The 549,539-nt window shown below is 44.8% G+C and overlaps 4 protein-coding genes across 6 annotated transcripts; 2 read left to right on the forward strand and 2 right to left on the reverse strand.

Annotated features, from left to right (window-relative positions):
* Window positions 1–177,951: 177,951 nt before the first annotated feature.
* On the reverse strand, window positions 177,952–190,898 carry CRNKL1 (crooked neck pre-mRNA splicing factor 1). Of its 2 annotated transcripts, none has more exons than XM_086482260.1 (14): window positions 190,842–190,898; window positions 190,182–190,334; window positions 188,458–188,549; window positions 188,198–188,356; window positions 187,661–187,827; window positions 186,514–186,692; window positions 185,667–185,837; window positions 184,797–184,988; window positions 183,987–184,046; window positions 182,766–182,846; window positions 180,105–180,344; window positions 179,582–179,683; window positions 178,751–178,999; window positions 177,952–178,204 (listed from the first exon to the last, which is right to left on the reverse strand). In XM_086482260.1, exons 1-14 carry the CDS (start codon window positions 190,887–190,889, stop codon window positions 178,037–178,039), a joined length of 2,061 nt encoding a protein of 686 aa, XP_086338386.1. In that variant the 5' UTR covers window positions 190,890–190,898; the 3' UTR covers window positions 177,952–178,036. The 2 variants fall into 2 exon arrangements, with proteins under 2 accessions (XP_086338386.1, XP_086338387.1); XM_086482261.1 differs by lacking the exon at window positions 190,842–190,898 and adding an exon at window positions 190,440–190,466.
* Window positions 190,899–193,527: 2,629 nt separating this feature from the next.
* CFAP61 (cilia and flagella associated protein 61) lies at window positions 193,528–301,355 on the forward strand. The gene is made up of 25 exons (XM_086460376.1): window positions 193,528–193,670; window positions 194,817–194,967; window positions 197,655–197,731; window positions 198,671–198,738; window positions 199,875–200,001; window positions 206,076–206,208; window positions 208,195–208,348; window positions 214,190–214,281; window positions 215,438–215,619; window positions 218,801–218,840; window positions 220,783–220,922; window positions 224,397–224,523; window positions 225,371–225,448; window positions 226,643–226,849; window positions 229,529–229,663; window positions 245,536–245,663; window positions 260,530–260,628; window positions 264,082–264,250; window positions 266,247–266,421; window positions 273,560–273,852; window positions 277,957–278,284; window positions 278,784–278,875; window positions 282,000–282,205; window positions 298,439–298,529; window positions 301,134–301,355. Exons 1-25 carry the CDS (start codon window positions 193,528–193,530, stop codon window positions 301,353–301,355), a joined length of 3,657 nt encoding a protein of 1,218 aa, XP_086316502.1.
* Window positions 301,356–302,945: 1,590 nt separating this feature from the next.
* On the forward strand, window positions 302,946–304,298 carry INSM1 (INSM transcriptional repressor 1). Its single transcript, XM_086461069.1, has one exon. The coding sequence runs from the start codon at window positions 302,946–302,948 to the stop codon at window positions 304,296–304,298; it is 1,353 nt and encodes a 450-aa protein (XP_086317195.1).
* A 9,624-nt stretch (window positions 304,299–313,922) lies between these two features.
* RALGAPA2 (Ral GTPase activating protein catalytic subunit alpha 2) lies at window positions 313,923–443,075 on the reverse strand. Of its 2 annotated transcripts, XM_086460755.1 has the most exons (40): window positions 442,970–443,075; window positions 434,166–434,276; window positions 433,456–433,505; window positions 423,582–423,639; window positions 420,439–420,482; window positions 419,371–419,545; window positions 418,692–418,807; window positions 416,278–416,416; window positions 414,777–414,976; window positions 412,927–413,157; window positions 410,569–410,772; window positions 409,547–409,684; window positions 408,831–408,979; window positions 408,300–408,411; window positions 407,303–407,540; window positions 406,618–406,782; window positions 403,675–403,815; window positions 400,631–400,768; window positions 400,013–400,110; window positions 397,940–398,030; window positions 397,601–397,777; window positions 396,351–396,544; window positions 395,746–395,844; window positions 395,343–395,498; window positions 385,314–385,442; window positions 383,757–383,885; window positions 382,471–382,529; window positions 382,078–382,186; window positions 381,393–381,503; window positions 380,963–381,031; window positions 380,656–380,793; window positions 379,957–380,140; window positions 377,215–377,986; window positions 376,854–376,925; window positions 375,740–375,863; window positions 374,538–374,693; window positions 366,936–367,094; window positions 361,639–361,766; window positions 327,924–328,045; window positions 313,923–314,077 (listed from the first exon to the last, which is right to left on the reverse strand). In XM_086460755.1, the coding sequence occupies exons 1-40, from the start codon at window positions 443,073–443,075 to the stop codon at window positions 313,923–313,925; spliced, it is 5,946 nt and encodes a 1,981-aa protein (XP_086316881.1). The 2 variants fall into 2 exon arrangements, with proteins under 2 accessions (XP_086316881.1, XP_086316882.1); XM_086460756.1 differs by lacking the exon at window positions 403,675–403,815 and having other exon boundaries at window positions 410,599–410,772.
* Window positions 443,076–549,539: the final 106,464 nt, after the last annotated feature.

The raw sequence follows: 549,539 nt of genomic DNA on the forward strand, positions 1-549,539 counted from the left end.
AACTGTGCCAAGCAGCTGGGTGTGAGCTCTTGTCTAAGCCCAGATGACAGATCGTTTGGCTCCTGTGTCCAGCTCGAGGTGCTCAGAGCGTGCCAGCTCGCAACAGGAAAGCAAATACATCATTAGCAACAACCACAACAGGAACAGAGAACTCGAGGGAACATCAGAATGCCATCGCATAGATGCATGCGGAGCTGTATCTTAGGCAGTGCCTGTCATGCTGGTCTTCCCATCTCAGGAGGGATGCGGTGCAGCTGCAAACTGCTCAGAGAGCAGAACAGGATCAGCCAGGAGGATGGACAAGCCTCCAAGCGTGAAACGCTGGAAGAGAGACCACGTCTTCAACCTGAAAAAGGCAGAGTGGAGCAGGGGTTTCTGAAACTGAGTGGCAAGGAGAGGGAGAAAAGGGACCAGCTGCTCTCCAACTCTCCTGGTGCATACACAAGCGGGGCCAGCAGGAAGCGGGTCCACAGCCACAGCAGCCCTTCCCACCATGCATGCGCAGCTCAGCTTGGTGCTGCAAACCTCAATTCTCCATGGCTTCACCGAGCAAACTGACAAGCCAAAGGAAGAAAAGAAGTCCATCAAAGCCTAGCAACACAGAGATTGTTCCTGTGGCTCAGGAAGTCCCCACACAGCAAAGAGCTGCAGCCGGGCAAAGTGCATCAGGTAGTGTCCCTGCTGGTTTGCTCAACAGGTTTCTTTGCCTTCTACTATTGCCACTTATGAGGGAAAGACATTACTGGAGTAGACCTTGTGATATGACCCAAGATAACATTTTTTGAATCAATGCCAACAGCTTTTTACATAGTGAAATAAAAACATACTTTAAAACAATTAGTTACCTTTTTTTTTCCCCATCCTCAAATTCATGATTTTAAACTCAAGCTCAAGATTTTTGACTGCTTCAGGGTTAGCAATATTACATTCCCCACCTGCCTGCACACTGTTGAGCCCAATCCCCTGACCTCCAAGATCATCCCCTGAACGGTATCAACCCTGACAGCGCTGCAGGCTCTACCAAATATACAGGCGAGTAGTGGCTACATCCCTGAAGTCTGCTCCTCTCACGGACCAGTGACCCGCTAGTGTGAGCCTGTTGGCGCAGGGAGGTGAGGGGCTCGGGGACTGCTGGGCTTGTTCAGCTTCACAGCCCCCACAGCCTGGAGATTGGCTGGGATGTGGACGGCCCCACGCTCTGCAGCACGCCACTCCTTGGAACAGCTTTAAAGCACATGGTACGGGAGAGCAAGGGTCTGCTAAAGTCTTCAGTTGTCTTAAAAAGCCATAAGGATTGGTCAAATTCTCTCTGAGGGGAGGGCGAAGTACCTTTTTTCGTACCTATAAATGTTTTACTTTCTGCTAAGCAAAAATGGTGTTTGCATTACAGTGGCATGATCTAAAACTCAAGAGAGCCACACTATGCTGATATATCAATAATAAATAATTTTGCTAATGTTTTACTCATGTCACCACTTAACTGCTGAAAACAAGCAGCTGAAACAGCGTGGGGGTACAGCACACCATCATAAATCATGCAGCGTCCTCTCCACAGCCGATGGCACCGTCCCATACCTTGTAACAGCTTTACAAGGGTCAGCTCTCACCAAGCAATGATGTTCAGACAGCATTCTCTGTACCTTTGCAGTAACGAATTTCTAATTACCAAAAATTAAACATTTACGGTGGACGTTCAGGCAGCGATGAGCTTATGCACACTTCCACTTCCTTGGGTTACTGCACGCTGATTTGCTCATGCAGAGCAGTAGCAGGCTTACACCCAGCACAAAGGACACTGATGGCAAACACACTGAACAAAAGTGGTTTTACATTTTTCCAGGCTGGCTCTTCAGCTGCCATCAACCACACCCCCAGAGCATCACTGTCATGACAGGGAGCCTTGCTACAGGTTAACGTCAGCGAGTCCATCGCAGACCAGCTCTAACTGACAGCCAAAATCCTCCCTGCAACACATCTGGGTGGGTGCTGGGTCACCTGCTAAAGGTTCAGGGAGAGGCCTGGAGCCACCCAAGGTTTCCTGGAGGAGGAGAAGAAGAGTGAAGCAACGCTGCCTCACGTGGGCTGATGAGGGGCTTCCTGCAGTGAAGACCGTGGGAGGGAGCTCCCCCAACTCTGGCCACAGCACACCACCCCAGGGGTCTTAGCAGTGGTCCTCAGAGGCCAGTTCTAGGCACTGGTGCTGTGTGCCCACCCCATGCCTCATTTGTTACCAGCAGCCTTTGGAAACTAGGCTTTATGGAACAAAAGAAGAGCTGCTGGAGCAGACATACCATGAAGCAGAGCAGCCTTAGATAGAGACATGAATACATGAGCAGAGGGCTTTGGTCTGCGTACAATCAGCAAACATTTTCACCTTAACTTTCTGGGAGCTCTCCGTGAAGGTACAGCCCCTGTACTCGAGGGGGCATGTTACACTGGCAGCAGCACTCAGGAGCTGCAGAAAGACCCTGAGTCTCACCTGAGGCATTCAAACCAGATGTCAATCACACAGAAACATCCCATCACAAAGTGCTCATCCCATAAACTTCTCTGAAACCATTTTGGTTGATTTGCTATGTTCTCTTATCAGAAAGCAGCCCTTTAGCTACACAGAGCTAAAGGGGAGCACTGTGGGATCCTGCCAGGATATAAATCCCATTGAAACTTTACCGTCTTAGTCACACAGGGCCATTTATTCAGTCTGGGGGCTTTTTTTAGATATTAAGACTAGATACAGCTATGTCAAAAGCTCTGACTGGAAAATGTCCATCCTGGCTGCAGTGTGCCGCTGAGGACAGATGGCAGCACTGCCAAAGGATGCTGAACTGCCCGGCTGGGAGACTGGGCAGAGGGGGGCATATCAGCGTCAGCATGGGGGGTGAAGCAGCAGAGGACACTGCCAAATCTTGCTGGTAGGCCAGAAACACCCCCAGGCCACGAGATGCTGTGTGTCCCCCTTTGGAGGAGGTTCATAGCAGAGGGGTGCACAGCCCCAGGGAGAGGAGCTCATGCCCACGTGGGAGCAGTGATACAGAGGTGAGACAGCCGTGCGCATCTGAGAGACCCTGAAACCGCATGTGGCTGCTCTGGGGCGCCCCGTGGCTCACTGCTCTTCCTCTCCGAGTTAGCAAGTATGACACGCACAGAACGGGCAGCGTGCCAGGCTGTTTCCTCAAACAAAAATACATCGGCTGAGTGCCTTCCACTGAGCTGATGACTTTTTCTCTCCGCACTCCTGTGGCGCCTGGTTGGCCCTGCGCCTCGTGCAGCACCAGAGCGGGGAAGGAGCTGAGCAAGAGCTGAGCATGACCAGAGGTTTCCATCCGCCCCGCCAGCCCACTGCAGCACTACAAGGAAGTAATGCTTCTCTGCCTGCTCCTACTTGCCGAAGGTCACCTCTGCTCTACATCCAAACCAGCCTTGAACAGGATCCAGCACAGAGTACTCCCCAGCTTGTGCCTATTGTCACAAAAAGTTTCATACCACAGATCCAAAAACCAGAAAAAAGGGAATGACCCCAGCATTTTCCATGACACCACTGCAAGCCTTTGGTCACTTCACCAGCTTAAAACACACAGCTTCCTAACGGAAAACAGACCTGCCTCTGGGCCAGACACACGCCACAGATCGTGAGTCTTGCCATCAAAGTCCAGTATCTTTTTTTGGGCTCCCCTTCCCTGGAGAGACCCCCCAGCCCCTCTGCAAGCTGAGCGAGCCTGCAGGACCCTGGTATCCTCAGGTCTGTTCGTCATTGCTTTTTTCTGCTCTCTGTAACAACCTGTGCCACTCCAGTGATCGAATCAGTCTAAAACTGCTCTCCCTAATAATACCTGCATAATTAAGCATTCATTTAAGTGTACTTTAATCAAAAGGGACACAAGACAACCCCACCCAACCAGTCAAACCTCCTCCCTTCTCACCCCCTGCCCGCAGGGGTCTGTGCCTGCCTCACCACGAGCAGATCCTCTGCTGGCCGCAGCCCACTGGCTGGACAAGAGGTAAAGCCTGGCCGTGGGGAAATGGCCATGCAAAGCCACACGGAGTCCTGTGGGCTCAGGGCCTTTGAGTGACAGCACCGGCAGGTTAAATGAAGTTAGGGTTATCATCTTACACCACACCAGATGTTTAGATGTGTGTCCGTCCCGTCCCCCCCACCCCCCACCTGATCTTTAGCTTCCCTCACCAACGGGACAGTCTAACAGCCCAGTCAAAATGCACATTTCATTTACAGATAGCTGTTATCATAGCAGCTCCTCTGTCAGAGATCGTGGCAAGAGGCAAAGTGACGAGAGCATCACAACTGAAGCTGCTGAGCCTTGCGAAGTACCTGTTTACAGGTGCCTCTGGGTGGGACGAGCCAGACAAAACAGACATGGTATGAATAAAAAGGGAGAGATCTGCATTTTTTTTTTTGAGTATGGTAAGTTATGTATGGGCTGGAGGAAAGAAAGGAGGGAGAAGATGGAGGAATGGGAATATGAGATGACGAACTGCGTGCACCACGGGGAATTCGGAACTGGCAGCTGATTTGCATGGGAAGTGAGAACAAACACCACTCCTTCCTACTCTGGAGGAAGCACTCATGAGAAATCAGTGATTGAAAACAGCAGGCATAGCAAGCTTCCCCATCTACCCACCTACGCAAACACCCTTCACTACATCGCCTGGGAAGCCCCATTTCTGCCTTGTAGCACCAATTCTAGAAAGGGAAGCTCTGGTCACGCTTGTGATTTTAGACTGTAATAATTTTTTACCTATGTGTAAACCACACACATGAATAAAACACGCATAGCTTTGTTAGTGTACCTAACTGCTTAGCTGCTTGTAATTCCATGCACACCTGATTTTCAGATGTTCAACATTTACAATGTTCAGAGTTGTACAAAAATTGCAAAGTGCATTTCCTTTGAAACGAGGCACATGTGAAGTGTTCAACCCTGGGCACCCCATATTCTGTCATCCCCCCTTTCTTTAGACTCTCTTGGTTGCATGTTGTACTGCAGCATGCCTCCAGGCTCAAATCCTGCTCCATCATGTGGCTGTTCCATTATGCCAAGCGTACACACACAAAACAAGTGTCAGATCCAGAAGAGGTTTCCCTGAAACAGATGGTTTCCCCAGATGTAGAAAGTAAAGCCTTGAAGCAACAAACCTCTACACATAAGCAGAGCCGTTACGAAGCCAAAAAGGTTCTGCCTTGGCCGCAATGCAAATTAATAGCTTGCAAGGTCAGAGGCACATCTGAGATCTGAGGACAACAAGCAAATATATCTAAACAGAAATGGGGAAGAAATGAGAAATAATAAATAATATGCAACAGCATATGGTTCAGAGAGAGTTTAAGTCAAATAACAACAGCAAGTGACCTTTAAAGAGAAGGTCGTATTTTCTTTCGTTCAGTAGAAGACTTATTTCTGTCACAGCAAGATTCTGGCAACTGTCTTCCAGGATCTCTTAGCTTTTATATTTCAGTGTTCATTTGACCATGCCATAGTTTTTGTTTTACTTTGTTTGTGTCCTCTCCCATCACTAGCAGCAATTATTACTTCTAGAAGGAAACACATGGAGGCATTAGCAGAATTGCCCACGGTTAGAACTTTTACAGACCTATTAGGCACAGCTGGCCTTGGATCAAGATGTTTCCCTTGACAAATGCAATACTTGTGCAAAGTTATCCATTATCAGCCACACACTCTGGTCAGAAATAATTGGCACAAGGAAGGTTCTTAGCAAAACCACAGCAAGAAAAGAACAAATCTCTGGCTAGCTCCTGTCCTCACATGAACTGCCAGAAATTCCTAATAACTTACTGGCTTAATTACAGCTAGTCTGGATTTCTTTTGATAGGAACAGAATACAGTCCCTCTTTCATTAACTTTATTTTGGGGAACAAATATTTACATTATGTTCATATTGATGGGTAGGCTAACCAAAAAAGGCAAGTTTTTGCAAGAAGCACTTTTACAAAGCCCCCTGGAAAGGAACAGATGCTGCTGTCACATTTCTTCTTATTTTGGGGAGAAAAGGGAGGGACTTTTTCATCTCTCAAGATCCCAAGCACTGGATGCAGGGATACCATGCGTTTAAAGGAAGGGAGCAAATTCCTCCAGTATACTTCAGCCATATCCCCATTACAGGGTTGGCTGGGAACCAGGATTAGTGCAAACCAAAAAAACTCCTGCAAACAAGCAAACTTTCGGGACTTTGCCCAAAACACGTCAAAGTCGTAGCTTAAACATGTGGTCTGCGAGTGTTTTCTGCTGCAGATGCTCCTTCCAGTCCAGACATCACCTTTACCAGGTGCAGGATACTGGTCATGCAGTGACCCTATCAAGCTCAGCCTACCTGCAGATGCATCTGTTCATGTCACTAGACACCAGGCCTTCCACCTCCCTTTATTTACTTGTTTTGAAAAATCAATCTGCCTGCTAAGTATCAGCCACATGATGGTGCTTGCACGGCAGATGGGATCCACGGTAGCCAGCACCAGCATACCCACTGCTGTGCTCAGTGCCACAAAGCCTGTTCTGCCCAAGCACAGATCTGCACACAAGTTGTGGATACACCACAAGCAGAAGCTTGGGCACACAGCTGAAATAAGAGACAGATGGAGCCAACTTTTTGCCAAACAAGCAGAGAACGTACTGCCACTGTTGCAGGCAGCTGTGGCTTTCCCCTCCTGCGGGATGAGCACACACCTACCTGATTTGCTAGGCTTGAAACCAGCTCCTGGTGACTTTCAAATGCTCAGCGCTAGCCAACTCCTGGGACTCAGATGCATAGAAAACAGGCAGTACATCAAGTACAAGAGATCACCTCCGAAATCTGCCAGGGCACCCATGGGCCCTTTTAGGGGACTTCCCCACAGCCTAGCAGCAAAAGCCAAGACACGCACCTCTGTTCAACTCTTCTTAGCCCAAAACCAGCCACTCGCTGCCTACAGCCTTCTGGCTCCCCCACAGCTGTGGCAACTTGTGAAGCACAATCCTGACAGAAAGAGTCAGACCATTGTTATCACTTACCAGAGGTCTGCTCTGCACCCTGACACCAGGTCGAGAGAAAGACGGGAGCGTGCAATTATGACTGATGGACATTCCCCAACCCCAGGCAGGATGCTTCATCTGTCCCAGTCCCTTCCAAACCTCCCCTTCTCCTTCACCTAAGAGAAACAGCTTCAGTTTTACATTTTGAGATGCATGGAAGACAATGTGTCCTTCCTAATAACAACCACCCTGATTTTGCTTGATACAAAGTAATTCTGTAATCTCTCTCTGGTTTAGCTGAAGAAGTACAAATCCCAGCGCAATCCCAAATTGATTTTTAAAATGCTAGCAGTTTAGTTACTTTCACAAAGTATCAACTCTTGATAGCATTTTAAAAGAAGTTTCGAAGGGTGCACACAGGGGCTTGCAGTGCTTCAAATAAAACAATTCCAGTTTGTGCCCAATTCGTCTGCATAGGCACGAGCAATTACGAAACACTCAGTGCTTCCACTTTGTTGCGCTCATGGGCACAATGAAGTTTAATAACAGGTTGCATGATGGAAAAATGTCCAGTTTAAGCCAATTTATTTCACAGTGTGACGCAGCCGAAACCTCACTGGCTAGCTCTGTTTGGCTCCTGACAGAATTGCCTGTGTTTCCTGCACAAAGCACCACATCATATCAGTGGTGAACCTCGTCCCTGCATGGCTCCTCATCTGGGCTTTGTTTCTAGCCTCTCTTTCAAGAAGTCATTAGCTTCAAGTCAACAGCAGAAGCAACTAACTGAAGAGCTGTCTCGCTCACCTGCTGAGTACAAGACCATTGATACAGTCTTGTAGCCCCAACCTCATAGATGAGAGATGGCGTTTTTAGAGAGGCTTTTCTGCCTCCCACTTTCTCACTCCCTGAGAATTCATCCTAAGATGGGCACCAGTGATCTGCACCACTTCACGTCTGAACGTTACAGTGCTGCTCTGTTCAGACTTTAGTTTCTAAGTTCTTCAGTGAACAAGCAGCCCTGGTATTTGACATTTAATGTCCCAGGAATGAAGGCTTCAGCTCTGCCTATTGATTCTTGCGCCCTTCACCAAAAGCTGACAGTCTCCTGTTCAAGCAGGAAAGGCAGAAAGCAAGTATGAAATGAAAATGCTCTCAACTTTTTCCTTGCTATTTGTTCAGATGTCTTCAAAAGAAACCCCAAGTGCTCAAGTCTCAGCAGTATCCATCTTTGGCACCTGATTAGTGGATGGGGCCAGCAACAGTTGGCAGCCAAAAACATCTCTGGACAACTTTGAAATGTTTATTTCTATCTTATCACTTGTTTACTCTCTTTTCTTCCAAGGAGGCAGCTTCAACTTGGGTCAAAGCCAGTACTACCAGGTAAAAAGTACAGCAAAGCTACTGCAAGCAAGAGGACGGAGAGCACCTGTACCTGGAAGTTTAGGTGCAGGCCAGCACCTGAGGTCAGAGGAACATGTAAGGGGATGGCAAGATCCTGAGAGTGGAGGATGCCGAGTGAAGCCTGGCCAAAACACTTCTCCAGGCCAAGAGGGACAGTTTTATTTCAGCTGGGACAAAGCTAGGAGTCACTGCAACTACAGGGAGCTCCAGAGGGGCCAGCCCCACCGGCCTGGGAGCGAGCTCTGCTCCAGGCTCGCCCTGCCGTTGCAGCCCAGGAGAGCAGAGCTCAGCCAGACAGCTGCCGCAGGCTCTGCCACTCACATGCCGTCATTGCAGGGATTTGTGGCCTGCAAATGAATTTCAACGTTTAAACTGTCCAGGCTCATCTGGAGCGTCGCAACATTAATACTCTTTAAGCTCCCTCAAATTTCTAAATGCTTAAAGCTATTACAATCTCTTTGTTATTTTACATTAGGGACCCCATTAACTATTTTCTTACTTCGATGTAATCAGTGTTTCACATTATTTGGAGATTAATTCTGGACAATGAGGCCACATGGCCTGTCTTTTCTACCAGCAGACTGGCCTAGAAAAGAGGAGCCTGGCCTGCGAGGCAGGACAGCCCCGTCTTTGTCAGAGAGCCACCGTCCCCGCCGACCTTGGAGCACAACCACCCCCTCCACCATCAGGCAGGCGCAGGCAGCCCTTGGTGCCACAGAACCACACTGGAGATGGGCAAGGCAGCTTTCAGCATGGCCCACGGCACCATCCTGTGGCACCATTCTGCCGGGACGTGCTGGTGCCTGTGCCTGGGGTCTACTCTGCCAGTGTTTGAGCCCATTTGCCAAGTCGAGGTATTAGACCATCTTATGCAACAACCTTTCGAAGCTCCTTCTTTCTGTTTCAGCTACTTTCTTGTAACACACAAGTGTATATACACAGGATGAATGATTATATATTTTTCCAAGTATAGGACTGCAAAGTCTCTTAAGAGTTTTCCTTTAAGCTTACACTCCTGACCCACAAAGGATCTGCTCCCTTCTCCTCTCAGTCAAAACAGAGGCAAAGTTATCCTTTCACTTTTCCATCCCAACACTATCATCTGCAAAGTGCTTAAAGTGCTCAGGCACTTATATTTTAAGTAAATGTATTTAGCAAACCAGAGTGAGTTACATACTTCAGACATTCATCTTTTTTGCTCTTTGCATATAAAACTGACACAAAAAATTTCCATTCCAAGATTGCAAAGTTAAAATGATAGATGCATTAGTTATGTATAAAAGAAGGAAATTAGAGTAATCCTTTACTTTGATAGACTAATGAATGTACATTAAAAGGGAATTCTTTGGGATGTAAACAAGTAGCATTCACTCAAATGAAAAAGATGATTTCTGCAATCAATCTCGCAACCCATGCCCAGTATGGGCAATACTGCTGAAATAAAACCAGTACTGAAATTAGCCAGTGAAAACCTATCCGAAGGGAACCAGATTCCCACAAACACATTCATGAACATAGGAACAAGCATTCTCTTGTCATCCAGATAGCCATTTCATATGTGCACCTGAGAGAAAATCCTCATTTGCACGTGTTGCATAAAAGTTTATGGCCTTTCCCTTCAGTGAAAAAGCATGTTGGGAGGGATTTTCAGGTGACAAAGCAGTGCAGCTCGCCCATGTTCTTGCTGTGCTTTTACACCTGGGAGTAGTTTTTTTACAGGTACCTGCAGGAATAAGCACAGATCCTTTGCAAACAAACGTAACATAGAAAACAGTGCTACAGCAGACTGATATCACCTCAAGACAGAGTGAACTCTGCCTACGCAAAATATAAACCCTACCTACAGTAAAAAGAGAATTGTTTTCACTGCTCTCCTAAGCTATATCCCTGCTTTCTTAGGATGACAAGTTGCCTTTTCCAAGCCATCACAATGCTGCTGGCTTGAACTTGGCATGTTATCAGCCACAACCCCAGCTCCCTCTGGGAGAGCACTGCAGTCAGCTCTCTGCCTGGCTGGTTATCCCACAGCACAGTTACTTATGTTCTTCGAATGTCATCACGTCTTCTCTCGATCCTTTTTCAGTTTATCAGGATTTCTGAATACCAGTCTACTCCTGCAAATGTACCCCAGGACCCCCAACGCTTCATGTTACCTGCATGTCCGACAGGTCCTCAGTGTTATCTGCTAATGGACTGGGGATTATTTAACCCAATTCTTCAACTACCACACCATGAAGTTCATCATGTCCAGGCTCAATTGGGAGGCTACTCAGCTAGCTAATTACCCTGTCACTAGTTCTTCCCTTATTTCAGGCTGAGATTTTGCCATTTTTCTTAGTGTTATACGCATTAATCACGCACTTGCCAATGACCATTTCAGTGAAGACTGATACACATGCTGTTCTAATAAGCTTGATAAATCACTTACTTTCTAAAAACAGTCAGGGCTCCCATTTATGGAGATGAAGTAAATGCCCAGAGCCTCCAAACCGAGCCTTTACATCTCTTCTACTTTGCTTCTGGTGAGCAGATGAAACCAGGCTCATTCCAGGGCTCAGCACCGACATGATAGTTTTGGCCCCTGACCGCACAACACAAAGCACTGTCTCTGCCCAGCCACATGAGCATCGCATCCACAGTCCTCCTAGCACCTTCTGATCCAAGGGAGGGGCAGGCCATCAAACCAGGGAGCTCATCACGTGAACACTCTTTGTAGCTTGCTTGTTGCCACTGGTTACAGTGTGAAAACATTCGGATGGTCTCCAGCAACTGCAAACCATACTCTGGGCCAGCTGAAAACTGGAGATGACCATAGAAAGAATGGGATGGGATGCAGCACGCTAGATACTCCACTGAGGGAAACCACCATGGCCCTCTCTAAACCAAGCAATTAGCACTAACTGAGGATCTCCAACTGACTTCAGCGGTCTGCTGCAAGCTGAATCCAGGAGAAAGTCTGTCACAACACTGCTTTGGAATTCAATGCCGAGGGCAGAGATCAGTGAAACAGATTTCTGGCTCTCCAGCACGGTCCAGTCAGAGCGCACACTTTCTGTTCCCCTTTTGAATTTCACAGGAAGAAGCTCAAGAGATTTTTGTTTCCTTTTTATTTACCTAGATAGTGCCATTCTTCCGTCACGCTCTCATTTTGTCCAAAAGGGCATCCTTGATGGAGGAGCTCAGTGCTGTTCAGGGGATTCAGCCAGAAAGTGAGAGCCATCAGTGTCCAGGTCCTTGGAAAATCCATGCACAAGCTTTGCTTTGAGCACCTGATAGTCCTATCAGATGGAGAGCCAAGGACTATCCTCTGACATAAAGCAGAGCTGGGTCATGGTGGGCTGCCCTTTCCTCTGGAGTTTTGCTTACGCATTTCAGCTTGCTTTTCCTTTTTTGTCCTAGCTGGTTTCTACACACACACACAAAAAAGATACTTCAGTGGTTTTACCACTGGTTAATGCAAAAAAAGATACTTAAGTGGTTTCACCACTGATTAACTGTATTTATGCCCTGATGAACTACACTGAGATGGAGGAGTACCACAAACTGTGCAATCCTGCAAGCTGGTAGGAGAGAAGACAGTCATGTTGTGGTGAGTGTGTTTACCTCCCACGTGCTTGCTCTGTCTGTGCGTGCGCATATTGCTTTCCTGGCTGGCACCGGAATATAAACTGACACATGAGTTTCGTTTATGAGTCTATGAAAAGGTCTTACAGATGCTACACACACATACATATATGTACAGATATGTCCTTAATCTGTATGTACACATGTGTACATACCGCCCCCCTCCACTACTACATATATTTATTTGTCCGAAGTAGGAGAGCCTCATGACAAAGGGGAATCTGTGCATTTGTTTTATACTATGATTATTGGGGAAAAGTGAACGAGTACCACATGCAGATGAAGCAAAGTACATGGCAGGTTCTTCTGCAGTTACATGTTTTGCTTTATGGTGACAGGCAGGCTTAGAGCCTAATCTCCGGCATAAAAATCACATCAATCAATGTCAGCATAATATTCATATATCAGAAAGACAACACTGGCTTTAAATAGGTACCAGCAGTTGCAGAAGACAAGGCGCTTCCAGAACTCCATCTCCAAAGAGCCTTTTATCTCTCTCAGAAACTGAAAGCCCCTAAATATAGGACTACTATTAAAAATTCATGAGCTTCAGCAGCTATTTATCAAAGTCATGGAAATAGGATATTTCCATGATGGTGAATGGCTTGACATTCATTACTAATAAGCAAATGCACACTTTATTACCATTTTAGAACAGAACATTGCTACCGATACCCAAGGAACATCGCATTATCACTAGGAGTTAGCATTAGGCTTTGCTACAATACACACATTATTTCTGCCATCTGGATGCCTCATGCTTATTAGTTCACAAATGATGATGCTGATGCCAGCTTTGTGGAGCATGTCCGCACAAGGCTGCTAAGAAGGTCTGGGTGCTGCTTCCTGCACACAAGGTGATGATTTGGTGCTCCTCTTGACTAACCATGTCCCAGACCATACTCACAATATGCCCTCCTCTGATTTACTGAATGCTCTCCCCAGAGCAAAGCCACGTTGCCGAACAGCAAAGACTGCTGCAGAGTCCCAGCTTCTCAGTGGCAGAAGCCACTGCAAATATGCAGCATCACCCTGCTAATTGCATGGTGACAAAACAGCAGGTAATGACGGCATCACAGGTGCTGCTACAGTCCCATGGCAGGTGACAACTCTGATTGGGATGCTGCCTTCATTATCAAAGGCAGCTCCTTTAACCCCCTACTTACAGTCTTCTAATGCAATGACTTGACCTTAAAGGTTTAATCAGAATACAACCTTACTTTCATACAGAAAAGGCGAGAGATCTGTTTCTTCCTGGGACGGTTTAAGTTTTTTACATCTTTTATATACACAAACCTTCATACACCCTCTACGTTGACATGGAAGAAGCATTCACTGCTGTCTGCTGGGATGGCAGAAAGGAGAAGCAGAAAGGAAGGAGTAACCCCGTCACGTCTCTCACACATCAAGAGAAAACTGGACACAAAAAGTAGATCCCTGAGAATTTGTTCTTCCCAAAGGGGTTCTTGAGGTAACTTGACCAACAGCTGCCACCCTGCAAGTGTACACGTGCCTACATCTGTCACTAAGCCTGTTGGACAAAAGTCAGGAAGTTTTGACTAAAATGATGTAGTACATCCCCTGGGGCCAGTCTGGGCGTAAAGTTGTGGAAATATGTGGAATTCAGGAAAATTCACGATTGCCCTATTGAAGCAAAAGGAAAAATGGTTTGGGCACCAGGTGCTACTCTGAAGGCACTGCCCTGAGAAGGTATTATGATATCAAGACTGTGAAGGACTTGGGCAACAACTGCATTATAGGATCGCTGTTGATGTCCTGGCAGAAATGGCCGAAACATGTGGGAAACGCAACTGTAGCTCAGAAATTACATTTGGTGCCTGCACACAGCTCAGTAAGACCACAAAATCACACAGTGGTTGAGGTTCATGGGGACCTTGGGAGATGGTCTGGTTCCAAGCCCTGCTCAAGTAAGGGTCACCTAGACCAGGCTCCCCAGGCCTGGATCCAGTCAGGTTTGGATCTCTCCCAAGGATGAAGACTCTACAACCTCCCTGAAAAATACCAACGGAAATATTTTGCAAGGATTGGTATTACGTCAGAAGAACAGTCTTCGGCCTTCTAAAGTCCATCCTAGCAAACTGGGGAAAGCCAAACACGATTTCCTGCTTGTTTCCAAGTTTGAAAAAGAAACAGCAAAAAATTCCTTTCTTGTTCATAAGTAAATCAATCATTCCCTCAACACCATTTTTCCTTTTCTTTAATTTTTACATCCTTTGCAGCTCACACCTTTAATATCATTCCAAAATAACAATGTAACAACATTACTAAGAAGCTTTATGTCCTGGCATCTATGGCTGTCATTTGAGAGGCATTATGTGAAATGTTTTATCATTTTCCCTTCTACGTATTTTTGAAGCATCCAAAGAAAAGCTTTTCAGGACTGGTGACAGCAAAGGCATACTCTTATTCATAGAAATATTTTTTTTTTGGTATTATTCCCTCCAGGTACCCACTTCCTTCCAAATAAGACAGAGCTACAGGGCAGAATCTCAGCTGGTATAAATGAGTCCCTTGGCACAGACTTAAGGACACTAGGCAAAAAAGTCCTGGCCCAATAGATGCGTGCCCTCCTCCCATGTAATTAATCTTTGAATAAAATGTATGACTCCAGCAATGAAACTGTAAGTGAGATTGTGAAATCAGTTAGGTATTTGAAAGGTTGCTCTGTCAACTCACCTGCCCTGCAAGCCCCACATCTGGCCAAAAGGCTGCACATCTTAGCAGTGAAGGACAACGTAAACCATGATTTACAGTCAGCAAGAGAAGGAGGGATAGAAAACTCTGCACAAGTGCCAAGCTGATACCGCAAGAGCAACTCACCTTGCAAAGCCCCTTGTTCTGAGCATTTGCATTGAGATGGCTGGTGAGCATACAGCACAGGCTGGCATCATCCACTGCTGCTTTTTTTGTGTTCAAACACTAGGAAATTCAGGAGGGAAAGGGGAGAAGCTAAAAGAAATAACGGTGCAGTGAACACACGTCACTTATGAGCATCGCTAAATGGGTCAGCTGAGCTGGAAAGGTCTCTGAACCAAAACATATGTAATTACCTGAGCTTATAACACACTATATGCTCATCAACACACATGTAAACCCCATTCAGCAATGCGCTGGGGCACATGTGTAATTACCTTCAAAGACATAAATACCCCAGGCCTACTCATGGGCTTAAGGACTAAGCATATAACGAAAGGTGTTTCTAAACTAAGGCTTTAGAGGACGCACAAGATACGCTGAATTCCTCTCATAGACTTATACAAGGTTTAGCTTAGAAACAAGCACCGACACTACTGGAAATGTGAAGGAAGGGTGATGCTTTGTGCAGACGCTATGCTGAGGAAGGCACCCAGTACAGACCCCTCATTACACTTCACCTAACATTCAACATCAGTCCTCCCCACTGCAAACTAAATTAGTTTTTTCTTGCTTTACCTGTGGAGAGAATAAATGATGGGCATCTGAATCTTTTTATACAGTAAAACTTTTGCTGTGTTCCCTACCCACATGCTCCTTGCTCCACCCACTTCTTTGTCCCTTTCTTTTTCCAGCCTGAACAAACCCAAACCACTACGTATTTATTACTGCTTCCTAACCTTCACCTCATTCTAGCACGCATTTGGGCTGCCTCAGCCTGCCTATCCCCCTGTGCAAGGGGAGGCTCAAATGGCACAACATATCCCAGTGGAGGCCTCACCAGCCATCAACGCAGCCTCCAACACCTTACCTCCTACGAGGAGCACCCACTCACCAGCTGCCCTGGTCACCTGTGGTCTACCACAATCTATGGATCTTACTCTGCTGTTTAACCAGGCGCCATCCACTTTGTTTCCTATACTGCATTTGTGCCTGCAATGCTTCAATACAATCTTACACACACATTCATTTATCGGTAACCTCATTTTTGTTTTTCATTATGTTCAAACAAGTTATCCAGTTTATCAAAGCCACTGGAGTCCAAACCTTGCCGCCAGAGATCTTCCAGCTCATTGAAGTTTGGTGTGATTTGGAAACTTTGTGAGTACTGTCTGCATTCAAAAGCTTGGATGATGAGAAATGCTGAACCCAATCAAAACCAAGGCAGCCTGGGATAGGTATCCTCTTGAAATGCCTTTCAGTTTACAGGACACCACCAAGAACTGCTTTTCCGCTGTTGTTTCTCAGTCAGTCATTCTGCCATTCCAGTATTTCCCTAAACCACTTATGTGAGCATCGGGGCGGCGGGGAGGGGGGGGGAATCCAGACACACAGTCTCTGCTTCTTCCGTCCTCATTCGCGCGAGGCCTGTAATCCTGTCCAAAAGGACTTTAGACTGCTTCAGTGCGATGTGTGCTTAATAAGTCCATGTTGGTTGCTTTTATTATCCTCTAAGGGCTTACAAATTGATTGTTTAATAATTTGTTCAAATATCTCCTCAGTGATCTCAGTTAGCCTGTTTGGCTACTTAACTCCCTTCACCTTAATTTTCCCTTATTTTCCCCATTGTGTTTGCTCTCCTCCAGTCCCAAGAGATAGCCTGTCCTCCACAAATTCTCTGCAATAACTGCAGACACATTTAGAGATAACACTGACTAGTTCATTGAATGTTTCAAAGTGAATTTCATCATGTCTGTTGGACAGAAAACATCCAACTTACCTAAATCATCTTTAACAAAGATGGTACCAGTGAAATGTCAGTACTCCTTTTCTCCTAGAAGTGTCCTCCCAGTACATTCCATTGGAAGCCCTCTGCCCTAAGCTGGCATGCTAAGATGGTCTCTCAGTTCTCCGATCTCCTAGCAGTCTCCTCTTATGTAAAATCATCCCAAACTCAAGGCTGAAGCTCTCCTTGGCCCCCTCAGTGGTGAACCTTCACGGCAGAGTGCTGCTGAAGAGACCTGGCTAAGGGCAGAGACCTTTGAGTGGCTCACTAATTGAGAGGAAGGTAGGAACCTCAGTCAGACATCAGGGCACTTGGGAGTCACAGTCCTGGGGCACTGAGGCATCCAGCTCCCCACAGGGACCTGCAACCCTGGACCCTCCACTAGCCCTCTGGATGGACTGGCTGGAGAGGTGGTGAGAGTCACTGAACACGGGTCATTTCAAAGCAGTCTCTGGGACACAGCTTCAGATTGCCACATAAGTGAGCTCCTGAGGTGGCTGTCCGGCGGTTCCCAGCACAGCCCAGGCCACGGCCTGACCGACAGGGCTTTGCTCAGTCTGGTGACGTTACAGTGACCCGGGCGCCAGGCTCTGAGCCCACAGCGGAGTTCAGCCAGTGCTGCTGCACATACCCAGGCAGGGGTTTTCCTCCGCAGCGCATGTTCCTGGCTGCACGTCAGTCAGAGCACAAGAAATCCTGGGAGAGGAGCGCACGGCGCCAGGGCACTCTACGCCATGAGGCCTTCAGGCCTTTGATGCCCGAGAGGGAACACAGCGCGCACAGGGTTTGCTTCCTCCTTCTTTAGAGAAAATAAAAAAGGAAAGGAAAAAAGAGGAAACTACAAGGGCAGATGTAATTACATGTAAATCCCCGCATGGGCAGGACTCTATTTTACATGTGGCTAGAGAAAGGACCATCTGTTTTACAAAGATACTAGGCTTTTTTTTTTTTTTAAATCCCAATTATATTCTTTTCCTCCCCATCCTCCCTAAATGGAACCATTGCCATAGTAATATCATGATTCTTAAAATAAGATTATCTTTTTAAATGAGAGAGTCTTTAAAGGGGGATTATACCTTACAACAGCCAACTAGGCTTTCAATCAATTTCAGAGGATATGCTTACAACTTCATTACTCTGGAAGAGGCTAAGTTTATGAAGTAACAAATGAGAAGCGCTTACAAGACGGCAGATGAGTTCAAAGAAAGCCTTCTCCTCTGGCTTCTCCTTCCCTGAGCACGCCCAGGTAGGCACTCTGGTGCTCCTCCAGAGCTTTGTCCACCTCCAGCTTTAACAACACTAGTGATGCTGGCCCTTCAACCATTATCCCCAGCATTTTCCCAAAAGAAAGGGAGAAGTTGTGCAGAGTGAGATGGAGATGGAGCTGCTTAGACATGCCAGAAGAGGAAGAAGGGTGGTCTCTGTTTCATAGGTACCACCAGCCAGATGTGGAGCTGAGGAAGGAAAAGCCAGCTGGCAGGAAGGGGACCTTGGCACAGCACAGCAATCTGTAAGGGGGGTTTAACCTATTTTTCCTCTGGCAACTGACCTAGCTCTGTTTTCTACAGCGAAATCCTATGTCATCAGAAGGTCGGCTTGTCAGTGGTGCTTGTACTACTTATGAGTTACAGCGACAGCTGGAGATAGAAGAACAGCATCACAGAGACATTTTCCTATCAAAGCCTTATTTAATACCTTCCACTTTGACGTCAAACATCACACACCTCATCACCTTATCTCCCTTCTGCTGTCCTGCCTTCCAAAATGGAAAAACAAAAAGGCAGCACTCCCATCCTCAAGGAAAGTCTTTGTTTGAAGGTCTGCATCGCTGAAGAAACAAGACATGAAATATACATTTTGTACAGACCCTGCCTGCTGTTCGTCAGGGCTGGAGCTGGTGAAAGCATGCATGAATCTACAAGAACCTCCCATTATGCATTGCTTTTCATTAAGCAAATGCCAGAGACTCTGTAAGAAGCACACTGTGCAGACCAGCACCAAGGTCTATCAGTTCACATCCTGTAGTGGAAGCAGTGAACACCTTCTTGGGATGACAGACCCACCTCCTCCACCTGCACCCTGTTGGGTTCAGGAGAGACTCCCATGCAGGGGTCTCAAGTACCTTGGGCTGCTGTGCCCAAAGAGTTGCCATGTACCAACTGAAAACTCCATGGATGTTATCTGCATCCTATTTTGCAGGAGATCCACCCATTCCATCTGAAGCATCTGCAAACACAATTAAGAGGGCACTTCATTAAAACTGGGGTGTTGACTTGTTGTCTGTTGTACAGGCACCTATGGAGGACAGTGCTGATTCCTATGATCCGCTCTGGAAATTTGCAACAGCACTCTTCCTAAACTATGTCTGGGACCTTCCTGATCCATGGTAAAAATGCAAGCATTTAAACTTCCAGCATTTCATTTTGCAAATTCACTGAATCCCACAAGTGCAACTCCATTTCTTTATAACGTACGTACATGCTGTAATAAGCAGACCAGTGCTCCTGAAAGCATTAATATAGGGAAAATCCACTTGCATAACATGTGGGTTTTAGTTTTAATGGCTATAAGGAGATAAAACAAATTTAAAGCAAAGCCAAGAAGGATGCTAAGCATCTCCCTCCATTTTATTGGGCTAGAGACAAAGCACTGTATCACTAAGGATGCTGAGCCACAGGCCTTGCAATACGCTGGCTTGCAAAGGCACAAGGAGAAGAAATGGCAGAGGCAGTCCAGCAAAGGAGGACATGAACAGGCCTTGGGATGCAAGCAGGTATTTAAAGATAATACACCATAAACAGCTGTGGCAAACAAGCCAGATTTTGAGTTGTTTCTGGTGACTCAGTGTGTGACAAAGAGGCTTTCCCCAGCCCCAAAATGATACAGGCACTGAAGAGGTGACTTCACAGGCTGATTTCCTCTTCTGACCTGTGTCATGCTCAGGGAACAAACGCTAGGCACTTCCAAAAGGGAGGTTTAGCTAGAAGGGCAACGGATTTCAGTGGCAATCACACAGCTAAATACCATGTACCCCACGGTGGCATAACCTTTGCATAACTGTTACACTTTTCTGCAGTGAATGATCTGCAAACAGATTGTAAGGACAAAGGCCCTCTCGCCCTCTCCTGCACAAACATTCCCATTTCATGGGAGCACCCGCTAAGAAACACTGTGCACACCAAAGCACTCTCCGACAGCATGTTTTCAGGTGTCATTCCGGCAATGGAGAAGACCAAGCACAGCATCTATTTCTGCTGGGTCGCCAGTCAAAACCAAGGCAGGGAGCCTGAGGGGATTAGGAGTCTGTCTCCTGCTGCGTGCTCACACTTGTCACCAGTCATCATCCCCCCACATGGAGCAAGGCGTGTAAGGCAGCCTTCCCTGCAGGCTGTCATTTATGTGGGGAGGACCTAGGGAGGCCTGTGTGTGCAGCGACTGGAAGTCCTGCCGGCAGCGGAAACTCCGCGTGTTGGTAAAAGACAGAGGGCATCACGCGATACTAAACGCTGCCAAGCTTTATGACACAAGGGTGCTGAGCACTCAGCTGTCACTGAGATATCTAGGAAACGGGCACATAACAGTGAAGAATACTGTGGCTGAAGTCGTCTTGGAAAACAGGATTGCTTACAGCCAGGCAAGGCACTCCTGTGCATGCTAACAACTCACTTTATGGCAGGATCCTTCAAAATGCCCAGATAGCTTCAAAGGAAAAGCACTACTGAAAGGCAAGAGAGTTTCTTGGGAGCTTGGAGCAGACTCATCTCACTGAACTGCAGGTGGCTGAAAGCCAGCCTCTGCTCATCAGCTCGGCTACCCCAGAAGCAATGCCTGCAGAGGCAGCCAGCCAGGCTGGCCCAGACAGGGCGTGCAACGCAGGGGTACCTACAGGTAGGTGAGATGTTCAGCTCCTGAACCAGCGTTGCTCTCGCTAGAGTCAATGGTGAGACTCGAAACGACTTCAGCAGCATACTTCTGAACACTGCAGCAGGCATACCGATACACACATTAGTCACAAACAGCTCAGATGACTCTTCATAGCAGTAAGCTTTGTCATCATATGGTTAGCTTCAGATCCAAGGTTCTTCCTTGAACCTTAAACCCCTATCGCCCCTGCCAAAGAAAGCGGAGGACAAAATACACCAAGCGCAGCTGTGTTACCAAAGATGAGAACGAGGCAGTACCCAAACAGGTCCTGACTCAGACAGATTTTGTTGGTGAAGGAAGGAAAAAATTATCTACAACTTTTTATATACAGTGTTGCTATCACATCTCTGGGGCTAAAACGGATTTCCTAAAGCACAATGAGGTAGCAAGAGAGTTCACCATTGCATAGGTGAGACGCAGGGAGGTTTAAGAGGAAATGAGATGACACCACGTTGGCAGAGTCTCCTGCCACGTCTCAGAAACACAGACAGAATTTTTAGAGGCTTTTAAGCCAGCGAGCTAACGAATATTATATGTCCAATCAGCCGTTTGGCTCACAGGGGAGCAGTGAATGCAAACAGGAGGAACAGGCAGTGAATCGTGAGTGGCGAGACAGCTCTTCCCTTTTGTAAGCAGACTGAGGTGCCAGTGCACAAATCAGGTCTGGCTGAAATTAGTGTATGCACTAGCATCTTCTAATGCCTCCGCCTGCAAGCTCTGAGCCATTTCTAATTCTGTCAGGTCCCTCCTAGGTCGAAAGTCAGACATCCTTTCCTTTACAGCTGAAGGCACAAAACCTGGATGCACAAGACTTTCAAAATGCAACCGATTTCTTTCCCCTGGTTATCATTTCACATCAATCAAAAGGAAAAAAACTGTGACAGGGTAATAGGGTTGAAAACAGCGTTGCTGAGAGGGGGTCTAGCAAACTAATCCCATTGCTCTGCATGAACTAGCACCACAGTTGACTCCCGTATTTCTGCAGACAGGTCGTTGCATCTGTGAGGGGGGGTCTGCTCAAGTTAGGGCAGTCCGTGTAATCCCAGTGCTGAGACTCCCTGCGGGAGCAGCCAGGTCTCTCTTGTACACCATAACCCTGCTGCCCTCTGTGCATTGCAAGCCTGGCCCTTCCTGCAACCCAGGCAGGAAATATTTTTTTTAAAAATAATCTCTTTTTCCTTCCTGCCTCCTGCCACTTTCTTTCCTCTTTCTCCCAGCTCCAGGATGCTGATTCCCTCAACCAAGTTCCCTCTGCTGGTGGCCTGGGGAAGGCGAGCATCCCCCCCACCTCTCTCCTGCCCACTGGCTGCCCCCACACTGGCTGCACAGCCACCACTGCTCGCATTATGGCCAACTGAGAAGGGGAAACCCCCCCCCAAAAATCAGGCAACCCAAAGAGGCACAGACAGCAGGTGTGCGGTGTGGAAATCAGCCCCTGCTCAGTCCAGATGGGGGTAATGGCCAGACAAGTGGCCCTTCGCACAGCTGAAGCCCTTTCCCCCAAGATTAATTCGCCTCACTGACAGGCTCGAGCAGCTGGTGCCAGCCCCTGTGCCCACCGGCCCCTCGCTGGCCACCCCTGGGGTACACATGGCATGAGGGCAGCTGGAGCAGCCCCGGCTCCCTGACCACTGCCCGCTTTGCTCAGGGCCGCCTTTGGAAAGGTCATGTAGCAAGAAACTCTCGTCATCCCAAATAAACTAAAAATTGCATTTGCAATGAAAGGCTTTGAATAAAATTGGCATCTCTAAGTCTCTTGCTGCCAGCAACTACACTACTTCATGGAGATATGCTTTATGGCAAACACAATACGGAAACCTCAGCAAGGAGGCTGTGAATTGGATCCATGCTGCTATAATCCAAGATGAATGCAGAACTACTTACAGAGGGGACTGTTAAAGAAATAATTATTGAAATGAATTGGTGACAAAATCTGCAGGAAAGCTTTTCTCCAGTGACGCAAGACTACATTTGTCAATGCACATGGAGGCTCTCGTACTTTCCCTCTAGATTCCTTCAGTAACAGATTTTGGAGAAAAAAGCAAATGCTGCAAAATCAGGAATACGAGCAGCAACACCCTTACAGGGCACAAACATCATCAACAACAAAAATGTAACAAGGTTGTGGACACAAACACAGCCTAATGACAAGGAAAAGACATCCAGGCCCTTGAAACAGACCCAGCCCCCTGCAATCACCCCCGCACTGTCACCGGCAACCCCTTGGACTTGTCTGAAGGCACAAACGCTGTAAAAGGAGAGATTCATTATGGGCATGAACTCTGTTCTTCAGGATGACACAACCCTAAATCAGATGCATGCCCAATCAACCTCTAGTAGTCAGCCAAAGCGAAAGTGTTTTTTATGGCCTGGTTGAAAGGTAAAATATTGCACGGATATTGTCAGTCACCTAAACTAGAGATTTACAGTATTTCTGCTACAGACCCTGCCAGAAGAATCAGCAATATTTCTAAGGCAGGTCTCAACGAAGCAAAATATCACTAAAGAGCAGCTGAATAGTAATGAGACCAAAAGCCGCTGCTCTTCACCCAGGAAAATCCTCCCGGCTGTTTTGCGGAACAAGATAAATACGGTCAGATATGGTATCAGATTTATTTATCTGCATTTTTAGTTATCAGCAGCAAACAGGAGAGGAAAGCAGTCCTCGGCAGAGGAGCCTGCCAGCTCTGCAGTCCTGCTCTGCCTCTGTGCGTCCCCAGCCATGCCCCACTGGTCCCCCATCCTTTCCTGAAGGAGGTACAGCAACTCCTGATCAGGAAAACATGAGTGTTCCTTGGTCATGGACCCAAACATCTCCTTTCAACAGACAGTGCAGCCAAAGAAAGCCGTGCATCTCCCTGCCTTCGCTCTGGGTAGCTCATCCCCACTTCCCTTGGCCCTGGCACCCTTCAGGTCACATCATCTAAGCCCCGTTTGCCCTCACCAGTCACCCATCAGCTTGGGCAGCAAGGTCTGCCCCCGTAACGGTATAATCCAGGTCCTGCTGTTACTGGCTGGGACTATACAGAACACCACTTTATTGCACCTGAAGAATGGTCCGTGACTAGGCAGAGACCAAAGGCAGGCCGTTAACAGTGCCCAGAAGGACAATATATGTTGCTATTTAAAGCAAAGAAGAAAGTTCAGAAACATGCTTGGCAGTAAGAAAGCTGCTCCCTGAATCTCCGGCAACTCCATCCTTAGTGTAGGAAACCATACTGTGGTGCCAAAGCAGAAAGACTCGAGCTCTGTCTTCATCCCCGGCTTTCAATATATTTAATATGTCCCTCAATAATGATGTTACCCCACTGTGATGATGGGACAACAGAAAGAGGCCAAAGGACCTTTGCATTGATGGTCTTGGCAACGAGCACTGACTGCTGTACGTGTGACTTGGCACCCACCACAGAGCCAGAGGAAGAATTTAAGCATGGGAAGAAACATCATACAATTAACACAACAAAACAGAAAACCACTATGTAACGGCAGCGATCAGAGCGAACAGCACATCACTACTGGCAATGTACAGCCATGTACAACGGACATAGAGCAAAACAAGGAGACCTGTTGTCACAAAACAAGGTCACACCTGGCGGGTGGCATTTTAGAGAGAATGACCTTGAGAGGGAGCAGCCCCTGGAGCTGCAGTGTTAGCCAGGATTAGTGCACCTCCAAATTCTTTCACAAAACCACTTCCAAAATGACTGCGGTGCCATGCACTGGGGCACACAGTGATGACAGGTAGGACACGAATTTGGAATTGGCCAAGAAGGTACAAAGTATTTGCATCACAAATAGTAATTTTTTCCACTTCTAAGGCTCCTTTCCACTGAGTTCCCAAAAGAAGTACTGCAAAGGATTGGCTAATCCCCGCAGCACCCTCATGAAACAGGCATTATTATTCTTACTTTATCAAGCAGTACAGTGAGATTGAGAGACATTAAGTAACTCGGCAGATATCACAACAGCAGGAAATAGCGGACTTGGAAGTACAATTTGAAGACTTGTTTCCTGTTCCCTTGTTCGCACCACCACATTTAGACCAACACTCCTTTCTTAGACTGCAGTTTCCAGTTAACATTTGCTAATTATTAGTCATCTGAGGGAAGGCTAAACAAATACCCTCTTAAGCTGCAGGGTGGATGCGAGGAGCCCACAAATGCCAACTTGCAGCAGGAGGCAGGGGCAGCCCAGACCCTCCAGCAAATTCACGCTCCCTGGCTTCCCCAGCAATAGCATCTCCTGCCAATGAAGCGCAAAGGCAGGGCTGTGCCTCCCCTCTGGGCCCTCCTCTCCACGCTCTTTGCTTTCCACCTGCCTCACCGGTGGCATGGTTGATTTTGGGGGAATCACCAGATCAGCCTCAGGAGCAGGCTGGCACTGCAGCACCAGGCTGCAGACTGCCTTTCAGCTCCAGTCAACCCAACATGCTCTTATGTAGTGACACCAAAACCAGACAGAACCACGAGGCTGAAAGCTCTAAGGATGGGGTCGGAAGCGTCCCCGCAAACCTGAATGGGATGGGAGGGCTGTGATCGCACAGGTTTGCTTTGGTGGCAACATCGGCTGCCAAGCCTTTACGAGCCCACAGGCAGGCAGGTGACAACAGGCAGCACACCCCAAATAACTTTGTTCTTTCCCCTAAAACAGCCCAATTCCCATCAGTCGCCACATGTCACTAGGATCCTGCCCCCTCACCTCGCAATACCAGCGGGGAAGGCACGGCACGGCCAGCAAACTTGGGGCAGCTGCAGACAGGGCAGGGGCAAGGCTTGCGTTTCAGACTCATAGACTGAAATATCTTCTCATGTTTCCACCAGGCGCAGCATCACACCAGAAACCGCCCCACTCCATCCAAACCCCAATAAAAACCCACAAAATCTGATTTTATGGGACTCAAACCACACTGCTTTTATGGAAAAGTAAATGATTTTGCTAAATGCCTCCCTCCCCTCTCTGAGGGCCCTGAATTTATTTAGCTCTCTGCCTTTGAATTTCCCTCTTGTAAGTCAGCTTGGCCAGAGCTGACCAAAACCAAGGGAAGTTTTTCCACTGGCTGCAGCAGGGTTTGGAGTAGGCCCCACACAAACTCTGGATGTTTGCTCTCCGCTTGCTCAGAGCTGGGAGCAGGGTCATACCAGCCATCCCAGCTGCCCCCCATCACCACTGCTGCTACTGCAGTCACTGGGGCCATCTGGCACAGCCACAGCTGGGATGCGCCAGGCACCCGAGGAGCCCTCATCAGACATAGAGCCCGTGGAAGGGCTAGGGGCAAAGAAGAAGACCTGAAGTCTTACAGGGGCTTGGGCTTCCAGCAGGGAAACTTGAAAAAATAGCTCCCTGTGAACAGGGAGCATTCACTACGCCTGAAGTCCCCCATACACACCTTGCCGCAACTGCACATGACCAGGTTACCTTTCCCAGGTGTTCACTTCCTGCAAGAGGTGACCAACAGCATACTCACATCTGAGAGCGTCTCCTCACCAGATGACCTGTTTTTGAAAAAAACTAGCAAAAAAGTAATTTATGCCAGACAGCTGTCTGTGGAGGGCATGAATAGGGCAATGAGTAGCCGGAACAGTGTTCCCTCCCTTCAGAGCCATTGCAGCTACAGCAATAATGATGATGTCAGACATGGTAAAACAAGGCTGGTCTCTAGGGTGACCATGCAAGCTGGGAACATCACAGCTTCAGAGCTCCATATCCCTTTGAGATGACCTGGGACAAGGAATCCAAGCCACACAGTTAAAGCAGGGAGGATACACTCCCATTCCAGTTCTCAGTTACTTCGATGGAAATCTGGGACCAGTACCTTGGCTTGCTGTCTATACTGTAATTTAGAGTCGAGACTGAGAGCAAGATTTGGCCCTCTCCAACTACTGAAAGTCATCTCAATTTGTATGCTTTGACTGGATACAAAAAAAGTTCCCTGACATGTTTGTAACCAAACCAGAGCAAGAACGTATCCTGGTGCAAGGAATTCATGCTAGCTGGTGCTCCTGCACATGCAGGAGGGAAGGCAAACTGCAGCAGTATCACAGATGCCAAAGAGACAATGTACAGAATTAAAGGCCAGCCCACTTCAGAAGTCAAGAACGCACACGTTCCAAAGTATTACTGACTTCACAGACTGTCTTTAACTCAAGTCTCCTCGTAAGCTTTCCAGGGGAAAGTTCTCCCTCTTTGAGGGTGCTCTACGGTTACACCAAGGTAGCTGTCAATGTTTTGTCGGTCGAGATGGCCATGGCTGCTTTAACCACATCCTAACCCAATTCTTCTTCAGAGATAAAACCCAATACTGTCACGCATGATACAAAGCACAGACCCTTCCTTCAAAATGTCCATCCCTCCACTTTCTATTTCAGTTGCCACCAGGCAATTCCCCCACCGCTAGTGCAAGGTAGCATGTTTTCTCTTTTCCCTTATTGTACCAGATTTTTTTCTCCTGGCCCACTGTGCAGGTTTCCCTAGGTGGCTGCGATGGAACAATGCCAACTTGCACTAGCATGGATCACACACCACAGCGAATGTTCTTTCCAAAATATATTATGTCACTGTGTCACAGGCCATGAAAACACCACTTTCCCATAGCAAGGCTGGATGGATCAGTAAAGCAGAATATTCTTGCAACAGCCATAGGGAAAGCATTAATCTGTAAAGCAGAACGTCCTTGCAAGATGCACAGGGAAAGTATCACTATAACCACATAATGCATTTTCCTATTAGTTTCCTGAAAGGCTTCCTGACTCGTGACTGGGTCAGCCCGGCACAGTGGTGGCTTTTCCTGCGCTGGATGAGACTTTCTGGCACTCCACCGCAGCCTGCTTTCTTTCCATCCAAGAGCTGCAGTGGCCAAGTTTTCCTTTTTGAACTGTTTGATATATGCAGTTGGAGCTCTCTAATATGTGGATAGGATCCCTAGGGAGGGTTTGTGGTTGTTTGGGAACATTTCCTAAGGTGTTTTTGAAATCTCTTTTAACTCAGATTTTTCCCTCTTCCCCATCGTTCCTCTTATTGCTGCCAAGCTGAAACATAATGAGTTCATTTAAATTGGGACTGGAAACACTTTCACAGGATCCATGAAGTTTTAGCGACTCCCATTTCAGGGACTTTGGTGAGCAGATCTGGCTGAAACTTCCTAATAATAGACCTGGTTAAAAAGGGACAAAAAACCCAACCAAACTCCCTGACATCAAAATTTGCATTTAAGCAGTATTTCAATATTTGTCAAGCTAATCAGCAATACATGAGCTTGCCATTCAATGAACTCGCTGACACCAGGCCATGGAGGGAATCCCCAAACTCTTTGCTAAGGTCTCATCACTCAAAGCAAAAAAACCAACAGCTCTCAAAAACCAGAAAGTCACCAGTAATATAAAAGCACTCACAAATCACACCTCTGTACCTGGTCATTTCCTGCCTACTGTGCAATTTACAGTTTTATATCGAAACGTCGTGCCCACCCTCACGTGCCATGGGAGAGCACAAACAGTCATACCAATCTGCCTTCTTTCAACTCCCAGACATTACAGTCATTTGCTAACAACCCTCAATTCCCTTGAAGCTAGCCAATCTGCTCGCTTAAGGCTTTGCATTTTAAAGAGTAGACTTTCCCATGTCCAGGACAGGCCAAGATGCTCCACAAGGACAGAAAAACTGCATGGTCAATGCACTCATTCCTCAGAAAAGAATCAAGAGGCTTCACTCAAGATCTGAACCATACTGCGTTGGGTCCTGCACAGACAGTAAGATCAGCTTGTATTTTCCTAGCGAATGAAACAGTTGTGTAAAAGGGTTCTCCCAGTTTTATCCAGCTTGCTGGTGGCAGAGCTGGGATGATAAGCCACAAAATTCATGCTCTGCTCATTGACTTCAGCTGCTAGTCCTATAGCTAACATGCCCTACGTAACATGCAAAGCCATCTGAGCTCCCTGTTATTTGGCATTTTACAGATTGTTAACACTGATTATGTTGTTGTTTAACTTCAGTGGACTATGGAGACCAAAAAGTTTAAAATTCATTTAAAAAGCAGATTAGACTAATTCATGGAAAACAGGTCCTGTCAGTGCCTATTAAACATCACAATCTGGATGCAGCTGCTGAAGAGCTATTGGTTGTGCTGGAGCTAGGACAGCATGTAAGATAAATCTTTTGCCTGGCCCACTGCAGAAGCTCCCTATACCTCCCAGATATACTAATTATAAATATGGCACAGACTTCATAAACTCTGTTGCTGTGCCTCATGTCTTAATCCTAAGGAAAAGCGAGACATCTGTGTTCAGGAGTCAGTGGGGCAGTATGGGAGAAGACTACGCAGTGGGAAGAGCTGGAGGAGACCTATGCCTTTACAGCCTGCAAAGCTCACCTGCAGCACTCGCTCTGTGAGGTAGGAACCAAAAATAGCTGGATTTTGCACACAACACCTTTTAAGCTGGCATCAAGGGATGGCAAAGGTCAAGCATGCTTTCTTTTGGCACTGCTCAAACACGCCTGCCCCCTTCTAGAGAGGGCAGCCAGACCAAAGATCCTATTTCCAACACCAGTCACAAAGTTTATGTTTCACCTCCATCCTAGGCAGTTGTTCTCAGTTTTTATTGTTTACCCTCATATTTATTTCGAAAACAATACAACGTGCTTAACAGAGATACGTCTGATAATGGAGCACACAAAATAATATCAGCAGGCAGGTCACTGGAAGTTTAATGGCTAGATGCCAATCAGATAATGATTTGCAAGCTGTTACTCAACACGTGGGTGAGCACATGGGACCCTGAACTGCAAGCAAAAGGAATGTTTTTTCTTGGAGGTTAAGCACAAGCAGCATATGAAGTGACCAGCCTACAGTGATGGGAGTTACCTGCAGCTGCACTCATCTTTGTTGCCTTATGGTACTTCAGTAAACAGAAGAGAAATGCACTCCCACCCAAGTACCAAGATCCCAGCAATTTCTCCTGCTGCCCCAGGAAGGCCATACAGCCCAGATATGAAACATGACAGAAAATTCATATGGTTGTCGAGACCCCTCAGCTTTCACAGCAGGGACTCTTTCAGCCATGTGTCCGGGCAGGCTGCTACACTTTGGGGCTCTAGTCTCTGGGTACCTGTACAAACATCAGTATTGTGTGAGGCCAGTCCTGCAGAGCCTTCCTGCACATCACTGGATTTCAGCTGAGAACTCACTGGTCCCAGCCTGGGACTGGTCTGGTTTTCCCTCACAACTCTTTCCAGGAAGCTCTTCCAGAATGCCCATCTTGTGGCTAGACAATTCTGGTTTCCAGCCTGTATTTATTCATTGCCAGTTTATAGCCACTGGTTCACCCTGTCCGCCAGTTTTGTGTTTATCCCTGTGTATTTAAAAATAGCACTTATTTTACTATACTGAACCAAACAAGATCAAGGTGTTGTTTTCTTGTTTTGAGCCTTCACAGTCCCCTGACAATCGCAGTATTTTCCCATTTACCTGCTCCAGTCTGAATTACTCCTTCTTAGTGATGACATCATTGCAGAGTAGCCTTAATGAGGTCTCACTAGACTTGTGGGCTGGAGAGCGAACACTTTCTGATCTCTGCTGGAAATCCTTCATGTGACACGGCTCAAGAACTTGTTTCCCTCCATGCAGAAGCTGTGCTTTGAATCTCATCTCAGAGCTAACGCTGTCGAGCTCGTCATTATGATAGCCCAATCTTCCTCTCTGAGTTCATGACACTTCCCAACTGCATGCCATCTGACTTCTGTACAAAAGCCACTAACAAATGCATGGAAAAAGATCATTCCTAAGACCCAAAACTTGATGAACTCCTCTAGAAAATTGTTTCCAGCCTGCCTGCTTCTGCAAGAGGCTAAAATTTTAGGGCCACACAGGCAGGCAGAACAGATCCTCCCAGTGGAATTCATTTACTCCCTTTCTGCTTTACCACCGAGCTTAGAAGTGGCATAAACTCACCTTATGTCCACAAACCTCTGGATGACCGGCGTGCTAGCAGCATGCAGACAGTCTGGCTGTGGTAAGCTCCCCTCACCTGCTCACTGTGACACAAGCATTGTGGTGGGGACACTCCCAGCTCCAGCTCTGAGAAGAGCATGGAAAAAGCACACAGTGCTTTCTGAGGAGCTGCCTTCCAGACCTCACCCCACTTTCCAGACAACAAAGCAAGACACCCAGCCTCACTGTCCAGCTGGAGCCACTCTGACCACACATGTTGCTTGCACCCACGGATGAACACTAGCTCTAAGACAATGGCACCAAGTCCTAAACCCATGGCTGCTCAACTGTGATGCATTTGCTCTTGCCCTCTCATTCTTTCCCACTCCTGTAAAAATCCACCTATTTCACATGTCCTTAAGACCTCAAGCTGAAGTTATCCTACAACATCCACTTCAAGAAGGCACGGCACCATGACCCTGCTCTCCATTCAGTGGAAAGAGAACAGGTGAGCCGAACTGCCCTCCAGAATCACCCAAAGCTTGGTGAAATGGACCCTGGCCAACACTGTGGACTTGGCATTTATTCTTTTTGGCTATCCAATGTGCTCAGCTTACATGTAAAACCAAGACTAATGTCTGCGTGCCAGAAGAACTAGCTCAGACTGTGTATCAAAGTCAAGCTGTCTTCCCTCTGCTCCACCACTAACACAACTGTGAGGATTGGGAAATCAGCAGAGACCAGACAATATTATTGAGGATGTCCAGGCTGTAATAAAATCCATCTGGCTCTTTACCAAGTTACTCTTTCTTATGTTCTTGTCAGGAGTGAAAAACTGTTGCTGATGTCAGTAAAGGCAAGCAGATAGACTATACGAACAAAGCAGAAGATCAGATAAAAGCTGTAAGGGAACCATACCGAAGCACAGATTTCTGGCATTGCCCACTCACTGAAGTTCAGGGCAGTTTGAGAGAGAAGTACCATACTAGAAGCACTACAGGACCAGCTCACTCTGTCCTGGCAGGATAAGCAAGTATTTGCCATCAGATTTGCAGAGACTGCAGAGAGGTCCCTTGCTTCCAGCTTAGGGTCTGCTAATGTGGCTCCCGTTCATCCTCTATTCCAGCTTCTCTGCAAGAGAATAAACTATTTTCAACTAATGCCTCTGCCCCAAAAGCCCCTAAAATCAAACAACAGAAAAAGAGACCCTGACCATGTCTTGCAGTACAGCTCCATTGGCAGGAAGAGGCCAGACAGGACAAAACCAGACTGATTCAAGTGCTCTGCTTTCACCACGATCTGTAGTGCTGCAAAGCAGCAGACACGCAAGCAGGCGGGATGCAAGGTGGGATACAGAGCCTCCAGCTCTCTGGTCCAGGGGAGGATGCTGGCACAGGATGACAGTGGCTCCTAAACGTGGGGGCCTTGGAAAGTGAAAACTGACACCTGTATTGGTGAACATTCCTGTCCGTATGTTCAAACCAAGGCAGATGCAATTATTCAATTGCAATGTTTTTCACTCTTTAAGAAAGTAGAAGTTTTTCAGCTTCATCTTTTCTTGGAGAAAAGAAAGGTTGCAGCCTTTTTGTTACCTGCACGGACAACTTTAAAAACAGGGGTGTCAGAGGCAGTTACTGGAATTTCTTGTTTAGCAAATCAAAATTTTATATGTGGTCTATAATGATATTAGTTAAGTAAAACCAGGGGTGTTTTTTAAATCATTTTTCCTTAAAATACAGTTGCCTTTCATATGCAATTACAGGTAAAATACAAACTGATTAGGAGATTAACTCTCCAACTCTCCATAGGCAGTAAAATGCCATCTGGTTTATGAATCATTCTAAGTATGACACTGTTCTTCCAGATGATATATCTTTTGACGTACACAAATAAATGTGCTCTCCTAAAAAAAAAAAAAAAAAGAAGCTTAAAAGACACCTTCCCTCAGGTAATACTCCATAAACCTCAAAAGCTGCAATGATACCCTTCATTCCTCTTTGAGAAAGGAAAATGCTTTTATACTTATTACCCCAATCATTTTGGTAAAAATTCTCTTTAAACCAAACTGTTAATGACACATCCTTCAAAAGCTAACACTATAATAAATCATAATTAAAGCATCAACAAACATGACAGTCCAAGAAACAGAGGGACCAGGCTCAAGAACAGCCTCTCTGAATAGATTATCCCTGCAGGCCTGGAAACCAGTACAGTAATGTAAGAGAGATCAGCTACACCCACGATGCCAGAGGTCATGGCTGGAGGCAAAAGGTGGACCCATCCAGAGACGGGCACTGCCAGGAAGAAGAGATCTGCAGCAAAGCACAAGGGTCTGAGGGGCTCTGAGAAAGCGTTTGAAAGACAACAGCAACCTGGGGTAGGGAGCCATGGTGAGTGGGATCTGCAGCTGAAGAGCACTCAGCAAGGTCTCTGAGAAGGTTTTGCAATGGTAAGGAGGAGGAGGAGCATGAAGCACGACACATGCTGAGATAAACAGCCTCGCACCCCAAGGCCCTTCCCTCCCTTGGTGAAGATGGCAGCGGGGGAAGCCAAGGTATGCTGAAAGCCCGTCCATCACGATGAGACAGTGGGAGGACGTGGCACACTAGCGGATGCTAATGGAAGAAACAACCATCAGGGTCCATCCCCCTCAGCTCACTTCTGACTCACACTGCTGGGGAAATGCAAAACAGCTATCCAACCCATTTTCCATGGGTGAAAATGCTCCAGTTAAGCGACTACCAATGTTTTATTTAGTCCCAGGACCCATCTGCAAGGCAAGAAGCTTGGCCAAACTCCCACTACAGGAGAAGGGACATCCCTGACTGGTTTCACACTTTTTGATGGGGTTTTGCTGGACAGCCGCAATCCATCACTCAGGCAACAGCCACATCCCTCTGTGCAGCTGAACAGTTTGCAAACACAAAAAGTGTACCAACAAGGCGGCTTGTTTTTCTAGGGCTTTCTGTGCTGGCTCCTGTTGAAAAAACCCAAAACACACAGGGCAGGAGAAACACCCAACCGTTTCAGCTGCCAGAAGCCCTGGCAGGTACAGGCCCCGCTTCTGCAGCTCAGAGGCAGAGCTGGCCCCCATACACCTGCCCAGCTCAGAAGCAGATAGAAGAGCTTACGGATCGAGCTGGGAGAAACCAAATCAGGAGAGGTCTTTAGTACCCTACTCTCTCCAGCCAAACAAGCAGTTCCTTACGGTCTTGGTGTTGCACACTGATACCAAGAGACTGTACACAGAGATGCAGAGAGGCAGGTGATCTCAGCAAATACTTTCCACTGAAAACGAAGAGTGAAATCAGAACTAGGGTTTGGGCAGAAAGCAACCATACAGGATAGGCACACTTCTCCCTGATTTGTCAGGAAATCACACAACTGGTCTGGTCACTATCTGCATTATTCCAGAATGTGGCTGCAAATGTATGAGCAAACGCATATCCACAGACTGTGAGAAAGACTGACGTACTGTTTTCTTTCTGCTGTGCCTCCTCTTGGGAGCTGGGCAGCCATCGAATGGCAGCAGAGACTGTTAGAAACTGCTTAGGTGCAGCGTAAAGATGCATAAATGAGAGATCCTGAACACCTCCTTCAAGCAGTCTTATGCAGAAGGGTGATGAAAGCCTCCACAATCGGGTGGGGTAGGGTGCCCAGCTCCCAGGGCAAAGTCTGGGACTGGAGACCCCCCGGTGCCTGGGGAAGCCCTGCCCTGCCTGGGGTGCCCCCTGTGACAGCCCCCAAACGCGCCTGGCATGCAGGTGGCTGCAGAGCAAACACACGCAGCCTGGGCAGCTGCGTGCCCCTCTGGAGAGGGCAGGGGAGGTTTCCTTCACGCCACAGGGCTCACAGGGGTCGAGCCTCGTGCAGCCCCGCACACAGACCTCACGCGCTGAAGCGCACCATGCAGAAAGTGGATCACCACATCAGTCTGCCATGGCTGTGGCTGGATTTTGCTGCCTTTCCCCCCAGGAAGCATTTAGCTATGTCAGCTGAGGACTGTCAGCTATGTGTTACTCCCCAAGAAAACCTTCCAGCCACTGCAAAGGATTTGACGTACCAGTTTACACCGGATCTCAGTTTTTCCCCTCATTTTCATGCCATACCTCCTCTCAGTCAGATTGCAAGATAAGTCACTCATTTCAGACCCAGGCAATCTTTTGTTCCAGAAAAACCTAGTACTGACTTGCCATTCATTGCTGTAAACCATTAACACCAAGAATGCCAAATCATGAACCCCAAGTTTGGAGCACTTCTACTGTGTTCAAAAACAAATCCAGCATCTTTCAAGACTTTCTCTGCATTACCTATAGGGTTTATCACCTCACTAGATGTTATGGCATTATTTCAGAATCTCCCATAAGGTGTTAGCAGTCTTGAATGTCTCAGAAAAATTAAGTTGCATTTAACAGAAAACCACAGTGCATTTTCCTTAAGAACATATATAGGAAAAATTATTTGGCACAGCAGTGAATGCAAACAACTACTAAGAAAATACTACAGAAAGCTAGAAGCAAGATGAAAACTTCTCTTTTGCTCTGAGAAAAAAAAAAAACAAAACCACCTTGGCTCAGCAGTCAGCTATTATCCAATTCGGAAACTACAGAACAAGATGAACCAAGTCTTTCATTAGTCCTGTCCCAGCCACTGTCAGGACAGAAGGAATCACATGGAGGCACAGGTGGGCATGAAAACCTGGCAAGAGAAGTAACATTGAAAGGACAAACCCCCTTAATTCTGGAAGAAGTGAGGACTCCACCATCCAGAACCACTCAACAACACGTGAAAAATTACTGCCCGGCCTTTAACCCTCGGAAACATTGAATTCTCACTCTGACTTCAACGACAATTCAAAGCATCTCCAGCCTTGGAAATTACTTAAGGATGTGCTGAAGCCCTGTTAAAATCCTAAATGCTTAAGTGTTTAGGCCAGGTCTTCGGTGAGATGCAAGAACGTGCTCCTGCTTTTCCCCAAACCGCTGCACACATTGGCCACGCCACTACGCACAGAATAGTCTTGGACACCTGGATCCTTGCTCCAGCTACACAACTATTTATAAAGGTGGGTGTTTTCTGTAGACTCATCACTTTGATCAGAAGCACAAACCATGTAAGAATAACTTCTTAACAAGATGAGAAATACTAACACTGCTGCTAATACCTTTTTAACTCACGTTTTTCACTTTACTGACTCCCAAGACAGATTTAGGAGTAAACTGGCAGCTGGGAAACACTGAATGCTGCTGTTTGCCTTGCACAGCATTTTCCAGGATAAATGTAAAAAATTAAGAGTCAATCACACAGGAACATTCTGTTACAGAAATTGTCAGGAGACACAGCTGGGTACCAGCCACCTGGGTACCTGTTTTAGGGATGCTGGCACAGATGCTGACCAAAAGTAAAAGGAACTACACCAAACTTCTTGCTGCTGCTTCTTACCAAAAGGTCTCCTTCTGCCAGAAGTCTTAAATCAAAAGCTGTGCACAAAACCATGCAGAGCACCTACAGGCAGCAGGATGAATTCATGGAGTTGTTTTCAAGCACTCCCGTTACTGCAGTTTGTGTGCCTCACTGCCTGACACAGCTCCCGGAGCACAGCACAGCCCACGCCATGCCAGTAGCTCCTGCTGACCCCAGCATAGCTACCCACAGCCCAGCACGGCTCCGGCTGGCATAAGGCTCGACGACTTGCAGGTTCCGTACAAGTTGACCAGGAAGCCTTGAAGCTTGCACCAATCAAGCAAGACCTGACCGGGTTCACTACAGATCTACACTATGGTCAAAACAGGATGTACCCAGCCCCAGCAGGAATGTTTTTAGAGACTCAGTTTGCCGCTGTTTGTGGCTGCAGTGAGAGCATGCACGCTGCTTGGAAGTGCCAACACATCACTTTGGAGGAGTGGACCACAGCAATGCCTACGTACACACCTACGTGTGTGTATATGTAAATCCAGATTACTCCCTGACCCCACCACGGCTGAGTTAGTGCTAAGCTGGTGTCTCGACCCTAAAAGGATCTCCGTAAGACATCTTCACCACCTGAGGGACAGCGTGAAGCTCGTCCAACCCCTTTTCTCCAAATGAACATACTCCCTTGCCTTGATTCCATCAACTCCAGGGCAACCCCTACTCCTTCCCTGTGTTCCCCAAGACTCAGCAGCAGCCAAAGTCTTGTCTGGCTGCAGGGGGTGACAACTGGCCAGGCATGGGCTTGCCAGGGTGAGGAGGGAGCAAAGCCCCTGTCACCAGCGTTCCTGTGCTGACTGAGGGCCACAGCCTCACGGATCCACACTGGGAGGCCGGCTGCCACAGAGGCCACCCCAGCTATGCCCTCGCAGGGCATGTCTCTCCCAGCGCTCGGCCCTGTCTGGCCAGGAGCTGCCCCTGCACTGCAACTACCGCTTACACCAAACCCGGCTGCTTTTGGGATGGGTTTTTTTTAAATTTAATTCAACTAAGACCCTGAATACTGATTAGATCCAAGCCCCAGCCTAACCCCTCCAAAGTTATGTAATCCCTGAAATCCAAAAAGCCTTGAAAAGCTTAAATGTGACAGTGCTGGTGATGTCATGCTGCTGAAAGGTTACCATGGAAACCTCTCCTACCACTTGCATATGCCTGTGGCTCTCAGCACGGGAGCCCAGCATCCTCTGCTGAGTGCACAGTACTCCCAGCACCCAAATTTGAAAGAACTGAGAGAAAATGGCTAAGGACACCTGGGTGCCCTTCAGCTCCGTGCTCCACATTTTGCCTTACAGATGCTAACGTGGCTCCTTCACCTCTGCAGAATAAAAACCGTCAGCACCTAAGGAACTTCCCCCACCAAACAGGTATCCCATGGCTGGCCCCAAAGACAACTGGGTGCTAACCTCCAACAGCTTTGAAACACCTCAGTATGGCTCTGCTGGAACACATGGTCCTGGCTCCCTTCAACCAAGTCCCGAGGCACATCCTCATCCCCACCTCTCATCCCAGGCAGCAGCAGGAGCCATGTGCCGGCCTGCCCCACAGAACTGCCTGGCAGCCTTTGCTCTGTGCCACCTCACAGAACTGCAGGATCCTGCCCGTTTTCATCACAAGGAACTGAAAAAAAGCAAAACTGCAAAAAGAACCAAGGAAGCAAAAAGCATTCCTGAATCCTCATGGTTGCAGAAAGGAGCTTGAAAATGTTTCCTAAACCTGAAAGCAAATATAAAGAACAAATCTACTGGTGTTATTTTTTTTTCCCCTCCTCTTAACCAACCTTATAATTCCCGTGTAATGGCAGCTGTAAGGCTTTGTGGCTTTTTCTAAGGTGTAAAGCTTAATTTTGTGATGTATCTCCAGCTGAGTTCACCCTCACCTAGCTGATGAACTAAAATGAATGCAACAAATTAAACTCTGGTTTAATTTAAAATTCAAGAAAAAAATAATGCCCTTGCGGTTTTATTTCTCTCAAAGAAATTGAAAAATTCCCCCTATTAAATGGTTCTGCATTTTTAATCATCCTGTCAGTCCAGGGCATTTATGACACACCCTTACGTAAGGGCTATAAACCGATTTTGGGTGCTCAGACCTGAATGATTTTGTCTGGGTTTGGTATCCATATGTAAAAGTAAGAAAGCACTAGGAGTGTTTAGCTCAGCCCTAATTTCAAAGACCACCTCATCTAATTATGACTTTACTGTAGATCATACAAATTATGTCCACTGAAACACAAACAGCCAGGATGCCTACCTTTTTCTGCTCGAACTGCAGGAACTAGCTAAGTAGATGGGGCGAATCCTTTTTTATTGGATTTAACCTGCAGTGCTTCACCCTAGTTTTTGGGGGCAAATCTCCAGCACCCTGGGACAACTCCATGCCGCAGCCCTGGTGAATGGATAGGGACCAGGGCCACCTGAGCTTTACTCTTTGCAGCACCTAAGTGAAGTGAGATCCACTCTCAAGCCAATGTACTAATTACTTTGCAATTAACCACACAGTTTGACCACTAACTGTGAATGTTCCCTCTCTGGGTGTGAAAATGGCACTTACAAAGACCAGCAGAGAAAAAAAATCAGACAGAGGAGGGGGTGACCGGGGATCCCTCCAGCAAGGGAGCAGGACAGGAGCTGAGGACAATGCTGCACACACAGGGTTGTCCCAGCCTGGGGACACTGCCAGCCAGAGTGAGCAGCCCTGACCACTGCGCCGACACCCACATCAGCCTCAGTATCCCAGAGGCATTTCTTCTCCATTGACGACTGTCAAGGGACCCAAACAAAAAGACCTGGGTGGGCTGACCGGGGACAACATGCAAGCACCAACAGACACACCCTGGCAACACCTGCCTGGCTCAGCTGCTGTCCTCTCCTGCCAGAGCCTGGGCTCAGCTGCGAGAGCAACATCCTGACACGATACAACAGTGATGGGGGCAAAGACTGTCCCACAGAAGCTTGAAAAACGGTTAATCACCCATCACGGGGAGATGTGCAGATCTGGTTTGTCCCACATTGCATTTACCCTCCAGAGCAGTTTCCACTGGGAGGCCGGAGAGCCCAAAACAGATTTTTGCAGAATGCATCACATACACTTCAGCAAAACTAACAGAATAGTCTCAAAAAGGCTTGAGGGAACCATCTTACTAAAAGTACTGCTGTTTTCTCATCTCCCATGAAATCCCTGCCAAAAAGCCTATAGCACAATGCAACAAAACCAAATTACAATGGTAACGTTTATTCAAATTAAATGATGAGTCCATATTTTTGGGCTTAGCATGGATTCCCTTTTTTGGCATTCACAATTTAATAAACACATGTTCCAGCTTAGTTACCCCCAAAACATTATCAAAACATTACTATTTCAGGACATGCTGTGGGTCAAATAATGCTTTCTGGAGGCACAATTATGGACCCTTCTGGATTCTGGGCTTGCTGCTTTTGACCACGTGCTTCTTGATGGCCAGACATGATTCACTTTAGTCCTCCTCAAAGAACTGAAAAACAGTCTCTATTTTCCACTGGGGCAAAAAGCCCAAGGTGGTTTTGCTTTGTTTTCTGCCCCATGTTCTCTGCTAGACCAAGTGCAGCTCTGCAGGTATTTTTATGATTATTCAACACAAGAACAGGACAAGTGAAGTCATAGTCAGAGACAAAATGGCCAACAACAGCCACCTTGTACAGCCTGCCTGGAAATGAAGTGAAATGGCCAAACACAACAGGACATCTTTGGCAGGCACCCCGTGTATGCCAGGCAGCCTGTGAAAGCATGTCCCATGCAACCACACTGCTGAAGGGACACTCACTGCTCCCTTGCTTCCACCTCCTCCCCTCTGTAAATACATCACCCTGACCACCCAGAGTGCCCATCCCTTTTTGGTGCTAGTGCTCCAGCAGAGCTACAAAATCTTGAAAAATCTCGATCTTTGTGATCCTTTATTTATTGCTGTTTACTGTGTGTGTTCCTGCAGCATTTCCAGGGAATGGGATATGCTGTGTTATCCTCCAACAGCTAAAGGTCAGCCCTCATTTCCACAGAAATTCTGTTTAGGAAGGTTTGCAACTTATCTATTTAATACACGTCATGTTGAAATATCGCTCACAGGTTTCATAGCTTGGTTTGCTTGCTGGTAGTTGTATTTCATTCAAATTCATGTTATAATTTCCAGCCAAGTCCTGAGATTCTGGTTTTGGGTTTTGTTTGTTTGTTTGTTTGTTTGTTTGTTTGTTTTTTCTGGGCATCTATGGAGAAACACCATTGTTTGTTTTAAACAATGAAACTCTGTAAACTTTAGTCTGTGATGAAAACATGTGGCCTCTGGAGCACAAGGTACCCAAGAACTCTTGAGATGAGCCTGTTGCCTAGTATCACAAGCAACGCTGAATTTAATCAGCTCCATTTTAACAGCAGATAGTGTTTTGGGATTTTCTTCCTACATCACGCTTTCCCAGTCAGCTGCAGCTCAAGAAGGCTATATCCCAACATGCAGCAAGGCTCCAAAGTCAGGGTGCACACTCATCCCTAGCAAGGAGGAGGAATTCCCATGCTTGCTCCTCCCTGCAAGTGCTTTCCCCACACTAATGTGAACTTTGCAAACAACCACCAGTAGTTTCAGGTGAAACATTATCTCCTTTGAAAACTAGGGCAAAACCTCCAGGAACTCTAGAGGGTTTTTACAGTCTTGCTGCAGTGCTATACATCTTATGGTATTTTAAGGGCCAGGAACTAAAACCCAAGTTGCTGAGGCTGTTCAGATGACAGTGTCAGGTGAGCTCCCACATCTGGCCATGCATGACTTACCTCACTGGGAAGCAGCAGGTTCCGTACAGGGGTTGAGCCCCATTCTGTGCAAGCTCAGCGAAACTGCCTGCCCCAGCCCCTCGCCATGGGGCTGGCTGCCGGCTCTGACAGCTGATGCCAGCTGCTTGCCAGAGCAGCAACAGCCTGCTCCCAGGGAGAAGTCGCTTCTTGACGACCATTGTTTCGAAGCTGACGTTCTGAACCATAAGGACTTATTTTCCCCTGCATTGTTTATTTTTTGCAATGCTCCAACCCACTTAACACCATTTGTTCCTAAGATAGCCCAGCTCTCATAACTATCATTTGGTCGTAATTTTTTTGCAATCAGCAAGCAATATAATTAACTTCTCCAAGTCTGGGGCCTCCTTCTATAGCAGTATTATTCCTATGGCATGCCTCATACAAAACAATGACGTGCTGCTTACCAAAAGCTCTAATCAAAATTCTTTCACTGCAAGCAAAAAGAAAAGGGAATGGCATAAAGAACCATGTATTTCTCAGAACAGTGTTTTATAAAAGAAATATCTCAGAAAATATCACTCAGCAAATGTAAGCAAACAAAACTCACTCCTGCTTGGTTTCTTCCAAACAGAGTCAACCCAGTTATGAAATGTTCAACACTTCCCTTCTTTCTTTGGGCTCCATAAAAACAGCTCCACCAGCAACAGAGAAATTACCAAACTGCTGTTAGGCCTGATAACCCAGGAAAGAGATGGGACTTTTGATGTCTTTGTGCACTAGCCTGTGGAGGCCAGTGAGGAAGCACAAGGCTGTGCAGGCAGAGGGGTGACCCAGACATAGGCAGGAGAAGGTGAACTCTGATCTCATCATGGCTTTTCTGCTCTGTCCATATCCCGCCCCCCCCCCCCCCCCCCCCCAAACCACTTCAGAGCAAACTCTGCACACCCCCGCAGCTAAAAACTGCCTACGATGGGGTGCAATGCAGGCAGGGATTGGTGGTCCTGCCCAGTGCATGGGGACTGGGAGGATAGGAGTCACTTTGGCTCCAGCAGCAACACTTCTCCTAACACCACAGAGCTGGCAGCACAGAGGGAATAACCAGAGTAACCCATGCCCCACACAAAACTTGACCTCCCAGATGTGTTTCAGCACATCACTGAAGCAGGTTGTCTTCCTCAGGTGTCAGCTGTTGCATGGGGATTTCTACTTGGTTTAAACATACTCTTCTTAACTGCAACCGAAGAAGTGATTGTAAGGCCATTTTATTGTTTTATTGCTCCCTCACAATTTAGTTTTTGTATGATTTCTAATACTGGTAACATTCTTCTGGATCTCTGGCTAAACTATCCATATACACTCTTCACTGATCTCGCTTATTCTTGCTTTAAATATTCATGCCGGTAAATAAATATTTTGCCTTCCCATGCTAATGCATAATGTATAAATCAGCCCCAAACACAAAGAAGCCTAAAAACAGTTCTCATAAAAAGGATCTAGATTTTTTCTTCCCCATAAACAACAGCTGGCAAAGTATCTCACAAAGAAAAAAAATATCTCACTTCGCTGATACATTTAATTGCTTCAGGATTTAATGCTTCTCCAAAGTTGTTAGCTGCAGCCAATGTTGGAAGCAAAGTATTTCCATCCAAAAATTGTGATGGAGCTGTCCTCATCTCCTCCTCTAAAAATTCACTGCCTGCCCAGCAACTGTGCTTCAGCATCCCCTAAAAAGAGTTTAAACACCACAGCTTTCTCTGCAGCCACCCTCAACCTGCAGATGGGAGTTTGCAGCTGGTGAACCACTCTGAAAGCCCGGGCCTCACTCCCCTGCCTTCCAAGCAGATGCTCCAGCGTCCTGCTGGGAAGAGGCTTCGTCACGCCTGGAACCATCACGCCTGCACACAGACACCTCCACATCGAAATGTGCACGCATAAGAGCTGCAGAGTACGACACAGCACTCTGCAGGCAGGGCGCAAGTTCACAGCCGCTGCGGCACAAGGAGCGCCAGGCCTCATTTTACCGGTGCTGCTATTACGAAGCCCTGACTCGCACACTTACGACGGCCAGAGCCCACGCCGGGCCCTGCGCACGAGATGCATGGTGCCTCACGCTGCAGCACGGCTCAGCCTAGCACGTCTTCTGCTGGAGCAACCCCACTGGCATGCAGGGCAGAGCTGGAGGACCTGGGGATCCTGCCCAAGAGGCACATCGCTGGCCACGTTGTAACACCCCTTGCTGCTTTGCTGAAATTCCCAAATACTGGAAAAGTATACTCAGACTAAAAGCCAAATGACAATTTTCAGTGATCTGAAATTAAAAAAAAAAAATCATCAAATTCTGTAAGGCTAGAGCTTTTAAGGATTTCAAAGTTTTTTATCCAAAAATTAAAACCCAGGCAAATCTACTTCATTTAAAATTCAAGTAAATTTGATAACAAAATGGTATTACACAGAAGAGCAATGAAATGTTTTCAAAAAAAAAAAAAAAAAGAGGAAAAAGTTAAAGGGAACAGAGGGAGATATTTTGACTTTCCTGTAACTACATTCACCCCTACAGAAATAGTTTGCAGACATTTACACAATATCTCGATATGTTTCTGTTTGCCTGTGTCAGCATTCCGGTTTAGCTGACCTGGGCTGTCACGTTGCGCCCACCATTGAGCATATCAAGAAATAAAGATGAATTTGCACTGACAACCACAGCTGAGGTTCTGTAAGTCAATTAGTGGGCACGAAGCAGGCTCTATTTCCAGTTAGCCTCTGTTTACCCTGAATCTCAGTCGACTTAATTTTTACGGACCCAAGCACTTTGCTATCATGCCATAAAGTTTGTCAGATGGGCAACTTAAACCCGAGCTGTTCCCCAGCCTCGCACAGCCCATCCTTTCCAAAAGCAATATATACGCCACAGTACTGTATGCTATATAACCTCCCTCTTCTGCAATTTACAGCACTTACATAGTAATCAACACAGAGTAACAAACCTGATGAGGAATACAGCCTATTACCTTCAAAGCACCATGCACAAACCTCTTATTTCAGTTTTCCACACATCTAATTGCTCACAGCAACATTATTTTAACAGTTCACATATTTCTCAAAGTTTTACAGATAAACTACAAAGGATGTGTTTCTTCCACTAATCTTGTGGGAGTAGAAAATTAAGACAGTAAATTAAGTCTGATCTGCTGGCAAATATCTCACTGAAATTAGGCAACAGACTTTGCTTTAACCCTACCACCTCTTTTCCAATGAGTTTCAGCAGGGATTTGCAGCATCCTATTTGCACCGAGTTCCTAGGCAGGGTGCCCAGCAAGGACCACTGCGCAGCCCCAGCACTCACAAAATGGACGCACAGCTTCACCCAGCAGTCCTGGGCCCATGGTTGGACTGGTGCTTCAGCAATTAGTGGTTCAGCAACCAGAGGTTTGTAATCTGCTGGCTGGGTAGGCCTCTGTGGGACCACAGCCTGCTTTAATAGGGCTGGGAAAAGAAGCAAAAGCAAAACAAGTCTTTTTCTACTTGGATTTGCTGCAGGCAAGTCTGCACCTCCACTGGGAATATGTCAAGGATCTGCAAAATCAAAATAGGACGGGAAACACTGAATGACAGCACACTCCCTTAAAAGGCCATCTGATCCTGATTTATAGACTCTAAACAGCAGGGAATTTCCTACATGGAAAGATCTGCCAGGGAAACGCCAATCTTGCCTTTGCTGGCACTGTCACTTACTGAGCAAAGCAATTCAATTTGCTCTTCAGAGGAAACAAGACTTTGCACTCACACTGTTTGCACGTGTGCTTGGAAACATGGATGCACACATGCTTGCACACCAAGGTCTCCCCCAGCAATCCCTGAACACCAACAAACAGTTTAAAAAAAATGACAGAGGGGATTATTAGTAACGACATATATACACAACTCAGCTATGGATTGCTGGGTCCTCTCACCTTCCTGCATGCTCACCTGTTTATTAATTCCATACTGAAGATAAGTTAAATATCCCTGCAAGTTCCTCCCAGGAGACAGTGGTTCAATCCAAATGCATTCAGCATGGATGCAGTGGAGGTAGAGCAGAAGATGTGCTGCCTTTTAACAAAAGCTTCAGTTGGATTTTTTTTTTTTTTTTTTTTTAAGAAAAAGGGAGTGGGTAAAAACATGTCAAAAGGAGGAACCCAAGTGCAAGCAGAACATAAAATTAATTCAAGCATGGAGGCTGCACGAACAGCTTGATTTCCCCATTGCCAGCTTCCCCCCAGCGCAAGAGCGGTGGTGGCTCAATGGAACTTTCCATGGCCCAGTCCAAGTATTTGTCAGCTCCTGCATCCTGATTAAATCTGTAATCCTGGTTACCAGGGAAGAGGACAGGGAAAGGGGGAGGCTTAGCATTACCCACAGGAGCCTCAGGCTCAGTAGGTATTCGACAATCTCACTTTAAGACATAGTTTATGTGGTGGCATTTATTTGTACCCCATTGTCCACTGCTCTTCTGAGCTTTCCTCGCTCATCCCTTACCTATCCCTCAGCTTGCAGGGTGCTGCTAGAGTGTTTGCAGATCGCGACACTGCTGGGGGCACAGCCTTCTAGACCTTGCTTCAGTGTGCTACCCACTCAAAGAGGAGTGGAGGCAAACCCAGCCCCCATGTTCCTCGGCTCAGATGGGATGATGAGTGCCAAAAGGCTTGCCTGCACAACAGGGATTCCTGAACAACACGTGGGCAGTTTCAAGAAGGAATTTAATAAACCTGTGAAAGAAGCAACAACAGAGGACACCTCCGAGTCAGGGGAGTCTGGTACTGGGTGTACATCAATCTGGGCCTGAGTGCCCAGGGTGGAGGCATGCCAAGGTGTGCCGCAATGACCCTGGTAACACAGCCATCTGGGCACTCCCACCAGGTGCTACAGCATCTTACTTACGTCTGCCCTGTTCACGTGAATTACTGTGGGCTAGTTCATTGTCTGGCCTTGAAACCACGCTTGTTTCCACCTCTCTTCCACACCTATTGGTCCAGGGATGCCAGCAGTTACCACATCTCTAACGGTTGCTACAGCTACAGGAAAGCTGCTGCATCCCTGCATCGAACACCCAGCCTCAGCAAGGGTCCTTGCAGCAATCAACTGCCCTAGAGGATGTCCTCTAGAGACTCCTACTCACTGTGCAAGACCACCTCTGCTAACTGATGCCCCCACACACCAAACCCGTGTTTATGCCTTCCCTCTTCCCTGTCAGAGAGATGTTCTCACAATAGGCACAGTTCTCTGGCTGCACAGCATTGCAGATGCCAAAGGCTTGCATGGGGCTCAGAAAGCACCCAAATTCTCAGAGAAAATAAAGCCTGAAGAGCCATTTCATACTAAGAGAGCACTCACTGACTCCTTATGCTGCAAATACTGACAGATGCAAGAATACACCAGGGAAGCGTCACTCAGTCCCTCAGCCCAAATTCCAGTGGTAAAAACACACTTTTCTCGCATTTTTCCCCGTGAACATGGCGCTGGACACCGATGGAGCCAGAAGATCACGTCAGATGGACCTTTAGCCTGACCAACCCCCCTCATCCTATGACAGGGCCCTTCTTCAGATGTGCTGACCCAGTTGTGTCACATGGATAAGGCCACGTCTTACCAGGAACACAGGCAGGGGTCTCCTAAGGCACTCGGCTTGCAGCCAGGTTTCATGAAGCAATAGGTTTAGCTTCTGCTGGCAGCTGCCCCAACAGACCCCAAAACACCATCCTTCTGAGGGAGCCATCCATGCAGCCAGGCGGCAAAGCACAGGGGTCCCAGCAACCAGAGGCGAAGGCTCGCTTCTCAACCGTCCTTCCAGAATCCAGTCCAAAGGAAGCCATGAACCATGACTCTCCCGATCCGCATTTGACTTGTGCCGACGAATAATTAATTGCTGCTTTGTTTTCTAGTGGAACTCTATAGCAGTAATTATCCCTGTTTTAACACAAAACAATTATCACCTCCTTTCCTTTTCTCCTCCCACCAATTAAGAGATTGGAAGACAGCATCTCTTGCTCATGACTAATAACAGCCCTTCAGGAGATGAAGCTGGGGTGGTGGGTAATCACCAGGATGCTTCAGCAGGTAATGTCACTCATCCAGGGCATGGATACCTTGCCAAGCTGCAGAAGGACACAGTATCACAGTGCTCAGGTCACAGTCATCAGCACAGGAGATAACTCTCCAGTCAGTTTCTTCTGAGACTATTAATGAGTGCTAATTAGAAGTGGTCATTTGGCCTGTCAGCACCTGCCTGTCCATTACCAGAAGCCTGGGTTAACACTGCTTCTGTATTCATCAGCCTGCAGACTCAAAGTTGTCTTTGATTACAAACACACTGGTCATGACTGCTCAATTTTTTTATCCCATTTCTCTGGTTATCTATGCATATGTATATACACATAAAATAAAGAAAAGGGTATTTTCCGAAGCATTTCACCTCTCCAGCAGAGATGCACAACCACTGCTGCGCAAGTAACCTCTAAAGCGCCCAGCAGATTCCTCATTCAGCCTCATGCCTATGGGTAGGGGATGCCTGAGATGCTCCTGAGACTGCTGGCGGGGACAGAAAGCTACAGCACTGCCTGGCCACTAACTTTGGCCACCAGTGCAGTGACAAGATCAGTCTGGAGGATGTGCACAGGGCACAAGGCAGCTCGACCTGGCAGAGAAGCAGCCGGACAGCTCGTGAAACGCTCTGGGGTAATGGCTCCCCCAGAACCGCTACTTTTTCCACAGAAACACCAGTATCCTTTGGCCTTTATAAGATATTTGACAACATCCTAAAATCCTGAAATTTGGGATGGAAATTAAAACAAACCTCAAAACTCCCATTAACTTTGGATAAGCAAACAGGAAGCACAGAGGCTTTCCATGCTGCAAACTGCAACTAGTACCACAACAAAGCAGGTGACTATAGGACGCATGGACATTTACCTGGTTTGAAACGTCAAAGCAGCTGGCATCCTTTTTTATTATTATCATTTGGTTTTGCCCAGAGTATGCCCTGCTTTTTCAGACAGTTCTGTATCTGTAATGTTAACTCATCAAGCATATGAGAGGTGCTAGACTACCCGAGCTTCGTCACTCAGCATGCAAGATTTCGGCAGCAGAGGAGTAAGGCTGCTTAGTAGGGATCACTGCCATCACCTCTGCTGCGGCCGAGGCTTTGGGGCAGAATAGCACTGATTTAGGGAACAGAACATGGCTGCTTTCCTGGGCTTTTCAACCAGCCTGGGGCGTCAGTCACTTTACCTCTGTTACCTACAACCTTAAACCTCAAACACTCAGGCTGTAAGAGTAGCACAGAAGATTTCTCTTTCTGTGTGGTTTTATCACATCTGGCACAAAAGACTTTGATCGCATCATGAGTGCAAATCTTTCTGGTGGGCCTGGACCAAAGCGAGAGTTCTCTCACTCTCTTCCTTACATCCTGTTCACTCACCGCCAGCACCAGGCAGCAAGGGAGCCACCCACCCTTCTGCCTGAGCTTCAATAAAGAAAAATAACTCCTCTTTCCATTTCCTAACAGGGACAGCAAGGAAATAATGAAGAACTTGCACATATGGGTAACCAATATCTAATCTGGAAAATTCTTTATGCAGCCCATGAAAAAATCCATTTTAATTAAATACTTTTATTTTACCCACTGCTGTGCGCTAAATTAAACTGCTTCAGCATTAATATATAAAACCACTATTCTGTGCATGCATAAGTGAGTTTATGCACATGTCTGTGTATAAAAACTATACAATTAAGCACTGCTTAAAATGCAAATGACAGATGATAAAGAAACCATCCTGACTGTATTAAATCTTGACTTGGGATGTTGTATTAGATCCTCGGTCACTTAAAACTAGTGTAAACCCAATGAAGTCAATGGAGCTAGTAATAATTTACATCAGTGGAAAATCTGGACCTTTGATTTTTAAATACTTACTACTGGCAAGAACTGAAAAACAAGCAACAAAAACTCAGTTTATGACATGGGTCCAGATGTTATTTTTCTTCTTTTACAGTAATAGCTCAAAAATAACAAATTTAAAACAGAAACTCTAATAAAGACTTGTCCTGGGACAGATCTTGGAGTTACATCAGCTTTCACCCCTGAAGGCTATGAAATTTAAATTAAGGCTTGAGGCCCTCGTTTACACATTCATGTTCAATCTGCAAAATACCACAGACACACTGAAATTTAAAGCATGCACTTACAACTATTTGCCCTGATTTTCTTCACTATCAAGCTTACTCCCTTTACCCTTCTGGCAGCAGAAAGAGACTTTAAAATAGGATAAAATTTCTCTGTTTATATTGTGGAAGGCTCCTCCTGAAGCTGCAGAAAGGGGGCTTGGCAGAAAAGACACTCCCAACCACTGCGCAGCCCTAGCCTGGCAGCAGGCGGGCAGCTTGCCGGTGGGCTCCCTTTGACAGAAACCCAGCTAAGGTGGTCACGCCTTCCCAGGCAGAGATGGCAAGACCATGATGGTGGCCCTTCTCTCTACCACCAGAGCTGGTCTAGGGGAGGACAATGGCTCCCGAGGCTGGTGGTCCCTGTGCGCTGTGCTCTCCTCCATTTTTCCCTGTTTAAGCAGCTCCGGCCACCGGCTCCAGCCCAGGCCGCTCTGCAGAGGTCTCTGCCTGAGCACGGCCCACTCCTCAGCTCGGATCCAGCTCTCTCCACCGTCTCCTTTCCAACCTACCAGCGTTCCCATCCCTGTGACACGTTGCACATGAGCAACGCCGCCAACTGTACTTCCAGCGCTTCGGCAGCAGTTGTGTGTTAAATAAAAGGCTACTCAGCACTGACAAGCCTTAAGCCTTGGCAGCAATGCTTTCCCAGTGTACCTGGGAACAGCCCGGCAGAGGGGTGCTGGCAGAGAAGGCGCTGGGTCCCAGGGCTGTGCCAGCACTGGCTCTCCAGGCCGGTGGGGGATGGCTCACAGCCCCTCTCCAGGGAAGCGCCTGCTGCGGGAACAACTACACTGGCACAGCTGCACCTTCCCATCCTGAGACACATTTCCTTGTCCATAAAAGCCACACTTGTAAAAGACTGGGGGTCTGATCTGACTGGAGTGCACACAGCCATCCATCCCCACTGAGCGTCTATCCCTTCGGCACGCACCAGAGGCAGTGAGTGCATTCAGTGCTCATGTGGGCCCCACACCTCTTTCCATAAGCACTGCCCTGTCATGCACTGGAAGTTAAACTTCAGTGGGCACTTGGAGCTTGGACCGGCACTGGGCCAGGTCAGAAAGCTACAAGTCTCCATCTCCGCTAGAAGGTTGCTTGGAGTTAAGGTGCAGCCCAGCCTCCGAGACACGGAAAGCTGTCCAGTTGCATGCAGGACTGACACAGGCATGCTGCATGCATGGGGAAGAGCCACAGCACAGGTAAACTCAGAGCCTGGCCCAGGAGATGTGAGCTACACCAACACAAAATTTCAGCCTGCCGTCACAGACCACTGACGTTTTCTATTCCTGATTGTCAAACACGAGTAAAAGGCAATGCCTCCCACCCCCAGCACCCTTCCCAAATCCAATGGAGTAATTCTCCAAGTTATGCAGAACCTCACAGAACCTGAGAATCCTTTTAAACATTTTATATTTCAGTGCATGCCCTCTGAAGTTGCCCTTTAAAATAGCATAAACTCGCACAAAATCACTTGAGCTAGAGAACCTGCTACAGCTAGGACTGAATTTCCATTTCCATCCCGGGCCTCCCTTTTAAATGGCTTATAACCACCAAACACACTTTTCCAGAGCTGACATATCCCACAGCCCTGCTTCCCCTGTTCCTTTCCTCCTCTGGAGTCTGAGCAAAACACCTCTACCCAGTATTTGGGTTAGGAAAGATACTGTCCTCCATGTGCTTTGATCAGAAACTTCATACTCTGTCTGAACAAAAACAAGTCACTGGAATGAGAAACGTCAAAGCAGGCTCTCTTGTAGGTCTTGCTGGAGCTGGGATACTCAACCCTGCGTAACCTGAGCCAGAATTTGAGCGGTTGAAGCCTTTGACATACCAGTATCATGTGCAAAGAAAGCCAAACTTGAATATTATCATTGAAGATACAGAGCCATGTGCAATATTCTTAATGAGAAAACACACAGCCTGCCCCAGGGACAGTGGATTTTACAAAGTTTGGGGTCAACAGTCACCAAGACAAATTACTTCATTCCCAAATTCCTTGGTATTGTGAGTCCAAAATTTCTAACAACCAAAAATTTAAAGTAGCACAGATTTTCCTTTTTTTTAAAAAAAACAAAAAAAAACCCAAAAAACCAAAACCACCAATCTGTTTTGGGGTTCACCAATGGCAATACCACGATGGCCCATACCAATGTGGACTTCAATGAAATCAGTTAATTGTTGGATACGGCGATTTTACTGCTTACGCCTCAAATCTCAAACTGGCAATTTCTGCCTCTGCCTTGATATATGGGCTTGTTTTGTGGTACTGAGCAACTATGAGCATTTGTTTGTTTTGAGAAGTGTGAAAGTGAAAGCCAGTACACAGATTCCCGCAGGTCACACATCGTCCCTTACCGTCACAGGGACCACATACTGGAGGAGCTGCCAGAAGGGGTGAGCAGACCACCAAAAGCCCACCCAGGAGCTCAACATGTCTACGAGATGCCAAAGAGAACTGAACCTCAGTCGCTTGCTGCTCAGTGCTCTGGGTTCATGACAGATGGAGGAAGAGGATGGGCTGGTTATGCACAAAACCCCTGCGCTGGCAAAGCCCAGAGCCATCACCACATGTCAGAGCTGCAGATGCTGCTGCCATGACCCTCCCTTGCTTTAGGAAGGGGGAAACGATGCAGTGGACCAGAATACCTGTTGTGGTCCTACAGAAAACCCCCCTTGCTCCAGTGTTGCACAAGGGACCTGGATCCATCCTACCTGCACAAATGAATGCTCCAAATGTTACATCACCAAGGGCTAAGCCATCTCTTGATGTAAGCCAGCAGTTCAGCATAGCCTGTCAGACTTACATCACCTAACGATCTGCCCAGAGTTTGTCCACAGGTGGACAACTTAATCTCCCTACTGTCAAGAGACAGGAAACATAATTTAAATTATTCAGAAGTCCTCCTCCCAAAATCTGTGTTTGTGCTACAGCACAGCCATGGCTTGCAGACTTCTGCAGCCCTGTGAGAACTTGCATCTGTTCTGAGCTCTGAAATGCTTTAAAAACCAGCTGTCACTCGCTCTGGGAGAAATCAGCAGCATAATAAAATGTTGCAGGAAGTATGTTCACAAAATAGGAGCTTGGTGGAAATAGGATGCTGGGGAGAATTATGGCATTTTACAAAAATGCAGCAATATATTTTTTAATGCTTAAGTGGACAATTTGCATTTACCATGACAGAAGAATAATTCAGATATGTAAAAAAATAAACTGTTCTGGTATCTGGCCAATCTAGAACATCTACATCTGGTACACATTCACTTTTATTACAGCTGCAAGCCATTATTTGTATTTCAGTAATGCCCTGAGGCCACACTGCATTGAGCATCTTGCATCTAAGTAAGTTTCAGTCACTGATTTGATCAGAAAGATGGTCCAAAAAGTACCAATCGCTTGCAATTTACAGATTTTGAATTGGTAATAACTCCTTACAGAGCACTTTTCATCAGCACAGTCCAACCGTGCCCTACACTGCCAGTCAGTATTAGTTGTGCTGTCTTGCCACTGAGGCAGAGAGAGGACCCAACCCATATCCCCCCTCCAGACTCTGAAAGAGAAAACACCTCTCTAGCACCTCAATCTGACACTCCCTTCCACAGACCCCTCTGGCAGCAAGGCCGGGAGAGAGAAAGCTGCCCCATTCCCCAGGGAGCCCACAGCAGATTGGCAGGACAAGAGGCCACTGCTAGCATTCACCAGCATTGCCACACAGGAGGACCGCAATGGTTCTTCCCAGCCGCCAACCCAAAACCCTACAATAGTCCTGTTTTCCATGCTCAGCATCTAAAACTCCAAGTTCGTTTTCTTCCAAGAAAAAGGAGTAAGTCTGACTCGACAATTTTTTTTCACCTCCTCAGAAATTCAGGTCTCAGGCTTCACAGAAAACTTCTCAGATTACCAGAGCAATGCATTACAGCAGCCTGGCATCCTCAGGTGTCAGAGAAGTAAAATTCAGTTCAGAAAGGTACCACGATGTTTATTCGTGTCTGAAGTCCCACTTTTTAAATGCAAAGATTTGGAAGCAATGGTTCCTCTTCAGTATTTTAAACCTCTCTGCTGCCTTTTCCACAACAAACAATAACCAAAGGAGTAATCCAAGCTTGCTAGAAGTTCAAGGAAGCAAGTCTTGTTCCTCCGAAGAACAAAAAAAGCTAATCAAACAAAAAAAGCTCAAAAAAACCCCAAAACTGAGAAAAATTCTGGGTATTTTAAAGTCAGTTCAGAGGGGAAAAAATAATCATAAAAAGGGATACAGAGTTCCCCCTCTCCACTGCTGGTACTCTAAACACAGGTTCTTGCTACAAGAAAGAACTCTTGCTACAAGTAACTGCTTGATGATGTACTTAAGAAAATACTTCCCCCCTCTTTGTGCTGAAAAACATTAATATATGCTACCTGCATTTTTTCCCAAAGATAAAGTAGGCAGCTCCTTGAGAGATGATGTAATTGAAAAAACGCGTTTGTTCCCTGTGAAGTTACATCTACAAACGCAATCCATCAGATCATCCAAGGAATATTTGAGTTCCATTGCAAAACAGTTGTGCTCCATTTTGTATTTTTTTCTTCTTAAAAATACATTTATTTTTACTGTGGCCCACTCCATCAAATAAGACTGGCATATCACAAGCTCATACCTTGAAAACTGTGTTTTATCCAGACTGATCCAGACTGATCACTGTCTTTGAAATGGGAAGAACTTAAGGCAGGGATAAGAGAGACCAACTTTACATCAGACAAGTACTCTTTCACGTCTATTTTTTATTTGTTTGGCAAGTTGCATAAACAGCAAAACAAGGTTCAAACTCTTAGCACACTCCAGAACAGACTGCGACCAGGACACCTGCAGGCAGAGCATTTCAGTGTGCAGGTCTTCAGGTACCAGCAGCTTGAGCCAACGGATGACCATGAGGGCATTTTTGGTCTCACAGAGATGAGAAGAAGCTGCTCCTGCAGGTACAGGCCACCTCCTCCAGGTTTCCATGGGCCTGCCGATCACCTCCCTCTGCAATTGCACAGCCCTCCCCTCCCTGCAGGGATGCATCCCAGTGCCTGCACCGGCCACGCTCGAGTCACGGGCCTGAAAAGATCTTTAGTAAAAGCACGTATGAGACAGCTTTCTCACCATGATTGGTAGCATCAGGGCCAGTGTTTCACATCTAGCCAATATTTAGCATCAGCCAAAGGCTGTCGGATTAGCAATCCCTAGAGAACAAGTTTAATTAAATGGTGCCTAGTAGGTTGCAGGAAAGTCATTTCATTACAGTCTGAATGAAGACTAAAAGAGAAAAAGAGATCAGAAGCTGTAGCCCTATCTATGCCTATCTTACATGGTCCACAGTTTTTAGCAGATTATATCTCTCTCCCAAGCCCTTGCACTGTACTTCAAAAACTAACTAAATAAGCAGCCTATTGTGAGCAAAATGCTGTGACATACAAGAGGTTAAGGGTTGGACTTTGGCAAATCTACTTGGCTGCAAGTGCTTCCATGCACCTGGAGTGACAGGGATGAAAAGCGGAACAAGGGGCTGAAGCAGTAAGGACTGATCTGCACCGAATGATCTTTTCAAGGTATCAGATGCAGACCTTATGGGGGTACTGCAGCTCTGCGCTCCCTACCATTGTTACTGCTAAACTCCCCCAAGCCAGCAATTCCATGTCCAGCATTCCCTATTTCAGGCTTTGTCAGTAAAGCTCACTAGCAGCCTAAAGCAAAATACCAACTTGATAAATGGGATACTAGGAAGAGCTACCATGCAAATTGGGCTGAAATTCTGACTGTCTTTCAAATTATGTCCTCCTGTGCCTTTGATAGCAGCAGGTGTACAGGTTAAGATCTGTTCCTTGTTCCCTACAGGATTATTCCTTTTTTTTTCCCTCCTTGTCATCATTTCTCAAGACTACTAACATGCTTCTTGGGTAGCAACAGTCAATTATCCTTCAGCATTCTTCACTCAACAACCAGTATGACATATGAATCTTCCATAAACACTCTGCAAGGCCCTTATTGCATAGCTAGCATATGACAATACAGTAATTTCCACCAGAAACAAAAATTACAATGGGAACACGCTAATCACAAGCATCAGCAATTAAGCAAATGAATCTCAGTAGGTAAAATTTTGCAGACTACCGGTGCACATCTTGTCCATGTTGCGATGCAGGAGGCTGAGTACTCATAAGCCAGGAGCCAACGGGTCTAATGAGATTCTTTTCTATTAGAACAAGTAATGGTTTAATTACAACGGTTTGATACATATGCAATGATGTATTCTCCAAAAACAAACAGCAGCTTTCTGATGAGCGCAATGTGGGTTCACAGGGGTTCACCTCCTTTCCTCTGCCTACAAACTGTAGAGGTGATGCCGGTTTTGGGATTTGGGTTTTACTTTGTTGTTTAGACACTTAGCTCCTCTTCCTTTTCTACTTCTTTTGTTTCATCAATGCAAGAGAACACACAGAGGATGAACTGGGAAATAGCACTGCCACATCTTCATTTTAATCATAGACCTTGTATTATTTTTCTCCCTAAAGCTTTAGCTCCTGGAGTTGCACACATAATCACACAGGAATACTGGAAAAACTTCAGCAAAAAGAATGCCACTGGCCTCCTTTGTGCACACAGAGGGCCCTGTTTTCCAGGAAACTGCATGATTTTGGAGATCAGTTGAGAGTTTTTAAGTACCCAGCAAAATGCACTTGTGAGCTTTCCCCTTCGGCATGTGGTCCAGGTACAATCCTGTTGTAAGTACATGACAGGTCCTGCCTCAGAGCGGCTGCCAACATAACTCAGCGACACTTGGGCTGTTGCCCCCTTAGATGACTGAAAAGTCCTGAAGAAAGTACTTGTGACCACCTCTTGTTTCAAAGAGATCCTGCAATCCAACAGTCCCACAGATCAATGGTCTGCAAAACACAGCCCAGAAAGCAAACCCCGCAGCAAGTCTACCGCACAGCTTCAGCCGAGGCGGGTTCAAATACATGCTTTGCTCTGCTCCAACTCCAGCGCAGCTGAACACGTTTATAAATAAAGCAGCAAAACCAAGTCAGAAAGCAACTCCAGAGCTAGGAGCTTCGCAGTGCCAAACCCCAGCCAATGCATAATTGTTCTGACACTGGAGCAAATGAGCGCTGTATGGACATGACACAAGTGGCAGCGCCAGGGGTGAGCGTTCCCACTGTCACGCCAGAGCATTCAGCCCCTCGCTGCCTGCTGCAGTGGCAGGAAGGACAGCAGCTCCCAGCCTGTTCACGTGCACTATGCCAACACGACCCACAAGAACACTAGGCCTCCCCCAGCTCCTGCATGCCTCTCACCAACTACCACCTCACAGCTGGTGTCCTCCACATGACAGGAGAGTATTACTGACAAAGACACCCTCCTTCTTCTGATGGGGGAAAGAGACGCTGTATTTTCCACTCCTGCGGCCAGCTCTTGCAATGGTAAGTGGCTCCTCCCGATTAAAAACATTTCTTGGCACAGACTTTCCCTGCTATGTTCAAGGGTCTGCTTGTCCCTAGAAGTTCCCCCCAATACCACCCATTTGGTGGCACACTGACACTGGAACTGCCACCAGGTAGATTAAATGTTTTCCCAGTCAGGAAAATAAATTCTCATTCTAGTTCATTACAAGAAAAAAAAAAAACAAGCTAACTCCAGTGAGAGAAGAGAAAGACATTATTCAAAAGTTTGCAGAAAATTTCTGGAGCCTGAGAAATCATTCCAAGGACCAGGTAAGTGGCAAATACCCTCCAAAAAACCAGCTGCATGAATAACCAAGCAGCAGAATACTTTCCACCATCTGCAAGTCATCTTTTAAGTATCCCTTGCAGCTTTTTAGAACTTTCACAGGTCAACTTCTCTGACATAGGCTAACAAGAACATCTGTGACCAAAATCAAGTCATGCTCTCCCCTGTGTCCAACAAGGCCTATCCTATCTGAAACATGGGATAGGAGGCTTGTAAATAGCAGAGACAGTGTGCGCATGCCTCTGCTGACCCAGTTTCACCTGAATCTGAACTTGGCTCCAGAAACACACTCCAGCTGCCAAAAAAACAACCTCCAAAAAAGACAATTAGAGGTGAGCAAGCTGGGCGTACCCATTTTCAGATCAACACTGTAACAGCCTGCACTTAATGCATTTATGTGTGGCCCATGGCAAACATATGTGAAAAGGAAAATAATTCGTAATATTTATAACAAACTGAGCAGACAGGCTCGGCAAGGAAGAACTCTTCCAAACCAAATGGTTGCCTCACATTTTCCCCTCAGCCAGAGATATTGGCTGTAGGGGCATGCAGCCTAGTCAAAAACGCTGTTTAGTTGAAAAGAAGGTGTCAGACGTGGAGGTTTGCAAGTGTTAGTGTTTGTCTCTTCAAGCCTCAGCTCTTCGGCCAGATGACAGTACCACCACCTCAGCTCTTGTTCCCATCAAGAGAACATCTCTCCTTCCTGACTGTAGGAAAAGATAACCCAGCTCCATGCTTGAAGAAACAAGCATGATTTTTACTTTTATTTCCGAGGTTTTAGCGCTGACATCACAGTTTTCTGATGCATTAGTTTTGGAGCTGGCAAAGCCTTTCTGTGCTGCTCGACACGAGCAACATGACAGCTTTCCAAGATGACGGTGCATCACTTCTGACCCCCTGCTCCCAAAGCACAATACCTGATGGTCTGCGCTGTTACTACAGGAGAAAATGCTGCCGTGAGGAGACTTTTGTTTTAGCACCGCAGAACCCAAGCCCCAGGAACAGGACTCCTGTATCAAGGTGGGACAAAGGACAACCCTTGTTTGCAAATCACCAAGTGGGAAAAATAAAACACAAGTGAACAATACATTGGAGCCCTCAAAACTGGAATTCTTTGGATGACTGCGATACTGGGCACCAAAACCATTTCAACCTAGATGAGAGGTGGGGAGGTGCAGACAGGAAGCGATGCGGCTACATCTCCGCACAGAGTGCACTCAGTGACACCCAGCTGCAAAGGAGCACCAGTGGCACAGAGCAGCTCCACCTCCCAAGCCCCAGCCGCACAGTACCTGCTCCGTCTGCCTCAGCGGACGGATGACCCTTACCAGAGCCATCGGCTCCTATCAGGTATGAGGGGCTGGTGCCCGGTAAGCATTACTCATGCCTCTTGCCTCTCAGCCTCCACTCCAGAGGAATCACACTCCTGACTTCTGTCAAGTCTTCTCTTTTTGTGGAAGAGGGTGGAGGAGAGCAATCAACAGAGAGAAGTGGAGTGTGGGAGCAGAAGTTCAAGCAAATTTCTGTCAAATTCACAAAACTGTTATGGCTGAGGGAGGGAAGAATGTCTTTTTTTATATTCCTCAAGGATAGTTTGTTACTAAACTTATAGCAATTTATTTTTCTAATGTTTGCACAAGTGAAAGCAAGGTTTTGCAACTTGCTAGGCAGAAACAAATTTTTACTTTTCATTTGCTAGGAAAAAGGTAATATTGCTTGAGGGAAAGTAACCTTTTTTTTAAAAAAAATTGCATTTTAGTTCAGATAAGGAAAAAAAAGGAAGAAAAAAAAATTTAAAAAAAAAAAAAAGACTTTTCACATAGCATATTTTATCTGCCAATGAAGAAGGCCTTCCGTAACTTGGCAGCAGAGGAGCAAGAGCAGTCTTGTTCACTCTGCCAGCAGCTACTTCCAGCACCTTTCCGGAGCAATTGTAGACCAATTTTGTTTTCTGTGTCTTCCCATTTCCCATCAACAGGCCCCACCCCACTGAAGCAAAACCTAGGCTTGTAAAGATATCACTCCTTGCATCTTAAAGAGGCAAAAAGCAGAAGGATGCTCAGAAAGTAAAGAGTCCAAGCCTGACACCACAGCTCCAGGTACAGAGGCCAAGAGGTGGGAAGTCCATGTTACCTATGGAGATGAAGTAGTCACCATTACCCTCCAACTCAAATATCAAGGCTCCATGAAAATGAGGAGCACATCTTGCCCACATTTAATTTCTGTCTCTTCTCCTCGATGCAAGTGGGTATCAGTCCCGCAACTCAGACTCTGCTGCCCAGATACGCATATCCCCAAGCACTGACAAACCACGCAGAAGCGGAAACATAAGCTGGAATGTTTGAATATTTCATTTAATACATCTTGTTTCTAGCACGCAAGCCCATCTTAGACTGCGCTACAGTTTTGGGACATGCTAGGCACTTCTGCCACTGTTGTGATCTCCTGGGCAGTTTTATCCATATAATGCTGACAATCCACCAAAAGATGATGACATACAACCCACAGAAAAACAAGGAATGTTAGAAGCCCTGAACTTCATCCTGCTGCAGTGGGTTTTTTGAACTGCATAAATGCACTAGCTTCTCCAGCACTCCCATCCCTATTCTACTGAAAGGATGAAGGTCTTTTGGGCAGGGACTCTTTTGCTATAGTTCCTCTTCTAGCACCAATAACGTTTTTATAGGTAAAGACACAGGTCTTGTGCACTGCGTGTGTTCTCTGGATGTCATTCTGGGCACAACAACCCAGGACAACTCAGACCACCTAAAGCTGAGCACGTCTATAAGCCTTTGCATGCATGAGGGTGAAGAGACAGTTTCCTTTCCAGCACAGAGACGGCTACTACTGTTTTGGCTGGCAACTGTCTGCTGGGGCTGTGCTCCAGCACATCCACGCCCAGGGTGAGCTCAAAGAGGTCTGCACTGCTCTAACACAGAGGAAGCACCACTTTGGAGATGACATACCAACTGGGAGAGCACTTGCTAATGCCCGCCTGCCCGTGCAGGTAGCAAAGCATGAGCGTGGGACTCCTCTCGCATAGCAAAAGAGTACAACAGCAAACCGCATTCTCCCTCCTGCCCTTCGGCCATGCCATGCACCAGGCAGAGCTCGGTTGCCGAACTGGTCGCCAAGAAACCTGTGGTCGTTGCACTAACCTCACTGCCTGGGTACGCAAAACAGAGGGGAGCATACATTTAATGGGAAAGAGATCAGAAAGCACAAATTCACAGGAGGTGGTTTGGGTTTTGTGGGTTAAGGTTTGCGGTTCAACGCAAAATGGGCTCTAAAGAAACAGTAACAAGCATAAGCAAGCCGCCTGGAAGAGTTACCTACTTCATAGCCAAGCACTACAAATTACATTATCATAATCCATGAGTCACTGGAGAAATATCGATAAAAGAGAAAGTTGCTTTTGAAATAATAAGAAGAAATGTGAGAAATAATTGCATAAAAACTTCTTTGGCTGTTTAAACACTTTTGTGCCTGAGGGCCTAAATGAATATACGGAGATCTTTTAGTTTCTGCAGTAATCACGTATTTCCTGCTATTACTGATAATGACTTTAAAACGGCACACTTAGGCAGGACTGTTATCTTATTTGCAGCCCTTCTGAGGTGGGAGTGGAGACCAGGCACATGGGAAGCAGTAACACCGTGGGAGGAACATGATGACAGCTCGTCAGCGGAAACATACGTCAGTCTAGTGAGGAGCTAACGAGGGGTGGCACCACAACCAAACAGCAACATAAATTTCTAGACACATTACGTCCCACCTTGATGCAGCTTATGAGCTCAACACCTTCATGACAGCTGATAAACCACGTCTGAATTTCTCTAGGGCAGCCCTAGCTCTGAATTTGGTAGCACATGGACCTGACCCAAAGCTCAACATTAAATCAGCTTAATCCTTTTTATTGGCTTCCAGTGAGTGAGTCATATTTCTAAACAGGACTAGGTGGTTGAACAATACTTTGCCTGAAGTAACACGAGTCTTTCTCATTCTTTCCTCATCATCTTTTGTATTAGCTAAAACTGTCTGCCAAACCTAGCCCAAAATCACAAGCGTTTCAGTTAAACGGTATCACTTATTTTTTGTGAATAAACTCTGTCCTTTTTTAGTCCACCTCTAGTTCCATACACCTTCACATGGATACCACAAGGACAAAAGGATGGTAGGAGAGACTAGAAGAACATCTGCTGCATGACAGCACAGTCAGATCCTCCCTTGAAGAACCACCAGGGATCCAAGAGGGATCGGCTAAGCAAGTGCGACTACAGGACTGGAAAATGAGGAAACAGGAGACAAGAGACCAGAGGCTCTTTAGAAAAGAAAATGGGCTGCTTTGCTATTCTGCCTCCACAAGCACTCAACACAATGAAACACAGCAACAGGATCAGGGCAGAGCAAATGATGAATACTTCTCAGCTTCTCTCTGTTAACAGGACTTGCAGCAATAAGGCTTAAACTGACGTTTCAAAGCATAGTGGCAGGTACTCGGATCCCACAGCAACAAGTAGCTAAAATAACCCAGTAGACTTGCAAAGCCAGGGGTCTTCTGAGGCTAGCATTTCATCTCATCCATTTGCCGTGTCTTGATACCTTCCCTGCCTTTTTTTTTTTGGAGCACACTTTTTTGCCCAGGTCATCCACAGCTGAGAACCAACTTGCAACTGCTTCTAGAGCCAGTCACTCCCAGAGCTGGACCCTACCCAAGTCATGCACAACAGCTTGCCAACTCTTTCGGCACTCAGAGGGCAAGGGAGCTAGCAGAAAGGTTACCATGCCATCATAGCATCAGCAGAGTTCAATAGATTTTTGAGAGGAAACATAGTCCCCTCTTATTTGCTACCCCAATACAGAAGCAGCCATCCTCCAGACTGAGCCTTGCAAGATTTACTCCCAAGTGCCATACTGCAGGGCTCAAAAATCCGCTGGGGTTCAGCAAATCAGGGCTACATAGTACAGAATGAGTAGCGCATTTTAAAGGTAACTGCTCAAAAACATCCCGCTATCACTCCAATTGCAACAGCTTCAGGGTGAAAAACTACAAAAGGACAAAAAAAAAATACAGAAAAGGTCTTTAGGCTGGATTCTGTCCATTTTACCCCTTTAATATTTCTACAATATATGTTTGAAAGGAAAAGTGAGCAAAATCCCCACTATTTGGAGCAGTTCTGATAAATGCTACTGGATAGCCCACTGGATAAACCATTAGAAAATAAAAATAGCAGTTCGCAAATGTCATGCCAGGCTTTCAAATGAGCCTGAAAATACACGTGCAGTTAAAGAAAAAAGCTCTTTCCTTTAGTATGTAAAAATGAGTTTACTGCCAAAAAGCTACAAAAGCCAAGTGTTGCAAAAAACCACAAAATGCTTCAAAATGAGGCATTTTATTTCCCTTCCCCAACAGATGAGGTGAAACTTCTTTTTTAAACGCTCACTTTTGCCTAGCTGTAGGTGTTTTATACAACTTAATTTTGGAAGTAGGCAGGAAAAAAAAAATTGGCTTTTCAGGCAGCCTTTTCCTACCAATACTCACCAAAGGGAAGGAGAAGCATCTGAAGGCCAAACGCACATAAGTGCATGTCCTGTGGGGAGGCTAAGGAGGTTTAAGCTCTGCTGATTCCCAAGTAACAAGAGACGCCTGAGGGTTAGGTTATGCACCACATGTGAATTATGCTCAGCAACATCACAATTTTAGCCAAATTGCCTCAATTTCCTTAAGCAGCACTGTATAGGCAAGCACTTAAGAGAAAGCAAAGGCAGATGTGTTGGTGAGCTCCTGTGCTTCTTGACTACTGCACTTGTTCAGGTCTCTGTTGTCACTTCAGAGCCAGACACTGTCCAGGGGTCTGATCCAGCACTAAATCAGCCGGTGGAAGGACTGTGCTGCCCTGCAAGGCTGTTGAATCAAGCCTTCCATCAGCTCTGTTTAACAACAACAATTATTGGGGTCAGATCTGTACATTGATTTGAACTGCCCTATTCCTACGTACACTTTTAAACATAAAAGCTCTTGTTGGGAAGCGCGCTGAAGGTCTCCTCATCCTAATCTGCTGGGCTGATGGTTCAGCTTGCATAGGACAAGACTGACCTCAGCAGCCCAGCTCCATCATCAGGTCCCATTTCAGTCTGCTGAATGGCTGTTTTACTCTTGGCATTAGAAAAGAAAGCAGCAGGATGAAGCTGTATGGGCTCATGACTGGTGGCCCATTTTGTGCTGGATTCAGAAACGTGGCATCATTTTGAGTTGCAGGGAAAATGGAAAATTCTGAAATTCTTCCCAAAGCACAACTAACAACACTTTGCTTTCTCCTGTTATCATATACAACACAAAAATCATCCAGAACAAGACGACACATCAATGTTATTCACAGCATCACTTCTATCAGCTCTCTTACTTAATATACTGAAAAGTGGAACTGAAGTATTCTGCATGTGGCCTACAGTCCACTGAGGTCAACGGATAACTTGCACAGGCATTTCAATAGTCCTGCCCCCGTTCAAGCCAAAACAATTCAAACATTTCTTACTGCCATCCAGCCTAGCACTAACAATTTACATTTACACTATGATAATGGTCCAAATGAAGTCCACAAAATACCACACAAAACCTAAACTCTGTTACCGTCTTTTCTACAGTATTTTTAATCAGTTTGCTATTACAGAACATATTCTGTTATAATGTCATGATAATTCAGAGAAAAAAAACAGTAATTCACCTAGGTATTTCTACTTTCTCTCTCCTGAATATTATACAATGTACTTAGTAATTATTGTTTCGTCTTCTGGAAAAGGGGAAGAAAAAAACCCACACACTGCAAAATCCCACATGTTTCCTATAGGCTACCTTATTTGGTGAAGGCAGTACAAACAGCTGAGGATGGGTGAGACAGCAGGTGCTGATGTATCAAGAGCAGTGCGGGAAAGATTACTACAGATGCTGACGTGAGGCTCTAAGATTGGATCTGCAGTATATGGGAGACATGCAAGCAAGTAAAAAATTGCATAAGAAGAATTTCTGTACTAGTTTTTGCTGTCTAAAACGGACTGTAATCATCCATCTATCCAGAAATGTTATTACGGATTACAGTGGAGCAAAAATCATAGGCAGAGAAGTGCAGCAAGAACTGTATTTATTAAAATATCTCTTGGGGCATGTAACCTACATAAGTCCTGAAGAATGGAGAAACACCTTTCCCCTCCCCTCCCTGAGCTTTCAGGAAATGACATCCAAGCTCTGCTGTGAAAAGAAAAACAAATAAAGGACCAAACAGCTTATAAAGCCTTCTCTTTTAATAGTGATATATTATGATGACTTCTATTTAGGTAGAAATAAAAACAATGCAATCAACTGGATGCAAATTGAAGACTCCCCATCTTGTTGCTTTTTCTGTCATCCATGGAAAGGTTTTGTACAGGTTTGCAAGTGATTTCTCCTTTTAAATATGTGACAGGAAACTGTCCCTCTAAATAGAGGGGGGCTCTTTCAGAACAAGTACAAGAGATTGACAAAAAGCCCCAAACAGCTCAGGGAAGGCAAGTTCAAAAAGCACCTCAGCTCATCTCCTACAGTTAAATACCCCCCCCCTATCCAATCTGCCTTAAACCTGGCTGCAGGTGGATCCCTGAGGAAGTGGGACACATGAAGCATATGAACAGAGCTGACGTGTTTGGGCCCACAATCCCCAAAAGCTTCTGAGTACGTCAACCAACTTCAACAAAGGAAGCAGAATTTCAATGACATTAAGTTCCTACGAGTTTCATAAAAACAAGAGTGAAGGAGATGAGGAGGACCCTACTAAGGTCTCTCCCTGAGGAAAAAGCTGCATTATGAACCGATCCCTATTTCTCATCAGCAGATCAACCCGACCTCAAGCTACAGAAGACTAGGTTTCTTTGGGTCCACTGCTGGTGGAAGTACGTGTACTAAATATATGACTACCTACTAATTCCTCAGCCAATAATCCTACTAGCACACATCACTATGTACACATCCCACTGCTAGAACCACATGCAATTTTTATGCAAGAACCACAGAAGACATGTTTCTTATGATTTCTCTCTTGGCTACTAGTACATACCAAACACTGTCTTGTACTTTAGCTGACAGCTGGTCCTCCTCTTAACCCTAGTTGCTGAGGGAGTCTGCAATTCCCATACAAGGAAACCACAAGCATGTTGATTGATTTAAAAATTGGTAAGTACAAGTTGTTGCCAGTAAAGGTAATACCAATACAGATACCTGGAGGTAAGAAAGCCAACTGTAAGACTGAGGAGATGGAAGCAACTTTCATTCCTACCTGGTTCAGTGCAATTTCTGACGTACGGCTGCCCCCCATCCTCTGGGACGTCAGTCGTGTTCTCCTCATTTGCTTGCAGTAGCTGTCTCCCGCTCCGTTTGTCACTACTTTCCACAGAATAGCTCAGGGCATCATAATCTAAAGGAAAGGAGCAGTAGATACATGAGATGGCACAGGAAAGGCAACTCTCGATTCTGTTCCTGAATGTCTGAAGCAGCCAAAACATTTGTATTTCAAACCCCATGTCCCCTGGGTTAGAAACACTGGGTTAGCAGTGTTTCTAATCCCTCTGGAAAAGTACACCGCCATTAGCTCTACATTTCAGTTAGTCCCCAAAACATTGCGAGCCAGGTTCATTCCTCTACAGCTTCAAATGTTCATACTAGAACACCACATATGGTTCCACAAGAAGTTGTAAGCTTCAACCAGTTTAAAACTGGAGTACCATCCACTGTTTTGGATGGTACCAAACCAAACAACAATAAAAAAACCCACAAACCACCACCAAAAAAAAACCCACCTCAACTTATTACTTCTGTAGGCATTTCACTGCTGTTAAGTACCAGCAAAACTCTGCTGAATTTTGCACATGCTTATACAACATTTAAGCCATTTCTGCTTAGGATTATAATCCAATTTGCTGCTGAATGAGGCCTCAGAAATACAGTGTTTGACACCAAAGTCAGGTAGGCTTCTTTGTGAGTCAATAAAACGCTACACAGGTGTTAGAAAAGTTCTGCCGCCACAGAGCATGAGGTTCCTTGGGACTGCAAGGGCACAGCTCAGTAACCCCGTGCTGTGTCAGCAAACAGCAGCAGGAAGGCTGCCTCAGAGGCGGAATCGAGGCGTAGGAGCAATCGCCATTTTCAAATTACGTTTTGTAATAGAAGTCCGAACAGTTATTTTTACCAAAGTGGTCAATAGGGATCCATTTCAATATCTTGCGCCCAAGTCTAATGACATTGGTGGAAAGGCTCCTGAACATGTTCACTGCAGGCCTGGCAGCAGCTCTTCAACGCATTAGGAAGCACTTATTTATAAACATGAAATCTACAGCTTCCTTCAGGTTCTGCTCAGAGCACAAAAGAACTGATGGAAACATCTTCATAACAGTATAGCCATATTAATTCTCAAAATGATTCTTATTAAGCCCAACTGCATTGTTATTCCCACTCAACACAATCTCATTGAAGCCAGAGCAAGCCTTCAAGTCACTTCATTAGTCCTCCCTACTTCCAATCATTAAGAAATGTCTATAAACACCAGGGGCACATACTTCACCTAAAACTCAAAAAAAGGGATAAACCCCAGTCAAGCAGGAGTTAACCCTTTTGGATCCAGGACTCCAGGTGAACTCTTTACCATGCCCTGTTCTCCTAACAGGAAGCATGTGCATATTCACTGACTTTTCATTTTTCCAACACAGTCATATTGCTTCTGCTCACCAGTTTCTTTGCCAGCAAGACCCAGACCTGAGTGCAGAACAGCTGCATACTATCCCAGTTTCAGTGCTACACATGGTTGCTGTCAAGAATACCAAGAAAACCTCCAAAACTCTGTTCCTAGGCCATCAACGCAGTGAAACATGAATCACCATCTGGAAGGCAAGGAAGTAGCAGAGAATAATAAAATAAGGAGACTGAAGTGGCACACCTTCAACTCTAGCAAAGGACGAAATAGCCAGCACCAGCACTTTGTCACGGAGAAGCCACAAGGAACTGAGAAGTGAATATTAAGAAGTGAGTGTAGGCAGTGATAGCAGGGCAAGAAACACACTGAAAAGTTGACTCACTGGGTACCAAAACCAGTTGGCGTGTAACAAACCTGAAGACACATTATACCAACTCCCTGGCTCCCATCAGCAGCACAACACATCAACCTACAATTGTTCTATAGCTGCTCCATGACCCAGGCTCACAGACTGGTTCCAGCTGCACACTTGCAAGGCACAGGGTGGTTTCAGGTACGAGTATGCAGCACCTAACCCTACAAAAGGGCAACACATTACTTTGTCTCATTAATTCTGACTCTCTCCTTGCTTTACTCCTCGCTTCAGCTTTGCCTTGGTGCCGCTAAGTGAAACTATTTTAGCAATGTCGACAAAAATAGCTGGCTGATTTCCATGATACTCTTGGCACAAGGCTGATCAGCCTCGGACATGTCATGTCTGCCTAATTAACTGAAAGCACATGCTCATGTGTCAGCACCATGCATCCTATGCACTTTTAGATTCAAGGGAGGAAGAAAAAAAAAAACCTCTTTTTTTTTTTTTTTTTTTTTTTTTAAGCTGCCAAGGCATCCACACCAACTCAGCTATCTTGCAACAGAGACCTTGGGCCCATGTAATAACAAACAGCATTTGAGAGAGATTACCTTTCCACTGGGCAGAACACAGGCTCTCTCATAAGGACTTTGCTACTCAAGTTACTCCTCAAGCACCTATCACTGATACCATCCAGGGCCCGTCTCCTGCATGCACTCAGGCTGCGGCAGTGCCCTCCTGTCCTGCCCACTGGGAAGAACGTGCCATTGTCTGTGAAACATCTAGGGTGCTTTGAGGCCACCAGGAAATGACAGGCTTTACTTCACACAGGTAATTCACAGCACTGAGGGTCTGTGCAGAGGCTGGAGTCTGCTCCCAACACCTGATGCTTCAAAATCATCTTTAAATCTGAACTATTCTGTTTTGTCCAGCACTTTGGAGACAGATCACAAGCAAGGAGCAGTGGAACAGAGATTCAAACCTTGGGGCAATGACTCAGAGGGTGCTTAAGGATAAAGGAAAAGGTTCTCTAAAGGTCCCAACCCTTTCGTTAGGTGTTCTGACTCATTCCATTGAGAGAGGTGGCCAACCTGAGACTTCTCTGTCTTGCCCAGATCATAGTCTGCTCAGGGCAGCTCCCATGTCATGCTACCAGCAGGAAGGCAATGCTTGGGAAGTGGCTGCCCTGGAAATTTGCATCCCTGGCCAACGGCAGTGACTGGGACCAATGGTCCCAAGACATGCAGGAGTCAGCCTGCGTGCATGTTTGAGGGAAGAACCACGGATGCAGAGGCAGCCTTAAGCACCCCTGTTTTCTAAGCAAAAAGTGTTGAACTTGGTAAACTAAATACCATCATTTGCAGCTCCAAGCACCTTGTACTTGCTATGTTTTACAAACTTTAGAGAATGCTGTTTGTTTAGTCTGTGAGCAGGGTTCGAGCTTAATCTGTGAGTTAAACATGAACAAACTTCCCTGATAGAAGTGGACTGTGTGTCTCAGAAGGAGGACATGCAAAAATGCAGCATCAGGCATCTCCCATAACAATAAACATACTCTGATGATCTGAGCTAAGCAGTTTCACTTCCATATACAAGCTGTTTTCAAAGCAGAGAGACTCTCCTCCAAGCAGTTGATGCTTCATTGTGTGTCACTCCATGGAGGAAAAGCACGAGGGAGAACCCACAACGACTGCAACAGCCCAGAAGTTCCTGCAGAAACCTCTCCTGCTCCCTCCACACCCACAATGCCTTTCTCTCTCAGACTGCAAACCTTTCCAAGCGAGGGATAGGGAAGAAGAAAGTCATCTGAGGTGACTTTGGATGCGGAAAAGCTTAATTTGGCAGTAAAAGTGTTTATAAAGGCTACATTCAGCATTCACACAAATCAGCACAAATAGCAGCAGAACCGGTCCACAGCCGAACTTGATGGGATGGCTGCAACTTACACCAGTAAACGCTCTCCTCTGGTACCTCCAGGTTTTGATGGGGTCAGCTGTCCCACGGCAGGACTCACAACCTGCTGACCCCAAAATCCTGCCTTGGGTACCTCCACTCTAAAACACATTTAGCTCAACAGAGTTAGAGATGAAAGGAGATGCTTTTTCAAAGGCTGGCCTTCCAAAGATTTCCCTGTGAAAACAGGGACACATCAAGATTTTAACCTTGCTAACAAGGACATTTTATGACAATTAAATGGGGTCCATATTTGCACACTTGCTGGCACTGGCCTTGCTGCGGCATGGCCAGAGGCAGCTCAACGCCTGCCCTACAGGCTCAGGCTGTGCTCCCATCAGCCCTTGCAGAAAACAACTCAGAAACTTGGATTTGTGTTTTGGCAGATTCAGTGAAAGAGGAACCAACTCAATTAAAGAGAAATCGACTGCCAGCTGTGGCTTAACCCTTCACATGTGGCTGCCTGTAAAACACGTACCTTGCCCATCCCATTGGATGTAGAGGGCACCACTGTTTTGGTCTGGCAGCATCTCTCGCTGCTTCAGATGCTGGCATGAGGCAGAACCACCACCACAAGTAGTGCTGCAGCACCCAGCATCAGGGACATCACCTCGGCCATAGCAGACCACCATGACATGACTGCATGAACAGCATGCCATCACCACCATGGCCGGGTGGCCAGACCCGCTCTGGCTTTCACAGCCCCTTCCTATCTGCACTGGTGAGGTCCCCCCTTGGGTTGCCACAACACCTGCAGCAGGAGAACCAGCACCTCGGCCTCACTTGTGGGAAAGGCACAAGTATATTCTGACGTAAAAATACTGTACAATCATATTTTCAGGACAGTTTCAAAAAGGCAGATGCAACAATCACAAATTCTCTTTGGGAACAAATCTTTTGCAACATGTGCTTTTGGCTTCTCCACTTCAGGCTGCATCTTGCAATCCTTTATTCCCCTGATCTGAGGCAAAACTCAGGCTGACGTGAAGCTTCACATCAGCTGCCAAAGGCTGTGGGGCCTGAGCCCTTATGTCACTAAACAAGGGCCCCATCCTTTGATTTCAATATACTCTACATTACAGCCAGCAAAATGTAGAAGAAAAATCTGATATTCCACAGAGGGCCTATGAGAACAGCAAAGAACAAGCAAAACTCTTCTTTCCAAGGAAAAGTAGGAAAGATTATAAAAAGAAAGCTAACAGCTTTCTTTCTGAAACTTCAGTTATTCAGAATTGGATGATTTTTAATGGAAACATGTCAAAGACATTTTTTTCCATTTTCTCAGCAGAGGTAAAAATTACTAAACATCTTGCATTAGCTACATTGTCATTTTGTTCAGGCCAGTATATAGATTAGACATTTTCCTTATTAACATTTTAGCTGCTGGCTCTATAATAAAATAATACTGTGACATCTTAAAAAACTTTACTACAATAAAGAGTTTTTTTCCAAAGTTCTGTACCAGAGCATATTTCCAAGTGGGTGAATTATTTTTTTAAGCACTGAATGTCACCACAAGGTATTTTCCACAGCTCCTATTACCCAGCACCAGTTTTACATTACAGACTCAGAACCCACGTTCTGAAGAGCTTCATTATTTGTGCTTCCTCCCAGAGATATTTGCACAGACAGTAAGTATACGAGTCATTCTTCCCTGTCTTTGTGCCTGTACTGCATTTCATAATACAAATATAACAATGCAGATGGGTGCACTTCCACTGGTTGTGCCTCTTCAAATAAGACAGGGAGCACGTTAGCGTGTGTTTGCTGGGAGGCCCTGTCCCTGCCAAGCTGGGGCGGCAGCCTGATGAGAACAGGCTCCCTTGCAAGATTGCTGATCTGTTCTACACATGATGATGAAAATGAAACAGAACAGAAAGAAGAACTAATCAAATTGCTCAGAACTTCTGAAAACGCTCTGTGTGACCCAGAGCTCCACATGGGAACTCAAGAGCTCCTTACGCTATTCCAGATGGCTCTGGCTCGAGTATACAGCTTACAGCACTGCAGAAACACGGCTAAACACATCCTATCTGCACTTTACAGAATGAAGAACACTACTTTATAATGCTATACAACATCCCGATGTTCCCCAATTGCACAATGATTTCAGAGAGGCATATTTATTTTCAGCATCAAGGCACAGGAAGCCCAACAAGCCAGAAATGCGGCAGGATTTTGGAGCAGACATCCAGTTTCTAGCGGGGACAAAGCAACCTGGTGTGGAGCTTGGGGTCCACCCATGCTCCTCCAGGACAGACAGTGTGGGGGTCCTCGCACAGGTAGCCAACAAGCCTTAGACAACTGAATGAGACAAGACCACCCAAACCCACCTCTGGAAGGTGGGATACAGGTTAGGGAGACAATGATTTTATGCTGATGTGAAGTTACCTGTCTTGCACTCAGCCACGTGGCTCCCCAGCAGAGGTTTACTTAACACACCTACACAGATGAAGAAAACTCTTTTTGATCTTTTTATTGTGATAAAAACAAGTGCAATTGCCCCCTCATTAGGACTGTTCATTATTTCTGGTCCAGTAGCACTAAGTCACTCTAGATGGGAGGGGCCACTACCCTGCACCGCACTGTACACAAGCGGCCCCTGCCCTACAGGCTATACTGTCCAAGTGCAGGACTAGCAAATACAGCAAGCCTACACCAACCATGAGGCCAAGTGCTCAATGCATACATACAGCCTCCAAGTGTATGCCACCACATGAAGGAGAGAGACTTACTAGCATCTTTCTCTCCAGGGCATTGATTAAAAACCAAACATCCCCACAGCCCCATCATTGAGATCAGAAGGTCATTTCATGAACCTGGCCATGACGTGACCAGGTCATTTCATTCAAGCCTCCAAAACCAGCCATTACCTCACAATTAGTGGAAAACAGCAAAAAAAGTTAAGAGGAAGATGAGTGGATAAACTGGGGTCTTGAGGTGGTTTGCTAAGGCAAAGTCATGGAAAGCTCTCCTGGATCAGGCTGTGTACAGCGGTCACTCAACACCAGTGTATTGCAGCCCTTCTCATCTCAGATGGGGTTAAGTCAGTGGACAAGACAACTTTAGATTAAGTGGGGGGAGGGGAGGGATATTAAAAACTAGCCAGTCATGACGTTCAGCTGGGGCAAACTGGGATAACTCCTTGAACTTCGGTGCAGAAACAGATTTACAGCAGTGGAGGGTTTGGCCTAACAATGCTGAAGCGCAGAAACACAACGAAGATGAAAGGTGCTCGTGAGCAGCGAGCTGGAGCAGCGAGGAGCTGACAGGCCAGAGGCTGGCCTGGCCACAGGGACAGATCTGTCACCACTGCCTTTCACAAGCATAATGCATTGCTGCTAACGGCTCCGCAGAACTGGCAGGTATCCTCAGCTCTCACTGACAATAAACTACTTTCTATGCAAACTGCTAGATCCTGCTGGCCAAGCCAAAAACAGCACAGCTTTTCTGAAATATGCTTGCCCTCCCTCCTCTCTTCTTTGTCCCTTTTAGCTATTGTTTTGATGGTGGTGGTTTCAGGTTTTGGAGAGTTGGTTTCATACACACCCCTTTCAACTAGCTAAATCATCTCCCTCTCCCTGAAATTTTCCTAGAACAGTGAAATTCCATACAACAGGGAAATATTTCTGGGGAAGAAAAAAGCTGGAACAACCAAGGACAAGCTCCCATGTTAAGCTAGCAGTAGAGATGGGGAGCAGTGACATGGTTACCTCAAGACAGGCCAGGTGAATCCTCTCGACAGAGCAAGACTCAGCTAAATTAACTGTAGCATCACTCCAGAGCTGCCCTGCCACATCTCTGTCCTGAGCCTGGACGCCCCCCAGACCTGCAGGAGAGCGTCCAGTCAGCCCCTGTACACAGACTTCTCCATGCACAATCAGATCTGCCACAGATTGTCACAGCATAATCTGAGCTCAGGATTTCATAAGCATTTCATAAATGGATTATCTTTCTTTGTAGGCTGATTTGGGAGATGCTTTCCTTTCAAAATCGTCATCATCAAAGACCATAAATAGAGCACCCTCCGGGGAGAAAAAAAAAAAACAACCCCAAACAAAAAAAAAACGCAAAAAAAACCCAAACAAAACAGAGGCCCTACACCTGGCTTTGAAGAGCAGTCTGTTTCTTACATTTGATTTCAAAGCTGTATTTCCACACATACCAACCTACACAGAAAGGTGCAGAAGGGTTAGAGAAGTGCACTGTCAATCCACGTTGTTGATACTTGTATAACATGAGCAGTGCACAGAGGCAAGAGCCAAGTTACAGGCACTACAAGTAATAGACAGGAGAAGGACCCTGCACCAGAGGCCTCCAAGCCTAATTTGATGTCAGAGCAGGAGAAGATGCAGGCGCAGAGCAGAGGAGCAGCTCGCTTGAGGAAGATGTCAGGCAGGTCAGTGAACAGCACTGCAGGAGCAGCAGCAGAACCGGGTACCAGCAGCCCACTGCTCCCATAATGCCTGGCTTTTGCCTCTGCACACTGCCCAGCTCCAAGACCCACCATCAAGACAAAGGCAACAGCTAAGGAAGAGACCCCACAGCCCTGCAAACAGCAATGAGAGAAGCGACCTGAAGGTCCTGGAGTAACCAGGCACTACAGAAGTATTCTAATGGTGAGCATGACCCATCAGAGCATCAGGACTCGGGATATCTGCCAGGTGAGGCAGGACATGCAATGGGAGACACTGGACAGAAAGCCCAGATGGATTCCCTGCTGCTGAGCAGCACCTGGCCCCGTGCCCACAGACCTCCTCTCCTCACCACTTTTGCAAATCCCCATGGAAAAAGCCCGGTGGCCTTGGCTGACAAAGAGTAGGATTTCTCCTGCCCCAGCTCCTGTAATCCATTTCTCAAGACTCGCTCCCCAGCCAATAGCCACTGAGCTGAGCCAGACCCCTGTGACTATATTCACCCTAAATCCCCCACACCTTCTCCAGGGAACTGACTCTGCAGCCTACCAGCACTTCTTACCTTACCACCCAGCTGGTACTGGTGCACAGCACAGCTCCCAGACCTTCCCAGCTGAGCTGCCTCCTCCTCCTCCCTTTCACACCCCTCCCGCAGCCTGCTTTCCTCCCAGCCCCTTCATACAAACCCCCATCCACCAGCAACAGCCCTCTGCCATCTTGTACCCATCCCTGAACCTTCTCCCACTTCCAAGGAAATTACGTAAAGGAGGACAGAAAAACAAATTTTGGTCAAATGAAGCACTTTCTGATTTTTCAGTATTATCATTACACAGTGACTCACATGCCAGCAAGAAAAAAAAAAGTAAACTGAAAGTCCCCACAACAACAAGAAGAGAGTAGCACTGGTGCCATGTGGCCCCACCAGCAGACATGTGGCAGCGACATGTTTCACCCCTGCTGAGGTAATGTGGGGCTGGAACACCACTGCAACTCTCCCCGTTGCCCAGGACGGGCTCCACCCACCGGGGAAGATTTTCCCATGGAAGCTGCTCTTCTTCTGGGAGAGGTCATTAAGTTTTAACCAGAGCAGAGATGGGCGCCCAGCCATCCTCCACCCAGGCAAAGCGTCTGTCGCTCCCTGGCTCTCTCTGCCCTCATTATTTGCTGAGGCAGGGCTGAGAAGCTCTGGGGCAGACACCACCACCCCACACGACTTCACCTTTCTGGTAACAGATGAGGCAGCAACACCTGAATCTAGGCTCCTGCACACAGCCAAAAAGGGACAAAAACCAGGTCTACATTCTCACCACCACCCCCAGTATCTTTCTCCCCCATTTATCACTATTTTCTATGTGGCCACCAGCAAGGAAAAAAAAAAAAAAAAAAAAAAGAAGCCCCCCCAGAACCCCCAGACACAATTATATCCCAAATGCCTCTTGCTCTCTGACACAGAATTAAATGCAACCTTGATTAAAGATCCAGCCTGGTCTTAGAGAAGGATCACAGGCCTGGAGGGATGAACTACAAGTTCTCCTGTTCTCACACCAGCAGTGACCACACAGAAACCAATCCTCCTCTCTGACAGTCTGAGGCCCTTTCAGAGACATCAGAGAGGCTGACTCTGAGCCCAGAAACCTGTCCCAACCTCAAACATACCACACAGTATCACAAAATACTGCCTCTGTACCCCCCTTCCCTCATGTGCACCCTCAGAGGAATGAGGCAGAAGACCAGGTACCCATCTGAGAACAACAGAGCCTCTATGTTCCCGTGAACCTACCATCTCAGCTCCTGGTCCTCCCCATCAAGCCAAGACACAGCTCCCTCCCAGCAACTAGCACACAAGCCCACCAAGTGCCCCAAGAAGCTTCTCCCTCTCACAGCCATCATGGGCACTCACGAGCTGCAGCTGACATCAGTGCTCTGAACACAGCCAGTGCTTGTGGCTAGCATCCATAGATGCTTGTGGTACTCCATGCACCTCTGCTGGTGGGTAGGCGTGCTGGGCAGCAACTGCGGCTCTTGTGAGGGCTTTATGCAGCAAAGTTCAGGGGATGAAAAAGTATCTTTGCAAGAGATGGAATCTGCTACTGCTCACTGCAGCATTTTAAAGAGAAATACCAGTAAAACTTCCCCCCACCAGGCTGGGCAAAGCAAAGGTAAGCCACACACACGCTGGAGCCTGCAGCCAGAGCATGAGGCAATGATTTAGAAGACTGAAGTTTAATTCCCACTCTGCCACAAACTTGCTGTGACCTTAACCAAATGCTGTCTCTGTCACCAACTTCATCCTCCACCTGCTTCAGCTCTGCACAAGCTCTGTTTCTCCCTGCACGTTTGTACGATTCTTAGCAGGAGGGAGATGCAATAGCCAAACGCACCACAGCATAAACAGTATGGCTTAGGAAGGTGTTGCCATAATTGGGAGGACAGACTGAAATCCAGATGCTGCGTGATGCAAGCTAAGCCTTGTTCTGTGAAGGGACTCAGGCCTTCTCTCAGCACCCCTCACCCCTGCTGCAGAAGCGGCAAGGACCCGGGCCCACTGCACAAGAAGGACCATCAGAGGTGCAGGAGCGAGGTGCCAGCAGCGCGTCAGGGACTGCATCAGCCCTGGAGCCCCCGCCGTAGCCATCAGCCACTCGGCTAACCACTGAGAGGGTGCTTTAACCTTGAGCATGCTTCTTCCTTTTCACTTGCTTCGAAAATTGAGAAGTCTCCCTAAAAACTGACTCTAAGTAACTATTTATACAGACTGCACGTGTTCCCATTTTACCTGTCTTTTCACCTCCCCAGAAGTTATTGATAAAGCCAAAAGCAATAGTATTTTTTCCTCAAGGAAAGCAGAGGAGAGATTATCTGAAAAAGTCTCTTCCGTTAACATGAAAGTATGGAAGATGATTTTTTTTTTTCTCTAAATTTATGAGCTCTGTGACGTTTTATATTCTTATGAAAGGCATTTTATATATTACAAATAACCAGGACGTTTTTTAAAAAACCTAATCATTAAAACGCTATCACTTTTTAGGTCTACTAGTTCTCGAGGTCGGTAAAACACCTCCACTTCAGACCAACCGTAAGGTGTAACTCATCTTCTAGGTAGTGCTCCTAAAGAGAACCCATGGATTTCTACGTGCACTTCTCCACCATCCTGAACAGTGCTGGTTTTAGCCTTAGTTAACTGAAGATAAAATTTCCTGTTCACTGTCTTGTGCCAAAAATTAGATATGCAATTATTCCAGGCATCCTTGATTGTTCGTTACCAGTTTGTGCAGAAATTTATGTTTTCTTTATTATTCCTATCAGCTTGACCATTAAATTGACTATTCCCCCCTTCTTGCTTTACACAAAAGTGCAAAAGGAACAGTTTAGCGCCTGGTAAAAAAATAAAGAGTTTTTTAAATCTCCCTATCGCACCTCTTGTAATTCAATTCCTCTCTAAATTAAATAGTGTTTTTCTTCTCATGATAATCTTTTCATGCCTCTAATAATTTTCATACTTTTTCCTTGGATGTTCCTCTACGCCCCTACTTAAACCACATGTGATTCTCAAGGTGAGTTTCCCACTGACCTATACAGCAGCACTCAGGATTTTCAGCCTGATTCCCTACTTTCATTTCTCAGGGGTATCTGAGCTCTTCCGCTAGCACTCTCATGTCATTAACATTTCAGCTGTTACAAACGGCAGGTCAGGACGCTGTTGATACTATCTCTGCTGCTTGGCAGCTGCTGACTGCCAGGCATGATTTCCACTGCGCCCTGGCACAGTACATCTTTCCTCACAGAGCTGTTGCCTGCTTCTTCTGCCCTGTGACGTTCCAAAAATGGGATAATCTCCTAATACTGGCCACCGCAAATTCTGCTTTTGCCTCCCACTGCTTCTGTGGCCGTGGATTTCAGGGGTAGAAAAAGCAGCATCCTTTGCATTACCCTGCTGTAGACACCAGCACTTTTTTTCACCCTTAATAAACAAAGCAAAAGTTTTCAGAGACATAAAAGGAAAATGGGCAATAAATCCCCACTCCCTAATACGTCCTCAGGGCAGCTCCTCTCCCTGATCCAAGCTCCTCCCCAAGCATCCCCTCTCAGCCATGCTCCTTGCCCCCCTCCCTGCAAGGGACGCTGGGCCATCCCAAAGTGCATTCTGACTCCCTGCTCTTTCCTCCTGCATTTCACCAAAACTCTCTCTGAGCTTCTTTCTTGTGTCAGCAACCTCCTCAAATTACCAAGCCTCCCTGCTCCTGGCAATCCAAAAGCACTGTTCAAAGTCTACCCAGGCCACTGTCCAAAACACGGGCTTTGGACAGAGCAGTGAAACCCACAGAAAAGGTCCCTATGACTTCAGAGCAGAAGCGAAGAAACAAAGGGCAAGAATCACAGCAATAAGAGTGTGTTATAGGTGGTTGCACAACAAGTCACTCAGGCCATCCCAGGCTACATATCAAACTCACACATCACAATTTGCTTTCTTCACGGTAGACAGCAAGGAAAAAACTAGTAACAATAAATAAAAAATATCCTAAAATTGATTTTCCATCATGCTACTTTTTACATAGTTGCAAGATCCTGTGGCTGCTCGAACCTGGAAATCAAGACCTTAGATGCAGTACCTGGAATCCTCACTGTTACCAAACAGATCCTTGTTTCTTGGAAGGCTGGGGTAATGTGTTAAGAGTGTAATTCTCTGAAGGAGATATTTACCTTTTAAAAAGCAGTGAAAAATGAGTTGTATTCCAAACCTATGTGACAGGGGCAAATACTTAGGGTTTGATTGGGTTTTTTATTTGTTTAGGAGCTGAACATTCACTGCTCCTTCTCTCACATCTATGGATTTCCTCTCCTAATTCTGAACTGACATGGTGGGAGGAAAGACAGTTTTGGGTCAGATGAAATGTTTTAGTCAACCTGGAATATTTTATTTTGGTTTGGTTTGTCCTTTTTTTTACACTTTTAGCTAAATATAACTCTGCAGAATTAAATCTAGTCTGAAAATATCTTAAAGATATGCTGGGAAAAGAAACATAGCAGCCCCCCCACAAAAAAAAAAAAAAAAAAAAAAGAAACCATGACTTTTTCCCAGTTAAATAATTCTAAAATAGATCAGAAGTGTCACCTTGCAGCTTGGCCTGCACAATCAGCACTGAATTCACCCTGCAAGCCAAGGGTCCGTTGTTTGCACCTGCGTCACCCACCCAAAGATCAGACAGGCAGCGGGCCAAGGCTGGGGGGAACTCCAGCAGAAAGGACCCTGCACCCGAAGGCAGCGTCTCCCAAGAAGGTACCGGCAGGCAGCCATCTCTGCAGGGTTCGCGGCCAAACGCAGCCGAGCCCCAGCCAGCACCGCGGTCAGCATGGGTCTCCAGCTCCAGGGACAAGCTCCCTGTGGAGAGGGACAGGTGGCTCAGCCTAGGTGCACACAGCGGCTGGGCAGCCGCGCACCCCGGAAAGACGCTCCCTTTCTCTGCTGCACCGAAGGAACAAGTAGCTCCTCTGGCAGCAAACAGACAACAGACAGCGCAGGGTGCAAGTCCTAAGGGTGCAGATCCACCCATGGCGCAGCAAGATGAATTCCTCAGATGAGGAAGGGCAGAATCTGTGCAGAGTCACGACTCCTTCACCTCTTTCCCACACCTCTGTGCCGGCTGCTGCCGGAGCCTCTGCCACCCGCATCCAGCCAGGCTCAGAGCCCTCCTGCACCTCCACACCGCAGCAGCAAGGCTGAAGAAGCTGGAAGCCTGGAGCTGGCTGCCCTCAAGGACACAGGCCCTCAGGCTGCCTTGGCTCATGGGGGCTGCAGAGAAGGAACGAACGGCCAGAAATGGAACAGATCGGAGAAACGCACACAGAGCAGGAGCAGATCCTGTTCCTTCAGTGAATGTGACCCTCCGTGGATGACTGATGGAACAGGCCTGCTGTGTCCCTCCAGTGAGCTGGGTGTTGCAAGCTCTAAAAATAAGCCACCCTTTCAGGAAAGAAAGAAAAAAGAAAATAAAAGACTGTCATAAGCCCTGGCTCCCAGTCTGGTATCTGAACACCAGAACGCTCTGATGATAGGGGAGCTACCACAAAAGAGCAGAAGAAGGTTTTTTTCATGCTTTTCTCCACAAAAGATAAAAAAATGGATCTTGCAAAAAATAAACAAGCAAGAGGGAAAAGGGAGCTTTTGTGTCCAATTTCAATACAAACATGTTTTTCAAGTTAAAAAGACTATTTCTCCCCTCCCTTTGCCTCACAACTCTCTTCCCCCTTATGTTTCCCTGCAACAACACTAAATAAATCTGTAACTGCTATTCATTTAATCATTACTATTTACTGCTTCCATAGTGCTGGAAACATATTAGGCACTTGCAACACAGAGACGTGGTCTCAGCCCCAGAGAATACACCGGCTCTGATATTTAACTCCACTGTACGATACTGAATCTGGATTTGCTCCCTAAAAGCACTCTTTACATGCTGTGAAATTCAGGAAAACTCACTGACAGCCACATAAGGAAATACAAAGCAGGAAACCCCACCAAGAGACCTGGAGAGATACGCAGGAGGGCAGACTGGACTTTTGCAGCTCTCACAGATCTCCCAGGCCTTGCACTAAGGCGTCTCATTTAATTGCCTGCTACGCTGGCACGGGTAAAATTGCTGTGGAGCCAGCATAAGAACAGGGGATAAAACATAATGAAATGAGAACATGGAAGACATGGGAAATAGGAAATGAGCACAGGTGTGAATTTTTCTGTATCTGTCAGAAAACCCACGAGACTCAACTTTCATCACAGATAAGAACTGTGAAGGGCAGCCGCTGGCCTTGTAATTGATGCTGTGCCTTCTTCCCTACAAAACTGAATTCCCTGCACTAATGCATTGCTGTCATTCCCAGTGGATGGGGCTAAAATTAACACCAGATAGTAAGAGCCACAGAAAGAACCACATCGAGGAGCTCAAGAAAGGCTGTGAAGGCTTGCATCCCACACAGAATGTTTTAGATGTTTCAGGCTGCTTGTGGTCCTTCACTCATCCCTGTTCTCTGCCACTGGTCAGCAAACGGATCTGGTCTGGAGCTGCCACGACAAGGTAGCCACAGGCAAATGGGCTCCAAGAGCAGGGGAGAACATCCATCAGATGTCCTCTTGGAAAGCCTGGTTCTTCTACAAGGTGGGTAGAAGCACAAGGCTTCCGATGGTGCTAGGTCAGCAACTTCATCTTAAGAAAATGAGCAAAGCACTAGTTTCGACAAATCTTCCAGGTGCTACCAGCATCTTCTCTCTATCAACCCTCAACATTTTCCCTTCTCACCAGCTCTCGAGCCAACAAACATTTCCCTATGATTACCTTGAACTGTGCCTACCAAGGGTCCCAGATGCATGCAGGTTCCTGCCCTCAGACTGATCTATGTGTCACTAAGCCAGGTTGAAAATTCCCTTGGTGACATAGAGTGTTTTTCCTATGGTACCCACTTAATTAAATATTGAAAGAGCTATTACCTTTCAGGGATGCCTGTGCACTGGCTGTGTCCATTATTTATAACATAATGTATTCACTATGCATTTTATCCCATGCTCCTATCTGCTGATCTCATAACAGGCCCTTAACAACAATTTTAAGCAATTAATCCTACCTTAATTACAGAGAAATATATATATAGAAGCCCCAGGACATCTCTTCCTTATATTTATTAGAAGTAAGTATACATATCTAGAAACAAATCTGGTAATCAGGAAAGAGAAGGACAAAGCCCCCCAGCCATGAGAGTCACAGAACTGGAGGCAGGCACATTTTAATCAGCCACCGTAAAATTGCCATCTTCGCCTGCGTGGAGAAAGTAAGACATGTCCTGCTGCAACTTCCCTCCTACGACAAGTTCTTCCAATAACGCAACACCACAAGATGCTGCCTCCTCTATTCTCTTTCACACCGATGATACAAGCCAAGGCTTATCACTCCAAAATACCTTGTTTTTTCCTGCCTCCCACGGTCCTCCTAACCTCAGATCACTGGCACAGCCATTTTCCCAGTCAACAGGTGTCACCACTGAGCTATCTCAGGTTGTCCCTTGTCCTTTCCTCCTCCAGCTGAGAGCTAGTCCTTCACTCCTACAGACAAATTTGGCTGTAAAGCCCAAGCTCATCTTAGCATAAGGGTGTCAGGTCCCTGGGGAGGATATGTGCACTGTAACAGCCATGTAACAGGGCAGGGAGAACACAGCTAGTGTCTGCTTGTTTGATTCTGCTTTGGGTCGCTTTCCACAGTCCCACATGAGGAAATCAGCTGTGGGATTCCAAGAACCAAACTGTTGAGCCTTGTGCATCCCTGCTGGCACATGCTGCATTTTAATGCAGTCCTCCTGGTCTCTCTCTCACATCCATACCAACAGGATGGCTACTGAAAAAAAAACTTTTCAAGGGTTGTGAGTCAGGGGCAGGGGGAGAAAAAGAAAAGAATCTCTCACAATGAGGACGCACCTTGTAAATCCCACATTTCAGCTCATGTAGGAAACACACTCCATAATTTTGGAAGCACTAATTTCAGCTCTTTTCTGAAAAGCCCTGGTAATATACAAGAAAAAAATACAATCACCATTAATACTCATATTTTGGGCAACTTCACCACCTTACCAGAACTAACTTGTATGTTTAGCACCTACACTGGGAAATCTCACACTTCAGAGGAGTTTGTCTTCTGGTCAGACACAATGATCACAAGTTCTCTGATGCTGAGCGCTTGCGTCAGCTCTTGAACCAAAGCATAGAGCTCCTTAAAGTACTTTCCTAATTCCCCAGGGGTGCGGTGCCCAAGCTAGGAACAAGCTCCCTCTGCTCTGCCCCGAGGGCACAGCAGGCACCCAGATGCTGTAAGGGATCTGAGAGTGGTACAAGTCCAGCACGGACCTGTAAACATCTGCTTCATAGAGGGAGCTGCTAAGCAAGGGAGGGAAATGGTCTGATGGTGTAGAGGTGTGCTGCAAACACATACCGCATTCTATTGTTATAGGACAAGGGGTAACGGTTTTAAACTAAAAGAGCATAGATATAAGAAAGAAATTTTCTACAGTGAGGGTAGTGAAACCCTGGAACAGGTTGCCCAGAGAGTTGGTAGAAGCCCCATCCCTGGAAACATTCAAGGTCAGGTTGGACAGGGCTCTAAGCAACCTGATCTAGTTGAAGATGTCCGTGCTCATTGCAGGTGGGTTGGACTAGATGGCCTTTATATCCAAACTATTCTATGATTCTAAACCACTGATGCAAGCCTGACCAAACAGACCTCAAGGAATAACTCCAGATGGCCAAAGGTAGAACAGCCCTGTCTTTCCTGATCTTTCCCTTTGCGCCCATGGAGAAAACAGGACAAGTAAGACAGTGGGCTATGATGCCATCTCAAAGCTCAGAAACACAGAAAGCAGAGAAGAAGAAACATGTCATGCCCATCCTTGAAAAGAATTTAATGAAAACCCCACTGCAAAACCAAGCAAGGACTCAAAGAACAGGATCTTTGCCACCCTTGAAATCAATAGAGAAAACTATGACTGGCTTCAATGAATTTTAAACTGGCCCTTAATTGTACTGTCAGGGTGACATTAGCATAAGAACCTTCTGAAACATGTCGAAGGGGGGTTTCTTTACTAAACTTTGACTGAAGTTTGTCAAGACTCCTTTGCAGATCACTGAAATGGCAGCCTGTCCCTACAAGCAGATGATGTGAATGCACTCCCTGTCCAAACTGCTCACTACTTAGTATTTTCATCTGCAGAATGTTTCCCTACCTGCTGAAAAAGACAGACACAAAGGCAGACACAAGCCCAAACAGGTCCCAGTCACAATCAGTGCAGCAGCACTTCAGCCTTTCTCCTCTGAGAAACGAACCTAGCCCAGATCATCTCAGTCCTTCACTCACACAGAGGAAGGGTATCTTTCTAGTAAAATCCCAAACTGGAACTTTCCAAAGCATTTTAAGGAAATAATACTATATATAAAAAAAAAGTTTCTATTTTTAACTAGAGATCCTAGAACAAAAGGGTAGTGCTCCACATCATACCAGAATCAAGTGTTTGAAGACTTCCTTTCTTTATAAGGCTTTAAGAACGGCAGGACCCTCCAAGAAGTGGTATGCATTCTTTATTTACCCTGAAGTGAGACTCTGCAGACCCAGGTTTAATTCACTGCTCTTCTATTAGCTCATGAGGTGACCTTGGACAAGTTGTTCTGTCCAGATTCTCAGCTGGTGTCAGCTGGCACTGTGCCACCAAAGTCAATTTAAACAATTTGAGAATCCAGTCCTACAGTCCTCAGGTCCTCAGCCTCCCTATCCAAACAGCACTGCCAACCGGCATGCAGCCCCGCTCATGAGGTGCTTTGGATATGTGCATGTAAGCGACAGGTAGTGGGATTAACAGAACTCGTGCTTTCCTTGGAAAATACACGTTTTTTGCTAAAATGGAACAAAAAGCCTTTGTTATTAAAAAAAAAAAAAAAGCTTTATGATCAAGGCTTTAAAAACAAAACCACCAATGCTGTCATTCATTTTACAGTCTGTAACACATTAGCTGATGCAAAATCCCTAGGGATTTTCACTTTAGCACACAGTAATGGGTGGTGACTGATACTTCTTTTCATTCTTCTCCTTTTAAGTTTCATTATCTTTCCAAAATCTTCTCAGATTTCTCTCTCAACTTGCTTTCATCACCAGTGGCATGCTGGAGTGCTTCTTCACCACACCAAGAAGCCAAACACCTGATCCCTCCCCGCAGGAAGGCTGGATTTCAGGAGGCACTTGGGAGTGCTTTTCATCACAGGAAGCTCCTAAGAGTGGGAAACTCTAGGCAGGATCTAAATAAAGACAAAAAAAGGACTAATTCCTTCATCAAGATGCATTCTAGCAAGAAACCACCTTGCCTGTGAAAGACTTTCTTCTGTAGCAGAGCCAGGGCACAGTTTCCCACACTGAGGCTGATTTACCTCCATGGGTAACACACCAGTGTGACCTTCAGACCTGCCCGGCCACCACTGGGCTGTCCCTGTCCCGGCTTGCCCTCACCACACCAGCTCCTGATGGGTGCTGGCGGTCCAGCCTGACCTCCAGCTGTCCTCCCTGTGACCTGGGCCCTGCTCGTGCAGCGGGACAGGGCAGGGCCTGGGCTGGCGAGGCCCGTTGTGCTGGCCACGTAGCCACACGCGGCTCCCCGACAGCGCACACCTCGCAGCTCCTCCTTGGTCTCATCTGACACCAGCCGGCCTGGGTGCCGCGACCCACAAGAAACGTATTTTATCTGAGAAAACACCTGATGCCTGCGAAATCTGAGAGAGGGAGGCAAACCGCGAGGTCATGTTGCTTCAGGGGGACCACCAGGCCATGGGCTGCCTATAACTCGGTCCGGTGTGCGGTGCACACACCCTGGAAGGCGGCACTTGGGCACATCACCGGTCAGGCACACAGCCACTCATTCCCAGGATAAATCTTTAGGAAAGTACCTCTCGAGTAAGTCCTCTGACAGGTGTCCCTCACCCCGGACACAGAATCAGCTCTGTCTCTGCACACCTAACCCCAGCGGGCGGTGCAACACCAGCTATAGTCCGCATGACGATGGCTCCTGAGGTCTCCCAGGTCCATAAGCCTTGCCCCTGAAATGTACTGACTGCCTCCCAGCAGCAAGAAACAGCAAGACAGCACTCCTGCAACCTTCTTTGGATCATTTTTTTTGACTCAAGAGGCTTTTACATTACTCAGTTACATTCCTGGAAAACTTCTCCACTTCTGAATAAGCTTGATTTGTTGTCTCCTCTGATTTAGTGCAAGAATAAATCCAAAGAACATGAAACTCGTAACTTATTTTACTTTGTCGGCAGTAAAATTAACTTCAGGGTTTTTTTAAGGATTGCCTTTTCTCCTCCCTCCCCACCAATGATGCTGCTTTCTGAGGAGGAGTCCACAGCAAGCAATACCTTGCTGTGAGCACAATGGATGTAACCTGTTGAACAAGCAAGCCATATTTGACAGTGCACTGGGTTGGAAGGAAGCTCTCTGGGATAAGGCTCTTTTTAGTTCAGTTTTCATAACAGTGCTTGTGAGAACCCCAGCACTAACCAGTGCACTCAATATTGTGGCAGGATGGTCTCTGCTCACCTAGACCCAAGAGGCAAAACCTGTGCTCAGTCAAAAGATCTTAATCATGGTACTGTACATTGGTTATGCCAAAGGACCGGTCCACCCAGCTGTCCAGCAGCCTACATCCTTGAGAGGGCTTTATGCCACTCCATCAGTGAGATCTCTTCTTGCTGTACAGGTTGGTAAGGCTGTTGTCTGCAGGGCTCCACAGCATCCTCTGTCCCAAGTTCCACAGCACCACTGCAGCACCAAGGGAGCAGAATGTATACGTCAAGTAGGATCACCGCCAGAATCCTCACCAGCTCCTGTACCACATGGCAGTCACTGAGCACGAAAGCAAGGCATTCAACTCTTCTACTTGCCAACACTCTGTGGAGTTGTACATCATACACAACCTACTCTCTTTTAATATAAGAAATCAAATGCTATTAGCCTTTTAGTACGTGCCATTGTGCGTAACATCAATTGACATGGCTTTCATTCTTGTTTCCCCTAACATGAACTATTGCACTGTCTCAGTGCTTGCAACATTTGTTTAAAAGAGTTTCTGTCCTGTTCTCCCTGTAAGCTGGCAACAAAATACAAGCCAGCTATCACGAAGAGGTGCACTGAGAATTGGAGGGCAGATCTTCTCAGAACAGAAAGGAATGTCCATGTAAGGCTCGTTTTTCCTCCTGCTTTATGTTACAGGATGTTCTGGCCATCTTAGGGAAAAAAACCAGCTCAGTATCGCTGAATGAGAATTATTTTAATAGCAGACCCTTCAGTTGTTGTAGTTCATCAAGCACGTTTTTGGCTTGCATATCAAAAAGATTCTTCTCCTGGACTTTAGCAGGCTCTTTCCTAATTGAGCTATTAAAATTTGTTTGCAGTTCTCATTTGATAGGTGATGCCAGCTGCAGGACCAAACACTGAGGACAAGGTTTGGCATAACAAAGTTTTCTTTAGAAGAGCACGCTCAGCACTATCCAAATATGTCTTTCTCCTCTTCCACCGCTGCAAAGGATGAGATATGCTGCGCTTATAGAGGACACCCTGGCTGGGTGCTTTTTATCCCTCAGCCACCATGGGGCCACAGCAGACTTCCCAGGGTTTATCTGTACGGACATGTCAGATGCATAAATCCATCTGCAGATCTGCACTCCACCCGGGGCTCTGTCATTCTTGTACTGGGAGAGTTCTGCAAACTCCTCTCATATCTCAGTTTCCCTACTTTATAATTTGAGGACATGCTTCCTTGCCTCATTTCCTCCAAAAAAGCCATGGACTGAGGAACGGCTTGAGTGAGGGAGGATCCGGTTAACCTTGTACACACATGAGCCCACTTGAAGTCAACCGCCGTACTTCATACACTGCAAGTTAAGCACTCTCCCCGTGGATCATGGCCTAACTGCCTATGGACACACAAACATGGCTGTTAGCCAAAGTACCGCACACACTACTGGAAATATAGAAAGGTCAGACCAGACTGTGAATCTTAGCCACTTAGCACAGCTGCTCAGCTCACGGCTCAGCAAAGGAATGTTTCAAAACAAAGAAATCTGTGCCTCCAAACCAGTTCTGACACTCCCTTGTGCATAAGGAGCGTTTTATCTTGATGAAAGGTCTATCCCCTTGCTCTACACACATGCTCACATCCACCGATACAGCATTCGTGACCTGGCCTGCCAAAGGCAGCTTGCAGAGCTGAGTGAGAGGACAGCATGGGGCAGGAGGCATGACAGGAGACACGCTCCCACTCCCCTCTGGGCCTGCAGGCAGTTTCCAAGTCCCAGGCAAGACTTGGGGACCATTTGCTTCCCACAGGCAAGGCTTATAGGCAGATGACATTCAATCCCACCTCTTCAGCAGTCACCGTTAGCCAAAAAAACCCATAAAAGGCAAATAAAGTCCCAGCAAGTACTGTTCCACACAGCCTTCTCCCTGGACACCACATCTGGACTCCTCTTCAACGCCTCCCTTTTTTTCAGAAGAAAAAGACTGAGGACTTCTCCCTGGAGCCCTTGGAGCAGTGCTCCTAGTCTCAGGGAAACCGCCAAAAAATTCAGCTTAAACATCTTCGGTCCATATCAAGCTTCAGTTTCCAGTCCAGCCTGGGGTTGTCTCCAGTTACTGTGGGCTTCTATTCATCAGCCCTTGTTGCTGGATATAACTTCCCATCCTGCTCCATGTCCTTCCTTACCCCCTAATAATCAAACACACTGAGAAATCCCTTCATTTCCAGAGTTTTCTCAGCCTGCTTCTAAAGAAAAGCTTAGCATCTAGAGATTGTACCCATTTTATTCTTAAATCTGAGTGTTAAGCTGAAATCCAGCCATGCTATGGTACGAACACATCGATGGCATGTATTTAATGTCTTACAGAGGTACAGATGCTCCCTTGATGTAGTTGGTTCCATCGCCAAAGTGATGGAGGCCTCAACACCCTCTAAAATCCCCAGGTACAGTGGGCTCATCCCATAGCCATCTCCGTATCAAAGCAACTCCATTGCTATCAACTTCCAAGCTGACAAAATCAGATCTAACTCTCACCTCAACAGGCACCTTTCCAACTGCTGTGGAGACCTGACTTTCTGTGGAAGATGATGCAAGAAAAGATAACGTAAACTTTGCTGGGAGACAAAATAAAGGGAGATGGAACTGCCCCTTAGGGGTTTCAAGTAGCCAACTGCAAACTCCTGAGTCAGGATGTCCTTGACAGTAAATAACGCAAGGACAGGCTATTCAGAGCTAGAGGAGAGTCTGACAGTCCAGCAACGATTCCACAGAGAGGTGGAGGTAAAACACCTTCATCCCTTTAGGGTCAGCCAAAAACCCATTCATGAGCTGCAAATTATACACATTTACCACTTTCATTTTCACAGGATTTCCCTTTGATGCTGTGAGTTACACAGCTTTGCTGCAGACCAGCCACAAAAATTTCCTTACTGTGTAAACTTGCTCTCCTGAGAGCATGTCTACAGGACATAACAATTAAAGTGGCAGGACTACAAACATCCTGCCCAGACCTGGGCATGCCCACTGCTTCTTCCCATAAAGCCACAGCAGCGGAAAAAAATTAGGATGAGGTTACCAATGGCTGTTGGCATTGCATTGACCTGACTCGTGTTGATATTAAAGGTAAAACCTAGAGCAGTCCTTCTAAAATCCCATGCTTAAAGATTGGTCTAGAGAAAGGCGTGGAAGACAAGGCTGGAAAAAGCGAATACTCTTTTTTGTTTGTTTTGGGGTTTTTTTGAAAAAAATGCACCAGTGCGACTCAACCGCCTGGCTGCAAAAAGCGGTGTGCCTCAGAACAAGTGGCAAAGCACAGCCTGTGATAGCAAGGTGCAGCTCCCACCGCAGACCAGCATACAGTCACTGTGCCCGCAGAAGAAACATGCATTTTTGCAGAAATCGCCTGAAGAAGTTGCACTGGCTTCGACGTAATGGCAAGTAACAAGATGCATCCCTCAGGCTCTATGCTTCATAAACCCCATGTGGTTCTCATTTGAAAAAAACAAAACTCCAAAGTTTTCAGTGACAGGTTTCATGAGACCTGGCTCTTTTCTTCAAGCCTTATCTTAGGGAAGGCTCTATGGAAACTGAATTTTCTATGCTTCCTTGTGGACAGGAAAGCTAGAAAGGGTAACTTAAACCACTCCAAATGCACAGAAAAAAAAAAAAAAGTTTCTAGCTACCATAGAATTGCTATCAATTTAAAGAGATAGGAACAGAGACAAAATAGGGGAAAATGCCCTGCAGCAGACTAATACTTTGAAGAAGGGCCAGCTCCAGGGGTGAGGGGAGTTTACCAGTTGTAGGGCTGGGTGCTGATCTCCTGAATGACTGTCTCCCATCCCGGGACAGACTTTTTTTCAGTGTCTTACTCCAGGGAGGCTACAGACATGAGTACCTGCCATATGAATATATGACAGGTCCACCTGAGCCTTCTGAGAATCTTTGACCAAATGTGACAGCATTTGACAGCATGACCAGCCAGCCTTCTCAACATTAAAGACCATTTAAGATTAGCAGCAGGAGGGAGCTAGTAAAAAAGGACTTAGACAAAACCAGCAAACTATGCTCATCTTACCATAGGCTCTGCCATTCTGACCATGGCCACCACCCAAGGGCTCTCTGTTCAGTCACAGCTTGTTAAGACCCCTCACCAAGTCATTTTAGTGTGCTAATTTGGCAGAAAACTCCCTTTACGTAGCCTGGGCTAGTTTTCTGTTGGGTAGCTCACCTAAAAGACTCAGTTGAGGGCCACGAAAGTGCCAGAGCCATGCAAAAGGAGGCAGTGAGGGCAGAAGAAGCCACAAGCAGCAGACAGGGCAGGACCGAGCATTTACAATTAGATCAGCACAGGCAGACATGGAGCCACAAGCCTACCTCCCCTTAACAGGCACTAAAGAAATAACAACTGTTGAGGTTTTCTGCTATTCATCGTCCCACAGCCTCGTGTTCGCTCTTTTTATGAACAGCTGGGGAGGCCAGCAACCTTTTGCCTCCATGTCCTGCCAAAGCTGGAACTCCCAAGCATCCTGCATCCACATGCCGAGGACTGAGATCCCATGATTTTAGGTGGCATTCCGGAGTACCTCAGGCACCCAACTTTGGCAAGTTGACCAGCCTGGCACACATCCTGGCACTTCCATAACATTTTAATTAAGTGGACTCCAAACACTGGCAGGTACAGAGATTTGGACATTTTTAAGGCAGTTCTTCAGGGAGACCCTGCAGCAAGCACAAATTCACCACCAGGTGTACAAGCCCTGCTCTGTCAATACCGTATGCAGATGCTAAAAGTTAAGCACATCTTTAAGTACATTCCTCCATGCTCCTTCCAAGCACAGCCACATGCCTCATCCCTGCCGCTGCCCAAGCTGTAAGCTGCTCCATAGAAGACCTCACTCTGTCGGCTGTTGGTGCAGGACCTTGAACAAGTACTAAATAAATGAACAAGTCATTTCCTGCAAGGCCAAACAAGCTCCCTGCCAAAGGGGTCACATACCACGCTCTGGCCTGATGCCTCTCCCTAGTTTATGAGGGTAAATTCCCATATCCAGGGGTCCAACGATTACAGCATTACATCTGGGCTAGGATTACTCTCACTGAAGCTAGGATTACGCTTCACTGAAGAGGTGAGGAAAACAACTGCTTTTGTGCTTTCATTGCATGACCTCTAAAGTTCGGTTTGGGTTTCTTGGTTTGCAGAAACCAAAACATTCAAATGAAATCAGGGAGTTTTCACTTAATTCCCAGCTAGAGAACCAGGATCTATCACACCAAGGTTCTGCAACGCTATTTTGGCAGTAAGGAGATCTGTAAGGAAAAGCCCAGGCAAGGCCTGTGACAAAGCGGTCAGGAGGAAACAGCCTACGTTGTTCATTCCAGTCTTGTGAGCTCCTCCAACTAGTGCAGGGGTGGAAAGCAGACATGCTGGGATCTCTGCTCCCCACCTCCCATCACATCACCCAGGATTGCTTAGAGGCTTTCTGTAAGTGTGCTATTGTGATATGGATGCTCTCAACCTCTCATAGCCCACAAGGAGGACCAGGCAACTATCAGTCCTGTAAAAACAGCCTGAGCTTTGGATTTGGAGTAGTCTCACAGCTAGTCAAAACACACCTGGCAGGCTCCGCTCGACCATTCTGAATACTTCACTCCCGTCAAGTTAAAACAAGACTTAAAAGCAATCTAAGTCTTCCACACTTGAATCACGCAGGCAACTCCATTTGCTTGGATGTGCCCAACCCCATGAGTAAGGGCTGCAGAATCAGACCCAGCTTTTCCTCACCATCCTGCCAAAAACACAGACACACAGAAAGAAGAAAAGAAAAATCCCACTGACTGATGCCCCTGCTATTTCTGCTGTCCATGACAGCAAACCGGTAAAAAGCCTGACTCAGAAGCCTTCCTTGAAAAACCTGAATCATCACAGTTTGGAAGATGGTCTCATATAATGAAGGACTCTCTCTTCTCCACTCCTCCCTCTCTTTACAACAGAGAATTTGATTCAGACTGCAGAGAGGGGGAGAAAACTTCAGGCTTTGTTTGGCTCTTTCTGCAAGGATGGCAAAGTCAGGTAGAGTTTTGGAAGTGACCCGTACTGTTCAAGTTAATGAAGTGTTTCTGTAAGTTTCCTTCACCTCCAGTCCCCTTCAGCAGACCAAAAAAGCACATGGCAGTCCAGTAGTTGGCAGCTGTATTTTGGGTCTGCAGGGCTGTGTTTGGTCTCTGCTACACCTCTTGCTTACCAGCATGACTTCCTTGATGTCAGAGCATAACCATGGATTTACATTGCCTGGGAGAGAGAAAGAGGCACCCCAGCTGTACGTTCACTGCCCAGATGACTTTGTGGACTTGGATTTCTTCATAATTTTCACTGTATCTATTTTTGAAAGCATAAGCCTTGCAGAATATAAAGATCTTTGTAATGACCTTCATATAAGCATTATAATGTTATAACACTTTGTTATTACACATCATTTAGCATCAGGAGATCTCAAAGCTACTTGAAAAAGAGGCCTCATTTTAGAGACCCTGCCAAGCGAGACATGGAGAGGTTAAGTCACCCAGACAAGCACTGGGAGCCACCAGAAGAGAAACCCAGATCTTGTGCCCTGTTCTCTAGAATTGCCCACTACAGATGGGCAAATGCTGTAGTTACCTGCCTCTTCAGGAAGAGCTCTAGTCTATTTCTTGTGGGTAGATACAAGCACACACACTTCCTGAATATGGCACTAGCACCACGCACCGCTCTGCATATAGAAGTCACCCGTGACTCAAAAAGCTGTGCTCCTCTGGATCCAGGCCATGGCAGAGACGGTGGCCAAGGGAAAGGGGGCTGACGAAGAAAAACAGCAGCATTAAAAGTGAGAACTGATCATCTAAATATCTAAAGGGTGGGTGTCAAGAGGTTGGAGCCAGACTCTTCAGTGGTGCCCAGTGACAGGACAAGGGGCAACGGGCACAAATTGGAGCACAGGAAGTTCCACCTCAACGTGAAGAAAAACTTCTTTAATCTGAGGGCGACAGAGCACTGGAACAGGCTGCCCAGGGAGGCTGAGGAGTCTCCTTCCCTGGAGACATTCAAAACCCACCTGGATACAGTCCTGTGCAACTATCTGTAGGTGAACCTGCTTTAGCAGTGGGGTTGGACTAGATGATCTCCAGAGGTCCCTTCCAACCCCTGTCACGCTGTGATTCTGTGAAAAAAGTGATTCAAGCCTAGGATTTCTGAGCTGGGTCGCACATCAAAGCAAAGGCTCTACACAAACAGAAATCACTCCATCATCTCCACTGCACCCCAATGAAACCTATGCCCAGCTTTATGCCACCATCAGTCTCTCTGGCATCAAGGATGTGACTGAGCCATGCGCCAGCTGCATGCACAGCATATACTCTGAATACCATCCCCCTGGCCAGTGAAAACTACCCCAGGGGCGGAGGGTAAGGCTGCTGCCTCCAGCCAGGGGAGCAGGAAGGGAGATGCCATTCAACAAAAGCACTGCAGTCTAGTCAAAAGTTTGTGTTTGATCTTAAACCACACACTTACATGGGAAAAATATTTAAATCACTAAATCTAAACACATCTTTCCACCTCTCATCAAATCACAACACAAACTCCAGAGAGCATCAGGCTGTTGACCATAAGTGAGGCTCCCAAGAGAGCCTGGCCAGTTAGGTCCCATGAAGAAGCGGCAAATGCAGTGGACGCTGTGGAAAATTCCCACCTGTGAAACGATTCTTCCATTCGTCGCTCCCAGCTCTGTGCAGCAGCAGATGCACAGGTTGCCCTGTCTATTGCACCAAACACTATTTCTCATCTCTCGGATTAATTTTAAGCTAAATCTGATCACAACGTGAGATACTCTCCCAAACTGACGGAAAACGGCGAGCCCTGGTGAAAGTCAGCAGTGCCAGCTGAGGAACACTTTGGGCAATTCGAGCAAAGCACAGATAAATTCACCTGCAGCACAGACCTTTACAGCCTGTGCTGCCCTTACTCGGTGGATGGAGCTCCCTTGCACATCAGCAGGAAAACTGCGTTCAAGGAGAGCAAAACACGGGATGGGAATCCACACTACCCTTCTGAGAGAAGGGTGCACTCTGTGTCCCATTCAAAATAGCTCTGAAATTGGCCTTTACTATGTAATCGACAATTCATTGTGTGGCAAGAGCAAGCAGCAAGCAGCCAGTCTGCTCCGCCGGAGAACAGGCTGGAGGTGGCTCGGTTTCCCATTGACCCAACACCGGTCAGGCCCCGCTGGCACAAGAGGCAGAGCACACCGGAGGAAGCACCTTCTCACCGGCAGTCTTTGGAGTTTATGTAAAAGAAGGAGTGGTATCAGTGTCACACATCCGCATATACTGTGTGGGTAGACTTAAATATACTTAAGTACACGCATACACCCCTGTTTACTTACAACAATGCTTATGTCTGTCTTTCCTGGACTTACTTCTCAGAAGCAATCACCACGCTCATGAAAAACAAGTGTAAATTTTAGAATACTTGTATAAAAAAAGAGAAAATTTCATTAATGTAAGGGCATTAAAGTCCCAAATCTTAAGACCCCATCTGAGCATTGCTATATTCCATAAGAACTGTGTTCAAGTCTTAGCTGATGTTTGTGCTCTTTCCTAAACATCAGAGCATTCCTTACACCATGCTGGACACCGTGAAACCCTTAAGACACGTTTGTTTATTTAAAAAGCAAATTCAAGTCACAGAGGGGTACGCTCTCCTTCACTTAAAGGAAAATAAGCCTTGCGTAAATTCTGCTTACACTCACATATTTGCAATGCAAAATATAAATCACTTGCTATCATCCTCTTCGTACAGCTGGCTGCAAAATGAAGCAGGAGACAGCCACTCAACACCCAAGACCGAGTGTCCCTCTTCCAAAAAATCTTCTCCTCTCAAAATGGCACACGGGAACCCATTCAAACAGCTCCGAAGCCCTCCCCGGCGGGACCGCGGCTGCCCCCGGCCCCACGGGCACCGAGAGCCCGCGGCCGTGGGTAGGTACCGCCGGCAGCTCCACCGGGGGAGAGCCCAGCGTGCCCCGTCCCCGCCAGCCCCCGGCCGCCGCGCTCCGCCGCGGAGACCGGGCCGCCGGAGCCAGGGGGACCCCCTCCGCTCTGCCGAGCCCTGCTCCGCCGGCACGCAGGCGGTGGCCCCGGCCCCCGGCAGCTCGCTCCCGCAAAGTTTCTCTCCTCTCCCGGGGGCCACGGCCGCCCCCCAGCGCACACCACCTCGGCCCAGGGGAGGACCCCGACCCCGGCCCGGACCCCCCGCGGCGAGGCAGCTCCGGCTGTCCCCAGCCCCCGCGGGCTTCGCCGGCCCTTCCCCGGCGTCCGGGGAGGGATCACCTCCGCGCAGGTGACCCCGCCCGCCGCCGCGGCCCCGCGCCCTGCCCTGCCCGCCGCCCCTCAGAGCGGCCCCCGGCGCAGACTCACCGCCGCGGCCGGCCGCGCAGCCGGCCAGGAGCAGGGCCAGGGCGGCCAGGGCGCCCAGCTGCCCCCGCAGCAGCTCCCCGCGCCGCCTCCGCCGTCGCCGCCGCTCCGCCGCCGAGGCGCCCATCGCGGCCGCTCCGCTCCTCCGAGCCCCGCCGCGCCGCGCCGAGCCCAGCCGGGGCTCCGCAGCGCCGCCCCCGCCCGCCCCCCGCCGCCTGCGCGCCGGCCGGCCGGCCCACCGCCCCTGCGCGGCGCGGGCAGCGGGCGCGGCCAGGCGGGCTGGGGAGGGGACGGTGGAGGAGCGATGGGGCCGCCGGGGGCCAAAACTTCCCGGCCGGCCCCCAGCCCCCTCCCCGCCGCCGGCGTGCGGGGCGGCTTCCTGGGCGGAGAGGGGGCGGAGAGCCGGAGCCGCCCGGCCCCGGGCTGCCCCCGCCGCGCCCCGAGACCCCCCGGCGGGGACGGCGGTTCCCGAGCGCACGGCGCTCGCGGCCGCACGGCCCCGTGGGGGGAGAGGCGGCCTCCGGGGAACGCGGGGGCTCCGGCTGCGGGTGCAGCCCGTTCCCGGCGTCCCGCCTCTGCGGGCACCCGTCGTCCCATCAGACCGGCCGGCCACAGGTGCCCGACCTGCCGCAGGCACAGCCCTCGCCTCGGCTTGCCTTTCCTGGGGTAAACTGGGGGTTTTGGCATTGCCTTCTGCGCCAAAACCTTTATCTGCTGTTACAGTGTTTAAAACCAAAGCAACTCCAGGCAACCCAGTGCCCCCTCCCCTCTCACCAGTGATGCCACAGTCTTAACGGGAGGCAGCCCTTGCTGCAATCCCTTTGCGTGTCGTGCACTCGCAGTGTGGAGGGTTCTCACCATGGCCTTTGAGGTTTTTTCCCTTTCTCGCGCTCTGCTCTGAACTTTTTGCTGGATGAGCAACCGCCCACCCCACCTGCCCTTCAAACTGGTCCTGTGCAGGAGCAGGTGAGGGCAGACCTCCCACGGGTGCTGGAACCACCACACCTCTGGGTGCAGGCCTGGCCAGGGACATGGGTGCAAGCCGGTCGGCTAGGCTGCGCTGGCACTTGGGTTCACGCAACACCGGGGAGCTGTGCCACCGGCTATGACACAGGAGAGCCCATGCACAGCCGCTTCATCTGTCCACTGCTTGGGCTCCCGGGTTTAAAAACCTGAGCTGGCCTGAACCTTTCATCCCTCCTCCCCTGTTTAAAATCACAATTATTATTGCAGCATTAATGCAAACAACTGCTGGCTGCACTGAGACCAGGGCATTGTGCACACATGGAGAAACAGCTGTCTCCGGTGCCTGCCATTGTGAAGAAACACCACGATCCCCACTCTTCAGGAAGGGCACTGGAGTTATGTGACATTTCTGCCCAAGGAAGTAGAATAAACCTCTGGCAGGGTCTGGGTTTGAAAGCTGCATCCCTGAAACCAGAGCCAGCGTTTGGGACCTCTCCTGGGCCTCCCAGCCCACCGGTGCTAACATCCTGACAGCAGCATCGGCAAGTGTGCCGGCAGCACGAAGGGGTGCTGGCTGAGATCAACGAGGAGAGAGTGAGAGGGCATGGGCAGCACTGTCTTCAGTGCAAACACACTGAATTAAATCAAAGGAGATTGATGCAATGACAGAACAGAAACTCTCCAAAAATATTCCAGGCGTTTCATCATTTCAAGTTAAAATACTTCTGACAAAAACCCAATCCACAGATAGCAGCATGGTGAGCACTTTCTGGTCCTCGCCCATCCCAGCTCAGCAGCTAGCTCCACAACTGACAGCAGGGCTCACGGCACACATGCAGGAGCTCCACTCCCTCTGCGCCAACCTGGAGCTGGCCCTTGCTGTGGGGAGGCTTTTCCACGCCACATGCGACCGAAGCCCTTCCAAGCTGGCTGAAGAGGGACCAGGCACTTGGCAGGCACACCAGGGCTTTGGGACACAGGCACAGCAACAGTCGTCCATCATCCTCATTTCAATACACACCCACGTATCACCCTGCCCATGACAGCAAAGCACTTTTTCACTGGAGTGCCACCTTTGGATTAGGTGAACAAGAAAACAGAAAAAATACATCTGTTCCTATAGTCTGGATATTGACCAAGAGTTGCTATGGCTAGGTGCACACAGACACAGAAATAAAAGAAAACATTGCTCTCAGTATTTTTGATTAGTTACTAATCATCCTCATTAGAGAGGGTCTCATTCGGGGGTCGGCGTCTCGTTACGCGCTCAGCCTCCAACCTCTCCTCTGAGAGTTTCTTGCAATTCTGAACTTAATCAGGATGTCAGTTTTCAACGCTGCTCTTAAAGATTTATTGATTGTGCTCCTACGTGCAACTTTAGAACTGCTGGTGTCCCTGTTGGCCCCAGGTAGGCAGAGCCAGTTCCCATCCAGACAGTAAACAGAGTAGGTTAACAGCTGTCCTAGGATGTAACTATGGAAGAAGTGTTTTGTTTTGTTTTGGGTTTTTTCCAGGTAGGATACACTCCCTTCCCCCTGGCAGGGCAGGTTTTATCCCATGGTAAACAACCCTGAAACCTGTAGTGCTGTCAAAAGCCACAGTAAGTCACCACAATTTATGAAAGAGAGCATGCCTGTCTCATTGCTTGCTCTTGATCAATACCATGTGAAAGCAATCAACCAGCTTCGAGGTTAGAAGAGCTTGGGGGTGAATGTCCCCACTGCTGACATGACAGAGCAGTATGACAGGACTCCCAAAGTATTCCTTTTAAATCTAAACATCCTTTTGAAGTCTGTACCTGCTCAAAAATGTGACCCTGAAGAGTCATTGCAAAATCATTATTCACCCCTCCATCATAAGCCTCCTGTCCATCCCATTGCAGAGGCGCCTGTAAACACCAAGGGGTAAACTCGCTATGTTGAGAATTAAGACTAGGAATATCTGAGAAGCCTGCGTAGTTTAGGAACAAATTTCCCACCCAGAATCACAAACTAGTTTATCAAATTCCTCACTAGCATAGTAAGTACTAACTTGTGAAACATATCCGTTTCTGGGGAACATAAGATGGGAGAATTCCCTCTTTACCACTGATAAACCAGTGCGTGGGTGGAGCAAGCTTTGAACTGATCTCTCTGCAGGAGGAAACAGAAGGAAGGGAATTGCCGTGGATGTTACTCCTCTGAGAGAAAAGCTCTTATATTTATATTCTATAGGAGCCTTCTACAAGAAAAAAAAAAAAAAAAAAAAAAAGAACTGCTAAAGAAAGAACAGACAAGACTAACATGCTGCTGAAAATATAGTTTGCTTTATATCACCTCTTGGCTTTCTTCCTTTCACTTCTGTTCCTCTTCTGACCGTTTCAGTGCTCTTCAAGGGGCGTCTCCTCATCACCTAATATTTGACCTGTGTGGGAAACTAATGATGTGTCGCTTTTAGGCCATCAGAGCATAGCTATCCACTGCCTGATTCCACCTCTGAAAAAAATGAGTGTGATGATCTCGGTGCTTTTTGAATGCCAGTCAGCAAAGATGCATATTACAGGTGTTGTGCCTGCTGGAGATGGGTTGCAGGTAGCAGAACCACGACATACTCTTTGGAGTGCCTTCCGCAGTCCAGGTGAGGAAATTCTACTTAGCTGGCTTCAGCATCAGCTGGGCTGAGGAAGGGAGACAGCAGATGCACAAATATCTCCTCTTAGATAATTACAGTCTTTGCAGGGGAGGAAACTGCTGCCTCCCTTTGCAGTTGCTCACAGGCTCCAGTCAGTGTCTGGGTACTTGTGCATGGTGGGATCCTTCCCGAAATAACAAATGAAGGACTGCCTGGCTGAAGCTATTGTTGGACCTATCAGGCCAGGAACCAGTTTTAATACAGACCAAACTTAACAAGATTGACTTGCACATCTTCATCAGTGTAATGGTGTTCAAGCATGCATTAAACCTCACCTTGGGGCTGAAAAAGAACAGAGCTGCTAAGGGAAGTCTTCCTTTCCCAGATGCATCCTGTGATGCTTTAATGACGCATGGCTTCCCCACAAGTCACTGCTTGCATCTCTGTTTGCTGCCATGTAGACCATTCTCCTGGGAGGGCCATGGAAATGCTTTACTGAAGACTCCAGAGGAGGTCCAGTTAGCTTTGCTCGCACCCTAGGAAGGTTCCCAAAGAGCTGGCTCTCAGAGGGGCAGAAAGATACGCTTTTGTTCTTTCCAGAGCTTCATCACAGCATAAAGCCACATAAAGCATCGGGAGAAAACTGTAAATCACAGGATACAGATGTGCAGAGATGACAGCCAGATGGGCCTTAGTGGAGCTAAGGAACAGTCGTGACTGTTTCAAGGAGAGCAAACAGCTCCACGTACTTGGCATTTTCCACTGCAAACCACGCCAAGTTCTGTTCTTCAGACCAAATAGAGATTTTCTTCTGTTTGGACTGGCAGATTATGCTCACAAAGAGCTTTTAACTCTGGAGGAAAATATTTAGGATTAATGTGGAGCAGCATCTTTAGGTAGATATTAGCCAGCCAGAACTCAGGCTGCCAGGTGTAGTGATCCCTGATGGGTGGGCAGCATCCTGAGTCAGTTCAGGGGCTCAAACAGGGGCTGGACACTGGCACTCGATAGCTGCCCTGGAGCCTTGCCCAAACACCTGTGAGGTTAAGGACATCATCAGATTGGGGCTCTCCATGCAGAGACCAGCTCGGGGCATCTGTATGGCAGAACCACCAAGTATTACTGGCGCTGCATTTCACACACAGAACTGCTATTGGAGACCCATCTGAGTCAGTCTAGGCAGACCAGAAAGAAACAACAGGCGGTTTCCTTGCTTCGTGTTTCAGTCTAGGGCCCTACTTTTTCAGCACAGTTCCTGTACCATCCCTCCAAGTCTCTGTTTACAGAGAAAGTTTCACCCTTTTGCCCATGTGTTAGCTGGTTATACATATGTTTTAAGCAGCTTATTGTCAGGACAGTGGTGGGTGAGCATGGTTGCTTCTCTCCCATGAGGTAGGAGGGGCTGGCTTGAACCAGCTGTTTAACCCACAAGCCTTAGACACGGATCCTCTTTGTAAACCGCAAAGAGGATGCAATTAAATACACTGCTGATTACCACTGGTGGTTGCTCCCTCCTTCCTGCATGGGATCCCTTGGTGAGCAGAAAACTTGTGAGCAATCCTCCTCTGCTTCCGTGCAAAGTTAGCCATCTTAATGCCGTTGCTGGTGATGCTGGTTTCATTAACTCTGACTGACTTTGCACTGAAGGAGACTGGGGAGTGCACATACACTCCCCCTCCACCGAGCTGCAGGGACATCACTGCTAGCTGATGGCCAGCAACTGAAGGGTGCAATGTCTTCGGTCAGCTAATGGGCAATGCCACACCAAGCAATGATAAACTATTTCCTTTCAGTCATGCACTCGCAGCCTGGGTTCAAAGTGGTTCAAAAAGCTGACCCGTTGATATGATTTCCACGTAAAAACAGTTTACAGTAGCTTAGGCTATGCCTGTTCCCATTTAAGAGCATTTAAATAAGTTTGCATCTGCTTAGATAAAACAGCTGAAGGTCATACCCTTGGATAAAGTTGGATGTCTTCCTTCTGAAGGCTGGCAGTCCTCCGCTGTCTGAGAAGCTTGAGCAAAAGTGTTTGCACTTACATGCTTTGGGGGAATTCAGGGGTTTAGGGAGGCATCAGTATGACCCAAAGTCTTCCTGCAACAAGAGAGAGGCCCATCTCCACCAGAGAGCTAACAAAACTGCTCTCTCTCATACTCCCCAAGCAAACAGAGGTGATACCTCTGACAGACCCATCAGCTCTCTGAGGCCAGAGAGGGACTTCGTTGAATACACCCGAACCCTGCCAGGGCCATGCAGAGGGCAGCTGAGCTGGAGGGAGCTACGGAGGCAGGCAGGGAGGGCAGGAGGGACCCAGAGAGGCAGAAGGTGTAGAGGTGGGGGAGTGCTTGGAGGACCTGGAGTGTACCAACAGAAATACTTGCAGGATGAAACCATTTGCTGTGCACAGGGAGCTCATCACGGGGTCCAGGAGCCCCCGAGCCCTGCCAGAAGCAAAGCAGGAGGGTTGGCATCAGGGTGTCACAGAGCCATCTTTGCACAGCCAAGGATGGAGGCTGCATGCTGAGGACAAGAACATTTGTCTCCTTTGGGTTTGGGGCCACTGAATAGAGGGAAATGGCCATGGGAAAAGCGAAGAGAACGACTCCAAACAGCTGTGTGAAGACGGGGCACCAGGTCCATTTTCAGAACATGCTCACAGAGGCACCCGTAGCCTCTGTGTTGTTTCTCCCTCCCATTGGTGACAGGGGGTGCCTGTTATACCAGAGGGAGCAGAGGGGATGAGCTCTCAGTCTTTCAGCTGTTTAGGAAAATAAACAAGGCTGTGACAGAGCTGATTTCTGGCTCGCCTTCTCCCAGAGGGGATTTTTTTTTTTTTGTTGGTTAAAGGAGGGCAGTATCATCTGGCTTTCTTATTCCATTCTTTTTCTGTACTCTCTCAGACAGATTTTTCTGAAGCTTTCCATGTCCTCTCTTTCTTGACTGAAGATTCACGGTTAAATACACACATGAAGAAACAGATGAAAGAAGTAATATATACTATATTTGTATGTGCATATATATTTGTCCCTTTTTAAGGCTTGGAGATATTAGTTTCTCCAGCCCCCACCCCACTTTGGGTGCTATTTTCCCTTACCGAGGCTAGCCAGGGTGGGAGCTGCACGGAGCAGGGAAATCCTCCGCCGTCAGAGCCCTCTGGCTGCACAGGCCTGTGAGCCCTTCCCAGGCTGGGGCAAACATCACTTCCATACCCTCATTCTGGGACCAGTGCAGGGGTGCTGGCGCTGCCCAGGCTCGCCCACCGCAGGGTGGCAGGGGTGCCGTGCCCTCTCCCAGGGGAACAGAGCTGAGCAGACAGCAGGCTGCCTGGTCTCGCAAGAAAGGCAGCGCTTGCTTGGGACGGCATCCAGAGGGGAAGCCTGCAAGGAGTGCTGCGAGCATTTCCACTTCTGCACAGAACAGCCTCTCCTCTTACCACATCAAGCCATTGCTCTGGCACTACTCTACCAGCAATGGCTGTTGGTGATGCGTCACTGCCTCCAGCTTTTCTCAGCTCCTGCCTAGCCCAGATCTTCCTCTGCCTTCAGACAGACACAGTGCTCTCCCTTCCCAGGGCTGCTGCAGAGGCTTGTCCCTGTGGCTAAGACTCTGCTCTCGGTGTGTCTTTGGGGGTATCTTGTATTTCAGCAGCAAGGAGAAGTAATTACTGAATTGAGTCTGCAAAGCATAAAAGCCAACTAGGGTTCTTTCAGGATGAAAGAGGCAATAAAAACGCTGGTATTAATAGAAAAATATTTGTTACTTCATGGGATATCAGGGCTTCCTGTGGTTTGAGGTTATGTCTTGCATAGCTTGTTGCCGAAAGCCTCGGGATGACTCTGCTTTCCTTTTCTTCTTTCAGCAGCCAGCTTTTGCACTCTCAAATCAATGATCTGGTTTACAAATAGAACAATTCTGCATCGCCTTATCGGATGTCCTCTCGCGCTCTGCTCCACTTCCGCCAGCACACGCAGACGCAGCATGGGCTGGTGGTACGTCTGTTTGCATCATGCCTCGGTGAAAGGCTGTCGAATAACAACCGGTCTATAGAAAACCACACTGAGAGCTGCTATTCTACCTGCCTGACAGCACTAGAAAACAGCAACATTTAACAAAATTAAAGGGCAGAAAATTCTAAACAAATGCAAATGACACACTACTACACACAGTGAAATTACCCTGGAGGACCCTTTGCCATGGGAAGTTGTTTCTGAGGCCAAAAACATTTCTGAAATGCAAAAGAAGGCTGAGTAACTGTGTAAACATTAATAGCAGTGTCAGAATTAAACCGAACATTAGTGTATCCAGAGTTCACAGTTTACAGTTTGTAAAAGTCCTGGAATAAAATTAATAATCATGAAATCTAATATAAAGCTCAGATCACCACTGATCCCCTGTGGTGTCCGCCTGCGAGGGATGCTGTCCTCCAAAACGCATTACAGATCAGAGATACTGGTGGGATGCCAGGCTCTGCCCCCATCTTCCTCATGTGTCCCTGTCCCCTCAAGACCCACTCTTACAGACAACAGCTCTCAGAGGTTTCTCATGTGAATGTTTTCCCTTGGCCTGTATAAAAGCACCTTCTGTTTGCTGACTTTCCTGTTCTCCTGTTGCTTTCTCATTGACCACAAGGACTTGATAAGCTTTTTATGACAGAAACTCTCTCCTCTACCTCTCTGGTTAGGCCTCAAGCTGCTAATGCAATACCAGCCACCATTGCAGGCAAAGCCATGCCAAGCCACTGGCATCCCAACACTCAAGAAATGGGTTGTGAGTTAAGACACATCTGAATCCTGCTGATGCCTCAAGCCTCATGGCATGCTGATGGGTCACGAGGCAGGTGAGGACCTGCCATGGCAACTGTGATTTCCATCTGTGTGCTGCTTGGTAGCAACACAGCTCAGCAAACTTTGTCCTCTTTGAGAGCCATACACACCCAGGACAGCTGGAGAGCTGCAGAGCTGCTCCAGGGAAACACAAAGTGAAGAATCCATGGCTGGCTCACAGGAGAGGCTGCACCAGCCTGCAGGGAGGACCACATACAGCACGCCTTCTCCCTTCCCCAGCACATAGTTCCACCTCATGTGGTCCCTGCCAGCCCACTTCTCCTTGTCCTGGTCCCTCTGAACAGCAGCCCTGCCGCCTTCCAGCATTTCAGTCGCTCCCTCAGATTTGGAACATCCTTGAGCTTGCTGAGGGCACGCTCTGGCCATCACTTGGGTCTTTCATGAAGACACTGAATGGCACCAACCTGTGAGGTGTGCCTCTTCCAGTGGCCACCAGCTGGACTCCACATTGCTGATCTTACCTCTGGGCCCAATTCCCCACCCTCCTTTCAGCCCCCACACTAAGCAGTAGCTGCAGCCAGGCAACCGTGAGGAACAGCAGCTGTCTTCATACAGACACAAATCATGCCCTCCCCACTGACCTGGTAATGCTGGACAGTGGTTTTCTTGTTATTCTACAGAGGTGAGAGCAAGCACTGTTCAGCACGTGCTCTGAGCCTGGGGGTGCAGCAGTATCTGTTGCTCATCTTGGCATCTCCAGCAAGTGCTGTCAGAGGGCCCCTCCCAGGGTCTTCATTGCCTCGGCACTACAGAATCAGCTGCTCTGGGGTTACCTGGTGGCCTCTCCCAGACCTCCCCATGAGGGCTCCCTTCAGAGAGCAGATAAATCTTTCTTTTCTCCTTTCCCTCCACCATCTCAGTAGTGTTCCTGCATTTAGTGAAGGCTAGAAACGGCTACTGCTGACAGCAGAGGAACTCATGGTCTGCAGGAGAGCTGCAAAAGCTTTAAACATTACAGGCCGTTTGTTCCCCTTGCACTGGAAGGTCCTGTATGTGACAGAGATCCCTGGGCTAATCTACAGGTCCATATCCAAAACTGGCTCATCAGCACTTCACACATTAGCTGATGCAATCAGATCGCAGTGCTGCAGCTTCATCAGATAATTCCCAATTATAATAAGAAATGTTGCTGCTTGGCTGAATGAGCTAAACTTACTGGCCCAGCTGAAGCAGCTTAATTAAAGTCACTGGAAGGAAGCTGTGCTCATCTTTCCTGTGATTAGATATATGGTTCATAGCTTATAATTTTTTTTCCCAATTCCAGATAACAGGAAAAGTTGAAGAAGTTTATGTTAGGAAGCTTCACTGGCATCCTAAACTGTAAATGAAACACGCCTGAGTTGGCAGAAGACCAAGAGAGAGATTCTGAAGAGATGTTACCTCCTGCCCTTAAACATGGTGCTTGACAAACTTTGTCACCAGTTCTCAGCAGCCAAGCACAAATACGTTCGAATGATTTTCATCAGTTTGTGACCCAGCTTGCTCTGGAGTACAGAAACACTGACGGGAAGCCTGCCCGTGACTCCCTAGGGGTGCTAGCAGGGTACTGCATCTGTGGTGCTCTGCAGAAGACCACTTGTGCCATAGAGACTGGCACTCTGTTTCCAGGTTAAGCAGTGATAACATGCAAACAGATAAACTCCTGCTCCGATTTAGTTCCAGCTCCATTTCAGTCTCTCTGATTTATCAGGTAATGCATCTCAAAGCATGCATGTTGCTCTCAGAGACATCTAGTGAGTAGGCAGCGTAATGCAAACTAACATAGCTACCTAAAAGCACTTTTACTGAGAAATTTGCCTCTCACATGATATATGAAATAAGACATTGAATTTCCAGGCTCTAACATACACCTCTACCAGCCCTATTAAAATAAAATCTTTCATTCGGTGTGGTGAACATCATATTTATCTTATGCTGAACTCTACAACACAGGCTTAAACGCGCAGGAACCTTGACTCCTCCAGCAATGATATGGTCTGATGCATCAGTTGTAACATCTGCCAAGGCACCCCACCAAGACTCGGTGGTTTTCACTGCACTGAAAATTGGGGTGCATTGGGGATTGCTGTCCAGTCCATAGCAAACATTGCCTCAGAGAGCAAGTACAAGCTATTTTGAATGGAAAAAGAGAGGAATCCCTCCAGTGAAAACAAACAAGAGACCAGAACTTGTGAGCCAGGGAGTCCTTGGGTCACCATTACCCATGTGAGTAAGCAGGGCTGCCCAAGGCCTGTCAGAGCTGCTCCTGTTCATGTCCCAGAAGGCAGGGGCAAGGGAACGAGGAGGAGGAAATCCCTGCAAATTTTCTCCCTCTGGAAGCAGAATGAAAGGGAGCCCTGGCATTCTTGTGCTGTCCTTTTGGACAAAGGGACAACTCAGATCAAAGAGGGCATGGGGACTCTGTAGCAGGAAGCTGAGGAGCAACCCACAATGTAAGCTGTCAAGAGCAAGGGATGCAAGTGCAGGAGCAGAGTGCCCTTGGGCAGAAGAACCTGTCAGTCTGTCCATCAGTACCACAGTGCTGGTGTTCATTTCTAACATGGAAGGGGCTGCCTGGACATCTGCTGATAGAGCAAGTCCCAGCACCATCGTCATTCTCTGTACAAAGTGCTCCCCTGTGCCCAGAGTACACCAATTTCAATTTAAGTGGCTTTGATAATTTAAATCTGCAATTCTTTGTACAAATAATCTATTTTCAATCTTCTTTTGTGGTGGTGGCTTGGGGTTTTTTAAGCTACAGAAAGGGCAAGTATAGTCCATTGATTGGTGTAATTTGACATTTCCTTTTTGTGCAGAACAGAAAACGGTAAGTCTGCGCAGACATATTCAAACCACTCCATTACTTAATGGGCAATTTTACCTGTTAATTGTGCTAAGGTTAAATATGTGCAAAACAGCCTTTCAAACTCTCAAAAATCCTTACATGGATACATAGCAGTGACTTCATCGAAACATGTTTTGCATTCCAAACTAACAGACTGATTAACACTAAAGCTGTAGTATAGTTATTAGATGCTGCTAGTGAGATAGATTTGATTGCTTATGGTCAGCAAGTCCTTCAGCATTGTAGACATAGTAAATATCATCTTCTTGCAGTCAGTTTTTATATGTAATGGAAGAAAAGAAACAAGCTCCTTGATCTCCCAGCTCCTCAATACCACCTCAACCTAATTGAGCTGAAATATTTGACCAAGTTCTTGACAGAAAATATTCTTCAGATGTCAATGGTGAGCATGATGCTGTTAAGTTTTGAGAAACAGTTTGTCACTTCCACAGGCTGTACAGTTTGACTTTTATAAAACACTGATAGCAAACCTGTACTCATATATTATTTAGTATTTCACTTAACTAGACTAAGATACATTTATGCCTGAAAGCTGGTATCTGTAATTTAGCCAAATTTACTTAAAAGTGTTTTATCTAAAAATAAAATTCTATTTAAAAAATCTATCAGAAATTAAAATTCAACTAAGTACAAAAGTTCTACTTTATTTTTCAAAGTCTTTATTATTCATTACACTTTTAAAATGCAGTCTAAACCTCTGGCACTTCTAGCAGCAGGGAACAAGACAGCATGGGCACCCCTTCCGCAGCACTCCAGTAGCATCCCTGCTAGGAGCCGATAATCCCCCATCTGGTGTGCAGCCGGCAAACGCCACCGTCCCAGACATGCTGTTGTGATCGTCAGGAAACAGCCGGCACGTCCAGCCGTGACAGCAAGTTCCCACCGCGCACAAAGACCAAGCCTCTCACAACGGGCGCTTGCTCCGTGTCTCTCCTGTTCTCGGTTTGGAGCCTGGGGCACGAACACAAACGGGTGGGCTGCAATGTGCACGCCCCAAGTCAGCTGCTGTGCTGTGCCAAGCTTCAGGCTGGTGGGCTGCCCAACACCATCAGGGTTTTGGGAAGCCATTGGCCAGACCCTCATTGCTGCACCCCAGCATCGGTCCTGCACGTGTAAAGGAGCTGTGCTGGGAAAGCAACAAAATCAGTCCCTACATCAATTAGGAAGAAATTGGTAATTTGTGGTGAATCGAACTCCTAACCAACCAGAATTCCGTTTGTTTGCACTAATAAATGAAACTCCTTACGTGGAAGACAACACTTCACCATTGAGTGTGTGAGCAATCACTATCAAAAAGGAAGGCAGATGTGTCACAAAATGTGCCTGTGCTCTCATTTGTTTCAGCGGCAAATTAGCCCTAATTATTTTCAGTAATACTTACAAACTGATCATGCAAATGCCACGTACGTTAACACTCACCAGGACACTGTGTTTTGTGAAAACAAATAAAGAAGTGACAGATTTTGAAGTCAGGTGAGACCATGAAATCATCCCGAGAACCTCACCTGGCCCCCTTGTGCGAAGCCCAAGAGCAGGGGCTCTCCAAGGCTCACTCCTGGGGCTCCTGATGCCCCAAGCCAGACCTGTACTCCCAGGCCAGACAGCCAAGCAGTGCAGTCATCCTAACAGCCCCAGCAATGAAATGAAGTCCTCAAGTTATGTGCATTAAGTATAGCTTAAGGGATTACAAAGCAAGTTTCCACTGGGTATGCTTCAAATTCTTGTCCACTATACTGTATTTTTTGCTGAATAGATATGTGCAGTATTTCTACCGGCTATTTCAAAAGGAAAGAAATAAAACCTTATCCAGACCATGACTTCATTCCTCCAAATATACATATTTTTTTTAATTTCACACTTCAGGACCCAGCACTCAGCTGGTGTAAATGGGTTTAATTCTGCTGGCCGCCACACCACTATATCCCTAGTAAAGCAGGGCAGGCTGGAAAGCAGTGCAAGGTCTTACCTAGACAGATATGCTCAGGAAAAATAATCTAAATTAAGTCACTGCTTGACTTTAAGTGGATTAGTTAAACTCCATTCAATCCCTCAGTGCAAGTTCTTGTTCAGAAGGAAAATGACCTAAATTTGATTTACCTCTAGTCATTTCCAAACTTAAATAATATTAAGGCCGCTTCAAATCAGAATAGGACTGACCCCATGGATGCTAAATGCAGCTTAAGCGATCCACTTACATCGACCAAAAAAAAAAAAATCAAAGAAAATATTCAGAAGCTACTGGCATTAAACTGCTAATTGATAGGACTGCTTTTCCATTAGTTCTTTAGTTAACGCGGGCTGTTAACTGCAAACATTTTTTGCTCCTAATTGCCTTAAAACAAAGCTTGAGCCTTGGCAAAGAAAAGCAGGAGAGAAAATTAAATTTCTGGTCATCATCAGATTTTTTTTCTTATTCAAATAAAAATAAATGGTAGGGTCATCGCCGTTTCCCATGCTCAGGAACTTAACTAGGAGAGCAATTCTCCGTCAGCTGATGTGGATATGCCAGGTACCACCAGCTAAGCATCTCCTTCAAAAGAACAGGAACAGAGATGGAGACAGCACCAGACATAAAAGAGGTGAACGATCAATAAAAATGGAATATTCTTGGTTGAGAGCTACCCTAGCGTACAGATCAACGTGAGGTTCCCACTATGCGAGTCCCGTTAGGTCCATACCCACCACAAAATGAGGATTTCTCAGGACAGAGTGAAAACCTGGCCTCCGTCCTGTAGGCAGCCCCGTCTCCACCCCTTTGCTGGAAGCGTGGGAGAATGCGTCCTCTTACTTACAGCAGGTCCAAGATGCTGCACTGTGGCTTTCTGAGCAAGGCTTTGCAGATGGAGCTGCACTTCTGCGGCTGGTGGGCCAAGTTGGGTGGATGTCAGCACACTGGCACCTGGATAAGCTGCTGTCAGGCTGATACCACGGGCACCGCCGAGAGCCTGACAGACCTACGCAGTGTTCACATGAGGGCTGGATCATGTCCAGCCAGCAGAAAGGCAGCTGCAGTGAGCACAGACCTCCTCTTGCAAGAGTTCATGACAGCGCTGCAAGCTGCAATAGAGGCAGGTCACCCCATTTCATAAAGGCCACCAGCAACAGCCGAATCCCCCCACGCGCCAAACCTCCTGTGAGAGAGGAATGCAATCCTTCCTCAGGCAAATAGCATAGCTCCTCCCTACATTTTGGCATATGCAGGAACCATCTTCCCTGTCCATGACAAGCATTACTCTGCCTACTTGGCATTATTGTAGTGATGCCACTAATATTGTGCGTTTCCATAGGACTCCGCGGTGTGACAATGTCACTGTACAGAACTGGGCCACCCAGGCTGTTGTCCCGTAGAAACTGCTTTGGCGTGACAAACCCACCTCTCCTGTTCAAAGCTATCAGATAAGTAGTCAGGTATCCAGTCAGCTGCTTGCAATATGTTTTGTGGCGATCTTCTGTAATATTTTGCATAATTACAGGTTATGTGGTTAATTAGGGAAGCCCTTGGTTTCTGCTCCTAGCAAAGCCATAGAGTTACAAAGGCAACAATATTTTAAGTAAACAGCCAGCCTTTGAAAGAAGACTCTCTGGTGCTCGAGATACCATTTTAGCGAGTTAATTATCCAGCGGGTCAGCCTTTAATTATCTGGCAATTCAGCAGTTTCATTAAACCCTTAGGCAAGGGCTCTCTCCCCCTCTCTTGTCCTCAGCCAGCTCAGCGGGGATCGTTGCTGCTTACAAGCAGAGCCCCAGAGCCACATCAATGGGCAGCCTTTGGCTGGGGCAGGGACAGCTGCTCTTCTCCCTTTGACATCCTGGAGGTTCTTCCCACGGGAGGAAAATATCACTCTCCGTGACCCAACAGCAGGTTGGAGCAATAGGGCCAGCCTTCCCTGGTCGCTCCCCTACAGCCTTCCGCAGCAGAGTACATGTGTTTGTAACGGCTGAGGAAGAAAACATCCATCCTCCGAAACCTGCATGGATGGCAGGCACACAAGGAGCCAGGCTCAGTTTTGGTAAGGAGTAACTTGATTCACCAGAGTGCCTCATTGCGCACTGAACACTCAGACTAGCTGTGTACAAGCCCATCCCTGCTCACTGAAACAGCCTGGGCTTTTCTGGCCAAGGATGTGGGTGCTCACGTTTAGGTCCCTGCTCCCCAGACCTGCTGGCCTGGCAGCGGCAGCCCTTGGAAGGCAGCATTGCACACCCCAGGCACCCTCTTTGCCGGCGTTGCACGCCCCAGACACCCTCTTTGCCATTGCTGGGAAAAGTCAGCCTCTCCATCTGTAGTTGCCAGCGTGGGGGGCACGGCACAGCAGATGTGCGCATGAGGGAGCAGAGGGAAAGCCTGAGACTAAGATCACCCGGTTGAAGATGCAGAGCCACACAGCAAAGCCACCTTGGTCTCAGCCTAACAACTCAGATACAGAGGAATTGACTACTTGTTACCCTAAGAGCACTAAAAAGAGAAAAAGACGTCTCCCCCACTCCACATCATCCACCTTTCCTGAGATACAATTTTAAAAGTAAAGATGAAGCTATACAAAGAATTTCATTTTGCGAATCAGCTAACATACCGTTCCCAGCCTTACAGTCGTGTTATATAAATAGCAATTCCCATTGTTTGCTTTGAATAAAAAGCCCACATATATTCTTCCAGAATCCTTATTTATTTTCTTTGACAAAGTCTTAATAATACAAAATCAACACTACTCTGCCACTCTCTAGAAATAACTGCCCTGTAATTTAGTCTTATGCTCTTTTCTTTTTTCCAGTGAACTTTTCATCAGACATTCAGAAGCTCAGATATTTTTGACTCACTTTTTTTTTTTTTCAGCTAACCAATGGCATATACTGGACTGTGTTACTCATCATCTTACCAGGATATCTAAAGGATCTTGGCTGCAATAATGCCAACTGAATCAGAAAAATAGACAAATCACCACACCTCAGATAAAAACATTCTTCAGCGCTTAAATTGTGCATGCCAAGCAGAGATTCTTGTCTTCAAAAGAGAAGAAAAAAGGGAGAAAAATTGAGTAATTTACTTCGGAGTTGCTCACTTCCTCCCAGCAAACACTTTTCAGAGTTCAGAAATGCCTACACACAGTTTTAGGAAGTGCACAAAATAACGGGCTTCTGCAGACACAGATGTCTCGGGATACAGGCAAATGCCAGCCAGAACTGCTGTGAAAGCCCGGCACTTGGATACCCTCACACACCAGCTGTGGGAAGAGGCGACTGCAGCCCCACAACTGCCAAACCCATCTGATCTGGGTTACGTTTGAGGACATGATTACATTTCAGTCAAATTAGCAGGTACTTAATACAGGGACTGAGCTAGCTTCATTCCGACCATGTGCTGGCTGAAGGGTGACAGGCGATCCAGTTTCAGCCTTGGCCACACAAAGGCCACCACTCACAGCTTCTCAAACGTGTTTGGAAGAGCAGCGTGAATCTGGAGTGAGCGCAGCTCTGCGCAGCCATCCTGCTCCCCCTCTCAGGACATCCAAGGAGCCAGTGCAGCAAGGGATGGCTCCAGAGAGCCCGGAGAGACCCTCAGACCAGCTGGGGATCTGGAAATGCCTTCACTTTGCGTACGCTCTCAAGGCTTGAAGTCTTGCTGCGCACGATTTGCAAACCTCTCCGCTCATTTGCGAGAGTCAACATATGGGATGGCAGTAGGACTGCCTCTAACCGGGAGCTTTTGCCACCACACACCCCTCTGTCAATGGGAAGGGCACTGCCCATCACAGGCAGCAACTCTCACAGATAAACCTTTTCTCTCTAAAAAGCCACATAAACCTTCCAATTCAACCCAAATTCCCACATGAAAGAAGAATGAGCAAGACTTCGGCTGTGGACGTATCTAGTTCCCAGTCTAGCATCGCACTGCGAGATGCTCCCTGTGACCACAGAAAGATGCTGCCCAGTGTGGGAGCAGCCATATGCTCAGCAGTGGGGCAGGCAGGGGCATCTCACCCTCTCCGCAGAAATGCTGACTGAGAGCGGGGCAGGATTAAAACACACCGACTCACTTCCCTGTAACGTGCATCAGGGCAGTGCATCAGAGCGGGTGAGGAGTGGGCTGAATAAGCCTTGGGTGACACACACACGTGTCACAGTATGGTTTTGCATGCAGTTCTGTGTATTCCTGGGTCCAAACGTGCAATAAGCTAGTACAAGAAACCTGGTGGGTTAACCTCTCACAGGTGACTGTCACCCCTCTACACGACCCCTCCGCATTTCTCTGTGTAATATTATCATGCCAGCTCCTTACGTATACGCAGTCATACGAATATCCCTCTTTAAGTATGGCTGTTTAGGAAGAGAATAGAATAACATTTTCTTCTAAACTGCATTAACACCCTTGTGCTTTGACTTTGCTTTTGTAAGCAAGCAAGCAAGACAAAATCATTGCTTAGATGGGAGAGCTTGTGCAAAGATAGGTGTTTCTAGGTGAAGAAAGCATTTTTTGGAAAAAAGGAACTGTCCTAGTTAAATGAAAATTCAGATCATTCTAGGCTCTCAACGTAAATTTCACCTTCTATATACTCATTTGTGTATTCTTCATTTCCATTCTACAACTGTTTTTCCAATATTTCTGATTTTTAGTTCCCAAAAATGATCCTTTGGAATGAGCAGGACATATGAAAGAACTCCATCCAGTGTCGATGCCTTGACTCTCTCAAAAGGCACTAATTTCACAACCACTGAATAGCAGCAGCACCAAGTGGTGATCCTGGCTGTGGTGCCTATAATTGCCTCTCAAAAAAGCCATTGAAATCTGGCTGGACAGCATAAGCATGAAGAAACTTCTCTGCATCTCACCCAGGCAAGACCTTAAAAAACCACCCAAACCCACAAAACTGATTAGCCAACATGGGGGAGGAGGGAAAGAAAAATAATAAAAAGATAAGCTGCAGTGGATCCTGTGCTGCAAACAATTAACACAATCAGTGTCAAAAGACCCATCCAGGATCAGAATGGGTTGAGATTCTGGCCCCATGGTTTTAGGCTGAAATCTTAAATTTCCAGTGAACCAGAGGTTTCTTGAACCTACTGACACCGACTCCCTATGCATTTCACTGCCAGGAGATACAGCCCTGGCGTTGAGGACTACTCAGTTCCCAGAACCCAGATCCCAGAGAACATACATATGGTCAGCTTGGAAATTTTCTGTTTGTTTGACTTAAGTTTGTAGAAACTGATGTGCATCAAATGGATGTTTCAGACTCAATAAACAAACTGTTCTTTCTGCCCCCGCCCCCTGGCCCCCAAGCAGAACTTCTCACTTTCTGAAAGCTTCCAGTTAACTGCTCAGCTCTCACAGCACCCAACAGTTTTAAAAAGAAACGAGTTTCTGGATTTATATCCACATGGGAAGATCTGGTTGCAACTGTGGCTAGTGAACGCTTGACAGCTTCGTTTTGTGTAAGCATACCAATAGCTGGACATTATATGTTCCCAAACCATGTGGAGTGGGTAAGGCTAGACATGCATGTAGCTGTTCTTAAGAAACTGGCAAAGGGAGCAACATCTTAGCCAATTACAGAGATGGAGTTTTTCAATTAAATGTTAAAATGTTTTCCTCTGTCACATTTCCCTTTGTTCCCATTTATTTAATTAGGTTAATTCACTCTGTGTCTGCTGCACATTAGCAGGATGGAGCTGCAGGAGTCAGCCCGGACCAGGATACGACCAGGCTGTCCCAATACAGGGCCGTATTTTGGTGCTGTCACGGACCAACTCTGAACATGAATTCACATGAGACCAGTAATGCTGCCAGCACAGCACAGCAACATTTCACAACCCATTTGGCAGTGGTGCAAACCCATTCCACAATGTGCAAGGCAGGGCAGAAACCTTGCACTACAGTTTCCCACAGAAAGCTTGGGACAGGTCTGTGGCTATCAGAAGACACAGCAGCAGAGGAGTTGCAGCAGCCAGACTGATAGCAGCCCAGAAATTAACTGCTCCTTCCTCTCAACTGTTGTCTGTATTAGCAGCACTTTTCCTGAGAGCACAAGTCAAGAAAAAATACCGTGTATGACAGTGTGAAACTAAACAGCAGAAGGGGAGTGTGTGCTTGCACGGGAGAAAGAGGAAAAAAAAAAAAAGCTTTTTCATTTTATTTTTTTTTTAACCTAAGCAAGTATCTAATCTCCAGAATTTGTCTCAAAGCCTGTTTTTACAGTATCAAAAGCACCTTCTGCATTGCAGCTTTTGTGACTTCTCAGTTGTCTTTACGCCTTACCCCAGAGAAGCTGCACGTCACATTCCTCCAGCCTGACCCCTGCTCCTGAAGCATCTCCTGGCCTTTGCTACACCCTACCCTTCCTCATCTCCCCCTTTTTCTGCACAGGGCTGTTTAACTCTTCCCGTGAACCAGCACTCAGCACTTCATCTTGGTCATCGGAGGGACCGCCAGAGCACAGTTGGGGCAGGTCCCTTGCTGCCAGCACAGGAGGTGATCAGACTCTCTCCTGTTACCACCACAGGGCCTTGGGCTGGTGCAGGAGTTACATTGCTCCTCCGATGCCCTCTCTGTGGCTGGCACACTGCTCCTTGCTCCCCACAGGGATGAGGTCTCCAATCCTGCAGCCCATCCTCTTTGCTTGGTCGCTGTGACACGAGGCAGCAGCAATGGGAAGAGGTGGCTGTGTCCATCCCTGCCTCAGCCAGCGTCCTGCAGATGCCATGCAGCTGCTGGTCCAGCCCCCACAGGGAGTGAACAGCCCAGGAGAAAGCATGGTAGCTGCTGCTCACACCACCATGCCTGGGGAGAGCTGCAGCATCCCCATCCTTTTGGACAAAAGTAGCCTGCTTAAGTGTGATTCGAAAGCAGGAATTGCTGGACATTATCAGGCCCATCTAGAACAATGTCCTGTGATTGATGGGGACAACACCAGGTGTTTCAGGAAAAGATGAAGAGCTGCCACAAGGATGCAGGCGAGGGATAACTTCCCCATCCCCAAGATGTTACGCAGAGTAAGGAGGTTTACATCCCTTCGTCTGTTGTTTCATCTCTCTCTGGTGAGAGGTCTCAGTGGACACTGTTGAACACCACACACATCTGGGTACAATAAAAATGTACCTAGGGACGATTCTTTTGCACAGTAAAAGAGGCAAATTCCATTGAACGAGATCTACCTCCAGGCAGCACATTAACACACAGGCAAATGATAATAACCAAGGCCATTTGGTTTGGATAGCACACTCAGACCTCCTTAAAAGCAGCACTTGGGAGATACCTGGGGTAGTCGTTGCCTTGCACAGGGATGAGCACGAAGCGGTGTGTATTTGCGTGCACATAAAGCAGAGCGTGCGTGCGTACCCGCCTGCATGTGTTTAAACTTCAGGTTTTGAACTGTAATTCCCTATAATTAACTTCTATTTATTGTTAACCTAGGATCATATTTAATTTTCGAGAAGTGTAAATCACTGCAAGAGAGAAAGACTAGATGCTACTTCTAGTTTTAAGGGAAAACGAATTACTAAAAGCAGGCACTCAGGTCTCAGCCGTTACAGTGGAGCTCTAAGGCAACAAAAGATGCTGGGAGATGCGGTGAGAGCAGAAGATACCTACTGTGTCCTCCAGGTCAGCCTTGATTTTTTGGAGGCTAGAGAGAACAGACACTTATAGTTTTATACTTTCCCCAATGGAAAGGTGCAGCACAGCACCATGAACAAAAACTGTAGTTTTGTTTTGGTTTAGTTTGTTTGGGGTTTTTGGTTTTGGGTTTTTTTTTGTTGGTTAGTTTGTTTGTTTTTTCTGGTGGTTGGTTTTTTGTTTGTTTTTTTTTTTTAATTAACCAGAGCCCTGGTCTGGGCCAGCACACCATATGGCAAAAGGAGTAAAAGCCTCTTAAAGACAGATGTCAGATAGCCTCCCCCAGGTTAAACTTTATCCTAGTCTTTCAAAGTTAGAGACTATTTTAAACCCTGCTTCATGAGTTTTAGTGTCTAGCCAAAAGTGTTTCTGTCATTAGTTATAGTCACTCTGTCCTCGCTATTCATAGGATTCCCACTCCCTTTTTCGGATCTTGACAAGACTTTTGTCAGAGGAGCACCTCTGTTCAGTATACCACTGCCATCCAAAGAGGCCAAGAGAATATTTATTGATCCATTGCAATGGCAGCCACGTCCTTTCCCTGGGCCAGTGCAGCTACCTAGGACCATGGGGTGGGATGAGAGTTTAACATATGCATGGCCATGGGTGTTTCCCTCCACCCACCCATGCTGAACACATCTCTCTCATTTCCCAAGGCTCTGACCTCTCTGAAGAGCTTTTCCAGGTAGTGGCTTAGCCCTTCACATCACCCCTCCTCAGCCCCTGCCCTTCTCCTACATCAGCAGCCCCTGTGCGAAGCCTTGTGACAAAGTCAAAGCAAGCACACCACACCAGCCAGATCCTCAGTGGCAGAGCCAGCAGTTCCCAAAGTCTGCGAGGCACCATTCCTTGTGCAGAACCCACCCCTACACACTATCGTACCATGCTCACCTAGAATTTGGGGCTAAAGTACTGTAATTTTGGTAACATTCTGGCTTTCACAGACACACTGTGTTATACTATCAATTCTTTCTGTTAACAACCAAAACTTCCCCCCCCCCCCAATTAATTCCAGATAAAGTGTTTGATACTCAGGTTTAAGTTCACAGCAAGTTTCTAAAGGCTTGTGGTGAACTCAGCTAAAGGCAGTGCATGTAAACTGCAGCTGGTCTCCTTCCGTTCACTTGCTGGAAGGGAGCTGTGCATTCTGTTTCTTGAGTCCTATAGCAGTGCCACTAATGCTTCCCTTTCAGATGAACACAGAGCTTTGGCTTCTCTTCAGCGGACTGCAAGTTATCCCATGCTGTACTGTCTCTGTGGGGGAAGAGAAATTACGTGGCTGCACACCTTTGAAATGAAGACACATACTGCATCTACCCTTCACTGGTTCATCATAGCCTTGATCAAGCGATGTTAACGAACAAACCCCAACCAATCAAAAAAACCCAAACCCACACAGCTTTTCCACAATAATGTTTAACAGCACATCCACAGCAGAGTGCTTAACACTTAGAGCGGCATCACATAAGTCATCTACTCCTCAAATCAAATTGCTAGATCTATATTGGGATACCTGCTCTTAAAAAGACACAAGTCTAAAGATGTCTAAATTTTGAAGTGAAATTGCCAAGTTCATGCAGTATGCTAATCACATCACAGGCTCAGAGCACACATTGCCAACAGCAGCCGCAGCAGGTCACCTCAAGCAAGACAGACCTAGGTTACCCTGAAAACACCTCTGACAGCCAGGAATTACCACACCTGATGGTGACTTAGTGACATGACCCCTTCAGCAAACAGAGGTTTTGCTATGGTTGTTCAAAGGCAGCTCAGCGCCGCATTTGAGGTGGAAACGTTGCACCTCGACTGGGCAGAAATCTCTCTTCCAGACTGACAGTTCAAGTCACTTCCAGAAGCAGGAGAGGTTCTGCTGACCTCAGGTATCGCCGAGGAAACCATCGTCGTGGAAGTTTGTGCTTAGGGCAAGGAAGTGGCTGAATGAAAAAAGCAAAGTTGTGGTACTTTGCCCACCTTGTGTTCAACATGATTGACTAAACAGGCAAGGGCTGCTTGGCATCGTTGAGCCAACAGCATACATAACGGTCCCCCAGGCTTTGCTTTTTAATGAAGGGGACACTTTATTTTTGGCCACGCAAATGTTATTGCTCCGAGCTCTCAAAAGCCAAAGGTTAAGAAAGGAAGACTATGTGGAAGTGGTTTCAAGCCAGTTTGTTATGGGGGTAGGAGAGGCAAGTGGTAATCATTAAGCAATTAAAGTACCTACTATTCCCAGTGAACACTGCCTATGCTAATTATGCAGAACTTCTTCCTCAGTATGTCCACTAATTTAGTGTCCTACTATCTGCTGCAAGGCGATTAAAGGAAAAACAACGACCAACTGCAAAGCAAACGATGAAAATATTAATAAAATGGAGTAAGAATTAATGAAAACCTAAACAAATGCTTGTTCTGCAAAACACTGCTGCAGCACAAGGGCTTCCAAGGAGCCTGACGCCTGCTCCTGAGCTGGGCATGCAGAGCTGCATTTCTGCACCACCCAGCATGCATGCATGCATAGTGCCAGCAGCAGTGACAGCCACCTCCAACGTTTTGTCACCTCCGCCCTGCCAGAAGCTGCTATCTCACCAGACCTGCCAGGAGAACTGCTTGTGTGAGCAGCCCCTAACCCACAGTGCTTACAGTGGGAAGGCTAGAACTTCTCCACTTTTAAACCCCAGAGGTCCACCAGCCTGCTCCAGGGACAACCCCTGCAGGGACAGTGTAGGGTAGGACAGGCAGGCTTTGGGCTAGGCAGCCCAGAGAATGGGGTTCCATTCCTAGCTCTGCTGCATCCTCACTTTGACCTGTGCCACAACACCTTCCACAATCACTGCCCTTTCCTCTTCTGCAACTGCTTGAGGCCAGGGCTGGCCTTTCTCAATGTGTTCGAGCTTGATCGTGGCTCAGCAGCACCACTGTCATGCAACAATTAATGATCCTGATTGCAACATACACGCTGACGGTTGAAACGACACTTGCTTCATTGCTGCCTGAATATCACAGGCAGAGGAGAAACAGCACAGAGTTTTAAAATGAGAAAATAATTTATTAATTGGAGGACAGAGCAGTCAGCCAGCCTAACCCATCGCTCAGTATACTCCCAGTAGCACAAAGAGAAAGTATTTGCTTACCATTGATAAGAAATCAACAGACCGAGTTGCTTAGGGTGACATAGCTGTGTCCCAACAAGTCCAGCACTATGTAGCATGAAAGCACTCTCCTACCCCAGCTCCTTCCCTTTTTGTAGGTGGGGCAGGGTAGAAATCAACCCCAAAGTGGCCTCCCCTCTTTGTCAGAGCTCCCTTGTTTTCTGCTCAGAGTGGTTTGGCTCTTAACTGCTTTGATTAGGACGCAGCAACACCCTGGCAGCTAAAAGCCATCTAAATACTGACAGCACCGGCTTCCACCTGGCGAGCGAGCTGCCTCTGCAGAGCAGCCACTATGTGCGGGCAGGTCCTTTGCAGGGGGCAGGACAGGGCAGAGCAGCCACGGCCCCGCTCTCTCCAGCAAAATATGACTGTGAGCTGAACAGCCTCAAACCCAGGGGAGCATGAAGCAACCACTCAGGCTTTCTGAGCACCATGCACTAGGAGGGATCAAGGCAGCTGGTTTGCCTCATGCTGATCCCCCTTGCCTGGCAGCTGCAGCACAGGAGAGGTTTTAGCAGCTGTGAACTGAGATGCAGGGGACAAATATCGCTGTTTGAAACCCTTCCTGGCCCTGAGCTGCTCCTAGCCTGGTCACGACGACGCCTCCAGCTCGCAGAGCAAAGGGTGGTAGCAGCTGGGTGCATGGGCAGAGCCCACCCAGACGTGCTTTGTGTAGCACCTGGCAGAGGCACCGCAGCCTTTCCAGCCCGGTGTGCTGGGACCAGCTGGAGCAGGGTGCTGCCAGCCCTGCTCTGAGGAGCAGTCGGGTATGGGCAGGACTTCCCTGTGGTGCCATGGTGGTGAGGCTGCCAGGCCTTGAGAAAGAGGCTGCATGGATTGCTTTGGAGAGCTAGACATTGCCAGACCATTTTGCTTTGAACAAAACTGAAAACCAGTTAATGTGTCAGAAGTTGAGGTAATTATAAGGCCTGACATCCACCAGGCTGGGCAGCAGCAGTAGCTGGAGTATTCTGCAGTAATGAATAAAGCTATAGTAAAATCATGACTTTGACTTAGAAAAACTGAGTTGTTGGGTTTTTTTTCTTTTAAGAGAAGTGGATTCTTTTCTTTGCCTCCTGCCACTAGATTGTGTGGTCAGTCACATTTTCAAGTGTTATTCTCTTCAGTCAGAAGCGGTAGAAGTGACTGGAAAACTGCAAAAAAATCTGACGAAAGAAAATTTAAATCTTCTTGACTACAAGAACTTGGACTTTAAAGCTCCCTGTATCTCATGAGATAGAAATGCAAGATTTAGCAAGTCTATGAATATTTTAACAGAAAAAAAAAGCACAAGTTCTAATTTATATGCATATACACATACATATATACACGCAAACTAAAAATGCACATCCACTTCTCTTGCCTCACGCCGACCATCCACGGCCAGTTTCTCCTCCAATTCTCCGTAAGGGTGGAGACCTGCTGGAGTCCTCTCCACAGATGCCATGGTTTTTAGCCTTGACTAAAGACCATGACTTCAGAAGGGCCTGTCATGCAAAGCGAGTCTGCTGTCCCTTCATCTCTCATCCTAAAAATGCACGTGCTGTTGCCAGCAGAGAAGCGTTCCTCAGGCTGGAAGCCGTTTTCGATGGCTATGCGCAGTGCCGAGCCTCATGCTCGCGCTGCTGAGGTTTCATGAGCAGAGGCCCAGAAGACATGACCTACTGGGGAAGGCTGGAGGAGATGGGACTGCTTTGTCCAGTGAAAAGGAGGCTGGGGTGCAGAAGCAGAGGGGGCAGAGAGGGGAGGTTGCAATAGCAAGCTTTAAATACATAAAAGGCTGCCTCAAAGAGAAGTGAATAATTTTTTGTGGCGACGGTGAATGGAGCAATTTGTAATGGACGCTAATCATAGTGAAGGAGGTGCAACTTAGACATCAGGAAAAGCTTTGCAAAAGGAAAGCTAACAGAGTACTGAAATGCAATTGTCTTGGGAGGACATGGAGCCACGGACCAGGAGACCTGTAGGAAGCTATTGGGATGGAGGCAAGTAGAGCTGGTGAGACCTTTCTGGTCCTGCCCAGACCCCTTCCTCTCGGATACGCTGTTTAATGAAGATGCTGCTGGCAGAGCTTTTGCTGGCTGCAGTCAGAGGTCTCTGACAGCACCTTTTTAGGGGAAAGATGCATATGTGTCTCTCATGCCAAACAGCAGAAGCAGCAGCTGAGGGCCATGCCACCTCTTCATCCAAGCGCAGGCGGCTGCTCCCACCTCCCGCAGGATCAAGCATCCTTCTGTCTCAGCCGCTGAGCACAGACTCAAGAGATGGCAGAGCCTTGGGCTGGGGGCCTGAGTAGTGGCCACTTAGGTCAGTGGCATATTAGCAGAGAGGGGGAAAAGAAAAGGAAAAAGAGAGAATGAATTTTCAGATAACCTGTCAAAAGCGGTTAAGAGACCCCCCCCATCTCTCATGGCCATAGCTCAAAAGGTTGGGCAGATGAAGCTGAGGAGACTCTGGCTTGCACTGCTGTGCTGGGGCGCAAGGACAGACTGTGTGGAGGGATGGAGAAGCTCATTGCTGGGCCATGGGATGGTGTCTTTCAGGTGAAGGTCAGGAAAAGCCCCGGCAATGCCCCTGGCCTGCTTTGGCAGAAGATGGGGAGAGCAGGAAGTTGGCAGGGCCCCGAGACATGCCTCTGCCAGGGGATGGAAGGGCTGCTGGGGAGACGGGAACAGCTGATGTGGGGGGGAAATGTCACATCATCTGTGGTGCTGTGACAGTTGTCCATGGCTGTGGGAGGAACTGAAGGGTTTTGCCGCCTCCTCAGACAGCTGAAGGTCCTGGAGGGGCTGATGCGGCGTGGGATCAGGGTCAGGGAGAAGAGCAGAATAAATGTGAAGGGATGAAAGCAAGAGCTTCTGTGAAAGACCCCTGGCTCGGACCCAGAACACGAAACCTGGCAGAAAGCAGCAGATCCCAGGGCAGTGGAGGCATGGATCCCCGTCTCACTGAGGCTGGCACAGCTGGGTGTGCAGAGCTGCCCCATTGCCACCACCCTGTGCCTCAGGGCACACAGCTCACTTCCACCTTCTCCCAGGGCTGCCCACCAGAGCTGGAAGGGCTGCTATAGTACACGGGATATCAGCACTGGGTCATCACACGAGCCAACGCAGCGCTCTTCAGGTTTTCATTTTAGTGGGACAAACAGCTTATTCCAACAAGGACTTCTTATGGGAGAACATCAGCTACCAAAGGGTCAGGCTGCGTGAGGAGAGGCTGTTTGATGTCTTCCCAGATCTCTCTTCCTTCTCTCTATGGTCACATACTTTGATGTGAATGGAATAAAGCTGCATACAAAATGTCCCACGACGAGCCCATCAGCGTGGCCTGGGAAAGGACGGGTAGGTAGCTCCTCCAGCTCCGTCAGCTCTGCGGCGGAGAGTCTCTCCTCACCCAGGGTGCAGCTGCTTCACACACAGAAGTGGCTTCTTATCAGCTCGTGTGCTCTCAGGAGGGACAGCCTGTGCTCCTCGTGAGCCACCTGGGTCATACCTTGTGTCAGCACACTTGAAAGGAAATAAACTTCTTGATTTTTAACTATTTATCTCTCTCATTACCACAAAGGCTAGGTTTTTCTTTTTGTCATTTTTTTTTTTTCCCCAGAAAAAGGTTTTTTATTTTCAAGGTACAGAAGCAGAGCATTCTTCCTAAACCCAGGAGAGTTGAGACTTTCAGAAAGGCATGAAATTATCGTAAGCAGCACAGTAAGAGTTAGAAAGGTTTCAACAGTCTTAGTAGATGTATCCCTGATGTCAGGTGTGGCTTGGGGTAAGAAAAAGGTGTCGGAGTCTGGGTCATTCCTTTGTCTAGAACAGAGAGGGCAGAGAAGAGGCATTGCAATTACCATATTTGGGTCTGCCTAAAAACATACTGCTGTATTTTCTGAAATAAATGATGAATGCCGCAGAAATCTAAACATGTCTTTTTATAGTTAGTCATCTGGGCAGAAAGCCAACGAATGCAGAGCTGCCAGCCCCAGCTACTCAGAAATCATGAGGCAAGCCCCCAAAATCCTGAGGTTGACTTAAGAACTGTGAGACTTCACAAAACAGGTCTCTTTCCTCTTGTTTCACAAGCTTTAGAGGAGGGAGGGGATAAAGATAACTATTACAATTTCAAAATCTCTCTCCGGTCCCAAATAGGAAGTTACTTTGTTTAAAAAGCAGGTGAACGTTGCGCTTGACCTTACAGCACAGGGAGCCAGGGATTTCACAGCAGCACTGGCTGCTCAGGGGATGTAAATGACAGGGTACAGCCATGCACTGGTCCACCCCTCAACATTGCGTGTGGCTGGGCAGATGCAGCGCTGGCCAGGTCTCCAAGCTCTCCTCCTGTCTACAGCGTGAGGGACGGAAAGTCTTCTGTTGTGCTTCAAGCTGGCCGGTGCTCGCAGGCAGCAAAGCAAAGAGGTCAATGAGCTAACACCACAGGTTGCAGGCAGATAACAGTGATTTTCTTGCGCTGCTCTGCAAGGAGAGGTGGTGGACACAGGGCAGCAGAGAAACCAATTAAATTGCTTACAGGCTGCAGGTCACCGTGCTTCGAGCCTGCCCATTCTGCCCTCTCCGGCCAGTGTCACTGCCAGGCAGGCCTGAGCTGTTTGCAGTGAGGGTCAGCGCAGTTTGCTTCACCTGGGAGAGGCTCCAGTGCAGCAGCAGAGTGGGGTCTGACAGGGCTTGAGGGCACCCACTGTGCAGAGAGCAGCCTGGCTGGAGCTTCTCTGATGCTAACACCATCCCAGCCTTGTCTTTTCACTCTTCAAAGCAGATTGCACGAGCGGCTTTTTTTTGCAGCCAAACCAGAAAGGTTCCTCTCTGAGTGAATAAAATTGCAAGGGATGTTGCAGAGAGCAGGCAGTGCAAGGATAGGAAGGCAAACACTGGAAAAGAGCAGAAAAGAGACTGGCTGCAGCAACAGGTGTCATGTTTCCGTCAGAGCTGGGTGTACCTGTGGGCCAGGCACTTGGAAGACCTAGCGCTAATTTTAGGCACCAAGACCAGTCTCTGCCACCACGTCGCACAGACCCCACTCAGGGTATTGCAGCTGGCAGAGGTTCAGCCGCTGGGAAGCTCCGGAGAGGGGCAGTCAGCCAGGAAATCAATGAGCTGCAGCCATGGCACGATCTCTTCTACCTGGCCAGGGCAGGCAGGAGAGCAGGGCTGTCTCCATGCCCGCTCTCCTCTCAGCAACAGTCAGTATTTGGAGATCAGCTGAATTGCAAAATACCAGAGTTCCTTCATTCTGCACATCTGCAAGCTGTTATTTACAGAGAGGCAGCTGAGATGTTTTAATAATACTTTTGGCTCTTTTAATAGTTTTGGTTTTGCTAATTCCTTGGGTTCGGTTTTCCAAGACAATGCTAGCTGCATTAGCAAAGAAGGCAGAGGCTTTTAATAAGGCTTCACAGTCTCTTATTGCACAAAGCTGGGACCTCTCTGCTGCGAGAGAATCGGGTCTGGGAAGAAGGAAGAACACCACCAAGCCATAGAGCTGCAAATACGGTAGGACATCAGCATGCTGTAACCTGCAACTGGCATGGACTAAGTTTTGCTGGCCTGATTTTTATGTGGGCAGCTGGTTCAGGGGATTTTCTATCTTAATAGGACAAACGGATCCCAGTTACAAGTCAAATTGGAGGATGCTGTGACTAGGCACAGTCCTCAACTCGATCTGATATAACAGGGGTGAATTCAGACTATTAGTTGACCTCAGGGAGATCAGGGGCAAAAACATCCTATCGTGAATAAGCCTTTCACTTTTAGATAAAAAGTGTCCATTTGTGATTTATCCTTTCACCCTTGGTACAGCTGCTTCAGCTGAAAGCCTGGCAGTGACAAAGGTGTGATGGCAGGGACAATGACATTTGGAGAAGAAAGTTAATATCTACAATTACCCATAACTAAGAACATGCACTTAACACCCTTAAGTAGTGCTGTGTTTTATAACCACCACAAATGAAGCTGGACAAACAGGAGGAGGAAGAGGTGTCCCAAGACAGAAGCAGAGCTGCCTCCTGGCCAAAGGACACCGTACGATTTCCCACGCTGGAGCCCAGGATAATCCATGCTACATCTGCTGTTGCCTGCGGGACGCTCACAAACCAGCCCAGGTTGTGTTGTGGCCACCTTCTGAGAAAGCACGCACTGCCTGCAACCACTAACGACACTGCTAATGAGTGGAGACTCCACTAACGGGTTAAGCCTGCACTAGTGTGTGGCCAGAGCTGGCAGAGGCTGCTGGAGCCACCGAGTTCAGAGCCTGCAGTCATGGAGCTCCTGGTTCACCCAGCCCGTGAGAAACGCTTCAAGCTGCCACAGTGGCTGTCTTGGAAAACTGCTGGGAAAACAGCGGGTCTTAATCAAAACCAGAGTCCAGGCCTCTGGACCTCCACCAGCATGCTGTCGGTACCCGAAGGCGTGTGCCGCGGCACTGGCAGGGCTGCCAGCTCCTCTGCACCAGCTCCGGGCGTACACCCGGCTGTTCCTCATCCCTGGGCTCTGCAGCGAGGGGCTCCGCTGAGGCAGCCGTTCTCTGCCGCTGGAGCACGGCATGCGGTCCACGTGCATCTTCACCCAAACAAGCGCGACTTCGGTCTGTGTCTTCACCGCCAAGACGGAGCGCGTCACCACAAAATCAGGAGGATCATTTTGGCAAGCCTGCGGCAGCTGGCTGGACGAGAGGGCAGAGTGAGCGACAGGCTTGCAGTTGGGATTTCAGGCTCTGCCCATGCTCTGCGGGACTTCCCTGAGGATGGCACCTTCCCCTTCTACCCTGCTCCATCCTGCTACCACTGCTCACTGCTGCCATGAAGGGCTTCAGCATCTCCGGCTGCAGAGCGCCGCAAGGAAGACAATAGCCTGACTCTGTGGACTCAGTGCTTTTAAATTGGAGGCTTCTGCCTGTATCTTAAATTAATAGACTGCTTTCGCCCCATGAAACACTGAGCATCTACTTCTTGCTTGATCAGGCATCATCTATAGCAGTGATAAAAGCAATCAGCTTTGAACGCCTCTTTAAAAACCCAGTTACAGCTATTTTTAAAGTATGCATTTACCTTAGCAATACATTTGTTTTAACTAATTTTGAACACAATCATTTTATTATTTTTTTTTACTTACATGGTGCAAAGAGTAACAAAGTCTGCAGAAGTGACAATGTCCATAATTAATACTGAAGCCTGCAGCTCCATCCCTTCTCCCAGGAGTTGTAAAGATCTCGGGACAGCAGAGAGGCTTTTGCGTTATACCCAATGCTCGGTTAAAAGTGAAGTTTCAGCCTAAGATCTGTGTGGCTGAGCAAAGCACAACACTACACTGGAATAAAGCAAATAGCCTATCAAATTGGAAAAAAAAAAATCATATTTTTCTACTCATTGCAATTCAGCCCTGAAAAGGCTACATGAGTTCTCAAGTGCAGGGGTGATCCAAAACCCTCCTGTCAGCTACCTCTTGGGCAATCCCACCACAGGGTTTTTTAGTAGCATCAACAGGCTGCAAAGTGCTGGTTGAGCTCAGGAATTTACTGTACTAGATGCTTCATATTCTTTGCCTTAGATTTCATAGTCTGAGGAGCTGCAAAACATAAATACATTATTCCCCTCTAGATATGGGGTATTGAGACAAAGAATTTGGGAAACTCTCCCTAATGTCACTGCGATCTTATGGTTGTTAAAACCAGAAACCAGATTACAGTATTTGAATCCTCCTTTAGTATTTTTACTGCAATGAGAAATGTCCCAAGCAAGCGATTGTGTACTTGCACCCTCAAGTTACTTGAAATAAAAACAAGTCAAGGAACAGAATAGAAAAAATTTGAAATAGAGAAAAAGTGGATTGCCCTTTGGATGCCTGACCAGCAAGAGGGTGGAGAAGCAATAAAAAGAGGTCCTGAAAAGTACAGTTGCTATAGCATTTTCAGTATTAGGATATTCTCATATTTTCACAGCATTTGAGTGTACCTTTTCCAGAGGTGTCCCTGGAGTCTTGTCCTGTACAGACGTGGTCAACTGACGCCTTCAGACCTGGCTAGAGCAACTGTGAACTCCCCTTGGTGCCCAAAGGCTGGATCCCACACGAAACAGGGCACCACAGATTAGCCGCACCTCGTATTCTGGCATTATCCAGGTGAGCAGGGACACCAGTTTCAAATCACATACAGTAGTGGAGTCTTAGTAATTCTGCCTTTTTCTTAATATTACAAAAAAAGAGAAAAAAAAGAGTTATCCCACCAAGAAACAAAAGCAAAGCTGTGATGTACTGCCAACTTGTTTCTAATAATTAAAAATACATAATTAACCAATTTAAGGGCAGCAAGAAGAAAAGAAAAAAGGAAGGTTGCCTGAATGCCATGTCACATGGTACACGTGCAAGAGGAGCCCTGTGAAGCGTTTCAGTGCGATGATAAATTGAGACTTCTTGTTCCGCAAATGATTGCTGCTGCGCGTACAAGGCAGCTGCGTGCAGAAATAGGTCTTTAATTCACATGCCCATGCAGGCATTTCTGAAGTGAAATACAGCGTGCAGTGCAGTGTGTCCAAACCCAGGAGAGCCCAGGGCTCCTCTTCTGATCGCGTCAGCCACAGACACAGCCAGCCTGAGCACAGCCCCAGCCATCAGATGCTGCATGTGATGCTTTTCCTGTGGATTTAAAGCAGCTGAAGATGGAAGGGTATTTTAATTATCTCTGAAGCTAGCTGGAGGAAATGAATGGTTTTTAATGAGTGCAGGAATTGTTCACTCCTGAGCACATAGGCCCACTCCATCTTACCTGCCCAGCTGGCAAACCCACGCTCATTTGTCACAGGGGCGATGAGCGTCCTGTTCCCTGGAGTTTAGACCATGCTGTGTTAAGGAAAGCTGCTGTCTTGCAGCCTGTTAGCAACACAACTAGCTGTGCTGGCACAGGACTGCTACACTTCAAAAAATAAAATCCTCCCTGTATCTTTTTTCCACTCAAAATACATCAGTCACTAAGGAAACAGCAAGTCTGTGGCTCAGTGCATTGCGATGGCCAGGAGTAGAACAGGAGCCAGCCATGCACAAATGCTTGCTGGCTAGGGGAGAGCCCTGTGCTGCCTGGCTACAGCCCGTGGGTCAGAGCCCAGCTGTGGGGACAGCCCTGCTGCTGCCACGCCAGGGTCTCCGTGAGGATCCTGAGCGTTGGCCCCAGTGCAGAGCTCTGGAGCACCTTTTGGGATGGTGATAAGCATGCACAGAGGGTTAAGGAAATGTCAGCACACCTGCTTGCTCACCTTGATGCAGTGTCCAGCACTACACACATAGGAAAGTAAGAAGGAAAAGAAAAAAAAAATTAAAAAATACTGAGACAAATTTTTTACTGTTCACAACTGGTAGATAGAATGAATCCAGAAAAGGAGCAACTGATTTACGCTCACTCACAGCTTGGGCCCATGAGTTATGCTTATAAATTTTCATAAGTTTCTCTTTCCCTCTTAATCTTCTCTACTTAAGTAAAACAGCCCTCGGAAAGGACAGAGCAATTAGACACCTTTTTTGTTTGTTTTGCTGATGGCAAAAAACTGTTTAGCACCAAAGGAGAGAAAGCAAATCTTTTTAAGAAGTATCATGACCCAAAAGCTCCACTACTTCCCATCACAAACATGCCCCGAAAACCTTGTTATGGTGTTACGGATGCACTGATTTGCTCTGCAGCTCCACAATCCCACTTCGCTGTCCCATTTCCCAAGACTTAATGCACTTGTATATAAAGGAAAAACAAATTAGCTCAGGCTAATGCATTTTTCCATTGCCAGTAGGCATTGCTGGAAAAGTATATGGAGGAGATCAAAGTGATAGGGTCAGAAAAGAGAGCATAAATGTTTATACCCTGCTAAAAGGAACAAACTACATTCCTACTGCTTGGGAGCACAGGGAGCAGGCCAAATAAGTAACCAGATCCACATGCTAATGCTGCTCCAAAGCCTTCCTCATAAGGTTATTTCCAATGCATTTTGCAGTTGCCGTATTTGTATATGCTAGCCCCTTATTTCACACCTAATGACCTCTCCAGGCCATGCCCGGGCTGCAGCACTGTCCAAAAGGTCAGATGTATGAGTCCTCCCTGGGCTCACCCCCTCACTCCCAGGCAGAGGGGAGTAGAGGGAAGGGAACAGAGGAGGGACCAAAGCTGCTCGGAGTGCCTCAGCAGCACAGGGCTGCACCTGGGCAGCCATCTTCCTTCCCTGCCCATGTCACCTGGGTACGGTAACTCCAAAGCCTCGGCTAAGTAACAGAGACCAAAGGAAAAGTCATTCTGTTGGAGTGCTTCAGATCCTGAGCAGCAGGCTTAGGAAAACCACTGCGCAAAACTGTGGTGCTTACATAGGCTAAAAAAAAATTAAATATATATGTATATTATTTATAACACATTTTATATGCATTGGCTGAAACATACAGGGACACTCATGAGGCAACTTGCAGAGGTGTCCTGACAAACTAACGTTAGAAAAATGCTTGGCCTCAGGCCCCCATCTGACACTTTCTCCAAGCAGCAGGCTCACAGAGCAGCTTTCCACCGTGCTGATGGAGAGGGGCTGCAGGAAAGGCTATTCTGGGCACCGCTGCACATGCCATCAGCAGCTCAGAAGCTTTTGTACTCCAGCCTCTGTGAAGCCAGAGGGGCACCAGGGACGGGCAGGAAGCTGCATCAAGTGATCCGAAATCCAGTCTCTGCCAGCAAAGCTCTCAAAGATGTTGCTGGCGGAGTTACGGCGCGTGGAACACTGGCCTTCGAGCAGAAGACCATCCTGTTTGCAGGCTCTTGAGGCTGGTTATCCATCACCAGGAGGAGAGGAGCACTTGCTGCCTCTCCTGGGGCAGATCAGGCAGGCAGCACTGGCAGCGTTTGTGGCAGACAACGCAGATGCCGTTTGCAGACATCGAGCCGAGCCCATCCTTCACCCCAGAGTGACAGGCCATTTGGGAGCTGGAGCCTCCCTGTCTGCTCCTCCCTTCCCTTCTCAGCAAGCATTGATGAGTGAGACTGCTGCCACAGTCGTAAACGAGCTGGAGCTCTGCTCTTCCCCCTTTCAGTGGCTCTCTTCTGGGTCTGGATGGTGTCCTGAACACTGCAGATGAGGGTAGCCACCGGGCAGGCTTCCAGGTGTGGGTAGTGCCCACCACCACCAGCACCACAAGGGTAATTGCAGAGCACTTACGATGCCAGCCCTGCATGCCCAGCTCCAGGACCACAGCAGACCCACCGAGCAGGAGCTCCTCCTGCTCACGTCAGTGAGACAGACTCAGCGGAGGAGGAAGGCCGCAGAGACAGCAGTGGAAATGAATGGCTTTTAATGAGTGCAGGAATTGTTCACTCCTGAGCACATAGGACCACTCCATCTTACCTGCCCAGCTGGCAAACCCACGCTCATTTGTCGTTACTTGCTCCTTCACAGGCAGCCACCAAAGGTTTGGGCTTTGCCCATCAGTAGGAAGGAGCTGGTGTACCCTGGCCACCCACTCCTCTTCCTCCTCCTTCTGCAAGGAGAAGATTTCTACACAGACCGGAGATGTATAATGGGCAAGAGTTTTCCCAGTAGAATGATTTGCCACTGGAAAATGGAGATTTAACAGGCTCAGGATATTTGTTTGCCAAAATCAGGTAAGCTCTGCCACCTGTTTCTACCTGCTGGCCGCAGGGAGAGCTTGGTCCTGGCAGGTTGCCTGCCCACAGCCCGGCTCTTGGGAGGCTCATGGTGCTCTGAAAAGAGATTTTTTAACATCCACAGGAGGGAAATTTCCCTCTTCAGGAAAGCACTCGAGCATGCACAAGTCATCCTCAAGGAGACTCCTCACCAGGCTTGATGATCTGCCCAAGGATTTTCCTGAACAAGGACCCAGCAGAACGACTGACCTATTCTCACAGGGACAGATGCAGACTGGCAGTCCCAACAGAAAGAGCCTGGCCTCATCATGGCCGAAGAGCTCCCCAGCACTGACCTCCTTTCTCATTCAGGACAGAAGGCTTTGTTCTTTTTCCACATTTCCCCCAATGTTGTTACAACAGAATTTCATCCAAAAGTCCCTTCGAACCCACAAATGGCTCATCTCCCTGCATCACTTGCCTGTGCTGACATTTTCCCGGAACGAGAGCAGTCAGGGAGATGTGCTTTTCTTCCCCTGCAGTCACGACTTGTCTCCAACCATGCACCCGTTCTGCCTGACAGGCCGCAGCAGCAGGAGGCAGGGGGTGTCATGATGCGCTCCAGAGCCCCAAAGCAGTGGTGAAGCACCCTGACTCCTGCCCCTCCCACTGCCCACACTCACAGGTTTGCTCCCTGGGCATGCAGAGAAGCCCAAATACTTCAAAAGCCCAGGTCTCTGTTCAGCGGACGGCACTTTCAAGGGGATGGAGGAATTCCCTTGTGGGACGCTCAAGGGTACAAAAGGACCTCTCCATACTCTGGACAACACAACAAGTTCTCCTTCCCATTTGCTCAGTAGAAGAGACAGCAGAGACAGATACTAGAAACAGCGGGCATGATCAATGTGCTGGTGTCCACACTGGGACGCCGAGCTCTGTCTAGAATAGCTGACAGAGTCAGCATAGAGAATAAACCCACGTGCAAAAGAAGGGCCTGCTGTTTCCCTGCTCTTTTGATAGATCAACCATGAAAAGATTTATCACCTCTTGTGTTTTCAATTAAGGGCAGGTACCTCTGTGTGCCCTGTACCACCTCATCAACTGATGCACAATTTTCCAGAACTTTGCATGTAAATTAAAAGGTTTGCTGCTATAGCTTCTTGCTAGCATGGTTATGAATGTAACCACTTCCTACACGTAGCTGGAGTTGCAGAAGAGAGGATGACGTGGGATCCACCCACCCTTCTTGCCTGAAGGCACGGGTAACTATACCCTCATGTTCTCAAAGAATTACTTAATTTGCTCTTAAAATCTGCCACAAGCTTTATTCCAGCACCTCACTGTCCTTTCGTTATAAACCTTCTCCTTGTGCCTAACGAACTGCCTCAAGCAAGATCCCAACCCATCCCATTTTTTTTTGCTACCCATGACAAAAATTTGTAGAAAACAGCAGTGTTTAATTTTGGAACTATTTTGAAAAGGAATGTAACCCCTATTAAACTCCAAGAAACTGAAGTAATGTCAGAAAGTGACCTGAATAGCACAACAAATTATACTCTTAATTTCAAAGCTGTCCGGGGTGTTTTGCACCACAGGCACACAGAAAGAATACGCACATAAATTTGAAGAATTACAGCCCTGTTTACTTGTGTTATACAGCTCAACATTCCCGGTTGGAGAACCTGCTGCCAAGAACAGCCCATGCAGCTCAAGTCAACAGAAAGGTGACAGGAGATGACGGCCGAGTCTTGCCAAAGTCCCCAGGACGATGCCCCCAGAGCACAGACAATAACTCAGATACCCCTTTCAGCACCTGCATCCCTTAGACCATATTTCTTTTACTGCCTGCTGATGCTGGACCAAAACTGAACCACAGGAACAGGCCACTTTCTAAGCCAGCACGGCTTCTGCTGGGCAGAGGTTGAGCACAGAATCAAGGTACCAGACTGTTTTTAGACAGATCTTGAGTGAAGCTGGAAGCAATACTGAAAAATTACTGTTCTCAAAGCTATTATTATTAACACTCATACAGCATGCTTTTCAGGCCGTGGGCTCCTGGGTGAGCGGCACATCAACGAAACAGGAGGAAATGGGGCTGCGTGCATTCGGCAGGCATTACCCTGCCTGTCCCCAAAGCTGTTCCTTACGGTCCACGGAAGAGCTTTAGGAAAATGAGCAACTTATTCACAGCCTCTTTGGCACCACTCAGGAGTCTCCCTTGGGATCACTGGACATTCATTATTTGGCACAGGAATGCAGTGTTATTTTTTTTATCAGCATAAACAGGGTTTCAGGCTCCACTTTAAATCCATGTTTGCCCATGGAGGAAGCCCATCCGCCAGGCAGCAAGAGGAGCCTTGCTCCAGATCCAGGACAGGCTGTCCTAGGAGCTTCCCTGCCTGCAGGACAGCTTGATCTCCAGGCTGGTTACGCTCAGGGAGTCATCATCTGGGCTGAAAACCCTCCACCAAGAGAAACTGCAGGAGAGGCTGTGACTGTGGAGAGAATTGTTTCTGCTGGACTGGGCTTGTTTTCTTGTTTCCCTGTTCCTAGAACAAATATTAATAGCTGTATATACTCATCTTTACAAGTGCAATCCCCCAAGCATTGGCAGGACCTCGCGTGAACCCGAGCAGTGACTCACGTCTTGACGTTGGAGGAGACAGTCAGTGTTTAACCTACTGTGGCTCCAGAGTAGAGTTTTAGCAATGGGCTTCACAACGATGTGCCACTTACCGCTTTCCCTCATCCTGCCTACATGCTACTTCTTCCCCCTGAAATTTGGGAACAACATTAGAAGTTACTAGAGCTCCTGTTGCCCAGTGGACCCAAAACCTTGGTACAGCACCTGGTGAGAAAGCCTGGCCATTTACAGCACGGACCATAGTAGGGACAGAGGTCCCCAAGTGTCAGCCAGTCTCAGCAGCGGGACAGATGCAATGGGATGACCAGGTCCCACCTGCTCTCTGCTGCTTTCTGAAAATGTCTGTTCTGGACACATGAAAAAAGTTTGCTCTTTTTTTTTCAGATCAGTGCTGTGCTTGAGATGAGAGTCATTTCCATCAATGCACAAAGTTTTCCTTAAGCCCTTTTGTTGGGAAGGGTGACTCACCGAAATAGCAATCCAAAATGTTTTCTTGAGGTATTTTTAGACAACAGTGGTGGTGGTCCAGTGAGTCACGGCTCCAGTGCTGCCCATTAAACTGTATGCAGAAAGCAATGGGATCCAATTTAATGTATTGCTTTCCAGGGCTGCTTCCACAGAACTCTGCCTCCCCAGCAGCGCCAGCTCTTGCAGCCACGTTTCTTTCCATTGCACCATGTTTAAATGACTGGTTTTGTTCCCTCCTCACACACAAAAGAATTGAAGCAAGCATCCAAAAGCCTTTCACCTCCAAATTACTGTAATCCATACTCAATTTGACTGCATGTACCACCAATTATTCTGAGTGCAGGAAAATACAAGACAAAAGCAACACCATGAAGTGTTAAGAACAAGTATTGAGAAGTGGGCAAGCGCAGCCTCATGCTGGCTCTGTGGGATGCACTCACTCTGGTGTGCCCTGGGGGACCTGTGCCCGCCTCCCCAAGCACCCCCTTTCCCCCAGCTGGCATGTCTCAGGGTCCCTAAGCCAGCTGAGTGCTCAGAGCCTTGCTCAAGCCTGGAGGGAGGGTTACTCATATAGGTAGCCTTGAGTTTGGTGAGGGGACAAACTGGGTCTCTCCTGAGTCCAGCAAGGTTAAATTCTTCAGGCATCAGGAACATCAGTTTCTTCTGCTAACAAGAGAAAAAGGCAGGGTACGCTTTGGAGAGCCTTTGGTGTCTACCTGCAACAAACCTCACACTTCCAAGGGCTGGATAAAATTGTGGGGGGAACAAGCAAGAAGACAGACAGCCTTGCTATCTCTTGGCACAGTATAAATACACTCTCTAATACAGCAAGCAATCCAAACGGAGATTTTTGTTTGTTCACTTCAGAAGTGCCTACTGAGGGATTTGTTCAGGTCTGGAAACCAAAGGAATATCAATGGGAGCACTGTATCTGAAAACTGGAATAGCTGGTCTTTGGAGATCGCCGCTGTAAATACTGCACGATTTCGTCACGGGGCAAACTCTCCTCTCTCCACTCCCTTGCCCTAGAGTCAGGCTAGGGCAAAGCAGCCATGCTGAACTTGATGGCTTTTTTTTTTTTTTTTTTAATTTTATACAATGCGTGATGTACAGCCCATCCAGCAGTGAAATGCAAGAGCCTTGTCAAAGGCACAGCTCCATTTCATAACAAAAATCTGCTAATGAGCCCTGTCTGATGCAAGAACCACCCTGAAAAGCAAGGAGAAAAAGAAGACTTTGCTGCTTTTCCTACCTGAGGATCTGCCTGAAAGGGTGGGCAGGATTGGGTCTCCTCCTCCTCACATGGGAAGCTGCCAGGTCCTAGACTCAGAAGCACTCTACAAACCCAGCAGTTTCTTTTGTCTCTGCGTATGCATTTGCAGCCCAGGGCTGCCAAAGGCCATGCCAGAGCAGAGCAGCAACGGTGGCCAGAGCGCAGGCTGTGGATCATCTCCACGCTGCGATGGAGCTTTGCGCCCCAGACCTGCTTCAGAGACTCACACCCGCCTGAGGCCCCAGCCACACCATTTATTTACAAACAGAGTCAGGACAACAGCGACCAAGAGCGAACAGGACAGGATTATCAAGTTGTTTCCAGCTCAAACTCTTATTCCCTGGGGATCATTCATCATTCCCTGCCTTCAAACCTTAATTTGAGTCAATCACGCAATGCACAAAAGAGACCCAAACAAGTCTGGCCCTGAAGGGAGGGATAAAAATCCAAAGCTCCAGCGAAGATTTATTTCTGTTTGCTCGCGTAAGGCACCCTGTCTGAAGAAAGGCAGAAACACCAAGGCTCAGGAGGGGAGAACAGAGGAAACAGAAACCCTGAGATACCTCCCATCTCCAAAGCCACATGCGGTTTTACTCCAACTCGCTTGAAAGATGAGACTTAAAGTCCCCTGGGCTGGCACCAGCCACAGGGAATTACTGGTCACCTGGGAGGAGAGGAGCTAAAAACAGAGCGCAGGGCAGGAGATCCACCTGCAGCTTCTCTACCCTCTCCCTCCTTGCCACTCCTGGCCCTGCGGCCAGTCCTTAAATTTGGACACCCTTTGGGTGAAGCTGCATGGGGACAGTGAGCAAGAGGTATGTCCTGTCCTTCCCAGGCTCACCCTCGCACGAGAGGAAGGATCCCCAGCAGCCCTGTGCTGCCCGCCATCTCTGTTTGGCAGGGAGGCGTCCAGGAGGAGGGCAGGGGACATTTAATGGAGTCTGCGGTTTAACGAGCACCTCTGCAGCTTGGGTGCCTGCAGGTCAGGGGTGACATCTCCGATTGGGAGCTGGCTGCTTCCCAAAAGCCTCTTGCACAGGTGAGCTGATGGAAGCATCCCTAGAGGGCTGTGAAGAGCTGGGGTAAAAGCCATTTTCTGACGTTAGTTCCTCTGTAAGCAGACAGGCGAGAGATGCTGGAGAGCTGTATGAAATCTCCCCTGTGTCACAGGAACCAGATCATCTTTGAGATCTGACAGACAGCCCTGCTAAAATGAGGCATATCAGCAAGTTGCTTTGAATTGCTCCTTCTCTGCACGTTGAGACCAAGAAGATAACGCGTGCAGGGGTCAGGACTGTCCCTGGCACAGGCCTGTGCAGGCAGGGCAGACTGGTCCTGCATCAGATTTAGCCTGAGAGCAAACTGCCTCAACAATCCACATCAGTACAAGAAAAACTAGAGATGATGAGACTTCACTATCAGCAAAAAGCAAAGAAATGGAAAAAAAAATTCCCTGGTAAATTTCAAATATTTCATGGTAAATCTCCACCCAGCATTAATTCTTTAGGCACAGAAAGCATTTATCACACTATCAGGAGTCTCCTGCTTCCCAGCCACATCTATGCAAGACTGCTTAGAAAGATATTGTTAGCCAAAGCTGCTTTCAAAGCTGATTCAACAAACCAAAAAAGTTTCATTGACGCCATTAATTTCATACAATTGTTCAATAACATAACAAAGCAGGACAGTAAAAAAAGAAAAAGGCCAAAAGCCAAACCACAACCAAAAAAAGCCCTGAGCTGTATTTGAAAAGTTAAGCCCTAATGTCACAGTATCTTCAAACAATTTTAATTACTTTTTTTTACTGAAAGAACACGTGAGTTAGGTATTTTCATTTCATACATTTTTAAATACAGAGGTTCAAAATGCTCTGCCTTGTGGCAGATAGCACTTTTTATTTGGTAAAGAATAAGTCACTTCCCTGCCGCAATGTTTTTCCCCGTTTGTCCTGTACCAGTTTGGGGCTTTTCCACACTCCTGGCTGAACCCCACCACCTATCACATGCACCCCAGGAATAACAGACCCCAGCCTCCCACAAAGCAGCGTTAGAGCCCCTCAGTCCTGGCCTGAAACCATCCTCATGAGCACCACAACTCACCATGGCCAGCATCCACCAGAGCATCCCACAGCTCCTGGTGTCACGAATGCAACAACTCAGGGCAATACTTACCCAAAGCAGAGACAAAAAGCACAGGCTCTGGACAGATAGCCACTGGCTGGGAAGCCGAACGTTATAGAAATAGTCTGTCCTGCTGGCCACCAAAAGAAAAAGCTGGACCTCATTTTCCTACACCAAATGATTTTAAAAAGCCACTGTGCAAGCAGTTTTTAAGAGATGAGGAAGATTATTTGGAAAATAATCCTGGCAGGATGCATAGCCACGTCTGTTAAAATGGTACCTCAGAAAAACATGTGATAAAATGATACCCATTCAAACATACAATTCTACAAGTCAGCAGCAAAACCCTCAGAATAGCAACATTTCGGTCTGGGCTAACACTACATCAGCACTTTTGAAGAGTTCTGCTCTGATTCCTTCCCCTGCTGGATTTTCAAATGGCACCGGCTGGTGTCCTCAGCTTCTCCTGGTGTCTGTTTCAGGAAAATCAAACACCAGGCACTCACACCAAAACAGTTAACTCCCATCCTCCCCCAAAGTTTCACCCAAATCTCTCCCTTAGGAAGACAGTATTCAAGAGCCATGCTGCCCATAGATACGTTACAGACTCTGAGGCACATCTTCTTGCTTGCCAACATGCTGTTATTCAGGCATGCAATCTATCTGCCAGGGTCTGGGGTGTTATAGGGGTCTGGAAGGGGCACAAGCATTTCAAGAAGGGGTTTACTGCCTATCCAGGTTCCCAGCTACCACTGTCCCACAAGGCCATGGTCCCCTCTGTCTTCACATCAGCACTGGGCTCAGGGACAAGCTAAGCAAGGCTGTGCTTCCATCCTGCAAAATGTGGCGCTGGGCCTGGAAACCACTGTCAGGCTTCCCAACAAGAAGTGCAGCAGGAAGATTATATTAATCCATTACTAGTTAAGGACACGCTTATCTTTAGTGGTGAAGTATTTCAGTTAAAGTATAAAAAGCTCCACAACACCCACACAGACAGCAGAGAGAAAAAACCCATTTCACCAGCTCAGAAGAGGGCAAAAATACAAGGACAGAAGCAGAATAGCTCTTTGGAGAGAAAAAGGAAGGAAAAAAAGGATAAAAAAGCACAACAATAAAAACCCCCACATAAAGACATTTTCTTCATACATTTCAAAGAATAAATATTCTGGCCTCTCTGTCCCACCTTGCTGCTGACACGAGAGGCTGGGTCCCCCAGCAGTTCAGGTGAATGCCCCAACATGGGGGGAACGTTCCCAGTCACAGTACAGGAAATGAGGAGAGGACTGAGAACATATCCAGCTCGTCCCCAGTTAAGTAAATTATGACAATGGACTCATTTCATTTGCACGCAAGAGGAAAATATGGCATTTATGGGATATCCCCAGCACTTCCTGCAGACCATGAGGGCAATGCTGAGCAGTCCCCAAGAGGTGGCCAGGGATGGCATGGTAAATACTCCTGCGCAGCCCCCATGCAGGTAAAAAAACTTGTGGCTTGTCATTAAATTGATCTCAGCTGCCCCTGTTTTGAGCAAATGTTGGGCCAGAATCCTCAAAAAGTCCTTTTATGTCTGTTATTCTGCAACTTTGTTAACAAAGCTGCTGCATGCCTGTGGCTGCCTGCTCCTGGCCAGGTCAGCCTCTCTTTGCTGCCACAAGTTTAAACACTGCCTTCAGTTGTGAAGGCTTACCTGGTTCTGTGCTTTGTAACGAGAACTCACTTCGCAGCAGCAGCAGTGCTGCCTCCACCTCCCTCAGCAGCTGGTTTTGTTGAACCCAGCACCCACGAGCCAAAGGGAGCAAACCAGGGAGACACCAGCTGGTACCTGGCTAGAAAGATGTTTGCAGCCAACCCCGTCAAGTCCTGATGGAGTGCCACAACCTCCAAACAGCACCCTGCACCTGCTGCTTGTTTCACGGTGCCACCCCTTTGTGATCTGCCATGCCCTTTCGCAGGTTCTGTGAAAGGGCAAGGGACAACCCTACGCGTTCTGCCTGGCACAGGCTGCCTATGGGCGCCTTGAAGGGAGTCCGAGAGAAGTGATGCACAGAGGCAACCAAATCCTCATCAGCGACGTTTGCCTCTGATAGTGATCCGGGCAAAAATATGTAAAAGCAAGCAAAGTGGCATGGCCACTTACCCCAGCGACAAATCGGGGTGCCTCCCTTGCTCCCAAGGAGCTGAAGGGCTCTCACTAGCCCCTGGCCCTGCCATGCTGCCTCCCATACTGGCTGGCTTCTCACATGAGAGGACAGATTGCTGCTGTGTGAGCGGGCATCTTGCCATGCTTCTCCTTCGGGGGCTGTTCCAGAGCCTCAAAACTTAACAACCTTCTTCTGATTTCCAGCCTAAACGCTTTGTGGTCAGATTGTATTCATTTGCTGTACTGTTGTCCATCACCTGAAATAGCTCCATCCTCCCATGAGGTTTCCCTTGCTGCTGTATTTACCTATTTTTATGCTGGAAGCACCCTGTGTGACTGTGATTCACAGGCAAGGAGGCACAGCAGAGATTCCTGGAGGTGACATCGGAGGATCCACCTTTCTCCATCTTAAATCATTCCACTGAAGTTGTTTCTATTCATTTCCTGAAGCCACATACAAATAACATCCAACTCAATAAACCTGCCAGGAGGGATGGGGCAGGATAGCGAGTTTCTGTGGTGGTGGGTGATGCCAATTGCTCCTCGCCAGAGCCTTGCATCCTCCAGTCCTGCTGCACAGCCCAGTGAGTGCCACACTGCTACCTCTGCAGGGACCAGGCAGCAAGAGTGAGCTGGGCTGGGGTCTTTGCTGGGCACATGTCTCCTCCTGCCAGCACTGGGGGAGCAGCCAGCTATGCTGTCAGCTCTTAAGTGAAAATTAGGCAAAGTGCTTCATCAGCTTGCCTTGAGTGAGCTCAGGTCCAGAGTCTCTCCTCCCTACATAACTCTCCTTGCACAGAAGGTCGCTAGGACTTTCTGTAAATCCCTTATGCCAACATCCCTCTCTATGCCTCTGCCAGAGCTGAGCTGCTTTCACTCTGCAAACTTTCCTTGTCACCGTAGGGAAGGACCTCCCCAGGCTCCTAGGCTGTGTCAGTCAGGAGGAGATGCCTTGCTGCTCCAAGCCATGAGCACACCAGACAGCATGATGTGTGGTTCTGACGCCTCCATGTTTCACCCTCCTTTGGGAAAGCACCACATGCCTGGCAGGTGGAGGGAACGCTGCCAGCACCTGCCCAGGCAGCTGAGCAAGGGCACCGTGTCCTGGGACCGGTTCTGGCAGGCAGGTAAGCACAGCATGGGCACCTACAGAAGGAACTGCGCTGCTGCTTACCTAGGGTTTGTCTTCAGAAGGCAAACTGCAAGAAACCAGAATGCCTGTCTGTTGCAAGGAACTGGACAGTTTCCCCTACAAAATATTTTGGAACAAGGGGTTGTCACAGAACACACGTGTTTGACATTCTTTTTTTACTGAGATACAGCAGTCTGGAAGTGGAAAGTTTTCTGTCATCAGAATGGGAAGTGCATTTTGCAAGTGTGAAAAAGCATTCTTGTTAACTCTCGGCTGAGGCAGGATTTCTGCAAGCCAAATGTTCCCAAGTACAACTCCCATGCGGCTGAGAGTCATTGCCGATGGAAGAAGCTTTGACAGAAATGTTGCCACCAGATCTATATTCCCAGCAGAGAAGATGCAAAACCAACAACCTCTCCAGATAAACAAGTGAACAGGAGGCCAGTTTTAAAGGAAGGATTAGAAGAAAGCAGCTTATTGAGACTAACAGACCAAAGACTGGAGAGGAGGTCGCGCTGGTGAGGAAAGAGGGAACGAGGCTGCTCTGGGGGCTCTGGCTCATCTTTGCTGTCTCAGCTGCACACCCTAAAGTACACCAGAATTTTCCTCTGCACCACTAACCAGCCTGGAAAAGCTTCATTTTAGCATGATATTGCAGTATGCTTTAAAACAGACTACAACCCACAGTGGTTTATGGGAAAACTACATGGCGGTGAATTTTAGCAAAGTGCGGTAAACAATTCTGAGACTGAAACCCGTCATCATGCAGCCACTAATGTGGAATAGAGCACCACAGCTGACATTTCCAACAGGGATCTGCCAAGAACTGCAGTCTCTGCAAATCAGACCATTTTTAATTCATTACTCACACTGCCCTCTAAGATTGGAAACTGCAAGTTCATCCGTTCAGCCTTAATTTTGACGCTCACAAATTTTTCTTTTTGAGCACTGAGAACAATAATTGTAAGTTATTTCTCTTTTAATCCATTATTTACACATCAAATTAAAACCCTCCAATAATTTTTCCAAATACCTTTGGCCTATCATAGCATTGTTTCTTCATGCTATTGCACCTTAAAATTCTGCTTTTTAGACCATGGTAGCCCATCAATTCAGCATCTGAATTAAGATATTAGTAAGATACGCTGATTACAATTTTTTTAGTATTAATATTGTGTTTTCCAGAAGTCGATGAATACTAGCAGTACATTACCACAGGACCCCAACATAATTTCTGGTTACCAAGGAGATTTCCTTGGGGAATTTTCTATTGAGAAAATAAAAATAATTTTAAAAGGAAAATAAGACCTGCAGTAAATTGCTGAAGTACAAGCGTGAATTTCAATACACAATAATTTGCAGCCGCTCCGTTGTTTGCCAGTACTTTAGACAGAAGTTATAGAACATATTTGTATTCAGATTTATATTGTGTTGATACCTGCTGGGCATTTCAAGCAGGAAAACTCAGTATGCCTTTCTGGCATGCCTCTCTGTTACACGTGAGCATGACGGGGTGCACGCAGACACCCTACCAGGAATCACTTGCTGTAATTTTATGAGTGTGTTCACTGCAAACGTGCAACCCCTTGTTAGAGCACAGCTACGCTGGAGGTGTTGAGGGACTGCCAAAAAATACGTTGAACTGTGAATAACCAAAGCCATAACCAAACCCACAGACTAATGAGGTGTGTCTTTGCTTGAGGGCTGCAACGCTTTCCCTTACTTGCCATATTTGTTATTTCCTTCCCATCCACAGGCTTCCTCGGCACTTTGCCAGAGGTGGTGACTTTTGCAGGGTGGGAAGTGAGAAGACCACAGCAGCACCAGGAGTGCTCAGAGACTGGCTTGGGACTGGGCACCAGCTCATGGGGCTGCTGGGAAGCACGAGCAGCACCCCAAGGTGTGACTGCAGGTCAGTCCATGCTGAGGGAGACCCCAAACCATTCACCCCATGGGATCTGCTTGCTGCTAGCCCAAGGGTAGCCAGCACGTGCCTGGAGATGAGACACTGCAGGGTCTCGGACAAAGGGGCTGGTTTATACACAGCTAGTACGAACTGCCTACAGCCCTCTTCACCAGTTGTCTTCTGGCTGTAGCCATGGATCACAAAGTCAGTGCTGGCAAAGCTCCCTGCTCCGTGAATCAGGGCAGGAAAACAGAGCAGCAGGGGCGAGGAAGCCTGAACCCATAGGAAAGCGGCTAAGTGAGCAGCAACTTACTCAACGCTCATGAATTTTACCCCTCAACACTTATAAGTGCACGAGAAAACCCACAACTATGCCTTTTCACTAAATAAGGGCATTTGCAGCATTAGGAAAAGCATAAGAAACATTCCTCTGACTTAAACCTTGGTCTGTTCCACGGAGACGCTACGAGACGTCAGCAGGGCATGGGAAACAAGTCAAGCCTAAGACACATCACATCAGCCCAGGGAAGCCAGGGAACCCCCCACCAGGAAGAGGGGGTTGTTAAAGAGTTCCTGTTCTTGCTTGCAGCAAGAGCCATGGAACAGAAACTGCCTTTCTGAGCCTCCCCTGAAAAGCATCTGTATTTACTCTTCCGTTTTTTACTTTAATTATTCTGGATTTGTTTGACTGCTGCCAGCCTACCTTTCAGGACACAAGGAGGTTGATGGACCTTCTTCAGGCCACTGTAGTCTGAGGAACAGGCCGCAGAGCTGACAGCGAGGTTTCCAACAAGCTGGAGCAAGCAGGAGTGTGCAGTTGAACAGCACCTCTCGTTTCCTCAGCACCAGGCCAGCACCTAGCCTGCGGGCAGGCTGCTGCCTTCCTGCTTGCCTTTGCTGTCTGCAGCTTCTTGAGCACAAATCTGAAAGCAGTCTGCGGGGGCTGTATTCCCAAGTAGGGATGCTCCTACAGGGACCAGGCACCAGACAGGGGCAATCCCCTGTTCCCTTCTTTCACCAAAAAACATCACTTGTACCTGAGGGTGGAAAATCGCTTGCTGCAACAAAGGTGTGACTTCATGCAAGCTAAATCACATGCAGTGGTCAGATTTAATGTAAATTCTAAAAGACAAGATTAAAAAAGACCCTTCACCCTGAGCTGGCTACTCACAACTCACTTTCACGTGCCAGCTGTGGTCTGCCAACCCTTTACTTGCATTTCAGTATTTTAAAAAGCCAAGTCAGTGTGATTGCGAACCCCTCCTGTCTCGGTACAAATGATCTTTTACTAAGGAAGTACTTATAAGCAAAAAGCTGCAAGGGGAAAGCTAAAATAGTGGCCCCCCCCTCCCCACCCCAGTTGCCCCATACTCTGCAGCAATGTAAATACGATGAGCATTTGGATTAATGGCAGTAAACATCAAGGAGTTAGCCCTACTACTAGGTAATGACAGCTGTGCCATTAGCATCTCCCCAAGGGTAGCCAACAACAGATGGCAAGGGAAAGGGACAAGACTTAGGCATGTCTGGCAAACGGCCTGTCCTGCCACAGCCTTGTCCAGCCTAAGTGCCTAGTGATTCCCCGAGCTGGAAGTTGTCTCTGAATCTGGTGCAAAGCGGACACCCATGGTTTTAGGCCACAGATTTGTTTAGTCACTTTTTAAATGCAGTTTTTGTTTCTGGCTCCCCTAAAATGCCAAAACCTGGAATTTAGGATTTGTGTGAGCGAGAGCTGGGATCTCCCTTTGCGCATCATAAAGAGCTAGAGAAAGGTCTGAGCAGCTCCATGGCTTTGGGCCATCCATGCATCTGGTAGGCCTGCATGTGTCCTTCTGGGGTACTTCTGCTCTTAGACCTCATAAGCCAACACACCGCAGACCTGCCCAACCGACCCCAAGACAAACAGGGGCGTGCAGAGATAATTAGGTCTTTTGCAGCAGTTCTGTTTTTGCAGGAGGCATCACGGCAAGCAGACAGCCACTGTGGCAAACATGCTTTTGACAGGCATTACCACCTCCAAAAGAAGGCAAAGACACAACTACCTATTGCAGTCTTTCCTTTCAGGCTGCCTCAGCTTGGCTGGAGTTTCCTTGGCTTGAACTCTTGCAGCATTGCAGTGTACTGTTTCTTAGCTCCCACCATCAGCCTGCACCTTACGAGGGCTCTCCTCTCTCTCTCAGCTATGCTGCTGCATCCCAAGGACTGAGCAATGATGTGCAATGTGCAACAGGCACCAGTTGTTTATTCAACTCTTCTCTGTTTCCTAAGAGTTTACAAAATGGATGTTTTTCACACAATAAATGATTGGCAGCTGACCTTTTCCGTTAATAACTTAATTCATGGAGAAAGAACAGAGCGTGCCATGTGGTGTGACGTAGAGGTCGAACAATAAACCACACTGTGCACAGACGGCCATGGAAACAGGCAGCATACCGTTGAGTGAGACTCTGCACATGAGTGTGCTTGCGCAACTTTCAGAATTGAAGCGTAAGTTTAAGGAAAAACCCTGCTTTATTTTTGAAGTAGACCATATGTACCAACAGCAAATGTTCTGCCTCAGCCTCCCTGCAGGAATTCTTTGCCCAGCAGCTACCTGCAAACTTCTAACTACTGGTACAAGACACGAGCAACTGAGTCCAGCAGCCTTACTTGAGTCATGTCAACATCCAGCCACATGGGTTTCTCATGCCTTGCTTCTCTTTCCCCATTTTCCATCCTTTTCCAAAGTACTAGCAGAGAGGCATTGAGTGGAACAGTTTCCAGGCCTCGGGCTTTTGCATGGGAAATGGAAGAAGGCAGACAGACAGAAATGTTGCCGTAGATAGAGGAAAGTCCAGGATTCTTTCAGCTGACAGAAAGTGTCTTATTGTCACAGCACGAAAATTAGTGCTGAACTATTATCTAATGTTCCTAAAATGTACTTTTTAATGCTGTTGAAAAGATAGGACCGATCAAAATTTTCTTTTTTCAGCACACATCCCAGAAAGAGCAGTGAAACCCCCCCACTTTGTATTTCAGCAGCACAGCAGCAAAGCCAGCAGTTGCTGAGCGGCAACGCATTTTTGCTTTATTTTCTGAGTTTATGTTCTCCTTCCAGGTGTACCTATGTGCATCCAATACTAAACTAGAAAGGTGCACTGATGAGCCTACTTGCTGTGGAGCATGAAGCCTGAGGGAGCAGAAACCCATCTGATCCCAGCTGCTGTATTACACAACAACCTAATTTTGACCACAGTCCAGTTAACAAACGGCACCATTTCACACACGTCTGAGGCTGCTCTCCACGAGCCCAGGGGAAACAGAAACATAGGCTTGAAAGTTTCTGCAATTCCTTTTGAAGATCCATCCTGAACAAGTTATCTTCCCAGAAATCTACTCAACACCTTATGCAAATTCATTCAAGTTTATGTCATATAGATGATATGACTGTCTGTAAAACAGAAATCACGCCCCTACCAGGGAAGTTTGTGGGTTTAAAAAGAAATAAAGAAAAAAAATCCCAGCCGCTTTCCGAGCAGCATTTGATATTGGCTTGTATAAATCACAAACCAGACTGAACTGCACGTATAGGAATACGAAAGAAGGGTTTGATTAACAGCTTAGTGAAGTTCAGATCTAACTGCATAACCAACTGAGGGATTAATTATAACCAGATGAGAGAAATACTACTCTTTAACGCCAGGGCACTCTGGCAGTTCAAAGTCAGGATTATTTTAAAGGGGCAAGGGGGTGGAAAGCACTGGGGAGCATCCGCACGTGGTGCAGCTCAGGCTGAGGTCTGCAGCACAGCCGGGAGGCGCAGGGGCCACTGAAGGAAGCTGTGGTTCTGGTCCCTCTCCAACTTTCACAATGTTTTCCACTTCAATTCCTGGGGATTATGTGTTATTTGGGTATTGCAACGTCCAGGGCTGCTCCAGTGTGACCTGACTGTTCGGGAACGGCAGGAAGAGACACAGCCGTCTGCCCCAGCTCCGGAGAGCATGAGGCAGGGCTCCGACTTAAGTCTCCACTGTATCATAAGACTAAAATTTTACATTTCCTGGGATGAGCTGAAGACAGCAGCAGCAGAGCCAGGCTCAATGACACTTCCAGGCAGGGGGAAGAGGTTTTCATCCCCTCCCAGATTCTGATCACAGTGACGCAGCTGCATGCAAGACTACTGCTCAGTTTTATTTTCTTTCTGCAGAGGAGCTCTTGCTGCCCAATGATAAAGCATCAGATACCAGCACAGACCTCTAATGACAGCAGAACAGGTAAGTGGGCAGGGGGCATGAGAAGCCATCGCTAACAGGGGCTGATTTACACAGGTCAGCACCAGCCAAGCTGCAGACCCTGGGTCACAAGGAACCGGCCAAGTCCAGTCCGTACAGCTGCATTTCACAGAGCCTGATTGAACTTTTAGGAGAGGCACGCTGCAGGTGACAGGGATGTCAGGCAGCTGATAGTTGTCTGTACGTGTAGAGATGTTTAGGAACCTTTCTCTGAGGTGATGGAGAAGAGTAAGAGGAAAACCTTCAGAGAAAACACTTCCCCTGCCACCACTCTTCATATATGACTGACCAAACAGCAGATGCCATGACCCAGCACCAGCACCTAGCCATTTTGCAATCAAGAAAAAGACAGCAGAGGAAGAAAAAGCCAGACATGTTACCTGCCCAAATATAAGTGTTATAAAGTGCTTAAATGACTAAAGCAAGAATAAATTTTTGCCAGCAAGAAAATCACAAGCCCTTCTGCACAGTACACAAATACCATTCTCTTCACTCACAGATGACATGGGGACAAGAAGAAAACTGCTGCTTGAAAGTGCCTTGCTCTGTTTCAAACAGAGTAGCAGTACACCTCCCCATGCTAGCAGAGCCCACAAACACACAGACTTCCATTAAATTAGTCTTGGGTGATGATGGCAGTTGAGTTTTAATGAGACCACTTAGGCTCTGGCCAGCCCGGGGCTTCCCAGCTGTTTTTGATGGTGGTGGCTGTGCCTGAGCATCATTAAGTGCTGCAACTTTCCAATGGTCACCAAGTTGGTGAGGTTGGATGAAGTAAGCTTAAATAAAAACCCCCATCAAACTCATAAGATGCCAAACTCGCCCATTTGCTTTCATACATACCAGCATGAACACCTACATCAACAAATGTGAACAGTTTCGAGTCAGAAGAATAGCAGATACAGGAGGCAAGCTTTTCTTTAAAAATGAAAGGGGTGTCATTGTTAATGTCCAAATATCATATTTAGAGAATGAAAAATATAGAGCACCCAAGGATTTCCAATATTTTTGAAAACAGCAGCACTGGAACATCCCTGGGGCTGGAATATAAACAATCTGAAATTTATTCCCGGGAGAAGTTACTGAATCCCTCTAATGAACAGTAGGCTGTTTACTGCCAGTTTTTATGAGTTTTTGACGTGAATCATCTGGCAGAACTGAAGCAAAATAAGGGAACCAATGAGTAAAAATACTCGAGCATCGTTAGCAAAAATTAAATAAAAAAACCTAGTCTACTTTCATCAGCTTCAGGGCGCTAAGAGATTTTTTTTTAAAAGCTTGAAATACACATCTCTCCTTTTCTGCCTAGGTTCATGCCACCTGCTTTCAGGGAGCATTAGAAGCAAAGTACCCCAGTGCTTGCTCACTAGTCAACAGAGGAGAGTACACCCAGTAATCTCCACTGATTATGAAAAACAGGTAGGAACAAGTTTAATATCTAAAATTAGGTAGGATTATGGATGCTTTTCAAACTTCAAGTTTAAATTACATTTTGAGTGCCTAGATTTAGATGTTCTGCTTTGAGAGAAAGGCTGAGATCTATACAATTTGTTATTTATGAGCCTGAGAAGATACCTTGAAATACATTGTATGTACAGACACATTTCTGCCCCCTTCCCCAAGGAATACATAGTCCTAAGGCTCTCTTCCTGGATCCCTGAAAGTGAAGTTTTGAGCCAGTGTCAGCAAAGCCCTTCCCCTCCCCTCTGCATCGTGTTCTTTAAAACTTCCTACTGCTTGCAAACGTGGAAAGGAAAAGATACCAAAACCCTGCTAAGCAGCTTGAAGAAAGCCCATGGGCTGCCTGAAACTCTAAAATCCAAAGGGTGTAACCTTCTGCAGCAGGATATTTCAGAGCAAACTGCAGACAGCCCTGCTGATAGAGGAGGTGACCTGCCCCCAGCCCTGCCAGCTGCCCAGAATTATGGCATTATCACAATTTCACCTTTTGGCACTTACCAAGCAATTCTCTGCAGGCTCTGGGTGCTGCTTCAGCAAAGAGAGGGAGAGCCACACCTGGGGCCCAAGTTGGACGTGTCCTTCCCAAGTCACACCTGTGTCTGCTCAGCTGAGGTCCTCCTTGTCACAAGGGTATTTCTTCCTCCCTGTGATCCAGAGGGCATCTTCGTTCTGATCTTCTCTTTTCTCTGTTACTGTTTCTCAGGTTTCATCAGCTATTCACAGAATAGAGAGAGGGAGAAAACATCTCATTAAATAAAAATATAATTTCAGAAGATATTTTTAAAAAATTGTAAAGTTGTGTAGAATTAGCAACTTGGACTCGCAATGCATACATCAATAAAACAGAAAAAATACCTGACATTTTCAGATATTTGAAGACAACTGAATTACCCTAAACATGATCATCCCCTGAGTATGAAAAGTGCCTGCATTCAGAGGACTACCCTCCACTTTTCAGACCTGCTTCTCCATCCAACACAAACTGCCAGTACGTAAAGCAGAAATGCAAGGACCAAAAGCAGGGAGCTGACTTCTGCCAAACTCTCATTCTGTTTTGCTTCTTTAGAGGCAGCTTTGTCATTTCAAAGTTTTCAGTCAACCCCCATATCTCAAGATCAGCAATTCAGCACACAAGACCTTTGACAAGAATAAATTAAATTTCTCCAGAGAGAGATGCGTGTTCCATAGCATCACCTAGAGTTTAGAACAACCATTTCAGGTCAGACTGGACAAACCCCTTCTGCTAGTGCTGCCTGGCCACTCTGCAGCAGAGATGCTTCCTATGTTAATGAAAGGCAAGGCACGCTGCACCAAGCTGTCGCTTTTCTCTCTCCCCCCTATTTCTCAGGCTGCAGCAAGCTTTGGGGACACCATGGACCAATAGTTTCTTGAGTGACCACAGACAATTCACTTGAGCAGTTTATCAGCTTCTGTGATCTACTGCATTTCTCAGCTGCTTCCACCACAGCTCCCCCAAATAAAGCACACTAGTCATAAACCATTTCAGGGCCAACAGACATCTTCAGGGGTGAAGCCTTCACAGAATCAAACAAGCTGCCACAGAGTTGAGGAAGGTTGCGGAAGCTGCAGAAGGGACACTGCAGGGGGGGATAAGAGCCTCGGGTGCTGACATAGAGCCCTGGGAGGATGCCCAGCAGCACCCAGCCCTGTCCCACTCCTGTCAGCCTGCCCAAGCACCTGCCACCGGCTGCTGCAGGGACAAGGTCCTGGGCAGATGACTTCTCATCACACGTAGCTTGCTCTTAGCTGGGTATCGTGCAGGCTAAGCCCAGCTCATTTCAGCCACGTGGAAGAAGGAGCGCATACAACGACCGCAGCCCAGCCGGGTACAGGCAGTGGCATAACCCAAGCATCTAACATGCACATTGCTCTCCTGCCAGCAAGCCGACAGACACAGCTTGGGGGTAGTAGGAAGCCAGTGCACTTGCAGGAAAGGAAACAAGAGTTACAGAGCATTAATTCTAACTTAGTTAACAGAACTCTCAGGGTCTCCATGCATTTGGTTCTTGTTTATACAAACGCTGTTGGGATCATGCAGGTGCTGAAATCAGAATTGGGATTGCATTGATCTTCACCGTACAAAAGTGTTTCAGAAAAGAAAAGGCATGTTATCTTAGCTGCATGCTTCAGAGAACAGAAGGCACAGCTCCTGGGTTTCAAAAAGTAATTTGTATGCATTTAAATAGCTGCACTAGCAGGCGCTGCATAATCAAGATGAAAATTTATTACTGACTCTCAACACAGCAGTTAGCGATAACGAAATACCTCCCAACACAAGGGTGCCACCCAGACAAACCTGCTGCAACACACCCTGTGAACAGCTATGTATATTTAGATTTGTTCCCCTTTGCCAGCTGTACCTTTTCCTTTTCCTGCAGCAGCCAGAGTCCTAGCAGGGACCTTTTCCCACTGTTTGGGGTGCAGAAAGTAGTTTCTGCTCTTTGTACCCCTTAGTCCTGTAACTCTTAACATAGTCGTTTCCATAAACTAGGTGACTACAGAGTGTCATGAAACCCACTCTTCTCTAAACAAGATTTTTCGTTGACTAACAAGAAAGAGGAAAGAAAAGCCTGTAACACATGGCAGGAGTAATTCAAACTGAGCTATGTTTTTCTCCAAGAAGGTTGTCAGCTAGCCTAATGTGATGAGCGCTGGATTTCCCAAATTTGGAAGGTAGTTGTGTATTCGGACCATGAAATTTGCACTATGGGATACAGAATCCACCTTTGTAACATGTTTGTTCATATGTAATATGGTGACAGGTGGAAATGGCTCGATATGTGATGACATGCTACATTACCATTTCAAATATGCCTATACTGACCATTTTCCAATAGCTCTATGTCCCACCCCACTCAGTGGGCTAGGGGAAGGTGATCTTTTTAAATACTCCATGCGGTAGTCCGGAATAACGACAGTTATTCCAGAGGCTTGTTTAAATCATAAGTTCACTTGCAATGCAAAAGAATTCCCCCAAACAAAAGCAACCAGTTCAGCGAAAGAGTTCTCCTGAACAGAACAACAACAACTTTGGCAAAAAGAGTTTGCTTAAAATAATTCTTGTATATATAATGTCCAAAAGGAGAGAGAGAGTGGAAAAGAGAGAGAGATCACCACTCCAGGTTCCAGTGTTGATACAGCCAACAGGGGCACTCTTCCATGTTCTTTCTTTCTTCTTGATATTTCTTCTCCCCCAACCTCTATCACTTCTCTTCCCCCTTTTATACTCTACATCACCCACCCTGGGACTACAGTTTTTGTTTTCTGTGGACTTTGCAAGTGTTTGAGACATCCTAAAGGGAAGGCTTGGAGGGCCTTTGCCCCTCCCTCTCCTTATCTTCTTCCCTCGGGTTGCTTTTGTTTTGGGGGAGTTACAAGTCAGCTCCTACAGCACACTCCCACGCCCTGAAAAAAAGCAGCACAAGGAGTTTTGATGAGGGAAGGGGTTAACTGGAAAAGCTGTGTTAATTTCTGGTTCATCAGGAACAGGATTTACGGTTTACTTTATTTTTAAGATTACACCCAATTAAAGGCAAGCTTAATAAAGGAACAGTTTCATCCTTCTAAATCTGGAATACTGAAATAAATGAGGATTTGTGCGTATGTACATACACACTCTCCAGTCTGTGCATATACCAGTCTATGAATGAAAGTTCAGATGTAAACTATGTGATTAAATTTGCATTTCTTTGTACTTAGAGATACTCATCTGTATTACACAGGCAATAAAGGAATTACACTTCTCAGGTTTTTTTCCTTTCTTTGCTTTCAAAATGGTTAAGTAATCTAAAGGGATATTTTTTAAAAAAATACTCAGTTACAGAAGACAGAGTTGCATGTGAGCTGAAAAAAGTTCAGACTGGTTAAGGTTTGGTATGACAATGAATAAAACTTCAGACACAATTCCAGTTCAGTGAAACTAGTCTTGAATGCTGCTAAATGACGACAGTGCTGCACACTCATCGACTCATCTGCAGAAATACAGTGAACCTTTTGCGGCCACTGCTCACGATCGTTGCTGGCACACAGGTACAGGTACCAGCTGAGCTTCTTACCTCTGATCTGAAACTTGTTATTTCTGAGACATTTTTGAGGGACACTGATGTTTCAGAGTGTGGCCTTGGGACCATCACCACCCGCGGCACAGGCACCCCGGCTTCACGGGTATGACGCAGGGCTGGTTGGCAGCACACAGCTGAGCTATGTCTGCACCGGGATTTGGGCACTGGTGTTTGTACAAGACCAGACACCCCAGGCACTGAGCGAGGGCACTGCCTGCAGGCAAATTTACGTATGCACGTGTGTAGAGTCAGCACCCTTTAAGGCTGTCTTAACTGCAGGCATAGCAGGAGCGATTGAGCCTGAAAACTCGCTAGGAAAATAAATTTGGACATAAAGCAGCAAATGCTGACCCTTGTCACCTCAAGCCACGGTAGCCAGGAATAACTCTGCATCATGAACCAAAAGCCTCGAACGAGTCAGCTGTTCAGAGAAGCCGCTCACTCCTTTGCCAGCGGCCAAAACTTGGGCTCTGCTGCCTTTGGGGCCAGCGCCTGGTCTGGTGCAATCGCTGCGTTGCTGGAGAAATATGACAAGAGACAGAGGTGCCCCAGGTGTCACAAGACTGCTCTCATTGCACTGCATGAGAAAGCTGGGCTCAGTCCACAGAAGGCACCTTTCTCCTTCTGCCACCATAATACAAATATTTCACCTTGCTGAGAGGCTGCCAACAAGCAAAACCCTCTGTATGGATGGGGACACACACTGCTCCCTTCCTGGCAGGTCAGCAGAGACACAGAGCAATTTGAAAAAGGTGAGATTTACACTGATCTGACAACTCCTTCACCAAATTTTAGCCTGACACAACCGAAGGGTACACAACAGACACAAAGCCCTAGACGCTGAGTGGTGCTGTTAGGAAGCCTGACAGCACTCAGGGAGGGGGGTTTGCAGAGGCAGACATGTCAAGTCACTTCTATATTCAATTTGTCTTTTGTAAAAATACTCCAACTGGCACACACAGCCCCAACTTAAAAAAAAAGCAGCTAATAATTCTCTGGGGCTTTGATGCAGTTTTGACCCAGTCTGAAACTCTCTTGTGCCAACCCCCCTTCCCAGGGGCTTGGTTTCCCAAATGCAGAAGCATGCCCTACCTTTCCTCTGGGATGGATGTGGACACAGATGTGGATTTCTGCCATGGAGGTGATCTGCGTGCTTGCCGTAAAGACAAGCCCACCAGGACGTGAGCCGAGCCCCTAGCTTTTAAGGCTTCCCTTTTCAAAGGGACTTCACGAAGACTAAACACGTTTGAAACTTCTCTGGCTTGCCTTTTGAGTCACGTTGCCAAACTCACCAGGGCAGCTTTGAGGGCAAGAAGAGGAACAGGCCAATTTCGGCTTTGCTCCTTGTTTCTCTGAAGCAGCACAAGGAAGGCACCCCAGCCGGCAGCACGGCACCCGGGGAAAGCCTCGGCACCCAGGTGGGGACTGCAGTGTCCCACCAGAGGGTGGGGAATGCTGCGGGATGGGGGGCTTTCCCTGCAGCGGCATACTCACAAAGCCTTGAGGTAGAAAACGCATGGCCAGAGACGCACCAGAACCCGAATGTGTTTTAGCAATATATTAACAACTTAAATTGGGTAATAAACGCAGAAAGGTAGTGCCTGACCTTGTCTGTACAGAAACGGTCTCATTTCACACTTAAACAACTGAAAACAGTGTTCTGTAATGCTCCTGTATTGTGCTTGCTCAGATTGCTGGATTAACAAAGGAACAGGGTTTTATTACATGCATGAGAAATTTAATACAAAATTAAATTAATACAACTATTTGTATTACTGAAACAGGACAAAATGCAGAAAGAGCAGCATGTTTTAAGTGGCAAAAGGGTAATTTAATTCTTCTTTGACTATACAAGTTTATATTAGTAACGAAGGTAAAAAGAAACAGCTTTAGTTTCCCTTTAAATGGAATTCACAATAGTTATGAGAAGGAACAAACAAATCTATTTCCTGCCCGCAGCCTATGGCAACTTAAACCTCCAAGCTTGCAAAGATTATATTTGGACTCCAAAACCAAGAAAACAAGCTAGTTTGTTTCTGCACAGCTATAAACTACACTCACCCACCCCCCAGCTTTATACAAAGGCATTTAGATAAGGCACATTCCTAATGAAGAGAGGAAAAAAAAGAATAATTGGATGATGTGGTATTATGGTATTATTCTGAACAGTGATGCAAAGCTGTGCAAAGATAAAACAGCTGTCAGATAATCTTCATGATTAATACCAAAAAGCCTTTGCATTCAACTCTATCACTCTTAGAAGATACGAAATAACAAACCAGAAGTCACAAGCTAAAGAGCCAGAACACTTGCAGAGGACAAGCAATGAGCTTTTGTCTTCCTTTCAGAGAGGAAGACATAAGGGTTTCACTGCAGTTTAACCTTTGACTTGAACAGTTACTTTGAAAGCAGAAATGTGTAAAACTACGGACATTTATTTCTAAAATCCACTTAGGGTGTGTTTGCTTTGACTCAAGAAGGATTAGGCAGACGATGTGTCGGACTTTCGGCTCCAAAAGCTATGTAAATCCAGCTACGGGTATTAAAGCAGATCAGTTCAGTGGCTGAAGCTCAGCCTCTGGTGGAACTGACTCCTCGCTACTTACCTCCCCCAGAACAGTGCCTTGGCACCAGCCTGAGCCCCGCCAGAGAGCCCCAGGCCCCCCCAGCACAAGGAGCTGCTTGGCGGCCATCAGGCTCGCATGCTGTCAGACCCCCAGCAGCCCAGCTCAGGAGGAGCAGGGGCAAAAATAAATGCAACTGTGATGCGTATTGCACTAGAAATCTTTCTTGTTCGGAAGTTCTTTACCGACAAAACACACCAAAGTGCAAAAAGAGTTTCTGGCATGATACAAACCCTTTGTTTCAAAGGCTGACGCTAACATCTGCCACTTCCTAAGCGGGATCTGTCACGTCTCTCAGCTGCCAAGGCTTCGGGTGGCTGAGAGATGCTGCCTCCACCCCATCCACCCCTGGGAGACCCTCAAGTCCCTCTGAAGGGGCCCAGCAGCAGATGAACCATGGCTGCTGGCAGCTCTATCGTCTGCTTCCCCTGAAATAACCCCCCAAAGCACCAGATTGTGGAGGGGATCAGTGACAGCGATCCAACACTGCTCCAGGCTTGCTTCTGTACATCACCAAAGCACTTCTGTTTAAAAAAAAAAAAAACCTTTAAGAAATATTTCGGGGGGAAAAATTAACATAGAAGGAAATTCACTGGGGTTTTTTGTTGTTTTAGAGTTTCCATTATTTTCAACCTTTGATTTCCCACTTCAGCTGAAACTGCACGCAATGAGCTGTGAGCTCTCCAATTGAGCTGTGCTCCTTGTAGCCAAAGGACTCGCTATTACCAAGTCAGTCAGCTGGCAGCCAGGCTGCTGGACTAAGTCGTATGGATTTTTCTAATCCAGCTCCTACAGGCAGGACGGGCAGTGTCTGCACGGCTGTGCTTGGGCTCAGTCTGCTGCACACGAGCAATGGCTCGGGGACACAAGAAGAGAGCATGCTGCTGTGCGTCTGAGGAGCCCATCTGGCACCAGGAGAACTGATTTCACCTGTGGCTTTACTGAGACGGCTGTAACACATGCAGAAAAGCCCACTGAGGGTCACAGGAACTTTACTGGAGAAGCTTCAGCAGTCACAGTGTTTGACTTTGCAGCCTTAGGTTTTCCTTCAGTGCTTGCTTTTTATACATAATACATTGATTAATTGAAAAATTCATTCTGTTTTAATTAAAAATCAATTTTTGTCTGAGGTAGCTTCATGATTTCCAGGAGGTTTCAAGGAGAGAAGCAGCTAGTTCCAAGTCCCAGCGCTGCAGAGCTGCTCCTGCAGAGAGCTCTGCGATTTACCCACCGCGGGAGTGAGGCCGGCACATTCCCATAACTGCTTTCATGATGTGCTGATCATCGCTTTAAAAAGCACCAGCCCAGAGATCTGATGGAACGCGTTTCCAGCAACGCTTTCCATCGCTATCCTGCTAAACAACATCTGCTATAAATAAGAATGTTTCATCAATAATACATAAAGGGTGTATTCAGCACGGGTTGTAACACAGATGTATATATTGAACCATTCAATAATTTCCATAAAGAACAAATGTAGTCAAGTAGTACTGAAGCAGTAATCACGCATTCAGTGAAAGCCACCATAAATAGTTTTGTAACTTGGGAACATTTTAATTTTTTTCGCCCCTTTTAAAATTTGTAGTTGTCCTTGTTTTCTGTCATTTTTATTGTTTTTCACTTTATCATTCTCTGTGCTTTCCACAGAAAGAATGCTTGATCACTTCTCCTAAAAGCCACCGATAAGAAAATTAAATCCCTTTGGCATCACTGCACAGGGTAGTTGCATAACGAGCCGAGTATATATAGAAATTGCATTCCAAGTGTTTACATAAGAGCTCGGAATAACACAGATGTAAAAAATCCAACTCAATTTACAAACCAGCCCTGCAGTGCTTTTGTGTCTGATAACTTGGAGCAAGTGAATCAGCTTACTAGTGGTACATGGTTAATATTATTCTGGCACTATTTACATAACTGGAAAAGAAAGATTAAAAATTGAACAGGCAAACGTGTATAAAAGGGTGATTTTCTTATCTTAAAGAAGATACTCTTTCTAGCCAGGAAGACTGGCACAGAAACTGATGCTTTAAAATACTCGAAGCTATCCAAAACCTCTTCTAGTTCCTTGTACTCATGCAAATCAATGTACATTCTTAGATCAGACTTCCACAGACATTTTCTGCACACTCTTCTCAACAGTCTCAATTTAACGCTTGCCACACAGAACAAGAAAACCCAAGTTTGTTCCACAAGCCTTAAAGTAACTATACTCCCAAAAGCAACTGGAGGGGCACAAAATCCAGGCTTCCAATAATTTAAAGCTTCTTTACCTTGTTATTTTAAAAGTCAGAAGCAGTGCAGAGTATAAAGGCACCCTGGGTGACAGAACAACAGGCTGAGGGGATTATTTGGGATAAATTTATACTGACTCAAATCCATCCTGTATATCTACACTCTGAAGGCAGGTGAATTTGTAAACAGGTACAAACTGGAAAGCCCTGCTGAAAAGGTCAGCAGCATTGAAACCCACATCATCTAATATCACTGAATATGTCTATTCAGTTCCTTGCCCAATTCATCTGCAAAATTGGGTTTTTTTAATGTATAGATAGATACAGCCAGCTTTTCTGCCCCAATAATATTATTTCTTCTACTGAGAGAGAGCCATCCAACCTAAGGCAGCTGCCAGACAGCTTTCTCCTAATAAAAAGTGGCTTTCCATTGCTCCGAGTCAATCATGCTGGTGACCAAGCCTCCCGGGGACAGCAGCCCCGCTGGCCACACAGAGGGATGAGGACAGGGGTGCTCCCCATCAGGCTGAGCAGAGCCACAGCCCCAGTCAGATCAGAGGAGGAGGAGGAGGATGAAGGAGACTACTTCCCAGGAGTCCCCAGTGACATCCAGAGAGGGAGGACAGATGGGCAGCAAATGCCGGCGCTGTCCTTCAGGCACTTTTCAAAGGTGAGTAGCATGGGTGGTCCAGCCCGCAGGCACCAGCATCGCCAGCACAAGCCTGCCTCCCCACCGCTTCTGCCCTCACTGGTGACTTTCAGGAAAGATTCATAGACCCAATAACTGACTTGGGAGCAAGGGAAGGGAAGGGGAGAGAGAAGATGGATGTGAATTAGGGTTGTGACACAATGGGCTTCACTTTGGAGAGAGTCTTTTTCCCCGGTATTTGCTGAGCAGTTCACATAACAGATCCCCAGGGCACGAGAGCAACAGCAAACACAGATCGTTTCGGTAACGGCATGCATTGTTCATCTAAATGTGCAAAGCTATGCCTCTAAGAAAGGGAAGGAACAGCTCAGAGACATGGACCAACCCTCGGTGGGGCAACCAAACATTCAGGAAAAATGCAAACCATCCATCAGTGCTCTACCAAGGAACAACAAAATCTCAAAGCGAGCGAGAGCGCACTGAAATAAGCCCCGCTTTGTTCAGCTTTTATCAGGAACTCCAGACTCACACAGCTTCTCCCATTTTGAAGTCCTGTCTTGCAGCTGTCAGCAAAGCCAATGAGGCAAAGGGGAATGTTTCCTCCCTGCTTCTTCCACAGTGGCAAAGGGTCTTCAAATAGTACGGATATGCAGGACTGTTTTTCTTCTCCAATAAGAAATTAACACAGTGCAAAGTCCCATAGGGTTTTAGATTAAGTGTTTTAAAACAAAATCTTTTTTAGACAGTCACGGCTGCAGATGAACACACCAACTCAGAAACAGCATCTTGCAAGAACCTCCTGAGGTTAACTCAGCTGAGGCAGCTCCGTGAAGACAGGAGGCTGAGTAGAAAAAACCCACAAAGCTTGTGTTTCCTGAGCTAACAATCCAGTTAAGACAAGTTGCCCAGTCCCCAAGCCACATTATGGCCACATCCAGCCTGGCATACACAAGCCCATCTGGTATTTTCCCTAAATCCTCCACTAGCTTTGGCCTTCATCTAGCCAACCACTGTCCCTGCAGATGCAGGCTCTGGCTGACCCGAGACCACTGGGCTGTTACAGCCCGAGGATTGTGCAGCCTCCGAGGAAACTGCAAGTTATTTCCTAAAAAGCTATTTGATGGCTAAAGTTGTAATAGTGTACTTCCATCTGTGCACTGAAATAACTCTGCAGACATGAGTAAAACCAAATCAAAGGCTCACCACATAAGTAGAAATAATCACTTGTTTAAGCACTCAAAATCAAAGTAATATTAGATACTGCACAGACTGTTACAGTATTGACTACAATTTATTTTCCATGGGGTGCTGCTTTTCTCTCAAGACTGTTTGGCAATGTGTACTTCAGCAGAATGTACTCAAGACAGTCAAGTTCACATGATGCTCTTGGAGGAGACGAGCAATTTATCTGTTTCTGCTGAGAATGTTCGTTTTGTCGAAGCAGGTTTCACTTTAAGGGACAGGATATTCTCACAGCAAAAGAACAAAATCACATTTTGCATCTAGAACGCTACTGTAAATAATACACAAACTAAACTTGAAGGGGAGTTTTCCTACTGAAATTCTTTTTGCTTTGGTCCCAACTGAGCAAGTAAAACTCTGAAGACAAAACAAGAAGCATCATCTGTTAAAAGAACAGGGCCATGTAACAAGGGGAGCAGGAAAAGGGGCTGTAGGCATCTGGAGCTGCCTTTGGAAGCAGAAAGTTGCAGCTGCACGCATGCCTGTTGCTGAACATTATCCCTGTGCTAAAGTGAGTGATGACAAGGGCTGACAACACTATGATGTGCTTCTGTGTGAAGTTATATACCAAAGCCCACAGCACATCAGGGAAGTTTTCCAGTTCCAACCTCCCATCTCAAGCTCTGAAGACTGAGTAACAATCCTATTTCTCCAAAGTGTTCCCATAATCCAAGAGAGAATTATTAAATCTACTTAAAATTTCCATGCTCTTCACCTGATTGCTTTTTTTTCTTAAAAAAAAAATAATATATATATTCAAGCAATTGTGCAAGATGTTTATTATTTTGTCCTAAAGAAATATATTATGAAGTAAGGGGGGGGGAAGAAAAACAGCGCAGAAGGTGAGCAAAACATTGCTAACCCCCTGCAGTCATTCCAAAACAGCTTTTCCATCCTCCAATCCAGAGCAATTAAAAGTCAGATCACTGCACAGCTAAACACGTTTGTTTTGCAGTGTATGTTTCCTCACACAACCTCCTTGAGGGTCCTGCAGAGGGTCTGTTGCAAGCACAGTGTCCTGCTCAGCCTCCCAGCAATCCACCCCTTTTCGCGAGAAAAACATCTGTAAGACTTTACAAAATATAAGTATGATTTGTTTTCTAACAGCAAAAGTGTATAAAACAAATATTGAAAGCTTTGTAACGAATCAGGATAACCAAAATCATAGGAGTTTATGCCCAGTAAATAGCCGTAACAAAGCATTAAAGAGGATACTAAAAGCATTGGAGATTTTGGTTGGTTGGGTTTTTTCCTTGAGTCTTTTTTGGTGCTGTGGTTTGTTTGTTTGTTTTTTAAATGAGGGTTTGCCTGCTGGCTAGGATTTTTACACGGAAGCTTTTATTTATAAAATCAGTAGTCGACCAGGCTTAGTTTGGGTGCGGGGTTGGTGCTGAGTGCTCCAGAGAAGGGGGATCTGCGAGTGAACACCCTTTAAGGACAACACGCTCCTGCCTGCTCTTGAAGGACATACAGGGTCTGGGACACTAAATGTGCAGGGGACCCATTGCTTCACTTCAATCAAATGCACAATAATCTTATTAATAAAATGTCCCCTCTCAAGAACCTTTAAAATTTGAGCATTAGTTCAGCCTAAACATCCTCTGCACTCTTGATGGAGAGGAGCGCTCATCTGTATCAACCGGTTTTTGTGGGTTATTTTTAACCAAGCTACATCTTGAGTACTACCCAAACCTGTCCCACTAAGACAAACCAGTTGACAACTCAGCTCAGAAATCAAAAAATCTATCTCTTTCTCCTCTAGGATGGAGAAGGTGGAGGTCAGTAACAGATCATCTCCTGGCATCAGGGATGGGGCTTGCAGGTTTATTTTCTTGAGCAGACTTGGTTTAAACAAGGCAAACTTTTCCTAGCTTAACACAAAAATCTACAGGAGGTCAAACGACTAAACCACACCAGCTTTGAGGGGCAGAGATGAGTAATTGCCAAGATCAGAGAACAAGAAACAGCAGCAAGCACGGCACAGCAGGGGCTGCTAACAGGATCAGGAAAGCTCTACTTCATATTTGCATTAACAAGTCAGCACTGTTTCAGCCACAATCAGGTTTCTTAATTGTAAAACAGTTCCAGTGTAAGGAAAACCTGCAGGAGGTCCAAAGAAAGCTACAGACATACATAAAACATACAGAAATAAAAATGGCACCAGTAAAATTTGTTATTAATAAGCGTAAAATAAGTATATTGTTTTGTGTACAGTAAGTATATGTAAGTATGCTATTTTCATATAATATGCACAAAATAAGTGTAAAGGAAGTGCAAATGAGAGCATATTGAATAGCTGTGCAATAAGGAGGAGACAAACAGCGCCCCTGCAGCTTTGGAGGGGTCTGCCTGTAAGTGACCGAGGTCCAGCTGCTGCCTCAGGTACTCATGCCTGCCTCTGCGCCCCACAGACTGGGGCCTCTCAGCCTCAAGACCAGGAGGAGGGTAAGCTGCCCAGGTATTGCCTCAGCCACATCTGGAGAAGCTGCTTCAAGCCCTTCCAGCAACCCCTGTGCATTGTTAGACAGGTTGCATTTAAGGAGCTCTAGCGAGGACCACTGTGGCACAACGTTGAGCCAGCGCTGGACAAGAGGAAGAGAATAACAGGAGAAGCAAGAAAGAGAGCTGATCCAGAAAATCCCCTCCTTAAATTGTGGTAGGACACAGAGAGCCATAATGTGTGACTCTGTGGATCCAGTCATAAAGGTTTCCAGCACATCAGCAGCAATGCACCATGATCAATATCTTTCACATCTGGACACAGACTGTTCTCTGCCCCACTCTCACCCATTATTACAAAGCTTCAGGTATAGTAAGCATGCTTCTTACTTCCACGATACCATGCATATGAAATGCCAGAAGGCAAAGAATCGAGATAAAACAATTTTAAATATTGAACTAATCTAAAAAGGTAATTACACCAATGGCACCAGCATTGCGCTGCTGATCACACAGCACGGAGGCAATCCCCATGCCGCCCCAACATGAGAGTTCAAGCTGAAATGCCTTCAGCTATATTATATTAAAAGGTTTTAACTGCAAAGTGTTAGAAAAGTTAAAATACTAGATTTGGGGGTTCTTCATATTCTGGAGAGAAGACAGTCTTGGTTGCCGTGTTATAAGAATTTTTCTAAAGCATAAGTGATAAATATCTGGAATTAATTAATTTTCTATAATCAAAATCCTCCTACCACTTAAAATATATCTGTTGAACCTCTGACTTGAGAAGATCCTCTTTCCTACAAAACAGCGATCCTTCCAAGGGCCATCATGTTGTCACTTATGTACCAAGCATGTGCACATCTCTGCCAGCTTCCCAGGACAGATAAGGACAGGCTCAGGGACAGACTTCTCCCTATGCTTTCATTCTTCTGATCTCTCCCTCTGCAGCATCTGGATCCAAAATATGGTCTAAAATAGAATTTAATTTATTTCCTTCTGGACAGTAATGGAACAAACGGGCCCATGGAGATCAGTTCAGCCTTCTATTACCGTATATGCATTAAACATTAAAACAGCTATACTCCTTCTCCTAGTAGAGGTATTAAAAATGCACAGAACATTTCCAATTTGAATTCCATACTTATCCATAACGCTCTCAAAGGCTTTTCTTTTTTTCAGATGTCACCATGTCATTTCCCCAAGCAACTCCTTAAACCTCTCCCCCCTCCTTTTCTGTCTGGCTGCTTCTCAAGAGGTACAAATTCCTTGCAAAACAGACAAATTCCACCACCCCAGGCTTCCCCCAAACAGGAAAAACAGAAAGCATTCTGGGTGTAGCTAACCTTATCTCAGCACTACATCAAGCTTCATGGAGATAGTGGAGAAATTTGCTACAGTCTTAGCACCGGCCTCTAACTCCCAATTCCATCCTACAGCCGCAGCCTCAGTTTCTTCGGGGCATTGGCAGCATCCACCTGCTGACCAAGGCTTAAGCCAAGTCGTAGTTCCATAACAAACAGCAAAAGCCCACGCTCTCAGATGGTGCTTCCAGCAAGAGTTGTGCCTGTTTCCATGGCAGAGGGTTGCCTTACAAAAACAAGGTATCACCGGTGGGATCAGTAGCCTGCTCAAGTCGTAATGCCGTACTTGGCCGCTTCGGGAAATCTGCTTTTCTCCCCCAGCCCCAGAGGGGACCCTTGGAGTCCATCAGCACTCCCTATGTTAGCACCACAGACAAGGAATACCAGAAGCAGCCTGCCTTAGCAACCAATAACCTTGAAAACCAAAATAAGGAAGCAGTAAGAGGACCTTTGCCTCTTACCCAGGGACAAGTGTCCTTATCACATCCATGACCAAGCAGAGCATCTCTACCAGCAGCCAAGGAGCTATCCCCAAGTCCTTCTCTGTACAGCAGCACAAGTGTGGCCTCATGTCCAGCACCATTGCCCTGTGCCAAGGCCTTTGCCTCAAGAGAGGTGAAAGGGGGTGCCTGATTTCACAGAGCTTGTAGGAACTTCAGTCCTTGGAGACCTTGATCTTTTGCAGAATTTGGCTGGGGACAGCCTGCCAGTCCAGCCATTGTCAGGGGAAGGAGAAGGGGGCACACACAGCTGTGTATAACTAGATAAGGCTCATTGCTCAAGAGAACCAGAAAAACTTTCCTCTCTTCCCCAAATTACAAGGTAAGTGTGTGCAGGACGAATAGTGTTTCTTCTCAGTGCAACTCAGATGTTACATCACCAGGGATGTAACTGTTGATGCAGCTTCCACGGGTCCCTTCTTCCTGAAAATTACACTGAATTTGTCCATACAGGTGTTATAAGTTCAGGCAATTTGCTCACATTCCCATGAAACAGGTCCGATTTTTTCCTGTTTTCTGTTAAAGAGAAAATTGTCAGTATGAACTCTGCAGGCTTGCTGCTAAGCCACTATTGTTTCTCTAGAGAAATGTAATCACTGTTATCAACTGTGAGCGGAGTCAGAGCATCTTTATACTGACCCTTTGCTATTTTATGCCTTTATATTTTCCTATTTCTTCTGCAGTTTCTAATCCATGGCTTTATTTTGCCTTTCAAGCAAAACTTTGTGCAATAGACTTACTGGAAAGACAGCTCAGTAAGACGTCAGCTGCTCATTTTCCTGTTATTTCAGATGCATGTGCAAAAAAAAATTTCTAATACGTTTATAAGCCTTTTCTTCAGAAGACGCCCAGCAATCAGCAGGTACTGGTGCTGTAAAAATATTACTTTACTTCATACTTCCAAATCATTTACTATTACATGAGACCAATCCAGTTTACAGTAACAAATTAAACTGGAGAAGCTACTGCTGTTTGCCAAGGTTTTACAAATTGCTGGGATATTCTCTCTTTCTACAATTTTTATTGTACGAGGACATTTATTTTCTGGATTAATTTTGAAAGCAATTTATTCACAACTCTGTAGCAAGATGAATATATAAAATTACATTTGGATTATTTAGGCCTTGCACTAATGACACCATTACTGAGTAATTACAAAGATCAGAATTCCAATTACAACCACACATAACAACTGCAATAAACCACAACACTTCAGTGTCACATTCAATGACATGAAAGAATTACGTGGACAATAGATTTTAGAAGGCAGACAAGAAAGCCTTTACTTTTGCTGTTCTCATACACAGCCAGTCTGAAACACACTCAGCCAGCTTCTCCGTCTGGTCCATAAAGTCCCAGGCATGGACCCCGTCAGAAGATATTTGGTGCAACCTTACCTTAGGAGGTACCTAAGGACGCCTTACCTTAGGACAGTGCTCTGAACCCACCCTGATACCCCATCTCTGCTGATGAAGGATGAAGTTTAGGGAGGGGAGGAAGAGAGACCAAAACACTCACAATATGCAGGAATTTCAAGCAAGGGAAAGGCTGAAAACCTGCATCTTTCCCAGCCTTTGGCCCATGCTGAAGCCATCAGCAAGCTGTCATCAGAAATGAGCCGATGGCCTTGCTGATCTGTGGGATATCCACACTCACACGAGGAGGGCAGGGATGAAAGTTCTCTGTGCTCTGCATTTCAGACTGAATCCTTGCCATCCTCCAGTGATTTACCCACCCTTATGTCAGTGACTCCCACCAGACTACTTCAGACAGAAGTCTCACCAGATTTTCCCCAGACACCACAGGGCTCCCTTCTGAAGTCCCAAGCAGCCAGAGACAGATGCAGCCATCAGCCTCCCACTGATGCCCTCACCACGGGCCACAACAAGTGTTGCTGTTCAAAGGATGTGGCTACCCACTCCTACAGCAGGGCCATGCAAAGAGCACGGAGAACCTGTGCAGAAGATGTAGGGAAGGATGTTCGCTAGCTAGCACAAGGAAGCACATCCCTACCCATCCCACCAGGAGCTGGAGTGGCAAGAGCAGAGGGCCAATCCTGTCACAACCACAGCCTTGGCAACACTTCCCATCAATGCGGCACCTGCAAAGAGCAGCCCATGGCCCCTTTGAAGGCTGATGCAGAGTTCAGAGGGGAGAGCAGGGTGCTCTGTTCCTCTGCCATCCACATTTTCGCAGGCACTGTTTCCTGGGTGAACAGGGCACTAGCTCTGTTCCCCCAAGCAAGTGCTCAAACCTGCAGACCATCCCCATCTTGAGGATGAGGCTACTGCTGAACACACCCAATTTGGGCTGAGGAATCCCTGTGCTAACACTACAAGGGTACAGAGAAGGACAGGAGCCAGACTGATGGTTGCTGTGCTATCGGGGGGGGGGGGTGGGGGGGGGTGGGGGGGGGTGGGAAGACAGCACCAAAGGATAGAGAACAGAATTTGGAGGTAAAGGGAAACAAGCTCCAAAACAAAATACCTTTTCTATTTAAGGCAATAGAAATACCAGCCACTCACTGTTTACAGCTCGTTAGTTTATATAGTTTTAATTCCAATGTGTTCTAACCTCAGATGCTTTAGTCATATGCTCCCTGTTAGCAAGGTTAAGTCTGCATGCTGATAAGCATCCATCGGGGGTTTTTGGTTTGGGGGGGGTGGGGGTGGTGTATGTGTGGTGTTAAGCTATACCTATAACCTTTCAGGATGTTTGAAAGCAAATCTGGTAAGTTCTGTTTTTTCAAACTTCTTTCTTGTTGATATTTCCCCTGGGGAAGGGAGTTCATGACAGTGCTACTCAAGGCTACTGTTACGAATCCCAGTCATCTGCTGGGATGTGGACATAGGGAAACGTGGACGAAAATGGAGTTCGTAGGCACAGCTCTGCCATGCTGCTGAGGGAGCAGCAAGCCTTGCCCAGCTGTGGCAAGCTTTGCCCACAGGCAAGTCTCCAGCTCACGTGCAAGGTCTGAAGTTTCAGCAAAATCACTTTTGCACTGCTGTACTAAAGTCACCTTTCCCTGAACAGAGCAATTACAACAAAACTGCCCCCAAGCAGCTTTCCCAACCATGTAGCAGAGGCAGAGACCAGCAGCCCAAAGTCCAAGCACAGGCCTGCCCAGGCATCAAGTCAAGCCTATCTGCTCCAGGTCACCCAAAGCTGGGTTTAGGGTCCTACCAGAGGAGCCTGCATACCCTGGCAGCAGGGCAGGGGCGTGGGTCATGCCCACCACAGCCAGCATGCTCCAGAGCTTTTGGGGACACTCATGGGGACAACAGCAAGTCTTGGAAAAGCCAGCCTGCCACATCTAGTGAGAAATGCATTAAATTGCCTCCTCTTTCGCCAAAACACTGCTCTACAGCAACGAAACCTGTATGGCCAGCAGCCCCTCATCTTCCTCCTCACACAGTGCTTGTCTAGGACCAAGGGAGAATACTTTAAGTATGTGATCCTTGGGTTTATCTTGCTTTTGAGCTCTTGTAGCAGCAGATAAACTATCCATTAATAAAACACAACTTACAAGGATGGACAAATGTTTAGCTTCTTTCAAGAGCACTGTTGTATTGACTTACTGTATCTACGGAAGTGGAACAAAAGCACAAATATAAATCCCTTGTGAAGAGGGATACTTTTGTAAAAGTAGGTAAAAAGGCAACTTTAAGAAAGATAACATGCAGAATTAAGAGTTGGGAAATAAAAAAACCTATGTTCTCCAAAAACCAAAAGGCAGACTGTAGCCTGTGAACGTCACTAGTTTCAGATCCTGATATAACAGCAACTGTTGCTAAATTGGTGGCCTTTTGAGACAGTGACAGAAAGTTTAAGTTGTGCCACACAACATACTCCAGAACATAATATATATACCCTTGACTTCATGATGTAGTCAGCCCTCTTAAATAAGCAATTCCATGAACAAGATAGTTTTTTTAAAAGCTGTTCCAGAATAAATGCATCATAATTCCCAAAGTCTTTCCATGACCCTCCTTGCAGATCCTCCTCTGCAAGACAAAAGGTAAGGTGATTATCTTTCCACTATATGAACCCACAGCTATATATTCTTTCTGCTACCCAAGAACCTGATTTTTGGAAGATTTAAAGGCATTTTGTGCCTCAAAAGCCCCTAACCTATCATACCAGGTGGAAATTGGCCTGCAAGAGAGGGGACAGACCACTGCAGCAGCCACATTCCCTTGCACAGCATGCAGAAAGGAGCAGGGACTACATCGCCTGTGCAGAGGGTCAAGTGGCAGAGCCCATTCCCTCCTCACCCTGGCAGGGTCACCCCTGCTCCAAGCTCCTCCTCAACCTCATGGGCAGCACTGTGGAGCTCCCACCTGACCCTAGGACAGCAAAGGATTATTTACCCAGTGGGGTGTTCCTCCTCTCCTCTCCACTGCCAGAAACCTTTCCAGCAGGAGTCTTTCTTTTCCATTCAGTCTGGTAATAAATCCAGACAGGCACAAGCTGGGGGTGGGTACTGGCATTTCGTAACTTAAACATTACATCCTGTAGTTCTGCAGAAGTGAAGTAAATAGACATAAAACAAGCTGTTACAAATATTTCAACACCTATTCCAAAACATGAGTCCCAGAGATGAGAGCGGCTACAGAGAGTCAAACAGCAGAGCATGAAGCACTTGGCTCTTGCGCAAGAGATGGCAGAAGAATACCTCGCCCTCGCAGCCAAGGGCTGAAATGCTGCAAGGAACAATGCTTCGGAGACAGCACAGCTTCAGGTCTGCCTGCCAAGCCACAGGCTGGATGGTTGCTGCTGAGTGGCTGCTAAGGAGGTCCAGGGTCTGCTAGACAGACCTCCTCCTCCCTCCCCTAATAAACACAACTACTGGGTTAAATCAAGGGTGGGGTAGCACAAGATACTTTGTTTGCTGCGTTATTTTTCTAGTAGGTATAGCTGATCCTGGTTGACCATTGACACAAGTTGGCCATTGATACAGGTCCTCCTGACAGGAGGGTAGCCCCACCTGAGCAGGCAAGCTGGGAGCTGGACGCTCCTGTGCCACCCAAAACAGGGCATCTCACACGGTCTGAAGTTGCTGTGGAAACGGTGGTCCCGTATAGGTCATCCCATCTCATGCCAGGACTCCTGATGTGGCTTGAGATCTCACAACCTGGCATCAGAACATCAGGATACATTACTGGAGGTGACTCGCATCTCCTACAGTTCCCCATTGTTATACAGGGTAGACACATTGGTCACAAAGTGGTCAGAGTCATAACTACAAGGCATCAGGACTTCTTAACTAACAATTAGCTGCCAGCTGGGCAACCCCCAGCCCCCTTAAACAAAACTCTTGTGCCAGAGACACCAACCACACATAGCAAGTTTTTCATTCCAAGAAAAAGGTGATCCTGGTATTTGAGTCCTCTTTTGAGCAGAGTTTGATTTAAAAAAAAAAAAAAAATTAAAAAAATCAATAACCTCCTTTCCATTCCTACATGCTAACCTGATATTTTTTGAGGCTCAGTCACTCCCTTTGCTGTGATCTGCAGCTTATTATAATTAATCTAGAAATACTTCTCTGAAAAAAGGTGTAGCCAATAACAGCCTATTCAACCAGCCAAAATACTGCAAATATTCTGCATTGCTTCTCTGCCTTCCATCCTTGCCATGCCAGCTTGTGAAATTCAGGTCATGGGCATTATTGTGCTGATACTCCACACCCTCCATCTCCACAACGCTGCCCATCAGCACCAGAAACAAGGTCTCTGTGTGCATCCTTGGTGTCTGGCTGGACCGTGGCAGTGGGGAAGGTGCACCAGATTAAGGGCAGGGGGCGTAGGGCACGGTGCAGGAGAGCCTGCTGCAGGAGATGGGCCCCGCTGCTGAGCTCATCCCCCTCCAAGGAGGGCTGCCATCCAAAGAGCTTCCAGCTCTCAGCACTAACTGCAACACCCCTTCATCTGCCTGAGGTGACCGTAAGCAAATAACTCCCAAACTGAAAAACACAGTGCACCCAGAAAACAAACAAGTGCAACAAAGAAAAAAATCCAGGTAAAAATAACCTAATAATAAAAAAATCCAGATTATTATTATATCTGGAAAAAATCCAGGTTAAAATAACATAATAATAATAAAAATAGTAATAAAATTCTCCTTCCTATAAAGTGAGGAAGAAGGAAGAACATGAAATTTCTTTTTTTTTTTTTTTTTAAATACCCAGGAGGAGCTCACATGCTCCAATGTCCTTTGGATACGGAAATGGCTGGGAGTTGGCATACCAAGGCAACTCTAAATAATGCATCTCCAAATCTGTAGTTAATTTGCCAAAAATATATGTTACTATTAGTCTGGACCTTATGGTAAGTATATTAATGATATATTTAGTATTAATTATGTTTATGCAATACACAATTATAGGTATTTTTATGAGATATACCCGAAGCTTCCATACTTATTCTGAAAATGCACTTTGCAAAGAGACAAATAGTTCTTCATATTCTAAATACGTGTAATTTTTCGTTAGATCAAAGCTGGCTGGTGCTTGTGGCCAATACACCGTCCAAAAGCATCAGGAACCCATCAAGCTTTATGCCCCATGTCCCTAAAACACCTTCCCCCGACCCCTCCCTCCTTTCCCAGGCATAACTTTGATCCCGATTTTCCTCCCTCCTCCCCCCCAGCGGCACAGGGGGGAAAACAGGGAATGGGGGTTGGGGTCAGTTCATCACACTGTTGTTTTCTGCTGCTTCTTCCTCCTCAGGGGGAGGATTCCTCACACGTTTCCCCGGCTCCAATGTGGGGTCCCCCTCACGGGAGAAAGTCCTCCATGACTTCTCCAGCGTGAGTCTTCCCAGGGGTTCAGTCCTTCATGAACTGCTCCAGCATGGGTCTCCTTCATGGTGTGCAGTCCTTCAGGAACCGACTGCTCCAGCGTGAGCCCCCCTCACGGGGTCTCTAGCAGCAAACCTGCTCCAGCGTGGGCTTCTCTCTCCCCACAGGCCACAGGTCCTTCCAGGAGCCTGCTCCGGTGCAGGCTTCCCACAGGGTCACAGCTTCCTTCAGGTATCCACCTACTGCAGTGTGGGGGCCCTCCACGGGGTGCAGGCAGTCATCTGCCCCACTGCCCATGGGCTGCAGGGGGACAGCCTGCCTCACCATGGTCTTCACCACAGGCCGCAGGGGAATCCCTGCTCCGGCGCCTGGAGCATCTCCTCCCCCTCCTTCTGCACTGACCTTGGTGTCTGAAGGATGTTTCTCTCACATATTCTCACTCCTCTCACTCGCTGCCATTACTGCTGCCCAACAACTTTTTCACTCTCTTGAATACGTTATCACAGAGGCGAAAAACGCTGTCGCTGATGGGCTCGGCCTTGGCCAGCGGCGGGTCCATCTTAAAGCCGGCTGGCATTGGCTATATCTGACAGAGGGGAAACTTCTAGCAGCTTCATACAGAAGCCACCTCTGTAACCCATCCCCCCCCCCCCCAACTACCAAAACCTTGCCATGCAGACCCACTACAAGAAAGGTACCAGAGGAGTTTATTCCATATTAGACATCAGAGAATCCAAGCACAGGCTGCAGACTAGGATAAAATCTGCCCACTGTGGCAGCTCAGCAAGTCGGCAGTTGTTCCCCCCTCTCAGATTAACAACAGTACCAAGAGAAAACCTACCCAGAGAGAGGCTCGGTCCAAAATTTTACTTCAGCGGTAGAATAGCTGGCCAGTTTGAGTTCTTGATTGTCTGCAGAGCTGATGAAAAAGTATATTTGCATTAGTTAAAAAAAAAAAAATGCAGTGTTTGAGATGATTTTTAAAAGAACACGGACTGTTATGAACCTGTTCCTACAAAGTCACCTTTTGCAGCATATTTTCTGATGCGGGTTTTAGCTGTGCTTAGTGTGGCACAAGAAAGCATAACAGCCAATTTTACCATAAAATGCCAGAATTTGAATGAAAAGCTTTTATCCGTCAATCTGACTGCTTTCTAGAGATTGGATGTGTTGTATCCCCACAAACATCACTTATGCATCTGTTCTGACAATCCAGTGGTCATTTAATCCTACTTGATACCCAGAACACCACTACGAAGTACTGCTTAATAAAACTATAATCAGGCTTGGGGTAGTTCTTCAGTGCACTCTTTAGCTGTTTTTCAGCAGACAGTCCTCCTCTTCAGGATTCAGCATGACCAAATTGCACCCTAGCACACCTGCAAAAGTTAAAACTAAAGTCAGAGAATAATAATGAAGAACACACTTGTAAATGGTCTTTGATGTGCATGAGAGAGTATTGCCCAACAGCGACATGAAAACCACTTTGAGAATTCATGTAAACAAGCAGGTATTGACCAAAGCTTGCCCCAAATTCAGGTACTTAAAATCAACCTGTTTCCTTGACTTCTGTCCCCTAGGAAGACAAATGAAAAGGAATCAAACCACCCACTTGCACTGCATCACTAATGACCATTTAAGACTTCACTGGCCAAACACAAAAGAAAAGGACATCTGAGACACTACTAAGCTGGACCTGGAGGCATCTGCATAAGCGTGTCCTCTTTCAGTCAGACCTGAGCATCCTCAAGAGCCCTGTGGGACACAGTTGTGGCTGCATCTCAGTGTGCAAAGGGGACAGTTTTACACGTGTGGTGGAAGACTCTCTGTGCTGGGGTCAGCACTTAGGAGCATTGCAGGAGACAGAGATATAAATGAAATAAAGCTGCTGAAAGCATAGTTCTCCATCAGGGAGAAAGCAGGTGACATTATAGCCCCTATCAGAACCAGGTCCTCAGTTTCTTGCTGTGCACTCTAATTTAATTCAACACTACTTTCTGACATGCATGTTAACATTTTGTTTCAGCCTTGTCCTTCAGAGCACAGAAAACACCAAGCAGCCTGCTAGGGTTCAGAGCCATCCCTCTGGTAGGGAAAGTGGGGGGAGGCAGGGGAAGAACTGAAAGAGCCAGTGCCAAGCACAGGTTAAAACCTGGAATAGCATGTTTACTTTTGTTCACTGCACCTCAAAAACTCTATAGAGGTCAGGAAGCGCAGGACAGGCGTGAAAGCACAGCAGGATCCACAGCAGGTAGCCTGAACACTGCTGCAAGCAGCATCTGCTGGCAAAGCAGACTTTCATGCTGCTAAAAAAAAAAAAAAAAAAAAGAAAACTGAAGATTTACAATCCATAAGAAGGAGCAGCAGCCCTAATTGACAAGAAATGCCTCACCTCAACACACCAGCTGAGCATTGGCTGGCCAGCTCTGAGCTCGCTGTGTCCCTCCAGAAGAGATACCCCATGACCAAGGGCACCTGGACCCACAAGGATCTTCCCAGTTACTGTCCTGGCCAAGACCCCAGATTCGCCCCCTTGCCAGTCACCACAGCACAAGTCAGCTGTGCTGCTTTTTTTGTACAAGTTTAACTCAAACATTTGTAGGTTTTAATATTCTGCCCCAAATCAACTACCTGCTTTTATTTGTTGTGGGTTTTTTTTTTTTTTCCCCAACAACAGAACTTCACAAAACAAAGTTTAAGTCACATATGCAAGTCAGCTTTTCCACTTCTGGAGTCAACATGCACTGGAGTTTAGGAAACTGCAAAGGTGGCATCAGTCCTGTCTAAATCATCTTTCATTTGGTGCAGCTGAAATGTTGGCTCTCTATCCTTAAGTTAACTGAACACATGCCTGATTAAACAGGTACAGCCTGCTTCTTGGCTTGCACATAGCTGTTCATACGTAACAAAAAGTAATAATCCTTGCTGACTGCAAATTGTGATTACCAGTGCTATGGCTTATCAAGATGCAAACAGGACTTCAAGGACTTCAGTTTATAAGGATGGATTTAAGAGACATAATAACACATCAGCTGGACAGATTAAAATAAAGGACCCTGAACAAAACCAACTGCTGCATCAGCAAATCTTGGTTGCTCAACAAGTGCATGAATTTTTGCGTTCCTCCTCATAGCTAGCAGACAAATTTTGTTTAAATATATCAGAATGTCTTATACGTGCGTGCAGTGATAAAACAAAGGAGTTGCTATTAAATACGGGAGTGCTGCACTTTTTGCCTTCCCTTTGCTGTAAAGGCATGGTCTCCAAAAACACCATGTTATCTTGGGCTGGAAATGGAGTTTCCACTCAGAATCATCCAGCCTTTGAAAGCCTCATATTCTCTCTGACAACACATCTCAGGACCACTGCAGCTCCTGTAATCTTTTCATTAAGAGCACAGCACCATTAGCTGGTGAACACCATCTTTGCAGCCCTGCAGATAGCCGCCTGCTTCTGCATCACAGCAAAAGCCCTATTGGCTCCTTGGTAGCCAGCGTTGCTGCTCCCAGCCCTGAGGGCAGTGGCAAACACACCCCTCGCCCCCCCCATGCCCCCAAATTTGAATCAGGTGCAGCTTCTAGGCACTGTGAAAAGCTCAGAAAGTTAGCAATGGAAGCCAGGCCATGCAAGCAATCCATGTCATATACAGGGCTGCAGAAGATACAGGGAACCTGCAGTCATGTCCTGGCAGCCTTCCTTGCTGTCCCCCACAAATGGCAAAATTGCTTACGAAGGGAAGGGGTTGATTTGCCGCTGCTGCTAACAAACTCAACCCATAGCCCGCCACCCATCAGGAGAGCACAGGGGCAGGGGCACCTTCCTCTGCTTGCTCACTGTGGCAGCAAGTACAAGGCACACTAACAGTGCCCACAGTTCCATCTGGCTCAGTGTCCAGCCTGCAATATTGAAGGAGTAGTCATAAAAAGGGCTCCTTTTGCCATCTCACTCTCCCCATAGATGAGACATTTCTCAATAGGTTTCTCTTCAGGGGTTCCTGTCAGATGCCATTTCCTGCTCATTAAACTGAGATCTGCTTCAAAGCATGCAAAGATGCTGGCATACCCATTTCAGCAATGAAAAGTTTGAGGGGAGAAAAAACTATCACTGTAGATACCTGGAAAACTGAGCCCTATGGAGCTTGGCATCCCCGCTTTTGAACTACGCAGAAGATTAATACTAAAATTGTTGAAAAAATGCTGAAGTTCTGTGCTCAGTGTAAGAGAAAAGTAAGTCTGGCCAAGCATGCTTGGAGAGCATAGGATCTCTGGCACGAAGCATCTGCTTTACCAGTGCCCCTCATTTTCCAAGGGAGGACGGTACAGAAATCTGTGCCCATTTACCACCCCAGCTGTAAGAGACCCCCTTTCCCATCCTGGGGCCACAGCCCTCCCACCTCTCATTCCCATACCTGACTGCCAGGAGAGCAACCAGGTATGCCAGCTGGGTGGCAGGGGACCTGGACACAGGCACAGCCATGGTGAGGCATCCAGGTACGTCCACCACCTCTGAGAGAACTGCTCTGAGCTCTGCAGGGGTGGTTACCGACCTGTGAGCACAGGGCCACCACTGCAGCTGCACCTCGCAGCACCACGTCAGACCCACGGGGACGAAACCCACAACAATCCCCCCTGAAGCTTCAAGAGACTCAATGAGAAAGAGCCTAAAAAGGCAAACGTCAGCACCACGGGCAGCCTGCCGCAGCAGTACATTCGTGATTCCACAAGCTTGGCATAGCAGCCCACGTGTTTCACATTCTTCCAGCACCTTAGATGTAATCAAACCTCGAGAGATGTCAAAACCTGCTGTAACCAAGCCATTCATACGAACACGGAGTTTACGCATAGAGAACATCTTAACGCAATTTCTAATGAAACTTGGGAGAATTTAAGTATGTACACGGTCATCCCTGTGTTTGTGCACAGTGTCAGGAGAGACAGAAGTGCACACTGACCACAGCAGCATTTGGCTCTACAAAAGTTACATTAGCAGATAAATTTGGCTTAGCTTGTCATGGAATAAAGACCTCCTGTTTGCCTTTTCCAAGATAAGCTTGGAGGAGGGAGACAAATGAGGTGGAAACATGGCTGTGACCTGAGAAATCAATTAAGCTTGTACATCTCATTAGTGCTCTGAAAGGTGGAACAGTTTTACTGCTAGAGATGTAGCATTCAGCACGTCAGACCAGATCGCTCATTGTGGGTGCTTTAAGGTTTAAACAGATAAAAAAAGGTCTCAAAGATCCCAATTCAGAGCAGATAAATGTAGAATAGCCCCAGAAAACCCAAAGTAAGAAGACTGAGGTGTTGAAGGGCTTGCCATTCCAGGGCAAACACAGAGGTGGGTAGTGGGGAGAAGGCCTGGATGGGTCCCACTCTTTGGTAACATCTGCACTAGGGAGATGGAGCCAAGGACCATCAGCAGGGACTTCTGCTGTGCAGCAGGCGCCAGCAGACTCTGGTCCTGTGTTTCATGGAAACACATCTTTAACCTTGGAAAGCCAGGAGAGAGACAGGAATCCTCAGAAAGACAAGTTAAGATTCCTGTGCTAAAAACAGGCCAGTGACACTCACCTCCCAACCCTTCTTCTCTACCACTTTTCCTGATGCCTTCTCCAGAAGGAAATTTCTACTTAACCCATCAGAGTTCTTCCACAATTTTTTCAGACATTGATGAGAAAAGGGAAATTGCATAGAAGCCCAAATGATTAGAAACACCCAATGCTTTATCTGTTACATTAGCATGAGGATCAGCTTGCTCCTATTTTTACCAGATCTTCTTCATTCAACTTCTATCTTCAAGATCAAAGCAAACATTACCCCAACTTTCAGCAAAACCAGCTCAAGATAAGCCTGCTGTCACTATAGCACTGCTGTATTTGATTTTTGTCTGCCACTGCCTCGTGGACCATTTCTCTTCTGGTCTCCCCTTTAACATACACACCTTCATTTCCCTGCTGGCATACAGCAATTCACAATTTTAAGGAAAAGCTGCTGCAGACGAGACACCTCTTCAGCTGTTCCTATTAGGCCACAAATGCACCTCACAGGTTGCTTCTGGGCACACAGAAGCCCCAGGAAGCACCAGACCTCCCTGTTCCCTGGGCAGGGCACCTGGTGGGGGAGCTCTGCACACCCTTGCTGGGACACACTGGGACTAAAACTGTTGCCTCCCCTTACAATAACAACAACAAAAAAAGCTGACACCTCCCCACCAAACTACCAAGACACTAGCAAAAGTAAAGCCCAGAAGGCATGAGAACCACTATAAAATTAAACAAGCTAGAGTTTTTTCCTGTTAATATGCTCCTCTCAGTTGTCATAATGGAACAGCACTGCTTTACCATGCAGGATTTCAGGAGAATTTAGGGAGAAAGAATAATTTGTGCAAGCATACAGCTGTATTACAGCCACCAGTTGCACTACTGTTACGAAAAAAACCCACACAATAATCAAGCTTTAAAGTGGAAGGTGTAAACTTACACAGCTGGCTTGAAAATTCAAGTATCTGCTTTTTTAACTCAGAAGAACAATAGTTAGCAAGTGATCAAGGACAATCCCCACCAGCAAAGTGATCTCCTGCCAGTCAGCCGGCCAAGTGAACAGGATGAAAAATCACAGGAGAGAACAGGGCCCGAAGGACTCACCAGAGTGTTGCACAAATGGGACCAGCCCCAGGCACTGCAGATAGGCAGAGCCCCCCTCCCACAGATTTCCCAAGAAAAGAGCAAGAGCTTCCCTCACCACACTGCTCTCTCAGCACTCCCCTGCTTGCAGGCAGCACAGGCATCCTCCTGCCCTGACTTCCAGGTCCCTTATACACAGCACCCCAGCCATCCAGCCCGCCAGCCTGCCATCCAGCCAGCCATCCAGCCAGCCCAGCCCACCACTCCCTCCCTCACCTTCAGCCATCATCTCCTGCCCTCTCATTCCCAGTTTAAAGCCTTCTCCCTGGATTGGCCAGCCCCCTCTCCCTCACATTGGCCAGGTGGATCCCATCTCTCCCATTTGCTCTCATGGGCACCAGCTGCACAAGTGGGCTCTGACCTGCAAACACCTCCACTCCTTCTCAAACCCTTTCCCTCGCTGGCAGGATCAAGAGGAAAACTGCCTGGACCCCCGTGCCCTTGACCACCCCCCCAGGGCCACAAAGTCCCGCCTGACCTTTCTGGGTCTCCCCTAGCAGTGTTGTGGTGCATCCCCTGCACGGTTGCCTTTCCCCTGAAAAAGGGAGAAGTTCAAAAGTATCAGCCCAGGGAGGATGAGAACGCTGATGGAGACGGCGAGGGACTGAGGATCTGGTTTCCAACCATGGGGTGCGCGGGGAAGGAAGCGTTTCCTTCAGTGCGAGGGCAGCCCCAGGGCTGACCATCTGCTCTGACCACAGCTGGACAGGCCAGATGTGGCCAGAGCAGTGGTAACTGCCTGGTCTTTCTTCAACAGCAGCTTTGTTTAAGGCCCAACTCATAGGTCTGGTGGTTATTGTGATACATGTTGGGGTTTTGTCTGTATTTTTTTAAAACACCATTCTTCATTGTGGGCAAGGTCCCCAGCCACAGGACTGAGGCCTTGGGCAGCGATCCCTGCCCTCCCCACCACAAGGGCAGGCTGCCTGACTGCCCCTGGAGCAGGGAACCAGCCCCCACAAGCAGACAGAAAGGCTCCTTCCCCCCAAGAACCTAAGGGTGAGAAAGCTTAGGCTGTGTTTTTTCCACATGAAATATAAAAAAAACATTGAGAAGCCTACTTATACTGCTTCTGCTTTACTTCCCAATAGATTATGTACTACAAAATGTTGCCAAGACATTCAAATATTAAAACACAGACTAACTGTGTGGGTCTAATTTTAATAATTTGCCTTCTGGGGGCTAGTTTCAGCACATCTGACTTCTATTATTGTCCAGTTTTCTGGGATAAAAGCTTATTTGGATAGGCAGTTGAACAGGTTGCAGTCAATAGAATTTATTGTTTTCAACTATCCTCATGATCAATACATATTTTACAGAATTACTGGGGAAAAAAAAAACAATTTGGAATGGTTAGAGACATCTCTCATTAAAGAAAGTAGATCTGCTGTCTTGTTATGTTAAAGCCCTTAAGGAGCATGTGATAGTTTGTGGGAGCCTTAGAACAGTGGGCCTTGTGCTAAAAACAAACTGCCATCCAGTTCTTCTGGTTCTCGGGTCACTGGTAATAGCTGCAGACTCCTGCACTTGCCCTACAATCTCTTCTTTTAATTGTTAGAAATCAACAGACTATTAAAGGGAATCAACTCCAACATGGTGCTTCTTTTCCAAACAAAAAACGTCTCAAGTCAATAGTAGTAAAACTCCTCAAATACCTTTATTTGTCACCAATGAAAATACTGTACAATAACCAAGAAAAGGGGCAGGGAAAGGCAATGTATTAAGACTGGCTTTCATCAATGTCTTTGTCTGGATCCATCTGTGCAGCTTCGCTCTCCTGTTGCTGTTTCTTCCACAGTTTAGCCATCGCAAGTAGTTTGAGATTAGGCTGATTGGCAGTATCTTCTGGGAAAATATAATCATAGTATTCCTCCCAGCCAGCATCAGACTAGGGAAAAAAAAAACAAACCACAACACAAAGCAACTTTAATTTGCATGTTAATGTTAGCTATTAGAAGGTGCTCCTAATAAGCATAACAGAGATAAAATTAAAATCAGTGCTCGTTAGACCACCCCCAGGAGCTGAAAGCAATGAGCCAAATGGGTGTAAGGCTGCACCAGTTCTGCTGCGCGCAATGAGCAGGCAGATTTAACAAACAGCCTGGCTACCGTTTCCCAAACAAAGTTAAGAAACAAACACTATCTGCATAGCACTACCTAAAGCTGTTTGGATTTGTCTGCGGTAGGAGTTTAAAGAAAGAGTTGCTCAAGCATTTGGCATGAGTACTTCACCCTGAGTCAACGGCTCACCTAGCCTGCTGAAGAGCAAGGAGCTCAGCAGGAATGTTTCAGGCCAATCCTTTCTCTCAACTACTGCAGGAAAACCAGTACGCAGTCATGGCATCCACAGCAACTGACTTGTTTTGTGTACCAGACCCCAGCACAAAGCCACCAAGGACTCAAAGGGACTACTTGTGTAATTTTCCCCTCTTACCCCATCTTCAGCCTGCAGTTTTCTCCTCTTCTTTATTTTTTCAGGCATAAGTTTATCTATCCTCTCTTTAGTGGTATCGGTTCCAAATTCCTCTTCAAAGTTTCTCCAGGATTCCAGAAGCATGACTCTCTCCTCCTTCTCCTCACAGTTTCGCATTGCCTTATTCGCCTCTTCATAAATCTGCCGGCATCTGGACAAACTCTCCTCCCTTCCCGCAGATAGCTCGAACTGTGCAAAGCTGATCCACACCTGTGGTGAAAGCAAATCAACACCAAACTGAAACCTCCACTCTGAAGTCTGACAGCTAAGTGATTGTTTAAAAAAACAAAGCAGCCAAAAGAGCAAACGGCAATGCAAGTCTAAAGTACTTTTTCATTAGCAGATACCTAGAAAATTCATGTTTGCTTCACACGTGTGAGATTTGCCTCATTTTGGCAAGACAGAGTATCAACGTAAGGCACGTTGACAAATTTCTTGCAGTTGTTTCGGGTCATGATAGATCTGCCCGAATTAAGTCAAACAACAGCACTAAACTACATTGGAAAAATCACAACTATTTTTTCCTTGCAATGTTTTGCAACTAAAACTCCAAAACTACTCAGCAAGAAGAGGCCTGCTTGGAACCCTTCTGCAAAGCCTCCTCTCAGATAAGATATGCCTGTTGTTGTATGCAATTCAGAAACTTCTTTCTCTTTTTCATGGCACAGACACGGTGCTGAGCTTAGGTTCACTGCTGGTTTGAAAGAGCTGCACAACCAAAGCAGTCAAGGGTTTCCATCCGCCGTGGACCAGATTCAAGACCAATTCTGTGCTCTGGGTACCCACACGCACCTTAACATGCTGTGTCCGCTGAAGTAATCTGCGGTAAAGATTCCTTGTTTTCTCATACTCTTCTTGCTCAATTTCAAAGTCAATGTAGGATTTCCAAAGAACCTGCAAAAGAGAAGTCTCTCATTATGTTCACAGCACACCGAGATAATGGGGAGAAAAAAAAAAAAAAAGGCAAAATGAGGAGCAGCATGGACAAATGTGAAATTTCTCTGAAAAAAGTTTTAGAGATCAGAGTATTTATTGACCGTACAAACTAGGATTACGACTAAGCAGTATCAAATCTTGTGCACATAATCCATTTAGCTCACTCCTGTAAGCACGTTTCTCCCTCCATGTTTTATCATGGGTTTTATAGCCCTGCGTACCCTGCTAAGAAACAGATGCTAAATTAATGAGACACAGGCTAAGCCGCTACGGTAAGCAGTTCTGTTCAAGCTGGTAGATTACTTACATTTTAATCAGCCACACTGTGTAATAAATACTTCAAAATTGTGCCAACTGTCCAGTTCATCTACCGCCTTACCTCTGGCATGTCTAGCCGGGGCTGGCCAATAGCCAACTCGTATATCGCACGGGCTCTATCAATATCGCCAAGAATGGTCTCTAGTTCAGCAAATTTAATCCATGATGTGCAGTTTTCCGGTGCAAACTCCAGGAATTTTTCATACAGCTTTCGGCAACGATCAAATTCTCGCAATTGTAACTCCAGTTCAATGTAACCTTTAAACAGTTTGTTTTTTGGACATTTACCTATCGATGTCCCCTGTTAAGCAAAAAACACCAAAACCCACTTAAAAGATCTTGCAAGAAAAAAACCCCACTCTATTTTCTAAACATCTGTTTACTCTCCAGTATTAGCACTAAAATCCATTTTTGAGCAGAGTTTGTTTTTAAGACTCTGGTCAGGGCCAGTGTGAAATCCAACCAGTGTTTGCAAAAGAAGTGTGCATCCACAAACCTCAACAAACACTCTGAAAGCAGAAAACCTTCTAACTTGTTACACTTTTACATAACACAGATTCCCCACAAAGTATGAGTTGAAACTCACCCTGGCTCATCAAATGAACACTTCCTCTTGCATCAAAACCTGAAGAAAGCATAGTACCAGTCTGCACCAGTCTTCCAGGTAAGCAGTTTCCAAGTATCTTACAAAACAAATTATATCAAGAGAAACTGTCTCCTGGACACCACGGCTGTTGATCATCACATAGAGAATTGCCCACACGCCCTGTCTGCTGACTTATGGTAATGAACAGATGGAGAATAACATCATAAAAAGATATTTCCTTTTTGATATGCTTCAGCATCTGACGAAAACTGTCTGTCCTAAGCCATGGTGCCAAGCTGTGAGAAAGCAGTTTCTGATTCTTAATTTGGGAACCTTCTAAAGAAAGAGTTAAGAAAGGGCATATCTGAGACAGGTATGTAGTGAGCTTCACTCTTTGAGCCACTTCTGTAGACAACTATTATTTATTAAGCACTGCAGCCTCTGTTCCCTCAAGCTAATGTGAATTCAGTAATTTGTGATCAAATTCCCTTACCACAATTCTCCTGCACAACTGTCCTACACATTGGTTATCTTGGTTCTTATTAAAAATGGAGGAAACCACCACTTGGGAATCTCAGTTTGGTCACCATTATAGCCCTCCAGCTCTACAAATGCCTTTTCTACTTCAAAATGTGCTGAGCTCTTCCCCACACTCCTCCCATTACTAGTTTCTTAGGCAGCACAGGCTGCAGCTGATCTCCTGTCTCCAAGTCCCAGCATCTCTCAGACCTTGGGAAAACAAAGAATCCACACACCATCTGCAGCCAGTGAAAACAAGGCAGAGCAAGGTGCTGTCTGAATGCCAATGAGAGCTTCAGCATCAGGAGCTGGACCTTCTCTTTTGCATGGTGACAGTGCCGCACCCCCACCTCAGGACAGGGTCAAGACTTCTTGCCAAAGAGGTGGTTCAAAGTCAACTCATTGCAAAAGAACAAAAAGAAACTGCTTGCCAAATTTGCGCCCAGTCCAAAAAACTATTATGGCCGCAGCAGCAAAATCTGGTTTCCAAAATAAGAAAAAGGTGACCTACTATTAAAAAAAAAAAAGTTTGTCAAAGAAGTTAAACAGGGAAAAAGACCAACAAAAGAGAAGCCTGAAATTTTCTATTTCTCGACAGGCACCCTTTCCAGAATCGATCATAACATTTACCCCCCCAAAAAAGGCAGCCAGAAGCAGGGTGCTGACTGGTGACTATGGAAATGTTGAGTGATGTTATCTTAAGCCAAGCTAGAACATAGCACAGCAGCATGCTTCAGGATAGATGGTTGCTTTCTCCTGCAGGGAGACAGCCTCACAGCGGACTTAACCCCTCCACTTCATTTTTTTCTGGTCAGGCAGGAGCCCAGCACGAGACAAAGCTTTACTAGCACACCGGGGGCAGACTTGGTTCAGCGTCAGCTACAGAAGGCCTTTCACGTTTATGCTCTTATCACTGCTGTGCCATGGGTTTGGTGGAAACCCCGTCAGTTTCCTCTTCAAAGTCAAACTACCTCAACTGTCACCAACGTCAGCTTGCTCTCAAAATTCCTGATGCTATCACTGAGCTTATTTAGAATATCTGAACCGAAAGGAAAGAAAGTTTTTCATTTCAAAAGGTTTTTCTGCCAAAATGTACTCCACTGTTCTCTGATGTGCTGACATTCACATAGTGAATTCGCACAGCAGCTCTCAAGTCTGCCCAAAGTCCCCATGATTGCTTCTATCAGCAACCTGGTAGCTGGGACTCAAACACTCTATTTGGCAAGTCTTAATGCCCAAGAGTCGAGACCTCCTATTTATTGAAAATGCTTTTTAAAAACACTATTGTTAGTACAAATGCCATTTAAACAAATCAGCTGCAGTTAAAAATTTCAGAGTGCACTAAGCTGATTTGGGTACACTGGCATTCAGATGTGTGTTTTGTCAGCTGAAATGAGAAAGCTGCATTCATTTCTGCCCGTGGCTAATTCATCATATCAAGCTACGCTGCTTTTTAAATCATACATAGCAGCAAATGCTGGTCCCTGCAGACTTCTCGGATGCTTTATTTAAGTGGATTAAAACACCAATTTATAAAGGACAATTTAAAATCTTTTAATGCCATTCCCTTGTTACTATTAGTTAGTAAAGTCAATTATGGAATTAACAAAAGCTTACCAAAGCTCTTCTGGCAAGTGGAAGATTTTTCTGGCGAATTTCAAATTGTGCATACAGCAGCCATATTTTGGCAAATGTAAACTGAAAGAAAAAGAACAACGTGATGTTTAGGCTGGAAGCTTAGTACGTAATACTACAGGCGTTCCTTAAGAAAATAATCACTCTGCCTATACAAGATGTTACTGCTACTGCAGCTAATCACATTTGATCTCAGTGTTTTCCTGCTGAAAAGGTGAGAGTTCGTAACTTTTTTAGAACGGGACAATATACTCCACCCCAGATGAAAGCAAAAATGGCCAGGACAGAAGCCTTGTTAAACAAAGATAATGGTCCGTTAACCAATCAATTGATTGGTAAAATTTCACTGCATCAATTAACAGCTAATCAACTCTAATTAATTACAGATTAGGATTAATCTACACAGTTGATACTCAAATGGCATGACTAATGACAAACTGGAAAAGGAAGTACATGAACTAAGGTTTCTTGACATTCCAAGGCAATGTTGATTAACTGTTTTAAGGGTTCAGCCACATGGATATTTTGCTTGCTGGCAAAAAAACCCACAAAACAACAACAAAAAAAATCAGTCTTGAAGACTGTAACGGGGAATACACACCTGAAACATGGTTTATTACATGCATCTCCCTCAGCTGGGACTGTGCAGACAACTAGAAACAGTTGCTATAAATGGTGGCAACCCCATATAAAATAGTGCAAGGAGTATTCTGCAGAGACCACAGGTGGCTAGGCTGAGAGCAGCTGTACAAGGACCAGCCTGAGGAATAAAACAAGTAAGTAAAGGACATGTAAGAGTTCTTTCCTAGTGCTTAATAGCACTGAACTATCCTCTGACTGTGTTATTTCAGCTGCTAAGAGCATACTCAGTAATTTGAAAATACTGGAGAAACCCTCGCATCCCATCTGCATGAGGAAATCTGCCATCAGTGTGTTGCCTGCTGCTTCCATTTGATAATGCAAATTACAGCCATCCAACACCTCAGCTTGAAAAAAAAGCTGATCAAATTTGGAAGATGGACTTCATGAGAAACTGGAAGGAATATTTGAAGTCCTAAGCAGAGTCTTCACGAATGTGCTAGTAGCCCTTTGGAGCTGCTTACACACCTGAACCTCAGCGGGCTGGTGGGGGGAGAAAAATAAAGGATCTTATCTTTGAAATTTTAATCCAATGCTCAACACAAGCTGCTGGAGGAGCCATACCTTCTTGTGGGGAATGAGCTCGACACATGCCTGATACACCTGCCTGGTTCGCTCTGCATCCTATAAGAACAGGCAAAATTAAATACTTTGATCACTGCTAAAATTACATTATGTTTTGAATTGTGCAATGACTGTGAAACTGCAGAACAGTGTTTTTAAGTCAAGTTTAGAACCATGTATACTTAAAATATAAAATGTACTTACCTACTTAGTGTGCACAATTCAAAGATGGTAACTTCTGAGAATCGGTAAGAGTCATCTTTTCAAAACAACATTCAACATTAAAGATTAAGACAATAAAACCAGAAGTGTCCCCATTTTGGAGGGGAAAGAGTCTGTTTTCTTTTAACAGACACTGAACAGATATACTGTACTACATCTTATGAAATAAAGAGCAGATGATTGATAACAGAAGAGATACACAGCCTCAAAAGGCCACTACAGCAGAAATTTGACCGCTTCACATAACAATTTCACAAATAGTTTAGTTAAATATAAAACTATTTCACAGGTTCAGGTAACAGGCTGGAACAGGCAATTCAGATGCAGTTAGAAAGACGTACTTCTGGTTTTACTATCAGCATGTTTCTGGATGAATTGGGGTGAAACTGAAGTATTTTTTTTCCCTTACACAGGGGAAAAATGAAGTGGAAAACCCCCCCATACTTACATAGCAAATCCTGCAGCCAGTTACACAAAATAAGATATAGTATTTTTAGTTCTCAGTTTTCTTATTAAAATACCTGTAGCTTTTTAATATAAGGAAAATACTTGGGAATAAAAAAAAAAGAGAGAGTTCTTACTACTTGCCTTTGCCTCCAGCTCTTCATACAATGCATAGTTAATCCACAGATAGATGTATCTTTTCCAATGTCTTTTCTCTTGAATCGGGGGAACATTGGCAATGGCTCTTTCATACACTTCTCGGACAGTCTCAGCATCTGCATCACTTTCAACTAACCTCAGGTAGTCAAACCATGCATCATAATTATGTGGATTTGCCTTCCAGAAAGATGGGAGCAGGGAAATGGGAAAGAAACTTCAGTAACCACAAGTAACAGGCCCTGTTCCTTTACTTCAGTTTTTATTCAGAATTTCTCCTTTAAAATAGATCATTGGAATATTAATAAGAACTGTCAGTCTCCAGTATGAATAAGCTAGAGCTTCTGGGTTAAAGTACACTTCTTTATTTTTATTTTACCTACAAATGTTAAGTGAAGGCAAACAAACTGAACCCTGAGAAGGGAAGAGGAAATGATGAAATATGCAGCATTCAGTGAATAGTAGACAGGTGGGGCACACCCATTTTCTCACAAAAAGGTATTTACACACAGGTGAGGTGTCCTGCAACAGTTACTGCATAACAGGAGCTAAGAAGTAAGTTACAAGCTAAACTGCATTATCCCCTAAGATGACTGCGAAGGTTACCAAGTTCCGAGCTCAATCAAAAACTCTGGCTCCACAATCTACATCAGAATGCAGAAACACGAAAGCAGTAAAAGCAAGCATCGCTCTCTTCCCCCACGGATGGCACTCTGCCTCCAAAAAGAACATCTCTTGGTATCGGACTGAGTATCAAGGGTAACATAAAACTCGTCAGCCCTCATATCATGAGACTCTCATGTACCTGAAGCAGCAGCTGGGTGTATGATGAGACCAGAGGATGTTTTTAACACCTACCTTCACTTCCTCTTCATACTGGAATCTCCTCTTGCTGACAATGATGTCTTCAATTCCCCTTCTGTCTCCAAACTTCTTCTCAAAGATGGTGTAATTCTTGAAGAGATTTTGGGCCTCCTGTTTTGGAATTCTATCCAAGGCGTACTTGTAGATCACCCTTACTCTTTCAAACTGAAAATATTAGATCAGGAATATTTACAAAGCAGTTTCTGTCCTCTCCCACAACTTCTCAATGAGTTTTTGGCAATATTTAAAAGAATACAGAATCATAGAATATCTCAATGTAAAAAACTGGTTTAGGACAGGACTAACACAGATCTCCCCAAAAAGTAAAGTTGGGGGCGCGGGGGGAGGTGTGCAGGGGGAAATCTGTAAATACTAAACCCCACCATCTCTTATTCATTTACAGATTGGGAATATTAAAAATGTTTTTAAGATGTCATGATTTTGGGTTTATAGAATGTTTTCAATTTCTTAATGGCCGGGGCACTTAAGGACATCATCTGGGGAAAAAACCATGGCTAATTCAGTTTTGTATCATGCAGGCCTACAACCTCTCAGAAACTTACAAATCTGAGGATATGTATTTGATGCGACGACACTATTCTCAGGCTTGGCAGATTTGGTGCCCACCTTTCTTAGAACATATTTCCTTGATGTTGCCAAAAGGCAAATAGAAGCTAAGCAAAAAATTGTCTCCTTAACTGAGACTACAACAACAGTAATCTTGTAAGGTGCTGAAAAACACAAGTATTGCAGTGAATGTTAACTGGCTTTGAGTTTGATACTCAAGAATAAACCTTGTGGGGGTGGTTGGTATTAGTCTGATGTATCATCAAGTTCTTACTTCTTTCTGGTTCTCCTCAAATTTTGCGAAAGCCACATACAAGTGCTCATCCATATGCTCTTCTCCAAAGAACTCCACTGCCCTCTCATATACTTTCCTTGCATGAGCAAAATAACTGTGTTTCTCTTCAAAGCGGGCGTACTTGATCCAGTTCTTAACATCAGGATGAACAATAACAAGTACAGGTATGTTAAAGAAAGAGCGGTGGTTGAATTGGACACTTCAAATTGCATTCTTCCCAGTGACTACAGGGTAAAACGACTCCAAAGGATGGCATTTGCAAAAAATGCAATGGGGAAGAAGACACAAAGCAGCTTTAAGCATGCAAAGGCTTTGTGCCTTACTGAGAGCTTAAAGAAAATTTAAAAAGGAATAAAAATCAGGCAAGGGTCAGGGAGAAGTCTAAGGATCAGAAATCCAAAACAACTGATGACTGCAAAAAAGCTGGAAGTGTGAGTGCTGTTACATATACATCGTTGTGGCAGGACGTACATTGACTTAACTGAATTGGCAGGCATACACTAAACACATGGGTCCAGAGAAGGGCAATGAAGCTGGTGAGGGATCTGGAGAACAGGTCTTATGAGGAGCGCCTGAGGGAACTGGGGTTGTTTAGTCTGGAGAAGAGGAGGCTGAGGGGAGACCTTATTGCTCTCTACCACTACCTGAAAGGAGTTTGTAACGAGGCCGGTGTTGGTCTCTTCTCCCAAGTGACTAATGACAAGACAAGAGGTAATGGCCTCAAGCTGTGCCAGGGGAGATTTAGATTGGATATTAGGAAAAATTTCTTTACCAAACAAGTGGTTAGGCATTGGAGCAGGCTGCCCACAGAGGTGGTGGAGTCACCATTCCTGGAGGCGTTCAAAAGATGTATAGATGTGGTGCTTAGTGATGTGGTTTAGTGGTGGGCTTGGCAGTGTTAGGATAATGGTTGGACCTGATGATCTTAAAGGTCTTTTCCAACCAAAATGATTCCATGATTCTATGATTTTAACACGTACTGCTGGCTCGCAGCATGGTGGCTTACTCCCAACACACCACAGTAAAAATGAGCACAGGGACACAACTGGAGATAGAATAGACACAAAAAAAATGAAGAATATAGGCCCAAACTTGGGCAGGTGTTGCAATGCACTAAAAAGGATATATCTCTCATAAATGGTACGCGCCCTGTCCACCTCCTTGTATCTCAGCTCGAAGTTAATGTAGGAATGCCAAGCTTGCTCCTCTGGTTGCCACTCCATCCAACGTTCAAACACCTGACGTGATCCAGCAACATTCCCCAACATCTCTTCCATGTAAGTATACTTATACCTTAGAAAACAAGATCAAGTTTTTACAGTTGCATAGCAAACACATAAATTACAAGGATTTTTTGAGTGCTTAATGAGAGCTTCAGTGAGATTTCTTCACCTATTCCCAACCCGCACCCCAGAAATGCCTATAGATACTGTATGATTGGCAGCATGCAGGCACACAAACACTCTCTCCCAATATTCTTACCAACTTGAAAAGTACAAAACCTTTCCAAAACTTAAGCCTTCCTCTTTTTTTTTTTTTTTTTTCAGACTAGCCTGAAGACTTGGAGAAACAGAAAACAATGCACTTTTGCACGATACCAAAATAGAAAAATCATCTGAGGTCTTTGGGCGTAGAAGCAATGCTCCATTCTCTGCAAACGTACCAGAACTGATTCACCCTGGGGAGGGTGGTAATGGCGCGATCCCAAATGTTTCGGGCATGATTAACCTGGCGGTTCTTCATTTCCATTTCTGCATATTTCAGCCAGAGTGTGACATTTCTGTAGTCTACATCTAAAGCGCGCTCGTAAATGGAACGGGCTCTGGAAAGCAAAGAGAAGTAAGTTGCACATATAACCTGCTTCCAGGACTTTGATGGTGTCTTAAAAGGTTTAAGAGATGTCTGCAGGTGCATCATAATTACCTCTGTATTTCTTTTAGGCTTTCCTCCCATTGTGCGTACTTTATCCAGTTACTGATAACCGTCCTGTTTTTTCTTATGTTATCTTCAAAAGTCTGAGGAGAAAATTATTCCTGTAAGAAATCCCTCTGTGCAGACCAATCTTGACATAAATGGCTTATGGAATATTATCATTATTGGAACGAATTCCAAATGTCTAACACCCTCAAAGATGTAGTAACAAATCATGCTCAATATAACACCTTGTAAAAATTGCATAACAGAGAAGCTAGAAGTGTAGATAACCATACAGAGTAGAACTAAACTCTAGTTCCTGCAACCTGATACCCAAAATACTGATGGAATAACAACTGACAGTACTAAAATCTTTTTTTTTATTTTTAAATCTCCTGCTTAATGTTTCAATAGCAACATGACCTGGACAGATGGAATCCAGTCACTGCAGACAACCCTGAATATACTTTGATTGCACCAGCACAAGTTTATTCACTCAAACCTGTATGTATCATTCCTCTAAATTTTATTTTAAAGCAAGGTGCCTTATTCTTATTATCTGGATTTAATATGCTGGCATCAAATGTGCTAGACAGATTTCACTGCTTAGTGCAATGGTGAGGGTACCTTCAGTCTTGTGTTTGGCTGTTGTCGGGATCAATGCTACTGGTATTTAACATGTGGCTAAACATGGTTTAACACAGTCAATGTGGTGGCTCATTACTGCCATTCACATGGGAGATGAAAAAAGACAACATCAAACATTGTTTCTGCAGTGCTGTGGTGCTGATCATCTGACTCCAGTTGCTCTGCACGTGCACAGGCAAGGTACACCAGCTTCCAGCACAGTATGGCCCAAAGTCTTCAGGAAGAGTCCTAGCCAGGATGGTAAGGAGGGAGATGGCACCCACTTGGGGCTGAGCACAGGGATGCTGTGCTTGCTACAGGAGTCACCAGTTCTGAACACACACACACACACACACACGTACATGCTTCAGGGAGTGACAGCCCTAGTTCACCCTGCCTACATCTAAAAAAATTCCTGAGTGCTGAAAACATTTAAAGCTCCCTGTTATGGATACGCCTGCTTTGCTGATCCACGACAGCAATTACCAAAGGAAAAAGCAGAACAAAACCATAGATAAGTTTGCACCAGCAAAGCAATTCTTTTAAAAGAAGAAAAAACTATACCTGAAATCTCACCTGCTAAACGGTCATGTTTCAAGACAATCATCAAACATGACCACGTCTAGCGTAGAAAGTTGTGTTCTAAAGCACGGCAAGTAACACCACAGTTATACAGAACAGAAACATCGCTTTCAAACACACTGTGTTTTTTAAATAGTTGAGGTGGAAAAACCAGCAGCACTACTGACAAGCTTGCTACTGTTCTGTCATGGTGACTGGCCAGATACTAATGGTGATGAAGAAACTGCACATAAACAGTGTATGTAATGATCCTTGCAATGGTCTGAAGGTGCTGGACACGGTCACATGTGAGGTGTTGCATACTACCAAATTTGATGTTAAACAACACATGTTTAACTTACAACTTTTGCACAAGTGTAGCATTTTCTATGAAAGTGTTTGGGGTTTTTTTAGGAATTGCCATTCATCTGGAAAATCCACAAGTAATACAAACATCTTGTTTAAGTTAAAACATAGTAAAAATTTAGTGCTTTATATGAGCACCAAGATTAGTGTTTTGCTTTTTTTTTTTTTTTTTCCTTTACCTTTCTTTTCCGGAGCTTATAGTCATTTAGCTCTTCAACATCTGTGATCTTCTGTTGTGGAGGTGGTGGAAGAAGTTCGAGTTCTCTCTCTTTTGCTTCTCTTAAAAGCTGTTCTGCTGTGATCTGAACTTCTGCAGGTGCTTTATTTTTCACCTGTGAAGTAAGGGGGCTCGATTTGTATTTTCTCCTTCTAATGCAAACCTGAAAAGTCCCCCCATGACTGACTCGCTCCGGTGGTTTACCGCGTCGGGTATTTACCGAAAAAGGATCCGGAGGCCCCCTGAGACGGACAGGGACCTTACCGCCAGCACCAGCCCGAGCCTAGGCAGCTCCTGCCCGAGGCATGAGGGAGGCGAAACCGCCCGAGGCTGCGGGGACGGACGCTCGCACAAGCGGAGGGGCGCCAGGGGCCGCAGCCGGGGCAAGCCGCGGCAGCCGGCCGTGCTTCAGCACCGCTGCGGACCGTGAAGATTACCGGGCTCTTCACCCGCTCTCCGCAGGCCGCGGGGAGCTGCGGGGCCGGCGCGCCCAGCGCTGCTCCGCGGGCCCGGGCCCAGGCCCGAGCCCGAGCCCGAGCCCGGCCAGGGCAGGCGGGCGCTCACCGTCCCGACCACCCTCCCCACCCCCGGCCTGCCGCCGCCTCCTCCTTCTCCCGAGCACCTTCGCCACTTTGGGGATCCGCTGCTTCCCGGCCGCCGTAGACGCCATCTTGCCGCCTCTCCGTGCTAGCCCCGCCCCGTCACCTCTGACCTCACGCAGGGCCGGTGCGCGTCGTTGCCGCAGTAACGGCGGCGCGTCCCAACGCCGGCGGAGAGCGGAGCGGGGGTTAGCCTGTTCGTCCGTCCCTGGCTGCCCCGCCGATCCCTGGCCGCCCCGCCCCGCCCCGCCCCGCCGAGAAAGGGTCTCCCCGCCGCGGGTAGAGGAAGGTGAGTGGGCAGCGCAGCTGGGGGTCCCGCACCCCACAGGGCTCTCCGGGCGGCGCCCCCTGGCGGCTCGGCGGGCGGCAGCCCTGGAGGGCGGGCGTCCCGGCCGGCGGGGTGTGGGTGGGCGCTGGGGCAGCGGCGGCCCTGAGAGCGATCGAGTGCTACTGAAGCCATTCTTTATTACACTGCCTTTAACGGCGTAGCAGGGTCCGAGGTGCCGACGCGTGGCCCGAGGGGTGCGAACAGCGTGGGCGTTACACTCCTGTTCCGCCCGACCAGCCCGCGCCGCTGTTCGGGCCGAGCAGCCTTCCCCCGGCCGTCCCAGCTTCCGAACGGGGGTCTGGCCGCGTTCCCCTGCGCCTTCTGGGGACGGGAAGGGTCGAAGTGCTTCGTCCCCGCCGCTGAGGGAAGCTCTTGGTCGGCGTGGGGCGCGCAGGTGCCCCGGCCGTCGCTGCAGGCCACCGGTGTCCTGCGGAAGCCTCCGGAGAGGCACGGGCGCCCCTGCGCCTGGGGTGTTTTGGGGCAGAAGCAAAAACCATATCACCCGGGAGTGTCGCTTGTGCTTAGAAAGAGAGTATGTGTTTAAGGAGGCAGAGAGGAAGCTATTCCAAGGGCTAGTTCGGGAGGGGAACGTTTCTTTATCTGCTTGACTTGCCAAGCCACTCCTCCTTGGTGTGCTGCTCTCATAGCAGAAGTACAGGAGTTGCTGTAGGAACAAGGTACTTTCTTATGAAAACGGTACACTTTTAATGTGTAAATGCTGCTTTCTGTCAGTCATCGTTACGTGAGTGTTTAGGGCCTTTAAAGGGAGCTAGTGGATAAAGGGGTGGTATTTTTTCAATGTGTTAAGTTAAACAATTGAATACAGAAATGTGTCAAACTCTTCCTCAGTTGAAGTAATCTTAATGCTAGACTTAATTTCGTTAACAACATTTTTAAATTCCTGTTTGTTTTGATACATGGAGTTGGCATTAAAAAATAGCCAACTGTTTCAATAGTCCCACATTTTGCAGTCACTTAGTGAAATGTGTAAGTGAATTATGTAGCAATTTTCTTCGTTCATTTTAAGAATCACCTCTCATTTAGTACTGGGTATGGTTGTCTTCCACTCCATGAGGAAGAATATATATATCTTATCATTTCAGATGTTTGAGAAGTTGCTTATAAAAGCTGTTATGATTTTTTTCCTTGTGGATGTCACTGTTGCACTTGGCAATAAGTACAATCTAGCCTAGCTGGTTCTTTCTGCATAACCACAATTCTGTTTACTAAGCACACCTACAAAGGACATTTTGCCTCAGGCTGGTTCCAGGACCTCTCTGCAAAGGTATGTTGGCATGACTGAAACCTGTGCTGTCACCTAGAGCAATGTCCTGATTGTGTGAGAAAGATGTAGCTGTACACATGACTGACTTTCTATTTAAAAGGTATGAAATGAAGGGTTTCCTTTTTTATCCCATTTTAGTTGGGATCTGTGGGTCCTAATAATTGGGCATCATGTCTGGGTTTGAAGCCAGCGTTAGAAATGGCTATTGTGTTTGGTAAATGGGCACAGGTGTTCTGCTAGTCTAGGTATGTTGGTTATTTAGACTTTTTTTGAGTTAGTAATGCTATATTTTGCACAAGTGTATTTAAGAAATTGCAGAGATTAGTTGATCAATTGTTTGATCAATTCATGTTTTGCATGCCTAATTCTTGATTATATCACAACAGGCTACAATATTGAGTAGCAACACAGGTGAAAGATAAATGAACTGTTAATTGATAGTCACAGATGGTGTGAATGCCCGTTGCCCCTGTATGTTCTGAAATTGCTAGGCAGGTCAATAAATCACTGGCAAATTCTGTGAACGTGGAACCACAAAAACATTTTTCTTCTTGGCAAGAAAGCTGTAGAGCTTTCACTTCCTTCTGAAATCTAAGCATTGCTGTTGACTTAAAAAGAAATTTGAGGAGCTGTTTTGTACAAAATACACTTAACTTACCTGAAACAGGTGACAGGACATGCTTACCCTGATGGTTTGCAGCTGATCCTCCCAACCCTGTAGACTTAAGGCTATTAAGTTTGAAATTATTAACGATGAGCATTGTTCTGATAGATAGCATGCAGATGCCTATAAATGAATAAATGTAAAAGCAATTTGTGGCCTATTAAAAAAACTTATTTCCTGCGTAGCATGTAGAATACATACAGTAGGGATGACTGGCTGTTGTATTTCTCTATGTGCACTGTTTGCATGCTGTATGTATATGCAGGCAGTATGTATTTATGTAGAGGTCTACAGAAACTGGATGGTTAAATCCAACTGAATTCTTTATAGTTTTTACAAAAGTCCATTTCCAGTAACTATGTTGAGCAATGGATTGCAGCGGGATCCGCCAGAACAGCAGTGTTTTCTTTCTATCTTGTTGCAGTCCGTAAGATGACTACAATAACCTCTTCAAGAGGAAATACAGAAGTGGTCAGTGCCAGAAGAACAGAATCGCATGATGTTTCAGATATTGTCAGCCTCTTCAGCCATTTTACAGAAGTAATTTTTGGAAGGATGGATGTCACATACCTTTTGTAAGTAACAGTATTTTAGGACCTTTATATTACCTTTCTTGCAGGAAACTTAAAGAAATTATGTTACGTTTAAAATGGCAGAGAAGATTACGAGCCTTTACATGATGTGGCATAATAACTTTTTACGCTGTTCACAAAAAGGGAAAGAAAACCTGCTTCCATCTCTTCTGTGCGTTACATGTGCATGGCTTTGTGCGAAGGTGGATCACTGCTGCCCTGCCAGGATTGAGGACAAGATTTGACTCTCTACTAGCTTCCTTTTTGTAAAAGTTCAGAAGAAATACTTTTGAATAATACCTGATGAAACCATCAGATTCCAATGTCTGCTGTCCGCTCCATCTAACAGAATCCTTTTGCCTGTTGGACAGTGATAGCAGTAGAGGGGCAGGGACTAGGGTTCTTAATCTCTGTGTGGTCACAACCATTCTGTTTTCTTTTCCTGTGTATGTCTAAACCTTTTTCTTCTCTTCAAGTTTCCCCTTAACAAAATGAATTGGTTATTTTTTGCCTCTCTATTCTACGTGGGAGACAGACTCTATCTGCCATAAAATATGTTTCAATGTGCCTTTTCTTTTCATGCCCCCAAGAGACCTAATAGTGTCTGTCTTTTGACGTCTGTATCCTAGCTGCTTGCATGCAATGTCCTTGGTGGAAACAGGTGGTTGTAAAGTCCTCTGTTACTGTATCTTCATCGCTGGAGATATGAAGGGCAGAAGGTTCATCACTCTTTCTGTGCAGTGATGAACAGCAGACAGACAGACTGTGTGAAATGCTGATGGGTCACTTAATGTTCTTCCACTTGACATAATGGTAAATGTCTCGGATACCAGCTACTTGGGGAAAAAACAGATGTATGAAGAAACATACAAAGAAGAGGGAGCATTTAAGTCCTGCATGTCAAATTCATAGTAATTGAGGGTTTGAAAAAACATGTGAATTGTTTTAATGTCAGGATACACTAAATAAATATTTGGAATTGAAGCAATAATGTCAAGTTAGGATGTGGGTAATAAAGTTTTATTGAGGCCAAATCCTCAGAGGTCTTATGAACACGGTTAATTTTGCTATTCTAACAGGCTGAATTAAATCAGTAACTTTTCTTTGTGTAGTTTCTTCAACTTCTGCAAAATTAAATTGTTTTTACAGAGAAAAAGCAAATCTTGCTTTGACACTCTGCAATGAGAAGAATGAGGTTATAGCTCATGCTCTCTTTCTGGACTATCCAAATTGGAATATCACTGATCAGTCTGACTGGGAGTCATTCTTGCATGAGAACTACATTAACAATAAATGTACAGTAAGTAAACTGTGTGATTTTTTTAGTCGAGTTTTCGCTTAAGGCGCAGGTATGAAAAATATGCATAGTCATCTAAAATCTGTTTTAGGTCTATTTGAGGTATTTGGGCTGAAGAAGGTGATCATCAGATTCCTTACTAAACCCTCAGGTGCTCAGAGGTTCACGACTACCTGTGCTTTTGCCACTACAGTAACTGAAGGTAACTGTAAGGATGGCAGTTAAGGAATGCAAGTCCTTTCTTTGCCAGACCTGTGCAGAACACGTCTGATGTGCTGTGCTAGCGCTGAGAGCGCTGTGAATCATAGCTGCCAGCGATGTTTTTCATTCGAAAACTTGTCCAGCTCTGGTGTTATCTAACAGAACATTTACCTGGAGGCGGAGTCCTTGCTGTAAGGTCCTTCTCGCTGTAAGGACACTGGAATCCTCATTTCTCACCTTTTGGAATAAAGCTTTGCTGTTTTACAGAATTGAATGTAAATTTAATGTCTTAAGAGAAAGAATAAGGGACAGGGAGTGTAGCCCTGCTTGAAGGATGGTGACTTACACCGGGTAGAGTAGTATGCTGAGCATTCTGGAGTGAGCGTGTTTGGTGCTGGTGTGGAGATTGCTGCACTCTGTTCTGTGTGGTGGCAGTTTCCATATGGGCTCCTCAGTCAAGTTTGTGAATTACTCTTAGGAATATGGATTAGAAATCGGCACTTAGAAGCTTAGGATTCAAGCACTGCCCATCATCCAGTCCACCTTGGAACTAGAACCTGTGATTGTTGAGAAAAGGTGGAAAATGTTAACCATAGATACTGAAAAGCTAGGCAGGACACGCCATAATAAGGTATTGGCAGTACTGAAATTATCTCTAGACAGTTTGTTCATCAGTTTTCCAATGTTGTTCCGGGAGACTTTAAGCAATGGCTTGCAGAAAAACTGAAAAATACAGCAATTGTATTTGAAAATGCTGTGTGCCCTTAAAAGAAACAAAATTATTACAGCCAAAGGGAGTACGGGAAAAAACCCCATGTAATTTTCTTGTAATCTGTTTTCTTTGTCGCTTGAACAGTACTTTGTGTACAGGCATATTGCAGACACAACCACTTCATTCACTGTGCAGCTGCAGCTGCTCCTGTTGGGTTATGCTGTGCCGTCAGTTCTGCAAGCTCTTCCTCAGGCAGCCTGCTTGACAATATCTATTGCAGCAGCACTGCAGCTGACTTCGGAGTGCAGGGGCATACAAAGAGAAAAGACAAAAAAAAAAAAGAGCTTGAGCACTTTTGGAATTACTACTCATAAAGAGGAGTGAAAGGTACTTTGGAACATTGACAAGAAGCAAAAAACCTCCTATTTTTCTCGAACGGAGAAACTAAAATACATACAGAAGATTCAGGATGTGTTTTATGCTTCTGCACTGGCAAAACAACTGAACCTATTCAGAGTTATAACTAGATGAGATGTTGTTGGTTAACTGCAGGTTAAATCTATGCAGATGTGCTTTACAAAATTGAGAGATCCTGATATTAACAGGATTTCTTAAAAGTCTAGTTGACAACCCTTTTGCCTAGAGCACAGAAATTATAAGGTAGCTTAAAGGTCTAAATTAGGAATTGACTTGTGCAGAATTCAATTAGTAAGATGCTTTGTAGGATTGCCTCATTACCATCACTATTCAGAAACAGTTACAGGCCAAATCTTGCCTCCCAGGCCTCCTCTTGGACCTCAGGAACAAAACTTCTTTTTTCTTTTTTTTTTTCCTTTTTCTTCCTTTTTCTTTTGCATTTCAAAAAACAAACAAACAAAAAAGAAAAATCTGATTTTTAGAAATGGCTTTGGGTGTTTATTCATTACAATAGCCTGTTGTCTTTGTGCTGGTCCATATACTGCAACATCTACTAAATCATTCTTGATCTAAAGTTGCTGAAATTTATTGGTGATTCTAGCCATGACATTTGAGTTGAATATTAAACTATTTGGAAGACCTCAAGTTTTTCTGTTTAATTTTTTTTTTGGTAGAAATATTTAATCCTCAGGTAGACCTTCATTGACTCAGCGCTTGAAATTAGTATGCAAGAGAAAACAGCTGTATTAATAGCACTTTCCATTCCAGCACAAGGGTTTTCTTTGCTAGTGTTTTCCAGGTTAACTGGAGACACATAGGATAAAGATATCTTTTTAGTCGGCTCAGTTTCTGCTTGGATATTTAAATGTGTCTAGTGATGTAATCTTAAGACTTTGTAATTCTTCTTACTTCTTTTAAAGAAAAAACATTTTAGGAGTATGAGAAGTATGTGAGCTTTTGGGTTTTTTTATACGTAGAAAGAATGTCTTTATAAGCCAAAAGTTAAATTAAATGTTGTTAACAACTAAAGATTTAGTTGTTAACTGTTATGGTTAAATTAGCATGTTGTTAGTCTGGTATTAATACTGTTAAATATGAAATGATGTATATATATTGCAGTCAAACAATAGTAAGCTTGAGTGTAAATCAAAAATAATACAGAAGCACAAATCATGATATAAAACAAAGTCCTTTCATCACATAACTTCAAAGCATGCGTGGATAAAGTTACTTATATATGTGAAGCTACTCATTTTGAGTGCTGATCATGTACATTGGAAATAAATGTGCCTGTTAATGCTTTGGTTGACTTAATAAATATTGGCTGCATGTGTTGAGATTTTCATTCCTCCTTTTCTAGCCTTTGAACACATTGTTCATGCATCTTTTTGTGGCAAAAGAAGAATATGCAGCTGGATGTTCCCAAGAAATTGTTCGGTGAGTTCATATGTAACTTTTGTGTGGTGAAGCATGTGCACTCTCCTGCCGTCATTTGGAGAGGCTACAGAATTTAAACATACTTGAAGGTGATCACTGGATCAGAATTAAGTATCTCTCTCTAAACAATTTCAGAAGGTAATAAAATATAACCTTATATTATCAAATGTGCACTGTTGGCTTTGAAACCAAGCTGTTACAGTTCCAAGTAAGCTTCTCAAACGGTGTTAAGTTTTAGCTGTATCTTCACGGTAATTTTCCACAGGAATAGTACCACAGTTTCAAGGCAGATTGATTTTTCTTTTTCCTAAATTCCACTTGTAAAAATCAAAGCAAATGACTGGGCAGGAAGCTTAGAAAGCCGTAGATGTTTCTGGAATACGCTTGTTCCCGGATAATCTATTGATAGTTTGTTAGCTGCATATTATATGGTAAGGCTGCAAACTATACAGCACACAGACAACAATATATTACTGTGTTAGCTCAGTACTTGAATACAACCATTGCTCAGGTTATTTGGTATAGCTCAGAATGTAGTCACATAGCAGAGAATTGCACTCACTGCTGTTGCTGTTGAATTTACAGTTTCTTTGTCACGTCAGGCCAGCTCCTCCAGATGCCAGGTCAGAGATCTGCCGGCAGAGATCTGGCATCTTTAATTTTTTCACCACTGGGGACCTGATATAGAAAGGACGATGTTTGAAACTTAAGGATTAGGAAATTGAGAGAAATAAGGTAGAAAAAACAGTTTAAAAATGCCCAGATGAATTTCATATGATCTTATTTGTCATAAATGTTTTAATTTTTGAGCCGTGTGGGCTCATGAAGGAAGAGTAGAGACACTGGAGAGAAAAATTGTATATATAAAAAGACTAGCTGCTGTATCTAATTGATGGGTGTGACGATGAAAGACTGAATACAGTTATGTTGTTTGTCCAGGAGAGCTTTTATCACAGTACCAGAACTACAGTTTATACTTCTCTTCATGCCAGCTGATGAGAATTTAGGTAAGAATTTAATACTATTTTACTCTTAAAATAATGAGAACAATCTCAGCTGTCATTACCATTAACGTGCACTGTGGTCATTTTTATTTTGTGTTTTTTGTTTTGCTTGAAAATACTGAGCACAGTTATTTTCTAGACATGCAGAAAACACAATTTTAAAGTATCCTCTAATGGACACACCTTGTAGAAGAGGTTTATGTGGTTACACGTTTGCTCCAGCTGTCCATTCAGCAGTCTGCCCGTTTTCCGAGTCTTCAAATTTGCCAGAAAGAGACAGGATTTCAAACAGGAGGGAAGATCCCAGAAATAAATTCCTACACATTTTGTGAAGATTTCTGGCTGAATAGAGTCAAGAGACTGAAGTCGGGTACTTTCTCTTATTCAGCCAAGTGAGTACAAGAAGGGAAGACGACACTTTGGCGAGGCTCAGAAGAGGTGCTGGAGACTTGGAAGGACACTGGGATTATTTCTTTTAGAGCAGAGGTACAAAGATGGAGAATGCACACCTTGATCGGAGAACAGCACGGGACTTGGAATTTCAGTCCTGAATTCAAACCAATAAAGCAAGCGTCTACCTAATGACTGATTTTTGTTGTGTTGTGTTTTTTTTTGTTTTTTTTTTTTTTTTTGCTTGGAGCTTTCCTGAAGTGAACCTTTTCTGATATGCCGGTTTCCAGACATCTTAGTTCCAAGTCATGCCAAAAAACTCGGTAGTGGTGCATCAACTACAGAAAACCATAGCTGAATAGAGGTTTTTGTCAAACCTACCCTAGCAACAAATGTCAACTTTCCTTCAGCATAATGAGTCCTGACAAAGAGATTCTCCAGTGGCTTACAGTATTGGTTATAAGGCTAGTATTTCTATAGGGATTTGATACTACCAACTTCTGATTGCTCTGAAGCTTATTCAGGTTTGGGATGCTGATTAATTTGTTAATTAATCCAGTACCAATTCTTTCACATGTTTGTACTAATGTCATTTCAGCTTCATCGCTTAACTTAAAAGGCTTAGAGCATTATGTCATCTGTGATTTAAGTTCAAAACTCCCATTTTCCTCAAGCAGTGTTGCTGATAATTTAAAGGCTTACATAATGAAGTTTTTCTATTGCTCCTGACAGATTTTTGTCATTCACAGAGCCAGACATCGGAAACGTCTTTGAAAAGATGATGACTGCTCCAGGTTCAGTAGTGGATGCAAACTTTACCTTGCTTGTGTGCCACAGGCATTGGTATCACCCACAGCTGCGTGTTCGCAAAGCAAGGTAATGCAGTTTCTCCCTTCTATGAGCAGATTTGTCTGGGTTAATTTGAAGAATTTTCTTTTTTTGTTTACAGCATTGTCATCTTGGTTAAACTGCTATGATTTTCCTTGATGACCTAATTAAGTAGTTCTATGATTATGCTGTTTTAATTCTACTTCATCACAAGATCAATTGTATCTTCTGTAAAACTAGTTTGCTGTCTAGAAAGAATACATCTTTTTGTCAGTGATGTTTATTTCGTGAATCTGCGGCTGAAGTTCATTGCTGCCTATTTTAGTGAGTGCATGTAGTTTCCAGGTCTTTTGGAGTATCTTCCAACTTATTTTTAATTTCCTCTTGTTATGTCATATTCTGACCAGTTGAATGAAGTCTGAGTAGGAAGGCCTGGTATCTAAAAGAGTTAAGGAAGAGCAGAGAATCCCTGTTTTCAGTAGTCCTTCAGAAATAGAGTAATCCTCTTTTGTACAGTTTTTTCTGCATAAGCACTTCATACATTCATTCTCACTGTGTCTCAGGGGAGCAAGCCTCCTCGGTGTTGCTGAGACAACTTAAGAAAATAATGAGGTAACACTTTTCTCCTTCCATCATGTCATCTGCTTCAATGGACACAGTTTGGTGCAAAGACTTTGATGTGCTCATGCAATGTGCCTTTAACACAGCCTCGCTCTCATTTTGGGATTCAAGTCATAAATGTCTTAAAGTTAGACTCTGAATTACTTTTTCCTGTCTGCTCAGCTGCCTGCAGTGTGCACCAGACAGAGATGAGAGTTTCTCTAGCAGCCTTGCCTGTTGATGTCTACCTGTATATTGGTTATTACCACTCTTGTTTTTTCCTGCCATTTGAATTCTGCCGCCTGTGCCAAATCACAGCTTTCTGTGCTTGTGCCAGCCTTGTGTACAGCGAATGAGAAATGCAGAGTTTCTGACCGACGAGGCCTTATGTTTCTTTGTGTAGACTGCTAGACCATATATGCTGTCATTGCTGTGTAGATGCTTCCCTGTAGCGTGACTGAAATATAACTAGTATCTATCGCATTTGGGTTCACTTGCTTTCCTCTTTGCAGTGGGAAGAGTGCGTGTAGGGTAATGTTTTATGAAGTAATAATTTTATTTGATTCCGATTCATTCTGGAGTTTCTTTTGTTTGTTCTAAATGTAAGTGTTGCTATGTGGTTGTGTTGTTGGATTATGATTGAATTGGCATTTCTGGTCCTTGAAATTCAGGGACAAGCACATCCCTGGGACACGATATCATCTGATACCGCTCTGTGTGTGTGGCTCCATATTGACCTGTGCTAACAGACGGTAAATGCCACGTTAGGCATATCTCTCTGCCTGGTAAATCCACATCTGTTTGTTTATGGATTAAGTCATGCCAATGTCTCGGACTGGATTCTGACAGAAGCCTGTCTCAGAGAGATGTTTTATATGTATTCGATTTTATCAAATAGGCCTGAAACAAATCTGCAGGTTGCGCTCTTCATCCTATAGTTTTTATAGTCAACGTTTACAATATCCTGTCGCTTGACTTTTGAGCATTTTAAGAAAAAGGACCGTGGCCTGACCTTGACCACACTATCCTGCTGTAGGTCTGGATATTTCAATATGCTATGGAATTACTCGCATACTAACCTGATCTAAATTTTTTTAGGCTTTTTATGAGTATTTCCTTTGAGTAACCTGCCATCTATCAGTAAGTGAATGAACTTTAGTACTGAGAAGTTGTCAGTAGGTGAACTAATTCCTGAGGATTTGAAGTTTTTCCATATGTCTCAATTCCAACTATTGTGTTTGTCTTTAATTTGAATCATATTCTTTCTTTTGATGGCTGTTGTATATTATAAATAGAAATATTTTTGACATGACTGGAAATGTCATGTAGGCCATACCAATATTCCACATAACAGATACCATCTTGCCTTGGATTTCTGTAGTTTATGAGTAACAAAAATTACTTACTTTAGTTTTTTATTATTATTATTAGAAAACTAACAAGGAAACTGTTTTTTTTCTCTTAAATTACACCGTATCTGGTGATGTAAAATTCATACTTTAATATTGTCTATCAATAGATTCTCAGAGTAAGATAAATTCTGTTTGCAGTAGACGTTTTGCCTTTCCTTTTCCTCTGTATTCACCTTTGTACTTTGCTGGCATCCATAGTAACGTTCGGTGGAGCCTTTAGAGACTTATCTGTGAGAGTTGTCCCCAGCCACCTGCCTAGCAACATGTTCTGGGTCAATGATAGGAGATTAGGGTAATCTCTGTTCCCTCTTCCCTTGCATATAGACGGGAAAAAAAGCAGCTGTACACTGATACTTTGCTTAACCATTAATTTTGAAGTTATTCTCTATCTGACCTTTACAATGTGAAATAAATCTGCAGTGTGGCAGAACACAGTCCACCAAGCTTTTATATTTTAAGTTTCGTGCTGATATCTTGTCTAGATCCTGTCATTTTTTGGTTTTTACCACAACTAAGCTCACAAATTTGCAGCTCTGTGGAATGCCCGTATTGTGCTTGTTCTCTCAGTATAGGAATTTTGTAGTATTTTTATATTAAAAGCTGATGTGTGGGTGTGTTTGGTTTGGGTTTTTTGTGGGTTTTTTGTGTTGGTTTTTTTTTTTAAGACTGTGGTGCTGGTGGAAGATACTAAAAATAGGAAAAAAAAATATAAATAGCTCTGTTCCTGCAGTTTCTAGCATGTAGGGAAATGAATAGGCTTATGCGGAGCCTCGTTTACTATTGCAAGGTCAGTCTCTCCATGCCACAAGCCGGCAGAATCACCATCTGCATCTCGATGTGTGGCCTTATGTCACATTGTTTCTTACAGAGCATAGTGCTGTACAAGACTGGGAGCACTCGGCAGCGCATCCCGTTTGGAGGTGATGTGTGTCTGTGATCTGCCCCAGTGAAACAACTGGTTTTGAGCAGAGTCCAGTCTCATTCCTTTACCCCTTAATTAGTTGGGTTGGTTTGAGGTTTCACTACGTGTTATCAGATTTGCTATACTAATTAATCGTGTTGAAGTAGTGAAGTTCTGATAATAGAAAACCTTACTGCAGCTTTTAGCTTGAGATGCTGCTTGCGAAGAAGGGGAAGACTATTGTTTTGGTTTGAGATTCAAAGAATATAAATGGCTATGAATTTTCTCAGGGCTTCATTGTTCTTGGAACTTCATTTTAGTTGCATCTTTCAAATTAATTCTACAGAAAAGTAATTGATGATGTGTTTAATTTTCTGTACTTTTAAATTCTTTTTCACTATTTGAGTGAGGGTCTTCATTGTAATAAATTATTTCCAAAAGGAAAAAGTGCAGGGCTTGAAAATCTGTCACCCCTGGCAGCTGTTTTCAGCTTTGAGTGGGCAGTGATGATATTCATCTCTACTGGTTCCTCAGGTTGGCTTTCGTAACTTAAAAACTATGAAAGAATCTGGTGACTGCCCTTCGGAAGAATAATTTGGTTATTTAAAACTCCTGGCAGATGGAGCAGTGCGGTGGCTTGGGACATCCTGCAGGTCACCAGTTAAGCCTTTATTCGCCTGGCTAGAAAGGCCGTTGGCAAGGCGTGTGTGGCCAGTCCTCGCCCCGGGCCAGAGTGGCTGCTGCTCTGCCCCAGCAGCCGCCGGGTTGACCTCGGCGAGGGGTCAGGGTCTTCGGGGTCTCAGTGCTGGGCTGTGCTCAGCAATGGGAGCAACCAGAGGAAGGAGAGCTTTCAGACAGATGGCCCAAGAATAAAAGAGCAGAAACAACGTCCAAGTAGAAGGGGTCGCCGGCCCCTAGCAGAGAGATAATCTTATTCAGAAGGTCACATTCATTCTGGTGTGTAGGAACAGCAAAAAACATCTAGACTGTCCTTCAGCCTTATCCTGGAGTTGGTCAGCATGGCGAAACTCAGACCGTGTTTGATAAAATCAGACATAGAGTTTTTTGGCCCAGTTGTGTTAACTTTAAGGCTTCTTCCACATCCAGAAACATGTAAATAGTAGAAATGAGAATCAATTTGGTTTTGTGAATTGCTGCATATGCAGAACAAAGATTTACAAGTATTTAGATACAAGCACATACAAACTGGAGCAATGGGAGCCTGAAGCAAAACAGAGGTTTTCGTAAAACTGAGGGAAGCATTAATAATCGTTCCTGATAATTATTGCCAGAAACACATTTCTACAATACGTAACGCTTTTAAAGAAAAGACAACCGTTTAGGAACCTTTTTCTGTTGCCATCTCATTTTAAGGAGATACAGAAAAGGGTCTCCCGGGGGAGACTCGTGTCGGCTAGGTACGGCCGCAGCCAGGGCGTGAAGGCAGGGCCGGGGCCCTGGCTTAGCTGTCCCCAAACTGCTGCCCGCTGCAACGCCGCAGCCTTTCCCGCGGCCGCGGGCTCCCTTCATTCGGCCAGCCGGGAACCGAGCTGCGGAGGGGAGGGCAGCGGGCCGGGCCGGGCCCTCAGCCCGCCGCCGCTAGAGGTCAGGCGAGGCCCGCCGGCGGGGCGGCGGGAGCGGCCGCGCCGCAGAGCCCGCCGTGGGGCGCCGGCGGAGCTTCCCGCCTGTGGCTCTGCCGGCCGTCGCCGCACAGGGGACGGCGAGACTCGGGGGGCTTTGGAAAGGTCGCACTGCTAGCGTTGGCCGGGATGGCCGGTCCCCCGGAGGGGGTGCGGGCTGCCGCGGGCAGGGCGGTGGGCTCAGGCGGGCTCTCCCCCGGCAGCTGTCCCTCACGGGGCGCTCCGTGCCTGACGGGTGCGACCTGCGGTTTCTGAGGAGCCGGCTGCGTGGTCTCGGCTTCCTTCAGTCAGCACTAATCTATAACAGTCTTTGAAGTGCGTTGTTCGCTCTTCTTGATTTAATTCCTCTGTCCTGTGTGCTCGTCTTTCTCCGGTGTGTTACGGGCGGCAGCCAAAGGCAGGTTCAGCAGCAACCTGCACAGGGCCTGAGGAGAAAGGCCTTTCCTGAGAGTCATTCTTTTGGCGCCCGTCAGGGCCCTGCTTCCCTCGCCACATTCCGCTTGCAGCATTGTTGATTGGACCTCTTAATTCCTGTGTTTTTCAGATAGACAAATAAGAAGACGGCCTCATTTTCTTACTGAAAAAAGTTCTGTGTTAGAGCTGGTTTGTCTTTGGCCTTTATGCCATGGTCACAGCACAGGTGGCTAATGAACTTCATTGCATTGGTAGAAGCACTGAAACTTCTTGTGAATAGTTACATTGATCCTCGTTAAGAATTAACGTTTTTTTAAAGTGTTTTAGTGGGAAAGAGTCTCTCTTGCCTATTTCAGTAAAAATGCTTGCAGTGCCTATATGGGTCTACACTGAAGCTTGGCCTGATTGGAAATCGGCTGGGCAGCATGGAGAACAGACTGGAGTAGTAGAGGCAAGTAAAGCCTCGAAGTGACAGGTTCCCACCTATGCAGAAAGCCTTTTGTGAGGCAAAGGGATAGAATAATTGCACTTTGGCCTTCGTATCTTTTTCAATGGTGGAGCATTGACTTGACCTTACAAAGGCATAATGGCTTGATTTCTGCCAGGTGACTCCCACACTGCTGTGGGTGATAACCGTAATCTAGACAGTACTCAGCACCATTTCACCCATACAGGAATGTACTATTTTTTAAAAAAACAAAACAAAACAAAAAACAACCCTGATTGTCTAAATTGCACTGGTGTTGCTTTTTGAGATCTCTGCCAGCTCTAACCAACTGATGATTGTGCTCACAGAATACAATTTTTTTAAATGAGGCCTAAAGCCCAGGCCCACCTGACCTGAGGTGCCTTAGGCAAGAGAGCTTTGAACTGGGCTGCCCTTGTATTTTGGTAGGGAAAGGTAAGCATCTCCACTGGGCAATCCAGGTCTTAGGTGGGTTGTGCTGGTTTTTGGAAGCAGTTCTGTCGCTCCTCTTGTGTTGAGGCTCCCAGCTTCGTGTGCGTTGGGGATGTGTCCTAGGTGAAATGATTCATTTTGGGTGGAGGCTTTGGATCAGGTATTTGTAAATTTGTCCATATGCTAATGGAGTAGAACAGAAGTGTTGGGACCTATTAATGGCAGAGCTTTAGGACATTACCTGATCTCTTTTGTAGGCTGGAAGATTATGATGATCTCATGCCAATCTGGACACGTCAGAGTGAGACTCTGAAAGAAACCTATAGTGAATATTTTCTTGCTGATCTCATAGAACGTCAGGATGAAGAAAATCAGGCTGTTGTTTGTGAGGTCAGTCTGCTGTGAGCTCTGGTTTTGTCTAATCATGACGTTAGTGATGTCACATGTGAGTGACAGCTCACACTGCATGTCAGTGAATAACAAGCAGCAGCTCACTTATGGGCAGTAAAATTCATGATCCACATACATGCATTGCCCTCTGCCACGTGTTTTGTGTCTTTCCTTTCCTTAGGAGTGATATCTCCAGTTAAGTAAATGAAGCAGCAGTTCCCAGTAATTGTGTAGATTCTTTTCAAGTAATTGGAACAGCCCATCTTGAAGAAACCATGTTGCCATTTTAGACATTTGCATTATAGATGACCAGATTTCATTCCCAGTGAAAATTAACATTGCATGTGAAAACTAGTAGCCAGTAATACTTTCACAGTTAAAAATGCTGTAGATTTTTTCCATTTCCTGGCTCAGGCAGCCAGATTTTTGCTGAGTTGAGGACAGAAACCCAGGAATTAATTTAAATAAGAAAGAGGTGGTAATAGTTATCCTGCTGAAAATTCCTGTTAAGATTTTCACGTGTTAGTAATTGTGCATGGTATTGTAAGCTGATAGGCAACATAACCTACTTAATTCCAGAAGTCTGCTTTCTATAGCAAACGATTTTATAAAGCCTTAATATGTAATCACTACCACTGGAAGCCAAATGGGAAACAATAAACCATTAGTGTAATAGCACATTACAAACGGCTATCTTCATAAATAATACATTTCAATTGTACATTTATAGCTCAATATGATACCAGCAAAAGGTGTTTCAGGCCCTCATAGTTTATAGTTGCCGCTGCTGCCGCAGATTGGAAAGACACCTCCACGCGAACCAAGATAGATGCCAATTTTCCCTGCAGAGAATGAAGCTGGCAACCTCTTTTTGCACATATGGTAGATGGATTGGTTAATCAGCCTCTGCTGAGCCTTGGGCCTAAAATTACATAGCAGCCAGACAACTGCAGCGACCCAGCTTTTGTTCGGTTACGCAAACAAGGCAAACAAACAATCACTTGTTGTTTCGGGGGGGGGGGGGGAATTAAACTTCATATTTTTTTTATTTTTATTGAAGTACTGATGGCCTGATAAAACAGCTATACAAATCCAGCCATTGAGTTTTCATTATGTTTGTAAAGGAGGCTTTCATTATGTGCATTAAGGAAAAAAAAATTTTTTATTATGTGTTTCACCAGAAAGTTGCATATAGTACTAAAAATTGAAGAGCTTCCGTCTTCTAGACTTGTCTTAGCTTAAAGCCAAAAAGCCTCCAACATGCCAGTTCTCATTTTTCAGAACATGTTTCTTTCTGAAGACTGCAACATTTTGGGAACTTGCATTGTAGTCAAACATACAGAGCAATGTGCCATTTCAGCATTGCAGGGATCTTGTCTTTTTCATCCTTGCCAGGACGTTGGTTTGTTGTTTTTTTTTTTTAAAGACTAGTTCTTAGATTTTTTTCAGAACTTTAAAATATTTGGCACTTATAATTGCTGCAAATAATACGTACCATATACTGTATTAGATACTGTTTATATACTTCTGAGTTTGAGCACAATTTTATTTGCAAAGCAGTGTCCAGTAATTAGTCAACCATTATGGCTAGCTAAATCCAGATTTTGCTTTAGCTGCACTTTAAGTTAAAGAAAAATTATACCTTTTTGGAGGTATGTAGTTAAAAGGTATATGGTTTTTATTTACTGTAATAAATGTTTTATTGAAACAATAGGTCATTATTTGGTGCATATATATATATATTCCTAATGCTCTCACAAGTCATAGCTAACAAAAAACATCTAATATAGAGGTCCTCATACACACGTTACAAGGGAAAAAAAAAAAGGATCTTTAACTTTTGCTGAAATGGTTCCTTTATACTTTTCTCTTATGCACAGCCAGAGATAGAACACTGTAACTTTCATGTTTCAGACATTTTTTTTGTCCTGACCTAAAATCACATGCTCAGCTTTTACATGTGGTGACATTGCTTTTGTATTTCAGGATGGTGACACTGCAGTAGGATTCATGAGCTTATGTTCTCAAGTAAATGTTGCCTTGTTTCAAGAGTGTTTTGACTTAGGGCCTTTCCATGGACTCTGTAAACCACATCCTGAAGATGTACTCAAAATACCACTGAAGCCAAGCATTCAAGAAGGTATCTATGTTCTAAAATGCTAGCTAGATTCAGGGTGCATTTATTTCTAACTTCTGAGTGGGTTTCTCAAAAGGTTAGAAGAGGATATTGATTTACTAGCAAGAAAACACAAATTAATGTATCTGTTTTGGAGATAACTGCCTGGTGGTTTTTAATTCAGGAGAGAAATTTTGATAGCCCTGGTCTCTGACTCAGAAGTGATTGTTGTTTGTGGGGAGCTGGTCTATATCGGGTATGGGGTAAACCAGGGTTTCAAGTTTTGGAAAGCTAAAGCATCAGGTATATTTTCTATCAGTTAGCTACAGTTGTGCTATTAATTGAAGACTTCATTTTGAAATCTGGTTCTAATGTCTGTCAGTAGCTAAGCAGCAGATTAACTGTGGCAGTTATGTTGTCCCATTGACTTGTCTTATTTCCTTGTGGTTCAGCTTCTGCTCTCTTGGCTTATTGTTTGCGGTCTTCTAGGTTACAAGATTTTGGGAGATCAGAGAGTGTCTCTTTATTCTGTTTTTATGTTGGGTGTGATAAAACAATGCATCTACAAGCCACCTTACTGCAAACGATAAAAGCGGGTAATGTGAATATGTCACCTGTTTGTAGAACAGAAGTGTCATGTAAATGATTTACAGTTGTCATCTTTATTTTTCAGTTTCAAAGGGCTTTGTATGCAGAAGGGCAACATTTTGCTATCAACTAATTATCAGTAATAGAATTTAAAAAAAAACGCCATTAGGTTGTGATGTATCTGCTTGTCTGAACACAGCAGCAGGCAAAAAAGGCAACTAGGGAGCTACAGAGCAGTCACCAGCTGGTAGCTTGGACCTGACAGACGTGGAACAGAAAACGGAAAGAAAAAAAGTCTTAGAGCTGCTCCTACAGACTTCCTCTCCCCTGCAATGAAGCATCTTGCAAATAAGAGATGAAGGAAGCCATTCTCCTTCTGTATCATTCCATGTTCCTGGAGCTTCAGGAGTATTATTTCCAAATAGGTGACAGACATATCTAGAAACGTAAATGCGACTGAGAGAGGAAGATCACTCACAATAGTCTCTTCTGAAAACTGGTTGGAACATGGTCCTGAGCAGTCTGCTCTAGGTGACCCTGCTTGAGCAGAGGGCTTGGCCTCCAGTGGTCCCTTCCAACCCAAACCATTCTGTGACTGTTACCTGATTCTGGTAAAACTTTTTGACACTTCTGTGTGCTTTCCTTATCTGGGGACTGCAAGGTGTAGGCCCATAGTTTGTGGCAAATTCTGTGCTGCTGAGCCTTTTAATGAGTATGTAGTTATAGGTTTTAACAATACAGCTGTGACACATTTTGTTAACATTTAGAAAATCTATGAGACTTGTTCTAAATGTGAAAACTTGGCATAAACAGCTATTCTGTTCAGGTTCTTACGTGACTCTCGTCAATCTAGCATCTGAGTGCTTTTCAGAAACTTGTTAAGCCACATGGTTATGCTTAGTCTCACATGTTTATCTCTTCCTTTTCCTCTCCATTTAAAAACTATGTTAGTTTTGATGGTTGATACTAGTTTGCAATTCTGTGTGTTTCCTTCAGGAAAGATTTTTAAAAGTGGTAGTATCCCTCTGTTTGGTATGAGAAGGGCAGCTCTGGGAAGAGAAAGAATTGTTTGTAGACGTCTTCAGATAGCTTGAGCACAAATCACTGGTGGTCTCAGACCCCTCAGAAGGAACTTGAGTATCATAAGCTATGAGCCTGACTGATACTATTCCTAGACAGAAAGAGCCACTAGAAGTTTAGTAATAAAATTAAAGTTAACTCATGGCTATACACTACTCAGCAACATTAATTCTGTTATCACTGAATAATAACTAAAATTATTGTTGTAGCTTTGCACGTTTTGGAATATAAACAAAAAATTACAACACTTTGAGAAGTATTGGTTGTCCTGAAACTTTTTAAGTTGTTGTTTATGCCTGCCCAGTATAGCTAAAAAGAGAGAGGTGGAACTAAAGGCTGTGGTAGTTGAATTTCGGAGAAAGGAAAAAAGAAAGAGGAAACAATCAACTGTATACTATTATTAGTCCAGTTTCTAATACTAGTTCAATAAGGCATTAGGTTGTCACAAGTTACAGAAGTTCATTAGGGTTTATTGAAAATATATGCTTTATATGATAGATATTAGATAATCAGCTTTTCTTTTTACTGCTTGTTAGACATTTGACTTATGACTATAAGCAAAAAAGTGTGTATTTTTAAGCAGTTTGAATGAAAAGCCCTTTCCTTCTGAATGATTTGGGTTTCAGTATTGCATGAGAAGTGACTCAAAATTCATTTCAGTATTTGTTCATGAAAACTTCCAGGAAAAGCAGTAATGTTTTTGTTTTTAATTAAGAAAGGAAAGAAAAAAGCCCTCTGTTTTAATACAGAAATTTACAGCAAAAAAGCCCCAACCAACTCATAAGCACAGTTCCCCTCCTCGCTGACTTTTTCATTTTATTAAAAATGTAATTTGAAAAGAGGACTATCTTGTTTGGTTTGTTTGGTGTTTTTCTGTGGGTTGTTTGTTTTGGGTTTTTTTTTGGTAAATATAGAGCTCATATAAGAGTTGCATCCTGGTAGTCCATTGTTAAGCCTTTCCAATATAAGGGCCAGTCTATCCTCAGAGTTTGTTATAGTCTCAGTCACATATAGTTTATATTTGTTTGTATTGCATTACACATGCATGATTATATGAATGCTGGTTTAACCACTTCACTGTTTCTGCAGCTACTGTATTGGAAATTTGCTGCCAAATTGTCCCTCAATATGAAGGTTCACTAGACACCTTACATCAATAGAGGATGTGGACTTTCTTTTAATGAATTCGAAGGCTGAGAATTTAAAATGCAAGCTGCGTTCCTTTGTAGATTAATCTTATGTTCCCACAGAAAAAACAAACCAAACCAAAACAATCCCAAACCATAAGCTCTTTAGCTTGTAAGTAGAGACCACAGGTTGATATTATTTTTCCTTTCAAAATGTAATTCTGAATAATAATGAAAGCGTATACAAAAATCTGTCTTTAACACAATATTGATATGCCACTTACGTTTCAGGGTAATTACAGTAATTTGGTTGTTACTCTATATGGTGTCATGAATTAGTAGCTAGAAAACATTACGATGCAGTGGGAATGATTCAAGGGCTTTTCATCAGGCTTCATGGTGAACTGGCTTCTTGATCCTGCTGACTGTTACCTCTGCTAATAACCCAGCAATCACTGAATTATTTTAATTTTCTCTTTGTTCACATTCCTTACTTCATTTAGTGCAACAACATTTATGTTCTTCCCAGTCACTTGTGTACAGCATATATGTAAACAGTGATGCAGCTACATTTGACAGTAGTGGATGGTGGGGCCGTTAAGGGATTTCATTTTAGTATAAAGTCAGAAACAACATATCAATATTTACATGACAACAAGAGACTTGTATTAATTAACTTCTGACACCTGCAAGGCTGTTTATAATGAGAAATGTAGCTGGGTTAATCAAGACGACATTTGATCATTTCTGTGAAGTCTCACATCTGTGATACCCCTGGAGAAACTGTGATTTCTAACCCCTGTGTCTCTTCTTGCCCTGCACATTGCATCTGCATTCTTTTCTAGCAGAGAAACATATTTTCAGATAACAGATTTTTTTAAAAAAACTTTTTTGCTAAATTATTTTAAACCTTTGAGGTATTAAAAAAAAAAAAAAAAAAAAAGCTTGTTACTGTATGAAGCAATGCTTATGTCAGTGAATGTAGCTTAGATGCATTTCCCAAGGCAAAGTTCAGAGAGAGAAGCCAAGAATTCTGTTGTGCTGGGTTTTCTGAAGTGTTTTCTTCCTCCTGGAGTTCAGAAACTTTGAGTTCCTTGTGTTATTGGAGCTTTCAAATGCAAGGGCATCCTGGCCTGATGCATTTTCTGCAGCAGGAATATCTACACCTCAAGAGTTTATTAGTTAAATTTTATTTTCAGGCATTATTTTTAAATGTAAAAACAAACTGTGAACATATCTGTAAAATTAGGGAGGTGACAATTTAAGGAATGGCAGAACTATTGAAGATAGGTTCAGCAGCTAAAAATACAGCAGCTGACACTTTGCTTTAGTAATTTTGGTAGTTATTGGGAGTAATATGTAGAATTCACTAGTATTTAGACGTATCTTTTCCAAGCTGATGATTACTTTTGGTCCATAACATTAACTTTAAATGTGACCTTTATGGTGCGTTATCAGGTGATATCTCACTCTGAACATCCTCACCTTCCATTGACTTTAAAGAAAATATTCCATCACCATACAGATTTAGGAACTGCTTTCCCTGAAGTGTGCAACATCTACTGGAGCAGTGATTGCCTGCTGCTTAGCAAACATCGTGATGTTATAAAAGTGCATCATTGGTTCTGGCATGTTTGTGCCTGGTTTCAGTAGAGTTCTATAGAGCTGTTGTGTGTTGCTGTGTAAAACTGCTAAGATCTGTCTTAAAATAATGATTAGGTAATTGAAATCAAACATAATGCATCATATCTGTTCCAAATTGACTTTGGACATTTTTATTGTGGTTTCTTAATATTTTACATATCCACTCTGGATTTGGCCCTGGCCAGGGGATTGAATAGCAAAAAACTGTGTACAGCAGTACTTAAACTCCCTAACATATAGGTGCTTGCTTTAATTGACTTAAGCACTTGACCAGATATGCTGCGTATATATGTTGTGTGTGTATACATATATAGATAAAAGTATATATAGCATTGTGTATGTATGTATCATGGCAGTGTTTAAATATTGATTCAGCAGATGGCTGCATGTAATTTTGTCCTATCATCTTAGTTATCTGTTTGCCCACAAAAATGTTATTACTCAGGTTGGAGTGAACTGGATAGAATGTTACTGTAATGTTACCGAGGATGGTAGGATGGTCTGTCATGCAGATTTAAACCTGATTTCTCTTGCTTTGATTGTAAAGTGCCTTTCGTTTTCGTGGAGACATTTTATTCTTTTTTACATTGCTGATGTCTGAAAACTTACCAAAGCCTGCGGTCACTACACAGGCTGCTACACTATTGTGGGCATTCCTGGTGTGGTTCAACAAGTGTCTTTTTTATTTAATTTTTTGGCTAAAAGATCTTGTGTGCACACACACACATAAGGTTGCAATGGTTGACAGAGTGCTTTGAAGCAGTTACTTCAGCATCCAAGCAAAGTGGTAGGGCGAGAAATTCTTAGATCAGAGGAAATGGGCACACTGATGAAGACTGATGAAAGAGCAACCACCTTTTATAAAAAGTGAAATGGGGTTTAGAGAGTTAGTTAGGTTTAGCAACTGAGAAGGGAAGTCAAATCCCTGTTTCTTGTCCCTGCTTGTGCCAGTAAGTAATGGTGTCCTGGTTTGAGCTTGACTAGGATTTATTCTGAATTTCAGTTCTGGGAGAACTAATCTGAGAATCAAGAGCCCTTGCTTATCTTTGTGATCACCAGAAAACAAGTTAGCAACAGGCATGGGGTTTAAGATACCAGTCAATATACTAATGAGTCATATTTTTCTCTTCAGGTAGGGTAGAAGCTTACTACATAAGTACATTAGTTAGGAGTTTCTCCCAAACTGTGTCTTGTTCAATTCTTATTTTACAACCAGTTCTCTGTTTTTTTGCCTTGAAATTAAATAGACTAATATGATGTTCTAGCCAAGTAACTATAGGAGGGTCCATTTTAACTGTGGTTGTTAAAAATGAGTAAGATAAACCTTTCAGGAGAGGTAGCCTGGCACAATCTAGTTATTGCTGTGATTCTGAAGGTTAAGCTCGCATTTTTAAGCCTGATGCATTTATTCTTTTTCATTACTCAGATGAAGATAAAAGCAACCAAACAAGTCAAGAAACAGAGTCTGTTTCATCTCAAAACTTTGAACATATTCATGATGAGGATGCAGCTGGGCAGGTAATACTGCTGCACACAGCAACGCTGATAACGTTAAAAGCTAACAGGAAGCAAAGGTGGAGGCTACTAGGACAAGCAATGCTTATTATTTCCACTCCTGCACTGTCCTATGCGTGGGCCCACACTTACATTGGCTGCTATGCATAGATCAGAAGCTGCTCTAGCTAGGATCTGGATGGGGGTGGCGGTAGTTACTAATTGGATGAGTTTTCCTGTCCGGTTCAAATGAACAGCCAGACAGCACAGGAGTGGAAATAAAGTGGGACTGAGAGGAGAAGAAGGATGGGGGCCTGTTTGTGCAGGTCTGCGTCCCAGTACAGGCATGTGGAAGCACAGCTTTGGGCCCCACTGCAGAGGTGGAGAGAGCATTCCTGTAACAGATGGGGAAAGAGTTGACTTACTCTAAAGATCTGCAAGTCCTGAGAACTTGTCTTGACTGTTACTGAGCTAAAAATCTGCTACTGACGGAAAGCTACCGAAGCTGAAAAGCAGCAATGTACCTTCAAATTTCCCCTGTAATTTGTAGAAGTTAAAGGGCACACCTTCTGTCTGTGCCTCTTCTGTTGAGTGAAGCCCAACTTGATAATCAAGACCTTTACTATGAAATGTATTTGTGCAGCATAAGTCAGCAGAGAATTTATCCCGAGAAACTTTAAACAGTGGCATCTGCCTTTTAGTCTGTCTCTCAGTACTGTATCAAAGCTACTCTGGTTTTCTTCCCATCCTTGTTCATTTCCATTTCCACAATATTCTCTGCATTGATCCCATTTTCTTTAACATAATGTGTTTTTAACTTTCTCATATTTTCAATACGCATTTGGAAGCAAAGCTTTTTTTATATAGAAACATTCCTGGAAAATATTTTATTGCCTCACAAAGGAACTCTAATGGTAGCTACTAGTTTGTGAATATATTGCTCTTCAGCAAGAATGTATTTATTTTTTAAGGCCATTTTTATCTAGTGTTTCAGAAACAGATACCACATTAAAAATACCTCTTTGAACTTCAGTGTTTGTCAAAATGTGGCAAGTAAAAAGTACGTCCCTGTGTGTCTGCTTGGAGTGCTGTAAGATAGGAATGATGCAAGACCTTTTAATTAAAAAATGAAAATATTTGCTGAAATGTTTAAGTGATCACTTGTCAATTATTATTGCAGAAGGATGGAGCCACTACCGTTTCCTATACTGAACTGCCGTTAAGTGATGTCAAAGATTTCAAAGCCTCAGCAACACTGCTCCTTGAGACTGAAGAAAAAAGTGCTTTTCATCCAGTGTACAGAGGAGCTTCAAATGCTTTCTGTATCCGTCTGTTTTGTATTGATGAGAAGCATGAAACTAGGTAAGTATGGATGAATAGTTACCACTTTCCCAGTCTTAATAACAATTTTCAGTGTTAGATTTTTAGGACAAATCGGAAAGAGATAGCAACTGCTGCAGTTAGGTTGGATTTTTTCTGACCTCGTTTTTTCCATTTCTTATGCTTTCACCAGTAACGTAGTGAAGTTTTCAGCTTCCAGCTGCAACTTCCCATCTCTGCTAGGACTGTGAGGACAAAATGTTAAGAATTCATTTTTATGGGAAAAATGCTAGTGGAAATTGTGGAAGAAGGCCACTTCTTCCTCTGCAGAAACATTAATTCCAAAGCTGGCTGCGAAGAGAGCTAGATGTTACAGCACTGATCATTTCGTTTCCTGGGGTAATAAAGCTGTTTTTAATTCTGCAGTTAAATATTCTCACTTCTAACCACTCAGTCTCCCATCACTGAGAGAATTGATTCAGTTTTCTGGAATCCACTACAGTAGGGGGAACACAAAGGTTTTTTATCCTAAAATGATTGCTGTTGCTGACCATGGACTCACAGATCCTGGTGGAGTAGAATAGATCTATACATGTGGTTTAGGCATTTTTTCCCAAATTTCTCTGCACCCTTGAAGAGCAAACCTGTACTCAACCACATCAGCAAAAGCCTCTCAGGAACATAGGCCCCTTCTGATTATAAATGAGGTCTGTTCTTGGTTATAGATCCTAGAAAGAAAGATGAAACATGTAGATACTTACAAAAAGTAGACAGAAAGAGGCTAAGTGCACCCAAGCTCTTCCACACTGTTAGATACATGTAATTTCTAGAAACACAAGGTATCAGTAGCAAGGACTTTATAGACGATGAGTTTGACAACTGTAGTACTATGTGAAAAAACATCTTTCTACTTGTAGTAGTAGTCGTCAGTGACTGACAACTTCTGAACTTACCAGCTTAAAGAAAATGTAGGAATACACTTCATTAAGAAGGAAAACCAGAACTTCTTGAAAACTAATTCCGTTTATTAAGCTATTTCTTAATTAAGGAGGGGGCCTACCCAAAGGGATTAAACACTGAATCTGCTACAAATGCAAATATCCTAAATTACCAAAGCAAAGCATGCACATAGCCGCCTTGGTACATACTTGCCAAGTGACGTAGCTTGGATTCGTTAGGGAGAGAGAGAAATGCGGTGCTAGAAGTCTGTGGTGTACTTAGAAACACTGATCAACATGTGTGCGATAGAACAATCACACTGCAGAGTCTGTTCCAGAATAGTTAATTTATGGACAATCTAGTCTAAAATAAAGTTCAAGCAAGGTAGTTATCCCAGAATAAAAGAACTTTATTTTAAAATAGTACTGAGGTGAGGGACTTGCTCTGGAATGACTCCATTATACTGAAATAGCAATTCAAAGCAGTGATCTATACCTATGGCAGGAAATAATCTCTGTAGACTAGCTGAGTTCTCTGCTCATACTATCCTGCTTAGGATAGGAATCCGTCAGGTTTTTTGCACCCTTCTGTCATTCTGTCTTTCACATTCGCCGTTGTTGTTTCTGTTCAAGATATTTTCGCCATGTTTATTGTCCAATGCTGCAGTCCCATTCTTTTTTCCCTGGAGACATCTCTGGAACAGTTTGGATTCCCAGATGGGTATCTGTGGAGAAGATAGCACTCCTTTCTGAAGAATTCTCCTAAGATGAATTCGTGCAAGATCCTTTTCTCAGAGCTGAGGAATCTGTGGATCTTGGTGTTTCCAGATATTTTGCCTGCGTGCTTCCCTAGCTTGCATTTGCTTGATCCACCTGTTTGTAAAAGAAACGTTAGAAAAGCAAGAATATTGAAAGGATGGCAGGAGGTAATCCTGACTGTATCTCAGAATCTTCTCCTGAAGGAGTTAGTGCTGACCCTGCACAGCACGGATCCAGAAATAGTAGTTTGGTTGAAGTGTTGGTGTGATTGCATCTTAGCCCTTAAGGGAAGTTTACTACTGAGGAATTTGTATTGCCCAGTAAAGTTGCTAAATGTTTCCATCTCTTAAATCTAGAGCTTCTATGTGGCTTGTTAGTGCATTGAAAGTGAAATGAGAAGGAACTAAATTGCTAGTTTCTCTGCAGATATTTGATACATTTTTAAGCCCCTGAAAAATCTCGTACCTCCATTCTTGTGTTTCTTGCTGCCAAGAAGGTACTGGAAACCAGAGAATAGAAAACTATGTTGCAATGGCGTTTTCCTTTCCCCCATTTAGCTATTCTATTAACTCGCCATAATTATGTGTTATATAGGTGAATATATAATACCTCAATCCAGATCTGTATTTACTGTCTTCTTTTTTAAGTTTTCATTCAATTGTAGGTATTTTAGTTAGTAATTATTTCTCTTTTCATTCAGTAATATTATTGGTGAAGTAATTAAAAGGAACTTAATTACAGGTCTGGAAGGAGGAGGGGTTTTATCAATATCTTTAGGTAATACGTATCTGTATTGAATTTCTTCAAAAGATGCATTTTGTGCAGTGGAAAAAATGTTTTTTAAAGCTTCAGCATAAGTCTGTTTGATGGGTTTAGAGCTCTTTGATATCCTTACACATAGAAGAAACAGGGAGAATTTGTTAGATTTCTCATGTCTCACATGTCACTGTCACCATGGAAAAGAGAGTGGAATTACTTCTTTCCACTTCTCACCTACTGGTTTAGAGTAAAATGTTCAAAAACAATTTGAAAGTATTGATGTTCCTGTTAGTCCGGTAAAGTACGTCAGGTAGATTTACCGAGTAGATGGTGACAGAACTCTTGGTGCTGGATGAAAATATTGTGGAACATAGCAACAACTGTTTGTAACCTTGATTAATGTTTGCTATATAGTAATGCTGTCCCTGACAGTCCCTGAATGACTTCTGAAAAATGCTGGAGTCAACATGAGTCTTTTTTTTGTTTGTTTTTTGTTTGTTTGTTTGTTTGTTTTTTCTTTCAGTGAAGAGCCTAATGTTTTGATACTATTTCCAGCATTCAGGTTTATTCTTGTGGTGCTTTAAGCACTAAAGTCAACAACTGCTGTGCAGCATGCAACATATGCACTTGATTAATGATGAACTAGCAGGACTGTCTGATTAGCACTGTGAATAAGTGCTCCTTGCACTTATGGGCGTCTAAATATTGGAATGTATAGGATCTGTCTGATACGTGCTTTATTTAACAACGTTTACTCTTGGTTGCAGATCGCTGGATTTTTTGCATTATGTTTTCAAGCTTTTTCCAGTACGTATAATTAAAGTTTTAATGTTTGTGTGCATGGGGAACGGTAGTGCAGTTGTCAACCAGAGTATTTAGATACGATGCCCGAGTCAGTCAGTAGCTTAGAGGAGCATGCTATGGCTAGTTACCCTAGGCTGAGTTATCCTGAGGAGTTTGACTCCTCTCTTTGGCTGCGTTTGGACTTTATGTATTGTGTACATAAGTCCTTTGTTTATGTTTCATAGGGACTTGCCTGAGATGCAGATTTAGAAAGCAAATATTTCAGACTCCTTTAAAATGATGTATAGATCCAGACTGTACCTAAATTAAAAATAAAACCAGGGAAAATACATTAAAGGATATGGAGTTAAAGCCTAGGAAACAGCAGTATTAAGGAAATCTATAGTACTTACCTGTAGCCTAAACAGTGGCACTGAAGGTGTATGTTTAGGGCAAAGCTAATGTGTGGCAAATAAGAGTGTGAATTTACAGTGAAATAGCTGTTTCGCACTAGTGACCTGTGTGATAAATCTTTATCTGAGGTAACAAAGTCCACTTTTGGAGGTACTCTCAATGCACACTGCAGTGTGTTGTAAATCCATGCTACAAATTACTGCGTGGTAGCATCCCTTAGAGGCAGGTCCTGCTGACCACAGATGCAGACTGGGCCTTAAATATCAGCATGTTCAAAAATGCTGCTTATCACCGAAGAAAGCTCCCGGAGAAAGCGAACACAGAAAACATTTCAAATCTCTAAGTAATTATCCATCCGACAATGGACCTGTTAGTCCTTGAAACAAAAGGTCATGATGGAATCACTGGGTGTAGTAAGAAAAATTAATCACATACTGCACTTAAAGAGAAGAAAGGGACTGAGATTCAAATAGTATCTTTCTACTGTAAAAATGCCATAGAATAATCAGCCAGAGTAAACGGATTAAACATCTTCTGGATCTGCGCTGCTTGGAAGTATCTCAGCATGTATCATGCTGCAGAGAGTATCTTTCTGAATTTTCAGAGTTCTCCAGCATCCCTGTGTGCAGTGAGATTATCTTAAAACAGATATTCAATAAAAAGAGATGGGAGAAGCTCTGGTGGAAGGGAGTGCTTGAACAGTTTGAATGGATAAAGTTATCTGTGGCATGCAGTTTTATCTCCAGAGGATGCTCTTTCATCTGAGAGCATTCAATGGAGATTCCTTCATTCCTTTGCACCTCTGCAGCCTTTACAGCACAGGTCTCTGAACAACATTGCTGGCCAATACGGTGTGTCTTCGTACACATGTGCACTGCATGCATGCCAGCAGGGCCAAATTGGGGCAAGCTGGACATCACTCACTGTGCATATACAAACTTGCATCCATCAAGTCTACTGTGCATGCAGTGCAAAGTCAGTCTGTGCGTGCCCACTGGCTGTTTGTTCAGGATTTTAGGACATGCTGCTCTAGTAGATGGTCTCACTTGGCTGCAAATGTGCAAAAGGTCCCAGACAGACATACGTTGTCCTGAAAGTTCACTGCGGAAGAATAGTAAGGTAGAAAAAAAGGACCTTTTAAGGGAATGCTAGCCCTAAAGCTGTGGGCATAGAGATAAATGTTCCCAGTAGGCAGTTGTACTTACTACATGATCATTGTAGGTCCCTCCCAACTGAAATACTCTATTCTGCTGAGGAAGAAAAGGGGGGAGGGGGGTGTGGAAAAAAAGGACTGTTAAGGAATATGAGGATATTAACTAATAAGTCTTTACTGTGGGAGCTAAAAGACCTGTATCTGTGAGCCCACTTAATGTTAAGCTCATCAGTTCCTTCGTGCTGCCCAGCCATCAAGGTAGAGCAATACTTGGAGTGTGCGTACATTGTGAACACTGCCTTCAGCTTGTTTTCTTTCTATCCCCTCTAGTGAGAAGCTTTTGTGTAAAGCTTTCATTGAGATCTCTGAGACCCTTCATTGTCTGCAAATCTTTTTTAGGACAAAGACTTCTGTGTCATCCTTGTGCCACATCGTGTACCAGAGTTCCACCTGATCCAGAGTTTTGTTCGGGTTGTCCCTTCCTGTACTTCCAGACTTGGTCATGAGCTTTATGTGTTCCACCGTGCGGGATTGCTCAAGTGAGTCATGTGCCTCATTCAAGAAATGATGTACTCTCAACTACTTTTGTGGAATACACTTGCATCATTCAGCCTAGCACCGGATGGGTATTCCTTTGCTATCTCAGACAAAGCTGGTGCTCTGCATGCTGTGGCACAACATCTTGCAAAAATGGTAGCTTGAGTCCCCAAAACAGTGTTGCTGCATAGCACAGAACTGTGCCTGGAGCAATTAGGAGCAGAGCTAAATAACTTAGTCTTTAGCAGCATTACTGCAGCTGTCTTGCTTCCTGTGCTGGAGTGAATCCTAAGCCTACTCAGATGTATCTTGACACAGCACTACACTAGACAATGTACAGATAGCCTTATATTTTCAATGAAATAAAGTAGTTAATAACAGGATTTTTAATGAAATGAAAAAACTTAATTAAAAATGTAAAAGCAAGCAGTCTTCTGACTGCCAGCATTTGTATATAGTCTGCTTTAAGTAAAACCAAAGTGCAGTGAGAGGATTCATTTAAAATTTGCATATACAGTATTAACTTAACAAAGATTAACATTGGTACGGACAAGTAGCTGCTTCAAGTTACCTCATTGGGGACCAAGGCCAATAGAGAAACATGATGCAGCATTTGGCGCTTTGACTTGGGCCAGGTTGTGTAACATTGGTGCTTGAAAGCCTGGTGTAGATGTAATTCTTGGAAACATGGTATATGATTCAAGGGAAATGCAGTAATGCATTTCTGGAACATGCAGAATACAGCAGTAATCTCGTTGAGTATCTGGTTTTCTATAATTTATCTCATATTTCATACCTTTCAATTTCTGCGAAACTCTGAACGCTTCTGTAATCTGAAATACTGATGAACTGGGACACAAAACCTCTCTTGCTGTGGCTTCTGTTACGTGGCATGAGTTTTCCAATGCTTTGTTTGTATAACAAGGCTGTACTGGCGCAAACGCCAAGCTTAAATTGTGGCACAGTTAGAGATTTCCTTTTTTTTTTTTTTGTCTTGATGTAGCTAAATACCACGTGGTTTCAGAGAAGTACTTCTGTTTTAATTGCATACTTAATCACCTTTGGTGGTATACAAATAGCTCTTGCAGGAACTGGCCAGCTACTCTGGACCTGTGCGGAAGCTTTTTACCATGGGATGAAATTGGGCCTCTGTGTACTATGTAAGAATCCAGCTGGCTGAAGAGAAAGCCACTGGAGTAATTCCTGTTAATCTCAGTCACAGCTGTTCAGTAATCCACCAGTAGGAGTCCGTCCTCTTGCGATTTTGGTCAAAATTAAACTTGTTATCAAGGTTTTTAAAAAAACTTACAGCTCTGATTAAATTGTGCATATTCCAAATGATACCAGCCCTTCCGTGGAAACAGAATAGGGTCATTAGTAGCATTTTCCAAACCCCCCTGCAGCTGTGCAGGCAAGTAAAGAAAAATCGCCTTTCATTGAGGTTCAAGATCAGAAAAGCTATGGAAGAAACCAGACGAAGCTTTTGGAAAGTTCCTGAAGAACAAAAAACTCAGTGCACAACAGCAGGTACTCTTAGATAAAACCAAAATATGAAAAAGTAAAAGATCAATATATTGTACTTGCACTAAGGGCTTTCGAAAGGCATGTGAGTGAAAAGGAAGTCACAGAAAATGGATTAAAAGAAAAACAGGGGTAAGAAGATGGGGATATGAAGACATGAAAGGGCAAAATCAGAAAAGGCACAGGTACAAAATGAGATACTGATTAGTAAAGGTTGTAAAAGGAATAAGAAAAAGTGTTAAGTACACAAAAAGCGAGAGTGCAGCAAATGGAAGTATAGGTCTGCTACTTAACAGTGAAGGAGAAAAAAATAGCAAATGACAAGGCATAGGCTGAAATGCTTAATGGATACTTTCCCTCAATTTTCACTAAAAAGCGTAATAATAATAATAGCATCCTGATCTCTGAGCAGTCAAAGGAATTGGGCATCTAGAATGAGTTAATTCACTGCTGGAAGAGAAGTGAGGCAGGCCTGCTTACTATTTCATACTCACAGGGGATCTGGCGGTTTTGCTTAGTTTTTTTTAAAGAATGGTTTCAATTTTTGCATGTTCTGTTTTTCATCATATTAAAAATGTAGTTCATTATTGGCACAACAGGCTTCTCTTGCACATGGGTGGGGAGAAAAACTCAGGTGCTGGGCTCAGTGGAGTGACATGAAGACAGCACACTCGTGGGTTGCAGAGTGAACTATATTGCTGGTTTTGCTGACTGACACCCCCATCACTTGTTTGATCTTGTAATTAACTGTCTGTGGAAACGTGTTAACAGATGTGGAAACTAAGCTGATACTCACTTAGTAGTTCAGAATTAGCTTGTAATTTAGTAATTCAGTAATCAAATATATGCTTTTGAGCACTCAGATAACCAAGTTGAAAATGATCATGAGATTGATCTGTGAACTTTCTTGTAACGTATCAGGTATTTGGTAGGTTTCTTTTTTAAGGTGCTAGTGCTATTAATTAAAACCACGTTCCACAAAATCAATCTCAATGTGTCTGTGACTTAGGCTGAAGAATAGCACATACAAGTTTAAATTGAAAACAAGAACAGGAATGGCAATCATACTACACGAATTGCAAGTTTTTTAACTGTGGGTGAAAAAACTTCATTCTTGGAAATGAAGTTGTAATTCAGTTCCTTGAACAGCACTCTGTACGTCTTTCTTTCATGAGCCTTAACTGGGAAGGGTGGATGCCTTTAACAGATGATGTGAGAGAGTTCCTCAGCTGCTATAGACTGTCAGTAAAATTTTTTTCATAATTAGTGGGCAGGAAGATGTTTTTTAAGTGTCTAAACTAGGTAAGTGCCAGGATATTCCTGTCTGTAGTTAACTTGTTGCTGGTTGCATATACTGCGCACATTTTTGTGCCATGACGCCATTGTGTGATTACTAATTGGCACTTATGTTTATCAGAGGCATTTTATTCCTGTAAGTTTATCCTCGTGTATTACTATTTGAAAAAACGAGGCCTAACACAAGTGTTAGTGATTTGTTCTTGTTGGAGAAATTGATGTTACTGCTGTTTTATTTTTTTTTTCTTCTCTTTCTTTTTTTTTCTTTTTTCCGTATGTGTCAGTGTGCAATTAAGGATTCTACTTTGATTGTAAAAGATTCTTTGCCTCCTTTCTCTGCTGGCTCTTATTCACATGAAGATTTGGTGATACCTGTGGCTATAGCTAGTGCTTTGTGTGATTGGGCTATAGGTGCAGAAAGACTGTTTAGTAGCAGTTAAAGCAGCATTCCTGAGTTATCTTAAGTCGATGCGTGATCTTTTTGTGTTACCACTCAAGAAGTTAATATATGCATTTGAAACAGTGGCCGTATAGCAATCAATTTCAACTTCTAAAAGACGTGTGTTTGGTGCTTGTGAAAGGCATGTTGTCTTAAGCGTGGGAATTGTCTTTAATTGTCACAGAGTTAAAAATTAACTCTCAATTCCTTTTTTTAATAGGTCATTTAATGTAAGAAGAGTAACCACCAGTGACCTACTTGGTGTCAAAATGCTCATTAAAACCCTCAGCTTGAATGAAAGTATCCTGAATGACTTAAAGATATTTACCATGGCTCGCAGGGATCCCGTAAGTATTTATTGCAAATATACTTACAAGAAAATAATGGATAAATACTGGTAAAAACATCCAGAATTTATTACATTACTCTAAACTAGTATGCTGTATATACACTATAGAGGTACTCAGTTCAGTACCAACAGTCGGTGTAGGCTGTGTTCAGGCTGACTTGACAGTTAACCTAACCTGTGGCCTATACTAGCTACTGTCATCTTTAGAGACTCCTCAAATGCAGGGACAGAAGCAGGCTGGATGCATTTTTGGCCACCCACAGCCTGATTTGCATTGTTGCTTTTGTTTGCATGCACATCTGGTTGTGTGATGAACATGTACTTGTGTTTTGTCATGTGGTGGAGGCCTCTTTCTCCTTCCTGTAATGTGGCCAGACGTAAGCCCATCAGACAGTAGGGAACATCTGCGTTTTTGTTGTGTGATGGAAAACACTGCATAGACAAAAAAACAAGCCCTGTCATTGCCAATCATGCAGCTGTAGGGAAATCAAATTTATACAACTATTGATGGTGAATATCTGTTTTAATTAATATTCGTTCCTGAAATCAGAACTTAACTCCCAGGACTGAATTAGTGGCTGAGCTTGTAGCACTCCTGTAGCAGCTAGATCCTAACTGAAACTTTGGTTCAGTAAAGTTCTGCATGATCAAAAAGCCAGCCGTATACACTGTTTAAACATTATTCCTTGAGTTAAGGAAGAATAGTTAAATTGGGGTAGTGTGTAGAATGTATACTGGGAGGAAAGTATCTTAACTGTGATCATGTGGTGAAATACACAGTTAGGATTAAAAAGAAAGATGACTAATGAAATAGGAAATGTGCATATCTTGCTTTTGCCTTGCAGGATGGGATCCCAGTACAGGCTTTTATAGCAGAAGTTTTGGATCAAATAGTTGGCATTTCTGTCATTAGAGATGAAACGGTAAGTTCTAAGTTGTACAAAAGCTGTAACACTTAGCCCTCAACACTACAGGCTGTGTTTCGTGTTTGCCCCACCATACATGTACCTCACAGAAAGTACTTGTAAAAGATACTGCTTCTATAAACTCTTTCCCTCTTTCCTGACTATGTAGACGCTATTATTTCCCTTCTCGTGTATGCCGATTGACACACAGATGAAAAAAAACCTATTCAGTTATTTGCCAGAAGCTACTGATGTATTCTGAAAGTATTCCTCCTACACCTCTCTGATTCTTTAGCACAAAGCCCATCTGCCTCTAAATATGTTTATAATCACCTATTTTGCCCCCTAATTTCCAAAGTCTTTGCACTCGGCAAAGAGCAGTAGTTGTCCTTCTAGATTTGCTTTCTTAACTTTTTTTTTCCAACAGCAGATTCTGAGTGATTATGAATCACATGCTTAACTTCAAAATGGATAAAACACATGTGCTCTAATGGAGTACAAAAAAAAAAAAAGACAATGTTACACATTATTCTTGAAAAGTAAACGTTCTTCAGGTCTGATTTTTGTGACATTCTGCTATGACTGAAAAGTCAGATTTTAGATTGTTCAGCAGTGGTTATGGTCAATTTTTAAAATAGAGTAGTCGCACCTATTTTCAAAAATAAGTTCTTAATTATATTAGGAGCATTGAGATAAGAGGATATAGCCATTTCTCTTGTGCATAAATGTGGAAAAATCTCAGCTTATCACTTCAACAGGGAAGACTTGTTGGAGGGCATTTCCTACACAGCTCTTCTCTGTAGAATCCCCTTTTTTCAGTTTAAGTTTTCTGACAGGACAGTCTAGGCTTCTTTGTCTTGAACACAGCAAAACAGAGGGGTTTTTTGTTGTTCTTTTTTTTTTTTTTTTTTCCTTTTACCTCCATGAATGTCTGCTACCCTGTATCAGACATTGTTGTGAAAGGCTCGAATATGCATTCCCTGTAAATAAAGGTGGGCAAGCTGCAAGAATAGATTTTGATACAACAAAAAGGTTTTTCAAGAAAAGTGTGTTCGGTCGATGTGCTTTAATTGAGAACAACTCTCAGAGATACTTAATCACAGTGTTCAAATTTAGTTCTTTAATTGATAGAAAGCAACTCATTGACATTTGCTAAAATATTGTAAATGTGTCTGTTTTATCACTGCTGATTTCCAAATTCTTATTTTCCAGGATATTGAGTATATTCAATCACATTACAGCATCGAAGATTTTATTAATTTTAATCACCACCAGCAAGAGGAACATGGACATCTTTACCACTTTGTCTTGAATCCTGTATTTCATCACTATACAAAACACTTTCTAAAGGAAATTCTTCGCTTGGCCCACAAATCTTTTCTTTACTATCCTATCTATCCCCAGTATGTGGAAGGCAAGGTAAGGAGACAGTTATTTGTATTTCTTATATTAAATATTGTCACCTTTGCTCACTTTATCCTTCTCTTTGCTTCTGTGAATGACTGTAAACAGGAATTTTCTTTGCAACCTGCAGAAATTGTACATTCTTTTCTTCTTGTGTGACATAATTTGCACTGGTGGACATAGCTGTTGCATTGTAGGGTTAGTCTGCAGCGCACTCAGTAGTGCATGGTAGTCCAGACTTGCCCAGTATCTTCAGGAAGTGTGTAGAGGAGCAGAAACTGGAAGTGTGCTTGGCGTTGGTTCTTTATGTAGTCTGTGAAGACAGAGAAGCTCTTCCTAGGGGGTGGCTCCTTCTGAGCTGAGTCACTCTTTGCAAATGTCTGTTTCCCAATTGAATTTGGAGAATCCTAGGCAACTGTTCTCTAAATGTAGTTAGATGTCTTAAGGTACACACGTTAGTATGTTGCCCTGGGGCAGCACAGTAGAGCAATAATTTGTTTGCTACCTCCTCATTTGTTTCTGGGGGAAGTATATCTGCTTCTTGCCCACATTGGTTCATGTATTGCTGTTGCCTTGTGCTTTGTGTCAGCCCCTTCCATAAAAGCACTGTAGTACTGATAGTCAAGTTTCTGCCCTTTCCTGTCCATTCCCAGTAAATCGGTTCTAGAATATAGTCACAAGCATCAAGTATTCCCGCTCTTGCCTAAGTTAGGACCCTGTGTCTGAGTTGTAAGGTGTAGTTTGGGTTTGTCTTCGTTTCTTACCCTTGTGTTGGATGTATAGGTAAAGACACAAGAAACTCGCAACTCAACTGAGATGAACATAATCGGTTTATTTAATTGTTTTTAACATGCTAATAGACCTGCTGTACCTTTGTCACTTGTGAATCAGTTACCAATCAGGTTTTAAATGACAAGGTGTAAAGCACATATCATACCTTTATATTTAACAATTATTTGTATTTCCTGCTTAGTTTAATAACAGAACCTGATCAAATTGTACACTCAGCAGCATAATGAATTTTGAGAGGTGCCAGTATTTGTTTACACTCAGGATGAACTGGAGGGCAGGGAAGAAAAAAGGAATGATGTCACGGGGGATAGCATAGCATGAGTAAATGCAAGGGGATAATATTAAGAACACACCCAGGTGGTTTATAAGAACTCTTCAAAAGTGCCTTAGGTACTCTAGACTGTGTTTCATCAAAAGTCCATGGGACCTAGGCACCTCATTGTCATTGAAAACGTGACTTGTGTTTCTGCAAGTGCTACAGGAGAATGATAAGAACCTAATGCTGTGTGAGAAAATCCATTTCCGAGCAGAACGTAGTTTGTGGAAACAAAACAAAAGATTATTTTAAAAATATTCAGTTATGTGTCTTGTCATCGGTCTCACATCAGAAAAGGGAACACAAGGTAGTATTTTCAAACATGTCAGCTCATTGACGTGTAGCCATCTAAAGCTTACTATCTGGCCCAGCCTTGGCTCCCACCAGTGTGAATGGAGAAAACAGAGTGCATCTGGAGGGCAGTTTGCCCATCGATCATAACTACCTATCTTAGGATGGAAAGAATTGCCCTCCGGAGGTGCTCGTCTCTGACTCTGGGGGGTGTCTGCATGGCAAGCTAAAGTGAGCACCCAGGTTTTAGATGGTGACCGAGATTAATTCTGTCCTCAATGACTTGGGTGTTTTTGAAATCACCACCATTGTTAACGTAGGAGTTTTGACAGGTTAGACATAGGTACATTTTCAGAAGGATGTCTTTTTCCTGTGCACTTTTCTGGAGTTCTATTAAGTGCTCTCTTGAGGAACCAATGTCCTGGTGTAGCATTAGGCTCTCAGATTCTTAAGAGGCACTTACAAAAATGCAGTTTAATGGCAGTAGATGGAAGAGAAAGGTTAAATCTTACTAATGATTCCAGTTTGGTGTATTTCCAGGCTACAGAGTTCCTTTAAGTTACTCTAGTTTATCATTGCTTTCTAATAAGTGGTAAATGTGATATTTTACTCAGTTCTCACCGTAGTATCATCAAGTTTCTTTCAATGTTTGTGGATGGAATGGTACTTCAAAGTAATTTAGTTTGCGTTAGTATTCATGCTCTATTTCCTGTAATTCTCTTATTTTGTGTTGTAAATTATGACAAAGCCAGTCATGCTGGAATAAATGGAACAGAGCTATTTCTAATGATCCATGCTATTCGCATTAGGGTTTTTGTTCACTTCAAGTTTATGCCAGTTTATTAACATTTATCACTTCGATGAAATTGACATTTTAGTAGGTATAGAATTTCTATATAAATTCATAACCATTCTTTGCCAAACAAGCAAAGGTTAGCAGTAAGCAGATAACATAGCTTAATGAGGTCAAATCAAGCTGATTCATGATCACTATGGAGAAAAATATCCTCCTGGGGAAAATACTTGTGCTGAAAAATCCCATAAACCAAACCACTTGTTTATCTGTCATTCCCACAGAGATAGTAATGTAATTACTCTCATAATTATCTTCATTAGTGTCAGGAATTATCTGCAATTCATTCCTCTGCTCTGAGTATGTTTGTTTATTTGCTGATTTTTCTCTCAGATTTAGCCAACAGAGCTAAGAATTTTGTATTTGCAAAGCCGTACAACAGACATCTGTGATGCACTGTTCTGACATTCTCTCTGCTGAAATATAGATCGCTGTCTTTCAGTTTCAGAATCCCTGTGCCCATTCCCTGACATCTGCCCTTCATTACATGGTTCCCGTGCGACCAAGACGACAGATTGTCTATCCTCTGGAAGAGCTTGGCATAAACGCTCCATCAGAGCAGGTCTCCAAGGATCAGGTGGGTAACAGAAGCAGCAGCAGGCAAGAGGCATAGTGCCAGCTAATGCAGGGTTTGGCAGATGGGATGGCATTACCATCTTAGTGTTGATAGGTTGCTTCTTAATTACATTGAACATAGTGTCCATACCCTTACAATCCCAGCTCTGCCTCTGCACGACCGTTGCTTCTTCTAAGCTTGAATTTCAAACGCGTTACAAACAGCAATCACTGAACTGTAACACTTACATACTAAGTGCTTACATTTTAACAGTATCTTTTCATGACGTTACTCTTGAACTCCTAGCATGTTTTAAATGCTCTGACTTACTGTTCAGCCCTTCTTCCTGGTAAGTTTTAGGTATTATGTTCTGCAAGTGGAAAAAAGACAGTGTCATGCTTCTGCCTATTTCTGTAGAAATGGCTTAAGTAAATTTTATTTTTTCAGTCCCCAAGTCAGGTTTCTTCCATGCACAAGATACTCTCTAAGAACACTTTGAAATATCAGGAATGATTTAACAGCACAGGAAAATTTTTCACTACTAAACAATTCTTACTTGTGTAGCACTCATGCAATATGGAGGTTGTAAATGGAAAGTCTCTTAAAATTTCATTTGTTAAATAGCTCATACCCTGCTCTGTCTTACATTTTTAAGTAACTAAAATTTGGTGTGAAGATGGTTCCTCACAAGAGTAACTAGCAAAGCTGAAATATTAGGAAAAACATCATTAGTGATGGATACTCTCAGTAGATAGCTGTAATTTCCTAAAGAAACATAATTAGGGAGCTTTATGTCTGTCTACTAACTTCCAGTTGGCTGAGATGGGCTCCCATATAATATTTTTAGTGCTGTCCTTTTCACAGTTAGTTAGTAATTTTTGGCATCCAAAACTCTTAATTAAGCAGCAGTTGGCAAAGCAAAATCCAGAACATGGCTGAGGCCATTGGTCTGAGTTTGGCTTTGTTGAACAGTCTTCCCTCAACATGCGCATCCTTGCCTTCTCTTCTCTGCAGAATAAGCTATCTGATGCTTTTCTTTAAACTACTTACTCTTTTATCTTTAAGATAAACTGCTGTTCTCTTACTAGAAGAGCTCATCTTAGCATTAAAGGTTGGACTAGATGGTCATTGAGGTCCCTTCCAACTTGCTATTCTAGGATTCATTTTTCTTGGAGCTGGAAAATCACAGACTTCCTGTGTTTGAGAGATTTGCAAATCTGCTGTCTGCTCTGTTCCCAAGTTCTTCCTGGGGATTTCTGAGAGTTGCAGGTAGTGAAGTAGTTGTTTGAAATCTCCAAAGTTTAATGAATTTCTGTATGCAAGATTTCCATTAACAAAGTTTTCCTGAAAATAAATGAAGTCTAGCCATTGTATGAGTATCCATGCATATGCGCTGGCATTAATTATAGATTTTTGACAGACTGTGTTCTATCAAAACTGACATCTGGGGCTGATCCCTAGGTGGTAACTTGAGGATAACGGTAGTCCGCTACTGCTGCCTGCAGTTTTCTGAAATACCAAGAATTTGAAACCATATAAAGCTAAATTGACTCTTCTACTGAGTGAATGAAATGATCTTTGGCCACCATATGTTGGGAAATCTTTATAGCTTAAGAGATAACCTACCATAGGGTACTGAGTGTGCTTATGAAAGTAAGAAGCTGGTGTGGTTTTAGATCTTGGATGTTTCGTTAGCTGTGGTAGTAGCCAGGCATAAGGCATTTGCCCCTTCTCTAATGCTTCAGAAAGGAAGATTAATCCCCATCGATAATCTTGCACTTCTATGCAAAATCCTGCAGCTAAGTTGCAAATAAAATGAGGTGTCTTTTATAAAAAAGTATAATAAAATTTCAGTAGGCACAAAATCATACTTCTGCCTTTTTGTAGTGATCAAAAGGCCTGCTCAGACACTCTGTAAATGGAAAGATACAATCTGTGTTGCAAAGAGCAAAATATCCCACCAAGGGGTTAAATGTGATAACTCTGCAAAAGGGAAAGGCTGAGAATTGCAACCTTAAATGCCATGAGACAAGGTGAGACAGATTTTGGCTGTAGAAGCTGCTAGAAGGCTGGGAAGTGAGGTAAACAGGAAATGGAAAAACTATGTCGTAAGGAAAGCGTGGCGAAGAGAGGGAGAAAAGTGAAAGGCAAAGAAGCCCGAGTAGGAATTAGTGGGAAGTTGTCTGAGGCAAGCCCGTGGTTAGCAGTAAGGAGAAAATGTCTGCTACCATCTTTGTTACAGTGGTTTTAAACAAGATAGGGGCAGAATCTTGCAGGATCTTAAAAGCTTTGGCCAAGCAGAGATTCTAAGTAGTTGAGACTGCTCCTCAGTTCTTTATTGCACTTCTCTATTTTAGCTCACCAAGCTTGCTTTAGCTGAGGGGGCTTTGCCTTCTAGTATTAGAAAGCACTTTGTTCTGACATTAACCCATGCCCGCTTTGTTCCTGAAAGCTGGAGGATGGGTTATCATTTTAATTCTCATTTTAAATAGCTCTGCAGTGATGGCAGGATTTTTTTCACACAAAAATACAAAGATTGTAAATGCAAGTCAATTTCAGAAATGTAAAATTTTCATTTGACTGCCTGTCCTAATTAATTGCTCGAGTGTCTGTTGCTTATGATGGAGATAATTGTAATGAAATTCTTGCTTTGATACCCACAAAATGCCCTTTGATATCTAGCTATCAACTTCTGCCTCTCATCTACTCCTTTTTCAGCTGCCTTCCTCTTGTTTCAGTCTTTTTTTGCGATCTCTCTCTCTCCTTTTCTTGCTGCAAAATTTATTTTTCACTGGTAACAGCTTGGGGCTCAGCAGCTCAGCTACTCAGTGTCTAAGCACAGCTCTTGATTTGTGCATATGTATCTCCGTAGGCCATTAGTGGCACATTGGGAGCCCTGGGGCTCCATCGGTTTGTGTATCTCTTTAATATGTTCCAGCCTGCTTGTGAGCATGAAGAGATTCGCTCGTAAATATTGACCCAGTACAGATAACTCAACCAGGACTCACAAGGACTCTTTCCCGTTTCCTCCCTCCAAAGCCAGAAGTGAAAGCAGCAATCTAAATCAGAAATGCTTTGCCCTCAGCTAATTCCCATGCGTTGCCAGTCCAGATGGATCTTGGCTGTGCTGGAGAGGTGGTTTTCCTGCAGGTCTGGATCGGTTGTTGGAGACAGATGAGCACCAGAAATTAAGTCTGTGGTAACTTGTTCTCATTGTTCCTCTGTCAAATCTCTCTGTTCTACTGCAGTGTCTGGTAAAATGAAAAGGGGGGAAATGCCATGCGCCGCTCTGCCATCGGTTCCTAGCCTGCTTGCTCCTGCTTCTAGCAGGCAGCATGAGCTTGTTTTGTGGTGTCTGAGAAAGCATAGGTCCTGTTTCCTGTAGTCTCTCTGGGAGAGCTAAATGTAAGGTAGAGAGATTTAGCCTCAAAATCTGGACATTTATCATATAATAACATACTTACTGTTACCTGAATGTCTATTTAACTGCAGTTTTCCTGCAACCCTGTTCTCTCTGTGTCCTTGTGATATTTCCCTGGGTTCAATATTGTTTCTAGTTTGAGCCAGACTTTTGGTTTGTGTTGTCTCTCTGCTTATTGTTAAAGTGACTATGACTCCAAAGAAGTGCAGAGTTTAGGAACTCTACCTGTTCCTCCTCTCTGTTGCCTGGCCATTTTATTAAAGCTTTGCATAGGTTTTAAGGCAACCACAAGTTTTTTCACTCTCTCTCTCGTAAACCACAACTCTGTGCTGCTTCATCGGTGTTTTCGAAGACCTCTCCCTTCCCAAGCAGCTCTCCATTTCCTAAAGGGCTGCAAATTCTCATGGATATAGCAATATCTTCCTGTAACAGTCATAATGACAGAATATGTTTTTACTCCACTCCTTGAGATGGCAGTTACATTTTGCTGCTGATTTTGTCTGTTCCTACAAAACTCTGCCTCCCGTTGCTCTGCTGAAGAGATTTGGATAAATTGGGCAAGGATTGACTGAGAAGGCATAGAGGGGGAGGCATTAAACTCCCCTGTCTCCCACTGCAGCCCTCTGGAATGGCACAGATGCTAATGATCTTATTTGCATCTAGTCCTGGAAGTGCCCAGACTTTGGGATGCCTGTTCAGGCTGTGCCTCTGCAGCAAGCATATCAGAGGTTCCACGTATTAGCTCAAAATTGCATCAGGCCATACATCTGCCATGCTCTAGGGTTTCAGGGGACAGACCTGAAAAAGCTCCTGTCTGCTCATTAGATCAAATGCTTTCTACAGCTGTTCCAAATCAAAAGGAAATCTCTGATTTTTGTATTCTAAATCAGTAACCAGCTTTGAAGGGCCAATTGGCAGAAGATCCGAAGATTCAAAAATCTTAATTCCCACAGTGTTAAAACAGATTAGATTATTATTGTGTTTTGCACATCTGTCAGTCATTTCAGTCATGTTATGTTAAAAATCAGTTGGTTACAACAGATACTAAATATCTTATAAACTGCTGCTGGCCTTTACGGTGCATGTAATTATTGGTGGAGTAGAAAACCATAGATAATTAAATAATTTTTAATGATTTCTTCATAAATAAACAATTTATAAACTTGTTTGCTTTCTCACCATCTGGGAGCATTCTGTTATCCATCTGCTTCATGTAATTATCAATAAAAGAGAAGAATAGGTGATATAATTAACAAGAATAACTGATCCACAATGAAGAAAAAAAAGTCACGCATCTGTTGAATTATTTTCTTGTTTCTGCCCTTGCGGAATTATTCATGCTATTGGGTTTTTTATATTTATGTTTCTATTTCATGGCTGCATTCAAGCTGTCAGCTTTTATTGCACAGTTCAGATTTTTTTTTTCTGCTGTAGCTCATAAAAATGAGACAGAACAGTTATTAAAGCAGTGCAGAAGCCCATACACTGTTGTATAAATTGAAAAAAAAAAAAAACCAACAAACAAACCAAACACTTCCTCAGTTAATTTGCACTTACCAAGTGATGCTACAGGTGCATGACAGGAAATGTTTAAATTGGGACAAGTAGTAGTGGGTGAGGGAGGGTCAGGCAAAAAGCTGTAGTCAGGTGCTCAGCCTAGCTTTGTGTTCTCTGAGCTACTTGACTTTAAACTTGTTCAGGAGTTGAGTGTTGCCAGGATGGCTGGATGGATGTCCAGGAGATAACTCGAGGAAGAGTCCCTGTGCAGCAGCGAGTTTTGTGCTCCTTCAGTGGCCACGGTTTCATTTCTGTGTGATTAAACAGTGTGCTTTCTCAGCATTCTTTTATTTAAAAAGACAAAACAAATAATTTTTATGTTACAGCCTTTAACTGCTATTGGAGATTATGATTTTTCTTCAAGAAAGTTAGTTGAAAGTTGGTTTACCTAACTGAGAAGCACATAGAGGACCTTATCAGGATAGATACTGGTTTGAATCTGAAGAAAAGACCTCAAATTCATGGAATTCAGTAATGCAGTGCATGAAAATGTGCCACCTTTTGTTCTGAGCAGTGGCACCACTGTGGGAGGTGGTATCTTCTGCTCTTTCATACCTGCATTGCTTTCCAGGTTGTGTGAATTGAACTGTTGTCGCTAGCATGGTGAAATCTGCTGAACTCGTATGTAACGAGTTAGTCTTATTACCAGCACTAGCCTTTTTTCATCAAAAGAGTCTGGACCATCTAGAAAGGGTTGCAAAACCGGGAAGCTAAGAAAAGCCAGCCTATTGTCTGTATTCTTACATTGTCTGTGTGTAGTTCTGTGCTACCACGTGAAACCATTTGGGGCCAGAACAGGAGAAAAGACTGGAAACTTGCCCTCCTCTTTGTAGATTGGGAAAAATGGAAGCTTAATCACAGAAGAAATGGTAAATGTTAATGTAAGATTCAAGAAGGAATTTAAATACAAGGCACTGCTAGCTTAATAGTTTTTAGGGCCAGTATACATGTATTTTTGTGCGTTTACTTGATTCCATGCTGATCCTTATGGCAAGTGCTATGAATAAATGGCCTGAAAGCAGTTTAAAATAATTAAAAAAAAAAAAGTAAAATGAGAGAAAATACTTAAGATTTCTAAGTTTTTTAAATGAAATGCCATTGTTTTTAAAGTAATCTTATAACTTATTCCATCTAAGTGAACTTTCATATGTATTTTTTGTACTGCAGAAGATACTCAAATGAGGTGCAAGTGTAAGTAGTGTCCTGGACTATTCTCTATTAAGTGAGCTTTTTTTTATGTCCATTGTAAAGTTGCAGAATACAATATGTCCAATGTGTTTGCCATGGTTTCTTTAAAAAAAAAAAAACCAACAAAAAACACCCCCACCAAAAAACACCTAATAATAATAAAAAAACTGTAGCTGTCAGTTAAAACTGAAAAAAAAATCTAAAACATTTTCAAGCTTGACAAAAACTTTCACTTTTTGGGCAGCTTGTTTAAAAAGGAAAATAAACAGGTATACATGAGTGTTTGTGTAGGAGACTCTTCTCTAGAAGATAGCGTCTCCCCCAGCAAACTCTTGAGTCATTTCACTCTCTGTACTTTGTTATGTCTAGGCCAGCCAATGAGAAATTGTCCTCTTTGCTTGCTGTTGAGGTGGAGGAAGGCAGAGGAAAAGGAAGGGATGTTTGCGGCACGTGACTGCAAGTCCCAGCTAGTCTAGAGAGTGCAGCTAGAAAGTTTTAGCTCAGTTGTATTTAAAAATAATAAAAACAAGGACTTAAAATAAGCAGATTTTAAAACATGGGGGGAGAGACTGTGCACAACAGAACAATTTGTACTGAACAAGGAAAGCTTTTTGCTTCTAACTGTACAGTTGAGAGGAATTGAATCGCCTTATGTGTCCAATGTGTCAAGAAGGTGGACAGGTACAGATACAAGTACTATGAAGCAACAAAGCCTTTGCTTTGGAGTGCATGCCCACTTGAAGTGCAGAGATGTGTGAGAGCACACCTCAATACAGCTCACAGAGCTGCCGTTACTGGGAAGTGTCTGTTCCCCATCCTGGTCTGTATGCACCACCACAGAAGTAGTAAGCCATGCTTCTGTAGATGCCTTCTCTCCAGCGGCACTCTGTAATAAAAGTTGAAAGTGCACTGAATTACTGAGAGTGTTTAAGAAAAGCTGTTGGTGGTATTTTACTTTATAGCTGGCTGCCTTATAGCAAAGTGTATTCTTGCTGTGGAAAATCCGTAGTAATAGGAGGTTTCATTTTGCTCAGGGTCAGTTCTGTATAAATTCAGTTGAGGCACTGGAATGTACTGGAAGTGGCTAAAATACAAAAGGTTTTTGATGGATTTTTTTTTTTTTTTTTTTAGTAAGTCTCTACTGAGATAACATGGAATAAATATAGGAAAGAGCGCCTAGGTGGGATGGGCAAGAGAATTCCCTGCTTTTCAAATATCAAGATTCATGTGTCTGAGTTAAAACAGAAGCATTCCTATGTGTTACAATTTGTATATGGACTCGTTGGTATTATAAACAAAGGCTTGGTGTGTATAGTTTTCACTTAACCAGGAAAGTAGTATTAATTTTTAAAGATGTAACTGTTGCTTAAGATGCTATTGTGCTTGAGTAATGAATTTTTAATGCTTTTGTAGTAAGTGCATGGATTAAAATCCATTATTTATTGTACCTCCACTTGGTTGGTAAAGGTGATGATTTTATAGCACCAGTAGTCATGCAAACACAGTCATTCTGAACTGATGGCTGATAATAAATTTCCTTACTGTAAATGTCAGTGGGTTTTGTGTGTTGCTGCCATTACATCTTGTTTGGAAGGCTGAGTATTACACAATTATGGGAGGCACCAGATGGCATCATTAACAGGAATGCTCTGAATGTTTACCACTTATGTGCATGTGTGAAATTAAAAGTAAGATGACCTATCTTTATTTTGAAAGCATGGTGTTGGTACTATACAGGTGTTAATGACATTTGCAGCGAACTAAAATAGTCATTTCTGCTTAAAAACAGGTCAGACTTGTTTTAAAGCTTTTTGAAAGCATTTTGTAGATTGGAAGTAGCATAATTCCAGCTTGTAAGAAGGGCATGGATATTTTTTCCACGGAAAGGTAATATTCGCTACTACAAGATAGAGAACCACAGCTGCTGTCACTAAAATACGACTCTAGTAAGCTGCGAATCAGTCTCCCCATGTATCCTCGTACTGGTAGTTACCTTGTGTTCATTATTTTCAGTGTGAAATGGGATGATGTTTTTTACATTTTATTTTTTAAAGCTTTTAATTTTATATGTTTATTACATTTTTCAATGAATTCAGTACCTTTAGAAAAAAAATGCTACCTCTGTTGCCCCAAGTCTGTGTGCAGAGTGGGTACAGTGGACAGAGGTGCTTCCGTCTTCTCCCTTTCTAGAGTGTACACAATCCTGTTTTGGTATGGGCATTGGGGTAGTTGTGATGCTCTGTGGTGGTGCCCTCTCTCAAGAGAAGTCCTCAGAGGGAAATCTTCCCGAGCCAGTCAGCGTTGAGAGACTTTTCCAGTTAAGTTTCATCAGGGATGTTCAGGTTTTTTCATAGTGCCTTTTGGAGCTGGACCAGAGAGGGGAAGCAGGACTTGCTTAAAATCAAAGCTGAAGGAAATCGTTTGGTTCATTGTGAAAGAAAATGGGCCACAAAAATGATCAGGGGGCTGGAGCACCTCTCCTATGAGGACAGGCTGAGAGAAGAGAAGGCTCAGGGGAGACCTCGTTGTGGCCTTCCAGTACTTAAAGGGGGCCTACAGGGGAGGTGGGGACAATCTTTTTAGCAGGGTTTGCTGCAATAGGACAAGGAGTAATGACTTCAAACTGAAAGAGGGCAGATATAAGGATATATCTGGATATAAGGAAATTTTTCACACTGAGGGTAGTGAAACACCAGCACAGGCTGCTGAGAGAGGTGGTAGAAGCCCCGTCTCTGGAAACTTTCAACGTCAGGTTGGACGGGGCTCTGAGCGGCCTGATCTGGCTAAAGATGTCTCTGCTCACTGCAGGGGGTTGGATTAGATGGTCTTTAAAGATCCCTTCCAGCCCAAACTATTCTATGATAAAATAATTTAATGTCTGGAAATGCTAGCGGTATTTTTAGTTACATATAATTTTGTTGTTTATAGATAATTCTTTGTTTTATTGTGTTACATGAAGGCAGTATAATCAATGTGTGCTCTGGTGGCACAAGAACTCTGTAAAGTAAACCCAAGGAGTTAAGAAGACATTGTTTAAGTTAATAATGGTCTTTGGCTGGCTGCTCAGACCGTGGTCCTAGCGCAGGGAAGTATTTTCCATATCCATTTACATTCAGAGCCAATTAAAATAAATTAATGTTTTTCTATTAATATTTAATGTCTTTGGTTCAGACTGTTAGATCCCAACCTCTCTTGTGAAATTGTCAGTAAATAATGAGCTTCGATTTTACAATTATGTCATCTGGAGTCTACTTATCTAGTTGGAATGACTTAGTGTGCTAATAATTATGTTGCTAAAAGCAGGATTTAGAGAATTCTGTCAGCCCTGATACCTGGGAAGCATTTGCATGCTTTTCTGACCCTTCAGGCTCCAGCCTTCTCTGTGCAGCAGTGCAGAGTGCTGTGACTCTGATGGTGCCACCTGAGCTGTCATTCTCAGCGGCACATTGGTGGTGATGGGGAGCCAGGTGGAGCTGGCAGGGCATGGTGTCCGGCAGAGGAGTACGGCAGGCAGGGCTCCCTGGACATGTGCCTGGTCAGCTCGGAGGAATTCGGTCCAGCATTCGGATGTGTAATGCATCAGTTGCACTTCTGCTGGGGGGGGAAATGCTGTTGTTTAAGAGCACTGTCTGCTGGGCTGTGGTCTGCACAGGGAACCTCCAGGGACGCTGGATTTGCATGCAAGGTGGAGGCATTGGTCATTCTCGTAGTCTGACGACCGAGTGATCATGGGTAACGTTTGTAGTGAGACTTTGGGACCAGCTAACGTTGCTGGTGAGCAGAGTGCACATTGGCTTATCTGCCTTTACAGGTTGGCTCAGTGTCCATTCCAGTGACTATTTCCAGAGACTAATGCAAACCGGTAGCTTTTTTCCTTGGTCGGTTGTTTTTCTGTGCTGACTCCACAGTGAAAGCGTTCTCATAGGACTCCTTTACCCGGTGACTGGCCGTACAGGTTTCTCTGTTGTACAGACTGAGATTGTGGAGGTCAGTCCTTTGCAAGCGCTTCTGAAGAGCAGGGCAGTGAGACAACCTTTTGGCATTGCATCGACAGACACTGTATGATTAGTGCAAGCTCCAGTTTTGCTATTGTGCCTTTGGGCACAGCCAGATCGCCTCTGAGACTCAGTCAGTCTAGCTTCTTTATGTCAAGTGTAAGAGACCTGTGATGGTTTATGTAAATTTGACATACAGAATTGTCAGCCATTCAGCCCAACCTGTCCTGTATTTCCTTCCACATTTATGTAGGGAGTCCAGCTAGATAATATTCAGAAGGTATTTCAGGCTGAAGTTCCTAGATGTTGCTACATTTTTGTATACCTTTTGAATCTTGGCCAAAAAACCCCAACTTCTATTTTCTACCTGCTTTCCCCAACTCCAAGAATAACTTGTAGGAGAGAAATAAACAGACAAAGATGAACTGGGAAGCAATGACTGCTGTCAGAGGATTAGTGACTTTCTTAACAGATGAGAATTGCTCTCCCTAAAGCAGATTTCTTTATCTTCAAATCTGGGGGAGCTAACCCTGAGAGCCAGCCGTGCGCTTTATCTCCTTGCCAGCTTGAGTGGCTTTGATCAAGTTCCTGTGCCTTCCTGTACATCACTTTCTTCCCCTGAAGGATGGGGGAGAACTGAACTCTGTGACAATGGCACCATTTAGTGTTTAGTTGTTTGTCCTTTTAAGCTGAACAGCAAACAATTGACATCTTCATGCAAGTATGAACTGTCCAGCCCTCTTTGGGCTGGGAATCCAAATGTTAATGCTAAAAGGAAAAAAGAGCAGTTTCTTACCATGGTAACAGTGGCTCTGCAAGGAAATTAAGTATATGTGTCGGTGCTCTGCTTGCCTTTGCTGCTTTTTGGAGTTTCATAGGAAACCCCTGGTTTCATAGGGAGTCATAGGGATTGGCACAGGATTGGTCGTGAATATCTAGATGGTTTTCCAGGAGCTAAAGATCAGCATTTACCCAAATGAAGATTGGTGTAATAATTCTGACTTCATTCATAAAAGCCTTTGAGGTCTATGGATGAAAAATACTATGTAAAGGCTAGGTATTATCAGTGCAAACCTGTGTTTTAGAGCCACAGTTACTAAAGGAGGGTTGCTTGACAAAGGTGACAAAATTATTAAGGCCACAGTCTTCATCACATTTATATTTGTTTTTCCTTCTGTTTCTGGTGTTTGTGTAAATCTGTGAATGCTTGGAAATAGCTTTTGAAAAGATGTTTACAGACATTCCTAATGAGACTTTTTGGTTTTGGAATGTAGCTAGTATTAAGGAAAAAATAATACAGAATGAAAAAGCATGCATTTTCTGGTAATTTTTGTTCATATCGCCTTGGTAAGCATTGATTTCTTTTTTTTTTTTTTTTCCTTGTGATTCAAGTGGAGCTTGAAATTAAAATAGCTCTGTTTGTTCACCTTGTTTGCCTGCTGACCTCAGCACTAATCTAGGAACAGGTTTGGTAATCATTTTTACTCTTTCTGATGGTTTTTACTGTAATAGAGTTAAAATCATGTAGATCTTGTACGGCAGTAGCTGTCACGCACGTTTCACAGTAACAAACAGTAAATTAAAACAAAAGCATTGCAAACGGGCACAGAATCCCCCAAGGCTGGGCTGGGAGAGTCCATCCGGGTGGGTCCCTGCTGCTTGCTGTGGTAAGAAGGGGTCTGTGAAGGTGCTGATCAAATGAGTCAGTCCCGTGTTTGTCTTGTCATACCCTGAGCAGTCCTGCATTCAGGGGCACTCTAACATGCTTAGAATTCAGCAAACACTGAAGCGTGTTTAGCTGGGTAAGGCCTAAGTCCTCGGTGTTTAATAAAATGCACAGTCTAAATTCTGCTGTGTTATGGAGTCCTTGCAGGAAGAGTTCCAGCAACAAGCGCAGCAGCTCTTTGACACGCTGCTGATGGTTTGCTAGGATAGAGGTACCCAGTTCAGAACAAAGCAATGCTGCTTTTCTGTCAAAGCTGAAATCTTCTGTCTAGCTTGTTTCTTCATTTTTGGGTGTCCAGTTTCCATTCTTCCTGTTTAAGGGAAGGTAATATTTGCTATAAAGGCAGACCTATTGTAGAACAATTACAGGAAATGTTTTTAGAAATCCTACAAAGAGCTCAGGGCCCAATGTTTAAAATCAGAACTAAAAGGAGCTACAAAATGTTCTCCATCTGAGTTTGTACCACCAATGCATGTGGTTGAGCAAATGAACAATGAATACATTCCCAGGCAATGTGCAAGCTGCATGGCTGCCTGGATGGGAGATCCAGGCACACACAGTGAATGTGTGATGCTTTACATGGGTTGAAAGTGCAAAGGGAAAAACGTGTACAAACATGTTGGCTAAAAACAAACAATTATTTCATGTATCTTTTTTCCATTGCTTACTTAGGGTAGAAGGATGTGTGAAGTTTTAGTGCTATGAATTAATCCAGCTCTGGCACATACTGTGCTATGAGACTGTAAGTGAAAGCCATAATTTACATGCAGGGATTGTGTTTTCAGTGGAGCATTCTGAGAACTGCATAAGCATTTTTAATGGAGGTAAAATTTGAAGGCCTCTAAGTGGATGGTGCTGTCTGTCCACATGCAGAACCATCGCCCCTGGTTAATGAGGAAACGCCACCTCTGCCAGCACTGGGATGAGGGTGAGGATGGCCCTTGGCCCTCCTGGCTGGCAGCAGTGTGGTGGGGGTGCGGTGGCAGAGGCTGTCAGGTGCCAGCAGGGAGAGGGGGGAAAGTAATCTTTCTGATAATCAAAGGAAATACTTTTTTCTGAGCTATGTATGCCTGTTCTTACAGTGGCAATTACTGCTTTTTGCCTTAGCTTAGTTAATGATTGCTGTTTTGTTTAATAAATTGGATACAAAATAAACAAGTTAGAGTTTGCTATTGACCTATCAATTATGATGTCTGATTACTCCTCTGGGGAACATACGTAGTCATTTGTCCTGACATTTTGTTAAAATAAGGTGGTATTGTGGGACCAATCCACCTAATTCCTTACTCCCTGGGGCCATTTAGTGTACTTAGCTGTTAGAAAGGTGATTTCTGAAGCATGACAGCTGTTGGTGTTGGGGCCATTGTGTGGTGAACAAAACCGGTTATATTCGACTCATATGCTGCCTTTATATCATTGATACAGAAGCCATTTCATAAATTAGATACAACTCTTCTCTAGGAAATTGTATTACTGCTTTGTATTTCGTTGTTGGAGTACATTTGAAAAACAAAAAACCAGCACAGCACTGCAGTGTAAGGAGATGTTTGAACTTGGCGTTGCTGTAAGGTCTATTGGGTTTATTCTATTAGCTGCTGACGTTCCTGTCTAGTTATTTTTGTTGATTAGGTACAAGTAGTTTCTCTTCATGTTCTTTTTACCATTTTATTAATTGTGTTAAAAGCCACATTTCAGCAAAAGCATCACTAGTAGTTTTTCATCTACAAGGCACTGCTTTTCTGGAAAGTTGCAAGTCTCTGTGTGCAGCAAAAAAAGCCTGTCAGAGTTCTTGTCTGCAGAGTTCACAAACCCAAGGAATTTGAATACCAAGATTAGGGTCTTAAGCAGTGTCTCAACGCCTATTTGTGCTACCATGAGATCTCCGCAAGTGTCCGTGCTTGCAGAACAATGTCAGGCGTAGTTGCGGTCTACCCATTTAGCTTGTTATAAAGAACATAGTCCAAGTTTTATTTTAAGCAGTGGGGGATGCCTTTAATAATTGGCATTGGTTCTTCTCATTTCTTAAAATCTCTTCCAGTCATGTATGTTTTCAATGAAATGTAGAATGGTTTTTCAGTTTCTGAAGTGTGGAATGTTATAGATATGTAGATATAACTAGATATAGAACCTTTTTTACTGGCAAGTCCTGCTGAAAGAAGTGTTTAACCATGTTAAAAAGCACTAGCTTTAGATTGCATTGTTAGGCTTGTTCGTAGAGACCTGTAGGTGTCTTGTGTAACAACGATTTGGGCAGCATTACAGTTGTTCTGTGGCTTAGCCCTGGCTACAGAAGTCGTTCCTTGGTGGCGGGCTGCCTGTAAGACTGTGGGTATGTGCCAGGTTTCACACTTAGGGCTTCTCTGTTAAGCAGCCACCACTTTTTAAGATATCTTCTGGAATTTTCTTAGAAGTCTGGTCCCTGAGATGAATGTGGCTCACCACTGGATGTCATCATTGCACTGTGATGAACTGCAACCAGAAGAACATTTGTCTGGCAGTAAAAAATAATGTTGCCTGACCAAAGATGACATTTAATTTTCCCACATTTTAAATTAGTAGCGATACAGTGATGACAGTTTGCAAGTAATTGGTCCATAATCCTTCCTTAAGGCACAGAGCAGCTCTCTAGTGTGTTATACAGACAATTCTCCACCTTCTGCAGCGAGGCTATGCTGAAATCTCAGCTGTGGGTCTCCACCATTGCAAAGACATGGTATAAAAGATGTCTTGGGGTAAAAGATGTCTTGGGGATCTCAATGTGCCGTGTGCTTCTTGAGAAGGCCAATGTCATTACCATAGCTTTAAAATAAAATACTTATTCTTCATATATTGAGTTACTCTGTCAACTAATATATAGCAAATATATTTCTACTGTAATTTCATAGGAGGAATTTAGAGGACTTAATTTTATTAACCCTCTGTCTCCTATTCATAATAGAGGAAAACCTGTTAGAAGTCTTAGATTGCTTCCTGCCTAAGTGACACAGCAGAAATGTATAGAAGTGTCTGAGAAATAATAAAAGTACCTCCACTTTCTATTTGTCTCTTCAGTGCATTTATCAATCTGCGATTATGCATTCTGTGAAATGAAAATGTATATAACCCAAAGCAATAAGAAAAGTGCCAAGTGTGTTGTATGCAAGATGGGAACTATTTCCCTGTCTTTCATCAGAAATTTCAAAAGTAAATATAGTTCAGTGCAGAAAAAAAAATTGTCAAATGCAATATTATCTCTTGGCTCTTTCTTGCATATTTGTTTTGAGAATCTCAGTTACTGAGACCTAGAGAAACAAATGTAAAAAAAAAAAACAACCCAAAAACCATGGAGTTTGTCTTTCCCAGTGTTTGCATTAAGAAGAATGGGAACTGAGAAGCTAGTAATTAAAAACTTCATAGTAAGATTTTTGGCCGGAGTATTGATCTCAGTGGCATTGACACTCATTTGACAGCCTGGCTTTCAGTGCAGCTGCTCTGGTTTTAGGGGGGAAAAAAAAAAGGTCAATTCTATCATTTTGGAAGAGAGTTTCCAATTAAATGCGCAAAGACACTCGAGATATTGAGTTCCTAATTAATTTACAAATAGAACCATTTCTGTAAATAAAACAGAGTAAAAACTGCTCTGGAAGGTATAAAAATGGCCTTAACATTGTGTAAATATATGTTCCCTAGGTGTTAGCTAAATGGTAGTAAATTATAGAAGAGGCGGTGTTTTCTCCTCTCTTATGAAGGACTCCATAGCATCTTTTCCAGGAGAAGCCAGACCATTAAGCTCTGCTAATTTTCTGTGACCTATTAAACATGCACATATTTCAACATTTTAGTGCCATTTATCTACTATTTATCTTGTGCTGTGCACAGAAAAATCGTAGTGCTAGTCATGTCAGTGAGCCATAATAAGTTTTGTATGAATGCAAGGTAATGCATTACTGATGGTTTAATGATTCTTACCAGACTTTTGCTGGGGTTTTTAAATGCATTTCTGTGTCATTTTACATATTTTTTACAGTTGAGCTATTCTTTGAACCACATAAATCGAAAGCTGGTACTGAAATCTAGAGCATCTATCAACACTAGAATTGTGGTAGTTGGTGCATCTGATGTTGGCATCTCTTTTCTGGAAAAGCTCATTTTTTGGTAAGTTTTTAATCTGATTTCCTTTCCTGAGAAGAATATGTTACCTTTTTTTTGAAGGGGTTTGCTTCTTCCACTTAGGACCGTGCTTTGAGTCTGTGTCCAAGTACTAGATGTTAAGGGTCTGAGTGTCTGTGGCTGTAAGGAGGTAGGTGCTTGCACCATGGCTGACTCTGGAACTCAAAAGTGCTGACAAAGTTGCTTGTAGATCCTCAAGGTGAAGGCACACTGAAAATGAGAATTCCATGCATTTAAAATCTCTTTTGACTGTTGTTCTTGTATAAAGATACTGTAGGTGGAGGTTAAGTCCATAGCCCTTCTTATGTGTGTTCCAAAGCGGTATTGACCTTCAAAGCTAGTTGTGCCCCGTGGGATCACGAGTGACTGTCTAGATCCCTCCCTTCTCTTATCTTGTTGGGGTGCTGTTTTCAGAGCTGTGCAGAAAGGTGCAACATAAGCTTGTTGAGTGGTAATCTCACCATGATTCTTTTGATTCTGGTAACACCTTTTGATACCTTTGATTCTGATGAGGCTTTTGATGTTTGGGATTGTTCAGGAACCAAAAAAAATGGTCATATCTGGCCCTTGTGCCATTTTTGCTGTAGACCCTAGAGTGGGTGTGGGAAAGGTCTAGCAGAGGACACAGCTGTCCAGCAGTCTCAGCCTGGACCAAGAGCACAGGCGTCAGCTATATATTAGTATATATTCTGTATGTTAAAGAATTTTTCGGCAGTAAAACTGTAAATTGAATTGCTTTGGTTACCTCGAGTTATCCGAACTGGAGTGAATAAACTGTATAACCTGTTCAAGAGGGGAATAAATGTATGCAACTGTTTTTATACATTCCACTGTCTAAGCCAGAGTAACCTTGTGGATGAGTTCTGCTGTTTTACAGACTTTCCAAAGTTAGGACAGAGGTACCATCTCTGATACCCCACTGCTTGCGCCTTCTATGCCAGTACCCCCTCCACACCAGTTTTAGGGGGTTATCGGGAAGTCAGACTGTGTGTGTTGAGAATGGTTCCTTTTATGCAGTTGTTGTTTTCCTCATAGATTAAACATATGTACTAGGAATGTCTTGAATGACTTGCAGAAATGAATATAAAATTCAAATTCTGTATGCGATTGTTGCAGCAAAATGTTAATTACAAAAACTAAGGGAGGCTGGCATTTTTATGGTTGGCAGAGAATTGAAAATTTTGCCTATCTTTTTCAGTTAAGCCAAGAGTTTGTATTTCTACAACAACCATTAATAACATCACAAACTAAAACATCAGTATGGCAAGAGAAGAAAAAGTTGAAGTGCTTTATGGATGCTGTTATATTGCTAGAGCAGTGAAGAAAATCTACCTGCTTCTTGTTCTTTTTTCTTAGTTCCTGACTTCCTGTAGAGCATTCCTTCTTGGGGTAAAATAGTTTTCCTCTCGCCCTCCTGTTCTCAGCACCTTTTAGGCTTTCAGTTGTGCTCAAAATTCAGTTAAAAATATACTTTTGAGCTATTAGCCTTGTTCTTGTTCCTTGTCCTGTGCTGTTTATTACTGCACTTTCAGTCTAAAATACTGTGAGGGAGAAACAGAGCAGATTTACCCTCCATGTCTGTCAGCCAGAAGCTCAGTCTGTAGTGAACAGGACATACATATAGCATTGTGTCTGCAGGGCAATCCTGTGTAGGTGTCCTCCTCTGAGGTACCTCAAGCAAGGCTTCAGCCAGAAGTTTTGTTTGAACCGTGTTCTAGCAGAGAGTTCTTGTAGAACGTGTCCCTGTTGTGCCCAGGAGAGAGTGCTTATCTTCAGCGCTGCGCAGAGAGCTCCCACTCAAGAGAAATCGGGTGTTGCTCTGAAAACACAAAAAGCAAGCAGTCAGCACTTAGTGCAGAATGTCACAGAATTTATATTAATATATGTATAAATTTAAGAAAGATTAATTTTTTAATTTTCACATCAGCAGCAGATAAAGTCTCCTGACCAATGTGAAGGCCTTTTAATACAATTTAGTTTAATTTACTCGTAATTTTCTAATATTCCTTGCAAAGGTTACATGTACTAAAAATAGATAGATTGAATCAATTTGTAAGCCCCTAATCCTTAAAAAGAGGAAGTAGTTTTCTCCTCATTATTCTTCATACTTAATTATTTTACATTATCAGTCACCATGGAAACACACAAATGTAATTCACTTACCTACATAACAATTACTAGAACTAGATTTTACAAGTGCTTTCAACTTCTTTGAGATTGAAGAAATACATTTTTCATGGACCAGAGACATAATCATGAGCGTTACCTCCCCTCACTCAAGAGCCGTCGCAGGCTGCCTCTCGCTCCCGTGGCGCTGGGGCAGCGGCACTGCCGCCCTCAGCGCGGCCGCTGCCGCTGAGTGCTCCTGGGGAAGGTCAGCGTGGTCGCTCTTCGGGCAGCGCTGCCGAGCAGCCGTGGGCACCGCTTCTTACCCACCTGAACTGAAAATGAGCTGTACAGTCCGTGCTGCAGAGAGGGGAGTGTGTGCTGCGAACCGTTATCTTACGAAATGCTGCTTCAGTCTTGCACTGTGGTTCATCACCTTACTGTTGGGGTTTCTGGAAATGGATCGTCACAGAGGTCGGAGCACGGGTGCATCCAAGTCTGTGCCCGTTATTTCGAAGGGCAGTGCAGAAATGCTGCAAATGATACATGGAATGGACCTGCTAGTAAGGGAAGCTTCTTCCTAACGCTCGGGGTGCTCTGAGCCCTGGAGAGTTGCATCCATTGTGCTTAGTGTAACATTGTGCTAGGTCAGTGATGGTGATCTCATTGTTCATGTTTCACCACTCAAATAAATATCTCCTACTGTGTTTTTTTTCCCCCTCAGAGTGTAATCACATGCAGACGTGTTTTCAGCTGTAGTGTTACTTTTGTTTAGGATGCCTATGAATTTTTATTCAAGAAACTGGTGAACGATGGAAGGGGCAGCGCTGGCAGCAATGCAGGCAGAGCCTGGCCTCCCTTCCCGTGCCTGGCCGGCAGCAGGCACAGGCACGAAGGTGGCTTCAGAGGCTGTGCCTCGGCTGCTGCTCTCCCACGCGTGAGGGGCTGGGACGCGCTGGAACGGGGGCAGTGAGTTGCATCATAAATTGCTGCAGTAATTAACTTCCCTGCAGGAGCATGCACGCAGAGACGGAATTGTGATTCCCACAGTTCCTGCATGAGGCTCCTCATGGGCAGTGCAGTTATGCGCTTCCCCTTACACAAAGCCAGGACTTAGGACACTCTCTAGCACTAAGATGGGGCTTATAAATTGCAGCAGCATCATCAGACCGTTTGTTAAAGCTGGGTAAGCTCTGAGTGGTGTCCAGTCCTAAAGGAGAAGCAACAACTGAACAAATACCCGCCTTGTGAAAAGCAGCTCAACCCAGCAACACGGAGTCTCAGCCTCTATTGTTCTCTGCCCTCCAAACTGTCAGTGCTGGCTGGCGCTCCTGCCGCCCCTTTGTTGTAGGATGTGGGGAGAGAGCCCTTTCAGCCTCGGAGTGAAGCGAGTCAAAGAAACTCCAAAGAGAGGTTAAGCTAAAATGCGAGTTTCAATTATTTTTAGTTTCCCTCGAGTGACTTGGTCTTGGGAGAAGGAAAAAAAAAAAAGCGGGGGGGGGGGGGGGGGGAATACAAGGAAAAGAGTTTTGTTAGACATTCTGGTAAGTATCTATGTGCCCTCACTTACACTATGAGCCACTAACATTGACAATTTATCACAAACAAAAACCCTAAAAAGGAGTCTGATTTAAGACTAAAGGAAGTTCTAAAAGTTACCCTTTTTTTGCCAAACCCAGTGAGATCAAGTAAGTGTATACTGAATTTATAAATGAAAAAGCTGTTTTAAATACTCAGCTTGCCAGTATTTGATGAAAATTGTACCTGAAAATGATTTGCAAGTGTAAAATCTGAATACAGATTATCAGTACCTATGAATATGAGAAAAGGAGTACTGAGTTCGATTCAAACTTCTGCAAATACCAGTTCTTGGAGGTGAGGTTCAGCAAGAGAAATATCAACTGCAGTTAAATGATTTATTTAAAAACCTGTGAACAGCTAGATTTGGGGATACTGAGTTGTGTAATCCTCAGTCAAACCAGTGTTCCCTTAAATGTATATCGTGATGAACGTAAGGTATAGCCCAGCATTTTAGTTTTTGCATATTCCCAAGTACTGAGATGCTTTAAAAAACAACCTCATTGCTAAATACTAATTTACCAGGAGGGCAGGGGTTTTTTATGTTTCTTCTTGTTTTCTTTAATTTAAGAATGGTGATCATGGCAGCAGCACTAGGCCAGAAGAACATAGAATTTAAAAAAAAAAATAGCATTTTCTGGTGGATGATTCATGGAACAGCATGCTAACTAGTATGCCCTGACAGCAGGTGATTGAAGTTTGGCTGCAAGCATGCAGAAAGCTTGCTCACAGCAGTATCTTGTCGTTGGTTCCAGTGTAGTGAACCAATTAGCTTTTTATCCACCTCTTTGCATATAGCTGTGGAAAGCATTATTGTCTTCTGATTATAGGGAAAACCCTTTTTAATCCATGATTCCAAAACCTCCTTAATCCAACCTCTGGTGTAAACAATGACTATTCTCTGAGGACGCTGGAAATACACATAATGTGCTACACAAAATAGCAATAAATGAATGGTGGCTAAGATCACAGTATTTTGTGGGAAAATGTTGTGAAATATACTTCCCTTTCCGTGTGGGTGCATTAAAATAATTATTGCATTTAAAAAAGCAAATGGATTAAAGTGTATTTTTTGTCAAAACCCTGAACTTTAAGAAAAAAAGTAGAATTAGAATCTCACACAGTAGCTCTGTGAGTGCTTGTCTGGAGGATGGTCTCTCCCTTTGTGAGTTAAAGGTATCTGAGATTAGCTTAGAAGTGGCAGGGATTTTTAAAACATGGTTTCTGACAGAACAGCTACGACTGCCGTTATCTGGCAGCACAGTATTATACAATATCCTGCACATCTGTCCTGTTTGGCAATAGTTAGCATAATGCTTGCTGTTTAATTAGGCTTTTTATCTTTGCATTTGTCTGAGAACATCTGAAGCCTTCCATGTTGCCTGTCACTAATTAGTTGACTAATTAAATAGTTAGTGCTTACTTGCTGATCACAGAGCTAACATGTAATGAATGGTTTGGTGATCTTCATTGTTTTATACTATCTATCTTTGCCACATGAATTGATATACATGTGCTTCCTTTTGACTGCCTTTTTTTCATACCAAGGCAAATCCAGAACAATGTTGTAGTCGACCATGTGTTCAGTGTCACCGGGCCTGCGTCCTGCAGACATTGTTGCCTTCTATCATTTCTGGTGAATAGAGATCAAGTTGTGACAGAGATAAATAAGATAGGTCATATCTCGCCTTGTTGCGCAGTCAGGATCACAATGAATGCTGTCAGTGACTGATACCAGACATAAACTGGGGGAGAGGATATGGGTCAAGATCGGCCTTCCTAACAGCCATTTGACATGCCTGTTCCAAAAAATGATACTCAATTAGCACTAATATGTGGTTATTTTATAGTTATATTCTTGCTTTAGAGGCAGTTTGCAGTTTTAAATAAGGGGTTTTTTCAATTTTTAAGTACTTGCCCTTTAAACATAGGCAAACATTTGTCTGAGCCCAAACTATTCTTTCACACTTCAAATTTTAAGTGTTTGTAGATTTCCTTTTGTTACTGTTTATATATGAATACTCATAACTTTTTGTTGCATGCTAAAACTGATCTTGGAAATAGTAGTTTTCTCATAAAAGACCCTTTTCAAAATTGAAATGAGTCACAAGAATTTTTATAGAATTATATTTTGTGTTTCTCATACCTCTCCTGGTGACTAAGGATGACATTAGCACGGCTGTTTCAGCAGCCCTGCACAGAGCTTGGTAACCTGACTACCCGAAGCATCTGGTAGCTCTGTGATCAATGCAGTTCAAAGCAAATAAAGAAGCATTCCAAGTGCAAACACTGCGTTTAGATTTTCCAGCTCTCTGCTAAAGTGATGGAGGAGATGTGCTTTCTCTTCTGTTAATATTTATTTTTCTGTGTTTGAAGCTCATTTCCCAGAGCTGTTGTGGAAGTGTAACTACTGCATTCTTCAAGGCAGTCTATAAACTATGGGTTGGTTTTGAAGCACAGAAGACTGTTCAGACTATTACAGTGGAGAAAAAAAATCATTGGTTGGTGAAGTTGTGATCTTTCTCTCTAGTGATTAGTGTAGATTTGGTTGCTGTTCATACGTACTTATGTATGTACTCTAATGGGCAGAGTGAGGGCTGGGACAAATGAAGATCGCTATTTGTAGGAACTTGCTTGTTTTTTCTGAGTGCTTGATGAGCTGAAATGTTAAGGTTCCTCTTCTGGATTGTTGTGATTACCCTCCAGATCCCAGGAAGGAGATGAGTGAATGCAGTTTACGTTGAGATGGGAGTTAGGAGTACATAAGACAGAGTACTGAAATGGTGAATCTCTACTGCATGCTGTGTTGTTTAGATTCCCCAAACTTCTAGGGCGGATTGGTTAATGCTAGCTGGAGCTCCACAGCGCTGTGGCTTGATTGCTCCCAGTACTCATGTTACTGCCCTGCATTGTGGTGTGGCTTTGTAACACATCGTGTTGTGTGGCTTGTTTCCCTAGGAGTGCTCTGGTCAGTAGCATCTCTGCGTCAACCGGACATAATTTCAGTTTCTCGTGAGCTGCAGGGCATGGGCCATTTGGGAAGGAGCTGTTGGAGAAGTATCGCGTTGCCCTGGTGAAGAGATGGGCATTACATGGCTTTGTGTGCTGCACCTCTCAAAGCTGTTTCATGTTAAGGGATGCAATATCAGTGAGGCAGCTGTACTCCTCTGACTGCCAGGGCTGGAGGTGCTGTGAGGCCCAGATCCACAGCTGCTACATGCAGATGTTTGAGATCAGGAATTTTGGCCCAGCTGAATCCTCCACCGACCATGTCCCTGTCCTTCTGGCCTGCCAGCTTTCTGTCAAGGGGACATGGTGCTGGGGTGGTGCCTCAGAACATGCAACTTTTATGAGTATCTTCTCTTTCAGCATGCTCTTGCTGTCAGGAGGAGAATGTGTGGTCCTTGGCCATAAGCTAGGACAAAAATGTTGGTACAAGTCTCGGGCCTTTCAAATTCAAGGGAAGTTTTATCTTTTGATATCCACGGGCTTTTCTAGGTTGCATATTTATTCATCTCTGTGAAGGCAGCATTGCCAAATCTGCATCAAGCAACATCACGGAGTCAAAATATTAATCTCCTCTGCTGTAGTGTGGAGAATTGGGGTCTGGTAAGTAGACAGCCATAAAAAAAGCCCTCTTTGTTTTAACATAGGTGGTTGGCTAATAACACTTAAAAATGTCCTATGGACAAGCTGGAATTTGCACTGTATGTTATCCACTGAAACACTCACACAGGAACAGAAAAAACAGCAAAATTTCAACCACACTCTAGCTTTACCCCTCAAGTTATGGTCTCTCTATTTGTGGAAAATGGCGGTGTTGATGTCTCTCAACTGTGATTTTGAATCTTCCAGGTGATAGATTTAAGCAGCTAGAGACTGTAACTACCAAGGCCATCATCAGATATCCCTCATTTTCTGTCCAGAAAAATAATTGCCCAGTTTTATACTTTGAACAGGATGAAATGCTGAAACATTTATGGAAAGGAAATTGAAATTTTAATAAGGAAATGTTCTCACTAAAACAGTGGTTGGATGGTACTTTTATTTGGTCAAATTCAAAGCCAACTTGCATTTGGGATGGTAGTGCTAGTCTTGTAAGCTTTATAGCTGTGGACATTCCCATGTAAGTATATGGATGTGTCCGATTCAGCTGTGTGTTTTGTATGGGCCAAGGAAAGAGCTCTTTGGAGTTTCCTCTTCGGTCACATAACAGTTCATACTGTAAGGACTTTGCAATGCTGATTTTAATAAGCTAGGTCCTGGAAATGCCACAGATCTTGAGTGAATATGATAGTTTTGGAAAGAGCATCCCAAGAAATCTGTAGCTGGGTTGTCAGATGAGTCATAATTTGGTTTGTACTTTGCTGCAAAAATTCAGTTTATGCTTGCAGTGTTTCTCAGTGCAGAACGTTGAGGCAGGTCATATGTGAGCCTGAAGTGATATTACACTAAAGGAGTAAATAGGCAAATATGTAATAAACAAGTATTTAAGCCTTAGTTTTAAGTTGTGTTAGACATTTGCTCTTAAATGCTGTGCTGCGGTGTTTGTGTATTGACATGTGTGTTCAAAGCCTGGTGTACACCTGGTAAGTACTGGCAAGGTGCAGAGTCAAAGAGGCTTCTGAGAAGAAAGCTTAACGAGAGGGGGTTAAGGGAAGGAGAAGAGCTTAGCAGTAAAATTGCAAAGGTCAGTATGGGTTGAGCAGCAAAGTGTGAAAAAGAATTAGTCTAACAATGGAAAAAAGACTCAACTGAATTACAGTAAAGAGCCACAATCACCAGAGAAGAGTGGGGCAAATGAGAGTAGGGAAAGCTGAGCTGACATAGGTGAGGAAAGCAAAGACAGTTGCTGGAAATGAGAGGTGGTTAGAAGGGGTGAAAGCAGTGACTGCACGGAAGGGTGGCTGAGTTGTTTCAGAAAAATGAGTTATGATGTGGATGGATGGCAGTTTGAAAGAAGAAACTGGAAAGACATGTTTGGTAATGTTCAGGGAGAAATCAAGGTTGTGGGGTGATGTAAAGCTAACTAAAAAAGGATAAATTAATAAAATAATGACATGAAGCAGAGTTGTTAATGGTTTTTTTTTATTACATTCTCTAGGAAAAGGGTCAGCACAGAGAACAAAAGAGACAAGCATTGTAATTACAAGATGGAAGGGAATCTAGGACTAACACTTAAAGGAGAAAAAGTGAGAGGAATGATTGATCTGCCCTAGCAGGAGAATCAAAACGTAACTGGAGAGGAACAGCTTTTGAGATGGGGTGATGAAGAAGGGTTGACTGCCGCAGGGGAGGGACACCACATGAGCTAGGGTCAGAAAGAGGGCACAGGTTTTAGTGAGAGCAAAGAAGGAAGCAGAAAGTGTTCGTAGAACAAAAGGAGGTGAAGTGACAATTCCAGGGGCAAAAGAAACTTCGCAAGAATAAGCCTATCTTAAACATGACAAAAAAAACCCCAACAGCTATTTAAATTCATGATTGATGTCTTTATCCAGTTCAAGTAGGAACAAATTGCACCAACAAATATGGGCCAGATGTTAGAGAGAATTATCACTGTGGCAAAGAGAACATCTTTCTGTAGGTGTAGTGGGGGAAAGAGATGTAGTTATCTTCAAAATCGTGCTTGTGAAGTTTATGAAAAGTTTGTGGGGTGTTGGGGTCTTTTGGTCTTGTGATGCTGGGCAGTAGACTTCAACACCAGGAGGTGCCTTCAAATCCTGTGTAGAGTCAAACCATCTAGTTCAAAGTTTGAAGAGAGACCCAGTGAGGAGGAGCTGCCAGCTGGGGAGAAGTACTTGCAGCATCCTTGAAGGGTGTTAGTCAAAGATCAAAGTAAATACTACTTAGCTTTTAAATGGATTCTTGATAAGGTGTCAAAAGTGGTGACAGCAGTGGCTTTCATGGCCTGGGTTTATGTGCTGCTCTTCTTTGGAATACAGCATCTGATAAAATTTATCGCCAGTAAACCTGCTGGGAAGTTTCTGAAGAAACAGTACTTTCATAAAAAGCACTGTTCCATCAAAACATAGGTTTTTGAAGGGAGAATATTGTTTTGATATCAGGAGGAAGTAATTGGGACATGACAAAATATTTTGCTGAGGAGACACTTTAAAAAAGCAGCTCTTTTGTTTTTAAAGAAATTGCATCTTGAATTTTCTAAAAATCAAAATCAGAACCAAACATTTTCCTTTTAATCTCTGTTCTGAACAATTTAGAAAAGTGTTTTCTGAAATTAAAAAGGATGGTGAATTTCACCAATGTTGTGGCCGATCTTGGAATGGAAGTAGTCCTGTTCTGGGAAGAAAAAGATGGGAATTCTCCCACTGAAGTAAGAAACTGACTTATCTGTCCCCTGGTGTCAAAAGTGTCAGTCTAATGAAATGTAAGCTACTGACAATTAAATTCACTCATCTTTTTATTTCAGTTGGTGGTGTTCTTGATACATCTTATCTCTGGTCTTGGGAGGAGGAGTCATCAGGGGTGCAGTTTTGTAGAACAAACGAATATGTGGAAAACCCCTTTCTTGACCCTCGCATTGAAAAGTGTCCCAGTAAAGACTTTATTGTTATCCCTTCTTTCATTGAGCAAATTCATTCACAATCTTAACACTTTTTCCTAAGGTTGATCCAATGGAGAACTGGCTTATCTTTGTTTACTTGTAATTAAAGAGGGATAACTTCTAGATGGACATCTGTTGGTCAGCAGTTAAGCTGAAATCCTGTTCCAAGGTTTGTAATTGATGCACTTACATAAGGTTCTTGAGAACAGACGCTTTTGGTAATTGTTGATACAAACAATAAACCCATTCTGCTGCTTCTGTTACTGACTCTCTTACTAAAAGCTTAATAACCAAGTGTTGTAGGATCAGTTGCAGAGCCTTCATACTACCAGAATGGCATCATGTAGCATCAGACAGGGAAACAGTTCTGCTATATTTTCCCATATCTTTGTACTTGATTTTGTGTTGACTTTTACTTGTCTGAGTCAAATATAGCTGCCCAGAGAGCGAGAGGAAGTGGAGAGAAGGATGAAGGCTTTTACAGCTCTGCCAGCAAAAGCAATGGGCTTTGTCCAAGCGAACAAAAGCACTTTAGTATAGTGGCAATATGAAAACACACTACTCCTAAAGATTACGCAAAGGAAGTCTATAGTGCTAAGTAACATATTTATTCCTTAGTGAAAATGCGAATGAGTGGAGTTTTCTGTGCTGTCATTAGTATTGGCAACCTTTAAGCTGAGCATTCCTATTTGTAGTTTTGTGTACAACTGGAAAATTTGTTAGAAAATCTTCTCCTTCTGCAGAAGTATGTCCTCCAAGTCATGTCACAATTGCTTTGTTCTTGAAATGTTTGAGGAGCTGATCTTCCATTAAAAAAAAAAAGCAGTCCTACTTAGATAAATTGTTATATTTTGGGGGAAAAGGAGAACTGCTCTCTGTATCTGCCTTTTACAGTGAGGCTTATACCTGGGCACTTTGAGTTTCTGTGCTTTGAGCGCCAGGTTATTGCCTGCTGGGACTTTTTTTTTTTTTTTTAGTCATCTCTCATTCTGGGCTTCTTCCTCCCCACAAAAATCTTAAGGTTCCTTTTTTTGTTGCAGGACAAATATTTATCTGAATTCCAAGTTTCATTAATGCAAGAATTTAAATTTTCATTATCTAGTGCTGAAAACAGACTGTTTGTAACCATTTTTAGAACAATCTAGAGCTACCATTTTTAGAAGTGCTCTGCTGCAGCAAAGTTGAGCTTACAGTATAAGTAGAACTTTACTTTTGGATAGGTTGTAATTCCAGATATTAAAGTTATTGTTTAAAGATTATGCATACAGGAGAGTAGTGCACATAGTTACCAGTTTTGGTAGCCAGATAAAGCATTATCTTCTGCCACCCTTTTATTTTAGTTTTTATAAATGACTGGAAAAATAAAATAAAATTTAAAAAAAGCATGATGCTTCGTTTCAAATAAATTGAAATGCTTAGGTTGATGTAGACTACTTCACTGCATTTTATTTTCACAAAAGTGATTTGACTTATTATTTGTGATAATGAGGGGTTTAATGAAAGCAATTAATTAAATCATTTGTTCAGGCAGTTTCCACTATCTAAGCCTCCATCATTACACCATGTACACAGGAAAAAAAAAAAAGGTAGCAAGACATCAGGCAAAAAAATCCAGAAAAACTAGCAAGGAATATTCTAACAGATTCACAAATGCCAGGAGATATATAAATAATGTACTAAAACTTTTTGTTTTTTCTGTTCCTTTGATTATGCTCACAGGAAATTTGCAATCCTATTTTAGTTAGAGGACAAGTGTGTTTAGACTTTTTTTTTTTGGTAGCTGTCCTCTAGAACTGTGCAATGAAACCCAATACCTTTTACTTATTTCCCTAGATACTCTAATCCCTCCCTGCTTTACCAGTATCTTTGAGCTGTTCTTCCCTTTGTATCCACAGCAACATGAATCCTTGCTGGAATTATTTGCTTCTAAAATGCAGGTGCACTTGTTTAATGTTCCGCTGGTTCAGGCTCTTAACTTGTAGACTTTTTCACCAAATGGGAACCTCTGCTTTTACCTTACTTCATGTTAGGCATTGTTATATACATTAGAAGCATGTAAGACATTCACTCTCCTAACATGTACTACCTGTTTCTCAGAGCCTTTGTGATTTTTCGGTTAAGAGCTTTTAGGCAGCAATAAGGAGTCAAAAGCCATAATAAATAAACCATCCTTTTATGAGCCTGGAAATAATAGTGCTACGTAGAGGAAAGGGGAGAGTGATATCGAATGTGTTAATGTGCATCACGGTCACTAGTCGAAAGTCACTAACTCAACCTGTTATCTCCCTGTAACTCTGTGTGCCGGTGCCTGACAGTGGCCATGGCTAGGCACCCACAGTTTGCCTGTAGTTTTCAGGCTTGTATTTAAGTGCCTGTATATATATCTAAAATCCTAAGGTTAGGCATGCCAGCTACAGTCCTGAAATCAAGCTTTTGTCATACAAGATACTAGGGTTTTTTACTTATTAAAAGATTCTGATAATTTTCACAAATGCCAGCCTGTGATTAAACTTTTAAGAAGTTTTGGTTATTAGCTGAAGAAGACTTTTACCTCTGTGTTCAAAAATGTGACCGTTATTTGCACGCAGTTGTGCCCAGAGCTCTGCAGCTCCCTGGACCCAGGAGGGCAGCGTGCCTGCTCTCTGAGCACGGGACAGCGCCAGGTACCAGCCTCTGGGTCTCTTCAGTTCTGCCTCCAACGTCAGCGTGCCTTTTTGAGAGCTTTAATCCAATTTTCTTTGTGCCTTGATTTTTCTCAGTGTAAAATGGGAATCAGAGATATGACTCATTTCATTACGGCATTCTAAGGAGATGCTAATCAACATTTTGATGCCTACAAGATTAATGAGTGGGAAACATGAATTAATGTTTGGGGCATATGGGAATGCCATGGGAGCGCTGAGGTAGAAGTAAATCATTAGTTAGTAAATCGTACTGAGTGAAAGGTCTGAATTGAAGCCTCACACTCAATGGGGGGGAACTGAACAAATACCATATGACTGTGGAAATACTGGATGACTGCGTATGGACTAGAAGTCCATCTGCAGAAGAAAATAGTATGTGACTGAATCAATAAAGTGCATCATAGTGCAATCATGCACGAGAGGCATATTAATGTTGCCTAGGACCTTCATTCTGCCATTTTTCTGATGCTTGCTTGCACCATTTTCATCCGAAGTATTGTTAATATAATTCAAACTTAATGTTATTGTAGCACCTGGATTCGGAGACCTGTTAGCAAGAGGCCATGTGTCATGTACAGAGATGATTTCAGCACGAAGCTGAAAAGAAACTTCTTTGCTATGAGGGCAGGCAGGATAGGAGAACGTCTAGGATGAGGATAGGAGAATGTCTAGGATGTTTATATACCATTGTAGTAATTTTCCTCGTAATTACATGTAAACTAAATGCCAAGCAGTCGAACTATTTAGGTGTGTAAAGTTATTGTAATTGTTCACATTTGCACCCCACTAGGAGTGCTCCATGAGTGCAGATGGCATTCTGTATGCTTTAAATTCAGCTTAGTGTATCAGGCTAACTCTCATTTACATGAAGACCACTTTGTATCACTCAGCCTGCATAATGTGGCCATAAATGAAGAGCAAATTCTATTTACACCCACCTCTGCAGAGTGACCTTAATTTAAATGAGAATCAGGCCCATAATCTGTATAAATATATGCACTCTGTTACATTAAGGTTATTTATTACATTGCACTCGGCCTGAGTATGCATGGAGATTTACCATAGATAATCCATAATCCAGAATTAAACTATTAATATGCATTTTGAGAGGGGCAGCCATAACCTTGAAATTCCTTGGTTTAAGTATGACCTTTAACTTTGTTTGAATATATTTTTTAAATGTATGAATAACAAATTAACATTGGTTGATAAAAAACATTCTGATTCCTTTGTACCATTTGCATCAATCCATACTTAACTTACAGAAAGCCTTGAAGATTAGAAGGCTTAATCACTCATAATATTTATTTGTTTTTAAATGTCAGATCACATTTAGCTTAATGTACTGTCAGTCTTGTTCCCCCCCCACTTTGGCGTTAATGAAACTACGGTGGAAAGTATTCTTCTTTTTGTGTCCAGACACACGTGCATCTTAGCACTTTGTACTGGCCTGTGTAAACTAATTACTTTCTGTATCCTCCTGACTAGGGAATTAAAATCTATGCTGTTACTTTGGTGTGCCTTCCTAATTTCAGTAGACCTGTTGCAGGAAGCAGACAGATTAACAGTTGTCAGGAATTCTTTCTCCCTTTCCTGCAGTTTACGGAAGCTGAGCTGTGAACAGCAAAGGCTCGATGGTCTTACCTTCTATGACTACAAAAGGTACTGTAAGTCCTGCCATAAGGTCTTGGGAACAGAGCTGGTTAGTCACCTAATAGACTCTAAATATCTCTGTCAGGGTTGAGACAATATTGCGCTGGATTCTGTACAGCTGGAAAGACACTGTGGCAGACTGGGAAGCTAAGCTGTGAACGCTGTCTGTAACCGTATGTGGAAGTGCACTCGCATTGTGCTTGTACCAAATGGAGCCTCTGCAAACTTGCACAGGTTGAACTCTGGTATTTTGTTTTTGTTTCCACAGTCCACATCTGAAGTTCAACAATCTGACCTTGATTTCAATTCATGGCCTTCCAGGAAAAGACCTACTGGGCTCCAAACATAGAAGATTTTTAATTAACAGGTTTGATTTAATATCGAAACACTTCCATAGCTTCAAAGAAAAACATAACATTTCGTAATTCTTTGTGAACTTCTCCTAAATTTTAGATAGATACATAGGCAGATAGCCTCAAAATAATCCAGTCCGTCTGTATGTGCATTCACCTGCAAAATGAGTTGAATATAATGATTCCTAGGGAAATATTGCTAAAGCAGTAACTTAAGGACAGCAATCCATTGCATTATACCAGAACACTGGTCTCTGCTTTCCAAGACTTTTTAGATTTAGATCTCCAGGTTAAAGAAAAATTACAAAAGATTTTTGCTTGCTTTTTAAATATCACTTAGTTTTTAACTGGCATGAGTGTTGTTCCAAATAATGCTGAACGAAAGAACGTATAAGAATTAATATTAGCAATGTGACCAGTGATGTGCTTACAGCAGCTGCGTGGCGAGATGCAGACCCCACTGATAGTGGGAATTTGCTGAGTGTATAGAAGAAAAGCCAAGGATTATTGCTGCTGATAAATTTGGAAGAACTATGCTGCATCAGTTCTGCTGTTTGTCAGCTATTTGGGTGCCAGTCACCGGACTGTGGCAGTCATTCTCTGGTCCCAGCCAGAGTGCTGTTCCTTGCACTTACCTCTCCCGAGCTGGCAGAGCCACGGGTCTGGTGCAGAACAGCTGAAGGGAAGGTTGTGAAGGAGCTATGCTTGTGAAACGTCTGACTGCTCACTAGACACAAGTTTTCTTGTTTGCCAAGAAGTAAAACATCTTCCCTTTAGTAGGATAAAATCTTACCTCACTAAAAATTTACAGTAGGTAATTCTCACTTAAATTTAGTATATTTATTTTGATGGTTTTATGTTTTGTTTTGGAATAGTAACTAGGAATCCTCACTGTGGACAGGAACATGATTTTTCTGCACATTTGGAAGCACAGAATGAAAATCAATCAGTTATTTTGAATAGCTGAGGGATGAACTTAGTATAACTACCTTAGATTTGGCATGTGACTTTGGGAGCTGCACATTGCTTTTTATCAAACCTTCTACTCAGTAAGCAGCAATGCACTAAAAGGACAGCTCTTTAAATGGCAAAACAACTCAGTGTCTGCTTGCTGAACCTTAAAAATGACATCTCTACAAAGACATGAAACTGGTGTGATATGAACCTTGTCTCATTTGGAATTTTGCCCTGTCAAGGAATTTTTTTTTATAAGTAGTTACCTGAATTAATTTTTTTTATTGTAGAAAGGGGTGTATTTAAGTACAGATCTAGTAAATGGAGGGACTATATGCTGGCATAAATGCGTGTACTCTTTTTCCTAAGTACACTGTAAAAAAGAGTTATAATAACAAAACATCCTTCCTGATGGAAAGTTGCAGTTCATAGCAGCCTCACCAGAATTAGCTGTTAAAATTTGAAAGCAGATTAAGAGTGAAAATTGAACTCTGCAGGGTATGATTTTTGAAAGCATCCCTGTGATTTTGGAGTGTCAGTCTCCTGGGAGCTGTGCACCTCAATTATAAAGGTGCTTTTGAAAACCCTCATCTGTCCTTGATGTCCATTTTATTTATAGATTTCTGCATGATTACAGTTTAGAATTGTTGGTGGTTTTCTTCCCTTGCTTATTTGCCTCCGGTATTTGTAAGTACAGGGGATGCAGAGCACCTCAGAAAGCCTGGTCATTCAGTCCTAAAATTCTTCAGGTCATGAAAGCAACTTTATTTGTTTCTGTGACATCCTGCATGATGATTTTGGGAACTCGATAACAACGATAATTGTGTAGCAATCAGCTGTGTTTTAGAATGTGTATTCTGGTACTAATGGCAAAAAACTAGCTGTTAGTGCTGAGTCTCTCTCTGCAGTCACTGGTATAATATAAAGGCATAAAATACTTGAACAAGAGCTGAGTCCCCTTCTATTTCATCACGGTACATTTAGTCCTGTGGAAGAAAGTGGAATGTTTTTCATCGCTCAGTATCAATAGAAAGTAAAGTTCTTGAGCCTCTGAATGGCCATGAGCTTTATTGGATAGATGGAATATTTTTTCTGCGGTGACTTCAGATCACAGACTGGGTGAAGCCCAGGATTTCTTTATTGGCCATTCCCATCTTGTCTCATAGGCCTGAAGTGCTGGTAGGGGTGAGACTTGGCTTCCTGTCATACAAGATGTGCAAGTTCTGTCTTCTTGCCATGTCACTCTGATCCCATAAATCAGGCATCAGTGTAACACCAGCCATTCATCTTTTTTGCATGTTTAAAACCTGTTGCATTCTTTTTCACTAGATCATATGGGTTCATCCCTCTACGAAGGTATAAATGGGTTTGGGATTAGCATTAATCTTCAGTTCTACTAAAAGAACCTAATTTAACAGAATTTTGCCTGGTTTAAGTTTTCAATATCAGGGAGATAATGAGTTGAGTCCACTGGATTTGCAGAATGGCCAGCAACGTACTGTGTATTTTCGTAGTGGGCTATTGCAAGACTCAGTGGTGTTCGAGAGTCATAACAGACCTCGTTGAAAAGATTCTCTCTCTGGTCCTCCATGCATTGTATAATGATGTGTCTACCTAGCACTGGAGGTAATTGCTTTGAAATTGTAGAAGTTGCTTCCCCATTTTCATTAAGAATAAATTGTTATTCAGTTACAAATTAGGCAAGATGAGTATTTTTCACATCTACCCTGTTTGTGTCTCTCTTTCTCTCATTTACCTGCTAATTTTGTTGTCTTCTGCATAGCCTATGGGATAAATTCTCCTTTATTTCTGTTAATATTCAGTTCATCTTGCAGAGGAATTCATTTGCATCTTAGAGACTTTTGAAAGTTTGGAGGTGGGAGGTCAGTTTAGTATGTTTTCAGAATTTTTCGTTATTGCATTTTGGAAAAGTTCATTTGGAAAGGGGTCACCAAGAGAAAATTTGAGATCCCTACCTTTTACTTCTACCTCTGACAGCCATTTCACTAGCTTTCTGTTTATTTTTAAACTTTTCAGACTGATACATGGATGTTGCATGTCAACGATGCCTTCATTGCATTTGTGTCTCACTGTAGCCACTACTGGTGAAGTTGAAAGCCAAATGAAGCAAAAGTGGGGAAAAAACTTAATAAGAGAGTCTTGCATAGGAGAAAGAATTAGACTGTTAAAGTATTTTCTTTGCAGGTGCAAAAGTCTCCTCCTCGGATCAGCCTGCAAAGAAAAAGCAGACTAAAGCATATATTTCTGCCTTCGTTTTTAAATTATGTGGTTGTATGGCCTAGTGCTGGGAGGGATTGTTTGGTTTTAGCAGAAAGTTGTCAATTTGTAACTGAGTATTTCATAATGGCTAATCTTTTACTATAGACTGCCGTAAACTCACAGTGAGAGAACAGGCTTGAACCACTGGGGGACTTGGGCTAACTCACCAGATGTCTAATTAATGCCTGCTGTCAGCTGCCGAAATGTCACTTACAGATATTCTTTCTTCACAGCCACTGTTTTAATGATGAAGATTATGCACAGATGTCACTTTGTTCCTGGGTTAACGTTGTGGTTGGTAAAATGACTGGCATAAATCGCGCTGCCAAATACGTAGTTGTTTCCAAGGAGAAGAAAGTACCATATGACTACCTTGTTCTCTGTACGGGGCAGAAATACCAGGTAAGATTGTGTGCAGAGCGGAAAACATAATATATTCAGTTTTACAGTGAATAGTGTTTCTGCGATTAGCAAAGCAGCAGAGTAGTCCTTAGCAAGTGTATGACTAGAAAGTTTGCAGCCCTTCGGTGTAGCAGGTTGTACTACTTCTGCATGGCTGTAGAATTTGGAGGAGATGAGAGGTTTTACAAAGTTTTCTACCAGCAGTGTCACTGCTCAGTATCAAATATAAGCAAAGCTGCTAGTATTTTTGCCACCGTGACCATTAAACCTGCTGAAGAGCAGGCATGATTGACATGTGGCCCCAGCCACAGGAGACTTAACTCCAGCTGGTCGAACACCATTTGACCTAGTTTTGGCAATGGAGAGAATTCCTTATCAAATTAATTACTCATCTCACATGATGACCATGCCTAGACATGTACGTGGTGCTGTGTGTTACTGCAGCACACAGTTAAGGCTCCAGCGAGACTGAAGCGGACCCTTAGTTACATGTGAAATGTGGAATCAAGCTTGTCTCCAGCTCTACAGGCTCAGCTTCAACTCAGACATCCCGGGCAGGGTTCATTCTTTCTTTGTGTCATTGTGTGGCCTTCAAGCTATGTAAACCAAATGGCCATCTTTTGTATAGCCCCATTGCCTCTGGTGATTTTGCCTTACTGATTGGTTTTGGATAGAAATCACAAGCAAGGTATTTTGCTTTTAAAATCAGGAGATCAAACCGAGCATATGTCTACAGGTTTTTACAGTGCTGTTCACCATCAGGCATGAACACAAATGTGAGGTGTGTTCAGCCCCATAGTGAAATCTGGACTGCACATGTGCTACAGATTTGTGGAGAAAGAAAGCCCCAGTTTTTCTGTAATCACTTTTAGGAGTAGAGCCACACTTTAAACAACAATCCGTATTCACTGTTCAACAGGGATGAAACAAGTTAAAAGTATGGTCTGAAGGACTTTAAGTGCTCCTAGGAAAAGAAGTTTGGAGGTAACTGACTTGCAGAACGTGTTATGGGAAGTAACTACACTGTAGGAGAAAGAAAGATAAAGAAAGCAAGGGAAAAGTCGGGTTTTATCTGCCTTCAAGAAGAAACCTAACATCGTCTATTCTCACCTTTAAGAAGCTCTACAAAAAAATAGGAAGGAATTATTTTTGTCATCTGGTTTCTGTTTTATTACATAGAGCTGTAGTCCGTCCTTTTTATAAGTTGTCCCTTATTTGGTAAGCAGTCAAATTAATGGCTAGCAAAACATTATTCATTATGATTGAGAGGATTTACTTGTTGGATAAGTAAGATCTTTTGACATCATGCCTGTCTTTCTATGACCGAATAGTATCTCAGTTGAACCAATTGGCAGTGAGAACATTGTTAATCACTGGTGCTGTAGAAGTCATAGATGAGATTCCAGTTTTTGCTCTGTATAATTCAGATTGAATTTGTCACTGTAAAGTAGTATTACACAGTTAACACTTTACTGAATCCTGGTGTTTTAGCCATCAAGCCAGTTTTAGTCCCCCTCTGGGAGAAAATCATTCTTATTTTAGGAAGTTGATTTTTGTTGACAGAAGATGGAGGCAGTTGCTGCACAAAGAATTTTCAAGTGTCATTTAAAGGTGTATGTTGTTCAAATAACTGCAAAGATCCTTCGGCTGTGTATTTATGCATTTCTGCTGTTTGCTATGAAGTCACTTTCATTTGCAGTTTGCCTGTCCATTTTTTCTGGCACTTCTGTTTAAAATGGTCACCTGTATCCCGTAGAAAATACAGAATACGTAAGCGTTACGCATGTGTACCGGGGGATGTGTGTACTCGGACTAGCATGTGTCCTTTTTCCTCTGTGGCCACTGATGTGTTTGCTACTGCTGAGTGTCTAGAAGGGGTAGGTTGTACAACCCGTAGGTAGTCAGATGGCTTGTGTCACTGTTTTTTACAATCTTTCTTAATGGTTCTCCAAGATATATGCCATGTATTCGTTCACTCATTGTTCATTTCTTCCAGGTCCTGTCTCCCACTGGAGCAGATATCAGTAAACTCCCAACTAACAAAGAAGTCCGAAGTAGCTGGCCAGAAAGATACACGGGGAAAGTCCCTTCCAATCACTTTACTCTCAATGACGATCAGGACTGCTTAAAGGCAGTGCACTGGCTGAAAGAAAATGTTGTCAACTCGAAAGGTAAGGGTTGTCGTTAACACGCGCACATTTACAGAGATGTTTTCTAGGCTTATTGTTTCCTTAATTCCATGGTATAATTGCTGCCTGATTAATTCTAACAAAGTCTTTCATCTGCTGTGCTTTGTTTTCCAGATTAATTTACAATTTGTTGTCATTTTTGATACCCAGCATATTTAGCTAGGAAAGAAAGGCTTGAGAGAGATTAATTATCTATAATTATTATATAAAACAAAATGAGTCCCAAATGCAAATCTGGCTGGAGTCATTAATTAGCAAATTAAATAATAATTTAATTAGTGAATGTGTTTTTCTGTGGTATAGAAAAATGTCTAGATTTGAGGCGTAACGCAAAGAAAACAGGTCTAAATTAGGAAGTGTTTTTTTTCAGTATCTGTCACCTTTGTATTCGGTTACTTCAGTTACAGATTTTCACATAGAACTGCAGGCTTCTGGTATTTTCTTTTTAACCCTTAAAATCGCACATTTGTGCAGATGTCTGTCATACCTGTATTTCCTCAGCCTGCTCATGTGTGCATTGTTCATGTATTCATTAGTTCATTCACTGAGTGTGTATGCTATTTAAAATATCTGGGATTGTCTGGGCTTCCAGTTAAACTTTCAGCTACAGAAAGAGACTGAACAGTAAGTGAGTTCATGTAATGTCTGTTCTGTGCGCCGGATCTGAGTTAGGACAGAGGTCAGAGCAGGAAAGCTGTCTTTGTGGAAAGTCCTTGTCAACTGAGTGCCACAATAGGAGTTTCCTAAAGATGTAGTTTACCTGGCTCATTCGTGGAGAACATAATGAAAGTTGGTATTTATGTGGTGTGGTCTACAAGGTTCATGTCCTACTTGGCAGGCTTTTAGGGAAGTTCTAAAGACACTGGCAGTTTCTTCCTCATCCTCCAAGTCTTGCTGCGATCAGGACAGGAGACGAACATGATAATGTTTCCGCTTACATTTTCCTCAAATGCTTCCTGGCCTCAGGCGTGTAAATAGAGCCTCTTCAGCAGTCCCACTCCGCCTGTTTTCCAGCTGATACCAGCCCCTGCCCGCACAGTGTTACCTGATGTCTCCAGCTGATCTGCACAGCTGTGTTTGCATAAACAGATGAGGCTGTTAGACTAGCAGTACTGAACAGGGAAAACTTTCATGGAAATCTGTGCGTGCCCAGTCCTGGAATGTGCTCTGGTACACCTGCGCAGAAATGCTGCCCGAGAGCTGGCTGCTGGCCGGGATGCAAGGCGCCTGGAGGATTGCTCTTCAGGAGAACGGCAGTCTGGCAGCACCTCATCTGCTTTGGGACGAATCCACCTGTAGTATTGTTAATACTAAATGAATATAATATTAATCATGATTTCATTATTGCTACCGACTTTTGTTTCAGCGTAAAGCTGGATATCTTAATTAGGCACTATCCTGTCTTCAGTTATAAGCTAAATCCGCAACTCATGATGAGGCCGGTCTGGAGGGACTTTTGGGAGACGTGATGCCTCCCTCTTTCTCCCTACCCTGCCTCTGGCTCCAGTTCCTTTTCGTTGCTCTTCACACTTCACATTCTCTGCCACTGCAGGTGTAAGCTACATAGAACGCCCAGCTGCAGAAGTCTTTCTCCACCTATCTCTGTTTCTGTTCTTCCTCACCCTGCTTCTTTTTCCAGCTATATTGCTTACTAACGTTGTTCTCAGACTTGATCATATCTGCGACCAAGATCCTTACTCTTTCTGAAAATGAGTCCCCTTTTCAGCCCCTAGCCTATTCTGGAGACAGTCTAACAGGCACTGGGCTCGCGGAGGTGCAGAGTTCAGCAGTTGATTTGGATGTCTGTCAGCTCTCTGCAGGTCATGCTACCACTCTGCTGGGATGACCAAAGTTTTACATTTGTGTTTACCTTTCATCCCTGAAATTCTCCAGTTCCGAGTTTTGCCTTCAATAAATAGTAATATTACACCTCATATATTTCATCTCATCAAAACTGTAAAGCATTGTTTGTCAAATTCCTACTAACCTACTTTAAACATGTTGGAATTCAAAACATTAGAAAATAGGATTTGCTTATGTTTAAGGAAAATGAAGTGGCTAGTGAAACTATATATGCTGGCTATTGTAGCTACACAAAAAATTTCATCATCCCACTTCAGATACAACAATAATTCTTCTCAGCTTACACTCTGTCTTTTCTCCACATAACTTTCTTTTATTTGTGCTCCTCTTGTTCAGCCATTTACTGTGTTTATCAAAAGTGGTCTGGAGCCTGCTGTGCTGAGCCCCATTTTCCTGGCTCAGCTGCTGGATGAGCCCCATGGGCATCCCATGTAGCTGGCCTGAGGATTTGGGCAGGGAGCAGCTCCCACTGGAGCCCAGCACGTCTAGTGCACGGAGCTAGCCAGCTACGGGGAGAAAAGCCCTGGACGAGGGAGAGCAAATGCACCTTCAAGACCACCTGTAGTTCTGGAGGTTTTTTTAAAGGAAAGCGTTAATCACTGAGCTTCACAATGTGAGTCTTATTAGCCTAATTGGATGAAATCTTCATTTGGTAGCACTGATTTTGAGAGCAGCTTTTAATTAAGAGTTAATGCAGGGGTTTTAATTGCTTTTCTTCCCTCTGTGAGCACTGGGTACCACTTCACTCTGGATGAGATCAGTGGATGCTTTTTTTGTGGACGGTAAGTAGAGCAGGACCAGGCCGGTAGCGTGTGCTGGCAGGAGGCGTTATGTGCCTGCTGTGGTGGAAGCAGTGGTGCTCCTGGTGATGACTGTGCCACCAAGGATGGACAGCAGAGCGGTCGCTGCAGCCTTCCTCCCTGGGCTCCTCCTTGCCTCAAGAGAGGAGAGGTGACGGGAGAAGCTGGCTGGCACTCAGCAGCGGGTGGGTGGCGGGAGAAGCTGGCCAGCACTCAGCAGCAGGTGTTGCTTGAGGAGCCCATGGGAGAAGCAGTGAGTTGCATCTGCCACTGTGGCTCCTCGACCGGTTGTAGCGGGGTCCCCTAAGCTGGGGCCAGAGGCCTTGGCCCCGGCTGGTCGAGCTGGTGGCTCTGGAAGGGCCTCCTGCTGCTGGGGAGCAGGGCGAGCACCAGCCCCAGTGGCTGCCGCTGTGGCTTCTCTGATGAAACCCAGCTGCCTAATGCATGGAACCTATTATAACTGTAATTGTGACTAATTGAAATTCATCTCCTATTAGCTCTGCGCTTTCCACAAAAATAAAAAGTAGGATGGCAGTGAAGTAAGGAACAAAACTGCTTTAATGGCCCAAAATGGAGCAATTATTTTTTCTCTTTACCTAAACATAGTTTACTGCCTTATTAAAAGTGTGTTTGTAGGAATACTATCGCATTAAAATTCCAGCGCATGAATCACCAACCGGAGCCACCGATGCTTTAACTAATACTGGTTTTCTCCTTTAGCTTTTGCAAACTGGGAAGATTCAGGTCATGCTAAGGTCACTGAAGTCTTGTGCTTCCACTTGTGGGAAATGAATGAGCCTACTCTGCTGCAGAACGCTGACATTCTAGCAATAAATGATAAAACTACTCTAACAGTCTTTATTTATGGCTGCTTTTTTCTGTGGAAGACTATTATGTTTACTCACAGATAGATACATTTTCATGTAGTTAAATAATAAAAGCATTCTGAGGAACTGCTATCTGTCCAGTGGACATAATTTCAGTCCATAATGAATATCTGTAGTTCCTAGACTACTAGCACTGTAATCTAAAAAGCCACTAATATTGTAATAAGCAGAAACCGTAAATTGTTGATTTACAAGAGGTCAGTAAAGGAGCATTGCTTTCCTTGATCTAATGTAGTTGTATTTAATATTACCATATAAACCAGAATTTTAATTTTCCTTGAGAAATGCAGGGCTTGAATCTGATCTCATCTATACAAAAATGCAAACATACAATGCAATAACTGAACTTCCCTCCAAAGAAGCTGGTTCTGCCAAATGGTGAGGACCTCTCGGTTGCCCAGACTTGCTTGCCTTAGAGTCAGAGTAAAACTTTGCTAGTCTGTGCCTTTGGTAAGCACTTCTCATTCCCCTTTCTCAGCCACTGCATCCTCTTCAGCTGCCTATGTTTTTCGCCCCTGCTAATTGCAAATGTGTAAATGTAATGCGAGGCTGTCAGCATCCATGTACCACATTCTCACCTGTACTATTAGCACATTAGATTACTAAAATGAATATATCAAAGTTTATATTTCACCACTAGTGCTGCTCGTTTACTTCTTGCGTTGCAGCCTGCTGCAGCAGTGAAAAAACGGATCAGTCTGTCTTCCTTCTTTTTCAGATCTCTTATGGGGACAGCACTGCCTACAGATAGGTGTCCTGGCAGGCACAAGCAAGGGAGAGGTGGTTTTAGCTTTGAAAGTCAGCTTAGCCATGTACACATTGGACAGAATTCTCATTATCACACATGATACGTATTCTGTATTGTATTTATGAAAGTAGTAAGACCTCTTTCTTCTTATGATTTTCAAGTACATTTGCAGGTAAAATTGTCCTGTCCTTCTGGTCATTGATATGAACAGTAAAAATATGCTTTCCATCATTTCTGAGCATGTATAACATGGGGCAATTCTTTTCTCTGGCAGTTACGAAGACACATGTTTATGTGGCAGTTACAAGTAGCCAAACTGATACGGACAAATAAAATAACCTTGTAGTCAAAGGGGAATAATAGAACATCTGTTAACAGTTTTTTATCATTAATATTCTTGAGACCTAGGGCTTTGTGAATGCTCTGTTTAGTATTGCTCTGTCTCATGCAGTCAAACATGGTCCCAGTGAAATTAGTTTAGCCTATGAAATAATAAAATTTAGGTTGTGGGCGTTGCTGTCACTTGTAGTGAGATGTAAATGCCAGTGCCGAGATAAACGTGTGAGTTAGTTGCGTGAGGCACGCCCTTACCTGCTCATCACTGTTTACTGCAGTGTTGTGTAGGAAAATCATCTGTTTGTCCAAATTCTGATTGCAGTTACTGCTATGTTGTCTGTGGGGAGCCAGTGCCAGATGCTGTTTATGTCAAAGGCCATGCCTGAAACACTTTGAATGTTTCAACACTGATTTTTCTTTAGTACATTCAACCCTACACTTTCCTTCAGTGCCACACTAGAAGTTATTTTCATAGCGCTTGTAAAGAAACTTCTGCCATGTCCTCAGTCTTCTCATACAAGGCCCTATATCCTCTGTTATCCCCCAGCTTCACTCTGGGACGGGACAAGCCTGGGATTTGTGCACTGGCCTTCTTCTGGTTTACATGTTACCCAAAAAAGTGACACCTGGGAGGTGTTATTTTTCTGCAATTTCCCCTTTCCCAGCTCTATGCTGGAGGGTTTGATGTCCTCTATTTCAAGGATGTTTACATGGTAGCTTGTGTAGGTATGGCTCAGTTATTTCCTGTTTCTGCCAGGGATTTCCCAGAAAGCAATAAATGTCCCTGCTGACCAGCAGTGCTGCCCGGGTATGGGACATTAAGTGTACTGGGAACGTGCATTTGATGGATCCTTGTGCTGACAGATCAGATTCTTGGTGCACTGAAACACCCATCAGACTTAACATGCAGGAGCTGATATCTTACTGAAGGTATGTCAAAATCCACAGGCTGGGTGTTCCTCCACCTGCCTTGGCCTTTCAGCTTGAGCTTGCTGCTGGGGTGGTTGAACGCAGCCCAGAGGCAGAGCTGGTGGTCGTGTGCATGCTCGCTGCTGTGTCCATGAAGGAGTCTGCAAGCCTGGGCTCAATCCTCCTTTGCTCGGGCAGGAGCTTGGCTGCAGCCATCATAGCAAAGGGTCCTTAGCCACCAGGAAAGGAGTTCCTGGTCTGTCCTACCAGAGCTGTGCCATTTTGCATGGATTACTTGAAGGCTCAGTGGATCATGAAGCAGAAAAAAGGTTCCTATTCTGAGTGGGGGAACAGGGAGGAGAGGGGCACGTTTCAGTCGCTGCTCAGAGGGATGTTTATGTGTTCAGTATTAAACCATCCTTAAATAAAACACACGAATGCTCTGACACATCCCAGCTCTGTCTCCCTCTCTGCCAAGAGGGCTTTAGCCATTAGGCTGGAGAGGCACAGTTGCTCACACAGAACCTGTTTCGCTCCCGTCCCCACATATTCACTCTCAGCTTTACCTGTGCAGTTGGAAGTGGCACCAGTTCGATAAGAGAATTTGCAAAATCGTGCCATATAGCTTGCAGCTTTGTAGTTAAGGGCACTCCCCTGGAAGGTGGGAGATGTGGGTCTGAATCGGAGCTCCCTTCACCAGGTGGGTGGCAAGATGGAGCTGGTTTAAATAGTGGTTTCTGCCTTAGTGACAATGCACTGCAGAAGGAGCAGCAACATCCAACCACTGTTTTCATACAACTGGTCAGAAATGTCTGTCTCAAGCTGGCTGATTCGCCAGCAGCGCGCAGGGATGGAGGGTGGCTGTTTCGGAGCACGGACCTGAGGCATGTAGGTTTTGTGTGTTTCCCGACGTGCGCTGAAGGGAGGCAGCTGTCTTCAAAGAGCAGCGCGGGGCTGCCAGGCGCTCCATCAGCACGCCGGCTCCGGTGCCCCTCGGCGGGGCAGCTCGGGGAAACAAGGCAGCAGATAGGAGCCAGCAGGCATGGGGGTACGTCTACAGGGGCAGCTGCATTGTCTGGAGATTAGGCTCTTGCGGAAGGAAGCAGCAGCACTGGTGACCTCCCATATTGCACAATGGCTTGTTTTCTACAACTTGGTCTTTCCATAGTTTGTGGGATTTTTTTCTGCATGATGTATTTAATTTGCTTCTGTCCCCACCATTCCCCCACCCCCCATAAGTCCTTTGAATGAGCAAAATTGAGGAGGGAGGGGAGAACAAAATAAAAACGGGTGCGTTTTTTTTCACCTAGAGGATTTTCAATCAAAATAATTTCGAATTATGGGGTCAGAATGAATGTCATACTTCTATGTTAAGTACTTGCCTACTTTGTGGGATGTTTTGTACAGATTCTTCACTAAATTATCTTAGCTACTGTTGCTAGGTAACATTGTTTGCTTCATAGCATCAGAGAAATAAGAGGGTCAAAGAGAGCAATTCCATGTTATTATCGTCTGAGTTATACTAATAAGGTTTTCATTGTATGTCTTAGAAATTTTTCTCCTTTTTTTTCCCTTAGGGAACGTCATTGTCTATGGGAATACAATTGACATTTACACCACGGTAGAAATGCTCTTATCTCTTGGAATTAATGGTTCTCGCATACATCTGGTACAGCCTCCACTCAGCTCAAATGTTACTTGCCTTAACAACAACGAAATCGAAAGTGCTGTTCAGGAGGCACTGTCAAAGGCTGGCGTGTCTGTTTATTATGACAGTATCCTGGCACAGTGGAACGGAGGCGACGACCCAGACCTTATCACATGTGCTGCTTTCACTACTGATACAAAACCATTTAAATTGCAGTGTTCAGTAAGTATATGCTTTCATTGTATTTCTTCAGTCTGTTTTTTAAGACAAAGACCATCAAATTTAGATAGTCCCTCATTGGTTTATCTATTTTCTCATTGTCTCTAGAAGATTGAACATTCACTTGTTAGTCTAAAGGACTGTTTTTTAAAAAAAATCCAAATAAAACCATTGTTAATGCCCTGACTGATTTGGATTAAAATGTATTTGAGTCACCTGACTCATAAATAGTTGTTCACTCCTGAGTGACAAATACTCTTAATTCATTTTCTAAGTAATTCCAGAAATCCTTTTATTATTTAAATGCATACAGTGACTCTTGTCTAGAGTTATGTTCATTTAAGTCATAGTAGAAGCCAAAAACATTAGGATAGAGAGGCCTACTACATAACTCAATTAAAACATATTTTAAGTAGTTTTTTCTCCCTCTGCATTAATGACTGCTTTTTTGTTCATCAACAGTATCAGTATCTTATCTGAGTAAATTATGCACATGCTCACAGGCCCCACTGTGAGCTTAGGGACAGGTTTTAGTTTTCCTAATGGGCAAAATAGTTCTGTGTTTCTTTATTGGGCTAGTCCGTGTGAGTGAGCACTTCGGATAGACTCAGTTCAGCAGTCTGTGGGCATGCTGCCTTGTGCAGCAAGTCTGTTGTAATCTGAAAAGGCAGAGCTGTGTGCCTGCCCTGGGGAGCTCCCCAGGGGTGGTTGGTCCCTGCCAGCTCCCCTGCATCAGAAAGCTCTGAGTTGTTGGGTTTTTCCCAACTCTTTTCTTTTTAACATATGGATAGTTAAGCACTTCCTGATGGAGGTGAAGACCTTGCATAGCGCTTTTATCCACTAGCAGTCTCCTAACTTTGGTCCCCATATGGGACCATATCAGTAGTGATGTTCCTCCCAATCTCTGCTCATGTGCAGCTCTTCAATTTTTATTGTTCTTCCACAGAGATCTTAATATTGTTCCTTGTTCTTGCAACTTAATGTCCATTCATCACCTCCCCATCAGCTCCCCCCTTTTCCCCACCACCTTGCCTGTGTGGTCTATGCCGTTCCTTCAAGACCCCCATTTCCTCTTGGTTGATTTCTCTTGCCCTTTTGTGCCCCCTACCTCAAGCCCGTCCTTCCTCCAGCCATGGGTCTTCCCTCTCAAAGTCTCTCTTACCCAGCCTCTAAGGTAAGAGACATGCAATTATTTGTGATGTCAGGGGCTTTATTTTCTCCAAAACCAGCTCAGCTGCCCTGCAAGGCTCTTGTGTCTACTTTTAGCCGCCTGGGAGGATGGGCTTAGAGGAGGACAGGGCTTTGGAGAGCAGCCCCCACCAAGAAGGCAGCTGCATTCACAAGGGAGCAGGCTGTGCAGGAATCGGCACTGCAGCAGCTCTGGTCCTTTGGGATTTGAGCCAATATCAACTGTTGATTGGCAGTTCTTGGGGGCTTAATTTGTTGAGTCCTGCAGGATAAAAACAACGGGAGAAAATCTCCTCTTTCCCTAAAGCTGCAGCCTCCCTCCCTCCCCTCCCGGGCTGACAGATGGCTCCCAGCCTGGAGGTTGCAGCCATCCCCTCCCCTCCTGTGACGCCGTCCTGCCTGTCAGCCGGCAGAACATGGGGCTGTGTGGTCCCTTTGCCCTCACGGGCAAGCTTCCCTGATTTGGGTTCTACTAGATGGTTAGAATTCCCTTAACTGTGCATAGTTCAGTTCTTGTTTTGTATACAAACAAGCCCAGAGGCTCTGGCTCCTCTGCTGCCGCATCTCTGCCGTACCAGTGTTGCTAAAATTTCCAGCGCCCTTTGCTTCCCTCTCCTGTGCCTTTTCTTCTGGCTGGCTCATCCAGACAGTTGTGAGCATCTGGTGCTTGCCCTTAGTTCACAGGAAAGCCCTTTGGTGGTGTAATTGGGTAATATCTTTACCCAGGTCACAACCGTGTGCTCCCTGAGGCTGATGCTAAGGGAAGGACACATGGCAGATACCGCTTTGCCCTGATACAGTTATGTGTCTCGGGCTGTTCAAGATGAAGACAGCAAGATAACGCATGCTTGCCTGATAACTTTTCATCCTTTCCTCAGCCTGTACAGTAATATTTCTTGATGGTGGGCAGCAACATTTGCCTTGTTTAATCATTTTAAAAGCTGAGGGCACTGATGAAGGGGAAAGCTCTTTCTAAAGGCTCTGGAGCTTCATGAACTATATTGTGGCTCATTGCAATGGTTAGTCTTCATCTGTGCACTTTGCAGACCATGATCTTGTTTAAAACACCTCTCAACCTTGTCATTCTTCATACTTTTAACCCTCAATGTCCGGTGTGCACTCTCGTTTTACACTATTTTTGGGACCTTTGTTCTGCCAGCTTTCAGTTCCTCCTTTGTAAGAGGCGACTACGAAGATGCTGCTCGTAGTTGTGGATTCTTCCACTTCTGTCGGAGGCGAGGGCCTGGGGCAGGGACTGTTCTCTGCATGTGCCCCACTGTTTAAAGCTTGAGGGACCCAGCCTTGCTTACCTGCTTCTCATTTCTGGTGTTTCAGAACAGACACCTCCAGGTGACACAGGTTTTACCTTCCCCAGTGCCGCTCTTAGCTTCATCTGAATAAGTACTTTTGTCCACGTTTTTAGTTCCAGATTTCAGATGGGCTTTTGTCTCTTTAAAGTTACTTTTAGGCAGCATAGAAAACCAGGTAAAACACGTATCAAGAGAAACGTCAGGTGTTGGTGACTCTAAATTGATTTGGAAGCTCCTCTCTGCTAATCAATGCATGGAGCCTGTGTGGAGCGTGGAGACAAAAGGCGAGGGCTGTGGCAGGACCCCGCAGTCCTCGCTCTCGCGCTGTGCTGGATTTCAAAGCGGCTCTTCAGGCCTCCAGCACTTTTTTCATGACGTGCTGCGTGCACATCTGTTCCACACTGATGCCTAATGCGTGGGACAAATCGGTGGCTGCTTCCAGTGGTGCTGCCTCAGCTCCTGTTTTGGGGAGATGAGGTCTGATCTGCTTCCTTCCGTGAGAGGGACTATGCAGGTGCCACAAGAAGACAAAAGAAAGGAATTATCACTAGCTTTTCTCTTTGAGACTTGGAGGAGGAATTTAAGGATTATGGGTGATTTTCTTTCAATGCCCTTGAAATCTTCCAGTGGGGAAGACAAGCTCATGGCTTCAGTTGACAGGGCTAGTTCTGTAAGGAGGAGTAAGACAGCACAGGCAGTGTTTTCAAAGAACGGAACTCACGTCTTTTTTCAGTCCCACAAACGAAGACATAGTGAACAGGTATCTGCTGTGCTCATTACTAGATTGAGTAACTGACTGCCAAAAGTACCAAGTACTTTACTTACAGACATAGCCTCCTCTGGGCTGACCTGGGTGATCTAGAGGGATCTGATGTCCGTCCAGACCTGTGCCCAGCTGCTGCAGGCACAGAAGTCCCAAGCACTAAGGAGGCACAGATTAGTCTGACTCCTAAAACAAGTATTATCCAGATCTGGAATAGAGATGTGTTTCAGCCCTGACAAAGCTTGGATATGCTTTCTAAAATCTGCATCACTGTCAACTATAATTAATCTGAATGTGTTCCTTTCCACGTAAATATTCAGTCCTCTTTTACCTCTCAAACTTCTTGGCCTCCACAGCTTTCACTGGCTTAACCTCTGCTGCTGTAGTTTGAATGAGAATGACATTTCCTCTGAACAATTTTAATTTCCTAGCTTTTCATGTCATTGAATATCCCTATGCTAATAGCTGTAGTAACATATTTTGTTGGTAATCAAGCACAACAGTTGGAAAAATATTTGTAATATACAGTTATCCTGCTGAAATGCTTAGTACATTGTACTTTTATATTACTTCGTTTTTCAGTTTGGCTTGAGCATTTGAAAGAAGAAAACCAACTTCAGAAAGGGTTTGAGTCTATTTCATATGCTCTCTACTATCTTTGTTTTAATTTTAGCAGCTGTAAATACTGGATCAGAAGGACTTATGTGTATATATAAAATCAAACTTTATTTCATGTTCTTGTTTTTAAAAATAAATAACATTCAGAATGAAGCATAGGTTTTGATTTATGACATTAGCCAGTAAGTAATATAGAATAACCCACACTGATTTACGTCTTTCTTTTAGGCATTTTTTAGCTTTGCCTACAGGACAGTGGATTATGAAACCTTTAAGGCAATTAACGATGCTTGCCTTGTTTTTGATGGAAGACTTGTGATTGATACCAAATTCTGTACTAATGATGTCAGTATCAGGGCTGCAGGTCCGTTAACAAAATACTCCAGGAGATACTACGTAGATGAATGGACACATAGCAACTTCAGTTCAAAAGAGATTGGCTTTGAGCTTGCTGCATCTATGCTGAATCTCTTTGATCCAGCCCCTAAGCCCCTTCCTGAGCCACCAGAAGGCACAGATAGACTCATCCCCAAGTACAAAGGGTGCAAAATTAAAGGTATGTCAAAATGGATTTCTGTCATACTTTCACCCCTCTTTGGTGGTTTTGGTGTTGTATAATAAGGGTAGGTCCACCTCACCCAGGATGCCATCTAATGGCAGTAGAGTCCTCAAAGCTCTAGTCAGTGGAGAGAGGTGAGTTGCAATAAAAGGTTACACTGCCAGTTTTTGCTAATAATGGACCAAGTTGTGCTTTCATTTATATTGCAGTAAATGTGGAGTCTTTCCAATGAAACTCCGTGTCTTTCTTCCACGTTCAAGAGCAATAAAACTATAATCAGAACTTCTCAACGTGTGGCTACTGCACCAATATGTATGAGTAGAAAAAAAAGTTTATGTTGTGAAGTCCATCAAAACAAAATAAGTTCCTTGGTTTCTTTTTAGAGCTATTTAGTCAACAGAAAAAAAAAAAAATTATGGGAGAAGGAGGGCAAACAAGTACTTTTTTTTCTTCTTACGTTATGATTCAATAAATGTCATATTTTCATTTATGGCAGGAGGTGTTCTTCCTGGAGGTTATAATTACTTGCATATTTCCAAACCAGAAATACCCATCCGCTTGGACTTAGAACTTGCACTGTGTGATCATGTGAGTTAAATAATGTAACTTTTCTTTGCTTCGTCCTCCATTTGGAATGATGTTCTTATTTAGGATAGCACAGGTACATACATAATTACCACGCATCTTAAAAAAATATCTTGAGTAAGCATGGGTTTAAGTATGTATTTAGAGACCTTCCGGAACTGGGACTCATCAGTAAACTCTGGAATGGAACAAACCACATAAAAACAAATCACTGTGATCATTTGAAAATATTTAATTTATTTGAATGTAAATTCACTGTCATATTGTAAATGTGGAATACATACAGATAAGATTATCTGATAACTTCTTTATTGCAGTTCTTAATTCCTTTGCCATGAAATCAACCAAAACTGAAGGGGTTTTTGGTCCTTGAAGGCAGGAAACACTTGTCAGGCCCTAACGCCCTGAAGTCTTCATTTACTATTTGTAGCACTTTGGGTTCAGATAGCTCCCTGATGGGGCACTACAGCTCAACTCCTTGACCCTTCTTTTCCAGAGTTGGTGGCTCAGCACCATACCTGGTTCCTGAGCCATTTGTCTTGGCACAGGCTGCGAGGTTATCATGTTGGCTTTTCCTCAGGAGACTCTTTTTCAGACTGGCTTTCTCTTTGCTTGATTCTGCAGAGACAGACAAGTCATTTCTCAGTCATAAGGGGTATGTTGCTTTTGAAGTTCCTAGCACATATTTAATCCACAGCACATCAAGGTGGTGGTGGTATTTGCCATTGGATTTGCGAAGAACAAATCCAGTCAGCTAAGCCTCGGTGCATCACATAAATCAGGTACAGCTGGTGAACAAGTACGAATTACATAACTAACTCAACCTCTTAGATGTTCATTTCCGTACTTTCTGATATTTCGTGTCCTCAAAAGATGCATAATTTCTGTGAAGAGGATATAAGATAGTATTAGCTGGATTTCACTAAAATGTGCTTCCAGCCTTAGCGCTTAAGCTCTTTCCTCCCTGCAATAAGGTGCTATGAATGCATAGAGATGCTAAAACTCTGCAGTCTGATGGTGAAATTCAGTTAATTTCTAGACTAGTAGGAACAGAATATATTCTGAAAGGGATACTCCGTACTTCGCTGCTAGAAAATAGCTAGTGCTGCAACCATGGGAATTGTCTTTGAACAGGCAAGAGGGAAGCACTTCACACAGCTGGGCTACATAGGAGACTGTCCCATGACACAAACACAGAGACATTTCTCTTACTGGAGAACCTGACTGGTGAAACAAGAAAAGGACAAGATTCACGTATTTTAAAGCCAGAGGGGACCATCTACCTAGGCGAGCTCCTGTTTCGTACAGATCGTACCTTTCTTAGGGATTTCTGCATCAAGCCTGTTCTTGTAGTTGATGTAAAGAGTGGCTTTTAAAAGACTGCTCCAGTGTTGCTTTTAAAACTCGGACAGCAATGGTCCATAGAAAGAATTTTTTTTTTTTTTTTTTTTTAAAAAGGGGTCCATGCTTTGTGGGGAGGAATCAAAGCGTGGCTCACCTTGTTTTCCAGCTTCAGAGATCCAGGATGAGCTGTCCAAAGCAGCACTTACTGGGAAGCAGAAAGGACTAACAGAGAGAAAAATGGGTTTTGTCACTCCAAATTGCTAGAACATGATTAGAATTCTTTTCCTGCAGCTTTGATTACCTGCTGTCTGAAAAGGGAACATCTTTAAAGCCACTCCAGAAACTTCATGTAAATCCTAAAAGAACTTCCTAAGGAAGAAGTAAGAGAAGCTAGTGAAATGTATTAGCTGAGAGATGTGGAAGTAACAAAGGTTACTGTAGCCTAGCAACAGGTTTTAGAAATACATAAAACTGGAACATGAATACAGCTTTAAAAAATAGCTTCAAGCTATTTGATCATCCCACTGTAATCCAAGGTTCGAAACAAATTTTTACATTTTTGTCTTTTAAGTGATTGATTTAACTAGCTGAAACTAAATGCTACAGTTTGAGCATCAACATCTGACATTATTATTCTTTTATTGATAGTAGATTGGTGTTAGCAACACTTGGCAACCCCTGTTCAAATGAGCAAGAGGGAGTCACTGAGAGCAGTTCTAAATCATATATGTGTATGTGTTTGTGTGTATATGTATACACATGCATATATGTGTGCATATATATGCAATGTAAGTGTAGGTGTCTGTATTTGTAAAGGCAATAGTAATTCACCATTTAAAAGTCTAGAACACCGCCTGATGGAAATGTCCCAGGAGATCAAGCCCAGCCTCTGGCAGTTGCAGGCAACCATCTAGTACATAGTGCCCTCTGTGAGATTTAGAAGTTTGCTTTAGAACTGAACAGGGTCCTTGGTATTTTCTTTCCTTGTGGGAAGGCTGTTCCAACACATCACACTTCCGACTACGGGAAAACTGCTACACAGAGCCAAAAATGCTCAAGTGGTATGTCATAAATCTTGGAGTTGTAACACTGAAGTTTGCTTGTGACTGCTAGTATCAACCCTCCGCCTACAATCACACAGCTTCGACGATTTGCCATGAATTTGGTCTCTGCACATATACTGTTTGTACGTACATATATAAAAATATATACGTATAGTTATCAATCTGGAGAGAGAGTAAAAGTGTGTTCTTCGTTCATCAGGATGGTATCCTGTGGTAAAAGATAATATGTCATGTGTATGCAATCATATGGACTCTGTATAATAAATTAGGATGAACAGAGTTCAATTCAGTTGCCTAAACAGAGGCGTCTAGTGTTGTTTGGGATGCCCCAGGGCATCCCTTCTGACCTCCAGCTGCTGCTCCAGGAGGTCACAGGTCTCCCATGGATCCTGTGTCATAACTGCCAGCGCAGTTTGGATGGCCCAGATACCCTTAGGTGTCTGAAATGGCACTCGGGGTTGGGGAATCGAAGCCCATGCTGCATATGCAATCGTGTGCTGCACGGTTTTGTGTGTGGTTAATTAAGGTCTAAACCACACAGAAAACCTTTGTGTCCAAACCACAGCAAAGTGCCTTGTTGTATATGGGTATTCTTGATTTGGAAAAAAAAAAAAGGGTTGCGGATTTTAAGAAATGGTAAATATCAGCTGGGAAACCCTGCATGTGCCAAGTCAGGTGTTTGTCCATCTCCACAGCTTTCCTTGTATTTTCTGTTTCAGGGGGTGGAGATTATAACCGGAGAGGCAAGACATGGGAATTATTTCAGGGTGCATATCAACAAATATAGTATGGTAGATAGCATCACTTGCTTTTCAAAGGAACCCTTTCCTGTCTCCAACTACATTTGCTTGTATGGACAGCATGAACGTCTTCTTAATGATCTTTATTATCGCTGGAATGCAAGGCAGATTACAGATCTTTACAGGTAAGATAAACTTGACATTGTGCATAAAATCTACATTCTAGCAGAATTTGTGTTTTATTTTATTACAGTTTGTCTTCTGTCTGTTTTTCCTTAGAACAAGATAGATTTTTAAAAATATTTTCCAGTATTTGGCAAAATTGTCAGTGGTAATGCAAGCCCTGAATATTTTCCTGGGAAAAGCTGTGTGTCTGAGATTTATTTAGAGAAAGAGCAGTGGTTTCCGTGGCCATCTTTCTTCTGAAAGAGCTTTTCAGTATCTTTACAACTTTTGCTTAGAATATTCAGTAGGCTTAGCTCATTAAGCTGAACCTGGACAATCCTTTTTTACAGAAGATTCATATTCAGAAGTCACTTTTAAAAGTCAGTGGTTTTGTCACTTTGAATCAATCTGGTGATAAAACAAACCCTAAAATTTATCCTCCTGATGGTGTTCTCCGTGTAAGGGAGTTATTTGAATGTTCTAGCTGGAGGCTGTGTCAGGACTCTGCATATTTAGTGACGGTTCCCCATCCAGGAGATTTACTCCACCACAGCACTTTGCAGCAATGAAACAGGTCTTGCAGATTTTCTGAGGTGCTCCCCTCTGCCCGCTGTGCCCAAGCAAGCGCAGGGCAGTCCTGGGGACTAGGTGTTCCAAGGCAGGGACTGAGGTTCTCTCAAATGGTGGGAGAGGCTAAAGAGCCTGGCAGTTTCTAGCCAAGATTTATGTGCTGTCTCCTCCGAGAGAATTTTTCATTGCTTTTGCAAATACAAACTTAATTAGGGAAGTTGTTATGGAGAGAGGAGTATCTGAAAAAAATGAGATCTACCATATCTTTAATCTCCTGCTACTTCTCCAGAATTTCATATCTTAAGAAATTACCTGGCCTAAAAACTCAAGCTTGTTTTATTCCTTATGCCTCAGTGAAAACAAGTGCTTTCAAGGTCAGGCTTGATTAAAAACAAAACAAAACAAAACAAACCCAGCCTTGAGTTTAATTCATGGGGTAGATTTTTTTAAGCATGTAATTGAAACAGGAGGTTAGGAAGAACTTGCTGCTACATCTTATTTTGATTTTAATTTTAAAAAAATCGCTCACAAGTGGTGGGTTGGGAACCTAAATTGTCACAGGGAGAGAAGTACCGCATTACATAAGCTGGTTTAGAGAGAGAAAGCCAAGCACAGGAACAAATGGTGAATTTTTATCATGGTACAAAACTAATAGTGGTGCCTTAAAAGTCCCCACATCTGATTTTGTTATATTTATAATAGACTTGAAGAAAGGTGTTAATGGTAGGTAAATTTTCGGATTAAACAATGTTATTTAGGTAACAGTTTGTAAAAGTTTGCTGTAAAGGATGTGCTGTGGTCCAGAAGAAACTTTGCATGATGACAGAGATCCACTGGTTCAAAAAAATCTGTAAGAATGAAGCACCTGATATCTTGACAGGGACTTGAGAGCCTCTGAATTCCTGTACCTCTTTCTCTAGCTTTTGCACTTCTGCTGGTTCAGTGTCAAAAAGCTTTGCCAGAACACGGATAAGGCATTGTACCTGCTAAGGCCAGAGAAATGAGGGTATCTGCTGAAATCAGGCAGGAGGGAGGATCCAGCCGTGCCCTTCAGTTAATGACAAAAGATGGGTTGGTGTGCCCTGTTTTGAGTGGTATCGGTGGCCATCTCAAAGGGTGAACTCCCCTGAAAAGGACTCAGGGCTTCACCTGGACTGAATGCGGGGCATTCACAATTCTCCTGATGTCTTTTGCAGTCCTCTTCCTGCACTCTCTCCTCATTGTAAATATTACAGAGTCTAGCTCCTCATTTTTTATTTCTCATCTTGTACTGAAAGACAGGATGAACAGAAACTTCAACTGTGAGGGTTAAAGGTTTCTTGGCCAAAATGCTTCTTACAAATTTCACTTCAGGAGACCTTTGTATGCCTCTGCTGAGAGGAGTGTGAAACTTGTGAATTATTGCTGCTACAGGAATTGATTTTGATTTACAGAAAATGCTGGGTTTGGTTTAGAAGAGAGGAATGGCACACAGCACATGTAAAGTTCACATAAACAGTATATTGTCAATAGGTGTTAAGTAGAAACTGAAGGAGGATGACACAATTGTATGAGATACAGGCTAAGACAGCAGATCATTTTCTTCCCTTGTCACAGCTGATGCTGACCAGCTAATACATTTTGAGCACTGGAAGAAACTCAATATTCAGGTTGTGGCAAGGTATCATCAGTCTTTTTCATGGTGTTACAATACGCAAACACAGCTGTGACCTGTCTTTTCTATGAAGGACAAATGTTGCCAGACACTTAGCCTTTGTTGTTTGCCCCGATGTGGTTAACAGTGTCAGTTGCTTTATGTACTAGCAAGTTTCACACCAGTATCAACATCTGGAAGAATAAATCATGTTGCTTTGGGATTTCTGCCTGCAACAGAGGTAGCAGTATTTTCCTGACCTTGACAAAACCAGCATGTGTTCCCTTTCTCTCTGTTGCTGCATGGTGGGCATGTTGCCCAGCCCAAGGACCTCTGTGCAGCTGCTCTTACCTGCACTCTGGATAGCTATGCACACAGATTTTGAAGAGATGAGACATTCTGAATGGACAGCTTATTTCTTCATGAGAGAAATTAGGAATGTATTAGCCTCCCTTGCTCTCATGATTGTGATAGGATCCCCACACAGTGCACGAGCTGATTGGGGGATTACAAGATCAAGTTCTAAACATTCACAGAGATTTTAAAAATCTCAGGAGAGATGAAGATGAAGATCTGTGACGATCTGTTAATAGGATGAGTCAGGCCAGTCAACATTATAAGAGTAAGAAGTGCAGCTTTATCTGATTGTAGCATATACTCTCACTGGGGGAGTTGTCAGTTCCTGCAAAATGGGGTGTATTTTAACTGGTCTTTGCTTACCAGGGTCTGAAGTTGTGCAGGGTCGGGGTTCTCTTGCCTCCACATACTCACAAGCACCACGACCTGCATGTCCGGGTGGTCTGGCCTGATCATTGGTGTGCCACACAGAGGGACACCACTTATCAGGTCCTCATCACGTCTCTTGAGCTCTTCTCAATTAGTGATGGAGAACTAATTTTGGACTTGCCTTTTACAGCCTTTAGATGTGGATGTTGTTTGGGATCTTTTGCCTCATTATTTTATCTCACTTCTCATTAGCCTGGGGCAAAATTCCTGAATTACAGTTGCCAGGTTTTTCTTATCTGGTTATTTTATTGCCTCCAGTCCTGTTTTTCACCTTCTTTAGATTTCTAGATTATCTTTAGATGGTTTGTTCCTTCTCTTCTTGCTATTTGGTCATTTGAATGAAATCACATATGTTGCTCTGCAGCAATTATCATACGCTGTTCTTTAATCCTTGCTCCCTTGTTTCTTCCGGTGCTTTCACACATGTGTGCACGCACACACACACACGCACGCGTACATTTCCATTCTTACCACTTAGCATGCCTGTCCGGTGAGGAGGATAGATTCTCTAGCTTGTTTAACAGGTGGGAGACAGAAAAGCAACCCACTGCAGTAATAAAGCAAAGCCCTGTGCAGTCAGTCAAGGCAGAGTGAGAAGGACTAGTGAGAAAGGGAAGAGACAGTGAGAGGAGGAAGCAAACTGGCTGTAATCTCCACATAAGGGTCCTAGCACAAAGCAAACTAGCACAGGAAATTGCTTCTTTCAGGAGGAGGCAGAGCAATGGAAAAAGGCTGGCAATGTAGTGTAGTCTCATAATATGTAATATCATATCCTATATATACAATACATATACATCCACATAATACCAATGCCATATGCAATGTACACAATATACAACAATATACAGTGTTAAAACCTAGCCATGAGAAGACTGTCTGTTAGAAAACCATTAAATTGAAAAATGTTTTAGCATCTCTTGTGAGATGGAGATTGACTCAAGGCTTTCACGTAGATAAAAAGTGATGTCTGGTCTTTAGGCAAGGAATATGAAAATGCATTCGTTAATTTCTATGTGTGTGATGAACATCACCTAAAACAGTTTTTCTTCTTTTTAAGTGGTCTATAATGCTCTCACAGGACCATGTGATGTTAGGACTGAATTTCTCTCTTTGACTTTGAAAAAAAGTCCTTTTAAACTAGTACACATTACACTTGCATCCACTTGCAGTATCTTCTAGCAAGATGTGAAGTGCCCTTAGTGAAAACAAAATGTAGACTGATAATGTTGTTGTTTGTTAGTTAAGCTTCTAAACTTGCTGGTTTGAAACATTCATTTCCCTCTTCCCTTCTTTATGCCTCTGTTTTGGGGAGGGCCTTCCTATAAGGCAAGGAAGTAGAATGTTTTAATCTTTTGGTTTGCATTTAGATTTCCCAGCATGGCATCTAGTTCCAGGAATGGACACAGTGGAACGGCTGTCACCTGGGAGCTAATTTATTTCTGTGTAGCATGCAAATTATCTTTTAAATAATTAGAGACTGCACCTAGCAATGAATTTCCTCACCGATTTGCGTTCGGTATAAGGGTTGAAAGTTAACCCCATGATACCGGATTTCCTGACCGTAATGTGCCAATGCCGTTTTCAAATTAGCATTAACAACAGGCCCTCAAGATTCAGCTAACTTGAAGAAGTAACCCCTTCCGGTTGTGCACGAGAAACTGCAGCTAATGGTAATAAGGAGGTAAATAACATTTCCTTTTGTTGAGAGAAAAGTTCCATCCATCTCTGTATGAGTTCAACATGATTAAAAGCTGCAGGACTTGACCCACGACCAAATGAAAGATTGAAATAATTTCTTTCACCTCCTCCCTTCCCCTGACAGTAAACCTGCTTTGTGGGGCTGAGCAGGGCGGTGGGCATGCATTGCCCTGCACCTGCTGCACGTCAGAGGGGTCTACCAGTGGCTGCTGTCCCAGCCCAGTCCCACCCCGGGGAAGGAAGCCCCTCAGCCCCTAGATTTGCAGGACCAACAGTCCGATGCCCCTAATCACACTAGGACTGATTATGTATATTCACGCTGTTGCTCTTTAAGACTTTAAGTTCATAAATTTATCAGCCTAGCAAGCAGGAACTGAAAAATCCAGCATAAAATCATCTGACTGTATTGCCACAGTCACTTGGCTACAAAATGCACTAGTGCACTGGGGAGTGTAAGCTTTTAGTGAGTTAGATGCTCCTCCTCTGTATTACAGTATTTTCACAGCTCGCTGAAAGCCTCAAATGCTTTGGAATTAAATTTTTTTTCGGGGAAACAATGCTTTTAGCTCTCATAGCCAACACTGTATCTGATGGAACTAAAGAGTTTTAAAGTTTCATTTCCTTTCTCCTCCTTTAGTAGACAGGTACTGTGGGCATTTTTAAAGGTCACCGTGCTGCAACTCTGCAACTGTGCAGTTAAAATAAATGCTCCTCAGAATGCCTAGGTGCCTTAGCTGTGATCCCACTGATACAGATAGTCATGTGGTAACAACAGATATTAGTCTTTTTCAAAAATAATTGCCTATAGTTAAGCTTCTGCAGCCATATTTGTGCCCGATTCTTGTAAAGGTTAGGTATTCCAACTTAATGCAGAGTAGCATCCGAGTAGGCTCAGTTCGTTACTTAGCTAAACATGAATTTAGTGGCCAACGTTTTTGCTTCTACCCTGCAAACAACAGCTGAGGAAACAGGCTATTAAACCAGAAGATGGCCACATCCAGTCAGCCAGCTGTCTTTTCTGACTGTGCCACAGTGGGATGCACTTCATCCCTCTTGACTGTTTTAAAGGATGCCAAGGTCTACTGGGCATTTTGTCAGGGCCTTGGGCAGACAATATTTACTGACCAAGAAAAGTCTCATCCTTACAAGAAAAAGGCACCGTTGCCATCAGCAATGGTCATTCTTCCGTCTGCCTCGTGCCACCACAGTAGGTGTACTCACTTCACGTGGGCCTTTGGCCACTACATTCCTGAGCAGAGACATCTTATGATGCAGTTGTCCAATGCCAGGGCAGGCAAAACCATAGGAACCACAGACCCAGTGTCTCAAAGCTGAGGATTTTGTATACAAGCCTTTTATGTTACCTGGAAATTTAATGGCATTACTCCGTAGATTTGGAATCCACTTTAGGAAGGTGTTTCTGCAGGTTTTATTTATTTCCCATAAGGTTGCATCTCAGAAAGGCTCAGCTGGAATTTGAGCACCCAAGAGTGAGGCTCTTTCCAACAGGGAAGACTTCTCTTGAAGGAGAAAGACAGCAAATTCCAGTAGGTTTCATATGAAGTGTCCCTGGTACCACACTCCTTCCCTTCCTGTAGAGGTCTCCAGTGCTTGCTTGAAAGCCTTCAAATTCTTTCTATTGCCATAGCAGCAGATAAAAAGAGAGGGGTGGGGAGCAAGCTCTGAAATATTTTTATTTTTAAGCTTATGGATTTGCTACTGGTCGTCACTGCTTCATACTGCTTCACAAAGGAGGAATGCAACCAGCCAGTTCCACCCTTTTGTATTCTCCTGAGATTAAGGCAACTGTAAAGCAGTTGCCAAGTTATGGAACGTGTCCACAGAGCGGTGGAATCTCTCTCTGCTGCATCTTAAGTGCAAAATGGATAATTAGAGGGGTCTCCTGGTACTTGGCAACCAAATGGATGCTCACTGGCATCATGCCTTTAATATGAGATAGAAGTGCTTCATGTAGGCTTCATTTGGCATTAATGAAAACCAAATCTACAAACGTAACGCATAAACATCTGACCCACTGGTTTCTGAAATACTGAAGTGTCTTATTTATCCAATTAGGTGTGAGTGGGTTTCTACCTGGGATTTTGTAATACTGTATTAATGAACTTGTTTTCACTCACGACCTACAGAAGGTGTTGGTTGTGTCATATTAACGTGGCAGTAATACTGATGACAAGGCAAAGGAGTACTGCTGTTGCATGACAGCAAGCGCAGCAAAGGCAGCATCACTGGAGGAAAGGCACAGTGATGAAGTGTCCTGTCAGAGGCGACGTCATTATGCCAATCGGTTTCTAAAAGGCACCCTCTGAAATGTTGTGTTGCTCAGCCATCCCCCTCTCAAGTTTCTTCTCGTACCTATTCACCACGTTTACTCTCTGTGTAATGCTGAAGTTAGTAAGATGGTGTATGCTGAGCACTTCTGGTATTTAACAGTTTGTAAAACATGCTGACAGCCTAACGTGTGGTGTATCAATCAAAGTGTTCTGACTAACACATAACACAGAGTACTAAGTGCTCTATTTATAGAATCACAGAATCATTTAGGTTGGAAAAGACCTTTAAGATCATCGAGTCCAACCATTAACCCAACACTGCCAAGTCCACCACTAAGCCCTGTCCCTAAGTGCCACATCCACACATCTTTTAAATACCTCCAGGGTGTTTTGTTTATATTTGGTTCTTAACAGAAATGGGCCTTTAGTCATCTGTACTTACTGCGCTTCAGTTTACATCGTGGAGCCGTCTTGGTGCACACAGGCTGGACGTTCAGATTTTGCTATATATATGTGTGGGCTTTGCAGCCAAGAGGACTGTTACAGGGTCAGTCCTGTGAAGGAGTCCAAGGAGGCAGCGTGTATTTTAAGGGACTATTAGTGGAGAAACCTTACAGGCACACTCATCCAAGCTGAACTCAAAAAGACTTGTTACTTTTTTCCTTTTAATAACTTGGGTTCCAGCACTTTAAGGACTTGTCTAACTCATTGACAATTTGTCTGCCCTGCATAGTGGTCTCGTGTAGCACTGTGGCGAGGGTGAACTTGCCACCCTTCATTGCACAGGAGCAAGGCTATTTGCAGTGAGATTCAGGTGCACTCCGAGTGCCTCATCTCCATTTTGCAAGCTTTGGGGTTCTCCGGAGTTGGGGTTTGTATCTCCACCAAGCTGCAAAGGTGGGTTTGGAGACTGGTGATATGAGGGGCCAAGGGCCATAGAGGGAAGCCCCCGTTGGCAGACATTAACTAGAGGCTCTTTGTCAAGTAGGAGGGTGGCTTATGGCTCTGGCAATACCTATGCGTGGGACAAAAAGCACAGGGGATTTTGCTGACATGTAGTGACAAAGGAATTTTTTTCCCAGTGCCAGAACAGCAGATAGGATTCAGTGCTCACGTGTGAAGGGAGCGAGCAACTTACACATGCATAGACCTGTGGTAATCCACCCCAGACGTCTGCTAGAAGATCTGCTTGCAGCCTGGCTGCAGTGGGTGCTGCTGGCCAAGAGGCTGAAAAAAATAAGGGAGACTCCACACAAGGTGGCATGGCTGTGACAGCAACAGGTACTGATACGCAGTAGGGCACGAGGCTGCCAAAAGTGCAACAGAAATGCACGAAGGGAGTCAAACACCCTTTCACCAAGATGCTTTGGAAAATTCCACCCAGAAACTATAACAGTAAATAACATCACTTGGATGTTTCCTCAGCTCTTCTCTTCAAACCTTGTCATTTATGCTCACGTTACGTTTTTCGTATTAGCTGTACAAGTGAAATGCTCAGAAATATTTTGAGTGGTATGAACAACTTTTACTTATTTTAAAGCAACCTTTTAGATATTTTCTGCTGAAGTTCAATTCACACATCATAGTACTGTTTACGTTAGGCTAGAAGTGATTTATTAAGCAGTGTCATTTAATGAGAGTTTAAGCAGAAACACCACACTGGACTGTTAATTGACACAACTCTAATAAATCTCACAATAGAACAAATTAATTAGGAAAAAGAACATTTGATGTTTTCAGTATTATTTTTAAAAGGACTAGGTAAAGATATAAATTTATTACTTATAGCCTGGATAATCAGCAGTTATTTAAACATGAAATGCATGCTACACAGAAAAGATGTTTTTAAGCCAGACTTTCAAAAATGAAGAGTGATTGTTGATTAAGAGAAACACTAGAATGCACTGCTGTCTGGAATTTGCTGGATCCCATACCATTAGCACACCATGATTACATTTAAAGGATTCCACCTTAGGCTTTTGTTCTTCACGCAGACAGTGCGACTGATTTTCTGCAGGGATGAAAAAAACCAGAAAGGAAACGTGGCAGGTAGTGAGCATGGCTGAGGGGGACTAATGCTACTCAGTACACTTTACAGCCTAATTAGAGGAAAATTTGTGGCTTTTTATGGAGAGACAGACAGGATAAGGGAAAAGGAACACATGAAGGTATATCAAAGCACTAACAGCTTTTTTTGCTACCAGAATTAAATGCTAACCCCAAGGTGCACTGGTTACATAGCAAAACAATATAAATGGTAGACCCCTTTAGGTGGCTTTAGATTTCTATATATTAATGTAGTTTTTAAGGAGCAGCTGACGAAGAGCTGCGTTCCTAAGAAACCCCATGTCCAAATTAGTAAGTAAAGGATAGTCAGCTGAACCTGGCCCCATTCATTTGCAGTCGTATCTTGCTGATTCATAATTATGGAAACCGTTATGAATGATTGAACTCCGAATTAATAAACAAGTAATTGCAGAAAAGTAATCATACTACTACACAGAGCATTATTTGTTGATTTTGTGCATCAGATTTAATTTCCTTTTAATTGTTTTTCATAACACATTACACGTGAAGTAGTACTATGTGAAAAATGCAATAAACCTTATTTCAGGGTTAGCCATAATTTCCTCATAAGAAGAGCACACAGCAATGCTTCTATGTCAATTTTAAAGAGCACAGAGTTTAGAAGGTTTAAAGAGCAGTTCAGTGAGAATCAGCTACTATCTAGTTAAGTATCTACACTTTACCAAATTCCAGTGCTGAAGTAACAGAGAATATGTCTCGAGGAGACTTTGACTAGGAAAGGACTGCTGTACATCACCGTGAAGCAAGTATTGCTAAGATCTGCTTTCTGGTGGAGCCTCCAGGTAATGGCGCTTTAATGTGGCATTTCCAGGATATTAAAAATACAGAGAACAGAAATGATTTATCAGTCATGATGGATAACTGGCATTTGCAAGGAGAACACGCTGGCAAGCAGCACACAGTGCAAAACATGGCCCTCACCCCCCCCCCCCCCAAAGTCAGCAGTTCTCTGCAGTAGCCCCAGTAAGGTTTTTGTCTGGGCCCAGTGGGATCAGTGTTGCCCTCCATAAGGTCTGGGTTCACTGGCTGTTTTCCTTGAGCAAGAACTGTGAGATGAACGGCACGGCACTATGTTTTGCAATTGCAGCTACAGCAAAAAGGGGTTGTAAACCACAGGCTTTAAACTAGTTGTCTTCCAAAGAAAAGACATTGCGGGTTTGGTTGTAGTTCTTTTAAAAGTGGTAAAAAGTGCACAGGCTTTCTTTCTATGATTTACTTATCAAAAAGTACAAAAGAAATGTCAGCCCATAAATTAGTGAACGCTATCATTATTTTGTAAATCTGCCCAATGAAGTAAATCACGGATTCACTGTCCTTAAGACTACTGGTTTCACTAATTACTGGGTCAGAGCAGTAACGGAGTCCTAGATTAGTGAATTTCACAGGAGTGACTAAAATGCTTGGACAAACAAGTGTTCAGTGAGGAGAACTACAGAGTGAGGAGTTCAATAGATCTCTTGCTGCAACCATGTTGTTGGTTCAACATTTGCTTGATCGTTCAGCAGTTTTAAGTAAATTTTAAGAAATTGCAAACCAGGGAGCATTTATGTTCTTTGTGATTAAGAACAATGCTTTCAGGTGGTGTTTTATGGGATTTTATACAAATACCTGCATAAGCAAGCTGTCTTTCAAAATTATTGTCAGATGGTATTTATCAGGAAATGCTCAGTGGTTTTATTTACATTGTCTTTAAATTTACATGTTATGATTCCTGGTCCAGATACGCAAGGTGTATCTGGGAATACTCTACATCTTTTACTGGAATCACGATATCTTTCTAATTAAGTCTTAAAAACATCCATGTATTCGCCCCCAAACAACACACTTTCTCTTTTCCTGGCAAGATGGGACATTTCGTCTTACGTGCACATGTGGTGGAGAAAAGACTTTTGCTAATCTGCAGATGGGGTTTGGGAAGTAGTGTCAGCATGACCTGGAAATTAAAATAGCATTGCATCCCAACCCACCGCACTACTGTCCTCTCCCCGCTCCCGGGAAGTGGCATTCCCTGCTCTTTGTAGGCACTCCTGGCGTAATGGTATTATACTGGAGCCTCTGTCACTGACCAGCTGCTTCAGTTTTGTCTGAAGGGTTTGTCCTTCTGGTTTGGTTCATGGCGTTTGTAATAGCAGCAGCTTTCTTCTTGCTGACTAGGCAGTGGCAAACCCAAGGAGGAGTGAGATATACTGCAGCAACACCACACCAGCATTTGGGTAGCTTTATCCATCGTCTGCCAGAAGCACCAATGAGAAACTCAGCTTCCATAAGCTGCCAAAGCCATTCAAGGTTAAAGAATCTAAACGTGCCAAGGAATGACTGAATATTCTGAGTATTTGAGGACTGATAAGAGTGTCTTCCAGGTGTAGCTGACACAGCCTGGAGATTTTGCATTTCAAGCATTACATTTCTTCTTCGAAAAAGAAATTTAAACCCAGAAAAATGGACATCCATCTTGAAAATTCTCTGTGTTCCACCATGTGTGGGAAGCTACAGAGAGGAAAGGATACTCCACGCTATGGCAGGTTAACAGGAGATACGTTTATCAATGACTCTGCCTTATATTGTGTACTAAAAAAATGTGTGCTGCTCTGCAGATGCTTACAGAGCTGGATGATGGAAGATACAACTCTGGCCAGAGACCCCCTGAGTTCAATGGGACCTAAGGCAGGTCACTAGTGAACCGTAGACTGCTCTGTGGAGAAATGAACGTGATTGCAAGAGATCTGTGTTCATGCTTGTTTAGAGACGTTTGACGAAAGTTGCAAACAGATTCAAACCACTTCATAGATCGTCTGAGTTTCTGAACTTAGTTGTTTGGGTTCATGTGTGTTGGTGGAAGAGTGGGGGTAGCAGGGATGCAAGGAGCTGAATTTGGGTTTGTTTCCATAAAAGCTTTTGAGTAGCGAAAGAACACCAACAGACAGCGTGCTCAAAATCTGCAGTGAATAACATGCCAGTAGTCTGCGGAGGGATTTTGCAAAGGCATCGTTACAAGGAATGGGTGCCCACCTGCCCGTCGAGCTTTTGAAAATCCCCCACCTTGTCCCACTCTCACAGCAGAGAAGTCACTGGGAGTGCAGGCGGGGCTGCAGTGCGTGCCGGCTGCTTGGGGCTGTGCTTTAAATTCCCTTAACTGGATTCTGGGCTACCGCGCGGCGGCCTCGGCGCACACACTCGCTGGGTGATCTGATAAGCTCACCTGCGGGGAGGGATTATTCCACGTCTTCTAATGAGCCATCAGGTCTGCGTTCCCTGTGCGTCAGGTGTGCCCACAGGCCTGTCCGCGGTGGCACCGGTCCTCTCTGCTGCCATCAGGCTCATGGAAGCAGCAAGAAAAGGAATGGGAGTAATTAAAAACAGATTACAACCCTCATACTAAAAAGAAAGCCAATATTATTCAGGCTGTAATAACGAGATTTACTTTCACATTAAGATGAATGAGAAAATCAAACCTTTTTTAAAAATTGGTTTCTGTTTTTTCTTGCCATGTCAGATACATTCATATCTCTGCTTTCAGTTTACCCTTCCACCAGTGATTTTTATTGTTTTTTGAGAGGATTTCAGCTGAGATTTTTCCAAGAAAAGCACCAATACAAAATGCATAAAGAGAAAATCAACAATGTTCCTCAGAAGCCCACCTCTAATAGTACAAGTGGAAATGACTTGAGTCTTTGCTTCATTTTCCTGAAGGGAAGCCAAACTTGCAGAAGTTTGGAAAACACTGCAGTGGTGTGATAAAACTGATCTGTGTGAGTATCACAGTTACGCCAAGCTTGCGAATGATAAAAGATTAGATCTACCAGAGTGGATAAACTCACTCTACAGAGCTGGCCTTCACCTTTCTGCCACTACTTTCTTGTCACGGGATTTTAAATTATTTATAAAAACTTCCATTATTGATGATTTTTTTTTAACTTTATATATTTTTGTTTTATTGTACAAACCAAGTGTGTTATTCTGAAGGTCTTTCATTCAATTGTTAAGGTTTTCTGGCTTTAACATCTTGCTGTCTGTTAGTGACACATCTCGTGCCATTAGAGCTGACTTAGACAGAGGACACGCTGCCAGAGGTCAGGGTTGGGTCCTCGCTGCCTCTGCGTTAAGAGTGCCAGGACACACCGCAGACGTACGGCAGCTTCAGAATTAGCTTTTGCAGGGGCAGAAGCCTTGTTTTCCGAAAGTGGCATGTAGTTGCAAATGAAATGGAAAACTAATAGAGAGTGCCCTGGGACGGAAAGCCATGGGCATGCCTACTCCATTTTTGCTCGCCAGCAGCGGCCAACTTTGTCCATTTTACGTGATGTTGTATTGCTTGGAAAGGGAAAGATCCCATGTCCTTTGTACAGGACACCACTAAATATTTTCCTCCTTCTTCCCTTTCATCTAATGTAGGCTACACATCACAAATGAGGCAGAACGGACTTTAAATATTGTTTGTCAATGAAAGGCGAGACCAGCTTCCTAGCAACAAAAAGGATGTCGCTTATTGTCTTCAAAAGGAGACCATTTCATCCCATCTCGTTACAAATGCCTTCCCATGATCGCTTCTGTCGTTATAAAGGTCTGCCAGCGGGGGATCCCCATTAGGAAGTGACCAAGTTTGAAAACCCGTTATGCTCCTGGCAAACATTGTCATCTTGTACATATTTAGCCTGATCACTCTGGCAGGTTATGAAAGACTAAATGGTGCAAACACATGTGGCAGATGCCGTTCTCATGATAGTTGAGGAGCCTTTGAGCCTCTGTTGGTAGCATGCCAGCTTCATCTTGTATACTGAAGAGCATTATACTTGCAAGCCTTCTATAGCTTGCCCTGAGGGACTGCTGCTGAAGTGGTAATAAAATTCAGAATGAGCCTCAGAAAGTCAACTTGTTGGTTTGGCTTCAAATGGGTTTTTTCATTATTAAACTTCCCTTTAGCAGCCAAATGTAGATCTGCTTTCTCAAAAACACCATGTGCCCCTTTAGAAAGGTGATTCTAACTGAAAAGATAAACAGATAAAAACGCAGAGCCAGCAAAGAAAATGAATTGTTTCTGTGAAGCGTATCTTTAAATTGCCTGTGGTGGTTACATTTCCTCAGGTGAAGGGAAGTAAAGGGAATCTGGGTGTAAGTGTTGTTTACTGGTAGTTCCTCTTAGCAGCTGATCTAGAAAATACAGCCGGGACATTCTCCACTCCCCAAAAAAGGGCATTTTATTTGTGTTAAATACTGCACACTGGGTGAGACGTTTAAGGTTTTGAGCTCCAAATCTGTAAGTATTGACAGGAATGGTTAAAAATGCAGTTATGGACCAAGCTGGTAATGGTAGCAGTAATATGGAGCATCCCTGAAACGTTTTATAAACATCATTTAATGCAATATCTCTGTGAGGCAGGCGAGCAACTTAACCAAGGTAAGGCAGTTGGAAGATGTGCCTCAATCAAGAGATGAAATCACCTTATCAGGGTTAGAATTAAAATTAAGACGCCGGCTTGAAAACAAAGTGTTTGGCCAGGGGAACATGGCTTTCAGCAGGGCCTATCAGTAAAAATAGAGAGTCTTTAATTATCTTAATGTATTCCTGTATAACACCCCCCTTTTTCCCTGCTTTGCTACCTAGTATCAACATTGAGCTAAGGGTTTGTGTTGGGTGGGGGTTTTCTCCTGAAATTGCAGGGGGTTTAAATATTTGAGGAATATCCTGTTTTTCTCTAGGCTCTCTACACATGCTATAGGTATATAATTACTTCAATAAAGATACTTCAAGCTGAGCTCCCCTTTTCTAACATTTCATATCTGAATGAATCGTCAGCGTCAGCTGTGCTAACGTGCTACCAGAGGCTCCCAGGCTGGGCAGCACTGGCCATAGCAAGAGCACAGTATTGGTAATAGTGTCAATAAATACTTTATACTGTGAAAACATCCATCGGAGAGAGCCCCGTGGTGCCGGGCACTGTGCAAATCTAGGAGAGGCGGCCCCAGCCAGCCTGTGATATGAAGGGAAGTGCAGGTGAAGGGGGAAGAGAGCTCAGGATGGGATAGGTGTGTAAAAAAACCCAGCCAAGTTCTGCCAGGTGCACAAAGCGTTATTACTTGTGCGGGGCGTTCGTGAGAGCTGAGGTGTCGTTCGAAGAGTGGGAGGGGGGAAACGCTGCCGTTTGACATTGCTGAAAAAAACTCTTCTGCAAAAGGGAAACTGCCCGTTAGTTTTCCGTAGACAGATGTGTCAGAACTATTAAACTCGTGTAGCGCCTTTGAAGTTGCTTTATCCAGACGTTCAGACCACACGACTGACTCAAGCGATAGCGGACGCGTGCTCCCGACAGCAATGCCCCGCGCGCTGCTGCCGGTCCAAAGCCGAGAGCGCTGGTGGCAGCCACGGAAATGCGCCCACCTTAAAACTCCCTGGGCAACCCTGCTGACATCTGTTCCGTCGGTACTGGGATGAACGTGGTGCACCTCCCGGCTCCAGTGAGCATTAACAAGAGTTACGCAGGCAGCGTCTCGCTGAAGCTGTAAAAGTTATTTTTCACTACAGAGGAAAGAAACAAATCACAGCTTTGTAATCCGGCTGCCTCCAGTTGTATTTACAGCCGTGGAGTTCTACAGGGAGTCGTGTCCTCTCCATCCTTTTACTCCTTTTCCACAGAAGAATGCTGTCACGAATGCTGCCACTGGAAGAAAAAGTTACAAGAGCTTCCTCCTAGAATAGGTTCAATTTAGCTTCGGCGTACTGGTGCAGAGAACATATTGCAACACTGTGGTGGCCTGTTTTTCTGGCCTTTATTAATCCAGAAACCTTAATGATGAACAACATTTGTGTCATTGTCTACACAAATTTAATTTGTTTATGCAGCAGTTCAGTTAATCCTGCAATCTGCTTTTCTCAAATGAGGACAGATAATGGAGACACCGTTCTTTACAGGTCTTCAGGCTTTTAAATTCTGATAAAATCAGGATTCTTCACTGGGTCTTGCCACAGCTCTGAATTAAGCCACTTTAAATGTAATTACTGAAGCTGGCTGTACATCAGGAACATCCATTAAAAGAATTGATTGACCATGCTGTTACGGGAGGCATTTTATGAACAAACGATCGTGATGGGTCCAGAACTGTAATTTATAAAGGCAAAAAAGCAGGTAAATACTTTATTAGTGGTTAATGAGAGGTTCACAAGATAACTAAATTTCTTCTTTTTTAACCAGCTACTTCAGGGAACCTTGGTCCATGGCCATCTATCACGATCGGTTTATTGATCTCAAGAAGGAACTGCGCCAAATCCTGATGTTGGAACAGGTAAGAAAAATGACCGGCGAGCGCATTTTATTATTTAGGTAATTTGTTAGTGTTGTTCACTTGGGTTTCTTCTCACTTCTTTCTCCTAAAGCTTTATGCTTCTGTTTAGCTATTTCCTCCGGGAGACCTGAGCAGAGGCTGTACCTCACGGGGGGTGGGGGGTGTCCTCAGGTACAGCGTAGTGTTCAGTTTTGTTATTTTTACATTTGCCAGTAGAACTTTCAAGTTGCTTTGTTTTCCTCTGCAGTATTTTTGCATTATATGTGCAGTTTCGTGTGACTACCCAGCAGGATCTGGAGGCTTATTTGTCCAGCTATCCCCTTTTTTTATTAATGTTTCCTAAAACGAATACCCTACAGGCCACCCTAAACCTGCCTCAGCTCAGCCTGCGAGAGGTAGGTTTTTCACACCTACCCACAGGGAATGGCTTTTCTAGCCGAAAGAGTGAAAGGAGCTGGCTTTTTCAGTGATAAGTGGATTTCCTGAGTAAGGATGAAATTAAAACGTTCGCTAACGCTGTTTACAGCTTCAGCTGTAGTGCCGTAGATGGAGGCATGGCGTCTCAGCAGCCTGTAACTTTGCCTGCTCCACGTCCAAAGCCCACTGCACCCCACGAAAAAGAACCATTAACTGCAGCAGGTTTCTAACAACCCCACGAACCGCCTTCCCCGCCCCTCGCCCCCCCCCCCCCCCCCCGATGAATTCCTGACTATCTCAAACATCATTCACAGTCCAGATCTTGGTACTTCCAGCCCACTGCTGGGTCCCGTTCACCTTCTCTCTCCTCATGCTGCCTTTGCTTTTGTTTTTAGCGCAGCTGCATTCCGTGCGACAGCAGTATTTTTTACGTATTTGCTCACAGAGTTTTTAAACTGTGCAGAAAACAAACAGAATCAGCTGTAAATGGAGGCAGGGTGACAAAAGGAAGGGACGTTGTGTGGACCGTAGCCCGCCCATTTCCCTGGCCCACACTGGCGTGTACCACAGCTGTAGCCACACGCGCTCAGCCCCGGCCTCCTCCCAGAAGGGCTGGATGCAATTTTCCTCCTATTGTCACGACACGGAAAGCGCCTCAGAGCAGTTTTGTTTTAGATTCTCTTGAAGACAACTGCAAAAGAGCACAGAATGAAATTCTGTGCAGAACGGGAGGCCTGAGGAGAAGGGTTTTTCTTGCCATCCTTGAACCGCATTTCACGTGCTCTAAGTGTGAACAACTTCAGAGAAAGGGGAATTGGCGTCCTACTAATGAAAAACGGCTTGCCTTACCGCTTTCTTGTTGCAGCAGTCCTGACACTCAAAAATAGTCTCACTGAACAGACTGAAAAGCACCTTGATGGGTCAGAATTGCTGACATGAACACAGATGATGGTATCTGCATCTGAATGCAAATTTGTCTTTTTATTTTGATTTTCTTCACGGTGATTTTAGTTATATTTACTAAATGTCTTTTCCTTGGGTGTTCTTTCTAGGCATGTTGCCAAATACACAGTAGGTCCCCTGCACTTACGGGATCTCTCTTAAACGCCTGGGCATTTGCTGTATGTCTGTATGGAGCACGAGACCCACGGTCTTTGCTTCCTGTTGCTGCCGTTCCGGCTCACTTCAGCACGCAGACCAGCTAGTAATGAAATGTAAAAACGAGGCAAAAATACAGCTTCCAGAGAGACGTTTAGGAACTGTGAGCGAAAACACGCAGAAGCCAGACATCGCTGGTTACAGTTTCCACAGAAACTGGAACTCGGTCTCCTGCGTTTAGGGGCACTATTTACAGAAAGGGTCGCTAGTGGTAACTCAATACTCGCGTGGAAAAGCCCGTCACAGCTGGGATGGGGACTGCGTTTCTAGCCCGTGTACTGAAGCTGCCGCCCCACACGGCACGGTGACGTACGCCCGACTCTCGCAGGGGATGCTCTCGCCCGTCGCCGGGAGCCGAGCGATGGCGCGGGGGAATGTTTACCCTTTCACGGGATCACAAACATGTGTTTATTGCGACATGCAGGGCTCCAGCTATGCAAACATGCAGATGGCAGGGCTGCGTTTTTGCACCTCCATCAGCTGTTGAAGTATTACAGCAAACTGAGGGCACACATGTGCGGCGCGAGGTTTTCTGGAACGGGCGCTGTCCTCGGTGAGAAATCACGGTCCGAGTCTCAAACGGCAGCCGGGCTCGCGCTGAGGAGCCGGTTAAAAGCAGCTCGTGGACGCGGCATCGGGGGGGGGGGGATTTCCCCCCGGTGAGCGCCGGCACCGGCCCAGGCCCTGTCCGAGAGGGTCGGACGGTTCCTCCGGCTCTCGCTCACGGAGCCGCGGGTTCAGCTCCACGCGGACGCTGCGGCTGCGGCCGTGCACAGCGCGGGGGATAAATAAACCGAGCGATGCCACCCACTAGCCCGCCGGTGGCCGTGCCCGCCGCCACTCCCTGCCTGCCCGGGCCGGGGCTCCGCGCCGCCGGAGTGCCCCTGGCCTGGGGGCGCGCCCAGTGCCGGTTTTGCCCCGGGCCTCTCGCCCCCGACACACGTTCTGACGGCGTTTTCGGCGCCTCCGGTGCGCGTCCCCGTGCGAGCACGGTTCCCGGGACGGCCGTCTGACAGCTCTGCCTTGCAGGTGCCCGGGCTGCCCCCCGCCGCCTCGCCGCCCCCGGAGGACCCCGCGGAGCAGAGCCCCTGCCCGCCGCCGCTGCGGGAGCCCATCCTCCGCTACCTGCGCCGCCACCGCGCCCACCTGCCCATGTACGCTCCGACCGGGATTGCCGCCAACGGGCCGCCGCCGACGGCAGGTGAGACGGCACCGCCGGTTCCGCCGGGCAGCGGCCCCCCGCCTTCGTAAAGGGGTGAGCGGGGCGGGGGTCCCGGTGTGCAGCCCCGACGGGGGCCGGGGTGTCTGGGTGTGCAGCCCCGGTGGGGGAGGGGAGTTCTCCGTGTGCAGCCCCGACGGGGGAGAGGGGGGGTCTCGGTGTGCAGCCCCGACGGGGGGGCGGTGGCGCGTGCCCGGCGGCCCCGCAGCTGTATGCTAATACCCAGCGGGCCGCCCCGCCCCGCCTGTCCCACTGCGGGGGGGTTGCGGGCAGGGCGGCCCCACGACCCCCTCCCCCCCCACCGCGGCCCGGCCCGGCCCGGCCCGCTGACAGGGTGCCCGGGAGAGCGGCGGCCTCCGGTGCCGGGAGCTCGGCCGCCCCGCACCCCCACCACCCCCGCCCCGTCCCTCCGCGCCCCTTTGTGCCGCCCGCCGGGAGGGTCGCGCAGCTTTATGCTAATGAGGCGCACAAAGGCGGTGAGCGGGGGGGCCGCGGCCGCGGGGGGGCCGGCGCTCGCTCGCGTGCCGCCCGCGTGCCCTGCCGCCCCCCACAAAGGGACCCGCGGGCGGGGGGGCGGCGCTGCCTGCACGCGCCCCTGGGGCCGGCCGGCTGCTCGCGGCGGGGGGCGGCACCGCCCCCCTTCCCCCCCCCCCCCCCCCGTGCCGCCACCTGCGACGCGCGGGGCAGCGCGGCCCGTGCGCCCCCCCCCCCCCCCCCCCGCGCACGATCCCGCGTGGGCCGCGGACAAAGGGTTAAGGGGGAGCGGGGCCGCGGCAGGGTTCGCCCCGCTGCACCTGCCCCGGGCCCGCCGGGGGCCGGGCCGGTCCGGGGCTGCCGCCAGCCCGGCCCCCGCGGGAAGCGGGATCTGGGGGGCAGGCGGGGTGCTGCGGCCCCCGCCGCGGCGGCGGGCGCCCCGCGTAACAGGTTCCCGCCGGGCCGGGGCCGCCGGTGGGCTCTGCCGGCCGCGCTGCCACGGGGAGGGAGCTGCGGCGTTGCCCGCCGCCCCGCTCGCCGCTCTTTCCCGCTCGGTTTTAGCACCTGATGCCAGCGGCGGACAAATCCCGCTGCCGCCTGGGCACCCCCCCGACGGCGGGGCCCTCCCGGCGGGCCGCTTGCGCTCCGCCGGCAGCCGTCTCCCGCGCCAAGTTCCCTTCTCCCGCAGCGCCGGTGCCGCCCGCAGCGCCCGGCCGCTCGGTGTTGGCGGGAGGGGGGCTGGCGGCCGAGCCCGCCGTGCCTTCACACAGCGGCGGAGACATCTCCGCCGCGGCCCGTCCCCGCCGGGCAGCCCTGGCCCCCGCCCCGGTCCCGGTACAGGCGGGGCGGGGGAGCGAGGGGGGGGGCGGCACACAAAGGCCCGCGCGTGCCGGGCCGGTCGGCGGCGCGGAGCGTGCGGGGGGCGGGGCCGGGCGTGTGCCGCCGCCGGGGGCCGCGCGGGCGGGCGGGGGCTCAGGTGCACCCGCTCCGCCCGCCGCCGCCGCCCGCCGCGGCGCCGCTGATTGGCCCGTCCCGCCGCCGCCGGCCCGAACAATGGCCCCAGCCCGCTTAAAGGCGGCGACGGCCGCGCCGCGGGCAGAGCGAGCAGCGTGCGCCGCGGCCGCCGGCGGCGCGGAGCCGGCGCGAAGATGCCCCGGGGCTTCCTGGTGAAGCGCAGCCGGCGGCCCACCCCCGTCTCCTACCGGGCGCGCTGCTGCCGCGAGGCCGCCGGCCCGCCGCTCCCCGCCGGCGGCGCCCCGCCGCCCGCCTGCCCCGCCGCCCCGCCGCCGCGGGACTCGCCGCCGCCGGTGCCATTCGGGACGCCCGATGCCGCCGTGCAGGCGCTGTACAGCCCGACGCGGCCCGTCAGCAGGGACAAGTACCTGGAGCGCGGCTTCAGCCTGGGCTCCCCCGTCTCGGCGGAGTCCTTCCCCGCCCCGGCCGTGCCCGGCACTATGGACCCGCTCCTCTTCGCACCGGCCGAGCTCAAGCTCTGGGCCGCCGCCGGCCACGCCGAGCCGCCCGCCGCCCACGCGGCCGGCGGTCCCGGTCCCGGCCCCGGCGGAGCCCCCGCGCCGCCCGCCCCAGCCGCGCCGCCAGCCGCCGCTGCGCGCCCGCCACCCGCCAAGCGCCCGCCGGGCGGCGCGGAGCCCGGCCGGCAGAAGGCCCCGTCGGGCAAGAAGGCGAAGGCGATCCGCAAGCTGACCTTCGAGGACGAGGTGACCACCTCGCCCGTGCTGGGGCTGCGCATCAAGGAGGGCCCGGTGGAGGCGCCAGCCAAGGCGCGGGGCGGCTGCGCCCGGCCGCTAGGCGAGTTCATCTGCCAGCTCTGCAAGGAGGAGTACGGGGACCCCTTCGCCCTGGCGCAGCACCGCTGCTCCCGCATCGTCCGGGTGGAGTACCGCTGCCCCGAGTGCGACAAGGTCTTCTCCTGCCCTGCCAACCTCGCCTCCCACCGCCGCTGGCACAAGCCGCGCCCGCCCGCCGCCAAGGGCGGCCCCGAGGCGGGCCGGGCGCCGGCGGAGGAGCCGCCGAAGGAGGCGGGCGGCAGCGGCAGCGAGCGGGACACGCCGAGCCCCGGCGGCGCCTCGGAAGCGGGCTCCGAGGAGGGGCTCTTTGAGTGCCCCCGCTGCGCCAAGCGGTTCCGCCGGCAGGCCTACCTGCGCAAGCACCTGCTGGGCCACCCGCCGCCAGCACCGGCACCGGGACCCGCCCCGGCACCGGGACCCGCCGCAGCGGAGCCCGCCGCCGAAGAGCCGCCCGCGCCGCCGCCGCCGCCCGCCGAGTGCCGCCCGTGCCCGGTCTGCGGGGAGAGCTTCCCCAGCAAGAGCAGCCAGGAGCGGCACCTCCGCCTGCTGCACGCCGCCCAGGTCTTCCCCTGCAAGTACTGCCCGGCCACCTTCTACAGCTCGCCCGGCCTCACCCGGCACATCAACAAGTGCCACCCCTCCGAGAACAGGCAGGTCATCCTGCTCCAGGTGCCGCTGCGCCCCGCCTGCTAGAGCCGCCCGTGCCTTCCCGGGGCCCCGGCCGCCCCCGCCGCCCGCCGGGGCCGCCCCGCCGCCTCCCGCGGGCTGCGCCTCGGACCCGCCACGCGATTAGCTTTAATACGGCTTGTGAACTGCTGGAACCTGGCTTTACCTTCGCCTTCCCGGGGTCGCTCGGTTTTGGTTTCGTTCGTTCGTTCGTTCGTTTCGGTTTGTCAGAAGTGCGACCGATCCGGCCGCCGGAGGAGGGCCGGAGCGCCCCGTGGGGCGGCCACCGGCGCCTCGGCTCTGCTGTTGGCGGTCTCCGGAACGTGCTGTAGAAACTGCCTTAACTGTGACACGCCAGCTCTCTGTTTCTGTTCGGTTTGCCCTTACTAAGGTAGCTCATGAGTTTGACGATCTGTATATGTTGGTTTGAGTAATTATGTTATTTATTCGTTATTTATTTATATTAATTATGAAGATTGATATTATTTGATCGCAGATACTCTAATGCGCTTTTTTTGTCTCCCCTGCCTGCCATTTCACTGTGCGTTTTAGAAGATCTTTTTTTCTAAAGGGATCAGCTAAAAAGGTTTTAACTTTTATACCTAGAATAACACACAGTCCGAACCATTTTATCCTGTGCAACCGACAGCTCTTACTTTTAGATGCAATCTCTTTTTCTACACACATTATTTTCTTAACTGTTAGCTATTTATAGAGTGCTTCGATAGAACTGTTTCAACTGTATAATTATTTACTATTCAAATAAAATATTTTCAAATTCAAGCGTGCCCCTGCTGCCTCCTGCTTCTCCCTGCCGGGCTGGCCCTGGGGAGGGCTTGGGGGCGGGGAGGGGGCCTGGGGCTGGGCCCTGGGCTTCAGCTGGTGGGGTGCCCCAGCAGGCACCGGCCTGCGCTGCCCCTCTTGATCAGATCGATTAAAAAGGAATTAAAGTGGGGAGAGGAGCCGGGCGAGGTGTGCCCGGTCCTGGGGGAAGGCTGCCCAGCGGTGTGGAGGGCTGCAGCCCCAGCCCCGGTCTCCTGCTCTCACCGGGCACATCTGTCCCCACGCTCTGCTGCTGGGAAGAGCCTCCAGGGACCTTCCCTGGAAGGTGCTGTGGGGAGCACATGAGGAGAAGGAGTGGAGTATTTGGAGCAATCCCTGCCTGTGAGAGGACGTGCCATTTGCACGGGTGGCTCTCCCTTGTGGGGGGCTCGTGTCTGTTAGATGGGAGTCGCAGGGATTTGGTCAAAAAGCAGTTTCTTGGGTTTTTTTTTTTAGTAAAAGTTGTACAGGATTGGTGTAAGTGGGGAACATGTGTGCTGGGCCAGCGAAACCCCTCGCAGGTGCTGCGGCGCAGCTGTATGATCTCTCCCTGTGCCAGCAGGAGAAGCCACAGAGCCAGCTTCACGGCGTGAGGGTCTGCTCCGCAGCCCCGAATGCAAATACCTGCTCACACACTGGCGTGCTGAGGGCCGAGGCTGGGCTGAGAGGTCTCTGCTCGGCTGTTCTGGCACGCTCTGTCTCGAGGACGATGATGCCCTTGAGGCTTTTCCTCGGTGGAAGAGGTTTCTGGCCTGGTCCTGCCATGTTCGCTCCCCTAAAGGCTCTTGTCTGAGACGTGGCTGCTTTGCTGTGGGAAGGGCAGGTGACCTTCTGGAGCTCCCTGCAGGGAAGCTTCCCAGGAAATATCTGAATATTTTTTGATAGAGTAAAGCTTCTAGAAGAAAGAAAATCTTTCTAGAGAAAGATTTTTTTTCTTGTTACGATTCAGTCAGGCTAAAGAGCCTCAGAGCCAGTCTGCTCCTGCTGCCGGGATCCAACCTGGTGGCACCAGAGCTGACTCGGGTCCAGGCGAAGCTGTGGTTTTAGCTGAAAGCTGATATGCTGAAAAGGAGAACGTGGCCTCCGCAGCCTGAGAGGTGCAGGCAGCACAGCGTGCTTGGTGAGAAGGGCGGTTTTGCTTTTCCCGGCTTCCCCGGCCTCGGAAAGCCCCAGGCGCTGGGCTGTCTGTCGCAGCCTGGTGTGTCGCAGCTGCCGGTGGGCCGGTCTCTCAGCTCCTGCAAAGCGGGAGCTCCCCGAGGGGCGCTGGCAGGCACACGTGGCTGTCCTCGGGCCGTTGGGCACCGATGCCCAGCTTCGGAGAGGCCTGGCGGCTCCATCCACGTCTTTGCAGCAGTGCCACTGCTGAGATCTTTGCTCTGAGCCTGTGGCACCGATGGGCCACCAAACAACTGCTCCGTGTTGGTGTCCGTTTCCCAATAGTCAAGTAAATTCGTGCCTGTCCCGATAGGAGCCAGATAAAGTCTGCTGGGGTCAGAAGAATTTCCCGGGTTTGTAGGGAACCGTCCGGGTAGGCATCAGCACCCACGCTTTTGTGTCTTCTGCTGAGGGGAGCGTACTTTGCAGTGGGAAGTGTGACCAGAGCAGGCTCGTGCCTTGGGGAGGAGTAAGGAGAGGTGCAGCTGGAGCACTTTGGAAACTCGACTCCGTTCACAAACACCCTGTAAAACAGGGGCATCGCTTTTGGCGTCACGGGGCTGCAGCAGCCTGGGTGGAGAGAGGTGCTGGGCCGCACGGGCTGCGTCCCTCCGTTCATCGGCTGCACCACTGCCGAGCTCTGGAGAAGGTCCGTGAGGGCGTGAGGCACCACCTGCCCGCGGGATTGTACGGGGAGCAATCGGCATCACCGGTCTCTTGCGACTCGGCAGCGAAGGGTATCGTGCCACCACCATGGGTTGCAAAGCCGCCCACTCACAGCAAGCCCCCTTTGGGCAGCATTTTGGGGACGGACCGATCCCTATCCCCCACCAACTTGCCCCAGCGTGGAGCTGCTCTGCCCCTGCGCTGTTCCGCCGCCCGGGGCCCCAATGTGGAACCTCAACCCAGCTCTCCTCTGCCTCCACCTCTGGGTCCGTGAGACCCCCAAGCCCGCTCCTAGCTCCATGGCTGTGCCGAGGGCTGAGAGCGGAGCTCGACCAGCACCGCTCACAGCAGCTTCTGGGGATGCAGGTGTTGCCTTTTCGGTGCCATAGCCTCGCCATCCGGCAGCACAGGCCGGCCAGCGCTGTGCAAACAAAGCCTCCTGCTGTCGGCTAACAGATCAATTTGCTGATGTCCCTCAATGCATCCAGCAGGAACAGGTTTGGGCACCATGGAAAATGCTGATCCTACCCCAAATGTGACGCGATTTCCAACTCTCGGAGGCTGTTGGCGCATGGGGACGGAGGTTGCTCACTCAGAGGTGTTTGCAAACAGCTGGAGCCGTCCTCCTCTCCGAGCACACAAAGAGCCGAACACATGGTCTGAAATGGATTGTTTGCAAACTGAAGGGAACCAGGGGGATTAATTACAGGCACCTTCAGGGTCCTGAAAAATGCAGCTTGAGCACCGTTGTTGCTGAACCGCGGGCGCAGAGCGAGCGAGGGGCTGGGCAGAGCTGCCGCCAGCAGAGGAACAGCCTCTGTGATGCTGCTTCGCCAGTCCCAAGTTTTAGCAAGTTTTAGTACCAGCTACATGGTTGCTCACATGCAGGGGGTGCGTCCATCAGCTGCCTCACTGCGAGGGGTCGCTGAGGAACACGGCTGGACACAGCCGAAGGCTTTGGCAGGCGGCTGTGGGTCTGCGCGGCAGAAGCAGCCTGGCCTTGCCCGGTATCTTTGGGTTTGTCTCCTGGGCGAATGGAGGGGAGGACACATCCCAGGGGCTGGGGCAGGCCCAGAAGTGGCCGGGGACAGGGCTTTTTGCTTTGGCTTGTGAGCCTCTTCCCCGCGCCCACCTGTGTAAAACCCCTGTCGCTTCGTCGTGCCCCAGCGCGGGCGGGAAGCTGCAGGTGTTTTTCTGCGTGGGGTGTTGCAGGGTGCTGTGGGGTGCCATGGGGTCCTGCGGTGTGCCATGGGGTGCTGTGGGGTAGTGGTGCCAATATGCCTCCAGTCCCATCACCCACCTACGAGGGTGCTGGGTCCCGGCGGGCACTGGGTGCCAGTGGGGCGCCTGCAGCTGCGTGGTGCAGCGAGTTACCTGGGGCTCCCAGCCTCTCCCCTTGGCAAAGGCCCAGGGTGCCGGCCCGTCTGCATTTCGCACAGGGCATTCAAACATCCCAAACCCTTCTGTGCAGGTAAAAAGCCTCATTACAGCTTGAAATGGTTTTATTTAAATCCAGTTTACAGTCCGCATGACAAAGGTCTGCCCTGTGGGCAGGTTTGATTATCGTTTTTATAGTGTTGTTATAGTTTATATATAGTGAAGTGTACATATAGCTGAAGTTATACCAGGTTTGTGTGTGGATGTGTATGTACAGTATATACATAACCTATAATCCATATTTTGATAAAATTAATATGTAAAGAATGTTAACATTATTAAACAAATATTAATGTATGAGTAACGTACAATATATTGTGCATATATAGTATGATATACTGTATGTTCTATAATACATATCATATTATATACATTCTATGATACATAGATTATAGATCATAGCTTACATATATTGTGCTTATTATAATATCATATTATATGCACATTATATCTGTGTATATTTAATACCTATAATATATATTGTATCTGATATACCTATATAGAGATACATAATAGAAAATATTAGATATATTAGGTAAACTATAGCATATGATAAATGTAACGTGAGATACATAATATGTAACTGTTATATAACTATATAGTATAGAACATATTAACAGCTATAGCGATGAGATAATACATATAAAATGTTGTTAGGCATTCTTATGTATAAGTATAAATTAATTTCTGTATTATTTTATTTAAATTATTTTTTTTAATCTTACATTTTTTGTGTATGTCTGGCCGTGGCCATGTTCCGCCTGCTGCTGGGGGCTGGCCACCTCCGTCCCGGCTGGCGGGGCCCTGATGCATCTGCTCAGGTGTGGGGACACCCTTGCATGCCCCCGCCCGGGTTTGGGGCGCGGGAGCAGGAGAGGGTGGGGCCCAGCACCTCCCAATGCCTGATGGTGCTGGCTCCGGGCCGCGCGGCTGCTGAGCGCGTCGCCAAAAGGCAGCTGGTCTGGGGAAGGACGTGCAGGGGGTTATGGCCGGACGTGCGGGGCTATGGTCTGCCCTGCGCCCACCTGCGGACAGGGCCGTGGGGCACATGCCTTCGGGTAACTGCCCATCCTGGGCCGCGCAGGCACCGTACAGCCCAAACAATGATGCTGCTGATGTTGGACGGTACCATTAATGCCCTGTAAATCGCCCAGCTTCCTCCAGCGTGATGCAGCCATCATAGACCAGCGCTGGGCACCCTCTTGGCCTTCTGCACTGTAGGAGGGACGGTGGTTACAGTGCAGCTGAAGCCCTGATGGCGCCCGGACCCGGGGCCAGGTCCCCATGTCAGCCCTGGGGCCGCAGGACCGTCCCTCACCCCACCAGTGCTGACACCACCCGGCTGCCTGCGGGGCTGGCGCAACCCCAGCCCCTCACCAGCTCTCCTGCGCAGCAGCTCCTGCAGCCGCCCTGTCTGGCACCGTTTGCTGACCTTTGTCGGGAGAACGGCCGGTTCCTGCTGCTCATGAAGCCCAGCACGAGTGTGGCCAGTGCCGGGCCAGGGCTGGGGCAGGGAGCCGGGTTCCCCGTGCCTAGGTAGTGTGTAACGGTACTTCTGCAAATGGGACATTCTGGGCTTTATCTGGAGCTGTTTGGGTTAGTTTTCCATTTCTGACGAAAGCACCTGGAAGCAGTTTAAGCGAGAACTTTGGCATCTCTTTTCAGCAAAGGAACAGACGTTCCCAGGCCTCTTCCCGCTGCCAAATAACCCCCTCGCCTTCCCACTGGAGTAAGCGGGCAGTAATGCCTGAGCGCCCCTCACTTAATTATGGCTGAGCGCACCGACCCCCTTCATTTTCTTAAGCGATGTCTCCGTAGAGTAGAAAATCACCATTAGAAACGTACGGGGTTTAATGTTCATGCAAATCGCTCAGCAATAAGGCATGACGCGGCTTAGAGAGGGGCGCCCCATCATCGTGCGTTTCTTGCCGTGGCTGCTGTACAAATGACGTCTTCTGGGCTTTCTAACGGTCTGTAATCGCCATCAGCAAACGGCTGCAAGCCCCCGGCCGCGGTGGGCGCGGCTAACGCCGTTGTGGTGCGGGCTCCGCGGCTCCCGCAGATGCACTGCTGCCGCCCGAGCGCTGCAACAGTGGTGCTGAGGCGTGAGCTGCAGCAGCCCCTCCAACGCAGCGCTGCCGGCGTTCCATAGCCACGGACTCTGTGGCGGGGGACAGGACAAAATACCCCCAAAATAAAGAAGGTCTGCAGCCATGGGCTGGGAAAGGGGAGCTGGGCTTTGCCCAACAGCACGTGTGCGGGGCTGAGCTTCCCATGAAGGATGAGTCTGGTGGCCTGTGACCGGCCCGGCCCACTCGGGAACGCGCCTGTGACACGTGGGCTGAAACACCGGCAAACCTGAAAAATCTTTTGCTGTGTCTCTTTCAGGTGACCGGCCCTTACCAACGGTGACAAAGGTAGCGACGCCTCAATAAGAACATGCGCAATTCTGCAACTGACATTTATTGTTTAGAGGATGAGGTTAAAATCCTCTTATTTTTGCCCCAAAGTGGCTCCTTAGACATACAACAGCAATTTTCAGCAGTAGCTTGGCAGAACTTGGCCCAACAGGACGGTTCATTCTTTCGCCATTAGCCCTCGGTGGGTGGCAGCGTGCCCAGGGCGCAGCAGGGGGGGCTGGGGCAGCGGGAGGCACCCCGGGGCAGCTGGGAGCTGGGGGCTGCAGCAGCATTGCTGAGCTCCAGGGCTCCCCAGGGGAAGAATGCGGGCGCGAGGCGGGAGTCTGTCGGGTGCCCTCGGTTCGGTCACGGTGCGGCGTTGATGCTTACGGTTTTGCCGAAGAGAGCTCGAGCCTGGAAACACTGTCGCTGGTTACGCGCCCGCGGTGCGTGCGGTGGGAAGGCAAAACCCGCGCCGGTGACACCGTGTCACCACCCCGCATGCGCCTGCTGTCACGCAGATGTCCCCACCGCATTTGACCCAGGCCCGCCAAGCCGTGACGCTTGTGACAGCTCAAATCTTGCTCGGTGGCTGCGGCTGCTCAGGCCCAGGCACCAGCCACCGTGTGCGGCCGGGAGCAGCCACCGGCATCACCGGGCAGCCGGCGGGCAGAGGCCTGCCCGGCCACGGCGCCGCCTGCCTCACGGCCGCCGCACACACCACACAGGTACGTACATTTTTATTGCTCTTAAAGAACTTCGTTGTGAGCGAAGATTTATTAGCTTTGTGAGGGGTAACAGAACAGCTTTGTTATCCGGTTCATAGCACAAAACTACAGCTGAACTTTTACAAATTAGTATTTTTAGGGTTTTGATGTCAGGAAAATAGTATTTTCATTGGTGTTTCAGTTCTTCCCTGAATTAGAGATGCATATTGCTCTAATGAGAAAGGTCTCCTTTTATTCAGAAGAATGCCTTTGAAATTATTTCAAAACATTTATTGGATAACTGAGAACAAGGCAGCCTCTCCTGTCCAGTCCTGAAAATAAAATAAATTAAAATACACGTTTTATTTTCTAATCTCCTTTCCCAACACACAATCAGTAGAAAGCAAAACCAGAATGTGAGGCAGAAAATCAGAACCAAACCCCTTAGCAAACGAGGCTCCTTCCCAGCAGGATGGCTGCGTCACCCGTGTCCCCGTGGGCCAGCCAGGGCCACGCTTGGTGCCACCAGCCCTAGCGCCTGCTCTGGGGCGGTGACGTAGGCCGGGCTGGCTGCCCCTCCGACCAAACCACCCGCTACACGGAGCCCACGGCAAAGGGCCAAGCTACCTTGGGTTACAGGCAATGGTGATAAAAGGCGCAGTCTGACGCACAGACAGACGGACAGATGCTCACATCAACACCCAAGGTCAAGTGCAAAAAAAAAAATGGTGGCCCAAAGGTGCGTTTTGCGTCACCGAAAACCACCTCCCCTCCGCTCCACCCGAGTCAGGTGGCGCTCGGAGGCGCGTGTTTGAACGCCAAGCAGCACAACAAATGCCAAGACCAAAAAGCAACCCCGCGCCCCAGACCTGCCCAGGGCTGGGGGGGCGGCGCCGCACGTGAGGACGGACAGACGCTGATATTCCGAACGGCAAAAAACAAAGCTCACAGGGTGGGACTTGCTTTCCAGCTGCCTCCTCACCCCCCCCGGCGCCAGGAGGGGCAGAGGGGCCTGGGCTTAAGGGGGTGCTCAGCCCCAGCGCAGAGCAGCGACCGATTTCTGCCTCTGGTCTGGCCACCCTCGGTCACAGCCAGCGCTGCAGGATGTCTCTCAGATTAGTTTTTAGGATACAGGGGGGTTTTTTTTGAGCTATAAAAGTTACCGTCCCTAGAAACCTATGATACACGTAGACTGAACTACATTTCCTATTGAAAACACAAGATTTGCTTACTACGCAAAGTGCCAGGGGGACACCGCATGTCCTCGAAAGCTTTCGGATTTAGTTTATTCTAACTAGAGATGCTTCAGGTTGCAGGTATTACTGCCCTGGTGGTGTGACACGGTGAGGTGGTTACCCAAGAGGTGCACTAATTACTCAAACCGTGGTGAGAAACAGTCGTGGCAAATGTGCGGTGTTTGCTCTTCAAAAAGGAATTTGGTTATTTTTCTTGTCCTAGCGAGTAGCTCGCAGAGCGCAGCCAGCGCGTGCACTATCGCAACAGACACCGCAGCCCCAAAGCCAAAGCCGGCGCTGAGCAAGGGGCTCCCGTCTAAAATCAACACAAACGCACGGTGGTACCGGGCTGAACCCGGCCTTGGGCCCGCGCCGGACGGTGCCACCTCTGCTGCAGGTGGGCACCTGACGGGCACCGAGGAGAGGAGCCTGGTCCGCTGCGCTGTGGTGCTGGGCCGGGCACACCCGAGCAGCAGCCGGAGCACTTTCGGCTTCAGGATTTTACATGACAGGGAGCGACGCGCAACCCTGCACACGATACCGTGGCTAATGGCTTTTAACGAGGTGCTGCCACTCTGTGAAACAGGCAGCACCCTCTGAAGTTTGGGTGAGTGACCTCTTTGGTGGTGACTAATTCTTAGCTACACGCACAAAAGTGGTGCTGGGTGACCACAGACACAGAAGGGGGGCAGAGGCTGACCACGGCCTGGAAAGCACCTCCACCATCCACCCGCGCTCCAGAGGAGGGGAACGTTTGTTACGTGGCCCGTCCCATGAAAACCTCTACTTAGACAGAGTTCCCTAACACACCGCCAGGTGCTGACCGGAGTGACGAAAGGCGACGCTCTAAGGTTACGTTAAATAACTGGTTTCAGCACTGGCTCGTGTCCTCGTGCTGCGACAGCGGTACTTGTGCACAGGTGCTCGGGGAGGAGATGTGGGCTCTGCCGCCAGCCACACGCCGCACCCGCACCCGCGGTGACAGCTCCCGTCGCCTTCGTTCGCTTTGCGACGGGAACGCCCGAGTGCGATGCGTGATGATGCTGCGGGTGGTATCAGATCGTTGGCCACGTCTGAATACAAGAACTGCAGTTTTACAGAGCAAACGCCTCACCCGCCCCCTTCAACACGTGCTCATCCGAAACGGCGAGTTCTGTAGAGGCGGGAAATGATTTATCTGTTTCCAGGTCTCTCGGGTTCCCTCGGCCGGAGCTCTGCTCCCGCAGCACCTCAGCTGGAAGACTTGCTGAGCGCGCTGGCGGAGCGGCGAAGCTTCCCGGAGACTCTGCTCTTGGAGGCGCGGGGCAGGGTGGGCGAGGTCTGGTCTGCTAACTCTGTTCCGATGGCGACAGTCAGGTCAGCGCTTGCGCTTGTGGTGAGGCAGCCTGGAAAACACAACGGGCAGAGAAAAAACAAGGTAAGGGAAGAAACAGCCTGCCTGTCCTTGCATCAGAGAAACTGCTTGGCAAAAGGCAGCCCCCCTCCACCTCCTCCTCCAAATTAATCTCGGGGAACATCCTGGGAGAACTGGACATTTATAGCAGAAATTTGGCCCAGGCAGCTGAGGAAGGGCCCTACTGTGCTTTCCTGGAGAAATGAGGGATTTCTGTTTGCCAGCCCCCAGAAAAAGCGAGGTGCGGCTGGGCTGTGAGCGGTCGGCAGCACCCAGGCGAGCATGCGAGCCCCCCGCTTCGGCAGCGCCTGCAGCCCGGCACTGCCAGGCACCTCAGCGGCCCCACGCCAGGGGAGCGGATGGACCCATCCCGCTCACCCAAAGCTCCAGCCCAACCTGTGTAACTCAAACATTTCTTTCAAGCGTGTGTTACACAAAATGGTTTGGTGCTGTGTGTCACTAACAGCTCTGCTGGTCTTAATCTACCACGGAGAGCTGGAAACGAGCTTCCAGAGCGTGGATGCTTTCATGAAACTCTACCTGGAAGGCGTCTTAGCCTTCAATAAAAAACCCTAAAGAATCCCAATTTTTTCTGATCAGTTCCACCACTTAAACAGGACACTAAGTACCCATCGTTATCAGTGCACTCACGACCACCGTTCAAGAACTTTATCTGTGGGCTGGGGAACCTGGATGGCTGCAGCGGTGCCTACGTGTGTTCACACTTTGGTGTTCAACAACGTTAAGTTACGCCTCAATTATTCCCCGCAGGCGATCACGACTAGAGGCCAGGATGAAGTAGGCTGCCTGAATGAGACCGGGCGAGGACGCAGCCATGAAACTAAGCAGCTCCCGCCTCTCCCTGCGCGACTAATGGCGCTCTGAGGAATAGTTGCATGCTGCAACCCGGCCCTGCTCTTGCTGCTGGGGCTCCCACCTGTCCCACGGCATTTCCCCGTGTGAGCACTATTTCATCAGCGCCCTTGGGGTACCGTATTTTTAAACCATGTTGCAGTCTCTCTCTAAGCCTTAAGGCACAGGTATTTTAGCAGAGGTGGGATGGAGGCTCGCACCCAGGAGCTTGAGGACCCAGGGGACACCGGAGGTAGGCTCCAAGCCCCCAGCAAAGGCCAGGGCCAGCCTCAGCAGCCACACGACCACCTCTGAGCTCCAGGTTGCGTTTTGCAGCACAAACCTATTTCCAATTCAACAATGAGCTACATTTTCAGGCTGCGCCTTCATTTGCTGTTAGTTTAAGCACCTGACGATTACAGGGCTATCTGTAATATTCCCGTTCACTTCAGGAGCGCAGGTGACTGACACAGACCCAAGTTGACTCAGCTGCATTTTCAACACGCAGCTCAAGGGATTTGGGGTGTTTTCAGTCTCACACCAAACACTCTGACCCATCCGACCCCATCACTGGGAACTGCAGCAGGCCCGCGCTGCGCGTTTGAACAGCTCGCGCTGGTCCCGTTACTTCTCCGGCAAAACCCTCAGAAACTCCAGGCGGTTTGTGGGGCACAGGCAGCACCGTGTTCTGTTTCCTCACTACCAGGGTTAAAACTTTGTCCTCGTGCTTCGGCTATCGTATTTTAATGACTCAAAGTGGTGAATGGAACAGTGGTAAGGTCCAGCTGCAGCTAAACCCAAAGTACCTCTTGCTTGGAAATCCCCCAGCCAGTTTGCAAACCGTCATCTGCCTTTCAAAGACAATCTTTACTTACCAGATTTGTCCTTCAAGACAATTGACTGAAGGGGAAATATCGCGTTAAAAAAAAGGTGAAAAATGTGACTTAGCGTGCAAAGGCATTTTCTGTGAAAAATGTGGAGCTGTCAGTTTTGGATTAAAAACAAAACCTGCGGTGCTGTTCGTGGGGAGAAAAGCGTGGGGGAGGGCAGGGCTGTGAGGGAGGTATCGTACTTTACATTCCTGCAGTTAAGCAGAATGGCAGATGGTCAAAATAATACAGTTTTCACCAAACGGACAAGCTCAAGCAATATTCATGCGAGCGCTGAACAATGCAGGGCCCGCGCATACGAAAAGCAGGGCCCGGCGGGGGCGCGGGCCAGGCACACCTCGCTCCCGGAGCACCCGCAGCATCCGCCCGCCTCGGGTGCCCGCGCATTCCTCCAGTCCGAACTTTCTTCTGGCAAGTCCTTGGCTATGCCATCGACCTTGAGGCTCCCCCGAAACCGCCGTGATTGATAGGGAGACAGCAGCTGCGGAGTGAGCAAGTCATAACCACAAAAGAGAAAGGCTTTCATACAAATATTATAATTCCACTTGCAAGCTGTCTGGCACGAACTCTAATTACTTGGCCGTCTTGCAAGGGGAGCCTGCAACTTTGTTCAGAGACGAGGCTCCGCTCGCTCAGCTGCGCCGGGGAGAGAAGCCGGGCTGCGCCCGCCCGCCGGCACGCGCCTGGGAAAACTGGGGCCATGTTCGCAGCGATGTTAAGGTGCTCGTGAGAGGCTGAGGTGTTTTTCTTTTTTGCAGTGACGTGGAGGAGGGATTTTCTTCTCTCTTGCTGTGTTTCTTCCAGAGGGTGCACAGGCAATGGGAAATTTTAAGTTGTAAACACCGAGCAGCAGCTCCACAACGGTGCAGTAAATGAGAAAAGTCTTAGTTTCTGACTCACAGGTGGACCAGCAGAGTGCTTAAAATTTACAACCTGTCCAAATACGTGAAATTTGCAAAAAGGGGGGAAAACCCAGCAAAAGCTGCGCTCTTCCCTGCAAGTCACACGGGTTTCTGGGCAGGCACCGCCACAGAGGTGGTGTGCTGTGCAGCTCCCCCGGGCACTTGCCACCAGTGGGCCAGGAGTTGCCCGCAGCATGCTGCTGGCGGCTGCCCTGTCCCTGATCCCATCCCGTGGTGCCCTGGCCACAAGCAGAGGCAAACAGGCCCAGCTGTGACCAAAACGCTTCCCACCACGGCAGGGGCCGGCGTTGGCCATGCCCGGCAGCAGCCGGAGGGAGCAGCAGCCGCCTGGGCAGGCAGTGGGCACCCCACGGGGCTCAGTGTGCAGGGAGCGGGAGGAGATGGGGCGGTGGTGACAGGGACAGGCAGAGACAAGACCCCGAGAGCCCCAAAGCCACCGCGGCCACACGCTGAGCACAGAAGGAGGAAGAGGAGGAGGAGAGCTGTTAGTGATGGAGCGCAACGCCAGCAGCAGCAGGGCCTGCGGGAAGCATCGCTCTTACCTGTGGCAATTACCGTAACGAGACCATTACACATTCTAATCTAAAGGGAGAGAACACAAAATCATATAAATACAGGAACAGCACACCCATCGCGCGCGCAGAAAGGTCGGGCTGGCCGCTCACGGGCACCCAGCACAGCTGAAACCGGCCACGGGCGTCACGGCAAACGGCACACGGTGAGCACCCATTGTAAGGGCAGCTCCCGGCAGAAAGTTCCTTTCCCTGCCCTCAGGGACCTGGACAGAAATGGGTCCCCACGGGCTTTTTCCTTGCCCCTACTGGTCTGTTGATTGAAAAAAACAGAGGCAGGAAATGCTGGCAAAAATTGGAAGGAATAATCGTCTCCCTTCAGCTGTTGCCAACCTTGCCGATACGGCGCGGTGGGACTTGAGCAGCCTGACTTCAGCTACGCTGCCAGTACTGTTAATGGCCGTACAGCTTCCAACTGGGCAGGACTGGAGGCTTCACAGAGACCTAAACCACTATTACGCTGTAGGCAGGTTAGAAAACCAGAGTGAACAGCAGACGTGTCGCTGGGCCACATGCACTTCCCACGAAGGGGAACCCACTCGTATGTGCAAAGCCACACCGGGGCGGCCGTACGCCTGCACGCAGGCAAGATGCATGTCAGTGACGGGCCGGAGGCCTCTGCAGTCTCTTACAGGTACAAGTGCTTTATGGTGGTGAAGACTTAAGCTTTTAAAATACGTTCCTTGCAGGAGAGGATGTAAAATTCACTTAGTAATACAGATAAAAATACACTTTAAATGAAGAGTTATCTTTTGGCAAGCTAGAGGTAGAAAGCTTAGTTTATATCTACTGAACAGAATGAATCTGGTTTCTCCTACGCCAGCTGGGTGTGCGGTCTAGGAAATAAAGATCTTTTAGCAATTTCTCTTCTCCTTGTGAAGCAGATGAACACTCCTGAAAGCCAAATACCTCCCTCTCCCCACCCTTCAGCACATACACAAGCACAGCAATATTGGTACTGGTGGTGGTGAAACATCTTCTTGGACTTCCTATGGAGAAAACAGGCAAGAGCCCTGCCCAGACGAGAGCAATACAGCGCTGTCGTCATGCGGGAGGGTCCAGCTCCTCACCAAACCTGCCTGAACCCTCCTTGGGGACACCACACGCAGAAAATCGAAACTAAAAGCATCTTCTCTATCAGCTCCCTCCCAGGTGCTGTAGGGGTAGAGGGATTTTGTTTCCCCCCAAACTAAACCAAACCAACCACCCCACCAGAAGGCCACCATGTTTCTGTGGCTGACAGTCAGCTTCTCAGGTTGACAATGTGTTCAACAGCAGCCCTGGCTGAGTACAGCAGATACCTCACTCAGCCGTCCGAGACACGGGATCCTGACCGATGTGCTGCAAAGCTGCTGGGTTTGCTTTTAAGAACTACAACAACAAAAAGGGTGTAACTGGTGTGCTATAGCGCTGCTGAAAAGCTCATGAAAAAGACAGCGACTCACTGCTACGGAAATTTCCCCCAGAAATTACTAGATAAAACTAGGCGGTAGGCTACCGCTATTTCTCCTGTGCTGCCATTTCCTTCCCTCACCCCCATCCCCACGAGCGAGCAGGAAAACCCTTCGAGCCTTTGAGCACGTTCACACACGCATTTGAGGGGCTGCTACAGGCCCCTGGGATCGGGCTCCCCGTCTCAGATGGGATCTCTGCAGCATCACCCTGTGCCGTCTCCAAAGCCGGGCGCTGCTCCAGACCAGCCGTTCTCGGCAAGGGGCAAGCGAAACCGAGCCAACCCCTCCTCGGGCATGGCTGCACCCCGCAGCGCGGCCAGGGCCTCCTGTTCCCTGACTGTCCTTGGTAACCCGGGAGGCACTGGCATGATGAGCAGCACGCCGGGCTGTTGCTCGTACTTGGTAAACACTTCTATCGTACGAGAAAGAGGCAAGGAAGGTGGGTCTTGATGTGCAACCCAAGTATGTAAAACAGATTACACCGTCATGCGTGATCATGAAGGATTTTGAAGCTTTATTCTTGAGACGACCCATGAAGTCTTCACACGGGCCATGACCTATCTCCCGCCAATTAACCTGTCAGCCATGACAGGTCTGTGGAAATCTTTGTTTTCCTTCCCAGTAAATGTGAAGGTAATAAAATTCCAGAGAGAATCATAGCAGTAAATCCGCTTAGCATTGTGACATGCTCTGCTCTCCCCTCACAAGGACAGGCTGAAAACACAATATAAGGAGCACCCTGAGCCTGCATGGTCAGGGGAGTCTATTTTGAAGAAATGATCATTAAAAAAAGCGGTGGCTGTGTTCATGCAAAACCACACACGTCCAAACACCAATGGTCTGAAATGCAGGTACAGCAACGAACTGCATTTAAGGATGCAGGAGATCAAATCATTGGAGCTGCATTTGCACCACGTGGCCCTTTTGTGACTTGTCGTGTTGGGTATGAGCTGTTAAAATATTTCATATTTTGTTAGGAGCAACAGCTGCGTGAGGTCTTTCATTTAGCTTCTCTCTCTGAGCAAAGCCCAAGGCTATGTGGTTCGAGCCCAGCAGCAACAGCGGGGATCCCCTGGAAGACCAGGTGGGTGTTCTGGCTGGCAGCTGGGCAACGGCACAAAATGTCACTTGTTGATTATATTTGGAGGGTCTATCAGCTGAATTTACCCAGCTCCTTTTTCCCCCAAACCCAGGAAAAGGCTGCAGAGGAGAGGAGGCGGCCAGAACTGACTGTCCTAAGCCTGCAGCAGCAGCACGGGGTCAGGCCGGAGGGATGGCTCAGCCCTGCCTGTGCGGCAGATCCAGCCCCCTGGAGCTCTGGCTGTGCTTCCAGAGGTCAAGGGCAGCTTTTGTACCGGCCTCCCTGACCAGATCGGACCCCAGCACCCGAGGTGCTGCAACAGCCAAACCATCAGTAAACGAGAAGGTTTGCTCCACTGCTGTTTGGCTATGAAAAATAAAACCAGTAGTGCCTGGAAAAGCTGTTACTGACGCAGCAAGAAAGATCTGAAACTACAGGTTAATCACGGGCAGAAACAACCCTAAAAAAAGCACTGGCAGCTCCCAGCACAGGTGATGAGCACTTGGCACCACCGCGTACCCAGCCCTGCCTGGTTTAGAGATTTGGAAATGAGCCCTAAACATACACATCAGAGTTTTAATTAGTCGTGACTTGGAGCAGCCGCTGATTAGTTCTGCACTGGTCGGCCCGGCAAAGGGACCGCAGCAAGTGTCGGTGGCGGTTCCTCCTTTGCACGCAGGCGTGTCACGCGTCCTGCAGCCTTACGCCGGGGCCCACGGCCTCCCGCCCAGGCGCCGGCAGCCTGCGGCAGCAGGATGGCACCACACGGGCTCTCTCCTCCGCCGTGGCTGCGGGGCTGACGTGCGTCCCTGCAGAGGGAAAATGCAAAGGGGCCACATTGCCTGGAGCCTTCTCGCGAGCTGACAGCTCGAGCAGCTGGAGCTGTCACCCAGCAGAAGAGAGAGGCCCGTCAAACTAATGTTTTCTCCCATCCCAGCGCTGATTGCTAGGGAGGAAGCCCTCCCTTGCCATCTCCCCACTCGGAGATGGTAGCTGGGAGAGCTCCCTCTGAGACAACCAATTAAATGGAAAAAAGAAAGGGCCAGGCTGAGAGCCCTGATGCTGCTCTCAGCCTCTCGGCTGTAGATCCTGACACCGGGCTTGAGGGAGAAGCAACGCCAGCACCTCCACAGCCTTGGGGAAGAGGTGTGGGCTGTACGCCCTCGTAGCTGGTGGGCAAAGGGAGAAACTGCCCTGGCACCCGCGTCAGTCTGCAACAGGGAGCTGCAAAGTCCCAACGCAACCTCCTTACTGTTCTGCAGGGATCTGCACCCTCCTGAACTGGGCCTGGTCAGCCTGGCGCACATTTACATTGGACAGTTGAAGCCAGAGAAGCTACAGGGGGTACAGAGCTGATGCCACCTGACGACTCATAGGATGTACTGGGACTTTGCCCTATGTAATAACAGACCATTTCTAACTCTTACAGGGACGCTGAGAATTTTACTAATTCAAGAAAGTATTTCTGTTTACTGAAAAAATGCAAACTATCATACTGTTAACATGCATAACCTTAGACTTCTTAAAAACCTGAAGGGTCAGACGAAGGCACAGGAGCAGTCCCATGGTGTACTGAGCATGCAGGAGCCTCCTTTTTATTCCTTCGTGTGTAACTGCCAGCAAGGTGTTTAAACTCTTCACACTGCTAAATACATGAGTAGACACCACAGCCTGGAAAGGGTTTTCACTCACTGAGTCTGAAAGAGGAAAAATGGTGTTTCTAATTTCTAGTGTTGTCTTTGCGACTGTAACAAGCGCTCCTGTGGGAGGAGGGATGCACTTCTGCTCGGGCATTGCTTTGTCGTTCAACAAAATTATCGTTTTGTTTATAGCATCCATGTGTCATCACAGAAATCGTTGTCATCTCTCAGTTCTGCCATTAAACTATCCAGAGAGTGGATCAGAATCGCTGTGTCTTGTTATTTGAATACGCTCACGCGGGTTTCCCTAAGTGTGAAGGAAGGAAGGAGGAAATGGAAAATATGAAATGGATTTATTCCATGCGTCTCGCTGAAAGGCATCTCTGGGGAGAAAGGGTACATTTTGGGTTTCTGCAGAACATCCTGACTTTCCTCCTTCATTAAATCAGGTAATTATGCTTGATTCAATTGAAAATTTCATTTGGCACCTTTTCATTCTCTGCTATTGAGCAGCTGCCGTGGGCCAAGAGACAATCTCACCGAGTAGGAAAGGACCATCCGCCCCCAGCTCTGCCTCTCTGCGACGCCAAGATGCAGACAGAGCTCTGCGAGTCCTCAGGTGAGCTGGTAGCTACCGTGGAAGGAACACAGTGATGGGAGACCTCCGTATTTCTGAGCCAAGGGTTTTGAGGCTGGCAGCGATGGAGATGGTTATGAACCTGCCATTTCTGCCGAGGAGCACAAGTTGGAGGCACGGGGAGCACGGTGCCGAGAGCTGCCCCAGCGCAGCGTTCCGTTGCCGGGCACTGCACGCTCCTGCGGTGGTGAGAAAGTCTGTGTAGCTCTGTGGGAGAGGGGCAGGAGAGCCACACACAGGGCCACCAATCACCCAGACCAGAGGGGTGAGGAGCACCTCCTGAATCCGCTTGTGCAGCTTCAGGATCCCTCGGAAGGCAGCCCAAGCAGCCAGTGGGGAGGGACCACTAACCCCGCAGAGGAAGAGCTCTCGTTTGCTGAAGACCAGCTGGAAGAACTACCTGGATGAAACAGAGAGGGAAAGCAGGCCAGGTCCCTGCACCTCCTCCTGAATACTCCTCACGGGGAAGGGGAAAAAAAAAAGAAAGAAAAAAAAAAAAAAGAGCAGCACCTCGACTCCTGCCCGCTTTGGTAACTCTTCCCACTCCTCTGCTCCACCTCCCCAAGCTTTTCCTCTTTGTTTACTGCCTGGACAACCTCTACAACTGCAACGTCTGGCACCTGCGACTGCACACTTTCCTTCTCACCTGCTGGGAGCTGAGTTCACACAGACCTCCTAACGAGCTCTGGGCTAATGATGGAGCTTCTTGTGCTTCCTTCCACATTAAGGGCAACGCCTGTACTGGAGAAGGAAGGACTGAGCACAGAGGTCCAAGCCCGTGTCAAAGCGCTACGTGTCGCCCCGCAGCCGCTCCCGGTCCGGACAGTAACAATTGCCAGATGGTTTCAGCACCGCCTCTTCTCGCACTGGGAACAGCCGAGCCCTGCCAGGGTAGCCTGGAATTTTCCCAGTCCCAGTTACTAGAAATTAATTTTTCAGTTTCAGGCAACACTGTCATATTGCTCAAACCCAACACTTGGCACGTGCTGCGTACGCTGTAATACCATGGCACAGCTACTCATTTTCAGATGTGAATTTTTTAAATATTCAGCTCCATCCGGCTTCCCTAAAAATACGCAAAAATGTTATACAGAACCCCGAGAGACTTTTATTCCACCTAGTACACAGAACCGACAAAACATCCTACAGATTTTTCAAGGAAAATCACAGACAAAGAAGGAAAAAAATCCAGAGAAACCAACCCAAACCAACCCAAAAGGAATCATTGCTCAGTTAGCATTAAAAAGAATGTTTAAGACAGCAGTTACTCTGGGTTTTTTTTTGTTTCTGTCAAAAATACATTTTGAAATTACATGGCCATTTGAATTACTCCTTTTGCTTCAAAGTGGGAAAGATAAAGCTCAGCATCCAGCAAAGAGTGCTTTAAAATAAACCAAATCTTGTTTGTGGTACATTCAAGTATTTTCTACAAGAAATTTATGCATGTGAAAGTCTGGAGACAAAAGAAAAGCATGTGTCACCTTTTCAACAAAAAGGCTGCAAAATCTCAGTTTTATGTAAATAAGCAGGCACGGCTTCCAAGGCTTTAAAACCAGGGAATGCTGAAAACATCTATAGTTCCTCAACTCAAGTGTTGCTCCTGGGCAATGCTATAATATTCATTAAAGAATCCATTTATCAACAGATACCACATGTCAGAGTTTTCCAGCACAGTTTTCCTGACACTCCACTGAAAACGATCCTTTAAAAAATTAAAATGGAAAGCAATAATCCCAGATGCTTTTGCCTGCCGGTTCATTCCACAATAGCTATTAGCAACTAAAAAAGCAAAGATTTACACTATATCCTTTCTGATAACGTCGAGCATTATGCTTTATTTTCCAAATCATTAGCATGCACAAGAATGACCTCATGGTGAACAGATGCACTTGGATATGGCAGTGATTAGATCAGTCCTCTCAGCAGTCAAGTGTGCCCATTTCAATTAACCCTTTGAAGCACTAGCTGCAAGTCTACGCTGCTGAAAAGCAGGTTTGTAGGTTCTCTTGGAAGTAGAAATCTTACTTGCCCTTGTAAGTAGAAAACCCTCAAACATAAATCTTTCTCTGTCGGAAAAGTTATCTCTTTTTCTTTCTAGAATACCTGACTACTTCCATTTCCTAAGGGTTAACACGATTCTGGCTTCTGATCTTAAATGAAAAAAACCCCAGCAAAGGCTTTTTAGTCAGCAGAGGTAATTAAAGTTGGAACGCTTTTGCATCTGTTTGTGCCCGTTTCATTTTTATGACTATTTTAGAGAACACACAAGTATTCTGTTGAATAACTGTTTTTCTATTTGGCTGAAGGAGCAAGAACAGAAAAAGATTGCAGATTAAACCCCCGTCCTCTAAAACGAGAGAAATCTGCAGAGGGAAAGGATAAGAATAATTCAATAGTGTTGGATTACTGAGGATTTCCTGGGCTGACTCTCATACCCAGCCTAATTAAAATACAGCATGTAATGTACCAGTTTAACAACAAAGGACCGTATTCTCATCTTTTGTTCCTAATCTGCACATCCCCTAAATGAGTTCAGGGATGTCCGTTCTGCCTACCAGGCTGCATTTTCAATGCTGAAGATATACAGGGCCAGCTATGATACGTACAGGGCATTCAAGGCTCTACTTCTGAAAACAGCGAAAGAGGTCAATTGGACAATTTTCATGCATAAAATGTAGCACCTGCAAGACTACTTGTGATACGGGAGACTAAGCCAGGGCATACTTGCAAGAAACCCATATCCCATCTGAATCTAGGGGAAGCATCCCCAGAGGCAGTATCAGAAAACAGAAAACATTTAGTTCAAATAAGTAGATCACAGTTAATAACACACCAATAATGTGTGTCATTAACAGCTACATATTCGATTCATTTAATGGTCTTGATTTGCTTCTTATACTGTGTTAACTACTAAAAACAATCTCAATTTTAATAGCAAGCACACTCACTCATTAACCCTTTCTACTGTGCACACGTATACACAGCAACGATGGGATTACAACTGCGTGGTATTAAGAAAAAGATCAGAGGAGAAATAATCTTAAGTTTACCTGAAAAATCTAAGCTAGGCAGGGTTAGTAGTATCAGCTGGCTCTTTACTTGAGAAAGGGAAACAGAGCTGTGTTGGCTCCACATATTTATTGCTCAGCGATTCATTTTTTTTCTGTTTCAGAATCAAAATTCCCCTTTCACATGAAGAAAAATGCCACCCGTACTTCTCTAGTGGCAGACAGCCGATGTGGCAGGTGTAGGACAGGTGAATCTGAGCTCAGAGAAGGTCTAGCTGCTGTGGCACGGGGGGATAGGCTGCCCACTGGAAAACGCGGGGCTGCTGCCGCTCACAGCCTGAGACCCTCCTGCCTGCGCCCACGCCGACAGGGGAATCCCGAACAGTGTTTCACCCCTTTCTGACCATTAGCAGGGCTGAATAGATGGCTGCAAACCTGGCCAAACGGCACCCGAGCTGGTGCTGTCTTTACCTCCGGACGCTGCCGGCACGTTGGCAGCACCCCGGCAATCTAAACCACGACAACCCCGTCACGGGCGAGGCGGAGGCAGGTGCTGGTGCTCCCTCCGTGCGCAGCTCCTGCTCGTGGGATGGGGCTCGCCCAAGCGGAGGCTGGCAACAGCGCCTGGGTCGCCAGCTTCACGTTAAGCCTCCTTGCCAATTGCCAGGATGGCGCTGGACGGAAAATCCATCCGAACGGCAACGACCGACACAGCTCTTGCTCTTGCTAATATTTCACTAAATATGCAAGTAAATCAGCAGGCAAATAATAAAAATAAATAAAACGAAAACGAGGAGACTCTCTGAAGCAAAGATTTTGATGCCAGAATTCATGGCCGGCCTGTGGTTTCTGTGTGAGTGTGAAATAAATTCTGACGTTCGGAAACTCGAAAATCAAGACTTGACTGTGGTAGGTTTTAGTCTTAAAAAAAAAAAGAAATAATAAAAATGCATTTGGGTACTAATGATTTAACAGTGTTCTGAAAAACGTAAGTAGATATTGGGAAACGTTTTAAATATTTCTGGCATACAAAATGTATCACAGACTTTAGGAAGTATGACTACCACATTATCAAATGAATCTGTCCTCGCTTGTTGAGCTAAATTTGTATATAAGATGATCACTGTGTGCTGTAAGAAGACTGTGAAAACGAAATACAATTATGCATAGAGCAAAACATTTAAAATATATCAATATATCTACATTTTTATTTGCTGCTAAGTCAACAGATAAATGATTCAAAGTGCTAACAACACTGGGCATGAAATCTACATTTCTATTGAAACATAATTTTTTTTGTCTCAGACTTTTGGCAGAGTGTATAAAAGAATTTAATTCACAGCTGTTCTACTTTTTAATGTAGAAAACATTAATCAAAGCTTTAAGTTATAAGCTTTTCTAATGTTGTTTAGTATTCCAGTTCAACAAAGATCAATAGAGGCCATCCCTGTGTTTCTTGACGCCTCTCCAGGAAGCAGAGGCGCGATTATGTAAATAGCACCGGTTCCCCTTTACTTCTGCCAGCTTGCTTATCTCCAAAGCCTTCTGCCTGCTGCTACTGGCGACCAATGCAAGGACATGCATATACCTCTTATCTCCGAACAAAGCCCTGAAAGCGCGAGGATTGGAGCCAGTAACGTTAAACAATGATGCACGGCTGATTTTATTTGTAAGTGATTTATTTTAGTAAATTTAATTTCTTCCTTCAATTTTTCAGTTTAGATGGAAGATATTTGCTAACAAGCCAGGCTAAAGAGAAATAGAGCAGATGTCCTGCAACATTTATACAGGTTTGAAATAATCTATTAAACAATCCGACAGAGTAGCAGGGAATAATTAGAAAGTGCCAGTTTCACCCTAGGAGTGCAAGAAAGGGATTAAGGAATCTTTGTTAAAGAGTCCAACACACAGTGACCATATACTTCTTGGGGGCTGGAAAAAGAAATCTTGAGGGTACTAGAAATCTGCATTTCAGAGTCAAAGCTTCCTTTCAGGAGACATTTATTTAAACTCAATTGAAACAGCAAAGTAGTGGTCCCTGTCTTACTGACGGCACACTAACCTGAAACCTCGGCAGGGCACATAAGGAATAAACGCAGCATTCAGCATTACATTTTCATCTTTCAGTAGGGCCAATGAATGATGGTCAGCACTGATGCCATATGATACACATATACAAACGCACACACGTACGTATATCCATCCACCCATGTATTAAAAAAAACTCCAGACAGGTTCCAGGCCAGGTGTTGGAAGGAAGCCTGAAATTTGCTCATCTATATTTAAGGGAAACGCTAGCATCCTGCACGCTGCTACGACTTTCTTACAGAACACTGTTCTTACATTTCTTTTGCATTAATCCCTGACCCCGGTATCTCAGTAGCATAATCCCCATTTAGCATTAGTAGCAACGGCTTCTACTGCGAGGAACTATTTTTCGATAAGTAAGCACCGATTCAGGCGTAGCTTTTGAACAACATATTCCCAGCTCAGCAAGAAACCCACACTCCTGAATGAACCAGAGCACATTACTGAGAGAAAGTTCATTAACCTTGCTAGATTCGGGGGTTAACAGGATAGCTGAAGAAAGGAGCAGAGTGAATAGCTCTGATGCAAAACAAATTAAAATGAATGTCATCATTCCTTTTGATATTCATTAGTTGATTCAGGGGAAGAATGGTAGTCTTAAATTTGCAAGCATTTATCTACAAAAAACAGGTGTACATCTGCTGCTCAAGTGCTTCTTAGTGCTAAAGAGAAGAATAACGTGCAGAGACTCACCAGTTCCACCGAGGGAGTAGCTGGGAGAGGGAGAAAAGACCTGAGCGGCAAAATCCTCAAATGTCATTACTTCTTTATGGTTCTGGATTATTGCTTCGAGATACAGAGCTCTTTCCTCATAACTGCAACGACCAGGTTAAGGAAATCTGCGCACAGAATTAAATGCTGTTACACAACGTCCACGAATGGCAGCACTTCAGATCCACAGCCACACTAACCAGGCTGCACATGGGCATGGAAAAGGGGACCAAAATTGCCCAATGCTGTTTGACAGCTCTGAACACACTTAATGGCTTGAAATAAGGGTAATACCTTTTAGCTTCATAAATGAAAAGCAGTGACTCAGTAGATCTGACAGATTGCTGAAGTTACGGAGGGCAGAAACCAACCCCCCAGACCGCAGGCTTTTTAAACCGAAATCCAGCTTTAACAGACAAGCTGTGGCATTACGGAAAGTTCCTGGTACACAGTATTCCTGTCACAAGGACCCTGTCAGACTAGAAAAATTATTAGATCGGAGAAACAAGCTACAGGACAGAAGAGAACACAGCTCCCCCCCGTATTTGTTTGACCACTGTACTTCTTAAAAGAAACTGACCATAATAAACCCAGTTCCTGAAAGCGTGACGTTTATATTTAAGGCAGGTGCTAGAAGGTGTAATCTTATGTATCCGAAATAAATGATGCACTTTGGAAAAATTTGCCCCACAACTTGCACACATTATAGTCTGCATAATGCAGACAACAAAGCGATCTAAAATCAAGACTATTGCCTTTTAATTAAAACTCGGCAACCTGGAACACACAGCATTCAAATGTGTAATCAAAAACCAGTCACCAATAAAACTTACAAGCGTAACAAGCTGAAGCAACTTTCCAGCTGTCTTAATAGGACCCCTGCTTGCGGCAGCTTTTCACAGCGGAGAAAGCAAATCTTTTCCTTTTGTCTGCAGCTTCTGTTTTCTCAGAAGGTGAATCATACACTTCCAATAACAGGATAACGTCTGAAACAAACCTACAATGGGCTGAAGAGCCTCACGTATGACTTTATGAATTAACGCTCGCAGGAGCCAGTGTGACATCTCATTCTCCGTTTCCTCATTTAAAACAAAAAGTTTTCAGAGCCTCATTGTGTTTCTGTTATGGGGAAATGTACTCTAACTCTGCAAGACTGTTATGCGGGAGCAAAGGCCAATTTAAATTTAGGAATTAGGAGCAGCGAGAATAACACCGGTGACAACATAATGCAGGTGAGGGTATTTAAAATTGAAAAGCATTACTAATTAATACTGAAGTGCCATTTGTGACTTTCATTACATTAACAAAACCACTCTGAAACAGTATTTAAAAAGAAAAAAAAAAATCAGAGTAAAGCAGTACTTAAAAATAGGACATGATGGTCTAGTGTTCTACCTCAAGGGGAACAGGCAAAGCGTGTCTTAATTGTATGCAAGTTCCTACAGGCATGGTGGTAAAAAAGAAAAAAGAAAGAAAAAAAGAATTTCGCTTTTAATGCTAGCAGAGGACGATTGATACGTGATAAATCTTCTTATAAACTTCCCGTGGAAGCCTGAAGAAAGAAAATCAATACGTAGCATTTCAGAGCCTGCACCTGCTGACAGCGTTATTTGCTTACTTTCCCCCTCTCTTTTCCCTAAGCCCAGGAGAACGCATTCCTGGTAGCACGAGCATCAGCCCGCCTGCGTCCGGGGCTGCCTCCCTATTATGGGCTGAACTCCTGATGACTCTTGTTAATGAATAGGCTGCCAAACTTCCTAGGAGAGGAGGCACACGCCTGGGCCCTATTCTAAAGGGACTGGCGGATGCCATTCACTTCTCATTACGAAGATGCTTATTCCGCGGGGCGCTCGGCTGTTGCCAGGGTGGTGCGATGCGGCGCGGGCGGCCGGGCGAGCGCGGGCCCCGCCGGCAGCGGGACGCGGGGGCTGTGCGGCCGTCTGGCCAACAGCCCCTCCGACACGGAGCTGGCACGTGCTGGCGCAGCGGGAACAGACCCAGGCGTGACAAATTACTGAAAGGGCTCGGCTAAACTTGCGGCTGACGACCACCTGAGCCTGCGGGCCAGCCATCAGCGCTCGATTCATCGCGCAGCCTTTCAGGCCGACGGTCTGCTTGTGGGCCCGCTTTAAACAGGGCAGGGAGACCATAAAGGCTTTTCATGCTATGCCTAATAATATCCTGCTGTTTAATGAAAGACCTTGCACATCTAACACATAAGCATACAATGCTCAGAACAACTGCTAACACACCAGAAGTTTGTACCGATTTTGCTAAATATTGCATGGAAAAAGAGAACGGGGAGATTTTGACTATGTTAGCTTTGCATCTCATAAAACCCTTATTTATGAGATGGAAGATGCCCCTAATGACACAAAAGACTGGAAAAAACCCACCCAGCCAAACAGCTGGACGGCTACAGGAGAGGCATCTGAAAAACAGCACACTGAGCTGAGTTTAAGCCAAGGTCCAGAGAGCTGAGCAGATCCATCAGCAGCTTTAGAGGCAGACGAGGAAGGTCCCGATTCAGTGCCACTCTTGCAGACTAAAAGGCTGAAAGCAGAAGGTGCAGATACCACAGAGCTGGCAAGGAAGATGGCTGCATAAACTGGCTCCACGGCACCACCACCCTTCTCAGCTCAGCTCAGCACACTCCTTGCGTCGCTCGCAGGCTCCCCAAATCACTACCCCCAGCAGCACCAGACAGCACAGTGGTTCCTGCTGTACAGGCAGTGAGCGAGATGCTCATGCTAATTTTCACTTACAGCCTGATCTAAAAAGGATTAAGTCGCTGCAGGAAAATTAAACACTCTCCTATGTATGTTTTAATAGATACACCTACCAGGGAAACCAGTTTGAACTCATTAAAAAAACTAAAAGTCAACTAAAGCTTTACCGAAGTTTAGGTATTTTAACAGAAGCATTAGGAACACAATAAACAAGCTGTTAAGAACCCTCTGAAAAATATCTCCAGCCTGTAAACATAGGTCAAGAAAGGAGCATGACATCATGAATACCATCTGATGTCTCACACAAAATCTTTGTTCTGTAACTTACTCAAGTTGTGCTTCTTGCATGCAAACAGAAACACCGTTTTGCTGCTTAATCGTGTTTATGTCAGGATCTTCTGTAGGCATCACTATGTTAGTCATCTGTTGGATACCCTGCAGTCCCCAGTAATGTATTTTGAGGTTCTGAGAGAATGTAACACACCCAAAGAATAATGAGACGAGATAGATTGGGGGGGGGGGGGCGCGCAGAGGAGAAGACTCAGCATTTCAAGACCGTTTGTACAGGAGCAGTCTGAAACAGTAATTTTCAATCACAGCCTCAAGAAGCGTCATATTTATCACCATGTAAGAACGCTTTCATCCAGATAATCACTAGTGCAATACTCGATCTGTCAAAACTGCAGCCCTCGTAAACGTGCTGTGCCTTCATCCTTAAGAACCAGCGATGCGATTTCCCTTAAACACGTTAGAATGTTAAGCTGAATCTTTTTAATAAGAAATTTGTGTCATTTCTCTCCTGTGAGCTTTCAGCATAGCGTGTCTGACACAAAGACGCCCACAAATGCTAAGCCTCGTTGCATTATTTAGATCAAGCCAATACGCGCAGAGTGCCATATAAACGATTACTTTTTAAAAAACACAACAACATATCAGCAAACTCCTGTTCCCAGCTCATTGCTATGCTCTGGGTCGAGAGGGGCCAGGAGAAAGCTTGAATTGCCTGGCTGGCTTTTCCACAGAAGCCTCAAGGCTAGATTGCTGAAGTGAAGCATGCAAATCATTTTCTGAAGACGGCCTGGCTGCGGAGGGGATGGGTTATGATCTTGAACCCTACGCGGGTAAAGAAGCTGGACAGCTGGCTTCCCTGATTAACTAAGCCCCCATTTATCTGAAGGTTTTGGACGTCCCCTGAGATCTTCAGATAAATGGAGTTATACTAGACATTCAAAGGAGCTGATCAAAAGCAGCCTCTTTTAATATGTATGGCAATTTGACCCACCTCTTCAACGACTGCATTATTTTACATTTCGTTTCTACCAGAGCAAAATCTTTTCAATGGGCACAAACATTTCCAATATTAAGTGACGTAGAGAGCCACGACAAGGTGTCAATTACTGACCATGAATATATATAACTGTGGGAGAGCTGGAATTTAGCTCCAATTTGAATACAGCAATCAAATCTCAGTATTTTAATATTATGAGCTTTTATAACTGTTTTATCAGTTTATCAATTAATAGTTCAACCATACCATGTGAGCTGTTCGAAAAAAAACCCACATTAAAATGATAAGATTAACTATTTGCAATAAACCATGTCATCTTATTGCAAGCAGTAGGATGATCCGTGAAGTTCTGTGGTGAAACACATGCAGGACCTCCTTCCAGATGGAGAATCCAAAAGATGATGAAAGGTAGAATTTTTTGAAAATTCACCAGAGACGCAGGTACCAGCCAGCGCACAGCTCTGACCTACAAGCACCACTTCCACATTTAACCTCTACAACATAGAGCCAGTTTCAAACACACGATTTAAAATGTAAAGACTTTGAAATTCCTTCAAAGTCCTCATCTCTGGGTTCTGCCGGTGAACTGAGCCATCCTGGGGTCAGGATCTGTTCAATGTTTCCCTCTGCGCACATGCCCAACGTTAAACTGTAAATACCTATGTATTTTAGAAACAGGGTGAATATAGAAGGCAATTATTTAGACAGATCCTCAAAATTTAAACTTTTTCTTATTAACCTTAGCTCTGTGCTGACCTCAAGCAAAAATATCAGCTACCCATTGCTGTTGATGTAACTGCTGGCAATTCCTTCCCCACACTATTTTTAGAAACTAAAAACATTTTGGCAACATTTATATACTCTCACCAATATACAGAAACAATTGTCTATTTAGTCAACACAGCACTCTCTTCACGCAAACAAAAGACAAAATTATTTGTGGGTTTATGAACAGGCAGAGAGAGAACTGACTGGCTACTCTCCACAGCTCGCTGTCTGCAGCCAATGCCAAGGGGTCCTAGTCCCGGCACTGGAACCCAACCGCTCGGGTCCATCGAGAGCACATACTGAAACGACTGCTCCTCCGGCTCCAGAGGGACTGCCAAGGAAGTTAATACGGACTGTTGGCATGAACCTATTGCAATTCCCATCTGTGATGTGAATCCCACCCTAAGAAGGGCTTTCAGGGCATCTGGCCAGTGGAGAAGCTGGAAGCAGAGAGGTAAACAGCTCCTTCCAGCCCATCAGACATCAAGGCTGTCTACATGTCTACATGCCAATTCCTTCTTTCACCCAACTAGGCAGACTTGAAGAAAATCTTTGAACTTATTTTTCAAGGCAAGAAAGCATGTTTCCTGAATCTAAGCTAGAGCTTTCCAGCCTCACTGGTGCTTATACAGATGATCGCAGGGGTCGTGTGTGGACAAGAGAAGGAAAATCTGTTTTGCAAATCGTTGAATCCAGGCTTGGTAGACTCTAAGGCAGAGGAAATACAGGGCTGTGGTGAACTTTTGTTTTACTGATTGCCCCTTGAAGATTTCAGTACCAAAGAACTACTGATAAGTCATTTCTGACCATTGCATGTTATTTCAGTATCCTCCTAATTTGTACAAGAACCAAAGACGGTTACACAAAAAAGGTTTGCTCCTGACACCATGATAGCGGTTTTGACAACAAACAAGAACATAAATGTTTGGGACTTACCAAAGTAGAATAAAGCAGGGACCATAAAATTGAGGTTAACATAAATGTATTGGTAGAAAACCTTTATGCACTTAATTGTCCTCCTTAAGCTCTCAACAGGACAGTTACTGTGCTTTTAAAACGTTGTGATAGGCAATTCCAGTGTGAAACCAAATATGCTTGATTGGGCTTGCCATCATTTATGGTCTAGTGACTGTCACCACTGCGTAAATTGAACTGAAAACTTTTGGGGGAATTTTAGTAACATATATCCTTCATTGAACAGGTGCAGTGAAACTATATCTGTCAGCAACGGTGGCTTTAAATGCTTTTTTTAAAGCAAAGCATCCAAGATTAAAACTTTTCAGAGTGATGCATGCTTAAAACGGTCAATGTAAGACATGTATTAGATGAGGCTGACTCTGTCCAACTCAAACCAATGGTTTTGTGCGAGGGGAGCGGGATTGGCTCCCCTGCCCCGTGGTCAGCCCCCAAGAAGACCATCTGTCTGTGGTGCAGCAGGGGGAGGCAGGGCTCGATGCTCTCCCTCGGCAGAGCGGGGCCGGCTAGTGCCAGGGCTGCTGTTCCTCCTCCTTATCCAGAACAGGCAGATGATCCTCTGCTGCCAAAACCAAGAGCTCATCCTCTCTGCAGCATAATTTTCCTCTGCTCTGCCACCCCTCAGTGCAGAACTGCACAGACAGGCAGCCTTCATTTACTGTGCTGGGGGGACTCGAGGGGGGATTTCCAGTCACGGGGAATGGCTGAAGCCCAGAACACCCTGGGGTACAAAAGACATGACTCTCACTGTAACCGACAGGTACAGAGAGGTTTTCAAACAGATTTTTTGTTTGTGGAGTATTTGCCCAGTGCTTTGGCACCGTGGCTGGAGCTCTGCCACCTCCTTCCCCCCCGAGCGGGGCCTGGGTCTTTGCACAGGATTACAAAAGAATCTCAGTCCTGACTGATGGAGATGGTGCTTCAGATACCACCATAACAAAGAATAAAAAATAACCTGTAATCGCTTCAAGTAACACAGCAGACTGCTACAGCGTTTTCCAACGCGCACTGTGCGATACGTTTGTTTCCTCACAGGCGGTCGCCATTAATCGCTTTAAAGAGCAAAGTGAAACAAAACAACAACAAGAGCATGTCTCACATCGTTTCAAACCATCTCCGTGGAAATCAAGTAACTTAACAGCAAAATCATACTGAAGGCGCCCCAAGGCAAAAAGCTCCAGCTCATGGTCTTCCGTGTGGAGCCGCGCTCTGGCACTCGCTCCTGGCTCCCGTGGTTTGTTAGGTAGCACGCTCCCAAGGTGTGCCGCGAACCACCCGTCTGGCAGAAGCACTCGCCTGCCGCTCTGGGATATCAAGAATATGTGGCACATTAGTCATGCCAAGTGCTTCAGGGAAGAATTTTGCATTTATTATGAGTGAGGCAGAAAACAAGCTTTCATCTTAATTTACTACTATACTCCTTGCGGGAAGCCCCGGGAGCAGATACACTGTACCATTACAGACCAATTGTTTCACAGTGGGAGTGAAGGACAATGGGTTACTTTCCTGATACAGCCCAATTCTGTACTTTAACGGCACCCATGTTTATCCCTATCTGAACCTTTTCTTATTCTAAAGTAGAGTACTTGCAATGATCTATCAGATATTCCTGTTCATACAGATACCTACACTAATGAAATAAAAAAGGTTAGAAATACACCTCATCTCCTTTATTAGCTTTTTTTCTCATTTAGATCATTCCTAACACAGCAGTAATGAAACTCTACAGCAGTGCACAATCCAGCGGCAAAAATACCAAACACACACATACCTAGAAAAATGGCACTGTACAACTTGCATCGTACAGTCAGCCCTCTGCACACCCAAGGTCCATTTAGCAGCTGTACTCCATGATTCACCATACCGATAAGGCTTTGATTAAAATATTTCAATCGATTAAAATGATGACATAATTGCCTATTATCAGCTAGTGCAGCAGAAGCCCTAACTGGTAAATCATTCTACAGGGCACACAAACATTTAACCACTAAGAAGTTATTTCTGAAAGAGTTCTGTATGGCAAGAACTATTGTGACTTCAGTTATATAAGTTTTTGAGTAGCAAATTAGTGGGACATGATTCCCCCAATATATATTTTCTCTAAAAGTATCCCTATAGTTCCCTATTCAGTCCTGAGAGATGCCCTAAACGGACAGAAGCTGCTCAGGTCTAATGGAAAGTCACCTTCCCAGTGCCCCAGAGCAGAGAGATGTAGAGGTCCTCTCTCCTGAGGATGGCGGTGGGGGCGTGTGTGTTATCTTCTGGACATCTTCCCCAGCAAAGTACTTACTCAGGGAAATAACATGGAGCCTGCACACTTAAAGATCGGTGGGAGGGAGAGACTCAGAGAGCAGAGGGTTGAGAAGATCTGCTGATCTCCCTGAGGCAGCGGAGGCTGCAGAAGAGATGGACCTTCGGAAGAACCTCCTTAAGAGCAGAGCCTGGCCACGTCTCACCTTTGCCTCAGCACTGAGCTGGAGCTTATGAGAGGGAGCTGCCACCATGCAGAGCCTTTGCCATGCAGGTCTAGAAGGAAAGCTGCCCGATGACTGCAGAAGACAAATCCCTGGGTTGTATTTTCAGAGAGATCACTGTAACACCGTAGCTGTCCCGTTTTATCAGTGTATGTACAGCTGCCGATGCTCATGTTCTGCAATTATCTGGCTTGTTCCACAAACAGGGTGATCATCAAGTGATAAATAACACGAGGAAAGGTCACATGTTCCTGAGTAATACTTCACCCATGCTTTGCTGCAGTCTTAATTTTATTTGAACACTAAGAAAATGCACCTATTTCAGTAATTCCACTAGTGAGCTGCTACTTTTGGACATCTTAGAAAAAGGGCAAAGGTACAAAGGTTCAATTATTTGTCATTTACTTATGCCTTCCAGTTCCTTCAAATTGGCTGCTTGAACACAAAGGGGTAACATACTATTCTTGGTCGACTATTGTTAGCCACATACCAGCAATACTATCCCCTTTTACTTTTATTATCCTCCTAGTTACAGCATACACGTGTTACAGGGAAGGGGAGGCTTCTTTTGAAAGCTTGAGTATTTTTTTGCTAAAACAGTATTCTAATAATTTTTTGTCTGTGAACAGCAGCAGTGGGATTTTCAGAACTGACAGAAGTCGCCCACACCATCCTTTGGGAGGGACAGTAAAACGCCTGACAGCTCGTATCGAGCAAACCTTGAGAACTTTTGAAAACCTCAACCCTGTAATAACAGCAATAAAGACTGACTAATACAAAGCCAGATGCAAGACTGTGAACCGACATCCTTCCCCAACACGCCATCACTTCAGAGGTATCATTCAGGTGGTTGCAGAAATGAGGGCTGATGAAGACAGACACTGCGCTGCAGTAGAGCCTCCCCAGAAATTTGCGGAGAAAAACGCCCAGGCCTGTGCGCATTGGGCAGCCGGCATTTGTAATTCTCGTTCTTCAGAAAAAAAGTGACCCAGTAACTGGACCTGCAGGAGAAGAGACTGTTTGGGAGATGCAGTGGTGCTTGGGAGCTACAAACCCAACAGCCACAAACCATTACTAGTGGGGTTTATACGTATTGTGCATCTGCCTTCTCCTTAATGGGGTGCTCTCTCGGAGCCTGCAGCTTGCACCGTGCCAGTCAGCGTAGGGAGAAAGTCGTTAACTTGCTAATCTTTGCAGCATGTGTGGACCAAATATTTAATTAGAGTCAGCCCTGGTGTGTGCTATCACACAATATAGCTTATCTGAATGTGCAACATAAAGACATTGTCCACCAGTGTTTGTGATTAATTCACCACTTACAGATGGCCAAGCCACGTGGGTATTATTTGGCGTATTCCAAGTGCGAGACCCTCACTGGTAGGCTGGATGACCTAATGGAAACTAAAGGACGAGAACATGCTAAGTGAGAAACAAATATACTATAGCCACAGAAATAAATTAAATATGCTAAGGAATGCTCCTCTGGCACTTCACCTGTTTTGTATGGAGCACCTTGCATCCATGCTATTAAGTTTTTTAGTTTCCACGGCAGGACAGCCATGTCCAAACACTTAACGCTTGAGAAGAGAGAAAGCCATAGAGATGGGGATCATTATTACATCCATTTTACAGATAACATAGGTATAGAGAGACTGAAAAATGTCTTTAGAAGTTACACAGGATGATTTTGTGGTTAAGGAACTAGAGAATAACTCTGTTCTCAACTTTTTTTTCCTTAACAGATTTCCTGTTTCTCCTATTTTAATAATTTAAAAAAAAAAAAAAAAGAGTGATATATTTTTAAAACACTTCTGCTAAATCATATGTTCTAGAAACATAAAAGTGACTTTCATTAGGATTTTTTTTATGAATAGGAATTTTGTAGTTTTAAAAACATAAGTAGAACTCATTTCATTTTCACAAAGGTAGAAATTCTCTCTCCCATAAGAGAAAGCATCCATTTTTGGTGGCAGTAGCAGACCGCGAAGTATCCAAACCTTTGGTTAGTCTTGGACTTCAGCATCTTTAGCTCTGGGCCACGTACATGTGTTAACTGGGGAATCAAGTTAGGGGGAGAAGCAGAAACAGTTTTTCTGGTAGCTTATTGTTTGCATTTGACAGCTGTTGGAAACTGCTTACATGCTGGAAATATTAATAGTCTTGATGGAGATAAGTGAGGCAGGCGGGCAGGAATTAGAAGAGCTCTTTATCACATGGCTCTCCTATATGGCTGCAACTTCCTCTGGACAAGTCAGATAATACGATTTGGTCCTAAAACACGCGCAGCAGATAGTGGAATGTTTACTCGGAGCCGTCACCAGAAAATACAGACGGCAGCAGGGCTAAGTAAGTGAAAGCCTTGCGCCTCCTCGTTAAATGCCAGGCTGTTCCTGGAAGTCTATACAGCTGCAGCAATTACTTTTCGAGTCTACACAGGAGGGAAGGAGAGAATCTCTTCTCATTCCTACAGACCTCGTTTCAGTTAAGCCTGCGTACCTCATGATTAGGCTGCTGTAACGTTCCATACATGTACCTTTACCCTCAGGGCGCTCAGAAATAAAGCTGATACAGAACGCAGCTGCCTGCTTATTAAGTGAGAACCCGTGTCAGGAGCACAACTAGCCGCTCAGCCAGGATCCCCACTGCCTCCCCTGTGATGAATTTTCAGGTGGAGCTCAGAGGGATCCTGCAAACCTCCAGATTCCAAGGCAGTGGAGCTGTGGGACCTCCTCACAGGGGTGCTCTGCCGTGAGCGCAGCCTGTGCCAAGCACAGTCCAGGCTGCAATCCTCTCACCAAAAACAAAAGGAGCTGCTAGCAGCGGGGATACTCAGCTAGCTAGTCCAGATCTTCCCATCTTTTACTTTCAGGAAAGGCACAGACTAGCCTGCAAGGTCTGTGAGTTTATTTTATTAATGATATCAGTTGATGACAAAATGCTGTTGGTAGTCACTTATATCTAAAATTTTATAATAAAAAAATGATAGCCCATAAAAGCATAAGAAAGGGGCTTATAAAAGTTTTCAAACCCATATTGTTATACGTTGGTCATTGCACATATACACAACATACACATATACACGAACACACAAATACGTGCATATACAGTTCCAGGCACATGTGTCTCTGTTTAAACACATGCGTACGTGTACCATTGTCAGTATGCTTTAACATTATTGCATTTATTGCCATCATTCTCCAAATGCAAGCATATTCACCTAAAGTCAGAAACGTCACCAAACTGGTACACTGCCTCTTAAAAAAAATCCAAATGCCACATCAGCTCTACTCCTCAGCCCACTCCGTTATACAGTGCACCTTCAGAAAGGGTACAGGTCGTTGCATTTCCTCAGAGCCCTTATTTTCAAGCTCCTCCATCACAGCAGTATCAAAGTAAATATCCAGTTAAGAGTCTCCCAGAATGCTGACGTACTCAAAACTATTAAAAAATTGAATGTACCGGCAACAATCTAAGTCATTCTCAGCTTTGAAAATCAAACAACCAGAGACAGGGGAAGCGGGAGATAATGACAGAATCATAATTCAAAATTCTTGAGAACTGTTCATCAGACTTACAAGACAATTAAGTAACTTGCAAGATAACTTTGCTACAGTAAATCAGAAGTCAACTTTTGTCTCAACATTACATTTAAATGATAAGTGAAAGCAAGCAGAAATTATCAAAATACTTCCCTGCACATTCACTTCAGAAACCTGGATGCCTTGCAAGCTGAAAAAGGGATAATTACTGACAGCTTAAAGATGACATGCAGTGTAAAGGCAGGAAAACACTTGCAAAATAGCTGACATAACTGGAGAGAGGAATTCGGTTCACCTAGCTATGCACCAACACACCACTCGAGGCAGAGCACGCCGACCCTTGCGGCAGAGGGGGTCCCCACGGGCAGGGGGGTGCCGAGGATGGCTCCTGCGCCTTGCCACCTCACCCAAACCATCCAAAGCAAGAGGATGTCTTCAAGCAATCTTGATCCAGAGCACCTTTCAAAAGCACAGAACCTTTCCCCGTGAACTGGCTGGCCTTTGTGCTAAAGAACAGTTCTGAGCAAGATGCTGCAAGTGCTAGCTAATGGCGCACAGATGCCAAGGCCAAGTCAGGAGCTGTTGTCTACATGAGTGTGGACAAACGGAAGCGCCTTTCTTGATTTTAAAGAAATCGAAACAAAAACTGTAATTCAGTTTGTTTTGAATCAATCTTTTTGCCCACAACGGCAGTAGCAAGCTGTCTGCTAAACTGACCTGCATCATGCACACATCTTGAGAATCTACGCCTTAAACGAAGCAGTAAAAAACACTAAGGAAGCAATGAAGGAACTACTGCATTGCTTATAAGAATATAATACTCTGTGTATCATTCGCACAAACGTCTTTGATTTCTTGATATTCAACAGTGATGTTTCCAGCCCTTCAAAAGCAAATGTTTTCCAAACGTAAATCCTTGGAAAGCTTCATTTCTCTGAAAATACAAGATTATACAACTGTGAAGCAGTTACATATGTTTACAAATATTTATTACTATTTCTGAAAGAGGATATGCCATAAAGGATCTTAACACATAGTCTAAAAAAACCCTGAAATATCTTTAATCGTGTATGATTCCCGCCCCTGCCGGAGGAGCACAACAACAGTGATTTCTAAGAGCACGTACTGTCCCACAGCCAAAGTGCTTTGTGTGCGCATCAGACTGGCCACGTTGAGCTGCTGATTAGCAGCACACGGACATACGGGATTCCTGGGATTTACTGGTGTGGGATTCCGCCTCCCAGTGCACTCATACAAAGGTCACCTTTGTGCCTTGGATATAACAAACAGGCTAGCAATCTCTCCTTCAAATTCACACTTTTTGGTTAAGGGAAAAATCTTTTCAGATGAATTTACAATCATATTTTTACACCTACTAAAGGTTAATAAACCATCAGTGCCAGTTTAAGAGCATAAGGATCAGGCAGCTACAACCGGAGCAAAATATAATTACACAAAATAATTTTGCCCCTTCTAGTTTATTACAGATCTTTGCGTTATTTCTGGGACTAACACTAAATGGCTCAGTTTCAAGTCTATTACACTTGATAATTTACATTCATTATAATCACGAATAGGTAACTGCGGGGCTTACGATCACATCCATTACGAGTGATGCCATTTGCAAGATGCTCAACACTAAATGTACTTGTTGCTGCAGCGATATAGGCTGGGAAATTGCTCTACATTACAGGACAGGACAGAAGAACAAATTAGAAAAAGACCACCAAGAAATCAGTGGAGATGTCCCAGCTTTAAACTAAAAATAAAACAAAGAGAAGGGGAGGTTTACAATTATAATCTGACATACTTGTAACTGTTGTAGATATTCCAAAGCAGACCCCAGGAACTGAGCAAGGGATCTCCTGGGCAAGGGGCTCTGAGTAATAGACACCACACACACCAAAAAACATCATCTCAGCTCTGATTTTGTGAACCGTGAGGCCACAAGAGCTTCGTGGGGGCTTAATTTGAAGCCCATACTTTCGCACTGCCCCCCTGTCGTTCTGTACGCGCCCCTGTACCTCTGGCTCTACCTGAGCCCTGCGGGGAGCCCCAGGAGCGGGGTCTCTGGCTGGCAGGCGTCCCGCTCCTCGCCCCAGCCGCCCGGCGCAATCATGCTGTTTGTTCCTCGGCAGCAATCAGGCAGCAAAGCACAACACCTGGTCCTCCGGCCGGGCCCTCCTTGGCAGCTGACTGCGAAATCTCCCTGCCAGGTGGTTGCACTTCAATTACATTAGCTAGGCATTGTAGGGTTAACAAGTATCCCGAGGAAATCTTTTATTCATATAACACAGTATGCCTTTTGTTGATCTCTGAATAATGTTGCTTAAAATCCATTAAATTAAAATACTCTTTCAAGCACGCAGCCTGCAACAGGTACAGCAGTACGTACCCACTGCTGTCTGCTCACGCAGCACTGCCACGGGCACACAGCCGTTTCAGGAAAATTTGATCCCCAAAAGCAGATGATTAAGTCAGCATCTAAAATAACATTTTTTTCCCTGGAAGTGACCTCTCAGTAGGGGGAATGGATTCCCCTTTCATTGCACAGCTCAGCCAGTGTGCATGCTGTGATGTCTCTCCATCTCCCCAAAGGAGTAAATTAAAATTCTGGTGCATGTTTATGAAATGTGCCTTTTTTACTTATAAAGTGGGGGTGGGGGGTGAGCGGGGAGGGGAGGAAGCAAAACTGAAGACGTACGGACTCCTTCACAAAAAAGCAAGTTAATGCAATAGTTTCATTGCTGCTAACTTCTAAATGTTCTGCTGTTCCTAAAAAAACCTTCCCCATAGGTTTTAAGTAACTTAAGTTGGCCATAGAGTCTTATCATCATATTTAATTATGGGGCAAGAGGTGAGTTAATGACTGAGCTGTGTGATGTACTGCTTAAACAACCAAGTTCTAAGTTCAAGCATGAAAGTAGTTATGGTGAAAAGGGAGAGAGAGTATTAGGGAAGATGCTCAAGGGCCGTTTGGCTGGCTACACAGCCCTAGTTGACAGTCACTGTTTTAATGCCTAGGACTAATCAGTTTTAAATTAATTATTATAAAATGCAAGAATAAGACACAATCAGAAAACAGACTATTGTATACAGGTAATATAATGCACAGAAGAAAAAGAAGTGCTGAAAATTGCCCCAAGACAGTACAAAAGAAAAACTACTGCTGCGTACAGGAAGAAATTAGATTATAGAAACAATGTGAAGGGCTTTGAAAAACCAGCAAGGTGGTCAGAAGGAACAGATGAAGTGCCACTGAATTCCCTTCCAGATCAGAGCATTTAGTCTGTGTTTTCAAATTAAAAGCTGTTACAGCGTACTGCAGCACTGCAGACAGGCTGGAGCTGGGCGGCGGAAGCTGCGCACCACAGGGGAAGGAGGTGGAACGACCCATTCCTGTGGTGAAGATCCCACGGGTACTCAGAAGGTTGGGGTCAGCAAAGACACTGGGGAAAGTGTTGGTGAGTGAGCAATGGGGCATTGGCAAAGGTTTTACACTCCGACCCATCACCAGGGTGTCTGGGATATGGAGTACGCACTTCCACCACGATGAGATTATGGCCGATTCACAGAATGGCAGCACTTTGTTAAAACGGAAAATTAATCTGATTTGAGAAGGCAAATGGGTGAGCTAGCGCTGCTGTAGAGAAAGCTGTGATGCAGAGTGGAAATCCTACACGGGAGTCAGAAGTAACTTCTGCACATGCTCCCTGGGAGCCAACACCAGGCAGGAGAGGTGGATGACAACCGGCGACAACTGTGCAGCTCTGCTCCCTTTCTCCAAGGCCACCCAAAACCCACGTGAGAGCCCCCAGTGAAAGAGCAGAGCTGTTCTGCTCTGCGCAGCCCTCTCCATCTGCTTCCTGCCAGATCTTTTTGACACATCTCATCCTCCAGACAGCACAGAAATGCTCCTTTGTGTGCTGTGTTGAACATGACCACAAATCACCTAATGGGCTGACCCTTCCCTGGCACATGCCTTGAAGCACCATCTCCAGCTTTGGAGATTGGAAGAGGGATCCTAACAAAACCTATGTGCTGAGGAGCTAAAGACCTGGTGCATGAGCCTCTCCAGGACATCTGGGAGTCTGGCTGTTCAACCGGTTTCAGGACATGAAAGGTGTCCAGGTTGCACAGCCCTCATCACAGAAACAGACTGAGCCAAAGCCTAGGAAGTTTTCTTTTTGGTCTTGGCTTCCACTGAAACACATTATTATTTTCTTTATGTTAATGCTGTTTCTTGAAGACAGCGCCCTTTTAGCTAAATTCCTGAAGTTCTTTGAAGTCCTTAACTGCTGAGTCATTTCAGATAGAAAAGGAGATCATGGGGATCCCAAAGAGAAAGAGGGGAGTGTGGAAGATGAATTTTTACTGAAGCATCACAGTTGGTGCAAGCAAACAGAGAAGGAGGATAGGGACAATGACCTGGGGAAGAAGCTACACAGCAGTAATGCGGCATGCTGCTGCTGTCATACCTCACCAGAAAATATTTCAAATGCAGGCTTATGTAAGATCTGTCTTTACTCAAGTTCTCTTCCAATTTTTAAGTCTTAAGTTTATCAGTGAAACACCTGTCCAGCTATAAACCTTCTGAACCAACATCTTCTAATTCAAATTCAATTTTTAATTAAACTAAGAACCGATATGAGAAATAGTTTTGAACATGTCCTACCTCCCTGTTTTTATAATTACAGCTTTTTGAAAGCTGTAGTTTTCTACTGCTGAAGAAACACAATAGGCACATTTTCTGAATTTTGCGCAGAAAGCTGCTCAGCGTACCAGATGACACTTTCCTACAACATCCACCACCAGAGGCTGGTTTACGGTTATTTAACTCACTCTCTCAAAACTAGACCACCAAATTTCACCCAGTTTTAAAAAGGAAGTTTTTTATCACTCAGTTGTCAACTATTCTGCCTTCTACAGAACATAACACTGAAATAACTCCTGCGCAGTCACGCACTAACACTTTCTCTATTTATCTTCACAAGGAATTCAGTGAACTATTTCTTCACAGTCAGTAACAAAAGGAGAATTGGTGTCTCTGGCAAAAGTAAGAGTAGCTATAAACAGCCCTTCTCCATGCAAATTTGTTACTACGACTGTGTCATGACCTACATCAGTCCCCTGCTACGTGAGCTGGGAGCTGGTCCTGTGAGCAGCCTGCAAAATTTCATCCATTTCCTGGAAAATACCCACTGCAACACGAGACGAGGCCATCCAAATAATTTCACTTGCTAATTAACTTTGGAAATACATTACAGCCTTGTCTTCAAGAGTGATTTTAGACTACAGTGCTTATTGCACCACCAAGCTCGCTTTCTATTTCAAACCCGAATTGTATGACTTGGTATAACAGCAGTAACATTGACACATGTAAGTGGATTATTTGAAATTAAGTATTTGGCTTTTTTGCAACATCTATTTTCAACAAATGCCTTGGCTTTGCCGTGGCATTTATCTGTGCTTGCACACTGTTATCTGATGCCAGTGTACAATGCCATTAATATTATTGCATATTTATATTATGCTACCTTGAGCAAGGTTGGGCTACCAGGGTATTAGAATCTGCCTACATGAAGCAGATACTGTTCTGCAGCTCAAAACAATGACCAGCACTTCTGAATGAAAAGAGAGAAAGTGAACATTAGCACATCAAAGGCCCCTTTCTGAAAGAAGAGAAATTGCATGATGCACACTTTAATCTTTCTGACAATCTATGCATGGATTGATCTGAATTCTATTTTTCACACAAATGTGAATGCTTGATACGAGGACATCTTTACCAACAGCAAAAAGAACAGAGAAAGACGCACTAGCACAGTCTTTGAACTTTTAAAATACGGATTAACATGCAGTAATATTTAACACCTGATAGAATGACATCCTTCTTATCTCTCTTAATAAGCCCAAATAATGTAAAATATGTTTGACAAGCAACAAGGAAAAACTGTTATAAATATTTTAATCTTAAAACAAAAAACCCTAAGATATTATTAGTAAACAAAACACGGGAAATATCAAAATCTTCATGTAAGTGTCTATTACTTAAAATCAGTTACCCATCACAGAACAGCCTTACGTGTAATTCACTTAATTAGCACTTTATTTATCTAACTAAAGGTGGAATGGGACCTGTAGCTTATAGGTTTAAAAGAAAATGTTGCTAAAATAAGTATACAACATACATTACACTAATCATGTTTGTTCTGCTGTAGTGAGCAGAGATTTCTGCACATGGATCTTCTTGCATTGCAGATTTGTGTCAGTCAGCCCAGAGAAGCGAACACTTAGGAGCTACCTTGATCGAGACAGCTCTCTGCTCAGCAACACGGGTAGAGAAGCACTGCCAGAAAACAAGAGCAGAGGCCAACAGCACGATACTACCAAACGCTGCAGGAACGCCTCAGCAATACAGCTCGCTCTACCCTCTCCATCAAATCATTACTTCCCGCAGTGTAACACCACAGACGGGACGACTTTTGATTACCCCTTTTCCACTTCATCAAAATTTACTTTCATTCTGTTCCTTTAAAGAAGCAGCTAAAAGGAGAGTACAGGTAACCAGAACTCTTTAAGTGCATTTCTTCAGCAGATGCATGCCTAGAAGATGGTACAGCAGCTTTGGAGGATTGCTGCAAGATAGTTACGGCCACACAGATGGACCCGCACCTGCCTGCGGAGGAGCAAGAGGGAAAGGAAAAATATGTGAAGGGCAAATGTGAGAGGTTTCTCCTCTCATTCCTTCATTAGGATACTCTGTTTGCTGCTAAAATTTCACTATAAGATTGTCTGTGCTTTTTTTTTTTTTTTCTGCTGACAACGCATTAAACTTGAGCCCAAATGCTTGTGGAGAGCAGGAAACAGACTGCACAGAAATGACACCCCAGAGTTTTCTTCATGTAAACAAAACTGCATCCTCCTAACTATCAGCTTGTAAAGGAATGGCATGATTTTATAAAGAAGCCTTATTAAATGCACATGAATTTGTTCCCAAAACCGAATTGGTTATAACTCAATCACAGCCAGTGGAATGACAACTCATCCCAGGAGAACTTAAATAAGATCACAGTCTTTGACTTGCAGAACATGGCCAATAGAGAAAGCGGAGGCACCAAAGCAAAGACTCACGCACCTGATACTTCCCACCAACTGGTTCATTCCCAAACAAGACACATGTGCTTCCCCAAAAGCTTGTGAAAAAACCCACATTTTTCTTGCAGATATGTCAGTGATCTGAAAGTTAAACTACTTCAGTTACAAAAAGGAGCAGCAGGCCATATTCAGATTTGCCTAAACGGACCGTTAAAGTGTGGGGTCAGCGGTGAGAGGGCGAGTTAGCATACGGAAATATTGGAAAAGGAATTAAAAACAACCGGTTTGGAAATCTCTCTTTCAAGGCAATGAAAAAACCTCAACATTCATGTTATAATTTCTCCAAAAGAGGACAGTGGCATGAGGAAAACCCATGGCAAAAGATTAACACGGCCGAGAACTGTCACGACATAGAAAAGTTTGCTTGGGCCTTACCTTAGACACCCATGATGTTACAGAACAGCACACAAATAACAGCCGAAATTTAGAAAGGAGGCAATACGGTTCAGTTTTCTAAACACGGTGGGTTCAGTCCCATTCCCAAGACTCTTACTTCACACCATATTTTGCTTCTCCAGGATATAGCCTCACTCAAAGCACGGGCTAAAACGCATACTGGGGGAGGAAAGCATGACTGGACCAGACAGATGGTCTGCCTTTGGATGCTGAAAAGGAGTTGAGTAGTATGACTTAATTCTTGTCCTGAATATTTAAGGTAAATACAGATCAATCCAAATTAGGTAAAGCACAACTCCAGTACTACAATGCTGTGCCATATGTAAAAACGAGCAACGGATCATGAATGCAAAAAAGCCTGAGGAAAAAGTGTCTGTTTTCTCCTTTACTAATCTTTCTAGCTCCAACGTCGTTCTTGACAGCAACTTGACATTCGTGTTCAGCACAACTGTTTGACTACACATTCTTAACATACAGAAGTCTTCTAAGACTGTTTTTCCTAAAAATCCTGACACTCTTAAAATATTACCTCTTCTGTCTGATTAGGGAACAGAAATTTATTTTCATTTAAACAAAAAAAAAAAGCATAACTTAGTTATTCTGCACAAATCATTGACTCAGCATGTTACTGTCCAGACAAAACACACAGAGGTGAAGCAGCAGAAACACTCAAAGTGTTTAGGAACTTCTGTCCTACTGTTTTCTTGCAATTCTGGAACATTATTACAATAGTCTCTGTGATAACTCCAGCAGCACTGGTGGATTCCACTCCATCCTAAAATCTCATTATACTGAATACTACAAAAAAATAGCTAAGCTGTCTCAGTCCTGATGCTCTAAATGTAACAAAAGGATGAAATACAAGGGGAGGAAAATGTGTGTCTGCATGCATTGTGTTTCTAATTTTCCTCCAATAAGTGCTAAAATGAAAAATGAAACATTTTGTTTACTGGTCTCTGTACATCTTCAATGGCACAAGGGAAAATTAAAAATTGTTGTTTTGGGCATTAGAAAGAACACTAAAGTCCATGGGAGCCTTTTATTTGTAAACACCAGTTTTACAGATATTGTAATCGACATGAAAAAATGAAACTAAAAGTAAAACCTCCCCACTCTGCTTTCCGAGATCCCAGTACTTTGTGTGTTGACTTTTGGGATTCCAAAACGCACGTTGCTGTGGTATTTAAGACAAACGGAAATGCTGGCATGCAAATCCTATTCAACAACTCAAGAATACTAAAGGCTTTTACAAGGCAAAGAACACGTTAAAAGTTCATTAATTAAACAGTGCTTGTGAACAGATGGAATGGCTATCTGGGCTCTAATTACTGTAAGTTGGTACAGAGGTTCGCAGACCTTAATGAGGTTCAATAAAATGAATGATTACACATCAATCACAATTAGAGAAACCTGTAAGATGAGCTGAATTATCATGGCAACAAGTCATAAAACACGGGAGCACAAAACCCACAGGCTCTGCAAAAGCCTATAAAGAAACCGTTCTTGAATTAAACCAGCTCTTCTGGATTGGAACGATTCCTCTGTACTGCCAACCCCAATGCAAACACTCAGGGGTTTAACTGCAAGGGTTTTAGTGTCCTTCCCTGACATCTCAGAGAACTGAGTAGCCACTGGAGACTGCAGAGCACTACAGCACCTGAAGGGTTAGCAACAGCAGAGCAAACAAGGCAACAATCTGCAAAATAACCAGACATGGAAATGAAGAGAGCAGGAACGCTTCATCGCACGTTAAATACCTTGTTGAAAATAAAGACACTGATGTTTCTTTTTATCTTCCCAGTGAAACGGAGATGTCTGACATCAGGTATAGAGGCTGCTTAAAACAAGTACAATTAGAAAATGTGGTTACGTGGAAAACTGTGTAGCTGAGGTTATTCAGACTGATATGTATGGGCACAACTGCCATTCCTACAACTCCAAACTTTTAAAGAACACGTGGTTTTATTTAAAAATTCAGGATGGAAAAATAATCCCAGCCACTTCCATTTCTTACCACTGGAGTTGCCTGTGGGAAATGGTTTTTTCAGAGCCTTGAATTTCCAAGCTGAAATAGATGCCAGCAGTGGGGACAGGAAGGCGGTAAGATGGAGATAGAAATTCGTAGTAAGGTGAGGAGTTCACTTATGACACACGAAGTCGCTGAACACCACCTTCAGTGCTTGTTCCTCAAAGGAACAGCTCTATACTTTTATCATCGTCTCTGTACAGCTACACTTCTATTGCCTTAATGGTGTGAGTCTGGCAGACACAGCCCTTAACTACTCCAGAAGTCAACTGGCAATACCAGGAAGCTGATTAGAGTCACAGGTATGGCACAAGTTAGGGTAAGATCTTTCAGGAAGAAGGGAAAAGAAAAATGCTTGCTAGCCTGAGGTAGTTTTCTAAATTTTAACGACTTCACTTGCATGATGCTGCATTTTTGCTATCAAGACTTGGCAGTAGTGAAAATGTGAGCTAGCCCCAAGTTTGTCTGTTACAGCGAGAACACTAAGATTTCTAAGTGAAATAACTGCTACTTGAACAACTCGACTGCCTGGCTGAAAGGTAGGCAGAATGCCTGTTTGATTTAAGGAAGCCAACAAAGTGTAGACCAGCAAGGTTTTGTAAGATCATCCACATTGTTACATAGGTGAAAATGAACAAGACGGATAATCCTAAATAGGAACAATAAATCCAGCTGCTCAGAAGTTAGTTACAGCTTCTCAAAAAAAAACCCTGGCCCAGGCCAATTCAGACAAAGTATTAAAACACAGCAAATGAACTGAGAATTTTTTTTTTTTTTTTTAGAAAATGCTGTACATGTACTAGATTGTTACTTAGCATTAGATTTAAGAAATCATTAAAAGCCATCTGCTCCTGTTTATACACTAGAACCCTGACAGTTAATCTTACTGCGAAATACACACAAAAGTATGATACTGAGGAAATATGCCAGCCAATAAACCCACTATGAAAAAGCAGCTTTCTCTTATTCCTCTTCCTTGCTGTCTCCACATTCATGTCCCCAACTGAATAAAAAAGTCCCCAGTAACAGGACAGCTTTAAAAGTTTTTCAAGAATGTAGAGGGAAACGTTTTTAAAGAATGATACAAGATTATGGTGCTACCCATTAAAGTAGCTTTCATATAACATTAGTCACAAAAACTACGCACCTCATCCTCTTAGTACCAGGTGCACAGAATCAGACAGGTTGGAAGGATGTCAGGAGGTGATCTAGTCTCACCTCCCCAAAGCATGGTCAACAACTAATCCAAAAATCTCATTTTTACCAAGAGAGAAAGAAAGTAACTAAGAAAGTTCAAAGCTAAACCTAAAAACATTTTTCCCGTTTAGAACATGTTTTCTTAACTTTTCAGTGAAGTGATTGGAGCATGTGTGGCTCATGAAAAACATACTGAAGTCAGGTTTTCTTTAAAAGAGAAAGAGAGAAAGAGAAGTTTGAAAAACTGTGTAAACCTATAGTGGTGATTGCATGTTTGTATTAACGCAAGTGCCCAGATCGCTGGGCACGTGCACATGGAAATGCCCACGCGCACATCTAGCTGGTCTTCTACACCTTTGTGCTTTCTCACCACCCGTGGAAAGACGAACACGCGGTTTCAGGGACACGGGAACTCCCTTGCTGGATTGAAACCGCAGTTGCCAAGGTTGGCACCCAGGCTTTGGCCACGGTGAGGACATGGTGCACGGCCCCAGACCCACTGGGAATGCCACAGCAGGCCAGTGTGGAGTCACCAGCCCTACAAAAGCTCTCAAACTATCCCCTAGCAAAGACTCTCTGAAGCCAGGAGTTCTCCTTAAAAGCACACCCCGCAGAAGCATTAACCTTGCTGCAGCGCTGCCTGCAGGGGTTCCCTGTGACAAGTTGCTCACAGGGAGCCTGAACCGCCGAGCTCGACCACCTTCGTCCTTCCCCGCAGGTCCCTTTGTTCCTTTGTTGCAACGGAGGGAGCAGGGAGCTTCCTGCCACGCCGCCCGCTCCGTCTCCTACTGCTCATACTTCCCTTATGCTTTTTGTCTCATAACAAGGGTAAGCGAGTCTCAGCTTTTCACTCTCTCTTCTAATGAGTCTTTTCACCACCTATATAATTCCACATTCAAGCAGAGCACACGTGTGCCATGCGACCAGGATGTGCTTTAGTTTTCTCCAAATTTTGCCGTTTAATTTGATGATTACACTGTAAAAATTAAGATGCATCCTTTTAATCTGAATTACTTGGGGTAATTTAACTTGATTTTATTAAAACGTAGAAACGATTGCTGTACGTTCTGCACAAAGGAATTAGACTGGAAGGTTAAGAATCAGCATCGGCGATATCAGTAGCTCCCTCTAGTTGGAAAGTTTATTATTTTTCTCCCCGAAGAGCCAGAATATAGGAAAGATTGCCAGATATTACAAGCTGCTTACAATAAGCAGCTTGGTAACTTGCGCTGCACTACATGATCACTGTAGATCTACTGGCTACATTGCTTTGATTCTCTCTTAAATGAAAATAATTTTTTATCATCTGTGCTGAGTTCTGACTATTTTTGTAATATGTAACTGCCAAAAAATTAAAAATTCTCAACGTTTGACAATGAATCTACTTTGGAACAAAAAAAGTTGCTGTATGTTAGAATGGCAATTTGAAAACTGTGTTTTACTGAAATTTAAAATAAGTGTTAGAACTTGCATATGCTTTAAATAAATGTAGGTTTTCATATATTGATCCAGAAGCCACCTCCTTACATTTCCAAGGCTTTGAAACTAAAGAAGAGGCTTTTTAGCCTGAGGGGTTAAAAGTGTGGGTGTGGAAGTGGGCTTTTGTTAGAAAAATTAGCAATGCTATGAGTCATTGTGCATTAGCGGCAGAATAGTTTTGCATCTTGTATGAATCCAGACACCATATGCCATGCGAGGGCCTGCTACTTTATGCGGTGCCGCTGCTGACGGGCGGCCACGTGGGCATCCCCAGCGGAAAGGCTGTCTGCGGCGGCGGTGAGCGGAGGAACCCGGTGATCCGGACACGCTGGACATTGTCGGGAGCAGCAGGAACAGCTGGTAAGCCAGCAGAGCTGGAGGAGCTCTCGGGGCCAGCGCGGCGGCCAGCCAGCATGCTAATGAGAAGGCCAGCGCGCACAAAGCCCGCGCCGAGGGGACCGACCCCAACGTGGCCCAGGTTTTGGAGATTTTAGCCCGCTCCTCGAAACCACACTGCCGCCGCTCCTCTGCACCCGCTGGTCTCCCCATGCCACAGCCAGGGCTCGGGGATGGGCACCTTGCTCTGCTCCAATACAAATGTCCTCTTTATTCTCGCTAGTGACACGGCAAGCGGGCCAAGGTGACAACCCTCAGAAACATATGCTGAAGCCAGGGCACATTTTGTCCATGTGAGCATTGCACAGCCTGAACAAAATTTAAAGCCCATTCAGATACAACTCTACTTCCCCCGCCCGCCCCCCCCCCCATTTGTGCCAAAAGCCAAACAAAAATAACCCTAGGAAATCCAAAGTGCAAGTGAGCATTCAGAAGCAAGTTTCCAAAAGATACAATGGAGGTTTTAGCTGCACAAATCCTTTCGAAGTTAATAGGGGTGGAACAGCAAAATAACCAAAACATTGTGAAAATACAAAGAACACAAACCCCTTTAATTTGTCTGGTGTATAAGTGAAAAAGCCAAACCACCAAAAAAACCTGTAAGACTGAATGAAGTACTTAGCAGTAACCCAAATATAATAATTTTGCTTCTGTCAAACTTTAAAGAGAGCCTCTCACTGAACACAAGTTAGAGATTCTTTGTTTAATATGACAGAAAACATAAACCACCAAGCAATAGGTGTTTGAAACTCAGTATATCTTACTTGAAGAGAGTGGGAGCTTGAGGTCACACCTTACTATGAAAGGTACGTTTACCTGTCTGTTATAAACACAACACCTACACCACACTGACTTGATGGTCACTACTTAAGTTAACCAGAAGGCAGACTGCTCTCCCAGACCTCCTGGAAGCCCTTTGGCTAGGGCACGATTATGCTAACAAAACTTCTAATGAACTTATTTTATTTTTACAGAGAACACCACAAACACTCTGATCGCTATCAGCTTGACCAAACTGTAGGTATTTCACGAGCAATGTCACCAAAGCCGGTGGACTGCAGGCAAGTGAGAGACAAGTGGCTAGTGATTCTAGAAATGGGGTCAACGTCAGGCTGCTTTAAGCACCCTGTTAGGCACCCCATGAATATCTACTAGCTATCGGCCAGTCGGTACAAACTTCACAATCAGTACATTTCCCTCTTCAGCCCTTGCTCATGGTGCTCTTCGCAGACTGGCAGAGAAATCTACTGCGTTTTACTTGTGACTATGCAAAGAACTATACTGTGCTTTTATAGATTTAAACTGGATAAACATTATTCCCAGCATTCTAAAGAGCAGCAGTGGTACACAAACCCTTCTGCACAACTCAGGTTTGATTCAGAACTTGGACACAAGTTTAAAGAAGGACTTAACATAAAAAACCCAGTTTCCTGCCAAATTATTCATGAAAAATACAATATTACTGATGAAGAAATAGAATAAAGAAACCAAGCGTTTAATTCAAAGCAGCAGCTTTTCCAGGGCAGAGAAGAGTCAGGATTCAAATTACCAACTCCCAATCCTGATCTGCTGCTCATACTTTATGTACTATACTATTTCCAGCAAGATCAGGACTTCCCAGTCTTTGGTAGTGGCTAAAAATGTATGGCTGTGCATTTTAGGAAGCCTGTTTTCATTTAGTGCACATGTACAATATTTAACAAATCCAAAGTTGAGTTTCGGTTTAGGTTTTTTCCCCCCTATTTCTGACATATATCACACAGTGAGTTCATTTTTCATTTAAAAAAACCCATTCCATTAATGATGTCACTCAACCACGGGTTCATTTTTGGAACTACCCATTAAATCTCTTAGTAAATAAAGCCTTTAAAACTGCTGGGGTTTATTTACTCTTACTGAAGAGTACAGTTGTTGCTGTGTTCATCGTCAAGAGGGGCAGCAGTTAGCGCCATTTCAAACCCTGCTACAGAATTAGCTTGGGACTTTCTCAACGACCCTCAGTGATCTTTACAGATTCCAGCCGTGGAGAAGAATAACGATGCCCCATGTTACAGCAGAAAAATAAATTGTGTTGTTAACATGCAAACTTCACTGCTGCCTCCCTTACCCTCTGTGAAATGGTGACGCTCACCAGCAGTGCACGGCAACGTGTATACAAGCCGTGTGTCTAACAAGGGACTACCAACAAGGACAGGTATGTACACAAGCACGTACAAAACCCCAGACATTTAAAACCATTGTGTCCATACATCATTCAGCAGCATGTGAAGTTTAAATCCGTAGAAGCATTATATACTCTTTATATATTCACAAGCAGGATGCAGTAGATTTCTCTGCAAGTCTATGAAGAGCACTATGAATAAGAGCTGAAGAGCCGCCTTCACAATCCCATGTAATGCCACCTAAAAGCTTTGCCTCGCATGACTTATTACAGGCTGGAGCAGATTAGAGGCATCGATCGCTGCCTGGAGAAGTTTCTCACTGCGAGGAGGGAAGGCAGCCGCAGAGACAGACAGCCCGGCCATCGATCTGCTCCAGCGGGGAGCTGCGCTGCAGAATGAAGGTCAGTGCTGCTTCACACCACCCTGTGCAGCCGCTGCCGCGTTCATCAGCATCCCTCCGAGACTGCTGCGACGGGGCCAAATGCTCCTGTCTGAAACTCAAACCCTCGCGCGAGGGTTGGTTACGGCAACCGCCAGAAAAGCGAAGGACAGCAAGCTAAGCCTGCTGCTCTCTGCAGACAAAGCCGTGGAGGACTGACTACAGACAGACACTCCTGTGAGCCAGAACTGATCACTTCGGCAGAAGACTGTCAGATGCCATGTCATGTAAATTGTCACAGCTCCCATGACACATGCTTTAGAATTTCATAGTAATTTCTAACAGCATCTAGATAGCTTCAGGGCATAACTTCTCTGGATGAAATAAAGGGAACAAATCGTGAACCCCTCTCTAAAAAAGAGTAACAGTCTTTCTATTTTATCTTCATGGTACTATCAAACACCCCTTTATAACCAAAGCAGAGTTCTAAACGCAACATCAACAAAGCACAGTTTGAACAGTACGCAAAACGTGTTTTCAGGCCATTACGTGCACCTACAACATATATGACAGCCATTCACACAGTGAAGCCCATCACAGCAAATATCTTTTTCAGTCTCTGATCAAGCAGGTAAGCAGAACGGTTGTTCTACACTAAGTAAATCAGAAATTGGCTTAAACCAACAAAAGGAATTAATTCAGACTTCAAAGTTGATGTTTTTTGCTTAATCTTCTTGACTCCAGACATGATATACTAATATATAGTAGGTGTGTTAAAGTCTGGATGCAATATAATGAATTAAAGTTATGGATATCTTTTTCGGTTATGCATTTAGACAGTCTTTTGTTTTTATCCTAATGAGCTACTTGTTGGGTATAGTTTAGTAGGCACACCGTATTTGTCACAGTGGATAAAACTTTAAGAGTTAATCATGTATCAAATTACTGCTCCAAAGTAAGGGCTGTTTTCTTCTGGCCCACAAACAGGACTGCAAATCGTAAGCAGGGAAATGGTGACATCCAGTGCTCAGATATTATGTAAAGCATATGCATCCTTGTCGTGCCCTTTTTTGTTTGTTCTAATGCACAGACACCTTCAGCGTCTAACGCACTGATGCAAAGTGCTATGAACATACACGATAAACTTAAGAAGGATTTAAAACTCTTTTACCTTCAGGTTTTCTCTTTAAATGAACAATAAATAATGTAAACAACTTTGGAAACAATACCACAACCTGCCACTGTGCTAATTTTTTTCTTCTTATCAGACTAAAAATATTTAGGTCAGCCCTTATATAATTCTATTTATATTAATGAAAAAGGTAGAAGCAGCACAGCTTATATTAGAGATTTGTTACAATTACATCTCCAAGAACACTTGCACAGCTACCTGAAATGGACAGCTTCGAGAGCAAAAATAGTGGCTGACAGGCACAGTCTGCATGCCCACCCCAGTAGTTATTTCTTCTTCCCTGGTAGGGTAACACAGCACTGTACTCTAATCAAGATACTATAGGAGAGTATGAAAAATACAAAGGAACCCACAGGCAGAATAAGAACAAATCCCTTTTCTTTCCATAAAACCAAGCCAATTTATCCTAAAAGCGAGAATGCTTAAAAACATACTTTTATAATAAACATGTTAATTCTCAATAAACCCCAAGAGGAACTAACTCCCTATTTACTCATTCACAGAAAGATACCTGTAGCTCAAATTGGTGAGAAAATAATTCAAAGACAATGAAAAAAATCAATGAAGAACACAGGAAAGAAGGCAGATGGTGCTTGCACGTAGGGACATTTTACACCCTCCAGCAGGTTTCTTACAAAAAGCTGGTCAAAGCTAGGGTAACAATTCCGACATGTCAGAACCTCTCCTACTTTCCTTCAAATTCAGTTAGTGAGACCAGGTAGGACTGGAAGTATGACAGTTATTTGCAAGGGTGGAGACAAAACAAAAGTGGTAAGATACTATAAACAACATCAAAATAATTTACAATTAAAAATAAACTTTTTTTAGTAAGAGTGGAAACAGAGATATAAGCATTTACATCCAGCGACATGGGGCCACTTCACAGGTCATGACAGAAGTTCACCAAAGTTTCCTCTTCATCACTGTGGACATTTTTCAAACCCTGAGAAGCTGCAATTTCCAGTTAACAAATTGGTGAAACGCTGAAAAAGCATTGCCCCACCTTACACTTACAGATTCTTCTAAAACAACCTGGGTCCAGTACGATCTTTCAGCCAATGAAATTTAGAGAATGGCTGTCTCAACTGCAAAGATAACTTTGCGCTACACTTGTTTTTTTTTTTAAAGATGATGATGATAAAATATAGAAGAATGCAGGATGTTTACCTCAATTGTTATTATGAAACATGTGGGATGGGAAGGACTAAGCACCCTGGTTATGAAATTCCATAAGTAAAACCTGAGACCAACTTAGAAATCTCTAAACAAGAACAATTTAATTCAAGGAGCAAGGAAATTACTCCATTTTGAAAGACAATCTGGATTCTGGACAGTCAAAACTGCATTTCCCTATGCATTCTAAGGGAAGCTTTTTGCTCAGACATCCCTATCCCCAAACCCCAAAGGCTTTCTGGAGACTGACAAAAATTATGGATCAACCAAAGTGCCTGTCGCCTGCAGACTTTGTTACATTTTTGTATTTGGAGGTTTACTAGCACCTGAGCTTAAAAACTGCCAGCTTAAACAGCAGCTGTAAATCACACCCATAATAAAGACTTGCATACAAACCCTGTTGCCGTGCTGTCCACCCCCCCCCCCACCTCCCCACCGCCCCCCCCCCCCCCCCCCCCCAGTATGTACAGATACGACCAGCTCCCAGAGATGCACACTACTGCAGCTCAGGGTGACCGGGACTCTGGAACGTACAAGCATTCAAAAATCCTTCCCAGCATAGCACTACTTTAATGTAAGGTGGAAGAGAACACAAAAATGCAGTTTTACACCCTCACCCCTATCATTTTTTAAAACACTCAGTATTACTGGAACCAGAACAGACCCTTGCTTAGGGGGGTCCTGCTCAACCCAATTACAATTACCAAGTCACTGCAAAGCACCAAATTATGAGTGCACTGCTTTTCATCCCTGCTCTCACCTCCTAAGGCATCCTGCTTATAGACTCGCATTACTCTTACATACTGACAATTAGCAACCTCTGTTTTAACTTAATTAAAAGGAACTTTAGTTTTGATACATAATTATTCATCTGTGAGATCAGTTGTTTCTTCCTTTCCCCAGGATGTAAAAAGGTGGCTTTAATGCTCTCAAAAACTTGCATAAATATATACATTTTTATACAAGAATTTCAGTAAGTTTAAATATTACTCTTCCTTGTTCTTATATCATTTAAGCCATTGTCTACAATTTCTGTAAAAGACACAGGCGAATTTAAAATAAAAATTATTGCCTGAAAAAGCAGACGGTGAGGCTCCTGAAACACATTACCTCGCACTCACCAGTTACTTAAGGACGGTGAGAGCACCAATTAGTATGGTCTGCAGCCGCTCACTCTCAATGCTTCACTGCACCAAGAATGAATGCACTCCTGAAAAAAATTGTTATTTTGATCATATACTAATGTATAATCATTCCTGACCATGTAAACATTGCAGCAGCTACAGAGACAACTGAGCTTTAACCATTCAAAAGACAACCAAGCTACGCAGTAACTACCCTGGTTTTGCTCCCATGTACTGGGCACCACATGCCATTTGAAGTGTACAAAGAACTTGCAGCCAGAATGGCTTTAAACTAAAGTTTAAATATAATTAATTAATTTTTAATGAATATTTTTCTCATCCTAATGAATTCCTAAAAAAAGAAACATAAAAAATAGATTTAAAAAAAAATAGTCTAGTGTGGTCTGCCATAGTTACCTTCCTCATTTTCAAAGACATTTCCAAGAGAAAAATGTGTTTGGGTACAACAGTGGAATTTGTGTCATCATGACCAAGCGATTACAGCGCAGAGCGAGATTCTCTGTGGCTCTGCGGTCCCGGTCCCCATGGAAACCGGACTCGGATATTGTCCTCCATTCGCTGGAGCCCCCAGACTTGGGAACCTTTTGTGCCTGATGAGATTTCTTCCACAACCTTCCAGCAACAGACCCTATGCTTCCTCCTGACTCTTTCCTAATTGAGATGCAAATTAATCTCTGTGGCTGATTACACTTCCCTTTAAGCCCCTGACAAGTGCAGCTGTAACCGGAGTTTACAGACTTTCCAACAAGTGACTTCAGCTGTCACCACTGGCAAGACACAGCCCCAGATCCCCGGCACGCGACCCCGCGCAGGCAGCACCACCAGCTCCTTCTCCTCGCTCCTGGCCAGCAGAAGGGCTTTGCTCTGGCTGGAGCAGGGTGCCAGCAGGCATTTCACACCCTGCCACTGCTCCAGCATGAGCAGCACGGACTAAGGGCCTTATTGCCACCAAACGAGGTGAAGCATTCAATCGGTTTCTAACCACACCCCAAACGAGAAAATTTTTAACTATCAACCCTTCTTATGGATGCCGACCTTTAACATGACCTGCGTGAAAAACAGAAGTGGCAGACCACTGCTCAGCTCTGCCTTACACAAGCTCTTCTGCACTCACCCAAACTGCAAGGTTACATCTAACGTGCTGCCAAATATTATCCGTTACTTTTCCAGCATTACCGCTTTTTATTTCTCCCCTCTATCGACATTTTTTGAGCTATTTCTCCTTTGAGTTATTCACATCTCCAGTCTGACAAAGTTACTAAACTCTTTCATTTACTGTTTGACTCGCTGGGTCTGCGTTCCCCCGATCTCCCTGAAGCAGTTAGCAAAGCCAAGACCAGAGCAAAGCCATTCACTGTACGTGCAGCCTTTGGGAGCTACAAAGCAGTGTCACTGCACGGGACAGGTTCAAACACCTCCATACACATCTACACATCCATCTTCCAGCTTCTGCCTTACTAAAAATTTCAGTGCATCTTTGTGCTTATAGGGAGCAACTATGGTGGATCTTTGCTGTAAGAAAAAAGTGTTTCATTGTTGTGGACAGCTTTCCCTCCCACCCCAGTGTCACCCTGATGGGCTCTTCCCATCACAATATCTTTGTCCCGTTTCAGAAGTTTCTCAATCCACTTTCATTTATCAAACAGACAAGCGGCAGTTGATTCACTACAGATACCGTTGGTGCAAAAGCAGACACAAAAAAGGAAGAAAAGAATCTGGGGACAGATGCTGTTTCAGCTAGACCTCAAACATATGCTGAGAAGCAGCATGTGCTATCATATTTGTGCTGCTCATGCTTCCCTGGGGACAAGGGGGAATCCAGAGAGAGACGCTGTCGGAAAGCAGGAGCGCAGCAGGCTGGTGAGCACTGCTCGCTCACAAAACATTGAAAGCCAGAAGATGGGCAGGATTGGGAATCAGAGGATACGACCGAGAGTGAGGAGCTGGGACAGCAGTAAGAAGCAGCAGGACCTCTTCATTCTTGTAACCACTATTTCGTTAATTTTACTACACTGCTATTTTACTACTATACATTGACTATACAAACAGATGGATTAAGCTAAATTCTGCACAGAAGAATTTTAGTAATTAGCTAGATTTTTCCTCATGAAACCAAAGTGGAAAATTTGGCAAGTTTTGAATCATCTGTTAGGTACTGCCACGGTTTTACAGCTGATGTATCACATTCAACTGCTTATGCAACAACCACCAACTGCCTTCCTTTTAAAATGAGTACACAATGAAGTTAATAAAATACAAAATTTATTTAACCACAATGCTACTTTTAATTTCTGTCGACTTCTGCAAAATATGCTAGATAAATTTAGCCTTTAAAAAAAACCCAACAGTATTTTGAAGAGATTTTGTGTTTTAAAAATGTGCGTGTCTAAACAATGTTCTTTCAAAGACCAAATAATTTAATTTAGAAACTCTTTCTCAAAGTCATATGGTTAGAAAAATATTCAAATCAAAAGCTCCCCAAAGAAAGCAAGTGCAGTGAGTGTTGGTCCGGAGATAAGTGGTAAGATTGACAAAACAAGCTATAAAGTATTTCTAGCATAATGATGGCATTGAGAGAAAAACCTAGAATAAGTGAAAACCAGTAATACCGTATATCTGTATATCACACAAGAATAAAACTCTGTGCTACAATTCCTGTAATACAAGAGGACACCATCCAGCTATCTTCCAGCAACTGTCAGAAAATATGTTCTGAAAATGCCCAAATACAGACATGGCCGGAATGAAACTGGAATTCAGGTACTGGAACACCCGTATCAGGCCAAATTCCATCTGTCTTGTTAACATAATGGGTCAAGTAAAGTCAATTGGACTACTTCTTTGAATAAGAGTACAACTGAGCTCTGCATATTAGCCTGGTATACACTGTAGACAACTTCCATTAGCGTGAAAGAAAGAAGAGTATTCTCACTACTTACAGTTCAAAGCATAAGTGTTAAGCCCAAGTCCACCACCATCGAGACTGTCTAAAGCTGCTAGTGAGAACACTCCTGTGATGCTATGGTCTTACTTTTAAAACACTGGATGGCAACTGAGTGTGAGCGACTGAAAACACTGAGCTTGACGTGAAGAAAGCTTTGACCTTTCCCAATAAAATCGAATGGGAAGGATTTTCATTAAAGCTTACCGCTCCGCAGAAGAACATTCAGAAGCAAGAACCCTACCAAGGGGAGCCTTACCCCAGCGGAAGGAAAGGATACAAGCTCTGGTAGAGCGGGATGAGCGACTTGACGGCTCTGCTGGCATTAATACATGTGGCACATATGAGGCTTGGCAGCAGCTTTGCAGTCACTATCGCTCCATCGAAGAGAGGACCGAAAAATGGCACCTGTGGACCCCAAATTAAAAACAACACATGTAAAGCTGAGTCAATGGAAGGCAAAAGGTTGGTGTAGAGAACAGAAGCAACTTCCAAAATCACAAGCAGAAACAACATGCCCAACTCCCAGGGGATTTTCACAGCAAGGCGTCTGCGGCTCAAGAAAGGCACCAGGGAGGCAAGTTTCACACTGCCCTGCCCTAGACAGTGGAGTTACTCAGTTACATTACAAGTGTTAGCTTGCTCTGGGTCTCCTCTCTAGACCACAGCACAGAGACTCCTCCAAGTACAGTAGAACAACACAGAAACAAACCACCCCCACAGGCTGTAGCCACAGGGCCACCGCCAGCCCATTCAGTCAGTCCCCTTGCACAATATACTGTACCTTGCATTTTATTATCAACATTTGGAATAATAAGCATCAGACCCACTACAGAAGATAAGTACATCATTTTGCAATAAAACAGTGTGACCACACTGTTTTCCACACTGGAACTTCCAGTGTGATATTAATCACCCAAGTTTTAAAGTTTTTGATTCTTCCATAATTGACATCAGTATACTTTACACGTATATGCACATTTCACAGAATATTCAACTGGGTAAACATGAGCTTGTTAAGAGTATGAACAAAATTGGTCTATGAATTTGAAACTGATATTCCATTTTGAGTAGATATTAAGAGATGTTTTCTGTCCTGCACCCCAACAGGAGACCCTGATTCACTGGCTGAAGCCGACACTGGCAGGAGTTTTTGCATAGAAGTATTTCTTTCACATAATCCTCTATAACTCCTTCCATGGATCTCACTGAAGGAAAAAAAAAAATAAAAATTGAGCGCTCCAAGATAACGAGGTCTGTGGGAAGCAGAGGAAAGGCAGAAAACTACCACCTCTCTGAGGCAGCCCCCGCAAACACGTCTGGGACAAGCACAAACAGGTCTATCCCAGCACAGCACGTCAGGGTGTTCCAACACTGATCCTTCAGGGTTACCTCCAGAGGACACCACCAGATAATGTCATATGGTGACATATGGCTCTTGGGGTACAGGCTATACCAGGCAAGAGAGACACCTTCTAAACGTGAAAAATGTCCGGAACCGCACACAGATAACAGTGTCATTTGCCATGGCAAACCCAGAAAATTTTAATGCGTAAATATATAATAAATTTTAGTATTTAAAGTAGTCAAACTAAATTTCCCTTTCACAAACTCAAAATGAAAAAACCCAACAAAAAACCAGCCCAAAGAAAACCCTAAACAGAAGCTAGCAACAATCATCAATATTTAAGCTATGGATTTTTTTCCATCTGTACAGAGGCTTATCACATAGATAAATACCCTCTATTATTCTTCTGCAACTGCTTGTGGGTGACTGTGACAGTCATTCAATAAATGGACAAAGGGAATAATATAAATCCCCTGCATCTAGGGAATTCCTCTAATTAGAAGTGGCAATGAATTACAGAAGAAATTCGGGTTTAATATAACATCTGCAAATGACAGCTGTCTTTTCACACAGTTATTTTGTCATTCCTTTACTTAAAATAATTACCCACCCCCCAAAAAATAGGTTAGTGTAAAATGTTTCCATAGCGGTTTTGTCTTTTTTTTTTTTTTTAATGCCAGCATTACTATCTAGGCAGTTGGAAAGAAAGGTGACAGGAAGAAAATCTATGCCACCAAAGCAATAATGTTCTAGAGCATCAAGTTTTTTCTCTTTAAGCAATAACACTTCTAAGTGAAATTTTTAACACGTGCTTTGTTCACAAATATTGACAAAGAGGGGGAAAAAAGGTAAAAGTATATTTTTATGCAAGTACAAATAAGGAGATTAAATACATGCTAGTATTAAAATTACACCAACATACAAATACTACATATTTAAAGTCAGATTAGCACTCGCATGTCCTGCTGTACATTGGACATTCAGTCAGGCTTTTTGACAAGCAATTTTTGCTTACAGGATGTAGCTACACTGTTTCAAAACCACCTGGGGTCCAGGGAGTGTGGTAGATTTTCCTAACACAATATTACAAAATTTGCATACTTAAAAAATAGACTAGGTGGGTATGTGTTATACGCCTTATATACATGTGTATATAAATACATACACACATATATATACACACTCACATTCAAAAACAAAAAACCTTTCAGTGGGCACTCTCCAGCAACTTTATCAGAAGTACCTCCAATCTGCCTGCAATTTAAGACAAAAAGTTCAATAATTGTCTTTTCTGAAAGTTTAATAGTCCTACTCCAATAAGTCATACCTTTCTGTACGATACAATTTCTTTTACCCAGAAAAGTAGGCTAATTCAAGCTGAACCTTAGCATCCTTGAGCTCTGTCCCCACAGCATAGAGGTAAGAGTGCAGTGGGTGCTCTTAGGTGTGACTTTCATGAAATTGGGAAAGATGCTTTTTTCAAGCAAACGGCGTATTCCAAGAACTGTGTCCTAGCTACATGTTTTGTCAAAAAGTACAGTTTTCACAACCCAAAGTTGACATACGCAAGCAGACAGAGAAAGAAAATAACACAAAGGCTGGAAGCAGCTCTGTAGGAGAGTGACTGATTTTACATCACCGAAGCAAAGCAGGCGTAACCCACTCGAAAGCAGACCCAAGGGCAGCTTTTCCCCAGACTGGTTGGTGGCTGGCCGAGGTGCAGGGTAACCCCCTGGAGGGCTGCAGAGGGGGCTGCCCTGCCCAGCAGGCTGGGGGGCCACAGAGCCCGCGGCAGTGCGAGGGGCACGCCACCGGGCCGCACGCCCGCATGGACACAAAGCTCAGAATTATTAATTCCCGAGCAGATCTACCGGCCACGCCAAGGGTCATTAAAGTCAATGGAACTCGCATATCGTCAGCTTCCATCTGTACAGGGGGCTCTGCCTTAACAAGGAGTTCGAGGGGGGAGACCAACTGAATGCACAGGGACACGCTCCCTGCTCAGTACTTTTCTGTGAGTTGGCATTAAATACCCATTCGATGAAAACTGTATTTTGAATGGTTACAAAAAAATGTATTATGCTTTGACAGGAATCAATTAAAATCAAAAAAGTAAAGGGAGACATCCCCTTCCTTGAGTACTCCAAATGTCACTGCAAGTTATCCATGAAACAAAAATTAATATTCAGCCCATTGCAAACACCTGCTTCATTACAATTTCCAAGAAAGAAAAAAATAATTATTTCTGTTGCACGCAGTAAAAGTAGGCAAGGTCAAATAAACCTTTTGAGCACAAAGACTTCCCCTCTATAGCAAGCAGCACTAGTTAAAAGAGTGGGGAATGGGTAAATTATTGTACCAAATGGCTGAGAATTAATCTCTGATGACTAGCTGCAATCTAACGAGGCATCTGTGTCCCAGGGAACCCGCAGTATGTCCCTGGCGGTATGTGCAGTGTGTAGAGTCTGCCTGGCATTCTTTGTCCTCTTTTGCAGGCAGCTTTTCGTCTCATTGTTCAGAATATCCTCATGCATCTGTGACGCGTGGAATGCATTCACACTAACAGACTTACTATTGTCTTCTCTCAGAAGCTTTGTCGAGCAAAGACTGCATCACGGTTCCTGATAATTATATTGCTTAATTAATCAAGACAAAAAAAATTTGCAAATCATTGCCCGGTTGCCAAGCAGGGAGATAAAAAATGAAAACAATACAAGCTGAAGCAATATAACAAAAGTAACAGCTATCTGATCAGAAATTCTTATATAATGAAGCTATTAATGCTAAATCGGTTAATGTTAACATTGCTCCAGGTGTCTCTACTTAGATGCAAACAAAAAGGCTAACATTATGTATATAAAAGGCCAAATGTTGCCATGGATTCTGTAACCTGATAGAGAGGACAGCCTTTTCATTTGATTAGGGAATGCAATTTAAATACCAGGGACTGAAGCCAAACAACAGACATTTCTCTCTGCAAGCCTCTTTCATTCACCCTGGGGTCAGTAGCTGGTGAACAAAAGGTCAGCCACACTTGCCCTGGAAATGTCTGGATTAATTTTATTACATTGTAATGGTTTGTACTTTAAATGTAGGGATAACACTAAATTTCCAGTTAGCTATTATTCTTTCTGCCCGTCGGGTATTTTTGACTAGTATGTAAGATGACATAGCTTTTCTGGATTGGTTCACAGAATTTTCAAGCATGTTCATAACACTAAATTGTGATTTTCCTGATGGAACATTAAAAGCTAAAATTCCCAAGAAGTGAACTGTAGAGTTCAAAATCAAGTGCAGAAAAACAGCCCACTATTACAATTCATAAAAAATTTTCAAACTTGAAATGTCTACTAGCAAACCACTGGTTGTCAATATATAATAGCTCCATCATTCACAACTCAAAAAATATTGTATACAGCTGGTAAATGTGTCATCTGATGTATGTGTTTTTCCACAGCTGGTTATTCTCTTGGACAAATACTGTCCCTCATATAAGGGAAATGGTATTTATCACACTGATTACTTCCATAAAGTGTATTTTATACACACTTTTGCATCCATAATGTACCAGACTAACATTTATTAAAGTAGCTTTTTTATACATATGCACACTCACACATACCTGACATTTTGCAAAGAAAAAAAAAAAATCTATTATTTCCTCAAAATGTCTAAAATGTGGTTGCATAACAATGATTTAAACAGAAAATACTAAACCTCAAATACTTTGTCTGAAGTAAGGATGTCCAACACCTACATGATCCCATTGAGTCAGATTACGATGCTGGTCTCAAAAACACGTGAGGTTATGCACACTACCATATGCGCAACAGTAACCAAGCCGTATGGGGTGGATTAATAGCAAAAGAGGAATTTAAATCTTTATTATTTTGCTTTTATTGCCTCACACTGGAAAAGCACAATGATTTTAAACATTGTACTTTGTACAGTAACTCCTATGGGTTGAGAATTCTGAAATATTTCTTCAAGTGCTAAGCATGAATATAAAATTAATTAGTAGCCATTTCGATTGCTATTAATAATTCTAGTTTTAAAATAAAAGCTCATTGCTCAGCATACTTTTAAACTGAGATGGACAGACTATATTTCATATTCACTGGAAAAAAAAATAAAACAAACTCTAAACCATTGAGCTTTATTTGAGCAACAAAACTGTTGGTCACTTGCACAACACATATGCTAGATCCAAGTAAGCAGTCAAAACATACCTCCGGTTTCTTCATTATCTCTATGAAAAACATGTGATTCTTCATTGGATAAATAACAATTAAAACATCTCCAAAATCTGTCGGTATAATGCCTCTGCGGTAGTTCCTGGAGTGTTCAGACCAGACGATGTGAACCTCATCATTTCCCAAGTGACGAAGCTGCAAGAGCAAATTGGCTCTTTATTAATCAGAGTGATAACAACAGTTTATGAGGGGTCATGGCTTACAAATTGAATTACAATGCTCAATAGTAGAAATATTTCATTACAGAAAAAGTTAAAATATTGTTTTTCTCCAGTTGCTCATGAAAAGATCAGCTAAATAATTTGCTTCATTCAGAATGCATTGTTGTCTGATGGCTTAATTAAGTAATTATCAAACTAGCCATTAGCATGATATGTAAATGTACATTACCTACAACAATTTAAGATGGAAATCTGAATTACTAGAACAAAACATTAACCAACAGAACATCATATTCCAGCTAAAGGAAGGTAGCTGTCATAGAAATACGAAATGCCTCGACTCAGGATGTGAAGAAACTTTCCGCCATGAACCACTATTACCGAATTTATTATATTCCAAATATCCTCTTGCTGACTGTCTGGTGAGGACTTTTGTTTTGAAAACGTAAGCAAAAGTATCCGGGCAATGCGAATTAGAGAAGAACAGGAAATATTGTGGGAGTTACCTTTTTATTTGGAGCAGAGTTACATAAAATAGGGATAAAATTTAAATGTGACATACACAAAATGCCTCTGAAAGCCTGCGTGTTTGCTTTGTTATTAGAGGAACTGGAGGTGATCTAACAGATGGCAAAAAGTATTTGGCAATCATGTACAAGCTAGGCACAATAGTTTCAACTGTAAGCTTTAAAGTTAAAATTTAATCCACATGCAGAATGCAGCCCAAAGCATAAAGAGAACTGAAGTCCTACTTAAAGCCTAAAAGACACCCGCCCCCCTCCAGTTTGGTGCTAGCCCCTGGAACAATGTGCACAATAGACTTAACAAAGAAGCCAAAACATAGCTCTGCCTTCTTCACTGTCTCTGTGCGGAGGGAGAAAGAAAAAAGGTAGTGATTTTCATTGGTAAATAACAACAACGTGATCTCAACATGCCTTTATCAGCCTATGCCGCACCACTGAATCTTCCCTCTTCAGAGCCAGGTAGCACTTTTGGAAGTAAAGGCTTTCACTCCTACATATTGGGTGGCAAACTGTACCCTAGCCGTAAGAGGAACACGACAAAAACATAACACACTATGAATCAAAAAGTTAAAGCTATGAACTTTGCTTACAGTTTATATTCTGGCAGAGTAAAACAAAACTAAGCTCACAGAGTGACTTAGATTCTCAGTTTAAATGAAACAGAAGATAGAACTAAAAATGTCTTTTATTCGTAGGTGTAAATAAAATAGAACTCTGTTTGAAGAAAACACAAACCACCTGTATCTTATAAAAACATGGAAACATCAATAATAGTATTACTAGAGCTTCTTACATGTACAAAAAATCAGTACAAATTATTGCTCTCATGGTCATCCTGAATTCTGAGCATTCTCTTATATTTTCTTAAATGCTCAGTAAAAATAAAGCAACACCCAAGAAAATACTTATGTTGATAACATCACAGTGCAGACTGATACATACAAACTAAGCAGTAATTTACATGTACAACAAAATCCTGATTTCACTTGCTGGGATGCAGCTAGGTCACCTTAGAAGTGACGAAAAACAAGATGCAAAGTTTAGTCTTAAAAAACCAAAAATCTGTCTGGCTACAAGACTTTGTGCAACCACTGAGGATCTAAGTGTTTGGCAAGGCTGCTCTGCACACGGCCGAAGCAGAGCTGTAATTTTCTATGAAAGCTGAGCGGAGGAAGGGCCCAGCTCACACCAGCTGTATTCAGAGCAGCCCAACGCGATGTATTTGTAAGCACTGCCCACGAGTTATCAGGCTGAACCCAACGCATCCCAATACTAGAGTGAAGCTCTGGTACTAGCTTTGCAACACACAGAAAGCCCACAAGGGAGGTATTTAGCAACTTCTGCTTTATAAAGCCCAACAAATAAATATAGAAAGAGAATTTCGCAAGGTGATGCAGTTGTCCAGTCTCTCTACAGAAACACAGCGTGAAGAAGAGGCTCTGTACTGCCTTGCCTCCTATTGCTTTTGGAATGATAAATAGCACCTACCGCTATAAAAACAGCAATCAAAATACATCCAAATGCAACATAAGAGACCTTTTTTAAATCACAAGGAACTATTCTGACAATAATCAAATACTTTTCATACTGAGAAATCCCACAACACTTCGTACTTATATCACATCAAAGAGAACAACGTTCAGTAAAGAGGGAGAAATTAGATCAACAGAGGTTTGCTGCACTTGTTTGAGACAGGAAGTGATGGCTACAAGCTCAAAATCTTGCAAACACGTGTTAATAAGTTACCACCTTCGCTGCAATCCTCGTCACACGCTAGTAACTCATGTCAAACCTTGAGTTACTACCTGTCGTTGTTTCGAAGTCATACATCCTTTATCACTGCATTTATAAGGTATAATGCTACAAATATAAAATTGGCATTAATCAAAAATATGATAATTCAATTGATAAAAAAGCATTATAATAATCTTAAAAGTGACAATAAATCAGCTGCTGTTTTCCTGTATCACTCAGTCAAAATACAAGCTGTGGGGCAGACTCGGTGCCCCGAAGGACATAAGCAAGTTTTGCTTAAAGGTCTGAAGCAACACAGCTGATGCATTTGGAGCTGGAGTCCCATGCTGTGCTCTCCATGCAGTTTGGGGGGGGGGGGGGGGGGGGGGGAAGGAAGGAAAACTACATTAAAAAAACCCCATGGCAGCCAAGTAGTAAGATGTATATTAAAAATCAAACAACAGACCAGCTCAACCACAAGCAATCAGATTTTTTTGAGTTTATTGCTGACTTAAATGATCTCTCTACAAATGTTCAGGGAAGGCAGCCCTTGCAATTGCAATGGCTTCTCCTCCCCAAGTGAGGTGACAGAGCGTGAATTTTTATCCTGCACATGAAAGCAGTTTGGCTAACATGAACAAAATATGTATGTTCCCAGTCGCACATGCTCGGACACAGCCAGGGCTCGCTGTCTCAGCTACCCCGAGCACTCAGTGCCTGGAAGTTGAGTCAATGCATAGCTTCGGACGTGCGTCACGCTGCTGTCCATCATATGGGGTCTGCGTTTCCTCAGCCCAAATCTGGGCGTCAGAGCGCAGCCGGCGGCTCCAGAAGCCCCGCAGCCAGCCTCCGCGCTGGGAGCCTCGCCGAGCCCCACCGCTCCCCTCTGCTTGAGCAAATAGTTTTCCAGGCTGCCCGCTCCGGCGGGGCTGTCCGCTGCCTGCCAGGCAGCACGCCGCCGCTGACACTGGTCACGGTACACACCTCATGGCCTGACCTCCTTTCCCTGCTAATTGCATTACACAGCCAGCTGGCTCCAGAGAGGAGTCGTCTGTTTGACTGAAGAATTTCTGCTTTTGGGGAGGCATGGCTGCTACTTTTGCTAAGTAACAGTCGGGCCTGACATCCCCATTGTCTGGCTGACAGTGTACCCATCCTAAAATCTAAGTTTTATTTGTAAATTAACCAAGAAACTTCCTGCCAGAACAGTGCTGCCTGGAGACTGATAATGTGTGCCTTTCATTCCCTTTCACTCTTACTGTATCACTGCCAATTTGTTTTTCTGCTGCTCGCCAGCCCTAGGCTATAAAAGCCTTGTAAGACATAAGTGCAATTATAGTCCTGGAGTCAAATGAATTGGACAAATCCAATAGCACAGCTCTGTCCCCACTTTGCAAACCCCTACAGCAGTTAGATTAGCTGCTAAAAATCTAATCTAGCTCTAGCTAACAAATTTCTGCAGCGAAGGAGCAAGAGTTCAGTATGGGGTTGCAACCAGATTTCTGAATTGAAAAAGTTCTGCTATGACAATAGAGAAGATGGAATAAATCACTCAAAAAATTTTGCAGCTCATTTTTAAACCACTAAGTACCATTTAGGTAGAACAAGACAGGGGATAGTAGGATGCTGTTACTATGATTGATTTTCATTCCTGTCACAAAACAGACAGATAAAAAGTTTAGAACCAATGATGCTGAACCATAGAGCAGCAGAAGATATCAGCTGAATTTTGATTATTCCACTAGAAAAGATTTCTTTCACAGCTAAGTCTTATTTGGAGAGGTTTGTTGTCCCGCCCGCCCCCCCCGCCTTGAATGAGCAATATAATACGCCAGCATGTACTTCAAATAAAGGAACACAAACTGCAAATTACAACTGTACTGCACAAAAATAAGCGGCCAAGTTCATCCTCAGTGGAAGTGCACTTATTCTTGTGAATTTATACCAGAAATGAATTTATCCTCTAGTGTTCAGTTAAAATAAAGAACCATAATAACATATTTAAGTAAAATTATTGCATCTACTTAATTCCCCAGCCCACAGAATTTATGGCCTGCTGTACTACTTCCTTGGCCAGCAGGTGGTAAGACCTTCTGTTCAGCTTCGGAGATTTCGAGCCAAGCACACTGACGGGTATTGAATTCTTTTTGCCTGTCTGTAGGCAAAATAAGCAGAGAAGAAACCACAGAAATGACACAAAGATTTCAGAGATAAGGGAGACCTTAGATCCCAGATAGTATCCGTGCAACCCTATCTGATGGAAGCAGGGAGAAGGCAAGACAAAAAAGTTGTGGTCCCCACTGCATCCTGACGGGCAACACGATAAAATTTTCTCCTCCCAGTCATACTGTCCTCCAACACCATAGATAGTTCTATTACAGCAAACATTGAAATGGAGCAGGTACTGCATGACAACATCGTAATCTGCCTTCCTCTCACTTACTGCTGTGAAAAAGAAGCATTAACGGAAAGAAGCCATAAATGTAAGATAAACTTTTTAACCTGGACATACTGCCCCAATAATCTGAGGTGAGGACTTAAGCCCAGCATGCACTAACTGTTCAGTGAGCAAGTGGAAGTATTAAAATACTTGTAACGCTCTTGAGAGTTGCCACCATCTCGGAAAAAGTGTTGCATTTGATCACAACTCTGTTAACCAGGTATTGCAGAATTCACAAGCATAGTATCAACAGTTGGGCAAAATAAATACATTTTCCTCTTGTTTAAGAGCATGTTGAAGGCAGGCACGTGTTTCTTTTCAAGCACACATGCCGGTTGTGGTCTGCACATGCAAAGGCTGCCAAAATCAACATGGGACTTCTGTGGACTGATGAATTTTGCTGCTAAAGCATCAATGTACTTGCCTTTATGTGTTTCAGTGTACAGCCTCCACAGCTAAGGTTCCCAAGAGAACCTTCAAGAAATTGGCACTTTTAGAGTTAAAAGAGTTCTTGCAGGAAATTTAATATTGTCTTTAGAAATGGTCTGGATATACACTCATGCTCAAAACACTGGTTACAGATGCAGTCTAGTTCATTCATCAGCATTTTCAAAGAATCAGGGAACTATCAATCTTCCAGAAATCTTACAGTGCTTCTGAAATGCATCTTGCCTCCACTCAGCTGCAGGTTGGTAAAATTTGTTAAGAAGTCTATGCTAATTTGCACAGAAATACATGCTTGCTTACAAATGAGCTGTGATAAATTAAATGAAACTGTTCTGTGCAGAGGCACGAACCATGGAAGATTACACGTTAAAAAAGACCTCTGGAAGTCATCCGGTCCAACCCACCGCTTACAGCGGGGCCAGCTCCCAAGGTCCATTAGGTTGCTCAGAGCTTTGTCCCTCTTTACAGGAACACACAGTCTGATCCCTGCAGGGTTCCATTCCTATAGCAGATTTAAGGGGTTTTTTTAGAGTCTTAAAGCAACTACTTTACGGTATTTTCTGAGGATAATATGTACTGAAGCTGGCCTGGTTTCCTAGCACTTCAAGACTTGGAGGCTGGCAACTACTAAATGCTTTTGCTTTTTCTTTCTCACAAAGAAGAAATTCTCTTAAAGCAAACAGAGGGAAGACAATTAAATAGAATAACCAGACTCTCTCAATGTCTGTGTTAATCCCTAACGTGGGTGGGAATTAGGAGAATTAGTAAAATGGACTGTTTGCAATTAAACCCCATTTTTCCCCTTGTGGTAGCTCTGTCAGACTGTGCTCTCTCCTCTCCCAGGTGACGTATTACTCAACAGCAAGATGATATTTCACTGCCTTTGCTATTGCTTCCATAAAACCCAGGAGCTACAACTTAGAAGGGAAGATTAGACTAAACTGACCACAATTTGTGCAGGAAAAATAAGAATGGGAAAGACACAGTAGCAGTTCTCAAACCTGAGTAAGTCTGCTGCAAAATGATCTGTTCTCCATATCCATGTGGAATAGGGTAAGAATAAATGGCCTTAAATTGAAGCAAAGTAGAAGCTACAAGAAATTTTGTCATAGTACAAAAATGTGGAGCATAGAAATACGTTGCCTAGGGAAACTGTAAAGCATTCATCACTACAGTTTTTAACTAGCAGCTAGATAAATATTGGCCAGGAACAATAAAAATACAGATAGTCCTACCTTGGTAAAGTGATAGAGACTATACAGCCTCTTAATATGCACCACAGCCCTACTTCTCTATCCTAAAGTACTCCGATTGTATTTTTTTCCATGGCCACATAAATCCACCAATATGAAGATAATGAATTGCATACATAAAGAGAAACATGTAATTTTGTTGACTGCTTTTTTTTAAATGACAGATATCACAATAAAAAGAAAGTATCAAGCTTTACTATTAAATGCTGGGCAAGTTTTCAAGACTGGTAATCAGAAATTCCACCTTTTTATTTTGAGGAAAAGCACATGTCATTTTGAAACTAACTGGACAACAAATACAATCACCCAGTGACACATTTATAGATATTTTCAGAGCACAGTAGTATCACATGGTAGTCTGGATGGCTGTAACAGCATTATTAACGCATATTAACAACCTATGCAGGACAAGTTGCCAATCCTAATTAAAAAGGCAAAAATTTGGTATGCACCTAGAATCATATTTGACTCTGAGCAGCAGCTGGCAAGCACCATAATCTCAAATTGCTCCTTGTTAGGAAAGACAAATGATTAAGTACTGATACCAACAAAATTTTGGGCTGGGTTCTGGCCATCTTTGAAGCAGAGTCTGCTTGTCAGAATTGTGAATAACTGGATAATGGCTTTAAATATCAGCTGGCTGCTTTTGGTACTATGCTTGTCACTTTCATTTCTGTTATATGCTGGACAACTCATCTGTAAGGTTTTATTATGCTGCATTTGGTTGTTTTATTCCACCAAACTACAACAGTTTTGGCAGGCAGACAACATACAAATAAAATTATTGCTAATATTACTATCAATGGTGGTATTTGAGGCTACCATGGAAATGTTAACTGTGTTTCAGAATCCAGAATTTAGATGCCATTTAATTCAGATCATCTAGCTGCAGAGCACCATGTGGCACAGCAAAGATGGCCTGCTAGGACCAGTTAGCACAATCTGTTTTCCGTTTAAACTTTATTTTAAGTGCTTCAAAACTACAGACAATGTTTTGAATTACACAGCAAATTATTTACCTTTTTGGTCAGTGAATCATCTGAATCTGATGGCATTCTTGTAGACACATGAAAAATTATTTCCACGGTAGAGGTAGCATAATAGGGTGCCGTTTGTCCTGTGCTGCCATTGCGCTGCAGGCCGCCCATAAACCCACCGTGTGTTGAAAGATCAACCTGATTGATTGAAAGTCATAATTAGAAGAAATTTGGAAAGACAGATGAATAATCAGTATTTAGTTACACATCAGGACCTGGTCAATTTACCACTCTAGAATCTCACAGCCATCCCAAAGAAAGACAAGTCTTCCTCTACGAGTTTGTGATCTTTGCGTTAGATCTGTTTCCCATTCCTGTATTTAACATTTACTACAAGTGAGCACTCTTCACTAGGTACTGAGTTATTAGCTATACGGCTATTTTATCTTCCTTCCAGCAAACAGCAGCAAGGAAGCAAAAGCATTCCGTCATGCGCAGCTGCTCTACGGGCTATGCTTGGCTTCGCATGACCACTCGAAGCATACACCATGAGAAATAACTATGAAGTGCAGAGAAAATACAATCAGAAAAACTTGAAAAGAAATTGAAGATTTGTACATGAAAAAAACCTTAGAAGAAATTATTCTAGAAGATTATTCAGAAGAGATGTCTCTCTGAAGACAAGCCTGTGTCCAAAAGCTTGTTTGCTTTCCCAGCTACATCAGTCTAAGGGAGGATGTTACCCCTCCCTGTAAACCTTGTGTCACTTAAATCCTTAAACATGAAACACAGCTACTATGTATTTCCAAAAAACATAAATGTTCATGTCATTTAGGTCACTGAAACACCATTTCAACAATGCAAACTAAAACCAAATGGTTTTGTCTTTCATAAAGCAGTCCTGTGATTCGGTAAGTGGTCTGAGCACGTGAAGAGCTAAAAGGAGCTAAAAATCAAGGTAAAATTATGCTACAGCTCTTAACGATGCAGAAAGCAGAAATGTCCACTGCAGCACCACCTGTCCACCAGAATCAGGAAGGATGCGTTCATCCAGAAGCGACATGTGGATTTACAGAATTCTGCTAAAAAGGTGACCTTTTAAGTACTGCTAAATATTTTTTAAATTAAAAAATATGCAATGATATAAACAGTTTGTTTTCCATTTACCTATTTTAACTGGCTTACATTGATTTCGTAGGTCTTCAGATCAAGTATGTTAGCTTGCCTAAATTTATGACTATTACCTCCCAGCCCAGTCCAGCAACAAAATCTTCATATGCCTGGCTTCCCCTTGCATTGGACAGTATTGAACATTTGTCCTCCTGTCCTTCTGCAATGTAAAACACTGCAATCTTGTGAGTTTCACGGCTGCAAGTGGATATAAAAAGAAAAAGTTAAGTAAGTTTTAGCTCAAAATCATTTGTTAGATCACCTGCATTCAAAAGCTACGAACAGGTGACCATCTTTAACACTACATGTCCAGTTCTTTTATGCACACAAATACATCACTCAATTTCTGTTGCAGAAATGTATTTTCACCAGTTTTTTTCCCTGTGACCACACCGCAGACTCCACAGTTCAGAGAGCAGAGCCGAGTCTGTTCCTCCTGCGCATCAGCAAAAGAGCTGATGACCAAGTTCCCATTACAGGGCTAATCACTCACATCTGTGCAACCTTGCCAAAGACCGTAAGATTACACAGGTGTTAATGGGAGCATAATTTGACCTATAGAATTGTAATTATAGGGTGAGGATATAGGAGAAAGAAAAAACATTATTGACTTTCAGATCCCAGCTTGAGTTTTACAAGGCTGACAGTGACAGTTGGCTGCTTAGAAGACAAGCTGAGTGGATTTGGTATGAAAATTGTTGGGATATGAGAACATCAGAACTCTGCAACGCTGCAGGCATTTTTCAAATATCTGTATGTCAAGTAATGAAAATAAAACATAATATTCAGAACTCTATTCTGCCACTGCCTGGCTGTAGAGTAGTAGTATGGAGATTACCCCTTAAAATACTGCTCTTGACACAGGGATCATCCTGCAGGAGATAGCCCTTTGTGTGAGTTGAGCAAAGGCCACAAAATAGTTTGGAACTTCTTCCCTCCCCTCTCAGCTAAAGTAAAGTGGAAATAGGTTGCTGTGTCTTATTATTTGTTACTGACTTTGAATTCTGCGTAGGGCCAGTGAAAATAGCTTGTCCATTCAGGCTCCAGACCTCTTTAGAAACGAACAATCCATTTTCTTTGTATTGCTAGCACATGCAATTTCAATAAATTTTTGGTTTTGGTGACACACTTATTCTCTCTTTGGAAACCCTAACCTTATCCATGGCATGTTTAGTAAACATTACCTACCATTGGCGGGAATCCAGATTTTTCAGTTCTCGCAGTAATTTTGAGTTTTTCTTAAGAAGATGAAAGCTTTTTCTATAAATATACAAAAAAAGATGCGAAGGAAAATGCAACACAGTACAGACACAGTATTTTCTCATTCAAATACCTAAAAGAAGGGAATCAAATCAGCATGACTCAAATGATTATTTTAATTATTATTATAAACAATCCACAGATGTCTACTTAAAATAAACACTGAAGCAGGTGTATGTTAAAGTTCAAAAGTATGCTCTGACTACCACCCAGCTATGTAATTCCCACTTTCTGAAGTGTGCACACATTTGGGAGTACCGTAAACATGTTCTGAATCCTCTCTTCCTACCTTCTATCCCAGGAGTTCATTCCCAAGTCATTTAGCAACAGTCGACAGAAATAAAAGGATGCTTGAGGTTCGGCAGGACGTGGTTCTTCTTGATGGGCCACCTTCATACTGAAGTCCGAGCTGCATTTAAATATATGCTCTTTTTCCTGGGCACTCTGCCTTATGAGGGCTTCAGTGATTGCATTCTCTTGGTCGTAGCTCATACCAAAAGGTGGCGGTGATGGCTCATTCAGCTTTCGCTGGGGATGTAAAAGGCATTCAGGACTGGTGTTACCAATCTTTTCCAGCAACTGGTCGAGAGCATCTTCTCCTTCTTCCACGTGAGAAATGTCTTTCTGGGAAATGAAGCGGTGCTCAGGGTTGCCCGAGATCACAAACGCGTTCGTTGTGCTCTGCCACGGCAGGCAGCCCTCCAAAGGTCCATACAACACTCTGCCATCCCAAGAGTACTTCCCTGAGATATCTCTGACAATTACCCTTACGTCCGAGGGGGCTGCTACTGGCTCAGTGTCTGTCGTCTTCTCTGCAGGGATTTGGAGGTAAGATATGAGAGTACTGTCATTGAATACAAAGAGCTGCAAGTTGGGACTCCGGAAGACTTCTGAGGACAGCTCGGAGGACTCCACGTAGGAGTTGTCATGGTTCTCGCTAAGGAGACTGTGGAGAATGGCAGGGCCTCCGCTGAGAGGGTAGTGGCTCAGGTGATTCACCAGGTGAGTCATAACCATCCGCGCCGTTAAAGGTATCAATTCTAAATTCCTCCTCCTTTTTTCTAAAACAATCAATGAAAAGATAATAGATCAATAAGAGCAGCAAAAGGCAATTAAAAAAGCGCATCCGCAAATTTCTGTGATATTTCAGAAGCTTGCCTTAGTCATCCTCCTAATCCTTCCTTTTCAAGAAACTATTTCCAATCACTTTCCAAGAAATTCTACTTGTCACATATTTTTACTTTACCACATGCCCTTTGACATTTAGCATACTGAGACATCCAGGTCTCCACACAACATGCAAGTAGTCTTGCACGTTGATCCCATAATACCCGCTGTCACTAGAGTCTCATCCGGCAGCCTAAGGTGTTTCTCCTGACTACCTCTATTCCCACAATCATCCCCCCAGCAATCGTAGCAAGAGGAGGACAGGGCACAAGCAGCAAAAGGCAAACCAGAGATGCAACTGAAAACCAATGCTTCTCAGTCTTTAGCAGCATGGTGGTAGTTTGTTGTACGAGGCAGAAAGAGACTTTCTGGATCCCAAGATGTTCCCCTCAGCGCAGGCAAATACATCAGTTATTTCATAAACCGATCATGCTCTGAGTTACATCGTGCCTCTGCTTCTCCTACTGGAAAGTTTGTTATTCCAGAATATTACCCCTTTTATAGCCAGAAGACTTCTAATTTCCAGTTTCTTTTCATATTCAGTTTAAAACTTTTTTTTTTTTTTTTTTTTTAAGTTTACAGTGTTTTCCTCTTTCCTTGGTATTTATTATACTTTCTAATGTACTTGTTAAACAACAGGTATATCCCTTTTCAGCCTTTTGCTAGCCCCAAAGAGCTGTAATTCTTCAGCCTCCTCTCATAAAAAAAGGCTATTCTTTTCCTGAATCTCCTGGTAGTAAATCTCTGAATGAATGCCTTTCAAAAACAAGCAAACCAAAGAACTTGTAGAGCACTAACATATCCAAGAGGAGAAACATCTTGTTCTACCTAAAACGACAAATGTACCTGACATGTAACTTTATCTTTCTGCTATTCACAACACGTCCTACTCAGAAAGAAAGCTGTGTGGAATAGTGGGGGTTTTAACCCTTTTGTTAAAACTAAAAGTACATACACAAAACCAAAGACACTAAGCTGTAGGACTGAAAAACAGTACGGTATCAAAATCTGAAAATACTGTTTTAAAGCATCACTGCCAATCCAACATCATTTCGCACAACTTCATATTGCATCTGCACTTTCGATTCCCCTGCAAAAACACGTTAATGCATATTAACATATAAAAGTACTTAAAATGGACATAATTCATAGTTGAACAGCCACTGTTTTAAAGGTTATTTTTAACCAGTGTTGGAAATAAAGATGATCTCTATGATAAACCACTTAAGAGAGAAATTATTTCCTATGTTTGGATGTGTACTTTTCAGTTGACTTTAAAAGGTTAGTAACATAATGTACCTAGATCCAAATAACCTCTTTTCACTTTAGACACAGGTAGATTGTGAATCAGCAGGAATGGCCTATTTATGCAGCTGCAGAATGTGGTCCGAGTCATACATGTTGTTCTCAAATCACTCAGACCAGGCAAATTATCTATGACAATGGAGTCATTTCTACTGAAAAATTCAAGAAGGGCAGCTACATGTTTCTGAAAGAAGTTTGATTGGGGTTTATCTCATTTGTTGAATTTAATTCTATATACTAAATTATAAGTAGTATTAAAGGAAAACCCAGATTCTCCGTCCATCCTATCTCTGTACAAATTTCTCGCTATACAGCACTTCACTGTCATTTTCTTTCTCCTGTGATCTTCATAGAGAGTAATGTCAGCAACTTGAACATCCTATTACAGAAGCAAATTAAATTCATCAAAACAGGGCACTGCCCAGTTTTCAAGGAATCGTTGCTACACACAGGAAGGATAAGCAGGTTTTCAAGGAAGAGATGTAACCTGGAAAGCTTTACTTCTTAGCTGTGGAACATTGATGTGCTGGTCCTCACCATGCTCTGTGAACTCTCTTACCCTCAGCAACAGTGAGCAGGTTGCCCAGATCTGTGGAGGAGTGGCACTGGGCTGGCTCGGAGCTCTTGACATTCCCCAGAGGCAAAAATGGGTCGTAATCACCGGACGAGAGATCCGCCAGACTCAGCACGTAATGGCTTTGCTGAGTATACGTGCTGGAGCCATTCACACAACAGTGCAGAACCTGCAAGTGGACAGGCATGACACTGAAGCAGCAATAAAGTGTACATTACAGTACCCACTTCAACACGTTCAATGAGTGAAAGAGTGAGCCACCATAATTTTTACATTGTGAAGGCCAGGACATGCTACAAAGCCCATCTATGTCTAAATACAGCATTTTTAAAATAACACTCTTCGTCAGCACTTATTTTGTACTTTAACAGCTCACTTCAGGACTTACTTTGTATTTTAACAGCCCACTTCAAATCAAATATTTCCACAAAGATTATTTCCCTGGCTTGCTGTTTTAAGCATTTGAACCTTTTTCTCTTCTCCATGCTCTATCTGTTCTACATTTCTGATCTTATCATCCTAACATTTTGCATTCTTAACTTCTCCTCTGAACGACTTCTGCCCACACTGCAAGTATTCATGACTCTCTACAGCTTCTAAAAATGCTTCTGTGCCTAAGAGGATCTGTGAAAGGCATCTTTAAGTATCTAGACACAACGGAACCCGTTCATTCCTCATACTCACTCTGTAAATATAGTCCAGTAAAGGAGCTTTGGACGTATGTCGATCTTCAAGAACACCAGCAGACACTGGCTCCAGTAGCATTTTCATGGGTAATGCCATACACCAATCCAACAGGCAAAGTAACAGTGAAACTATAAACTAAACAAAAACATGTAACAGTATTTAGGTAAACTCTATTATATTCACCCAAACTTAAAGGTATGAGTTTGAGAGTTTAAAACATGGCTCTGTTTCAAAGCGACTTCATGCAATAACCATCTCGAACAGCACGAAGTGAGAATGGAGACTGCTCTTTTCAGTGATGTACCTTTTTATCTGCTTCCACAGAGGAGTATTCAGCACTCGGCAAAAGAAACGCAATAGTGGCCACAAGGATCTGCATTAAAATAAACAAAATTCCAGAAAGACATTTAACTTTTTTCGCTATAAAGACAGAGCACGAACTTCATTTGAACAGGGTATGAAAAAGGTTAAGCTCTCTTAGGAGCATCTAACTGGCCTTGTAAATCGATGTCCAAGTGAAACAAAAAGTTTTACTGAGCATTTTGGAAATAAGTCACTGCAAACAAGAGAAGTACACTGGTCCTAGGACTACAGCAAGTAAGTCTCCTAACTATGACTGCAGAAGAAAGAAAGAAAAAGTCAGTCACAGTTAAAGTAGCTCAATTAAGGAATTAGAGAATTAAGGCAACTTTGCATATGATTTCTATACAAACATTTTAAAGAAGCTGACGTACTTCAGTGATTTTTCTGGACAGAGAGGATTCATACTTCTGAAGCTTTTGCCAGTAGGAAACCAGCAGCTGAAGAACATCACAGGCTACCTGAGCTACCACTTTATTAGAAAACTGGAAGAGAAAAGGTGATTAAAAGTCAAATAAAATATCCAGATACAATGCATTCAGTTTTTCTACATTTTAAGTTATTTTGCATCTACGCAAACAATCAAAAAGGTTACTGTTGCAAAATCACATTATCAGCATTAGGAAATGACAGGCTTGACATTATCCATGTAATCTTAACTCAGCCTGTTGTGGAGAGAGTCTTTAGGTACACAATCACATGCCGGTTTTGCAAATATTTTGCACTTTTGCGTAGGATACCACGCTGGCCCCAAGGAAGAATTGTGCATATCCCCTGAACCAACCCTAACCTGTGATACTTGCTCACTGAAGATAATGAGCCACTCATTCCATGCAAAGGTTCAGAATTGGGAGGCATCTTGTCAAAGACTGACAAGCCTGTATCACTAATACTATGCACAAAGTCCCAAGCAGTTGTGTGTTAAGCAGCATCCTGTCACCACTTCAAGCAATGAAGACAAAGCAGCAGATTGCGTTCCGTGGAATCAGCAACTACTAAAAAAATGAAAACACCTTTCTCTATACAATGCTTATTGATTAGAGACTGTCAGAGTAATACCTTCAGCGTCACACCGATGACATTGATTGCTTCCTTCACTTGGGGATGGTTTGTGCACTGGGTTAGTTCTTCACATATCCAAACTCCAAGGCCACAAATGGCTATGCATCTTTTTTAAAAGAAAAAGTGGTTTTGTCAGAAGTTTTTGACTATTTAGTGGAAAAAAAAAAAAAAGAAAGAGAAAGACATGCACAAAGATGCGATCTCTCTCCTCTCACAGAAGTCAACACCTTCATGGCACAGAGTGGACCTCATCTTAATAGGGCTAAAGTGAAGAACTCACCTAAATAGGATCAAACCACAAGGCAGTAGTAACAACCCAGCTGTACAAGCACAAAAATAAGCAGTAAGAAAGACTCTCCCATTTTCCCATTTCTTTACTCAATATTTTACCTTGCAGCTTCACTTGGCTCCTCCGTAGCATTCTTCAATAAAATATTTATGAGGTAACACTAAAATAATAAAATAAGTTAGAATAAGCATCTTTAATAAGCATCTACTTTATTTAAAGTTGTTTAATTTTGACATTATTAGATGTGAAGTAACTTTAATTCTTAGTCTATTCTTAAAGCATTTTTACCTCATGCCAATTTTATTTTGTCAAGGGAGCAATACTTACTGATTACAATTCAAATATACAAGCCCCTGTGGATAAATCTAATCCACCTAAAAGTCACACACAGGCACCAAGACAGAAATCAATTCATTTTCAGTGTTGATGGGTATTTACTAACAATGAGTGGTGATCACTTGATAATACAAACTATAGTGCTGAGGTTTGAAGCAAGCCATGTTATGAAAAATGTAGTGTATTTTTTAGTACAGAAAAGACACTTTTAAAATTGAGACTATTTTAACACACCTCCAGTGACTCTCCAAGGCCTGAGGAAGAAAGCAAGAACAGAAGCCATGCTTTGCACCCTCTCCAGTTCTACCTTCTCAGGCCACATGAGGAATTCAAGCAATTCCTCCTCAGCTATACCTAATTTTGTGCAGTGGATCAACCTGGTGCCTCAAGCTTAACAAAGGCAATGGAGGCTTGTGTGAGGGCAACCATTCGGGCAGGTTTCACCTGCACGTGATGTTCCATTTCACCTTTGTCAGGTCTTTGGAGGAGGGTGCATGTGATTTTTCCCCTACAAGATTATTGTTGTGAATTACATTACAAAGTTTTCCATCCCATGAAGCAATTCATGTCTTGAGGTGTCCCCCTGAAACTAATTCCCAGGGAAAAACTATTCACATAAGATGATGGTTCTAATAGTGGGATTTTCTTAGTATTTTACTATCATATCAATAAGGCAAAAAATATCTCCCCTGATGCACACTCCACATCTCTTATAGGACACGCTGATAGATACAATGAACGGACACTTTAAATAATACCACCAACATCATTTAATGAATTGACCTGACAGGCATCTGGCTGGAAAATACCATATTTGATCATTGCCAGTTCACTCTCCTTGAAAATAAAATGTAATTTGCAGTATCTAAGCTTTGTTAATTTCATGGTACACATTAAGCAAAGCAATGCTTATCAAATAAGTACATATAATGTGTGCAGCTGGGGGGTTTTGAGGAGAAGGGGTTTATTTTTCAAACAAAAGTAAGAATGAAGTGACTGAATACTAAAAACGTTAGGTTACCTAAGGATTACTAAAGAAATGTGACTTTACCTTCACGTCTGCAGTTCCCGCGATGATCTCACCGGCTTCTGAAATGGGCCGCAACAGCGGGATTTCTTGGTAGATATTTGGAAAGCAAACAAGAGAACCAAGGATGGTGTGAGCTTCTGAACGGGGAGCCTAAGAAAAAGTAAACAAAAACATTCATTAAAAAAACCTTCATAAAGTTATGAAAATGACATAAGCCGTGAGGCTAGTGTGCATCACCATAGGTCCTAAGTGTGCTGTATTCACAATGCAGCTCTTAGTGTCCTGAGGAACATGTCCCAGCAGCTTCTCCTCTACAGCTACAGCAAAAGCTGCATGAAAGCGGTGGCTAGCACACACTTACCTGCCCATGCTTTTTGCTGCTCTCTTGCTCTGCTCTTTTTCTGAGGCTGAGCTTCTCCTCCAGCTGGGACCTGGCCCCACTCCTAGGCATATTCTACATTTTTAATACCTCTTCTGTCATTACACAATCCACCTATCAGTGATTTGGCGTCAATAAAAAATACAGAACAATCTAAAGAAAAGCTGAGTGAGAGTTTTAAGCACTAATCCAGCACTACTATTAGCCGATCGTGTGACACAGAGGACAGCACAATGCACTCAAACTGACTGTATACATGATAAAAATGCACAGAGAGATTCTTATGTCAATAAAACCATCGAAAGCAACATGGCATGAGCTATAAATGCATTAACTACTGCCATATAGTCTCATGTAATGTTGAAAATGCAATGCATGCTAAGTTTTGTGCCTGGAGGAGAAATCGAAGGTAGCGTTGGTGTTGGGTTTTTTTCCCCCATGGAAAGTTGAGTATTCATTTCTTGTTAGCACTTTGAGCTTTGGATCAGTGATCAGGCTGACCATTTTTTTTAAAGAGATGTCAGAAAATTAATGGCTGTAAACTCTTTGAGGGATGATGGAAAGAGTGTGGCTAGACTCACCATTTCAGTTCTGTTGAAATACAAGGGGGCTGTGTCCCTGTGCAGGGCCACCTGCTCAGCCCCACAAATGTCAAGAGCAGCAGCAAAAGCACTTGGCCAACATGGACAGAAAGGTCTCCCTTGAATGGGCATTTCATGTACAACAAAGGTTTCCTGGTTTTCACAGGATTGCCGGACCTTTACCCTTATTTTGTCATCCCATCACTGATTTGCTACTTTACTTATCCTTCATTTAATCAATTAGAATCACATCCCTATTAGTGTTGTTATTTAGTAAGAAATTCTGTATTATCAAAAAAGTTCCATATTTTTAATATTTGCTCACTGAAAAGGACTAATGAGATCCTGAAATCCAAGTCCTGCTTTTAGCACACAGGCGTGCTGCAGTATTAGTGAGGATATGATTTCTCACACTTTGGCCTTTTGATGAAACACCTTTGCAATACTAGTATGTCACCTTATCCCACAATTTCACACATCAGCTGCCATGGTATCTGCCCCAAGAGCCCCGTTTCACATTGCACTAATGAGACAACACCTGTTAGAGTGGAGACATCCGAACCTCGTTAGTGAGCGCGCACTCCCAGGGGACAGGGCACTGGGCATTGCCATACTCACCTCCAGCATGTCTGTGCTCAGAACCCTGGCCGCTGCAGTAATGAAGTCTCCTATCAGCATTGTAAAGCCAGGTAAGCCCAGGAAGAAAAACCAAGGTGGGCAGTGCTTTATGACGGTATTTAAGACATCCTGAAAGAGAAATTACCTGTTTGAGAAGAAATAAGCAAAGAAAACAAAAAAACCCAAAACCAAACGAGAGAGTTTGAGAAGATTTAACTTTGCGATTCACCAGGTCCATGCTAATCACGGTGATAACTCACATAGCCACACAGCTTCATGTCTAACCAATTGACAAGTAACAACCACTACTTTCTGCTGCAGATATATTCAGTAGGAAAAGTGCATTTTGTACTCTTAAACTCCTGTTATGCTTCGTGTCAAAGCATAACTGTTCTCCCGCTAAATAAGACTTTGAATTAAAAACATTCAAACCATTAATCAATTTCAGATGAAGCATTATACTACTCCAAATGAGCTATTTCGTAAAAATCACATTACTCAGAATTCTGTAGCCATAAACCCATGAGATGGCACAAATGACTGCTGCCTTTGCCCTGAAGGAGCTCAAGGCAGCAGCTGACAGCAGGTGGCTTACTACTGTCAGGCTGCTCCAGCACATAGGGGATTTTTTAGCTCTTCTGGACTAGTTGAGAAATACAGCAATGTCAAATGCAGGAAGCGATCATACATAGCACGGTAAAACAGTTAATCTATGCTAACCAGATTATTCTAAGTCACTATTCTTCTGCATAATTAAGGCAGCAAATATAGATAAGCCGGGGGGGGCGAATTTTGCAGAACTGCCAAAGGAACAAAGGGTTGGGTTTTTTTTGTTTTGAAGAGGTAGCACTATATCTGTAAGAATAGACCACCAGCCACAGCTTTGTTCTCACCATTACCCTGTGATACAGAGCACATTCGAGATAAGCATTTCAACTTTAATCCTTCCACATTCCAATTCTTCACAGTCTCTCTAAATCAGAGCAAAGTTCCTGTATTTAAGTTAAGATTTCCTTCCTACAGGTTTCAGCAGGTTTAAAATTAGGCACAAAAATCTATGTAATCCTTACCTGCAACATTATATTTGCTTAAGAATTAGATAAAGCTATTCCTATATTAGGTAGAAAATTATTTTTCTTCTCACTAAAATTTCAAAGAAAAGCTGCAAACGAAAACCATTTCAATGTCCATCTTTACTGGTTTTATGATGTGTTAAAAAAGGCTTGAACTTAAATTTAGTCCCAGAATGTGTCCGTATGCTCCATTTCTACATCAGAACCTAAAGCAGCCAAACTCCTTTTTTCTCTATATGAAGATATGCTTTAACACCACTAGTATTTTCTCAAAGCACTGCTAAACACCTGGACACAACCTATTTAGCATTCTAAGTATTTAAAGCAGTAACATCATATGAAATAACTATTATATATTTTAAATAAATAATCTTAGTTTTTAACATAGTAGCAGATAATGCTTTCACTTTCCTGAATAAGCTAAAATGCCACTCAAGTTAATGTTTAAACTAGTTTTAATCACTTCCTTTGATACATTTTAAAGTCAATATCAGCGAATGCAAACATTCAAAAAGAGGGAGCAGATGGATGCAGCAGCTCATAAAGTGGGTGGTAAACTCACACTCTGAGCAGAACAAAAGACCCACCTTTTTATAATTAAGGGTCTGATTAATGCACCGGGCCCCTCACAACGCAACACACCTGTAATTACCAATGGAGCTAGGTACTGCGATGTGTTTGGTCTCTGAATAATTGGGCATCAAACTACAGAGCAGCAGATGGGAGTACACTTCTGTTGACATATGCCACAATAAAAGAGCCTGTGCTAACCTGGCCTGAAAGGTAGCAGAACGCCGGAAGTACAAAGACCTGCTACAAACAACAGTGCTAACTCCTGTCCTCGCTCCATCAATCCCATCTGTTAAATACCACTGTAACGACCATCCGGCTTCATCGGCTCTCAAATACGGTCACTGTATAGAACACTTAGAAAACAAGGATAAAAAAGTAATTGCAAACCCATTACTTTAGTATATTAACACCTGTGAGTTTACAGCACAGCATAACTAACACAGGTTTAACAAATGCTGTGACAACACACACATTCCAAAAAGCTACAAGAATGTGGTTGCGTGGATCTACTTGCTGTTTATGAGGTGTACTACTACTAAAACCAAAAACAAACTACTTTTGAAAAACTTACTATGAAAAGTTAATGAAATAATCCTCAATTTCTCTTTTTTTTTTAATGTAGCTTCAAACCGATGAATACACAGCACAGCTGATGTGCTGCGGTGATACAATGCACTGTACGTTGCTAACTTCTAGCAGTTACAAGTGCATAAGAGCCCAAACAAAACAGTGTTCAGCCTAGCTTTCCATTAGTTTCCACTGCCACGTTTCATCTCAGGCATTTCAGTATAAATCTGTGATGGTTTGAATGACTTTATCTAAATTAATACAAAGTAGAATATGTCCTGACTACGATACTGTTGTTCTACTTGAGCTTACCCCAAACAGAATGGCCAGGGAAGGAACCACACCCCAGAAAGGCTCTTCCAGGTACCGTTGGGCAGTTTTGCTCCCATTTCCCAACTAGCCCACTTTCCCGCACAACCCAGCTTAACAATAAAAGCGTGATTTCACGCAGTAATTCAGTAGCATTGCGAGCTTATCGGAAGATTCGGGCTTATGAGAAAGCAACCAAGTGAGAACATATGTCCTATCAGTGATATTGCAAAAATCAGGTAATTCAAACAGAGGCAAGTTATTTCCTTCCCTTCAAAGCACTGTTCTATAAATGTAAACTCTGTTCAGCAGCTTACAGCCTAGTAAATGAATCACTTTAATTGAATGCTATGTACACAGTAACTGGAAAAACACAAGCAATAAGAAAAACATATGGTGATGGCAAGAGAAATTGGTTTATTCATTCTGTACAGTGTTGTTTCTTTACTTCTTTCATAATTGACCTTTAGAACGATAAATGTGTAAAATAATTTTGGTTTATTACTGCTCCAAACCTTTCAGCAATTACACAAAATGAAAATTTAAAAGGAAGTATTCATTCTGGAAGCATTTCCATTGTTTACATAATTGCACAGCTATAATTTAGTGTTCATGTTGTTAAAGAAAAGTGAAAAAAAGGACCATTATGGACTATTTCAGTTCAAAATGATGCTCTGTAGTGTTAAAAATGGGGAGGAGGGGAGAGAAGGGGGCAACCACATGCATGCCTTTCTCAAATTCATTAACCCTATAAATGGCATATTTCAGTATAGGTTAATCTAGTAACCCAAATAATAAGGTCATAAACATCCACTGAGCAAGCAAAAAAAAATTATGCAAGTTCACTGAAAGGTCAATTACAAAAATATTCTTCACCTAATTTTTGTTCAAGCTTTCGCAGATTACAGGTGTAACCAAATAGCCTACCATCTGCCTTCATCACATTCCCAATTGTCCCTCAACATGAACAACATGGATTTTTCACTTAGAGTTCACTCTGTTCTTCAACAAGAGACACCTCATTAGGGGCTGAAATTTACAGCATGGGAAAGATTATTAATTTACACAAGATTTAAGTGGTAAATCCTCCATGTTTTATTTCAAAGGAACAAATGCTTCCATTTACTTATTCCAAGTTCTCCTAGCTATTATTACATTTTAGGTAAGAGCTAACTTATCAAAAATAAGTTCCAATAAAAATGTATGAAGTATTTTGATACCCTCAGAAAGCACAGGATTAATTTGTCAGAAAAATCTATCTCAATCTGGCATTTAAATTGAACCTCTAAAAAAATCTGTATTTGGTAAAGTATCTTGTGACCGGAACGCAATAAGGAGTGACATTAAAAACCAGAATAACACTGCATTTGTAAAAGGTGGATAAGGTTATCCACAAGTGCTAAAGATGACAGATTACTGCATAAGTCACCTGCCTGTAATTGCTCTTTCCCCTCTAAACTACAGTAGAGAGCGCTCTCTTTTACACTGTGTTAATAATGAAAAACCCCACCCCAAAGCCCTTGTGCTGCCAGAGAGGTGCTCAGACGCCCCATTAACAGAGATCAGACAAATATATGAAGTGAATAGGATTTTAAGTTTCTCCCCTTTTAGAATATGTTTGATATTTTCACAACCTAGGAGATCATTTGGATTAAGTAGACACTACAAACAGGAAGAAATATTTTAAGTTCATGCACAAAAAGAGGGAGAAAATCATAGCCATTGGAAGAAAGTCACAAGAAACCAAAATATGGGAATCTAAGTCTTACTAGACTATATATGATTATTTTCTTTTAAATGGCAATCTGAAAAGGAATCTAAAATGCGTTATGGTTTCTGAAATGCTGTATGACTAATGTGCAACATTATCAGACAGAAATCCAGGCAAGAAGTACTTATTCCACAGCATACAAAAGCAAAGCTGCTCATTTATTGTACCTTTAATGCTCTACCCGGCTAATACATGTCTCAGTGAACAGTACTAATGGCTGAGCAGTCCAGAAGCTGTATACCGCTCCTCACTGTTGAATAAGAACTTAACAGAAAGATATAAAAGCTCACAAGTACTTTTTAAATTTGAACTTCAGATCAGTGTTACTACAAATAGGTAATTAATATGGCTTCTCCAGTAGCAACTCTACCAAAAAATGCTTCATATTATAAATTAGCCATCTCTCATACAAAGAGCTATAGCCAGTGTTTCTACATAAGCTTACTACATAACTGGTGTAGCTTCCTTCCCATAATTAGCACCATCTTATTGATAGAGTATTTCATCTAAGTCATCCTTTTACTACTAAAAGGAATCAAGCTGAAAACATAGCTGTTAACTTCTCTGACTACAGCTGGGCTACGTTCTGCAGGCAGTGCAGTCTGCATGTGCTGAAATTTAATCACCAAGGACATCTGTCCGCTCATTTGGATTTGGGCTTTGTTTTTTTTCCTTCCATATTTGAAGGTTGTTCTGCCCTTAACATCGCAAAACTCGAAAAAGCCATCAGCATAGTCTCTTTCCTTGTCTATTAGCTGTCCTTTCCACAGAGGATTTCTTAAGTCTATACTTTCTATTATGTTCCTTAATATCTTCTTTTATAAATATGAGCACTCTATTGCAAAGATACTCTGGCAAGCCACTATGATAGTACATTTAATAAACTTATTTGTTAAAACTCACTCCAAAAGTCAAGTCAGGAATATAACTAACCTGTTAGCTCACTTTTCAGGTAACCTCTGACCACTGGACAAAACCACAATGGCACATGTTGTCACTAGGTTACACCAAGCTCGTTAACTGATGCTAAATCCTTGGTTGTACAGTGAGACTTTCTTAAAAAATGACAGTAAATGGCTGGGGATTTGAAACTTGAAAAATATTGAAAACGTGCCTCTTCTTTTACAGTGTAACTACAAGGTAAGCACCTAACTTGCACTGCATTCTCTTCTCAAAGAGCGCAAATTGAGAAAGAAATAAGACAGTGTCACAAAAATCCAAAAGTTTTAGGAGAAAAACACCAGTAATCTAGAAGGATTATTTAAGTACGAAAAGTACCAGAATTGAGGAATCAGAATTATCTTGATATTTGCTTTTCTGAGAAGGGGGTTGAATAGTGTTAGTAGTATTTTGGAATAATTTTTGGTACTTCTGTTCTTCAGCAAAACCAAGGAAGCTATGAAGCAAGGAGATGCTTATGGACTTTTTCAAGTTCATGAAGCAAAAATTGCTGCTACACTAAGCAACCAGTAGAAATAAGAAGACATTTCCTTTCCCATCTTAGGTATTTGTAAGATCTGTGCATTGCGGTATTAGACGTTGGTTTAATTTAAAAAGTTATATTTATTGTCCATATCAAAAGCCATGTAGTTGCAATCACTGGAATAGGGGTTTTTCAACCATCAGTCCCACCTAGCAGCACAAGGCAGCTATGCCTACCCAAACTGCAACAGACAATCCTGTGGCATCTCCTAAATATCACACCTCAACAACATTTCACAGTTTTTCCATAATCTGAACTACCTCCACTAACCCACGACATAGCAGTGAACATCCAAATTCACTTTCCTTCACACTGGAGGTCAGGAAAGGGGGGTGGTGAGCCTCCGTGAACTTCATTCATAAAAAACCCTGTAGGATAAAAATCCAGGCTCACTACAGCCTCAGAAAAACACCCACTGACCTGACTGGTACAGGGGGGAAATCATCATCCCACAGGTGGTCACTTGCCCCCCCAACCTCAGGCCCCTTCACGAGCTGCAAGTAACTGCACACAACTGAGAGCTACTCCATCTTGCCGTTTATGCAATGACTTCTCTCACCTGAAAAGGTGATGCAATTGTTGAGGAGAATTGTTCACTTCCTCATACAGAGATGTTTGTTGTTAGACACTTCCACATGGACAAATTAGATGCAGCTCATTACCTCGCTATCTCCTTTCTCATCTGCTAAGCTAATTGCTACATCTTGAACTCAGAGTGCCATGGGAGCTTTCTACAAAATACACCCTTACATTGCTCTTTTATATACCCCAGGAGACAAGTCTGCAAAGTTAGGCTGCACTTGCTGGGAATAATAATGTATTAATTTACAACCATATTAAAAAAATGTATTTTGTTTTTCTGTCAACACCAATACAGCAGAAATTTTATACATTCATTTCCTTAAGGGAGGAGCAGAAAGAAAAATATATTTCAAAAAGAAACATTTCTGATGCTAACTGAAATATTGATAAGCACGTTCAGGCTAAAGAGGTTTCTGACTGTAATTTTTTAAAATTATGTAGCCACCTAAACAGCTCTTTTAAAGCAGCCAACATGATTTCCTGGAGTTGGTCGACCTTTCTGTTGCTTTTCCCCATAAATTTCAGAGTTGCACTAGTCATACACACAGAAGGAAAATTCCTTTGTGAGAACCCCCCACTCCTTTCCCCTGTTAATGTTCCTTAAGAGCAAGAAATTTATGCTTGTGCTTAGCAAACAAAAACAAACAATCTGTGCTAAAAAAAACTGCCAAAGTTTATTTTGGTATGCAATAACTGGAGTCCTAGAAACCATGCTTTGGTGGGGGGAGATTCTGCAGTGCTAAGAAAAACTGGGATCCATGTCCCAGTGATCCTTTTGCCCCATGATATTGCACCCTCTATGCTAAGAGGTTTATCAGGTAACAGCAAAAATCCCTGAGAAGCCCAACACACACAAAATCAGTACCGGTACTGTGTCGTGGTCATTATACACTACCCTATTTCTTACAGGAAGCTGTGAGACCCTGTGACAGCAAAGTACTTCGCAACAGACACTTTACACTTTGCTGTTTGCAGGTCTCAAGGGAGGTACTTCTGCCTCGTACAACACATTCCTGCGTTTGTGGTGACCCTCTGCATGCAAATTGTCTGACTACTCTCAACACCCACCAAGCACCTTGACGCTAATCACACTGGAAATGCAGAAACAGGTATAAGGATCGTGCTTCATATCAACACGGTGCACGAGAATCCAGGCTCCAAAGCACCATGAGTTAACACCCCAACCAGTTTCACAGCTAAGGAAAGCAAAACTGGAAAGCCACTAACACAAGAAAAACCTCGTGGTCAAGTGTGCCACCAAGAGGCAAGAAAAGGAAACCCGAGAGAGGCAAGGAAGAACAAAAGAGCAGCATCAGTATACAAAATATCTGGGAAACCCTGGAACGATGGGCAACGTGGGGTCTGCCTTCACTACGCAACGTGGGGTCTGTTTTCACTTTTTCGTCTTTAACTTCTGGATTGTAACTCTGCACAAGGACTGAAATCCTGCGTGCAACAAAGGAAGAGGCTTAAAATCTGGGGAACTGTTATTAACACCAAAACGCAATAAACAGGGTGAGAAACAGTTCAACAACAACCAGCTCTACATTTTAAATGTCTCCCAGCTTCAACATAGGAACTAGCTCTCCAGGAAGCAGTCAGCTTTCAAAAAACTAAAGCACCCTTTAGTTTAGAGTAAAGGAACTGCCGACAGCTGAACACCTCTGAAAATCTGGCCATTTAATGGAAACGTGTAGATGAAAACAATATAAGTCTTAAAATTACTGACATTTTCCATTCTGATGGCCCTGTGTTGGCAGCAGCTGCTATACTGATTTAAGGGTCTTATTTTTTCCAAATGTAAAAGTGACATTTTTATTTATTTATTTATTTTTTAATCTGGTCTACATCACACTTCAAAGATTCTTCAGCAAACTGTGTGTTCTATGTGAGAGAATTTAATGCTGTGTTGTTTTTAACATTCAGGGGGTCTGATCACAGTGGGTGTTACCACAGTCTTTTTTTTTCATACGGGAAATGAAGTTACTCTGTACACCAATGTTAAACTGTCCAAAATCTGAATAGCATATGTGACATAAAAGAGTAACGAGCTCTTCATTACTCTCAGGTAACATACTGAGAGTGGCAAAAAAGGGAGTTTCCACTACACTTTTATTTTCCCCCGTTTGTGCTTTATAAACAGTAGATGCTTACAGTTTTTCCCAAGTTCCAGCAGCAGCTGGGACTCTTAGGGTTTTCCAGAAGAAAACCCTTTCCATTCTACTCCCCCCTGGCTCCCATTATCTATTTAAAAGGAGGACTTTCCAAATGCTCTAACTTTTCAGGAGGGGAACTGAGACCCAGAGGGTAAGAGTCTGGTAACAATTCATTATCTCTCTCTTTCATCTCAGAAATAACCAAACCTGTGCCAGTCTCTTCCTGCTGGCTTACTAAAGGCCTAGAAACAGCTCTCTGAGGAAGCAGAAGTGACCACTCCACTACAGGATCTGCAAAGCAGCCCCTGTGCCCTCTGCCGGCATCTGCAGCACAGCTCTCGCCATTGCTCTCAGATTATTTCTTTTAAGGAACAAAACGCACTCCTACAGCTATAAAAACATGGAGGTGTTTTTAGATATTCTCTATTTTGTCTAAAGAGGATTTCTTAAGAGTTTTTCTGAGTATTTAGCTGTTTCCGTGGCCCAATAATCTTCTTATAACTCGACAGATTAAGTCTTTTCTCCATCTCCTATTGAATACTTAATTCATTAGGCCAACCCAGGACACAAGGACCTAGAAAAAACATTTATCCACAAAACCTGAACATTTTGGCAGCACCTCTTGGTTACAGTGACAAGATAATCTTCTGTCTCAGTTCTCCCTTCACTCCCCTTTGCACTGGTATGACAGTTATAAACATCCCCAGAAGGACTAATCTTGCAGGGGAAAAGTCTGGAGAGGACAACATTAATTCCAATTTTTAAGGATGTCCTTGCAGGCAAGAGCACAGGGCATGCAAAGGGGTGTGCTGAGCACAGACACTGTTCATAAATAACCAAAAGCTCTTCACAGCCCCTTTTGCCCAAGATCCTGTCTCTACCATTTTATCTCGTGATAGAAGGTAAAAACACCTTTAACATGAGCTGGGAATAACCGCTGTCTCCCTGAAGTTGTAAATAATGTGAACAACAGACCAACTCCAGCGACTGCTCTGGAAGTACTGACTTCACAGCATCACAGTTTGTACAGGAACACGGTAGGGCTGTTGGACACACAGGGCTCCTGCTTTGGCAGAATCAAAGTTTAAACACACTGGTCAAACACACAGTGCAGCCCAAGGTTTAATATCAGCTGCATGTTTCAGCATTTTTAACATGATCAGCTTGACCCAGCTGCTCACCATGAAGTGCAGGTGGAGAGAAACTCATGACAGATTATTCCTCAGAAGTGTCAGGAAAGAGAAAAAGAAACATCAACAAGTGTCTGTGATGTGGTTGTCATAATAAGTCCCACAGAAGTAGCTGCTCCTTAAAATTTATAACTGAGAGCGCAATTAGAAAGTTAGGACTGGGTAATCTAACAGGTACAGATCAGGCTACACAGGATAATTTCACGCAATCACTGTTGCAAAACATTTCTTCCTTTCTGCTTCAGATTGTAAAATACGAAAATAGGGACATTTCCACCACCACACAGTAATAAATGTAATTTTTTTTATCAAGTAAAGCTTGTACCTGGTCTTCACTTGTCAAGCCAAGGTGCATCACAAAATAAAAATGAACCAGGAAATCAGAATTTGGCAGAACATCTTGACGCCTAGTCATCATAGCACAGATCAGCCTATATGCCTGAAGTTTGCCTTCCTTGTATTCATTTGGCAGGGTGGTTGCCTGATAAGAGAAAAAACCTTGTATTATGACTTTTGTTCTAGTAGCCAGCTAACACAAAACTATCTTCAGTAGATTTTCCATAAAGCAAATCTATTCCATACATTTATTAAAAAAGATTTGAGTTCAATTAACCTTTGGAGGGTATTCAGTGATTGTGAAAATTAAAAATAACACAACTAAACCTACACAAATTCAGTACCGATACAGAAGAAAAAACTAATGTGTAAAAATTATAGAAACAACTCACCTTGAACAACCATGATGCAAATATTCTGAGAGGAGGAATCAGGACAGGAGGAGAAGGAGTAGACTGATTATCTACACTTATAGCAAGGTTGTCCCGTATCTAACATTTATAAAAGATGACAGTTAATAAAACTGATAGCTTACTTCAATAATGTTCTTTATTTCTTATTACTACTTTTTCATTTCATTTACTTTAAGGCACTACACTCTGTGCTGTACAGAGTTCCTACTTAAGCCAAAACTACCAGGAAAGCTTGTCCCATACTGCTTCCCCTTGGCCTAAGCAAATATTACCACTTTAGTTCACACCATGGGCTTTTACACTGAATACCAATGTTTGTGGTATTCTATTCTAAAACTCTATTTTCTTTGCTACTGGTTCCTCACCCCATTTAAGTTAACTAATCTAAATTGTCTTGTCATTGAGCAGGAACTTTCTCTACTGGGGATACCTACAGGAAATCAAACAAGGTTAGCTTTCTTTATAACAGACTCCTCCAAATCTCATGCTTACAGTCTCATGCTAATACCGAACCAAATTTAATAATAATTTTTACAACAAAAGACAAATCATTATCATTAGATGTAAGCATCAATATACAATACCTTTGCAAGTTTATACCACAACTCATAAAGATACCCAAAAACTTTTGCATGGATCTTGGGTGACTGTATATTGTTCACATCTCCAAGAATTCCCAGGATCCTCCTCCATAACACAGCAGCAGAGTCAGGATGCCAACCGATAAGGCTTCCACCAGCAATTATACTGCAGTCATCAGCAAGGAATTCACTACTGTCTGTGAATTTTAAAAAGTTCCATTTTCTTTAATTAGAATTAGAATTCTAAATTAGAAATGCAGCGTTAAGTATAAATGTGGCCAACAAAATAGGAAGGTTACTCCTAACTATCTTCCATCTCACAAGTATTCTCTCCCACCAAATCATCTCTCTCTTCATTGCTCAAGCTGGCAGAGGATTCATAGGAAAAAATTGCAGCCAAGGCAGGCTGAAGGGCCTTCCACAGAGATGACACAGCTATAGATCAGTTTCGTATCAGACAGACTGCCCACGCTCAAGGTTGTTTGATTTTTCAATACAGTCAAAAAGAACATTTATGTACTCTAAGAGATGTATTCAATCAATAACTGGCTTTCACATGTAATATTTCTATTTCTAAAAGTCCCTTTTTTAAGGTCACAACAGAATAGAATTGAAAAATTTCAATAAATAATCATGAGTGTTGTATATGTTAAAGATACTATAAATAAAATGAAATGGTAAAGGACTTTTACTTCCAAATTAACTCTCCTGAGAATGCCACTTATCACATCCTGCTGGAGCGTAGGCATTGTGTACTTCAAAGTATAAATAAGGAGGGTAACAGGACTAAGATGAGAGAACTTATCGTGAATTAACCAGTTATTTCCTATCAGTCAAAATATACAGCAAGGAATTTCCTTAGACCATTCTGCTATGAAATAAAACCTATTAACTTAAAATATAAATTAAATTAATTTATTTTACTTGAACCTGGGACACGCTAGGAGAGCACAAGTGATCAGCTATCACAACTCGCTGAGTAGTAGTAATTTGACATAGTAAGCAACCCAATTATTTTGACCATGCGACCATTTTCTGGATCACAATTTATTGGCACCTATGTCAGCTTCAATCTGATTACCCAAATTCCTTAAACTTTGGGCATTCAAAACTTATTTCTGAATGAACATTATGAACGGAACTTGGTGATATATGCCAAATAAAACATACTTTTTACAAGCAAACTGAACTGTATAAACTACTTTTTGAGACAAAAATCTAAAGCAGTAAATACACTTCCTGGACTACAGCACCTGTCAAATTTGCAGTATCTGAAGGACTAAGCTGAAGCCAGCGAGGAGCATCAGGGTCCATACAAACATCTGCTGACGAATTAACTTCATGGTCGTCTTCAGAAGCTTGCCAGGGGATGAGGGCGATCTCTACTTCATTATTATAGCCAATAGAGGTGTCACTGCTAACACTTTCACCTAAAGCAAGAGGGGGATTAATAAACATCACAAATACTGTTTTTAAAGGCTACATTAACAAAGTACAATGAGAAAAGCATCTAATATCTGTAGCAAGACAAAATTATGACACTGATTGCAATTGCTACACTTAAGAAAAATACTGTCTTTCTTGGAACTCACTTTTTTCTCTGTCTCTGTAATTTCCATGTGATTGCTGCAAGTCCGCTTTCAAATCTATTTCAGCTGTACTACTGCTTCTTCGTACTGGTACCTTTGGAGAAAAAAAATTCATCTCAGCTTATTACAGTTTTGAGAACTGCATCATATTTTAGCAAATGAGATACACACACAGTTATTAGAAATTAACAACTCGGTCACAATATTTTCATGAATATTTAGATCTACCCAAATATCTTTCAATGTCTTAAAGAAACCATCATGTTTTCAATTTCTGTCTTTATCCTCCCTTTCTTAAACTCAATTTTCATACCAATAAGCAGGGATTTTTACTCATGTTTTTCCACAAATCTGAAATCATTCAATACTTTTAAAAGTACCAAAAAGTATTTCAGGAAGAAATTAGTAGTCATCTTGCGTTAGGGCATTACTCTGTTGCAAAACAACCCATGCAAAGACACCTATCTTTTTCTTTCCTCCTCCTTTACCAAATGGATTCACAACCTGCCTGCTGAAAACCCTTCAAACAATTTTCTGCTTCTAGATGATACTGCCCTGTCCCTAAGCATAATTGTTTTTCTTTACATCCGTCAGATCACCTTCAAATTCACATTTCTTGCAACTCCACGTCATCTATAATAGCAAAACCTCATTTCTGCCATAAAAATAGAGTACCATGTTTTGCATTGCAAACATGCAACAAAAAGCCACAACACCTTAGCAGCATACAAGGCCTAACTGCTGAAGGAATCTCTACTCTAAAACTTCTCAGTTCAGTTACCATTTGTGAAATTCCATTTTTATATTTGCAATTATTAGTATTACTATTTTAAAATAAATTTTTTGAAGCAATTTCTGATCCACTGGCCAGATACTAATCCATTCACTTTTTCAGCATATATCTGAGAAAGCAAATTATTGCCACCAAAGAGACAACTGGCTTGTGGAAATTATTAATAAAATAACTAACATCATCCCTTTTTTTATCATTATTATTTTTAACTGGGGAGAACTGACAATCATTCCCAAGAAACACATTTGCTTGTGCTGCCTGATGGTCTATCTTCCCTGGCGAACCTGGCTCATAGTGATCAGTGATGACTATTTCAGTGGGTTCTGATAGAAAGTCACACAGGTTCATATGGTACATTAGCAAGTTATGCAGTGACTATATGGTCAAACCCCAGCTTCCACTTGCAAAAAGGGTGAAAGTGCAATACTGGTAGCAGCCCAGCAGCATACACTCGTCAATATTTTATAACACATGCCACTAAAATAGAATGGGGAGACAGGTTAATTTTTAATTCCCTCAACTACTGAGCCTACTTCTCTCCCTCTCCCCTCCCCTCCACCACGCAGAGCAGACTAGCTTTTCCTTCCTTTTTGAGACACTTTATTTCTGAAGCAACTAATGAAAGCACTCTGCAGAAAATGTCTCCTCTCTCCTTTCTAGAGCTGAGTGTTAATGGCACTTTAAGTCTAGATGTGCAGGAGAGTCAAGGTCCAAAGATGAGATTCAGCTTGAAGTCCTCATGCCGTATGGCAGTATAACTTCCACAAAGATGATCAGCCTCAGTCATTCATTATTTCTACCGTTTATTCAAAAGTTGCATTAAAAATTTATGAAGCTTGCCTGTGCTAATGGTAACTTATACAAACATCTGCAATACATAGCTGGGATACAAATTGTGCTGAAGGAAAGCATCTTCCCCAGTACTTTACACCATCAAACATTTATTCCAGTGTACTGTAGCTCTCTAATAGCCCTGAATTATTTATATTTTAAAAGTTATGGATTATTGTTTATATTTAATATAAAAAGCACAAAAGTCTCATATAAGACTAGAATATAGCCAATTACATAAAACTGCACAAGCAACTGATGAGGAGAGACAGAACCATCATACCAAAAAGCATAATGAACTGCTATCACTCAACTCCAGACTCCAGACCAGAAACGGGATTAATCATTTTTCACACTTTCCGTTGGTAAAGTTTCTAAATACTAAAAGGCAACTGATTAGAAATAAAACATTGTTAGAATCTTATCAATAATCACTTTCTATTGTGTCTTACTTGCTCAGCTTCATGTTCCTTCTTTGTATATCCCTTATTTTCCTGAGCTGACTTGGAGTCTGAAGAAGTTAAATTATGAGAACTTCCAGCCTTTTTACCTAGAAATTTTGGAAAGTAAACAAGAAATTTAGACATTTGTGGGACCAAAGTACATAGCAAATCATACAAAAATTTCAGTTACGTTTACACGTACACTTCTTATATTTGTAGCTAAGTGAAGTAATACAACATTCAAATGGAATACAAGATGATTTGAAAAATCCTTCCTAAGCATAACGTTCTTACACAACAGGACAGAAGTAGAACTGTTAGCTTGAATACACAAAATTTAAACGCAAGCCAGATAATAAAAATGTTTAAGAGTTACATACAAAATACATACATTCAAAGGTTTAATTTTTAACTGCCCAGTTTTATAAAAGGCCATGTCCTGCATTTGTAGTCTGTAACCTTTTAAAAATAGTTCTTTCAACAAGATATTTACTAAGAAAACTAGATAAAAACCATTTTAGAACCGACCTGGAATTCAAAGTAGGTAAGAGCAGCATTTATGAGGCTGAACAAGCCTGACCACTTTTTGTTCAGAAGTACAGTACTGCTGTATTTTATCAAAATTACCTTGAAAAAAATCAGATGGAAACTGATCTGTAATATCTGAAGCGCTGCTACTTCGAGTTAGTTGCTGCTCTTGGTCTGCAAATAGGCCTGTAGCTTCTGTTCCTGCTGAATTTTCCAGCTGTTGAGATTCTTCAACTTCTGTTGATTTAATTAAAACACAAAATATTTGCACAGGTTCAGAATTATGTACGTGTGTGAAGCCCCTACCCAAGAAAGCTATATGAAAAAGTGACCTGTCCAAATATTTAAAATTCTCAAGTTACAAAGCTAGAAAGTAACTCCTAGTTACAGAAGTTACAAGTTAAGTATTATAAAATAGCCTTAGAAAAACTGTAAAGTTTAGAGAGACACCTATGGAGCAGTGTAAATGGTAAAAAGTCTAAACAAAAAGACAGAAATTACTTTGGGGGTTTGGAGTGCACAAGGAAGGTGGGAGGATGTCTTGTGAACACAGCTAGGTTTTTCAGTGCTAGAGACCCAAACCAGACCCTGTTTGTTCTGGGAACAGAAAGAATAGAGGAGAGGCAGCAAAGCTATTATGAATGCAGAAAAGATGACTGTGCTTACTGACTTTTCCTCCATAAAGGGGGAAGGGGAGAATAAAAAAGGCCACAATTCAGAACAGTAAAAAAAGATCTGAGCTACGTATGATTCGGGCTTAGTCTGTGAGAACAAACCGAGTCATGCAGCTTTTCTGCTGTAACTGCAAATGAGAAATAAAAAGAGAGAGAGGGGCATGGAAAATCAAGTGAGAAAGTAAATGGACATACTGGGGAAGGAGCAACAGAGACTCTTGAGATTAGCCAGCGACATAATGCTTTTCGAAATGCGTTCCTCTTAGCGTTAAGGGAGGGTAAAAGTAACAGTATCGAGTATGTTCCCAATCAGTAGTGGTGCTTTCAGCTATGGCCATGACACTGGTTAATGCCACCCACCACACTGAAGTGAATTGCTAACTCTTTCCCCAGAAAGCAGTCAAAGAGGTGGCCCACACACCCCACCAAAAGCTGACTCGACAGAACCACCAGCAGATTGTTCGAGGTGTTTAATCTGCACAGCCAATGTTATTTTCCTTCTTTAAAAAATTATAAAAAAATGATACTGTAGTAGCTGTTATGAGAGCCCTTGAATTTCTTTTTTTCAATAAAGAACACAGGCTGAATGATTAAGTCTTCTAGAACTCTTCCAGAAATTTGTTATGTAATATTCACGTTAAATAAGTGACCTCTCCACCAGCTTTCTATTCTCCTCCTCTCATCTTCTTTCCTCTGCTCCGCAGGCATTGACATTGAGGCTACACTTACTTAGGAACAGGCAAGAAGAACAGCCCTTCCAGATAGGAGATTACACACCGATATGCAGAGGCTGCAGCAACAGCCTGCAGAAGGAGGACACTATGCCTAGTTCATTGAATCTACACTACCAAGTGAGTTTAAATAATACTTAAATACCTAATAAATATTGCGTGTATTTCAGAAAATTATCTCACAAATACACACAAAACTAAATTTTGTAACTAAAGTTACAAAACTAACTGTTCTGGTATTTACTGACCTCAAAGTATCACTGGTGACTTCAAACATTTTACAGAAAGCAATAAAATATAATAATAAATCAAATTCACTAGCTAGAACAATTTCAGTGTTACAACTGAAGATAACTTGAGATGAAAAAACACTACAGATATTTCACAGAATAGGAATCCCTACAGAGCCATCATGTACCACATCCAAAACTTCTCTTTTCATGCTACAGCAGCTAACGACTCTGGTTCAGGCTCGAGAGTCAGAAATCCCTCCCATGAAGAGAAATGTGGGAGGTGACAGAATGTCCTATTTTCAGAGACTTACTAGCTGGAAACAGAAATAAAGTCTGCTAACAGGACAGAGAAATCCCACTGCTTCCGCCAACACATGGTGGCTAGGTGACAGGATGGATGCCCTACAACAAAGTAGCCTTGTGTTCTCAGGCCATGACATCTGTTTTTCACACCTATGTCTGGGTACCAGGACAGAACTCTGTTCAGAAGTTGTATGCTTAGCATTTGTTCGAACTTTATTTATCACAACATCAAGTTCCATAGGATGAGACTGTATCTGAAGCAGGAACAAAGTTTACTACACTTTTGAGCAAAAATATGCCCACTTCAGCCTAAACAACCACCAAAATGCCCAAATCTGGATTGCTGCCTCTAGTTTTTGCATTCCTAATCCTTAGTATATTTGGTCTGCACTATATTAAAATTTTAACAACTGCTTGGAAACCTTTAATAAATCAAGTAACAGAAAGTGTAAGCATGAATAAAAGGATTTTTTAAATTAAGAAATTAAAATAAATTTTACTTTAATTACTAGGGAGTATCAATCTAATTGTAATTCCTTGTAGTCTTTAATATTAAAATGAACAAAAACTGCATTGCTTGCAGTACTACAAACATTTTGAGAGAAATCAAACACTATCTGAGAACTAAGAGGCCAAGACAAATCTTTTAAATTTGATTCTGGAATCAGTAATTCTAAAGAAGAATTGTTTAGGAAAAAAAAAATCTACATTTGTAAGCAGTGATTTGTAACAGTGTAACACAGATTGAATGATATTGTTCTTTTAAACCTCGACCAGCTGCATTTCTTTGACTGCATATTTCGCTTGCACTAGTTCATACATTCAATCATTCAACTAAGTTATACAGTAGTTCCTTGAAAAGATACTGCTTTCCTCCTTTTCCTGAAAGGGTTACTTATTGTGACAATGAACCCCATGACAGAACAACAAAAAAGCATTAGACATAGCCACTTTTTGCCACCCTTTGTAACTTTGAAAAAGGACAAGATATGCTCCCATTGAACGTGCTAGTCTCTTAATGGTTACTAGCATTACTTAACACCATATTTTGAACAGATCCGAGGCATGGGAAACAGAACTAGTGCAAAATTCCTCATTCCACACTACTAAGGAATAATCACTGGGACAGAAAGGGAATAGACAGGCAGCAGCTTAAAAATATAAAGAACATTTATATAAAAGATGACTTTAAAGTACAGTACCTGACAGTCTGTGAGAGCAAGAAGTGTAAGAGATACCAGGTAAGAGAGAGCTCACAGTGTGAAGCAGAAGAGGTACACTTTTAGTAGCTGGCAAAGCCTCATAAAGATGAACACAGTTGCTGATAGACTGGCTTCGCTTAGCTTCCAGGAAAAAATAAAGCAATAATTATGTCAGAAAAAAATAATTAAATATTTGGGGTTCTGAATGTCATGATACAACAAAACACAACACTTTTGAAAAAAAGAAAGCGTTACAACATTAAGTCCAGAAGTATTTCCTATAAGCTGTAAGTTAATAACATGCAACTGTATCTCACACATTGAAAGTGCAATAATTGGCGATTTCTGAGCCACGGCAGTTCCACAACATGGAGTTTTTGTCCATGTATGATTCCTGCCTCTGGGCTAATTCAACTTACACTTTTTTCTTTTAATTGAAGTATCTGTAGCAGTACATACAGCTCAAAAATAAAGACTTATTCAAATTCCCCTCTGCTAGCGACACTCCCCTCCCCAAACAGCTACCTCTCATATATACTCATCTCTGCTGAAAACAATCCATTTTCACCTGAGAAGTGGGATAGTGTGCTCCTCAAAGATTGATCTAAAGGTACATCTGCCTCTGGTTTTGCTTTAAAACTAGGGATCTCAGCTCCAGAGTGGATAAAGCCCAGAGTATCCTGGTCTGACAGACAGCTGACCCTGCTTTGAGCAGCAGGTTAGACTTGATGAAGTTCCTTACATCCTGAATTACCTGTGGACTCTGGTTTTGGGGTAGTGAGCCCTGCTTTCCATGTTTCTGAACAGGATGATGAAAGGGACACAAGTTACATGAAAGTTTTTGGAGTTCTTAAGTCACCACAGGGGAAGGTAGAAGATAAACACTGTCCAAGGTGGCTTTCTTTTTCTAAAAATCAGTGAACCCATTCAAGTGTTGCTGTTTTGAAGAGAAATTCAACAAGACGTGTTCAGAATGTGCTTTTCTGGTGGCCTAACACTCTAGAGGCTAACATTATTAAAAACTTGGTATTTTATGGATTAAGATCCAATTGTCATAAGCTTAAAGCCTCCTTTAGAGAAAAACAGCAACTTATCGTCGACTGTATTACTAAAAGTCATGCTGCATTACAGAAGTCTACAGAAATTTAATGGGGGGGTGGGGGATCTTATTCACAGTACAGTTCCTTTTCTTGTACACAGCAATGTCAATGCCGACACTTACAAGAGAGAGGGGAGGAAGGAGGAAACAAAAATACTCAAGCAGGGTAGTGGGCAAAAGATTTTCTGCTGCTGCAGAAATACTCTGCTCTTATTCTTGTAACTCCAGATACAAGCAGCAGATCCAGAGAGAGTCTCAGCGGGAAGCAGGAGCAGCTCTGGTACTGGTGTGATGACTTTGGGGGTGGGGCAGTTGTTGTTTTTAAACGGGGGAAGGAGAACATTAGGGATTATTAAAAAGCCCCCAGCAGGAGACCCTTTTCCCAAAATGTCCACTTTGCTAAAGAAAGTCCTCCCATGAACAGCGCTGGCTTCTGTGTTCACCTTAGGGACATTTCATTCTGAAAAATTATACCGCTGGAGGCTTAGTAGCTGTGTTTTGTGTTTCTAAATAGCCTCACATTAGAAAAGGAATATATATTTTATATATTTGACATTATTATTTGTTATAACTGCACATGCAAATACAAAACTTTTTTTGCACCTGCTGATTTGGGAGCCATTAATCTGATGAAAGCCAGAATAATTCTCTTTTTATATGACCATGAGACACAAAAATGAAACTAAGGGCTTTTTACACATGAAGTTCATCTCCCTACCTGACACACTACTTACTCCCCACCAAATAAGCTTTTCTTACTAAAGGTAGGAAGTTCCTTTAATTTGAACGCACACAACCAAGTAAAGCACTTGCTGATCAATATGTCCACATTCTCTCTACTGCTCTGATGAAAAGTCTAGGGGAGAAATTCTGCAGCAGAAGAAAGAATTCTCTGCTGGAGCACAAATAGGAGCTCACTGAATTTAAAAATAAAACAGACACAAAGAATGAATTGACTACATTACGAAAGTGTTTTGTGATCTAAGCTGAAGACTGTGGCTTAGTTATGAAGCCTGTAGCCACAAAAAACCATACCAAATCACCTTCAAATTCTCCTGGTAAGAAACACAATTAATCTGTTATGAATGAGGAAGGGAGCTGTGCAGCAAAGTATCTCCTATTCAAAAGCGGGAGATTTTCTGTGGAGAGTTTTAAGCCGTAGCCCATTCAATTGGAACATAGAAACATGCTACCGTGAAATAAGAGAGAAATCAAATTCAGGCTGTTGAAATGCTTGAAAAATCAGGTATCTGCTCAATGCCTGGTGTCTCAGACATTCCCCTATCATTCCTCACCCCTGTTCTCCCTTCTCCTGTTTTCCTCTTTCCAGAATTAAACTTGAAGAGAAAAATGGAAAAGGAGATGCTATACATACCTCATCACTCTAATAAAAAGAAAGCAAATAAAGCAAATAAGAAAGGATGAAATTGTTTATTAAATATCTGGTGTACCTTGTGCTCACAGTAAATAGCTAGCTGTATGAAAGTTTAGAAGCAATATATATTATCTTACTGATGTTAATAAATGCTTTCTTATGAATTGATAAGAATAGGAATGTACTTTACTTTTTTTTTACAAAAATAAACTATAAAGGTGCACAGGACTAACCTGCAACTAGATGCAATATATTTAAAAGCATATATTTAGCATTTTCCAAAGTACTTTGATTTTTTTATTCATACCGGTAGTGGTCAAGACACTCAGACACAAGTAGACAACAACTCTGTTTAGGCATTTAGTCACTAAGTTGCACGACTTTTGGAAATCACCACAACTCAAAGGCAGATTTAAAACTTGAGTGTTACTGAGTGTTTGGGAACATAAGCATTTAGTTATGGACTAACCTGTTGCTCTTTGACGAACAATATTCCTTGCTTTCTCTACTCCTGGGGCTCCAGAGGTCGTAGCACTTCTGAATCTCATTGGCTCCACAACTTCAGGATGGCTTTTCCAGCTTAATGAAAAAGATCTTCCCACTACAGCTGTCTTCTGAGGCTCTAAAATGCCACCTTAAAGAAAACAAAATTCTCCAGCACTGTATGCTTTGGCACATGTTTTTGCTAAAGTATGGATGGATTTACAAGCACTCAGACACGACAAAACTCAATCTTTTAAACAACATAGTTGAAGTATGTATTAATAGTAAAAATTCACCTACATGCATCAAGTGCAAGATGGCACACAAATGTAGCTAAAATACTGTAATTAATAAAAATACACACAAAAGAATTTTTCCATTGATGACTATGCCAGACTACAGTACAGGAAACCACAATTCATTTCCGCTACAACAGAAAAGACTGATTTTAAGCACGTACTAAAACCTGCTAAATAGCTATCTTCTATTGACCCCAATTACCTTTCCTCCCACAATGAAGGATAAATCCAAAGCACTTCATGTTTGATTAAACAGGTTCTTACAGTAGATTAAGTAGTATTTAATGTTAGATAAAATTAAATTAATTTTTAAGATTAAACTTAAATATTTAACTTGTTTGATACAAAAATCACTGAAGCACAGAGACTAACCTTTTCCTCTCTGCTTTTTTTCTTTTTGTTCACTGAGCTTATCCAAGGGTAAGTTCGTCATTTCCACCCCATACACAGTTTTTGCTAGCACTGCTGTTAGAGAGTCCATGATATTGGCCCACTCGTTTATGAGCTCCTCCCAGTCCGTCAGGGCAGACAGAACACTGAGCAGCTCATCCCACAGCTCCCGAGAAATGTAAACGCTCAGGTTTGCTCTAATCCAAGCCACGATGAGGGTCTGACAGAAAAGAAACAAGTTCATGCATTTCTGTCACGAGAATTCAGCACACCAACACCAACCCACATGTTGATGAAGTCAACACCGAGCTGCACATCAGCACTGTCTGTTCATGATGCACAAATACCACACATAGCTATTTTTCATCCAAAAACCATTCCCAGAAATCAGTGGGTAAATAATTGTGAAAGTTACAGACTAAGGAAATCTAAAAAATTCCAAAAGGTATGTTTCAGGTTGTCTGTATGTTCTCCAGTAAACTAAAGTAATATCCTGCGCATAATAATAATAGACTGAAGAACTGTCACCTTCACCTCCGGAATGATCGTAGTGACTGAGCTATGCCAGTGACACTCAGGCCCAGATACTGTAGCTGAGCATGTAAAGTTCAGCATGATGTATAAATGTTTTCATCTCATTCAATGTGACCCAGTTTTGACTTGCTAGCAGAACTTCTAGGAAAACAGTTACATCGAGCTTACACTTAGAGATCCTCATTGAAGATACCCGACAAAGAGACTGTGTGCCTGTCTGCTCTACCACGGCTTGTAATAGAGCCCTGAAGAACAGATCAAATCATTCTGTCTCCCTCTGCTAGGAACAGTTTACAAAATAATTACTTGTATTACTGCAAAGGAGAATTTTTTCATGTTTTACAAGTAGGTTTCACAGCACTGTGCAATAGTACTTAACTAGAACTATGAGTAATCATCATGAAAAAACAACATGAAAACAAACAAACAAACCCCACTCACTCACTCGGAAAAGTAATCCCGACATGCTTTGAGCAAACGTATCCTTTATTTGGTTTTCTTTCGGCTTCTGCATCACAGCTTCTGTTATTCTAAGGAGTATCTGTAACATCTGTTCCCTGGTACAAAAAAAATTGTACTTTTTGTTCACGTGTTCTATTAATGGTACTTGTTAATTTTCATGAACCAAAAGCCCCTCTTAATTCTACAGTAAGCCTTACTTATTGATAACGTGATCACACTTCACAGATCATTTGCAAAATAACATTAGCTGGCTGTGGACTGTAAAAAACAATTTTTGAGAAGGTGAAGTCAGGAATGGAAATACCAACCAGAACCTTGAAGTCAAATAGAACAATGATGTAGACTTAGCAGAACTTGCAATCTCACCAATCAATTCAGAGGCCACTCACAAGTGTGACTTAAGTAGTAAGGTCTACCCCTGAGAAAGCCAGTCTCTCCCGTACCCAATAATTCTCCCATAAAGTTTAACTGTTGATAAATTTCTCTTAAGTGATGCAGACTATATTAAGCTTACCATGTCCTTTTATTCATTGATAGTTCCATTATCATGCGCCTGAAGATACTCAGAACTGCTTTGCAAGCATCAACCTGCTCCTTCAGAAGCACAGGGACTTCGATGCAGGGTTCCAACAAGAAAACATTCGCAGAGTTTGTCAAGAATACCTTCAAGACAGCCATTTACAGTCAGTGCACATAGTGTCAGGAGTGAAAAAAGCCAAGATCTGAAATAGAATACTTGCCCTCCTCCGGTCAAACCTCTCGCTTTCCTTAGAGCAAGCTTCACGTTTTACCTATCACTTTATTTTTCTACATCACTCTAGTGAAAAGTCAGGTGGCATTTCAGACCCACCAGAGGCATGCACTGCACAGCATGAGTTTTGTAGACATCTATTCAGTCAGGCAAGAGTGCCATTCCTCCAGCTACTCATTTCCAGGCATTAGATGCTTGAGCAACCACCAATATTTTCAATAAATGAGGTTCAACTAAAGCAAATGCGCAGTTCTGATTAATTCCTAGTACGCACAGTATGAAAAACCCCTTCTGTCTCTAAGACATGGTCACATGGTTTAACGTTAACTTTAAAAAAGTTATAAAGCCCAAATTGTATCATCAAAAACCTTCAACCACTGGTAGTTGTTTTCCTTGATCTCAGAGACTGTATTATAATTCGTAGCGTAAGTTACGTGATTACATAAGTTAAAGTCTTGCACCCCTTCTATATACTGCACCTGCAACGCAGCTTGAGCACCAGCTTTAACATTTTTGTCCTCGTCTTCTAATACACACCCTCTGTTAACAGCACTGGTAAAGGAGTATGTTCTTCCCCAGCTGGATGAGCGCTTATGTCCTGAATGGTCAGAGGAAAGCTTTCGAAAACATGATTCAGTTAGTGACAAAGCAGAAAGGAACAAGTCTGTACTTCTTCAAAACCATTTAAAATGTCAAAAGCAAAAAAGGGGAACTGTCGTGTCCTACATTCATTTCAGCAAGGAATTCACGTCTGTTGTTTCTTAATCTCTGAACAAACAGATGGTGCAGGGAATTCAAAGGTTCATAAAAGTTTTAAGAGTTATGTTTTTTGAAAAATTTTATAAATGAGTCTATGATTCTGTATCACATTTTGTAGTCACTGATTGGAGCAATATTTGAATTCAAGCCTGGCAAAACTATAAATCCTCTACAAAAATAGCATGTCAAAACCTTGTAATTCTCACTATGTTTTTACAACTTGAAGCTCTTCCTCAGTACAACTAAACTTCCTTTTAAATAGCTTTACAGTGTCAATATTGTCAATGTCAAATTTTACTGGTGGTTCAATATAGGATACTGAAAAGATAATGCACAGAATTTGTTTAATTTCCTAGATTAAGGAGTCTGAATCCAAATATTTCATCCCATATATAAAAACTAGTAGGTATTTTCAAATTCTTAATAACTACCAACAAAAGGAAATAGTCCCGCATGCACTAAGCACAGCGTAAATTTTACCACTGCAGAACATATTAGTATTTCTTCCATTAAGTTCTTGCTGTCATATTTGTACAGACAGGGAATAATCAACAAATTACATTTTTTAAAATAGCTGCAATCTTTCCCTGCACTCAGTAAGGGCTACTGAACACTCAGTATTTATTTAAATTTCTGGAGCTTAAATAAAAGCATTTTTAAATCTTGGTTTTCCACACTTTTTTTAAATTGTTACTCATTTACAAAGCACGTTTAAAACTTAACTCCTATATTGAAGGCCAACAGAATAAAGTAAGTAACACTGATACCATACATGTTTACCATCCACTTGCACTGATGAATCCTCTAAGTTGATGACAGCATCCTGACTGTCTTCCTTTTTGTCTGGCTCCTCCATGAACACAGGTTTCTCTTGCAATATCCACTTCCGATATACCTTAACCACTTTTCGTGTTGCAGATATATCAGAAGGCGGCAATAAAAAAGCCTAAATTGAAAAGTTAACTAATTTTACTACATATAGGACATAGGTGTGCATGCATATATAAACACACCCACACATCACCACCCACAATACAACTCACAAAAGAAAGGATACAGAATTTTTACTTTTAGGTCTGTGCTAGGAGTTATGATTAATCAACAATCTATGCACATAACTACATCATTCACAATTCATAACTATTAATTCCAAATTACTTCCATGTTGTATTTGTCTGGACATAGAGGTGGGTTTTGCTCTTTGCAGGCTCTCTAACTTAACGTGGGTTCATCTCACCAGCCGTTATTAGCCATAGAGGTCTGGCAGACTAAACTGAAACTATGCTACACTTTCTGGGAAAAATGACATCACAGTACATCAGCGGCATACTACATGAAATGACATTTCAGCAAATGTAGGTAGAGACAAGATAGTAAGCTGTGATGAGGAGAACAGCAGCTGGCATTCGATCCTTTGTCACTACAGTTTTAGAAATCAACACAACGATCTTAATTTCAACATGCTACTTAATGTCTGTATTTAGGAATCATTCTGTAAAGACATCCTCTCCAAAAGCTTGCAAAGGCTAGACTGGCTGCTTCCCCACATTTCTGGAGGCCTCAGGAAAAGAAAAAAAAAAAAATAAAATATAGTAACAGAGTACCTGTGCGCTGCAGTGAACAGGCACAGAAATCAATGTCTGAAAATGTCACCTGGTACAAAAAAGCTTATTTTGCCAAAAAAAATGATATCAATATGCATTATACTACAAAACCACTGAATGATATGAAAATACATTTTTCATACTAAAAACCAGGTCCTTCCTATGAGGAAGAGATGACCTGCTCTCCACAATTAACAGGTCGAAAAACTATAGCATTGCATTTCAGAGGACTCACTCATAGTGCAGCTCATCCAGTTTAGCTGCAAAAACATTACAAGTATGAGCATCTTGCTCAGGTTGGGGAAAATCTTTGCATCGTATAGTATGTATAGTTTCCTTGTCTCTAGTCAGCACGAAGTGCAACCGAAACTGAAGGGTTAACAAAAGCAAGTTTAGATATGCCATACAGCAAGTGTACAGGAAATCTCTGAAAATTTCTTCACAGACACTGCCAAGTCATTAAGGACGCAGAAACTGAAAAAGTCAACAGCCAACTGCTGGAATATTAGAGAAACAGCCGCTCATCAGCAGGATGAATGGGCACTACACAGAACGCTTTCAGAAAGGCTAAGTAGTAAGGGAGAAAGGGAAAAAGAGATTAGAGGAATTCACAGTGACTAGTGAAATTCCTGTAAGGGAAAGATAAACACAAAAAGGACCCAAATACCATTATCTGTGTCAATTATTGAACACTGATCACATTTTAAAAAGATAAAAACACTGCATCATGTCAGCCTTTGTTCCCTGCCTGGAAGCTGCTCTAAACTTACACGCTCTGAACAAACACCAGGAGAGGGCAGCATGCCACAGTGTTTCCAAACACACACACCCCCCAGTACTCACTCCTGTCAAAGTGCCACCCGTCCCACTGAAAGGCACTGGTACCAGGAGTTACTACATCGTGCTACACAAGACACTTCACAGTACAGCACGTGTGCTCACTCGGCTGCAGGAGAGTATCTTCTGCACGGTTATGTGACCTGGAACTCCTGCTTCAACCACTTCCTACCTCAGTACAAGACCAAAATAAAAAAATTAAACCAGGACTCCCCAGTAGGTCCACATGTATTTTTATCCCAAACAACCAAAAATACGTTGAATTAACAAAAACTACTAGTAGAGGTAATTAATGCTCAAACAGACATTAAACACTGACTTTGATCACAGGAACAAGAATCTTACTAATTCAAATAACAAAGTTGCAAGCTAATAGCTCGTTACACACCTTTAAATTTCATTGTAATATCAAGAACAAATAAAGGCGCCCACTCAAATAAGACAAGTTGCTGTCTAGTATCAGCAACAAGCTTCCCAAAAAAGGTCATCATTTTATCCTCAAAACTAGACTTAGGAAAGACTCCAAACTAAAAGGGTGCTCGTGTGAGTAGCATCCAGTTTGACCAGTTACCTGACCAACAGCCTTCGCAGTGTTCTCTCTCATAAGCACGATGTTTCCTTTAAAAAAATAGCAATAGCAACTAAACATACACACTTACTTGTCGAAACACCTCATTAACAAAGTTAACATATCCTCGAGTGGATAAGAGGATTCTCTGCACCATCTCATAGACCGTCCGGTGCTGCTCTTCGATGCTGCAGAGGCTGGAATTGCTCAGCCTTCTGTCGGACAAGGTGCTGCTGTTAGAATGGCTTCTCTCCTGCTCGCTTGCATAAGACATACCAGTTTCCAGCTCTGCATTTTTATCTTGGTTTACAACACCAACAGTCTACAAAGAAAATGCATGCCTAATTAAATAACTGAAATATCTGACACCAAAAATCTGGAATACTTAACACAGAACTCCAGACGCTAACGCTCTTTTTCACACAACACACTGGGATCTCAGCAGTCAGGAAGTATGATTTTTCAGTCTACAACCTGACCCAAGAAGGAATTTGGTCTTATACTCTGCATGATGTACACTTCATACGGCCCCCCAGCCGAGAACAGCTGACTGACCTGTCCACTGCGTAAGACAACAAAAAGGGAGGGGTGCAGTGGTGGGAGTGGAGAAGGCACAGGCACAGTGGAGAGGAATCCCCAAGTCCCTTTGTTTCTGGGAAAAGGTGAATCATGCCATTACACATGGCTCATACTCTTGTACATTATTATTCCCAACAACTCTTTGTCAGGTTTTGTTCTGACACTGCAAGCAATTTGCAGCACCTTGAACCGTGTCTGGCTAAAATGATTCAGCCAGGAGAAGACAGAGGACTAAAGAACTGCTTTTGAGTTACCAGTAAAAGAACTCCAACTTACACTAACCCAAAGCATCGCCTAAATGCAGTTCTGCTTCACATTTACATTAATTAGGCTGCCCTCTGTTCGACCAAGTGAGCAGTAACACCTCCACTGCTTCTCACGGTGAACTTTTTTGGTAAGATTCAACGGCACTAGTGAGGCACAGGCTACAGTCAGTGACTTCAAAATCACTAAGAATTCAGCATGTGCCAAAAGCTGGCACATAGTTTCAGCTAAGCGAGAACGTTTGACCAGTTTCTGTTTTGAGGGCAGCAACCTCTATGCAACCTAAATATTTATTTGGTGTCAGCTGTCTACAAGAATTCAGTGAAAAGAAAAAAATTCTTTTTCCAGGCTATGTCTGTTGGAACGGCACAGCAGTTTATGCAAACAATTGAACTTCCAATGAGAAAGAAAAGATCAATAAAAAAGCAATTTCAGTAGGTAAGCTACACTTAGCTGGTTTAGGGCTTCAAACTTCTACAATGAACAACTCCAGAAAGAACTGACACGAAAATATACAATTTTACCATAACAGCTAATGTATGTTTTCCACTGAATTCCAACTTGACACTAACTTATGATTCAAGACAATATAAGTGGACATAAATCCTAAATTTTTACACAGGAATCTGAAGAGTCTCTTAGAAGAAAAAGCATCTATTTCTATAAAATTCATTGTGAAGTCCTTAATCCTACAGTAGTCTCAATCAGCAATTTGAAAGTGAAAATTTTTTTAATATTTCATTGTAAACAGCTGGTACAACCAAGAGGAAAACAAAACAGCCTTTGACGTTCCTGGGAAATGGTCCATGGCACAAACAAGTTTGACAGTTTACAGATTAAATTCCAAAAGTCTAAACATAATACTGAGGAAGCTGGTAAGGCAAACAGCTACGAGAAAAAAAAAGAGTTCTAGTGAATTACTACAGGGTTTCCCTTGGAGATTCCCTCCTTCACCAAAGAAAAAGAAAAATCAAATAATCAAGTACATAATTTATTCACCCAGGGTTAGCATTTCTTTCTTGCTTCAGTTGTCAGGGCATTGTGATCATCTGCAAGGTTAGCATGTATATAACAAGAGAGGTAAACTTTAAAGCACACCTGAATAATCTTAGGGAGCATTTCTCCTCCATTTTTTGCATTCTGAACCACAGTTAAATATTTCTTTTCAAGAAAGAAGGTAACAAGCCACTTAATAAAAACAACTCGAGCTGCCATATACGGGATTTTTGCGCTATAAACATTTTCATTGTTTCGTGTTGCAGTAATGTATACTGGTCTTGGTCTTATATCAGGAATATCTGGTGAGACAAAAACAAAAGTTATAAAGAAAATCTAATCTTAAAAAGCTGTAATTGCTTCCAGACTCTTGTTAAATGTATTGAACATGTCACCAACAACATTTTCTCTATATGAAATGATGCAATGACTGACTACTTTTATTAGATTAAGGCTTATATCCTATCATATATCACTCCTCAAGAAAAGCAAGAACATAAAAGCATGGATCTTTCCTGAAGGTTATAATCTGAATCATGTGAAACAAAGGAAAGCAAAAGAGAAAGGCTGCAAAAAGAAGGGCAAAATCCAAACCAAAGAACTACTACTACTACAAGGTAAGTTAGTAAGTTTTGCAGGGTTTATTAATAAAGTACAGTGAGAAAAAGAAGCTGGCTCCAGAACATTCAACAGAGCAAAGATTCAGAATAAAAAGGATACTTAGCACATCAGAAGAAAGAAGAAACATCGGAAAAAAGAAGTTAACTCAGGTGCAAAGAGCATTGCACTGCACAAGCTGAAATAAAAGAACAAACACATGGGAAGTGGAAGTGAACGGAGATGGGTTGGGTCATAATTTATTCAGATGCTTGGATTTAGGGAAAAATCATTTGTACACAGCTGAAACAGGCGGCCTGGGCTCTGGCTGCCAACAACACAGCTGAAGTGGCACTGAGGTGATTTAGACCCTAATATTAAACTGCAAAGGGCAGGAGTTAAAAGTCAGAGGGAGGGGAAGGACGATGAAGATGATGCTGCAGTACATGAAGTATTAACACCGCCGTTTCTATGGACCCTAATACATAATTCAGTAGAAAATTAGGAAAAATGGGAGCATTTCTGAAATAACATGCTTTTAATTCTACAGTTGTAGACACACATCTCCATTTCCTTTCATTTGGCCCTTCATGCTCATTTTTTCTTAAAGGAAACAAGAAGTAAAATAAGAGTAACTGAGATAGCTCCTCCCTCACACTTGGGCAGCTTGCTGATTCTTTAAAAAACCCGTCAGAGGCCATGTCCTGTCTTCATTATATAACACAGCTACAGAGTCCTTGCTCGCTCGATATAAATGCTATGCCAGTGGAAACATCCTTAGGAAAGGAGCATCAGGCCAGCCCTTACGCAGTGAGCAGCAGCAACTTCCTGGACTATCTCAGAAAGTCAAAAGTTGCGCTAGGAAAAAAAATCAAAACATGAGACAAAGGAGGAAAAATCCTGATGCAACAGAAATGCAGTGATATGCCAGCAGGTAACAGAGATGCTACTGAGAACAGTCACCATTGTTTATTTTTTTACTTAAAAGACAAAATTCACTACTTACCAAGAACAGGTTTGTAGAGGTTGGTTAGCTTTGTAAAAGATGGAAACAAGTGAGGAAGATAGTATTTTCTAAACAAGGTAAAGAGAAACTTAAAACCAGTGTCTTGGTTCTCCTTATTCTTCCACTCTAAGCTTGCAGCCTTTGTTGTGGAGTTAAAGAGAAACAAAAAACTTTAAGTAAATGTGTTACACTGGCAATTATTCCACACTGAATACAAAAGATAAACAATTAGACTTTAACAAGAGATATAAAAAAAATTAGCACTCTCCCAAAAAACTTTACAAGCTGCAGTAAGAATATAAGATATTACCATGAGGGCTTTAGCATCTCATAGAAAGCAAGCTCATTAGAAGCCAGTGTATTTGTGCTGTTCTAATGCAGCACAGCACAGAAAATCATCACATTAATGCTTTTAACAAATTTGCTTCTTACCTGTAAATTTAGACAAAGCTACTCTGGGCTACATTTTTATCATAAATATGTTTGCCATCAGAAACATACCTAACACCCATGTTTGCTACGGTTGGACAGACACATGCAACACTCCTTTGCAAAATTTGACTGAAGGCACAAGTAATCCCCACTGACATGGAAGACGTTGACATCTAAGCTTTTTTTTTTTAAAGGTACTCTTCCGATCTTGCATAGATCAACACCAAAGAGTCATACGTGTACTTTCAAGTTGCTCTTTACCACCGTTTTGAACTACAGCTCCTTGGAAGACTGTGCCAAATTTTGCCAAAGAGCTGCTCTTTTCATATCAAAACACTTCAAGTTGGAAGAAGTTGCACATAACCGATATGGGTGTGTTTTCTTTCTTTGTATAAGAAAAGCCAATGCAATTTCAAGTAAGAAAGGTAGAAGTAGGCATCTCTACAACAAAGCACTTTTTCCACTGATGACTTAAACCTATCTGGGCTTTAGTTTCTTACATCACTTCTCTTTTTGTGAAACTCAAGTGAGCTCTGAAAGCGTTTACCTTTTGACATATACTTTAAGTTCAGGCCCATCTCTTTTTTCCTTTCTTTTTTTTTTTTTTCAAGCAACACCAAAAGACTACAGGATTCTTAATTTTTTTTTCCAGTAAAAGCTCTTAGAAAAGCCTGTCCAACTCTATGTACCAGACAACGAGTTCACTGAATCTATATCCAAGTTGATCATTTATTAAGTTAAAGAAAAACTGCCTTGTTTACATCAGTCATGTAAGCTTTATTCATTTAACACATTCTCTTTCCTTAATCTGTTCTAGATCTTTTCCCAAATCTCTAAAAATTGTGGAATTTGCAATGCCCTACTTTTGCATGATACACATGTAGAGCTTGGAAACACAACTAACCGGGTTTTTGTATCATTTTATTTGTTACATCAATAAACTGACTCATATTAAATTCTACTCAGTTGCAGACAAATTTTCCAGAAGACGTAGATTTGCTCTATGTTCTGGCTCTAGGTGATCATTCTGCACTTGCATGAGATTAAAATAATCTTATCTCTTTTCTGTAGCAAGAAGGTTACTTCCCAACTGTGCTCCCCCCTACTGAGCAACACAAATAAATGAATGCTGATGAAACACAATGCAACTGGATATCTACTGTAGTTAGGTTTTTTAGATCCCAAACATGTAATAAGTGTATAAAAAGAGCAGCAGAAGATTTTTTTTAACTGAAGTGTGGAGACTGATATGTAAACGAGTGCCGTGTAGGAAGTTGATAATTTCATACAGTCACTTTTCAAAATAAAGCTTTTATTCAAGATGACAAAAACCCTTCCAAATATCTTTGTGGCCTTGCCTTTTGATATAAAATAATGTATCTCAAAGTATTTCATTATCTTTTATCTTTTTTTTAACACTGAGTTCTTTAATGTCCATTATCTATGCAGTTTCCACTTTATTTAAAATGATGCTTAATTTGTACTTTCTAAATGTATGCATTATCTTAATTTCTTTCCTGTACAGATTAATCTATCCATAATAAAAAAAATTTTGCTATACATGTAACTTGCATACTTTCAAAAAGAAAATAAATCTCAGAAGCCATCTCTCCTTTTTTATCTCTTTCTCCAGTGGTCCTTTACATGTCTTCTCAGCTGTGTATGTCCAAAGAGAACAAATTGCATCTTTACTCCATTATTAATTTTCTAAATGCAATTGTAAACACATAAAATAGTCAGTTGTCCTGCAAGTCTGGATAACATTCATTAATTCGCATCACAAGTGTGAAAAACTTCTTATTTTCACCAAAAATGACACAAGGAAGCAGCTTTGGGATGACTTTCCTTTTAAAAACAAGAATAAGAAAGTGCAGAAGACAATTTCTTCCTGGGGAGGGGCAAAACCAGCTCCATATAGATAGAGTGTAGACTTAATTTTCTACCTCCAAATACGAATAGTTAAAAACATATCTCCTCCGCACCTGAATTACCATATATTTTAACAGTAGCTGAAGAAAATAGCAGGTTTGGTCTTCAGCAATTTTCTCTCCAGAGACAGCTGGCAAAAGCGGTGTTATTTCTTCTGGAAAAATCTTAGCTAAAACAAAAAGAAAATGTTTAAAAACATAGAAAACCTGAAAATAGTTAAATAAAATATATTATCTACAAAAAGACTAATTTGCAAATAGTCATTAATGTGCTACTAAGTTGTACAAAGTCAAAGTCCAGCAAGTGCTTGGGTTTTCCGTATTTCCCCAAGTCCTACCACACACAACCAAGGATGGCACTAACCTCTGACCTACTGCAGTTTGGAAGGGTTACCACAATCAATCACTGCAGATTAACCAATAAGCTGTAAATCTACACACGTGCTTATTTAGCAAGAACATGATCATCCATCTGTGTCTCAATTAAAATAAACCAAAAACCAACAAAAACCAACAAAGCCCAACCGTTTTGAACTGAGAATGACAAGATCAGAAGGCTACACAGCTGCAACAAACACAGTAGCTTAACAAATCCAGTACATCTCTGATTTATAAATACAAAAAGTATCATCTATGCAACATCTTCACCACAAGAAGCTCAACAGCTCCACAATGACCACAGTGAAAGGGGGAGGCAATACACCCATCATGGAAACTGTGTTCATTGACTCACCGTCTGGCGAACTAGGAGGACTAATGAGGTTATCTAGGGTACAGGGACCTCGTGAGGACATAATGGGTGGAAAGCCAGGCACAAGGCATGCAAATATTAATATCTGCTCTTCCGCACAGTTAGTCTGAAGCGCTTGAAGCCAGAGAAGAAACAGTCGGATTCCTTCACATCTTATCTATAAGGGGATGATTTTGTAGAAAGAGATATTAAACAAATTTGTAAGTACAGTAACACAGTTAAGAAAACGCAGGACAAGTACTTTCATCCCAGCTACGTCCTAGTGAGTCTTTCCATCATACCAAGAGTAATCACATTATTAATTTAACCCTGAGCAGAGAAGGGTGGGAGCAAACTGTACCCAAGGCAGTGGCACTCACGGAGACAGCATTACCACTCCAACTTCAATCAGATGCCAAAAAGTTCTAGTTCGACTCCCCCAGTTCCTGGGTCCAAAAGCATCTTGGCTAGACTCAAGACTCAATCTTAAAAGGGGTTCTGGAAGTGCAACAGCCACAGTAACACACAACCAGGGAGCTGCCAACACTTGGTGCCCTACGTAAGTCTGAAATCTTGGCCCTGCAGAGGTCAAAGCAAGCTATTGCCCTCACATCACCGAGATCAGAAGATCCTCATGAAAACTGAGATGCCAAAAAACTACCCAAGGTAGTATATTCAGTAAGTTTATTTACTTTTTTTTTTTTAATTAACAAGATGCAATTTTACATTTTAGCAACATATTTAGAAAAAGAAAAACTGATTTAAAACTCCTTGGCAAACAGGAAACCAATACTCTTAATACAGTATACTTAATGCTAGAGAGATCTGAAAAAATAAAGTATTAAGCAAAATATATTGATACCTTCTCCAGGTAACTTAAAGGTAATTAGAACAGCAAAATGACTGAAGAAAAATAATCTAGGATTACAATAATAAAATTTATGATTAAAAGGCAAGTAAGCAAAATTACAAAGTCTAACAATACGAAAAACTAATACTGGAAAACTATAAAGTAATATGCTTCATAAGAATTAAAATGAAAAGAAATATGAATACATCAGAGACAAATACCTTGAGAGAATTTCCAGTGTGCAAAAGTTTCTTCAGAATCGACCCTGGATTAGAACAATTAAATAGGCATGCATCAGATAGTAAGACAGCCACTCTTCACCAGAATGTTTTTTAAAAAATACTACAGAAAAGGCTAATTTAAGGCCATGTACTACATGGCTACTGCATTGTTTTTTAAAAAGAAAACTATGGGGTGAAAAATCCCAAACTGAATCTAGTTACAACCATCATCATCACCAGTGTTGTAAGATTAAATATAATGTATCTTTACAGTGAGGTACTTTGGTTTTAGTCAGATGCCAATTTCTCAAATTATTTTCCTTAAAAATAAGGTATCTAGGGCAAATTTTGACTTACTAGGTTTGGAGAAATCAAGAAGTCCAACTAGTAGGTAGGATTAATGCATTAAAATACACTAATATTGACAATAATTATAAGAAAATGATGCTAGCAATCTATACCACATTCATGTCTAAAAAATACAACAATTAAAATTGCAAAATATTTAAATTCTGGCTTTAGAAATAGCAGGCTAGCTACCCTTAACTTCAAATGTCTGCCCTAAAAAATCAGAGAGACATTATACATCAAATGCTTCAGGCAAAAAATGTTTTTAATCCAATTCTGAGAAAAATAACATGATGTAGCACTCAGCTGTTACTTCTCCTGGATTTGTGAATTATGTACATGCTTTAAATGTGATCCTTCCCTCAAGATCTCACCATTTCACAATATTAAATGGAAATTATTAACATATACAGCAAATACATATTAATGCATGTGAACATTAAGCAAAAAAGCAAATCACAAGGTACAGTCAATAATCGCACTGCCAAATTTTGTAGCTCATTTGTTGGACAGCTAAAAAAATTATCCAAATATGACTATTCAAGAGAAGCATAAACATACAGAATGTATTAGCTATAGAATAACTGACTAAAACCAATCTGTTCTGGACTAATTCAGATGAAATGGCAGTAAAGTGGTCAAGCAGATGCCTCCTTTTATTTTTGTCACTGGTAACTGGAAATGTGACAACAGCCCTTTCCTTGACCTTTAACTTCCTCTCATTATTTCTCCTGCAACAGCAAATTCATGTTCTGACCAAAAACATGGCATCTGATGAAATAGTGCTGGAAACCAAACCAAATAACAACCAAAAAGTATTAGAAGAAATATAACACAACACACATACACGCCCCCACCCCCCCGCCCCAAAGCAGCGTAAAATTTGCTTTAACAAACAGCAACACAAAACATTGTGACCACTCTGGTAGCATTCAGAAGCAGAATTTTCAAAGCAGTGATGAATCAAAGATGTTGAATTCAGAGAAAAATTGTCAAGTTAAACTATTTCATTGGATGTCAAGGTGTCTCAACTATCAAATAACCTCACCTTGCAATATTTCTGCACCTATTTGACTCTAGCTTTATTGGATCTGGTCAAACGAGGAGAGGTATAAATTTTTCTTTCTCACTCCTATACGTGCTCATTCACTATATAAGCACTGTAGTCCACAGGAAATATTTAAATCATTAAAAAGTTAACTATCTTCAAACCAAAGACAATACAACTTTTTTCCCCAATAGCATTAACATCCAAATCTAATTTTAAAATCTAGTTGAAAACCCTACACAAACTATATGAAAAGTTCTAAAAAACATTATTATTGTTCAGAAAAAATAATTCTGCTTTTCTTACTTAGATTTCCAAAGTCCATAAGTGACTAAACCAAGCCTGTTAGATATCTATTATACTTAAAAGAAAACAACTATAGCAGAAGAACATTAAGTGCTTTAAGCCAAGCACTCCAAGTGGGTGCGTTAACTAAGCCGGCAACTTTATTTTCTTCTTTTTTATGCGTGTGTTGCAATACAATCTTCAGTTCGGTGCTTATGAAGCCTTTTTCTGCAGAACACCTGCCCCATAAAGCATGCAGAGTGGACAGAAGGAAAAAAAAAAAAAAAGCAGAGCTTTACTAACTCCAGGACTTCTGTCTGCTGGACTCCTCCTATTCCTTCCCTTGCTCCAGAAGCCAGAATATGTACAGCAAATACTGTAGGAGTGTGGAGAAAGAACAGATAGCCTCTCGGTTTGACCAAGCAAAGCCATCCATAGGTATCTGGTGTCCGTCACAGCCAGTGCCATATTCTAACATAGTGCTTGACAAATCCTCCATTATATGAGAATCAGTGGAAGGCAGCTGGGGCCAAACTTGCAGAAATCCTGTGTATTCATAATTCCACTTACAAAGGCCAGCAAAATTGTGGATCACTCATTAAAAGAAAAATAGATCGAAAAGGACTACTAAAAAATTTATATATTTGTCCTTAAGCTCTTTCCTTCACTATCCCAGCTCTAAATCAGAAATCCCTCATTTAATTCCCACAAACTGTGTGATAATTGAGTGTTTCACAAATATTAATGAACTAAACTGCACAGAGAATACAGGAATATCAGAGAAGAAATTAAGCTCCTGTTCACTGCAGCAGTTCCATGGTTTGCATTCAGTCTAGCACAGCCTGTGCTCAACTACCAAACAGCCACCTATTCACAGCATTAAGTTTTACAGACTAAAGTTCCAGGAGGCAGCAAGGGTAGAGGTCAACACAGTATCTACTGTTAGGCAAAGAGCAGTACTACGAATTTGCATGGGCATCTTGTACATCATCACTTGCAAGAAACTGCCATACTGCAAATTTGCAAGAGAGTCACACATTCCACAACCCTCCTCAACCTTAATTTTAGGTGTTAACATAAAGGGAGACCTAATTAGAAAAAGGTGTGTTGGTTTATAAACCCCCCCATCTTGAGAGCTTCTAGCACATGGAAGAGAAGAAAGGGAAGAGGACCCAGGTAAATCCAAGAATACAAAAATGTGAAGAGCATTCATGCAAAATAAAAATGAAGCAAGCAACCAGCACCACACAAAACAAGGAACACACAGAACTGTTATAGCAAGTAAAAAGATTTTCCATATGCTTCAAGAATTTTCAGCTGCAAGTCTCATAAGTAAATACTATTTGTGTATAGGCAATACTAAGGGATTCTGTGGGTAACAGGACTTGCAGAACCAGGGAAGAGGCTACAGAAAACATTGTTTTTATTTATACTAGAATGTCTTTAAACCATTCCTTCTTACCTATACTGCGAAAATGCCATCGATAAAAAATCCTCTCAGGTAGTAGCTGCAATATTTTCTGCAGGAAACAAAACTAAACAGTCAAATTTTCCATAATAAACTGGCTCATTCAGAGGATACAGAGAAACTAACACACAAGACATAAACGAAATGGTAATATATACATAGAGAGCACAATAGAAAGCAAATACCTATCATAGTAGGGACTCCTGCCCATTACCATGACACTGTCACAAACTGCTTTCCCTTTCCCACTGCCTTGCAAAACGCTAGCATTCCAGGATAGAAACTGATTTCTAATGAAGAAGTTACAGATTTCTAAGCAGCTTGCTTTGGGTTACATTTTTCTGAAGTGTCTGGTAATGACTACTGCTAGATTGATACAGTCCAGATTTTGAGCTTCTGTGGCTTAGGTCTGTCTTTTCATCATGTAATGGGGTCTGATCTCCCAGCTAAGGCAGAGATGAACAGCAGCGCAGTTATTTTTACTGTGAGATGAGTCACCTGTGTTTTCAGCTGGTGAGTGAAACCGAGCCAAATTACACAAAGCTAGACTAATTTAATTCACAGCACATGCAGTTAATAAAGCACTTATGTGGAATAATATGTAGTGGCCTGCCTCTGTAGTTTTGGACTGATCCTAACAGAGGCAGATTAAACAAAGAAAGAGCTTGTGGTCAAACGCATTCCCCCTTAGTTTTGTTACGCTACAGGGCACCAAAGCAGCCAAGCAATTTAAGCATATGCTTAAGTGCCTTCCTGAATGCAGTCTTATAATCTTAGTCGCAAAGAACACTTGGGGCTACCAAATGTTGCTCCCTGTCAGTTTACTGGATAGTAATGCTATTAAATAATCCAGGTAAGTTAAAACTAGTTGGGGGTCTTTCTTGGGTAAATATGGCTTTTAAAAGGACTTCAAGTTAACAGGCTTCAAGACACCTTTTTTTCCCCCTCTTTTTTTAAAAACTATCAGCAGGATAGACCAGGGCTTGGCACGTAGGTGTATTAGTAGTACAGGACAGCTAACTTACTGCTGCTCAGCCTCTCCAAAAAAAGTGAGAGAACAAACACCATTTCATGTAGATTTCACAGAAACACATGTCTGGATCTTAGAAGTTTTCAGCCATTGAAATATAAATAAGATATATTTAAATGAGAAACTAGTTTTCAACATCTACTTTTGGAAATAAAATTAATGTCATAAATGACTAACAGTCAGGTTCCTTGTAATTATCAAACAAAATCACTGGAACAAACTTCTGCACAACAAAGCACTATTAAGTTTTCAGAAATACTACATGCAGGATGCAAAATGAATGACGAGTCATTTAAGCAACGGTGACCCATTTGTTGGTCTTTTGCACATAAAAGCTCACAAGAGGAAATAAAGCATCACAGCCAAGAAAGCAAGAATTGGCATTTTAAGCAATCCTTCAGAGACGGCCAACACATGAATCATTATTGCTGTTAAAAACAGTATGCTTGAGAGATGGAACAAGACAGACTTTTTATTTTTGACAAAGTACTTCAGAAATTATATACCACACTCAAAATAGAGTCTTTTCGAAAATGGAACATTCCTTTCTCCATGACAGAAGATGGAAGTCATGACAAGTTCACAGACTTAGGGAACTAGACCTCAGGTCACACAGACAGACTGGTCTTCCTTCACATCTTTACTATAGCACATGCTCCCCAAATAGTGTTTGGCATTTCAAAAAGTTTACCTAGAATAAAAATATAGATCAGGCACACCCCTTCTATGTTCTTGTTGTATTTTGTTTCCATGTTACTCCCACAGCTCCCTGCCCAGGACACCATGGCAGCAGGGAGCGAAGGGGCAGGCGGCTGGTGGCCAGAGGTCTAGCTCCCTGTCCACGGGCAGGAGAAACGCGCTTGGGATGAAGGATCTGACTGGCTAAAAATGAGGCCATGATTCACATTTGGGGTTTACCTGTTAGTTAAGGACCACGTTTCTGCCAATCAGATTGCAGGATCCACAGACAAAGAATTATCATTATCCATCTAAATATTAAAATACTAGTAGCCCACCACTTGTCAAGACTATTTCTGACATTAATCTTTACCTAACTTGGCACAGGGCAGAACAGAGCTTCTAACCTAAGTCATGAATACCTCAAGTCACTGCAAGAGCGGCGGCACTGCATGCAGAGCTCGGTCTGCACAAAGGCACACGTTAGGCTGATCCCATACCACATGCCCAACGTGCACCAGGAAAGGTTCCATTAAACAAAACACTTGTCAGGTGATGGAAACAAAACAATTCAAGCATTGAAATAAATAGTAAGAGGACAGACGTTCCTATCTGAGGAAAGCTTCCATATCCCAAAATCTTTTCATAGCAAAAGTTGAGACACTTAAGTCATTTCTCATGCCATTCTCCTTTTCAGCATCTCAAAACCGGGGGGGGGGGAAATGCACTTTGAAAAAATGCAAAGATGTGGTTAATCACCTGCACAGGGCTACCAAACAGTGATCTTAAAAAGCAAATTAGATTGCTAGCTTCACAGCTACCTACAAAAGATACGAAAGCTTTGCAGCAGATTAGAATGAATATAAATAGTCTAAATTCAAAGTCCACATTTGCCTTTGCAATGCAAAAATAAGTTATCATGGTTAAAAGTCTACACAATTAAATAAAAATTCCTGAATGTTACAAGTTAATTCAAAGTTACAGCTAGAATGCCTTTTAACTAGAAATTTTCACCTGTATGCATTAGAGGCCCCAGACTAAGATGGTGTTACAGCATGGCATAGGATTGCAGAAGTCATGGACAAGCTCCAGTTGTTGTCCTTTCAACTTCGCATTTCCAAGAACATTTTCTACACCTTCCCAATACCTAGTGTTCTAAAAAAACACATATTGCTATTCCTATAAAACAAATGACAGTTTCTTCCACTCCAGCCTAGACTTTTAGCAATACTGCTGTGAATCCAAACTGGCTATTGACATCTTGTTTCTAGTTTCACAGTACACTAATAAGAAATATTTTAAGAAACCCCACAGTGTGAAATAATATTGCTTTTTCAGAAAACACATAGATCTATTTAATGCTTAGTGCTTTGCTGCATCTATATGGTAATCCATTATAGCACACTTGAAATAGAAATTAGGTATTACTACTGATCAACACATCAGGGTATCTGTCAGTTCTTTTAACTGATTATCCATAGTTCTTTTTCTTCTGGACTTCCTGCATGACTAGGAATAATGTTAAGTTTAAATCTCAGTTTACACAGGATGCTGCTTTTTCAAAGATCTATCTATCTCTTTTATCAAAGTAAAATAAAAAATACCAAGGTTTGTATTTCAACAGATTCACCCCAACTTAACCAATATTGCAATTTCTTTTGAAAAGAGTCTTTTATTTTTGCCAACTTTTTTGAATTGTCTCACGATTGGTAGCTTTGTGCCTATTATTGTGTGCTGCGCTACCCTGTTACAGAACGTAAAGAAAGCTAAGGCCATTATCAAATCTTACACTGAAGATCTCTACGGCCTGAATGTTTTCCAGCTTAACTTACACAGAAGTGAGATGATAAGCATTGCTGTTCTGCCTTCCAGGGCTACAAGAAGCTGTTCTGTAACATGCCATGCAGAGTCTCTTATTAAACAACAACAAAACCAAATGTATTCTTGCTGATTGAACATGCTCTTGAAGGCAATGTCAATGATGAGTTCAGAATAATGTCCATTCCAGGAGAATGGATTCTGAGAAAAAAAAACAACCTGCTTTTTCGATACAGCCTGTACATGATAAGGCGTTTCTATTAGTCAGTGGCAGGTGGATCTACTTTAAGCCAAGTCAAATGTGGAATAGCTCTCCTGTGCCTCTGTGTTCAAGTACTGTTTGGTGTTATCTCCACAAGAGTTTGAGTGTTCAACTACTAAAATCTGCAGTAATTTAGAAATTTTCCAGCTATTATTCACCAATTTAAGCGAAGCCAAGAGCCTCATGAAGTTAGTATACCTCAGCAGTTCAACCTAAATAAATGGATACTCCATTTTTTCCATCAATAAATTATTTACAGTTATTTGTTGAGGGAAAATGTCTGACCAAAGCACACAAGGTACTTGTTCTTGCCCTAGGCATAACATTAAACAGCAAGTTCTCTGAAGTCCAACATACACAACACATAGTTTTAATTTACAACAGAATGCTGTAAGAATAAGATCAATGTTATTTTAAAAGCAATAATAGATGAACCAATGAAAATTGCAGCAGAACAAACTGTAGACGGTTCAAAAAAGTAACTGTTTATGTGTAGGAAAGAAGGGCTATAAACAATTTTGTTGCTATAAACAAATAAGCCCTTTCTACTCTACTGAGCTTGAGAATCAGCTAACCAAGTCTGTGTGACAGACTGGAGGTTAAACAGTGGAAGTGGTAATCACAGAAGGCACAGGGAACACACTGAAAAGCTGTAACAGGACCTACAACCTGAATTTAAAGCTGTGACTCTTAATGGTAATTTGATTTCAAGTGTAAGATAACCTGCAGATGGGAAAATTAAGCCAGAGCTGTATAGACATGAGGAAAATGCAAATAGTAAAAAGCAAGTTAAATAAAGGGGAAAAGTTAAATAAAGGGGATAACCCCAAGAAATGAGAAACCAGGACCTGTGGCAAGAACAACTCAACAATAACAACTAGATTATTCCTTGTAAAGAATTTTACAAGTACTTTTCACACCGGCCAGATTCAATACACAATTTATTTCTGCAGAATTTAGTTTTATTCAAAATGTAGCAAGTAATTAGTAGCAACATCCTAAGATAAGCAAACCACACTGAGAAAATGCTACGGATACAAAATAACATCCTTTTGCACATTCATAAAAATAGCAACACAGCACTAAAGTCTTCTAAAAGAGTTATGAATCAAAAACTGCTGAAAGATTCACTCATGCAGGTTTTTATGAAATCGAAAATGACCCACTAAAAATCACCACTGGCTTTGACATTTGGTTTAAGCTGCTTAACCAATGTTGCCAATTCACACAGTAGTCTATATAAAGTCGACCTACAATGTGGTGGAAGAATTCAGTATTTAAAATATCCACAGCAATCTTAGTCCAGAATGAACCAAAGTCACACATTTTTAAAATTATATTTATGGGCATTGCTTGGCAGCGCTAAAAGAGAAGCGTATATTCCTAACCTGCATCAGTGCCTAGAGCTGTCTGGTCACCCACCACCGTAGCAGGTGTTCCTCTGACAGATGCAGTGTATTTACTGCCTGTCGGCTGTAATCTACTTTTCAAAAGGGTTCCTAACAGACTATAGCCAATTATAAACCTATACTGAATTATCATTAGCATTTGCAGAACAAGTAACTTGTGCACATCTGCACTAATAAATTTAGGCTACGCAGCTGCTTCTGTAATCGTTACGTTCACATTCTGATAGCAGACCAATCCATGTTTCAGTGGATTTATACCACATCTTAATCTAAGTATGTGGCCATTTGTAGTATATATTTAGATGTGCTTCTAAGGACAATAATACTGTACTAAAACCAGTAGCTACTGCTACAAAATAAAGTGCCCCAAGTACGTTTGGGCAAGTTCTAACAGTGCATTGATTATCAGCTCTGCAAAAACACTTCCTGTCATCCAAAAGCCAAAGCAGACCGCGAGTTTGAGTGTGTATAATATAAATACTGCAGAGGCTATTAGCACATTTATATTCTATTTTACATCCACTTAATATTTATATCCACCTGCTGTGCACATTCTCAGGATACTCCAAATCAGATCTAGGAACAATACATTAAAATTTTGCTGCTGAGCTTCTGATCAAAACAGACCGCCCTGGCTGCCCCTGTTTATAGCCACAGCTGGCCTGTCCTCATTTCATATGGGCAAGAGGCACATAGGGGAAGACCAGGCTTGATACATAAAAGGGTCTAGAAGCATAACCACAGCAAGGCCAATACAAGTTATATTAGATACATTTCTAGAGTTGTAATTCTGTAGATTCATTTTAAAAAAAAAAAAAAAAAAAAAAAAAAAAAAAGGTGCTTACCCTGTGTGCAAACCCAGGAACTCGCATTCTCACCAAGTTCAAGAAACCAGAAATTCCATACAAAACACGAACTTACAGAATTAAGATATCACAGCATAAACCTTTCTGTACAAGCTATATGAAAAACACAGTATGCTTTCATAAATAAGGACCTGTGAAACACCAAGGGCACTTTGTGTTATATTAATGTGCACTGGTAAGGAATAAACAAGCAAAAAAACCCCATATTGAGAAGCTTTCAGCACACCTATCATCTGTGGGGGGTGGTAGTACCTCACCCATCCTCTCAGCTATCTGTAAAACTGCAGGGAGATCTGAACTGCACTGACAGTAGCTGAAACACTTCTACCAACAACAGCAGCTACTGTAAGTGACTTCTGAAAGCTTTACTACAGTAGAAAGAGAATCTGAAAAAATCTAAGAACAAAGTATTTCATACAGTGAACGTGTTAAATCAGTGTAATGAATGTTATGACTGCATCAGCTAAGACACATGGCTGTTCTTAACTAATAAAGCATAATTATAGAGAATGGAAAGAAATTGATCTATGTATTACATCAAAGCCATCGGTCTGCTCTTATTTCATTACAGATACAAAAAAAAAAATGCAGTGTCAGAGGAATCAGTATCTGATGCTGCAAGCAAAAAAATCATCCAAGCTTTCACAATCAAATGATGGCATAACACTTTTACAGGACCCAGAAAGCTAACATAAATGTAGTGCACCTTTCCCGAGTTCTGCAACACACAGCGCTCATTTGACAGCTACAATGAACAACGCCCTCAAATCAGAGAACAGTAATAGAAGCAACAATATCAATATGTTCAGAAAATATACTACAAATCTGGAGACAACTAAGCCTTACCAGAGAAAAAGCAAATTTGTTTTTCACATCATTTTGGCCTTTTAGCTGAAACAGGCAAAAATAATACAGACAGTTACAGTTGCTGTATCATTTCATGAATTCGGAAACTTTACTTGGAAAAAGGCCAAAGCACCTTAGAGAATATAAAATTAGATCCAAGAACTTCGTAATATTAATTGAAAAAAGCACTTTACAAAACGAACTGTAACCTTTCATATCACTCCCTTTTGATTAGTATCTCTTCTTTGATGAGTACGTTGTTTGAGGTTATTGTTGAGTGCCCAAGCTATGTAGCTGATGTGTAAAACTAAGACTCCAATAAACTACAACTGAATCAACTTCATTTCCAGAGGATTTGTGGAGGCATTTATTACTTTTGCTTAATATACACGCTAGGTGTCACTCAAGAACAGCAGCAAAATATCCACCAAACTATACCAGAAAAGGCAGAAGTCAATCCCTTTCATAAATATTTTTATTGATTTTTAGACTGTTAACCCTCAGCACCTGGATTCAGGATTCGTTAATCCTAAGTAATTGCCTATTTAGCTAATTAGAAGAAAACTCTAGGAAACCTCTGGCTCACACCAACATCGGATTAAATATGGCAGGCTTAACAATCAATTAGTTTTGTTTCCTATGGCTTACAATATGAATGTTTAATTACTTGGCATTTACATTTTTTCTTGTCCTGTGTTCGGACTGACATATTCTTGGTCTGTGCATTAACAGGCCCTCTAAAAAGCTGTTTTCCTACAAGGCATCAAGTTAGCAAGTGTTAGAGTTATAAATGGATTGCAAACCTACTTCTAGTAGATAAACACCATGAAGCAGATCGCTCCAGATCCCCCACAAATATCTTAAATGATTTCTTCTTCCTCAAAGCTGTCGATGACTAGGCTATAATGTAATTCTCCTTGATCAGGACCCAAAACAACACTTTGTTCATATATAACTATATATGGTTTTTCTTCATACAGTATGTTCTCCTGATGTTTTAAAGCAGTGTTACATGGGTGGTTATTAGCTACCCGTTTTCAGGACACAGGAATGCATATTTATTCACTTCAATCGGGTGAGTAAGCATTAGCTATTTTCCATTCAATGACATCGCCACAAAAATTTAATTACTTATTCAAGACCACAGAGTAAGTGCATTAATGAGCTCCCATTAAATGGCACAGCCTTGCTCAGTAAATGCGGTGACACCTTCTCCACTGTGGGTGGGGAAGGAGGAGGAAGAGCAATTTCTCTTGCCCCAAGTATGGTCCTAGCAGATATGTGAGCTCATGTTCTTTGACACTGCCTCATGCAAAACCCTAAAGCAGGCTCTTTTACTATTATCATGTAGCAGAAAACACAGTTCAATTTTCAGATTTCAGTCTGAAAATGCAGTCTTGTAGTTCAAAGAGCAAAGGGAGGGAGAAGAGGAAGATGAACTTGCTACACCATTAAGTCAGAAGATGAAACAAAAAAATCCAGGATTTCATGTCATCATTTTCACGGCCATTTTTCATATTACAGGCATATTAGGCTAAACAGTATCATTCTTATTGTTAGTATAAATAATATTCTAACTACAAACTACACATTAATGCAAAAAAAGTGAAGCCATACACTTCTGAGATTTTACATTTCGGTTGGGTTTTTTCCCCTCAATTTTTAGAGAGAGGGATAAGAGTTGAGAACATTTAACCTTCATTTTAACTTCAATTCCTAGAGTCTCATCGAAAGGTTTTTTTTCCCCTACCACTCCTACCAAAAAATAACCCACAATATAAACAAAGATAACATTCCTATGATGCAATGCTGAAGGGAAAATTTAGTAGTTGGATTAACAAAGAGACATCAACAGAAGATGCATGTATTTACCCTTAAGAAAGAAATCAGGCCAATTATTTATATAATGAATTGCTAAAAAAAACCCAAGCAACTAAAGGCACCACCAATCTCTGACTTCAGAGACAGGTAGAGCTTATGCTAAGGCTTCTGGTGTGCATTATAAAAACTTTTTTGTATGTCAGGCTTTCATTTGGTCCAGTAATATTTTCCTCACATCCAAATATATTTAAGTAATAACTCTAAGCAAAGAGTTCCCCTGGAAAATGACCTATTACAACCTATTCTTCTTTCAAATAGAGACATCCTAATTTGATTGTGCAAAAGTTAACTAGCTAACATTTCCTCCCTCGATGCTGTAAATGCTATGACAGCCAGTGCTGAGAAGGATATAATTCTGGAAGTAAGAAATGCTCCACGGAATCAAAAAACAAAATAAAACAAAGTTAAACAAATTAACATTTCACACACTCAGATCTAACTGATATGCAGTAGTTGACAACTCTTATCCTTTTATTTTCCCTGTGCTGCAAGGCCAAATACTGCAGTCACAATAGGCACCTCCATCTGAAAGCAGAGCCTAAACTCCTGCTGTGACACATTCAAAATAAACATAACAGTGAACTTCCTATTGACAAAGTGCAAGGAGAAAGTCCTGTTTTGAACTAGCCCTCCAAGAACTCATTTAATTTAAAAAACAAAAAAATCAACAACAAAAAAGACTATTTTGAAAGCTTCAGCCTAACAGAGGCTATGTAACTATTGATCACTTGCTCCCAAATTCTACTGAAAAAACCCAGGATATTTTCAAAGAGCTGATCCTCGGTTCCTTAGGACAGATACATTGCTGTATGATTTTTCAAGTCATTTTGATAAAATCTCTTCACTCTGGCTATTCATTCAACCAACGTTCCCATTGCAAAACAAAATTTTCATTATAGTTGTATCTGAAAACTTAACGCACGCCCCAGTTCTCTTCTGCTTTCACCTTGTACAGACATGGACACCTACTGTCATTTTGGCTGATAACTGGTTTCACCCCCCGTTGCAAAGGTGTAAGTAAGCATATAATGACAAAGAGATTTAAAACAGAACTTAGTTTCATGGTATAGAAACTTACTTCAAAAAGAAAAAGAATGGAGTCCAGCTCCTCCCTCTGTGATTTATTCCCTGCAAGACAGAAAACAGTATTGTTTGCCGTAAACATACGGTATGAGACAGATGGCAAAATGATGCTGCTGTAACTCAACTCAAGTCAAAGATGTTGCACTTGGCTTATTTTTCTTTATCTTTATCTAACAGCAAAAGAGCAAGACGTTTCCAAACTTCAGTGCCTCTTTCTTGATTATGAATGAGGGACACCTAGAGTCTCAGATCTGTAAAGCACTGTCACTGCGCTCATCTCTAAGCACACGGCCATTCCTACCCACTACCTTCAATGCCGAGATTCGTTCTGTGGATCTCTGGCGATGTCTCAGTCGAACAGACATATGCCTAACTGCAGGATGAAGGCCTTCAATGCTTCACAAGATGAGAGGATACATATATAAATGCACAAGAACTGATTTCTGTGCTGAAGCAACACTTAGCTGTAAAAATGTATTTAGAATTCTTTTCATTCACTTATGACATTTCAGAAAGCAGTTTTCCATGGTTGTCTCTTCTGATACCATACAATTAAAATATTAATATTAATTAACAATGCATGAAACTATTAATGCAAATATAGATGACTGTGGAGTATATAACCATCAGATAAGCTCTAATAGAATGCTTTTGAGAACAGTTAGGGAAAACTGACTCAATTGCTGGCAAAACTCTAACACTTACCTTTTTGTTTCAAGCTATTTTCCAGTGTTATGAAGTTTTCATAGAATATGAAATAAATTTGAGAATAATTGTTCTCAAAAAATTGCTTCAGGTCACTTCCATCCACAATATCTGGAAAGAGGAACAAATGGAGTTATTGCACACCAGAAAGCTGAAAATTGTTGTCTTCACACAAACTTAGTATTATAGAATGAAATAAATTAACACAGAACAATTTTAGTGACTTCATGAAATATTCTATACTAAATTGTGATTCCATCCTTGCAAGTAAAATAGGGAAATTCCCATTTTCACTTAATTTAGGAAAGTTTGCAGTAGGGCTTAAGTTCATTTGTTTTCCAAAAGAAAAAAAAAAAGAAAAAATGGGATGCATCTTTGCCATCTAAATGGCTTCTGTATCATCAAACTAAACAGGGTGTGTTGGAAAAAACAAACACCAGCAATGACTTCTGTATACAAATGGCAAACCCAGTTCTTAAACTTATCTGACAAGCAGATCAATTCAGAAAACATCATATTTCCAATTCATTTAAAAAAAGAATGGAAACTCAAGCATGCATCACTCCCCTAAGCCTTAAGTTAGGTGTAAAATTTGAAGCAAATTTATTTTTTAAGAATAAAAAAAAAATCTAATTTTTTATAAACCTGACACTTGCAAAACACACTTTAACTTCATCTGTTTGCTCTTTATGGTAACCAATTTGGTCAAGAAAAAAATAGATGATTGTACCCAGATTTAAGAGGATAAAGGGCAAGAATTATTAACAGCACGCCTTCTCATTGAAGTTTCACCTCTCAAGAAAACCATTCACTAATCAAGACAACAAAGCTGATTGCAACAAGACAACCCAATAATATTATACAACTACAGAAGAAAGAAGTACTTTAGCCTTGGACAATTTTTTTTAAAAAAAACTAATAAATACCTTTTCAGCAGTAAGGCTTTGTTTGGTTGCTTGTACTATGGAAACAATTAGTGCATGGAAACTCTTTTATATGATATTTGTTTCCTACAAACTACTGGTCTTGAATTTGCAAGCTAAGTGCAATCATTCCTCTCTATGAATGCATTCTGTTAAATACAACTCTAGGAGAAAACAAGGCTTTCATTTACAAGGATTTCATATGAAGGAATGAGGTCATTAAAACCCAAACAAAAAGGAAACTTTCCCTTTAAATTGTGAAAGGAGGAGAAAGGAACTGCCTAATCAAAAAAAGTAAATTCTCCTTTTCTATAAATGTGGCACTTCAGTGGTGACTCATCTGTTATTCTGATGTAAGCATGCATTCGTACAGCTACATCCTTTTCCTATTGAACTATTTTGTTCCTTATATCCCTTCGCAAGATATATAGAAAAAACAACTTCTAACCTTAAAAGAGGCCAACGACAATACTCCCATTTACTACCCTAAGAGTAGATATTCATTCAGAAAGTAAGATTTTCTCGCGCGGAAAGTAAGATTTTCTTGTAATTCTGCATGCAAGTTGTCATCCTGATACCACCACCCACTTAAAAAATAAACAATCCAAAACACCACGAATAAGCCACACCCCCAATAATTCCATTGCTCAGTCAGAGATACAGCTTTCCTGGGCATTTCACTACCAACTCCTTACTTTCAGCACACATTAAGAAAATCATTTCTCCACTCCTTCACGGCGCACATGTTCATGGTGTCGAGCAGTGGAAAGCAGCACTGACCACGAATGTGTCACCCTGCTCCTCTGGGCCCAGGAGAGACAGGTGATGGCTTTACCAGCTAAGCCGAGCTCTGGCTGGAGGGAGGACCAGCCAAGCTGGGGAGAACACCCCTTCCCACAGTCCCTCTCCCCTCCCGTCAGGCTGGGTTGTGGGGAGAGCACCTCCAGACGCACAGCACCACAGCAAGCACTTCCGAGCCTCCCAACCTCAGCTCTCCCCACAGCCCAGCTTCTCTCTCCCATTCCACCAAAAAGTGATCATCACAACCAGAGACCATGAAAGAAAGACTGCTTCTCAAAGGGCTTTACTAAAACTTGGCAGGAAGCCTAAGGCAGTAACTTGGACCACTACTATATATAACTTGTAGCAGGATAAGGCTTATTCTTCTGTTTTTCAAATGGAAAACATCAGTGAAAGCTTCATGCACTATTTATCATTTAAGATAGTAAGATAAAATACTGACTTTTGGCAAACCACATCAACTGAAGAACTATTTATAAGCATTCAAGGAAATAAAACAGCAAGGCTGGAACTCAACTGCACATATTAGATTATATTTTTATATTTATATTTACTCAAATAGGGGTCTCAGATTACTACTGTTGAAAAAAGCCTCCTAGAGAATTCAAAGCTCTGAGCACTAAAACCTAAGGCAAGCTGGCAAACACGAGCAACCATCAGATGCAGAGTGGCTTTCCAAAAACACATATAGTCTAGCCCCATTCCCCAAACAAGAACAGGTGATCCATCAGCTAACAGTCCTGGTTAACACTTTTACAGCAACATACAGGAAACAGTGAGACACTCATGAGGGTGCACATGACATTTCTTCTACATTAAATATGAAACAGTTGGCTCATTAGATAACTGCAAGCCACCCTGACTTGCCTTACTATTAAAGTTTAAAACTTGGGGAAACAAACTACTCTGGTAGGATTTACTAAGAATCTTAGTTTATTGCCAAGCTCTCATTACTCTTCCTTGTATTAAAAAAAAAAAAAAAAAAAAAAATCTAGAGGGGACAATGATAATGTCCTTTCCTTTCATTTTTCTGTTAACTACCAAATGTTATTCCAGTTGTTTAAGTAGTTAGAAAACCTCCTTTAATTCCAGGAACTTCCAAAGTCACTTGGCTTTATGTTACACAAAGTTCTCTCAATCCTGGGGGGTTTTCCTCATCTGCTTTAATTTTTTAAGCACTGAGATAAAGAGACAACTTTGCAGTCATACCCTGGTTAATGACAAACTTTTATTACTAGCCTCACCCCAGAAACTACATAATTTTTTTTTTTTACTTACCTTCAAAAAAAAAATCAAAAACAACACACAAACCACCCAAACAAAACCAACACCTACTTTTTCAGATTAGACCTTTAAATGCTAAATGAAAGCCTACAAGATAATTTTCCTTCATTTTTTCAGAGGAATGTCAGCATGGAAACACATTGTTACTAAAAAAACAACTCCAATTAGAACAATTTCTAAAATAATTTTAACACCTCAAATTTCACATGAAATCTAAGGAACAACAGCTGCTTTAAATTCAGCAGGAAGTTTGGAAGCATTCATTCACTTTTGACTGTCTCTAACTGAAAATTTCTACTAAGCTTGTATTAATCTAGCTGTACAGAACTGTGCAAACCAAGGCAGTGCCATAACTTAAAAACCCCGCTACTCTCCTTTACTATCTCAGTTTTGATTGAGGGAGTTAAATGAAAACCATGGTTTGTCTTTATTTATATTTTTTAAAGAAAAATATTACAGATTGCACTTGGTAACCTAACAAATTCTGTATTTAACCTAAACTGAAGTCTGTGTGTAGCCCTATCAGGTCTACCATGTATTTGCCCACTGCCCCACAGAGAAGAAGCTAAAAACAAGGGACGTAAGCAGCACCCCACATCTCTTAGCAGTGCCACTCCTAACAGGAACAGCAAAGCACAAACATTGCCATTTGCCAGTTCACGATTTAAATGACAGATTCTTCAATGACATGGTTGAAATATGAGTAAAGTACCGTAACTGAAAACAGCCCAGCTTTTATGCATGCATCCAGGAGCGAAGTGCCACAGTGCAGGCTCTGAAGTGCACATTACCACTCCGAACACCGGCCTGCACCCAGTCTCCCGATGCACAGTGTAGTCCATCAGTACACTCAGAAACAAGCATGGTCCAACAGCTCACCCCAGCAAATACCAAAGTTCAGGTTCAACACAATCCACAAATCTGTAAAACCATTTGGGTTTGGCCACTGGACCAAATCGGTGCTACTTTCAAAACCAGGTTAATCCTTAAGATTATTCAGTATAAAAAAATTGAAAATCCAGCCCCTTAATTTGACTTAATTGTTGTCACCATCTTCCAGGCAGCTCACAGCATATTCAATAGCAGCTACAGGTAAGCTCACATTTTTCCTTATTTCTAAGTATAATGTGAACAGTGGCAGCCAACTTAAATCATCAGAAATTGCTCACAACTACCTATAGACCAACTCCATAACTCCCAGCCTTAACCAAACAAGGCTCTTAGGCACATCACACTCTAAAATGAGTAAGAATAACAATGCCACGAAGAAAAGGCTCATTATTTCATTATCATTAAATAAAAGCTTAAAGTGATACTTCATCCCATTTTGTGCATGAGCAAGGAGTGACACCATCTAGATTACTAGAGAACCACAGCAGACAGTAGCTGTTGTGCCTATTGCACCATTATTCATAAAAGATACTGCGTCATGACAGAGCAATTCTTGAAACCAAAAGAAAAATTCAAGGGAAATACACTAAGCCATGCAAAGATATTAAACTAAACATTTCCATCGAACCTGAGAAGAACACATTGAAAGAGATGTTTCAATTTTAAAAAAAATAAATAAATAAAAAATTTTTACCTAAGAACAGCCCCCGAAACAGAATCTTAAAGAGCAGACATACATTTTTATGCTAGAAGAGTCCCATAGAAACTACCCTGGGAAACAGTGTAGAGGGCTTAATTTACAGCAAATCAGTGTGAAAGAGACAAACTTGTACATCGCCACCACTGTTTACAAGACTATTATTTGTCAAGTCTATCTGAAAAAGACCACACTATTGATAGTTCCACACACTGTATTCGGAAGAAAGTTCCTACTGACTTCACAAAAGTTCTGAGAGTTATTACATCTTTATAGCATTAAAAAAATAAAGGAAATTTTCTGATCATTTACCTAACACAACTGAACATCCACTTTAAAATAGCATTATTCTGGTTAGCGTTTTCTATTGCCATGCAGGGAGACTACCCCACAGAAGCAGGAACTCAGATCCTAAAGGGCATTAGAGACTTGAGAGATGTTACAAACAACCCAAATTCAAAGGCAATCTTTTCTTTCAGCTTAGGTATTGGACAAACTGACACAGATGGTAGCTAGGGGACCTGAAGCAGTCAAAAACTAGCTGTTACTGACCCTGGTGCTCACACAACCCCTTATTTATGGAAATATACATTCCTTTCCCTCATCCCTCCCCTATTATCATCTTTTCTCTGATTTTTATCCTCCTACATCAGTAGGATCTCAGAAGAGTAACTGCCATTTTGTTTACAATTTCTTTCCTGTTATTTAAAGCTAACAAAAGGAAGAAAAGACGGCATCTCCTAAGGAAACATAAGAACAGGAGCAGTTATTTTGAGAACATGTGCCACCATGGCCTGAGTGAAGCTGGTGGGAACAGGGAATGAAGTGACTGGGGTGGGAGGAACACTAAGACACACACATTCCTAGCCCTGGTCAGCACAAGGAGAGTCACATTTGGGGGGGGGGGGGTGTAAGAAGAAACATGCAACTATTTTTGAGCCTTTATATCAAAAGCTTCAGTTTTCTAAAATACAGGAAAGGTTCTTGCCATGTGTGGCCTCATTTTCTGTGCTGAATAATACCACAACACACACACTTGCAATGATATCTATGAAGATATTATCTTCAAAAAGCCACTCCCGTATTATCTACAATGTTTACACGGATGTTCTCAAAAGCAGACATCTCAGGAACATAACCAGAGCCTGCTTTGACATAGTCCCTGCAGTAAAACACATCCCCTAGAGGACAGCCAGCTGTCATATCACAGCACTTCAGCCAGCAAGTCACTAATATGCTACTCAGCCCTCTGGCACTGATAACAATTTTCACTTAAAACCAATGGTCAATAACTAGTTTAATCAAAACATCAGGTCACTATCTCCAAATGTAACAGACACTTCAAAGGAAAAACATTTCCTGAGAAGTGATGGGTGTATCTTTTCCCCCCTTGCCAACTGGGTAATAAGTATCTTTACAGAAAGCCACCAGACAGCACTACCTTCTGTACCATCTGCTTTGGGACACAAATTAATTTTGTCACGCTAATAGGCGTATTTTTCCATTTGTTCCACCCGTCAGGTCTGTCACAGGAGCCTGACAACCTCCTCTGTGCCGCACAGGCACACAAAAACACAATGCTCCTATAAGATGGGCATAACCAAGAGCTACAGCAAGTCCAGTACTTCACTTCAAACTAGTCGTGTCTTGGTTTCAGGCGTGTCTTTCTGAGAGGTTGAAACGGGAACATTAACATAGAGTTGCTCTATATTTCTTATTTCTTCAAGTCCATTTATTTTAGTGAGGCTGGTAGAAAAGGAAGAAACGTAAAGTCTGCAAGCTCGCACTACGGTCTCTTAGAGCAACTTTTCTCAGGATGGTTCAATGAAACGTTCTAAACCACATCTTGTAAACAAAGAACTTCCCAAAAAAATTTTATAATGAAATGTAACATTATTTTAACATTGTTTGTACAGCACATGAGTAATAAGACACACAGTTAAAAGGCATATGATAATGCAGGGAAGGTATATTCTCCTGTCTTTTCAAATTCCTACCCTTTGGCACTTAGATACCTGGTACAAATGAAAAAAAAAATTAAAAAAAAAAAACCCGACCACACACCCAAGCAAAGTATTTTATACACATCCAGTATACAAATTGTACACATGTGGTCCCCAGAGGGAGATTAACACAAAAGTGACCACTAGATTGCTAACTATGGAGATTTTTTTACACACGGAATAGGAGAAATTTATACCCAGAGCAGCCACATACTCTTCGCTCACAGCAAACTCCAAAGCAAAGGTTCAATACTCTTCACAAAAAACATGAAGACTGCCAGTGCAGCACTGAGGTGCTTGTCCACTAACCAACTTCCCACAAAAATCTCTTTTTCAGATTAGGTACTTCAATGCAGCAGATCACAGGGGAATAACATGTTTAAATCAGTGATGGTTACTCACGCCTATAAGAAACCCGTCCCCAAAAAGTCAGCAACATGCCCATAATGACTTAAACTATCACAGATTCTTCTACTCATTCTCTTCCACACTCTCACAGAGTACAACTTTCTCAAAGGGACCAATCCAAGGGCAACTCTTCTCACTCAGGATCATACTCAGTGTCCTCACCACAAAAGCTCCTCGCTTTGCTACGGTACATTCAAAACTTCTTTTGTACATTTCCTCCCACCAGTGGAACATCACAGGAAAAAGCTTTTGGTCTCAAACTCAATCTCAAGAACCACTGATAAGCCCACACTGCAAACTGCAGCGAGGTACCTCAGTGCAAGTCTTGCACCCTCGTGGAGGACTGAAGGGAAGCACCTTTGCTCTGCGAGGCCTGAGCTGCTTCCCAGGCAGTAACTCCGGCTCCACACACCCTTCACACCACCGAGAGGACACAGAGGGTCTGAGGGGAACGACACAAATGCTAACCAACCAGAGAGCTACTCCTCAGCAGAAGATACATTGGCCAACTTCTGCTCTCTCTCAATGAGCCACTAACCTCAGGCCCTCTCCTCCAGCCACTCAGTTATTTCTCACAGCTCTTAACACAACGTCCTGAGGCTTCTGCCAAACTTGACCAAAATGGTAGACTAAAAAATGCTTAGAGTACACAAGAAGTACTCTAGATCATTTTCAGATCTCTACATCAGATCTAGATCAGATCATTTTCCTCTCCTCGTTTCTCAACAGAACAATCTAAAACAATATAAACAAATACTAACACTGTCACTGTTTCTCCTGAACTGGGACAAAGCACAAAACCTCATAAAAGAGCCTTTTCCTGCTGCAGTTTGCTGACTAACAGAAAACACGAGGCCACCCAAACCTTTGCAAATCATAGCTCACAGCTGAAACGTGTCAACCGGTTTCAACATTCAGAATGTAAAGACCAGGGTTAAGGCTTCAAATGTAAGGTGACATCAGAGGAAGATTCAACCTTGCCACAGACATGGGAAGCGCATCACAAAATACCATTACATGACCCCCTTTAAACTTTTTTTAAAAAAAAATAAAAAACCCAGATTAGTCTTGTTGACAAGAGTTGAGTTTCTATGAACACATCTTCTAAAGAACCCTACAGGAAATAACATTTATGTGCTATTTTGTACCCAAATGAGAATGCTTCATCACAAATACTTTGACACTGGGCAACACCAGTTGCCAAAGTCAGGAGCAGCAAAGCGCGCCAGTCACTTTATCCAACAGCTCCTATAACTTTGAAAGGACACACACTGCTACCTTTCAGCAGCTACAACCAGGAGAGCTTACAGAGCTCCCCAAAACTGCAAATGGAGCTTGAAGAAAACCGAGGAAAACTAAGGCAGACAAGGGTATCTTCAACAACGGTTGCCTACGACGTGTTTTTCTCACTGAGTTTTGTGCTGAGGACAACTCTTAACCCAGCCACCCCCAATTGCATTACGGAATGGTTCGGGGCTGAATACCTAAGCGTGTCCAGCGAACCGCCCGCGGCTCCCAGGTCCGCCCTAGGGACCGGCGGGCACCGCCACCAGCTTCTCCCAGAGGAAGAGCACAGCGGTTCCGACCCGCGCCCCCCGGTCTCTTCCCTGCCCGGTCTCTCCCTGGCCGCCCACACGGCTGGACCGGGGGAGACACCAAAGCGAGGAGAAGCCCTGAGGGGAAGCAGAGGGCAGGGGGCCCCCCGCCCCGCCCTCACACCCCACCCCCCCCCCCCCCCAGCCCCTTCTCGGCGCGGCGGGAAATGGGTCAGCGCCCCGCCGGCCGCCCCCCACTCACCCAGCAACGCCCGGAGGTGCTTGAGGCGGGTAAGTACATCCCGCTTGGGGTCCAGCGCCTTCTGGGTGGATTTCCTGACATCGGCATGGCCCTTCCTGGAGAACATCCCGGCTCGGGGCAGCAGCCGCCGGTTGAGGGGAAGGGGCTCCCCTCAGGGCCGCGGGCCGCTGTTGTCCGCGGGTGGGGCTGAGGGCCCGGCGACCGGGCAGGTGCGGGGGACGGGCGCCCACAGCCCCGCCCCGGGCTGCGGGGAGGGAGGGAGGGAGGAAGGAAGGGAGAAAGGGGAGAGGATGGGAGAGTCCCCGCCGGGCGACCGAGCTCGCCGCCCTCGCGCCGCCGCCGCACGGGTGGGCGTGCCGGCAGGGAACCGGCCGGCCCCGCCGCCGCCGGCTGACCGCCCCTGCTTTGCCCGGGCCGCCTCACTGCGCAGCCGCGCCGCCCCCGCGCGGGAAGACTACAGACCCCGGCGGGCCGCGCGGCGGGTGGCTCCGCGCGGGGTGCGTCGGGAGCGGGAGGCTCGGCGGCGGGCGGGGCGCCGTCACCTTTGACGTCACCCGGGCGTCGCCCTGACGTCACCCCCCGACCTCTCCGCCTAGGCGGCCGTGTGTCAGCCCTGTTGGTGCTCTATAAGGGCTGGTATGGCCCCAGCACCGCAGGCACCTTGTGCTCTGTGGCACACCGGTGGGCTTGCCTGGGGCCTGCCAGCACCCCACGGGCCTGTCCTCAGCACCCCTGGGCCTGCCGGGGGCTGCGAGCACCCTGCAGGCGTGTCCTCAGCACCCCTGGTGCTGCCAGCACCCGATGGGCCTGTCCTCAGCACCCCTGGGGCAGCCTGCAGCCTCCTAGCGCCCCACGGGCCTGTCCTCAGCACCCATGGGCCTGCCTGGGGCCTGCCAGCGCCCCACAGGCCTGTCCTCAGCACCCCTGGGGCTGCCAGCACTACATGGGCCTGTCCTCAGCACCCCTGGGGCCACCCAGAACCTGCCAGCACCAACTTTGGGCCTCCAGTTTACCACTCAAGTCATACCTCTTCAGGCATTGAGGCCACAACCCTTCCGCAGCACTACCCGTGGTCAGTTAGGCCACCAAAGGTGGCGGTGCCAAAGCTACACAGGGTGGAAAGTCCAGCTTTGTGTGGGGCTCGGGACAGAGGTGGCTGGGGCAGGATTTCCAGTGAGGTGCAGCAGAGCTGGGAGAGCTGTGTGAAGACCAGTGGCAGAGCAGTATGCTGGTCTGTTTGAAATGGACATGCCGTTGGGAATTGGCACCTAGCTACGCTTGGTTTTGTTTGTGGGAAGAACCTTCAGGTTTTGAATAACTGCTTGCACTGTAAACATGTAAATAAGTGCTGTCTTTACTCCCGTGACAGACAGGAAAGGTAAAAGACTGAGCAGATTCACAGTTACACTACAAAAGCTGGATTTCCCCCAGAATTAAAAGCCAGCAGGGTTTCAGTTAAAGGACCTCAGATCCTTTTAGTAACAATCCTGTGTAGAAAGGTAAATTTTAATAAGTTCCAAGGCAGGATAATTTAATAATTTTAAAATTAATTTACATGTTATATATTTGTAGAAATTACTTTTCAGCCATCATTGTAGAAAAATAAAATGTCACAAGAATTACTATTGTTGGGGCCGGAAAATATATCACTGCGCCATCTCGCTTCCTCTGAGCCCTCTCAGGGATTGTTTCTTCCACGAAGTCTTGGAGTCACCAAAGCAACATGTCAACAAGCCTTAAACATGTCCCACTACTGCAAGGGCAGTCCCAGCTTCTCCACTGTAGTGACACCACCCCTGGGATGGCCACATGGGAAGCAAGATCGGGGAACTGGTCTGGATGAGAATTAACCCGTCAAAATAAACAAATAAATAAGCAAGCAGCGGGGGGTTGTGGTGGGAGGGCTGTGGGCGGTGCTGGTGGGTGGTGCAGGTTGCACGACATCGTGGCCGTGGCACAGCTTTCCCCCCTTTTGCACACAGCTGGATTCTGGCAGGTGGAGAGCAAGGACTGTCCGTGTCTCATCATGCTACCCTGTCGAGTCACCCAACCTTGTGGTATTTCTGCTGCTCTTTAAAAATGCACGTCCTGGAGTTATAGGGAGACAAATAGTGCTGACACGCAGCGTTAAAAAAAAAAAAAAAAAAAAAAATTAATCCTTTTTCTCATACAAAAAAGTTTGAACACATGACCTTGGGATCAGACACAGAGAATTTATTGTCACCTGATAGTCTATTGTTCTGGAGCCCGTTGAAGGCTTACCGTAATTGATATTGCATATTCTTCCCATAACGCTGTTACACAATGTCTCATTCTAGAAAAGTTATAAATCTTCAACAGTTGCCTAAAATTTTTGGTCACGTCTTGCAAATTGAGTATTTGCAGCTTCCTGAGAAGAGCAAATTGGGTCCTTCCAGCTTTTCCCTTTCATTGCCACAAATCAATATATGCAGTTGGCTGAGGAAGCACATGGCTAAAATCTTGGCTCACTCTTTTTTCTTTTTGTTCCCTTTCATTTTAATTGGCTTAGAAAAACAACAACTTTCCATTTGTCTCTTCTGGCAATTTCTGATCGTTCCATGTTTTTGTCTTTTTCTGCTTTGTTAAAAAAAATCATTTCAGATAAAGCAATTGTGATTATACAGCTGCTCTAATGTCTAATAACTTTTGTGACAACTAGGAAAGCATTTTGGTGCTTAGCACCTAACTGCATAGCTTTAGGCACTCAGTGTTTTAAAGGCTGCCAGAAATTCTTCCTGTGAAAAGCTCCACAGAATATAGATTTCATGACTTGAATCACAGTGCTCTAGGAGGGCAGTCCTTTCTCTCCCTGTTAGCTCCTGGAAAATGTGGTCAATGAGCCAACATTGTTTAACATTAGCGTAATTAGAGTGGTTTGGGGTTTTTTTACTTGTGTGCTTTAATCACGGAATTAAGGTTATTTGAACTCAGGTCTTGTGCATCAGTGAGCTGCAGAGGGGAAAAAGTGCCCCTGATGCTGCATGTGGATGCTAGGGAGTTGATTCACTGTGGGGCAGGACATTTGTATCTGGAGGTCAGGGGGTTGACATGATGAGCGAAGGTGCTGTGACAGCCAGCTGCCAGCAACCAGAGGAGATTTGAATACCTTCACGTTTCCAGCAGCGTTGAAAAGGCTACTGCGGGGCACGCTGACCAAATTCAACCCTGCTGCCACTGCAGATAAAGTGTTAAAATGTGCTTTCTGCTTAAACGAGGACTGAATCTGATCTCTATATCACTAGTGGTGCTTCTGAAATAAGAAATAAGCAGGCTGGTAAAGGGACAAACAATGACATAATTAAGTGGATTCCTGTGAAAAGGGGTTTGCCCACTTGGCTGCGACGAGGAAAACTTCAAAGCTCCCAGAAATTAAGACGCTTCCTTACGGGCTATGATGAAAGACTTGCTTCTCAGACGTTTCTTCCTCTAGTTTTCAGAGCACATATTATTTGGAAATACACAGTCTAATAAAAGCTTTTAAAAATTGAAGTTATCCTAAAGGTTTCTAACAATTTTCCTGTTTATTTTTTGTGTGTCTTTGCATTAGTTGAATCATCACGGTACAAAACTGAATGATAAACTGTTAATGTTCTAACTCGCATTTTCTTCTGCATGTCGTGTGTCATGTAACATGAGACAGTACTTTGTTCTGCATGTAGATGGGTCACCATACGTTGGCTAATGTTTATGCTGTAAAACTCCTTTGTCTTTTATGAAGGACGAGCAGTCAGTATAGCACAAGGTGAAAACCTATTTAGCAGTTTCTCCTCTGAGTTTTAGGTAAGCAAATACGTCCAAATGAATACATACCTTTAGGAACTCAGGCGTATATGCAGCTGACCTTTAGCCTATTAGTTAAAACATCATAAAAGATAACTTCAAATGATTCATTTATGAGTTGGTGTAGCGTAGTGCAAACCAGAAATCCCAGTAAACTTGCAGCAATGATTTCAGCCTGTGTAGGGGAACCGCTTGTAAAATCCTATGACTTGTGTTTTCTAACGATGTAACAGTTGCAATTTCCCAGAAAGTCAGATGACGAATTTCCAAAAGTTGATGTTTAAGGTAGAATAATTTCCTGAAAGGGATTTGGTCATTCAGCTTTCAGGATTTGAAGTAAAATCTATATAAAGCAGTCATTTAAGGGGAGAAAGCAGTAGTCATTTATCACAGAATTGAATTTTTAAAGGTCAGCACAATGTGGTGTCCTGAGTGAGCTGAACATGTAAACAGAAGCACGGCGGTGGTGTGAATGGATTCAGGATTCATTTAGATAAATCACTCCCTTGTGCAGGAACCTGCCTTTATAGGGGTGTGTGTTTGGCAGTATGGCAGGCAGACCCCGGCTCATGCTGGCTCCGCTACAGGAAGAGCAGCATCACATCAGTACGGGGGAGATTTCTGCAAAGTCGTAGCACAGTCAAAACCTCACAGACAAAAGAGAAAACCATGACCTTGACAATAATGTCATGGCAGTGCCTGCCCTGTGGAGGAAAGCCTGCTTACTAGTCACAGCCCCTCTTGGCTGCGTGCAGTCTGGTTGCTGCAGGGAGCCCTTAGAGAAGGTACGTTCCAGGCACCCATTGCATATAAACAACACAGGTACGGGGCAGCATATTCCCCATCTGAAAGAGAATACCCTAAATTATCCATATGGGTTCACGCTACAGGCTGGCCGCATGTCTCGTGCCTTCTGTTCCTCCCTGCTCGGAAGCAGCATGGTGCTTCCCTGGAGGAAGGGGGTCACGCCAGCAGCGACAGCCCACTGCAAGCATTGCCCCTGCTGCTTCTTGCAGCCAGTCCCTGCCGCTGGTGCTCAGTGCCTGCCTTTGTCACCTCTAGGACACTGCGAGGGATGCAGGGGGGAGCAGAAGCAAAGTGCGCAGTATTGGTCTCTGGTCGCGTTTTCTGCCCCTGCTCCTGGGCTGCCAACTGTCTGGGTGCGGGCTGTTGGCTAACGGGAGCCCACGAAGCAGCCGCAGGACACGTCCCCGCTGCGTTTTGTGCTGGAGCGAGTCGCTGGAGTGCAGGTCGCGTGAAGGGGAGGATGCTGAGCAGTGAGGTCCCTGGAGACCTTTGCCTTGGAAAGGAAAAGGTTTCCTGAAATTCTCCAAGACACAAAAGCTGCGCCCTCCAAGGAGGGACATTTTCCCACATCCTGTGCATCCGCTTGCTTGTACCTCTTCCTGATGTCAGGCGTGCCCAAGGCCTGAGCACCATCCGAAGGAGAGGGGAAAAGCTCAGCAAGGTCTTGAGCCTGAATGGAGCCGGTGCCTGTGCAGGGACGCCTCTTCTGCCCTGGGCCCATCCGCGTGCTGCAAGTGGAGTGTGACCTCACCAGAGATCAGGGCAGCACCTCTTGCAGTCCTTTTAGAGACCAATCCACGGCAGCAGGTGCTGGCCTGGTGCCGGCTCCTGGAAGCCACAACCTGCTGGTCCTTGTGCCTTGTGCAGTCACCTTGCCATGGATGACTGACCCGAGACCTAAGGGTACAAGCACACATCCCACATCATCCTCCTCCAGTTTCTAAATTTCTGTCTGATGTGTTGTGTGTGAGCGTAGCTATGGGTCTCAGGGGTTTGCTTATTGAGGACATGCTTACTTTCTAAATTTCACATCAGAAAGACAACACAAATCACATGTTGGTGGTCAGAGAGCAATGACTTACCAGACCGTATAACAGAATGTGTTGAACAGAACCATAGTTAAGTGATAAAAAAACAGGATGTGCCTCATTTGCTTTAATCTTTCAACTATAGTGGGCCAGGAGAAGCAGGATTTGGCCTGCCTTTCTGTGCTCTTAACACATTAAGCTCCTTAGTCACAGTAGAGTGGAATCTCTGTCCTGTTTTCTTACCTGCCGTAAGCAAGGGTGGGCAGTGGCAAGAAACTGCCTCCTGCTGCAGAGTTTGTGGAAAGGTGAAACCTGCCACTGCAGCTGTAAATAGGACTGCCTGAATTTCACTGGACTTGATGAACAGGCAAGGTTACTTTTCCTGTTGAGTCTGGAGTTTTAATGACAGAGATTAAATTACGGAACTTCTCTGCTTACTTGTGTCAATATAACACTTCATAATGAGCTTGGAAAAAAGGGTAGGGGAAAAGTAAATAAAAGAGACTTGCCTTCTAAATAATGTACAGGCAAGATAATTTCTTTAGCATAGGGTCCCAGTACTCATTATTTATCCTTCAAAGCAAATGCCTCAAATTGTATTTAGAAAGTTATTTTCTGTGTCCTGTTGCGTATGGTCTGGCATGTCCATTAAGGCACTCTAGCTTCTTGTTCCTGCACTTGAATCCACTCGCTTGATGCTTCCCAACTTAGGTGCAGTGCATGGTTGCTTGTCAGAGCTTTGGTACTGTGCCAGCGTGCTGCTTATGGAGCTGCTTATGGATATGACTAAGCGGGCGTAAAAAGATTTTTCCAGCTGGCTCTGAGTTTGTTGAGTTGATTTTCCTATAGGGTATGCAGGCATGGACCCATACCTATGAGGTGCTGCTTTAGACTGAAAGCCAAATGGTTAGTGTTTCATTTCTAACATAAGCCTGACTTTTCCTAAGTCTGGATCCTGCAAATTGCTTTCCATGGATCAACTTCTGCAAAAGTTCAGTAAGGCCGAGTTTATGAAAACAAAGGCGCCTTGTCCATTTACACTCACTGAGAGTCTCCCCCAGTGACTCTCACTGGGCAACCAAAGGGTTTCTTATTGTCCCTTTACCTGTTGCAGCTGAATTCACGAATGACACAGGCGCCAAAGTTTCTGAGGTTCTGGCAATGCAAAGGAATTCAGGAGAGGTGCGACCAGTGCCCACCTTATCTGGCGGGTGGAGAAGAGCAGTTCAAAGGTGCACAGTGTCTGCGGGGGCTGTCTCCTGAAGAAGCTTGCTAAATTCTCTGATGAGCACATGACAGTCCACAGGCTTCCCAGAAAACAGTTAATTATTTAGCATGAGTTACTTATTTAATACTTACTTTGTAAGAGTTGAATATTTACTTTTGGAAAAGCAGATGGGACTCTTTGGTACACAAAGGTACATCCTCCTCAGACAGATTTAGTTCTGGTTTAAGCTGAAAGTGGTCTGTGATGCAACGTGCAGGCCTAGGTTAGCATATGGACTGGAGACTAGCAGCAGCATTTTCCCCATTCCTTTGGGGATGGGCTATAACAGTACATGAAGCTCTTCAGTCATGGGATCAGCACAAGTCATCTGCTATATCTGGTCATTTGCAAAAGACACAAATACAGTGGAGGAATCAAATGCCAGATACAGATGTCTGAGTGTAAAGTTGTGACATTTTCCCATCCAGCCGTAGCTGCAGCATCAGGTGTGAGCCTCTGCATGCAGCAAGCAAGACGCAAGGCTTGGGAGACTGGCACAGCAGGGTGAAGGTCAATGGCCCTTCAGAGAGGTGGCAGGATCTGGCCCTGGCTCTCTTTTGGGCACAACTTCCAGTAGGCTGCAGCACAGCAAAGAGCGGGTGACAGCGCTGAAATAAACAGTGCTGGAATGAGCCACACGTCACGCTGGGGGTGGGAGTGTCCCTAAGCAGAGCAGCAGTTGGGAACTGGATTTTCAAAAGTTCCTGACCCTGGAAATCTGACAGTAAAAGGAAACAGAGCTTCTGGGTGCTGGGCTATTTAGGAAAAAGCTGATGGAAAATGTATAACTGTTGCAGCATGTGAGGCGTTCAAATGTCATTCATAAAGTAAAAATGGTAGACAGGAGAAAACTACTGTCAAAAAAAGACATCAAATTTCCTTCTGCCAGAATTTCAAACTGTGTATAAGGGGAAAGAGAATAATTTATGACTATGGATGGAAAAAAAATCCAAAATAGAAGGAATGTGGATTGCATGTCCGTTGACACCTTCCAAAAGGAAACGGCATGGAGAAGGAGGAAATTTCATGGAGTAAAAGTACCAACCCACTAAGGAGAGATCAGGCTATGCTTGCAAAAGGTTGAACTGCCTGCAGAGGTTTATGGCAAGCTGTGAAAACCCCTACCCTACTGTCCTGCCAAGATCGTTCCATGAGGAGGTGTTACAGCTCAACTTGAGACCAGACTGAGCAAGCAGGGATGGCATAGACCGTAAAAGCAGGAAAATCACTCCTCTGCTTCCCTGCTCCATGTGCTGTGGTACAGAGATAGAGTGCTGCTTCTCTCAGCTGCACTAAATCCGAGATAAGTGTTGTTTACTTCACCCCTCTCCAAGAGGAAAGGTCACTAGTGGTCTCGGTAGAGCTCCAGCAATTTCCTCCTGGCAGCGTTCACCTCTGCCCTCCAGGCATCAGCTGGGAGCCCCTGCTCCCCTCCTTTGGCTGCCTAGCTGCATCCCGGCTTTTGGGGACACGTGTTAACCCTCTCCCTGCCGGCCTTTGCCCCTCTGTCTTCCCTGGAGCTGACTCTGAACAGACAGGCAGAACATGTCAGCAGTACAGTCTTAAGCAGCAATGAGATGCTGACAGTCAGACTTACAGAAATACTTCTGGTCCTAAGAAATAATGCACAGAGGGTAAGAACTAAAGGTCGTTTTTTAGTGCAAGTTACAGATGAAGTGTTCTCCCATATGAAATAAGAGTTTTCTTTTTTGTCCTCTGCTCAGCTTTCTTATTTTGGTTTTTATATTGACATATATTTAACCTAAGCTCTCTTTTTGTTACTCAAGAGTATGTTCATATTTTCATTTTTCTCTCACCTTGTGTTTGCTCTTTATCTCTCTAAGGAATGATAAATGAGGAAGGAAACAGTCGACTGGGATCACCCTTAGGCTGAGCTTTGTTAACATCAAGAATGACCACGCAGATTGCCTTAACCCTGAGCGCAATTTACACTGATAAACCTGACTTTATCTAGTGGCTGTGTAATGTGTGAAATTCTCCTGCCAAAAGTAAGATCTCAAATTTTCTTGTACATAAGGAAGAGAACAAAAAAACCTTCAAAATAGATCAGAAACACACAAAGCAACCGCTGGCCACTGATGTTACACAGATTCTTCCTTCTTTTCTTCTTTTGCAAATAAATGACTGCAGAAAGCAATGCAGTAATTATAGCCTTCAGAAATGGCTCAGGTTTTCCTCCGTGGACAAGCATGACAAAAAATAATAAAAAATAATTTTTACCACACAGCTGGTGTTCGGATGAAATTATGTGGTTAGCTTTGAAACGATATTAAAAGAGAAATTTTAATTAACCTGTACCACTGAGTCAGAAGATAATATCTGATGCATATAACCGGCATACAGACAAAATGTGATAAAATAATTATTTGCAATTAGATATATGCATTACAGACAATGTTGTAATTAAAATGTACTTAATGTCACAGGAGGTCCTTTATTATCAAAATAATTTGTAGAAGGACTGTGGAAACAATGTGATGATTATCCATCCCTGTGAAAAAAAAATCTCAAAATTTCCCAAGAGCCCAAAGCATTTCTGGTTTCGGAGCAGATACCAGTACGGTCAAACAGCTGGACTCCTTCTCTAGTGCCAAGTCCATTTGTTACCGGAGTGTGCGAAGGTCACCCATTTCTCAACATGCTTCTCTTCTGTGGTCCTCTGGCAGGTGGCGGCCAGCCAGTGATATCCTGTGCCGCCGCGTGGCTGGGAGCAGGGTGCACCTCCAAGCGTGAGCCAATTTCTGTGCAGGTCAGAGGGAGGGAGAGATGCCACGGGGCACTGCGCCGTTCTTCCATTGGGAAAACAAATCTATTTTTCTTTATTATTTGCTTGTTAGCAGGGTTGGGGTGAGATAAGCTGCAATAAAACTGAGTGCTTAAATTTACTGGGGCTGATTCTTGTCTCTACTGTGGCCCTTCTAAGGCACTCAAGCCACGAAAAGAGGCCAAAACCAAGGAAAAATTGCATTTATACTTGTTCCTTTTCACTTTTACGTCTCTTGAAGAATTAGCAGACTGAGGGTCAGATAAGCACAGCCTAGCAAATCTGCAGGGATTGCTCAGAAGCGAGCAGAGCTCAGCCTCCACGAGCTGTGTTTTTACAGTCAGGGGGGCCGATACAGCCTCCGGAATGTAAATGTGGTCGTTTGCGATAGACCCTGCAAAAGATGCGGTGAATCCTGAGGGAACGGTGGCCTGGTGTAAGTGCTGCTGCTACACCATTAAATAACCTCTCAGCCCATGTATTTCCTCACCTGAGAAAAACTAGTGTCAATGCATCTCAGACTAGCAAGGGATGCTGGCTCCTCGGTGTAGATGAATTGGTGGTTTCAAGAGGAAGGGAAAACCTTGTTTTGCCCAGGTGGTACCAAACATTAATTCCGAGGTGATGCGAAGGTTTCGCTCTGCCGCCTCGCACACTGCTGCATTCAGGTATTCGTTTGAATGAGTCAAGCCAATGCTAGGAGGCTTTTTGGGACCCCCAGGCTGGCAGGGAAGCCCCTCTCCGCCACTTCAGCCTCTGCTCTCCCCCAGCAGCTGGCATGGCCCTGGGTACCGGCTGCTCCGGCTGGAAAGCTGACCCTCTGCAAAAGAGGTTTCATCTTTGGGGAGAGCTAGGTGCCCCTGGTGATGCCAACATCTCGCCCATCACTTTAGGAGTAGCCTGTCCCTCTGCTTGCTCTGGCAGCCGGTCCTTGGGTCTCTCGTTAAACAATACCGAGGTGCCATGGTCGGTTGCCGGTGCCAGATGCTCCTGCTGGGGCTTGGCGTGATTGGTGCTAATGAAGGTTTGGCCAAGTGCTCCGTCTGATTAACATTTCCCTGTTCACAGCCACCATGCTGTAACTGTGGGGGCTGCTTTGCTGTTTCTCAGTCAGGCCTTTTCTCATCACCACTTTTTGGATTGCTGCCCCTGCACTTGTAAAACTCCTCTTGAAGTCAATGGAGATTTTGCCAGAGTAAAGAAAGAAGAATCCAGCCTCATTATAGGGTGTGTCTTATCCCAATGACATGTGGTTCTGGGAAGGATAGAGAGCAGCAATCAACCGTGAGGAAGTTAATGTTTCTTTATCGAAATGCTTATTTCTTCAAATCATAAATAATAAGTAAAATTGTTGCAAAATGTATTAAACTGAAGGAATGGCTGGAGGGGAAAACACCTCCCCTAGTATATCATCAGCTGCTCCTTTATCTCCCCTAGGCTTCTCCACTTCCCCGTTTTCAAAAGAACAAAGAGAATGTGCCAAAGCTGCTTTGGGATTTCAATGAAAAATAATGAGAATTCATTGCTAATTAGGGCTCCAATTAAAAAAAATGATCTTTGCAGGGACTCTGTTAATGAACTTGTAAATTGCAGCTGCAGACTTGCATCCCTACAAACATTCCCCTTGTTTGATTCCATTTGTGTGTGCAGCAGCGGTGAGCAAAGGCTGCTGGCTGCGCACAGGGGTGGCAGTCACCCCTCGGCCCCTGTGCAGGAGCCCAGCCATCCCCGCTGGCACTCGCTGTCATGCAGCCTGCTTCTTGGTCGCTCTGGGGACACGAGTGGCATATCAACACTCACGGTGCCTATTGCAGAAGCGGATGCAAAAGACAGCAGCATCGATGGCTACTCTCTCCATATGCACTGGGGTCCCTGCCCACAGCCTGGCTTGAGGGGAGCGTGCTGCAGCACAGTACCTCAGCACAGGTCACGCTTCTTCCTTCCGAGCGGGGAAATTGCCCCATGTTTTCAGCCAGCCTCGCGCTCCTCTCCGCAGGAGTGTCCCACCTCGCTCTGTGCCCGCTCGCTCACTCAGGGCCATCATTCTCTGGCAAACAAGGACGATAAGCCAAGACAAAATAAAGAGGAGAAAAGCAAGCACCAGGGAGCAGGGAGGATGGAAAGGGGGATGTTGGACGTGCAGCAAGGCGCCATTACGAGCTGGGGCTGGCCAAGGTCTGTCCTTGCCCACCATGGTGCACGCTGGGAGGTTTGCCCTTCCCACCAGCACCTCGCCATCCTCGCTGTCCAGGGCCGCTGGAGAGGTGCCATGTGGCTTCTGTGGCTGTGGGTCCCTGCGGGTTGGCGATGGCCTCTCGGTGCCCAGAGCCATTGGCGGAGATGGGAAGTGGCAACGGTTAATATGGGGAATTGCTTGACTCTATGCTGAAGGATTAAACTAGGATGGTATTCATCTCACGAAATATTTGGCTTTGTAAAAAAGAAGAATGGTAGTTCGTTATGTCTTCTTGATCAGTCTTAATCTAATTAAAACCCCCTTTATTTATTCATGTAGTACACTGTTAAGAGTGGTAGACAATCACAGGTACTTCAGGTAAGCGTTGATGTGTGACTGCATCTTTGCTCGTGATGGCAAACAGCCAAGTTGTGTAAACTGGCACCTTTATACACTCTAAGGGGCATTTTAATTAGGCTCAATGGCTACCACAACCTTCCTCCACAGTACTTGGTGGTTTCTGCCAGCAGTGGCCTGTGTGTGATGCATTCCAGCTCCCAGGTTGGGGAAGGGGAAACCTATGTAGAAGTAAATGAGAATGTAAATGTGTTAGGGGAAAAAATCACATTCTTTTTGTCCGACTGCTGATTCAGGTACTGAGCCAAACCCAGCCATGCTGTAAGTCCCCCAGCTACAACAGCAGCGGCGCACCCAGCTGCGGGCACGCGCGGGCATTTCGCGCTGGGGAGCAGGTACCCAGGCAGACTGATGCAGCTGCAACAAAGACCTGCTTGTGTGATCGTTCCTCCCTCTTTCTTGGCTTGCCAGCATTTGCCAGGAGGCACATCCCCATGGTATTTTGTGCAAAACACCCTGTTTTCCCCTTCCCATTGCAGGAGGGCTTTTTCTCCAGGGAGAACAGTATGAAACGGTTAGAGAGCAATTAGCAGGGGGTCTGAAACACTCCTGAAACCTGATCAGAGGCTGGAGATGGCGAAACATGGATAAAATCCATGTTAATTGTACACATTTTCCTGTGAGCTAACCATGCAACAGAAACACATACAGTGGTTGATGTTGGCAGACACCTCTGGAGATCATCTAGTCCAACCGCTGCTCAAGCAGGGTGATCCCAAGCAGGTTACACAGGACCATGCCTGGTTGGCTTTTGAGTATCTCCATGGATGGAGATGGCACAGCCTCTCCAGACAACCAGGGCCAGTGTTTGACCCCTTAAAAAAAAGGGTTTTCATATGCTAAACTGGAATTTCCTCTATTTCAGTTTATATCTTCCTCATTCCCAAGGTTTGAAAAACAGTTGTGGTGATGGAAAGAAATGTAACGGGGATCCCAGGCTCTTGGGTGAGAGCCTCTCCCAAAATGGAACGCAGCTAGGGGAACAAACAGTGTGGGAAACATGGTGGGTAATTATTCTGCTCCCTTTTCCATCAGCAAGGTCTTTTTGCTCGGGAAGAGCTGGGTCTGCCTAGGAGGACTGCACTTGAAGAGAGGTCTAGAGAGCAAAAGGGGAGGCTGGCTGGAGGGCAATGGTGTCTGGGAGTGGGCTGGGAAATGCAGCCCCTGCAAGAAGGGGGGTTAGGTTGGCTGACATAGGACAAGAAGCCATCTGCTCCTGCACCGGTCTGTCCTGCCTGGGGGGGTCGTGGGTGTGGATGTGCGTGGCCCTGTGCTGCACCGCTGCAGTTTTTAGGGGGGAATGGTTGTCTCCAGCTCTCAATACCCTCAGGTTTTGGATGTGCTGGGGGCTAAAAGTCTAAGGGCTCTGTGGTGGCAAACTCCTGCATGCCCTCCTCCCTGCTGGAGCCCCGGGCTCTGACCCTGGGGTTGCTGTATAGCCCCAGGCATGCACAGAAGGTCCTTAGGGATGCACTGAACTCATCCAAGAGCCTGATGTGAAGTGAAGCTGATGGGAGGCACCTCTTTGGGGGGGGATCCTGCACTCCAGTACTTTCCCAAAGTGCGTTGCTGTAGCCCAGCTGCAACGAGCTAGTCTGTTTGGTCACATTGCCTGCCTGTGCTCAAGGTTTTTTGGGCATTTCTTGTTTCAGTCCAGGACCCCGTGCCCAGGGCACTAATTCATACCCCACCTCACTGATGCATCATGTACAGAGCAATATGGATGAAGTGCAACATAAATATCAGGCACGCATGTGGGAAGTGAAACATTTCATCCTTGTTCTCGAGCTTGGTATTAATTTTTTCTATTTCATCCAGATGGATAGATTTTATTTCTGGTAGTGTGTCACAGCTGATAACATACATAATGGAGCCATTCAGGGGCATCTCTGAACATGTACTTTTCCCACATATAAGAATGTACCTGAAATTTTGAAAGATTGAATACTCATTTGCCAATTTAAAAAGAAAATGGGGAGAACAAGAGAAAGAGGCTCATAGAGTTGTAAGTCTTCATAGAAAACCGATGGAAAAGCACATGTACATTTAGAATGATGTTGACATTTCAGAAATAAGAGATATGGTGTTTTATCTAAATTATACCAAAGCCCTTCAAGATAATGTGCTGTGTAATAGCTACAGTTTTAGACACTATTTCATTTTCAATTTTCTAGACAAAAAGCATGATTCTTATCCACAATTTCAGTTCAGTGTTTGACAAATTATTAGCATATACTTCCCAGCTACACCTAATATAGGGAAAGCTGTATTTTAGGGGAAAAAGCTACATTTCCACCTTCCCCTCCACCAGCTCTTGCAGCATTGTGTGTTGCATGGAGAGGAGGCAGAGGTTTGGAAAGCCCAAAGCGAAAGGGGGTGCGGGAGCACTGCAGGCACTAACAAGCCTGAGTTGCCCTGATGAGCATCTTCTGTGCCTCCACTCACGCAGCCCCTGCCCATTGGTTTGGGAGCTCCCTTTAAGCTCTGGGCAAGGTCCCCCTCCCTTTCTGTGGGCTGTGCTGGAGGTGTCTCTGTGCTCAGTGTTGCTGATGGCTCTCTCGGCTTCTTCATTCCTCCTAGATGGATCTTGGACCTGTGCTGCAAGTAGTGCTATCTTGGTCCTTGGGCTGGACCTGCTGCATGTTTCCCTGGACCTGATTCACCACCTTGGCTGGACTCTGGCCCTGCCTGGGGAGGGGTGGATACCCTCTGCTCCTCCTTCTCTTCCTCCTCTCTTGTGCACTTCCTGTGTGTGTATTTGCAAACAGCACCTTGTTCAGTGGTGTCACTAGCTCCATAGGGGTGAGAGTGCCCTACTTGCGCTTCAGGTTTCATGTGAGCCCCATATCCCTCCTAGTGTGTGCTGGCTGGGAGGAAGAATGACCCCCAGGCCTGATGAAAGCTGTAGTGACCCCCCTGTAATTCACTCATAGAGCATGCAAAAGCAGGTTTTGGTTCTTTGAAGAGTCCTAAAGCAACACAGAGCAGTCTAGGCTGACTGGAAAGGCCCTCAGGAGTTTAAAAGTAGGTCTGCATTTGTATCCCCCTGTGCAAGTTGCTCCCATCTGCAGAGCTGGCTGTGAGTGCTTGTGTGTGGCTTGTGCTGATGATCTGGGCTCATGTTACAGAGGTGTTTTCCTTCTCTTCTAGCAGCTGAAAAGGTATAAATCCTTTTGACACCCGCTTGGCATCAGTGGTGATGCTGCTGGCATAGCCTTGGCTTTATCTGTAAGCAAAGCACCATGAGCTCTCGAGACCATGGCGTAGGTGAACCTCACCTGTATCTGCAGTGTGATGAGACTCGGTGAAAGGTCTGCAATGCTGTACTGGCTCAGGGTTCCTGGCTGCAGAGGGTGTGTAAGATCTAAAATAACTGTCTTGAGGGAGCTTGCTCCTTTCTTGTGGGTATCCAAGTGAATCAGCATGTTCTGGTGCAGGATGCCCTTGGAGGGGCAGTGAGGTAGCCTGACCCCCTGGAGTCCCTTAGCCTGATGCTCTCATTTCCAGCACTACTTGACCAATGTTCTTGAGAAGTTCAACCGTGTGGGAAAGTTATTTCCTAATTCTATATGCTGGGACACATCTGCAGGTGTGCTTCCTGCCAGTGACGCTGAATAAGGAAACCTGAAGCGCTGAGTCAGAAACTCTGTTTAATTCTCATTCAACGAGCAAGCTACCTTGATAGAGGTGGCAAGGTTCAGCAAATAAGTTAGATGATGGTTGCCATGTGCTTATCTGAAAGGCATTATTTCCACTCACATGTGGTGGAATGGTTGAAGTGCCCTGTTTGTGATGGGATGGTGAGCCTGCTCCCTCTACAGGGAGTTTTGACTTCATCAGTATTGATTTGTCTTCAGTGTAGAGGTAGAAAAATTCCTTTCTCCTGAGAAGTCTCTTCCAAGATGCCAGTGAACAAAACCTGGGAAGATGTTATTTTTTGTACATGTACTTACAAGTAAGTAGTTCTCAACAAAAAGGGAGTGTGGTCCCAGGGGTGGAGGTTGTGCCCCAGCCCCCTCAACAGCTGGTGATCTGCTGAGTGGGAGGAGGAGATTTCAGCATACCTTGTAATTAGCAGAGGAAGGAGAGTTTTCATGACAACATAAAGCAACAAAATCTAAATTAAACTCTGCTAGGAAATTAAATTCAAGGCACAGAAATAGTTTCCTTGGCAAGGCAAGAATAACGCTGGCAACGCTCACACTGGTTGCTAAGGGGCAAAGCAAGAAAAGGATAACAGTAGCTGTGATGATTATTGCTACCTTAAGAAATTTATGCAGTAAAAGTAATAAAATTATACTTCTAAAACTGTGCAGCTTCCCAGTGTCACAAGGATTTCTTTTTTTATAAACAGAGTAAGGGAACTAAGGGTCAGTAAAGCTTTGGTATGCATCTTGGAGGTAAGCTGTCCATGGTCAAAATGGATTTTTTTTTTTCTGTTGGTCCCTAGGAAGGCCATTCCCCTGCTATAAATATGCAGGGAACTTTTCTTTGCAAGGCTTAAATGGATGCCTGTGCTTTGGTAATAGCGGCGTGTGATCAGAAGGGGGAACTATTATGAAAAACTAACTGCTGGGCTCACAGGCAGTGTGAGTAAAACCACTTTCATTAATCTGTGCCTTTACATTGAGTGTATGGGCCCTGATCCAGCTTCCCCCAAGCTGGAGGCAGAGCTTCCCTCCAACCGCAGCGGCCACGGGATCGAGCCTGTGCAAAGTGCCTGCTGGACGGGACTGAGACATGGAAATTGCTGTATTTTGGTCTGAGTCTTAAATAATTTACAGTATGATCTTTGACTTAATGATATTTGTCTGTCTCCATCAAATAGTGAGATCCATGGTTGGAAAAGCGTTGTATGAGTGTTAAACAGCTATGGAAAATGCTTTTGCTGCAAATAATGTAAACTTGCCCTAGACCATGTTTTTTGTGTATCATCTTGGACTGGCATAAAAGTCATGTCATCATAAGAAGCCAGGGCATAACAGAAATGCCTCTGCAGTTAAAGTAGCTGACTAAATTAAGTGAGCTGCTATTTTGAGGCAGGTGTTCCTTTCCATAAGCATGACAGGGCAGAGGTCCCTGATACTTCCCTTGTAGCTGTATTGCGTGGTGCAGCCATCCTTACGAAAGGATGTTAAAGGTGTAGGTCCTTCTGAGCCAGGCTGGCTTGGGTGCAAACTTGGAGTAAAAATACAGCTTGTTTACTTGGGAAAGCTCATCTATCCCAATGTGTGTTGTGATCTCTGAAGACACAGTTCTGTCACATGCAATTCCCATTACCCCTGCAGACTTCACCACAGCCCCTCTCTTCCTGCTTGCTTGTGATACCCATTCCCCAGCGAATCGGGATTTGCTCTGTTATATGCGCTCATGCAATTTTAGAGAGGTTTTCACAAAAGGGATAGATCGTTCTTAAACATACCTCTCTGCTCAATAAGAAGATATTTGCTTAAATACAGTACAGAATTTCCCATCTACTTGTCAAGTTCACTTGTTATGATGAACCAAGAGTATTTCCACTAAATAAATACCTTGAACTACAGTTCACCTTGCCGATTGCAGTGATTTCTTGAGATCTGAGAATCAGGTGCCAGAAGATCTTTAGGGATGAGCTGGGGGTGTTTAAGTTGCATCCATCAGAAGCAATGGAGTTGAGTGAAATCTGTCCCCGAGTTCAGTTTCCATAGCGTGGTATTTGCATGGAGAGACTGGACAACTTAATGTGCTGTAACAAATGCTCCTGCATCTGTGCTTCTGCCTGCTCTGCTGCAGGGGCAGGAGTTGGGAAGTCTGTGTGGTGCTGCAGGGACACCCCAGCTTTGTCTCGGGGCTCACTTGTGGCACTCGGCAGCAGCTGCAATATTCAGGCTGCTCCTGAACAGAGCCATCTCCTTATCAAAGGTCTTCATTGCAGCATCAGAAAAGTAAAAAAAAAAAAAAAAAAAAAAAAGCATGGGGAAAGTCTCTGGAAAAAAAAAAAATCTGAGTTATCTGGGGTTTTGAGTTTGGGTACTATTCTTACACTTAGTATATGCTGTTCTGTGATCTCACTTCAGCATGGGCTTAAATGCTGCTTTTAATAGTTTGACTTTGACATGTAACAAAGTACTTTGTGTTTGGGCTTCACTTGGGACAGTTAACTAAAAGTTGGACATGAGTATGTTAATATTTAGGTTTGCCTCTTAAAGAAACAAACTTGGGCAAAGTCAGACTATTTTGCTTGTGTCACATTGACAGGCATGTATTGCTAAAGGGGTAGGATGTGGCTCTTGTTTCTACGTGCAAAGGTAAAAATATCATTACAAGCATTCTGCTAAATGCTGGCATTAGAGAGAGTGGGAATTTTGCTAGGTTTAAGCAGGAACTAGATGAAATAAAATTAGTTGCCTGGGGGCAAGTTGCCTGACTAGCATTGTGGAAGACCAGGACATCTACTGGGAAGGGTCTTCTGGCCAGCACTTCTCTGGAGTGTCTGTACTGTTTTTAATATAAACAATGGATTTGCTTCTGTCCTTAGGAAAAGGAGAGGCATAACGAGATGGCAAAGTCATTAACCCACACTGAGAAGCTGCAAAATTAGATCTCTCCTTGGTCATTAGCCCAGACACTTGTGCAGCCAGAGAAGCCACAAAAATCATTTGTAGTGTAAAAGATTATACTCTTAACTACCTGCTGTAGCTGGTACCACGATAGTACTCTATAATTTGAATTACTATTTGGTTTTCTGTCCTGTGGTTGTTGGCAGTTCCCATACAGAATCCTTGTTTTAATGTTTATTTGAATGTTTAATTACTCTATAATAGTGCAATAATTACCATGTAGCTACAGAGGAATTACACAGTTGTCTGTACTCTGTAAACCAGTGTTGACCTCATCTGCAAACAAGTAATTATGCAGCTAGCATACCTGTTTAACTTAAACAGTAATTGGCAGAAAAACAGGAGAAATGTGAAAAATGCAGTTGCTGCTTTTGTAAATAATCCCATGTGCAAAATTTTAGTTCCCTGATTTCGTTTACTAGCAAAATGTTAGACAGTATAAACTGGAACCAGGAAAAATATTGCTATAGAATAGAAGGCTGTTGAAGGTACCTCTGAACTGTGTAACTATATGCGGTGTTATTTCATAGCCTGTTATTTGTCTAGCTGCAGATTGTGATCAAGCAAGTGAAAATATGTCCAAATAACTTCACGTGTGCTCTGGCTGCACCTCTGAATTTTGGAGCCTTTTCCAGAAACCGGGAGGAAAACCACAAGGTGGCAATGTGCACAAGGAAATAAAAGTGCTCTCAAGCCAACCTGAAAACTGCAGCACTCCTCGGAGACCAAAATTAATCAGCCTTGAGATTCATCTGTATTGCACTTGTCCTGTTACAGGTGTTAGTATAGGATTTCAAGATTCTTTTCCGTTTTAGAAAGATTTTCAAGTGTAAGAATGTAAATTTGTTTTTCCAAGGCACAAAACAACCTGTAAGGGTGAACATCTTAATATTTTGTTTCATGCTGGTGGGTATCTTCAGTAAATTTGTATATTTGTTTTGGGTTCAAATGTTCTGCATGAAATATTTGGAAAACATGGTTTCTTGTGTTGCCAGTTTCCTACTTGGAGACGTGTTCCACCACAGCCTGTTTATGCACTTCCAGCACCACTGAGGCTCTGGCTGGTCATGGGATGTGCAACAGCACTGCAGATTTTGACCCACTGACCTGACCCTCCACCTTCTGTGGCTTGCAGTGGGGAACATTTCCAGACTGGAACCCATGGCAGAGGAAGGACTGCATTTCTTGGGTGCAGCAGGACCTGTGGGTACCTGAGGGTTTAAGCAGTAGTGTACTGATGATTGAGAAACTGGGTTTATAAAGTGTAAATCAATTTGCAGATCTGGATTATCCCCAGAGATACTGGAAAACAAAATCCAAAGTGGTGCTTCCTCTTAGAGTGCTGAGTTTGTTTCCTATTGTATTGCCTTGCAGGAGGCAAAACCAGCTAAATTCAAGGGAATGCAGCTCAAAAATCATTTTCTGGGTTATTCTGGCACTGCAGGACCAGTGTGTGCCCAGCTGTGACTTCTGCACTGCCTGGCAGCACGGAAGAGATGTGCGATGCCCTGGGATCTCAGTGGGGTGATGTGGCAAGTTGGAGCAGCTTGCTTGCAGGCAGTTGTTCTTGCACTCCCTTGCACGGAGCCTGCTGGCCACTGGCCATCCCCTGCGTTAGCCACGTCTGCTGTTCTGGAGCTCTGTCTGGCTGCTGGGACTGGGACCAAGCTGGGCTACAAATAGGAGGGTTCAGGGGCAGTGGGAGTGTTTGTCGTAGGAAGGCAAATTCCTGGTCCTTCTCCCAAAGCAGTGCCCTGACTGGAAGCTGCCTGGGAGGTGCCCACTGCTGGAGGGGGGCAAACAGGGCTTTGGCTGGTTTTGGGGAACGTGACTTCCCATTAAGCATCCCTCAGTGGGGAAGAGTCAGACTTTGATCTCTTGCTGCATGATTGCCAGTGAGAAATAGCCAAAACTTAGCCAGCTTTGTCTTGCTGCAACATAGACATGAACTGCAGGAAATTTTGAGACGAAAGGTCAGTGATTGCCTTCCCAGAAGGAGAGATGCCCTTTTTCTAGGGAAGCACTACCCACAAAACCACTGTTGTCAGTTGTTTCAAAGCAGACCTGTGTCATCCTCAGTCTTATTTCCCTGAGGGAAGGAAGATACTTGGTTCCCTGGTTTTTTTTTATGAAGTCAACTCATTTATTTGCTCTTTGAAAAGACTCTTCAGAGCCCCTTCAGGACCAGCAGCATGTGGCTTTGGGATGGGAGACTGCTCTGGTGCTGCATGCTGTGCCAGGACAGCTCTTCGGCAGTGGGGATGTCTGTTGTCTGAAACTGTGAATCACCATCCATTGGAGGCATTGTCAAAATTAAGAGTTTAACTGTTACCCACATTCTCCTTGAAGCCCAACCTAAAGCATTAAGACATGTTGATGGGTTGAGAATCAATGTGGTGCAAGGGGAATGTTGATCTTCTGGCAGAACAAATGCTGTGAATTATTGCGTGTTTGCTAATCTGGGAGCTGCTTATTCCCCCCTGAATATCTTCTGAGCTTTTTGCCCAGGAGAAGCTCTGATGCTGCTGGGGAAGTGGCTGGGTTTCCCGCCTGCAAACACCAGATGTCACCATGTCTGAACGATGCGGGCCAGCAACCGAGCAGAGTCAGAAGGAAGCTCAGCTTTGAGTTTTTCTGGGCATGGTTCCAGGCAATAATATCTTTTCCCACCAGTTGTGAGGGATCTGAACTTTAGTTTGCGTGAGAAGCTTAAAAAAGCAACTGTTTAAAAAACAGAATCCCTTTTCTAGCTTCTGGGGTGCTTGGGGCAGAGCCGGTTTGCAGTGCAACGCTTCCAAACTGTCAACTGACTGCATGCAAAGAAACAGTGTATGAGTGCATAGGTCCCCTGGACCTGGTGGGGCTTGGTGTGGGTCTAGGGCTTTCCTAGATGGACTCAATGTCAGGGTCACTGCCTACATCATTAATGGTATGAGACAAGCAGGGCTTTAAAGACACTGTAATAATTCTTGGCCATGTGGCAAGCAGGACCAAACAGCTCAGAGCAGCACTGAGTGAGATTTTTACAAAGCTTTGACCAATGTTGCCAAGCCTTGCTGATGTATCTTTCACATCCGGCGCTGGCCACTTTCTGTGAGTGTTTCCACCCCTCTGACCATTACACAGGCATTATTTTGGGGACTTGCAGCTAGAATACCACCAGCCAATTCCAAAAAGCTCTCTCAAAATCCACTGGGAAATGCTTGTAAAGCCAGTTCTGGATTCCTGTGTCCTAAACCCCAACACCCACCCTGCTGCAGCAATCTGGAAGATGCAGAGACTGGGACTAGGGTGTGCTGCTGCTGTGCTGGGCTGCCTGACAGCAGAACAAGCCACGGAAACCCCTCCTGCTGAGCACTAGGCTAGCCCCTGCTCTTGTCTTTCCCAGCTTTTCTGGTCGTGTTTTTCAAAATGTTTATATTCTTTTGCTGTTTGAGCTTTTTTTTTTTTTATGTGTAGTTGCGTTGCAAAGCTTTGAAAATGCAAGGTGTTGTCACCCAGAAAGCATTTAAGGTTGTTTTCTGTGGAAAAAGTCATCACTTTAAATCTGGCTTTCTAAAGATAGTGTTAGTAAAAAGCTATGCTCTTCCCAGCACAGCTCCCTGGCAGGGGCAGGTCAGCAGGAGGCGAAGCTGCACACTGCCCGATACATCCACGAGCTTTAGCCACTTGATTTGAAACAATTGTTTTTTCTGTGGATTTATAAGGGATCAGTTCAGCACAGAAACAAACAGCAAAGATGATGTTCACTTACATTCATCTGTGTCCTGCAAGAGAGGAAAGCAAGCTGCACCAGCCCAGATGATTTTCCAATGAATTGCAGGGCTGGGTGGGGAAGTCAGAAGCTCTTTTCTGAAGAATAGAGCCCTTAGTGTCTGTGCTGCAACACTATTCCCCTTCTGTCCGTCTGTCTTTAGCTCTTTGTTATGTCAACATCTGTAGCTGTGAGTAAATAGCATCAGGGGAGAATACATATTGTACTCCAGCTAAAGCAGCCAGGCTGGGTGGGGGACAGATGACTGCATGAACTGTGCTGCCTCTGTCTGCAGCGAGGAGCTCTGGAGTAAATGCATATATAGGGCTCCCAAAGACCCTCGTTTTATGATGAATGATATTGCTTAGTGCTTCATTGACTGGATCATCCTCAGCCTGTGCAAACCAGAATAGCCCTAGTGTCAGTCTTGTGGATGTGCTGGTTTACTGGAGCTGAGCACCTGATGCTGTAATCAAGACAGGATGCAAGTACTTGTCTAGTTTATGAAACAGTCGTGTTTTCTCTTGTCACCTCCCTCCAGATATTTTTTCAACTATACTGATTCTTACAAATAAAACTGCAAATACTTATAATTGTGGAAATGCTCAAAACTGCTAGAAGGACTCATTTTATCAAGGAGGACTTTAAAATCCTCCTCTGCCTGCAGCCAGAGCCACCTCCTCATCATCTTGCCAGCCCATTCCAGGCACAGTTGGCAGCAGAGCTGGGCTCAAAGTGAAGGAGATCTGTTGGTTTTGAGGAAAGAGGCAGCTGAGGGAGATGGTTAGTGACTGCAGAGGGGACGGCTGCTACAAGCTTGGTTCTTGTAAGCCCCCAGAGATGCTGTGTGGGAGATTGACAGCAAGATGTTCACTAGCTCTGCAGCTTACAGGGACCAGCTAAATGTCACCAGGCAGCAGGAGGGACACAGCCCTAGCAGAACACCTTCTCTGGGCAGTTTGCTGGGTAGGGGGAGCAGCTAGATAGTGCTGACGTGGGTTCGTGTGGCATTTCCCTGCTCCGGGAAGCAGCTAATGAGCAGGTCATCATCTGTTTCAGTGCAACCTCAGAGCGTGCTCTTTCCAAACAAAAAATAAGGTCAGAAATACTTGCCAAGTTGTGAACTATTAGTTAGGCTGCAAGAGTAAACTTTGGAAGACATGCTTGATCTCTCTTCTCCATTTGGCTGCTGTTGTATAGCTCTTAAATCAAAATGCTGACTTCCTTGGAGCTGTTTCTGGCAGCCTTAGCCTCCAAGTGCAGGGGCTGCTTTTGCTGGGTCATGCTGTGGTTGAGCTGCTCTGCTTTACAGCTGTGTTCTTACTGAAGGGGTCAACATGCCTCATGTGAGTTCACCTTAAAGATGGATTTGTTTCTTTGCAGTGTGCTTGCATCACAGTGTTAGATGCCATGCAGGTGTGTGGTATGAGGAGTCTGGCTCCAAAGTGCTGATGAAGTCATTAAGCAAAGGGCAAGCAGGATCCCAGGGAGCTGCCTGGGGTCAGGCAGCAGCTCTGGGCATGGAAGTTAAATCTGGGAGTCTGCGGAAATACCAGGCTGCTCAGGTCAGCAACTTGCTCCACACACTTAAGGGCATGTTTGCATCACAAGTAAGGAAAGTTGGATCAGCTGTGCCATCGTGAATCCTGCTGTGGGGTAATCTGGCCTGGCTCACTAGGTGAGGGGGCTCAGGTAGTTCCTCTGTGCTGGTCTGCCATCTAGCTGTATGTTGGATGTATGTAAATAATTTAAAAATAGTAGATTGGATCCACGGCCCAAAAAAGGAATATGGGTTGTTCTCTCAATAAAAATACACTTTCCCAATATTCAGTTGAGCTGTCTCTATACCTTCTGTTAAATTAGCTGTGTAATTATTCCTTCCACTGAAGTTTGCATTTGTTCGCTCCCACAGACTGCATTTTGTGGGTATGTGTTACACGAACAGGTGGCATTTCTCTGCAGCACAGTCAGCTAGATAGGGAGGCCCCAAGCACCAGATTTCTGATTTGCAAAGGGTTGGAAAGAACTAGCTAAAGGCTCTGGCTCCATAACTTGATTTGCCACTTCCACATCTGAAATACATATGTGTGTTACTTTATAGAAAATAAAGTGCAAGAGCGAGAAGGGATCCCTTGCCCCGCCTGGGCTACAATGCAGGGCAGTCCAGTGGTGTGAAGACATCCCTTGGTGGCCATTAATTCATGAGCTTTACAAAGGAGCACCTCTGCTCTGCGAGCATCTGAAGAGTGGCACAGCCTCGCTGGTGCAGCACATCCTGTTGGCCTGGTGCACAGTGGATGGCCTTTAACAACCTGAGCCTCCAAGTGGGATGTTGGACTTCAAACCACAGACTTGAGTGCTTTTCCTTGGGTTTGCTATTGCACAGTTCACCTCAAACAAATCCTTTCTGTTTACCTTCTGCCTTTTTTGCTTGTGCACTTAGATTTCAGCCCCCTTGGGGCATGGTCAGCCTCTCATGAGTAGTCCATATTACGCCTTGCAAGGTCTTGGACATGGCCTGATGGTATTACTGTGGTGCTAATAGCCAAGGGAGTGGGTATTAGTGTTGAGGAGGTGTATCTGAATAAATATGCATATGTTCTGCTGTTTACAGAACACTTAATTATTTTTATAGCTAATTAGTGGTTTCTCTATTTTGATGCTTTTAATATAGTACTTGCTACAAAAGACGGTTCAGGTGGGATAGGGTTTCCTTCACTTTACAAGAAGCCTTTACCTGTCTCTTTTGTTCTGCTGCATTCAGAAATGCTGTTTGCAGGCCCGTTGACCTTTCTCTTGGTTGCAGCTGAATTTTTCCTCCTTTAGAGGCTTGACAGTAGATTTTTCCATTGAGCATAAAGGGAAGACTTTTAAAAGCACAGAGGACAGTAAGGAACCTAATTTCACTGGAAGGCTGGGTGCCTAATTGCCCTTTGTGCCATTAAAAAAAATCATGTTTTGTTTGTGGGTTTTTCCCTCCCCACATGGGCAAAAATCGATTGATCAATGTTTGTCACAAAGTTATGAACAAACGTCTCTGGTCTCATTGATGCATTGATGTCAGCACAGTGTGTTCTCCTTGCTAACAAAATTAGTTGCAAAGTCAGCAGGAGGCTTGCAAGAACACAGAGTGTGGGGTTTGTTTGCATAGTACACAGGGCTGGCTGCTGCTTAAATAACAAGTCACCTCTCTCCGCTTGCAGATCTTCTGACCGTGGCGGCTTTTGGTTTTGTTTTAGGAATTGTTGTTTGAATAAAAGGTCATTTACTGCCTTATTGAGGGGAGAAAAAACAATGTAAATGTACAGTGGTGCACTGCACACTGGGGGTTTTCAGCGGGTCCACAAAGGAGGTGGTGTGCGGGAGCAGTAAACAGCCCCGGCGCACCACGTGTGAACAGGCACTGTCAGCCATGGGTGCTGAGCGGGTGCATGGGGTGCTCAGCACCATCACCAGACCCAGTGCCACAGGGACAGGCAGGATGTGGGTAGTGCTCAGCACCTTCACAGGTCCCAGTGCCACAGGGACAAGCGGGATGTGGTGGGTGCTCAGCACCTTCACAGGTCCCAGCACCACAGGGACAGGTGGGATGTGGGGTTTGCTCAGCAGCTTCATGGGTCCCAGTGCTACAGGGCCAGGCGGGATGTGGGGTTTACTCAGCACCTTCACCAGACCCAGCACCACAGACAGGCAACTAGGGGAGCTGCCAGTCTATGCAGACAGTGGATATCCAATCCTGGCCCTGTGTGGGACCTCCTGTGTAGCAGTGCCCTGGAGAGGAAAGCCAAGCGAAGGAGAGCTGGGGAGAGGAGGGCTTTGGTGCTAGCACTGCTGTATTTAGCTTGGTTTGCCCCTGTGGGCTCAGTTCTAGCAGGTGCTGAGTGCCTGGTCTCCAATTAGCAAGGTGTAGGTGCTGTTGTCACTGTGATGTGGCACATGCCTGAAGCAAAGGATGCGGTTGGTGCCTTGAGGCACTAGCAGCCTGCAGGACCAGGCTCAGGACAGGGTTATTCTCACACTCAATTCCCCACAGGGCATGCTGGCAAGGACCTCGTTCATACTGTAACTTGCCAAGCCAGAGAGTGCTGGTCGTGGTCAGGCTGGGCAACCACCTCACCTATGACTGTTGGTGGTTCCAAAGGTGTCTGGTCCCTTGAAAGCCCTGGACCGGAACGGCACAGGTCTTGAACCGCCTGGTCAGATTGCTGTCACTAGAGCAGTGTTGTATTGGTGCTCTAACCAAAGCCTCCCTCCACATGCTCTTCCAGTATTTAACCTGAACATTTACCAAGACTCATCCTCGTTAGGTGCTCTGGTTGGGACTTGGTGTTAATGGCTGCTAAAGCAGATGGTATTTGCCACCCTAGATGTTCCTGTTTAACTCCTCTGTCTCACCTGGGGCTTCCTGCCGGTTGGGTGCAAGTCCCCTCCTGACACTCTACTCCCACTGCAGGGGCAGGTGGACGTCCCTGGGTATGGGCCTGGAGCTGGGTGGGATCAGAGACCCGGTGTAGCCTCAGGCCTATATCCAGTTTCTGCCCTTGCCTGTTGCCCCTCCAGTCAGGCTTCTGCTTGGTGCAAGGCCCCTGCCATGGATGCTGTTTCCATCTGCAACCCATTTGTAGCAAGTAAGAAAGTAAAGAGGGTTTGGTGTTGGCTGTTGTGGGCATCTTTACCTCCCTGCCTGGTCTGTGGAGCAAAACATGCCCAGAGGGTGGAAAGATGACTGGCTGGCAGCTCTGCATCTTCTGTGTGCTCACAGATTGTTTGTGATGGGCCTCTTATCTACTGTACTCTTACAGCTCTTATCTTCCTCTTCCTGGTGAATTTCAGTCTTTAAGTCTTGCAGCAGTAGTAAGCTGTCTTAGTTTTGCTTCACTTGCCTTCAATATTTACATGTTATTTTTAGTGTTTGTAAACAAACATGTACTGGTAACACTAACCAAATGCAATTATAACTTCCACCTCTTTCTCCAATGTTTCTTGGGTTTTTGCTGTAACAGCAGGAACCAAAACTGTGCAAAATGAAGAGATATATTTTTAATTTATGGGAGTTCTTAAAAGGCTCCTTTAGGTTCAGATTAAACCCTACTGCAGGTTCAAGGGAAAGTTAAGAAAATCAATTTTCCCAGGCTAAAAAGAGCAAAACTGCTGTGGCTTATATAGTGTGCTTTGTTACTTGAATCAATAGCTCTGTTCCCATGAATGGCTGAATAATCACTTTTTTATATAATGTTAGTACACACAGAGACTTATCTCCTCCAGACTTTGTTGTTGAACCTGCAACAAAATTTTTTGACCATTAACAGTTTCTTGCTCTTATCCTTGTTTTAATTTTTTCCTGTATCTGAGTCTTGCTATGAGCTTGAAATGTGGCGATTATTCCCTGCTGTGGTGCTGGCATGAAGCATAAAAATGTTTGAAATTAATGTTTTTCCAGGAAATCATAAGAAATGTCAAGCATAATGGTAGCTAAATGCAGCATCATTTGGGTTTCTTTTTGGCTGGGAATATTTTCAAATTGTCTGTTTCAGGAATGCTAATAGAGGAGGCGTACTCATCTTAGCAAATCGCTATGTTTCAGAAGAAACTGCTCGGATAAAATGCATCTGAGGAAGAACTGGTTGCTTTTGTCCTGTCCTGAGTCAGGGTGGGTATTTCCTTCAGTGCTGTGTTGGCTGTAGATGCTGTGAAGTGTCCTGTCCCCCTTTCCCTCTGCAGGAGGAGTGATTTTTCCTTCCTGGTATTCCCACCCTGGGATGGGGATGAGAATGTTTGTATGAGCAGAGATTACAGACCTGTAGCAGGACAGGTGTACCCATACCTGTGTGTCAGAGGTACGATGCAAGGATGCTCTAGTAGTAGGCTTTTTATTGTCTTCTGTTGTCTTAATTATGATATTGCAAATTGCCTTGCAAGGACATGATCCCTTCAAGAACCAGGCAGGACATGCCTCAGAAAGGCTGACTAAAAACAAAAGGCTTTTTCTGTTTTGTTTCAGTAATTCATACTTATTACTGCTTTGTATTTTAAGCATCACCTTTTCCACTTGCAAACAGTTACATTATTAAAAAGATGTTTTCAGCCGATAGTAACCTTGGCAGTAGTTGTCAAGGCTAATCGTCTGACATTTCAGATCACCCACAGCTAATCAGCCGAACGTGGCAGCACATCGCAGAGAGCCATTAGGGAAGTGTGGCTGCGGCACAGCGTGCCCGAGCAGCGCGGGGGCTGCTCCGTAACCCACTGGATCGCCCTTGCTGCCTGGGCATGTGGCAGAAGGGAAAGGGCTTTCAGAGGGCTGGGGAGCACCCAACCACAAGGACGGGAGCAGTACAACCTGTTTTTGGATGGCATGTGTGGTAAGAACACAGGCTCCTCTTCCAGCTTCTGCAAGAGGCTTTCTCCATCTCCTGAGTGACTGGAGTTGTGGAGACCTTCCACAGGGTCTCCTGCCTGTTGCCCAAAATGATCTGTGGCTGTCTGTGCCTTTCTGGAAGCCATGGGAAGCTCAAAGCAGCCACACGTTGTGTCCAGCGTCTCTGAAATCCTCTGATGCCCAGGCCTGGGAGCCCAAAGAAAAAAAAAAAACCAACAACAAAAAGGGGGAAATAACTGTCATGCTTCTCAGTTCTCCAGTGTGGCAGAGTTGCTCAGGATATTTCCTAAAGCATTTGAGCTTCTTGACTGCTGGGGAAATGGCCTTTCTGCTCAGGTGCTGGCCAGGCTTTGCACCTGCAGTCTAGTGTGGAAGAGCTTGGTGCGCTTTGGAAGCCACCTGAGCAATTGTGGCTCTGCCCCAGCATCTGGCACATACCTCCCTGGGCCTCTGGTTTTGTCCAGGTGGGTGTTATGACAGACATCTCATTCTGCAAAATGCTCTGAGGTTATATGGTAAGAAATTAATTTAAGTGCAAATGTGAGGTGGTGCATGTTGGAGTGCAGGACATGTGGGTTCTGGGCTGAGACCCAGCTTCTGCAAGTCTTGGCATGGGCTTGAGACAAAGGGGAAAAAGTCCCTACCTTGGCACCTCGCTAGTTGGCCTCTGCATAGTGCTGTGGATACAGATGGTGTAGGTCATATTCTGTTTCCTAGAAAGCTTAGCTGATGTTGCTCTGTTTCCAGGGCAAACCCTCATCAGATGGCCTGTTCTCTCCCACAGGCAAAACCAGCCTTCTTGGGGTGGCTCCACTGGTGACTTCTTTGGTGCACTAGGAACCTCCGAGTGGCTGCTCTGGTTTCACGAAGGGCACAAGCAGCTGCCTGTCCTTGCTCTTATTTAATAGGACAAAACTATAAAAACATCAGGGCTTCTTTGTGGCTTTGCCTTTATAAGGAGCTTTGCTGCTGCAGAGCGTGTCCAAACCACACTGAATTGGCAGAGACATGCAGGTGAGGTCTCTGCTAATCTCCACTTAAATCTTCCAATGATTAAAGTGTCCAGTCTTAGTGGTGGCATGAAGTCAGTGTTGTGTGTGGTTCCTCCAGTGCCCACTTAAAGATAATGTGTTTTCATGGACACAGTTCAGCGTATAAAAGACAAGTTTCTACCTGGTTACAGCACCTTGGAGTAAATGATGAATGCTAGGACTCTTTTTTTTTCTATTTTTTTCCACTTCAGAAACAGTTAAATAGAAGTAGTTTAATATGGCTGACACTTCTGTAGCTAGACATTTGTTTGATGCCCAGCTGAACTCATTAAAAGGTGCAAGGTGTTTGCAAAGCAGACCTGGGGTCACAAACAAGCTTTCTTCCTGCGTCTGTTCAAACCAGCTGCACTGCATGTATGTTATATGTGAAATGGGGGCTGTGTCCACCCCTGGGCCCAGGTACGTCTTATTTCTAATTGTGACACACGGTAATGGTCTGGGGGAAGAAACTTGTCTGGGCTATGTTCATTTTTTCCTTAGCGCACTTAACAGGAACGTTTCAGTGAGATCTTTATTCATTTTAGCTGGGGTTTTGTGAAGCTCAGAGCGTAACATCCTGGTATCCCTGGTGCCTTGTCCAAATAGCTGCAGCCTGGAAGAAAACGTTGATTCTCCTCGATTCCTGTGACCACAGGAATGTGATGCCAGTTGGGATGTTTCAGCCTTCTGGGGCTCATTAGGCATCCATATTTCAGTGCAAACTTGTGGCTTCTTCAGACAAGCGTTTTAAATCCAAAACCTGTCCATCCTTTTGCGCTCTCAGTGCAGTCCAGCTCGCTTGAGCTGCTATGGCAATTAAATTGTCCCCACATGTAGTTTAGTATTATGTTAGACTTTTTACCCAGCTGTTATAAAAATACTATCCATGTATGTATTGTGACTTTAAAAGTAGCAAAATAATTTGCAGGTATCATTTCCTTGGAACGTTCACCCAGTGACTGGTGACAGGCAGCAGGTTGGCCAGGAATGGTTAAAAATAGTTGATTGGCTTCAATGTGGAGGGCACTTAACGAGAACATGCATCTTATTTATCTATGGCTGGAGGCTGGGAAGAAATCAGCCAAAACTGAAGGTGCGGTTTAGCTGCTGTATGCCTCTACTCCTGATGTATATATACCATTTGCCTCCTCTGGACATGGAGGTATTGCCTCACTACCTGGGCTTATGTGTTCCAAACACATAAATACCCTCCGGGGCATGATGCTCAGAGACATTTGGGGCTGTGGCTAGAAGAAGCAAACCTTAGGTGGATGCTGAGAATGCGAGGAGCGAGAATCTCTGGTGTAGTTGGTGGGAAATCACCACTGGGGTATCCTGGCATGTCTTATTCCATTGCCAGAAAGATGCCTAGATATCTGGGCCACTTTTGGCTATATCTCATTATTCAAATAATGCCTGTTCTTGCTCGTGTCTGCCCTAGGCAAATAACAGGTTAGGGAGTTGGGAGAAATCCCAACATGTCAGTTGTAGGGTTGTGTTGCTTCTGAGCTCCTGCTGTTTGCAGACACCTTCTGCTAATGGAAACACTTCTTCCTCTTTTTCCACCCTTTGACAACTGCTGGAGTTTGAGGGAAAGAATATGGAGAAAGAATGAACTAAACATCTTTGTTTTCTGGGATTTTTCCTCATTGGCTTAATTGCAATAACATTTATATCACATAATATAGTGCAGCAGGGTTGTAATTTTCCTATCATCTAAATTGCAGGCTGAAAATTGTGTTGAGAAAGGATTGTAGAGAATGAATTGCTGCTTTCAGAGTGACTACTGTTAACTGACAGTGTGACCGGCAAATGGTTACCAAAGGCAGGGTGGGTTTGTGTGTAACGTTAGTGAACTCTAGCATGGTGTTTCTAAACACATCTTGGCACACACTGAATAATGCATTTTTAGCTAAAAGCAGCTGTCACTCTTCAAACACGCCTATATTTCTTGTAGGCACTTTAAAAAAAAAAGAGGAGGGGACATTCAATATGCCTAACTGTGCCTGTTTCTGAAGGAAACACAATTAAAAAGGATTTTTTAAATTGTTTCCACTGTTGTTAGTGAATGTTGTTATGTCTCTGGGAGACTCATCAGCTTCACCTGTTTCTAAGCAGCTTGGCTTTCCTAGGACAGAGATTTCAGTGATGTTTGTATGGGACATGAAGGGCTGCTTCCCAATAGCATAAGTCAGTCAGAGAAACTCATTTAGGTAATTTAGGTCCTTTATGAAACCCCAGTTCTTCAGCTCTGACCTCTGAAATAACTGTCTGCCCTGGTACAGGTAAGAGATGGGCTGGAAACACTGCTTTGGCAGTTTGTGAAATTTTCTTCTACTTATATACTTGAATGCAAGTAGGATATGGAAGTCAGAATGATAGCAATTCAAAAGGTTTTAACAGAAATTATTCATATCTGAATAGAGGGTTTTCAAAATGTGCCTGTGTTCATTCTGTGCTCACAGAACAATGTTTTTGTGGATTTTAAGTTAATAGTTTCTGGGTGGGACTGGGATGGTTTTTTAGATTTTGGCTACTAATAGAGGGTTTTTTGCTTAGTTTTAGAAACACAAACATTGCAAAGCTGGCTTTTCAGAAAAGACTTTCATTTCAGAAAGCAGATAGTGGCTGTGCATCATCTGGATTTTCAAGCCAGTCAGTTTGAGCTTGGAGGGTTTGCTGGGATTCTGGTTGGTTGGTCCTGTTGTCCCACCCCTTTTCAGTCTCAGTTTTGCATGTAGATCCTGGAACATCTTTGTGTTCTGGTTCAGGCCCATACCTAATGCCCATAGGATGGGGTTTGTTGAGTGAACGGGAGTGCTGTGCCATCAGGGAGAGCAAAAAGCAGATAGTTCTGTTACTGTACACTTAGATTTGCTTTTGGGCTTTTCTGGGTCAGTCAACTGTGATGCTTTGCTGGACAAGTTAAAATGCATCGAAGCACTTGGTGCATCAAACACGCAGAGTCCCGCAGTGTTGCAGGGACATGTTGTGGTATGCACGTTCACGGTGCCTGGCCTCTGCCTTGGCAGGAGGCACTGGGGAGCCTTGCTCCTAGTCATGTGGAACGCACCAGTTTACCATGAGGGAACGGCCAGTTTAATGTGACGGATGGCTTTGATATACTAGAATAATTCTTACTGATTGTTTTGGGAAACACCAGTGTGGTCATACTCAGAATGAATGCAAGCAGCCTGTGAAATTGCCGGTTTAATTAGTGGGTTCTTCAAGGGTACAAAACCGTTGCTGAATTAACTTGTCTTCTCACTGAATAGTCTAATTCAGTATGTGTAAGCATGTATTATCTCCATCTTGCTGCCCAGCTTAGCTTTAGCTGTCAGAAAAAAAAATCTGATATTCAAGTCTTTCTTAATTTTTGTGTACTATTCCACAACACTGGCAGGGTTTCATTTTTTTCTAAAGTTACCAAACAGGGTTAGTTTAGCAGAAAGCATATTGTGGTGCTCATGCTCTGGATGGTCTGCAAATTAGTTCTGTAAACATTACTTACAGCAAGTATTAAGCTCCTTTTACCAGATAAAGGAAGTAAATGTGCTGGGAGTAAAGCCTTCTGTGTGTATAATTCTGCCACAAAAAGTCCGAAACAGCTTTTGATTATTTAAACCTTAATTTTTTCTTCCTTCCGTGAATTTTTGCTGGAAGAACTTTTTTGCGCATCACCAGAGCTCTGAGGCCTTAAAGTTTTGAAGCACCAGGTGAAGAAAGCAATTTCATGGTTCATGCCACCATTAATGTTCTGTTGTAATCTCCAGCGAGCAAGCCCCTTCCGTTTAGGGTTGGGATAATGAAGGGTTTAACTTTTCGGTTCTGTCAAATTAGTTGTGGGAGTGAGAAGAGGCCCGCTTCCCTTCTGGTTTTGCGGAGATTGCCTGCACAGACAAATAAGTGAGCATTACAGGTGATTCTTTCTTCGCGCGGAGGTAGAGAGGTTCCATTTATTGCCATCAAATGCATTAAGCTGGAAGTCAAAGCCCTTAGCTTTTTGCTTGCTGCTAGTCTGGACCAGAAGACAATCAAACCATAAGGGTCATTTTCTGCATGAGCTAACCTTTTCCTCTCTTATGGTTTGAAGCCTTTGTTGACAATGAGATGCTCAGTGGGAACATTAAATTAACACTTCATATTTGTGGCTGTAAATTTACTGGCAAGCTGAGGAAAAGTCAGGGAAAACAAACACTCCATCATTTCTGCTTCATTTAGCTGCTGAATGGGGACACTCTCACCTGCAGAGAAAAGAGGTCAGGGCAAACAGGGATAATTTTAATCTGACTCTCAGCCTACTCTTTAGTGGCAGCGGATTGTGTTGCATTCTGTGCTGAAAGTAAAGGTGAGAGTGAGGTGAGAGCAAGAAAATGGATAAGTACTATGTGAAATGCTGAAGAGACCTTGTCACAGGCAGGGATGACTGGGCTGGTTACTACGGAAACTAGCAGGCTAAATACTGTTAATTTTGCAAACTACAAAATGGGTTTGCTCTTGGCTAATAGCTGCATTAAGGTTTCCTTGTGTCAGCCAGGAGATAACACTGAATTCCTCCACCGAAGGTTTAAAAAACAGTTTTTCTTGCACTCCGAGATAAAGATGCTCGATCGGGACTTCAAGTTATGTGTTAAACACGTCCCGGCTCTTTCCTGGGCCTGGCAGTGGCTGTCAGGGGCTGATGGTGAACAATGCTCATGTGCTGCTGTGCTGACTAATGTGACAGCACTTGGCTGTCACCAGCATCAGCATGTGTGACACTGGTGCCCAAGTTCCCAAAGCACTCAGGGCAGGGCTGCGCCCCGGGGAAAGGGGGCTGCTGTGGGTGCCCCAGCCCTGCCTCTCCCAGGGGGTCCCAGCGAGCTGCCCAGTGGTCCTGGTAGGGCTGGGCGGCCTGTGAATGCCTTGTGCTGGTCCTGCCTCATTTCCTGCAGGGTGGAGGGGTCAGGCTGGTGTTCAGCCTGTGGTGATGATCTCGTTAGGGAGCTGAATGGACCACTGCCTGCCCGTGCCCTGCTGACCATCCCTGGGGGGAGTGCCCTGGGAGCTGCCCAGAGCACCGGGGGGACGTCCCCAGGGCTGATGGGAGAGCTGGCAAGAGGGAGGCAGTGAGCAGCGGAGAGAGAAGGAGATTAAGAAGCTGAGAAAGTGACAAGCCGATAAGAGAAAACACTTTCAGTAGTCGTAATCCTCAACGTGCAAGGGCAAATAGGAATGCTTTTGTTCTTCAATTTAGATTAACTTTGGGTTCAGGAGTAGAACTTCAAGTAAGTTGGTGCACCCGCATCTCCTGGCATAGCACGCAAAATGCATTTGCAGTTCATTGCTGCTGACCTCTGGGAAGTGCTCCTCTACACAGCAATGGAGGGACAAACATGGGCAAGTGATGGCGTGGAACTGCAATGGGGAGCACAAGAGGATTTATTTTCAAAATTATCTTTTCCTCTGATTTGTATTGGGATGGCTTTTTCTCCTTTGCAGCATCCCCAGCCTGTCTGTTCACACCAGAGCTGGAAGCATCATTTAATAAATTTCTTAGTGCAGTTAGGAGAAAACAGGCTTCAACAAGAAGTCTTTGCAAATCAGGCAGTTTGTATGGGCACACGACTCCCTGGGAAAGTCTGAGGCAAAGAGAAAAGAGACTTATGTGGAGAGGTGACATTTTTATGGTAATTAGAGATGTTACATGGATTAACAGTAAAGGGAACAGCATAAAATAAAAATACAATAAATTCAAATACAACTTACTTTTTGGCCAAATGGCTTTCTGATCCAATTGCAGAGAATCGCAATACCATACAGCAGTGCTGCAGATACTTTAATTGGCTTTTCTTGCCTGCTGACAGGCTGGAATAAATGTCTGTTTACCCGTCCTTGGGAATTTGGAGTGTGAGCAAGGTCCTGGGGAGGAAAAGATGCTCCCCTGATGGCAAGAAGGGGAAGATTTTAAGATTCTTAAAGCAAATTGGGAGGAGGAGGGTCAATTAACTAAAAATCTCTCCGAAGGTAGCCAAGTGTTTCTGGGAGTACTGTGCGTGGCTTCTCCCCACTGCCATGAAAATGGCGGCTGTGAAATAAACAGCAAAAGAAATGAGCTACATTAGCCAGACTAATGAATTCACAAATTGTTAGCAGACTAGGGGTGCCTGACATCCTTACCGAGGAGGGCAAAGGCATCAAAACACATCTCCCCCTCCTGGGCATTCCTGTTGGTGGCCAAGGAGATGAGCCGACGCTGGTGCTGAGGGAGGAGAGAAAAATGCGGGCAGGCTCCGTGGGCTGAGTGTGGCTGGCTGGACAGCATCCCTGGGCTGGCAGACAATGGTGCTTCACCCAGGCAGGGATCCTGAGCCTGGGTTTTAACTGGGGAGGATGACTAACAGCCTTATCTCTGAGCATCCTCCTGTGCTGGGCACGCTGGGGTGGCAGGCAGTGCTGCTGGAGGGGCAGGGAAGCCTAGGAGGTACGCGCATCATTTTCTCTTAGCTGGAATGGGTGCTTGCTGCAGGTGCTTCTGGAGATGCTGTCTCTGCAGCCCCTGACATGTCGAAGGGCTGTGTGGCACACTGGGATAGGGTGGCTCCTTTCCTCCTGCTTCCAAAGGGCAGGTCTCTGCAAGGCTGAGTGTTGCAAGTGCTCTCACAGGGCGTGCCACTTTACAAATCCATAATGTGTGCAAAGTCATTAACTGGGGGCTTTAGTTCCTCATCTGAGCCCAAACTCAGACAAGTGCTGTTCTGGAAAGTCTGAGGAGGGGGAGAATGTGTCCTTTTTGACCTCAGTGGTTGATGGTGGACTCGAGTTGGTAGCAGCTTATGTTAGAGTTTTACTGCTTATCTTCACTCTTCAGCCTCAGAGAGCTCAGCGGGCTCCAGTTCGCCTGCTGAGCACAGTCCTCAGACACGGTCCTGCCACAGCTGTAGGAAATTTGCCTTGCTTCGAGCTGGCAAATAGTTACTTGAACTTATTTTTTATGGGGGTTATAGGCTGGCTACATTTACTCTTCTTGTTTGGCTTCCAGCTATATGGGTTTAGGAGCAGGGGGGTTGATGACAGTGTGGCATATTTATCAGTGGATTTATGAACTGTGGCAAAAATGGGGTCTCTGCTGTAGACCCAAATTGCAAACTCACTGCTCATCTGCTGCAAGAGCAGAAATGGGGCTGTTCCCAGTCAAGGCTTGAATTTTGAACACTGGGTTGGATTCTCAGACTTGACTGCTCCTAACAATCTGTAACTGTTCGTCTCCACTCCAACTCACACCCAAACCCAGCAGTGCTGCTGGTGAGCTGCCAACATCAAGGGACAAAGGTTGCCTTCAGAGGAAGGTGCTGCTCAGCCCAAGGCTGAGGGGCCTGGGCTCTGACCCAGGGTTCTGTTTCCAGAGGGACTGCTGGAACAGGCAGGCATGAGGAGTCCAGGGTGAAGCTGGCGGAGGTCCCCAGGTGCCTCGAGCAGTGAGAAGTGTGGGGTGGGCAGAGTGGAGCAGGATCCCAGCATGGCTCTGAGCAGCCCTGTAATCTCCTCCAAGTCCATGGCGTGGGCTTACACCAGCTGATCTCACCTTGGGTGCAGGGCAGGAGTTGCTTTACCTCTGAAAATATTACAATTTATTTTACTGGCCTCTTAGAAGATAAGGTTGAAACATGCAGTCCTGCAGTTGAGAAGAGAAAATAAAGAGGATCAGACACAACTCCCGTGTACACATGATAATTTCTAGTCTTGGCTTATCTTGTAGGAATTACAAGATACTGAGTAGGAAATAAATCATAATGTCAGGACCAAATGCCATTTTATTTCTTGGTGTGATTTGCAGCATCCCAGTCAAACAGATAGATTTCATTCCCTCTCATAGGATTCTCCCCTTTAATTGAATTATGCCCTGACTAGCAAATGGGATTCATTCTTTGAGATACAAGGAAATTACCATTTGATGAAACAATGCTTTACTCCTTTCTCACCTGCACAAACATCCTTCAGAAAAACTATTATGCAGATATCCTTGATTACAGACTATTGTTGCTTTTGATCTCTAGCTTTGTTTATCGTCAACAACAGTGTAGTACCGCATGAATATTATACAGCGAGTGCGCAGATGCATTTGAACTGTCCTCGACAATTGTTTGCTGGCTATTTTCTTAGAACTTCAAAAGAGATTTTTGGTTCTATTTAATTAAAATGCTCTCTGCTGCAGAGGGCTAATTGACAGGCAGATGCTGTATCAGTGAATCTCTTGGTGTATCACAGCATCTTTATTCACTTCTCAGGGGTGGGGCATTTCAGAATAATTAATGCTAATGACTACCAGGAACATGATTTCCTGGTAAATTATGAACTTCAATAATCTGAAGTGATAGAGGTATTTGCTCAAATCTATGTTGCTACCACAACTGAAATGGTAAGTATTACAATTCCAGATTTGGAGTATTGGCTCTTATAACTACAGCCATGTGTCTTTTGAGGTGTATCCTTCAGACCTGTAGTGTTAAGTGATCTGTTTCTTGAATTCAAACTTGCACTTAATTCCAGATTCTCACAGTTGAGAAGAAATTGAGAGCTTCAAGTTCAAACCGCAGAAGGCATGTGAGAGAAACCAACCCATGTAACATTAATTTTCAGCTGATGCAATGGTTCGGGAGGAGGAAGGCTGATCCCTGAGTCTTGTGTTCTTGGGGCAAGCAATACAGAAATGTCTGCAGGAGGCAGTGTATTGTCAGCTGATTTGTGGAGGAAATATGCAAGGCAAGGGAGGAGACCTGTTAATTTTTTGTGATTAACTCTTGTAGTGCAACTTCTTAAAGAAAAATGGTCCCTGCCCCTGGTCTTGAAGGGTTTCACCTCCTCTTGGTGCAGTGGGGAGGGGGGGCCAGAACTGTAAACTCATAGAATGGTTTGGGTTGGAAGGGACTTCAAAGATCATCTGGTTCCAGCCCCCCTGCCATGGCAGGGACACCTCCCACTAGACCAGGTTGCTCAAGGCTCCACCCAACCTGGGCTTGAACAATTCCAGGGATGGAGCAGCCAACAGTTCTCTGAGCAACCTGTGCCAGTGCCTCACCACCCTCAGGGTGAAGAACTTCTTCCTTGTATCTACTCTAAACCTGCCCTCTCCCAGCTTCCAACCATTACCCCTCATCCTATCACTGCAAGCCCTTGTGAAAAGTCCCTCCCCAGCCTTCTTGTAGGCCCCCTTCAGGTACTGGAAGGCCGCTGTAATATTTCCCTGGAGCCTTTTATTTTCCAGGCTGAACAAGCGCAGCTCTCTCAGCCTGTCCTCATAGGAAAGGTGTTCCAACCCTCTGACCGCCTTGGCAGCCCTCCTCTGGACTCGCTCCAGAAGCTCCCTGTCTGTCTTGTGTTGAGGGCTCCAGAGCTGGATGCAGCACTCCAGGTGGGGTCTCCTGAGGGCAGAGTAGAGGGGCAGAATCATCTCCCTCAACCTGCTGGCCCCACTTCTCTTGATGCAGCCCAGGATGCCTCCTGGAAAGTTTCAAGTGCCCCTGGGATGACTGCCTCCAAAAGCTTTGCTTCTTGGGGTTCGCTCGTGTCCTACCCCTGCGCTGTGCTGAGCACCCTCTCAGGTGTGTGTGACCCTCCTCTGAAGGGGCAGAGACCTCTGGGGAGTGTCTTTGATGAGAAGGGGCAGGTCTTAAGGACAGATTAATTACACTGCGTAAACTGGCCTTGACAAATTTGCTAAGGTTTTAAAACCATTTTCTACTAGTCCTGGATACATACCTAGCGCTGCAGATCCTCCTTTCTGTATAAACTTGCCAGAGTGTGTTTCTAATGGAGTTTGAAAAATGAGCGGGCAAACCTGCCAAGGTTGGTAACAAAATCTGTCTCAATCTATAAGGTGGAGGGATGGCAACTAATCTGATTACAGTAATGCCATTCTAATTAATTTACTTGGAGCAGCGACTGCTGCTCTGTACCGTTATTAGCAAGCTTAGGCTGTTTACAGGAGTTGCAATAGATATGCAAAAACCTGTGCACCGTGTGGGCACGGCACCCATTGGAGCAGAGGCTGGGTGCTCTCCCCTTGCCTGTGATGTGATCCCTGTCGAAAGCCCCAGAGCCTGGTGCTGCCCGACCACTTGCTCCCTCCTCGGCTGCGGGAGCCCCCCAGGCTCACACACCCAAGGGAACGGCTTTCTGCAGCATCCTTCTCTCCAGCCAACACCACCTCCAAGGGCTGGTGCGTGCCTGCCTTGACTGAAAGGCTGTAGTGGCTGCCTGTTCTGTCTGCATGGCTGGCTGGCTCACCTGCCCCAAAACTCCTGCATCTGTAATGAATCAGACGGATTTGTTCTTTAACACATTCGGGCAGTAAATTTACCAACTAAGTACAAAATATTATAAGGAACTTTGAACCCACAAGCTCTTTTCTGAGGCTTTCTGGGCTCTGTGAGTGTGTGTCTGAGGCTTCGCCATTCCTCAGGTGTGGCCCCTGTGGTGCTGCGTAGCCCACCACCCAGCCCCTCTGCCCTGCGCAGGCTGTCGGGCTGCTCACCCCCAGCCCCGTGCTTTCTGCAGGCAGATGTGTGCCGTTTCAGTTCAAGCATAAAATCGATGCTTACTCCAGCAATATGAGAACCAAAAGGAAGAAAGCATAAAAATAATTATTTACTGATGCAGTGGCTACTTCCATTTATTAGTTTCACATCTCTTACAGAGCTAATTACTGTGAATCTCATTAAGTGCATGGAGTGGGTTGGAGAGTGGCTTTCCTGCGGCTGGCTGCTGATGTAGACTTAGTGCCTCTGCACTGGTAGTGATCATCAAGAAATTTTGATTTCCCAAGGCAACAGGCTCAGCGCTAATTTACATGGTCCCTTTTAGCACGTGCTGATGTTCAGTGGTGAAGACTTTAAACTCTGCTTGTCCTGTCAGGTGAATTCTCTGTGCTGCTATAGCCATCCACCCTTCCTGAATACAACTTAAGGCCAAACACCTTCCAGTAACAACAGCGTTGCATCTGGGCTGAATCTGAAATTATTTTGCTGCTGTTCCCAAACTACTGCCTGAAAAATGTGCTGGTATTGCTCACAGCCACTTGAAATCAGCTGTGCCAATGTGGAGGTCAAGAGGCAGCTACTTGGGCCAATGGAGACCCTTAGAGTCCCCCAAGCCTGCAGCAGCACCCACCTTTGCTTTTCCCTGCAACGGAGGCTAACCCTTATAGTGTCCCTCTCCACATCTTAGGGAACGGAGGTCCCTCTGAAGGAGGCTGTCATCGGTGCTTAGGAGTCGTTAGGATCCTTTCCATCATCTAGTGACCATGCTAATCATGCAGGAGGGAAAGAGTAAATCAAAGCTCCAACACGTAAAATTTTTTTCCAAGTAATTATCTGTTCTGTATCTCCTGATGGGAAAGAGCCTTCCATGTGCAGGGAGGCCAGGAGCCCTACTGTAACACTGATTCCTTGGCCATGTGTTTTGTTGCCTTTACATTAGGCTGCTGGGATGGGGGTCCACCATGCTCTCACCCTGCCTGGCAGCATTCCGTGGTGCCTGTTGGAAATCACCTTTCTTGGGGTGGAAAGCAAAGCAGAAGTTCAGAGGTCCATTTCTGAGTCTTGTTCTTAAACAGTCAAAAAAAACCCAAGCAAACAAACAAGTTTTTTCAGTCTTCCTGAAACTTGAAGGGGTTTTAGGAAGGCAGCTGCAAGAACTAGATTTTTAACTAAAACCAAAGTACACCAACAGACTGCAACTACTAGAAAGTTCAGGGAAAAGCAAGCTATTCTTTCATTTGAGATAAATAGAGGGTGCTGCTGATAGTAGTTGTCCAACAGACTGGAGTTTGGCCCTGCTTCCCCTTTGGCTGTTAGCAGCTTTGGAGGGGTGGAGAGGGCTGCGCTTGATCTGTAATGCAGTGCTGACAAAGTCTGGGGACTTCGCTGTGGCTGGCCAGCCTTCCAGGGCCCCGACTTCGAGTTTTGATTCAAACCAACGTGGCATTCCTGCCTTTCAAGAGCCGTGTGGCGGGTGCGAGATAGCATGGCGCTGCGGGAAGGCTTTGATTGCCGCAACTTTCAGCACATGCCGGTGGCTCCATTTGATTCCCGACAATAAAACCCGTGTTTGACTTCCAGTCTAGAAACTGCCTTTGGCGAGAGATCGGGCTTTGGCTGGGGGCTGAAACATGAATAGCAGCTCCAACCAGCCTTCGAAGTGAGGAAATTACATTTTTAGGCTGGATAGGATTATAGTAACAGCCTCTTTGCAGCCTGTATTTTCACAGAAGTCAAGCAAACTTTCATTTATGCCCTTTGCCTTGACGAAAGCTTAAGGGCTTGTCGCTGCTTACTCCTCTAGTGCCTTTTCGTGCTGATAGGGAAAGAAGACCGATGCGGAAGGACTGTTGTTTTCCTGCTGTGCAGTGGGTATGCAATTTATAGTGGGTAGCTTATTTTCATATTTTTATCTGAGAGATGAATCAAGAATGAATTTTGGCTAGATGCATGTATCTTGCAATTAATCTTTCAAACTAACCTGAGATTAGTAAGGGCTCAACAGCTAAAAGTGGGACCACTTCTTTTAATCCTGGAAGCCAGGTTTGAACTCTGAAAATATTTAGGTCCCCATTCCTATCAGTGGGTGCAGAGTGTGAAAATGTCTTCAGGGATCTGAGTCGTAAGTATTTAGCAAATGATTTAGCAAGTGTGTTTCTTTCTATATAATGAAATCTGTCATTGTTAGTCGAAGCCCTGCCAGAAGCCAGGCTGCCTAAGTGACTGTGGTCAGATTCCTGTAGCCAAGAGTGTGTGAGGGATGATGGGGCTGGCACGGCAACCCTGTGTTCGTAAAAAGACGCGTTTTCGTTGAAGGCTTTTGATGGCCGTGGCTTAATCCAGAGCATGGAAGAGAGGAAGTCCGTGGCTCAAGCTTCTCGTCAGGTTCGCTTGGATGCGGCTGCTGTCATATTTACATTTTGCGATGACTCCCAAGACTTTGGGCGCTTGAAGCGCTGAATGTTAATGGCAGCAGAAGCAGCCATTTCAAAAGCAAGGTCTGTTCAGCAAGGGGTGCATTTCAGAAGGAATACAAATTGTTCTGCTGCCAATTTTTTTCTTGACCATACAGTAACTTTGTAATTAATGCGTTAGCTGGTTGCCAATTAACAAGCAAAATTGTCTCGGCTGCTGAATGCTTTTCCACTCCCAATATATTCCTTTTTTCTCTCCTGCCTTTCATCTCTGCAGTCAGTCAGATACCACCGCTAAAGCCATCTGCCCCTTCGCTCTGGGAATTGCTGTCGTAGCTTCTGGTCCCTTACTGTGTCAGATCCAGCCCTCTTTGGGCTTGCCTTACTGCTTCATGGCTTTTCTTCCTCCCTTCATCTTTGATCCTGCTTTTCTCCCTCTTTGCTGCCTGTCTAGCTCTTTGGGATCCTTTCCCTCCACTTCAGACACCAAAATCCTGTTGCTGCATCCCAGACTCTTGCCTTACTGACTTTCCAAGCTGTCTCCCATGCCGTGTTGGTGGTTGAGGTGGGTCTCGTGTTTTTCCTATTGCTCCAAAGGCATTACCAGCTCTTTGGGCATATGTAGGCCGGATGGTGGCTGCCTCTTGTGGAGGTTTGTTGAGGGGGGTGAGAAGGGACAGTGGCTTCACCTCAGTGGAGGCAGGTTGGGGAGCCACCTGTCCTGTCCCCGAAAGGCTATACATTGCTGTGGAGATGCAAAGCTCTCATCTGCAGCCCAGGATGAGTAACTGCAGTTTGGGCTGAAGCATGGGAAGGAACTGAAGATGGGTATGGCCATGTTCTTCTGCCCTGTGATAGCAGCAGAGGGGGTTCTCTGAGTCATAGGCACCAGCAAGGCTGACAAAGAGGGTCTTCAGATGGTCTCTCTATCTGCCTTTCAGCTCTGGGGTGCGATACCTGCTTGTGCTGGGCAGCATTGTTGTGACAGTACACCTCTGAGATGGCCCCTGACCATGGGAGTCTGCCGTGTGCAGAGTGGAGACCACGCGGGACACGTGGGGTAGGACTTCTCCAAACAGACATCTCTCTTGACGTGGCTGCAAGTGATGGGTTACCTCCACTTCCCTTTGCTGGGAAAGGATAGAATTGGGTTCTTCCAGGGCGTGGTTCAGCTCAGCCACAAACGAGATGACCCAAGTACATTGGGTGAGTTGTATGCTAAGAATGTCCCTTCTGGCACTGATGGCAGGAGGCTGGCGTAGGTGCTGATCTCTGCAGCTCCTGCTGTGGTCAGGTCAGGGCTGAGGATACTGATGGTGTGGGAGCCACCCTGCTCCCTCCACCGGCACCCCCCAGGGTGCAAGTGCTGCTGTGGCTCGAGGGGCACCCCTGAGCCCTCTGGCTCTGCTTTCCTGCTTTATTGTTGCGCCAACAAAAATCCCTCGGCGCATCTGATTCAGTTACCTATTTATTCTCTCCATATGTGTTGTGTGTGTCTCTGGCATGTATATTTATATAAATTCTTATTCGCCGGCTTCATAAAATACCCGTTAGGAGTGGGGCTGGGTGGGGGTGACCCAGATGCACAAGAGGAAATGTTTCATATCTCAAGGAGTGCCGTATGTGCCCCCCGGCAGCCCCTCCCTCCCGCCTATCAGATGTAGGGCTTAATGGGCTTAAGAATTAGAGCAGCTGCTTGGTGCAGAATTTATTGACCGACTGTGCATAACGAAGGGAATTAAAAACCTAATTGGCTGAGCTGCTCCCTGTCAGTTTGAGAATTTTTACTTTTCTCAGAGCTTGATGTTTTTATCAAGGCTCCTGAACTCTTCCCTCCCTCCTTGCTTTTCTACTTCTCTCTGTTTTATGGGTCTGAGCTGTGAACAGGTGGAAAGCCTGCCCATCCCCTTGGGGTGGTGCCACCCTCTTCACCGGTGGAAGCAATGATGTGTCTGGTGTCTAGACCCCAGCTGGAGTTGGGCTAGCACTTAGGGTTGGTTGCCTTGCAAGGGATGAGAATCAGAGACAGATGTGGGGTGCAGAGCTGCTTCATGGGTAACCTCCCAGAGCAGGAGGCATGTCTCTTGCAGCAGCATTGGCAAATGCCCTTGCATAGGCTGGTGTGTGCTCTCCCTTCCAGAATAAACTTTACTTGGCTTCCCACCGCCAGCACAGAACTAGAGCTTGTTTGCTGTATTAAGAAGATAGGAAAGGGAGCCCGCCTGGAAGACAAAGTTCAATTGAAGCATCAGTCCTGCTCTGTGCTGCAACTCACAGTGCTCCAAAGGCACTGTAATAGCTTTCCTTTCGATAAAGCTGGCTCATTAAATGCCTCCCTCAAGAAACCTCACCTGTGCTCTCTGCTTTCTGCTTCCTTTTTCCAGCTGTGTGCATGGAAGGAGAAAATGAGCTTGGATTTCAAAACTCTAGGTCTAAAAACCATGCTACAGACTTCTTCTGAGGCAGCATGAGGAGGCCTGTGCCACTGGCTAGGCACTGCTCCTGTGGCCCACAGCGTGTGTCCCCTATCACCTGCAGGGGACAAAGCTGTGGGGTTGTCCTCTCTGTGCTAAGGATCACTTGTAGGTGCACAGTGAAACGTCATTTCTATGCCTTGTCCAGAGCACCACAGCCCAAGCTGAAGCTGCTCCTTGTACCATGGTACCTCACGGGTGTGCAGCACTACTCATCAATATGTGTACAAGGCTTAACTCTCAGCTTCGCTCTGAACTTCTCCCAGACCATACATGGCGTTAGAAGCCTACGGCCCTGGCTTCAGCTCAGGCACCCTCACTGCCCAAATCCCACAGTACACTGTTCCCCCAAGGGATGGTGTAGCATCATGTGTTTGAGATCTGGAAGGAACTGTCTTGGTTTCAAAATGGGTTACTCCTAGACCATCTCTGGAGGTGCTCTGGGGATGAACAGCATGGTGCAGCTTTCTGAGGAGGCATTTTTAGTTGATTTCTTTGTTACCCAGCGCCACTCTAGTAATGCTGTATTGCATAAAAAAAATAAGTGCATCTTGTGTAGCGGTGGTCATGCAGATCTTCCTGCTGCATCTTGTGGTACTTGGAGCCAGGCCTCTGCTCTGGGCTCTGTTGTGCTGTCACCAGCTCTTGGAGACCAGGAGAGGTTTTTTCTCCTGCGTCTCTTGCTCACAGAGAGGCTGAATGGGCACGCCAATAGCCTCACTTAAGGCTACGTCTCATTACTACATTAAGTCAACAACCACTTGAGTATCCAAGGATTTGATCAAAGCTAGATATTGAAAGGGGGGACAAAGAGCGGCAAACTTATTTGACTTCCACTTATTTCCAGAGCCTGTTGAGCACATGGCGGTACTCCTCACTGGCGTGAAGTGTGTTCCTGGCAGAGCAGCAGCCTGCTCCCTGCCTCCTCCATGGTCAGGAGAAAGCCTCCTCCAGCAGCTCTAGCCTGAGAGCGAGGGCAGTGACCTCCCTGCCTGAACCTTGCCTCTGGCATCTGGCAAAGGTGAGGTTGTCACCTATACTGTCCCATCCCTGGGGGCAGTGACCCTCTGGTGTGGCCCTTCTGCAGAAGATCTTGGCAGCACATAGGGACACGCTTGGGACGGACGTCAAACGTCGCTGTGAACTCAGGTCTGAGTAGTCAAAACCAAGCAGATCCAAATTGCTGGTTGCTGCTTGGGTTTTGCTCAAGTCTCTTTAATTCACTTTTTTTAGTGTAAGGAGCAAACCAACAGTGCTCTGGCTTTTCATGGCTACTCGCAGCATCTGTTTGAGATGTGAAGAGTAATGAGTTATTAGTTACTAATGGGAACCTCAAAGCCTGGGTCTGATGCAGGCTCCTTGGGTGACCTTTTCTTCAGGTGGGGTTTGCCACCTAAATAATTTTGGATTTTTGGGCATTTGTCTTGCTGTGCCTCGGTCCCCCACCTTTAGCACAGACCCCCTTCTGCCTCTGACAGCCTTGCTTGTTGAAACTGTAGTCATGCAAGATGTCGGTACAGCACCAAGTACACAAAGCTGCCACCGTAGCAGCAAAAGGCCTTTGCATTTTTTACATGGAAATCATATCAGTATTTCAGATTCTAGCGGAGACGGGACCAAGGGTTTTTACTGCAGTTGAGCTTGTTGTGGTCACCCCGTATCCTTAGTCCTCTGTACCTAACGACGCTGTAGTAAAAATAAAAGTAATCTACAGTAAAGTATCCTGGGTACCTATTTCATAAAAACACCTCAGTGCAATGAAAATAAAGTGTTAGTGAGTCTCAGTAGTGTCTACAAAGAGGGTACTATGTCTTGAATTAATTTTAAGTCCCCTCCAACAATTCTCAGTGTTGTTTGCAGAAGGCTGGAAAACAGAGTAGCAGCAGCTTTGATGCTTTTTTTTTTTTTTTCCTTGCAGGCATGTCTGTGGGCATCATCACTTAGGGCTGAATTAGACCTATCTGATTATTCATGCTCCTGTTACAGAAGAAGTGAGGGATGTAACTGGGCTGAGAGGTACTCCTGCTTTGCATTAAAAAACACTTTTGTTAACATCCTAGTAACCTTTTAGAAATATGAAAGCAGAAATCTGTTTTTGCTGTGGCTGAAAGGCTATTGAAACCCACAGAAACCCAAAGTTTAACATGGGAAGTCATGGTGAAGGAAGAGTGGAGCATGGGAATTTACATTCAAGAGGGAGGAAAATGAGGGATTTGGGCAGAGAAGAAGTGATAGGTGCTGTGAAATCATTAAAAATAGGCTATAAAAGATACACTACAAGTTTCTGGTGACAGACCAACAAAGCTTTTTTCTTCCACTTCATTGTTTATACTGTCACAGGATCCTCACAATAGCTGATAGTTTAGCCTTGTACTCCATGGTTCATTATCTATTATTCTATTTATTAATGCATTCTTGGGTCTTAGTGATGTGATAAACCATCCATGCTTTTCTTTTACCGTTTAATAGGATTCTTCTAAAACCCCCTCCATGTTTACATAACCTTGCAATTCACAGTTATCTATCATTTATTTCCTACTTTACACGCACTCAATAAAGCCAAGGCAGCCGAGGGGCGTTCACCGGCGCGGTCCGACAGCGCTGTGTTGCCGATTCGCATTCTTCATAACAAATGTTTCCCTCAAATCCAATTCAGGGTATCTTTTGGGGAGGGTTGTCACTCTGCAAGGGCAAGAGGACATCCAGCTCTCGTAGCAGGTGGGGTTTAGTGGCACCAGGAGTTCTCCTCCATCCCTCTACAAGCCAGTGACCAAGGCTCATTCATGCTTGTGAAGGTCTCTGGTCTTCAGGCAAAGGGCTGGGGGTCTTCTCTCTCATGGAAGACCCAGTCCTGTGGAGGTGCTAAGCCTGACTTTAACAGGGAATAAACAGGGATTAGATGTTGATTTGATGCTTTCTCTGGGAAAACTGGGGCCCCTTTGGAGGAGCTGGACTGATGCGCTGACTAGCAGAGCTGGGGCAGGAAGCCCTGCTTTAGGCACTGGAGCAGTGTCCAGAACTTTTTTCATTAAATAGTCTTTGGAGAACAGAGGAGCAGCTTCCCTGCAGGGCCGCTCTCCATCAGAGGCAGAAAATCATCTAAATATGACACCAAACCTTTATTAACAATACCAGGGAACTGGATGCGAGACCTCATTTATGATTTCATTCATAATCCCTTCAAAATGAGTTGGTACCAGTATGTGATAAGTGGATTATGTGTTAGGCCCAAGTAAAGCCAGACACAATTAGTGCTTTAATAAACCGGTTGTATGCATTACTAACAACTAAGTCATAAGGGAATTGGTGTATTTACAAACCCTAATTAGTAGTTTGTTACTGTGATACCAAATTTAAACAAATCTGTAGCATCACTGACCATCTGGGTTAGAAATCTCTGTTTTGAATTTAATTAGGAAATAGTTGTGACAGAAAATTGGTCCTTATTAGTTAGCTAACGATCAGCATTCCCCTAATTGAAATGAAGAACTGTCTGTTGGCTTTGTGAAATGTTTAGATACAAGCAGAGACAATCAAAAAAATATTCTCTTACTTAAGACTTTGTAAGCTGTTATGATTGATTAAGTAACACACACACACACGATATTTTAACAACTAAAATGCAAATGACAGTTATGAATGCACGTGATAAAAATGTGACAGAGTTGTGTATTTCTGGTTTTGCTTTTAAAAATGGCTATGAAGGAGCTGGCCCAGGCGGCATGCTCCCCTGCCTGAACGCAGGGTGTCGGAGGCACTGGCTATGCCTTCACCTTCCTCCCCATGTGTTCTTGGGAAGGGCATTTCTCATCCCAGAGCAGGAGCCAGGCTGTGTTTGCCATTGCTTTCCCTGAGAAAGCAGCTTGGTGCCACAACAGTGCAGAAACAGAATAATTCTGGCTTCCACTTATTTCAGTGGGAGTTGGATGTGTCCAAAAACTGCAGGGTCTGCAGGGCTGGAAGTACTCCTCAGTGCACGTGCACCCTGCACTGAGCAGATTGTGGGCATTTAATGGCTGATCCTGATGGGGGAATAAGATATGTATCATTTTCTGCAAGCACTCTTACAGCAGAAGTGAGCATCTCAACCTTGCAATCAAAATACAGATAGTTCCTTTAAAACGCAGACTGCAGTTCTTAATTAATTTTCACTTCCTCCCTTTATAGTCCTCTGCAGGACTCTGGATATTAGGATTCCTGGTAAGCTTTCCAGATTAAAGAAAACATACACTGGCAATAATAAACAACCTGGTCGCTGCCGTTCTAGCGTTACTTGGTACTGAGAAACTCTTCCTATATTGAAACAGACAATGAAGTTTCTGTAGGGGCTTTAAATCACTTAATGTTGAAAGGAATTCCCAGACGGCTTTATCAGTCACTGTGTAAAATTGTTAGAGATCTCCACCAGCTAATAAATTTGATTTGGGGTTTGTTTTGCTGGCATTTGCACAAACCCTCTGAGAACTATAGTTACTGTATTCCTATACAGTATTTGAATTCAGAATTTGAATGCCTGCTTCCCTCTCCTCTGGGAGGGGAAATAAAACTTTGCAATAGAATATGAATGTCGGTTGTTTTTCTTTTTAAGCCGGTGCATTATTATTTGAGGAGATATAGTGTTTGACAAAACCATTTATTTTGTTTCAAATATTTTATTGAGTAATAAAACTAGTTTACATTGTTGCTGCATATGGGGATTTGTGCCCGTTAATGTGTAAGGGAGATGAGTAAAGAAATTGGTACCCTGGCCCCACCGTTTTTCACTTTATGCCACTGTCCTGCCGGCCTGGTGCCTGTAACGCCGTGCAGCTGCAACTGCTGACAGCGGGGTGCAGGGTGGGCTGTGCGAGCCCTGCCAGGCCCTTGCTGGGGCTGCTGCGGGGGGGTGTACCCATGGAGGAGCTCCCGGGGCCTCAGCAGGCGGTGCCAAAACCCAAAGGCGATGTTGTTTTCTGGGCCGATTTTTTTTTTTCTACCCAGCACTCACAAATTTATCATGAATGACCGCTTTTCATGACACTCCCCATTCTGAATGGGAGACAACCAGCATTTTTAATCTAGAAAAATCCCCTCCAAGTAGAGCCAGGGGCAGTCAAAGGCGGTGCCCTGTGAGGAGCCCTTCTCCCAGCTCTGTTGAGCCCTTGGATGTGAGCCCTGGCCAAGGTGTCCCTGGGCTCACCGCACTGCCAGAAATGCAGAGCACGAGCAGCCTCTTTCAGAATAGAAAGGCGCTTTTTTTTTCCTTTCTCCCTACTCAGAGGAGCTGGGCTGGGATTCAACAAGTCTTGTTTTGAGCCCCATTTTGTTTTGCTCTTTCCTTGGGCTCCCTCTCCTACCCTGGCCTCTCCCCAGGGCAGAGTCTCTCATCGATGAAATGGGGCTGACAGTCGTTCTCTTCCAGCCTGGGACTGCCGCGGGCTTGGGGACATGCTGCCCTCAAAGGGGCTGTGCAGAGCAGCCAGGGGGTGCTTATCGGAACCCCCTGGACAGAATAGGCCCTTTCCTTCCCTGCCATGGCTGCCCTGAGGCTGAAGGGTGATGGCTTCTGCCGGGGTCCCTGGTCACTGCGCTGGCCTTCCTCATCCATCACGCACCAGCGGCTCAAGAGCGATGCTGATAGTCTCCAGCAAGAAGCCCATCTGTCCACCTCCCTCACAGCTGCCATGATAGTTTAATATCCTGGAAAATCCAGGACCCTGTGGAGCATGCAGAGGGCCTACAAATGGAGTGCATCGCAGATGCTGCTCCCCGAGTCAGTCAGTGGGTTGCATGTTGACTGCAAGGTGGGTTTCGAATGTTTTCTATGGAAAGCAGCACAGGATGCTGAAATTTTCCTGGCCCCATGGCAAGGTGGCACATCGTTGTCCTGCCAAGTGTCCTTTGTGCTGTTTATTTCTGGGAGTTGATTTCAGGCACTCTGGGGAATGCAGGTATTTTCCTGCTAATGATGAGTCCAGCCCCAAGTGTTGCTCAAGTAATTTCAGCCTTCCTGTTGTATACGTTCAGCCTTCTTTTTAGCTCACCCCCTAACTAGTATGTACTTCAAGATTGTTTTAGCTTGCTGCATGAGAGACAGGTCTGCAGGGCATGACAGCAGCCCTGCCTGCACACTGCCTGTCCGCTCCACAAATTCATCCTTGTTCTGTTTATAAGAAAGTGCCTGCCTTCACAGCTGGCCCTGTCGTAGAGCCCAAGGTCTTTCCTGGGCAGTGAGTTCAGGTCATTTTAATGCTGGTGTGTGCTCCTGCTTTTCTGAAAAGGTACCTCATGTTTTGGATGCCTCATGGGAGTTATCTCAAGTGGGATGCTTGCCCTATCTCTGCATGCAATAGTTGCAGGGTTATTCTTTTTGCTACAGTTTGCTGCCATAAAACAGCATGTGAGGCTCTTTCTAGGTGGTTTTTGGATGTCTATTTTGTGCTTTAGTAGCCTAGAGTATTTGTCTGCAGGCCACATTATCTATAGAAAATGATCCAAGATGCACAAACATGAGTGAACCAGGGTATGCCAGCTGGGCAGCCAGTTGTCCATTTTGGGGTTTTTTCTTCTTTTAGGAACATTTGCCTAAAGGGGAGGTTTGAAATTTTTTCCTTGGTTGACACCCTGAGCGATATGCTTCACCTCCATACCCATCTGCCCGGCAAGGATGATGAGATGGTCGGAGGGCATGTCCTGGCACCACGGGGATCTTCGCCACTGCCAAGGTTGTCACCGGCGGGCACAGGGACCCGCAGCTCACCCAGGAGATGGATGGAGGCGCAGGTTTCCCACTGCTTGTCATTAGTCCTTGCTCTGGGAAGGCTTAGCAATTCCTACCCGGTAAATTATGTGCCATTCCTCAAAAAAGTGGATTAAATAAATGGGGCTAGAGCATGTCTTTTTTGCTCTTAGCTTTAGCGTATTGATTTGGACATATTTTCAGGCTAAGAGTAATCAATTCTTGGGTAGATGGGCAGAATAAAATAATTTCAGGCAAACTGTTTGAACGACTTGTCATTAATTTGCCTTTTGCTGGCACTCGTTGAGGCCAGGCAAGATGCGCTCAGTATCCTCGGGGCGCCGGCAGAGCAGTGTCCTGGGGATCTCCTGGGGCTGCCAGGAGGGAGGGAGGGAGGGGGCGCCGGGGCTAATGAATGCGCTGTGTTTGCTCATCTTTACAGAGTCACTTATTACCGCTAATTGGGAGGGACAGTTCAAACAAGCACAGAGGAGCAGTTGTCGTGGGAGCGTGACATGGGTTTAAAGAAGCGGCCGGGGAGGACTGTGCTGCCCGGCCCCCCGAGCCTGGACGCATCCTGGCGCAGCGCCGGGGTCGTATCCTGCCTTTGTCGGGGACCCCCTCTGGAACCGGCGGTCTCAAGAAATCCGGGCAGGACAAGGCGTCTCGGGGTGCTGCAGACAGACACGCAGCTGTCCGGGATGCTTAGGAAGTCACCAGCTGACGGAAGGGGTGGGCTCCTGGCTTGGCCGCCCATGGGTTCAGAGATGTGCTCTGCATTAATGTGCCAGGCATCGCCTGGGCTGCTGCTCCTGAAGAGCCCTTTTGATTTGGGAGGGCAGGCTCGTGCCAGGGAATGCTTTGTGCCGCCTTTCAGGCTTGCTGGGCAGGGCAAAAAATGCTCATGTCTGCCCTTCTGGAGGAAGAGCTCCTCTCCAAGCACAAATGTATCTCATCTTCCAGAGTTATTTTTACTTTCAAGTGTTCTTGTCCAAGCTCATATTCTTTCATTTATTGTTGCTTTCCCTAATTAAAACCTTTTGGATTATTCCCCTGCAAGCTGAGCGCTTCTTGCAGCTGTGTACAAGCGTACAAATTCCAGCAGGATTGACCCGTTACACTAATTTTTAAGAGATTTTTTAAATGTTACTTGGGGAAAATAGTGGAGCATAAATGTCTTAGAAATAAAAGCAATATGGGCTTTGTTTCTCAGCCACACTTTGGGTTTATAGTGTTGAACAGAAGATCAGAGCAGGTTCAGGAAAGCAGTTGCGGTGCCGAGGGGGCATGTGGAAGAGCAGGGGGGAACAGCTCTGCGAAGCAGCGGAGTGGGATGGACAGCTGCCATGCTGGTCGATAACCCTGCAGGTATCCAGAGCATACACAAGAGCCAGGGCAAAGGTCTCACCTAGTTCTCACACGCCTGCACACTTCGTGCTGCTGCAGCAGGATGGATGGCATGTGTCCAGGGATGCAGAAGCAGAAGGTGCTGTGCCAGAAGCACCCACTGCACCGCTGTCCTTCCCGGGTTTGGGTGCAGGCGTGCTGCATCCGCTCAGGCTAGACGTGTGCCCAAATGTGTGATGGAACTGACAGGGATCCCCAGGTGGGCTCAGGGCTGCTGGCAGGAGGTGGGGAGAGGATGAAGGTGAGTGCTGGAGGCTTTCAAACATACGGAGGAAAGGGCAAAGGGCTGGTGGAGGTGGCTTAGTCTTTTCCTCACCCCTGGCTACTGCCGTGTTTTGAGTAATGGGGTCTGGTTTGAGTCTGTGCTTCCAGTTTGAAGTTTGCTTCTTTTTTTTTTTTTTTCCCCTCAATATAAAAATGAAGGTTGCAAAAATGAAAACAAAAGGCTCGATTTCTCTTTGAATGAGTAATTCCTTTCCTTTTTAAAAAAAACAAACCTCTATGTCTCCTGTTTGTCATACAGGAAGACAGAGATTAAGTGCATCTGCAGCCTGATTTTAAATATGCTCTAAAGGTGTATTGTACGCACATTGTCACTGAAGAGGATAAACCTAAGGAAACAATCTTAATCTAAGAAGTTAGCATCAACCGCTAAAGCACCAGCAAAAAATTCTCCATGTGTGGCTTGAATTCTAAGCACTAGTCAAGAGGATTGTGAGCCAAAACCACCAGTCAAAGAACGCTCTAATCGGAACAGCTAACAAGAGAAATTTTTTCTTTTGCATGTGTGGTGAAGATAAATCGAGTTTGTTTTGCAGCCTATTCTGTTTTAGATTTCCTGTGTCATAACAGAATGAATTTGTTGTTCATTGATACCTTAATATATAGGTTGTTGGGGATTTTTTTTTTCCTTAGGAGGAAAACAATGTCCCCTTCACTTTTGCATGAATGAATTCATTTATTCTCCCCAACCTCCGGAAGTCATTTATTTTGCCCTGCGACAGCTGCGGGGTCTGTTTGTGTAGGAGGGTTGCAGGCGCTTGGCAGCCCCCAGCCCTTCCTCACTGCCCGTGCTCAGCGCCACTGGAACGGCCCTTTTTGAAGGGTCTCACAAAAAAAACCCTGCGCTCTGTGGATCAGAAGCGACTCTGCCCTCCTTGGGGTGAAGAAGCACTGACTGCCAGCCACAGCACTGTCCTGTGCTCTTCTCCCGAGTGATGCTCCTGACCCTTTATTTCGGTTCCTCTCCAAGTACTGTACATCACTGATGAGTTCTAATCAACAGCAATTTAGTTAATATACGTGCTTTTACAGATGTTGTTCTTCATTGTAACTTAGCAGTAACTAAGGTCTATGTGATGGGTATCTCAGAATATTTTCACTTTAATAAAGAAGGGAGGAAATGGCTCGCCCAGGAGACTTCGGTGTTGGTCCACTGTACCCTGCGGCCAAGTTCGGCGCAGCCAGAAACTCATCCCGTGGGTCTATGTATTTGAGTGGTCAAAATAAACAAACAAAATCTCTTGCTTCCCCCAAAACCCTTCCAAACACCTAAGAGAAATTCTATATTTTTGCAGGTGATGCGATCCCTTGTGGGTTATCCTCCGCAAACTTGTCAATAGCTGTGGGATTTGATGTAGAAATTGGAGAGGGAAGAACCCCTGTTACTGCTGTGTCACATGCGGCGAGGCGTCTTCTGGTCTCTTTAGACACGTTAAAAGCACCTCTTAGCATCTCTTCTGCAGCTTTGGTTTGTTAAGGTAAGAAATGCTAAAATAGTCTTATTAAAGCGTGGAAATGAAGAAGAAAACCCTCAATAGATGTGAAAGACTTTAAGCTGTGAATCCAAAGCTGGCAAAGTGTGTAACACCTGCTGAGCTGGAGATGCCTCCCCTTGGCTCTCCCATCGGAGCAGTGTGCCTCAGCATGTGTTTCCTTCCCCTAAATCCGCGTGGAAGGCAAGCGTGTGCTACGCGCCAAGCTGGATTGAGACTTAATTCCTCCTGAGGTAAAAGGTTGCAGATCACCCACAGTCCAACCACAATTTCTTTCCTTTCCCCCACACCTTCTCCCCTGGCACCCGGCAGGAAACCCAGGCTGCTGAGATTTGGGGTTGTGTTGCCAAATTCAGAGCAAATTCATCTCCTGTTGGTTTTTTCCTCCTCCCTGTGCCCTGGCCAGGGTGCGCCACCGCATCTCTCCCCAGGCAGGGGCTCCAGGCTCCTGCTGCCTTTGGGGACCAGAGCAGGGATGTTCTTCTGTGCGGGGAGAGCAGCCCCATCGCACTGCGGTGCGGGGGCTGTGACCGTCACCCTCTGCTGATCCGTGCTGCCTGGGCTGGGGGGCTGGGTCTGCCTGGGAGGGAAGGATGGAGGAGCTCAGTGGGCTCGGCTTGTGGCTTTTCTTATCCTCTGTACCCACGTTGTAAATGCAGCAGCGCTCGCCGGCCGTGCTAATCAGAAATAATGTGCGCTTTAATAGAACTTCTCCATTAAAAGGTTTTGGCAATAATATATGAAATGAATGGTTCACCCAGCGAGTTTCAAACGGCTGGGGAGGGAGGGGAGCCCTGGCTTACCCGCAGACCTCGGCGGCACTGTGCGTGCAGTCACACTACGCCTAAAACTGAGGCTGGGAATTGGTTTTGATTTTTATTTAAAATTCAAATGTCTGATGTTCTCGAATTGGACAAATGATATTTTAAAAAAAAATATATCAGGCTCCAACATCTGCAGATTATGATTTGCATTTTGAAATTGGCTGCTTGAATTGAACAAGGATGAATACTGTCACTCTTCTTTTATTCGCTCAGTTTATTTAATGAAATGCTAGAGGTCAACCCTTTGTCCTTAAATTAGTTACTATAAAAATCTTTTTGTACTTTTCTACTTGTTATGATGTCTTCTAAGCAGAAGAAAAGGTTGCCATTAATTATGCCTTTGTTGAATATGGATATCTATTCATAGTTAGTTAAACAGTTTCAAACAAAATTAGCATTGAGCAACTCTAAGGCCAGCTTTAGGTTGGTTATCAAGAATTTTTTGCTAAGAGAATGCTCTTCTGCAAGTGTGCATTATCTAATATATTCAGCTTTCAGTTGCTAATTTTTTTTCCAGATGAAGATGGGCTTAATTGAGGTTGTGCTTTTAAGTTTGTAGAGCTCTTCAGCATCTCATACAAAAGCATCTAGAGGCTTTTCATTTGTCTTGAGTATGTTTTAGATGTACAAATATTATTTACTTTAAACTCTAAATCAAAAGGCGCACTGTAACTATTTTAAATAAAACATTATTCTCTGCTGAAATATATATAAATTCAAAGCAGGACTTTTTTTCATTATCACTTAATTTATTTGAAAGAGCTGCTATTAACAAATTTTAGGATAATATTGAAATAGCGGTTTAGTAGCTGGTCTCAAACAGGCATTTAGGAATGTAATTTACTTGTCAAAGATAGAGGATGTATATTAACATTAAGATACAGCTCCAGTTTCATGTCTAACTCTTCGCTAAGTGCCATTTTGAATAGGGCTTTAAAGATTAAACTGCGTTGGTTTTTAGGAAGGTCGCAATATGACGATAAAGATGAGTTTTCCAGTAACAGCCACGTTGGGTGGCTGTCACTTTCTGACGGGCCTCATCTCGGTTCGGTTTGGTTTATTTTCCTGTCTCAGTCGGTGGTGCTGCCTCCAGTAAGCGGGGCAGCTCCTGGGGCAGCGGTGCCTTTCGGGGGGCGATGAGGGACTGTGAGCCCCTGAGCCCTGGATGCCCCTTGCCGGGGGGACAACCCCCCCACTCTCCACATCCCCCCTGGGATGAGTCCCTGCCTGGACTGTGCCCCAAGGACCTGGCACAACCCTTCTGCTCTTACCTGACCCCAGAGACGCTTCTGAACCACCCTGCTGCCATGGCAAGGCACCCAGCTCGGGAAAGGCTGCTGCGGGTGCGCAGGTGGGCTCTGGGCAGCAGCACGGGGGCACCCACATGCCCCTGCCCTCTTGTTTTGAAGGGGCTGCATGGACCGATGTGGATGGGCCATCGTTAGCCCCTGGTCATCTGGCCCCAAGCCAGACAATAACGCACTGGGTATTTGGAAGCAGGGAGGAGTAGGCAACAGAGAGAGGAGAGAAAGCAACGAGAAAAGGAAGAAGATAATTAGGAAAAGTAATAAACGTGGTAGCGGAGGATTAGTCCTAGTCATTGGAAATGCAAATGAACTCCATGCTTGCTCCCAACATCTTTTTTCTAAGCTAGTATTTCAGAAAGGATTTTTCTCTCATGGCTTTTTCCCCCCCTTTTCCTCCTCCTCAGTGCAACAGCACTGCTTTCCCAGCAGCATTAAATATTCCCGGAGATGAGACTGTAACCTTGTAACGCTTTTAGGTATAATATACATATTTTTTTCATTTTAAATGCTAGCTCATAATGACATTGTGAAGTAGGGATCCCAAGTCAGCCTTATTATCATGGTGTCTCCTTGAGCTGAACCTCTGAGAAATGTGAAGGGGAGACCTTTTGGAATGAACAAATCCTTTAGCTGCCTATAATTATTTATTAAAATAGGCTACCGGGATAAAGGACGGGGAGGGGGAGGGAGGAGCAGCATTCCTTTCTCTGTATGTCCCTCCGTGCAGACACACGTATGTACACATATCCAGTACCAAGCAAAGCCAGTGCAATGTCCAAGCCCTGTATTTTAGAAATATAAAATTATGGACACACAGAAAGGAAGGATAAAACATGAACAGATCACACGTATTTTTATGAACCGAAAGGAAAATGCTGCGTCCTGACCCCTTAGAGAGCATCCTCACCCTTCAGGGTAGCCGCCTGGGATTTTCATGTAAACGCTGAGCACCAGGCTGGGAGGAGTGTGGTTGTGTACCTGTGCCTAGGGCTCCATCCCAACAGGAAAAGAAGGGTGGGATCAATGTTTTTCCCACTGTGTGCATGAGTGGTGAAAGAGAAACCATTCTGCTTCATTGCTGGGTAAAAGCAAAAAAAAAAAACCCAAGCAAACAAAACAAAGAAAAAAAAACCCCAAGCAAACAAAACAAAACAAAGCAAGAAAACCCGCAAGCAAGCAAACAAAAAAAAAAAAACAAAACAAAAAGCAGTCCTTGCTGTCATTTTATTTAATGAGTTGCATTGATTGCTGCAGATCTGTCTAACTTCATTAATCGTCCAAATCGGCACATGTTAGCTTTGTGCTGTCGAGTATCACAGCAGTAACGTAACCCTCTCTCTATGTCTTGAGAAATTTTATAAACTTAGCAGGCTATTAAAAAAAAAAAAATCTTTGGGGTCAACTTTCCACTTGTGCCTTTAGCTCTTGAACAAGTACTTTTATGGTTCCTTCTAATATATAGGATTTATCTGCAGCTCTGTGAAGAGCTTTTAAATGTAATCCAGCGTTGAAGTAGTAATTTGTTGCTGGCGCTTTATAACAGGCTTTTCTTTTAACTTTCCCGGGCTGCAGACTCTTTGTGCGGGCTAATCTGTGACACACAATGCCAATCTGCTCGGGGTATCTTGGGTTTGGACCTCGGACGTCCTCAAAATACAAGGAATGAAAGTTGGTGAGTGCGTTACGATGGGAATGGTGCGAGGGGAATTGTCTGGTGTGGCTGGGGGGGTCCGGGGGGGCTGCGCCTGTCAGTGACTCGGAAAGCCCCGGCACCGTCGCGGTTCCTGTTGCACGGGCATTACGTTCGTAACTTGGGCAGGATCTGAGCTTTTTTCACGTGTGCACATGGAGCCGTCGGTGTACGTAATTTATAGGAGCTCCTGCAGCTTTTCTGGAAAGTCTGTAATTTTTTTCAGGCCACCTGGATAATCATTTCTAAAATCAATTTTAAAATTCCTCTTACATTGGTAGTAATGTGTTTGGGTTGTTTTTTTCCTGGAGGAGCCGTTAGTATAGACTGTCCATTTTTTTTTTTTTTCAGAGAGGGGAAAGAATCATTATAATGGAAAAGAATCTGTTTATTTTAATTGAAGTATACACAATTTTAATAATAATTTTTGAAGCGAGAGTTTCACTGTTCTGCCTTACAGATGCATGTCTTTCTCTTCATTAAAAATAGGGGGTTTTGATCCCAGATGACTAATGAATATTTTATTCCAGATACAAAAACGTATTGGGGATATGTTTGGACATAGTATAAGCATGTGAAATAATGCACAGCAAATATGAAATAGTCCCTCATAAATAAAGATAGTGAAGCCACAGTATTAAAAATGGGAGTAGCTCTGCCCGCCTCCCTTTTGTCAGGAACATTTCTAAACTGGACTGATACAACAGGAGACTTTTCGGCAGCTGTGGCTCTGGCGAGAAATGTTGATGTATTTACATGAATTATATCTGTACTTTTGTCTGGGTAAAGAATGGGTTCCTTTTGTACAGTGTGTCAATTTGTTGCTGAGGGACGACGTACATCAGCATCTTCTGCTTCTCTTATGGTGCCGTTAAAAACGTGCTTTTGAGAGCTCCTTGCACCCCAGTCTCATCCTGGCCCGCCAAACAGGGACGATTCCCCTACGCTGTCATCGCTGGGTCCTTCTGCCTTTTTCCTGCCAGCTACCATTGCACAGGCATTAATCAATTACAGCCCAAACTGTACGGTTCCAAAAGGGCAAACCGCAGCCCAGAAATACTTTTGAGCCATAAAGCAGGGAACTTGCAGGTACAGCAGCACGTGTGGAGGTTTATAGGGATGATTTAGTGAATATGAGAACATATTTTGTGCTGCATTGTTTAGACTCAAGAAGGCATAAAATCTTTAACATCTATTTATCATGTAGCTATTTTAATGTAAACATTTGTCTATTTGGATGAAGTGTTTTCATTATTAAGCTAATTTCCACATGTTTCAGATAGACTGATGAGTTCGAAGCAGAGTACTTGCTGATGAGAAACGAAATTCTGCCTCGGCTCAGCCTGCTGTCAGATACATCTTCATTAGTTTTTGTCATTCACTGATGGCAAATGCTCTATAAATGAGATGACGATCAGGTCCGCCTTGATAACTTGCCTTATCTCATTAGTTTTCACATCAAAGTTAATCAGCAATGTGAATTGTAATTGCTGGAAGAGACAATGCAATAGATCACTCGGCCTTTTTTTTCCTGTATGGCATCTTGAAACATCAGCAGGCTGGTGTGAGTAGATAGGCTCAGAAAGAAAATGATGTGGCAAGCATAATAAGCAAGCTGCTCAGAATTAATGAGCTTACCCAATAAGAAAAGAATAACCAATCAATGTGAGTTGGGCAAATATAATTTAGGAATAATTGCTTGATTGGTTGTCTATAGTAGACTGATTTGACCACACACAAGGATTAAGAATTAAGATGTCAAGGCAAAAAATAATTTGGCAACTGAGGGCATGTAATTTTTTGTTTCCTTCCCTTTATGACTGAAAGCGATTGCTGTTTGATATGTTATTCCCCAAGAATGAAAACATTAGATAGACACACACTGGTGGGTGAGGGTTTTTTTTTTCCTTTATGCTTCTTTTATAATACAAGCTCTTTCAAACCTCAGTGGGGATATTTCAGTATGGGACATTAAAAATGAATAGAGTAAAAAAAAAAACCAAAACCCCAAATGTCTTCATTTATAAGCGTTGCATTGAAAAGAGCTGTGAGTTGGAAGGTGCTGTGCACAAAACGCTGATTTCTGGCAAAACGACGTGCCTGGGTGTCTGCAAAGACCAACCATTACTTGGTCCAAATCTGAAACGCAATTCTTGCGGTACTCATGCTTTTAATATAATTTTCCCCACAGCCATTGGCCAATTAGTAAAGAACCCTTATATTCTTCTATCTAAACTATGGGGAAGGTTCAGCCAGAAGGTAAATTTGCTTTGATCTACATTACACCTAATTGAGTCACCACCAATGTCTCTATCCCAACATCAAGAAATGTGAAAATGTTAGATTATTTCACTGGGGATTAAACCTAATTTTCGCGTGTTCTGCATTAACCTATTAGGCTGACTCATCTGCATTGCTAATACGGCTCAGGCAGCTGTCACTGCTAAAGAAAAACATGATCATGCAATCCTTGAATGAATGATTCCAGCTCTGATTAGTGTTAGTGAAGTTAGCTGAGCCCTGGTGATAAGGCAGGAAAATTCCCAGGTTGCCAATAGCTTTGAAAATTATCAGACTGTGGGCAAAAATGCACCTCGCGGCTCACGGGCCTCCCTCCAAAGGCGACATTATTTAAGGCCGTCGCTTTCGGCTGCTCACATAAACGTGTTTGCTTCTTTTAAGGGGCTGATGCCAGGGGTACGTATTAAAATGCTAATGGGGAACAACCTGAGTGCAGCCCGGCCGGGCAAGCGGGAGGTTTTTCCCTGCCTGGCTGCGTTAGTGCATGGGTTTAAATGCCATTTCCAGAGAGGAGCAGTGACTGACACACCAGACCTGATCCGACCCAGGGAAGGGGCTCGGGGAGCTGCCGCCGGCCCTCCGGCCAGCCTGGACCACCGCCCCACACCACGGCTGTGCCTCTGCCAGCCGCGCTCTTTGTTCACAGGGCGGCAGGCACCCCCGTCATCTCAAGAAGTGCCTTATTTCTTTCTAGCCCTCACATTTAAATAGTTAAAAAAAAAAAAAACGACAATGACACATCCCCTTGAGATGGGAAAAATTTAGGAATGAGTTAGCCTCCTAGCAATAGAGCCAGGAGCCAATTTAATCCGATTAGTGCTTGCCAACAATAGATGCTCCTAACCCATTGTGGACAGAAGCTTTCACTTTATTTGTTTCTATTAGCCAAGAATCCGAGATATCGGAAAAGTGGAATTTTGCCCCATCAGATCGCTCAGACAATCAACAAAAAAACAAATTGAGGAAAATAGTCTAATGTGTCAATATTTATCTTTTGGCCCTAATTGTCTGTGGAGAGGACTTGTTGAGTGCGCAAAGTTTGCAGCTTCAGTTTATCTGTGTGCTCTTGATTCTCCCCATTGTATGGATATAGTGGCGGCTCCTCACAATGTGATGGTGTTTAAGGAGGGCAGTAACTGCGGAGGCATAATAGAGGCATTTTAATGGAAAAAGACTTGCAGTTGTCAACCAAACTGCAATGCTTGATGGAAAATGTAGAAGGGCTTTAAACTGATCTATATATATTTATATAAATTTGCAGTTTCTTTGTGAAAACACTTACTGCAGGTTTAAGCCAAGGCTCATTCCCATCGAATTTGATAGCAAGAAGCTCATTTTCAAATACTTCTGAGTGCATTCTCCTCTCTCCTAGACCAAAGCCCATCGTGGCATTGATATAATTTACTAGCAGCAGCATAAATCGGCATCTCTGGTGTCTCCCCTCCCTATGTGTATGTCTGTGGCATCACTTTGAGGAGGAAACACTGTACCCGGGCTGGGTGGGGGACCGCTGGAGGGATCTTCTCTGCTGTCTGCACATCGAAGGATTTCCCTCCCATCTGGGTGAAGCCACCCCTGGCATCAGCCTTCGTGCCCGTCCCCAAGGACCCTCCGGAAAGCACTGACCTGATAACAATTTCCTCCCCTTGATGACTTTTCAAGGTCTGCTAGGTATGTGGTTTTAATCAGCGTGGCACGCGTTGTGTGGGTTCGTTATAGCACAAATGTTCCCCCAAGGCTGCTGTGAAATGCTTTACACAATTCTGCTCCAGGCTGGCAGGGGAGATTTTTTTCTTTTTTAATTAGTTGACTACACTTGTAGCATCATCAAAGCAGGAAACCAGGTTGGTTTGAACAGACCTGGTTTACTACAATGCTACGTTGGCCTAGTCCGTTTTGCTCTTTGGAAGGGCGCTGCTCTGGTCTTCTGCAACCCCCGTGGCTGCAACGCCATCAATCATCCCCAGCCCCTTCCCAAGAGCCAAGGGAGGCCGGCTGTCTGGGAATGCCACATCTTAAATGTGTGAGCCTCACAGGCATAGTCGGGCAGCGGGGGGCAGGATTTGTGTCAGCTGCAGACATCTAGAGCGGGTGGTGGGTTTGCAGAGCCTGGAGATAGGAGACCAAGGTCTGCAGAGGGTGACCCATCCCCTCCAGACTGGTGGGCTCTCAGTGAGCACCTACCTCTGCTGGCTGCAGGAGGTGAGCCGGTTTCTGCCCTCCTTTCAGAAGCAAGATAGCTCCAGGCCATGGACTGGAAAGGGCTTTGTCATCCCCATCTGGTGTGAGTACTCGTCACAGACATCCATCAAACCCTACCGCCCTTCCACCACCTAGAGGTTTAGCATCCCCAATCAGCGACAGCCCCACAGCGCTGCTGGGCAGTGGGTTGTGATTTCACCCTCCCTGGCTTGAGCCTGCTGGTGGGCACCCCTACGTGTGAGATAGCAACTGAGCTGCCATGTGAAAAGCAAACACAGCTGAGGATTTAAAGGAAAACGCTGTTGTTCTGTACCGCGGTGTGTCACTTGTGATGCTCACACAGTATCGCTGGAGCAGAGTTTTGTGGGATTTAAAAAAAAAAAAAAGGGATTAGATTGTTGTATTAGATACGGTTAAAAGCATTATAAAACCTCATTGTTCTGGCAGTCAACCAGCCAGAAATCTCCTTCACGTGTCTTATTTCATAATTGTCCCCTGTGAAATCTATTACCACTTTCTCTTAAAGGCTGTTCTGGCAGGTGCTCTTACAGGTGGGACATCGCCCTTGCCCTTGCCAGGTCAGAGCTGCAGGTCAGGGTCCCCTAGGGGTGTTCCCCAAGGGGTGGCAGTGCTGGCATTGAAACACAACCCCAGAGCCCTGGGCTATGTGACACGGCACTACTAACTGCGGAATGAGGGTGCCACAAAAATGGCATAACAAGATATTTGGTAAAAGCAATGCAAGTAGGAGGAGGGGGACATGGGGCACCAGGAGCCCTTCCCTGGGGACCCCCACCATGGGCTGGGAGTGCTGATCAGGGCAGCTCCACCTGGCCATGCCCTTGGGCTCCCGGCACCAGGGACATGCAGTGCAGAGCCTTGAGCTTTGGGGTTTTACCCCAAAGTGCTGAGTTATTTGCTATATGGAAAAGTACCAACCCTCTGAGAACACCTGTGCAACCTGGCAAAGGTGCTAAATTGCAATTTTGGAGAGGTGTGTTTTAACATCACAGGCTCTGTAAGTAGCTGTGGGCTAGAATTTCATCCGTCTGGCCCAAATCCTTTAAGGCAATCATTGGTTCTGCAGGTGACAGTGGCTTTACCTGCAGGGCTGGAGGCAGCCCTCACCTGGGCAGCTGGGTTAGCACCCTTCTCTTCCCTCTCTTCTCCTCCCCGGGTGGATGCTGGCCTCTGAGCAACACCCCTGCCTGGGGAAGAAGAATCAGGGAGAATTATTGCCCATAGCTGCTCTGGAAAAAAGCTCCAGAGGTAGATACTCTTATCCCAAAACAGGATACTTCTTTTTTTTTATCCCCCCACCTCTGTTACGGTAATTGGCTCCAGGTGTCGACTGTGCAAACTGAGGAAAAGCTGGAGTTGTTCCAGACTACATGTCCGTGTGCAGAATGTTCTGGAACAGGTATTTCACTTTAAATTCATGCCCCGTCTTATTCCAGAATATTTTCCCCGTGTAGAGGAGCACTTAGCTGGGGTCTTTGCTTGCTGCCGTACTAGTGATAAGATGGATTGGCTGATCTAATAGGTCTTTTCAATCTCTGATTTTGAAAGCTAAGATTGGGAAATTAATTTCAGAAAGGTCAAAACAGAGCAAGGCTATCCTGCTGCTGTGTGATGGATCCTATTTTTTTTTAAATCTATCTATTGAAGAAAAGGTTAGTTATTCAGCATCGTGCAAAAAAAAGAAATAAATAAACCAAGCAGAGGGAATACAAAAAGTGTATAGATCTGCTGACCCATTCGCAATCTTCAGTTAATGAAAATGCCGGGGAACAGGAGTAGTAAGAGCCTGCCGAGCTGGGAGGCACTGACCCCGCTGCTGCTGGAAGCTGAATGCTCCCAGCCCTGAGCCCCCTCCCTGGCTGCAACACACGTGCCGGCGGGGCTGCCCAAGGGGCTTAGGAGCAGCAGCAGTCGCAGGAGCCCCACTGGCATCGCCGCCGCGGTGGCCGGAGCGTGGGAGGTCTGCATCCACCTCTGGTGGGGGCGGGTGGGTTTGCAGCAGGATTTTAAGGGCAGTTTGCAGAAATGCTGAGCAAATCCTGGTGGCGGTGACTAAAAATCCAGCTGGGGACACCGGGGTGTCAGAAACAGGCACGGTCATCGTTCTGGGGTCGCTCAAGTGATGGAGAGGTTTTGGGAGTCGTGTCATGTGTTAGTGGAAAGCTGGTCATGTTTTTCAGTGAGAAAAGAAAACACAAAAGGGGAAAAAAATCGAAAACAAAGGCTTCACATAGATAGTTCCCTTCTTTTTATTTGTTTTCTCCCAACGTGCAAGCCAAACAGTAAAATTAAAAAGGAATTGTTTCAGGGGTTTTTTTAAACCCAGGAAATTGTGGGGAGAGAAAAAGGGCCACTTCTGGGGGTAACCACTTCGTAATTAAAAAGAAAATAAATTTTTTTATTTGTTTCCCTTCTTTTTTTTTGCCTGCCTCTCCACCTGGTCCATTCAGTGACCTGATGAGCTGGCCCTTCCTCTGTCCACTTCTCTTCTTGCAGATGAATACATGATGCTGCAATCTTTGGAAGCAGGGAGAAGTTAATCATTTTCAGTAGCGCCGATTAAAACCGTGTCCTGTCCTAACTACACTTGGCATGTTATACCATGCCTTGAGGCTAACACGTGGTGAGAGTGCCGGGGCAAAGCTGGGCAGCTGCTGCTCCTGGGGCCTGATGTGCTGCTCCACATCCCGGTGGGGAGGAGAGTCTGGAAAAAGGTACCTGGGAAGCTGATGCAAAAAGCAAGGGGCTGTCATGGGGCAGGTGGTGGTGTGTGACATGCTGGGGCAGCTGAAGAAGGGAAATCCAGCCCTTCCAGAACTCAGGCTGCAGCTTTCCCTTTTTCATGAAGGACAAAATATACCCTAAGTGCTGGCTTGGATCTTCTCTGAGCAAATTCAAGGGATTCTGCTGATTGCTCTGGAGATGGGATCCTGTCTGGAATACCTAGCCGCAGCAATATTAATTAACACACTCGTGTCAGATTTAATTTGCCCTCAAACCTGTTTGAACCAATCTCACTTCAAAGTTCACTCTTTACAGACAAATATTAAACCCATATGTATCTGGGGTTGTTCCCATCTGGTAGCATGTTTCACACCCATTCTTGGAACTCTCCATTTCTTGCTCATGCATTTTCCTGTTGCTTTCTGCGATCAGTTACACAAAACCAAAGCAGCAATACATGGGCAAGACAAACAAATATCTCCAGTTGAGGATTATGTTAACAAGTTCAGTCGTAAATGACAATTATTAGTCAATATATACAAATGACTTGATTCTTTTAACATATCGGGCAACACTGGAGATAAAGTATAACTTGGGAAATTGGTTGCATATTTCATTCCGAACAGAAGATGTGAAGAAAAATGTCAGAGCAAGCAAACACATCTGGCTCATTAACGTGATTATCTTTTCCCAGTAAAGAATCTCAAGCAGATTTGAATGGACACCAGAGCATCTCTATAAATCAGATTTAGCTCCCCACAGCAAGTGCTGGGGAAGCTGCCAGGCATCAGTTAACCTGTCCTTTGCAATGTTTCTCTTGCTGCTAATTCCAGAAACATGTGAGAGGTTCACATGTAAAGATGTTCCCATAGCCCACAATGTGTCCTGCTTCCCAAACCTAATACTGGAATTAGGCATGGATTAATCTTCTAGCATCCAGTGAAAAAATAAGAACTTAACTCTCTGTAAGTAGAAAAATACATACTTTACCGACTTAGGATGAATGTTGGCTTAAACGGAGGAATTTGTCCAGTGGAGAAAAATGAGGGCATATACGTGCCGTATTGTATGTATGGTGTAACGTGGACTACTTGATTACCACAGGGAGCGTGCTGTTGGCTAGGGAAGGCTGCTCTTAATGCACATTGCAGGGGTGTGCATGTGGTCCAGAAGGCCTCCGGGGTTGTTTTTTTTTGCTGTTAATACGCACACACATAGCCACAGCTCAGCAGGCTTTCAGAGAGGCTTTTGTAGGGACGTGTGTGTGGTCCCTTGACAGGGAGAAGGCAGTGAAGAGCAACCGGCTCCGAGAGCATCTCCCCATCCAGCAGGGACTCACCGTGTGGCAGCTTTACCGCAGGATGACTTAGCCCTCTGAGCTGCGGCTTTCCGTTTTGCCTTAGGGGCTGGGAGGGGAAAGGGGGCGCACTCGGCAGGTAACACAGCAAGGTCATTCATCTGAAAAATCAACAACAGGGCTTTTCATTACCTGTGTCCCATATAAATGTCTTCCTCAGCAGAGGGGCATCCAGCCAAATTGGGTCCATTCTCCAGGTCTGTACACAACGCCAAGGGAAAACATTTATTTCAGTCATGAGTGTTAAAAAAGAAATTCAGCTCCATGCCATGGCTTAGGACAGCATCTTGCTGAATTAGTCTGAAACCAGACCTGGCCTCCAAAATTTACTTTTAAAAACTGAGCACTAAAATGGCCACTTGGAGATGTGTGATCTCATGTAATGTGTCCCAAGGCAGTGTCTTTTCCAGCACTACCCGTGCATTCCGCCATCTGTCAGGAGCCATGAGATCCAGTGAAGCATCCACAGGAGCTCGGAGCTGCCGGACTGAAGGGAATGACGAGGGCTGGGAAGCAGGTTCACTGGGGGTGCTCGTCCTCACTTAACTACAGTGCGTCCTTTACGTGCAATCCGCTCATAAACAGCGTGAGCTTTGGCTGTTTGGAAAATCTCTGGGTTTCTGCAGGTCAGATTTGCATATAAAAAAGAATGACACTGTTATTCCTTCAAGCACTTAGCTTTATATTATCTAATGTTTGAAAATTTCCAAGGAAAAACATTAACTTGGGCCCAATTGAGAGGAGGTGCTGTAGGTTGGAGGCAGGACACTTTTTTTTTCCATGTGAATGAGAAATGTTGACACTTTACCAGTGCCTAAGTGGACCTGCTCCTCCCTCACTGCGGTGATGGGGCCAGGACTGCCCCGAATCAGAATTTTTCCAGCATTTTCTGTTCTTGTACGTTTTTCAAAAAGCCCTCGTATGGTAGAGAAGCTGAGCAGACTTCTTGGATCTTGGGATTTGTTCCTTTAACTGCTAGGGGAGTTTTGCCCAAGTCCTCTTTTTCTTCCTCTGTTAAAGTGCACCCTTACCTGAGAGAAGATCTAGACATTCAATACTTAGGCTTAGAGTCACAAAGTCATTTAAGGCTTCATGTTCCTCTAATTTTTTTGTTTTGTGTGTCGTGGACTTTTTTTAATTCATCCACTGCTTAAACATAGAGTTTATATCATAATTTGATTTTTTAGTTATTTTTTATATAACAATTGCACATTAAGTGTGCACTTGTAGCAAATTTGCATGGGAAAAAGTAGAGATTCTTGGTGCAGGAGTGTCTGCAGAATCACCTGGGATGTGGAAGGAGCAGGCAGAGCTCTTAATGCAGGGACTGTCCCCGTGCCATGGGCATGGAGGGGATGACTCCTCCATCACTGCTGTGGCGGTACCCCCACTCTCGCCCGGACTGTGCTGGCTGTCCTACCCACACGGAGCCTTTGAACATCTCACATGCGAGGTTCTCGCGGAGGGTAACGGGTGAGATGCCACCACTGGTGTGTCTCCGTCTGTCAGGTGGAGCCGGGGGATGAGCGCAGTGCAGGACACCAGGTCCCCTGCGCAGGTGTCACTGCTGCAGCACGTGCTGGCATGTGGCTTGAGTCGCTCCTTGATCCAGGCCCGAGTGATTTGCCTGCCCAGCTGCATCACAGTCCCGCACCCCTTCCTCCCTTCTTCATCCCCTGCCGTGCCAAGGGGAGGGAGAGGAAGGACAGTAAAGGCAAAAAACTTGTGTTTCAAGGAAGGAAAATAACAGGCATGCTGTAGAAGCTGTTGTTAAAGCCAAGGCGCTGCTCTTCCCCTCTGCTGCAGAGCAGATGTTAAAATGTTGCCCCACTGGCTGGGCAAGAGTTGGTGGAGCCAGTGATGCTGTGGGTCCCACACACGTGGGAGATGCTGTTAGGTGACTTAGAGGAGATGGTGTCCAGGGCAGATCCCAAAGAGCCCTGGGTTCGGCAAGTCGGGTGCGTTCCCTTGGCCAGGGATGCCAGTACCATTCCGCAGGGCTGTCGTGTGAGCCACAGGTCCTTAACCTCCAGTGGATCCCGAACTCCGGGGGGAATAGCTCTAAACCCCCTTTAAATAGGGAGCAGGGGGGGAGGAAGAGGGGAACATTTATTAACATCTAATCCCGTTAAGATTTTCTACACCATATGTCTGAGCAACAGAACATGTGAAATGTGTACTAATTACTGCTGCCTGTGTCATGTGTGTATATTTTATATGCAGTCCCTGACCTTTTTGTTAATAACTTCACATTATATTCATTGACCTGAAACAAATTGAATTCAGTGGCACTCACTCAAGAATTGAATTACATAGTCTTCTTAATTGGTCTCTTATTTAAATGTGGAAAAGTAACAGTTTACCACCTGTAATTTTTTTTTCTTAAGAAATTCCTGCGGAGAGCATGTGTGGGTGTGCACACGTGCTGGGGTCCTGTCTGGGGGGAATTACCACAGAAAACCCAAGCCCGGAGTGCACTGCGGAGCAGAAAACTCTCAAAAAAGTTTTGTCCCTCCAAAGCGAAACCACTTGTAGAAGTCTGTAAAAGCACCCGAATAAACTCCCCTCCTTGGAGGAAAGTGCAGTACTCAGGGTGATCTGCCCCCCAGGTCCTGGAAGCCCCTGCCCTAGGTGAGCATCTCTGCTCAGTGCCCATGGGGGGCCTGTTCCCCACTTCGGCCAGGTCCTGCCCCAGCCTCGTTATCTGCTCCCAAGCAGAGATGACTGGGGTGGGGAGCTCTGGGGCACCTCACCTGCCGGCAGCCGTCCCGGGACCCCTGACCCTCAGAGGATCCTAACCCACTGTGGAGGAGGTAGAGCAGGCTGGGATTTCTGCTTTGCTTTTATTCTTCCAAAGCCGAGTTAATTGCCAAAGCCACAAAGAGGAGACTTACTCTTTACTTACTATATTTAACTTAAAAATGCAAATGTTATTAGTGTCCCGATCATTGATAAGAGTGCCTTTGTGCCATGCTTTAACCTCTATTAGGGGGGATTATGAGAACGTATCCACATTGGCATTTTCTAAGTGTCACTATGACAGCACTTGCTGCACAAATGCCTGGCTGTCACACTGAGGTTTATCACTAGGTTTTTTCCTGCGAATGCAGACTAATAAGCCCAGAAATTACAATTGCCTCCCTGCCGAATCTGTGATAGGCGGAAATAATGATATCAGTGCCCTGCTAATCTCCTTGCCTCCGCGCTTGGCACCATCCTATTGAGTCACCTGTCATACGCCGCTTTGATGAGGCGAATTCAATCTCTCAGCTATAATGACAATGGAGCCATTTTAATGTTTGGAAATGATTATGTGAAGGTTTCTCTTTGCTCTGTCTTGGCAAGCAAACCAGGTCAACGCTCAGGCTGTGTCTCCTGCCGCCGCTAACGACTTGGAAGGAGCCGGGCTGTATTAAGCGAATATGCCAAGTTATTAGAAATGAGACACTGAAGGCAGCTTCGTGGAGGGAGACTCTTTGTATTTCTTTTTTCATGGCAAAGCACGAGCCTGAGAAGAAGCTCTACATGCATGAGAACCTTGCATGCCTGTGTGGTCCCCGGCAGCAGCGTACTGGGGTGCCTGTGCTCTGCAGGCTGCATGCAGGCAGCTGCAGGCACCTCACAGCACCTCGGGTGCTCCCAAGCACATGTGTTATCCTTGGTGCTCTGTACACTTTTCCAGCGCTAGTCCCAAGGTTGCACCAGTCCCGACAGTGTGGTGCCTCACGGGCAGCTCGGTCCTCAGCGGCTTTTTGGGTGAAGTGCGATGCGACAGCGGCACGGGAGCGGGCGAGAGACCCCCTCATCTCGTGGAGCAAAGCCTGGCGTGTGCTGGCCATGCCAGCAAGCAGCTGGTTCAGCACTGGCGGGTCACCCCCGCATATGGTCAGTACCCCACATTGGGTAGCTGTAGTTAAGTTGCTGGTGCTGGAGGGCAGGGCAAGGCAGGGCTGGCTGCTGAGTTTGCTTTCAGAAAAACCTCCAAGCTCTTGAAGAGGGTTTCTTCTACATTGCTGGGAAGGAGCTGTGCTGATTTTGACTTATCTTTATTTACCAGCCCAAAGGACAGATGAGCAGCACTGTGGTGGGAGCTGGAGCGAGGAGAGCAGGGGTGCTGGCTCAGGGCACTGCAGGAGCAGCCAGACAAGCAATGACTGAGCCATTGCTGGGGGTGTTGTCTTTTTCTTTAAAAATTCAAGCTCAGAGCAACTCCCCCCTCCTTGGACTGCAATTTGTATCACAAAGACGAGAAAATGGGTCCAGGTAGAAAAAAAACTTTCTGCTGAGCCCAATGTATGCAAAAGGCACTTGAGAATCTCTGTGTTTGTAAAATAGGCTTCAGGGAGCTTAAAGTCTGTCTAACTCAAAAAGCCAAGCACCAAAACCTGTCAGAAGGCATGGGTAGTCCCTCCAGTCTGTTCGTGTGTTGGGCTAATAGATGGGAAGTGAGCTGCTCTGCTGCCGGAGGGGTGCTGGGGAGATGCATACCAGAGGCAGGACGGTCCAGCGATGGAGAGAGGCCCACGAGGTGTGGGGAGTCATGTGCCTGGTTCCTACACATGTGTCAAATTTGAGTATTTTTGTGGTAGAGAAACTGAATTTCTTCCCTTCTCAAGCGTCTCTCTAATGTCAGTGGTCTCTGAAACCAGGTCTCATCCTAGCCTTTAAATACGAAATGAAGCGCTTTATTTGTCCATTTTAACATAAAAGGAAAATAACTAAATTCCTTCAAGCTGTCCAAATTCACAGAGAAATGCATCTCCAGACTAAATGAGGGTTTAAAGTCAACTTGGAGAAGTGCAGGGTCTATTGGGACCCATGGCTGGAATCCCATTGGGTGCGTAAAATCTGGGGGCTCTCCACGCAGCTGGGGCTGCCTCGCAGACAGTGTCTCCCCGGCACCTCTCTGGCAAGGTCATACGGGATGGGAGTGACATAGATGTGGCCCGGTCCTCCAGGGACACACGAGTCCCAGCAGGAAGTGGTGCTTCTTGTGCAGTCTCCCTCACCGCTGCTCCACACGAGGCTTCCCCAGCTCTCAGCCCACCCTCTGGCATCAGGGTGCCGTACCCTCCAGGGGCAGGCAGGGGGATGCTGCACCCCACAGGCCGGGGGCTTTTCTGAGTCATCTTCCCGCTGGCATTTGCTGCCAGATTATTAGTATTTATTAATGTGACATTAATTTTCTGAAATCTTGACCAACTCTTTGATAAGGGAGGAATAAAGAAGTAGAATTTCAGATGTCAAGCTTTTATTAACGAAAAGTGTTCAAGGCCATCTCTGGATGGATATTACAGGCTGCTTTCACTCTGCTCTTCAGTTTATGAAAAGCAATTGTTTAGCTGTATAGAGAGTATAGAGCAGAATCAAATTGACCTGTGTGATACAGAAAGTAGCACTGAGCCCATTTAACTAAGGGTCCTTTGAAAGAAATCTTTTTTATTATAGATGAGTGCTGAAATTATTTCAAGGAAGTGATTATCTGTCTAATAATTTTAAATGCATGAGTGACTTCCACATGTAAAATTAAGGCAGCCCGAGGCAGCAGATTTGGAGATAGGCTCAGCGCACGGCAAGCGGCATGGGGGCACAAATGCTCAGGGCCGTTCCCCCAGCATTTATTTTTAGAGATGCTCCTGGTAGGAGCTCTGCTCTGTGCTGTCAGCCGGGTGGGATGAAGTTGGTAGGGACGGACGCTGGAATGGGACAGACGCTGGGATGGGATGGACGCTCAGATGTTGGTGTTTGGGGTACGAGGGTCCTCTGGTTTTGGTTACATCCTTGCAAGCCCAGGGGAGTGTGGCTGGGGGCTGGCTTTGCCCCGTACATCTGGGCAGCCTCGGGATGCACAAGCCCCACGCGTGCCCGTGTAGCAGGGGGGCTCAGTGCCACCACCCACCTCCCCACGCACCCCCACATCTCCCATAATTAAGGCAGCCAATCTAATTAGGGCGGCGCCCCGCCGCAGCACCCCGAGGGGGCGCATCAAAGCCCGCGTGGGGCGCGCGTGGGGGGCGGTGCACGGGCAGCGCAATTACCCAAGTTAAGAAAACATCCCTGTAATTAGTGAGGCAACTCTAAGCACAAGGAATGGAAATTAGTCACAGCGCAATAAATTAGTCGATGCATATATTACGTGCCGTGAGCACCCAGGGGGCCTCCTGTTTGCAAGGCTTTGGTTTGCAACCCCATGCCTCTCAATAAAGCATTCATCCCTAGGTGATTATGCTCCAGCAAAAGGAGTTTTTAACTGAATTACAAATTTTCTTTTCTAATTTTTTTGTAGGCAGAATTTGGATCCCTCACTTTTCTCTCTCTTTCTTTTTTTTTTTTTTTTTTTTTTTTTTTTTAAAGGTCCGGGGAGCAAAGCCAGTTCCCTCCCCATTCAGCTAATAATTAATTTTCAGCTTTTCAGGGTGCTTCAAGACACTGCATTGTTTACTTTAATTAGGAGCAGTAGTTAAGGAACTATTTCAAAATCTCTCCCCAGTTTTGAACTATTTTAGCTGTCGTTTCTTTACTGGGGGAAGAAAAGGGGAGGGCAAAGCAGGAAATTGGACTGTAGCAGCACATAACATTTGCATCAAAATAATACAGCCGGCAACAGAAAATCACAATCACATCACTCAGAAGGAAGGAACAGAATACAAATTAAAGGAATAATGTAAATTTTTTGCCATTAAGCTTCAATGACCATTTGAAATGGTGCAAGGCACAAAGGTTTTGATGAGCATCATCCAGTTTGATTATTCATACTTGTGCTTCTGCTTGAATTAAAGTAGGAGTGCTAGAGCCTGTTAGAGCAAAATATTTGAATTGGTAGTGAACTCTCACCTTTACTTGCATCCATTTACTTTTCAAATGAATACCAGATAAGTTAGTGCATTTTATAATCGGCCTGTTTTCCAGTGAGTGCTGTCATTACATACCAATTTCTTTTAGAAGTGCTTCCTAAGAAACATTAAATACTTACAAATAAGGATCTGTCCATCACCGGCAGCAATCCTATTTGAGCAGTGTTAGGCGACTCAGGCAGGTTGCGTGCCCTCCCTTTGATGGTTGTGTGCCCGACTTCTCCGGCCCACGCGCGGCCGCCACCGCTGTTACGCCCTGCTCGTCGGCTGCCTGACAGGCTCTGCTCCCCACTGGCCTCCACGCCAACACCCACTGGTTTGCAAACACCTGCCCTGTTTGCAAACACTCGGCCAGTTTGCAAGCACGGTGCCTGGCCAACGCGTGCCCTTCCCTTGCTGCTTGTAGAGGGAGATGCTTTAAATCTAGAGAGATATTTTGGTTTGTTTCATTTCATTTCATTTCATTTTTCATTTCATTTTTTTTTTTTTTTTAGGTAGTATCACCACCTTCTCTGAAAACCAGAGCTGGGTCCACAGTCCACAGAGGCACACATCCGTGGGAGCCTGGTTTCAAAAGGAAGAGCTGCCCAAGGCTCGGAGAAGGCCCATAGCAGAGGCTGAGCTGACTGGTCCCACCAATGGAGGTGCATCTGGTGCACAGGCGTGGCCGAGTCGTGCGCAGGAACATCTGTGGCTTTTAACTAGCTGGATTTTCCATCACCAAGTGTGGGAAGAAAGAGCATTATGGCTTTTGGAGGTGTAGCGGCCCAGGGTCAGGGTTACCCCTTGCCTCCAGACCTGCAGGGTGGCACAGCGCAGGGTTGTTGTTTGCCAGCTCAGAGGTGTCAGAACAACACTGTCACTCTGCACTGAGAGCTGGCCCGGGGCCAGGTCTGCACCCAGTTTCTTCCCTAAGCGATCGTTGCTTTATCCTGTTTCTAGCACTTGCCGTCATGAAACATGGATGGCTTGTAGAGTGGGAAAACAAGAGGAAAGAGCAGTATTTAATATGTTTTTCAGATGCTGCATTGTGAATAATGACAGATGCAGAGAAAAAGAGAGGAGCATTAATGTAGGGTAGCAGGAACAAGCCCAGAGAAACTTCCCTAGTGTCCCGATGCTGACTGGCTTGAAGAGGCTGGCAAGTTTGCTGTGTACCTAAATGAGAGCAAAACTGGCCAGGTGTTTGTTTACCATGAAGTAAGAAGATATAGTAGGAATTTAAATTGAGCTTTTTGTAAAAGAAGCATATTTTAAATTAACTTAGGATTTCTTCTTTAAGAAAAAAAAAAAAAAATCAGTGTATTCGAGCAGTCAGATTTCAGATTGCTTATATACAAATACTGGTCCAGATTTATGAACAGAGACAAGTCAGCCTTGGGAGTTTATCAGCTTTATACATGTTAACATGCACATGCAGATCTAGCAGATTACGCAGAGTTACTGACAGTGTGGCTCACTCCTTAATAAAAAGTTTAAAAGGTGATGCATTGAGTTTTCCCAGGGAGTTGCAGGGGCTGCTGGCACCGGCTGGGGCTTCCCTCCTTTCCCACCTGTGCCAGGAACCCACAGGCTCCTGCCAGAAGCCAGGCTGCAGCCTCCTACCTTACTGCCCAAAACCACCACAGCAAAAGCCTTTTACTGCCTTCAGTACCCATTAGCGAAAAGATCTGCAGGGCTGGGCCCAGGGGTTGAAGGAATTTCAATGTTCTGACATGCTTTTTCACTGCAGGAAGGTGCTGTTGGCCAGGGGCTTTGGGACAGCCCAGGGGCTTTGGGACAGCCCAGGGGTTTTGGGACAGCCCGCTGCTGCAAGGAGAAAAGCCCCAGGTCCCTATTTTCCTGCCTGTGTTTACAGTCCCATGCTGGTGCCATCCATGAGTTTTTCCTGATAGTCATTTATATCATGTGATCCCTAGGCTTTGGCCAGCCTTGGGCCAGGTTTGATGGTTGACTGAAGGTGTGACCTGTCTTTACTCCCTGATGAGTGCTGGCCGCAGCCCACCGGGGCAGATGAGGCTGAGGCATCCTGAGCTTAGCTTCACTGTGCTGCCTTGGGCTTATCAGGTTATTCCTAACGAGCAGCGAGCTGGTGATCCTGCTTGGATACATCCTTCAGCTCCATCCGTTGGAGATGTCAGCAGAGCTGGCAGCACCAGTGAGGACGGTGTCAGTGACCATGGGTGGGGTGTTGGACAGCAATTATTTTGCTTTTCTGTTGCGATGTGACTCGAGGAGCCCCGTGTGATTTGGTACCCGCTGCACAGTTAATGCACAGCTGCAGACGTGGGGGTCTCACTGCCATGGGACCCCGTGTCGCCTCCACAAACTCCCTGCGACCGCAGCAGTGGGTGGGCAGGGTCTGCCTCTCCACATGGGTTTGCAAACACCCCACCGTTGGACAAACTGGGAGCTGCAGGACGTTTTACCCTGGTTCACTTTGGCGCTCTGTAAAATGCCCTTTATTAAAATGAGAAAAAAATCCGAACCAATGCAACTATACATCAAAAACAAACAAACCGCCGTTTTAGCAATTTTAAAGCAATCCATCAGAAGCTAATGAAGGCCAGATTATTTAAATGATAAAGGATGGGGAATGAATGCATACCATTGTCTCTGCCGCTTTTTCCAAGGTGATCTGGGTTAAAACCGTGCTCTCAGGGTTAATTTTGAGCTGCTTTTCTTTGAAAAATGTTTTTTTCCTTATTGACACAGGGGGCTTGATTTATGTAATATCCATAATAATTCCCAGATTTCTGTAGATTACAAGGTTATCCCCATGAATAGCTCTGCTGGCAGCAGGACAGGGTCTTCCCCGGCGCAGGCTCCATGCCGGCCTCCTGCCCCGCACCGATGGGAAGCAGGGTCCAGCCACCACCGCTCACCCTCCTTCTCCCCCAGCCCCTGCAGCCCTTCACTTCCCTTGTTAATTAAGGATGCTTAATACATGGTGCTCTGGGGTGCAATTAAAAACAAATAAAATAAGAAGACAGCATGGACATCATGCAGCCCTGCCCTCTCCTTCCACTTTTTACCCCCTTTTCTGTTTTCTGTGTTGCCTTTTCAGCCCCCCTGCAGATGGTTTCTGGGGACCACCAGCACCAACCCAGCAGGAGCTCAGACCTGCTGCCCCCCTCCTGTTCTCCCTGAGTGTGGAGAATGGGTCCCCTCCATGCTCCTATGGGGTCACAACCATGCACATGAGCCCGGCGGTGCCATGGGGTCTCTCATGTTCCCATCAGTAGTTTAATAAACCAGCTGAAGAGACCAGATCCGGGTCCAGCTCTCCAAAACAGGTCTCCCAAGCCTGAAAGACCCAGTCCTGGCGACCAGGAGTGATGCCTGCCACTCTACCAGCCCTGAGCAGTGACAAATCAAGGCTCTGAGCCCTGAAGCTTCTGAGATTTTAAATGTGCCTGTAATAACCGGGAGGTTTTCCCATGCCTCAGCAGAGGGGCACCAGGCACAGGAGCAGGGGGCAAGAGCTAGGGTGGGATGCCAGGAGCCAGAGTGGGATGCCAGCAGTAAAGCAGGCGAGGGAAGGTGCTTCTCTGCGCTGCTGCCTCCCGTGCATGCATGCAGGACTGAAGAAAGCCTTTGGGAAGATTTGTTACCTTGGGCTTGGCTGCTCCAGCTTAGTTATCTCTATATACTTATTTTTTTAACTCCCCTCCTTGCGTTTTCTTCCCTCCCTGGCACTTCAAAGCCCCGCTGCCTTTCCAGGCATTTTACCACGTCCTTGTTATCCGGACGCGAACTCTCCTAAGCCGCCCCGTTGGCCGCTGGCGTGCGTGTGGGCAATCACAAATTTATGATGATGCCGAGACTTCGGGGGGGGGAAGCCTAGTGCGTTTCTGCCACAAACTGCTGCTTTCAGGGATCATTCCACTTGACTGACTGAGAAGAAAACTGCTCTGATAGAAACTATGTCATAATAGTTGGGGACTGGATAACAATGCCCTACTGATGGAGCTGATTTATTCTCATATGCCAGCACAGGGAATTGGTATGCACCAAAGCAGAAAATGGAGCTGGCTTTTCATAAGTGTTTAAAATCAAGCGACTCTGGAGTCACCAGCCAGTTATTTAGGTAATCTTTCAGCAGCCAAACCAGCCCATTTCGTTAAGGGCGGTGCTGTTCTGCAAAGCAAATATTGCATACGATCACAATGAAGCTGCCTCTCCCTCATTGCCCCCATTAAACTTTAACTTTGCTTATCAGCTCCCTGAAGGTGCCGGTGCCTCGCAGGAGTATGTGGGAGTGATTGAGGGGGGAAAGTGGGGAAGTCTAAAAGCAGTGGCCTGAGTGATGACAAGAGGAATGACGTATGTTATGGATTTACTCAGAAATTAAGAACATCTGCCTAAGTTTGCTAAGGGGACTGCGTGAAAGCAAGGGCTGGGCATCACTGCTCAGGGCGAGGGACTGGAGAGTGGCGTGGGGCGATACAGCCACCGGCGGAGTGGTACTGGAATAAACCCACCTCACTGTGTCTAGGTGTGAGACATGGGCACCCCCCGCCCGTGCCCGCACCACTGCGTCTGTGTGACGGCGGTGCAAGGGCACGCACGCACCCCTTCGCTCCTGCCGTGTTTCGTGTCTGCATCCCATAGGCGGGCGTGCAACGTGACATCACTGATGTGTTGGGGGGGAATGTGTATAGTTTGCATGCATATTAGCTTTACCCCAGGACTTTTACCCCCGTGGAGGCAGGGCAGCGATTCCAAAAGTGTTAGCCAGGATGAGGAAGGGAAGAGGAGATGCTGCCGCCAGCTCAGCACCTGCCCCAGTGCACGTTCTTGGTGCACACATCTCGTTCTCAGAGGTGCCATGCCACTGCCATGCACCAGCTTATACTGCAGGGGAAAAATAACCCCACTCGTGCAGTGAGCACTGCTCCCTTCTCCTCCGGGGCATGCCTTATGGCTGCCCGCTGCTCGGGGCTCCGCAGAGGAGGGACGGGCAGCAGGCAGGAGGACTGGCTGCTGGTCCAGAGCAGCGTTAGCTCCAGCCGACAGGTCTTAGCTTGGAAGAGGGATCTCCAGCCCAGGTAATTTCTCGGTTATCTTGAGGAAAAGGGATAGGACAGGGTTTAAAAGCAAGCCTAGGCATCACTGATGTTGCTACTGAAGGAAAAAGAAGCAAGGGAGGTGGGAAATGCTGTCATGGAGAGCTGAGCGGGGATGATGTGTGATGGTATGTGCTGGGAAGGGCTTCTTGGGCAGAGGGATGTCAAGGAGACATCCTGGAAGGGCTGGATGTCGGGTTTTGTTTGGGAGAGGTTTGCCATAATGCGTTTTGACGGGTCTGAAATTGGTCCTACGGAGGCCAACAATGAGGGTGAGCAGAAAATCCACCCCCCCAGGCACCCGCATGCCGGTGGTGACCTGACGCTCAGCCGATGCGGGGAGATAAGTGCTGCCAAGCTGTCACTCTTCCTGGCGGAGCCCCAGCCGGCACGTGGTTGTTTCAGCTTAGCGGTGAGAAGAGCCGGGGCTGGGCCTCGCAGAGCTGGCTGCCAGCAGGAGGGGTCTCTGCCCTTGGGGAATTTAGAGAATTAGTTTAATTCCAGGTCTCAAATTTGGTTTTCTAGGGGAGGGGGTGAAGGCCGTCACACAACCAGCCAGTCGATGGACCTCCCAAAGGCAATGCATTGTCCAGCACAGCAAATATCTTCCGGTTACTCATCCCCACTGGATGCCATTTTGCAAAGCGATGTTTTACGATTATGCAGATGCCAATTCACCCAGATGCTAAAAAGCAATTATTGCATAGTTTTTTGTTACTCCATTTTTTCCCAGTGTACTTTGTGCAGCTGGAGTTGGCTTATGTGATAAATGGACGAGGTTCAAAAATATGACTCCTCTGAACTTTTTAACCTTACACGAAAGGGAGAAATTCTAAGAGCAATGGATAAAATTCAATTAACTGAGATGACAGAAAATAATCTACTAAGCGAATACATCAGGCAATTGGAAGCTTTCATACCTTTCAAAAAGGAAATAACCTATTTCTTTCCTTGTTATCTAATGACACAGGAGTTTATTTCTCTGGAAGCAGTTACAAATCTACCTAATGGGGCCTAAATGCTGTTGCCAGGCAATTAGGGGTTTATTGTGTGGCTAATTCTTTCATTTCCGTCGCTGATGATTGTCATTACAAAACGCAGGACTTGCGAGCTGTCCCCTCGGCTGAGAGCCTGTTTGCACACAGGCGCACGCGTGTGCACCTTCATGTACATCCACACGCACATATAGTTCTCGGGGTGTATGCGCACCTTTGCACAGACGTGGTTCACAGCGAGCAATGTGGCTTGTGCATCGCCTGTTCCCCTGCCTATGCCAGTTAGCCCCGTCCGTCAGAACATCCGCAGCGTCCTCCCACGCCTCCAATGCAGGAACACTGGGTTCCCCATGCACCAGTGCCTCCGTTGCAACAGAGGCATAGAGGGGAGGGTGGGCGCAGCCTCTGCACGGTCCCCCCAGCCTCCTGGCACCAGGGACACGCCTGGCCACCAGCTACAGCAGCTGCAGCAGGTTTTTGGGAGGAAGGGGCTCCATTTCTTTCCCCGGTTGACTTTTATGCTGTCACCGCGGCTGGCGGTGCAGACAGCTGCCGAGGCCTGGCACACATGCTCAATTTGAACCCCTCCTCGCTTGTTATCCGCCTTGCAGACTGCCCGCCTTGGGCCCCACACCTCTGCTCTGTCTCCAGAGGCTGGCAGGGATGGTGGGCAGCTCAGCTGGAGGGCTGGGACAGGGCATGTTGTCCCCTGCGCATCCCTGCCTCCTTCAGAGTGGTGCAGGCTGCTTGCTCCCAAGCCCGTGCTGGTCCCCTCCGGCGAGAAGGGGTGGCCAGGTACTGAAGGACTGCGGGAGCTTTCAGGGGGAAGGCATTGGCTGTGACTTTACAGCCAGAAATTATTTTAATTTTTCTCACTGAAATACTTTCTTTTGCTGAAAAGCATTGGCCAAACCAGACACTTTCAGGGAAGAAACTTGCACAGGGCTCTGCACACACATGGCTCCTGCAGACAGGCTCCTGAGCAGCAGGAGTCCAAGGCTGGGGTGGGCTCTGCAGCTCCCAGGCACCTGCAAAGAGGGACAAAACCCCTTCCTGGCAGTGGGGAAGCTCAGTGTGCCTGCAGCACCGAGCCTCTGTGAGTGCTGGGGCTTGGTGAACCTGGCCGGGATTGCCATGGTGGGGAAGATGATGGTACTGGTGCCAGTGCCTTCCCCAGCCCCTCATGGTTCTGGTACCACTGGTGGCCAACGGCGTGGGCTGATCCCCGCAGCCCTCCGTGCATCTGCCAGCTGGGGGCATGCTGAGACAGTGGGAGAGCTGCCGAAAGGCAGAGCTATGGAGAGATGAGCTTCTCCGGTGGGCAGCAGTGAGACCACAAATTGGTGAAGGAGCAAACACAACTAGTGCAGAGTGAGCAGTGGGGATGGGATCCCTGCCTGTGCCTGCTGCACCGCACTGCAGCCCAACAGCCCGGGCAGTGCCAGCTTGGCAGAGCTGAGCTCAGGCTCTGTTGCAGCATTTGCTGGCCTGGCCCATGCCCGGCGTGGAGCCCCCTCACCCAGGCGGCAGGCCAGCCCCCAGGCTGGGCTTAAGAGGCACACTCCTGTGCATTCCTGGCCCCACCATGCCTTCTAGGTGGGAAGGAGGAGGTGGGCGCATGGCTGAGGGTCTCTAGCTCAGGTGAGCATCAGTAGGTGCAAATGGCAAAGTTATTTAAGACAGCCAGGCTGGCAGGTCTGAGTCGGTCTGCCCCGCTTTCCAGGGGCTAACGTGGCTGTTGTGACCCCATCCAGGGCCCCTGGGGGTTATGGAGCTGCAGGACTGTGCTGCCGTGTTTGTCCCAGGTAGGGGAACAAGCCACCAGGGCTTTTGCTAGGGGGCTGTAGCAGACTTCAGGGGTGTTGTGAGCACTGGAAGGTGCTGCTGGTGCTGGGAAGCTGCATCGGCGAAGGGCAGGAGGGTTTGCAGAAGTGAGGAATGGCAAGCGCTCCTCCTTAATCCAGCATGTGCATACGTGGCTGAGCCAGCTCTGGAGACAAAGCATGTGTCCCTCATGCCTTGGAGGCAACAGGAGCCCTGGGATAGAAGCTGGTTAAAGGCTCTGCTCCAGCTGCTGCCCGCCGGTGCAGTCCCTCCTGCACCCAGCCCTGCTGCAGAGCACTCCCTGGCTGGCCTTTGGCAGCAGGTTGGCCACTGCTGCGACAGACATGCAATTGCAAAAGTAGGCACAAGTTTTGCAAAATAAGCCAGAAGAGGGGAAAAAAAAAAATAAACCCTCCATCTGCAGCCAGCCAAGCCTCCTCTCCAGATGCTGAGGCTGCTCTTGCAGGTGGCAATGTGGAGCCCTGATGTCCCCTCGGGATCCCTCACAGCTGCCCATGTGGTGGTGGTGCTAACCTTGGACGTGCTCGGGCTGGATCCATCCCTGCAGGCCACCGCAGCAGGGCTCAGCATGAGCGGGGGGGCAGCAGCCGGAGCCTCCGGGTGCCTGCGAGGAGAGGGCGATGCTGCGATAACGGGCTTGCCTTATCGCCTTGGAGTGAGCTGCATTGTGGCGGAGAAAGCCCGTCAGCCGTCCGGAGGACTGAAATAACAACTGTTATCTCATCATCTATCGACTGTCTTCTGCGGCTTACCGTTCTGAAAGGTAAGAGCGCTGTTTGAGGAATTAATGTAGCTACACGGAGGTATTTAAGGCCAGGGTCGGTGTTACCCATTGGGAAGGGCTGCGCTATTGAGACGATGCTGCAGCAGCACGGGGAGGGGGAAGGCGATGCTCGGGAGCACATGCAAGGGGAATGAGCAGTTTCAGAGAGGCTTCGGGGACTCTGCTTCACTTGCCTGCTGGTGTCACTAATGGCAGCGAAGTGCTTCCTCTCCGGGCAGCAGCCAGGATTCGGGAGCTGGGGCTTATGGTGTTTTTAAAAATAATAGTAACTTTGGAACACTTTGGCTATTTTTTCATTTGCTGCTTGGTTTGCTCTTGAGAAATTTAGCATCCTTGCATATGCTAGCAATTTTGTTTTGAAAAAAAGAAAAGCCAAGTTGCTCAGGAAGCCCTGCTCCAGCAGCTGAGGATTTTGGGAAAGCCAAAGACATCCCAACAAACCTCATTCCCCGGAGGGTGGGGTGAATTTAAGGGATGCTTGTGCAAGCCCTCTCAGGAAGGTGGCTCTGGGAAGGAGGAGCAGGACAGGACAGGGCAGGGCAGAGACAACCCAGGTTTTCAAAGCCATGTGAGATCTGCCCATGGCTCAGGGATGCCACGTGTGAATTCATAGGCTCCTCCTTCCCCACTTCTGCCCGTATATTTTTATCTCGTAATTATAGGCTGCTGTCTGTACAGGGGCATTTAAAACACATGGAGCTGGCCCTGCAAACCTTTTCCAGGGCAGGGAGGGTTTGCTGAGTTCAGGGCCCATGTTATTGACCATGATGATTGAAAATAATGCTCTAAGTCAGCAGTAGGGTCAGGCCTTCTGTGTAAATCTTTATTTAGGCGCCAGAGACGTCTCCTTTTCAATGCCATAGGCTGTAACAGCTCCTTTGTAAAGTAAATGCATAGGGACTGTTAAGTCTCTGGATGATAAGGCTGTCACCCATGCACACGGAGTCCGCTTACTCTAAACCTTCCTGAAATTTGCATTAAAAAGTGAATATAAATGTTCAACGTGTTTGTAACGCACCAAACTGAGCACCGCAGCGCCCAGCAGCGTCCTCCAGCTGGCTCTGACCCAAGGCGGGTTGGTGCCCGAGAATGGCAATGACAAATGTTCAGACTAAGCTGAGCTTTAAAGTATTTTTAATTAAATAGATGTGAATGCATGCAAAAGTATTACCGGAGGTCCAGGCAGCAGCTTTAAAGCTGTCACACCGGTCTAAAGCTCCGGGTTCTGATTTCAGACTAGAGTAATTGGAGCTCCAGAGCAGCCCCCGTCTCCCACCAGCTTTCCCCCCTGTCTCAGCAGAGCAGCGTCGGTTTGGTACCCGCTACGTTGCACAGCTTTCAAATGGCAATCTCGTTATCAGTCACAAATATTTAATAGGCCCAGGTAAATTAAGAGTGTGCTTAATTTCTTATCGTAGCTTTTACTTTTTTTTTATTGAGGAACTTTCTTTTGTGGGAATTTTTGTTTTGTGTTCTTTTGTTGTGTCGGTCTGCTGATAAAAGTGTGTCGTGGATTGCATTGTGCTGTTAATTTTCCTTTTGGTATGCTTGCTACAATGACTTATTTTGTGTCTGATATATTAGTTATCCAATTTTTGTAAGCTGATTTTAAATATGTTACTAAGCAAACTCTGTTTACAGCCTGTGCAGCTTTTGATTATGAATGAGTGCAGAGATACACACAGGAGTATTATTTATATAAAATATATAAGCAGGAAGAATCTTCATAAATCACAAAATGCTATTATCCTCGGGGTTCATGACAGCCATATCTTTTTTTTTTTTTTTTATGGAAAACCAGAATACATTAAACACCCCAGGCATTCAAAAGGGACGTTTCAAAACCTGTACAATTGCTCTATTTATTCCATTCATTTAGTGGGTAGCATTTAATATCTAAAGTCTGCTTTACACAAATAAATCTTAAAATTAAGATTGAAGTAAGAATTTATTGAGAGAAGCTACTGTATCTTCCTGTAGTAATATTATGGTTTATGGCCTAAGGAATCGGGTATTTAATCCTGAAGGGAGAGCTTTCAGAAAGCTCTTTTACATAAGACTCCGCTGGCGCTGGCGATCTCGTGCCTGTTTGGGAGTATTTGCGTGTGTATGGGCACGCACAGAGCCCCCCTCGCTGACCGGGGGGGTGGCGGGAGGGCCAGGATGCAGCAGGAGGACCAGGATGCGGCGGGAGGGCCGGGATGCAGCAGGAGCATCCCTGCCTCACGGTGGCACCTCACTAGATCCGTTACAGAAAACCCTTGCTTGGGCCGCACTAATCAATAGCTGGGCCTGACTGTTTACTGTACCGTTTAATTAAACAAATTTACCTTTTGAAGGAAAATCCATTGCAAGCAATTTAGATTCTGGTGTATTGCAACCTTTTTTGAGGTTACTAGTGCTTTTAACCACTGTCTAAAGTGCATACAGTGTTAATTAGCATATTTAGGATTAAGTAGATTTACCATGCAGTAATCATTCTCTAATTCAGTAAGAACTATCTCTGGTGAATAGTGGACATTAATGACAGTTGCAAGAGCTTAGATATTACATAATCACTAATTACATTCTGCACAATTAGCGGAGACTCCTCAATGTGAATCGCTAATGGCTGATTTGTGTCAGCAGCCTGTTCTGGCTGTAAAGAAATATAAACAGTCTGCATAATTTCCTGACGGAATTAGCATAGGGAGGGAGGTTATTAATGAAGGTGGGAGGCCGGGAGGAGCGCTGATGGATGGGGTGAGCCCAAAGACGACGTCACCCCGCTGCACCCTGCTTGATATACACCTGCCCTTCATCACGAGCGACGCTGGCAATGCTGCCTCTCGCTTCTCACCTCTCGGCTCCCTTTGGGCAGGCGGAGGATAAAACTGACCTCGCAGGCCCCTGCAGGAGGCCGGGGGCTGTTTAATGAAGCACTGAGTGAAAAAGTGCAGAACCGGCTCCTGCACCCAAACCTTCAGTCTTCAGAGATCTTGAGCTCAGTGTGCTGGGGAGTAGTTGGGAACGCTGCCAGCCTGCTAGGGCACAAATAGAGAGACCAACTGACATGAAAGTGCTGGTGGGTTTATTTTGGTTTTTTTTTTTTCCACTACTGAGTCTTTGGAATATAAAAATGCAACAGTTCCTTGTGCTACTGCATTTAGCAATTCCTTACTTTCGACCATTTTCTAAAACTGTGAAAAAATAAAGGCTGAATTTTGCATTTACCCTCATCTCGCATGATAAAGCCACCTGCACAGGGAAAGGGCCTTTCTTACTAGTGGAACATGACAAAGGTTTGGACGAAAGTGAGGTGGCAGGCAGGCTTCACTTCTTTAAAGGAATAAATCTTTGCTCAATTGATTTTTAGTGATGCTTGGATCATGTCCATGTTTTCTTACAAGTGGAATTCAGCCTCCCAGGTTTGTTGTGTGATTAAGATGAGGAATAGTGGTATTAAGCCAGTGGAATTGCTTTGGACAAATCCCAAACTGGAGACCAGCATTGGGCCCCTATACCTTTAGGTATTAGGTATTTTAAATTAAGATTGCATGTGCTTTTAAAAGGCATTGTCAGAGCAAAAGCAATTTAACAAAAGGCAATGTATCTGACGACTACTCTTCTGCCTGCCAAGTGCTCTTCTCCGCGAGTGCATTGTAGGGATGGCAGATTACATCTTCTGAATATTTTTGTCTGTCGCTTGGTTCATTTTCATAATAATAACTTGCATCCTTCTATATCCTTTCATGTTTGAAGGGTTGCAAACTATTACACAAACAGACCCACTCCTGAGATGCAGCCACCTCCGAGGGGAAAGCCGGCCGCTTTTGGCAGCGAGCAGCAGCCTCAGGGAGCGGGAAGTGGCTGCCCCAGTGGGGATGCAGGGGGATGTTGATCACGGTGGCCTCTGGACAGGGTGACAAGGGGCTTTTGGGGGCACCCTGTCTGCAGCACACCCCGGGTTGTACCACTGGGGTATGTGTACCTCTCAGTATGCCGTTGCTGGAGGAAGACAGAGCCTGCAGTTTCCCTTCCTGCCTGTGCTTGTGGGGGAACCCACAAGGGGGGCTAAGCCACCAGCGGTTCTGTGCTTGCTGCTGGGGCAGTGCTTGGGCTTGGGAAAAAAATAACAAATATATATTTAAAACCCAAATATTCAAAGCACAGATAGCCCTTAGTTTTCTATGTTGCATATGAACCATTCCGGATAGGTGGAAGTAAGGGCTTTGCAGCGGTGTCGGAGCGGAGTGAGGCCCCTTGAAGCATCCTCTGCCATCTCCCCCGTTGGCCAAAACAGGTTGCAGGCAGAGTCTCCACTTTTCAACATAAGACCCGAAATATTCTTTCTCTGGCAGCAGAAAAACGGGTAGCTGCTTATTCAGATCCATGTGTGTCATTGCTAGTGCCTTCAATAACAGATCATTAACGAGCCGTCTTGTCCCAACAGCAACGCTTCCAAGCCCTGAAAACCTTTGCAAGACGGCTAGGCTGCCTCTGCCCCAGAAAACGAGTTGCTCTCCTTCGTTTCACACCACTAGGTAGGATTTTGAAAGGGCTTATAACATTTTAATGTTACTTCCCAACAGCTAGGATGGCGGAGTGTTCATATTTGAGTCTGAAAATATTGGCCTTTAAGTGCCTTGTCTAGAAACTCCATTTTTTATCTTTCCGGGGCCGGCAGCTGAGCTGACGTGAATTAAGGCCACCCCAGTGAGCAGCAGCAGCGGAGGACGAGGCCAGCAGGCTTTCTGCTAAATGTGCTTGGGAAGAGCAATTAAACAGTGCAGATGCAGCATGGTAAGCATTGTTTTTAGTTATGGATTCTTCAAAACCACACTTTCGGCGTCTCTGGTGTTTTTTCCACTGTTTTGACCCGGCCAGTTGACTGGCAAGTGCCCTCTCTGCCACTGGCCTTCGCAGCCTCCTGGCTCCTCCAGGACCAGTGCTGGGGGCTAGAGATTAAACACAGACCCTGGCGCAGGGCAGCATTTCCATAAGTGCTGTTTGCGAAGGCAGGTGCTATTCCTTACATTATCGCCAGAACATTTAAATCTTAATGACTGGCATTGTTGTCTCAAAGACGGTGTTTTTCCTGCTGAGAAACTGCATTAGACTAGAGAAACAGAGCTCATTTCCATTCACTCAGCAGTCTCTCTAGAAATGACATGCAGTGCTTGAAACTGTTTATTTCCAAATTCAGGCCTCCTCCGCATCAGTCATCAGCTTCAATTACCAGTTTTCCGGAGCCGAGCCATCAGGCAGTCTGACACGAGGGTCCAACCTAATTCCCACCTTCTCCAAAGTCAAGAGCATAATGTGCAGATGAAAAGGTGGAAAATAGCCTGGACTTCATTAGCATGCAGAGCCCGGCTGTTCATTTGCTTGCTGCGAATGGAAGTTCTGACACTCGGCGCCTTCTGCAATATGAGAAAAGTCCTCTTCAGAGTATATGATGTCCTTACCAGCCAGGAAAGGTCATCAAAAAGGCAGGCGCTGACCTTGCTCCCTGCTCTTCATGACTAGTTTATTGATTCCAGGAACACCTCATTACATGCTGGATCAACATATTATTGCCATGTTCAGCGGCTGAATTGTTTACAAGTGTCTTTATAACCAGCAAAAGCCTTCCGGATGATGCATGACTACACTCATTTGGATGTGACCTGCCAATTATATGTTATCCGATATGGTGCTGTGTGTCTTGATCCCTGACCAGGCCCGCTGCCCTGCATCAGCACGGGCCCATTTACTACTTCTTTCTAACCGCTCTTTGGGAAAGTGTCCATTAGCCTGTCAGTCTGTAAATATTTTATTTTTTTTTTACCTCTGCTGCAGGCAATGCGAGCGTTATTGCTCTGTCATTTGCTATGCATGAGGTTCATAATCAGTTGGGGAAAGAGGGTGTTTTTTTTATGGCGGCGTCTGATAACCCGCCCAATTTGCAGTCAGTATGCATGGTGAGCGGTGCGACTTGTTACAGAGCCGCGTGCCGGCCCTGCGAGAGAGACCTGTCATATTTTATTCAGGCGCAAGCACTGCGAGGCCGGTGATTTATTTGCAGGAGGGAAGGCAGGAGCAGACCAGCCCCCTCCCCAGCCTCTCCCTTCCCTGCCTCTAAAGGTCCAATAACTTACCACACAGCAAATGCATTTTCCTCTTCCACGTATTTTTCTGTGGTTTGCATTCTCATTCGCTTAATATATTGCAACACATTATTTTATCCTCAGTCTGCAGCCGGGTGACTTGGTGTAGTTTACACGTGCGTAGACACAAGAATTTAAAAAATAAATCACGGGCCACGACTACTATTTTAATCTCTCATTACAGACACTTCTATGGCTCAATAAAAAAAGAGTGGCCCAGCAACTCGATTAGCAAGTCTGTAAAGAGAGACTGCTCCAAAAAGTGGCACTGAGACAGTGGCTTACACGCGCCCATTGGCACCAGCTCGGTTTGCTTTTCGCTGGTTGTGCTGCTCGTGGTCAGCAGCCAGTGGCAATGGTGCGGCTGGGTGTGCAAGCTCGTATCCGAGGACTCACTCCCCATGCAGCCACTTTTTGCATTTGATTTGGCACTGGAGAGGGGATGCGTGCATTTTCCTGCACCCCCAGCCCGGTTGCTTGCAGGGTCAAGACCGGAGGCTGGGGATAATTGCCTTTCCTCACTGGTGGCGATGATTTTTCTTGACGTTTGATTTACACAACCAGAAGCGAACGTGAAAAGGCTTGTGTGCGTGTGAAATAGGGGGAGCGCGGGTGTGGGAGGGACCTGTGGAACCGGGAGCAACGTAGGTCTGACACCTGGGGTAAGGTCCAGTACCTTAAACACAAATGAGATGAACATTTGCTTGAATTTTTCTGTTTGTGGGAAATACTTGAGAGTGAACTCAAAGCTACACAAAAGAGCTGTTGGGTGTTTGGCCGCCCAGGGATGCTCTCCTGAACCAGACCCGCAGTGACTTTACAGTGACTTTGGTTTTTTGAAGTGATGGAGAATGGTTGAGTCGTGTGAGTGAAGAGGCAGTGTGTCCCCAGGGTACGCTATCCCACGGTGTGTCCCTGCAACATCTTATTTTACCCCGCCTTTACAAGGTATGAGTACTGGTTTAGAAAAAAAAAAAAAAAAAAAAGACAAACCCACAAAACCTAAATCACACAGCACCTGAGGCTGTTTGGTAGCTTGTTTATTTTGTATCTACACCTCACAGCTGGTTTTCTTTAAAAGTATTTCCTATTTGAATCAGCTATGGTACCAGAGTTGTGATGGAGTGTATTTGACCAGCGAAACAAAGTTGGTTTCTGCTCGATTATCTTAAACAGGGAGGATATGCAGGGGCTGCCAGTGTATTGGAGCCTCTCAGAGGGGTTTCTGGAGGAGCTGGGGGTCAGTTGTGCTCCAGAAGCCTGAGCATCACTGCCATCCTCTGGCTCCGGGTACCCAAGGTGCATCATCCCCAAGATGCTGAAGGAAACTCTTTGCAGAGGTGGTACATCCATGCAGCCACGGATCTGGCTGATGTGGCGGTGCCAGGATTTCCGTGGGGTTTGTGGCTTGGCTAGAATAAGACAGAATTTATGCACGTATAGCGCTGTCTGTTCAAAGCCCTGCAAACATGAAGTTGCCTAACACCGCTTGGTAAGTGTTAGTGTGGAAATCCTCTTGCTGTGGTTAAATTGAGGGACCAAAGGGGCTTAAGAGCTTCAAGGGTGAACTGACAGCAGCAAAGATGCAGGTTCTTCAGTGTCCTGGCTCTCAAGAACCAGCATTACATCCTCCTGATTTTAAAAATCACCTTGCCAGGCCCAAGGCTGCCTTAAACCCCTCCCCGTGCCATCAGAAGTGTGTGAGGAGCTAGGGGATGCCCCTTGCTAGGGCGAGAGAAAGTAGTGAGGGGTCCAGTTCTCTCCTTACAACATGGAGTGTCCCTGTTTGGGGGCTGTAGAAGAGGGATTTGAAGTTCTTAAGGCAGCCCATTTAGCATCTGAAATAAAAACTGTGTTTGCATGTGATTTTTTTTTTTTTTTTTTTTTAATTAGAGCTGGGGCAAAACACAGTCTCGGGTCAGAACAGCCTCAGGCTCTGGAGACAGCACAGTGCATTGATCAGAATCTGAATTTTGGAAAGGAGAAAAAAAGCATCCATTCACTACCAAATCCCTGGGTCTGAGCAGCCCTGGAGCAGCAGGTGTTGAATATTCAAGGGGCTGATTCACCGTGGTGAGCTTTGGGGTTTATGCTGGTGCGATGCTGCTGAATCCAGTGCCACAGTCAGGTAATGCTGTGCCCCAGCGTGGGTGCTCAGTGGCAGGAATCGAGTCTGCGACCGCTGTGCAGGGTCTCCAGCACAGCACTGGGATCCCCCTCCTGCCGGTAAGGTACCGCATCATTTGCTGTTCCACACAACCGGCGAGTGTCACATTGAGTCTGGCGTTATTTGTGCTGGGATAAGCCTGCAGTGGTTTGTCAAGCCCAGACATCCGTCCACATTTGGTGCTTGATCCTTTCATTTCTGTTTGTGTCACTGTTTCTGGATTTCTATTCATCATGCAAATTTTCTCTTTAAAAAGGAGAGCAAACGTGAAAGTTGCATGACTATGGAGAGGAGCATTAACCTTTCCTTCAGCCTGAAGAACTTCATAATCTTTTTAAAATCAACTTTTTATTAATTTTGGAGTGATGCTTAATGCCTGAAGGAAGCAAGGAGTGGTGGCATCACCAGGGGAACACTTTGCAACTTCTCACATGTGTAATTTGAGGTCATGCCTAAACCAAGCGTGCCTGTGGGTGCTGCGGGAATCATGGCATTGCCCCACTGCCCCGGTGGAGCTGTTTTCCCCAGTTGCACTTGCACACTGGTGCCTTCTGCAGGGCCTGAACCAGCGAGTTTGCAGCCCCCCGTGTCCCACCTTCAGCAGTTTTTTGCCCTTTGGAAACTCAGCAGTGCTTAGGCTGGTTTGGGCCTCTCCCCGCTACCCCAGCTGTAAGAACCAACGTTGCACAGAGACTCCAGGCAGTCGAGCAGCAGCACGTGACAGCCAGGGGAGCTGTCTGAGGCCACCAGCTCTGCCGTGGTCCTGCTGGGGTGAATTCCTGTCCTCTGGCATGGCTTCTCCTAATGTTCCCATGCCCACAGGCCAGCTGCAGCTTCTTCACACACCCCACCAACTGCAAGCGAGTTGAAAAACCAGCCCGCCGTTCAGAGCTCTCCTTGTGGCACGTCGCTGCCAGGAGCCCACCCTGCGCCAGCAGCACCCACAGCATGGAGGTGTTTTCAGGACTGGGTGCTGTAGCTCTGATGGTTGGACGGGGCTTCCCTCAGGGCCGGGGCAGCAGAGGGGTGAAGCTGAGCAATGTGAGGAGATGCCACAGTGCTACACCTTGGTGGCCTCACTGGGAGGCTTGTTAGCAGAAAAATGAGGTGGGCACTGGTTTTATTAACGGCACCCAGTGCGCAAATTTCATTTTCCTTACTCCTCCAGCAGAGTAATTTGACATACAGTCCAGGGCAGGGACAAAGGACTAGGTCAGTAACTTGTCTGGCAAATATAATTAGATGTAGGTCTGAGGAGAGGTTTGAAACTGCATTCCCTGGCTGCGTCCCGCAGCATCTCACTCTACGTAAAAATCCTGGCGCACGAGCTGGAAATGTGCTCCCTGTGATCCACCCCAGGAGATAATCCACTTCATCAGCATGAGGCCAAAAAGCAAACTCACAAGGTGCACAAAGTGCAACTCTTCGCCGAGCAAATGCATCTTGGATGAACACGCATGGGTTTTGGGTGAGAATCACCCAGTTCTCACTGCCATGCTCCCCTGGTGCGATGCTCTTGCAGCGCCAGCTGGGGAGCACTGTGCACCAGCAGAATTTGGGGGTTTTTGATCATGGGTTGGTTTACATGACACCAGGCCTGCTGGTGACAGACGGGATACACCTGTTCCAAAGGCGGAAAAGGATCTTTGTGCAGCAGTTACCAGGGCCCATGGAAAGAGCTTCAAACTAGATTTGAAGGAGAAAAGGGATAAAACCAGGCTCACTAGAGATAAGCCTGGGGGCAGCACACCAATGTTTGAGGGACAGTGTGCAAGTGAGGTCCTTTGGTCTGCTGTCTCAGTGGAGGCAGTGGATGGAGATCCATGCGGCAGCAAAAATGCAAGGGTTGTTGATGCATCAGAAACCACGGAAGTGCCTGCGAATAGTCACGTAGGAATTAGGGCTTCTAACCCCAGAAAGGTGACGGGATCAATAGCCCAGCTGAAGTGCATCTACACCAATGTGTGGGCAGCAAACAGGAGGAGCTGGAAGCCATTGTGCAGGAGGCATAGTTGCCATCACGGAGTCATGGTGGGATGACTTGCACAACTGGAGCGCTGCAATGGATGGCTACAAACTTCAGAAGGGACAGGCAAGGAAGGAGTGGCAGGGGGGTAGTCCTGTGTGTTAGAAGGTGTTTTTTTTGTCTAGAGCTAAATGATGGTGATGATAGGGTTGAGTGTTTATGGGTAAGAATCAGGAGGAAGGCCAACAAGGCAAATACCATGATGGGAGTCTGTTACAGTCCACTCAACCAGGATGAAGAGGCAAATTATGTATTCTATAAGCAGCTGGGAGAAGTCTCACAATCACTAGCCCTTGTTCTCGTGGGGGACTTCAACTTGCCAGATATCTGCTGGAAATACAACACAGCAGAGAGGAAACAATCCAGGAGGTTTCTGGAGTGTGTGAAAGAGACCGTCCTGACACAGCTGATGAGTGAGCCAACTGGGGAAGAGGTCCCGCTGGACCTGTGGTTTGTGAGCAGAGAAGGACTTGTGGTTGACATGATGGTTGGAGGCTGTCTTGGACACAGCAATCATGAAATGACAGAGTTTTCAATTCTTGGAGAAGTAAGGAGGGGGATCAGCAGAACTGCTGCCTTGGACTTCAGGAGGGCAGACTTTGGCCTGTTTAGGAGCCTGGTTGACAGTCCTCTGGGAGGAAGTACTGAAGGGAAAAGAGCTGGACATTCTTCAAGAAATAGTGGCTAACTTGCGGAAGTCCCAGTTGGCTGGAGGTTAGAAAAAGTGACACCCATCTACAAGGAAGGCTGGAAGGAGGATCTGGGGAACTACAGGCCTGTCAGCCTGACCTGGGGAAGGTCGTGGAGCAGATCACCTTGAGTGCCATCACACGGCACATACAAAACAACAGGCCCAGTCGGCATGGGTTTATGAAAGGCAGGTCCTGCTTGACCAACCTGATCTCTTTCTATGACAAGGTGATCCACTTAGTAGATGAGGGAAAAGCTGTGGATGTTGTCTACCTGGACTTTAGTAAAGCCTTTGACACCATTTCCCACAGCATTCTCCTGGAGAAACTGGCTGCTCATGGCTTGGACGGGCATACTTTTCACTGGGTAAAAAACTGGCTGGCTGGAAGTTGTAGCAAGGTGGGGGTCAGTCTCTTCTCCCAAGTAACAAGTAATAGGATGAGAGGAAACAGCCTCAAGTTGTGCCAGGGGAGGTTTAGATTGGATAGGGGGAAAAATGTCTTCACCAAAAGCCTTGTCAAGCACTGGAACAGGCTGCCCAGGGAAATGGTGGAGTCACCATCCTTGGAGGTATGGTTAGGGACATGGTTTAGTGGTGGAGTTGGCAGTGCTGGGTTAATGGTTGGACCTGATGATCTTAAAGGTCTTTTCCAACTGAAATGATTCTGTGATTGACCAGAAAAACTAATCGTTCTGTACATTCAGTTTAGCCCAAGAATGCAGGTGCTGGAGCAGCAGTGGGAAATGCAGCATGGCTGCCGCACTGGGCAGTCAGTTTGTTTAAAAGATTGGCAGTGGGGCGGGAAGGATCCTGCCGGGTGCCCATTCCTCAGCCCACTCTGCTCCCAAAGGGGCAGACTGCAATACACTGGAACAAATTAGCCCTTCCATTCATCGTCATTAGCCACGCAGCTTCCCTGGGCCCAAGCTCACTACAAGTGGGTTCCCAATATCTATGTAAATCCTTCTCTTTCTACACACACTCACTTTTGTTTATTAGTAGGTACGAGGAGCAACGCTAAAACTACAAGCCATGCAGAAGAGGAGATTAGTGAGGGCCATCTGTGTCTGCACAAGGTTATCGTCCCGATTACGTTGCGGAGAGCAGAGCGTTTGGGTGTTACCCCTATAATTATTGTTGTTGGTTGTGCATTAAATACGTGCGTTTAAAAATAAATCAGGCGAGTCCAACGCTATCACAGTGGTTTGATTTGTCACCATGGGTTGCATTGGAAGACATGGTGGTTGGCCAACGTGGCACTGGACCCCTGCATCCGTGCCGGGATGGATGAAGGAGCCACCTCAATTTTGTAAGATTGGATTTCCCCGGGAAATCAACAGGAAAAAATCAGGATGCCCTCCTTAGGCTGAAATTTGGATTTAGCAGGGCTGCCTTCAGCTGGTCCTCCTTTGAGACCCGGACAGGGAACAGCTGGGACTTCCAGAAAAACCTGTCCCCATTCCAGTTTGTTGTGCAGGAAAGGAAGCAGCCGAGGGGCTGTAACTCCCAGAGCTGGGGAAGGGGCCCATGGCGGAGCCCAGCGAGGAGCTCTTCACCTCTCACTTGTGCAGGCACCCACGCTAACCCCAAACCTTACGCAGATCGACCCAAGACGAAGGCCTGGAGCCTCAGCGGTGGGGGGGAAGGACCCTGGCCCCGCAGCAGCCCCGGCACGCACCAGGATGTTTGCTCAGCGTGTGGGAGACTCTCCTGCACACCGGCACCCCCGCACCTCATCTGCAAGGGGGGCGGAGGAGGCTTTTATTAATTACTGGTAATTACTTATTTTACATATTGTTATTGATGTTTTTTTGTTGCAAGTAGCTGATTATATTTAAGAGATAAGGAGGGAAAATGTCTGCCCGGGCAGCTAAATCACTGGAACAAGGCTACAAAGCCCCGACCGCACGTTGCAGACCTTGCCAAGTGTTTCAAAACTGAATAGTCATTGGGTTGGCAGATAATTCAGAAACTATTTGTATGAGCTGTTTATCAAATTATTAACTGCACAGATGTTGTTTGGTTGAAGAGCAGCTGAACCTTCTCTCTGCCAGCCGTGGAGACAAAGGTCTGCAGGAATAATTGGAGATGTGCATGGAATATTAAATTAATTTACTGCTCTTAATTCTTATGCAAATCCTGACCTCTGATAGAGCCTATCAATTACCCTGCATGCAGGGAAAAGAAAGGAGAACAGTTTCTTTCTTTTCTTTTCCCCTTCTTCTTTTTTTCCTGTTGTTCTTCAGTTTGGTTTTTTGTTTCCTTTTTTTTTTTTTTTTCCCCTTTTTGAAAAGGACTTGGAAATATTTGGTGGAGGAAAAAAGCCATTTGTGGGAGAAGCAAAGGACTGGGATTATTTAATTGAATCTCCCGGTGGCAGCGATGTCCCCTGGGAGTCCGGACGCAGTTTTTAAAATAGCGGGGGGGCGGGGGGGGAGGCCTGGGAATGGAGGCCAGGGCCCAGCTGAAATAGCTCCACACGCCTCGGCTGGAGGGGCCCAGCTTGACTCACACCGCCTTTGGTTGGAGCTGGAGAGGAGCGGAGGCCTATGCTGACCTGGGGTGGGTTTTGGTGGGGCCAGGGGTGAGAAGGGGCCCCTGGTGCTGCCGGGGTCCGGCCGAGGTTTGGGGGTTCTCTGGGGAGGGCTTCGTGCCACTGGGAGCGTGGCTGATTCTGCCAGTAATTAACAGGGGAGAAGAAAGGCAATTTGTTGTCAAGTCTATTGTGAGATCCCAGGTAAAATGAAGTAGGATTTAATTGGTCCTCGTTAAAAAGAGCTATTTTTCTAATATGGAGAAAAGGCCTCATCTCGGGCACTTTTTTTAATTGGGGTTGTGTATGCACTGTTTAGTCAATGTTTAAAAAAGGCTCCGGGCCTTATTCTTTCATCATATTTTCTAATAAGGATAAATAAATAGGATGAATAATGCGATCGGTCTATCCCTCGACCTCTGGAAGACCTCAGCAGCGAAATGATGTTTCGAGCTCCTTTCGTCACATCCAATATGCACTGCCTTTCAGCTCTCCCGCAGCCCAAACAAAAGCCATACAACAATATCAATTAATCATGCAGCAGGCAAACAAGGAGATTTATTCCACTACAAATAGCCTCACAGAGAGATGCTGAATGGGCTTGATTAGCATGAGAAAAGAGGAGCAAAACTCCACAGTTCAACAGCTAAAGAGCAATTTGATGGGGCTGGGATTGGGAAATTACTTGATTAGTGTCTGTCGGAGGAGAACACGATGAGGATGGGGGTCTCGGGGCGACCTGGCCGTGGGTGGGGGTAGATAAAAAGGGGCAAAATAAAAGGACTTTTTTCCCCTTTTTTTTTTTTCTTCCCCCCTCGTAAATCTCGGGAAGCGCCGGGAGACTCCGCTCCCCCTCCCACGCAGCCCATTCGGTTAATTTCATTTACCCCGCAAATCTAATTAGTAATCCGTGGATGACATTAATACCGATATAATGAAGCCTGTGATGACCAGATTAGCGGGCGCGCACCGATGGCCTTAAAGGCACATCGCACCTTGGCACCCGCGGGGCCGGGCTGGGGGGCAGGAAACTTTGCTTTAAAAGGAGGGGGAAAAAAAAAAAAAAAAAAAAAAAAAAGAAAAAGGCGAGGAGGGGGGAGAAAAACACAAGCAAACCCCGCGCAGGTCGGGTTTAGCGGCTCATGCGCTTGTTAAGGGAGCCGGCGCTTTGCTGAGCGCGGTTTATCCGCCAACACCGGGCTCGGCCGCTCTTGTCCCGGCTATTCCCGAAATATTGTTCTGCAAGGAGAAGGAGGGGGGGGGTGGGAGAAAAAAAAAAAAAAAAGAAAAAAAAAGAAGAAGAAGCCAGAGCCAAAAGAGTCGCTCTGCAATTTATTCCAATGGGTGGCTTTTAAGAAGCTGGCAATTTGAGCCGGCTGGGTGTTATTTAGTGCAATATGAAATCAAATGATCCTATTTCTCAAATAACAGTGTCTGGGAGGAGAAAGTGAATGCTCTGAAAAGGTAATTGTCTCCTGATGATATTCCCATTATACCCCAATCCTGGCCTAAATGCTATCAGCGCCGGGCTGAAATCGATACGGGAAGGAAGGACGGACACCTCACCCCCCCCCCGCCTCGGACCGGCCGGTCCCGGCCCCGCTGCCCCGGACAGGGGAGGGAGAGGAGGGGAAGAAGGGCAGGGGGGTCCCGCGGCCAGACCTGGGTAGGGAGGTCCCGCGGCCAGACCTGGGCAGGGAGGTCCCGCGGCCAGACCTGGGCAGGGGGGCGGCGCCCCCAACGCTGACACCCCGCCGTCTTTGCAGGAGGCGAAAATCCTAACTCTTTTACTATTATTATTTTTGTTCTTTCCCGGGTCGCTGACCGTGCGGGGGCAGCTCGGGGCCGACGCGGGCTGACACCGGCGGCATCTCGCTGCGAAGAAGCCCAGGTAAGGGGGCGGCAGGAGTCTGCCCGCGGCGGGGGCGGGGGGGGGGCTCTGCGGGAGAAGCCTGCCTGCTTAAAGAACACCCCCTAACCCCCCTCGGACGCGGCTGGGGACAGGGAATCCGGTCCCTTCCCCGTTACCAAACGGACCCATTCTCCATCGTTTCCCCGCGAAAGCTCAGCCTTGTCGGGCGTCCGTCCGACCCCCGCCCCGCGGAGCGGCTTTCGGGGCGCTCAGATCCCCCCCGCTTCCCTCGCATCCGCCCGAATTTCAAGCCCCGCAGCGCACGGCCAGCCCTCGGGTCGCATAAGCCGCTGCCTTCCGTTTTTGATAGTTACTGTCGGTCCCGTTCACCCAGTGAGGCTGGAAAAGCAGCGGGGATTAGCCCGAATGGGTGCAGCGTTTGACAACGCTCCCCCGAAACGCCGCCGCACCTTAATTCAGTGAAATTCCATTTTTTAATGGGAGCGAGCATCCCTTTCTATGGCTGTTATCTGCCCGCTCTGCCGAAATGATAAAATCGCCAGAATTAAATCAGTCGAGGGAAACGATGGGGGGAATTAAGAGAGACACGAAGGCGGTAAGGAGAGGGAAGAGGCAAAGCGAACGGGACTTACCTGCGTCCGCTCCTCCCGCCGCGGCAGCCGCGCTCCCCGGCCCGGCTGGGGCAGCGGCGGGCGCCGCCCGCTCCGGTGCCTCCAGCGGCGGCACGGCTCCCCGGCTTTCGGTCGTCACCATTGCAGCAGCAGGGATGGAGCGCTCCTGGCCGCGTTACCCCCAGAGCCTTTAGGAGCCGAGGTGCGAACGGGAGTTTTGCAGCAGCTCCCGAAAACGGCATCGCGCATTCCCCCGCGTCGCCGTGCGAGTGAAGGGGGTTTTCCTTCGGTGGCTTGCTTGGAGCTGCGGGCTTGTTGGGTTGCTTGCTTTTTTTTCTTTTTTCATTTCTTTTTTTTTTTTTTTCTCCCGCTTTTCCCCTTCTTTTTCAGCCCCTCCACCCCGGCGGGACGGTCGGGGCGGTGCGGAGCGGAGCGGCGAGCCCAGATTTCGCCCTGGCCTTCGGATAATTGGTGCGTAATTGCTATGAAAGGGTCGGGCGGGCTGGCAGCGCGTCCCCGGGCGCTTCGGGGCGCAGCAAATAAATGCACTTCTGGAAAAAAAAAAAAAAAAAAAAAAAAAAGGCGAGCGGAATGTCTTAATTGAACAAGAACAAAGGCTTGCTCGGTAAAAACTTTGGTTGCAATTGTCTGTGCTGCTGGGGGGAGGGGGGGGGGGGCGAGAACTTGCCCTTCGATGTGGAGCACCCGAAGCTACTCGGGGCACGGCACTGTCGCACGGGGGGACACCGAGGGGGGCCGCGTTCGGATGCTCAAGTGTCCCCGTCTCCTAGTGTCTGGCCCTTCCCCGGTGGAAACGGGGCAGCCCCCAGGCCACCGTCCTGCGCCTGGAGAGGTCGTGTGTGGTGTGTGCGTCTGCAAACGGGCAAAACGGTCCGGACCTGAAGCCTGCAAGTCAGCCCAGACCTTTGCTGTCCACAGACCCCACCTGCTCACCCGACGGACATGAGCGCTTACTCAAAAGTAGACCTGAAACGGGTTTTCAAGCACTGTTGAAATGCACTGTCAGAGTATTTTCTGCCTCTTCTCAAGCCTTTTTGCCAGTCTCTGCTTCGGGTTCCTATTTATGTGTGGCACGATTGTTTACAGTTGCATAGACTAGATGGAACACAGAGGCCGGGGCCCAGCGATGCTGATCTCCGAGCAGACACAGTTTAATTACTTTTATAGTCTTATGCTTGTTCTTCTGCTTTTCAAATGAATGAACAGTTTAAACATATGGATCCTTTCATTCACCACCAGAACAATCTTCTGTACAGGACAGAGGGGAAAATGCTTAATAAATCACAGAAAACCAGCGTGGCGGTTTGGGACAGGAAGTGAAAAAACCACTGTGTCCACTTGGAACTGGATTTCGGAGAAAAAGAGAATTCAGCGCAGAAGCGCGTATTTACTGCCCCATGTGAAGTTTGGCCTGGCTCTGCAGACAGCTGAAAAACAAGCCTGCTTCTCCGGCACTTCATAGGGGCCTGATGTTCAGCCCCAAACTTCAGGCAAAAGTAAAAATAAAATGGCGAGAGCAACCAAAACCAGTTCAGGTTCACACTGAATTCTAGCTCAGGGGAACGTGTTTATTCTCCATGTGTGCTGCCGCTGCCGTTGCTGTTCTGCTGGCTTTTGTTTTAGAGTCGCTGATGGCTTGCAAATGTTCATCCTGAAATATAAACATCTTTAACGGGGTTTAAATATTTTGTTTTACGATAGTGAGGGATTCTCCAGAGACTCAATATTTGTCGATGACTGTCTAAGGAGCAGCCCCTCACTGCCCATGCCCTCGGTCAGGAACAGCGCCAGATCCGATTTCCCATGCCGCAAGCAGCGCTGAACTGCGAGGCTCACCCAAGTGCTCCCCTTTGTTTCAAACCCTTGTAGCTTGGAGCACTTGTTGAACCTGACGACAAGTGCATCAAAGTGGCTGACAATTATGAAATAAACAAATATCATTCGAGGCATTTTTGAGCAGAATCCAGTAATACATAGATTAGCTTATTGATGTCGTTATCGTATTGAATATTATTCATACTTCTGATATTTCTGCGCAGCAGCAGCATTCCCTGCTCGGTAAACATCGTATTATCTCACTATGCAAAAGGCTTCATTAATCAAAACAGACAATAGGCGAGCTGCTCTCCCTTAGAGTCTGGGGTTTTGGATCTTTCAGGCTTTTTACCTTGTCTAAGTGCCTTGTCCCTGTCAACACAGGAAACAACTCTTCAAAACAGATTGCTATAAAATGTGGTGCTAAGAGGGAAACATAATCTAATTCAGTTAAAAGAATAATTTCCCAATTATTTTATATTTTCCCTTTAATTTTTAACGACTTGCAGAGGAAAAACTTTTTCAGTGTTTCAGTTAGTACATGAGATTAACCCATTTGTTTGTGAAAATACTAATGAAAGAGCCTGATAGATCTCTGTCCTTTAAAACAGCAGCAGCAAGTGTTAAGATATGGAAAGATGGGGTTGACTGTCCAAGCCGTGGTTGTGCTGCCTGCCTCGCTCCTTGGGAATGGACAGTGGATGTGGAACTGGGAATAACGTGGCCATGAAATCGCTGTTCTCCAGAAAGAGGATCCTGGCAAAAACACGTCATGAAGCTGAGCTCTTGGTGGCTGTGGTCTGCAATGTGCGGCAGGCCCTGCCTCGCACCAGTCTACTGGGTCGAGCTGCAGCCCGCGCAGTGGAGCAATGCTCCCTGCTGCGGGACCTGAGCGGGCAGCCGTGGGGTTGACTTTGGCTACGTATCTGTGAGCTGTCTTCTTCCTGCTTTCCTTCTGGTTACCACAGGCCTGAAAGAGACGTTCCATAATGATCCAAAATAGGACAAAATAGCCTTTCCTGCACAGAAGTGCACCAGAACTGTTTCAGATTGAGCAACAGGAGGGAAAGCGGTGGTTGTGCAGGGCACTCTGGGGCGTAAGGCACAGATGATTTCAGAGAAGACAGGAACAGAGCCTTTTGATGGTCTGCTGTGAGAGGTCTCGTTCACGTTCAGCCTCTTGCCTCGCACCTCAAAAAACCTAAATTCAGCTCTCCTTTCTCCAGGGACGGGGAAACCTGACACTGTCAATCTCCTCTTTCCTCTTCAGACAACAGCAGACGCTTAAATGGAGACTGGTTAATTCTTCATGTCTACATCTTTGAATCAGAAGTGACTCTGAGTTATTGGGAAAGCAGAGAGACCCGAAATCTCCCGGGCATCCTCTCCAGGTCCTCGGCCTTGGAAAAGTCTGAGTCCTGAGTCAGGTCATACCTGATCCATCCTAGTCTTGGAGCCTTATATGCTGCATAGGAGACAGGAAAAGCACTTTGAGATGGCAGGAGAGGAGGGATACTTCCCGGCAGACGGCCTCTAAACTGGCTTCCTCCCCGTGCCACGGTATTTCTGTTGCTCATTAACAACACAGAGCTGTAAACAATGGCATGTGCTTGTGTCTCAATTCTCCAGGATTCATTCAAAACTCATGGACAGCGACATTACTGGAGACTTTTCAGTTATGTCAATAGGCTTTGGATAAGGCCCTTACATTCTTAATAAACATTATATCATTTTAAATGCTGTAGTCTTGTCCTTTTTTATTTAATCAGCCCTTATCATTGGCTTCTGTGTTAGCAAGTTCTTGCTAGAGGAACTCCTCTCACCTGTCCTGGCAACAGCAAAAACCGCCTTCTTCAGTAAGACAGTGTATTTTCTATTTATGCATCAGAAACGAGTAATAATAGGTTTCAAGGAAGTGTAACATTTAATAAAAGCATTTTATTACATTTAAATTTATTAAAATTTAAACATTAAATTCAACACGTTAATTACTATTTCCGTGCATTGACACTGACAGTCGGAAATGGATCCACACAACTGCTCTGCTGAGATATGTTCACTGGTGTTATTTGCTCTTTGATTACTAATGTATTGTTAGTGCTCTTCATTTGGGACTTGATTCATTAACAAAAAAGACTTATATGGGCAGTATGTGAATTTTTTGTGTCTCTTTTGCATAGCTACTAGGGCATGTATTATGAATCTAATTGAAAAGAAAAAAAAAAATGTATTCAGTGCTGTCCTGACTTGTGGGCAAGCTCCAGCTAAATGTACAGTCGCTCTCAGAAGTCAGGAAGTGCAAGAGGAAAAACCTCTTTTCAGCACATCGCCATCTGGGTTTGTGCATGTCCCCTTCCAGAGGAACCACCCACAAGCCCCAGCCTGCTGTGTTTTGGCAGAAATGGCAAAAAGGTGGCAACAAAACGTTCAGGCTCTCACCTGTACCTCATCCACGTGCCTGCTGTGTACGTCGGTGCTTGCAGTGTTCTGCCCCGTTTGGTCTCTGTCACTGATTTCCCTGGAACGCTTTTGAAGTCCTGATTTGGTTTATTCTAATCCAGACGTTGTCAAGCAGTTTTTGTCTTTCTCATGTTACATGAAACTCAGCTAAAATCAGAGAGGGCCCTTAGTCTGGAAAAGCTCATCGTTATCATTACAGCAGCAGTGGGGAGGTTACGCAGAGGTTACACAGAGGGGAAGGCTTTGTCCCAAGACACCCTATGCAAGGACACTGACAATTTCTGCTGTGTATAAAGGGCTTCCCATTTTTCTGGGACCAAGCAGCGATCCCCCCATTTCCTGGCTTTCGACCAGAGGCTGTGGCAGACCTCTGCAGCAGGTATGTGCTGTGCACGGATCTGTCTCTCAGGAGAGCTGGCAAACCCCGTGGTGGCGATCCCTGCTGGATGTAGTCAAGGGCTGGTGATGGGTGAGAGGGGAGAGGCCGAGACAGGCAGACAGTCTGTAGCACCTAGGGAGAAAAAGCATGGAGCAGATAAGGGAGAAGCAGGGCAGAACTACAGCAGAGATCTTTGGAAAGATCCCAATAGTAGAAGAGGCAGAAAGGCAAGATTATTTCCTCTGTTTTTTCTAGGTACAGCAGTGCCTTCAAGTCCTGACATTTACCTCTCCAGCCTTGGAGGATCCATCCAGCTCTTGCAGCACGGAAGGTGCCCTGAAAACCAGCACAGACATGCTGCTGGGTGCAGGTAGGTGATGCCCGTAGGTGCGGGGACACAGGGTGATACCTTGGCCCCTGAACCTTTTGCTAGGAGAGAGCAAAGCAGGCTGTCTCCAGAGGCATGTGTTGTCAGGCCCTCATCCCCTTTTTCCCCCCAACAGAGACATATTCTCTTTCACTTTCTTCTCTTTCTCTCATCTGGGTTTTCTCCTGCAGGTGGGCACCCTGCGGCCAGATGCTCGTCACAATGAGGCGGATTCAGCACCCTCCGAGATCCCCTTACAGCTCCAGAGGAAAGCAGGATGCTAAAAGCACACATGGTTTCCTCCCTAAATTAAGTATGTGTAAAGCTGTTAAGATTAGTGCACATCAGTCCCTCCATTTGAATCAAAAGATACTTTTGTTCAGCACCTATTGGGGGAAAAAACATAATTTCATTCAAAGTGTATTTAATAAGACAGAAGGAGACAGATTTCTTTGACAGTTTTACAGCTCTTATCAGATTACATTAAAATGAAATTAAAACAATCTAAAAGAAATGTTAAGTACTGAAGGGAGAATACAAACAAAACACTCCTCTTTGTAGGCTTTCAGGGACAGGGTACTGATGTTAGTTATCAGGGATGTGGGTAATGAGATTATTCCCGAGTCAGCGAGGAGCCCGGGGAATTGGGTCGGGTCGCAGGTTTGGGGCTGTGAGGGTGAGCGCATGCCCTGTGCTGGGACACGGCGCCGAAGGGCAAGAGGAACGAAGAGGGAACCGTACTGGGGGACCAGGCCAAGGCGCCTTATTTCCTTATGTTTCGTTCAATAAAACATCAGGGTGTTTAACCCCGTCTGCTTTGCTTTCTTCCACTTTGGCTTTCCTTCCACATTTTTTCTTCTCCTTTGCACTGCTGGCAGTGCTGGGACTGCCGAGGCCAAGTTAGCTCCGTCCCTGTGAGCATTACACCCCTTACCCCCCCAAATACCCCAGCCCCTCCTGGCCAAGACCATTTTGCCACAACCTTCTCCATGTGTCACCACGGCCCCTAACACTCCCGCCCAGCTCTGCCCCAGTCAGAGGACCCTCCATTGCCCCTTGCCCCCTTCCCCGGGTGGGAGGTTTGGAGCCGGAGATGCGGTGGGCAGTGGGCAGCCCCTCTGAGCGCGCACCTCGGCAGGGGGGCGCGCAGCTGCCCACCTCCTCCTGAGCCCCCCCAGCTCCTGTGCCTCCGAGCTCCCTGCCCCTCACGTTTGCTTCACAGTTCAAAACCAGCGGCTGGGGTTGGAACAGCCCAGGAGACAAATCAGCGGTGCAGTCCTACGGACCTCACCTCCCGCCCTGAGCTGTCGGGGGAGATCAGCCCCTTTCAGCTGAAACCTGGAAAGCTTGGTTTGGGAATAAGGTTTTCCAGTATGTAAATATAAGGTACCATCATAATTTGAGACAGCACTAGAAGAGTTTGAAAGTTTTGATATTATTTTAGCAAGCACAAATATTTTCAAAAGCAGTTTAGTCTTCCAGAACCAAACCCAGTATGTCACTGGTACAGGCTTAAGAAAGGCAGATTGTTTGCCTGTTTTGAAAAATAACAAAATTGTAGTATATGAAAGTATTTTCTTGTTCAAACGCCACACAGCCCTTGACAGTTTTCTGCACTGACAATCAGCGATGCATTCAAAACACGTGTCAGCCTGACAGAGCGTAGTTCATGGCTGACATTCTGAAATAACAAGTTTTTAGTGTCTCACCTCAGTGTCAAAGGGGAGACTATTTATTTTGATGTAGATATTAGCAATGAGAGCTGCTATGAGGGACGTTCTAGGGGAAAAAAAGGCAATTTAACTATGAAGCAACCATGAAAACCTTTTTATTTCCATTTTATCTGCCCCCCTGACTGAGCAGGAACATCATGCTGATACATAGGCTCTGGAGAAGTCTTAGTACTGCAAGGAGCTCTCAGGGAGGGCAGAGGGATCATGTCCACAGTAGAGGAATATTTTTGCAGGAAAGGGCAAGCTGAGGTGGACCTGGGTTGCAAAGTCAGGATCTGGGGAAAAAATGCCCTGGAAATTCAGACAAGCTCAGAGCCAGTCATTTCTTGTGAAGAAGTGACCTCGCGCTGCAACAGAGGTCTCTGTAACACGTCTTTGCTTTCAATCAACAGCATAGTGAGAAAGACTGGTACGTCTTTTCTGTGTTTCATGTGAATTCAATAA

The sequence above is a fragment of the Leptosomus discolor genome, chromosome 2 (assembly GCF_034619465.1).
Source record: "Leptosomus discolor isolate bLepDis1 chromosome 2, bLepDis1.hap2, whole genome shotgun sequence".
NCBI classification, from domain to species: Eukaryota; Metazoa; Chordata; class Aves; order Leptosomiformes; family Leptosomidae; genus Leptosomus; species Leptosomus discolor.

Coding starts and splice junctions, on each gene's coding strand:
- CRNKL1 (XM_086482260.1), bottom strand. CDS start 190,889: ATGGCGTCTACGGCGGCCGGGAAGCAGCGGATCCCCAAAGTGGCGAAG. Junction 182,847..183,986: donor AGCTCATTCCCCACAAGAAG/GTATGGCTCCTC, acceptor TTTTTCTTTCAG/TTTACATTTGCCAAAATATG. Junction 179,684..180,104: donor CCCGGCTAGACATGCCAGAG/GTAAGGCGGTAG, acceptor TCTCTTTTGCAG/GTTCTTTGGAAATCCTACAT.
- CFAP61 (XM_086460376.1), top strand. CDS start 193,528: ATGACTACAATAACCTCTTCAAGAGGAAATACAGAAGTGGTCAGTGCC. Junction 215,620..218,800: donor GATGAGAAGCATGAAACTAG/GTAAGTATGGAT, acceptor TCTTGGTTGCAG/ATCGCTGGATTTTTTGCATT. Junction 298,530..301,133: donor AAATCCTGATGTTGGAACAG/GTAAGAAAAATG, acceptor TCTGCCTTGCAG/GTGCCCGGGCTGCCCCCCGC.
- INSM1 (XM_086461069.1), top strand. CDS start 302,946: ATGCCCCGGGGCTTCCTGGTGAAGCGCAGCCGGCGGCCCACCCCCGTC.
- RALGAPA2 (XM_086460755.1), bottom strand. CDS start 443,075: ATGTTCTCCAGGAAGGGCCATGCCGATGTCAGGAAATCCACCCAGAAG. Junction 409,685..410,568: donor AGTGTTACTTACTTTATTCT/GTTGGCCTTCAA, acceptor TGTTTTCGAAAG/CTTTCCTCTGACCATTCAGG. Junction 407,541..408,299: donor TGTCGGGATTACTTTTCCGA/GTGAGTGAGTGG, acceptor CTTTTCTGTCAG/ACCCTCATCGTGGCTTGGAT.